The sequence below is a fragment of the Sus scrofa genome, chromosome 1, assembly GCF_054392235.1.
Source record: "Sus scrofa isolate SSC_HxYL_T2T_F1_AM1 chromosome 1, Sscrofa_HxYL_maternal_Yorkshire_Landrace_v2.0, whole genome shotgun sequence".
Taxonomy (NCBI): domain Eukaryota; kingdom Metazoa; phylum Chordata; class Mammalia; order Artiodactyla; family Suidae; genus Sus; species Sus scrofa.
The window spans coordinates 116,586,830-117,017,169 of NC_139383.1; the positions used below are offsets into that span (position 1 = coordinate 116,586,830).

Below are 430,340 nucleotides of genomic sequence, written 5' to 3' on the forward strand. Positions count from 1 at the left end.
GACCCGGAAGAACTGTGCTTTAAAGAGTGATTTAAATCACCTCTCTGGTGCACTCCTCACCGCCCCCACCCCCCCACCCCCCCACCCCCCCCCCCCCCCGTGGGGGACGAGGACACGACTTGCCTGCACCGGCATGCCTCTTTAGGGTGTGTATTACTGCCTTACTTCTGATTTAAACTACTTCTGTGGGTGCTCTCCCACATGTGTACTGTGACTCTAACAATAAATAAACTTTATACCTGTTTTCACTGTCTTTGCCTCCTTGAAACATTTTTGCTCTCAATAGGGGGCAAGAATCAGGCCAGTTCTGCTTTTAGCCTCTAGTCTATGGCTAGGATTTCTGGTTTTCAACCAGATTCAATTGCTGAGCAGAAAACTAATATCTCACTCCAAACCATCACCCACTGCTGTCTCTCCAAGATCAGCACCACCTAATGAGACCTATTCTAGAGAAGGGGCTAGGAGTGGAAAAAAGAGCCAGATTGGACAGAGGCCTGTGAAGGGTGGTCATGATATCTGGGAAGTCACAGGATGGCTCTATCTGGAGGTGCCAGAGGCTGGAAGTCCCTAGAAAATGCTGGGTAAAGTGAAACATCATCACTCATGGAGATGCCTGATTCCTATAGGAGGCAGTTTCCCTCATCCTAAGGTCTGACTGAATAAAGTGCTGGCAATGGAGGTGGTGGGAAATCTTGGTGCCCCTGACCTTTCCATAGCACAAAGTGGCTGCTCAACAATTATTTACTAATGTTATAGTTAAAGATATTGCTTATCTATAATCCTCAATTTACTCATTCGTGAAATGGCAGGTTAGTGATTATACTTTGTTGGGGTAACTAAGTCACAGGCGAACATTGTACATATTTCTACACTCCATGCTGCTGTAGGATGGTGCCGGTTCTATTTTGGCTATTGAGGCTCTGAAGGGTTCTCCAAGGTCTGAGATCCTAATTGGTTCATGACTGCAAACCCAGCTTTTCTCACTCCACCGGCACTATGCATTGCTTCAAACCTTAAAATCCAGGTTTGGCGGGGGAAAGTCAGAACAGAAACCAACTTCTGCAAGGTGACAGATCACACCTGGAGACGCCAGATTCTGGGAGGCGCTAGGCAGTGTCTTTCCCGAGCCTCCGACCGGAATGCCTGGGGTTGCAGCTCCAGGCGGGGGCGGGGCGCCCAGGAGGGGCCAAGCAGCTCTGCGGGGCTAAGGGCTGCTGTGCCTTAAGCGCTACCTGAGGTGGGCGCCGGTTTGTACAAGGTGGCGTCAAAGACCGGCCCCAGTAGGCGTGGGTTTTCAAAAGTCAGAGGAAAACCCACCAGACGCCGCGCTCTTGAGGCTTACAGAGGGGAGTCACCACAGACCCACCCAAGCCTGGGGCTCTGAAAAGGAGGAGGGGAAAAGATGCCTGAGTGTGTGTTGGGTGGTATTTAAACCGGGGAGGAGAGGACCCAAAAGCTGAGAGAAGGGGGCGGCGAATGGGACCTCGATCATACAAGGTCCCCCCCTCCCGGGGCTAATCTTTTGGATACCCGTGACTCACCTAGAGTCCTATTCAGTGACTGCGGGGCGGGAGGGGTGTTTGAGATCTAAGTCCCACCCTCTGGGCTGGAAGCCTGAGGCCAGAGAGGGGAAGTGATTTCTTCAAGGTCACGCAGCAAAGGGCGCCCAGCCCAGGCCAAAGCCTAGGTGTTCGGCCTCCCCTGGGCCATCAATCCCAGGCCCCAGGCCCCAACAGTTCTGCGCTGGGAGGGAAGGAGACGGTGGACGAGGACTGGGTGGCTGGATTTGAGGGTGAAAGCGCGTTGGACACCCTATAACCCCAGATCAGAGTACATAGTTGGGACTCCTTGAAGCCGAAGACGCAAGAGTCCCGCTTTGGGCGCTCCCTCGCCTGGGGCCGCCTGGGTGGGATGATGACGAGGCACAAGGGGGCGCGGGGTGCCCGGCACCCGGTTCCACCTCCCGCAAGCTGGGATGGCGCGGTGCGCGCGGTCCCTTTAAGAAAGTTCGCTAGATGAGTTCATCAAAGTTTAAAAACTAGTCGTGGAGAAGGGAAAGGGGAAAGATGAGAGAGGGAGAGAAAAAGGACAAGGAAGAGAGGGGAAAAGCCCCGCCAGAGGCTGGCGCGCCACGGCCCGGGCCGGGGCGAGCCCGCAGTGGGCTGCGGGGATTGGCTGCACGTTCCCCCGGAGACCGCAGGGAGGGAGGGGGAAGGGGCTGGCCGGGCCCCAGCTGAGGCCGGTTCCGGCCCCCGCCCCCCGCCGCCGCCGCGGGCGCACTCGCGGGTCGCAGTGAAAAGGCGGAGGCGGCGGCCGCTCCGGCTCCGCTCCGGTTCCCAGTGCCTCCGTCGCCGCACCCGCCAAACTTGATGTGACCCCAACCCGACGCGGCGGCTGCCTTTCACCGCCCCTCGCAGCCCCCACCGCCACCCCGCCCCGCAGCCCCGGAGCGCACCGCTCACCGCGCCCCTTCCCACCTCCTCGCTGGGGCCGGGCGCCGCGCTCGCCCTCGGCGTTCCCTTCTCCTCGCCACCCCCACCCCACCCCCCGCACCATGAGCAACCTGAAGCCGGACGGCGAACACAGCACCAGCACGGACACCAGCACCGTCACGGGGTCGGGCTCCGGCGGCACCCTGGAAGAGGAGGTGGGTATGCGCCCCCAGGATTTGTCGGGCGAAGTGCACGCGGAGGTGGGCGGGGGACTGGGCACGCGGGGCCCCCCGCGCGGTCTGGCAATCGCTCCCGGCGCCTTCCCGCCGCTGCCCTTCGGCCGGAGAGGAGCAGCCCGTGTCCGGCGGGCGGGGGCGTGCGGCCTGGGCTGCCCCGCCGGGCGGGCATTGTCTCCCCGAACTCCCGGGCTCCGGGCGGGCGGCGAGCCGACTGCCGTCCGTGGTCCCGAGGTGGACGAGCGGCGCCGCGTCCGCCCCATATCTGCTGCCCGCCAGCCCTTGGTTCTTCACTCTTGTCCCGGCTTGCTGCCCTCTTATACTGCTCCCGCGTGGCCGGGTCTCCCGCCTCGGCTGGGAGGAACTGAGCGGGATTAGCACGGTGGGCGGGCGGCACCCTCACTCCTTTGCACTTTCCACCCTGACCCCTCCCCGTGACCTTGGAGGCCTGGACCGGCCGCGCGGCACCTTGGTTCACTAGAGCTGAAGTCTTGGGGGCGGGGGTGCAGGGGGTGGACGAGTTTTCTTCACGGCCTCAGAGTCTGGGCTTTGGCAAAGATGTCAGCTGGCAGTTAGAATTGGGAAGGAGATGCCTAAGGACACTCAGTTCCCAGTTCTCCTCCCTCTGGTTTTGCTCTGGTAGCCAAGCCAGGACTCCAAAGCTGGCCATGGTGGGATTCTGCAAGGAAGGTCCACTGGCCGTGTGCTGAGAGGAAGGAGTCTGAGACGGCTTCGTGGAATCACCAACAGCTGGGTGGTTAATTGGATGGCGAAATCTGGGAGGGTGTGTGGGTGCGTGTGTGGGTGTGTGTGTGTTGAGGGGGAGGTAGTGTGGTGGATATAAACCTTAAGGCTATCAGTGAATGGAGACCAGGAGCTGGGCGGGCAGAGACAAAAACTGGTCTGGAAAGGGGACAGACCTCATAGCTTTCTCAAGGGGCCTCTGCTGTGTCATTCTAGGGCTGAGAGACCCTTCCTGCTGCACCCTGGTATGCTCTTGACCAGGAAACCAAAGGCGATTTATCCACCCTGAGCTCCCTTCCTCTTGGTCTGGGGAAGAAACCGCAGAGCCCCTGGTGGGGCAGGCATTGATGCCTCCTTCCAATCCAGTGTTGGGCGCAGGCCTGCCGTGCTATAGGTTTGGTGCAGAATGGCGGCACTGGCCCACAGCTGGGCTGGGCTCCTCACTGTGGGAGGGATGGTGGGAGGGTCACACTGCCAGCTCCCACGCTTAGCAATTCAGAGGCCTGCTGCCAGCCCGAGTCCGCCAATGGCATGGCATCTTGAGAATCTAGGTCTGTTATCCTCTTTTTGTGGGAATGGAAAGGAGGAATAGACAGCCCTTCACGCTGAAGGAGGGCTTGACATCTGTCTATTAGTGTCGTGTGGGCTCTAATGGGCCAGGGGTTCTTTTGGTTCCCGAAGGTCTGGTCCTTCTTGAACCTTGATGCTGATAGGTCTTTGGCTTTGGGACCCTATCCTGACTCTACCCGGTTGTTGACAATCTCCCCTGAGAGTTGGGGGAGGGTGACAGCAGGGTTGCTGGTGTGTGTGATCTCTACTGAAATTAGGGGAGGGTAGCCTTCTTCTGTGAAGCCAGGCATGGACCCAGAAACACTTCTGCTAGAGGGTTGACTTCAGCAGGCACTTTACTCCAGCAAAGAGACCCTCAGACCTACCCCTTTGAAGTGGGAAGGATGAACCACGTGGCCACTGTAAAGTCTTGGAGAAAGTGGTTGAGGTATTGGTCATGTTTTTCTAAGTGCCTTTTCTGAGAGAAAGGGCAGAATCTTCAATAAGTGGAATCCCTGCTTTCCTTTTTTGTGGGCAGAGGTGGGTTACAGCCCTGTAGTGCTTCAGGGAGTCAGTGCAGCTGATGCTGTCAGAGGGGTAGGAAGCATGGGCTCTTGATCAATAGAGATCTAAAACTAAGGGTCCCAGTGATCTGGAGCCCAGGGTCTGCTCTGATCAGGCAAGCACAAGAATGGCCTCTTCCCCTCATTAGGCTTCTGAACCGTGGGCCAAGAGCTCCTCTGCTGGGTTCCATCTTGGATTGGTGGTTTGAGCAGGAACTGGACTTATCTTTAGCCTAGATGCCCTCTAGGCAGGCGGTTCTGCAACCTCCAAGAGCCACCATTGGGGATATTAGCATTAGTAGTGGTAATTTACTCTTATGGCTTACCCAGGCTCTTTGCAGCTGGCTACTGGAGATTAGCTAAAGCAAACCTAGGGAACCAAGGAAGAAGTTAAAGGTCAACCCTCCCTGAGATGTGGCTGGGTAGGAGGACATTATAGACTTGTAGGGATGGAAAAGGCATTCCAGGAAGAGGGAAGTATAAAAATGCGGGGTAGGAAGTACCAGTTGTGGCTCAGTGGTAATGAGCCTGGCTAGTATCCATGAGGATGCAGGTTCCATCCCTGGCTGTGCTCAGTGGGTTAAGGATCTGGTGTTGCTGTGGCCTGTGGTGTAGGTAGCAGATGCAGCTCAAATCCCATGCTGCTGTGGCTGTGGTGTAGGCTGACTGCTATAGCTCTGATTAGACCCCTAGCCTGGGAATTTCATATGCTGCACCTTCAGCCCTAAGAAACAAAAATAAAATAAAATAAAAATTGGGGGATAGATTGAGGAACCCCATGGCTTGTTTGGGTGACTACTGGGAATTTGCTATGTTGCAGTAATATTGGGGACCACTAAAAACAGCTGAGATCATTCAGGCTTGGAGGAAATTGGTCTTTTTTTTGCCACTTGGGAAGAAGATGTGTCAGAAGCTTTGAAAACTTTTAACCCTTTGAATGTTAAGGAGGGCAGCGAGGAATTAAGGGCAAGATCTAAGCGTCCCTTTTAGTTTTGTCTTTTTAGAGCTGCACCCATGGCAAATGGAAGTTCAGGCTAGGGGTCTAATTGGAGCTGCAGCTGCTGGCCTATGCCATAGCCACAGCAATGCCAGATCTGAGCCACAGCTGTGACCTACACCACAGCTTTCGGCAACACTGGATCCTTAACCCACTGAGCAAGGCCAGCGATCGAACCCACATTCTCATGGATACTAGTTGTGTTCATTACTGCTGAGCCACGGCAGGAATTCCCTGTCTTAGTGATTCTTGAAGGATGATTGGATAGTTAGTGTTTCTGGGGAAGGGTATACATGGTTTGAAAGCATATTTTATTTTGAAAATGGAGATTTTACTTTGATGATACAAGGTAGTATTAAGTTGGAATAATTACTCACTGGGGACCCCCTGAGAGGAGGTCGGTATTTGGAATCTTAGGGTGGGGAGGTTCAAGTTTCTAAGAGTTAAAGAAGTTTTATGCCAGCCTAATGGTAAGCTATAGAAGGGCAGGGATTAATGGCAGCTAAGGGAGCTTCCATTTGACCTGAGGGTCTGGGCCTCTCAATGCCCTTCTATCATCATCTTTGCTTGTCCATTGCATCCACCAAAGCTGGGCCAAGATGGCTCCTTGCTGGACCAATCGTGTGTCTTCTAGGGGTCTCTGAGGAACCAGCTTAGATCCCTGGCCTTTGGAGGATGGGCCAGGGTTAGCACTCAAATTAGTGAAGGAGGCGTTCCCATCGTGGCTCAGTGGTTAACGAATCCAACTAGGAACCATGAGGTTGCGGTTCCATCCCTGGCCTTGCTCAGTGGGTTAAGGATCTGGTGTTGCCGTGAGCTGTGGTGTAGGTCACAGATGCGGCTTGGATCCGGCGTTGCTGTGGTTCTGGCGTAGCCTGGCAGCTACAGCTCCGATTGGACCCCTAGCCTGGGAACCTCCATATGCTGTGGGAGCGGCCCTAGAAAAGGTGAAAAGACAAAAAAAATTAGTGAAGGAATTCTAGAGTCTAGTGTGTGACATGGGCACTGCCCCTTTTCTCTGCCATTACAAGCATTTGACAGAATCTGGGGCATCTTGGTGTTCTGTCTGCAGACTTTTGTTGGTGTGAGGGCACAGTTTCGGGACTTTTAGCTGGAAACAGTACCCAGGCAGGTAGATCCAGGCAAATTCTGGTAGGTTAGCCCCCCCCCCCCAGGGCTTGTGGACGTGTTTTGAGCACTTTGTCATTTTAATTCATTTAACTTTCACAATAGCACTATCAAGTATTTACTTTATTACCATTTTATAAATGAGGAAACAGACACAGAGAGGTTAAATGGTTTTCATGTAGCTAGTAAGTGGGTAAGTTGGGGTTTGAACCCGGAGTTTGCTCTTAACACACTATACCTGCTCTTCTGTTTTATACTGGGGGGTTGCTAAGACTTGGTGGTTGGGGGAGAAGAGGATCTACAACTAAAGCTTTTTAGGGCTGAACTTTAGGTGCCGGGGTCCCAAGTAGAAGCCCAGGGATTGGCTCCAGGGCTCTTTGGGCTGGTGGCATCCCAAGACTGGGTGATGGGAGTTGTCAGCTCCTGCAGGAGGAGCATTTTTATCACAGATATTGTTTAGAATTGTCATTGGGTGATGATAAAAACCAGAGCAGGTCACTTCTCTGCATCTACCTTGTAGCCTAATGTGGGGCTGACCGCCTTAACACTTCCTGCCCCCCTTGATTCCCTTTTGCTTGGGGCATCTTAACTAAAGACATGCTGCTTGAAAGTGACTGCCTGTCGTGTTTTGGGGGGCCACTTGCTTGGGTCTCCTTATCTTCTCCTTCCCTGTATGTGGGCAGCCTGGCTGGTTTGCCCCAGTAAGAACCAGCTTCTAAATCCCATTCAGCTTTGGACATTCTGATTTCTCCATCTCTCGGGTAGGACAGAGGGGAAAAGGCTGAAACTAGAGGCAAGATGTGAACTGCTGGATGTTTTGCTCTGCTCTTCAGCTCTCCACCCATTTATCCTACTGGTTCTCCAGACAGTCCTGAGAGGTAGTGGAGAGGAGTCCTCACACCTGTGCTGAGCACTGAGTGCCTGGTCCAAGGCCACCCTCCTCCAGTTACCCAGAGCTGAACTGGCATGCTGAGTTCTGGCCCCACCCAGTGGCTCCCAGCCGCTGCTCAGCCATTGATATATATATATTTTTTCTTTTAGGGTTGCACCTCTGGCATATAGAGGTTCCCAGGCTAGGTGTCAAATTGGAGGTGTAACTGCTGACCTACGCCACAACCACAGCAATGCCAGATCTAAGCCGCACCTGTGACCTACATACACCACAGCTCATGGCAACGCTGGATCCTTAACCCACTGAGAGAGGCCAGGGATCACATCCACAGTGTCATGGTTCCTAGTTCCTAGTTGCATGACGGGAATTCCTGATTTTTTTTTTTTTTTTTTTTTTTTTTTTTTTTTTTTAATAGCATCACCATTTGGAAGTTCCTGGGCCAGGGATTGAATCTCAGCAACAGCTGTGGCGCTGCTGGATCCTTTAACCCACTGTGTGGGGCCAGGGATCAAACCCATGCCTCAGCAGTGGCCTTAACTGCTGTGTTCAGTTTCTTAACCCACTGTGCCACAGCGGGAACTCATCAGCCATTGATTTTTGGCAGCAGCAGCATTTGTCAGCTTCTCTGCCATCCCCCTGACCACAGCTGCCTTGGGTCGGTGGGGGGTGGGGGGTCCTCACATCCCAGGCAAAGTCCTGAAGTGGTAGGGCAGAGCCCCTCTCTTATACCTCAGAAGCCACGCGCTGCTGTGAGGTGGGAACTGCAGACAACCCATGAAGCTCCTATGCCAGAATCTTGTCTACTCCTGCCTAGCACCAACATGGGCTCCTTGCTTTCTGCTTCTTTCTCTATTCTGTCCTTGGATGGAAAGAATAAGGTTACTTCTGAGATGTACAAGGCTAGACAGGTGGGAGGATCAGTGGGTCCTCCATTCCTGGAGAGTCCACTAGTGGATCCACCCATGCTGGGTAGCTCCAGAGTATAGCAGGGCTGGGTGTGGTGGGAAGGTAGGCCTAGGCCCATCTGTCATGGCCTTAGGTCATTTATAGCTGACTAAAGAAAGGGTCTTGGCTGTCATAAGCCAATCAGGCCACCTGTCTAGTTCTGAACAAGCCCAGCACCCTCAGGGAGAAAGGGCAGAGCCTTATCTGGATCAGGCCATGGTATGGGTGTCTGGAGTCTCTACCTTCTCTCTGTAATTGGCCAGTTTTCCCCCCCACCCCCACCCCAAATGAGTTTTGGACTTTAATTGAGAGAGATCAGGAAAGATTTTTGAAATAGGACCTGGGGCCAGTTTGGGGGACCTGTGTTGCTATGAAGGCTGTGAAGAACTTCCACCCAGATCTGTCCCTTTTCTTCTGTGTAGCTGTAACCATATCCACAGCTTGGGATGGAGGGGTCCTAACGTGTGGGTGACAGGGGAGCTTCAAACCAGAATGTAGGTCCTGGAAGCAGCTTCCATCCTGAACAGGGAACCTCTCCCAACAGGAGCATCCCTCTAGGAAACATCTCTGTCAGGCTTCATCTGCCCTCAGTCAGGTGGTGCCCAGGTCTGGTGGGCTCAGCACCTTGTGTTCATGTGCGTGGTGCTGTGTGTTCATACTGGATTAACATCACATGGCTTAAGGGTTGGAGGTACTGATTTAGGAGCTAGGAGAAGGGTGTGGGATTCCTCTAGCCAACACCTTGGATCTCTGGGGTGGTATGTGGCAGTGCTGATGACTGCAACCTTTGCCGGCCACAGGGAACAGGCAGTAGTTGGGCATTGGCTGGCCACACAGCACTAGGAGGGAAAGCGGGGTGGATGGCACAGAAGGAAGGGATCCTTGCCTGGCAGCTCCATGCTGGAGGCCCTGTGAGCCTGCCTTTCAGAGTTGCCTCTGCAAGCCTTGTCCCCCGGCTCTGTCTGGAATCAAATGGAAAGCAGACCCTGCCCCCAGCTCCAGCCAGGTAGCATGGGGTCTACACAGCACCGTTCATGTTGTTAGGTTGGATTCTTCAAATGAGGTATAGAGCAGGGCTCCAGGCAGGCTTTGATCAGGTGTATTCCCAAGATGTGAAGCCTTCTGTTCCTGGGGCTAGAATTAGCTGGGAGTATGAGGTCAAAGCCTTATTTAACCCGGCTTAGTTCCTCCCATCCCTATACACACACAGGTGGAACTCTAGGCCACATTGCAGGCTCTGGGGGAAGAGCCCCACTTTCTGGCAACTCGGACTTGATCCCCAGCTCTGTGACTGGCTGGCCAGGAACCTAATTCCTGAGCTGGCTTCCTCATCTGTAAAATGGGCGTATACCACCCTGTCTGCTACATCAGAGGCCTCTCAGGCTCGCATCCTGATAGCAGGTGTGAAAGAAGTGGAAATGATGAAGTGCTGCCCAGGGTGGGGTCTTAGAGCCAAGCCCTGATACATGTGATTTGGGGCTGGAATTAGCAGGGGCAGGCAAAACACAGTGAAACAGCCCCTAAGCCTGGGCTTCTCCACACAAGGTCAAACTGACGGTGGAGGCTTTAGATGGGGGCTTTCTGGAGCTGAGTGGTGTCCTCGCTGGGACCTGAGCAGCCCAGAGCTCCTTGTAGGACATGGGAGGCGCCAGGGCTCCGGGAGCATGTGTGTTTCAGTTTACATCCACTGTCTGGCTGTATCTGCATGCTCTTTCTCCCTGTGTCCTTGTTCAGCCCTTATAAGTCCTGGGTCTGCGGGCCATGTCACCACATTCCATCCACCTCTAGTCAAGTGGCCCCACTCAGAGGGACTTCTTTCCCCCGGGAGGGGTAAGAGCGTCTCGCCAGTGCCAAGTGTAAGCACAGGACCCAGGCAGAACTAACCCCTACCCTGCCCCCGCATATGTACATAGAAGAGAGAGCCTGGGCCACTGAGCTCTCTGCAGTGACTGCGCTGAGGTTTCTGCTTGGCAGACCCAATATTGCCCCAGTGGACCTCTCTCAAAGCCCCAGGGCCTGGATTCTGACATCCTACCCTCTCACCCTCTCAGTCTCTGTCCCTTTCTTTACTCCTTCCTTTGCCTTCTTGTAGAAGGAGAGTGATGGAGGACAGTGCCCGAGCCTTAGTTTGAGTCTCCCACTTCCCTGGTATCCTAGGAAGTCAGAATGTGAAGGGCCCTGAGGCTAGTCCACCCCTTCTCTTTACTGCTGAGGTAGTGGCGAAGGCCACCCTGGCTGGTGGCAGGGCTGGGACTTCAGTCAGTCTCCCTGACAATTGGTTTGAGGCTCTTTTCCTTTCGTTTCTGTGTCTGCTCTGTTGTTGGCTGAGCAGGAGGCTGAGCCTGAGTCCTTTGTCCTGGTTCTCCTTGTCTCTTTTCCTCTTGGAGGAGCCAGAGCTGTGCTGGTTGTGATGATGGCTGTTACCAGTTTAAAAAAAAAAAAAAAAAAAGCGTTCTCGTCATGGTGCAGTGGTTAATGAATCCGACTAGGAACCATGAGGTTGTGGGTTCGATCCCTGGCCTTGCTCAGTGGATTAACGACCCAGCGTTGCCGTGAGCTGTGGTGTAGGTCGCAGATGGGGCTCGGATCCCGTGTTGCTGTGGCTGTGGTGTAGGCTGGCGGCTACAGCTCCAATTAGACCCCTAGCCTGGGAACCTCTATATGCCATGGGAGCAGCCATAGAAAAAGGCAAAAAGACAAAAAATAAAATAAAATAAAAATAGTAAATAAAAAGGACCTCCAATATCTTTTTTTTTTTTTTTCTTTTAGGGCCACACCTGCGGCATATGGAGGTCCCCAGGCCATGGGTGGAATCCAAACTGTAGCTGCAGCCACAGGCCCATGTTACAGCCACAGCAACTCCCCACCGAGTGAGGTCAGGGATTGAACCTGCATCCTCACAGATACTAGTCGGGTTCTTAATCCACTAAGCCACAATATGAACTCCCAGTATCTTTCTATCAGGAAAGCTACAAGCTTTCTATAATGCAGACTGCAGCTCATAAACTCCCAATGATGTGGCTGGTGGAACATGTATAAGACACTGAAATGGAGTAGCCTGGGATTCTGTTTGAATTTGGGCTTCCTGGGGCTTCAAAGTGTCCTGCTGTAGCCCCCCTCCCCACAGGGCTGCTCCCACTCAGTCAGCCGCTGGGAGTTGACAGTCCGTCAGTCCTCCCTCTGACCTCCCTGTAAGGGAGCCCTGTTTAGGACTAACCATGGCATTATCCAGGGGAACCTTGCGCCCGCTCAGTCAGCCTTCTCCTAGGGGTTGTTTCTGCCCTCTTAGCCCAGAAGCTGAAGGTCACCTTTTTCTGGGCACCTGAGGCTGACCCCACTGGGGTCTCAGTGGGTTGGTGGTATGAGATCAGGGTCTGCAAAAGAGCATTGGCTTGTGAACAGGGCACCTGGGGACACTAGGGCTGCTTCAGACATGCTTGGTGACCGAGAGCAACTCATTGGACCTCATCTAAAAATAAGGTTTCTTCCAGCTGAAGTACTCTGCATTTTAGTTGCTGGAGAGGGCTGGGTGTTGGGGAAGGATGTGGGAGGGGCTTATGAGAGGCTTGTTTTTCCCTGTTTGGAGTTCCCTCCTTCCCTACCCCCTTCTATAAGTGGTGTTTTCTATTCAGATGACACTAGGAAAGCTCCCCAAGCTAAGCAGCCAGCAGGCAGGGTTTGAAGCAAGGGCATTACTTAAACATGTTGATGGAGTGGATGGTTGAAACAGTTTCCTTTCCAGATGGAATTCTAACTTCTGGAGATGCTAAAGGATTGCCACAAAGAATCAATTTTCTTTTTTTTTCTTTTTTCATTTTTGGCTGCCCTGTGGCTTATGGAGCTCCCAGGCCATTGATCAGACCTGAGCCATAGTTACAATCTAAACTGCAGCTGTGGCAGTGCCAGATCTTTAAACCACTGTGTTGGGCTGGGGATTGAACTTGCATCCCAGTGCTCTCAAGACGCCACCAATCCCTTTACACCATAGTGGGAGCTCCAGCATCAATTTTCAAATACTGTTTTTATCTCTTTGGTATGATGTTTCTATTGCCCAGAGTCCAGTTTCCTAGCCTCCAGAGGCAGAGATGCACCCAGAAGGCATGGCAGTCTTTTAGTTGAAGTGTTCCTGGTGGACTGCTGGGATTTATGTGGGAGTGGGGGAAGGGTGCAGGTGGCCCAGATTTTTCCTACCTGAACACCCTCCATGGACAAAGATCTCTCCCCGAGATAGGAGGTCCCTGGAGTCCAGGGGGCTGTCTCAGAGAGCACAGGGCTGGGGTTTGGAAGGAGGCTGTGGTTGTCCTTTGGAGTTAAAGGATAAAGGGGTTTAATATCCATGAACATGTGACTGTTTTTGACAGCAGTGTTTACCTTTTCCATCTCTATTGAAAGCCAGTACTTATGGAGCCCATCCTTTCAGCCATCATGTCCAGCCGCCGTCTTTACCTGAGAAGTTGAGTGTTTAATGCTTCCACTGGAGCTTCCATATTTTTGTGTATCTTGTGTCAAGAAGGTGGGGGGAGTTGAAGTTCCAAAGCCCTCAGCCTCTGAGTCTGTCCTTCCTGTGTAGAGGGGCAGAGGAGGGCACACACCTGCAGAGTGTGTAGCCTGGGCTGACTGGGGAGAGAGGATCCCATGGCATGGCCCCAAGGATGCCATACTCCAGTCCTGTCCTCCACAGAGGCTTTCCTCTGGGGAGAACACTCCTTGCCCTGCCTCCCCCTCAGCCGCTTCCCTTATGTCCTGTAGGGCTGGGCCCCATGCCCAGGGAGGATGGAGACCTCTTTGCAGCCACTGCCAAGGGAGCTGGCCTTGCCAGGGGGCACTAGAGTGACAGGTTTGCCTGTGGGGGTGTGCAGGCTGAGAGAGAGGTCCACCTGGCCTGATAGAAAGGGCTTGAGTCCTACCTCAAGCCTTGTCCTCAGAAGCCTTAGCTTGTGCTGTTAGGCTGATGCCTTGGGTATCACTGTCACTTTGCTCCTGGAGACTTCTGTTTAATTTCATTTTTTCGGAAGATCTTTAAACAGCTGTCAGTTTGTCTGAAGGAAGAATGTTAACGACACACAGATAGGAATGAGTTTGTCAGAGCCCCTTCTTCCTACTTCTCTCCAAAAGAAGGCTCTGTACCGGGTTAGAAAGTGATGGAGGAGTTCCCGTCATGGCGCAGTGGTTAACGAATCCAACTAGGAACCATGAGGTTGCAGGTTCGGTCCCTGCGCTTGCTCAGTGGGTTAATGATCCGGCGTTGCCGTGAGCTGTGGTGTAGGTTGCAGACGCGGCTCGGATCCCGCGTTGCTGTGGCTCTGGCGTGGGCCGGCGGCTACAGCTCCAATTCGACCCCTAGCCTGGGAACCTCCATATGCCGCAGAAGCGGCCAAAGAAATAGCAAAAACAAACAAAAAAAACAGAAAGTGATGGAGAGGCACTTTTTTTTTTTTTTTGTCTTTTTGCCATTTCTTGGGCTGCACTTGCGGCATTTGGAGGTTCCCAGGCTAGGGGTTGAATTGGAGCTGTGCCACCAGCCTATACCAGAGCCACAGCAGGATCCAAGCCACGTCTGCAACCTATACCACAGCTCACGGCAACACCAGATCCTTAACCCACTGAGCAAGGCCAGGGATCGAACCCGAAACCTCATGGTTCCTAGTCAGATTCGTTAACCATTGAGCCACGACAGGAACTCCCGATGGAGAGGCACCTTGAAAGGGGCGTTCCCTCCCCCGGGGCCTCAGGAGTAAGGCAGAGGGTGGGGGCCACCACTTCCTGTGCCCTTCTCTGCCCCTGGTGCCCTGAGAGTGAGAGGCACAGCCTCCCATCGAGGAGGGAGGTGCAGCAAGCGGTCATTGGGAGCCCCAGGCACTTGAGGCCCAGAGCTAGCTGTAGAGAAAGGGCCTGAGAACAGACAGCCAAGACCTCGACAGCCCCAGGAAGTCTGCCCAGCAGTGATAGCCTGTGGTGTGGACTTTCCAGAAGGGGCCAGACTCCCTCCACCCCCTCCCTCCCAGCAACCCCAGGGAAAGATAGGCAGCGGAACTTGCTTGAGGGACGAGCAGCCTCGGGAGCCCCAGAGTCTTGCTGGCCCAGACACCGTTGTGCTGAAGGCCAGTTGGTTGTCCTAGGCAGGCCTGGTGCCAGCTGCTCCTGATCACCATGAAGACCACACCACATCTGCGATGACCTGTATGGGGATACCTCTCTGGCCAAATTCCTGGTCCATGTTGAATATGGTGCTTCTGGTGGGCTCCTCAACATTTGTTGTCTTTTACTGACCTCTAAGGATTCTCCATTCTTTTTTTGTGCCTCTCCCAGTACCCTATCCACCTTGTTCTGAACTTACCTTCCAACTGTGCCAAGAACCTGGCCGTGTCGTCCAGCACCATTTGCTGGTACTTGCCACAGAGATGACCATTTTAGCAGGACTCTGCTTGCTTTGCATGTTCTAGGACAAGAGGGAGATACTCTGTTGGGTTGTGTGGCTGTTTCAGGAGAAGGGGTGAGCATATGGAAAAAGGGCCCAGGTAAATGAGTTTGGTGCCTTCTTAGCAGCTTGGGATATTGTGAGTCACCCTTTATGCTTCCTCCAAGTACCTTAAAACATTTCCATGTTGGAGTTCCCATCATGGCTCAGTGGAAACGAATCTGACTAGTATCCATGAGGTTTCAGGTTTGATCCCTGGCCTCGCTCTGTGGGTTAAGGATGCAGCGTTGCTATGAGCTGTGGTGGAGGTCACAGACGTGGCTCGGATCCCATGTGGCTGTGGCAAAGGTTGGAGGCTGTAGCTCCAGTTCGGCTACTAGCCTGGGAACTGCCATATGCTAAGGGTGCAGCCCTAAAAAGCAAAAAAACAAAACAAAACTGTGTTGAATTCTTTTTTTTTTTTTCTTTTTAGGGCCGCACTTGCGGCATATGGCGGTTCCCAGGGTAAGGGTCCGAAAGGAGCAACAGCTGCTGGCCTATGCCACAGCCACAGCAAGGCCAGATCCGAGCCGTGTCTGCGACCTACACCACAGCTCTTGGTAATGCTGGATCCTTAATCCGCTGAGCAAGGCCAGGAATCAAACCTGTAACTTCATGGTTCCTAGTCGGATTCATTTCCATTGCGCCATGATGGGAACTCCTATGTTGAATTCTTGTGATAAGTTTGTGGAATGGGCAGGATGAGGCTTCTTTGGTTGATCTTTGTATATTAGCATCAACAGTGCTTGATCTTTGAATCACTGTCTGCACCAAACCTCTTTGCTGAATGTTGTACCCTATTGCCATGAGGCTGGCACCAGGAGCTGGCATGGGAGGAGTGGTCACCAGTGCTATCCTGGGACATAGAACTAGTTGGCCAGGCCTTAGAGAGGCAACTGCATGTCTCTCTCTCTCTGCCTGCCACCCCTAAGGATCCTGACTGTGCCATTAGCTTGCCTTGACACCTTCCTATTCTGGGCCTCAGTTCTGCCCTCTGTAATACAATGAAGGTGTTGGGCATTCCTGCTGTGGTACAATGGGATCGGTGGCATCTCTGGAGCACTGGGATGCAGGTCTGATCCTAAGCCCTGTGCAGTGTGTTAACGATCCAGCATTGCTGAAGTTGTAGGTTGTGACCGTGGCTCAGATCTGATCCCTGGCCTGGGTATTTCCATATGCTGTGGGGTTGGCTTAAAAAGTTTGGGGGGGGGGAAATGAGAGTGTTGAACTAGCTAATCTCCATGGTGCCTTCCACCTGGGACTTGACCTCCCTGGGGAAAAGGAACAGTGAAGTACTCAGTGACCGCCTAAGGTCATCTCACCTGTGTTCCCAGCTCCAGGCTGATCTGGACCTCATCCAGCCTCATCAGGCAGCCTTATAACTAAATGGTTTGCGGTATCTGATAGATGAGGTCTTTGTACAAGTAAATGGTGAGATTATAGAAGCCTTACATTACATGCATTTTGTGGTGCCTGTATGCCTGGGGCATAGAGGAAAGTGTGCTCTTGAACCTGGAGATGGATGGTGTCTGGGTTGTACAGATAAAGAAACCGAGGTTCGAAGAGATGAAGCAGCCCAGCATGAAGCTGAGATGCAAACTCTGGTCTAGCTAAAGCCTTTCCCACATATGGCATCCCTTTGCTCTGTGGTGCCACCTCTGTCTCTGACTGTGAGTTCCTTCTTTAGAGGGACTGAGGTGTAGAGAGAGAGTGGAGGTTTCAAATATTGAGCCTGGCTCTTGGCATCTTAGAGGATAGGAAAAGATTTTGAGACTTGCCTCTAGTCTCTGGGTTTTAGAGTCCAGGTAAGCTCAGACTGGTGGGACCAATATGAGCCAAGGGGTCCTGAGGGCCCCATAAAACTTAACAGGAAGGAAAGGGGGATAAAGGAGCAGAGGGACCAGAGGGATGGGGACCCTTCAGTTAAGGAGTGAGGAAGGGGCAGGCTGAGGAGCAGCTTGAGCAGCTGCCTTGCGGTGGGTCTGTGTGGGTACTTGTTGGAGACCTGGAGCCAGTGGGCCAGGGCAGGACCTGATGGAGTTGAAAATGACACTGTGGGGGGAGCTTCCATCGTGGCTCAGCAGTTAACGAATCTGACTAGCATCTGTTAAGATGCAGTTTCGATCCCTGGCCTCGCTCCAATGGGTTAAGGATCCGGTGTTGCTGTGGCTGTGGCATAGGCCGGCGGCTACAGCTCTGATTAGACCCCTAGCCTGGGAACCTCCATATGCCTCAGGTGTGGCCCTAAAAAGAAAAATAAATAAGTAAATAAATAAATGTGACACAGGTGGGTAGGGGGGCTCGGGAACCTCTTCTCTCAGCATGTAGTTGGCCAGCCTGCTAATAAGCTCATGCTTCCAGTCACTCCCACTTTGCTTTCATCCTAAATAGGCACCCAGGGAGGGGACTGGCTACAGAACAGATGTGGCAGCACTTGACCCATCCATGGGCTGATGTTGCTGCCCAAGTTGGCTCCCTCTGTCCCCACAGCCAGATTATTGGCACAGATGGCTGAGTCGAGGTTCCTGGGTTTTACCCAGCTGTGCTTCTTGGCGACCCAAGCTGCGTGAGCCCTTTCCGGGCCTCGCTTGCCATGTCTGCAGGAGGTGATAGGCGGAGGGCACACCATCGGCCATGGCGTCCAGAGTGAAGTAAGAACCAAGGAGAGCATTCAGGCTCCCTGTGACTCAGCCTCCCAGCAGACGGGGCCTACCATCTAACCATACCTGCCTTGACCTCAGCTTGTTTCCTGAGGGATGGCCAGGGACAGGATGGGATCTCTGTGGTAGTTTTTAGAACCTAAAAGATGGGAAACAGAGGAAAAGGGTCATCTAGCAATGAGGAGAAGGCTGGAGATCAGGGATCTTAGCTGGGAATGAGGGGGAAAAACCCCGGTACTCACTCCCTTCCCTTTTCCTAAGCAGGAAACTTTGTGCTGAGAACTTTCTATTTAAGGAGGCCTCCAGGGAGGTCTGGCCAGAAAGGAGCCATTTGAGGAAGCATTTAAAATTAGCTGGGGTGAAATGGGTGGCCCCTGGGGAGAACTGAGGCAGGGGAGTCTGTGGGGCGGCTCTGGCTCTGCATCTCTGACCCGGAGCATGTCCCATTGCCCCGGGAGGAGGGAGCAGCACTGATCTGGGCCCATCCAGCAGGGCCCTGGCCACGTGTTCTCTTTCAGCCCATCCTCTGGTGGTGGGCTGGGCACCCAAGTCCTAGTACCAAAAGCAAGCCTGAGTGAGTAGTGGGGAGGGAGACCTGGGGTTTGTGTCCCAGGCCTGCTGCCTTTAAAAAACGAGCTTTGTGACCCTCTGAGTGATCCATTCTGTTTGGGGGTTTGCATGTAGATAAAAGGCCTTCCATCAAAGAGCAGAGGGGTTAGAGGATGGTTGCTCTGGAGTCTAAAGCTCCACTTGGGGCCCACCCTGGACCGTGGGCTGTCCAGCCCCTCCCAGGTGCTTCTGAAAGAGGGCAGTGCTTGAGAGCTGTGTATACAGGGACACAGAGCTGCCAAGGGCCGTGAGGTGTACAGAACCTTCACCCCAGGCCTGGGAGCGGAGGCGTGTGTGGTGGGGACAGGCATCCCCAAGGGGGGAGGCGTCCTAACTGGCAAGGGATTCTGCGGGCAAAAACTTGGGAGGGAGGAAGCCGTTGTTAACTTGTTCTTTACCAGGCATGGGCTGGGAGCCATTCCTGTGTGGGTGGGGGTGGTGCACTGGTTACAAGAATCTATCCGGGCTGGTTTCCTTTGCCATTCCTGGCTCTGTTGTTGACCTGTGTGTTCATTGGAGTGAGTGTGTATGTGTGTCTGTTTGTCTGCTTGTCTGTGTCTATGTATGTGTGTGTGTTGGGTATAGGGTGTAACTTTGCCTGACTGCCCTGGATTCCCTTTTTTTTTTTTTTTTTTTTTTTTTAAACTCAATAAATTTTATTACATTTATAGTTGTACAACGATCATCAAAACCCAGTTTTAGGGAGTACCCGTCATGGCGCAGCAGAAATGAATCCAACTAGGAACCATGAGGTTGCGGGTTCGATTCCTGACCTCCTCAGTGGGTTAAGGATCTGGTGTTGTGGTGAGCTGTGGTGTAGGTCACAGATGCAGTTTGGATCCTGAGTTGCTGTGGCTGTGACGTGGGCCAGCAGCTATAGCTCTGATTGAACTCCTAGCCTGGGAACCTCCATATGCCACGGTGCGGCCCTAAAAATACAAAAAACAACCCCCCTCCCCAATTTTATAGCATTTCCATTCCAAACACTCAGCCCACCCCCCAACCCCGCAGCCTGTCTCCTTTGGAAACCTTAAGTTTTTCAAAGTCTGTAATTCAGTATCTGTTCTGCAGAGAAGTTCACTGTATTCTTTTTTTAGATTCCACATATAAGTGATAGAGCATATGACGTTGGTGTCTCACTGACTAACTTCAGTTAGTGTGATAATTTCCAAGTCCACCCATACTGTTGCAAATGTCATTATTTCATTCCTTTTTATGGCTGAGTAATATTTCTTTGTGTATATGTACTACATCTTCTTTATCCACTCCTCCATTGATGGACATTTAGGTTGTTTCCATGTCTTGGCTGTTATATATAGGGCTGCAACAAACTTTGGGGTACATGTATCTTTTCGAGTCATGATTTTCTCTGGATGGATGCCCAAGAGTGGGATTGCTGGATCAAATGGTAATTCTTATTTTTAGTTTTTTCATGGAATCTCCATACTGTTTTCCATAGTGGTTGCACCAGTTTACATTCCCACCAACAGTGTAATAGGGTTCCCTTTTCTCCACACCCTCTCCAACATTTATTGTTTGTGGACTTTTTGATGATGGCCATTCTGGGTGGTGTAAGGTGGTACCTCATAGTGGTTTTTATATGCATTTCTCTAATAATTAGTGATGTTGAACATGTTTTCATGTGTTTTTTGCCATCTGTATGTCATTTTGGAGAATTGTCTGTTTTAGTCTCCTGCCATTGTGGCATATGGAGGCTCCCAAGCTAGGGGGCCAATCGGAGATACAGCTGCTGGCCTACACCACAGCCACAGCAACACAGGATCTGAGCCATGTCTGCAACCTACACCAGAGCTCACAGCAACACCGGATCCTTAACCCACTGAGTGAGGCCAGGGATGGAACCCTCAACCTCATGGTTCCTAGTTGGATTCATTTCTGCTGCATCAGGATAGGAACTCCCCTGCCCATTTTTTGATGGGATTGTTTGTTTTTTTGGTACTGAGCTGCAGGAGGTGTTTATAAATTTTGGAGATTAATCTCTTGTGTCACTTCATTTGCAAATATTTTCTCCCATTCTGTGGGTTGTCTTTTCAGGTTTCCTTTGCTGTGCAAAAACTTTTAAGTTTAGTTTGGTCCCATTTATTTTTGCTTTTATTGTCATTACTTTAGGAGCTGGATCTGAGAAGATTTTACTATGGTTTTATGTTAGAGAGGGTTTGGCCTATTTTTTCCTCTAAGAGTTTTATAGTATCTTGTCTTAATTTAGGTCATGTGTGTGTATACATATATCTTAAATTTAGGTCTTTAATCCATTTTGAGTTTATTTTTGTGTATGGTTTTAGGAAGTGTTTTCATTTCATTCTTTTACATGTAGCTCTCCAGTTTTCCCACCACCACTTATTGAAGAAACTGTCTTTTTTCCATTGTATATTCTTGCCTCTTTTTGTCAGATTAGCTGACTATAGGTGTATGGGTTTAATTCTGGGCTTTCTATACTAGTCCACTGATCTCTGTTTCTGTTTTTGTGCCAGTACCACACTTCTTTGATGACTGTAGCTTTGTAGTATAGTCTGAAGTCAAGGAGCTTGATCCCTCCAGCTCCATTTTTCTTTCTCAGGATGGCTTTGGCTATTCTCAATCTTTTGTGCTTCCAAACGAACTTGGAAATATTTTGTTCTAGTTCTGTGAAAAATGTCCTTGGTAATTTGATAGGGATTGCATTGAATCTGTAGATTGCCTTGGGTAGTATTGTCATTTTGACAATATTGATTCTTCCAATCCAAGAGTATGGTATTTCTTTCCATCTGTTTGCATCATCTTTGATTTCTTTCATTAGCATCTTAATAATTTTCAGAATACAGGTCTTTTGTGTCTTCAGGTAGGTTTATTCCTAGATATTTTATTCTTTCTGATGTGATGGTAAATGGGATTGTTTTGCTAATGTCTCTTTCTTTTCTTTTTCTTGGGAGGGGGTTTAACGATTTTTTTTTTTCTGTTATACTTGGTTTACAGCGTTCTGTCAATTTTCTACTGTAGCAAAGTGACCCAGTCTCTCTGTCTCTCTCACACACACACACACACATATATATGTATTTTTTTTCCTCACATTATCTTCCATCATGCTCCATCGCAAGTGACTAGATAACAGTTCTCAGTGCTATACAGCAAGATCTCATTGCTCATCCATTGCAAATGAAATAGTTTGCATATATGAACCTCAGATTCCCAGTCCATCCCACTCCCTCCCCTTCTCCCTTGGCAACCACAAGTCTGTTCTCCAAGTCCATGAGTTTCTTTTCCATGGAAAGGTTCATTTGTACCACATATTAGATTCCAGATATAAGTGATTAAGTGATATCATATGGTATTTTTCTTTCTCTTTCTTCTCTCTCTCTCGCTCTTTTTTTTTTTTTTTTTTTTTTTTTTTGTCTTTTGAGGGCTGTGCCCAAGGCATGTGGAGGTTCCCAGGGTAGGGGTCTAATTGGAGCTGTTGTCTCCAGCCTATGCCAGAGCCACAGCAATACCAGATCCGAGCCGCATCTGCGACCCACACCACAGCTCACTGCAACGCCAGATCCTTAACCCACTGGGCGAGGCCAGGAATCAAACCCGCAACCTCATGGTTCCTAGTTGGTTTCCTTAACCACTGTGCCACAATGGGAACTCCTGTTCTCTTTCTGATTTACTTCACTTAGTATGAGAATCTCTAGTTCCGTCCATGTTGCTGCAAATGGCATTATTTTGTTCCATTTTATGGCTCGGTAGTATTCCATTGTGCATATATACCAAATCTTAATCCATTTATCTGTTGATGGACCTTGAGGTTGTTTTCCTCTCTTGGCTATTATGAATAGTGCTTCAATGAACATGCCGGGTGCATGTGTCTTTTTCAAGGAAAGTTTTTCTCTTTTGTTTCTTTTTTTGGTTGGTTGATTTGCACTTATTTTATGCTGGTGTACTTTTTAGTTTTCATGAATGAAATGTTTGGTTTTGATTTGTGGTTGCCCTGTTTTTAAGTAAGTTAGCCCCTTCCTCTATCTGCTTGCTTTAGCTTGATAGTTATATAGGCTCAAACACTTTAAAAAGAAAAGTCTAGATTTGGTTACTTTCCTTCCCCATGTTTTATGATTTTGAAGTCCTTTCTTAACATCTTCATGTTTGTCCTTTTGCTGTTTCTTGTGTTTATCATCACTTTTACAATAGGGTTTTGAAAATAGGTTTTTCTGCCTTTTTAGATCTGTATACTGGCTTGCTTTCCAATTGTGATTTCCTCCATCCTATTTCTTCTTACTTTTTTAAAAATTTTTTTAATTTAGAGAAGCCCTTTCAGTATTTCTTATAGAAAGGGTGTAGTATTGCTGTACTCTTTTTTTTTTTGTCTTTTGTCTTTTGTCCTTTTTAGGGCCACACGCATGGCATATGGAGGTTCTCAGGCTATGGGTCTAATCGGAGCTGTAGCTGCCAGCCTACACCAGAGCCACAGCAATGTGGGATCCAAGCCGCATCTGCGACCTATACCACAGCTCTCAGCAATGCTGGATCCTTAACCCACTGAGCGAGGCCAGGGATTGAACCCTCAACCTTATGGTTCCTAGTCGGATTGTTTCTGCTGCACCACCGTGGGAACATGCTGTATTCTTTTAGCTCTTGTTTGTTGGAAAGATTATTTATTTCTCCTTCTATTTTAAATAATATCCTTGCTGGGTAGTTCTAGGCTGCAAATTTTTCTTTTTTAGAACTTTGAATATATCTTGCCACTCTCTTCTGGCCTGTAGTGTTTCTATAGAGAAATCAGCTCATAGCCTTATGGGGATTCCCCTATAATTAACACTTAGTTTTTCCCTTGCTGCCTTCAGACCTAATGTCTCTTTCTGATCTTTTGTTGTTAGCATATAGAAATGCAGTCAATTTCTGTGTATTAATTTTGTATCCTGCATCTTTACCAAATTCATTGATGGGCTCTAACAGTTTTTTGGTATCATCTTTAGGATTTTCTAGGTATAGTATCATGTCATCTGCGAACGGTGATGTTTTCACTTCTTCCTTTCCAATTTGGATTCCTTTTATCTCTTTTTCTTCTCTGATTGCCATGGCTAGGACCTCCAAAACTATGTTGAATAGTTGTGGTGAGAGTTGGTTACCTCAGAGGGAATTCTTTCAGCTTTTCACCATAGAGAAAGATGTTAGTTGTGGGTTTGTCATATATAGCCTTTATTATGTTGAGGTAGGTTCCCTCTGTGCCTGGAGGGTTTTTTATCAGAAATGCATGTTGGATTTTGTCAAAAGGTTTTTCTGCATCTGTTGAGAGGATCATATGGTTCTTCTTATTCAGGTGTTAATGTGGTGTATCACACTGATTGATTTGCAGATATTGAAAAATCCTTGCATCCCTGGGATAAATCTCACATAATCATGGTATACAATCCTTTCAGTGTATTGTTGGATTTCTTTTGCTAGTATTTTGTTGAGGGTTTTTGCATCTATGTTCATCAGTGATATTGGTCTGTAATTTTCTTTTCTTTTTTTTTTTTTTTTTTTTGTGGTATCTTTGTCTGGTTTTGGTATCAGGGTGATGGTGGCCTCATAGAATGAGTTTGAAAGTGTTCCTTCCTCTGCAATTTTTTGGAATAGTTTCAGGAGGATAGGTGTTAGCTCTTCTCTAAATGTTTGGTAGAATTTGCCTGTAAAGCCATCTGGTCCTGGACTTTTGTTTGTTAGAAGTTTTTTTTGTTTGTTTTGTTTTTTGGTTTTTAGGGCCACACTTGAGGCACATGGAGGTTCCCAGACTAGCGGTCTAATCAAAGCTGCAACTGCTGGCCTCTACCACAGCCACCACAGCAACGTGGGACATGAGCCAGGTCTGCAACCTACGCCACAGCCCATGGCAACGCTGGATCCCACTCACTGAGCAAGGCCAGGGATTGAATGTGCACCTTCATGGTTAGTAGTTGGATTCGTTGCCACTGCACCACAATGGGAATTTCTGTTGGAAGTTTTTGTTTTTTCGGTCTTGTCATTTTAGAGTTGCACTCACTGCATATGGAGGTTCCCAGGCTAGGGGTCTAATTGGAGCTGTTGCTGCCTGCCTACGCCAGAGCCACAGCAACTTGGGATCCGAGCCACATCTTCAACCTACACCACAGCTCACTGCAACACCAGATCCTTAACCCACTGAACAAGGCCAGGTATTGAACCCGCAACCTCATGGTTCCTAGTTGGTTTCCTTAACCACTGCACCATGATGGGAACTCTAAGTTTTACTGATATTTTCTATAGTTTTCTTCTTTTCTGTGTCATTTATTTCTGCTCTTATTTTTGTGATTTCTTTCCTTCTAACTTTAGGTCTTGTTTGTTTTTCTCTCTCTAGTTGCTTTGGGTGTAAAGTTAGCTTGTTTATTTGAGCTTTTTCTTGTTTCCTGAGGTAGGCTTATATTGCTGTAAACTTCCCTCTTAGAACTGCTTTTGCTGTATCCCATAGGTTTTGGATTGTTGTGTCTTTGTTGGCATTTGTGTCTAGGTATTTTTTAATTTCCTTTTTGATTTCTTCAGTGATCCTTTGGTTGTTTAGTAACATGTTGTTTAGTCTCCCAAGTGTTTGTGTTTTTTGTAATTTTTTTTCCTTGTTATTGATTTCCACTTGTAATAGTATTGTGGTCAGAAAAGATGCTTGATATGATTTCAGTTTTCTTAAATTTACCAAGGCTTGATTTGTGACCCAGAATGTGATCAATCCTAGAGAATGTTACTTGTGCACTTGAAAAGAATGTTTTCTGCTGCTTTTAGATGGAATGTTCTATAAATATCTGTTAAGTCCATCTGGTCTAATGTGTCATTTTAGGCCTGTGTTTCCTTGTTGATTTTCTCCCTGGATGATCTGTCCATTGCTGTAAGTGGGGTGTTAAAAGTCCCCTGGCATTATTGTGTTATTGTCAGTTTCTCTTTTTAAGGTTGTTAGCAGTTGCCTTCTATATTGAAGTGATCCTATGTTGGGTGCATATATATTTACAATTGTTATATCTTTTTCTTGGATTGATCCTTTGATCATCATGTAATGTCCTTCTTTGTCTCTTATAATCTTTATTTTAAGATCTATTTTGTCTGATATGAGTATTGCTACTCCAGCCTTCTTTTGAGTTCCATTTGCATGGAATATTTTCTTCCATCCTCTCACTTTCAATTTGTATGTGCCCCTAGAACTGAAGTGGGTCTCTTGAAGACAGCATATATATGGGTTTTATTTTTATGTCCATTCAGCCAGTCTCTGTCTTTTGGTTGGGCATTTAGTCCATTTACATTTAAGGTAATTATTGGTATGTATGTTCTTATTGCCATTTTATTAACTGTCTTGTTGTATTTGGATTGCTTTTTCTTATTTGTGTGTGTATCTATTGTAGATTTTTGGTTTGCAGTTACCCTGAAGTTTTGAGGTAGGAGAGTGTGTGTGTGTGTGTGTGTGTGTGTGTGTGTGTGTGTGAGTGAATGATTGTTTTAAGTTGTTAGTCTCTTAATTGCAGGTGCATCTCCAGTGTCCTGCATTTGTACCCTCTTCTCCTCAGGATTTCTGATTTGGGTAGCATATTTGTGTGTAGATGATTTCCTGCCTTGACTTATATGTATGCCTTTACTGGTGAGCCTTGTCATTTGTAATTTTCTTGTTTCTAGTTGTGACCTTTTCTTTTCCACCTAGAGATGGTCCTTTAGTAATTGCTGTAAAGACATTTTAGTGGTGCTGGATTCTGTTAGCTTTGCTTGTCTGTAGGTAGAGCTTTTGATTTCTCCTTCAAATTTGAATGAGAGCCTTGCTGGGTAGAGTAATTTTGGTTGGAGGTTTTTTCCTTTCATCACTTCGAGTATATCATGCCACTGCCTTCTGGCCACAGAGTTTCTGCTGAAAAATCTGCTGATAACCTTATTGGGGTTTCTTTTTATGTTATTTGTTTCGTTTCCCTAGCTGCTTTCAGTATTTTCTCTTTGCCTTTAATTTTGGTCAGTTTGACTAATATGTGTCTCAGGATGTTCCTCCTTGTGTTTATTTTATATGGTACTCGTTGTGCTTCCTGGATTTGAGTGAGTGATTCCTTTCCCATGTTAGGGAAGCTTTCAGCTATTATCTCTTCAAATATTTTCCCTCACCTTTCTCTCTTTTCCTTCTGGCACCCCTATAATGTGGATATTGGATGTTTAACATGATCCCAGAGTCCTCGTAGACTGTCTTCATTTCTTTCCCATCTTTTATCTCTTTTCTGTTCCACATCAGTGGTTTCCACTAGTCTGTCTTCAACCTCACTTATTCGTTCTTCTGCTTCCTGTATTTTGCTGCTGGTTGCTTCTAGTGAATTTTTTATTTCAGTTGTCGTAGTTTGCATCTCTACTTGCTTAATCCTTAAATCTTCTATTTCTTTGCTCAGTGTTTCTTGTAATTTATCTGTTTTCACCTCCAGTTTATTTCCAAGATCTTGAATCATCTTTACTATCATCAGTCTACAAAGTCTTTGTCGTGGAGGTTGGTAATCTCTAGATCACTCGGCTGTTTTCCTGGGGGGTTTTCTTGCTTCCTTATCTGAGTCATAATTCTCTGCCTTTTCTTCTGTAGAGATTTTTGGTGTGGTCTCCTTTTTGCAGACAGTAGAGTTGTAGCCTCTCTTGCTTCTGATGTCTTCCCCCCTTGTGCCCTTGGTTTCTGATTGAAGCCATTGTCTCCAAAAAGTCTGTTGCCTGGGTTTGTTCTGCAGGCCATCATTAGATCATGGAAGAAGTTCTCTAGGGCCTCTGGGGGGAGGAGATGTGGCCCCACATTAGGACATCTAAATGCTTTCAGGAATGGCCTGACTCCATGATGGGCAGGCTGAGGCACATACACTTGTTCTTGGGTCGGCAGTGAGGAGTTGAGAAGACCTACATTTGGCTTAGTGGTATGAGATGCGACTCAAAACAGGAGTCAAGTGTGTGGGGGAGCTCTGCTCTTCTAGGTTTTTCCTTATGCAGGAAAGCACAAGGTCAACATGTATTTTTAGTGGATTTACTATAGAAAGCCTTCCCTCCCCTGGTAGAATTTTTGGCTGATCTGGCCTCACTAGTTGAGCATTGGGTACTGGCAACATTTAACCAGCAGGGGTGAGTTAGGAAAGTGTTCCCACCAGCCCTCTCCTGGACTTCACCCACATTTTGCGTAGTCAGCCTTGGCAGGAGTCACAGGGTGGACGGTTGCGTCTAGACCTGGCCGCACCACCAACTTGGAACTGTGTTGAAGGCAAGGCTCCTAACTTAGAGTATCCCCTGCCTCACTTACAGCTGGCAACATCCTACTAATTCTTCAAAACCTAGCATCATTGTTCCATCTCTGACTCCTTCCCCATGTGCCTTATTAAGTCAACATTTGGTAATAGTACCATGCTGAGAGCTGGGCAGAAAGGCCAGACATTCCAGGCCCCTGAGGAGCTTACGTCTAGCACAGGAAGCCAAAGGAGATGGATGTGAAAGCCCTGGGCCCTCTGATGAAATTGCTTCAGGGCCTAGAGTTAACATCTTTGCCTCTTCCCTAGACCAGATAGAGCTTGTCTACCAGGGGTCCACGGGCGTCTTCTGGAAAAGATGTACGTTTCCACTTGTGCATTTCTGGGAAGAAAAATACCCTAGCTCTTTCTTCAGGCCTCAGAGGAGTCCTTGGTCTCTGCTCCTGTTTAACAGGGCTCTCTTTTAGCTGTTCGGTAGCAGACAGAGGTGCAAAGGCAAGTACTTATTGTGACACCTGCAGGGTGAACCCCGAGAAAGAAAAGTGTCCAGAGGAGGGCTTTGAAAAGTTCAATGCTGTGAAACTCTGGGTGCTCACTTGCCTCAGCCTCCAAAGGAGGCTTAGGAAATCCTGAGTTCTTCCTTCAGCCCTGGAAGAATTCTGGTTCCTTCCTGAAGGAAGAGCTGTCATCCTTTGTTCTTCTGTCAGCTTGGCCCTGACCACTGTGGTCTCTGTCCCCAGGTCCGGACACTGTTTGTCAGTGGCCTCCCTGTGGACATCAAACCCAGAGAACTCTACCTGCTCTTCAGGCCATTCAAGGTGAGTCTGGACCCAGCCACCCATGGGCAGAACCTAGGATGAAGCAGAAGCCTCAGGAAAGAATCACAGACCTGGTTGGGGCAGCAGGAAACCACGAGAAGCGGATCGCAGACCTGGCTCTCTGTCCTGGTTCTGCTAATCCACATGTTGCTTTCTGTCAATTCCTTGGCCCTTTTGAGCCTCTGTTTTCTCATCTGTAAAGTAGAGACAGTAGACTCTCCATAGAATTTGCCATGTAAGGAATTTTTGAGATTCAGTGTAGTGTTTGCAGATAAGAAAACTTAAAAAGGTAAGGTTCTGCACCTTCGGATTACAGAATAGTGGAGCAAAGGGGAATTTCTGCATGAAACGATGACTGCTTACCACATGATGCCCACCCCATGTGCTAAGCCGTGTGATCGGGGAAGCAAGGGCCAAACGTGCTTAGCAGTGGTGGAGGTCAGCATGGGTCTCCTTGCGGGGAGAAGAGTGTGAGCTGGGGAAAGGTGGGGCTGCTCTCAGGGGCGGCCAGGGTAGCACGACAGAGGCTTCCAACCTTCCCTGTTAATGACCAACTCTCTCTGCAGGGGTATGAAGGGTCCCTGATCAAGCTCACATCGAGACAGGTAATTTCTCTGCAAGGATTTTCTTCCTCCCAGCCCAGACTGACTGCTGAGCTCGGAACTGAGCCTGTTCTCTGCCTCATTCCTGAGGCACCTGCCAGCTGAGACCTGCCCCCTGTCATCCAGAATCTTTCCTGGGCTGATGAAAGAGTGGCCTCTGCGAGTCCACCCTGCTTCCCAGTCAGCTGCTGGTCCTTCCTCTCTGGCTCTTGAGAAGCCACAGCAGGGCTTGGAGGCTGAGGACCACACAGTTGGTGACTGTACTCTGGCTCCTGATGCCAGGAGTCCTGGGCCCAGAGCCTTCAGGGACCATTTGGGGTCTGGACTGAACCCTGGCAAAATTAAGTTGGAGAAGTTTTTGTTTTTTGTCTTTTTTTTTTTTTTTTTTTTTTTTTGCTATTTCTTTGGGCCGCTCCCGCGGCATATGGAGGTTCCCAGGCTAGGGGTCCAATTGGAGCTGTAGCCACTGGCCTACACCAGAGCCACAGCAACGCGGGATCCGAGCCGCGTCTGCAACCTACACCACAGCTCACGGCAACGCCAGATCGTTAACCCACTGAGCAAGGGCAGGGACCGAACCCGCAACCTCATGGTTCCTAGTCGGATTCGCTAACCACTGCGCCACGACGGGAACTCCTGTTTTTGTGTTTTTAAGGATTTTATTTTGTTTCTCTCTTTTTTTTTTTCTTACCTCATCTGCGACCTATACTGCAGCTTATGGCAACACTGGAGCAAGGCCCAGGATTAAACCCTTGTCCTCATGGATACTAGTCGGGTTCATTACCGCTGAGCCATGTCGGGAACTCCTGGAGAAGTTTTGCCCCTGTTTTCCCTTGATTGAACCTGGAGCCTTCCCTGCCCTTGATACATTGGTGTCCCCTTTCTTGCTGGGGAAGACACTGGAACTTACTCTTAAATACCTGCATGCACGAACAACAACACAAGATTTTACTGAAAGGCCGATGTTTAGCGAAGTGGGATAAAGCTCCATCAGCATCACTTCTCATTGTGTGGTGCCTGAGTGGGAGGGTTTTGGTACCCAGGAACCTCCTTCTGCTGTTCCACTGGATATAGGGAGGCGATGGACTAGTCTTACATATTTTTTGTTCTGTGTTATTTTGTTTTGTTTGAGGGGAGATGAAATGTTGGGAGAGATGCAAGGGTATTCTCTTTTTTTTCCTACTAGCCTGTTGGTTTTGTGATCTTTGACAGCCGGGCAGGAGCAGAAGCAGCCAAGAATGCGTTGAATGTGAGTAGATGGAGAACGGGCCCTCCTCTGACCCCCAGACCTCTAGGCGTCAGGTACCCTTGTTCCATCTTCTGCAAACCTTCCCCCACTCCACACCCAAGGAAAGGGTCCCCACACAGATGTACCTTCCCCACCTGTCTCGGTGCACGATCTCCGGCTGCACTGTCTGTACCAAACGCCATTATTCACAAGGCCCAAGCAGCCTGTTTCCTGTCTAGCCCCTGTGCAGGCAAGTCTTTCAGGTTGAGTCATTTCTGGGGCCTTTCCATACCCACTGCAGTGGGCAGTCTGGGTCTTACAGAGTTAAACCTCTCCCTTCCTTTCCCTCTCATGTAGGGTATTCGCTTTGATCCTGAGAACCCGCAGACCCTGAGGCTAGAGTTTGCCAAAGCCAACACCAAGATGGCCAAGAATAAGCTAATGGCTACACCAAATCCTACCAACACTCACCCCGCCCTAGGAGCACACTTCATCGCTCGGGACCCCTGTGAGTGGCACTTGGAGTGGCCAGCTGCCACCCTTTACCTGGCTGAGCTGGGGGCCCAGTGAATGGCATTGCGACGTTGGGATTGTCAGCAAGGGAATCAGTCCCTCTTTCCAGGAGCTTCTTGCATCCACCGTCACCCATCCCTGTGGGTCCTGTGCTTCCTTGCTCCCCTGCAGCCTTTGCCGGACTTCAGACTGAGCTCCTGAGCTGTCAGTGAAGCCTTCTCTGATCCCTCTTGGTTGAGATTAGCAGAAGCCCATCTGAGGATTTGTTGAAGCCTGCAGGATGTTCACCAACTCTGGCCTAGTTACTGTGGCTTCTTTCCTGGTTCTGGAGTCCTTGAGGGGACCCTGGCCTCAGAACTCAACCATAGCACTGGGTCCCTTTCTCTGTTGGGAGTGGGGTGGCACAAGGGGGGACCAGTGTTCTGATGATGGCAGCTGTTGTCTCCATTGCAGATGACCTGATGGGGGCCGCTCTGATCCCTGCATCCCCCGAGGCTTGGGCCCCCTACCCTCTGTACACCACAGAGCTGACCCCAGTAATCTCACATGCTGCATTCACATACCCAGCTGCCACTGCTGCTGCCGCCGCCACCCTCCATACTCAGGTAAGCCTGCCTGGGGGAGAAGCAGGAAGGGGGAGAATGAAGGTTCTGAGTTGGCCAGGCCTCATTTCCATCCAGCCACGGACCACCTGGGGCCCCAGAGCTGCTGCAGAACTGCTGTCTGGTATGACTGTGCCATTAGGGTTTGGGATCTGACGGAGGGGAAGAAGAGGATAAGCCGTTCAGGTCTCGTCAAGAACAAGTGGCAGAATGCTCAGTGCTGAGGGACCCCTGTGGTTCCACCGTTCCGTGAACACCCGTGAGTGGGCTGTGCCAATTCTGCTTGTGGTGACAGACCTGAGGGTGGTCTCTGGAGCCAGCCCGCCTGCTCTGTCTCCTCGTGATGGACTTCAGAAAGCTTGAGAGATTTCCGTCTGGATTTTTTTTTTTTTTTTTTAACTCATCTGAAAAAGTAAGGAGAGTATTATGTGCCTCAGGTTTTCATGAAAATTAAATGTTAAGACGCAAGGTGCTTGAATTGTACCTGGAGCATCAGGGGTGCCCAATGAGTGTGTGCCCTTGTGCTGGTCGAGCCTGTGTGCTCCACTGTGAATGGTGCTGGCTCAGAAGAGATGGAGCCAGCACTGCTGGGCAGAGGCAGGGAGGACACCAGGGCCAGGAGGGCTCTGTGCTCGCCAAGTGCCGCTCCAGGTATCACACCAGGCGCCCCAGAGGCGGATAAGCAGGTGGTCAGATACTGCCCCTGCCTGTGTGGCAGTGACAGAGCAGTGCCAGGCAGCACAGGGGGGCTGGGGTGAGGAGCAAGCCTACCTCGGTCTCTCCTCTTAAAGTGAGTGGGAGCTGAGGCTCAGGAAGAACGACCTGGCTGTTGAAACGGAGAGGACAGAGTCTCTTGGGTGGTGCGTCAGAAGAGGATGAAGAGTTAAAGGGAATGAGAAGCCAGGAGGGAGAGCTCACAGAAACTAGAAGCTGATGCAGGAGGAGTTGGGGGATCTGCCCGTGCGAAGGCCAAATGCGTGTCTGTCCTGGACCTCTGTAAGGCTGAGTGACCTGGGTTCCCCAGCTCTGAGGCAGAAGGTTCAGATTCTTGGGCCGCCACCCTCGTAAGCCATTCTCCCAGTGGGGGATGCCCCTGGCTGCATCAGCTTGGGCTGTACCAGTGAGGACAGGCCCACGTTTTGAGCTTGGCTCTCTCCCAGCGGTGCACCATGGGCAGCTGGAGAATAGATTGGGGCTGGGAAGGTGGTGAGGCTCTTCCTCCCCAGGGCAGTGTTGGGGGGCTTAGCGAGGGCATAGCGCCAGGTCAGTCCCCTTCCCTCTTACCCTGTGGACTGCGGAAGGTGGACGGTGCTCCGGGCCCCATGAGGCCTCGCCGGGCTCCTCACCTCTGATCCCGACTCCGCCACCCGTTCACTCCCTGATCTTCTGTGGGTGGCTTCTCCTCTGGGCCTCTGGGCATGTCCTCCTCTGTAAAACGAGAGGCAGGACCTGATCAGGTGGAGAGGTTCTACCCTGTGTGCTCTGAGATGCCCGGCCATGACAATGGCGAGGCAGAAGTTGGGAGCCAGGGACGGCCGGGGTGTCGGGTTATCAGGAGAGGTGTCTCTGTCCTTTCTTGGGGTGGCCCCCAGTTGGCTGGGAACATTGTGCTGCTTGCTGCCCATCTCTGAGCTTGTTTTCCTTTCCAGCTTCCTCCTCCCTTCCCCATGCCCCATGGCTGTCCAGCTCCAGTCCAGCTGTCTCCATTAAGTCCTGACCCTCTCTTTCAAGCGCTTCTGTGATGCTGGGCAAGTTACTTTACCTCTCTGTATCTTGATTTCTTCATGGAATGCTGAGAGTCGTAGCTACTTTATAGGGTGGTTGGTAGCATATTAGCAGAGAGAGTGCTGCAGGAGTGCCAGTTGTCATGGTTATTACTTAATAGAAATTATCGTCTAGTTCCTCCCAGGGCCTCTCTGAGGCTAGAGGCCTCATGGTGCTAGAGTTTCTGTCTTCTGGCCTTCCTAGGGTGGGGATGAGGCCACCTCAAAGGATAGTGGCTTTTTTCAGGAGGCACACTAATAGCAAGCGATTGGATCAGGCGGTAACTAGTTCTGTCCCTGCTGCTTAAGTTCTCTGGACAGCTATTTCCTTGACACTAAAACACACTGTTAGGACCCAATGCAGTAATAGGCATGAAAGCATTTCCCCTTTCTTTTCTTTCTTTTTTTCTTTGTCTTTTTAGGCCATATGGCGGTTCCTGGGCTAGGGGTCGAATTGGAGCTACAGCTGCCGGCCTATACCACAGCCACAGCAACACCAGATCCAAGTCACATCTGTAACCTACACCATAGCTTGTGGCAATGCCATATCCTTTAACCCACTGAGCAAGGCCAGGGATGGAACTTGTCTCTTCATGGATACTAGTCAGAGTCTTAACCCACTGAGCCACAACAGGAACTCCTTGAAAGCATTGCATATAAGTAGTGCTGCCCCAGAGATGGAGGCTGAAAATGCTTAGATGAAAAAAGTAGACACTGATCTTAAGGGGGTTATTCTGAACCCAAAGGACCAGTAGCTCTTGTGTTTTTTTGCCCCTGGTGGCAGGGGAGGGGAGGGCAACTGGGAGAGAAAACAGGAGCTAATAGAAGGGGCTAGAAAACCGGCCCTTCCTCTCTGTACCCCAACATGCACACCCTGACCTCATGTCTTTTGGCAGTAGGTCTCCGTAGGCTGAGATGTCCTCATGTGGCTGCAGGGATGAGACCTGCAGGAAGGAAGGGGCTTGATTCAGTCCTGCTCTTCTTGGCACGAGGCTATCTTGCCAGACCTTTTGATAGCATTGTCTTCTTTCAGAGGGTGTAGGTGGCAGGGGCATACTGGGATCTGGCCTATGAGGATGGTGGCCTAAAAGCTGGGATCCTGGGGAGTTCTCATCATGGCTCAACTATAGTGAACCTGACGAGTATCCACGAGGACACGGGTTCCATCTTTGGCCTCTCTCAGTGGGTTAAGGATCCAGTGTTGCCGTGAGCTGTGGTGTAAGTTACAGAGTTTGGATCTAGTGTGGCTGTGGCAGTGGCTGTGGCTGTGGTGCAGGCCGGCAGCTGTAACTCCTATTTGACCTCAGTCCTGGGAACTTCCGTATGCCGTGAATACAGCTCTAAAAAGACCAAAAAAAAAAAAAAAAAAAAAAAAAAAGTCAGGGATCCTGCATGTCCTCTTGCACCCCAGGGTCCTTCCAGTGTGGGCTTTTTTCATATCAACCTGAGGGTCTTGGGAGTCTTTCACTGTGGCCCTTTGCCCCCCTTACACTGGCTCGGCCACTTACTGATGACCTTAAAGTTAGATGAATGGCCCTGCCTCTGTTTTCTTATCTGTGTAATGGAAGTGACAACAGCATCTACTTCATCAGATTTTTCTGAGGATTACAGAAACTTAGTGTATGAGAACTACTTAGAAAAGCTTCTGGCACACGCCAAGTTCTTCATAAGCATGAGCTTTTAGAGGTCTGCGCTTGCAGGAAGGAAAAGACAGCTTTTTCTCTTTTCCCTTTGCTTATCATCCTGCTTGCCAGAATATCACTACTTCTAGTCCTTAGACTTGGGAGGGAGTTGGACACCGGTGTTTAAGTAAATCCATAAGTATGAACCTTTTATAGAAATGACCCATTTGGGAGTTCCTGTTGTGGTTCAGCTAGCATCCATGAGGACACAGGTTCGATCCCTGGCCTCGCTCAGTGGGTTAAGGATCTGGCATTGCCATGACCTGTGGTGTGGGTTGCAGATGTGGCTCAGATCCTGTGTTGCTGTGGGTGTGGTGTAAGCCGGCAGCTGTAGCTCTGGTTGGACCCCTAGCCTGGGAATTTCCATATGCCACAGGTGTGGCCCTAAAAAGAAAAAAAATGACACTTTGAATCTTTTCAAAACTTCAGTATTAGGGTGTGCTTCTGTGTCAGTAAATGCAGCTCTACATTCTGGATGCCTGGCCAGCTGCTGTTATATCTGTGTCTAGCTTCCTGCAGATGGCAAATTAAGTTGTTTACACAATTTTTTGCTCTGATAGGTAGTGCTGCCATGGACACCTTTGTTCACACCCCTCTGGGCACCTGTCCTACTTGTTTTCCTTATCATAAATTCCTAGAACTATTACAAGGTCAAAGTGTAGACTTGCTGGTCTGGGTTAAGTAAGACTGGCTATTGTTTTGATTGACTTGGTGATGAGGGAGGAGGCTCCTGTGTTTATTGGTTGTTCAAGTTTCTTCTCGTGGATTCATCCCTTTTCTTACCTTGTGGTGTATCTTTTCAGTCAGTCCCAGGCTCCGAGAGAGGACCGAGTTTGTGCCCCGACCCCTTTGTTGTGATACTGCCCCTCTCAGAGCTGTAGTCTAGACGCCCACAGGCCTGTCCCTGTGAGGTGGCCTCTTAAGGCCCCCAAACCCCCTCTGAACAACTGGAGGCCCAGAGGGGACCAGCCACTCACTCCCTGCTGTGCTGGCCATGACCCCCGAGCTGGGGGTCTCCCTTCTGAGCTGGGGCAGGAAGGGACCATGCATTTTACAAGACCTGGACTGCCAGCCTATCCCAAGCCTCTGAAGAGAGTGGAAATGCAGCCCTTTGAGTGTATTCTGTCCGCCTTGGTGGCACAACCCTCCTGAACTCAGAAATGAAGGCTTTCCTCTACTTTCTCCCCAAGATGGAGGTGGCAGCACATCTCAGGCTGTTGGGAGAGCTGCTGCTCTGGACCCCGAGCTACAGCACCATGGAGAGAACGGACTGGATGGAGCAGGCTTGCTGCAGGCCCCTAAGCAGCCAGTGGTGGAAGAGGATGGGTCGGAGTCCTCTAGGGTCCCTCCCTAGTTCAGTGCTCTCCTCTCGTCCACCCCTACAGGGCACCCAGCCTGCCAGGCGCTTCCTCCAGGGGGGCTGGGTGAAGGGTGGTGATCAGGCCCCCCTCCAACTTCCCTGAGCTGGACTAGCCACGGGCTCGTCTGGCAGCAGTAGAGCTGGTTTCCTTGTCGTCCCTCTCTTGGGGAATGAACTCTGGTGTCCAGCTGGACTTCTCGCCGAGACGGTAGCCCACTGCCTCCTCCCACTCAGCTCTCAGCCGGGAAGGGAGGGACCTGCTCCCAGATGTTTAGCAGACAGGAGAGAAAATAAGGTGGCCTCTGAGGCTGAACAGCTCCAAGGTGAGCAGAGGCTCTTGACCCTTTCTGTGTGGTGTGTGGCTTAGTCAAGGTGTCCTGGCAGCACAGGCCAGCTGTGTGCTGATGACAGTAGTGCCACATTTCTGAAGCTCAGTGTTGGTCAGGTGGCCCAAAACCTGGTCCAATGTGCCAGTGTCCTGGCTTCTCGGAGTAACCCACTGCCAACTTGCTGCTGAGCATGTGGTGGTCAGAGTCCTGTGCTATACAGAATAGCACCTAGAGGAGTTCCCTTGTGGCGCAGTGGGTTAAGGCTCCAGCATTGGTCACTGCAACAGCTCAGGTTACTGCCGTGGTGCAGGTTCCATCCCTGGCCCAGGAACTTCCACATGCTGTGGGTGTGGCCAAAAAGAAACAAACAAAAAGAAGCAGCACCTAGAGTTTGGAGGAGTACAGGAGCAAGTTCAGGAAGCTTCCATGAGCCTCCAGATATCTTGGTTTTGCTCAGTGATATCTTCTTTGCTTACAGAGGCAGGGATTCCTGGCAGCCAAGTGGGTAATTAGGTCCAGTTGCTCCAACTTCAAGGGAGTTTTATTTTTTGGCCACACCTATGGCATGCAGAAGTTCCAGGGCTAGGAATTGAACCCGTACCACAGGAGCAACCTCTGCCACAGCAGTAACAACACCAGATCCTTAACCCGATGAGCCACCAGGGAGCTCCTCAGTGGGGTTTTCTGTAGGCCCAGCTGCTACAGGGTTTCCACACCTGCTCCTGTGCCATCTCTTCCTTTCCTAAGAGAACCTGGGCTCCCACCTCTGAGCTCTTCTCCCACCCCCTCCCTGGGGCCCTGTGATGCCCTGCCCCCACCCCTCCCAGGCAGCCACTCAGCTAGGGCAGACATGCCGTCTGTAACTGGGGCAGGCAGCCTCCCTGCAGTCTTGGCCTGGCACCCAGCACAGCTCACCATCCAGACGACTGGCTCATGGGGAAGGGGGTGTGTGTCCTTTCCTGGCCCAGCTCTGGGAATCCTGCTTTGGGGCTACTGCTGGAGGGTGGTGGGGGAGCCATCTAGCAAGTACCAGGGTCGAGGTAGCTGCCAGACCTCCACAGGAGGGCTCAGTTGGTAGGTGACAAATCCCTAGGCCTAGGAGGCTTGTAATGGGAACAGGAATGGTGAAGTCGGAGTGGGGCAGTGGGGGTGGCTGTCGGCTGGGTCACATCTATGACTTCCTTGAATCACACAGGACAGGACCAACATCTGGAAGTCCTACCCCTTAGAGACCACGGCGACTTTGGTTTCTAATGTGGTTTGACATTCCCTCTTACCTGATCCTTGTGGACACCCTGTGACTTAATCTTCTCTGTCCTGTGGCTAGTGAGGACACTGAGACCCAAGAAGTGGAGCAAAAATGTGTTAGCATCATTCTCCTTAGGAATCTGCACTCCCCCAGTTAAGGGGGATGGGCAGGCTGTTGGGCCAGTGCCCCTGGCTGCCAGGACTCCACCCGGTACAGGCGGGCTCAGTGGAGTTGTAAACACTCTCGTAACCGGCTCTCATTTGAACCCCCCATCCTGCAGAGGAGGCAGGTCAGGTGGCACTCTCCCATTTTCAGGATGAAGAAACTGATGCCCAGAGGTGAGTAACTGGCCTGATCTCCTTCGTCAGTGACAGAACCAGCACAGGGGCACTGAAAGCCACGTTTCCCGGGCTCCCCTGTCAAGTGAAGGACTGCTCAGCTAGCTCCTGACGTTGGCTTCTCTTGCAGGTGCGCTGGTACCCTTCCTCTGATACCACCCAGCAAGGATGGAAATATCGCCAGTTCTGTTAGTTCTTCCGTAAGTGCTGGCCCGGAGGGCTGGGACTGAGAGTGGCCTAGAGCTTGGCTTCCGCAGGGTCGTGGTTCCTCTGCCCGAGTCCAGGACCTGCTGGTGCTACTCCCCCGCCCGAGCTTGTGCCTGGGGCACTCTGGCTGGTTTGCCCCGTCTCCTCCCATCCTGCAGCCTCCTCACCAGGGGGAGGACCTGGGTTCGACTCCAGCCCAGCCCCACCCCTCAGCTCATGGCCTCTCTCCCCTCCCTCCAGGCCTTGTCACCACAGCTGGGGAGGAAGCCACCCTTAAACTCCCACTGCCCCCAGGCGGCCGTGCAGAGATGCTGCTTCCCGCCAAAGACTGTGAATTTTAAGCCTGACTCAGTGGACTCTTTCCTGTTCCCTTTCTCTCCTCTTCCTCAGCCCATCCTGCCCCAGAGCCCCTCTCCAAGGCCTCGCAGCAGGATTCCGGGGCCTTCTCGCTGGGACACCCTGGCCCAGCTCGGAGGCCTCGTTGGGACTGAGCAAGGCCCGACCTCCAGGCCAAATTTGCTTCCATAGCTCCACCTCAGAGCAACGAGGCATTTAATTTTGCATGTTTTCTGGCATGAATTAAGACACTTCAACTTGTGTATATGTGAGTGTACAGTTTGTTCTCACATTGTGTCACCATAGCAACAGATCCTGACCACTATGGCTCATCATCCCCCGCCCCCTCCCCACACCCCTTCCAGGCACCCACCCTGCTTCAGTGAGGACCAAGCCCTGCAGCCCAGCCTGCCCACCCCCCACCTCCCACCCCACCCCACCCCACCCCACCCTTCCAGGCTGAACAGGAAGGACCACCCAGCCGAGAGAGAGCATTTTTTTTGTGGTCATTTCAAATCGGGGTCCTCTGCTTCCTCCTCCTCAGATGGGCCCATTTTGCTTACTTCCACGCTGCACCCCCGCCCCCTGCCATGACTCCTCATTCTTTCCAAACTTCAAAACCAACCAAAAAGTTAAAGTATTTTTGTACCCTGTGTAACAAAATATTTATGCATCATAAAGGATTTTTTCGTGTGTGTGTGCGATTAATTATTGAAGAGACCTTGTCTGCCCTGTCAGTTAAGTTTAACGTTTAGTTGGAGGCATGAAGAAGAAAAGGGTTTCCGTTCTCTAGCAGTGAGCCTTAGCGTCAGCTGTTAGTTTAGGGAAAATGAAGGAAAAATTGTGCAATTTTTTTGTTTTGTGAGCACATCGGTGCTGTGCCTTGGACCGCAGCTGGGGCTGTCTTGCTGTTTTCAGACTTGGGAGACGAGGTGGCTGTTGTAATTGCCGATCCTGTGAGAATGTGAAACTGGATAATATATGAAATGCAAAATAAAAAAATTATGCAAAGTAACCGCTCTCCGACCTTTGCTTCCACGGGTTGTGAACGGCCATTGGGAGGGCAAGGCTAGAGGACAGGTGCCGGGAGTTCAGGGGGAAGGAAACCCAGGGGACCCGGGCCTTAGAGCCCATGTGGCCTCTCCTTCCTGCCAGCTTCTGTGTGACTTGAGTCTGGAGGGGATGTGACCTGCCAAGGGTCATGCAGCAGGGGTAGTACCTTCCCCGCCCCACCTAGGTTTCGTTCTTGGTTTTCTGTGCTCAGGCTGGGGGCGCAGAGTCCCTGCACCCAGAGTAAGCACCCAAACGGGACCTTGCTTTTCTCCTGATGGTGTCGTCTAGCTGCCCTAAGCCTTTGTGGCCTGTGGCCTTTCCAGGCCCTCAAGAAGAGAAGGACTGTGGCTTGGGAGGTTGGGCTTCTTCATGTGGTGTCCTTGGTGTGTTTCATGTGAGGGAAGCAGAGGACCCAAGAGTTCGGCCCAGAAGGGGTTAAGCCCACTTACCCAGTTGGCTCCCAGCTGCAGTTCTGGTTCCTGAGATGGGGTTTTGCTGGGAGCCAGAGCAAACGAAGGTCGGGGAGCCGGTGTGGTCCTAAGACCTTGGGCTGTGCTGGGCCCAAGTCAGGATGTCAGCAGCTGACCCTCAGTCTTCCCTTTTGTGACCGGAAGGCTCAGTCTACTCATCTGTGAAATAGTGGTTTGCAGCTCTTTTCCGGCTCCTTCTGGAGGGTTGGAGCACTAATCTGATGGCTTTGCTATTTAACATCATCCCCCCTCCCCGTGCCCTTCACAGCCTCAAAGCGGAGCCTGGTAAGGGCAGGAGAGCCTCAGCCTCCCTCCTGCTGGGTTTCCTTCCAGCTTTGCTCTGAGCAGAGCGAAGTGGCTGTGGCTGGCCCTGGTCACTTCCTCACCTGCACCTTGGGTGACCCTGGTGTCCCTCTCCACTCCTTGCCTCACCCCCTCTCCTGATCCCAGGCCTGCACTAAGCAACATATGTCCAAGGTGTTCTGCTGACAAATATGTCTGCTGTTAAAGGCTCACAGGTGACATTTGCAGCCCCAACTGTTACTTGAATGTGAAGAGAGGACACACACCCCAGGTGCTGTGAGGGAGGAGGAGCCTGGCCAGGCCCTGGCCTGTAGGTAACTGGGGGGCGGGGGATGGGTAGGTGGGTGGTGGTCTGGACCCCAGAGGGAGGCCCTGGGAGGTGGTGGGGTGGTGGGGGAGGGGTTGGTGACTGTTCATGCAAACAAGAGAAGGGGGTTCAAGGCTTCTCCTGCCTCATCCCCACCCCGCTCACTGCAGTATTTGGACCAGGTGGGCAAGTGCCTAGCAAGCCCTGCTCCCCGCCCTGCTACTGCTACTGGGGAAGCCACTCTGAGGCCCTCGGCCCCCACCCAGGGCCAAGCCCATGGCTGACCTACTTCAGCTGTGGTAGGAATCACTGGGTCTTCCCAAGGTGGTGAATTATTTAGTGGGGGCACCTGGGTCTTTCTGAGAGGGGCTGAGAAACCTGCTCCATAATTTAAAGGCTCCTGCTCCTCTGGCTTCCCTGGGGGGGGGGGGCCTCCTTCACGCTTTACCGAGCAGGGCCTGTGTCTGGAAGGAGGAGCTGGAAAGGGGAGGGAGGCCCTGAAGCCATCTCAGAGGGGGCTCTGCAACTGGACAGGGCCTTTTTCAGGGTGGGGCCTTTGCAGAAGGGCCTCAGTGGACAGTCAGGTTTGGCCTGCGTGGAGGGGTGGCAAGCTTCAAGTGGTTAAAGGGCTTCCTGGCAAGGACACGGTAAGCTCAAGTCAGGAGCAGCCACTGACTCCCCATCCAGGGCTCTTTCTAAAAGGCACCTTATTCCTTTCCAGAGGTGTTCAGTCCTGCCCTGATGACAGGAGAAACGCTCCTTTCTGAAAGCCTTTTAGGCCTTGGAGTGACCAGGGTTCTTTTGCTCAGGGGTCCCTTTCCAGCAGCAATGAACTCTCCCCCTGGCAGAGGAGGCTGTCTTCACAAGAGCACCCGCCTCCCACCCCGCTTCACACACAGATGAGGCTGGTGGTAAGTGGACGCTTGGCGAGGCCCCCGGGAGCCCGGGCCACAGCCAGCTGGGCAGGGGTGGTTCCCGTTACGCAGACCAGGCCATTTCTTGGGCGCTGCTGCCTGGCCAGCATTTTTAGGGACGTGACTTAAACTTTGGAGCCTTGACAGGTGAGCGGTTTCCCAGCCCCTGACCCTGAGCTTCTGTGGGACTCAGTACAGGTTCTGAGGTCTCAGGAGGGGCCTGGCACCCTCACCCTTCCACCCTGCCCTGCCTGTCACATTCTGCATTGCCCCATTTGCCCAGGTCTGGAACAAAGACTTTCTGATCTCCAGAAGCTCTGTCAGAATGGAGATTTCCCTGAGAAACAGGGCAGAGCCCCTCAGAGTAGGATTAGGGGAAGTTCCAAAAGGAGAGAGGTTAAAAATGGGGTAAATAGGAGTTCCCATTGTGGCTACGTGGAAACGAACCCCAGTTAGTGTCCATGAAGATGTGGGTTCAATCCCTGGCCTTGCTCAGTGGGTCAAGGATCTGGTGGTGTTGTGGCTGTGGCATAGGCCGGCAGCTGTAGCTCCGATTGGACCCCTAGCCTGGGAACCTCTATATGCCTGCGGCCCTAAAAATAAAGAGTGGGGTAAATAATCTCTCCACTCTGCTGCAGCCCACCCTGCCTCTGTCCATCCATTGAGGCCTCCACTGCACCGGGTTGGGGGATGGGTGGGCCTTCTGCAGGATAGCAGGCTCTCCTGCCCAATACGCTCCCTGGAGAACAGAATGGGGGCTGTAGGAGCTGAGGGGACACCCTCATGAGGGGAGAGAGGCTGGGCACCTCTGGTCATATTGCAGGGCCCACAAGAAAGGGGCCTGAACTCCTCTTTCCCCTGGACCTCCTTGCTCATCACTCCGCCCACCCACACCTCTGGTCAGAGTGGATAACACTCAGGGGCTGGCTCGCCCTCTGGCTTCTGGACTGGGTGAGTGGGAGCCCCTGCAGGGGTGTGAAGGGTGGTCAGTGAGTGAGGTCATGCACTCCTCGTGACCTTAGAACAAACCATCAGAATTAGAATATCAGCTTCTCTAGTCCTCCAGAGGCCACCAGGAGCCCTAGCTCTCATGGGACCCTGAAGCCTGGAGTCCCCCAGAATCATTTTACTCTGGACGGCAATACCAGAAAACCAGGGTCTTGAGCCTTCTGCTTGCTGTAGGACCTTCTTAACTTCGGCTTCCACAGCTATAAAAAATAGATAATAGCAGAGTTCCTGTTGTGGCTCAGTGGTTAACGACCCTGATTAGTATCCATGAGGCCTTGCTCAATGGGTTAAGTATCTGGTGTTGCTGTGAGCTGTGGTATAGGTCACAGACATGGCTTAGATCCCGCCTAGCTATGGCTGTGGTATAGGCCTGCAGCTGCAGCTCCAATTCAACCCCTAGCCTGGGAACTTCCATATGCCTTGGGTGTGGCCCTAAAAAGACAAAACAAAATAAAACAAGCCCTTAATCTCATAGGGCTTTTGCAGACCACCAGATATGGCATATGTGGACATGTTTTGTAAACTATAAAGCAGTATAGGAATGTATTACTATTACTACTGTTAGTAGTTTGACCAAAAAGCTAGAATTAGATCTAAATGTGCCAACAGCAAGCCCCTGGGGGATTGTAGATGTGGCCCTGCCCCCTCCCGCCTCCACCCCTCCTCCCAGCAGAGTAGGAGTTAAACACCTTTTGAGGACTAGTGTATCATTAGACAGATGACCAAGGAGGGTATAAATCAGAATCAACTCAATTTCACTTCTTGTTAAGAGTAAGAGAAATAGAAAAGTCATTTTAAGCTAACTCTAGCAGACATTTATTGAGTACCTCCTCTGCATAAGGCATTTTCCTGCCTTTTCATTAACCCTCACAATAAGCCTTGTGAGAAAAGGGCACAGATTCACAAAGAGCGAGCTATACATTCTGAGGGGGAAAGACAGGATTTCACGGAACAGCAGAGCCATTCCTTATTTCTCAGAATTTTCTGCTAAATTGTGTTGCATTTTCTCTACCACAGGCAGAAATGGAGATTTGCTGTCTTGGTCCCTGCAGGGCTAAGGACTCTGCCAGGTTCCAAGGCCAGAGAGACTGCACAGGGCTGGGCGGACGCTAGATCAGTCGTGGAAGGTTTCCCTGATCCCATAATCAGGGAGCAGCACCCACGAGCCCAGAAAGAGGTCAGGCCAGAAGTGTGACAGGTAGGAAACCCGAGCTCTAGTCCTGGCTCTGGAGTTGCAGGAAGAGACCTCCAAGCCTGCAGCCATCCCACATCTGCTGCCTCTCTGCCCATGGGTGTGCGTGGTTCTGGAACAGCTGTGTTGGGTGGGGGAAGGTGATGGACTGGGTGAGGAAACAGTGGAGCACACCTTGGCCACTGTCTTCATGATCTTAGAGCAAAGCACTTCATTTCTCTGTGCTTCAGCTTCCTTGTCCAGAAAATGGGAACCAGGACTGGACTAGCAGCAGGTAGAAGGGTCAGCAGCTACCCAGACCTCTTTAGTAACCTGGCTGAGAAATAGACTAACAAGCGAAAAACAAGGCCTACCACCATTTGAGTATGGAGGGGAAAAAAGTCACCTGGACCAGGGTGAGCAGAGCTCAGAAATCTCTCTCTCTCCTTTTTTTTTTTTTTTTTTTTTTTTTGTCTTTTTAGGGTCACACCCATGGCCTATGGAGGTTCCCAGGCTAGGGGTCTAATCAGAGCTACAGCTGCTGGGCTTCGCCACAGCCACAGCCACTCCAGGTCCCAAGCCACATCTGTGACCTACACCACAGCTCATGGCAATGCCAGATCCTTAACCCACTGAGCGAGGCCAGGGATCGAACCTGCCGCCTTATGGTTCCTAGTTGGATTTGCTTCCATTGCGCCACAATGGGAGCTCCCCAGAAATCTCTTAAGGCAGACTTGTTTCCTCCTTTGACCAGAGCAGGATTATTCAGATGCCAAAATCAACTACCTGTGTCTGAGCTGGGTTATCTCCTTGGGGCCTGGAAGCAACTGCCTTGTCACAGAGCTGCCTGAGTGAGTAGGGTCTACTGCTCATGATGAATTACTTGAGTTTGTGGTTTGCAATAATGTAACATCACAGGGCTAGGAGGGCACATAGTCCACAGGCTTAGCCACAAGCCCTCCTGTCTCTGATCCTCACAGTTGTCCCGGGACGTGATCTGGGGGATAGCCATCTCCACTGCGAGGACAGGAAGTTCAAATGTGGAGAGGCACCCAATTCCCCTTTGGCCATGAGGAGCCAAGGCACTGGGCTCTGGGTTCTTGTCACCTCTGAGGAAGCACCACACCTCCTACCATTCATTCTCTCCCTGGCCATTCATTCTTCCTTTCACCAAATACTTGTTATGCATCTGTTCTTGGAGCCTGTGTTTGGTGCCTAGGTGGAGGGTAAGGCATGGTCACTATTCTTGGGGGCCCAGCCTGGGGTCTGGGGGTCTGGGCTATGGAGCTATTTAAATGAGTGGTAATCCAAGGGGAAGATGTAGCAGTTAGTGGTTCCAAATGGCTGTTTGTCTCTTTCCCCTGGATGCTGTCCTATTGGCCCCTTTCCCTGTGAGTCCGGACCCTACTGTGGGCCTGGGTTGTGATCCTGTGCTGGGCTTCTCAGAACAGCTACATGGGTGGCTTAAGAGGTAGGTGTGGAGGGAGATGCCCCATTTCTCACCCCAAGATGATTCTTTACCTTCCAGAGTGGGATACTCAGATTCTGGCCCCTGGTGAAGGCGGGCTCTTAAAATAGAGGCTTCTCAGCTGTGCCTGTTTCTCTCTCCAAACCCAGGTTCTTAAACCTGGAACTAACAGAGTGTGGTTCCTGGAAACTAGCTTGGGTCTCAATAGAAGAGGCGGTGAGAGAAGCACCATACAAGGGGCACCGGGAGGAGGCAACAGCCACCAGAGCAGAAATCTCCATTAGACTTTTCCCCAAAGACCGCACTCCCAAATATTTCTTTGTATATACTTTACGTGGACGTATATATTTAAACCTCTCTCGTCTACAGCTGCCAGATGAATTGCTCCAAAATACACTTGCACAGTTTCAAAGAACTTTCTTTCATGGTTCTCTAGAGCCTATGGGGTGATGGCCAGAGTCAGGCACTTAGGACCCATCCCAGTCTGGCTTCAGGCCCCTTCCCTGTGCATTCACGTTAGGACTTGTGCTGACCACTGTGTAGGCTCTGAGATACTCAGAGGGAGAGGTTTTTCTCTGTGAAGTTGGGCACTGCATTCATCCTCAAGGAGGGACCTCACCCCAGGTGCCGTGTCACCTCACCCCAGGTCTGGGCATTTTTCTCTGACCCCAGCAAGTCCCTTTTTTTTCTCTTTGGCCTCTGCCCAGTCCTGCCTCCCCTTCATCCACCATTGCTTCTTTGTCCCATGTCCACTTGTGTTTACATCTCAGGCGTCTCATCTTAGCTCAGTGGTACCCAAGGTGAGGCTTCTGTTTATGGAAGATATCACTACACATTAGCCTTGTTGGGACTGCTTTCCAGGTACTGGGAGGGAGGAGTGAGGCTGGGGCGCCCTCTTGTGGCCATACTGCTCACACACCTCACACAGATAGTTTCCCCTGTGGTTTTCCTGGAGGAACTCTGCCTGGAAGAGTTTGCCAGAGTCCATTTGTTCTGGGCTGTCTGGGCTCCTCTGTGATGTCCAGTGTGCTCTCAGAGGCAGAGGCAGCAGTCAGTCAGAGACAGGTATGGAGCACCTGCTGAATTCGTACATGGCTTATATTCTAAATAGCCAGGCTCTGTGTTGGCACTGGGGATAGAAAGTGAATATTAGGTCCTGAGAAATTGGATTCACCCCCTCCTCAGTCCAAAGATGAAGAAGTGATGGTCCTAAGAGACAAAGAGATGTGCCCAAGTTCATTCAGTTCTGCAGAACCGACATAAAACTCAGGTGTGCCGACTCATTTTCACAGACAATCCAGTCAGTTACCTGCATCCCTTTCCATCTCACTGATTCAACTCCCAGTATGTCCACAGTGATAAGCCAGGACTGCCACAGAGCTTCATAACCATAGTTGGTATTTTTGGAGCTTACATGTCTAATTTCTCACATCTGGGAGACTTTTTACCCAGTGGCCAGACCTCCCCAGGAGCTCAGCCCTTTCAATGCCCATTTCCGAGATGCCACTCTATCACCACTGTCAGGCATTAACTCCCATCTGTGTGAACCTTGCTGGTCTCTGCCCAGATGGGCTCTATCTTTAGGGCATAAGTTGTGCCATCCTCACTCACCAGCGTAGTCTAAACACCAGCCATAAGCCTGCTAATCGGCTCTTTCACTTTGGGACACACAGCAGGCAAGTCTCCTCTCTGGACACAATGTCCTCCTGGAAATGTAGCCTTGACAGAGGTTCCCACCCTGAGGAAGCAGTCAGAGCTCTTCGAAGGTGCTGTATGCTGCCGCCATAACAGGCAGTGACTGTCCTGTCCCCAAAGGTCTGCAAGTATATGCTTGCTGGACGATGCTTAGTCGGGATGTTCCCTAGGTGACTCAAGCCCTGGATGACTGGTTGGCCCCAGTCCTGATATTTTTTTGACCTTGCTCTTTATCATGACTTGAAACTTGTAAGCTCCCAGCAGGGGGTGATGGGACTGAGGGCAGCAGCCTGGGTGACAGGGTGACAGAAGAGCTTGTGCCCCACTGAAAGGGGCTGTGGCTTCTCAGCCCCAGTCAGCTTCTGCTCAGCAGGATGGAGGCCCCAGTTGGCTTGATGTTTTGATTTTTCAAGAGAAATTGGACATGAAGATTTCGATGTGGGAGTTCCCATAGTGGCGCAGCAGAAACAAAGCTGACTAGGAACCATGAGGTTGTGGATTCGATCCCTGGCCTCGCTCACTGGGTCAAGGATCTGGCATTGCTGTGAGCTGTGGTGTAGGTTGCAGACGCAGCTCAGATCTGGCGTGGCTGTGGCTCTGGCATAGGCGGGCGTCTACAGCTCCAATTTGACCCCTAGCCTGGGAACCTCCATATGTCTCAGGTGCGGCCCTAAAAAAAGACAAAAAGACACACACAAAAAAAGATTTTAATGTGAAAATTCATGATTCTGGATATTGGCAACTAACCAAAAAAGTGTATAACTGTTGCATGGGCTAAGCCATGGTCCACGTGCTGTCCGTTTGCAATTCCAAGATTCCTAGTTCTAGTTTTTCCTTTGTGCAGTGAGTTGGGGACAAAAAACTGCCCCTCCCCCACCCGATTCTCAGTTTCCCCCCAACTCGGGTGTATGGCTCCCTTCTCTCCCTCCCTTGTTCGCTTCTTTTTCTATAGAAGCAACTTTGTCCATCTTTCTCTGTACATAATCTCCCCATAAGCCCATAACGAGCTAGACCTCTCCTTCCTTGTGACACTGAGTTGGTAATGCTTCCAGAGGCCACCAGGGGGCAGGGTGCCAAAAAGTTGGTTTTGGCGGTCATTTGTAATCACTTTGTGCCAAGATTGCAGATCTGTATTGAATCCATGTTCAGGAAGGCATCTGGGGTCTTTCGTGGGGGGCACAGTGTGGCTTCCATTCCCTGCCTCCATCACCTCTGTATCATCAGGAAACTTTGTACCTGGACTTCCGGCCCTTAGCTCCCCACAGGCAGCTTCCCATGCCCCCCAACCACCCAACAATCACAGATGTCAGACTGATCTGCCTCAGCCCACTTTCCTCAGACCTTTTCAAGAGTGTTCATGGCTCATCATCACATCCAGCTTTTCAGAAGCACAGTGTCAAGATGCTGATGCTGGAGCTCCCGTTGGGGCTCAGCAGTAACAAACCCGACTAGTATTCCTGAGGATGCGAGTTCAGTCCCTGGCCTTGTGTGGCAGGTTGGAGATCCAGCGTTGCCATGAGCTGTGGTGTACATCAGATCTGGCGTTGCTGTGGCTGTGGTGTAGGCCGGCAGCTGTAGCTCCGATTTGATCCCTAATCTGGAAACTTCCATATGCCAAGAGTGCAGCCCTAAAAAAACAAAACAAAAAAAACCCAATAAAATAAAAAACACCCCACCATGCCAATCCTTGTTAAGTAAAGGAGAGTGGGAGAAGCTTCCCTGTCATCTTAATTGTAGTCATAAGGGCAAGCCTTATAATTCTACTTTCATAGATGACAGGTTTGAAACATACAGAGAAAAGTGATAAATTCATTCATCAAGCAGAACTCATGTATTTTCTCTCTCCTTTTGCCTTTCTTTCTTTTCTTTTTGTCTTTAGGGCTGCACCTGCGGCATATGCAAGTTCCCAGGCGAGGGGTTGAATTGGAGCTGTAGCCGCTGGCCTACACCACAGTCTCAGCAACGCTGGATCCTTTGACCCACTGAGTGAGACCAGGGATGGAACCAGCGTCCTCGTGGATACCATCTGGGTTTGTTACTAATGAGCCGCAACAGGGACTCAGAACTCATGTATTTTCTGACCATTCTTCCTGGGTAATGTGAGGCATATAAAAACTTGATGATGTGGTTCCTGTCCTCAAAGAGACTACAGCTTGTTAGGAAAACATGATAGACGTGTATAAAAAGGTAACCAGCTCCCAGAAGCTTCCAAATGGATAGTACGGGCAATAGTAACAGCAGGATCAGGGAGAGGTCCCTGGTCCTAAACGGTGGGAAGGCTTCGCAAAGGCAGCAGTGGTCTTCACACTTGAGCATGTGTACTCCTGAGAATACAAACAGGCTTTTCTTAGGGTGGGTGGCGCAGTTGTGTTGAAGGGAATCCATCTCCAGAACACACTGTCAAGAAGTACCAGTCCCTGCCTGAGAGTGCCTCACCCTGCTTCCTTCTCACGATTGTTTGTTTCCCACTTCACAGGAGGAAGAATGGTGATCCTTAGTGCTATTCACCTACCTACCCTCTTCTCCTCCCAGGTCTTTTCTCGATTTTTAGAAATTAGGTGTGGCCCTGTGACTTGCTTCGGCCAGTGGAATAGGAGCCAAAAGTGTATCTCTTCTGGGTGGAAGCATTTAAGACCCAATGTGTGATCCTCCTGCTCACCTTCTCTCTGCCATGGTGACCGATGACATTTCAGATGGTGAAGTCTGGATCCCTGAGTGAGGACGGCGCGGATCAGCACCTCCAGCCGGCCTGCGATGGACATGTATCGTGAGTTGGGGGAGGGGGTGGAGGAGAAAAGAACATTTGTTGGGACTTTCCGTCTCATGGTGCAATGGAAACGAATCCAACTAGGAACCGTGAGATTGCGGGTTCGATCCCTGGCCCCGCTCAGTGGGTTAAGGATCAGGCATTGCTGTGATCTGTGGTGCAGGTCGCAGACATGGCTCGGATCTGGCATTGCTGTGGCTGTGGTGTAGGCTGGCAGCTGTAGTTCTGATTCAACCCCTAGCCTGGGAACCTCCATATGCTGTGGGTGTGGCCCTAAAAAGACAAAAAAAAAAAAAAAAAAAAAAAAGAAACTTTGTTGGTTTAAGGAACTGAGATTTTGAGGTTGCTTAGCTTAGGTTGCTTAGCTAAGCATAGCTTAGCCTATACTGTATAAAGGACTTCTCTCTCACCATCTTAAATCTTTGGTATGTTGTCTTGGTGTAGAAAATTCTCTGCAGCACCAAAGAAACAATTTAAAATAGTAATTTCAATATTGAGAAAGTGAATGAATCCAAATGACTGGGTAATAAATCCTTCTGCAAATCAAAGATTGAACAATTTTTTGCTTTCAGCAATAGAAGGAAATGAAATAAATTTAGTTGTCATCTGCTGGATGACTAGGTGGTATTGAGCGGCTCTGCCAAAACTTCTTCCATTCCCATGTACTTATTTATGTGAACAAGGTTTCTCAGCATTCACCTCTATGAAATTGAAATGTGGAAACAAAATTGGTGCTGGTCACTATCTCTTTCCATCACGTATAAATCTATCTCAATATGAGTTGGAGTTCCTTTAAAAGTTTACTTCTAATATTTAATAGTTCCCCATCAACATTTGCAATGTATATTTGTTGTTTTGACAACAGGGAGCTAAGATAATTGTTAATGATAAGCTGATCCGGAAGAATTTTTTTTTCTTTTTAAGGGCTGCACCCACGCACCGTATATGGAAGCTCCCAGGCTGGGGTAGAATTGGAACTGCACCTTCCAGCATACACCACAACAACTTGGGATCTGAGCCTTGTCTGCAACCCACATCATAGCTCACGGCAACAGCAGATCCTTAACCTACTGAGCGGGGCCAAGGATCAAATCCACATCCTCATGGATACTAGTGGGGTCGTTATCACTGAGTCACAACAGGAACTCTCAGAAGAAAAATTTGAACTCTACAACCTTATGGTCACAACAAATAAGAATACAAATTTAATTTTTTTATCTTTTAAAAAAATAATTTCTTGAGGTAAAATTCATATAAAACAAACCATTTTAGGCATTCCTGTCATGGTGCAGTGGAAACAAATCCAACTAGGAGCCATGAGGTTGTGGGTTCGATCCCTGGCCTCACTCAGTGGGTTAAGAATCTAGCTGTGGTGTAGGCCGGCAGCTACAGCTCCAATTAGACCCCTAACCTCCTAACCTGGGAACCTCCGCATGCCTCCACATGCAGCCCTAAAAAGACAAAAGACAAAAGACAAAAAAAAAAAAAAAAAAACACTAACCATTTTAAAGTGAGCAATTCAGTGGCATTTAGTATTTTCCCAGTGGTGTGCGAGCACAGTCTCTGTTGAGTTCCAGGGCATTTCCATGCTCCAAAGAAAACCGTGTACACATTAAACTGTCACCCCCCCATTCCTCCTGCTCAGCTCCTGGCAACAAACAGTCTGTGTTCTGTCTCTGGATTTGTCTATTCTGAGCATTTCCTATAGATGGAATCATACCAGAATATGACCTTTTGTGCCTGGCGTCTTACACTTGACAATGTTGTTGACTTTCATTCGTTAGCATAGCATTTGTAGCATGTATCACCACTTCGCTCTTTTTATGGGCTGAAAAATAGACCATTGTATGTCTATACCATAGTTTGTTACATTCATTACAGTTTTAATTTATATGTATATATATATTATGGTAGAGAAGTATGGTTGGATGATCAATAAGAGGTTTTCAAACATAGACTATATATTACATTAGGATAGCATATGTGGGGGAAGTAGAAAAAAATGTGTGTTCAAGGAGAAAAGGGAATGAAGGGAGTTCCCATCACGGCGCAGTGGTTAACGAATTCGACTAGCAACCATGAGGTTGCGGGTTCGGTCCCTGCCCTTGCTCAGTGGGTTAACCATCTGGCGTTGCCATGAATTGTGGTGTAGGTCGCAGACACGGCTCGGATCCCGAGTTACTGTGTCTCTGGCGTAGGCCAGTGGCTACAGCTCCGATTTGATCCCTAGCCTGGGAACCTCCATATGCCGTGGGAGTGGCCCAAGAAATGGCAAAAAACAAAGAAAAGAAAAGGGAATGAGGTAAATTTTCTTCTGTTGAAGAGCTGGCTTGCGTATTTTGCAAATAGTTGATGTTGGGCATTACATCACTGTGATTCCAATTGATGTCTTAATATAAGTGTTTTGTTTTTTTTTTTGGTCTTTTTTTTTTTATTTTAGGGCTGCACTAGCAGCATATGGAAGTTGCCAGGCTAGGGGTCAGGCAGAGCTGTAGCTGCAGGCCTACACCACAGCCACAGCAACTCTGGATCCAAGCCACGTCTGTGACCTACACCACAGCTCACGGCAACGCCTGATCCTCAATCCACTGAGTGAGACCAGGGATGGAACCTGCATCATCATGGATGCTAGTCAGATTTGTTTCTACTGAGCCAGGACAGGAACTCCTAATATAAGTTTTTTTTGGTTTGCTTTTGTTTTTGGCTTCATCTGTGGCATGTGGACATTCCTGGGACAGAAATAGAACCGATGCCAGCAGTGACAACACTGGATCCTTAACCTGCTGAGTCACCGGGGAGCTCCAGTAGAAGTTTAATTTTAAATATCAGCATTTCCAATATACCAGAAATCACAGCCTTTGCAACTGGTTAAACCTGGTTGGAGAAAAAAAATTTAATTTCAAAATTTCAAGAGAATACGTGGTTTTGTAAAACCAAATTTATTATGGGGTACATAATTGAAAATTTTTGTTTCAAGTGTGCATGAGCTAAATTATTGAAAGACTACTGCCTTGAAGGATGGGCTGGATTTGGCTTGGTAGAGAAGGAGGAGGAGAAAGGCACTGTGGGTAGCAAGGAGCGAGAGAAGATGGAAGCAGAAAGAGGGTGTGTTCAGGGAACTCCTGTTGGAGGGGAGTAATCTGAGATAAACTGGAAAGGTAGGTTGAGGTCAGACGAATAGTTACTAGGCTTAGGCATTTCTGCTGCTTGTTAATTTTAATGATGCAAGTTGTGTATGTTTATAATCTCCTTAAACAAAAGCAGAACATTATGGAGCAGCTTGGGGCCATCTTCTCCATTTCTGGCCCCCTCCCTACCTCCCCAGAGGTGACCTTGGTTTTCAGTTTGGTGTTGGCTCTTTCAGATGAGTTTCCATGGGGTCACACACATGCTGCAGGTTTCTCTCTCTCTGTTTTTTTTTTTTTTTGCTTTTTTAAAAAATATTTATTCCTCCAATACAATTTTTTTTTCTACTGTACAGCATGGTGACCCGGTTACACATACATGTACACATTCTATTTTTGCACATTATCATGCTCCATCATAAGCGACTGGACATAGTTCCCAGTGCTACACAGCAAGATCTCATTGCTAATCCGTTCTAAAGGCAATAGTTTGTATCTGTTAACCCCAAGCTCCCCAACCACCCCACTCCCTCCCCTCCCCTCTTGGCAACCACAAGTCTATTCTGCAAGTCCATGATTTTCTTTTCTGTGGAAACTTTTTTTTAAACTCAGTTTTATTATATTTATAGTTGTACAACCATCATCGAAACCCAGTTTTATAGCATTTCCATCCCAAACCCCCAGCCCGTCTCTTCCCCCTGCAACCTGTCTCCTTTGGTAATTGTAAGTTTTTCAAAGTCTGTGAGTGAGTTTCTGTTCTGGAAATAAGTTCATTGTATCCTTTTTTTAGATGATATAAGTGATAGCATATGACTTTGGTGTCTGTCTAACTTCACTTAGCGTGATAATTTCTAGTTGTTGCAAATGCCATTATTTTCTTCCTTTTTATGGCTGAGTAATATTCCATCGTGTATTTGTATCACATCTTCTTTATCCACTCCTCTATCAATGGACTTTTAGGTTGCTTCCATGTCTTAGCTGTTGTATATAGTGCTGCAACAAATTTTGGGGTACATGTATCTTTTGGTGTCATGGTTTCTCTGGATAGATGCCAGACAAATTTCCATACTGTTTTCCATAGCGGTTGCACCAATTTACATTCCCAACAGTGTTAAGAGGGTTTCCTTTTCTCCACACCCTCTTCAGCATTTACTGTTTGCAGACTTTTTTGATGATGGCCATTCTGGCTGGTGTAAGGTGGTACCTCATAGTAGTTTTGATTTGCATTTCCCTAATAATTAGTGATGTTGACCATCTTTTCATGTGTTTTTTGCCATTTGTATGTCTTCTTTGGAAAACTGTTTGTTCAGATCTTTTGCCCATTTGTTATGGAGTGCTGCAGGTCTCTTCATGAGATGACACCAGGCTGGGAAGTTTCAGCTTTATCTTGGGGTCAGTAGCAGCTGCCGTCTTGGGAGAATAAGGCCCCAATGTTAGTCATATTTCTGGTTTTTCAAAAGACCAGAAAGTGGAGTTTTGTGTGAAATCTCTCCAGACTGGCTCTAAACTTTCTTGAGTGCTGTGCTTGCCAAAGAAGGCATGTGTCTGCAGAATGCACTTGGCCTGTGGGCTGCTATTTTGTGATCTCTTCTTTAAGGTGTCTTGCCTGAAGGCAGAACACTGGCTCATCATGTCATCTCTTAGCATGATGCTCAGCACTGAGATCTAAGTGGTTGTGGGGGATTCCAGGCTTCTTAGGGAGATGCTGTGGGAATGGATGACTTCCCTCTCCGCGTCCAGTTCCCACCTGCTTTCCAACATCCAGCTAGTGATAGAGCTCTGCCAGGAATTTGGGGGCTTAGCAGAAGGTTCGAGAATCATCCTTATAAATTCAGGAAGTCAACCAATCTAGCCTTACTAGAAGGCAAGACTCCAGGGAGTTGGACCTAAGGCCTCCAAGTGTCCTCTCAGGCACTGGGGCGGGTCCTTACGCCTCTCTCAGGACACAGCCCAGTGGGAACGTAGACTGGTGACTGTTTCTCAAAGGGCTTTGTTCTGTGACTAAAGCCAAGCAAGGCAGTCAGACAAAAATGAAAACACACACACACTGCCCCCAACACTTCAAGACCTTTTCCCACGCAGTCCCAGGGCAGCCGGAAGGGCAGCTGGTCATGGGAATGGACCCTAGGTCCCCTCCCCCAGTGGATGCTCCATCCTGCTCCATTCACTCCTGGCCACGTAACCCCTGGCCCCCTCCGCCTCTTACTACTTCCAGGGAAGGAAATAGCTGAACAATGCGGCAGATCAGAGCCTGGGCACCAAGCCCAGGGCCCGGGACTGGTCCTTGGCAGGCTGTGGGCTCCCACCCCTGGCCGCCCTTCTCCACTGCACACCCCGCCACTCAGTTGGTTTCTTTGAAGGTTAGTCTTCCTCAGGCCTCTCTACCTTCTCCCCATCCCTATGGGACTTTTTTTTTTTTTTTGGTGCCGAGCCTGCAGCATATGGAGGTTTCCAGGCTAGGGGTCTAATCAGAGTCGTAGTTGTTGGCCCACAGCTGCGGCCACAGCAACACCAGATCCAAGTCGCATCCTCGACCTACACTACAGCTCACGGCAATGCTGGATCCTTAACCCACTGAGAGTGGCCAGGAATCAAACCCGCAACCTCATGGTTCCTAGTCAGATTCGTTTCCCCTGAGCCATGACAGGAACTCCAAACTTCAGATGGCTGATACTCTCCCCCTACCTACTGCGTGGTAGCCACTGGTGTCCATACTTCCACTTAGGTATAATTCCTAGTATGAGGGGCTGAAGCGCGTTAAGAGAGATTTGGCCAATGAGGATGGGTGGAAAGAAAGTGTTTTTTCTAAAGTTATTCCCTAGAGGTGAAAGCAGGTCCTGAGAATGAAGACTGTGCTGGAACAGTGTGTCCTGAGGTCTCATTCTCTCCTTCTGACAGAGCTGTCTCAGCCTGGGCTGGAGGGGGTGGAAGTGTTCGCAGGCCTGTGGGTCACTAGTTATTTCCAGTTTCCAGGGGCTGGGAATTTGGTGGGAACCACAACTTTTGTTTTTCCTGTTGGTCTCAAATAATGTTCTGCCTGGGCCCGGAACCCCACGCCCCAGGCAGGCAGTCCTGGCCTTTGCTGGCTCGCTCCCTCCTAGTGCTTTCAACTGCCTCGCCTTCCGCCAGGCATTTCCTGTCCCAGGAGCCAAGGGGCAGGGCTCCTCACAAATCTCCTGTATCGTCTAAACTCCAGTCTGGCCTCTCTTCCCTGGGTCCTGACTCTGGGAATGGGATAGGAGCAGCACACTGGGCAGGTGACAGCAGGCTTACCTGCTGCCACAGCCAGTGTGGCTCCAAAACGTATGGTGAGATGAGCCCTGAATCTCAGTGGCTTTCCCTTGACATTTGGTTTTGCCCTGGCAGTAATTTCTGGCCCTGGGTAGCTCAACCATCCACACATGGTCACTTGAAAACCTAAAACATCTTGGGAGTAGGAGAGTCCTCATGAGCCTGCTCTCAACCTCTCACGTTAGGTAAGAAACAAAGAGCAGGGGTGCCCTTACCCCAGATCAACAGCCAGGCAAAGCAGGGAATTGGGACTCTCAGGTTTTTTGACTCTTAGACAATGTCTCTCTGTCATCTCCTACAACTTTCAAAGGCAGTTTTGGTATAACCCTGGACAGAATGGAAGAGCAATGCCAGTCTCTTGGTATCCTGATCTTGTTAGGCTGTTTCCAAACCTTTTTATTTCCCTTTTCAGTGTCTCGGGCTCTATTTCCGCCTTGAAACAAGTGGTATTTGAATTTTATTTATTTATTTTTGTTTTTGTTTTTTTCAGGGCTGCATCTGCAGCATATGGAAGTTCTCAGGGCCAAATCAGAGCTGTAGCTGCCAGCCACATCCACAGCAATGCCAGATCTGAGTTGTGTCTGCAACTTACACCACAGCTCATGGCTATGCCAGATCCTTAACCCACTGAGTGAGGCCAGGGATCCAATTTGCCTCTTCATGGATACTAGTCAAATTCATTTCCACTGGGCCACAATGGGAACATCCCTGATTCTTCTACACTTCTGCACTCAAAAGCTGGGCACCTGCTTTGCACTAATTATGCCTGCTGCATTTGCTTCCTAATTGTTTCATACATGTAAACCATGTCTCTCCAACTATACTGTAAGCTATTGTGAATCAGGAAAAATTCACTGAATTCTGCTGTGATTAAAAAAAAAAAGGAGGAGTTCCCGTCGTGGTGCAGTGGTTAACGAATCCGACTAGGAACCATGAGGTTGAGGGTTCGGTCCCTGCCCTTGCTCACTGGGTTAACGATCCGGTGTTGCCGTGAGCTGTGGTGTAGGTCACAGACGCGGCTCGGATCCCGCGTTGCTGTGGCTCTGGTGTAGCCTGGGAACCTCCATATGCCGCGGGAGCAGCCCAAGAAATAGCAAAAAGACAAAAAAAAAAAAGGAGTTCCTGTCATGGCTCAGTGGAAATGAATCTATTATCCATGAGGATGCAGGTTTGATCCCTGGCCTCGCTCAGTGGGTTAAGGATCTGGCGTTGCCATGAGCTGTGGTGTAGGTCACAGACGCGGCTCAGATCTGGCATTACTGTGGTTGTGGCGTAGGCCAGTGGCTACAGCTCTGATTGGACTTCCATATACTGCCAGTGCAGCCCTAAAAAGCCAAAAAAAAAAAAAAAAAAAAGAGTTCCCGTAGTGGCTCAGTGGTTAACGAATCCGACTAGGAACTATGAGGTTGCAGGTTCGATCCCTGCCCTTGCTCAGTGGGTAAAGGATCCGGCGTTGGCGTGAGCTGTGATATAGGTGGCAGACGCGGCTCGGATCCGGCATTGCTGTGGCTCTGGCTTAGGCCAGTGGCTACAGCTGTGATTCAACCCCTAGCCTGGGAACCTCCATACGCTGTGGGAGCAGCCCAAGAAATGGCAAAAAGAAAAAAAAAAAAAAAGACCAAAAAAAATTATTGGGCTCTACCCAATAATTATCTGGGCCCTTTGCTTCCTACCTTTATGGAGTTTTCAGCCGAGAAAGTGTGCAATACACTTTGCACAAGGAAACAACTGACTATATGATACAGATGTGATAGTTGCTATGAAGGGAATATCCAAAGTACAGTGATGCTTTTAGGGCTCCCTAAGGAGGTGGCGTTTCAGGTGCTGTCTTAAGGCTGGGGAGCCTTGGAGTTCCCTGGTGGCTCAGTGGGTTAAGGATCTAGTATTGTCACCGCTGTGGCTAAGGTCCAGGAATTTACACATTTAGTGGGAGTGGCAAATAAATAAATAAATAAATAAGGATGGGGAGCCCACCTGGTGGAAATCCAGGGGGAGCGTGATCCAGGCCCAGGGAAGAGTAGAGATAAATGGCCTGAGCCAAAATATATATGCCATATTTGAGACTCTCCAGGAAGGAGAGAGCACAGGATGCATTCGGAGGGTAGGAGGCTTAGATCCTACATGGCCTTTTGTGCAGGAGAGGCGAGGAATTTGGATTTTATTTCAAGTGAGGGAGGAAGCTGTTGAAGGATTTAAAGTACAGTATCAGAGTTCTCATCATGGCTCAGTGGTTAATGAACCTGACTAGCATCCATGAGGACACGGGTTCGATCCCTGGCCTTGCTCAGCGGATTAAAGATCCAGCATTGCTGTGAGCTGTGGTGTAGGTCGCAGACGAGGCTTGGATCCTGTGTTGCTGTGGCTGTGATGTAGGCCAGCGACTACAGCTCTGATTCGACCCCTAGCCTGGGAACCTCTATATGCCAAGGGTGTGGACCTAAAAAGCAAAAAAATAAATTTAAAAAATTTAAAAAATAAAGTACAGAATCGACATAATCTCTATTTTAAAAACACTTAAAATATTAATTGCTCTGACTGTATTGAGGGGCCTGGATTGGAGGATGGCACGAAGGGAGACAGGCCATTAGGAAGGAGGCGGCTGGAACCTGAGCAAAAGATTGTGGTGGATTGGGTCAGGTTGGGAGAGACGGAGGCTACATTTTCTCCTTTTGGAGATGGAAATGACAGGGCTTATTGTAATGAGTTGAATGACAAGAGAGGGGCAGTGAGGGAAAGAGAGATATTGCAATGCCACCTCAGTACCAACAGGAGCAACCAGGTGGTGCTGAGGCCGTTGAAGGAGATGAAAAAGATGGCGAAGTCGGAATGACCAGGTTTGAGCCAGGAAGTGGAATGAAGGGTGGGTTTGGGTGTTTGAGATTAAAGCCATTAAATAGAGATGTGAGGCTAGCCTTGTCACATGTCATGTCATATATGTCTATGACTTAAACAAGGGTTCTAGGCCAGAAACAGGCGTTTGGGAGCTACCAGACTGTGGATGGTATTGAACTCCATGGGATGAATGAGATGATCTAGGGATACAGGGAAGAGGGCCCAGGGCTGGATTCTGGGGCCGTCCAACTTTTAGGGGGCAGGTAGGGTTGGTAAAACTGAAAAGGACATTTAGAAGAAGTAACCAGAGAGCCACTTGGGGGAGTGTCCCTAGAGGGAAGGAGTGCTCAATTCTTAAGCATTCCTAAATCAAGTAATAGGGCAGAAAGCCAACTCTGGATTTGGCCGCTTAGAGATCAGAGGGGACCTACATGTGAGCAGCCACTGTGGAGTGGTGTGGTGGTTGTCAGATCGGTCTGGTTTGAGATTTGTTGTTGCTATTTTTTTTCTTTTTTCCGTTTTTTTTTTTTTTTTTTTTTTTTTTTTTTTTTTTTTTTTTTAGCGCCACTCCTGCAGCATATGGAAGTTCCCAGGCTAGGGGTCAAATCAGAGCTGCGGCTGCTGGGGTATGCCATGGCCACAGCAACACAGGGTCGGGACTACATCTGCAGCCTATACTGTAGCTCACAGCAACACCGTATCCTTAACTGAGTGAGTGGGGCCAGGGATTGAACCCCCTGGACTATTATTCCTATGGATACTAGTCAGATTCGTAACCTGCTGAGCCACAACAGAAACTCACTGTTGTTGCTGTTATTATTTGTTTTGTTTTTTAAGTTAAACATTTTTTTTATTACAAGAGTTCCTGTTGTGGTTCAGCGGGTTAAGAATCCGACTAGTATCCATGAAGATGCAGATTCGCTCTCTGGCCTTGCTCAGTGGGTTAATGTTCTGGTGTTGCCACAAGCTGCAGTGTAGGTCTCAGATGTGGCTTGGATCCTGAGTTGCTATGGCTGGGCTGTAGGCTGGCACGTGCACTCTGATTTAACCCCTAGCCTCGGAACTTCCATATGCCTGAGGTGTGCCCCTAAAAAGAAAGAAAAATTTTATTACAAGAAAAAGTAAACATTCACATTAAAAGTAGGATTCATGGAGTTCCCATGAATGGCTTAGTGATTAAGGATTCGGTATTGTCACTGCTGTGGCTTGGGTTTGATCCCTGGTCTAGGAACTTCCATTTGCTGTGGGTGCTGCCAAAATTCATTCACTCATCTACTCATAGCTGCTGATTTCATCCATACCCTATCCCTGCTTTAATTCTCTTGAAGCTAATCTCAGTTACATCATTTCATCCATAAATGTTTTGGTGTGTATCACTAAAAGACAGGGATTCATTTTAAAGTAATATGATCATCAGTTTTTTTGTTTTGTTTTTGGCCACCTGGTGGCATATGGAGTTCCCAGGCCAAGGGTCAGAACCAGATCCTTTAACCCACTGTGCCCAGCTGTGGATCGAACCTGCGTCCTGGCACTGCAGAGATGCCACCACAGCAGGAACTACTGATTATCAGATTGAAAGAAATCTAATAATTATTTCTTTAGTTGAGACATAATTGATGTATAATATTGTATTAGTTTTAGGTATACAGCATCATGATTTGATACATGTATATTCTGGGAAATGGTTATCAGATTAAGTTAACATCCATCATCACACATAGGTAAATTTTTTTTTCTCGTGATGAGAACTTTTAAGACTTATCCTCTTCGAGTTCCCATTGTGGCTCAGCAGGTTAGGAACCCGACTAGTATCCATGAGGATGGGGGTTCGATCCCTGGCCTGTTCATTGGGTTAAAGGATTTGGCATTGCCATGAGCTGTGGTGTAGGTCACAGACATGGCTCAGATCTGGCGTTGCTATGGCTGTGGCATAGGCCAGCAGCTGCAGGTCTGATTCGACCCCTAGCCTGGGAACTTCTATATGCCATATGTGTGGCCCTAAAAAGCAAAAAAAAAAAAAAAAAAAAAAAAAAAAAGAAAAAAAAGAAGAACAAGAAGAAACTTATTCTCTTAACAGCTTTCAAATATACAACACAGTATCATTAACCACAGTCACCATTGCTATTGACCAAAGAAAAACAACCTAAAAGTTGCAAATTATGTTTTATTTGGGGACCTTACGGAGACTAACCTGGAAGACAGCCTCTCAGATAGCTCTGGGGGACTGTTCCAAAGAGGTAAGGGCAGAGCTAGGGTAAATAGGAATTTTGCTGACAAACAAAAACCAAACCCATGTTGGATGTCAAAAGAGTATTGCTAATCACAAAAAAAACAGACTTTTCAAGTGAATTATTTCAATGCTTTTCTATGTATGGAAAGATACAAAAGTCTGCGCTCATTGAAATTACTCCTTAGGTGTACATTTTAACTACCTAGGGCCAGTATCCTGTTTTTCTCCATCCTGAATTCCCCTTGGGGTGCACCATCAGGTGTGTGTATGTGTATATGTATACTTTAAACAATTAGTTTCTTTGAATCATAATCTGAAAAGGGCCACTGCTTACATTTGATGGATTAGTCTCTTAAATCTATTTTAACCTACAGATTTTCTCTTTATTTTTTGGTGGAGAAATAAGAGATTTTTGTCCTTTAGATGGTTTCAACATCTGGGATTTTACTAATTGCATTTTGCATTTTTTGGATACTATTTGACAAGTTCCTTTCTCTCATTTTATTTTATTTTAGTCTTTTTAGGGCGGCACCCATGGCATATGGAAGTTCCCAGACTAAGGGTCTAATCGGAGCTGTAGCTGCCAGCCTACACCACAGCCACAGGAATGCCAGATCCTTAACCCACTGAGTGAGGGCAGGGATTGAACCTATGCCCTCATGGATACTAGCTGGGTTCATTACTGATGAGCCATAATGGGAACTCCCCTTTGTCTCCTTTTATATTCTGTAAACTGTAGTCAGATATAAAGCCTTACTCTGATTCAGGTTCAAGTTCTTTTCAAGAATACTTCATAGTGGTTCTATGTCCTTCCTAAGTCTCTCACCTTTGTCATATTAACTTAAGCTCCTGGTGATCATGATCTTATGGCGATGTTCTAGTGCTCCTTCTTTGTTACTTAATTGACTGTCTTGAGGCATATTTGTTATGAAAATCAGGTGGAATGCTTGTTTCTTACTCGTACTGGTTTTGAGGATCTTCTCCCATCAAAAATTTTGTTAACCTGGACTTTCCTGTTGTGGCTCAGCAGAAATGAATCTGACTAGTATCCATGAGGTGGCGGGTTCGATGCTGTGGGTATGGCCCTAAAAAGACAAAAAAAAAATTTTTTTTTTTGTTAACCTGAAATTCAGTTCAGGTAAGAAAGGCAAGTTAATTGCTTAACTTGATTCTCTCCCTTTATCAGTTTTCAGAAAGTTCGTTGGTGCCTTTGAATTCTCTAAAAGTGGTCAATGCTTTTTTTCCCCTTTTAATTTCTCCTCTCTTTCTTTTCTTTTTTGAGCATCAATAAATACTCATGAATTTTATTATGAATTAGCTTTTTCAAAAAAATTAAGTTAGTCTTTATCAGATCTTTTCTGGAGAGATTTTTATACAGAAAGAAGTAGGACTGAATTTACATTTATGGAACATCTTCTAGATGTCAGGCTAGGTGCCTTCACATACACTGTTTTATTTAATACCATGGCAATCTTTTTTTTTTAATAGTTGATTTTCAATGTTCTGTCAATTTCTGCTGTACAGCAAAGTGACCCAGTCATTCATTCATATATATATATATATATATATATATATATGTACACACACATTATTTTTCTCATATTTTCTATCATGTTGAATCACAAGTGAGTGGATATAGTTCCCTGTACTATACGGCAGGACCTAATTGCTTATTGATTCTAAATGTAATAGTTTGCATCTACTAATCCCCAAATTCCAGTCCATTCCACTCCATTCCCCTCCTCCTGGGCAATCACAAGTCTGCTCTCCATGTCTGTGAGTCTGTTTCTAACCTGTAGATAGGTTCATCTGTGCCATAGGTTAGACTCCACATATAAGTGATATCATATGGTATTTGTCTTTCTTTCTTCACTTAGTAGGAGAATCTGTAGCTGCATCCATGTTGCTACAAATGGCATTATTTTGTTCTTTTTTATGGCTGAGTAGTATTCCATTGTGTATATATACCACATCTTCTTTATCCATTTATCTGTTGATGGACATTTAGTTTGTTTCCATGTTGTGGTTATTGTAAATAGTGCTGCAGTGAACATAGGGGTGCTTGTATCTTTTTGAATTAAAGTTTTGTCCAAATATATGCCCAGGAGTGGGATTGCTGGACCATATATGGCAGTTCTATGTTGAGTTTTCTAAAGATTCCATGGCAGTCTTGGAGGGTAAGCACCCTGGCCCCTGTTTTTCACCAAGAGGAGAGAGGTCCTCAGTGGCCACGTGACCAAACCCTCCACCCCCCCAAAAAGAAGCTTACATCTTTATTATTCCATATATATAACTCTTTTTTCGGCCATGCCCATGGCACGCAGAAGTTCCCAGACCAGGGATTCAACCCACACCACAGCAGCAACAATGCCAGGTTCTTAATCTACTAGGCCACCAAGGAACTCCTTCTTCTTCTTTTTTTTAATGGCTGCACCCCTGGCATGTGGAAGTTCCCAGGCCAGGGATTGAATCCAAGCTGCAGTTGAGACCTTATGCTGCAGCTGTGGCAATACCAGATCCTTTAACCCGCTGATCAGGATGGGGATGGAACCTGAACCTCCACAGCAAACTGAGCATTCCAGTCCTTAACCCACTGTGCCACAGTGGGAACTCTGGAACTCCTTTGTTTTGTTTTGTTTGTTTTTGCTGTAGCGTGCGGTAGGTTGAAGTGAGATCTCAGTTCTCAGACCAGAGATTGAACCTGGGCCACAGTGGTGAAAATGCCGAATCCTAAGCACTAGGCCATCAGGGAACTGCTTTATTAATTTTTTTAGGAGAGCATGTTTGTAAGGTAAAGGGTAAGATTACATTGTAGGAGCCAAGTGTTTGCAAAGAGGAGAGGGCATGGGCCCCATGGCTCCAGTGCAGGGGTTGGCTGGTCTTTTGTAAGGGACGGGGGGGGGGCATTTCTCAAGGTACCAGGAGGGAATATGTGGGTGGAGAGGCAGAAAGCTTTGCAGGTTGTATTATGAATGAGAGGGAGGCATTCCCTTTGGTGCAGGTTAAGGATCCAGAGTTGTTACTGCAATGGCTCGGGTCACTTTGCTATGGCATGAGTTTGATCCCTGGCCTGGGAATTTTCACATGCCAACGGCACGGCCGGAAAAAAAAGGAATGAGAGGGAGTTCCTCTTTTGCTTCTATTTCCTCAATAACATAAGAGGCTAAGGAACTGTATATACACACACATAGAGATAATGTATTTGTATATATCCAATCATCATGTACACCTAAAACTAACCCAATGCTATATGTCAATTTTATCTCCATAAAATTGGAAAAAATACCTTAAGAGTCTAGGTCATCGGCTAAGATGAGAGAAGTAGAAGTTTTGCACAGAGAGAGAGGCATAAAAGTTGCCTTAGAGAATGGAAATATTGGAGAAATGTAGTAGGAAGTCCCAGGGAGTGTTGAGGGCTCATTTGAGGTTAGAATTATGAAGATAGGGAGTTCCCGTCGTGGCGCAGTGGTTAACGAATCCGACTAGGAACCATGAGGTTGCGGGTTCAGTCCCTGCCCTTGCTCAGTGGGTTAACGATCCGGCGTTGCCGTGAGCTGTGGTGTAGGTTGCAGACGCAGCTCGGATCCCACGTTGCTGTGGCTCTGGTGTAGGCTGGTGGCTACAGCTCCGATTGGACCCCTAGCCTGGGAACCTCCATATGCCGTGGGAGCAGCCCAAGAAATAGCAAAAAAAAAAAAAAAAAATTATGAAGATAATTTGCCTGGCAGTGTGATTTTGCTCCAGCAAAAGCCTGAGAAGGCAAAGAGTGGATTTATCCAGAGTAGGGGTTTTGCTAGGCAAGCACCGAAGGAGAAGATGGGGCAAGAGAGTGGCTCTAGTGATGGATGATAGAAACAGAGCTAGAAAAGAGGTTCTGTGGAAACTGGGGCTCATGAATGGTGAGAAATTAGTGAGGCCAAAGGATTAGAGCTCATAAATTGTTGAGGGAGGCTTAATTAGGGAAAATGTTGTGGTCGGAAAGTCTTTATGTTGGAAGTGGTCTTTGGTAAAAAAAAAAAGTTGAGGGGAGTTCTCGTGGCTCAGCAGATGTGGGTGCAACCATGAGGATGCAGGTTTGATCCTTGGCCTTGATCAGTGGGATAGGGATCCAATATTGCCATGAGCCATGGTGTAAGTCGAAGACGTGGCTCGGATTTGGTGTTGCTATGGCTGTGGCGGAGGCTGGCAGCTGCAGCTCTGATTCAGCCCCTAGCCTGGGAACTTCCATATGCCCCAGGTACAGCCCTAAAAAGTAAGCAAACAAACAAAAAGTTGAAGGAGTGGGCAGCTGCTGTGGAGTGTGGGAAACAATGCTGGAGATGAGGAGGTCAGAAGTGAGAGGAAGACAGGAGTTCCTGTTGTGGCTCAGCAGAAACAAATCTGATTAGCATCCATGAGGACGCAGGTTCAATCCCTGGCCTAGCCCAGTGGGTTAAGGATCCAGCATTACTGTGAGCTCGCAGTCGAGGCTTGGATCACAAGTTGCTGTGGCTGTGGTATAGGCCAGTGGCTACAATTCTGATTCGACTCCTAGCGTGGGAACTTCCATATGCTGCAAGTGCAGCCCTAGAAGAAGAAGCAGAAGAAAATAGCATTCATCTAAGAGGGCTGTTAAAAAAGCAGTATCCTTAGAAGGGGAACCGGGTTTCAGGTAAGGGAAGGAGGTAAAGGCAGCATCTTAAAAGCTGATATGGAAGAATGAATTGCTGATCTCAGGTTGCAGAGGGTACGGGGCAGGGTGTGGCTGGGAGCCAGTGTGAAGACAAGGATGGAGGAGATAATGGATGAGAGGGAACTAGAACCTGTAGTGGTGACTGAGGTAGATAGGCTTAAGGGAGTGATGGGATACAGAACTCTCTGAAACTTACTGTGTTGATGGGAAATCTGCTCTGTGCAGTACTGTAAGCACTATCCCCATTTGGCTGTTAAGCACATGAAGCGTGGCTAATGGGACTGAGGAACTGAGTTGTAAACTTCATTTCATTTGAATTAAGTTTAAATCGCTGCTCATGACTAGTGGCTATCCTATTGGACAGCACAGATTAGAGAAAGGTGGCTTCCCATTTTTGTGAATTTTTCACTGGCTGGCCAGGCACCCATCAAGGTGGTCACTCCTTCAAGTAGTAAGTTGTGGCAGACACCTTGTCACTACACCATGTGAATACAGACAGAGCACAGGATCAGGCAATACCCCAGGTACAAATTCTAACTCTACCACTTACTGGCTTTGAATTAAAACAAATAAATTAACTTGGCTGGTATATATAGGCCCTCGAAAATATTCGTTGGCATAGTCTCCCTGAGTTTTAATTCTTTTCATCTGTAAAATGGACGTGGGGGAACTGTTGTACAAATTCATGCTTCAGCATGATGCTCAGTAAATGTGGCTTTTATTGACACAGTGATTTAGCATCTGCTGGCTGTTCAAAAACTGTCCTTCAGGCCATGGGTCACTCATCCAGGGATGGGCTGGCAGAAGTGAGCCACCCCATCTTCCTTGGGGAACAGGAAGATTGCCCAGGTCTCTGGGACAATTAGACGGGATCGGTCAGGGCTAGATGTAATTGTTTAGTTCTGCTGTGGGCTAATGTAAGAACACACCTGGCTTGAAATGGGAAAATCAGGTAGGGACAGTCCCTTGGGGACAACATAGATGATCTAAAATGAGCCAGAGCATGGGACTAGTCTTGCTTTTATGTCTAGTGATAATCTGGGCAGTTCTGGTATCATTTACCACTTCAATTTTTGACTTAGTTTGGCAGCTCCAACCCATCTTCCATCCCTGATTTATCATCATCCAAAAACCAAAAGCACATTGTTTGTCAAGTAGAGGTCCTGAGACGGCTCTATGTGGCACTTTTGTGACATGGGGCTGTTTTCAGCTGGAGTCAGAGTGACCTTTGATCTGGAATGATTGTGACCACCCTTTCTTTGAAGCCATCCTTAATTCCCTAGTTGCTTTCTCTGTGGCCTCCCTCAGATTGAGCACTTACCTCATAGTATGATGGCCTCTCTGTGTCCCTCCCTCGGATCAGATTGTGACATCCAAGGCAGGAACTTTGCCTAGTTGATCACTGAGTATTCCTGGACTCTACCACATGCCTGAAGCACATAGTAAGTAGCTGCTCAAAAATTACTTGTTGACTAAATGAATGAATGGCGTTTGAGGTGACAGTAACCCATTATGATCTGAGATAACGTGACCTCTCTTGTGAGTTGACTGTGAACAGAGTCAAAAGCTGATTTTGTTGAAGTGCCTGTGATTGCAGCCTGCAGTGACTGTGATCTGAGGGGTCTGCATACCAGTGATTGTGACCTGTTGGCACTGATCTGTGATAAGGACCAGCAGGGATAGTGACTGTCGATTAGTAATCTTGCATGACTGTGATATGAAGTGCTTGTAAACATGGCAGTGTTGGTGCCTTCCACCACTACTGTCAGGTGACTATGATCCTGATCCACAGCCACTTGGCATTAGATGACCACCAGCCCGTGTAAGGCCTTAACCCTTGGCCTGAGATATGTTTTTAAGGTGAAGATATTGCTGATCTTAGCTGACAGTTTAAGTTATTGATCTGCACTGTGAGCGGAGGTAATGGAGATCTCAGGGCTTGGCCTTAGCCTAGAATGACACTAATATATGTGTATTAATCTTAGATTAACGATTTTGTTTTGTTTAATAGCTTCCCAGGGCCTATAAGTGTCACAGCCCTGCTAAACCCCACGCAAACAAGGGTGAAGCCAATGCCCAATAAATTCTACTTGAAATGAAACATCCTACGGCTCGCCCAGCCATCTCCACCACGACACCGCCTGGGGCACGATCCCTTCTACACGCTGCTTCCCCTAAGGCCCTGGCGCTGCCCTGACTCCGCTACCGGCTTGACGCGCCTGCGCAGAGGCGGGGCGGTGCTTTGCCCTTTGTTGTGGGCCCCAGTTTCCCAGGACACCGCGCGGCGCTGGGGTGGGGCTATGTAGATGAGGCACTTGGGGGCGGGGCGGTTGCTGCAGCGTCGGCGGCGGCCGGGGAGGGTCAGTTGGAGGCAGGCGCTCGCTGAGGCAAGGAGGAGGGCTCTGGGCCCGCGGCCTGACAGGGACTTAGCCCGCACAGATCGGCCCCGCGCGCGCGCGCGTGACCCCACACCCACCCACTCATCCACCTACCCACTCCCTGCGCCGCCTCCTCCCACCCTGAGCAGAGCCGCCGAGGATGATAAACACCCAGGACAGGTAACGGCCCGGCCCAGGCTCCCCGCCCCCATCCTCCCCTCGTCTGCTCCAGAGGGCCTCCTCTCCCCACCACCCAGCGGGTCCCCGGCCCTCCTCCAGAGGGCACCATCAAGCCCCCACTGAGTCCCTTCCCTACTTCAGCCACCCCAGTCTGAGCCCCAGCCTCGCAGCTGGGCCTCCTTCCGTCCTTTAGCCCCCCTCCCTCCAGCCCGGCCCATCCCCCTCATCCGGGCTTCCTCCTCCCGTAAAAGCCCCCACAAACCGGGACCCAGTCTTCCAATCCAGTCCCTATTTCCTTTCTGCCCCACCGAACCGTGCTTTTTCTCTCATTCCTAATTCCCCAGATTGTTTCCCATCTCCCCAAATCTTCCTTCCCCTTTTAAGTCACTTCACCCTTCCCTCTGAATCCCCTTCCCTAATTCAAACTGCACCTTCCAACCAGACGCCTCTTTTATCACCCCCCCAAAGCTCCGTCCTTCAGTTCTCAACTGGACCCAGCCCCCCCACCTGTCACCCCCCTCCCCGGCCCCCACCTCCCCAGGCCTCGCAGTCTTTACAGTGATGCCTAGTCCTCCCCTTGGCCCCTCACTGCAGCTTCCTCTTTTCCCTCCAGCCCTCCCTCCACACCCTTTTCCCATTTGGGCCCATGCCCCCTGTCTCCCAATCTCATTCTTTTTATTTCTCAAACACTTTGGGTTTGACTCATGTTCTCCATCCTGTTCCCTAATGATGTCTTCCACCCAACACTCTTCTAAACACTCCTACCTTTTAACTACTTTTTCTCACTTTTTCTTATACTCTTCTCATCTTAACCGATCCGCATCGCTAGAATATTAGGTTACAGAATTCAGCCCACCCTGCGTTTTTCCCTATACCTCTTTCCCAGTACCTCCAGTGCTTTCAAATCAGTCCCCATACTTTGCTCACTGGACCTTTCATGTTTCCTCAAAACCCTACCCAGCCCTCCCTTATTAATTGGAGAGAAAGACTGCACATCTTTCTGAAACAGCTTGCTTCACATATGCTTACTTCACATGTACTTCTCCCCTGCCCAAACTAGGCAGAATTCATTATTCAGTTTCCCTCTCTCTACCTTTCCTCTTTTCCTCCAAAGTAGCCCTTGTCCTGCATTTATGCCTCAAGCATGTCCCATGTTTCTGTCCCTAAATCTTCAGTGAGAAATTGTTTCCTAATGTTCCAATTCTCTACAATTTTTAACCCCAGCTGCTGCTTATACATCAGAATGACTTTTATTTACAATTTGGGTTCTAATTCTCTTCCTCATTTTTCCCCAAAACTTGTTGCTGCCTGCTCCAAAATGAGTCTGAAGCTCATTAGTTTCCCCCTCCAGACCCTTTGTCTCCAGATTTGGCCTTATGGCTTCTGCTCCTCACTTGGGCCTCATTGTTTTGCAAGCAGATCCATTCCCTGCAAATCTTCCTTAAATTGTGCCATGGCCTATCCAAATCTGGGCTTTAGTTCCTCTTACAAACATAGCTCTTCTTACTGCTTTTCTTCACATAGAGATCTAACTACCACTCAAGTTTCCTTTCAAACTCAGGTGCCCTTCTTACAGAAATGGTCTCTAACTTGCCATTTCCCATTCCTTTAACAGCAGCCTCTTTAAATTTTCCAGCTGGGTTTTCAGCTTTTCTTGTATCTCAGTGTTTCTCAACCCTGGTTGCACAGGTGAAAAATCAGTCACCTGGGCCCCACCTTCAATAATCTGCTGTAATTAGCCTAGGGTGGGGGCCTGCCTATTAATATGTATTTTTTTTAATCTTTTTAAAAAATTTATTTTATTTTGTGTCTTTTGAGGGCCGAACCCGAGGCATAGGGAGGTTCCCAGGCTAGGGATCGAATCCGAACTGCAGTTGCCGGCATACGCCACAGCCACAGCAATGCCAGATCCGAGCCACATCAGCGACCAACACCACAGCTCACGGCAACGCTGGATCCTTAGCCCACTGAGTGAGGCCAGGAATCGAACCCACAACCTCCTCGTTCGGATTTGTTTCTGCTGTGCCACGACGGGAACTCTGTTGATATGTATTTTTAAAGCGTTCTCTAATGGGCAACCAGGGTTGAGAAACACTGCCTCCCCTCCCCTCCTCCCAGAAGACCCTTCTCATCATACTCCTTGAGTGGATATCAGCCCTTTCTCTGCAGAAAAGGGTCTTGTCTTTTTCAGGGATTTCTTAGTCTTTCTCTCCCAAGTGCTATCCAGAAATACCTAAGATACCTGCCATAGCCTCTTTAATTCTACTACCTCAAGTTACTCACTTCTCAGCCATGAGCCATTTTCTTAATTCTCAGACTCTTAGCTCCCACACCCCCATTTCTTCCCTAGGTGCAGAAAGAAAAGTCACTATTCATTTCCTGGTTTGTTGTAGTCCTGTTTGACCCATGACCCCCACCTGCCAAGCTGTCTTTACCATCCCATTGTGTTGCTCTGTTTTCCATGTACATCGCCCGTTGCAGCAGTCCCCTCTTATTTCATCTTCTCTAAACCAGCCCCTCTGGAACTGAGGAGGTGGAGGTGGATGTATACATGGACACTGGGTGCAAAAGGTGTTACTTGTGGTAAAGACGGCTGTGTGTGCTGAGGATAGAGCGCAGGTATGAGAAGGCACCATGAAGTGCAGGGGTGCAGGGAAGCAGAGAAACCTACAGGAAACCCCAGGGCTTTGTGAGATGGAGTTTTCTTTTCCAGTGTTTTTTTTGTCTCCTCAGTTGGGTTTGGAAAGTTGTGTGTTCTCAGCAGGCCTTCTCTGGAGTCCTCCAGACTGGACTGTCCTCACTGCCTTTGTAGGCTGAACCCTGAGAGAAGCGCACTTGGGACCAACACGAAAGGGTCTTCATGGCTGTGAGGTTGAGAGACCTGAGTCCTAGTTCTGACTTTGTCAGTGAGCTTACATGTGAAAAAGAGAGACGCGGGTTCACTTAACTTTGAAGATTCCTTCCAGATACCTAAGTGGCAAAACAGGCTTGCTTGTTTCCAGAGCCCTTGCTTAGTGTGTTGGTAATTTGAGGGGCTTGGCTGTATGAAAGGCAGGTGGAGGGAGGAGCCAGCTGGCCTGCCAGGGCCTGGGCAGGAGCAAAGGCCTTGGATCTGGCTCATCCACTTTGGCCTGGGGGTGGGGTGGTGTATCAGGGTGTCTGGTTTCAGAGTTATGGCAATCCTGTTTCCATAGCATGTTTCCAAGCCTCCACTGGCCTGCCCCTAACTTTCTAAAAAGAATCCTGGTAAAGCCCTAACTAAGGATTTTGATAAGAGCCGGATGTTCTTCCCAGTAGTCAGTGTTCTTGGTGTTTTGTATCCACAGATGGGGGAGCTGACTGGGAGTTTAGCTCCATTGGGTGGGGGATGGGCGTTCCAGCTTCCCTGGCTCTAGTGAAATACTTAAGAGGTGGAGGCTTGGTTTCCTGGAAGAAATAGTTGCAGAGGAGCCTGTAGTATGTTTTGAAAACAAGGCTTTTCCTTTCCAGTTTTGTTCTGATTAGTACCTCCAAAATGTCAAAATTCCTGATATTGGGGGAGGGAAAAAGACATAAGTACAACAACTTTTATTACGGGGGAGTTCCTGTCGTGGCGCAGCAGAAATGAATCTGACTAGGAACCATGAGGACGTGGGTTCCGTCCCTGGCCTCGCTCAAGTGGGTTAAGGATCCAGCGTTGCTGTGAGCTATGGTGTAGGACACAAATGCGGCTCGGATCTGGCGTGGCTGTGGCTGTGGTGTAGGCTGGCAGCTGTAGCTCCTCTTCGACCCCTAGCCTGGGAGCTTCCATATGCCGCAGGTACAGCCCCCCGCCCCCCCTCCCCAAAATTTTTATTACGATTCTTGAACAGGTTTAAATCCAAGGAAATCAAGCTTCATGACTTTTCTCTCCCTGGATTTGTGGGGGTAGGAAGATAGCCTTTGTCTAGGGCTTGCTTAGTACCTTGTGACAGCACAATATGTAGAGAAGAGCTTGCCCTGGCTTGATATCTTTATTATAATCAGTCTATGTCATGGAGTTCCTGTCGTGGCGCAGCGGAAACGAATCCAACTAGGAACCATGTGGTTGCGGGTTTGATCCTTGGCCTGGCTCAGTGGGTTAAGGATCCTATGTTGCCATGAGCTGTGGTGTAGGTCAAAGGCACAGCTCAGATCTGGCGTTGCTGTCTGTGGCTGTGGCGTAGGCCGGTGACAGCATCTCCAATTAGACCCCTACCCTGGCAACCTCTATATGTCTCGAGTGTGGCCCTAAAAAGACAGAAAAGGCAAAAAAAAAAAAAAAAAAATCAGTCTATGTCTGATAGGCTTTGAGGAGAAGTATTTGGTTCCACAGGTGGCTTTTTGGGAGGGTAGCCAAGGTACAAGGGCACATTGTAGCTACCCTGAGCATCTTCATGGAATGATTCTCTGGATAATGGAATTTCTATCTCTTCTCCTAAGAATTTGGTTTTGGTTATTCCTTACTTATTGGAACTATCACTTGTTGGGTATGGGTAGTAGGGAGAGCAAGTTTTCATTTGATGTCCCTTCAAGGTCATTCTGCAGAGAAAGAGACACTTCTAGTGTAGTTAGGAATCCCCCAAATTGGAGGTATACTTCAGAAAGCTGTGCGGACTAATAATTCCTCACTCTGCCAAGAAATCCAAATTTAGCCCCAGAGCAGCTCAGAGGACCAAGGAGTGGCGTAGAGGGATGTTACATATGTGTATTTCTAGGGAAAAAAACAAAACAAAACAGTTCATACCTTTTTGAAACAGTGCACAGTGTTGATTCAGTTAGTGCCATGATTGAGAAGGCTATGATGCCTAATGGAAATCTTTAAGACCAGAAACGGCCAAGTAGGTGAGCGAGATTTTGTTACTTGAGGGAACAAAGAGGTAGTTTCTGGGAAGCCACAACGGAATAAAATGCTTTGTATGAGATAAGCCTTAAGCATATTTCCTAGGCCCCAGAGTTCCCGTCGTGGCTCAGTGGTTAATGAACCCAACTAGCATCCATGAGGACGTAGGTTCGATCCCTGACCTCGCTCAGTGGGTTAAGGATCTGGGTGTTGCCGTGAGCTGTGGTGTAGGTTGCAGACTCGGCCCAGATCCCCGTTGCTGTGGCTGAGGCATAGGCTGGCAGCTGTAGCTCCAATTCGACCCCAGCCTGGGAACCTCCATATGCCACGGGTGTGGCACTAAAAAAAAAAAGGAAGAAAATAAAAATAAAAAATGAAGTAATTCTCTCTTGGGAAGAGAGGCTGGAACTGAGTGATGAGCTTACTATACAAAGTAGATTGAGGTACTTGAAATGTAAAATTAAGGTCCTGTTTTAAAGCATGACTACTAGCTAGCTGCTCACCTCTGGTAGCATATGTGGTTGGGCCTACCTTTGGCTACCAGTATCAGCTGTGTAACAGGGTGAGCAAATCTCAGAGGCATGGATATTCTAGCTGCCACCATAACTGTGTTTCTTGTGGAAAATCAACCAAAATCCAGTTTTCCTCTCCATCTGTGATTCATACTGTTGATGTCATTTTCTTTATAATCATACTTAGCAAGTAGACTCCCTTTGGCACGCAGAACAGCCCTAGTGAAATGACTTATGCCTGGCATCTGACCAGGGCCCCTTTCTCATATGGAGAGGGAATTGGCAGTTGGAAATCAGCCTCTGTGCTCCCACTAGACTGGAGGTGGCCATTCACCTCCCACCTTTTTTCCTATTTCTTTTTTTGCTAAGTGTGATGGCAGCCCTGGGTTGGTCTCTCTGCTGCGTAGGGATTAGTCATTAGAGACCTCCCTAGTCTCAGAGTAAAAGCAGTCTATGTGAGGGAAGTCAGGGCACCCTAGAGAGTATTCTGTGAGGCAGGGCTGAGACAGGAATGGGTCAGAAGAGGTTGGAAGAGGGGAATGAATATAGAATGCCTGGGAATGTGGTTTTTATGTTTTTTCACTTGATACTGCAAGGTGTAGGTAATTGCAAGGCCATCTGACCCCCTTCTAATAGGTAATGGAAACCAGAGAGGAATGGGTGCCGATGTGAACAGGTTCAGGCCACTGATTCAAGTGAAACATGATCAAAAGTATATCAAGGAGAATATAAATTCAAGTTTTTTTGTTTGTTTGTTTGTTTGTTTGTTTTGTCTTTTTGCCTTTTCTTGAGCCTCTCCTGTGGCATATGGAGGTTCCCAGGCTAGGGGTCGAATCGGAGCTGTAGCCACCGGCCTATGCCAGAGCCACAGCAATGTAGGATCCGAGCCGCGTCTGCGACCTACACCACAGCTCACAGCAACTCCGGATCTTTAACCCACTGAGCAAAGGCAGGGATCAAACCCTCACGCTCATGGTTCCCAGTCGGATTCGTTAACCATTGCGCCACGACGGGAACTCCAAGTATTTGTTGGATGTGGCTGAAATGGAAGTTAGTCTCAGGATTACTTTTATGTTAAATCTCTGCTCTGTGTAGCAGGCTGTGCTCTGTTTTGAGTAAACTAAATATGAAAATCAAAATGGACATAAAGTCAACTAGAAGTGATTCTCTAACAGGAGATCCTTTACTTGCTTGATAGATTTTAGGTTACTTCCTTTAAATAGTAGCACTCCAGAGATTTAAAAAGAGAATTTGGATTATAAAAATTTGATTTGCCAGCAACATTCCCCAGGGATACAGCTGATGCATACACCGGCTGTCTGTAGCCAGCATATGAAATTATAATCTACTAAGGACATTTCAGACAACAGTCTCATAGAACACTTTAAATTAGAGGTAGCAGGATGTGATAAGTCCTTGGATTCATGTGTATCCTGAGGAGTGTTTCCAAGGGCATGTCTGATAATGGAAAATAAAAGGCACTACCAGATTGGCCCTGATCTCCCATCTCTCTTCTGAATGACTTGGATACCTGACACCCTCATTTCCAGTATGGTGGGTTTTTTTCTTCTCCAAAAGCAGGACCAGCCCAGCTGGATGTTTGAGTTCAGTCTGATACAGTTGATTCTCCTTAATCAGCCTGATCTTTTCAGCCTCTAGACTGAGTTTCTTAAGCCATCCTCTGGTGGTAGAGATTAAACCATGCCTGCCCCCCAGTGGAGTCAGCAGGATATGAGGAAGGAATGGAAAAAGCTGGGCCTTGGAACCAGTAGAAACCTGACTGAACTGAATATGAAAGCTAACCTGGTTTGGATCTTTCGCAGGCAGATGTGTGTTTAAAGCCACTTTTCTCTTGTGCTTAAGTTCCTCCAGGATTCACTCTTCCTGAAGCTGGTGGCATATTTTGCCATAATACCACTTTGAACACTAAAGCCAATACAAGAGAAGCCCATTGCCAGGCAATTTTATGCCCCTTCATTACTTTAATCACCACATAGGTACCCATATCCCTTCCGTTTTCATGTCAGAGATGACAGCCAGTTTTGTTTTTGTCTTGTTTTCGTTTTTTTTGAAAGAGCGCAATTTGCCATTCACCCGGTGAGTAACTAAAAACAGGTCTATTATGATGGACAATGAAAATAACTATTGATTGTGATCTGCTCTCCACTAAGCTTATCCCAAACCCCAGCTGTTTCTCTTGGGGAAATGGAACTGGTTCCAGGGTGGGGACCTGAAACACCCTTCCACCCCTACTCACACACTTGCTTTCTCTACAGACCTTGTGGGGGAGGAGTTTCCAGGATCCCTGTGTGAGTGGGGAAGTAAGTGATTTGTTAACATGGAATAGACTTCTTAAACATTTTATGTGAAAGAGGAGTGAGATCATGACATGATAAATATCAAGAGCTTGTAGATTAGTGCTGGACACAGCAGGTCCTGGGGATTATTTCTGGATCTAAAAAAAGAGAAAAGCCACCTTTTTCTGATCTTTTCAGTGGGCTGGCCCCATTACTTCTGCCAAAATGAATTCAGAATCAAGATGGTATTTGGAATGCAGGTTAGGGTTTGAATTTAGCTCTCTCATCTACAGACCATTGAGGCATAATTTCTCTGAAAGTGAGTTAGCACCAGAATTCTAGAACTGATGTGGTGCTTATTACCCAGGCAGTTCTCCTGGTGTACAAGGCTGCATCTCACATGTCAACTGCAGAGGTTTGCCCACTCTTTGGGTAGCTCCACTGACCAATACAAACAAGGCAGCTCTCTCCAGCGGCCCAGCCTTCCTGGTGCTCCCGTAGGAACCTCAGCAGAAGCCCGAAGGTGGTAACTAGGGAGTGGGAAGGGGGCCGTCTCATGAGGGATGTTTGTGTGCCTTTGCTTGGGAAACCCCCATCCTTCTTTTTTTCCGGCCTGGTCATTATTATTGTATGCCTTTACACACTGGAAAGGGGTGATTTTAGCAGCTCATTGTTCGAAATAGAAAATAAGTCCTATTCTGAAATAGTAGCATAGTCCTCTGTCATGCCCTTTCTGCTGATAGCTGTAGGTGAGGGGAGATGAGGAAGCCCTGAGGCTTTGCAGAGGAGGCATGAGGTGGTGTAGGTGGTTAACTCCCAGGTGTTGATGCTGCTCTGGGCCCACTGGCACTGCCCTGGGAACTTCATTTTCCAGTGAAATTTCCAAGTGTAATTGCAGGCGTCTATTTGAAATTCTTGAGAGAACAGAAGAGCTGAGCTAGAGCAGTGATGGGTTTGGCCTTAGGTCTCAGCTGGGATGCTTGTCTAGTTCTCTTGGCACTGAGGGGTCTGAGTGAGGTGCGCCTCTAGTTTTTTCATACCATTGCCGTGTTAGGTGTGAGTTCAGTTCTATCGCTCTGAGACTAGGTGAAGAACCCAAATCTGCTACCCCGTGCCATCGAAAGCAAAGGACAGTGTATAGAGTGGTGCCTCACATCATTTTACAGATGGTTTTCAGGGGGACAGAATGGTCTTGATTTATGGCGTTTGCTGGTTTCTGTGGTTTAAATACACCCCCTGTGGCTGATTTAAGTTACCAACATGTATCACTAGTTGCAACTATAGTTGGAGAGAGATTGGGTGAGCTGGCCCCAGCAGCCCATGGCCACACCCTCCCGTGTATGTTCCCCTCTGAGTTCCAGCTGCCCTGTGGCTAGGTGCTGGGGCACTGGGGCCAGGCCTGGTGCTGAGTCATGGTGTTAAATGCACAGACTGGCTTCCTCTTTTCCTTGTTTCACTTGCCCTGGGCCTGTGGAGTGAGCTACAGCTCAGCTTAAAGAGCCAGTAAATTGGATTCATAGAAGGCACGGAGCAGATTTGGAGTCCCATTGGTCCCACCTGAAAAATCATGGTGGTCCAGAAGGGACACACCTGGAGGTGACAGGCGCTCCTTTAGAAGCCCTTCACCCTCTGATCCATTTGATAATTGGCTTCTTTACCCAGGTCCCAGCAGGTGTACCTCCCCTCAGCGACCCCCACGCCTGCAATATACACACACTTGAGTGTCCATTCTGATCACATCACATCAGTATTACCAGAACCCCCACACCCGGGTCAGTTCCAGCAAAGGGTAACTCTGCATTTGGTGGCATGCCAGGGACAAACTCAGATACCATACCACACTGTGTACTGTAGTGTACCTCCTCTCCGGGAGCCAAATCCCTGGATTTGATTCAGTCTTGACCCTAAAGGGATTTGGGTAAGTGACTTCTTGTCTAGTTCCATTGTTCAGATTGAGGAGGCCATCATTGGAAAAGTGGCCTCAGGAGTAGTTCAGGGACACGATACACACTCCATGTGACTTCCTGAGGCCCATATGCCTCTCCAGTCTAAAGTGATTGTGTAGGGTTTGTCACTCTGCCACATGGGTTGTTGAGACACGGTTGGGGTATGAAAAAGAGGGGCCTAGTGGGGGTATGGAGCTGTGGGCCTAGTAGGCAGGCTAGTGTCTGGTTTTTTCCAAGGTCTGTGGGTGGCACAGAGATTTGTTGGCTGTTTGACAGGGGCTCCTCTGGTCAGACCATCCAGCTCAACTCCCCGATCCCTTCTGGGACTCTCCGTGCCTCTGCAGGATGGTGGGTTTCCTGCCCTTTGGGAGAGTCGTTCTAAGAGCTGCAACCCAAAGGCCTGGGGCAGGTGTTGAGGCAGCACTTGCTTAGCGAGAGCCGGGGGCGGGGGGGGGGGGGTGCCGAGTTAAATGTTTAATTAAGGCTTTGTGTTTACTGTCTCACTTGTCTCTTGCAGTAGTATCTTGCCTTTGAGTAACTGTCCCCAGCTCCAGTGCTGCAGGCACATTGTTCCGGGGCCTCTGTGGTGCTCCTGATGCCCCTCACCCACTGTCGAAGATCCCCGGTGGGCGAGGGGGCGGCAGGGATCCTTCTGTCTCAGCTCTAATATATAAGGTAAGGAGGACTTTGGGGTGGAGGGTTTGGAGCAGCGCCTTCTCTGACACTGCTGGGTGTCTGCTTTCGGGCAGTGGTCACTTTCCTTAATCTTCGGAGTCTCAGGCCAGGCCAGTAAGGAGGACTGGGAAGGACTTGCAGCTGAGGCTGCTGTGAGGCTTTGGGGAGTACAGGGAGGATCCTCAGCACCAAGCAAACACCGTGCCATCCTCTCAGCTTCGGTCAGCACTGAGTGGGAGGGGGAACAGTAAGAGGAGGCTGAGTGGAGGCATGCAGGAGCTCTCGCTGGTGCTACTCCTCCATTCCTCTTGAGAAATACCAAGGGCCAGAAGGAATTTTCCCATTGTCCTCTCGGCATTCTGACTTCTGTCCCTGACCAGACTGGGGGATGGAATAGTCTGGGGTGGGTGGTAAGGAGAGGGATCCTTGCGTCTCACTCCCCCATCACCTTGACTGCCTTTAAATCTTCTGTAAGCCTAGACATTGGCTTAGGTTCTAAGACTCGCATTGAAGGGTAGCAGGGCAGCCGAGTCTTGGGCTCTTGAGACTGTCCTGGTCTTTTGCGCCAGTTTGGGTTGACCTGTGTCCCGGCTGAGCCCTCATGTACACCCTCATTTGTTCCTGAGATTTCTCTTTGAGAGGTGGAAAGGAAAGAGCATAGGGTTTGGAGGGTAAGTATGGGCGTTTAGTCAGGGAGACCCGATTTGAATCTCAGCTCTGCCATTTTCTCACTGTGGAGCCTTGGGTCAGTTGTTTAATTGTTCTGGGCCCCTGGTATCTTGGGTTTAAATCGAGGATACTGATGCCTACCTCAAGTGCTTGCAGTGGTGACTGAAAAATGAAACAATACCTTGCTTGCGCAGTTCTTGGCATGTGGTGGACTCTTGGTAAATACTTCCCTTCCTATCATGCTAGCTTTTAGGCCAATGAATGGCTCCATTTTACCAGCATCTACATTTTCAGCATGCCCTCTATCCCATGCTACCCCGAGGTTGGCCCAAGAGGACTCTCAGTGCCACCCAGCTTAGGGTGCCTCTGATGTGGCCAGAAGCAGTAGTGACCTGGTCCTCTGACCTGATATCCTCCCAGGACGAGAAGCTCACTGTGACCCAGGACCTCCCTGTGAACGATGGAAAACCTCACATCGTCCACTTCCAGTATGAGGTCACCGAGGTGAAGGTCTCTTCCTGGGATGCAGTCCTGTCCAGCCAGAGCCTGTTTGTAGAAATCCCAGATGGATTATTAGCTGATGGGAGCAAAGAAGGGTAAGGAGCACATGTTGGGAAGGGCTGGCAGTCTACTCTAGAGAAAGGTGTATGCTTACTGGGGACAGCAGACGGGTAGGGAGTCTGCCTTCTCCCCTAGCTCTAGGCTGCCCAGGTATATAGGATTCTGTAACAGGTTATTTTTAGCCAGTAAAACAGGCTTGTTATAATGAAAGCAGATCATCACATTAACCATATTCCCATCATTGAATCACCGCATGGTTCAGTCTTCCCAGTGGACATCAGACCCTCCTTGAGCCACCATTACAGTGGTGCACTTGGAAGGCGAGGAGCTCAGAGATACAGTGGTATCTCATTGGATTGGGCAAGGCCTTCCAAGCTCCCAGGTGTGTAAGAAACAGTCCTGAGGATGGAGTTCCTTTGAACGGCTCCGCCCTCTTGAGGAAATCCTTTTAGGCAGTATTGGGGCCCAGAGTCCTCTCAGCAGCAGATGTTATCATCACACTTAGCAGCTTTGGAGGACCCCTCAGAAACTGAGTTCTATTCCTGTAGGTCCCATCCTTTCTTGTAGAACTGCATTAGTTAAATTGGTTAGTGATAATTTTAGAGGAAGAACCTTTACTCCAGGAAGAGATGATTCAGTAACATTTTTCTTAGGGATTGTGGCTTACTTTTTTCTGAACTCAGGGCTCCTGAGTTCTTCTACTCCCCAAAGCTTTCCTGTTCACAGTGCTGGGTGTAAGCCTCAGAAAAGCCTTGTCGGGGGGTGGGGTTTGGGGGCTGGAGCAAAACTTTAGAGCGGCAATGGGCCTGAATTGTTTGCTTTGCTTCCTGCAGATTGTTAGCACTGCTAGAGTTTGCTGAAGAGAAGATGAAAGTGAACTATGTCTTCATCTGCTTCAGGAAGGGCCGGGAAGACAGAGGTGAGTGGATGGCAGAGCAGCTTGAGACCTGCTGCCTAGGCTGGGGAGAGGAAAAGGGGGCTCTCGAGAGCAAGGCTCCTGAGCTTGGCCTACACACCCTGGGAAGTCATGGGGTTGGGAGTCTAAATTTAGTAGAGGTCTAGTGCTTATTTATTCCATCTTTGTTTTTTGAGTTTTCCCTTGATTTGACCCTACCTGTGTTGTTTCTTATCAGAACCCTTTTTTATACTCTTCTCTTCTACAGCTCCACTCCTGAAGACCTTCAGCTTCTTGGGCTTTGAGATTGTGCGTCCAGGTCATCCCTGTGTTCCCTCTCGGCCAGATGTGATGTTCATGGTTTACCCCCTGGACCAGAACTTGTCTGATGAGGACTAATGGTCATAGAGGATGCTTTGCCCAAGAGCCGCAGTGGGGGAAGAGGGGAAGTTAGGCAGCCCTGGGACAGAGGAGGGGGCTCCTTGCTGTCTAGGGAAGGACGCTGAGGGGCTCAGGGTGAGGGTTGCCTATTGTGTTCTCAGAGTTGACTCGTTGAAATTGTTTTCCATAAAGAACAGTATAAACATATTATTCACATGTAATCACCAATAGTAAATGAAGATGTTTATGAACTGGCATTAGAAGCTTTTTAAACTGCGCTGTGTGACGTGCTCTGTCTAGCCTAGGGGAGGACATTGCCTAGAGGGGGCGGGACTGTCTGGGTCCAGGGGCAAGGTGTGGAGGGCTGGTGGGACAGCACTGTCAGGCTCAGGTGCCCCTGCTGTTGGGCTTTTTTTTTTTTTTTTTTTTTTTTTTTGGTTTTTAAGCTTGTGTATTTTCTTTCCTTGCTTCCTGTCACCTTGGGATCTCCTGAGTATAGGCTTTTCAGCCCCTGGGCAGTGTCCTTGCATTGTTTTTTTGACACTCCACCTGGGCTTCTCTCTGTGCATTTGTGTCTGGCCTGGAGAAAGCAGGTCTGACCCCTCTTATAGCTTAGTGTTATTCTGGCATTTGGTTAAGCTGGCTTAATCTGTTTAATGTTATCAGTGCATTTAAAATAGGGGCATTGAAGTTCACTCCCACCACCAGGGCTTTTTTGGGGGTGCCTGGGCCTTAAAAACACTAGCCCAACTCCAGTTCTCAGATTGCTGCCTGGAGTTCTTGCTCTTGGCTGCAGGCCCAGGCCCCAAGGTGCCTCCTTCCTAGGGTCACAAAGAGCAGAGAGGAAGAGGAATAGCAACTCAGGGCCTGGAGGTTGTGGGGGAATCTATTCTTAGGGACTGGATGCCTCTGCTTATCTAGTGCTCACTGCCCCTGTCCCTCCCTAAGAGGCTCCACAGGGCTTAGGTGTGGGACTGAGCGTGTAGAAGTGACTTGCCCTTCTCTCTTTTTCACTGAACAGCTTGCTCTAGGGGGGGAGGAAGAGGAGAGATCTAGAGTGGGCGCAGGGGGGTGGGGGTGTCAGGGAGGCAAGTGTGTTGTGTTACTGTGTCAATAAACTGATTTAAAGTTGTGGTTGGTCTGTCCTTTTGAGTCTAGAGCCCAACCCAGAAGGGGTGTGATATATGCTTCTCAGGAAAGAAGCATCTGTGCATCAGGACAGATGAACGGCCAAGGTGCTGGGGGCCACGTTACACCGCAGAGCATGGGGTTGCTTAGGGGTCTGGGACAGAGTGCCACAGCCCTCTGGAGACAGGTATGTACACATGGCTTCATCCAGCATACACTCTATATATACCAGAATCCAAGCCATTCTTAGGTTTTTTGTATAGCAGGCTGGGTCCTAAAACTGGGTCTTGGTGTTCACATGGAGCTGCCAGACATTCCCATTCCTGGAGGGGTTTGAAGGAAGCGAAACGCACCTTCCCTAGAAAGATAGTTTTCTCCTTTTGGAGGGGGATAGAATACTCTTTACCTGTGATCTCTTTTTAATTTCTCAAGGGTTTACTAGTACTTTTTTCCTTTTGCTTCCATTTTTCCTAAATGAGGTTCTGGGCACATTCTTCCACCTCCTACAGCTTTAGAGCTATTAACTTACTGTTGCGCTGTGGTTGTTCTTAGTTTTCTCTGAGCCTTTTGCTCATTTTCACACTGTTCTGTGTGGTGCTTACTTGGGTTTTCACATTAACCTAGGACTCCACCTGGTATTTATTAAAAGAAGTGAGTTCAGCATCTTCACCTCAATGGTAGAGTCTGGGCCTAGAGACATTGATCTGAAATAAGGGCTTAAAAGATTTTGTCCACTGGGCAGATAACCCCTAGAGACAGCATAAAGTCTGTGAGTGAAAAATGGTCATTACAGTAAGTTATTTACAACAGAGATCTATGTGAATGCTGACAAGGGCCACGTTAAAATATAAGCAGTTTAGGATTCAAATGTTAAATTCAAACTCAAGGAATGTAGACAGGGATAAAGAACCAAGAAAAACAAAGCTAGCAGGGTGGACAGGAAACATGCCTGAGATTCTGCTGCCACCTTCTGGTGGATCCTCTTGAATACAGCCGGGGTTCTTTAGAAAGGCTGAATGGGAAACCCAGGCACTCAGCTAATATTTCAAAAAGAAAAAAAAAATCTTCTGCTAGATAAGACAGGAAAGCAATACGGCACCCAAAATTTGCACTCCAATTAAAAAAGCAACGTAGAAGGTGAAATATTTTGGGAGTGGGAGGGTGGAACAGGATAGGGGAGATATGTGAAAGGCAAATTAAGTCTAAATTTAAGAACAGGGACATTAAAAACTTTATTCAATAAATACAACAAATAATTTAAAAATATACTTCAATTCCAAAGCCAATTAAGAAAAGGAAGTAGAGAGAAAGGGGAAAAAAGGGGGAAGGAAATTAGAGGAAAGGGAGAAAGTTCAAGAGGTGGAACAATGGTTTGGTCGGGCTGTGTTTCAGAATGTACCACCCTTTGAAATTCTGATCAAATGCTCTTGACCCATAAACCCTTAGCCCTTGTTCTGATGGGGTAGCCATGAGTCCACCAGCCAGGAATATTCTCTGGGCTCTGGATCAGAGCTAGTCTGGGGGCTGGCATTTGGGGGAGTTTTGGGGGCTAGTTTCCCACTCATTCCTAAAAACCATCCGTTCTAACTCCCAGGCGGATTGAAGTAGTGCAAACTCTTAGGCAGAAAGCTCCCAGCTGCATAGTTTCACAGGTAGTGTCCAAAGCCAGGGCCTCTGGGAGACAGGTCCCAGAGTACCCAGGGGTCGAAAGCCACTTCGGTGAATGGGATCTAAGAGGGAAGACAGGAGAGGCCAGGGCACAGGATAAAGCTCCTGAGTAAGCCCGAGGCCAGGCTGGAAAACGCTGCAGGGCAGGTAGTCTGGACACTGGATTCAACAGCTTGCCATCAGCCAGGGGAGGTGGAGCTGAGGATGCATATGGAGCAGGACCAGGAAGATCAGGAAAGCTGAGGGAGAATGGAGAAGTGGGGAGGGAAGAGGAGGCAGCTCAGCAGCAAACTCCAGGAGAAATAACCAGCAGCCCTCACAGATTTGTGATTGTCTCTTAAAAAGATTTATTTTCTCTTCTTGCCTGAATGTACAAAGGCAAAAAGAGTACAGTTTGTATATATATATATTTATATATATATATAAAAAAACAAGGAACTTGGTAATGTACACTTTACAGAAGGGAAGAATCAGGAAGACTGAAATTAAATCCAACAGAGCAACGCCAATGGAACAAAAGCTATGAACAGCAACACTGCCCCTCCAGCCCGGGCCTCCAGCTCGCCCCAACCTGCTCCCAATGGGGGGCTGAGCACCAAGGCAAGCGGGTGGGCTGGGGCAGGAGGGGCTGGGGACGGGGCCTGGGAGGGGCTCAATCCCAGGAGGGGCCCATGGCAGAGGATCATCAGAAAGCTTCCTGGGAGGCCCTAATAGTAAAACAAATAACAAAGGCCCAGAATTATGGGGCCAGCTAGCTGCTCGGTTGAATCTTGGGGGCATCAGAGTAGACACTGAGATGGTGAAAGGGTGTACGGGATAATAAGTGGCGTGGGTGACCTCGAAGCCTGTAGGCAATAGCTCTCTAGCCCTTCGTTAGTCTTAACCCTCCCACTCCTGCAACTAGGCCCCCCAACCCCCACCGTGGAGCCTGGAGAGAAGAGGTTCAAGAAGGATCATTTCATTTCATGGGTTGCCCCCTTAACCCTTCTGCATGTGGTCCTTTGACCTTGAGACATGTGGAGAGGGTGAGGTCAGAGAAGGAGATATCATACATGTATACATACATGTACAGGCAGGGAAAGAGGACAAAGGGAACTGGCACACCTTAAACGAGGAAGAAGCAGATGTGAATCCTAAAGAGCAGCTCACCAAGCCTTGGCTATCCCACTTGGGGACGAGGCTGCTTCTTTCTAGCTCCTCTGTGAGGGCCTGGACAAGCAATGTCTGTCAAGAGAACTGAGCAGGGGTGGCTCAGAGAGAGCCGTGGTGTGGTCGTGGCCCTTAGCAGCCTTCTCTGGGGTGAAGTGGGAATCCTTGAGGGTCTCATCCCTATGACCAGGGCACCGGTGCCACAGATGCCCCAGCCGTGTTCCTCCTCCCCACGTACAGAGACCTAGAGGTGAGTAACACTCAGCACTCATCAAGGAGCTCTCCTTGATCCATCACTGCTGCTGTTTCGTGTTACTTCGGGGAGGGAGGACTGGACCTGGCAAGGATCAGGGACCAGGAGGATCAGGAAAGGGCAGTGCCATTCTGCCACTGTTGCTTTCACCTGCTCTTCTGGGCAGCTCAGCTCCTGCTTTTCAAGGGAGACTTGGATATAAGGATCAAAGAACCAAATGTTTTTCAAGGGAAAATAGGAAAAAAAGAAAAAGCAGTTTCCTTCTGCAGAACCCAAGGGTCCCGCTAATACAGAAATTCCTCTTCTCTGTTACAGAACAAAGTGGAAAGGGCGGGAAAGCGGGGCCATGCCTGCCCAACAGAAAAGAAAATTACTCCAAACAGTTTCTTCACAATATGTACAGAGCACGCTGTAAGCCAGCGCCACAGATACAAAACACACAACGATATTTAAAAGCAAACAGGAACAGAGATGAGCCCTTGGCTGCACCCCACAGAAGCCTGGGAGGGCACAGTCAGGCTGAAATTCAGAGCCATCCTTCCAGGGGGGTGACTTGGGTAAGGTGGGGTGAGGGTGTCCACACCAACTGCTTCCACGGGTTAAGGGGACGTCATTGCTCAGGGGACTGCTTGCTGGGGCAGCAGGAGGCAGAAGGCATGATGGGGTGGGAGGGGCTGCCTGGGGCCTGCTAAGAGGTCTAAAACTGGGTTGTGGGGAGGGCTCAAAAGCCAACTTGAACAAAAACAAGGACGTGGAAACCTAGAGGAAAGGTCTGCAGGTCAGAGGGGCTCCCCTTGGGCAAGAGACCTCAAGCCTCTCTAGAGCAGGGCCCTGGGGTGCTTGGAAAGCAGCCTCTCCTGGGCATTGTGCTTACTGTCCTCCATCTCCATGCCCCAGACTGTCAGAGCCAAGTCCCTGCTCTTAAACGGTCCCTTTTGGCACTCTGGTGACAAACACCCGTCTCTAACCTAGGTTGGTGTCTGTCTGCATCTCAATCCAGAAGGTCAAGGAAAGACAGAAGAGGAGAAGGAGGACAAAGGGGATGGTACCTCAAAAGCAAATTAAGAGCTAAAGCTCCCCATACTTTGGGGAAGAAGTGACTCCAATAAAGCAACAAATCACTGCCACTTTCCCAGTACAAAGAGCATAAAGCTGGACTGGGAGTGCGTTTCTAAGGAGAGCGGAGAAACGTCTCTGCCTCAAAGCACAGCTCCTCTGAGTACCCTCTGGGGCTCCGAGGAGTAATGGCTTGCATGTGTTACCCCAGAATCTAAGGAACACATCACCTCCCACGGTCAGTGGCCCCTAAAACAAAAATGTGTGTAACAAAGAAACACAGCTTCTCTTGGCACACACAGGGGTATAGACTGAGCTATATGAAGTCATGTAGTTGTGTACAGGAAACTGGGCAGTACAGCTTTGTGGCGCTATGTGGGGAGGACACGCAGATGACTGCTTGGGCAGGACATCTCTAAGGAGGGCTGGGTGCTCCCAGGGCCTGCCTCCTGGCTTGCTCTCAGGTGACCGGGAGGCAGATCCAAAGCCCCCCACCCCCCGTGTGTGGGGGGGACTATTTTACCTGCCTGAGTCTTAAAGAGCCAAGCAGCGGAAAAGAAGAGGAGACATCAGCGTGGAGATCCCGTAGGAAAGGCACCAAGGGATCAGGAGAGAAAGAAGAAGAGGGCAAGGAATGGGGCTAAGCAGCAGCAGGACTTTGTGGGGATGCAGCTTCTAGTTCACAGACTCCCTTCGTGCTCCAGCTCCAGCTCTCGCCTGATACCCCTGGGGAGCCCTGTGCTGGTGTTGGGGCCCCAGCCCTCTGCCTAACAGCCCGAGGCCACGGTGGGCCAGATGCCTTAGTCTCCCTTTTCAGGCTGGGCTCTGAGCGTTTACATGTGCTCACATGAGTGGGGAGAAGTTTTCATGTTTGAAGACCTCTTTTTCACAACTGCAGAGAAAACATCCCCCAGTTTCTTTCCTGAGATTCTAATTCCTCCACGTGCTACCAGTTCCCAGGGCCCAAACTGCTGGGGAGATGCAGGGTCTGGCGATGGTGGTAATGATGGTGAGGGGTATGGCTGCTGTGCTGTCTTCAGACCTTACCCAGTGCTTGGGATCCCTCCCTGGGCAGGGGCGGGGGGCGGATGCGGGGTTACTGCTCTGGCAGCTGACCAGGGACTGGGGGAACAGAGTAGTGACTTCTCTGGGCTGAGGCCATGTTCCCCTAGTTGCTCCCAGTGCCTTCATCTCCACAGAGGCCACAGCAGTCATGACCGTGGCCAAGAGAATAAATATTTTTGCTAAGTACCAGCTCTCCAGCTCCTGAGGGAGGGTCAGGGAGTCCAGGGGTCTCGTGGAGGCGAGATAGCCAAGGGTCTGCCTTCAGTCATGGTGGGAACGGCAAACAGATGATCAACACCATTTAACTGATGTCTATATGGCACCTCCAGCACCTCCTTGGGTGAGCCAGTCCGGGCCCGTGAAGCTGACTATCCGGGCACTTGGTGTTCTGCAAGGGAAACATGGACAGATAACTAGGCACTCAGCCTGTAGTAAAACAACCACAAGGTGGAGCTCCAAGAAAATGAACTGTGGGGCAGGGCCAGTCCTGGTCTCCGGAGGAGACAGAAGCCTTCCACAGCTCCTCTCAGGGGCACTGCGCCTCAGGGGAGACCTGCACAAGAAGCTTGGCCAGGGTTCCACCATTTTCAGACCACTGAGCTCACAGAGCTATCCCTCACTGAGGGGTTCTGTGATCCAGGTAGCAACTTAACTCTGCTCTCTACATGTTGCCCCAAATTAAAAAGTTACTTACCATTCTCACCTCCGGGGGGGTGGGTAGAGTGAAGGGGTTGAGCCTTGCTGGCTGGCAACAATGGCTGTAGAGGAAAGCCCTGAGTGAGAAGGAGGATGTGTTAGTGGAGTGCTCCCAGAACCCTCCCCTTAAGCGTCCTCCCTTCTTGCCAGCTGGGTGGGTACTGGGTGTGTGTGGGGGGTAGTTTCTCCTTAAATTCCTAGCCCCACTGAGTTCTGGGGTGCTGACAGAAGAAAATCTGATACTTCGTCAGATATAGTGGCTGGGAATAGATAACGAGGCTCTATTTTTCAGTTGCTTGTTACGTTTTGGCTGTGAGAACACTTGCTCCTTATTCTGAATATCAAAGCCAATTTTCTGGAGGCATTGAGAATCCCCAAGCTCCAAAGGAGGAAATAAATGTCATGATTATTTTATTGATTGTCTGCAGGAGGCTAGGATTCTGGACAGATTAGAAGCTCAAAGGAAAAACAGGGGGGAAGATTCTTACCAGGGGCCCCCTGCTGTGAGCAATACTACTGGGATGCAGGAGAAAAGATAGGAGGTGAGGAGTTCTCTTGGGGCTCAGCAAGTTAATAAGTATCTGGCATTGTCAATGCAGTGGCTTAGCTTGCTGCTGTGGTGTGGGTTCAGTCTCTGGCCTGGGAACTTCCACATGCAATAGGTGTGGCCAAAAGAAGGAAAAAAAAAAAAAAAAAGGAAGCTGGGGAAATGAGGCTTACCTGCTGCATAGGGTAAGTTGTACTGTGCTGGGAGCAATGAGTACCCCAGGTGGTGGTGGTGGTGGTGTGTGGACATTAGGCGCTGAGAAGGCGAGGTGCGGGGCCGGTCAACACTCCTTTCACCCCCGCCTGCTCCCCCGACGCTGCTACAGCTGCCACCACCCCCAACCACCCCACAGCCTCCCCGATCTCTCTCCTGAGAATTTTTATCACTTATCTGGAAAGGAAAGCAGACACAATAGCACTGCTGTGAGACACACGCATGAAAGCAAGATGCCCAGAGCCCACATCACGACTCTAAAAATGTAGGACACCTAAGAATCAAGGAGGTGCCTGGGGGAGCTAATGTCAAGTCAACCAAACCGCACTGTGGTCAGGACCTAAATCTGCCCACCTTCTCCCAGACCCTGGATCTGGCCTTATTGGTCTTTGACAACAGCCAGTGTCACTGCACCTCCCTTACCGTAGGCGACTTGCTCTTGTAATGACTGGCATGCTGCTGCAAGATGTCCAGGGCTTTGGACTCTGAGCTGGATTTACAACTGACACTGGGGCTGGAGCGTGCTTTGTCAGCATCTTCACCCCCTGAGACCTTGCTGCCATATGGGGAGAAAGAATAGCTGGAAGGCAGGTAGGAACCTAGGGAGGAGAAATAAAGCAGTCAAAGAGATGGACAAGGCAGAAGAAACTCTGCTTCAGTGAACCTGGTTGGGGGCATCAGCTTTCGTAGGCACAGGCTGAGCTATATTGTACCATGTGTCTGCAGGCTGAGACTCTTAGTGTGTCCTTCCTCCACTGAGCTTTAGAGGTAAACAGCTAAGGGGTATTAGAAATGTGGCCCTCAGTTTCTGGGGAATCAACTTCCTCAGAGCCCTAATCTCAGATTCATCTTGGAGAAGTGATACAGACATAGAATTTGAAAGATCGCTGGATTTGGAGGCAGATGTTTTGGGGCTCAAATCCTACATCTGAGAATTGCCAGTTGGGTATCCCTGAACAAATTAGCAATTTTTTGAGCTTCAGTTTCTTTCTCTCTCTTTTTTTTTTTTTTTAAAGGGCCACACCCACAGCATATGGAGGTTCCCAGGCTAGGGGCTGAATCGGAGCTGTTGCCGCCGGCCTATGCCACAGCCACAGCAACTTGGGATCCAAGCCGAGTCTGTGACCTACACCGAAGCTCACAGCAACGCTGGATCCTTAACCCACTGAGTGAGGCCAGGGATTGAACCTGCAACCTCATGGTTCCTAGTAGGGTTCATTTCCAGTGTACCACAATGGGAACTCTGAGCCTCAGTTTCTTGCCCATCAACATGAAGATACTGGAGTTCCCATTGTGGCTCAGCTCATGAACTGGACTAGTATTCATGAGGATGGGGCTTCAATCCCTGACCTTGCTCAGTGATGTTGTGTCAGTCACAGATGCGGCTCAGATCTGGCATTGCTATGGCTGTGGTATAGGTCGCCAGGTGCAGCTCCGATTCGACCCCTAGCCTGGGAACTTGCATATGCCACGGGTGTGGCCCTAAAAAGAGAAAACAAACAAAAAGAAGATTCCAATACTTACTTTACAGGGTGATAGAGTTAAATAATGTACATAAATCCCCTAGTCCATGCCTGGCCCATAGCTGGTACTCATCAAATGGAATTAATTACTGTCTTTATATAGGAATGGGGTAACAAGAGAAAGTAATACTACAGGATGAGACAATTTCTTATCTCCGTGTGTAAAGCTTACATGTCCTATTTAGAAGTTGCCTTATAATGTCAATATTAAGACTGTTTCAGCTGCTCTCCTGTGAAAGAAGGGCTCTTGCATCCCACATGGCTCTTTAGGCAAGAGAGATCAGTGAGTAGAGGTGAATAAGAATTTTCTTCTAACAAGTTACAAAACACTTAAATTCCTACTTGGTGTCCCTCTCCCCAGGAATTCATGGATGCCCGTATAAAGAGTTTATCTTTCCCCAACTGAACCTCTTCTAGCTGGACTTGCCCCCAATTTGTCTTCAAACTGCTCTTCCCCTCACCAACTGCCTCCTGACCTTATAGCTAAACACGATCTTGTAAATTAATATATGCACTGTCCTCATTTGAATTTTATTTGTTCCAGGTGTCTCTCTTGCTGCAATTAAGTTGTAAGGTCCTTAAGGGGATTGGACTAGTCTTCCCTATTTCTTTTGTATTCCCTACAGTGCTTATTAGCACATTGCAAAATATGTATTTAAGAAATCCCAGCTGAGGGAAGATGGCACTGGTAGAAAGGACATTTTGCCTTTATTTATCCATGAAAATTGACTGTACAGTCAACCCTGTAGCTGGTGCAAGGGAGGGAGAAGTTTTCCCTTAGACTGTAATGAGGGGCTCATTCAAGGGACTCCAGGTTAGTGGGACCACGTCACAGAGCGTCACATTCAAAGAAGGGCTGTCATCTACCTGAGCCTCAAACCTTAGAGCTGAGTAAGAAAACTATGGATTCTAAATCTGTTCCATTTCCCTTCCTAATTAATGGAACAGCAGCTGAAAACAGGTGCCATACCTGGGTAGTTCTGCATCATCACAGCAGGCATGCCTCGGTAGCTGGGGTGGTTGGGGTCGTAGGACTGGCCGTAGGAGTAGCCGTGCATGTAGGGGATGTAGGACTGGTGCTGGGTGAGGGGGGAGGACACAGGCACGTGGACACTTGGTCGGGGCTCCTTGCTCCCGAGACGGGACTCCTCAGATGTGGGCAGCTTGCAGTCACTACTTGTGCTTTCCTTCCCATCCTCCTTGGGAACAGAGTCCTTACTCCGACTCCTTTCTTCCTTCAATTTGCGGTCCCGCTCCTCTTTCCACCGCTCATCCTCTGACTTGATGTCCGAGTACTTGGCAGGATAAACATATGTCCACATCCGGGGTTCTGCTTCCTACAACAATCACAGAAAGGGCTTGGAGTGTTGCACAGTTGAGAGAGATTTCAAGCCCACGGTCCCAGGAGAAACACCAAAGCAGATGATACTAGACACCTGGGGCACAGCAGGCTCTCGGGCTCTAATGAACTTCATTTACAAGCAACTCTGGTCCCTCCTGGTTAAATGTCTGCCTCCCCTCCACCCACCACCCACCCACCCACAAAAGGAAGTAAGATGTGGGGACAGAAAGGGGAAATCCACCAGTGGGTCTTCTCTAGGAGAGAACCAGCATTCTGGGGAAATAACTCCTTGACTAGAAGAAGCCGCTCTCTTTCCAAGGGTATTTAGGTTGTTTCACTTCTTGAGAACAAGCTTAGGGGTAGAGCTATAGGTGCTGCCCAGCTCAGAGGAGGCTGGTCTGTGGCACAAAGAAGGAAAGGGAGACTTTCTAAGTCTCATGCACGAAGCAAAACCTAAGACCAAGTTCTAATTCTAACTCTGCCTATAAAATCTTTTTGAGAGTAACTCAGTCTGACTAGAGTAGCCTACTCTAAATAATTGAGTAGTCACCATTAACTCATTCCATAGGAACAAAACAGTGCACGAAATACTGGACTAGGCATCACTAGCTACCTAGGTCTAGTTCTGGCTCTGCTTGTGGTATCTCAAATAACTTCAGACAAATCAAGCTAACTTATCTGGGCTCTTGTCAAATGGGAAAAACACCTTTTACTGGTATAAACAGTGCTTTTTAAAAAAAAACATTAAGGAGTTCCTGATGTGGCACAGCGGATTAAGGATCCATCATTGCTGCAGCTGTGATGTAGATTGCAGCTGTGGCTCAGATTTGACCCTGGCCTGGGAACTTCATGGGTGCGGACCAAAAAGCCCCCCAAAACAAAAACATTAAAATGATTTACAAAGGTAAAGATTCCCTAAAATTATAGAGCTCTCCTACTAATCTGTATGTTGTTGATTCCCCTACATAAGCACAATCTTGATTTGTGGGGAAGAGAGAAAGGCAAACAGTATTTCCTTCCAAAACAGTTAGTTACCTGTCGGTACCAGAGTATTGGGTCCACCTCTGCCTGTCGGCCACACTCAGGACCTGCCTTGGCCTCAGAGGCCTCCTTGCCTAGGTGGCTGGCCTCACTCAGCTTCACTTTAAGTCCTTCTGGGGCCTGGCTGGGGAGTTTGGAAGAGTCGTCTAGCTTGGGAATAATGACTGATTTGGCAGGGTCAGCCCCTGGCTCCTTGGCCTTGCCGGGTCCTGACTTCACCAGGTCTGTCAGGCTGGGGGCCTTGGTGAGAGTTGGGGGGATCGACGGCTTTTGCTTCCATTCTTCCTTGAGAGCTGCCTCCCGCTCTTTAAGGCCCATTTCTGCCTTCTTGTCCAGTCCCCGCTGCTGCTGCTCCAAGCTCTGCCGTTTCTGCTGCTCTTCATACTGTTGCCGGTAAGCTGTGTTCGTGCTCAGCAGATGGGTGTGGTAGCTCTGGTCGCTGTAGCCGTAGGGGGGCACGTAGGCATACTGGTTGTAGTACAGGGACTGCATGTACATGTTGGGACGTTGCTGGATGACGGAGGGTTGCTGACTGGAACTGCTCAGCTCTGGTTTCTTTTCCTCACAGGCGTCGTTCTTCACTTTCCCCTCCATGCTCTCGGGCTCCTCATCCTTTTTTGCCTTCAGGGCCTGGCTCTCCACTCCAGCCTGGCTGCTGGGGTTCAGAGCCCCTGGGCTGGATTGTGCATAATTTGGAGAATAGTAACTCTCAAAGCCTTGGTAATATGGTGAGTCTTTGCTCTGCGGCTGGGGAGGGAAAAGAGTTTTCTTAGCTCCTTCCTTAACCAGTTGTTCAGGGTCCTTTGATTTGACACTGTCCACTTTGCCCTCCCCATCCTCCCCAGCATCAGAGATGTCGGAGTAAGCGGGGCTATTGGTTTTGACTGAGCTGGCTTCGGCTCCATTCTGGGTCACTACATGTAAGGGAGTCATGGGCTGGGTGGGGGTAGTGCTGTCTAAGCGGCTGCTGCCTCCAATTGATGGGCTGGGAGCATTGTCCGTGAAGCTATAGATCTTGTCAGCTTCGGCCTTGATGCTAGCCAGGCGGCTCTGGTGGGGGTCTGAGGAGCCATTTAGAAGCCCCTCCATCTTCACCCCATCTCCTGATGATTCCCTGAATGGGCTTTTGCCTTCTTCTGCTCGACATACCTTCCCGGGGGTCAGGGGACTTTCAAGTTCCTTTGAAGACTCCTTCTTTTTTTTGTCTTTCTTTTTCTTGTCCTTGGCCGGAGTCAAGGCAGGGTTGACTGTGAAAGGTTCTCCCATCACAGTGGGCTTGGGCTGAATGGGCTTGAGTTGGGGGCTGTTGGGCATGGCCTGGACCACCGTGGTGGTCAAGCCTGAGGAGGAGCCTGGGCTTGCTGCTGTGAAGGTGGCCGTCTGGAAGGTATAAATTTGCTGTGGGGGGATGGCAGGGGCAATGGGCCGGGCTGACTTTAAACTTTTGGAAGGAATCTTTTCGGGTTTCAAACTAGAGGGTTTTTTACACTTTTCTTTTTCCATACACTTCCTTTCCAAAGAATCAAAGGCATCATTGCTTGTTTCATCCATTACTGAGGGTCCATCATCAGAACCATCATTGGATAAGGCCCCGAGATCTGTGTCCCCGTCCCCACTCAACTTTTTCTTACAGAGGCCTTTTGTGCTGAATTTGCTGGAAGGAGAAGGGCTGTGAGGCTCTACGAGCCGAACTTTGGGGGTAGCTGAGCGGGCAGGGGACAAGGAACCTTTTTGTGAGACAGATGCACCATTGCAGCTCCCGAGGTCTGTGTGGAGGGTGGGCTCCTCTCCATACTCACTGTCCCCATCTGCTTCAGGTTTGCTGTCATCATCTGTATGGGCATGAGCTTGGTGGTACTTAAGTCCATTGATGTGCTTGTACTTTTTGTTGCAGTTTGGGTGGGGACAGTCAATCAGGACTGGAGAGGGACAATTTCTGTCCAGAACAGTGGGTTCCACCTTGGTCCCAGGTGGGGGGCCAGTGGCTGAGCCCATGGAATTCGTGCGCACACGCTTGCTCCCTTTGGAGTCCTCCGAGCTAGAATTCAGTTCCATGTCTGAAAGGGGCTTGTTTTTCCGCTTATTAGCTGAGGAAGGGCTGGCCTTGACATCCTCAGAGGTGCTACTAGCAGGTGGGCGATGTTCTGAAGAATTCTGGCTGCCCCGTCGGCCTTTGCTATTGGCTCCTGCACGGGTTTTGCTGCTACTACTGGTCCCTTTGTTGTCAGAGGCTGCAGCTGTCTCGTTGACAGGTGTGTTACTGTTGGGACGCATGCGTTTGCCTCTACCCCGACCATTGCGCATTTCCAAGTCACTGGTGGGAGAGTCACAGAACCTTGGCAAAGAACAAACACAACAGGATATTATTAAGAACACAAGATCTCTTCAAGCCAGTTCATCTGTAGCTTTCAGAAGAACTGGCCAGATGGTAACTCTCATTTTCACTGAATAGGATTTGTTAAAGGAACTTTGGAAAGCATGGTAACTACATTAACTGGTGAGCTCCTAGGATGTTATCTGCATGCTACCTATAAATTATTCCCAAAGATTTCCTCTAACCCTGGCAAACTGGAAATTAATATTAGGAATAAGCTATATCAGTCTTAGGGCCAAATGCAACTTGAAAAGGTCCTTGCAAAACCCAGAGCTGTCTAGTGGGGTTTATAAAACTGAAAATGTTCTTAAGTTTAAATTTCTAAGAGATAGCTACTATCAAAAAACATCACCAGAGTTCCCGTTGTGGCTCAGTGGTAACGAAACCAGCTAGTATCCGCAAGGGATGCAGGTGCGATCCCTGGTCTGGCTCAGTAGGTTAAGGATCTGGCTTGCTGCAAGCTGAGGCATAGGTCACAGATGCAGCTCGGATCCCAAGTTCAAGTGGCTATGATATAAGCAGGCAGCTGCAGCTCCAGTTCGACCCCTAGCTTGGGAACTTTCGTGTGCCACAGATGCAGTCCTAAAAAAAGCAGAGACAAAAACAAAACATCACCAATGAATGCTTGTTCACCCACAGTCGGATTCTGGCCTTGGTCTCAATGTGAGTATAGGCAGAAGCCAGAATTCAGTAATTCCAAACGAAGGCTTAGATAGGATCTTCTCACCATTGCTACTCAACCCATTAATACCTAATTCATTTATTCTTCTTGAATGCCAGATGAATATAATGCCTTCCCTTGTCTCTATACCATAACGTCCTTTAAAAGCTGGGTATCTTTTATTTATTTATTTATTTATGTCTTTTTGCCTTTTCTAGGGCCACTCTCACGGCACACGGAGGTTCCCAGTCTTATCAGAGCTGTAGCCGCCGGCCTTTACCACAGCCACAGCCACAGCCACAGCAATGTGGGATCTGAGCTGCGTCTGTGACCTACACCACAGTTCACGGCAATGCCAGATCCTTAACCCACGGAGGCCAGGGATCAAACCTGCAACCTCATGGTTCCTAGTCAGATTCATTAACCACTGAGCCATGACGGAAACTCCCAAAGCTGGATATCTTTTAAAGACTGTCCAACTCTAGCAGGATAAAGGTATAAGGGATTACTGATTAGGGTGGTTCAGACTAACATAAACTAAAAAGCTGCAGAGTGCTTACCTGGGGGGTGCCCAGTCATGCCGTGTGCAGTCCAGAAGTGTACCTACATAAGTCTTGTTCCTCCATGTTACATTCACCACCAACATCCCTGGAAGACAAGAAAACTCAGATATACACAAGAGAAATGCTGTTGGCCACTGAGAAGAGTGTTTTCTGGGTGAGGAGCATTCTGGCTCCGGTAGGAGGGCTTAGGGGGTGCTTTGGTTCCCAGTGCACTTAACAGGATCAGGCTGGAACAGTTCCTTGGGACATTTCCTGAAACAGTTGCTAGGGCCCCTTACGATGGGCAATAGTTGCAAAGATTCTATGGTCCAGTTAATGCACGTTTTCTTTTTCTTTTTTTTTTCTTTCTTGGCCATCCTGCAGCATATGGAGTTCCTGGGCCAAGGATCAGATACAAGCAGTAGCTGTGACCTAAGTTGTAGCTGCAGCAAAGCTGGATACTTAATCCGCTATGCCAGGCAGGGGATTAAACCTGTGTGCCAGTGCTCCCAAGGTGCCGCTGATCCCAATGTGCCACAGTGGGAACTCTTAGGCACATTTTCTTAACTTTTTAAGGGTCCCACGTGTGGCATGTGGCTATTTCTGGGCTAGGGGTTGAATGAGAGCTGCAGCTGCCTACCTATGCCACAGCCAAAGCAACACTGGATCCAAGCTGCTTCTGCAACCTACAGCACAGCTTTCGGCAACACTGGATCCTTAATCCACTGAGCGAGGCCAGGGATTGAACCTGCATCCTCATAGATGCTAGTCAGGTTCTTACACTGAGCCACAATGGGAACTCTGGCATATTCTTAACTTAAAAAAAGAACTGTTCAGTATTTCAAACACACTAAAAAAAGTACAAAGGATAACAACAAAAATACACGTACCCAGCTTAATGGGTTTATAAGATTTTGTGCTATACATCCATTACATTTCTTTTTTAAAGAATAAAACAGCTTTCCAGTGGTGACACTCTCCCTATGGGAACATACCCCTTGCAAAAGATCTTCATCCCTCCCCAGCAGAGGAAAGAGGAAACAACAAGAAGTGCCTGGTACAGAGCCCCAATTCCTATTTCATGGAAGTGAAATGCCCAGGATGCTATAAAATCACCACCATCTTTAGCCATACACAAGTGGTTTTATGTGCTGGCTGCTCTACTGTCCTTTACCAGCCTACAGGAGGAAAGGCAAGGCTTACAGAGGCTGCTCCTTCTGATGGAAGCAGCACTAAAAGCACCCTGAATCCAGATGAACAGGAAACCATCCCGTTAAAGACATTTTGGTTTAAAAAAAAAAAAAAAAAGAATAAAACATCATAGCTGAAATGCATTATTTACTGTATTTTCAAACTTTCCATTGATAAAATCCCGCTGGGTGTGTAACTTATCTTTCTCACTTAACATTATAAATTTGAGATTTATCTATACTGACATAAAAAGCTTAACCCATTTATTTCAACTATGCTCACATATGTCACTGCATGATTTGACCCCAATTTATACATACTGTTGAGAGAAATTTAGATGGTTTTGCACATTTTCATTTTTAAATGACATCACAATGAACATTCCTGACATGTTCATTTTATTTAAAGATGCTTCTGAATAGATAATATAGTCACACTCCAAAATGTAAAAGGTAGCAAAAAACCTCAAACAAACCCCAACATAAAATTAAGTATCCCGGAGTTCCCATCGCGGCTCATCGGAAGCAAATCTGACTAGCATCTATGAGGACGCAGGTTCCACTCCTGGCCTCATTCAGTGGGTCAAGGATCCGGCATTTTGGTATAGGTCACAGATGTGGCTTAGATCTGGCATTGCTGTGGCTGTGGTGCAGGCTGGCAGTTACAGCTCTGATTTGACCCCTAGCCTGGGAACCTCCCTATGCCTTGGGTGTGGCCCTAAAAAGCAAAAAATAAAAATTAAAAATGAAATTAAGTATCCCCCCTGTCACTCTTCTTCAGCCTTTTAGGTCCCCCACTCAGAAACATCCATGGATATCCATGTATTCCTCCAGAGATATTTTACACATTTACAAGCAAATACGTTTATACACTCTTCCTCAAAGGGTAACAATATATACCAATGTTCTGCACATTTCCCATGTAACCATGTATTTTGGATCATTCCTGTATGAGTACACACGAACTACTTCATTCTTTTCAATGATTGCATCTGAATGATTTCAAACCATACCATCATTTATTTATGCAGTCCCCTATTAATGGACATTCAGGTTGCTTTACTCTTCTGCTATTAAAAATAACACTGAATGAATAACCTTGTACAAATGTTTTAACTTACATACATGAATGTGTCTGTAAGATAAATTCCTGGGGAGTTCCCGTCATGGCACAGTGGTTAACGAATCCGACTAGGAACCATGAGGTTGCGGGTTCCATCCCTGCCCTTGCTCAGTGGGTTAAGGATCCAGCATTGCTGTGAGCTGTGGTGTAGGTCGCAGACGCAGCTCGGATCCCGTGTTGCTGTGGCTCTGGTGTAGGCTGGTGGCTATAGCTCCCATTCAACCCCTAGCCTGGGAACCTCCATATGCCGTAAGAGCAGCCCAAGAAATGGCAAAAAGACAAAAAAAAAAAAAAAAAAAAAAAAAAGATAAATTCCTATAAGTAAAATTGCTAGTCACAGAGCATCTGTATTTGGATTTTTCATAAATACTGCCAAACTGCCCTCAAGGAGGATGTACTGACTTACACACCCACCAGTAATGCATGAGAACACCTGCAGTGCTTTATGTAGTTTTAATGTCATGTTTCTTATTTTGAGTTTGTATATCATTTCACTACAAGATACCATTATGAGACATTTGTATTTCTTTTCAAGTGAACTATCTGTTCATATCCTTTGCTCATTTTCCTACTGTATTATAGTCTTTTTCTTTCTCGTGACTCCTGTGTTTTTTTTGGCTACACCCACGGCATATGTAAATTCCTGGGCCAGGGATCGAATCCAAGTCACAGTTGTGACCTATGCCACAGTCACGAAAACTCTGGCTCCTTAACCCACTGCATCACAGTGGGAACTCCAAAGATTTTACATTTTTAGTGGCAGGAAAAAATGAAAAGGAGATAGTATTTTATGACATGTAAAATTATATGAAATTCAAATATTGCTTCAGAAATAAAGTTTTAGGAGTTTGCATCATGGCTCAATGGTTATGAACCCGACTAGTATCCATGAGGATGTGGGTTCAATCCCTGGCCTTGCTCAGTGGGTTAAGGATTCAGTGTTGCCGTGAGCTGTGGTGTAGGTCCCAGACGTGGCTCGGATCTGACGTTGCTGCGGCTATGGCATAGGACAGCAGCTGTAGCTCCGATTGGACCCCTAGCCTGGGAACTTACATATGCCGCAGGAGCGGCCCTAGAGAAGGCAAAAAGACAAAAAACAAAACAAAACAAAAAGAAAACCTTTATAGTTATAATTTATATACAACCAAATTAATGCATTTTAAAATACATATAGTTTGACGAATGTGATTAATATATATAGTTGTATAATCACCACAAGCAAGTTATAGAACATTTCCATTATTCAAAAAGTACTCAGCCCCTGTGCAGTCAATCTTATTTCACCATCTCCAACCCCAGACAATGACTAAACTGGTTTATGCCTCTATAGCTTTGCTTTCTCTAGAATTTCATATACTTTTACTTTTTTGCCTTTTAGGGCCGCACCTGCAACATACGGAGGTTCCCAGGATAGGGGTCTAATGGGAGCTACAGTTGCCGGCCTACACCACAGCCACAGCTATAGCAATGCCAGATCCAAGCTGCATCTGTGATCTACACCACAGCTCACGTCAACGCCGGATCCTAAACCCACTGAGCAAGGCCAGAGATCGAACCTGCAACTTCATGGTTCCTAGTGGGATTGTTTCTGCTGCACCACGACGAGAACTTCAAGAATTTCCTATACATTGAGTCAGACAGCATGTAGCCTATATCTAGCTTCTTTCACTTAGCATAATACTTCCGTGATTCACCATGTAGTTGCATGTATCAGTAGTTCATTTCTTTTTGTTCAATTAACTTTTTCTATTTATGAACTCTATTTTCAGTACCTAGTTACCAAGAACTCATCTCTCAGGTACCATTCTCTGGTCTCATATCTGGAGGCCAGCAGGCCTTCAGTTCCAGCCTCACTCAGTGACTTACATCTCTTCTATTTTGGGTTCATGGAGATGGTTATTTTGTTTTTGAGCCCAAAGATGTTCTTTTATTTCTATTTCATATATTTTACTTCTGGCTTTGTGTTCAGAACAGAAGGAATATGTCAAAAGTTTGAATATGGTAGTGACCTATATGGGAAAAGAATCTGAAAAGGAATGGATGTATATGTATATATTACTGATTCATGTTGCTGTACACCTGAAACTAACATAACACTGTAAGTCAACTCTACTCCAATAAAATTTTATTTAAAAAAGTTTTAATACACTAGTTCATCTTGATTTGAAGTTCCCAGGCATATTTTCTATGTAATTTATCTAGAGAATAAGTCTGGAGACTCTAGAATTAGTCTTTTGTTTTCTTTAGTCATATACTAATAAAATGCTGTTTGATTAAGCACTCCCAGGGCCTCTCTGTAATAACTCACCTATATTCATTGTCTTCTCTGATGCAGAATGCTGTCTAAAGATCACTGAACTTGGAGTCAGAAAACCTTAGTCCACATCCTTGCTCTGTATTAGTATAACCTTGGACATGTCACTTAACCACTATGAATCTCATATTTTTAATTAATACTAGAGGAAGGAAACAGAAATAATTAAATTAGATGATTTAACCCAAGCAGGCTTTCAGTAAATCAGTTCAAAGGGAGTAGTTAGACAAAACCACAGGGTATCAGGACTTGAGCCCTGAACTCTTGGGCCTGGCCTTAAACAGGACCCAATTTAGCCCCTCTTCCCCTTGAAATCAGATTTTAGGATGCTCTATCATAAGACCAGATCAGACAAAGGAGCTGGGGGGCGGGGGGAGGGAGAGGATTATCTTAGAAAGCCTCAATCTAATGAAATTAAAGCAAGAAAGAACTTTAGTTTAGTCAAATGGATTTTTTTTTTTAAGTTTATGGAGGCGTAGTTGATTTAAAATGTGTTAGATTCAGGTATACGACATGGTGATCATATATATTATATATATATAATCTTTTTTCAGATTCTCTTCCATTATAGGTTTTTATAAGATATTGAATATATATTAATTCCCTGTGCTATACAGTAGGTCCTTGTTGGTTATCTATTTTATATATATAGTGTGTCAATGTTAATCCCAAACTCCTAATTTACCCCTCCCTCCCCCTTTCCCCTTCAGTGACCATGTTTGTTTTCTATGTCTGGGAGTCTCTCTGTTTTATAAATAAGTTCATGTGTTTTTTTGTTTGTTTTTTTGCTGCAACTGCAGCATTTGGAAGTTCCTGGGCCAGCAATCGAACCTGTGTCACAGCAGTGACCTAAACCACAGCAGTGACAATGCTGGATCCTTAACTGCTAGGCCACCAGGGAACTCTAGCGCTCATATCTTTAAGGCATTACACAGCAATCTCTTAATGGATTCTTATTCTTTTTATACAATTTCCTTAAAATGTCCCTTTATCTTCACCTTAGATAAAAAATACATAAAGGATTACAGGTGGGCATCCAGAAGGAAAAAGGATAGGATTCCTATCCCGTTTTAGGGCCCTGGCATTTTAAGGGAAATGGCAAACCTACTAATAAAGCAACTGGGCTAGGAGTTCCCATCATGGCTCAGTGGTTCCTAGTCGAATCTGACTAGGAACCATGAGGTTGAGGGTTCAATCCCTGGCCTTGCTCAGTGGGTTAAGGATCTGGCGTTGCCGTGAGCTGTGGTATAGGTTGCAGACACAGCTAGGATCCCGCGTGGCTGTGGTTGTGGCATAGGCCAGCGGCTACAGTTCGGATTAGACCCCTAGCCTGGGAACCTCCATATGCAGAGGAAACAGCCCTAGAAAAGGCAAAAAAACAATAAAAACAACAACAAAAACAAAACAACAAAAAAGAAAGTAACTGGGCTAAATTCTCTCTGGCTATTAACAGAGTTAATTCAAATGGATGTCTCCTCCCAGTGATGGGCTGCACTGATCACTGCATAACCAATTTGAATATGAACACAGTAAGACTCAGAGGTAGGCACCTTATTAACAAGGGCAGATAAGCACAGCTCTAGATATAGAGAGCAGATATACAATCAGAAGAGGAATATCATTCCTACTTTTGAAACAGCTGGGTAGGAACACATGTTTATAAATCTGTCTCCTTCTTCTGGTATAATCTGCAAACCTTAGCAATAATGAATGAGCTGAAAAGACAAGTCAGACAGAGTGCTGGAAATGGGAGAGGGGAAGAGGAGAAATTCTAATAATGGAATAACAAAATGGAGGCTTGTTTAAATGTCAAAGCAAACAGTTGTCTGAAGTGTAACTTTCTTCCTACAAGGTTCTGAGTTGAAACAGCTGGGAGAAAGCGAGGCCAGGAAGGAAAAAGCAGAAAATAACACTTAACAGACCTAGTTTCTCTAGTAGGGGCTAGCTTTAGGGCAGCACGTAGGCTGAAGAGAAAGAAAAAAACAAAACAAAACAAAACTGGTTTTCATTTTTAAAAACTTCCTATTTTGAATAAGTATTCACAAAATAAGGAAAGGCTTGGCATGTTTGAAGTTAATAATAATGCTTTATTAGCATTAAAAGTACTAGTCAAAGTAGTGCTTAGTGTTTCTCTAGGTGGTTATTTTCATACTTAGGAAGAGCCTCACAGACATCATCTCATTAAACATAATTAAGTTTCAGAGTGCTGAGTATCCCCCCACCTTTTCTCTGGCTGCACCCACAGGATGCAGGTGTTCCCAGGCCAGGGATCAAACCTGAGCCACAGCAGTGACAACACAAGATTCTCAACCCACCAAGCCACCAGGAAACTCTTGAGTATTCTCCCTTCTTGAAGGTGATCAACACTGGAGCAACATAAAGGGGAAATGACTTAGGTATGAGGCAGTAGTCAAGTTCTCCCAGGTCTCAGGAAGAGTGCAATATTGTCAGGACAAAACGCAATCCCAAAGCAGCACTACTTGGTTTCAGAGGACAATTCAAAACATTTTTGTGGTCAAGACTGATCTAAGCACAATAGTGGAAAGAGTAAAATTTACCTCCAGAGCCCTCACTTCTACCATTTCTACATACTTTTACCAGTTAGTACATACTTTCTCTCAGGGATCAGGTTAAGCTGACCACTCTCCGTGAAACAACTTCCTCCCAGCCTGTGACGGAACCTGTGCCAAAGCAGCAACTTGAGCCACAGCAGTGATGACACCAGATCCTTAATCCACTGAGCCACTCAAGAAACCTGATTTTCTTCTTCTTCTGGTCCCTCTTCTTAGCACCTTCTGCTGTTCCTTCATCTCTAACTAATGATTCAAACTTCTAGCTCCAGCACCAGCCTGTCTCCTGAATTCCAAATTCATTTTTCTAGTTGCAAATCTGATATTTCCATTTGACGTCTCAACAATTATCTCAAGCTTACTAAGACCCAAACTGAGCTCTTGATATCCACCTGCTCCTTAACCACTCCCCTGCCCCCTGCTCCCAATAACAACTTGTTGTGAGTTTTCCCTATTTCAGGTAATGGCATTTCCATCCTTCCATGTATTCAGGTCAAAAACCTTGGGAGTTCTACTTGATTCCTCTCTTATTCTCACGACCCACATCAGACAGCTGGCAAAGCGTGTTGGTTCAACCTTCAAAATACATCCAGGATTTTGACATATCTCACTATCTCCACTTCTCTGGCTCCAAGCACTCCTTGAATTATTGCAACAGCCATCCTTATCCCTCTCAGACCTATTTTTAACACAGGAGCCTGAAAGAGCCTGTTAAAAAATCTAAGTCATAGCCTATCATTCCTCTACTCCAAACCTTCAAAGACTTCTTTCCATTTTACCAGATTAAAGGCCTAAATTCTTCCTCCTCTTTTTTTTTTTTTTTGCTTTTTAGGGCCTCACCTCCAACTTCCCAGGCTAGGGGTCAAATGGGAGCTACAGCTGCTGGCCTACACCACAGCAACACCAGAGCCTTAACTCACTAAGCAAGGCCGGGAAGCGAACCCACATCCTCATGGATCCTAGTTGGGTTCGTTAACCGCTGAGCCTTGAAGGGAACTCCCAAAGGCCTAAATTCTTACAGTGACCTTAAAGGACTGATATGATCTCAGCCCTCATTACCTCTCTGATCAACATCATCTCATCTGCCCCTCACCCTCTGTTTTCGCACAGTGATCTACTTGTTCCTTGAACACAACAGGCATGTTCCCATCTTAGGGCCTTGAACTTGCCACTCCATCTGTCAGTAACATTCCCTCCCCCGCCCCCCATATTCTCAAAGCTATTTCTTTCAAATATATCTTCTCAAAAGTAGTTTCAGTGAGGCCATCCCTAATTCCCACCCCTGCTTATACACTCCTTAGTTCCCTTTCCTGCCTTCCCTTCCATGATATTTACCAGTACAAAACAGCAGAAATTTATTATTTATCTTGTTTGCTATCTGCTCAGTCCTATTAGAATGTAAGCTCTATGAGGAGCAAGATTTTTGTCAGTTTTGTTTGTTTGTTTGTTTGTTTGGTCTTTTTAGGGCTGCACTTGTGGCATATGGAGGTTCCCAGGCTAGGGGTCTAACCAGAGCTGTAGCCACCAGCCTACACCACAGCCACAGCGATGCCAGATTCGAGCAGCGTCTGTGACCTACACCACAGCTTACAGCAAAGTTGGATCTGTAATCCACTGGGCAAGGCCAGGGATCAAACCCCCAACCTCATGGTTCCTAGTCGGATTTGTTTCCACTGCACCACAACGGGAACTCCTGCCAGTCTTTTTGACTGCTGTATCTATAACAACTAGAAACATACTGGGTATATAATAGATTCTCTCCAGAAACTCTGTTCAAGTAAAGTGAAAAAACTGATTAACAGAAATCTCAATTAAATATAGTTGGGAAACCAGAAGAAGGCGCTCTCATGCCCTGTGTTAAGAGCAGAACGCAACAGGAAGAAGAAAGACTCCTCTTCTTTCCTGGCAAAGACTCAACCAATGAAAAGCCAGGGGCTCTGTTTACTGGGGTGCTCCCTTTCCCCTCTATAAAACTGCTCTTCCCTTGCCATGCAAGGACTGAATGCGGCTCACCATGGTTACAGACCCCGAGCTGCAATTCTCTGCCATAAGCCCAGCTTTGCTGGAAAAATAAATGGTGGTCCTGCCCTTTTTATATTTAAAGCCCTCCAGGCTTTACTTAGGATCTCTTGTAAGGTTTTGTTTTTCTGGTTAAGGCTTTATGCTATATGGCCTCTTCTGACCCTTCAGTGTGATTTTGAGATCAGGCTGTTTTCACTGAAGCTGGGTGAGAAGCCATAGATAGGCCCATTCCTCCGGGAACAGGGAGAGACTGCTTCACTGAAACTGTGCCAGTCTGGTCACTGGCCCATTCCTATGGAATAAGGGCTGTTCTCTGGAAACTGGCTGAAAAACCTCTGGCCTTTTCAACAAGTCCAATCTGTTTCCTTAGAAATAGCTGGTGATAGCTTGCAGGCTGTTTGAAGAAATTTTTTTTTTTTTTTATTTTATGTCCACATCTGTGGCATATGGTGTTCCCAGGCCAAGGGTTGAATCTGAGTTGTAGGTACAACCTACTCCATGGCTGTGGCAATGCCAGATCCTTTACCTCACCTCACAGTGCCGGGCAAACGCGTGCCTCCATAGTGACCTGAGCTGCTGCATTCTTTCATATGCTTAACCCAGTGCACCACAGTGGGAACTCCTGAAAGTTGTTTTTTACTGTTGAGAAAAACCTCTGAGAAATGGATCTCAGTTATTTAAATATTTTGAGGGTGCCCCCATATCCCGGGACTCTGGCCCAAAAAGACTGTGGTCCTCCCCCATGCACATTTCTAACTAAGTGGACCACCTTATCCAAAGGCAATTTAGATTATAAATGAACATTCTATGGAACTTTAGAAATCCCCAAACTTAATTTCCTTAAAACTGAACTGGACTACAATAGCTCAAAAATATACAGAACTGAATGGTATGCCTATTTCAACTGCTATTTTAAGGTTTCCAAACATCAGGAACCTAAAATTGCTTCTCTGAAAAATCAAATTTTAAGATCAACTGAGGCAAATGTAGATGTTCCTATGTGGCACAACAGGTTACAGATCCTGCATTGTCACAGCTGTGGCATAGGTCGCAAATGTGGTTCCAGTTCAAACCCTGGCCTGGGACCTTCCACATGCCAAAGTGTGGTCAAAAAAAAAAAAAAAAAAAAAAGATTAACTAAGGCAAATAAATAATTAAAAAGGGATAAAATGGCTCCCAAAGCCTCAGGCTCTTCTTGCCTTCTTTGTCTGAGGCTCTGGCACCATCTTTTCCTCCCTTGGCTCCTTGTGGACAGACTCTGGCTCCAGGGCCATTTCTGTCCTTCTATACCCTCAGTTCTCTTATACTAACTCTCTCCTGGAACTTGCCCCTTTCTCTGATACTCTCCTGGCTTCCTTTCCTCTCAACTTGTCAGAACCTGTCCCTTTAAAATAAGCCTTCTGAGAGTCCAGAGTCTAAACCCTTAATTTTTTTATATTCCCTTATATTGAACTGTGAGCCATTGTCAAGATTTTCCCAAAGGAATTGAAGATCCTCACAGGTTTGCTGAGGAATTTAATATAGTCATTCAAATTTACCAATCTGGTTTCTCTGACTTATAGCAACTAGTTCATATACTTGTTGGTGAAGGCCAGGCCCAGTATTAGATGAAAATGGTTAATTGGGAATATCCTGAAATATCTCTAGAATTACTGGGAGATCAGCCCACAAACTTATTATATGATTAGGCTCGAACTATTGCTAGGTGACTTCATCAAGCAATTCCTAGGGCTTTTTCAAAGACTATTAACTGGAAGAAAATTCAGGCTTGTACAAAAATCTGATGAACCTATTTATTACAACTGACTTCAGATTGTTTTTAAAGAAAATTCTGGTCTTCCTTTATATATATGTTGATTCCACCTGGGTAGGTTGTTTGTTTGTTTGCACTTTTCTGGTCTGTGCTCATGGTATATGGAGGTTCTCAGTCAAGGGGTCCAATTGGAGCTATAGCTGCCAGCCTACACCACAGCCACAGCAACGCAGGACCCGAGCTGTGTCTGTGACCTACACCACAGTTCCCGGCAACGCCAGATCCTTAACCCACTGAGCAAGGCCAGAGATTGAACCCAAAACCTCATTGTTCCTAGTCGGATTTGTTAACCACTGCGCCACGATGGGAACTCCTATTTTTACTTTTTATTTTTTGCTGCACCCAAGGCATAAGTTCCTGGGCCAGGGATCAAATCCATGGCATAGCAGCAACAATGCCAGATCCTTAACCTGCTATGTCACAAGGGAACTCCTCCACTTGGGTAATTTTGTTGTTGTTGTTGTTGTTTTTTTCTTTTTACAGCTGCACCTTCAGGCATATGGAAATTCCTGGGCTAAGGGTCAAATCACATCTGTGACCTATACCACGACTCAGGGCAACGGTGGTGTAGGTCACTTAACTCACTAAGCGAGGCCAGGGATTAAACCTAAGACCTCATGGATACTAGTTGGGTTCATTACTACTGAGTCACAATAGGAACTCCCAAAGTTTTTTATACATGTAATAATTTTAGGGCAAATGTTTCATCTGACTTTTTCACTCAGCATAATGATTTTGAGGTTCCTCCATTTCATTACACGTCACTAATTTGTTCTTTTCTATCACAGAATAGTATTCCATTGTACAGCTAAACCACAATTTACTTATGTACTCACCTGATGATGGACATGTGTGCCTTGTCTAGTTTTGACTGGTATAAGTAAATGTGCTAGAAGTATTCATGTACAAAAAAAAAAAAAGAGCCAGGGCTTTGGAAAAGAGATTGTTACAAATTTAAGGACTTTAGGCACCTTCAGCCAGCCCTCTGCCTTTCCAGCATCCTCCCAACTCTCAATGATGGGGCTCTGAGGAACACCAGGGGCTTTTCTCAATTCTCTCTCTTAATCGGCTTGGAGAAACATATCTCCAGATTGGGATGACTCTCTTCTTGTCCTAATTGACATTGCTGCCACACTCTCAATGCTCAACGCAATTAAGCAGTCCCTGCTTCAGAGTACTAAAACAGTTCAAACAGTGGATCTCTAATGAACCTCCAAAGGCTCCTCTCTCTGACCTATTCCCTTTTGTTTAGACCCTTTGAGATACACACACCTTCTTCTCCTTAGTTCCTCTGTCATTACCATTAGGCTGAGACTTCTCAAAGAAGTATCATGCCTATGAATCAATTTTGTGTACACTTGAAACTAACACAACATTGTAAATCGACTACACTCCAATGTAAAATAAAAATTGAAAAAAAAAAAAAGTATCATGCCAAAAGTCTTTCTCCCAAAGGGGGAAATAACTAGGATTTGACAGAAGTCAACAAAGTAACCAAGTGAATTAAATGGTCTGACATCTTTTATTTTGTTCTGTCTCTGACAGTACTAGAGCTGATTCTGGAAACAATGATCATTTGTCCCTACCGAATGGGCTACCACCTTCCTTATGGGCAAAATCTCCAACTGGTATCAGCAAAATTAATACTGTACCTCCCACTAGGATTCATAAAGATTCCTCAAAACCTCTTCCCAGAATTAATCAATATCCTATAAAGTGAAGCAGCCCTTCAAGGCACAAAGCTCATAATAGAAGATTACAAGGCTCAAGGCCTCATTATTCCTTGTGCTAGCCCCTGTAGCACTTCCATTCTCTCAGTGAGAAAATTTAAGGGCTGAGGCTGAGGTCCAGGACCTCTCAGCAAAAACAACACTGGTATCACTTAATACCCTGTTATTTCTAACCCTCATACTCAGTATCCATTCCCACTGGAAGTAAATTCTTTTCTGTAACTGATTTATGCAGTGCATTCTTTAGTATTCAGTTGATAAAGCTAGCCAATACCTTTTTGCCTTCATTTGGGAAGAAAAATAATTCACCAAGATAGTCAATGACTCAAGGGTTTTCTTGAGATCCCTTCATTTCTCACAAACCCTGAAGTCTGATGTGGATGATATAAATTTCAGGAGGGGTTCTACTTTGTTGCAATACGTAGATGATTTGCTTCTTTGCTCTCCTTCTCAATTCTCCTCAGGATCCACTTGCTAAAACTTTGTCTTAAAAGGGGTTCCCAAAGAAAAGCTGGTTTTCCCAAACCTAGTTTCAATATGTAGGGCATGTGATCTCAGAACAAGGACTACAACTAGATCTATACAGACTTCATGGTGTTCTAAGTTTCCCAAAACCCCAATCTAGGTGCCAAATGAGAGGTATTCTTGAGCTACTGGTTATTGCTTAAGTCAGATTCTGGATTTCTCTCTTATAGTCAAACCTCTGTATGTTTCACTCAACAATAAAAACCCTGACCCAATTTTATGGGAAGAACTGACAACACGGTCTTTATGGCCTTAAAAGGGAGACTGATGAATTCACCTGCCCTTGGGCAAACCAATTATGAGATTCCTCTTTTCCTTTTTTTGTATGAAAAGGCAGGCAAATGCCCTTGAGGCACTCATCCAAAACCAAGAGACCACCATCAACCCACACAGGGTATTATAGCCAGCACCTGGACTCTGTGCCATGGGAATTACCTCTTGCCTTAGAGTCATTATAACCACTACCTTTTTGGTTAAAGCAACCAAGAAAATCACTGCGGCATGCCCTTTAACCACTTCTATACTTCATGCAAAGTTTCCCTGAATTCTCACCACACTCAAAATTTCTTAATCTTCACCTCACCTCCTATGAAGTCCTTTTGTTAACTGTTCTCCACGTAACTCTTTACATTGTAATAAACTTAACCCTGCTACTCTTCTCTGCTCCATCACCTATAAAGTCCCTCACAGCTGCTTATCCCTGATGGATCACCTCCTGACTCTTGGTGAAATTCTTCCAGGTAATACTAACTTTTATGGTTCACTGATGGCTCTTACTTAAAAGCTGACAATGGCAAATATTGTACTGAGTATGCTTTCAATGTTGTTGAGGCATTCTGAGGAATCTTTATCTTTGACTAACTCGGCCCAATAGGGTGAATTATCCACTGTTATATGGGACTGTACTTTAGCCAAGGACTAAATTGCCAATATTTATACTGATAATAGATATACTTTTGGAGTAGCTTGATTTTGGAATGTTGTGGAAGCAATGTGGCTTCCTTACCTCCAGCAGCAATAAAATTTTATTTTATTTTATTTTATGGCTTTTTAGGGCCTTGCCTGCAGCATATGGAAATTCCCAGGCTAGGGGTCAAATCAGAGCTGCAGCTGCTGGCCTTCACCACAGCCATAGCAACTAGGGATCCGAGCTGCGTCTGCAACCTATACCACAGCTCACAGCAATGCTGGATCCTTAACCCACTAACCCACTGATCGAGGCCAGGGATCAAACCCACATCCTCATGGATACTAGATGGGTCGTAACCCACTGAGTCACAAGGGGAACTCCCAGAAATAAGATTTTAAAAGACCTCTATGTTCAGGAATTAATGGAGACAATACCTGCCACTTTAGTTATTAAGATTCCAGGGGGTTCTATACTTGACTCTTGAAAAGCTAAGAGAAATTGCCTTGCTGACATTTCCACAAGAAATGAAGCCTTTAAAGGAAATGAAAGCAACCAGACCTCTGTCACGGGTCAAAGGGATATTTCCCCAAAAGATAACTTAGAGAAACTGGTTAGGGAAGCCCAACAACTGGCCTCAGAAAAGGAAAAATAAGACTGGAAATCCAACAAGCGTTGGTTCAATAAAAACAGAAGCTCTGGTTTGGACGAAATAATAGCCCAGTCTTACTGAGGACTCTAAAATTCTCATTCCCCACCACTGTCCATGCATTAAACCACTGGTGTACTGACAAAATACCAACATTCATGAATCTATATGAGTGGAGAAATATTAACAAGGCCACAAAAATCAACTACTTCACTTGTCCCACTTGTACTCACGTGATCCAGGGAAGCCTGTTTGTACTGCTCCTGGACATTTTGAATTTCTTAATTTGAGGTCTGTTTGGCAAATGGATGTCATATAACCCCTCTAGATGGATATGACTATATTTTAGTCATGGTCTGTATGTTTTCCACAATGGACTGGAGCCTCTCCTTGCTCACAGGCTACAGCCTCTATTGCAGCTTAAATCTTTCTGGAAAAGATTATACTACCTGGGGAATTCCCCTCAAACTTCACTATGAAGGAACCCATTTTACTGGCCAGGTACTTCAACTTGTCTGTGCTGTTTGGTTGGTTTTATAACAGTTTTATTATGCTTACCACCCTCAATCCTCTGATTTAGCTGAACACACTAACCACATTATTAAGACTCAATTGGCAAAAATTTGCAGAGGCCCTCCAAATACCTTGGCCAAAAGCACCGCTGTTGGTCCTTCTAAATCTCAGATCCACACCTTTTAAAAATTTATTGGAGTTCCTGTCATGGCTCAGTGGTTAACGAACTGGACTAGTATCCATGAGGACGCAGGTTCAATCCCTGGCCTCACTCAGTGGGTTAAAGGATCCGGTGTTGCTACAAGCTGCTGTGTAGGTCACAGATGTGGCTCAGATGCAGCATTGCTGTGGCTGTGGATAGGCCGGCAGCTATAGTTCTGATTCAACCCCTAGCCTGGGAACTTCCACATGTGATGAGTGTGGCCCTAAAAAAGCAACAACAACAACAAAAATTATTTATAGGCCATATCTGAGGCATGTGGAAGTTCCTGGGCCAGGCGACCTGAGCCACTATAGTAACAATGCCAAATCCTTAACCCACTGGGCCACCACGGAACTCCAGATCCACGCCTTTTAGAACTCACAAACTCTCTCACACCCTTTGAGACACTCAGAAGATGTCATATGCACTTGGCTCCTGATTCCTTTTGACGCACAAGTGATGAAAGAAGAGATACTTGGAGTTCCTGTTGTGGCTCAGCGGGTTAAGAACTCAACTAGTATCCATGAGGATACAAGTTCAATTCCTGGCCTCACTCAGTGGGTTAAGGATACAGCATGCCACAAGCTGCAGCTTAGGTCACGGATGTGATTCAGATCCAGTGTTGCCATGGCTGTGGTGTAGGCCAGCAGCTGCAGCTCTGATTTGATCCTTAGCCTGGGAACTTACATATGCTGAGGGTGTGTCCCTAAAAAGACAAAAAAAAAAAAGAAAGAGAGAGAGAGAGATACTCCAATATTAAAGGCCCAATTGCTTCTATTAAAAATAACCAAAGGGAGTTCCCATCGTGGCTCAGCGGTTAACGAATCCAACTAGGAACCATGAGGTTGAGGGTTTGACCCCTGGCCTCACTCAGTGGGTTAAGGATCCAGCATTGTTGTGGTATGGGTTGCAGACACGGCTCAGATCCTGCATCACTGTGGCTGTGGCATAGGTTGGCAGCTGCAGCTCAGATTGGATCGCTAACCTGGGAACTTTCATACGCCACAGGTTTGGCCCTAAAAAGCAAAACAAACAAACAAAAGAAAAACTAAAAGAGTTCCCCAGTAGCTCAGTGGGTTAAGAATTTGGTGTTGTCCCTGCTGTGGCTTGAGTTGCTGCTGTGGTGTGGGTTTGATCCCTAGCCTGGGAACTTCTGTGTGCTACAGGTGTGGCCAAATAATAATAATAATAATAATCATGCTTTGATAGAGCAGTCTTTTCATACGGCTCTCCTGGGGGATGAAGACCTTCAACATCAAACATGGGAAAAAACTCTTCTATCTCACTGGAAAGGCCCCTACCAGGTCCTACTAACCAAACCTTGTGTCACCAAACCCCAAGAAACAGACTCTTGGAGATCATGTGCCACAAGTAAAGAAAGTACCAAATCCTTAGTGGGCCTGCACATTACTTGTTACCTGCAAGTGGAGATTTCCCAGAAGTGAAGCAGACAACATCTGATGAGACAGCTTTTCCAAGAGCTTTTCCAGCACTGTGGGTTAAGTATCTAGCACTGCTGTAGCTATAGTGTACATCGCAACTATGGCTTGAATCTGATCCCTGGCCCAGGAACTCCATAGGCTGCGGGGCAGCCAATAAAAGGGTGAAATGTAAGAAATTAACAAATAGAAACTTCAATTCAATAGAGGTGGGAGGCCAGAAGAAGGCGCTCTTACACCTGTGGTAACAGCAGAGCCCACAAGGAAGGAGAAAGACTCTCTTTCCTGCCAAGGACTCAAGCATGGTTTCTTGGTTTACTGTAGCACTCTCAACTTCCCTTTCCCCCCATAAAAGTGTTTTCAATTCTTTGCCGTATAGGGACTTGCGTGTGGCTTGCCATGGCTGCACACTCCAAAGTGCAATTCTCTGCCTATCCTGAAAAAACCCATCTTTGCTGGAGAAATAACTGGCAGTTTTATTTGTTTCTGGTCAATAAGAGAAAAACTTAACTTATTCCTAGGCATAATAGGGCTTATACATAATGAGAGTCTTATTGATGTTTGAATACAATAATGGGGTTTGTTTGCTTGTTTGGGTTTTTTGTTTTTTTGTTTGTTTGTTTGTTTGCTTTTTAGGCCTGCATCCATGGCATACTGAAGCTCCCAGGCTAGGGGTCGAAAGGGAGCTGGAGCTGCCGGCCTATACCACAGCCAGAACAACATGGGATCTGAGCCAAGACTGCAACCTACACCACAGCTCACAGCAATGCCAGATCCCTAACCCACTGAGTGGGGCCAGGGACTGAACCCGTGTCCTCATGGATACCAGTCAGGTCCTTTACGACTGAGCTGCAACAGGAACTCCCACGATAATGGTTTATTTTGTGAACTAAGTATCTACTTCACCCAACTGAGTTAGTACCAGATGGGCAAGCTACTTTATCCCCTGTTGTTGGGCTAGACCTCTAGAATTTTGTGATTCTATGAAAGTCTATGAAACTCAAGCACTTAAAAGTGTATATGAATAATAAAATGCCATTTCCCTTGAAGTTTTTTGTTTGTTTTCTTCCTTTTTAGGGATGCACATGTGGCATATGGAAGTTCCCAGGCTAAGAGGTGATTAGGAGTGCGGCTGCCAGCCTATGCCAGAGTCATAGCAATATGGGATCCGAGCCACGTCTTTGACCTAAACCACAGCCCATGGCAACACTGGATCCTTAACCCACTGAGCAAGGTAGGCCAGGGATTGAACCCGCATCCTCATGGATACTAGTAAGGTTCTTAACCCATTGAGCCACAACAGGAACTCATCCCAAGGAGTTTTAACAATGACCAAAGACTTAAGCTCAAGAAAATACAAGGCATGAAATATAAAGTATGTCATGTCAGATATTATTTATCTGGTAGAAAAAAATGTATCTGAAGGTATAAATTGGTAAAAGCACTCTGGAAAATTATTATTTCTATTACATTCATGGATTTTTGTTTGTTTTGGCCATGCCCATGGCATGTAGAAGTTTCCGGGCCAGGGATCAAACTAGTGCCACATCAGTGACAACACCAGATCCTTAACCCACTGAGCCACATGGGAACTCCCAACCTCATGTACTTCTAAGAAGATCTAAAGCTAAACATACATCTACCCTATGACCCAGCAATTCTCAGAAACAAGAACTTATAGCCAACAAAAGACATGTTGTGGTATATTCATAATGTAATACTACATAGCAGTGAAGAATGAACTACTGCTACACACTACGGCATGGCTCAATCTCAGGGACATAATGTAAAGTGAAAGAAGCCAAACAAGAGCACATACCAAGTGATCAAATTAATAGTTTATCAAGATGGGAAAACTCATCTCTAATGATAAAAATCAAAATGGTGGTTACCTTCTGGGGTGGTACTGATTGCAGAGAGCATGAGAAAACCTTCTAGGGGTATTGTTTTAATTCCTGATGTAGGATGGTTACAAAGTTATATATATGTGTGTAAAAATTCATCAAACCATGAACTTAATATTTGTACATTTTATGTTATACTTCAATGAAATACCAGAGCAATCTTACAGTAGGCAGTAGGTTCTTTCTCGGTAGTATTCTACTCTAAGAGTTAAAACCTCTCTGAAATATAGTGGCCAACTTACTTTGTAAACTTCCACAGAGAAAGTCCATCCTCTCTGAGATTAATCAACAAACAATTTTTTTTATTTGCCATTTCTTGGGCCACTCCCGCAGCATATGGAGGTTCCCAGGCTAGGGGTTGAATCAGAGCTGTAGCTGCCGGCCAGCAACGTGGAATCCAAGCCACATCTGCAACCTACACCACAGCTCACGGCAACGCTGGATCCTTAACTCACTGAGCAAGGCCAGGGATCAAACCTGCAACCTCATGGTTCCTAGCCAGATTCGTTAACCACTGAGCCATGATGGGAACTCCAACAAACAATTTTTAACACCAGAAACTAACAGAACAAATCAACTCTGCTTCAAAAAGAAACAAACAAAATTTTGGTGTCAACATGTGTCAGGGAACTATATTGGGAATAAAGTGTAAAAATGTATAATAATCCCTTATTTACTGGCAACACTGCTCCTCACAGTTTTTCCAACTTGGTTTTAAGAAATAATCTCTTAATATTTAAACTGTCAAATATCTAAATTTTCCTACTGTTACTCTACCTAGAAAGGGCACAGGAAATTCATACACTGCTGGGGGGTGTATAAAGCTGATCCAACCCTGGTGGCAATCTGACATTATCTTTCAAAAAGCACATACTCTTTGACCCAATAAATCGACTTGAAGGTATTTACCCATAAATATTCTCAGTATACAAAATGAACAAAGTACTTGATGCAGCAGTGTTCATAATAGCAAAAGATAGAAATTAAGTGTCCTTTAGTGAAGGACTAAATTAAATACATATCTGTACATCCACACAATGGAACACTATACAGCTATTAAAAAGAATAAAACAATTATAAATAAACAGATATGGAACCATGTCTGAGATATACAGCAAATGAAAAAAAAAAAAAAAAAAAAGAAAAAGCAAGGTATAGAAACAGTAACTATAGTGTGCTACCATTTGTATTAAAAAACCATGTAGGAGTTCCCATGTGGCTCAGAGGGTTAAGGATCTGGTGTTGTCACTGTAGCCCGGGTTTGATTCCTGGCCTGGGAACTTCCACATGCCGTGGGTATAGCCAACTCCCCCCTCAAAAAAATAACAATAAAATACACAGGTGAGGCCTAATTCCTTCGCCTTGTGCATGGGCTGCACTTGTAACTTACTTCTAATAGACAGAACGTTGTAGAAATAGCCTTTTCAAATTAGGTGGTAAAAGGCAATGTGGGATCCTCCTTGTTTTTCTTTCTGGACTGCACCTCTTGAGGAAGTGAGCTGCTGTGTATAAGGACACTTAAGTAGCCTACCCTATGGAGAAGTCCATGAGGCCATACACCGGGGCCTCCTGCCAAGGGCCATGTGAGTGAGCTAACTCTAGAAATAATCCTCAAAAAAGTTTTCAGATGACACTGTGACTGCAACGAGCAACCCTGGGACAGAACCAGCCTCTTAAACCAGTCCTGAATTGCTGACCTACAGAAATTATGAGATGTTTTTTTACTTTTCTTTTTTTTTTTTTTTTTTCTTTTTAGGGCCACACCCGCAGCATAGGGAGGTTCCCAGGTTAGGGGTAGAATCAGAGCTGTAGCCGCTGGCCTACACCACAGCCACAGCAACACCAGATCTGAGCCACCTCTGCAACCAACACCACAGCTCACCGGATCCCTAACCCACTGAGCAAGGCCAGGGATAGAACCTTTGTCCTCATGGATGCTAGTCAGATTTGTTTCTACTGTGCCGCAACAGATTCAGTGCTTTTATTTCTATTATGGCAAATATGTTAAACATAATATCAATATATATATAAACAAAAGCTCTTAGAAGTCCTTAATGATTTTTAAAGGTGAAAAGGAGTTCTGAGTCTCAAAAAGTTTTGGAACTGATGACTTAAGGCATATACACTGTTTTTACTTCTGCCTTTTTATTTCTTTCTTTCTTTTCTTTCCTTTTTTTCTTTCTTTCTTTTTCGCTTTTTAGGGCTGCACCCAATGGCATATGGAAATTTCCAGGCTAAGGGGTCCAACTGGAGCTGTAGCTGCTGGCCTACACCACAGCCACAGTCACTTGGGATATGAACCACGCCTGCAACCTACACCACAGCTCATGGCAACACTGGATCCTTATCCGACTGAGCAAGGCCAGGGATCAAACCCAAAACCTCATAGTTACTAGTTGGATTTGCTTACATTGACCACAATGGGAACTTTTTTTTTTAAGGGTCGCACCCATGAGCATGGAAGTTCCCAGGCCAGGGGTTGAATCGGAGCTGCAACAGTCAGTCATATCCCAGCCGAATCCTTGACCTATGTCGAAGTTTTGCGGCAACACCAGATCCCCCACCCACTGACACTAGTTGGGTTTTCAACCTGATGAGCCACAATGGGAACTCCCTGTTTTTTTAAGTTTTATTTTCATTTTATTTTTTTGGCTGCAACCATAGCATATGGAAGTTCCCTGGCCAGGGACTGAACCTGAGTCCATGCAGAAACAATGCTGGATCTTTAACCTGCTGTGCCACAGCAGGAACTCCTACTTCTGCCTTTTTATAGAGATGTTTACTAAGCTGCTGCTGTCTTTATGCTAGGAGACAGAAAGTTGAGGACCAGCCAGTTCTACCATTGCTGTCAGTTTTGCCTTGTGGGGATTTGCTTTCCCAGTTGGAATTCTCCTAAGTTATGAGACTTCTGGATCCTGAAAAGAGGCAAGTGATGATCTGCAAAGGAAAAAGGGAATTTGGGGCATAACCAAGAAGGATCATGGGCTGAAAAAGGAGTAAGTAGAGTGGGCTTTCTGCGGCATCTGGACAAAAGCCAGTCACCATAGTCTGTCCATTCTGCCTTTGACCTATCTCCAAATATTATCTTTTCCCCCATCTTCACCCACAACCATCAGAATCCAAGTACTCATTAACTCTCCTATAGATTACTCCAACAGACTATGAATTATGCTCCCTAACTCCAATCTTTAATATTTCTGTCAATCAAGCCGGTAAACTACAGTCAGATTAATTTACCTCAAACATTGCTTTCATGCAACTAGCCAACAACTATATATTGCTTATTAGTCCCCATCATTGTGCCAAGTGCTGGTGGATATTCAAAACTTTCACTTAACTGAAAAATTTACTCTATTTGCAGGGAGGGACATGAGTATACAAAAAATTATTATTAAAAAAAACAAAACAAAAAAAAAACCAGGGAGTTCCTGTCGTGGCTCAGTGGTTAATGAATCTGACTAGGAACCATGGGGTTGCAGGTTCGATCCCTGGCCTTGCTCAGTGGGTTGAGGATCCGGCATTGCCGTGAACTATGGTGTAGGCTGCAGAAACGGCTTGGATGTGGCGTTGCTGTGGCTCTGGCGTAGGCCAGTGGCTACAGCGCCGATTCGACCCCTAGCCTGGCAACCTCCATATGCCACAGGAGCGGCCCTAGAAAAGGCAAAAAGACAAAAACAAAAAAACAGAAACAGGGAGTTCCTGTCATGCCACAGTGGAAACGAATCCGACTAGGAACCATGAGGTTGCAGGTTCGATCCCTGGCCTCGCTCAGTGGGTTAAGGATCCAGCGTTGCTATGAGCTGTGGTGTAGGTTGCAGACTCGGCTGTGTTGCTGTGGCTGTGGCACAGGCCAGCGGCAACAGCTCTGATTAGACTTCTCACCTGGGAACCTCCATGTGCTGCAGGTGCAGCCCTAAAAAGACAAAAAAAACCCATATGCTACACATACCATATTAGCCATGGAGCGTGGTAGATCAAAGAAAGAAGAATAGGTAGGACTTTGGAACTGTGAAGAGGATCTGGGATGAGCTTGGCACACATAAGGAAGAGTGAAACCATGTGATAAAATGAGCTAAGGCTGCGCTGGAGAGCAGGAAGAAGATCTGAAAAGCTAGTTCAATGTGTCATGCTAAAAATAAATGGTAATTACTGATAGGTGCACTAACACATTAAGAAAAATTTGTTAGATAGAAAGTAAGATAAAAACTTTTGATTGGTGTGCTGGATTGCTTAATTTGCCCTCCCCCAACAGCTGTTTCTCATCCGCTGTTTCCTGTATATGGTAAGAATGAAGGTTATGGTTTTCAGCCTCTTTTTATTAATATTTTATTTGTTTGACACAATTCTCATGGCCCTGTCCCACAGCAATTTTTTTTTTATTTGCTTTTTATGGCTGCACTCACGGCATATGGAGGTTTCCAGGCTAGGAGTCTAATCAGAGTTGTTGCCGCCGGCCTGCACCACAGCCACAGTAACACAGGATTGTAGCCGAGTCTGCAACCTACACCACAGCTCATAGCAACGCTGGATCCTTAACCCACTGAGCGAGGCCAGGGATCCAACCCACATCCTCATGGATACTAGTTGGGTTCGTTAACCACTGTGCCACGGCAGGAACTCCCTCCCACAGCAATTTTTTATGTTTAATGTAAATTTAAAAATACAAACATTTTTGTTTGTAAATATTCACATACAATGTATATTATTGCTTTGATTTCGTGTATTTTCATTTACATATATAATATTATGTTCCAGATCTCATTCTATGTTTTTTCCAACTTGACGCTATCTTTTAGGAATCATCTATGTTGCTATATCTAACCCACAGGTTATTTGTAATGTCTATACCTATTACTTAATAGTCAATATTTAATAAGTTTGTATCAGTAGGTAGGGACTATGGAAATAAACAGAAATAAAATCATGGTCCCTAGCTTATCTTAAAATCCAGCTAGAATAGATAAACACACAAAAAGATAACATACTATGAGGCAACAGCTGATAAAAACAGAATAAAGTTTGGCTGAATGGCTAAGTGAACTCTATCATGTCATGACATATTTGGTAAAAAAGGAGAGACAGGAACTGATATGATGCAGTTGTAAATGGCTGTTAAACATTTCTATACTTTCCTGGGGATGATGCTAGAACAACCATACTGTCTTTTATAACTCAGGTTTCCTTTAACATTATAAAGAGTAAGAGGTAATTTATGACTCATTAACAATTTGATGGCTCCTCTACCAATTTTATTGCCTTTTGGCTTGCATCTAGGATAGTAGGAAATCTTCAGCAATGCTAAGAAACTGGATCCCACATTGCTGTGGCTGTGGTGTTGTCTGGCAGCTGTATGTAGCTCAGATTCAACCCCTAGAAATACAACTCGGGGTTCCCACTGCAGCACAGTGTGTTACCACAGCTGCAGCATAGGTGCTCGGATTTGATCTCTGGACGGGCACGTCTACATGCCCCAGGTGTGGCCAAAAAAAAAGTAAAATAAAATGAAATCACAGACAACTCAAACCCCAACAGTTTCTCATCCAATCTACAAAGAGCTATTAATTCAAAGCAATGTGCTATGTTTGTGTTTGGGGTAGAATAGTAGCAGAGTTGAATACTTTTTAGTCTCTGCTTCTAGGAACCTTATAATCTAGAACAAAGGGACAAAACTCTTAACATAAAGCAGAAGACATTATCACCAGCCATGTTCACCACTACTAATCTAAAAGATCACGGGAGGGAGTTCCTTTGTGGTACAGCCAGTTAATGATCTAGCTTGTCACTGCAGCAGCTCTGGTCGCTGTGTGGCTTGGGTTTGATCCCTGGCATAGGAACTTCCACATGCAGCAGGTGTTGCCAAAAACTAAATCAAACCAAAAAAAAGATCTAAGGAATAACAGGGTAGGTAATGAATGAGTTACCTAAGGAAATAATGAGTTATTTAAAGATTAGTAGTAACTTTTTAAAAATTGTCTTAAAGTTATCGTTGGGAGTTCCCATTGTGGCACAGTGGAAATATATCCGACTAGTATGTATGAGGATGTGGGTTCAATCCCTGCCCTCGCTGAGTGGGTCAGGGATCCAGTGTTGCCATGAGCTGTGGTAGCTCACAGATGTGGCTTGGATCCCACGTTGCTGTGGCTGTGGTATAGGCTGGCAGCTGTAGCTCAGATTCAACCCCTAGCCTGGGAACTTCATATGCCATGAGTACAGCCCTAAAAAAAGCAAAAAATAAAAAAATTTTAAAATAAAATTATTGTTGGATATACATATAGTAGCTGTCCAAGACAGTTACATCAGGCATTCTATCGAGATGGAAGTTTCTACTTCCTCCCAGAGAAGGGAGCATCTGTGGAAAACTAGAGCATTGGTGTCTGGAGAACATCTGTGATTAAACTTCTAACCAGGCTCTATCAGTTATCACTGCCAGAGCAGCTTACAAACTTTTATATCATCTTATGTCCTTGCTTGTGTCAATTACGCTACTTACTTAAGAATTTTGGTACTTTCTGATTCTCAACCCAGTGCAGCTCACCAAATTTCCAGCAGCATGGGGGTGTGCATTTGTGTGCAGGCACATGCACAGGTTAGAGTTTACAGCAGGGGTGTTAGTAAGCCTAAGTGGCAACATTCAATACAGCAATAATGAGATTATATAGTATTAAAATGTAGCGTAGGAGTTTTCTTGTGGCACAGAGGGTTAAGAATCCAGTATTGTCACTGCAGCAACTCAGGTCATTGTTGTGCCATGGGTTCAATCTCTGGCCCGGGAACTTCCACATACAGTTTGGTGCAGCCAAAATAAAATAATAATAATAAAAATAGTAATAAGTAAAGTAAAATAAAATGTAATGTAAAGATGTAAAACCACAAATACAACCAAAGGGGGTCCTTATATTTCAAGTTAAAATCATACTTTCCAAAATTATCTTTGGTTAACATTGACTATAAAAACTCAAAATGTTTGGTTAACATTGATTGTAAAAACTCAAAATGTTTTATTTCATTGGGCTCATACTTAAAAGTAAATATCTGAATTTGTTCAACCAAAGATGCAGTCAGTTTGAATTTTTTTTTTTTTTTCTTTTCATTTTAGGGCCATACCTGTGGTATATGGAAGTTCCCCGGCTAAGGGGTCAAATTGGACCTGCAACTGCAGGCCTATGCCACAGCAACACCAGATCCAACCACATTTGCAATCTATGCTGCAGTTTGCAGCAATGCCAGATCCTTAACCAATTGAGCAAGGCCAGGGATCGAACCCACATCTCATATTATCTCATATTTAATCCTGTGAACAACTCCCACAGTATTATCATTCCCATTGTACAGATGAAGAAATGTAAAACTTAAAGCAATTTGTTCCAGTATTACATAGTTAATTAAGATGCAAAACCAGGATCTGACTCCAAATCAGTCTGGCTCTAATTTAAAGACCATATTTTTTACTTTCTCACAAGATGTGAATATACTTGGTTCTCAGTAGCTCACATTTCCAGGTGTGAAACACTAAAGAGTCCAATGTACTGTATTTGAGAATAAAATAGTGGACTAGAGTGAAAGACATCAACACTTGTAGGTTTATTTTGGACTGAGAAGCAGGTTATTGATTTTATGTTTGACCTCTCTCTACCAGAAAAGAAACAGAGCAGCAATAAAGCTGCATACCTATGGCAAAGGGAAAATATGTGGAGCAGTAGAGCCAAGAAGCAAAAAGAAAATGTCAAAGTAGGCAAAAGGCATGAAGAGGACAGAAAGAGAGAAAAGAATAGGGGGCAGAAATTCAAAAGTCTAAAGCTGCAAGGTTATTACAAAATACATACAGTTGTCCCTCATTATCTGAAGGAGATTGGTTCCTGAACACCCCCCCCCCGACCTGCTAATACTAAAATCCAAGGATGCTCAAGTTCCTTATATAAAATGGCACAGTATCCATATACTTTTTTTTTTTTTGGGTCTTTTTAGGGTTACACCCAGGGCATACAGAGGATCCCAGGCTAGGGGTCGAACCAGAGCTACAGCTGCCACCCTACGCCACAGCCACAGCAATGCCAGATCCAAGCCACGTCTGTGACCTACACCACAGCTCAAGTCAATGCCGGACCCTTAACCCACTGAGCAAGGCCAGGGATTGAACCTGTGTCCTCATGGACGCTAGTCAGATTCGTTCCACTGGGCCACGACGGGAACTCCTCTCCCATATACTTTAAATCATCCCCAGACCTAATACAGTACCTAATATAATGTAAAAGCTATGTAAATAGTTGTAAGTAAAATGTTAATAGCTGCCAGTGAGTGGCAAATTCAAGTTTTGCTATTTGGAATTTTCTGGAGTTCTTTTTTTCCTGAATATTTTTGTTCCATGATTGAATACACGGATTCAGAACCTGTGGACATGGAGGGCTGTAACATGTTTCCTTTGTGAGTATTTTATTGATGATATGAGAAAAAAAGTTCTTAAAGAGCTGGAAAATTTCATAAGTATTTTTTTTGGCCATGGAGTTCCCGGGCCAGGGATCTAATCTGAGCCACAGCACTGACAACATGAAATCCTTAACAACTAGGCCACCAGGGAACTCACAGGAAGTATCTTTTTTTAAGTTATTAAAACAAAAAGATTACAGATGTGATAAATACATTTGAGTAATAAAAAAAAAATAAAACAAATAGATGTAGGAGTTCCCTTTGTGGCTCAGTGAAAATGAACCCAACCGGTATCCATGAGGATGTGGGTTTGATCCTTGGCCTCGCTCAGTGGGTTAAACATTCAGCATTGCTGTGGTATAGATTGCAGACATGGCTTGGATCTGGCATTGCTGTGGCTGTGGTCTAGTCTGGCAGCTGCAGCTCAGATTCAATCCCTACCCTGGGAACTTCCATGTGCCTCAGGTGCAGCTCTAAAAAGCAAAATAAATAAAATAAATAAATAAAATTAAAATTTTAAAAAGATGTAACTTGCCTATATCAGTCATGATTCAACCTTAACGTGGAGTAATGTATAGTTATTTAAAATGTAATAGAAGGATGATCATGGTATTTTCCTCTACAAAGAAGATTACGAATATAGAGGGAAGGGTACCAATTTGTTGAAAACAAAACACAAGTGCATGTATAATGTAATAAAATCATAATAATGGTTTTATCTCTGGATGATTTATGATTTCATTCTTTGTGATTTAGGATTTCTCCTTTCTCTTTGATTCCTGAATTTCCAAAAATAAAAAGTTGTTACTTTTTGGGTGGGAATCATCACTACTATATCCAAAACCTTTTCATCACCTGAAACAGAAACTCTGTAACTATTAAGTAACTCCCTATTGCCTCTACTCCCTAGCTCCTAGTAACACTATTCCCCCCCCCACCCCCGACTTTTTTAGGGCTGCACCTGCAGCATGTGAAAATTCCCAGGCTAGGAGTGGAACCTGGGCTACAGCTGACAGCCTACACCACAGCCACAGCCTGATCCAAGCAGTGTCTGCAACCTACACCACAGCTCATGACAACGCCGGATCCTTAACCCACTGAGCTAGGCCAGGGATCAAACCTGCATCCTCATGGTTACTAGTTGGGCTCATTACTGCTGAGTCACAAGAGGAACTTCCTATTCTCTCCTTTCTGCCCCTGTAAATCTGTCTATTCTAGATACCTCATATAAGTGAAAATATACAATATATTTTTTTAAAGATTCCACTATATATGTTTGTTTCCCTCTTTTGGCCACTTCTGTTGCATATGTTCCCAGGCCAGAGATCAGATCCAGGCCACAGCAGCAACCTGAGCCGCAGCAGTGACAACACCAGATCCTTAACCAATGAGCCACAAAGGAACTCCTTCACTGCATTTGTTCACTTCACTTAGCAAAATATTTTCAAGGTTTATCCACATTGCAACATGTATCAGAATTTCATTCCTTTTTATTTCTATTCCATTGTAACTATATGCCACATTTTGTTTATCCATTCATCTGCTAATGGACACTCTGGGCTGTTTCCATCTTTTGGCTATTGTGAATAATGCTGCTATGAATATTCGGGTACAAGTTTTGTTTGAACGCCTCTTTTCAATTATTTGGGGTCTATACCTAGAAGCAGGATTGCTAGATCATTGTAAGTTCTATGTTTAACTTTTTGAGGAACCACCAAAATTTTCCACAATGGCTGCAAATTTTACATTCCTACTTGCAATCCACAAAGGTTCCAGTATCTCTATACCTTCTCCAACACTTATTTTCCAACATTTATTTTTCAATACAGTCATCCTAGTAGGTTGTGAAGTCTTATCTCATTGTGTTTTTGATTTGCATATGTTCTATGATTAATGATGCTGAGCATCTTTTCATGCTCTTATTGGTCACTTTTTATCTTCTTTGGCAAAATGTCTATTCAAGTCCTCTGCTCAGTTTTGAAGTGGGTTTTTTTGTTGTTGTTGTTGAAATGAATTTTTTATATGTTCTGGATATTAATTCCTTATCAGATATATGACTTACAAACATTTTTCCCATTCTGTGAGCTGTCCTTTTCATTGACTTTTTTTTTTTTTTTTTGCTTTTTTAGGGCAGTACCTATGGCATATGGAAATTCCCAGGCTAGGGGTTGAATCCAAGCTGCAGCTGCTGGTCTACGCCACAGCAACACAGGATCCTTGACCTACTGAGCAAGGCCAGAGATTGAACCTGTGTCTTCATGGATACCAGTTGGGTTCATAACCCACTGAGCCACAATGGGGATTCTGATAATGTCCTTTGATGAGTAAATTTTTAAAATTTCGATGGAATCCAATTTATTTAGTTTTCCTTTTGTTGCCTGAGCTTTTGGTGTCATATCTAAGGAACCAAGCATTACTTTTCAAAAATCAGTTTTTAAAAATGTAATTAGGAGTTCCCGTCGTGGCGCAGTGGTTAACGAATCCGACTAGGAACCATGAGGTTGCGGGTTTGGTCCCTGCCCTTGCTCAGTGGGTTAACAATCCGGCGTTGCCGTGAGCTGTGGTGTAGGTTGCAGACGCGGCTCGGATCTCGCATTGCTGTGGCTCTGGCTTAGGCCACCGGCTACAGCTCCGATTAGATCCCTAGCCTGGGAACCTCCATATGCCGTGGGAGTGGCCCAAGAAATAGCTAAAAGACAAAAAATAAAAATGTAATTAAAAAAAAAAAACATCAGGACAAAAAAGTAGTTGCTACTGGTAGGGTAGAAAATGTAGTAAGTATGGTAGAAGGCATGTAGGTATGGTTTATTACCTTTTTTTTTTTTTTTTTTTTTTTTTTTGCTTTTTAGGGCCGCACATTTCTTGGGGACTCACTGGGATTTGGAGACAGTGATTTCACCTTCCTTATCACTAGGGTACAACCCCTGGGGTGCTGGGAGAGGTGACCTCACCCAGTGCCAGTGGACCAATTGATCCATAGGGGCCCAGCCCTTCTGGCGTGTCAGGGCAAGGACCCCAGGAGCACAATGGAACCCAGTGAGGCCCAGGAACCAGCCAAGGGAGCCCCACCCATCAGACTGGTAAGAACCCGGGTTCAATTTGGTAGCCTGCCCCTCAGAGGCAGAAGCCCAATTACCTCCCAGAGTTGTCCGAGTAGTCTCACAGGAGACAGGAGATGAAACTGCAACTTAAGGCGCTTAAAACCCAAGAAGCCCGTTTTAAGAAATTCCCCACTTTATGCACCGCTGAACCCTCCACTGCCGCCTGTACTTCCAGGAGCCAGGGCCATGCTGAAGGCTGCTGCCTCCCCTGAGAACACCCCGTCCCCCAGCTCACCCATGACCTCACCAGTCCACTGCCTCTCCCGAGCCTCCAGTGTTAATCCTGTATACTCCCGCTGGAAGGTGGTCAGAAAGTCAGGCCAGCAGGGCAGCCCCTCTCCACCGCAGTACCAAGGGGCCCTACAGATGCCACAGAGAGAGACCAGAGGTCCTGCTTATTCTGATCAAGAAGGCCAAATTCAAGGAGGCTATCGTGTTTTTGTGTACCAACCCTTCACCACCACTGATCTCCTACACTGGAAAAATCATACCCCCTCCTACACAGAGAAGCCTCAGGTGATGACTGATCTAATGCAATCCATCACCCAGACCCACAAGCCCACCTGGACTGACTGCCATCAGCTTCTCCTGACTCTGTTTAACACTGAAAAACGGCGCCGAAATACTCAGGCAGCTCTAAAGTGGCCAGAGGAAAACGCCCTGGTGCAAACACTAGATGCCCAGGCTGGTGCCTGAGACCATTTCCCTGGGGAGGACCCCCAGGGGGACCCTAATGTTGAAGGGGGATTTCCGTAACTTGCCCGCTACCACGAGACTCTCCTAAATGACATGAAACAAGGTGGGAAAAGGGCCGTGAACATGAGCAAGACCTCAGAGGTACTCCAGGGGCCGATAAGAGCCCAAGCCAATTCTATGAGAGGCTATGTGAGGCATTCCGTCTCTATACCCCCTTTGACCCAGAAGCAGCTGAAAACCAGCAGATGGTCAATGCGGCCTCTGTGAGCCAGGCACAAGGGGACATCCGACACAAGCTCCAGAAGTTAGAGGGCTTTGCAGGCACGAATGCTAGTCAGTTACTGGAGACAGCAACCAAAGTGTTTGTCAACCATGACCAGGCAGCACTCAAGGCTGAAAACGACAACAACAACAACAACAACAAAAAAAGCAAAAAAAAAGGTTAGCCTGCTGGCCGCTGCCTTGGTGAAGCAAATGGAAGGTGCCCCACAGGGCCGAGGCCAGAAATGGGGGCAACGAGGACCATCTCACCCAGGACCAAAACTGGGATGGAACCAACGTGCCTACTGTCGCCAGGAAGGCCACTGGAAAAATGAGTGCCCCCAATTGTCAGATGATTCCCAATTGGGCCCCAAGCAGAGGGGAAGAGGCCAGGTGGTCCGGGGCCAATATCACCTGGCCCAGCAGCCACATGGGGCCCCAAAAAATGATTTTGTAGGGCTAGCTGCTATGGAAGACTATGAGGAGGACTAGGACCAACCGAGCTCTATTTTGCTAGGCCCCCAAGAGCCTATGGTCCGAATGAGTGTAGGGGACCGGCCCACTGACTTCATGGTAGATACTGGGGCAGAACACTCAGTGGTAACTCAGCCTGTGGGCCCACTCTCGCAGAGGCAAGTCACCATCAGAGGGGCTACAGGCAACGGAACATGGCACCCCTTCCTGCTGCCTAGATGATGCACTTTGGGGGGACATGAAGTCACTCACAAATTTCTATACTCACTGACTGTCCGGTGTCTTTGATGGGTCAGGACTTACTGGGAAAGCTACAGGCCCAGATAACTTTCAACTCCCAGGGCCAAATGGCCCTGACCCTAGGGAAGCCAGGGGTGGGGCCCATCTGACAAAAGCAGTATTTCAACCTACTTAAGGCACAGGTGGGAATTCCAAGACACCTAGAAAGGCTCCAAAGTATGGAATTCTCCGGCCTTGCTACAAAGTTTCAAGGAGGAAAGCCCAAATCTGTAGAGAAAAAGTCAAGTACCTTGGTTTTCACAATGCCAACTCAGCCCAGAAAGAAAACAGGCTGTCTGCTCCATCCTGGTTACAAAGACTCGACACCAGATCCCTGAGTTTCTAGGGGCCGCAGGTTTCTGTAGGATCTGGATACCCAACTTCTCCATTTTGGCAAAGCCCCTTTATGAGGCCACAAAGTGGGGAGAACAAGAACCTGTGTTGTGGGGATGAGTGCAACAAAAGGCCTTTGAAGAAATCAAGCAGGCAGGCACCAATGCGCCTGGCCTGGGATTCCCAGACATCTCCAAGCCCTTCTTCTTGTACGTGTGCACAAGTGCACTGGGGTCACGGTAGGGGTCTTAACTCAGATGCTGGGGGCATGGCATTGTCCAGTGGCATACCTTTCGAAGCAACTTGACCCTGTTGCCCAAGGATGGCCACCCTACCTGTGGGCACTTGCAGCCACAGCTCTCTTAGTGTGAGAAGCTGATAAATTGACTATGGGACAAGAATTAACAGTCCCAAGTGCCACACTCGGTACTAACATTAATGGAGTATAAGGGACATTACTGGCTGACTAACGCCCAGATGGCCAAATATCAGGGGATATTATGTAAAAATCCGTTCATTTGCCTAGAGGTAGTGAGGACCCTAAACCCTGCCTGTCAGGCAGGGCCAGCTAGATCATGATTGTGTTGAAGTCATGGATAAAGTATTCTCCAGTCAACCGGATTTAACAGACCAGCCCCTCAAAGACCCAGACTCTGAATACTTCACCGAGGGTAACAGTTTTGTAAAAGAGGGAGAATGCCTTGCTGGGTATTCCGTGGTGACCCTACATTCCACCACTGAAGCAAAAGCTCTACCAAAAGGGACTTCTGCACAAAAGCCAGAGCTCATCACACTAACCTGAACCCTCCAACTAGCAGTAGGAATACATGTCAATATATACATCAACTCCAAATATGCCTTCACCACCCTCCATGTACATGGGTCTTTATATAAAGAAAAGGGACTAATCAACTCAGAAGGAAACGACATAAAATATGGCAAAGAAATTCTTAAACTCTTGGACGCAATGTGGGTCCCTAGAAAGGTGGCAGTCATACACTGTCCCGGACATCAAGGGGGAAACACCACAGTCACTTAGGGAAAGCATAAAGCAGACTGAGATGGAAAACTTGCAGCCTCCAAGGGGATAACAGAACCAGTGGCTCTGATGGCCACACTGTTCCCTAGTTCACTGGCAGAATGAGATCCAAACTATTCACCACATGAAAACACCTGGTTTAAAATGGAAAATGGAAACTACCTCCCAGGGAGATGATGGAAATTTGAAGACGGCTGAATAGCAATTCCTGAGGCCTTAGCCCCAGCCTTTGTCAAACAATTTCACCAGGAGACTCACATTGGCGGAAGAGCTCTCAAGACCACATTGGGACAACACTTCTACATCCCTCGGCTTTCCAGCATAGCCCAGGTAGTATCGAACAATGTGAAACATGTGCCCGAAATAACCCACGTCAGGGACCTAGGGCCACCCCTGGAATACAGAGTGTTGGAGGGGCCCTGTTCGAAAATACAGTTGTGGACTTCACTAAGCTTTCCCAAGCCTGGGGCTATAAATATCTGTTAGTCTTTGCGTGTACATTCTCAGGCTGGGTAGAAGCCTTCCCTACTCACAAAGAAAAGGCACATGAAGTGGCCTGATTTCTCCTAAAGGAAATTATTCCCCAATTTGGGATACCAATCACCCACTGGATGGGACAATGGACCAGCAATGGTCTGTCTCCAGCCTCATTGAGGCCATGGTCTTAGAAAAGCAGCACACGTGTGACGATGCTATGGAAATATAAACCCCTCAACCGAGATAATGCACTTAGACCCCAAGGGGGAGGCAAGCATCAAAGGGGTGAATGTGGTAGGGGCCCTCCCAGAACAAAGGGAAGCCAATGTGCACAACCAGCATCTACGCATGCACGCACAACTTTATGGCAGTATGACATACTCAGTATCCCTGTGCAACTTTGTAGCATAGACCATCCAACCAGAATTTATAGAATGTATGTTACCTTATAAGGGACAAAGAGACCAAAGTGTAAAAGAAAAAATAACAGGGGATATATAAGACAGCACCCTGCTACATTTAGGGCTCAGTCTCTGGATATGAATCCACTGAGCCAGTGCCAGTACTAATAAACGCTGCTTCCTGGCAAAAAGCCTTAGTATCTCATCTCTCTGTATATAAGTCCTGCAACAGTACAGTGTCTACTCTGGATTTTAAAAATGGGAGACTTGGAGTTCCCATCATGGTGCAGTGGTTAATGAATCCGACTAGGAACCATGAGGTTGTGGGTTCAATCCCTGGCAGTGCTCAGTGGGTTAAGGATCTGGCGTTGCTGTGAGCTGTGATGCAGGTTGGAGACGCAGCTCGGATCCCACGTTGCTGTGGCTGTGGCTGTGGCCGGCGGCTACAGCTCCGATTAGACCCCTAGCCTGGGAACCTCTACATGCTGTGGATGCGGCCCTAGAAAAAGGCAAAAAAATAAAACAAAAATAAAAATTAAAAAATGGTAGACTTGGCAACACCCCTTTGGTATCAAACCACTGTATACAACTTATGCAATCTATAATTAACCCCCCGAGACTTTCAAAGAGAAGCTCTGGTAAAGAAATTTATTTCTGAGTACATGAACATCAGCTCTATCATCTGGCTTTTTTGTTTGTTTGTTTTTGGTCACTCCTGTGGCATGTGGAAGTTCTGGGGTCAGGCCTCGAAATGTGCATCACAACTGTAACCTGACCCACAGCAGTGACAACAGCAGATCCTTAGTCTACAGCACCACTACGGTACTTCCCCATCTGCCATTTTAAAGACCCTGTTTTGTTTCTTTGTTCTTCTCTGCTTTTTAAAATAGTCTGTCACCTTAGGAAGTCAGAGCTAAGCCTGATGTCCAGTGCTAATGGGAATGGTTAACCATAAACACTAACGGTTGTTGCTGGCATTTTTTACATTGGTGCCAAATTGTTCGATTTAGTCCTGTTCTCTAGAAGCTGAATATGCCTTTAGCTGTGCTCTTCACTTTGCTTTCCTAGTCAAGTCCCCTTTACTCTCCCCAAGCCTTTCATATGGGGCAAAAGTCCTTTTAGCCACCACTAAATGATCAAGAGTCTGCTAATGGGCTCTGTGTAGTTCCAATTTCTTTCTAAAGAAGAGTCATAAATGTCTCCTGATGTTGGGAGTAAGCAAGGAGAAGGATGCACCTGCAACAAATATTTCAGCTCTCAGTCAATACTAGCTTCAGGTTTTCTAGTCCTCGCTAGACACAGGGGGTGGGAGAGGAGGTCATAAGAAAGTAAATAAGTCACAGTTTCTAGAAACCTGTGAGCCTAGATGCAGCTTGGCCTATAGCAGTATAGCACAGGAAACTGGCTAGGACTGAGAGAGGAGGGAGTAATAACCGAGGAAGACTGGTTAGAAACTCTGTACAAGCCCTAACTAAGGGAATGTAGGAATTGTTTACCTCCCACAGCTATCTTGGTACTTCATTCACTAATATTTAATCTTGCCATGTGATTAGAGATTATGCAGATTTCGGAGCACAGATTCTTCCAGGACAAGAGTTCAAATCAGAGATTCAGGGAAAGGCTGAATATAATCATAAATTCACAAGAGTGAGTAGCCTTCAGAAATGAAAAAAATTAGGGAAAATTAGGACCGCCTCTTTTTTTTTTTTTTTTTTTGTCTTTTTTTTAGGGTTGAACCCGCAGCATATGGAAGTTCCCAGGTTAGGAGTCAAATCGGAGCTGTAGCCACCAGCCTACACCACAGCCACAGTAATGCGGGATCCGAGCCGCGTCTGTGACCTACACCACAGCTCACTACAACGCTGGATCCTTAACCCACTGCGCCAAGGCCAGGGATCAACCCTGCAGCCTCATGGATACTAGCTGGGGTCTCATTATTGCTGAGCCATAACAGGGACGCCAGGACCACACCTTTAGGTTATTTACCAACTGATTTCTTTTTTCTAAACTGGTAATCTGAAAACCATTCCTTTTTTTTTTTTTTTTTTAATGGTTTTTCCATGTAGTAATATCAAGACCTTTGTTAAACAGTGCCATATTTTATGGAAAAATCTAATACCAAATTTGCCTACTGCAGTGAAAATTATCAGAATACTTTGCTATGCTATAAATTCTAATGCCTTAACAAATCTCATGTAGGCAGAACCTAAAATCAGCTTAACAACACTCCTAGGTTTTTAATCTCACTTATCCTGGCAATCCATTCATCAACAAGTCATGGATTTGACTGTAGGGAAGGATCAAATCATGTACAGATCTTTCAAAACCAGAAACCCAAAGGCAGAAATGTGGGTGTTATTCCTTTACAGAGAATGCTTCCAAAGAGAATCTATACTTCCCAGGAGCCCTTTATAAAAATTCTAAGTAGAAATCTGTGAGGTTATACAATAAAGCAATTTGGGATAAGGTTTTCTGCAGAAATGGTTGAAAGCTGTGGAGCAGTAGTTCCCAAACTTGCTCCACATTGGATATACCTGGAGGTCTTTTAAAAAAATACTGACAGGGAGCTCCCATTGTGGCTCGAATCCGACTGGGAACCATGAGGTTGTGGGTTCGATCCCTGGCCTTGCTTAGTGGGTTAAGGATCCAGCGTTGCCACGAGCTGTGGTGTAGGTCGCAGATGCGGCTCAGATCCCGCATTACTGTGGCTGTGGTGTAGACTGGTGGCTACAGCTCCGATTCAACCCCTAGCCTGGGAACCTCCATATGCCACGGAGAGGCCCTAGAAAAGGCAAAAAGACAAAAAACAAACAAACAAGCAAACAAAACAAACAAACAAACAAAAACAAAAAACAAAACTGACAGCTGGTTCCCACCTACAGCCATTCTGATTTCATTTAACTAGGTGACACGTGAGCATCAGGCCTTTTTAAATCCCTGCCCCCCACATTCTAACATGCAGCTCTATCTGGGAACTGATACTAAGGAAAATGACGTCTTCAAATTTTTCTGCCTTCGGTTCTAGGAATGACAGGAAACAAAAACCCTAACCCTTATTTCTGGGATCTCTTAGGGTAGAATGAGCCAAAGAAAGCACAAAGGTAACACCCATCTCCTGGAACCATTTTCACACAGCTATGGTATTTTCTCTCCACAGAACTTTAGGCAAAGTATAATGGAGGCCAGTTGAAACCATTATCAAGCAAGTATCAATCTAGAAAGTGATCAGGTAGATCTGATGCTGCTAAAATAAGCAGGAAAAGAAAACTATAACCTAGTGTAAAAGTTAGAGATGTAAGGCTAAAATGGAACAGCCAGTAAATGTAAACCACTCCAGGCTGAGACTAAGGGGACCAGGGGGCTGGGGAGGAAGGCTAAAGCTGTGATACAGTTCTTTCTCCCATCTCCCATAAGTGCAACCAAGGCTAGTTTATCACATCTTTAAATCTCATTTTCCCTTTCCTCTCAGTAAGGTAAGCATACAGTAGAGGAGATGGGGTTAAGAAGGCAGAGTAGGACTGGAGCTCACCTTCTCTCACAAAACACCAAAATTACAACCAACTGCTAAACAATCCTCAACAAAATAGACTGAAAACTACCAAAAAAGATATCAGGCCCTCAAAGACAAAGAAGCCACATCAAGATGGTAAGAAGGGCCATTACATGATAAAAAGCAACCCCATACTCACTGGGTGGACGGCCCACAGACTGGAGAGTAACTATATCACAGAGGCTCACCCATGGGAGAATTCTGAGCCCCACGTCAGGTTCCCACACCTGGGGGTCTGGCATTGGGAAGAGGAGCCTCCAGAGCATTTGGTATTGAAGGCCAGTGGGGCTGGGCTTGTGCACAGGAGCTCCATGGGACTGGGGGAAATGGGGACTCCACTCTTGAAAGGACCACACAGGCTTTTGTGTGTACTGGGTCCCAGGGCAAAGCAGAGACTCCACAGCAATGTGGGTCAGACCTGCCTGCAGATCTTGGATGATCTCCTGGGAAAACAGGGGGTGACTGCAGCTTGTTGTGGGGGAAGAACACTGGAGACAAAGATCTTGGGAATAATCATCAGTGTGAACTTCCCTGGAGGTGGACATTTTGGAAAAAATCTAGCCCCAGCACCAGGGTGGAGAAGCCCCAGGCCAAACAACAAACTGAATGGGAACACAGCCCCACCCATCAGCAAACAGGCTGCCTAAAGAGCTCTAGGCACATAACTGCCTCTAATTACACCCAGAGACAAAGTCCCACCCACCAGAGGGATAAGCATCAACTCCACCTTCCAAAGGGCAGCCACCAGTCCCTCCCAGCAGGAAGCCTGCACCAAGCCCCTGTACCAGCTTCAGCCATAAGTGGCAAACACCAGAAGCAAAAGAGGCTACCACCCTGTTGCTTGCAAAAAGGAGATGACACCAAATATCTATACAAAATGAAAAGGCAGAGAATTATGACTCAGATAAAGGAACAAGAAAAAACCCCAGAAAAGCAGCTAAGTGATCTGGAGATTATCAACCTCCATGAAAAAGACTTTAGACTAACAATAGTAAAGATGATTCAGGGAGTTCCCGTTGTGGCTCAGTGGTTAACAATCCGACTAGGAAACACGAGGTTGCGAGGTTGCGGGTTCAATCCCTGGCCTTGATCAGTGGGTTGAGGATCCGGCATTGCTGTGAGCTGTGGTGTAGGTCGCAGATGTGGCTTGGATCCTGCATTGTTGTGGCTCTGGTGTAGACCAGCAGCTACAGCTCCGATTAGACCCCTAGCCTGGGAACCTCCATATGCCGCAGGAGGGGCCCTAGAAAAAAAAGACCAAAAAAAAAGATTATTCAGGATCTTGGAAATAAACTAGAGGCAAACATTGATAAATTATAAGAAAGACTGAACAAAGAAATAGATTTAAATATTAACCAAGCAGAGATGCAAAATACAATAAAAATTCACTAGAAGAAAACAACAACAGAATACAGGAGGCAGAAGAATCAGTAATTGAGGTGGAAGACAGACTAGTGGAAGTCACTGATGCAGAACAGAAAAGAGAAAAAAGATTGAAAAGAAATGAAAACAGTCTAAGAGAACTCTGGGACAACATTAAATGCACCAACATCCATATTATAGGGGTGCCAAAAAGAGAGGAGAGATGGAAAGGGCCAGGGGAAAGAGATAATAGCTGAAAACTTCCCTAACATGGGAAAGGAATCACTCACTCAAATCCAGGAAGCACAACGAGTACCATAAAAAATAAACCCAAGGAGGAACACACTGAGCCATATATTAATCAAACTGACCAGAATTAAAGACAAAGAGAAAATACTGAAAGCAGATAGGAAAAAGAAAGAAATAAGGTTACTGGCTGACTTTTCAGCAGAAACTCTGCAGATCAGAAGAGAGGGCCATGGAGTTCCCAATGTGGCTCAGTGGTTAATGAATCTGACTAGCATCCATGAGGACACAGGTTCGATCCATGGTTAAGGATCTGGCATTGCCATGAGCTATGGTGTAGGTCACAGATGCAGCTTGGATCCCATGTTGCTGTAGCTGTGGCATAGGCTGGTGGCTACAGCTCCAAATGGATCCTGAGCCTAGGAACCTCCATATGCCACAGGTGCAGCCCTTAAAATGACAAAAACAAAAAACAAAAAACAAAACAAAACAAAAAAACAACAACCAAGATTACTATACCCAGTAAGGCTCTCATTAAATTTTTTTTTTTTTTTTGCTTTTTAGGGCCGCACTTGCAGCATATAGAAGTTGAATCAGAGCTGCAGCTGCTGGCCTATGCTACAGCCATAGCAACACAGGATCTAAGCAGTGTCTACAACCTACACCACAGCTCACAGCAATACCAGATGGTTAACCCACTAAGCAAGCCAGAAATTGAACCCACATCCTCATGGTTACTAGTTGGGTTTGTTAGCACTGAGCCACAGTGGGAACTCCTCTCATTCAGATTGAAGGAGAAATCAAAACCTTTACAGACACTCAACCAGCTTTACAACAAATACTAAAGGGACTTCTCTAGGTGGAAAAGAAAAGGCCACAACTAGAAACAAGAATATTATAAATGACAAGGCTCATCTGTAAAGGAATACATATAGTAAAGGCAGGAAATCCACACACAAATATGCTACCAAAACCAGAAATTGTGAGACGATGAGGATACAAATGCAGGATACTGCAGATGCATTTGCAATTAACAGAGAAGCAACTTAAAAAAAAATCTTGCATGTATATAGACACCCATATCAAAACTTCATGGCTGCAAACTAAAAATATGCAACAGATACACAAATAACAAAGAGCAATCCAAACACAACACTAAAGATAGCTATCAGGGAGTTCCCATCATGGCACAGAGGAAACAAACCCAACTAGGAACCATGAAGTTGTGGGTTCAATCCCTGGCCTCGCTCAGTGGGTTAAGGATCCAGCATTGCCATGAGCTGTGGTGTAGGCCATCAGCAACAGCTCCGATTAGACCCCTGGCCTGGGAACCTCCGCACCTCCAAGGGTGCGGCCCTTTAAAAAAAAAAAAGCAAGCAAACAAGCAAGCAAGCAAGCAAGAAAGTTATCAGTCACAAGAAAAGAGAACAAGAGAAGAAGGGAACGGAAGAAAAAAGACCAACAAAAACAAATCCAAAACAATTAACAAAATGGCAATAAGCACATACATATTAATAATTACCTTAAATGTAAATGGACTAAATTAAATGCCCCAACCAAAAGACATAGACTGGCTGAATGCATACAAAATAAGACCCATATATATGCTGTCTTCAAGAAACCCACTTCAGGATTTCCTGCTGTGGTGCAACAGGATCACTCTTATCTTGGGGGCACTGGGATGCAAGTTTGATCCCTGGGCCCAGTACAGTGGGTTAAGGATCCAGTGTTGCGAAAGCTGTGGATTAGGTCTCAAATGCAGCTCGGATATGATCCCTGGCTGGGTCCATATGCCATTGAGTGGCCAAAAAAGAAGAAAAAAAAAGATACCCACTTCAGTTCTAGTGACACATACAAACTGAAAGTGAGAGGATGGAAAAAAATACTCCATGCAAATGGAAATCCAAGGAAAGCTGGAGGAGTTCCCATTGTGGCACAGAGGAAATGAACCCGGCTAGTATCCATGAGAACTCGGGTTTGATCCCTGGCCTTGCTCAGTGGGTCAAGGGTCTGGCATTGCTATGAGCTGTAGTGTAGGTCACAGACTTAGCTTGGATCCCAAGTTACTGTGGCTGTGGCTCTGATTTGACCCCTAGCCTGGGAATTTCCATATGCCATGGGTGCAGCCCTAAAAAACCAAGCAAGCAAGTAAGAAAGCAAGGAAGAAAGAAAGGAAGGAAGAAAGATATAAATGAACTTAGTTGTAGAATGGAAACAGACTCACAGACTTTGAAAAATTTAAGGTCACCAAAGGGGACAGGTGGGAGAGGAGGGATGGACTGGGGGTTTAGGACAGAAAAGTTCTAAAATTAGGTTGTGATGATGTCTGTAAAACTATAAATATAATAAAATTCAATGAATTACAATAAACAAACAAATAAATAAAAGGTAATCATACACTATATACCTGGAGGCCATCATACCTTTGGCTGTCCATCTGAGTCTTTGTCTCACTGGGAAGGAAGCACCATGAAGGAAGGTATGATTTCAATGAGACAGCTCTGAGGAAATATTTGCCTGGGGTTAAGATGGAATCACACTTGTCCACAGTTTTACAGCTTTATGACCTAGCAGGAAGAATCAGGATAAGAACATGGCTAGGCGCTGGCCTCCAAGAGGCATTTTTCCTGTCTTTTTCAGCTAGAGGCTGAGAGATGCAGCTAGCTGTTGAAGCTGCTTCTTTCTGGTATCCTCCACGTGGCATTTTCAGGTTTGTTGAGGGAGCAGAGCTGAACCACATCAAGTCTCTCAGTGCCAGAGAAAGGGGAAACAGTAATAAAGGAGAGAACAGTTGGGATCAGAGAGTGGATGATCTTCTACCTAGACTGCTTGGGAAGCAATGCCTCTCATTATTATGTGCAGTTCTAGATTTCCTCTGTGTTTTTAACCTGTGACAATAATTATTCAGCAATTTTCAGTGGCCTCTGTTATGGGCTGAAATTTGTTCCCTTCAAAAAGATACACTGAAGGCCTAATTCCCAGTACCTCAAAATGTGATCTGACTTTGAAACAGAGTCCTTACAGAAATAATCAAGTTAAGATGAGGTCATTTAAGTGGGCTCTAATCCATTATGACTGGTTTCCTATAAAAAGCGTAGATTTGAACACAGTGACAGACACACTCAGAGAGAAGATGTGCAGGTACACAGGGAAAAGAAAACCATGCGTCTGGAGCATCTACGTGCCAAGAGACACCAAGGACTGCTGGCAAACACCAGAAGCTAGAAGAGGCAAGAAAGGATTCTTCCTTCGAAACATTAGAGAGAGCATAGCTCTGATGACACCTTGATTTCTGACTTCTAGCTTCCAGAATGGTGAGACAATAAATTTGTTGTTTTAAGCCAGGGAATTTTTTGTACTTTGTTATAGTAGCCCTAGGAAACTAGTATAGCCTCAAAAGCAGAGTGTTATTCCTTAAACCAGTCAGATTTTACTTTAAAAGTCTCAGTGAATTACTGCTGCTAGCTGAGGAGATTACAGTCTAGGTCAGTAGTTCACCAGCAGGGTGGGTGGAGAACAGTGGTGGTGACAGCAAATCATAAATCCTAGGGAGCTATTTCACAATTAACATGCCCAAGCTCCATCCAGAACCTGATGATTCAGAATATGAGTGGGGGATAGCCAACATTTATTTTTTTCATTTTGTGGCTACACCCACAGCATGTGGAGTTCCCGGGCCAGGGATTGAATCCAAGCTACAGCTATGACCTATGCCACAGCTGCAGCAACCCCAGGTCCTTCAAGCCACTGCACCAGGCCAGGGACTGAACCTGTGCCTCAGCAGTGACCCGAGTCGCTGTGGTTGGATTCTTAACCTGCTGCACTATGGCGGGAACTCCATAATATATATTTATTTATTCATGTCTTTTTAGGGCTGCACCTATGGCATATGGAGGTTCCCAGGCTAGGGGTCTAATTGGAGCTGTAGCCACTGGCCTACACCACAGCCATAGCAACATCAGATCTGAGCCCCTTATGCAACCTACACTACAGCTCATGGCAATGCCAGATCCTTAATCCACTGAGTGAGGCCAGGTATCAAACCTGCATCTTCATGGATGTTAGTCAGATTCGTTTCTGCTGGGAAACTCCAACATATATTTTAAAAACAAGCTCCTCAATGGAGTTCCCGTCGTGGCTCAGTGGTTAACGAATCTGACTAGGAACCACGAGGTTGCAGGTTCAATCCCTGGCCTCGCTCAGCAGATTAAAGATCCAGCATTGCTGTGGCTGTGGTGTAGGCCAGCGGCTACAGCTCCGATTAGACCCCTAGCCTGGGAACCTTCAAATGCTGAAGGTGCGGCCCTAGAAAAGACAAAAAGACAAAAAAAATAATAATAATTATAAAAAATTTAAAAATAAAAACAAGCTCCTCAAGTAATATCACTCTTTCACCCCAACAAATGAGTAACACTAAGCTTCAACAAAAGGATGAAACTTCAGGTCTTCCTCAAATTGATCTGTAGATTTAATGTAATCACAATCAAAATCTCAGTACTTTTCCTTTCCCATAAAAAGAAAGATGATCCTAAAATCTATACAGAAGTGCCAAGGCAATCTTGAGAAAGTATGATAGAGCTGGAAGACTTAACAATACTAGATATCAAGATATATAAAGCTATAGTTATTAAGACAGTGTAGCACTGACACAAGATTAGACAAATGTATGAATGGAACTGAAGAGAGAGCCTAGAAAAATATCCACTCGTACATCACTTGATTTATGACATATGTGACATTGCAGTGCAGTGGGGGAAAGGATGGTCATTTCAATACAGTGCTGGGTCAACTTGGTATTCATCTGAAAAAAAACAGAATCTTAACTCCCAATTCATATCCTAAACAGAAATCAATTTCAGATATACTCTAAGTATAAATATGAAAAGAAAAACAGTTCTCAGAAAAAATATGCAAATATCTTCATTATTTTGGGAAAGGTAAAATTTTCTTAAACAAGACACAAAAAGCATTAACTATAGAAGAAAAAAAAGATAAACTAGACTTTATAAAAACAAAGAACTTCCATTCATGAAAAGGTACCATTAAGAGAAAAGGTAAGATATGGGAGAAGATAGTTATGATACAGATAATTGACAAAGGACTCATAACCATAACATACACAAAGAACTCCTAACAAATCAGCAAGAAAAAAACATACAATCCAATCCAGAAACAGGTAAAAGATGTGAACATATACTTTGTAAAAGGAGATTTCCAATCACAACGGATACAGCAGAAATACAAAAAAACCATAAGAGAATACTATGAACAACTATACGGCAACAAGTTTGACAATCTGGAAGAAATGGACAAATTTCTAGAATCTTACAGCCTGCCAAAACTGAATCAAAAAGAAACAGACCAGCTGAACAAACCGATCACTAGAAATGAAATTGAAAAGGTCATAAAATCACTCCCTACAAATAAAAGTCCAGGACCAGATGGCTTCACAGGTGAATTCTATCAAACATATAAAGAGGAATTGGTGCCCATCCTCCTTAAACTCTTTCAAAAGGTTGAAGAAGAAGGAATACTCCCAAAGACATTCTATGATGCCACCATCACCCTCATTCCAAAACCAGACAGAGATACCACCAAAAAAGAAAACTATCGGCCAATATCATTGATGAATATAGATGCAAAAATTCTCAACAAAATCTTAGCCAACCGAATCCAACAACATATCAAAAAAATTATACACCATGACCAGGTTGGGTTCATCCCAGGTTCACAAGGATGGTTCAACATACGCAAATCAATCGGCATCATACACCACATTAACAAAAAAAAAGTCAAAAATCATATGATCATCTCAATAGACGCAGAAAAAGCATTTGACAAAGTCCAACATCCATTCATGATCAAGACCCTCGCCAAAGTGGGTATAGAGGGAACATTCCTGAATATAGTCAAAGCCATTTATGATAAACCCACAGCAAATAAACACTCAATGGGGAAAAACTGAAAGCCTTCTCACTCAAATCTGGAACAAGACAGGGATGCCCACTCTCACCACTGCTCTTCGACATAGTTTTGGAAGTCCTAGCCACAGCAATTAGACAAACCAAAGAAATAAAAGGCATCCATATAGGAAGAGAAGAGATAAAACTGTCACTGTATGCAGATGACATGATACTATACATAGAAAACCCTAAGGACTCAACCCAAAAACTACTTGAACTGATTAATAAATTCAGCAGAGTAGCAGGATATAAGATTAACATTCAGAAGTCAGTTGCATTTCTGTATACCAGCAATGAAATATTAGAAAAGGAATACAAAAACACAATACCTTTTAAAATTGCACCTCACAAAATCAAATACCTCAGAATACACCTGACCAAGGAGGTAAAGGACCTATATGCCGAGAACTATAAAACTTTAATCAAAGAAATTCAAGAAGATGTAAAGAAATGGAAAGATATTCCATGTTCCTGGATTGGAAAAATCAATATTGTAAAAATGGCCATAATACCCAAAGCAATCTATAGATTCAATGCAATCCCTATGAAATTACCCATGACATTTTTCACAGAACTAGAACAAACAATCCAAACATTTATATGGAACCACAAAAGACCCAGAATCGCCAAAGCAATCCTGAGAAACAAAAACCAAGCAGGAGGCATAACTCTCCCAGACTTCAAGAAATACTACAAAGCCACAGTCATCAAAACAGTGTGGTACTGGTATCAAAACAGACAGACGAATGGAACAGAATAGAGAACCTAGAAATAAACCCTGACACCTATGGTCAATTAATCTTTGACAAGGGAGGCAAGAACATAAAATGGGAAAAAGAAAGTCTATTCAGCAAGCATTGCTGGGAAACCTGGACAGCTGCATGCAAAGCAGTGAAACTAGAACACACCCTCACACCATGCACAAAAATAAACTCCAAATGGCTGAAAGACTTAAATATACGACAGGACACCATCAAACTCCTAGAAGAAAACATAGGCAAAACACTCTCTGACATCAACATCATGAATATTTTCTCAGGTCAGTCTCCCAAAGCAATAGAAATTAGAGCAAAAATAAACCCATGGGACCTCATCAAACTGAAAAGCTTTTGCACAGCAAAGGAAACCCAAAAGAAAACAAAAAGACAACTTACAGAATGGGAGAAATAGTTTCAAATGATGCAACCGACAAGAGCTTAATCTCTAGAATATATAAACAACTTATACAACCCAACAGCAAAAAAACCAATCAATCAATGGAAAAATGGGCAAAAGACCTGAATAGACATTTCTCCAAAGAAGATATACAGATGGCCAACAAACACATGAAAAAATGCTCAACATTGCTGATTATAAGAGAAATGCAAATCAAAACTACCATGAGATACCACCTCACACCAGTCAGAATGGCCATCATTAATAAGTCCACAAATAACAAGTGCTGGAGGGGCTGTGGAGAAAAGGGAACCCTCCTGCACTGTTGGTGGGAATGTCAACTGGTACAGCCACTATGGAGAACAGTTTGGAGATACCTTAGAAATCTATACATAGAACTTCCATATGACCCTGCAATCCCACTCTTGGGCATCTATCCAGACAAAACTCTACTTAAAAGAGACACATGCACCCGCATGTTCATTGCAGCACTATTCACAATAGCCAGGACATGGAAACAACCCAAATGTCCATCGACAGATGATTGGATTCAGAAGATGTGGTATATATACACAATGGAATACTACTCAGTCATAAAAAAGAATGACATAATGCCATTTGCAGCAACATGGATGGAACTAGAGAATCTCATCCTGAGTGAAATGAGCCAGAAAGACAAAGACAAATACCATATGATATCACTTATAACTAAAATCTAATATCCAGCACAAATGAACATCTCAGAAAAGAAAATCATGGACTTAGAGAAAAGACTTGTGGCTGCCTGATGGGAGGGGGAGGGAGTGGGAGGAATCGGGAGCTTGGGCTTATCAGACACAACTTAAAATAGATTTACAATGAGATCCTGCTGAATAGCATTGAGAACTTTGTCTAGATACTCATGTTGCAACAGAACAAAGGGTGGGGGAAAAAATGTAATTGTAATGTATACATGTAAGGATAACTAGATCCCCTTGCTGTACAGTGGGAAAATAAAAAAATAAATTAATTTAAAACAATAAAAAAAATAAAAGATTTCCAAATGTCCAATAAGCACATGATAAAATGCATAATTTCATGACTTATCACTGAAATGCAAATGAATACCACAATGAGAAACTGCTACATACCAAAATGAGAAAGACATAAGGTCAAGTGTTGGCAAGGATGCAGAGCAACCAGGATTTAAACTGGAAATAGCAGTATAAATTGGTTCAGACACTTTGGGAAATGGGCAATATCTATTAAATCTGATCATATGCATATCTTATGACCTAGGAATTCCATTCCTAAGTATATATAGAATAAAAATGTGTACATATATTCTCCCAAAAGAAATGTACAAAGATTTTCACAGCAACATTTTTCACAACAGCCCCAAATTAAAAACAACCCAAATGGGAGTTCCTGGGCGCAGAGGAAACGAATCCAACTAGGAACCATGAGATTGCGGGTTCGATCCCTGGCCTCACTCAGTGGGTTAAGGATACAGCATTGCCGTGAGCTGTGGTGTAGGTCGCAGACGCGGCTCGGATCCCGAGTTGCTGTGGCTCTGGCATAGGCTGGCAGCTACAGCTCCGATTCAATCCCTAGCCTGGGAACCTCCATATGCCGCAGGTGCAGCCCTAAAAAGATGAAGACAAAAAACAAACAACCGAACAAAAAAACCCAAATGGCTATCAGCAACTGAATAAATAAGTAGTGTTATATTCACATTATATTCATGAAATACTATAAAATAATGACATTAAAGTACAACTATGTGCAACATGGATGAATTTCACTGGCATAATACTGAACAGCTACACATTAGAAAGTACATACTGTAATGATTCTATCTAATTAATGTTCAAAATAGTTAACACTAACCAATGATGTTAACAATCAGAATTGACTTTCTTTGGGGGGTTAGCTATTGGAACGGAGATATGAAGGGGTTTGAATTTCTTCATGCAGATGTTGGTATAATGTAGCGTGCTCACTTTGAAAATTCAAGGACCTAGTTTGTGCATATATTTATATTTATATTATTGTGGGGGTTTTTTGTCCCCTTTTTTTTTTTAAGGGCCACACCCACAGCATATGGAGATTCCCAGGCTAGGGATAGAATCGGCGGCAGAGCTGCCAGCTCACACCACAGCCATAGCAATGCAGCATCTGAGCCACATCTTCCAACTATACCACAGTTCACCGCAACTCCGGATCTCCAACCCACTGAGCAAGGCCAGGGATCGAACCCACGTCCTCATGGATACCAGTGGGTTCGTTAACCTCTGAGCCATGATGGGAACTCCTATATTTATATTATTGTTGAATAAGACCTACTAACATAAAAACAAAAGCTTTGCATTTGTGACTCCTATCGATCAGTGCCAGGATCAACTGAAATGCAGATTAGGTCTATATTTTAGACAGTCTGTCCAACCACCAGGGTAGCAGACCACTCCACTATCTAAAGCAACAGCACATGGGGGAAAGATTCCACTGTCTTCACCTTTTCTTTTTTTTTTTTTAAATGGCTGCACTGATGGCATTCAAAAGTTCCCAGGCCAGAAACTGAATCTGAATCACAGTTGTAACATATACTGTATCCTTTAACCCACTGCACTGGGCCCAGGATTGAACCTGTGCCTCTGCAGCATCCCAGGCCACTGAAGTCAGATTCTTAACCCACTGAGCCACAGCAGGAACTCCTCTTTACCCATTCTTTCTCCACATGATACTTGAATCTGGGAGATTTTTAAATATAACAATAAGGAGCAGGGTAAAAGCTAAAAAGCAGAAGGGACCTTGGTATATGGGAAGAGGCACAGTATTTCAAGTGTACTGAATGATATGGTAAGGTTTTCAAAAGATGAGGATAATCAGAGTCATAAGGAGAAAGCAGGTTGTTCACTGAATTAGCTCAGGGTTAAAAGTTTCATTTCATTATGAGTTCAAAGGGGGTGGAAAATTATTTGATAGCAGTCTTTCAGGCTTTTTTTTTTTAAGATATCCTAAAGAGAAAATAGAGAACGACTTGTGGGAGGGAAACTACTCAATTTCTCACCAGAGCCTTTTTGTCATAGAGCTTGTTGCTATGGAGAAGGCCATGAAGGCAAGCAACTAAGGGAAAAAAAGGATCTGGCAGGAGTAAGCCCAGGGACAGTGGATTAAACAAAAATTCCTTATGCAATTAGCATATAGCAAGGCCTATAAATGACACACTTTCCATTTTTTCCTAACCCCTAACCCTCTAAAAGTACATGGGCCTGGTTTGCCACTATAATTTAACTCAAATACAGAAAAGCCTAAATGGGCCTAACAAAGCCTAAGCTTGGCAGACAAAACACATGGCCATTTAGCAGTGTTGCCTCATGCCAGGGGGAATCAGCTACCTACCCACCCTATCCTGGGGAAATTATCTCCAGCTGCCGAAATTATAAAGTTGATGCCCTATGATTTCTTTGTTCTGTAAAGCCTAAGGGAAATGGGATAATGAAGTAGCAGAAGAGGTAGAGAAACAGCCTCTCGTTTCACAGGGTAGTCAGAGGCAGAGAGGGTGTGCGTGCGTGTGAGTAAGAGAGGAGAGAGAAGAGAGAGAGGAAAGGCGGGGGGGGGGGGGGGGGGAAGCAACTCACTATCATTAAGAGGCAGCAGCAGAGACCTGCGAGCAAAGCTCTGCCCGAACCTGTCTGAAACTACTGCCATGGGAGAAAAGGCTAGCTGCCAAGTTTGTTAACAGCTTCTGCTCATCATTGTTATAACAGCATTATCAATCAGGGCAGGGCCAGGACCTATTTTTAGCAGTATAAGCACTGAAAAGGGAGGGTGCAACATCTTCTGGCCAATCTTGCCACAACCAATGATTGACAAAGACAATTCCCTCTTCTGTCCCACACAAATGGTCACAGAATTGTAAATATCAGAGCTGGAAGGACCACAGAGATATGCAGTCTAAGCTTCTCATTTGACAAGTGAGCAAACTAAGGCCCAGACCAGTTAAATGACTTTTATCCACAGAGTAAGAAAACATGAAGACTCTCAGATGGGGTCTTTTCCTCATAGAATCATATGCCAAAACTAAATCAGCTGGAGCTAATGATTAGCCCCAGTTTATACCAGAATTGTATTTATTGACCAGGTATCACCTACTGGGGTTCACAAAAAGCATCAGGAACTAAATTATTTGGTAAAGGATGGCATTAGTAATAATATAGATCTGTCTTTGAACTCATTTGAGAGGGTTTTGTTACTGAAATATCAAAGGAATCTAATGTAAAACAACCCTTACCTATTTGGCAAGCCTGCAGGCTGGCCCAGTTTACTGCCTGACTGTCCTTTGCTGGCAGGGAGGGAGGAAGTAGGTGAGAGTGCACAAAAGAGTATCTCTCTCCCTTGGAGATTAGTTTATTTTGCAATTTGCAAAATGAAACTCAAAAGTCTGAAATTTTTCCTTAGGGCCTCAGGATTTAAATATGTGACAGTAACAGATAACATAATCCACAAGGGTACACAAAACTGTGTAACTGTCCTAAAGCAACCCCTGGGAGTAACTGCTAGGTGGGAAGAATGTGTTGGCTGTTTTGGGTAGAGGAGGGGTTGGGAGAAAGTAAGTATTGATTTCCCTCATGTTTCCTTTGTGTGGTTGCTGTTGCCATGTGGTGGTCTGTTGCTATGAAGATTTGTGGTGCCAGACAATGGCTGTTAGGCTCTTTATGACTGTGCTGTTGGTAGAGCTGTTGCCGCTAGTGGGGCTAGTATTGGTTAAGCAGCGGAGAAACCTTGGTCACTGTGCACCATCTCTCTCCAGGTAAGTGCTGCCTGAGGGAAGACTGAAGGTGAAAGGATGTTAATTATATCAAGAAAAAGAAAAATCAGCAGCTGAGAACCATCTTAATTTTTCACTACAAATATCTAAAATTAGATATTTCGAAAATAAAATAAAGATATTTCATAGTTCAAACACATACTTTCCCTACATCAGAATCACACAGAATAAACTGAGGGTAACTATCAAGGTTACCGTTTCTATGAAAGATTAATTGACAGCCTCTTCCTTTTAGTGAGAAGGGCAAAGACCCACAGCTGGGATCTACAATCAGATGAAACGAAGAACCGCTGAGACAGGTTCTCAGCGGTGCTACCACAGGCAAACTAACTTCCTGCTAAGCCAAACCACTGCCTATTACTTTGATAATGAGAAAAATGCAGCCCACAGACCAAAGTACAGGACTCAACCACAGAGTTTGAAGTGGGGCCAAATGTTCTCCTAGGTACAGGGGCCAAAGTACACAGAAGTCACCTGGGTCTGTGGAGATGTCAGTTATTTACCCATCCTAGCCATCCTCTCATAGATTACTTTTCCTTCCATCTCAGAGCATACATATACTTTTAGAGTATATGTAATTTAAAGATCATCCAGCCCCTATTCAAATATATATATGAATATTTAAATTTAATAAAATTTAAAACATAGTTCCTCAGTTCCACATGCTACACATTTCAGGTGCTCAATATCATTTGCCACTAGACTATCATTTTGGAGAGCCTATTTCCACCAAAAAAGTTCTACTGGACAGGGTAGATCCAGCCCAAACCCTCAAAAACTCGAAATCTAAGGCTAGGAGTTCAGAGAGTTATCCAAGATCATACTGCTAGCTAAATGTATAATCTCTTCTGGAATTCAACCCTCCTGACTCTAGTTCAGAGATTATTTGTTCTGTACTACTATGCCTTTAGGGCACTATTGTTCCTTGAAACAATTCTTCTCAAACAATTTCAGACACTCTTAGTTGTTGGAATAAAAATGTATACCCTGATGTGGAGATGGGAACACATAACCTTTCCATGTTTGTTTGAGTATATATGACAAAACCTTTACCTAGTGCAAAAACTGAAAACTTTCTCCTCCCTACTAAATCATTAAGCTAGATTTCAGCTTTGGAAGAGAGACCAAGCTTATCATGGAGCTTTTCATTCCCTCTGGCATAAAAGGGAGTTGTAATCACTTCAGTTTCAAAAATGTGGTTTTACCACACTACAATTTCTGTCTTTCTGATATTCTTGTAAAGGCCACCAGACTAATTTCAGAGATGTTATAAGAGGGATTTCTATACTGAGTGGGAGGGTGAACCTAGATATATTATTACCAAAACTTTTTTTAAAAAGCAGAATTCTCCGCAAATATAATTTTATGAAGTACAACATAAATTATCCAATAAAAATAATCATAGCATTATGAGGTATTAGGGTACAAGTAATTATTTGGATGCTTACAATTTGGTTGTCATATTAAATGCTAGAGATACTGTGGGTCCACTAAATATAAATAAAAGAGCTTACTTCAGGAGTTCTCCTTGTGGCTCAGCGGTAACAAACCCAACTAGTATCCGTGAGGATAAGGGTTTGATCCCTGGCCTCCCTCAGTGGATTAAGGATCTGGCCATCGTTGCTGTGAGTTGTGTAGGTTGTAGATGAGGCTCAGATCTGGCATTGCTCTGGCTGTGGCATAGGTCAGCAACTGCAGCTCCAATTCGATTCCTAGCCTGGGAACTTCCACATGCTGTGGGGGCAGGCCTAAAAAGAAAAAAGAAGGAGAAGAAGGAGGAGAAGAAAAAGAGCTAACTTTAGCTAAAAACAACAACATATTAATCACCTAAGGAGTTCCCGTCGTGGCTCAGCAACAAACGAATCTGACTAGCATCCATGAGGATGCAGGTTCGATCCCTGACCTTGTTCAGTGGGTTAAGGATCTGGTGTTGCCGTGAGCTGTGGTGTAGGCTACAGACATGGCTCGGATCCTGCGTTGCTGTGGCTGTGGCAGAGCCTGGCAGATACAGCTCCGATTAGATCCCTAGTCTGGGAATCTCCATGTGCCATTGGTGCAGCCCTAAAAAATCAATCAATCAATCACCTAAAACTAGAACTGCTCAGGGTTGCATCTAGCTGGATAAGCAGAGGTGGGAGCTGGATCCTGCCCACTCAATACCCCTCACTCCTAATGAATGCCTCTGAGGTTCCTCCATGCTCAAGTTCCTCAGAGTATAACTTCAAAACATTTCCTTTGAAAATATCTAGGAGTTCCCGTTGTGGCTCAGTTGTTAACGAACCTGACCAGTATCCATGAGGATGCAGGTTTGATCCCCAGCCTCACTCAGTGGGTTAAGAATCCGGCATTGCCGTGAGCTATGCTGTAGCTTGAAGATGCAGCTAGGATCTGGTGTTGCTGCAGCTATGATGTAGGCCAGCAGCTACAACTCTGACTTGACCCCTAGCCTGGGAACCTCCATATTGCATGGGTGTGGCCCAAAAGAGACCAAAACAAAACAAAACAAAAAAGCCCCACTAAACTGAAGGTTCTGACTTTTGTAACTTCAAAAAATTGATGATGGAAGCCATTGCTTAAAAAAAAGAAAAGGAGTTCCCACTGTGGTGCAGTGGGTTAAAAATCCAACTCAAGTAGTTTGGGTCGCTGTGGAGGTGCAGGTTCAATCCCTGGTCTCACCAGTGGGTTAAGGGATCTGGCATTGCTGCAGCTGCACATCTGCGGCTCAGATTCAATCTCTGGAACGTTCATATGCCACAAGTGTGGCCACTAAAAAAAAAATAGTACCTTACAAAATCCCTCATTATTTTCAATCAAGTCATAGCAAATGAACCCAAGAGAGGCTACCAAAAAATTACCAAATTTTTACCTACATGCTTGAAACACATGAGTACAAGGCACAGTCAATTTTATTAATAAAATATTTTCTGATTATTTTACTTTTTGTGTAAAGACCACACTAGTTCTAGAGGATATAAAATTATATATGAAAAGCAGTTGCTTGCCTCAACTATTTTATAGTCACAAAGGAGAAAAGACACATAGGAATCCTAGGTGGAAATAAGGACTAATGTATATTCGTGCCATCATAGTTCTAGAAGGAAAAGAGAAAGAGGGTGGTGCAAGAAAAAAAAATCTGAAGAAGTAATGGCACATATCACCCTTTATAATCTAAATGCTGAAAATGACACAAAAGCTTTGAAAGCAACCAGGGGAAAATGACATATTATTTACAGGGGAACAACAATTCAAGTGATTGCGTATTCTCAGAAACCATGAAAGGTAAAACAAAATGAAATATTTTTAAAGTGCCGAAAGAAATATAAACCTATATTTCTATATCCACCCCCCCAAGATCTTTTGGGAATAAAAGTGAAATAAATACATTCTCAGGGAGTTCCCTGGTGACTTCATGGGTTAAGGACTTGGCACCATCACTGCTGTAGTGGGTTCAATCCCTGGCCCAGGAACTCCTGCATGTTGTGTGCATGGTCACACACACACACACACACACACACAAAATTAAAGAGAGATTTCAAGCAGAAAAGAAACAGGTGACTCAGAACATCAAGAAAGGAGGAAAAGCAAGGAAATGTTAAGTGTCTATGTAAATATAATAGTCTCTTGAATTCTTATACATATATTTTTTTTTCTTTTTTTTTTTTTTTTGGCTTTTTGCCTTTTCCAGGGCCGCTCCCATGGCATATGGAGGTTCCCAGGCTAGGGATCTAATTGGAGCTGTAGCTGCCGGTCTATGCCAGAGCCACAGCAACGCGGGATCCAAGCTGTGTCTGAAACCTACACCATAGATCACGGCAACACCAGATCCTTAACCCACTGAGCAAGGCCAGAGATAGAACCCGAAACCTCATGGTTCCTAGTCGGATTCGCTAACCACTGAGCCACGATGGGAACTCTTCTCTTGAATTCTTTATAAGATGACTGAAAGGGAAAAAAAACTTAAAGTGGTCTAATGGGGTTTTTAATGTATTAGATGTAATACATAATACCAGGGGTTTGTAAACTTCTCCAAAAGCTTATCAAAGGTAAACAAATCAGGAGTTCCCTGTGGCTCAGTGGGTTAAGGATCCAGCATTGTCACTGCAGTGGCTCAGGTTGCTGCTGTGGTGCAGGTCTGATCCCTGGCCCAGGAACTTCTGCATGTCAGGAAGTTCTGCATGTAGTGGGTACAGCCAAAAGAAGAAAAGAAAAATAGGTATACAGATCAGGTGGAAGGCAGATGCTGTTTTAGTCTTCCTTGTTTTTAAGCCTAGAGAGTACATGTGATAGCTAAAGCTACATTAGCAATTTTGCAGTAAATAAGTAACTTTATGGGGGAATCTAGGTAAAGGGTATACATGCTATCTTTGAAACCACTCTGTAAATCTAAACTTAAAAGACTTAAAAAAAAAAAGTAAATTTAAGTAGCCTCAAACATTGATTATATTGTGAAACCATACCAGCCTTAGACTGCTTACCTTCTGAATTTTCTTACATTAATTTATTTCATCTTCTATTTCTAGCAGAAAAATCCAATTCTCTTTTTTTTTTTTTTTTTTTTTTTTTGCTTTTTAGGGCTGCACCAATGGCATGTGTAAGTTCTCAGGCTATGCCTATGCCACAGCAATAGCAACTGGGGATCCCAGCCACGTCTGTGACCTACACCACAGCTCATGGCAACACCAGCTGCTATAGGTCCCACCTAGAGGACAACAGGACAGAAATGACCAATATTTCAGCATCCTAAAAACCATCAGGAGTTTGTGACCTAATGAATACAAGGAGGAAGAAGGACTGACACAAAATAAAGAGAATAACCAATAAAAAGGGACACATGGAAATCTGGAGAAGTGTAATATTACAAGGGCAAGAGAGGGAAGTTCCAAAAATGAAGAAATAGCAGAGTAGTTCCTGTCGTGGCTCAGTGGTTAACAAATCCGACTAGGAACCAGGGGTTGTAGGTTCGATCCCTGGCCTTGCTCAGTGGGTTAAGGATCCAGCATTGCCGTGAGCTGTGGTGCAGGTCACAGATGCGGCTTAGATCCTGTGTTGCTGTGGCTGTGGTATAGGCCAGCAGCTACAGCTCCGATTCAACCTCTAGTCTAGGAACCTCCATATGCCGTGAGTGTGGCTCTAAAAAGAAAAAAAAGGAAAAAAAAAAGTAGACAAAATTCATGATATAAAGTCTCAAAGAATCTGCAGAATAATAAGAGAAAAAGGAAATAGTAGAATAAGAAAAAATACACTTAAATAAAGAGAAGGGAAATTGGATCATTTAGGTGGCTGGCTTTGATCTTGGTTATTTAAGAGCACAGAGAGAATGAATTAAGTACTGGGGAATGTGAAAATAATAGGGAGATGAAGGGACTGCTAGGCAGTCTTGTGAGCTCAACTTATGTCAGCTAGCATAAACTTTCATCAAAACTAGCTTAGTTTTGTGAATTGTTTCACCTGTCAATCTAGAATCAAGAGTTGAAAAATGTGAGGTGATTTCCTGAATTTGAGACTGCAATGTAAGTATAATTTTTCTGTTCTATAAAATAAGTGTATAATTTCATCAATGATATTAATATTTTTCAGTCTTCATTCCCATGATTGGGATATGAGACCATTCCTTTTTTTTTTCTTTCGTCTTTTTGTCTTTTTCTAGGGCCGCACCTGCAGCATATGGACGTTCCCAGGCTAGGAGTCTAATAGAAGCTGTAGCTGACTGCCTATACCTCAGCCAGAGCAACTCGGGATCCAAGCAGAGTCTACAACCTATACCATAGCTCATGGCAGCACCAGATCCTTAACCCACTAAGCGAGGCCAGGGATTGAACCCTCAACCTCATGGTTCCTAGTCGGATTCATTAACCACTGAGCCATGACGGGAACTCCAGACCATTCATTTTCAAGATGCCATAGTCAACTAGTATTGGATCCATGCTGGTACCAAGGTTTAAGCCACAGCTTCTAATATCTTTAAGCTGGACAGGTCCTTATTAGTCATCTAATACAACTATACGTAATAGATGAAGTAACTAAGGTTCAAAGAAGTTAAGGAACTTGCCCAAGGTTACAACGATAGTGAGAGAGAGAGAGAGATAAAGAGGTCTCCAGATTTTTCATTCCAGGGCTCTTTCCACTATACCACAAATTCTACAACACACACATCACTAGTGATGGCCTTCAACTTAGTTCTGCAGTCTCAAAAGGAGAGTGTGTAGCACTTCCTGGAATTCTTCTCTAATAAGTCACTTCTGCCATTCTTTAAAATACCATAGAAGCCAGTAAGCAATTTTGCCTCAGCAAAAAGTATTTGGTCTGCCTTAAGGTTTCTTATACATTGCTTCTAGGACCCTTCATTAAATAACATAAGACTTATGTACCAGAAATAGACTTGAGACCTGTTACTTTGATCTGAAGTGATGTGGGACAAAGTGGAATCAGGAGGAATCAGACTTCTGCATAAATGCTAAGAAAATGTCTCAAAAAATGCCAAGGAAGACACTCTAGGTTATATACCTGGATCCTCTTAATAGTCCTAAAGTTGAACCTAGTTAAGGAGGATCTTTGCAAGGCTAGCTAAACTGTGAACAGCCTAAAAAGAGATGAGATCTGCAGGACTTTCAAAGTGCCTCCAATGCAAGATTTACAGTGAGAGATAGGAAAGAACCAACATTGCAGAACAGGTAAGCAAAGAAATCAGGAAGAATTAAGTCCATGACCCCTATACACCTGTTCTCAGCAAGGTGGCTCAGTTCCACAGAGATCTCAGGATCCTCTGTTCCCCTCAGGGGGCAAGGATTCATAGCTTCTCTCTAAGTTGTAAGGCTTTTTCCACTTGAAGATAGTAGCTTACCAGGCAGAGAGACAGAATAAAGAGTTGGTAGCAGACAAAAAATTTAGAAGGATGGAAGAATTTTTTTAGAAAAAGTTATCTGTATATAGTTCTTATTAAATTGAGAACTGACTCAGTACACTAGATCTTTTGGATCTGCAGAGAATGATCTTTGCAGGAAATCTCTGTTATCGAAAGATGAAAAGGAATGTGAACCAACACAGATCCCAATCTAGATCTTAGTCAACAGACAGTTTAGGTGAAGGCCCTCCAGGATGGCCAGAAAGCAGAGTATAAACTGAAGAACAGTTCTCTTTCCCTTGGAATTAAAGAAAAAGTAAGAAGAGAGGTACTAAGCCCTGAAACACAATATAAGTGGGAGAAAATACAGTATTAAAAATAGGAGGACTAACATCTTACAGGTTTAAATAAATTGGAGTAATCTTAAACTTGGTGAAAGTAATATTTATTCTGAGTTTCAGAGAAGGTACAGAATTTTGGAAAGTACTTGACATTACAGTATGTCAATGACATAGGTATAAGCACTCACCCATTCAAATAAATATTTGTGAGGGCCCATTACAGGTGCCAGGTATTAAGCATTGGGTATATAATGTTGAGCAAAACAGTCTCTGAGCTCACAGAACTTTTTTTTTTTTTTTTTTTTTTTTTGCTTTTTTGGCCATACCTGTGGCATGTGGAAGTTCCCCGCCCAGAATTTGAAACCCATACCACAGCAGCAACCCAAGCCACTGCAGTGACATGATCCTTAACCTGCTGAGCCACAAGAGAACTCCTCATAGAACTTTCAGAACAGTGGAAACAATAGACATTAATAGAAAAATACAATTCTAAAAAAAAAAAGAAAAATACAATTCTATATAAGATTGTAAATTATGGTAAGTGCTGTGAAATAAAGTACAGAGAGCATTAAAAGTGTGTGATGCGGAACATAGTAATAGGCTGCCAGTGACAACGAGTCTTTCAGAGAAAATAATAAAAAACATCAACGACAAAAAGCTATGCCTACATCCCCCTGGCAGGGAAGGAGGAAAGAAATCCTCAGATAAAAAGGTAACCATTGTTCTCGGGACAGTGAAAGGATTAGACTAACTCTCACAATTTTTATCAAGTTCATATACATGAAAAGCATACTGCTATTGGACAAAGTCGCTATCATAAAGATGGGTAGAATACAGTAAATTGGCAGAAAATTGATGTTTTCTATTTTCAATATATTGACACAACAGGCCACAAAGTTTGCTTGATGACACAGAGCTGTAGCCTGGATGTGTTTGTCATTCCAGCAGACTCCAGCTATTCAGACGTTTGGCCACAGGCAGATGACATTTTTAATATCAGAGATAGCCACTTGTGATTTCTAGGTTGCATACTGTATGCACATACAGAGTCAGTCTCTAGGTCAACCTCTCTCTCCATGATCTCTGCATCAGTTTCTAACACAGTAAAATTTCCTTTTTTTTTTTTTTTTTTTTTTGTCTTTTCTAGGGCCACTCCTGCAGTACACAGAGGTTCTCAGGCTAGGGGTCCAATCGGAGCTGTAGCCGCCAGCCTATGCCAGAGCAACACCAGATCCGAGCTGCGTCTGCAACCTACACCACAGCTCAGGGCAACACCGGATCCCCAACCCACTGAACAAGGCCAGGGACCGAACCCACAACCTTATGGTTCCTAGTCAGATTCGTTAACCACTGAGCCACGACGGGAACTCCCTCCTTTTTCTTTTTGCATTATGGTCTCAGGCACACAATAAAACCTCATCAGCAATGTTATTCTGAAAGCTGAAACTACTTCATTGCTAATGACGAGAAAGCCAAGAACACAGAATTCTTAACCTGTATCACAAAAGGCCTACAGCATGGAAAACTTTATTTATTTATTTATTTTTGTCTTTTTGCTATTTCTTGAGCCGCTCCCGCAGCATATGGAAGTTCCCAGGCTAGAAGCCGAATCGGAGATGTAGCCACTGGCCTACGCCAGAGCCACAGCAACACGGGATTTGAGCCACGTCTGCAACCTACATCACAGCTCACGGCAACGCACAACGCGGATCGTTAACCCACTGAGCAACGGCAGGGACCAAACCCGCAACCTCATGGTTCCTAGTCAGATTTGTTAACCACTGCGCCACTACAGGAACTCCAACAGCATGGAAAACTTTAAATACTGAATCATGACAACCTATTTAGAGAAACACACTTTTATTAGAATGACTAGGGTGAAATGCCTCAATTTCCATGGGCAGACTGACAATATAGTTTATGATAATCAGTGATAATTAGTTATGCTCCTCTGGGCCTCTAAACTCCTCAGAGTAGAGACACTTTTGAAAAATCTGGTTGCCGATGGAGACCTGATGGGACTCTGAGGCCCAGCCTCACTAACCACATATTCTTTGATAAGGACTTGGATCCTTTATAAAAACAATGTACACTGAAATCAGATTGCCACAGATGGTAAAAGTAACCAAGGGATCTGAAATAGCTGGTTAGGTCTCTCTGCATTCTTCACTCCTATTTTTTCATATTTATGAACTTCCAAAGCAGAAGAGATTCTGTTCTCAGGGGCAAATGGAACACACAAGAAGTCTGGATGGCCTTGGGCAGCAGCACCCTATAGTGAGCCAACTACTTAGTGGCTGCATGTAAACAGTTCCCTGTTGCCTAGGCCTATAGAATCTGCATAAGTGGCAGATGCACAAAGTGGCGTGGGTGGCTGGGCAATGAGGCAATCAGTGGGAAGGAGATGGCTGCACCTCCAGGTGTTAAAACCAAGAGTTGCATATGCAATGAGCCAACGCAAAGTCAATTTAAGAGTCAGCTGTTTTCCATTTCCTAGACTCCTACAGTTGCCCCTTTATTACATTTTTTCTTCAAGCCTAACCCAAAAGTTCACTTATACTCAAAGTCCCCCATATAAAATGATAGAGTGAAATGGAGAGTATAGACACAGTTTGAATTACACTGGCAATCTCTAGAAGCTGGGCAACTTTTGCTATAATCCTCTGATCACCAGCAAACTATGGTCACTTGAGACTCCTAACAAATACTCGGTATTATTTACAACAGTAAGCTCCTGTTGACAGAAGCAGGTTGAGAAGGGATGGGAAAGTCATGCATAGTACTTACCATCTTCTGTTTCCTGCCACACGATGCCCTCGAGGTTGACACTTGTCCCAGGTTCACAGGGGCCCAGGCACTCAGGTTCTGTGGCCAGAGCCACATCACATGTGTTGACCCCAACTGATCGGGTTCGAACCATGATCTGCTCACAGGGGGATGAGATGTCATTACTGACCACTGGCACCAAAAGGTGCAGTGGCAGCACTGCTGGTGTGGAGACGGGGGACTCCATCTGTGGGGGAAGAGAAAGTAGTAGCTGAGTTGCAAGGAGAACATTTAGAGGAAATATCTTCTCTGAGCATAATTTAGTCCCACATCCTTTCCTGCCAGAGTGCAGAGGGCTTTAAATATAACACTTTGGTCCTTACTTTCAAGTTCTAGCACGTGATACCACTACAAATCTAGTGGTTTAGATAAGTGCACCCTAGGCTAGAAGAAGCTCTATTTCTTATTAACAATCATTCTCATAAACTCGCTTGGCTAAAAGTGTATTAAAAAATCAGTCTCATTTAAAAATCTCTAGTGAAAGAGAATCAAGGCCAGACTTCAACAGTAGCCAAGCATATAGACTGATAAGAAAGAAAAGGCTCAGCTTCTGAGGCCTGTTCTATTGCTACTACTTTGCTTTTCTCTAATCTAAATTCAGCAATTTTTTTTTCCTTTTTTGGCCGCCCAGCAGCATTTGGAGTTCCCAGACCAGGGATTAGATCCAAGCTGCAGTTGTGACCTATGCCACAGCTGTGGCAATGGTGGATCCTTTAATCCACTGTGCCGGGCTGGGAACTGAACCTGCATCCTGGTGCTACAGAGACATCACTGATTTCGTTGTGCCACACTGGGAATGCCAACAAATAATATTTTAATCAGGGATCAAATTCAAGAATACAGGTTGGGATAGAGAGGAGGAGAAATATCCAGATTCTAGGAATGCCACTTCAAGAAGACTGGAGCTTTAATTCATCTTTAGGTAGAAAGACATCTACTTCAAAGTTATAGGAATGCTGGGAACAACCTGACAGGAGTTTCTAACTCATAGAGATTTTAGCAGTGACTGGTTAATGAGAATGGCATTTTGGAATGTGAAATTTATCTGTAAGAAACCAGAGGGATTGTTACTATCCAGAACCAATCCATAGCAATATGCAGATGAAGTTGATTATGTATACATACATAGGATTAGTCAAGCACAAGGACCAGCAATCTATTTCCCAAACTAGAACCTCTCACAAGAATGCAATTACTTAGAGACCAAGGAAAATGCAACACATCTAGAGTTAGAAGAAAAGTTGTAACAAAGAGTAATAATGCCTTAATTCTTTAAATCCTAGCATTTATCAGGTTGACAAAGTACCAACTCTGAGCCGACAGTGCCCACATCCTAACTAAATGGTCTTGTATATGCAAAGGCACTCAATACACACCCTGACTGATCTTTCCTTAAAATTAAGTATGATACCAGTCAGAAGACCTAGAAAATGAGAGTTAAGAATTGGGGCACTCTTTCCCTTGCGAAAGACTTTTTGTCCAGATTGAATGTACTCCTTCAACAGACCCACATTCAGAGTGAGGCACACATGCACCCATAATCCAAGCTGCTGGACAGCTCTGCAACAGAACTCTGATTCTGAAATCGTTTACTGTATGACCACCACTCTACTATCATCCATCTCTCTCCTCTTAACTCATACATAAACACATACACGAGTTCCTGGCCTCAAACACTACTCTGGAAGCTGAGATCTGGGTATTGCACCCATTCTCTGCAGCAAGCTCTGACTTCCTGGCTTACAATTCACTGCTATTTGCAAACTATCACTGTCAGAGTCCAGAGAATGCTAAAACACTGATTCTGATTAATCCTGGTTCCTGAAATGGTGCCAAAACATTACCCTTATCTGTGTGTTGTTACACATCTCCACCTTGTACTTCCCTAACTCCACTCTTCATAAGATGAAATGAAAGTGGAAGCCAGTCTGATGAATCTTCTGCCTCATGGTAAACACTAGGAGGCATTTTTTTTTTTGGTTTTGTTTTGTTCTTTTGTACTTTTGAAAATCAGACATATATAGTCTAATTTGGCAAACTTCTTGGGATGTGGTAGATCCTTGAAGGACCCTTTAAAATTTCTAAGCACATGTCTGAAGGTGAAAACAACACAGAAAAAATAAACTGGGTTTCCTACTACTCCTATGTAGTGATGGACTCTGGTTCTAATTATTAAGCCCTCTTAGGATGCTGTAAGAAGGTGGTTCATTCACTCTTTTTTGGAAAGAAAGTTTCCTGGAGATTTTGCTTGTGAGAGTGATTAGAAAGGGGAAATTAGAGAAAGAGTATACAGATCATTTTTACTCTTGACCTCACCCCTGTTTCTTGGTTCTTTCTCTTGGGGAAGAACTGAGACAAAAGCAACTTCACAGTATGTGCATTTCTTTTGCTTAGCATTTGTTTTCTTTTCTATACCTTTCTTCTACAAGCATGAGAAATTCCTGTAAAGTCCTCTTTCTTGGGCAAAGAAACTGGTGCAAACCTTCTAGGTCACTCCTGAGAACTTTCTTTCTTTCTTTTTTTTTTTTTTTTTGTCTTTTTGCCTTTTCTAGGGCCTCACCCGCGGCATGAGGAGGTTTCCAGGCTAGGGGTCTAATCAGAGCTGTAGCTTACGGTCCTACGCCACAGCCACAGCAACTTGAGATCCAAGATGGTTCTGCAACCTACACTACAGCTCATGGCAACACCGGATCCTTAACCCACTGAGCAAGGTCAGAGATCGAACCTGAAACCTCATGGTTCCTAGTCGGATTTGTTAACCACTGAGCCACAGCGGGAACTCCACTCCTGCGAACTTTCTGACTGCCTCGCTTGAGCAAGTCCTCTTGCCAACCTATGTCATCACTGAGGCACCAATCCCAAGCACAGGAGGGAAGTCCCCCAGAGTCACCTACACACTCTCTGCCATCAAGGACAGCTCTTTTCTGGAAGTGGTTTCATTTCCTGTTAGGTTATTCAATGCTGCTGGGAGACCAGGGAAAAGATAAGCTACTAACATTCTAGACAAAGCCAAGCTCCCAATTCTATAATGAATGACAGATTCAGAAAACCAACATCGAAGATGTAAATACAAAACATCACTGTTGCATTCGAGCAGCCTGTCAAAATTAAACCTTGATGTAGAACATCTGAAAAGAAGAAATTTAGCTGATCTGATCACTAAGAATAACAGAATACAGATGAGGAGCTGATTAATATGTGTATGCATCAAGCTACCCTTACTGATCAGAGTTAAGTTACTAAGGAGGGTTCAGGATCTCTGTGTGAGGATGACTTTATTTAATTATTTAGTTAATTAAATGAGACTTGTTTTTTCCATGCCCGCAGCATGCAGAGGTTCCTAGGCCAGGGAGTGAACCCATGCCACAGCAGTAACAACACCAGAACCTTAACTGCTAGGCCACCAGGGAACTTCCACATGAGATTTTTTAGGGGTGGGAAGTAACGAAATCCACTTATGGATTTGGAACTACCATTCAGTTTCCCTCTACTTTGCAACAGAAATCTAAGGAGAAATCACAGAGTAGCACAATAATGTTTAATTATAGCTCTAGCTCTGCTAATTACTGTTTGGTCACATCTATAATCTACATTAAGCCATAGTGCATAATAAGCAGCTCTGTGATACTCATCTAATAACCTAGGTGGCTTTGCGGGATTTCAAATTCAACTATTCATCACAACAAACATAACTTCATTTATCACTCTCTAGAAGAGGATAAAAATTTAAAAAGGACTCATTTTGCCATCTTTCCCATATATCTGGGATATAAGAGCAGGGACTGTCAAGAGATTGGTGCCAGCAGGGAAAATAAGGAATAAAAATATAAAATGTTAAGGTCGTTAAATACCTTAACAACTATGACAACAATAAAAGCTGGGCCAATTCTCAGATTCTGAAATGCTAAGCAAGAAGTGCCACCATGGCTCCTGGGGCTAATGGAAATGGGAAGGTAAACAATAAAACAAACAACTGAAAGGAGACTTACAGAGAATTTAAAGATGGAATCTCTGTTTTTTGAGGTTTTTCTGTCTTTTTAGGGACGTACCCGTGGCATATGGAAGTTCCTAGGCTATGAGGTGAATCGGAGCTGTAACTGCTGGCCCACAGCAACACGGGATCCAAGCCTCGTCTGCAACATACACTACAGCTCACAACAACACCAGATCCGTAACCCACTGAGCAAGGCCAGGGATCGAACCTGAGTCCTCATGGATCCTAGTTGGGTTCGTTACCACTGAGCCATGGCAGGAACTCCTAAAGATGAAATCTCTGAAGTTTCCCAACAGCTCTTTTTTTTTTTTTTTTTTTTTTTTTTTTGGTCTTTTTATCCTTTTTAGGGCAGCACCTGCGGCATGTGGAGGTTCCCAGGCTAGGGGTCTAATCCGAGCTGTAGCTGCTGGCCTATGCCACAGCCACAGCAACCCCAGATCCAAGCCGATTCTAAGATCTACACACAGCTCATGGCTACGCCAGATCCTTAGCCCACTGAGCAAGGCCAGGGATCGAACCCACAACCTCATGGTTCCTAGTCAGATTCGTTAACCACTGAGCCACGACGGGAACTCCCATGTCCTTTATCTTTTAATGATACTTCTTTTCAATCCACCTTTAGATGTTAGTCTAATAGCACCTCTTAGGGATCTGAGTGCTGAGAGGCAGGTGATACAGAGATGAGGACTGGAGAGCGTAAAGAAAGGCCAGAACCATTAATCTCCCCACAAGAGGTAATTATACTCTGACTTTAGCTGCCTCAAACACCTGAGAGGCACTGATGGAGGAAAAATTTCAAGGCTGCAACATAATTTTAGGGGTAGAAAATAAAGAAAAATATGGGACAGACTCTCCCCTTCACAAATATGACTCTGATATCTTTACCTTCACAATCAAAAGGCAGAAAGGAAGGTGGTTCTACTAATAACTGCAGCAGCTTAAAGAAAATATCTTTTATTCAAGAATGAAAAGATTACTGGGGATGATGATTAGATAAATGTTCAGATATATTGGAAAAAAAGGTGCAGAAAGTAGAATGTCATCAAATATACTAAATACTATCTTAAGATGTTCTCTATCTTCAATAAATTCAAAGGTCCTTCAAGATTTTATAGTAACTTGAACCAGCAATACCAGCAGTAACACATGTTCCTGATTGATAGACAAACCTCTAAGTACTCCCCCTGTGGATGTATTATAGTAAACAATATTTTCTCACAAAGTGGTTTTTTTTGTTTGTTTGTTTTGTCTTTCATCTTTCGTGTTTTTAGGGCAGCACCCGAGGCATACGGAGGTTCCCAGGCTAGGGGTCAAGTCGGAGTTACAGTTGCCCCCTATACCACAGCAACGCAGGATCCGAGCCACATCTGCTACCTACACCATAGCTCAAAGCAAGAGCTGGATCCTTAATCCACTGAACGGAGACAGGGATCAAACCCACATCCTTGGAGTTCCTGTCGTGGCACAGTGGTTAACAAATCTGACTAGGAACCATGACGTGGCAGCTTCGATCCCTGGCCTTGCTCAGTGGGTTAAGTATCCAGCATTGCTGTGAGCTGTGGTGTAGGTCACAGATGCGGCTCGGATCTTGCGTTGCTGTGGCTGTGGAGTAGGCCAGCAGCTACAGCGCCGATTAGACTCCTAGCCCGGGAACCTCCATATGCCACGGGAGTGGCCCTAGAAAAGGCAAAAAGACAAAAAAAAGGCAAACAAACAACAACAAAAAACCCCCACATCCTCATGGATACTAGTCAGGTTCATTAATCAGTGAACCATGACAGGAATTCTATTCACAAAGTTTTTATAGTGGATTATTTAAAAAAAAAAAAGTAATTTAAAAATACTATTTATCAGTATATATATATATATATTTTTTTGTCTTTTTATGGCTGCACCCATGGCATATGGAAGTTTCCAGGCTAGGGGCTGAATGGGAGCTGCAGCTGCCACCCAATGCCACAGACACAGCAATGCAGGACCAGAGCCACATCTGCAACCTACACCACAGCTCACGGCAACGCCAGATCCTTAACCTGCTGACTAAGGCCAGGGATTGAACCCAGGTCCTCATGGATATTAGTCAGATTTGTTACCTCTGAGCCACAACAGGAACTCCTATTTATCAGTTTATTGTGTTATTTACATTTCTCTCAATTAAAACACAGGTGGAAAATCCTCAATTATTTGAATTACGTTCTGTTGATGGCAAACAAATTAAGTTGCCTTCTGTTGATTTAAGACAATATAAGTTTACTGGGAGTTCTCTTCTGGGTTAAGGATCTGGCATTGTCACTGTCATGGCTTGGGTCGCTGCTGTTGCAGAGATTCAATCCCTGCCCCAGGAACTTCCACATTCCATGGGTGCGGCCAAAAAAAAAAAAAAAAAAGTTTACTGTATTTTTAAAAAATAATTCAAGGAGTTCCCGTTGTGGCTCAGTGGTTAACGAATCCGACTAGGAACCATGAGGTTGCAGGTTCGATCCCTGGCCTCGCTCAGTGGGTTAAATATCTGGCGTTGCCGTGAGCTGTGGTGTAGGTCACAGACGAGGCTTGAATCCCATGTTGCTGTGGCTGTGGTGTAGGCCGACAGCTACAGCTCCAATTCGACCCCTAGACTGGGAACCTCCATATGCCCACGGGTGCAGCCCTGGAAAAGACGAAATAATAATACTATTTCAAGATTATTTTTGTTTATTCTTAAAGATCAGCAATTCCTTATTGTGAAAGTGTGAAAGGCTGGTGGGAGGAAATCACAGAGTAACTGAAGGTGGAGGGCAGAAATCTGAACTCTCCCTCTCCACAAAGCTCTTGTCAGAATGCAACAGAATATTCCAAGTAAATCCCAAACATTTAACTATTAGTAAAGGAGGAAATCAGTCACCTTTCAAACAGTAAGTACTTCTCCAATGTCTCTCCAAGAAAGAAATGAAGGAAAGGAGGGAAGAAGGGAAGGAGGGATGGGAAGTGAAGAAAAAAAAGGCCTGCTGGTTTGCTGAGCTTCCAGATTTCACTTGGGCTGCTTTTTAGACTAATTTAATTATAACTCTGATTAATTTCCAAGACATTTTGTAACAGAAGGCAAAGATGAAAAAGAGAAAAAGAAAGATGTGGTAGCTGGCACCATTGCCAAACATCAAACAGTTCTTAAATGCTACATATTCTATTATTCACAGAAGACTTCCTTTAGCATTCAATTTTACCAGTCAGCACCTGGTCAAGGTCAGCACTGAAGGCTGTTCCAGCATGTATCAGAACATGCAAGAGCAGTGAACATATAATTTGAAGACTTCAGATTAGCCATAGAGAGTTCTCCTGTAATGATCCCTATACAGTCTTAGGTTCAGATCCTAAAGGCCTCTTCTGGTAAAGAAGAGACAGCAGATCAAATGATCCTAGTACTCAAGTCTGTCTAAAACTCCTAATGTGTGGAACTGAATAAATTATGCTGGAAAATGAGCAAAGGGAAAAAAAAATCTCATAAATGAAGTCAATGAACAACACCAATCACATGGCAGTGTCCATTATTATGGCAAAGGTTTTGCTGAATGAAGCATCCAAGTCTTCTCTCTCTACAATTTCCTGCATGCTTGAAATTCACCATATTTTCTTCAGCAAAGCTATTAATTTTATAGCTGATGAGTAATGATAGGGACCTAAGGATGACCTACCTCTGAAACTGACTACATTTTTTTTTCCCCACAGAAGGTTGATGATCCCTCCTCCCAATCCTACGTTGTTCCAAAAGAAGCACTAAATTAGTTTCTCAAGAATAAAGACTCTTGAGAAAAATTCATTCCTTGGTTGCAACTACCTCCTCTCCTGAACACACTTCTTACCTCCTTTCACATACTCATTTCCTAAAAAGTCAGGGCTGGAATGTGTCTCCTCTATTCCATTCTCTTTCACCTTACAGAAAATAAACACAACAGAAAGCTAAAGCCTTTCTCTGAAACCCTTGGAATCACAGATGTCAGAAGAAATGTCTCAACTTATCCTCCAACATAGATAGACAAAATGTACTAAAGAACCTAATCATCATTTGCATTGATAGTCCTATGGGAAATTTAACTGAGGAGTTCCTGCTGTGGCTCAGCAAGTTAGAACCTGACTAGTATCCATGAGGATGCAGGTTCAATCCTGGCCTTGCTCAGTGGTTAAAGGATCTGGTACTGCTGCAAGCTGTGATGTAGGTCACAGACATGGCTCAGATCTGGCATTGCCGTGGCTGTGGCGTAGGGTGGCAGCTGCAGCTCCAATTCAACCCCCAGCCTGGGAACTTCCATGTGCTGTGGGTGAGGCCCTAAAAAAACAAAACAAAACAAAAAGTAATTTAGACATCACAAACCACATTTTGCTCTGTAGTAGCTTGGGAAGCAAATTAGGAATGATTCTCCCTGCTTTAAGACAGCTATTCTTCAACTTTTTGGAAAACTTCACACATTTAAAAATTGAGATGGAGTTCCCGTCATGGCTCAGCGGTCAGTGAACCCAACTAGCATTCATGAGGATGAGGGTTCAATCCCTGGCCTCGTTTAGTGGGTTAAGGATGCGGCATTGCTGTGAGCTGTAGGTTGAAAACGCAGCTCAGATCCTGAGATGCTGTGGCTGTGGCACAGGCCGAAGATACAGCTCCGATTCAACCCCTAGCCTGGGAACCTCCATATGCCACAGGTGTGGCCCTAAAAAGACAAAAATCATAAAAATTGGAACCCGGAGTTCTCTTGTGGCTCAGGATATTAGGATTGGGTCTTGTCAATGCAGAGGCCTAGGTCTCACTGCTGTGGAGTGGATTCAATCCCTGGCCCAGGAATTTCCACATGCCAAGGGTGTGGGGGAAAAAAATTGAGAACTTTACAGAGCCCTTATTTACGCAGGCTATATCCACTGATATTTACTGTGTTAAATATCAAAACGGAAAGGATTTAGTATGCAGTAATTAACTTATTTATAAGCAACTAACAATTTTGACATGACAAAATTAGAAACACAAAGAACAGACTAATAGTAGCCAGGTATGAGAGTTAGTGGGAGGAGGAAGGGCAGTGGGTGTAGTTAGGAAAGGGTAACTACCTAACCTAGACATGTGATAACAAAGCATAGAACTAAATACACAAGCACACACACACACACAAGAACAAGGAAAATGGGGAAAATATGAACAAGACAGGTGGGCTGCATCAATGTCAAGATCACCGTTATGATAATGTACACAGTTTTGCAAAGTGTTACCATGGGGGAAAGTTAGATAAAGGGTACACGAGAGCTCCATGAATTATTTACTACAACTACAATGATATATTGTAGATTACATGAATTATTTACAATTATTTACTACAAATGAATTATTTACTACAACTACTATGATATATTCCATAATACCTCAAAATAAAAAGATTAATAGAAAAAACGAGAATCCCAAAGAGCTTTTATTTACATAGAATGTATCTATATTCACCATACTAGAATTTTAAAATAAAAATTTTAATGCATACTAATTTGTTCAAAATAGCATTTAAAAACCTATTATGTATTAACAAAATTTTAAATTAAAATAGCTATAATTTTTTTAAAAAGAGTGACATTGATTTACATTTTGCACATCTCTTCAAAGCCTGGTTTAATGTTTTGGCTGAAGTACATAAAGAAAACTGTTCTCACACAGATATATATGTCCTTTTCTGATATTGTGAAAACTCTCCTTTGATATGACACCAAAACTCAACGAGTGGTAGTTTTTAAAGGTTAGTGGCAATGTGGAAGGAATCAGAAACTTTTCATACTCTTAGATTACAATCTATTGGTCTAGCTTGTTCTTGGAATGTTTCTTTTTCTTTTTTTTTTTTTTTTTTTTGGTCTTTTTAGTGCTATACCTGCGGCATATGGAGGTTCTCAGGCTAGGGGTCCAGTTGGCCTATGCCATAGACACAGCAACGCCATATCCGACCTAGGTCTGCAATCTACAACACAGTTCAAGGCAACACTGGATCCTTAAACCACTGATCAAGGCCAGGGATCAAATCCGCATCCTCATGCATATGAGGCAGATTAGTTTCCACTGTGCCACAGTGGGAACTCTCTGCAATATTTCTTTACATGTATGATTTTTTTTTTTTTTTTTGACTTTTCTAGGGCCGCGCTGGCAGCATCTGGAGGTTCCCAGGCTAGGGGTCTAATCGGAGCTGTAGCCGCCAGCCTACACCACAGCCACACCAGATCCGAGCCAGTTCTGCAACCTACACCACAGCTCATGGCAACACCGGATCCTTACCCCACTGAGTTAGGGCAGCGATTGAACCCAAAACCTCATGGCTCCTAGTTGGGTTCCTTAAACACTGTGCCACGACGGGAACTCCTACATGTATAATTTTTTTTTAAATTTTTTATTTTTTATTTACTGTCTTTTTTAGGGCCATATCCATGGCATATGGAGGTTTCCAGCTAGGGGTCCAATTGGAGCTGCAGCTGCCAGCCTACGCCACAGTCACAGAAATGCCAGATCCAAGCCACATCTGTAATTTACACCACAGCTCAAGGCAACAAGTGATCCTTAATCCTCTGAGCAAGGTGGGGATCGAACCTGAGTCCTCATGGATACTAAGCAGGTTTCTTACTGCTGAACTAAGGTTTTTTGTTTGTTTTTTTAGCATTGTGCATTAGTCATTTGTAAAATACTGATTCACAGAGTTATACAGCTCTTTCAAATACTGAAATATTCCATTAATATCAAAAAATTTTATTTGTTAATATTGTTTCTGGACTCATCAGAAAAGTCTTTAAACACTGGTAACATGTCAAACTCATAGAGGGGGCAGATACATATCTTTCAAAATTATGTTAGCTTCAAAGCTCAAAATTTATCATTAATAACAAATAATGGGGAGTTCCCGTCGTGCCGCAGTGGTTAACGAATCCGACTAGGAACCATGAGGTTGCGGGTTCGGTCCCTGCCCTTGCTCAGTGGGTTAACGATCCGGCGTTTGGGTTAACGATCCGGCGTTGCCGTGAGCTGTGGTGTAGGTTGCAGACGCGGCTCGGATCCCGAGTTGCTGTGGCTCTGGTGTAGGCCGGTGGCTACAGCTCCTATTCAACCCCTAGCCTGGGAACCTCCATATGCCGCAGGAGCGGCCCAAGAAATAGCAACAACAACAACAACAACAACAAAAAGACAAAAGACAAAAAAAAAAAAAAACAAAACAAATAATGGTCAATTGTTTTCCTTGGAGTAATAGGCTTGTTTTCATTCATTTTCAAGAAAATGTCGGCCAAATTTCCAAGTCTGAATAACTACAATTTGTCAGTCAAGATTTAAAAAATAATTACTACTGCTTTATTAAAGATATTTTAAAGTGAAACTCACTTTATAAAAATTTTTACCTTTTACTGTAAGGGCACGGCAGTGATAAATATAACGGCCACTTGTACAATTTGGTGCCACTGATTTGATTCGTACCAGGATGTCAGCCATTTTAACTACCATTGCTTTTACACCACCAGCATAAATGTCAACAGAGTGAAAAAGACAAATAATGTCTTATTGTTATGATGAAAATAGTTTTGAACTGGCAGGACCCCTAAAAAGGTCTCAGAGATACTTAGGGGTCAGAGTACTATATTTTGAGAATTATTAATCAAGTTTCATATTCTGGCAGGATTGGGTAAGTGATTCCTAAACAAAACTGGAATTCTAATAGCAAGGAAGTTAAGAGAGACTGCCTGCTCAGTAGGCAAACAAAGGGTATCTGCCACAACAGGACAGAAAGGAAAGAGTGTGAAAGAAAGAGGCATGAAGGCAGGCACAATTACTAAAATTAATTTTTTTCCCCTTTTGGCCACCCCAAAGAATATGGAGTTCCCAGGCCAGGGATCAGATCTCAGCCATGGTTGTGACCTAAGCCACAGCTATGGCAATGACAGATCCTTACCCACAGTGCTGGGCCAGGGAATGAACCTGCATCCCAGAGCTCCCAAGATGCCACTGATTCTGCTGTGCTACAGTGGGAACTCCTAAAATTAATTATGTTATTATTATTTTTTCTTTTTAGGGCCACACTCACTGCATATGGATGTTCTCAGGCTAGGGGGTGAATCAGAGCTACCTACAGCTGCTGTCCTACGGTATAGCCGCAGCAACATCAGATCCGAGCCACGTCTGAGACCTACACCACAGCTCACGGGCATCGCCAGATCCTTAACCCACTGAGCAAGGCCAGGGATTGAACCCGCAACCTCATGGTTCCTAGTCGGATTCGTTAACCACTGAGCCACAACACGAACTCCAAGACTAGAGGATTTTTAAAGTAAGGGATGTTGGGAGTTCTCTTCGTGGCTCAGCAGTTAATGAACCTGACTAAGATCCATGACGATGTGGGTCCAATCCCTGGCCTCGCTGAGTGGGTTAAAGATCTGATGTTGCTGTGGCTGTGGTGTAGGCCAGCAGCTGCAGCTCTGATTTGACCCCTAGCCTGGGAACTTCCACATGCCACTGGTACAGCCCTAAAAAGCGAAAAAAATAAAAACTTTTTTAAAAAAAGTAAGGCCTGAGGCTACAGCTCTGATTCAACCCCTAGCCTGGTAACCTCCATAAGCCAAGGGTACAGCCCTTAAATAGCAAAATAAATAAATAAATAAAGTAAGTAAGTAACTAAGTAAGTGATGTTTATAAGTTAGGTGATAATAAATTTCAGCAGTTGAGTAATATGTGAGTATTTTTAAAATTTGGGAGAATAAAAGGCTTAGTTATTTGTTTATAAAATGGATGAAAAGGATGATGGTCACTACTGATAAAACTGACCTTATCCCTTGTGGGCAGAAGGGGTATCAGTCTCTCTAGTGCCTATTCAAATTACCAAGGATAAGGTTTCTCTTGAAATTGCAAATTAGTAGCTTAGAAGTGAAACATGCTGGAGTTCCCGTTGTGGCTCAGTGGTAACAAACCCAACTAGTACCCATGGGGATGCAGGTTCAATCCCTGGCCTCACTCAGTGGGTTAAGGATCTGGCATTGCCATGAGCTATGGTGTAGGTTGCAGACTAGGCTCAGATCCAGAGTTGCTGTGCTGTGGTACAGGCCAGCAGCTGCAGCTGCAATTTGACCCCTGGCCTGGGAACTTCCATATGCCACAAGTGTGGCCCTAAAAACAAAAAGAAAGTAATTAAACATGTCTTATCTAATCAAAATTTTTAAATAGGTCCTTAATTAACCAGAAGGCATCGTTTCCTATAGAAGCCTTCCTTATCTTGCTATTTAAGCTAAGCCTACAGAGATAAAACTGGTGGTATGAAGGGTGTGGTACAGTTTGAGTTAACTCCTGATTGGACACCTTAGCACTACTGAACCAAGCAGGAAATGGCCATCTGCTTAGATATGCTTCAATGTCCAAGTGTCTCCTGGGTACTTTGTGTTTGATAAGGTCATAGAATACCCAATGATTTTGTATAACTTCCCCATAAGACTCACTGTTTTGACAGGAAACAATTGGTGATTCCAATGAGAGGTCATTCTATCAAAAAAAAAAAGCACCTTATACAGCAAAGCTATTTGGGTTCTTAGAGAGCATGTTTATACTATAGCCTCTCATTTTAATTAATTAATTAATTTTTTGGGCCACACCTGTGGCATCTTAAGTTCCTGGGCCAGGGATCGAACCTGCGCCACAGCAGCTACCCAAGGCATTGCCGTGACATCAGATCCTTAACTCACTGTGCCACAAGAGAACTCCTAACATCTCATTTTATATCACGTGTATGTTCCTAAAAGAATATGCACAGACAAAATCATACATAACATCAAAGTGTGGAAGAAACTTAAAGATCATCTAACTAACCTAACCACTCAACAGTGAAATCTCTTCTATAATAGGTAGGCAAAAAAAAAAAAAACCCAAAAACCAAAAACCAAAAAAACACCCAAACCCAGATTTTGGAGTTCCTACTGTAGTGCAGTGGTTAAGGATATGGTGTTGCTGTAGCTCCACCACAGGTCAAAGTTACGGTTCGGATTCAATCCCTAGCTTAGGAACTTCCATATGCTGTGGGTGTGGCCATAAAAAAAATTTTTTTTTTAAATGAAAAAAATTTTTTAATTTTATTCCACACTGTGGTGAGAAAATAACCTTTACTTTACTAGGTGGTTTAAAATATTAAATCCTTTAACATACATCAAGTACCTAGCAATGTGTCTATACTATTCTGGCCACTATTAGTTAAGAGTCAATTTAACTAACATTATTAGTTATCAGTTAATTAGTTGAGTCATTATTAGTTAAGAGTCAAGTCACTCTTGAAAGCTTATATTGAATTGTATATCCATTACAATTCCCTAGGTCTTTTCTACTCAAACTTTGAAAACATTCTCTTCCATTGCTGACTCCCTTCCCCACAATTCCTTTCCTAGAAGCAACCAATATACAGTGCATATGTATTTGCTTGTTTATAGGCACCATCCCTTTGTTCTTTTTACACAAATGACAGTACACTATATAACTATCTTAAAGTTTATATGCTCATGTAATAAAAATGTAGGTAGCTGTTTTAAACTTTAGATGCCCATCTTCCTAAAAGACAGACTGGATGAAATCTCAGCTTTATAAAAACATCAAGAGTACCTATATTTCATATGGTCACTTCAGCAATTAAGTAAATATACAATGCTTAGTGTACAATGACCAAAACACAGTAAAAGTTCAATAAATATTACCCAGGAGTTCCCGTTGTGGCTCGTCATGGCTAACGAATCCGACTGTTCAGGAACCATGAGGTTGCAGGTTCCATCTCTGGCCTTGCTCAGTGGGTTAAGGATCTGGCATTGCCATGAGCTGTGGTGTAGGTTGCAGATGCGGCTCAGATTCCACGTTGCTGTGGCTCTGGTGCAGGCCGGCAGCTACAGCTCCGATTCAACCCCCAGCCTGAGAACCTCCATATGCTGCGGTAGTGGTCCAAGAAAAATGGCAAAAAGACCAAAAAAAAAAAAAAGGTTCAATAAATATTACCCAAAAATGTTGAAGATGATAATAGCAATAACAATATTTTGTAATTTAATTCTATCTTTCAGTCTCTTATTGTCAATCTCTATTCAGATATTCAGTACTTGAACTGTACATCTGCAGTGGTTCATTCTAGCATATTTTTGACTTAATTATGTTTTCCCTCCTTTTAATTTCTCTTTCCTGTGGGAAATCCATTCCCCCAACCTCATTCCACTACAGGAGTGGGACCGACTCTACTCGGACTACATGAATATAGTTTCCACAGAAATTCCTACAGAGATTCTTTCTTCCTCTGGTGTCAGAGATACTCAGGGGTCTATGTGCTATATTTTGAGAATTAATCAAGTTTCATTGTCCGGGATTACTTAAGTGGTTCCTAAACAAAACTTGAGATTCTGGTAGCAAGGAAGTTGAAGGAGACTGCCTGTAGGCAAATAAGAGTGTCTGTCACAACAGGGCAGAAACGAAAGAGGGTGAAGGAAAAAGAGACAGGGAGCTATAGAGATTCTTTCTTCCTTTGGTCCCTTAAACTGGAAGGATTAATTAAATTTGGAGCTACCAGTGCCCGTTTTTCCACACACGAAAAAGACCTGTCTAAGAATAAAAGCCAATTCAGGGGAAAGTAGAGTAGAGAGACGACAAAGATAAAATCCCAATGACATTATTTGAGCCCCTGCCTGAAACCAATAAACTCCACTGTTAGGAACCTAAAAATTCCTTGTGTGCTTAAACTAGCTTGAGCCAGGTTTCCATCACAACTAAAAAAGTCCTTACCACTATACATCACCACAAATTTATATGCATACTTTCTATTTAGTCACAGAAGTGATCATGAAAATGTTGAACAAGACTGGACCAAAGGCAGAGTCCTGTGGTATACTATCTCCATCCTAGCTAACACCAATACTCTTTAAACACGGCTCTTCAATCAACTATAAAGTCACTCAACTGTATCACCAACCAGTTCATATTTCATTGACATGTCATCAAGAATATCATAAAAAGAGTTCCTGTCAGGGCGCAGCAGAAACTATTCCGACTAGGAACCACGAGGCTGCGGATTCGATCCCTGGCCTCGCTCAGTGGGTTAAGGATCTGGCGTTGCCATGAGCTGTGGTGTAGGTCACAGATGTGGCTCAGATCTGGCATTGCTGTGGCTGTGGTGTAGGCTGGCAGCAACAGCTCCAATTCGACTCCTAGCCTGGGATCCTCCATATGCTCTGGGTGCGGCCCTAAAAAGACAAAAGACATAAAGAAAAAAAAAAAAAAAAGAATATCATAAAAAGGCTTTTCAAATATCTAGAAGAAATCAAGGCACTCCAACCTACCCACCCAACAACTTTAGTGGGAAAATAGAGAAAATTTAAACTGCCTTGCTTTACAACTTAACTTGGTTTCTAATAGGCATGCTTTTCCAGGATTCCTTTCCTCATTTAGAAACATTAAATACTATGGTCTAAGCACTCTTATGGCAAGTGATGAATCTTAATGTCCCTCTCCCTAGGTCTGGTGGGGTAAACAAATGTAAACAAGCAATTACAGAAATGTCATAAAGGATGCATAATAAGTACAAAGGTGGCAAAATCATTATGTACAAGTACAAAATATTATTATGTACTTCTGTCCACCTGGGAGAGAGGTAGGTGACATTTCAGCTAAGTCTTAGGAATAAGTTCAATAGCAGGATAAGGAAGATTACGCTAACTTAGATGCAATATAAAATACATGGCATGAGAGGGAACCATGGAGGGGATAGTGAGAGATTACATGTCATGGTAAAGAAAAGTCACTATGGAGTTTTAAGCAGGAAAGTGATATGATCCAATAACCTTTTAATATTTTTACCTTGGCTTCAAGGGAGATTAATTAGAAGGCAAGATCACCAGTTAGAAACCCACTATAACAGTTCAAATAATATATGATGGCTTGAACCAAGGCAGTGGTAGTTGTCATGGAAAGAAAGGGATAGGTTAAAGGTGGAATCAATAAGACTCGGTGACTGACTCAGTATCAAAGAGGTAAAGAAAAATCTGGGCTGACTTCATGGTTTCTGGTGCCATTTTTCTCAGCTCAGGAGACAGAAGAAAACAATAGCAACAACAACAAATTGCTGGTGGGAGAGATTCAGAAAACAAGTTAAACTTTGGATGTGAGTTTTAAGTGGTAGCTGATTATATAGAACTCAGGAGAAAGGTCAGGGCATGAGCATGCTTCAGTGTGACAGCTCAGGAACAGAGGATAGACACGGGGGAAAAAAAGAAAGCCGAGAGAGAAAGTAAGGATTACCAACATTTATAGGCTTAAATCTAGGAAATAAGACCACAAACAATCTTAAAATGGTAATGATAATAATGATAAAAGCACACCTCAATTTCTGCTTACGATCTGTGTGCGCCAAGTACTTTTCAAAGCATTTTATATGTACTCCTCAAAACAACCTATCTCCCTTTAAAGATGAATATAGTTGGAGTTTCCGGTGTTTCACACCAAGACACATCTTTGGTTTGGTTGGAGAAGAGAGCACAGGGAGAGTAAAATTTGGACTTAATTTTGTGGGTATTAAGAAACTTCTGAGGAATTAAAGCAAAGGAGTGATATTATCAGGTTTGTATATTTAAAAGTAAAAATAATGGAAGGGCTTAGACTAAAAGAGACTAAAAAGGAGGGTTCATAGCTAGATGCCTGTTGCAATAAACCTAGTAAGCAAGAAGTAGGGGAAGGGCTCAAAGACATCTAAGACAAACAAGCAATTTGACTTCATGGAGTATCAGACATGTAGGTAATCAGTAAAGGAGTCAAATATGATTAGAATTTCTGATTCAGATGGTTGAGAGATGATTCATTCCACAAATATTTACTAAGCCCCTAATACATGTTAGGCACTATTCTGGTGCAGAGGTTATGTGATCAGCAAAACAGACCAAACCCCCACTCTCTGGAGCTTAAAATTAGGTGGATGGTATTCTTTCACTGATAGAAAAGGAAAGAAAAAAAAAAAAAAAGAAACAGGCTTTAGTTTTGATTTGGGGAGGCTGGACTGAAAGATGAGTGAGATTAGTTTTATACTGCTCTTATTTTGCTTTGTTGCCAGCACTCCAGCAAAAGAAAATTGGAGTGTATTAGAAGGAGGAGGTGGGTCTTCAGTGCACAACCTAAAGTTCTGAGTCTTTTTAAAGGACTTCAGAATAATACATACACAAAAATGAAAATACAATGTAATCTTCCACCTGACTGGCAAAGATTATCTTTAAACAATATCCAATTTGGCAAGATTATGGAAAGAAACAGGCACTCTTAAGAATAGTTGGAGGAAGTATGAATTGGTAGAAACTCTGGAGAGGGTGATTTGGTAATAGGTATTAAGATTAAAATGCACATGCTCTTTTGTCCAAAGATTCCATTTCTAGAATTTACTTATTTATTTATTTTTGTCTTTTTAGGGCCAACCCTCAGCATATGGATGCTCCCAGGCTAGGGTTCCAATAGGAGCGGTAGTCACTGGCCTACACTGCAGCCACAGCAACACCAGATCCTTAACCCACTGAGCAAGGCTAGGGATCGAACCTGAGTCTTTATGGATGCTAGTGAGATTCGTTTCCGCTGAGCCAAAAAGGGAACTCCATTTTCTAGAATTTATATTAAGAAGATAACAGGGAGTTCCTGCTGTGGTACAACAGTATCAGTGGGCTCTTGGGAGTGCTGGGGCATAGGTTTGATCCCAGGCCTGGCACAGTGAGTTAAGAATCCAGCATTGCCACAGCTGCAATCTAGGTGGCAACTGTAGCTTGACTCTGATCCCTGGCCCGGGAACTTCATATGCTGTGGGGCAGTCAAAACAAAAACAAAAACAAAAACAAACAAAAGAAGAAGATAACAGGACAAGTGCACAAAGATGTACCACGTACAGTTAGCTTCAGTGTTGTTGTTGTTGTTGTTTGTCTTTTTATGGCTGCACCCACGGCATATGGAGGTTCCCAGTCTAGGGGTCTAATTGGAGCTGCAGCTGCTGGCCTACACCACAGCCACAGCAATTTGGGATCCGAGCTGTGTCTGCAACCTACACCACAGCTCATGGCAACGCCGGATCCTTAACCCATTGATCGAGGCCAGGGATTGAATCTGCAACCTCATGGTTCCTAGTCGGATTCGTTAACCATTAAGCCATGATGGGAACTCTGACATGCACATTTCTATGACCTTCCAAAGGCAGATACTCAGTCAGAACCCAGGGACCGCCTGTGTTTATTTGACTCTAATTGCTAAGAACTCAATGTCATCTTCCATGCATGTGCAAATATGCAAACTCTTTGTTGAGAAATAAACAACAATCCCAAACCCCTCTCTGTGGCAACCAGAGTCCTACCTGGAACAGGGCCAGAAAAATCCATGTCTCTAGCACTTCTGAGAAAACTGCGGCTGCTGCTTATCAAATTAAAATGCAAAGCAGCTCATTCCAGTGTCACTGGGAACTGTCAGAAAGGGATTATGGTTTCCACCCCAAGGATGCAGGTCAGCTAAACAATACCCATCTTCTTGTGTTGAGCAGGAGGGAGGAGGAGGAGAAAAATTAGGCCTGTTTCCAAATAGCAGTCCTGCCTGCTTGTTACCGTGGTAACCTCCCTTCCCTGAGCTGCTCTCATTTGTCTTTCTCTGCCTGACCTTCATGTTGTTCTGACAGTAACTGAGGAGGAAAAGGTGCCCGCCTGCCAGCTAAGCACTCAAGTTGAGGGCACTGAGCAAGAAAAAGAGGCACTCAAAATCCTTCTATTCTAGACTCTAAGCAGTGACCTTAGAGAGATTAGAGTCCTAAAAGAGATTTCTGGTGGCCCTCGTCATTCCATCCTTCCTCTCCTGCTCTCAGAGCCGTCTCACTTCTCTGATACATCCTTTCAGTTGTGAAGAATCTGAGTCAGAGTCAAGTGGGTAGGTGAGAAGTCACAGAGAAAAGACAAGCTGAAGAACAGAGGTAATAAAATATTAACTCGAAAATGCCTGAGACAACTATCAGTACAGTGGTTAAGTACAGCTCTTAGTTTCCTCTCTGTTCAGGATTTGTGACATATTTTCAGTCAGTGGAGGTGTGAGGGCAATTAAGGCACTTAGGACAGGGCTAGAGGAGGGGCCCAAATGCTTAGGGCTTTTACTCTTTTTCTTTAAGCCCTGAATACCTTTAAAATTAAATCACTTAACAAATAATTACTGAGTACCCCCTATGTGCAGGTCCTGTCCTAGATACTAGGTGTGGAATAATAAAGGAAAGAGACTGGTAAATAACTATAAATTCAAAACCTTAAGTTCCCTTGTGGTACAGAGGGTTAAGGATCTGGTGTCATCACTGAAGCAGCTTGGATCACTGCTGTGGCAAGGGTTTGATCCCTAGCCTAGGAACTTGCATGTGCTGCAGGCATGGCCAAAGAAAGAAAGAAACCTATTAAGGAATAAACAGGGCAAGTGGTAAAAGGTAAGAGGACAATGTGAGCTACCTAGGGTATAGTTGGGGATGGCCTCTCTCAAGAGGTTGGATTTAAGCTGAGACCTAAAAGATGAGAAGACATGAAGAACCTAGGAATAAGCAATGCAGGCAGGGGGAACAGCAATGTGCAAACCTAAGGCAGGAAAGAGCTTGGCATACATTTGAGGTCCACATTTCATTTCCTATTACTAGACAAGCCCATGGGAAAATGTTTGAGTCTGCTTATCCTAGAAGCTTAAAGAGGTCCAGGAAATTGGCAATATGAGAACAGTTAGCCAAATATTCCACCAAGTTCACAGATGAATGAGCCATTAGGCTATCAGTCATGAAACATTATGGTGTACAGACAGAACTCTTATCTAACAGTTTGGAAAAGTAAGAGCTATAATACTGGAGTCAATTCTCTGCTAAGAGCAGTCACTGTCATTCCAAAAGACACTGTGTAGGGCTGATTTAGTTTATCTTAAAAGGCATCCTCAAATTCATCAAAAACTTTACCCCAGGAGTTCCCGTCGTGGCGCAGTGGTTAACGAATCCGACTAGGAACCATGAGGTTGCGGGTTCGGTCCCTGCCCTTGCTCAGTGGGTTAACGATCCGGCGTTGCCGTGAGCTGTGGTGTAGGTTCCAGATGTGGCTCGGATCCCGCGTTGCTGTGGCTCTGGCGTAGGCCGGGGACTACAGCTCCGATTCGACCCCTAGCCTGGGAACCTCCATATGCCGCGGGAGCGGCCCAAGAAATAGCAACAACAACAACAACAACAACAAAAAAAGACAAAGGACAAAAAAAAAAAAAAAAAAAAAAAAAAAACTTTACCCCAAACCTACTTAAAACAGATTGATGTTGAAGTAATAAACAGATTGATGTTGAAGTAATGAGCTTATAAATGAGGCTGCAGGGCCAAATTTTAGTCCCGATTTTCCACCACTTAACTGGTCATTAGATAAGTCATTTCCCTTCTCCAAACTTTGACCTTGTAAATGAAGCAGTTGAACTTTATGATCTCCAAGGACAGAAAAGCATTGCCAAATTGGCTTAAACAAAAAGGGAATTTAGTGGCTTTAAAAGTTCCCATTAAGCACAACCTGACAATAGTGGCTCAAGTGATGTGATGGAGGCCCAGTTTCTACCCTTCACTCTCTTGGTACTATTTTCTCTGGTCCTGCTTGATTTTCAGACAAGCTCTCCTCCTGGGAGAGCAAGGTAGCTGCAGCAGTTAAAGTTTTACAAACTCTTAACTCCAAACTCAGTGGAATGACAGGTTCTTTTAAAATCATTCTAATAAAAATTCTCAAGCTCACCCTGATTGGACCAGCTTCTGGAATTTAACAGTCAATGTCCCTTAAAATCTTTATAATCTTTCTATCTTGTAAATATTTGAGCATATTCCCTCCAGGTCTTTGCCTTTTCAGGGTTTAATTTTTAAAACCATAGTGTATATGTAGTTTTTGCCTGCTCAGCACCCACTTTCATAGAAAACTGCCCTTTACCCAGTAATATAAGCAATCACAGTGCCTCTCCAGTTGCCTGTCTCTGGCGTGGCTTCAGCATCCATCTATTCATTTCTTCTAAAATAAGCTGTTGATGGAATATTTATTTCATTTTTTAAGAAAGTAGAGCCATGCTTCATCCTTAATATGCTTGTTCAAAATATAAAACCTTTCAAACCTCTCCTGCTCTTTTTTTTTTTTTTTTTTTTTTTTTTTTGTCTTTTTGCCATTTTCTTGGGCTGCTCCCGCGGCATATGGAGGTTCCCAGGCTAGGGGTCTAATCGGAGCTGTAGCCGCCGGCCTATACCACAGCCACAGCAACGCGGGATCTGAGCCGTGTCTGCAACCTACACCACAGCTCACGGCAACGCCAGATCCTTAACCCACTGGGCAAGGCCAGGGATCGAACCTGCAACCTCATGGTTCCTAGTTAGATTGGTTAACCACTGAGCCACGACGAGAACTCCTCCTGCTCTTAAAAGCATTAAATTTTTGCATTTGCCTCAAACAAAACACTTGAATGATAGTCAAGGCATTCCATCACAAAAACATTAATATAGCCAGAGAGCAAGAATCAATCCTTCATATATACTCAATTCTACTATAGAAATGAGTTATAGCTGGTTCATCATAACATTCTGGATTATTACTAAATAAGAGAACTTTCTTGAAGAAGAAATGGTATTTTCAGATTGTAGAAAACCAGATTATCAGAATTTCACTGTACTACCAATATTTTTGTGTCAATTTACAAATTTTTTTTTTTTTTTTTTTTGTCTTTTTTAGGGCCGAACCCTCGGCATATGGAGGTTCCCAGCCTAGGGGTCCAATTGGAGCTGTAGCCTCCAGCCTACCTACACCACAGCCACAGCAACACCAGATCAGAGCCGCGTCTGTGACCTACACCACAGCTCATGACAACACTGGATCCTTAACCTACAGAGCGAGGCCAGGGATCGAACCTCCATCCTCATGGATGCTAGTCAGATTCGTTTCTGCCATGATGGGAACTCCAGTTAACTTATTAATTTAAAATATAATTTTAAATGTTTGAATAGAATCCTTTTGAACAAATAAAACATCATTTATTTGGCCAATCCCCTACAAGTGGATAGTTTGTCCCAATTTTCACTTGCATAAATAAGTCTGAGAAGAGTATCTTAATGGCTATATGTCTTTCATCCATTTTATTATTTTCACAGACTAATATCCTATATATGAGATTGGTGGATAAAAAGGTATGAATATTTTTTATTCAAGATATTTTTGATAAAATGTTTTTCATCAAAAAGGCATTTTGAGGAATTCCCGTCATGGCTGTGGAAACGAATCCAACTAGTACCCAAGAAGTTGTGGGTTTGATCCCTGGCCTCACTCAGTGGGTTGAGGATCCGGTGTTGCTGTGAGCTGTGCTATAGGTCACAGATGCTGCTCGGGTCCCACGTTGCTGTGGCTGTAGTATAGGGCAGCAGTTGTAGCTCTGATTCGACCACTAGCCTGGGAACCTCCTTATGCTGTGAGTACAGCCATATAAAAGCCAAAAAAAAGGCTTTTTGATACACACTATTCCATCAACTTTCAGGCTCTCTAGAGTCTTTAAAAAAAAGTCTATAATACTTGCTTACATTTCCAGGGTAATTTGTTTATCCTTTCTTAGGTATTACCAAGAATATTCTACTTTTAAACTTGTATTATCTCCAAAGGATTATAACATCTTGTTTGTTTTTAATATCTTCCTGACTATAACCCTGTAAACTGACTGTTACAGCCACTGCTCTTGCCTTCACTGAAGGAAGTCTACACTAATTTCTCAATTCCTTTCCTGGGTTACAAATGACTACTCAAAACCCAGACATATACATATATATGGCACATAACATACAATATGTCTATGTATATACATATACACACACACACATAGACATATACATACATATATATATATATATATACACACACATACACACACATGTAATACCATGCCCCCTCCCATATGCATGATCTTAAAGGCCCAAAACCTTGAATACTGGACAGAATCTGAGTCCACCTTGAGCTAGGACAATAAAAGGCTAGATTTCTTAGAGGACAGGTTGGAAGCTGAGACTTCTAATCAGCAAGTAGTCAGCAGACAGGAAGATTTAAGTTTGTAAATGAAATGGGGGCCATTCACAGTATGTGTTTTTTCTTCCTCTCTCCAACTTCTCCTGGAAGATCTTCAACTTTCTAGCAAACTAGGTTAATGCTTTAGCTTTTACATAGCTAGTAGGATAACCATCTAATATTTTACTAGCATCTACCAGTCTCAGTTTTCAGTCACTTACATGTGAATGCCAAATCTCTACAATGAACAAACTCTTAAATTGGGTCTGTCTCCAATATGTAAAATTTCTTAACCATTTTATTTATAATCCAAACCTTGTAGAAAAGAAAATCTCACATAAAAGAACATCCCTAAAAAATTCCATAGATGTGGACTACTTTAGGAAGTAGTAGAGAGGATTCTGGTTTAAGAATGAATGTGATAAGCGTCTGAAAGGCTTCTCTCTCTTTTTTTTTTTTTGTCTTTTTTGTCTTTTTAGGGCTTCACCTGAGCCGTGTGGAGGTTCCCAGACTAGGGGTCTAATCGGAGCCGTTGCTGCCAGCCTACACCAGAGCCACAGCAACGCCAGATCCAAGCCGCATCCTCGACCTACACCACAGCTCACAGCAACGCCATATCCTTAACCCACCGAGCAAGGCCAGGGATCAAACCCAAGACCTCGTGGTTCCTAGTCGGATATGCTTCTGCTGCACCACAACAGGAACTCCTGACATCTGGGTTTTTTGTCTTTTATTTTAGGGCCACACCTGCAGCATATGGAGGTTTCCAGGCTAGGGGTTGAATCAGAGTTGTAGCCACTGGACCACTCCATAGCCACAGCAACCCAGATCCATGCCACATCTGCAACCCACATCACAGCTCATGGCAACACCAGATCCGTAACCCACTGAGTGAGGCCAGGGATCAAACCTGCATCCTCATGGATACTAGTCAGATTCATTTCTGCTGAGCAATGACGGGAACTCTTGAAAGACATCTTCAAACAGAAGTAAAAGGAGAAGATAAGTATAAGGAGACGATTAAAAGAAATGGATTTTGAAGATAATCAACTTAAGTTCAAATAGATCCTCCATTTTAGATAAGTCATTTAATCTTTTAGTTGTTGTTTTTGACTGCACCTGCAGCATATGGAAGTTCCTGGGCCAGGGACTGAATCCATGCTACAGCTGTGGCAATGCCAATTCTTAAACTACTGCACTACAAGGAGACTTACCATTTAACCTTTTTAAGCCAGTTTTCCAATTAGTAAAATGAAGACCATACTAATACGTGGCTCATAGAACTACTGTGCAAATGAAATGAAATATCATATAAAAAGCACTCAGCCTCGTTGCCTGGCACATTCCCTGATAAATTTTAAATGCTGCTGCTGCAGTTTCTGTTATTATTAAATGTGGCCTAGGGATCCTCAAAAGGGGTATCACTGACTGCCCTTTATTGCAGAATAAAGATTAGAAGGCTCACAAGTCAGATATCAGCATCTCTTTTCAGGCTAAAAACACGTCAGGCATTGTCTACTAAATAAGCAATTAAAGAAATCAAATGAGTTCTTTGCCCTTTTAGCTTTTCAAGCCCATTCTTATTCCGCATAAGGCAAGTGCACCCTCCATTCTTCTACCACTCTCCATTGGGCTCCATCAGAAGAGTTAAAATGGAATTCACTAGTGTTCATCTGGACCAGCCAGGGATAAACCCAGGAGACAAAGTCCCAAAATGACAAATTCTAATGCATTAACTATTTGCCTCATACGAGTAGCTGAAACATCATCTTTTCGCCCTATGAAGACAGAGAAAGAGGTTGCCATAATCTCCAGCAGTCTGTACATCCATCTCCTTCTTGTAGGAGAATCTGTACAACCTACCAGCACAGTTTCTCCAAGATAAAACTGGTCATCAGGCGACAAATGGCAATAATCTTATAATCCTCTAAGGAGTTGGGGAGAAAACACTTAATCTTTACTTCAACGAGGCATTTGGCTGATCACTTGCTAGAAAAGGAACCACTGGAAAAACAAATGAGTGGGACATCTAATAACAGGAAATGCTTACAGCACAAATTCTTTAACCATCTTTAAAAAGATTAAGGAGGGAGTTCCCCCTCATGGCTAAGCCATTAGTGAACTCTACTAGCATATATGAGGACACGGGTTCGATTTGCTCAGTGGGTTGAGGATCCGGCACTGCCGTGAGCTGTGGTGTGGGTCTCAGACACAGCTCAGATCTGGCATTGCTATGGCTCTGGGGTAGGCTGGCAGCTATGGCTCTGAATAGACCCCTAGCCTGGGAACCTCCATATGCCCCATGTGCGGCCCTAAAAAGGCAAAAACAACAACAACAACAACAACAACAAATCAAGGAGGTACTCCCTCAATCTGCTCCTCCCATGCGCTTAACTTTGCAGACCTCAAATGTTTTTAATTACCCAATGAATTTATTACGTTTATAGTTGTACAATGATCATCACAATCCAATTTTATAGGATTTCCATCCCACAACCCCAGCTCATCCCCCCACTCCCCAAACCGTCTCCTTTGGAGACCATAAGTTTTTCAGTCTGTGAGTCAGTATCTGCTCTACAGCGAAGATCAGTCTGTCCTTTTTTCAGATTCCACATGTCAGTGAAAGCATTTGATGTTGGTGTCTCATTGTATGGCTGACTTCACTTAGCATGATAGTTTCTAGGTCCATCCATGTTGCTCAAAATGCTGGTATTTCGTTCCTTTGAATGGCTGAGTAATATTCCATTGTGTATATGTACCACATCTTCTTGATCCACTCCTCTGTCCATGGACATTTAGGTTGTTTCCATGTCTTGGCTATTGCAAAGAGTGCTGCAATGAATATTGGAGTACATGTGTCTTTGTGAGTCATGGTTTTCTCTGGATAGATGTCCAGGAGTGGGATTGCTGGGTCAAATGGAAGTTCTGTTTTTAGTTTTCTGAGGAATCTTCATCCTGTTTTCCACAGTGGTTGCACCAATGTACAATCCCACCAACAGTGTCCTAGGGTTCCTTTTTCTCCACACCCTCTCCAGCACTTATTGTTTGTAGACGTTTGGATGATGGCCATTCTGGCTGGTGTAAGGTGGTACCTCAGAGTGGTTCTGATTTGCATTTCTCTAATAATGAGTGATGTTGAACATCTTTTCATGTGTTTCTCGGCTATCCATATGTCTTCTTTGGAGAATCGTCTGTTTAGATCTTCTGCCCATTACTTGATGGGGTTGTTTGTTTTTTTGGTATGGAGCTGCAGAAGTTGTTTGTAAATTTTGGAGATGAATCCCTTGTCAGTTGATTCACTTGCAAAGATTTTCTCCCATTCTGTGGGTTGTCTTTTTGTGTTGTTTAGGGTTTCCTTTGCTGTGCAGAAACTTCACTTTGATTAGGTCCCATTTGTTTATTTTTGTTTTCGCCATCATTACTCTAAGCAGTGGATCTGAGAAGATGTTGCTGTGGTTTATGTCAGAGAGTGTTTGGCCTATGTTTTCCTCTAAGAGTTGGATAGTGTCTGGTCTTATATCTAGGTCTTTAATCCATTTTGAGTTTATTTTTGTGTATGGTGTTAGGGAGTGTTCTCATTTCATTCTTTTCCACGTGGCTGTCCAGTTTTCCCAGCACCACTTATTGAAGAGGCTGTCTTTTCTCCATTGTATATCCTTGCCTCCTTTGTCATAGATGAGTTGGGTGTAGCTGCGTGGGTTGAATTCTGGGCTTTCTGTCCTGTTCCACTGATCTGTATTTCTGTGTTGGTGCCCGTACCACGTGGTTTTGATGACTGTTGCTTTGTAGTATAATCTGAAGTCTGGGAGCCTGATGCCTCCAGCTCCATTTTTCTTTTTGAGGATGTCTTTGGCTATTCTGGGTCGTTTGTGCTTCCAAACAAACTTTAAAATATTTTGTTCGAATTCTGTGGAAAATGTCCTTGGTAATTTGATAGGGATTGCATTGAGTCTGCAGATTGCCTTGGGTAGTATAGTCATTTTGATCATATTGACTCTTCCAATCCAAGAGCATGGTATGTCTTTCCATCTATTTGTGTCCTCTTTGATTTCCTTCATCAGTGTCTTATAGTTTTCAGAGTACAGGTCTTCTGTCTCTTTAGGTAGGTTTACTTCTAGGTATTTTATTCTTTTGGATGCAATGATAAACAGCATTGCTTCCCTAATTTTCTCTTTCTGATCTTTATCTGGTTTTAGTATGAGGGTGATGGTGGCCTCATAGAATGAGTTTGGGAGTATCCCTTTCTCTGCAATTTTTTGAAATAGTTTCAGAAGGAGAGGTGTTAGCTCTTCTCTAAATGTTTGATTGAATTCATCTGTGAAGCCATCTGGTCCTGGACTTTTGTCTGTTGGAAGTTTAAATCACAGTTTCAATTTCAGTTCTTGTGATTGGTCCATTCATCCTTTCTATTTCATCTTGGTTTAGTCTTGGAAGATTGTACTTTTCTAAGAATTTGTACATCTCTTCTAGGTTTTCCGTTTTATTGGCATGTAGGTGCATACAATAGTCTCTTATGATCCTTTGTATTTCTGTGATATCTGTTGTTACTTCTCTTTTTTCATTTCTAATTTTATTGATTTGAGTCCTCTCTCTTTTTTACTTGATAAGTCTGGCTAAGAGTTTATCAATTTTATGGATCTTTTCAAAGAACCAGCTTTTCGTTTGACTGATCTTTTCTGTGGTTTTCTTCATTTCTATTTCATTGATTTCTGCTCTGATCTGTATGATTTCTTTCCTTCTACTAACTTTAGGTCTTATCTGTTCTTCTCTCTCTAGCTGCTTTAGATGTAAAGTTAGGTTGTTTATTTGAGTTTTTTCTTGTTTCCTGAGGGGGGCTTGTATTGCCATAAACCTTCCTCTTAGAAGGGCTTTTGCTCCATCCCATAGGTTTTGGAGTGTCGTATCTTTGTTGTTTTTTGCTTCTATGTATTTGTTAATTTCCTCTTTGATTTCTTCAGTGATCCACTGGTTGTTTAGTAGCAGGCTGTTGAGTCTCCACATGTTTGTGTCTTTTGCAGTTTTTTTTGTTGTTGATTTCTAGTTATATAGCTCTGTGGTCGGAAAATATGCTTGATATGATTTCAATTTTCTTAAAGTTACCAAGGTTTGATTTGTAGCCCAGGATGTGATCAATCTTAGAGAATGTTCCATGTGCATTTTAGAAGAATGTATATTCTGATGCTTTTGGATGGAATGTCCTATAAATATCTTTTAAGTCCATCTGGTCTAATGCTTCATTCAGGGCCTGTGTTTCCTTATTTTTTGTCTGGATGATCTGTCCATTGCTGTAAGTGGGGTGTTAAAGTCCCCCACTATTTTTGCGTTATTGATTTGTCCTTTTAAGGTTGTCAGCAGTTGCCTTATATATTGCAGTGAACTTATGTTGGGTGCATAGATATTTAAAACTGTTATATCTTCTTCTTGGATTAACCCTTTGTTCATTATGTAGTGATCTTCCTTGTCCCTTAAAATGTTCTCATTTTAAAGTCTATTTTGGCTGATATGAGTATTGCTACTCCAGCTTTCATTTGATTCCTGTTTGCGTGGAATATTTTCTTCCATCCTCTCACTTTCCATTTGTATGTGTCCCTAGAAGTGAAGTGGGTCTCTTGAACACAGCATATATATGGATCTTGTTTTTGTATCCATTCAGCTAGTCTATGTCTTTTGATTGGGGCATTTAGTCCATTAACATTTAAGGTAATCACGATATGTATGTTCTTATTGCCTTTTTTTTTTTTTTTTTTTTTTTTTGGTCTTTTTGCCTTTTCTAGGGCTGCTCCCATGGCATATGGAGGTTCCCAGGCTAGGGGTCTAATTGGAGCTGTAGCCGCCCGCCTATGCCAGAGCCACAGCAACGTGGGATCCGAGCCGTGTCTATGATCTATATCACAGCTAATGGCAACGCCAGATTCCTAACCCACTGAGCAAAGCCAGGGATCGAACCCAAAACCTCATGGTTCCTAGTTGGATTCGTTAACCACTGAGCCAGGACGGGAACGCCTCTTATTGCCATTTTATTAACTGCTTTGGATTTGTTTTTGTTGCTCTTTTTTCTTCCCTTCTGTTGTTCTCTCCTCTTGTGGTTTGATGACTGTCTTTAGTGTTGTATTTGAGTTGATTTTTCTTGTTTATTTGTGTATAGATTGTAGATTTTTGGTTTGTAGTTATTCTGCAGTTTTGATATAAGAGTCTGTATATATGAGAGATTGTTTTAAGTTGTTGGTCTCTTAATTGCAAGTGCATCTCCAGTGTACTGCATTTGTACCCTCCTCTTCTCATGATTTCTGATTTTGGCTGCATATTTGTGCATGGATGATTTCGTATCTTTACTGTATATATACCTTTATTGGTGAGCCTTGTCATTTGTGGTATTTTGTTTCTGGTTGCGGCCTTTTCTTTTCTTGCAGACCTCAGTTTTACAAAGGAAGCTTTCCTGACCCCTATTACTTTTTCTAGCACTCTTGATCTCTAGACATTAGCTGTGGTCATTTAAGCTCTCTTGGTCTTAGTTTTCTTTTAAGATTTAAAAAAAAAAAAGCTAGAATATTATTCTCCTAAATTCTAATCTTGCTTAAATCCAAACTGGTATGACAGTCTGGGAGAACTGCTATCTTTAATGGCACTGCTATTAACTTCAACTTTGTAACAAGGGTATTCATCGAAATGAAAACCTCTACATTCAGACACATATTTCCAGTACAAAAATAAAACACTGCCAACCAGGAACCTCTTCAAAACGATATAAATGAATCCCTGACCCAATGCAGTGGGTTGAAGGATCCAGCATTGACACAGCTTCGGTGTAGGTCAAAGCTGCAGCTCAGATTCAATCCCTGGCCCAGAAATTTCCACATGCTGTGGTGAGGTCATTAAAAAAAAAAAAAAAAAAAAGTTTAAAGAAACAATATAAATGAGATAAAGGCAGCACCTAAATCACAGTGGCTCTGAACATCAGATTTTGGACTAACATCATGACCTGTCATGTCATGCAAGCATAAAAGGTGTTGGAAGAATCAACAATTTCTGAGCTCCACAGAGGTATGTGTATTTGAAATACAATAAATGGTGAAAAGGTTGAGATGCATGTAGCCCTCAGTCTATGAGTTAACGTCTTTCAATCTATAAAATATTTAAATGGCCTACTTTTGAATAGTTTTCACATTTCGAGGGTTCTAGAGTCTAGTTCCCTTCCTCCCTTCCTTTCTTTCTTTTTTGGCTGTGCCTATGCCATAGCAGTGACAATGTTGTATCCTTAGCCTGCTAGGCCATCAGGAATCTTCTTGAGTCTAGTTCTAAAGACATTCTTTTTTGTTTTCCTTTATAGGTTTTGCTTAGGATGATAGAAGAGATTTTATGGATTTTTAGACTCAAAGCTGGATTGGTCTGATCCGGTAAAACACACACAAAAACTAACAAAAAACTAAATAAATCAAGATACAACTGCCAGAAGAGTTTATTACATTTATATTTCTAGCAAGTGCATGTAGCAGAAATATACGCTTTTTTTTTTTTTTTGTCTTTTTCTAGGGCTGTACTCATGGCATATGGAGGTTCACAGGATAGGGGTCTAATCGCAGCTATAGCCGTCAGCCTACACCACAGCCACAGTGATGCCAGATCCTTAACCCACTGAACAAGGCCAGCAACCTCATGGTTCCTGGTTGGATTCGTTAACCACTGAACCACAACAGGAACTACTTTTTTTTTTTTTTTTTAATGGCCATACCCATGTAATATATTAACTTCCTGGACCAGAGATCGAATCAGAACTGCAGCTGTGACCTATGACGCAGATGCAGCAATGATCACCTCCTACACACGCTTCTGCAGTGACCCAAGCTGCTGCAGTTGGATTTTTCTTTTTTTTTGGCTTTTTTAGGGCCACACCTGTGGCATATGGAGGTTCCCAGGCTAGGAGTCTAATTGGAGCCATAACCGCCAGCCTACACCAGAGCCACAGAAACACCAGATCCAAGCCGCATCTTCGACCTACACCACTGCTCACGGCAACGCTGGATCCTTAACCCACTGAGTGAGGGCAGGGATCGAACCCACAACCTCATGGTTCCCAGATGGATTCGTTAAGCACTGAGCCACGATGGGAACTCCTGCAACTGGATTCTTAACCCACTAAGCCACAGTGGGAACTCTGAGAAATACATGCTTAACTTTATTGTTGTTTACCTCAAGTCCTTAACTCCTCGTAAAATTTCACTACATGTACCATTCTGTGCCATAGTATGATCACACCAACTGACCCAATGCAGAGCTTTCTGTTCTCCCTAACATTAAGGTTTTACCTAACAGTATATAAAAAAAATTTCTTTTCTAATCTCTTGGAAAAAGAGAAAAAAAAACATAAAGTCACATTCCAAGAAGCTCCCATTTCTTATACAGTATTTCAAGCCATATGGCAAAAGACTAAGTTATTCATCACCATTCTAGTAAGACTAGACTTTCCAATCAAAAGTAAAGTCCAGGAGTTTCCGTCGTGGCGCAGTGGTTAACGAATCTGACTAGGAACCATGAGCTTGCGGGTTCGGTCCCTGCCCTTGCTCAGTGGGTTAACGATCCGGCGTTGCCGTGAGCTGTGGTGTAGGTTGCAGACGCGGCTCGGATCCCGCGTTGCTGTGGCTCTGGCGTAGGCCGGTGGCTGCAGCTCCGATTCAACCCCTAGCCTGGGAACCTCCATATGCCGCGGGAGCGGCCCAAAGAAATAGCAAAAAGACAAAAAAAAAAAAGTAAAGTCCATATACACATGAATGATAGTGAATCATTTTGCTATATAGCAGAAATTAACAATTTTATAAATCAACTACACTTCAATTTAAAAAAAAGAATGATAGGAAAGGAAAGAAAAGACAGACTTCAGTACACAATATATTGATAGGTGTTCCCACTGTCCTCAATCACTTACTGGCCATATTTGAAACAGTATTATTCGCCCACCATTCTGGCAAAAAATTTTAAAGTTGACAGTTCCAAGTACTGATTAACAAAGCTGGTAGAAGCATAAAATACTGGTACAATTGCTTTCATAAACTGGCTCACCTAGTAAAGTAGAACATGTGCACATCCTAGATCCACCCTTAGGTTTACATACTAGAGAAACTCTGGCACTTGTGCACCAGAGACATAACAATGTTCAAAGCAGCAATGTTGGTAATAGCAAAAATGCTGGAAAGAACTTAAATGACCATCAATAGATGGCAGATATATGTTTTCATATATTCATGCAGTGGCACATTAAAAGAAGTCAAATTAACTACACTGTACATATAATCATGGACAAGGAAAAAGCAAGTCATAGAAGAACACATGATATTATGATTCTACTTAAATCAAGAACAAAATCAGGTAAAACTAAGATAGGTTAGTGATACAGACAAATGGAGAAACAGAGATAAGCAGGAGATAGAGTAATATAAAATGCTACTAGATAGTAGGAGGTAGAGAAGGAGAGGGTACAATGAGGAAAGGTTACACAGGAGGTTCTAAACCTAAAGGGTTGTTAATGCCTTATTTCTTGGGTGGATAATGTGTACATGTGTTCTTTTTATTGTTATTCTTTCAACCGTACAGGATATATTTCACAGTTTAAAACTAAGAGAAGAAAAGAAATTATACCCAGATATTCCTTATTATTTAGTGCCTACACATTGCTATTGTGAGGAAACATGCCAAGCTTTCTTGATGACCTCCATAGGTAGTAACGTGGCTAACCACGTCAGTTTTCAGAAGAATTAAGCTAGAGAGTCCACTTCCACAGTATCTCAGAGTTCGGGCTTTCTTTTGTGGCACTTATCTCACGCAAAATGACTTTTTTTTTTGGCCACAACCACGACATGTGGAAGTTTCTGGGCCAGTGATCGAACCCATGCCACAACAGCAACCAGAGCTGCTGCAGTGATAATGCTGGATCCTTAACTCACTGCACCACTAGAGAATCATCAGTTCTCTATGTAATGACTTTTTTTTTTTAATTTCCTCAATACATTATTTTTTTTTCTACTGTACAGCATGGTGACCCAGTTATACATACATGTATACATTCTTTTTTCTCACATTATCATGCTCCATCATAAGTGACAAGACATAGTTCCCAGTGCTACACAACAGGATCTCATTGCTTCTATGTAATGACTTTATGATTTTACACAATATCTCCTTTCCATGATAAACTGGAAATTACTCTTTCAGTAATCTATCCTAGTCTAACACTATGCCCGATCTTGGGAAGTACTTAATACAATTTTTCGAAAGAATGAATAAATGAATGACTATAAGAATCTAAAGTTGGGATAATTTTTTACTAGTCTCTCCGCAAATGTAGGAAAACATACCACAATTTTCCAGAAACTCATCCCTGTTACTAGGCTCTCTGAACCACTGTCCTAGAATTCAGTAGTTATTTCTGCATTTACGCAGCAAAGGTTATTAAGGTCCTACTATAAGTGAGCCCAGTGCTAGGTGCAGAAAATGGCACTGACAGGATAGACTCAGTCTCATTTACCTATGTAATAACCACTCCAGAATAAAAAGGAAATGGTAGGCAGGATTTTCCCCTTTGACCTCTTAGAACACTGAAATGCATACAAGGCAAGGCGGAGATTTCAACAAAGGGTGTGGGGCAAGATCCACTCTGGAGAACAAAGGGTTGCTATTTCCTTCAGCTGCTCTAAACTAACTCCTTTAGTCTCTGACATCCTTCTTTGTGCTACAGAGTAGCCTCTTTTAAAATATAGAATAAACAGCCAAGCACTGTCCTTCTGAACCTTTTCTAGGAAGCAATATGCAGAGAAGTCACTGGTAGGATGAAAAGCTATAAAAGAAAGAAATTATCATTTTAAAGACAAACACCTCTATTCTAGAGATAAAAGAGAAGACCCTAGGTTGTTACATTACAGCTGCCTCTCTGCAGTTTATGGTAAAGGTTAAAATTAGAGAGAAGCACTGAAAAAGCATTAAAGGGTAGTTGTAATAAGCTTGAGAACTACTTCGTTGCACTAAATTCAAAACTTTGGCTGCCTTTCATTCTGCTTCTTTTCTTTCTTTCTTTCTTTCTGTTTTTTTTTTTTTTTTTTTTTTTCCTGTTTAGGGCTGTACCTGTAGCATATGTAAGTTCCCAGGCTAGGGTCAAATCAGAGCTGCAGCTACTAACCTATGCCACAGCCACAGCAACGCCAAACCTGAGACACATCTGCAAACTACACTGCAGCTTATGGCAACACCAGATCCTTAACCACTGAGCAAGGCCAGGGCTCGAACCCACATCCTCAGGGATACTAGACCACTGAGCCACAATGGGTACTCCTCATTCTGTTTCAACAGTCATCATTCTACCCGGAATTCCTTTAAAGGCCATAGCAGAAAATGCTGCTGACACCTATTATCCATCAAGTTATTCCTAACTCCCTCTCCTTCCTCCTTCAGCCAACCTAAAAGTTAAGAAATGAGAGATGGTGAGGAGTAGTATAATTAGGTAGGACATGAAAGGGACAACCAGCACCCCTCAAAGTGGACTTAGTTTCTATTGTTTTCTTAGACAATTAACTTCCTGAAAATTTAATAAAGTCATAATTAATTTGACTTTGCAAGGCATATTTCCTTTTGAACATCACCTCAATTAAAATATGCATTTCAAAGTATCTTATATTCAGTTTTATTCTCTGTAAGTCACTGTTTACGGAAAAAGAATTTAGCACTCAGAATGCTGAAGTAATTCATTCATGCTTGAATCTACTGAGTATGGTTGGCACAGGGGTCAATGAGGCCAAAGGCAAATGAGCATTAACAAGGATACTGAACACCAATTAGGTGCTACACCGGAAACTAGTCAAAAAGACTTCGAAATAAAATTTATTTATCACTTTATTCAAAGGGAACACATACAGTTATTTATCAAAAAACTGAGTAACAGAGCCCGGTAAAAAGCATTTACAATTTACTATAGAATTAAAAAAATAGAGCAGAACTGTATATCAAACACAAATTACTACCTAAAGACAACAATAACAAATAAAACACCCAGGGCTGGAGTTTTCATTGAGGCGCAGTGGAAAGAAATCTGACTAGGAACCATGAGGTTTCGGGTTGGATCCCTGGCCTTGCTCAGTGGGTTAAGGGTCTGGTGTTGCCGTGAGCTGTGATGTAGGTCGCAGACATGGCTTGGATCCATGTTGCTGTGGCTCTGGCGAAGGCCGGCGGCTACAGCTCCGATTAGACCCCTGGCCTGGGAACCTCCAGATGCTGCAGGTGCAGCCCTAGAAAAAAAGAAAAAAGACAAAACAAAAAACAAACAAACAAAAAAACACCCAAGGCTACCAACAGCATAAGACCTTTTCGAATTAGAAAGAAGCTGCCTTACTCTGGGCTAACCAGGTTCAAGATAATGTGAGCCAAGCTCAGGCTGAATTTCAAGCCTTTATTCAACCTCTCTCAGGAGGGTACCCTCCTGAAGGGCACACCCTCTACAATTGGAGGTGAATGCTCCATATACATGTTGTTCTCTCATTCAAAACCTAATTAAAATAAAAACATATAAACAGAAAAACAGGCATAAATTCCTGAGGACTGAGAGGGCGAGAGAGAACAGCAGACATGAAGTATCAAAAACATTTTGGAAGCTACAAAGTAGATAGCCAAATGTTAAACTAGCAGACGGAAGGAAGCTGAAACATAAGCCTGTGAGAGACCTAAGCCTGTGAGGTAGAAGTGAAGGAACTATGCTCGCAAACATTCAAATCCCAGAAAAAGCTTAATGGCCTCAGGTACTTCTGAAAAGAGGTTAGGGCTCAAACATGGAGTCTCCAAGTCTTTAAAAGATACATCAGAACTCCAGACCATCTTCACTAACAATGCAATCTCCCCATCTCCCTAGTCCCTACTTCACAATTCTACAAGAAGTCTGAAGAGTTATTCTCTAGGTATGTTCAACAGACAAGCCTCATATTCACCCATCACAAGCACGACCAGGAACAGAGATAAAGTACAACACACAGAGCAACAGTGAAACACACAAAAAACTCCTTTCCACTCACTGGGCTCTGTGAAAGCAGGCAAAAAGACTAGTTGATTCCTCTGAGGGAAAAATCACTTGCCTAAGACAAAAGACCTACAGATGCTGGCAATTGGTGACCCTCACCTAAACAGTCAATCACCCCTACAGTAAAGCCCACCAACTGACAAGCCCCATTAATAAAAACACAGCTTATTAAAAAAAAAAACAAAAAAACAAAAACAAAAAAAACTGTACTGTTTTGCCTTTAAATACTAGTGGATAATCAAAAATGGCAAGACATTTGATTTAAAAACCCTCTAATGAGTCTAAACTAAACAATCAATGAACTTGTAGCAAATAGAGACAATGCAAGGAGCAGAAAAAAATCAAAAAGAAAAAATTACCGTATCATACATATAACATTGCATCCATGGAACAAGAATAAGAGATTATGAAAAAGCATTCAACATATAAGAAGACTGTAGAAATACACACACACACGCGCACACATTTACAAACACTACACATATAAACACACAAAAAGAAGCTTGAAGATAAAGTGAAGAAATCTAGAAAAAAAGACAAAGAGATTTAAAAACAGTGAAAAAAATAAAAAATTGAGAAGAGCAGTAGAATTGGAGTGAAATACAACTAGTATAGTTATAGAAAAAAAAGAAAAAGAAAATTTATTTTTTAAAAAAGAAACCAAAAAAAGTTGATACTAATTTCTAGATTGAAATAGTTTTCTGGAACTTAACTACTAGTAGTAGAGAGGAAAAGAAATCCACACCAAAGCACATCAGGTAAAATTATTAGGCCATACATATTAAATTATCATTTTTGTAGGCCAAAAAATTGTTAACTAATAGCAAGTTCTTATAGTTCAACCTACTATTTTCAATCTCGAATTTAATATCTAGACAAACTTTTTGGACTTGTAAGCTTTCAAAAATCTTATCTCCCATACTCCTTTTCTCAGAAAGCTACTCCTAGAGATTGTGTTCCAGCATCACAGGGAATAAACTGAGAAACAGAGCATCCAGAAAGGCAAGGATCCAACAGAGAAGGAAATTCCATGGACAAAAGCTATTTAGCTGGCCTAGCGAGCCACCAGTTCAGATTCAGAGAAAGAGCACTAAAGAAGTAATGTCTCTAAGGGGGAAAAAAAACCAAATATATTTACACAGATGAAAGAGAAGATTTTCAGTTCTACTGAAGAGTTTAGAGATGAATTAGTGGTGGACACAGAACTATCAGCAAACAAACAAACATAAAACAAATCCAAGGAAAACAAAAAGTTGTGCAAGAAAGGAAGTGTAAGAGAGGTAGTGTGCATACAGTCAGGTGGGGAGGAGTAAGAGAATTAAATATCTTTCATCTTGGAAAATTAATAGATAATTTAACAAATTTGAAATATTAAAACAAATAGAATAAGCATGTTTTTTCAACTATGAAAGTTAACATCCAGAAGAAACAACTAAAAGACTTGAAAACGTTGCCTCTGGGAAGCAAGAACCTAGAGTAGGCTGGCAGCTGTAGCTCTGAGTAGACCCCTAGCCTAGGAATCTCCACGTGCCGTGGGTGCGGCGCTTTAAAAAAAAAAAAAAAAAAGAACCTGACTGGTATCCATAAGGATGTGGGTTCGGTCCCTGGCCTCGATCAATGGGTTGAGGATCCAGTGTTGGCACAGGCTGATGCATAGGACTGCAGATGCTGCTCATATCTGTCGTGACTGTGGCTGTGGCACAAGCTGGCAGCTGCAGCTCCCATTTTATTCCTGGCCTGGGAACTTCCATATGTCACAGGTGTGGCCCTAAAAAAAAAAAAAAAAAGAAAAAAGAAAGAAGAAGAATCCACTATAAAGTTGATCACCATTCAAATTAGAAAGAATTTTACATTCTAAAAGCAAGCCCTGTGTTAATACCTACGCAAGGTCTTTGATAAGATACTTCTAAAAATCAACCACTGCTTCTGACATAGGGCAGTTATATGAAGCTGTAGATTTTCTTTCTGTCCAAGAATAAAAAAGTCTCCTTGCCTACAAGGTACCTTCTAGATTCTTCCAAACCACATTAGAGCCAATATTTACTTTTAAATTTTTATTTAAAAATTTAAGGTTACATTTGCATAATATTGTTTGTGGCAAAAAATACTTTAAAATACAGGAGGGCTTAAAGTAAGTAAAAGCCTCATTCCTAGAGGAAATCATTATAAATATTTTAGTTTTTTTTTTTAAAGCTGGGCATACCCAGTTTACTTTTTGTTTCTTGGCCATCCAGCGGCTTGTGGAGCTCTTGGGCCAGGTATCAGATCTAAGTCTCAGCCTCGAACTAAGCTACAGCTGCAGCAACACCAGATCCTTAACCCCCTGTGCCAGGCCGGGTTATTAAACCTACTTTTCCAGTGCTCTCAAGACACCGCCAATCCCCTTGTGCCACAGTGGGAGCTCCACCCAGTATACTTATTTTTGAGCAGTTTTTCACTTTCACAGGAATATATTACCACGCCATTGAGAATATAGTTTCTGATGGCTGCCTAATGTTCCATATATGTGTGTTTATGTTCCATATGTATGTATATATGTTCCACGTATGTGTGTGTGTGTGTATATATTACGTACACTCACACGTGTGTGCATATATATGGAATTTATCTTGATTCCTATATATTTATATTGAATTTTGTGTTGCTTGAATTTTTTAACATCTTTATCCATAAGTTATTGCAAAATGTTTCCAATTACTTCCTTGTGATAAACTCCTACAAGCAGAATTATAGGGTTTTCGACACATATTCTTACACTGTCTTCCAGTCAAGTCATATCAATTAATTTTCCTAGTAAGAAGACATGAGATGTTTCACATTTTTTTTTTTTTTTTTTTTTTGCTCTTTCTTTGGGCTGCTCCTGCAGCATATGGAGGTTCCCAGGCTAGGGGTCGAATCGGAGCTGTAGCTGCCAGCCTACGCCAGAGCCACAGCAACTCAGGATCCGAGCCGTGTCTGTGACCTACACCACAGCTCACGGCAACGCCGGATCGTTAACCCACTGAGCAAGGGCAGGGACCGAACCCTCAACCTCATGGTTCCTAGTCGGATTCGTTAACCACTGCACCACAAAGGGAATTCCTGTTTCACATTTTGATTACAGTGGGGGCAGTCTAGTCAGTTTACCAACTTTGTTGAAGTATAACTGACAATAAACCATTCTAATTTAAAGTATTCAATTTAATAAGTTTTGGTATGTATAACATCATGAAGACAATTACTAGAAGATTTATAATAAATAAATTTAGAATATGAACTTAGGTCAGGTAGTATTAAGTTCATTTCCACATGAATTTTAAAATCTGCTTGTCGATTTCTATTGTAAAAAAACCCTGAGAATTAGAACTCACTGAATCTATGACTCAACCTGAAGAGAAGTGTTACTATAATACTGTTGAGTCTGTGAATCCATGATCATGATAAATTTCCATTGATTACATCCTCTTTCTTTCAGCAATGTTTTATAGTTTCAGTGTACAGATTTTACATATTTTTGTCAGGTTTATCCTATTTCATATTTTAATGCTATTATAAATTATATTTTTAACATTTCAGTGTGATTGCCATATACAGAAATACAATTGATTTTCATACAATGAACTTCTATCCTGCCATATTGCTAAACTCACATTATTACTGTAGTCCTAATAGCTTTTTTAAGCTTCCTTAGCATTTGCTACATAGATAATTATAACATCTATAAATAAAAAGTTTTATTTCTTCCTTTCCAACTTGGATGCCTTTTATTTCTTTTTTCTGGTCTTACCTGATTAGTGAGAACCTCCAGTGTAACAATGAATAGAAGGGCTAAGAGAGGACACCCTTATTTTGTCTTTATCCTAAGGCGAATGCATTCAGTTTTTCAACATTAGCTATGATGCTAGCTGTAGGTTTATGGTAGATACTCTCAATCAGGAAGAGATTCCCTTCCATTCCTAGTTTCCTCAGCAGGGTGAGGCAAATGAGAGGCAAATAAAGCACAGAAAAGTATTGACCTCAGGTGCAAAATTTAAGGGGGCACCAAAAACATTAGTAATCAAGATAAATGATATTTCAATATAGTAATTTCTTTCTTTCTTTTCTTTTTTTAGGGCTGCATCCTCGGCATACAGTCATCAAGCTAGGGGTCAAATTGGAGCTGCAGCTGCCGGCCACAGCCACAGCCACACCAGATCTGAGGCATGTCTTAACACTACACCACAGCTCTTGGCTATGCCAGAACCCCAACCCACTGAGCAGGGCCAGGGATCAAACCCACAACATCTTGGTTCCTAGTCGGATTCGTTTCCACTGTGCCACAATGGGAACTCCTTTTTTGTTTTTTTTTGCATGCTACTGTTATCAAAGCCACAAGAATAACCAGTGGGCACTGCTGACAGAAGGAACACCACACACAAAGGCCATAAGGTAAGAATGCCTGGAGCATTTGAGGAATATTAAGGATAAGAGAGAGGAAGAGGAGAGAGTAAATAAGGTCAAAACAAAAACAGGAGCTCAATGACATAAGAGACTTTAAGAATTTTGGGGTTTTTTTCTGAATGATATGGGAAGCCACTGCATGGTTTTAGTAGAGGAATAAAATAATCTGACATGCTTTAAAAGGATTACTTCGGGGAGTTCCCGTCGTGTCGCAGTCGTTAATGAATCTGACTAGGAACCATGAGGTTTCGGGTCCAATCCCTGGCCTTGCTCAGCGGGTTAAGGACCCGGTGTTGCCATGAGCTGTGGTGTAGGTTGCAGATGCAGCTTGGATCCCACGTTGCTGTGGATCTGGTGTAGACCAGCGGCTAGAGCTCTGATTAGACCCCTAGCCTGGGAATCTCCATATGCCGTGGGAAGCAGCCCTGGAAAAGGCAAAAAGACAATAAATACATAAAAGGATCACTTCGACTGCTATGTTGAGAAAAAATTATAAGGCACTAAAGACAGGTAGAATAGTTGAAGGCTTTACGGTAATTCAGAAAAGGTTAAATAATGGTTTAGACTAGCTGGTAGCAGTGAAAGTAGTGAGAAAAGTTGGATTCTAAATATATTACAGATAAAGCCAGTACAATTTGTTGGTGGGTTGTATGTGGGGAGGGAGAGAATGAAAAGAATGACTCCTTGGCCCAAGTAGTTAGGGTAATGGAATAGATGCTTAGTGAGATGAGGAAGACTGAAGGAGGATCAGATTTTGGAGAAAAGATTCAGGACTCTGGTTTCAGACATTTTAAATCTGAAATGCCTATCAGATATCTAAGTCACAATGTCAAGTAGACAGATAAATACACGATATTGATAGTAACATGTGAAGCTGTCGGCATATAAGTGTGAACAGAAGAGATACAAAGAGTGGTGTGATAGAATAAGTAGTCTGAGGACTAAGCCCAGAGGCACTTCAATGTTAAGAGGCTGGAGAGATTAAAAATAGGCAGCAAAGGAAACAGAGGTGAAGCACACAGTAAGGTGAGAAAAATATCAGGAGAATGTAGTGTTCTGGAAATTAAGTGAAGAAAATACATGAAGGAGACAGTAATCAAATCTGTTGAAAGTAAGATAAAGACCAAGAACTGAGAACTATCAAGAAAATAAAAAGACAACCCACCAGGGAATAGGAAAAAAAACATTTGCAAATCATCTATCTGTTAAGGGATTTGCATCGAGAATACAAATACACACAAACACACACACATACACACACACACACACGAATAAAAACTCTCATGACTCAAAAGTAAAAAGTTATAAAAACCAATTAAAAATGGGCAGGAGTTTCTGTGTAGCTCAGTGGGTTAAGGATCTGGCATTGTCACTGCAGCACCTTGAGTCGCTGCTGTGGCGACAGTTCAATCCCTGGCCTGGGGAACTTCTACATGCCACAGGCATGGCCAAAAAAGCAAAGGATCTGAACAGACATTTTTCCAAAGAAAATAGACAAATGACCAACAAGTAAATAAAAAGACATTCAGAGCTAACTAACCATCAGGGACATGCAAATTAAAATCATAATGTGATCTCACTTCATACCCACAGGGATGGCTCAAATATAAAAAAGACAAAACAATCACAAGTGTTGAAGATGTGGAGAATTTGGGGCTGCTGGGGCTGTAAACTAGTGCCACTACTTTGGAAATGTTTGACAGTTCCTCAAAATGTTAAAACAGAGTTACCATATGACTAGGGAATTCCATTCCTAGGTATGTAACCAAGAGAAGTGAACACATGTATCTACACAAAATGTGCACATGAATGTTTACAGCAGCATTATTCATAATACCCAGAAATGGGAATCAACTCAAATTTGTCTATCAACTGATGAATGGATAAACAAAATGTGGTATATATCCATACAATGGAATATATGGCTATAAAAAAAGAATATGGATACATGCTATAACATGAATGATCCTTAAAAACATTATGCTAAGCGAAAGAAGCCAGACACAAAGGGCCATATATTCTATGATTCCATTTATAAAAAATGTCCAGAATAGGTAAATTCATAGAGTCAAAGCAGAGTGGTGGTTTCCAAGGGCTATGGGAAGGTAGGAATGTGCAATGACTACTAAAGGGCACAAGGTTTCTTTTCAGGTGATGGACATGATCTAAAATTACATAAAAATGATGTCTGCATAACTCTAAATATACTAAAATCCCCTGTATTTCATACTTTCAAAATGTGAATTTTATGTCATGGTGGATTGTATCTCAAGAAAGCTACTATTTGATTCCTCAGAAAACTAAAAATAGAACTACCATTTGACCCAGCAATCCCACTCCTGGACATCTATCCAGAGAAAACCATGACTCGCAAAGACACATGTACTCCAGTGTTCATTGCAGCATTCTTTGCAACAGCCAAGACATGGAAACAACCTAAATGTCCATGGACAGAGGAGTGGATCAAGAAGATGTGGTACATATACACAATAGAATATTACTCAGCCATTCAAAGGAACGAAATACCAGCATTTTTAGCAACATGGATGGACCTAGAAATACCATGCTAAGTGAAGTCAGCCATACAATGAGACACCAACATCAAATGCTTTCACTGACATGTGGAATCTGAAAAAAGGACAGACTGAACTTCTTTGAAGAACAGATACTGACAGACTTTGAAAAACTTATGGTCTCCAAAGGAGACAGTTTGGGGAGTGGGGGGATGCACTGGGGTTGTGGGATGGAAATTCTATAAAATTGGACTGTGATGATTATTGTACAACTACAAATGAAATAAATTCATTGAGAAATAAATAAAAAAGAAAGCTACTATTTAAAAAAATTAATGGGAATTGGTCACTGGATTTACTAACATAGAGGTCATTGGTGAAAGCCAAATTAGAGTTGATTTAGGATAGAAAGGGAGAAAAATGCAAATGACTGTTCAGAGGATAGTTGAGTCTATACTGTAATTGGAGTATAGTTTGAGAAGTTTTACTAAAGGGAGCAGAGAAATAGGGCACCTTCTCTGAAGGATTGTTGCTGAACAAACTGTAATAATTTTCATTGATGTCCTTGAGCCCAAGAGAAGCCTAGAGTGCACCTGCCAATCCACCCTGGAGGAAGCCTGGGCCATAAATTGGTTCCACACGTCCAGTGGGTCCCATTAGGAGCCCTCCAATAGGATGTGGGATCAAGAGAGGCTGGTTTTAAAAGATTGGAAAATTTAATGCATATGTGCTGCTGATGAGAATAATCTACTTACAGAAAAAAGTAATTCTTTGATAGAGGAGATTTGCTAGAGTGAAGTGCCTGAGTAGACAAGAGTTCTTGTGTATAAGAGGAGAGATGAGCCCTAGAGAGGGTACACAAGCAGCCCATGGGCAAAGACACAGATAAATGAGTACATGTGAGTAAAAAATAAATGGCAAGATGTGTACAGAATGATAGAAACTTCTATTTTTCAGTGAAACAATAAGCAAGCTGAGAGTGACAGTGAAAGACGGATAGAGGAAGTTGAAGAGATAAGAAGGTAGGAAAGAGTAAATAAATAGGGAAATGTAGTTGGATTGCTGAGAAATATTAAAGGCCTACTTAAGGCTAATGACCATGAACTTAATATGAGAATAGGCAGAATAGTTGCGTGGCTTTCTCTAGTCACATTTAGATGCAAAGGTACAGGCATGGGAGTAAGCCAAAAGTTAAAGTTAACTACGGTTAGGGTTTTATCAATGAGCAATCTAAGAATGTACAGAGCAAAGTAATCATATGTAAGGAGGTAAAGGTAAGGAGAGAAGATGTGAAAAAAGGGAGATGTATGGTACAAAAGGTGGTAAAATCAAAGGATTGATGGAGCTGAGATTCTAGAGAAAGGGGGCTGCAAAAATAAATATATAAAAACTAAAAAAGGGGGTTGCTGGATGGAGAACAGGACGCTTAAAATTGGATAACTGAGGAGATGCAGCTCTAAATGACTAGGTATAGGGTGGGGCCAGCAAATTTTTCCTGTGAAGGGTTAGAGGGTCAATATTTTAGGCTTTGAGAGCCAGTGGTCTCTGCTCCAATACTCAACTCTGCTGCTAGAGCTAAAAGGTGTAGACAATACATAAATGGAAGGAATAAGGCTATATTTAAATAAACTTTATTTATAAAAATATATAATTTGGCAGGGACACTCCCAAGGGCACTGGTTTAGGATATGACTATGGGATTAGTAGCTGAGACAGGATGGAGAACAAAATCACTGGAAGAGATGTAGAGACGTAGTCAAGGAACTAAAGAAGCAAAGGTATTGGTGAGATCATTTATTAACATGGACACTGAATTAGAGAAGAATTAAGCCAGGAGAGGTGTTGGGGGGGGGTGAATGTGAGCCAGGAACTAAATCCTTTAAAGAATGAGGGGTCACATTAGTAAAAATGGCAGAGATCTCTGAAATTTCTCTCCTTCATAAAAAGTAAGAAAAGTGGAAAAAAATTGTCACAATCAAGTTTTTCAGAATTTTGGAAATTAACCAAAGGCTTGCAGCAGTCTGGGGAGCATTTTTTTCAAGAAATAAGCTGAATCTCAGTAAGAACAATGAGCTTTGTAGCATTTTAACTTACCCTATTCCTATCCCCTGCTCTGAAAATCAACAACCTACAATCACAGTGAAAAGCAATAGCCTCACAACCACTGGAAAGGGCAGAACAAGCTTCATTCCCAAAGAACTGTAGTTATTTGACCTTTCTAGTAGCTTCCTGGAAGACTCTACCTGACCTGATTTAGAGCTTGCCCAGTGTGAAAAGCCTTTTCCCTGGGGATGGGAACATTGGCCAAAGTATTCACAGGCAAATGTTTAACTCTGTGGCTGCCTAAGACAGTGGCTAACAGTTGGGGCAAATAACAGACTAACTAAAAAGCTTAAAAGGAAAGTTAGGGAAGCAGCTGTCCACAGGAGCTTTGAAAAGTTCTGATGTGTTCCTGGGAATCAAGAAGGCCAGACACATGCCCAGGGCTGAGCCCATGCTCAGGAAAGGCCTAAGGAGGCTCTAAGCTCTCACCTCTGGTTGACCTGGAAGCTCTGCACAAGCAAAAAGTGAAGACTAAAATAGAGTTGTCAACTGCCTGGTTGAATATTCAATTCTATATATACCAAAACTACCCTAAAAAAAAAAAACTAGGAGAAATTAAAATATTCCCAGGTAAACAAAAACTGACAGAGTTCATTGCTAGCAGACTTGACCTATAAGAAGTATTTTAGAGAGAATCCTTTAGATTGAAATGAAAGGACACTAGGCAGTAACTTGAATCCACAAGAAGAAATAAAGAAAACCAGTAAAGGTAGCCCCATAACAGTATTAGTTTCCTATTGCTGCTCCAACATTATTACCACAAATTTGAAGGAATAAAAACACACAAATTTATTATAGTTCTGGAGGTTGTTAAGTCTGAAATAGCTTTCATTGGGCTCAAAAATCAAATGTTGGCAGGGCTGCCTTTCTTTGTAGAAGCTCTAACGAAATTCTGGGGTTTTTTTCCCAGCTTTTAGAGGCTGCCTGCATTCCTTGGCTCATGGCCTCCTCCCTCATCTTCAAAGCCAGTGGTCTATCACCTTTAAGTCTCTCTCTGACTCATACGTTCCTGCCTCTAACTTAGCCTTACATTGGGCTGGCCTGGATAATCCAGGATATCACTCCATCTCTAAAACATTAGTTTAGTTTAGTAAAAGCGGTCCAAATAGACTGCTGGCCTGGGAACTTGCATATTCTGTAGGTGCAGCCCTAAAAAGAAAAAAAAATTCATCTGCATTTTCTTTTTTTTTTAAGGACCATTCCTGGGGCATATGGAAGTTCCCAGGGGTCAAACTGGAGTTGCAGCCACCCTATACCACAGCAACACTAGATCTGAGCTGCATCTGTGACCTACCTATAGCTTGTGGCAATGCTGGATCATTAACCCACTGAACAAGGCCAGGGATTGAACCTGCATCCTCACAGACACAATGTCAGGTTCTTAAACCACTGAGCCACAAGGGGAACTCCCATGTACAAGATTCTTAAATTAGGGCACCAGTTCATTTTAACCTGACTGTTGGCGTTCCCCGTCGTGGCACAGTGGTTAATGAATCTGACTAGGAACCATGAGGTTTCAGGTTCGATCCATGGCCTTGCTCAGTGGGTTAAGGATCCAGCATTGCCGTGAGCTGTGGTGTAGGTCTCAGACACGGCTCGGATCCCGAGTTGCTGTGGCTGTGGCGAAGGCTGGCGGCTCCAGCTCTGATTAGACCCCTAGCCTGGGAACCTCCATATACCGTGGGAGCGGCCCTAGAAAAGGCAAAAAGACAAAACAAACAAACAAACAAAAAAACCTGACTGTAGACTCTGCTGTATAAAACTCTCATATTTTTTCTTTCATAGAATCAGAAGGAAAAGAGAGTAAAAGAGACAATTGTATTCTAGAAAAATCACTAAATTAAAGTAGAATTGACATTGAATTCAAGCTCACTACAAAGTCATTGGATGGCAGCTTGATCTCTAATCTGCCTCCCTCTTCCCAAACTGCCACATTTTAACACACCATCTCTGGCCTATGGCTATAGGTTATTATAATAACTCCCAATTGGCCAAGCTGATGTCTCCTTTTTCCAATCCATCCACCACAAAGGCTAGACATTTAGTCCTAAAAAAAGCCCTAAAATGAGGAATTCATATGTATAGTTTACATAAATCATTCCTACAAATCACTAGGAAAAACAGTTCAACAGAAAAATGAGTAAAGGATATGAACAAACAATACACAGAAAAAATAAAAATGACCAATAGATATATTTTAAAAATAACATTCAACCACATTAAGATAGCACAAATTAAAATGACAAAGTATCTCTCCCACCAAATTACCATTAATTATGAAGAATCATTAACACAGCCAATTTGGTTAAATATATAGAGAAATAGAAACTTTCATATAAAAATCTTTTTTTTTTTTTTTTTTTTTTGTATTTTTGCTATTTCTTGGGCCGCTCCCACAGCATATGGAGGTTCCCAGACTAGGGGTTGAATCGGAGCTGCAGCCACCGGCCTACGCCAGAGCCACAGCAACGCAGGATCTGAGCCACGTCTGCAACCCACACCACAGCTCACGGTAACGCCGGATCCTAAACCCACTGAGCACGGGCAGGGATCGAGCCTGCAACCTCATGGTTCCCAGTCGGATTCGTTAACCACTGCGCCACGACGGGAACTCCTCATATAAAAATCTTATATTAAGAAGTTTCATAGTGAATAATAAGGAAATCCAAACTCCATAATACGACTTAAGGCCTTTCACAATCTGGCCTTGGCTTATCTTTCTTTTCTCTTCTCTACATTCTACCCATCCTGGGTTTTTCCCTGCACATCACACAAAAAGACATGGATCACATCAGATTTTTCAACCCTCGACAATTAGGGGTATGCTCTTCCTACTGCCTGAAATGATCCTTTTAGCATATAATTCAAATACCCTCTTCCATGATGTCCCCAAACTCACTCATCTTCTTCTTTGTGTTCCTATAGCACTTTAAAGATCAAGAACCCTTAATACACTTCCACTTGAAGTTATCTGTTGATAATTTTTTGTCTTCCTAACAGACTGAGGAGAGAAGCCCTTGGGATTATTTTATTTTTGTTTTGTTTTGTTTTTTAAATTTTTTTATTTTCCCACTGTACAGCAAGGGGGTCAGGTTATCCTTACATGTATACATTACAATTACATTTTTTCCCCCACCCTTTGTTCTGTTGCAACATGAGTATCTAGACAAAGTTCTCAATGTTATTCAGCAGGATCTCCTTGTGTATCTATTCTAAATTGTGTCTGATAAGTACAAGCTCCCGATCCCTCCCACTCCCTCCCCTATTTTTGTTTTTATAGTGCTGAGCACATAGTTGGTGCTCCATAACAACTTAATTTGTAACATTTCACTTACTACCTTACAGCTAACAGCAAGGTTTTTTTCATTTCACAAAAAAGTTACATAGGCCAGTATTTAATATTACCTTAAAATTACAATTCTCTAACAAACACCAAAACCAACTACTTTACATTGGTAATCTAGGTTTTATTATTGATCATTTACAAAGCTAAAAAAGGGAAATGTTGCTTTTATCAATACAAGGTCTCAGTAGAAAAATTAGAAATTTAAACAGTCCTCTTAGAGGGGAGCAGTGGTGTGCAAGGCAGTTGAGTCCATGTTGATAGATTAAAATTAGCCAGGTTTTTATTCACAGTATGAATGGTGGTAAACACTACAAAAAGCCCTGTCCCCTCCTCCAAGCTGGTTAAACATTTACCAGCACACCACTGGACAAAAGTATATTTACTCTAGTAGGATAACACTGTGACTACCTGATGAGTAAACGGTAGTTAAGTTTTCTTTCTTCTTTAAGAAACTTCCTGGGCTAGTTACTAAACTATTTTCATGTAGTTTTCCCTAATTTAGAACTCCTAAAGCCCTTACATCTAGGTCAAAGTTTTACTTACACTCATCTCACTTCTATATTGCCCCTCCCCACTTCTGTCACCTCACCCACTGGTAACCACTGATTTATTTTCTACATCTATGAGGCTGTTTTGTTTTGTTTTTTTTTAATTCACTAGTTTGTGGTATTTTTTATTTTATTTATTTATTTATTTTTTTTGTCTTTTTTAGGGCTGCACCTGCAGCATATGGAGGTTCCCAGGCTAGGGATGGAATCAGAGGTACAGCTGCTGGCCTACACCACAGCCACAGCAATGTGGGATCCAAGCCATGTTTTCAGCCTACACCAGAGCTCATGGCAACAGTGGATACTTAACTCACTAAATTAGGCCAGGGATTAAACCCACATTCTCATGGATACTAGCGGGTTCATGACCCACTGAGCCACAACAGGAACTCCTCTTTTCACCCTTCTGTATCCATCATACACATGCATCCTTTCTATCTCCCCAACTACCCTTTATAATGATACTATAATTCTGATTAGCTCAATACCCAGTATACACTGTAGTGACTATATAAGCCTAGCCACACATGAGCCACAGAGTGAACCATGATTCCCTTTCCTTTCTTAAACAACTTTTTGTTTTTCTATAAATATTATTTTTTATTAATTTGCTTAGATTTCTATGTACTTATCAATATTTTATCACAGAAAATCTTTGCCAATTGTCTAAATTTCCTCCCAAGACCTTCACACCCACCAAGTATTCTATTTGACGTTCCTAAAGAAGTCCCTTTTGGAGACTTTGAACCTTCTTCAAGCTAGTCTGGCTGCCCTCTGGTGCTGGTAAACTGTTTATCTGAAATCTCCATTGAGTATTCTGAGGAATTCCCTAGTCTGTCTTCTTTGTTGGAGCTCCTGTTTCTTTTGTCACATCTCCCTCTTTCCTGGTTTATGACCTTACTTTGTGGAGGATATCATCCAGTAGCTTCCTAGAACAGTGCATGGGGAGGAAGTAAAATTTGTGAGACACTGCAAGTTTATTCTAGCTTTTCAGACAAGACTGATTGGCTGAATTAAAAAAAAAAAAAAAAAAAGGAGTTCCCGTCGTGGCGCAGTGGTTAACGAATCCGACTAAGAACCATGAGGTTGCGGGTTCAGTCCCTGCGCTTGCTCAGTGGGTTAACGATCCGGCGTTGCCGTGAGCTGTGGTGTAGGTTCCAGATGTGGCTCGGATCTCGCGTTGCTGTGGCTCTGGCGTAGGCCGGAGACTACAGCTCCGATTGGACCCCTAGCCTGGGAACCTCCATATGCCGCGGGAGCAGCCCAAGAAATAGCAAAAAGACAAAAAAAAAAAAAAAAAAAAAATTACAGGCCCTGTTCTTGGATACAATTTCTGACAATAATGTGTACTGACTTTCTTTTTAACTTTTGTAACAAAAATTTTATAGGTAATTCTGAATTGACACAGGAACTGAGAACTACATGACTGAAGAAGTCATTATCAGAACATATAATACATTTAAGTTAGCCCAGACTTGCTAATGAAGCTTTAAAGAAAGCACCATGGGGAGTTCCCTTCATGGCTCAGAAATAAAGGATCCTGACTAGGATCCATGAGGATGTGGGTTCCAACCCTGGCCTAGTGAGTTAAGGATCCAGCGTTGCTGCCGTGATCTATGGTGTAGGTCACAGGTGCAGCTTGGAACCCAAGCGGCTGTAGCTGAGATGTAGGCCAGCAGCTGTAGCTCTGATTCAATCCCTAGCCTGGAACCTCCATATGCAGAGGGTTAGGCCCTAAAATAGGAAGAAAAAAAAAAAAAAAAAAAGAAAGAGCATGAAAGCACCATGAAATTGGCAGCAAACACACACTGTATAAATGGCAGTTATTAATAACAAAAACCATATTTACATCTGCAGGTTTTGATGTAAATGAAGAAGATAAACTTGACCTAAAAAAAGCCAAACCCAGGGTTGTGATTTGTCAAGATGCCTAATCTTGATTAGTCTCCAATTTTATTAATTTCTTAGATATATCAAGTAATTCTTTTTGTATTTATATTTTCTCATTTGGGGAAAACCAGCTCACTTGGTTAAAATGCTGATTAAACTCCAAATATTGGTAAAGTTCAAGTGGCTATATCATTAAGTTCATCTTTTGTTTTATTTTTAAATGGCCATACCCATGGCATATGGAAGTTCCCAGGCCAGGGAATGAATTCTAGCCACAGCTACAACCTATGACAGCGCTGGGCCAGGGATCAAACAGGTGCCTCCACAGCAACCCAGGCCACTGCAGTTGGATTCTTTTTTTTTTTTTTTTTTTTTTGTCTTTTGTCTTTTTTGTTGTTGTTGTTGCTATTTCTTGGGCCGCTCCCGCGGCATATGGAGGTTCCCAGGCTAGGGGTCTAATCAGAGCTGTAGCCACCGGCCTACGCCAGAGCCGAAGCAACTTGGGATCCCAGCCGCGTCTGCAACCTACACCCCAGCTCACGGCAACGCCGGATCGTTAACCCACTGAGCAAGGGCAGGGACCAAACCCGCAACCTCATGGTTCCTAGTCGGATTCGTTAACCACTGCGCCATGACGGGAACTCCTGCAGTTGGATTCTTAACTCACTGCACCAAAGTGGGAACTCCTCATTAAGTTCATCTTGTTAAAATTTCACAACTTTCTTTTGTAAACACAGTCCTACACAGTCATACTGCCTAAGATCTCAGCAATCTACATAAATTAATGGTACACAAAACCCCTGAATAAGAAAAGGGAATTTAGTATCAGAGACAACAAAGATGTCAACCCTTTCTGAGAAAATAAAAGAACTTCTCAATGGTTGCTATTACCATTCTCTCCTCAAAAGATTCACATAGCCAGGAATTTCGTAAGTGCAATATGCTATACATATATTGATGAGTCAAATCCCCTCTTTGATTGTCACAGGCAATTTCTGCTTTTTCCCTCCCCACACCCAACTTCTAGGTATCAATATTCAAAACACTCGTGTTGAAAGAACTCTATCCTTTTCTCCCTTAATGAAAACTGAAATGAATTTATATAAATTTGCATTTAATTAAAAATGAACGCTGGGGAGTTCCCGTCGTGGCGCAGTGGTTAACGAATCCGACTAGGAACCATGAGGTTGCGGGTTCGGTCCCTGCCCTTGCTCAGTGGGTTAACGATCCGGCGTTGCCGTGAGCTGTGGTGTAGGTCGCAGACGCGGCTCAGATCCCGCGTTGCTGTGGCTCTGGCGTAGGCCGGTGGCTACAGCTCCGATTCAACCCCTAGCCTGGGAACCTCCATATGCCGCGGGAGCGGCCCAAGAAATAGCAACAACAACAACAGATAAAAAAGACAAAAAAAGACAAAAAAAAAAAAAAAAAAAAAATGAACGCTGGGGACATTCTAGCCTTCTCTTGGTCTCCTGATGCCTTGTAGCTCATCAATGTCTACAATCAAACCAGCATTCTCAAACACATTAGTCAAGGCTCAATATTAGGAAATCTCTCTGACTAAAGGAGAGATTTAAACTAAGGGCTGGGAGATATTTGATTAACTTCATATAACTACATAAGGGTATGTAAAATAATAAGCATTTGAAGGATTAATATAGATTACATACAATGTAGTCTCAACCTCTTAAGAACTAATTTAAATTTAACAGCAACAACAAATTTACTTACCAATACTATTAAAAAGATAAAATAATGGCAATAATGTTTATTTAAAAAGTAATGGCCCCATAGCAGCAAGGAGCATGACTAGCACCTAAATCTTATTTTTAAATACTATTCTCTAACAAAAGAAATCAGGGCTCCTTGGAGAAATGGCTGATTCCAGGTCTGGGGTAGGAAATATACAAGATGGGTCTACCACATCTTACAACACCAGAAGGCAAGGAAGTGCTCTAACAATAACAATGTATACAAGCATGTATTCATAGGGAGACACCCACACATACACTAACATAACATGTCAAAGGAATGTGGGAACCAAGCGAAGGGGCTCCCAAGGGCCAAAGCTAGAACAATTGGAGCAACAAAATTAAGTGATATTGGATTCTAACCCAAAGATCCACGAGTCCATTCTAATATAAATAAATAAATGGATAAACAAATAAACTGGGAAGAAGAGACAAAATCTCCAACACAGATTTCAAAAAATTTATGTAGGTACTCTGCTCTCAGGGAGAGGGAGTATAACTCCCTGTTCCTTAGGCTGTAAACTATGCCTAGTGACTTTCCTCCAGAGAGTACAAATGGAAAGGGAAGAGAAAAGAGAGTAACTTCACAGGGAAAAACATGACAAACCTTAGCCAGGTGATCAAGACCTACATCAACCATCATAAATCATGTTAATAATATGTATGGGGAGTTCCCATTGAGGCTCAACGGGTTAAGAACCCGACATAATCTCTATGAGGATGCAGCTTTCTTTGACTCCTGGCCTCACTCAGTGGGTTAAGGATCTGGTATTGCTATAAACTGCAGCACAGGTCACAGATTTGGCTCAGATGCAGTGCTGCTGCGAAATAGGCCTGCAGGTCCAACTCAACCCCTGGCCTGGGAACTTCCACATGCTGCAGGAGCAGCTGTATAAAGGAAAAAAATAGTATGTATGTTTAATATGATGAAAATGGCCCTTTATTTTTGTTGTTATCCTCCGAATAACCCATAACTTTAAGGTTTTTTTTTCCTTTTACTCATTTTTTGGCTGCCCCGGAGTTTGGCATAGGGAGTTCCTGGGCCAGGGATCAGATCTGAGCTGTAGTTGTGACCTAAGCTGCAGCTTCAGCAACGCTGGATCCTAACCGACCATGCCAAGTCAGGGATGGAAGCTATTTCCCAGTGCTCCAAGGCACCGCCGATCCCATTGCGCCACAGTAGGAGCTCCCCCATAATCTTAGTTTTATCATGAGATACTAAGACAGACACCCATAGTGAGACCTCCTACATAATATTTGACCAGTACTGCTCAAAACTGTCGAAATCATCAAAAACAATGAAAAGTATAAGAAAATGCCACCACCAAGAAAAGCCTAAAGAGACAGGAAAACTAAACATAATGTGGTATCCTAGATGGGACTCTGGAACAGAAAAAGGAAAAGTTAATCTAAGTAGGAAACAGACTGTAATTTATAATAATAAATTAATATTGGTTCATTAATTGTAATAAGTGTATCATCTAATAATAAGGGATGTCATGTCATAACAGGGAAAACTAGGTGTGCGGATGCACAGGAATTCTCTAAACTACCTTCTCAACTTTTCTGTAAATCTAAAACTATTCTAAAGTAGTAAAGTCTATTAAAAAGAAGAAACTGGAGTTCCCTTCGTGACTCAGCAGTTAATGTAAATCCGAATAGCATCCATGAGGATGCAAGTTCAGTCCCTGGCCTCACTCAATGGGTTAAGGATCTGACATCGCCATAAGCTGTGATGTAGGTCACAGTCTCGGCTGGGATCCTGAGTTGCTATGGCTGTGGTATAGGCCGTTAGCTGTAGCTCCAATTCAACCCCTAGCCTGGGAATTTCCATATGCCGAGGGTGCAGCCTTAAAAAGCCAAAAAAAAAAGAAGAAGAAACAACAGCCCTGGTGCTAGGTTAGAATAAAGATGGGTGAAGGAATTTAATACATTAGAGTTCACAAAGAAACACACATTGCATACTTCCCTTATCTTAGGAAAAAACTTGGAACCTGTCTTCCAGGCACATAATTATCAGATTATAAATCCTGCTGTTTAAACATAAGTACATTTAAGTTTCAAAATAACTACATCTTTGTATAACAGAATCAAGCACCCTAACATATATACAGCTATCAACAACTATTGATGATCTGACAAGAGATCTGTGTGGGAGGGTGGCTGAAAGTCAAAAATTTAGACAGTAATTTCCATAGACTAACACTTGAAGGTAAAAATCAGATAAAAATATTTGGAATCTATTACATTCTAAGGCAGAACTAACTTAGAAAATTCAAATCAAATCAACAAATACTGGGAGTTCCCGTCATGGATCAGTGGTTAACAAATCTGACTAGGAACCATGAGACTGCTGGTTCGATCCCTGGCCTTGCTCAGTGGGTTAAGGATCCAGCGTTGCCATGAGCTGTGGTGTAGGTCGCAGACATGGCTCGGATCCTGCATTGCTGTGGCTCTGGCGTAGGCAGGCGGCTACAGCTCTGATTAGACCCCTAGCCTGGGAACCTCCCTATGCCTGGGGTACGGCCCTAGAAAAAGACCAAAGGGGAAAAAAAAAATTGAGTCTTAGCTATGTGTAAAGCATTATGCCTAGGCCAGTCCTCCAAGTGTGGTCTCCAGATTGGGAGCATCAGCATTTCCTGGAGACGTCTTAAAAATGCCAAATTGCCTCACCCCATATTTACTCATTCAGTATATCTCTGTTGGATTCAGTGTAGAAGTTTGTGTTTTAACATGCTCTCCAGGTGACTCTCATGCATGCTAAAGTTTGAGTATCACTGTGGTAGGCAGTGTGATCCCTCTGTGAATGTGGCAAATGCATACAGTGGTCTGGGATGCAGGTAAGTAGATGGAGACTTCATGTCTCACAGCAACCCACCTGCCACATGATTACCAAGCAGCACTACTAAAGAGCCCTCCTTTAGCAGAAGCTGAGTAGAAACACAATGGTTAGATCCTCTGAGGATCTTCTGGCAATTTCCAAGACAAGCAAAAAGGAACAGAAGTCAGAAGCAGGCTGAAAATGCTGGCCAGTAGGGAGACACACGTAATAGCAGGTGGAGTATATTCCATCAGTGACTCAAAACAGATTAAATGTTGCAATCCAGCCCTTTTGGCATTTCTAGGTTCTTGTTTTTCACAGAAACCTGGGGATTAGGTTTTGACTCCTCTGTACTTTGAGACTGCAGTTTCCATCTTGCTCTTGCCTATTAAAAATGAAAAGCAGTTTCTATATCTCCAACAAAAGCAATTCAGCAGAATTCATTTCTATATATTGTACTGCCAAATATAAGCTCCATTAATGAACAGCACAAGGGACTAAAGCTTGGCTTGGTAAAATGATTAGAGTGTCAGGAGAAATCTAGCTCTGCAAGCTGCTGCTTTTAGAAAAATGCTTTTAACTGCAGCCACAGGTCTCTCCCTCTTGCTTCAAAATCAGATGTTCACCCATCCCTAGAAGCAAGATGAAGACCTTAGAGACAGGGCTCTGACAGCAAACCACAAAGGCTGCAGACATATCTCATTTTAATTGCATCAGCAACTGTTAAGCAATTAATGAGAGAGAGAAAGAGGGAGGAAGCATCAGGGCAAAAAGAAAAGAGATTTGAGCAACCATGTGGAAATACTTCATCCTCACCCCAATAAGAGCAGGTTATTTATGGCAGCCGCACAGAGCATCAAATCCTTGCATCTGAACTCCCAGGCCACTTCCCAGGCAGCAATAAAGCTACATAGTCTACATTTCCTTTGCTTACAGTTTCAGGTCTCCCATATTCCTCCCTGTAGCCACCAAAAAAGATGAGGAGGGAGAAAGCCAACAGATCAAGTGGGTTATTCAGCTATTAAGTCCCTTGGGCAGATTCTATGCTTTGCACAATACTGGGATATGAGGATCAGCAAATACTAAATACTAACAGCAGTGATTCATCAGAAGCATGCACATACGAGGCCTTGGGCATGGTGAGGCAGAAACTCCATCAATAAACCCCTACAGTTGCCTTGTTTTTCAAGCTGTATCTTTATCCTATCACAGAAGAGAAAGGCAGTAAGATAAAAACTGCCAACAAAAACCTCTCAGAAAGTGAATTCTCAAATGTGGCCTTGGGTGCCAAAAGAAAAAAAAAAAAAAATCAGGATGAAAGAGAAACAAAAGCTCAGTCATTTAATACTAAGATTCCTGCTATCATCTGCTCAGTGAATAGGAAACCCTAAATTACATCAGTGAAGGTTGGTAGGATGGGGGAGGCAGTGAGGGTGAGAAAAATTAGATGGTCTTGACTAATTCATACAGGAAGTTCCTAAATAGAATAATGTTCAGATGCCCTCATTTCCCTGCACTATTCAATCATAAGGACAAGACGTCCTGGGTTTTCTGCAATAACCCTGATTGACAAATTCTAGCCCATTGTGTCTGGATTCGAGATTGCAAGGAAAATGATCATTATATATAGCCTATCCCAAAGTCCTTCACATAGATGTTGATAGAACATGATAAACCAATATATGCTGGCAAAATGCAATGCCAAATAGACAAGTCAAGTAGGCAGGAGACAGATTCCTAAGGCCAAGTTCCAAAAGTATCGAAAGTTGGACTTTAACTAACTTGGCCTACGCCTTCTCTACTACAGAATTACTTGTACTGCTTACTAAAAATACAGAAGATTATGATTCAATGAAAAGTAGTTCCCAGCTGACTGCTATTAAGAAAGAAAGAGAAAAAAATCAAACACCTTACAACTCCCTAGCAGATCTGGTTTCTGCCTACTTGCTCATCTCATAAATGACTCACTCCCTTCACTCTATTTTGTCATTCTACCAATATTTATTCAGCACCTTCTACAAGCTGACATTGATGTAGGCACTACAGATGCATAGAGGATTGCCATATAATGGTTGTTCAATTATATAGTATACAAGGGCTCCAGGGTGAGGAGGCAGGATGAGGCTGAAGTTCATCCTAAGCTGCCTGTCCTGGTGTGGGGTTGCAGCCTCTTAGGAGACTTTTTTTTTTCTAATTTGCTGAGAGAAGCCCCATGGCCTAAGAGAAGCCCTCGGTATAGCAACAAACAAATCAGACAAAAACCTCTGCCTGCATGGACCTCATAACCCACTGTGGAGGAAAGAGACAAAATCAAAACAAATTACATAGTACATGAGACATATTAGGGAGAAAAATAAAACACAAGAGGGGATAGAAAGTTTGTGCAGTCATGTAATTTCAGAGTATTCACTGAGAAGGTGACATTTCTATGTTTAGAACCTCACCAACACATTTCTCCTCCCCTTCAGGACTTTACCCTTGCCTTTCTCTCTGCCTAGAAAGCCTCCTGAGCACCCCAGCCTAATTTTTGAATGGCTAGCTTTTAATCTTTCAATTTCAGTCTAAATGGCACCTCCTCAAAGAGGCCTTCCCTGGCTGCTCTACTTAAAATAACTTCCTAATATCCCAGGCATTCCTAGCCAAATGAAGACTCAACTACATAGACTAGAGTTTGAATTCTATTTCCTGGTTTAACTTCTGGTATTTAGCTCCCCCATCTGCAAAATGGATAACAATGGTACCTACCTTATAGAGCTGCTGCGAAGATTAATTACAACCACCACCACCAGCAGCAACACAATAACATAACAATAAAAATGATAATAGCAATGATCACTTATATAGCTCTTACCATGTACTAGGTATTAATCTATGTGTTCTACATTTATTAGCTCACTTAATCCATTCAATTAATGTATTTAAAGTGCCTGGCACAGTATTTAGTACACAGCAAGGAAATGCTGGCTGTCATTCTCATTATCACCATCATTAGTGGCACCATTATGAACTATTCCACTGGAATCTCTAAGCATTCTGTCTGACTTTCTGCTTCACTGAGGATCTATGCCTCAAAGTTCCTTATTCCCCTTTTGGGATTAACAGTCTATAGAAGGAATTTATGTATCAACCTCAGCACTCATACTGTGCAGAATGATTTCTCATTCCTAACAATGGCAAAGACTTAAAAAAAGAAGAAAAAGACATGACTGTTCTTGTGGATCCTATGCTTTAAAAGTCTCTAGAGGGCAAGCAGTAAGGTAGTGTGGAACTGGAAGTCAAAATCCCAGGATTCAGTGATTCACAGAATTCTAGAGGTTATCTAGATTAATATTTCATTTTACAAATGAATAAAATGAGGTTCAGAGAAAGAAAGTTTGTCAACCTGCCTCGTTACTTATAGGCAGTTCATTATGGACCTGGGATCTGAATCTAAATCTCTCACCTCCCAACCCAGCACCTTTTCCATTACTCCAGAGAACCACCCGCAGAATAAGAGAACTGAACTTGTTCATACAGGTGTCTCCTCAATCTGTTCTAATACTGTAATCCTAACAGGAATGAAACCAAGAAAGAGATAAACACTGTCCAAAACAAACTTTCAATTTTGGGAAATCTTAGGCTTTTAACACTAGATCAAATTTTAGAAGGCAACAAGGCTGAATCCAGAGAAGTTAATTGAGTGTACAAATTTGATATTTTAAAGCTGTAATGAAACAATCTCCCCATTTGGGACGGAACACCAATCAGTGCAAAATTCTCATTGCTAAATATAAATTCTAAGGCTGTGTTAAAGTAAACCACGTTCTGTCCATAGTGGGAAAAAGGATAAACTGGGAGTTTCCTGGTGGCTCAGCAGGTTAAGGATCAAGGATCTGGTGGTGTTACTGCTGTGCATGGGTCACTGTGGTGGCAGGGGTTCGATCCCTGGCCTGGGAACTTCCACATGCCACAAATGCAGCCAAATAAATAAACAATAAAATAAACTGGGATAGAACTCTAGATCTGCCATTATTTTTATGACTTCAAGCAAATCACTAGTCTTCTTTATAACTCAGTTCCTATACATGGAAAATGGCAGAGACAGGCCAATTATTTTTAAGGTGCCTTTCAACATTAACAATATAGGTTTGAAGCCAAATACAGAACAGAATATTACATCCTTTTAGGATCAGCAACATGATTTTCTTTCTAAATAAGCTCTAGTAAGATCAGCTTGATATCAGTTTGAAAATCAAGGGAAAAGAGAAGGAAAGGAACAACTTGGATTATTACTTACTAAGGCTTAATTACGATTTACAACGAATAAGTACAATAATTAACTTATAAGTGGATGTCTTTTTCAGGACATCCTGTATTTAATCATGAAAATCATAGCTGGCACAGTGCTTAGTACACATCAAATTCTCAAAAATTCATTAGATGAATGAATATGTAAATAAACGAAGTAACTAACCAATTAGATATGTTTATTTTTTCAGGCAGGTCAATCTGGTCAAAAAGAACTTTTATCAGCATGGAAATGAACTTCTTAGATTTTGGCTCTATAGAGTTCCTGCTCTGGCCCAGTAAATTAAGAATCTAATTGCAGTGGCTTGGGTCACTGTGGAGGCGTGGGTTTGATTCCTGGCCCAGTGGGTTCCTTATTGCTGCAGATGCAGCAAAGGCTGCAGTTGTGGCTCAGATTTAATCCCTGGCCTGGGAAATTCCATATGCTATAGGTGCAGCTATAAAAATTAAAATTAAAAAAAAGAATACACCAGATATACTATATATAAAAGTGCTAATTAATATAGAAGGTGGGTTATTCGTTTCTTGTGGCTGCTGTCACAAATTACTCCAAACTAGTGGCTTAAAACAATATAAATTTATTCTTATTGTTAGGAAGGCCAGAGTTCAAAATCAGTTTTAATGGGTTGAAATCAAGTGTTGGCAGGGCCAAACTCCCTCTGGAAGCTCTAGGAGAGAATCTGTTCCTTGACCCTTCCTGCTTCTGGTGGCTGCCAGAGTTTCTTGGCTTGTTGCTGAATTACTCCAGTCTTCTAGGCCAGCATTTTCAAATCTCTACTCCATCTTCACACCACCATCTCTTCTGAGTATTCAAATCTCCCTCTGCCTCTCTCTTGTAAGGATACATGTGATTGTATTTAGAGCCCGCCTAGATAATTTTTCTGACTCAAGATCCTTAATCACATCCGCAAGGCGCTTTTACATGTAAGGTAAAGGGACCTCACAGGTTCCAGGGATTAGGATGTGGATCTCTCTTGAGATCATTTTTCCTAGCCTAACACAGCAGAATACGAAATATGGTGACAGACTGGTAACCAGAGTCGAAAGAGGTATATATCAGAGGTAGAAGTGAGGTGCACATAAAAACATATATTTGATTTTTTTAGTTTCAGGGGGACCAAAGTAGAAAGTTTCAGCAGAGGAGTGCTTCAAAATAAAATTAGTTATAGAGGAACTTTTCTTTTTTTTTGAATAGGGCTGTGTTTACTGATTATGTGCTGAGGTGCCCTGAGGCAGTACAACTAACACAGTAAGGCACTGAATATTTAAAAATCTTGAGGGAAAGCGTAATGCTCAACATTTGTAGGATACCACACAAACTATACCAAATACACCACACAAACTACACAGCAGGTGGTAATGTCAACACTAGATCACTCTGTATTCATTTTGCTGATATAACAAAACTGAATTTTTCAACTGTTGTGATAAAAAGTGCATGAAAAAAAGTCAGTGTGGGATGGGAATGAGGGTAGTGGTGTCCATCCAATCTGATCCCAAAAGTTCAGATGTATGCAAGTCTCAACAGGTGCACACATCTCATTAGTTAAGTAATCGTGGTTATTTAAGAATGAAATAGGAGTTTCCTTCGTGGCTCAGCGGCTAATGAACCCCACTAGATCCATGAGGACTCAGGTTCCATCCCTGGCCTCGCTCAGTGGGTTAGGATCTGGCGTTGCCATGAGCTGTGGTGTAAGTCGCAGACAAGGCTCAGATCTGTCGTTGCTGTGGCTGTGGTGTGTGCCGGCAGCTGTAGCTCCGATTCAACCCCTAACCTAGCAACCCCCATATGTTGTGGGTGCAGCCCTAAAAAGCAAAAAAAAAAAAAAAAAAAAAAAAAAAAAAAAAAAAAAAAAAAAAGGATGAAATAAAAGTACTTTTAATTTACGGGTATTATTTTTTAACAATAACTACTATGTTGTTAGACTGTAAATACTAAGTTTTTAGACCTAATAATAAATATATAGAACAGTTAAACAGATCTTTTGATATGTACTGTGAAAAAACTGAGACATTAATAACACTGACAAGGAGTTCCCACTGTGGCACAGTAGTTTAATGATCCAGCTTGTCTCTGTGGAGGTGGTAGTTCAATCCCCAGCCTGGCACAGTGAGTTAAAGATACAGTGTTGCTGGAGCTGTGGAGTAGGTTGCAGCTCTGGCTCACATCTGATCCCTAGCTTGGGAATTTGCATATGCTGCAGGTGCAGCCAGTGTCAGTAACACTGACAACCAAGAAAGTTTAGGAACATGTGAGACAGGGCACTACAGTTAAATTCTGGGCCTCTGAAGTATAGCGAAACACATAGTACACAGGACAGTGATAGGCTCTAACAAGTATGGAAATGAAATGATAAATGCTTTAACATCATGATCAGGAGGTTTCATTTGCTACTGAAAGGGAACTATATGTTAGCCCAAGGATCATTTTTTCTTAAATTTCACCTTCTCCAAAAACCAGGCATCTTTTAGTTGCACTGTAAAAATCATAAATACCTATTTCCTCTTGAATACAGTGACATTTTTTAAAAGTTGAATTGAGTACCTGTGCAAACACACAAGTTGCAAGATGATATGTGGAAAGCAATTGTCTTCACAGAATGTCACATAAGACTAACGCTCCTCACGTTAAACTTAGTAACAAAGTTTGATGATTTTAAATAAATCTGGGCTAATTTTACTTATCAAATGTTGTATCTCAAAAGGTTTTAGGATTAAATATAAATGCTCCTTTTGGATCCCTCACTATACAGCCTAGAATCTATACATTTAATACCATAGATACCAAAAAGATATTCAAAAGGTTTAAAGAAAGTAGAAGTCCAAAAACTTGGTTCCACTTGGAGACTCAATCCCTAACACACATTAACAAATGCAGATGCTACTATTCTTTGAACAGAACATGATTTCTGAGCAGAGCCACCAGGAACTGTTTTCCTGGTATACATTGCTTCAAGACACAAATTTATCCTAAGCCATCTCAAATGCATTTTTTCTTCTTTTTTCTTTTTTTAAGAGCTGCACCCTCAGCACATGCAAGTTCCAGGCTAGGGGTTAAATCGGAGCTGCAGCTGCCAGCCTACACCACAGTCACAACAACTCGGGATCTGAGCCATGTCTGCGACCTACACCACAGCTTACGGCAACACTGGATCCTTAACCCTCTGAGCAGGGCCAGGGATCAAACCCACCTCCTTATGGATATTGGTCAGGTTTGTGGCTACTGAGCCACAAAGGAAGTCCTTTCTTTTTTTTTTTTTTTTTCCTCTTTTTTAGGGCCAGACCTGCAGCATATGGAAGTTCCCAGGCTAGGGTCAAACTGGAACTTCAGCTGCCATCCTACTCCACAGCCACAGCCACACCAGATCTAAGCTTCACCTGCAACCTAAACCACAGCTCACAGCAAAGCCAGATCTTTAACCCACTGAGCAAGGCCAGGGATAGAACTCAAGTCTCATGGATACGAGTCAGATTCGTTACCACTTAGCTACAACAGGAATTCTTCAAATGCATTTTATAGAAATATTTAAATGATAAAGATGAAAAATGGATATAATGGGAGGTAGTGTGGTTAAAACTGTGAAATACAATGTCAAACTACCTTGCTTTTTTTTTTTTTTACCAACTAGGGCAAGTTTCTTAACTTCCTAACACTCATGAGTAAAACAAGAATAAGAAATTGTTCTTATCTCATAGAGATGCTGTGAGATGAGTTCTAATCTTCAATGCCTGACATATAATACAAGCCAAAAAAATCAAAGCTTTAAAAAAAAATACACCAGAAAAAAAAATGAAAAGTTAAGAACATTCTGTATGCATCTAACACATTTGCTTTTTGTTTTTGTCTTTTTAGGGCTGCACCTGTGGCATATGGAGGTTCCCAGGCTAGGGGTCTAGTCAGAGCTACAGCTGCCAGCCTATACCGGAACCACATCACCGCCAGATTTGAGCCTCGTCTGCAACCTACACCACACTCACGGCAACGCCAGATCCTTAACCCACTGAGCGAGGCCGGGGATTGAACCCGCAACCTCATGGTTCCTAGTTGGATTCGTTTCTGCTGTGCCATGACGGGAACTCTCACATTTGCTTTTTTAGATAGGAAAAGACAATCCAGAAAGTTAACTAGCTGACTAATGCTGCCTTCTTGACTCTTAGTGAAAACACAAAGATTGGTTTATCAATGAATCCTATTTCTCTAGCATCACCCAAAGGTTAAACAACAAATTCCAGTTCAGAAGGAGAAGTATTAAGATAGCACAATTGGAGTTCCCGTCAGAGCTGTGGTGTAGGCCAGTGGCTACAGCTCGGATTTGACCCCTAGTCTGGGAACCTCCATATGCCAAGGGTGTGGCCCTAAAAAGACCAAAAAAAAAAAAAAAGATGACACAATTACTGTTGATGCCTCTTCACAAGGAAACTCACTATGAGAACAAGAAGGAATGCTATAAGCCCACTGTGGGGAAGGGGCTACTGAAATGGCAGAGTTCGCTCAGTCTGTTACACATTCAGCAGAAACTCCCCACCTGCTTAGATTTTCTAGGCTTTCAACATAAACGATGCTTGTTGGGGAAAGGCCATGTGAGGATTAATAGGAGGTTTTCACAAATTATCTCAAAAGTGAAGTAGGATTACTGTCACCACTTTACTTATTTATTCCACAAATATTTCTTAGTCGTCCTCTGTATCTCAGGCATTTTCCTATTGTTACCAGGAATAAAGGAAACAAAACAGATGAGGTCCCAACTCTCATGGTGTTCTTACATTGTAGAAGAGGGGGAGAGTCCATAACAAAAAAAGGAGACAATCTCAAGAAGGGTAAATATCAAAATGAAAATTAAGCACAATGATACAACAGGGACTATCAGGTGGTCAGGGGAAGTCTCACAGAGGAGATAACATTTAAACTGAAACCCTAACAACTAGTAAGGGCCAAACTGTGTTACAGGCTGCAGGGGGCTGGGACAGGTAGGGAATAAGGTAGGAAGTAAAGGCAGGGAAAGAAAGCTAGTAAAAAGGTTCTAGAGTAGCAGTGAGATTCACGTTTGATGAACAGAAAGAAGTTCAGAGTGGCTGGAGTATAAAGAGAGAGAGTAGAAGTGAAAGAAAAGCCAGGTCATATTAAAGCCTCACTGAGGTTCAGGACTTGAATAAAATTACACAATTTGTCCCCAGGCAAAGCTAGACTTGAACTCCACAACAGTATGACCCCCCAAGTCCACTATCTTTCTAGTACACCAAAGTTAACATATGTTATTCATAGCTCAATGCTTTAAACACTGTAGATGTTTAGTAAATGTCTACTGGAAAGAAAAAGAAAAAAACTAAACACTTTCACATACCACTCTTCATTTCTGTTCTGGTCAGAAAAATGTCAATTGTCCATCCAAATACTTCTGAACAGTCTCACTGAAGATTAGTAGGATCTATATAGGTGTAATTCGCAGTCTTGGCCACACACTAGAAATCACCTGGGAAACTAACAAATACTAATACCTGAGTCCACCACATCCAGAAATTATGACATATGTGGTCTGGGATGCGGGGGACTCCAATTTTTTTTAAAGTTCCCCAAGTTATTCTTCTGTGCATTCCAAATTGAGAACCATTGCTCCAGATGTTCTCAAGTTTAAAACCATATGAACATGTAGACAATTTCATCAACTCCTGCTGGGCATCAGGCTCATGGCAAAGAGAAGGAAAAAGTAAGACCTTGAGAGAAGCAGGGTTATTTGAGCAAGGAGAAACATACTTAGGTAAGGGGTTAAGTAAAATATCTTCCTACAGAATGGGAGAAAATATTTGCAAATGATATGACTGACAAGGGATTAACCTCTAAAATATACAAAGAGCTCATACAGCTAAATAGCAAAAAAAAAACCCCAAAAAAACAAGCCAATCAAAAAATGGGCAGAAGATCTAAAAAGCCATTTTCCCAAAGATTTACAGATGGCCAATAGGCCCATGAAAAGAGGCTCAGCATCACTATTAGAGAAATGCAAATTAAAACTACAGTGATCTATCACCTCATACAAGTCAGAATGGCCATCATCAAAAAGTATATACATAATAAATGCTAGAGAAGAGTATCCCATCATGGCTCAGTGGTTAACGAATCTGACTAGCATCCATGAGGACACGGGTTCGATCCCTGGCCTTGCTCAGTGGGTTAAGGATCCAGCATTGCTGTGAGCTATGGTATAGGTCGCAGACGCAGTTCAGATCCTGTGTTGCTGTGGCTGTGGTGTAGGCCAGCGGCTACAACTCTGATTCAACCCCTAGCCTGGGAACCTCCACATGCTGTGAATGGGGCCCTAAAAAGAAAAAAAAAAGAAAAAAAAAAGCTGGAGAGATTATGGATAAAAAGGAACCCTCCCATGCTGTTGGTAGGAATGTAAATTGGTATGGCCATTATGCAGAACAGTATGGAGGGTCCTTAAAAAACTAAAAATAGAACTACCATGTAATCCAGAAATCCCACTCTTGGGCACACATCCAGACAAAACTATAATTCGAAAAGATACATGCACCCTACCTAATGTTCATAGCAGCACTATTACAAAAGCTAAGACATGGAAGCAACCTAAGTGAATGGATGGAGAAGACGTGGTACATACATATATGGTAGTATTCCACTGTGTGTCTATGTGTTTACCAAAGGGGGGGGGGGACAAATTAGGAGATTGGGATTAAAATATATACACTATTATATGTAAAGTAAACAACAGGACTTACTGTGAATATAGTTCACTTACTGTAGAACTATATTCAATATCTTATAATAATAGCCTATAATGGAAGATAATGTAAAAAAGAATATATATATTTTTACATACACATAAAGCTGTATATGTAAATTTACTTTACTGTAAATTGATAACATGATATCAAGGAATCATTATGCAGTACAGTAATGGTATTTTGGTCTTATAAGCAAATGCTCTCAGTAATTGGTGTGTTGAAGCATTTAGGAGAGAAACATCATAATGTCTCAAACTTACAAACTATTCAGCAAAACAAGTAAATGAAATATACATATATAGACAAAGCAAATATTTCAAACCTTTAACAATTATTGAATTGGGTGGGTAGGTGATCATTTTAACACGCCTCTGAACTTTTCTGTATATTTGAAAATGTTCATAAGAATAGGCTGGGAGAAGGAAAATCTCTTGCCATAATACAGTTAGTCCATTATGTTTGAAAAGCTGTCTTGGTAATTTTTTGGCCAGCCCCTACCATGCAGGAGTACTGGGGCCAGGGATTGAACCCAAGCATTAGCAGTAACAATGATGAATCCTTAACTGCTAGGCCACCAGGGAACTCCCAGTCTTGGTAATTTTTTTAGATGGAATGCCAGTTCATGGTATATCAATTGAAAGTATAAAATAAAAACCTATGTTAAAAATACTCAGTCTGTTTATAAATATTTTGTCTCAATTCTACTGAGCCAGATACTTTTCAGCTCATTATTTCCTTATAACTGCATAACAGGTGAAACTTACATGCTCCACAGAGTTTGATGTTTAGTCTTTCTGGGAATCAGATTTCCCAAAGCTTACCACTAAAGGCCTCTGTGCTACCAGCAGCTTCAGGCTGCCTGCCAAGAAATAGTCCTCACCTCTGAATGACACTCAGTGATACCACCCATGACCTGGTAGAGGATGGTGGCCTCCAGCAGAACTGAGTCACATACTAAATGGCTGTAATACAATCTCTCTCTACCACCTCTCAAGAGCAGATCCGAACTAGTAAACTGTAACTAGGGTCACCCAAGGTAAAACAGGGAAGAAGGCAAACAGCGTCTCTACTATTCCCCTCTACTAACAGCATAGGACTCTCCAATTCTAAAGCTTTCCCCGTCTCTTCTGTATCTATATCTGTTTACTCATATTTAATTTTAAACTGTGAGTCAACTAAATACATTAATCTTAGTTAACTATGTTTAGCTAACTGGGCTTTTAAGAAATGGCTAGAATTTCTGGCTCTTAGCAATATCTTCAAATCACACCACAGTCACCTATTCTGATACCTATTATATACACACATATTCTCAAGTGTTCACCTATGGTGTTTGAAGTTGCTGTAAAACCAAGTCCACTTATCAGACAATTTAAATGTCAGCCATTGACTGGACATACTTACTTTTTCCTCCATGGCTACCCCATGGTTGCATTTAAAGTATCACAAAAAATGGCATTTCTGCTGTGGTGCAGTGGGTTAAGAATCCAACTGCAGCAGCTCAGGTCACTGTGGAGGCACAGGTTTGATCCCCAGCCCAGCACAGTGGATTAAAGGATTTGGTGTTGCCACAGGTGTAGCTTGGATTCAATCCCTGACCTGAGAACTTTCATATGAGGCTATAAAAAACAACTATGCTAGAAAGGTACCTAAGTGAGTATATAGGTCAGTGCCAAATGGATACTTACTGCCCTCCTTACTTTTAAACAAAACTTAAGGTGAACTTTAAGGGACATAAAAACAAAACTTAGCTTAATATTAAGGATGCTTATTCTAGTATCCTTTCTATCTTGGTTCTCTTAAGAGATGATCAGTCACCACAGTGATAACTTCGAATGCCTTTTTGCCAAACCTAAATTTGCCCAGTTTTCCTTCCTGCATTCAATGCTTCTAAAATTAAAGACATTAAATTCATTTACTAAAATGCTTATTTAACTTACTGGGTGTTCTTAGCAGCCTAAGCAGATATTAAGAGTAAATATGGAGTTTTCTAAACTATCAATAAAGAGCTTACTTTATTCTAGTAAAGAGACATATAATATATGTAATACATATATTATATATATATAATATATATAAGACATATGATAGCAGAGAGCTATTAGTGGATAAAAAGATATGTTTAGGTAGTAATATGCACAGCAATGGATTGGTGACAATACTGTCATCCACCATAATCTAAGTGGGCTGAAGAGTAAGTTACATTCTCCCTTATACTACCCCAACTTATATAAGACCAGAGAAGCTATAACATTCAGTATGTTTACAGCTCCTTTTATGTGATTATCCTGCACTATAGTGGGTTTCATAACAAGTAGCTTCCCTGACCACAACAGTACTATCTTCTCTGAGCCACTGGGGCAATTATTATGACTATCACTCATCTGGCTCATATATTGTTTGTCATATAGTTAACTATCTTCTTAATCCTTTTTATAAGTAGAGGTCACCTCTGCACCCCCCTCCCTCAACTAGACAATTAGACTTCAGACCTCTTAAACTATTCCTTGTAGACACGAAAACACACACACACACACACACGCACACACACATGCACGCATGCACACACAAAGCTGCCACTAATATTAAGATTACGTTTTGCTGGCTTCTGCTTCTGAACCATAAATTCAGGTTATTGTTTAATTATAACAATCATAAGATTACAGCAAATAAAGACTGTAAAACCTAGTTCCTATTTCTCTAGTACTAGTTAAATTTGAGAAATTTAATAGAATTCTGTAGTTATCTCAGCCAAGAACAAAGAGTTTATTTGCAACATATGAGCACAGTGTAGGTGTCATATTAGTGCCTCCATTAAAATAAACCATACAGGCAGCCAAGCAATGTAGTAAGATGACCAGCTTTGAAGTTACACAGACACCTAGGTGATAAATCAACTTCTGTTCTTTCCAGCTTTGTGATCTTGAGGAAGTGAATGTTTCTAAGCCAAAGTTTCTTCAAATGTAAAATGAGAATAGTTACCACCTACTTGTCAAGGTTGATGTGAGATTATCAAGATAAATTATTGCCTAGCACAGTCTATTTTGAAGTCACTCAAAATAAATGATAGCTATTATTACTAATTACAATGAATTTCAGTAAAATTTTTTACATTTATTTGGCAACCAACATTCATCAATATCCTTGGTATTATGACAAACTGACAAACAGGTTTACACTTAAAAATGAAAAATGCGCCTTGGACCAATTGGACCTTGGAGAATGAAAAGACTGAAATGAAATGATTAGGTTTTATACCAGGATCTAGGATTTATTTTCAGGAGTTTGTAAGGAGTTTGGAGATTTGTAAAAGTCAGAAGCATAATTCAGATGTCAGATATACATTATTAAACATAATATCAAGGGAGTTCCCATCATGGCTTCACGGAACCCAGCTAGAATCCACGAGGATACAGGTTTGATCCCTACCTCCACTCAGTGGGTTAAGGATCGGGCATTGTGGCATGGACATGGCTTGGATCCTGTGTTGCTGTGGCTGTGGTGTAGGCCAGCAGCTGCAGTTCCAATTGGACCCCTAGCCTGGGAACTTCCATATGCCGCAGATGAGGCCCTATAAAGACAAAAAAACAAAAATCAACAACAAAATACTTTGACAACCAGCTAATGGACATTATCCAAAGAACTACCTTTCAGATTTGTTTAGTGGCAGACATTTATAAATTCAGAATAATACCTGACATACAAATTATCATAATTTTTTTTTTCTTTTTAGGGCTATACCTGTGGCATATGGAAGTTAATGGGCTAGGGGTCGAATCAGAGCTGCATATTCTGGCCTATATCATAGCCACAGGAATGCCAGACCTGAGCCACATCTGCAACCCACAGCACAGTTCACAGCAATGCCACCAGATCCTTATGCCACTGAGCGAGGCCAAGGATTGAACTCACATCCTTATGGATACTAGTTGGGTTCGAAACTGCTGAGCCGCAATGGGAACTCTCAAATTATCATAACTATAAATGCGTAAATCTAGAGCCAGAATTTCATTCTTACCAAAAATGTCAAAAAGAACTAACTTTGGAGTTCCCGTCGTGGCGCAGTGGTTAACGAATCCGACTAGGAACCATGAGGTTGTGGGTTCAGTCCCTGCCCTTGCTCAGTGGGTTAACGATCCGGCGTTGCCGTGAGCTGTGGTGTAGGTTGCAGACGCTGCTTGGTTCCTGCGTTGCTGTGGCTCTGGCGTAGGCCAGTGGCTACAGCTCCGATTCGACCCCTAGCCTGGGAACCTCCATATGCCGCAGGAGCGGCCCAAGAAATAGCAACAACAACAACAACAACAACAACAACAACAACAAGACAAAAGACAAAAAAAAAAAAAAAAAAAAAAGAACTAAATTTAAGGAGTTCCTGTCGTAGTGCAGCAGAAATGAATCCATCTAGGAACCATGAGGTTGTGGGTTTGATACCTGGCCTCACTCAATGGGTTGGGGATCTGGAATTGCCATGGCTCTGGTGTAGGCCGGTAGCAACAGCTCCAATTGGACCCCTAGCCTGGGAACCTCCATATGCTGCAGGTACGGCCCTAAAAAGATGGAGAAAAAAAAAAAAAAAAAGAACTAAATTTAATACCAAATGAGCCTAGATTTTAGGTATAATTGTCCTATTTCCTCTTTAAGGTTTTGGATTTTTAGCAATAAAATTTTAAATTTTTTGGAGTTCCCTCATGGCCTAATAGTTAGGGATCCAGCATTGTTACTGCTGTGGCTCAGGTCACTGTTATGGCACAGGTTTGATCCCAGGAACTTTTACACGCCACAGGCACAGTCAAAAAAATTCTAGGAAGTAGTGAATAATATGTGTGTGTGTGTGTGTGTTTAGGGCAGTATCTGCAGCACATGCAAGTTCCTGGGCTAGGGGTCAAACTGGAGCTGCAGCTGCTGGCCGGTGCCACAGCCACAGCAATATCAGATCCTAGCTGTGTCGTGACCTACCCTGCAGCTCATGGCAACCCTGGATCCTTAACTTGCTGAGTAGAGCCAGGGACTAAACCCATGTCCTCATGGATACTAGTTGGATTTGTTACTACTGAGCCACAATAGGAACTCCTATATCCAATCACTTGTGATGGAAAATAATATGAGGAAAAGGAATGTATATATGTATGTATAACTGGTCACTTTGCTGTACAGCAGAAATTGATGGAACATTGTAAATCAACTATAATTAAAAAATTAAACAAACTGGGATCCACAAAGTCCCAAAGATGAAACAAAAAACCAAAACCCCTCCCAACCACCCACAAATCAAAATAGAATTTACAAAAGAAAAAATATAAAGAGGTATGAAACATTTGAAAAATTATTCAACCCTAACATTCTACTTCCAAGAATCTACCTAAGAAAGAAAATAGATGCAAGTGAAAATGTATCCATCAAGATGTCCACTGTAACAGTATTTATATCTAAGAATCTATCTTCAAAATAAAGGTAGATTAAGCTGAAATTTTATTTATAAATAAATAGATGAAAACAACCCTAAAAGTTTAACATTACAGAGTTAAAAAAAATGGTCAGGTAATTTACAACATATCTTGACCCTGGAATATCTACCAACAACGAAAAATGTTTACAGAAAATTTTAAATGAGATAAAAAAAAGTTGAAAAAGGAGTTCCCATTGCGGCTTAGCAGTAACAAACTCGACTAGTATCCATGAGAATGTTGGGTCGATCCCTGGACTTGCTCAGGGGGTTGAGGATCCAGCATTGCCACTGCAGCATGCGGCATAGGTTATGGGTCACAGATGCGGCTCAGATCGGGTGTTGGCTGTGGCTGTGGTGTAGGCCAGCAGCTACAGCTCCAATTCAACCCCTAGTATGGAAATTTCTATATGCTGAAGTGCTGCCCTAAAAAAACAAATAAAAAAAAAAAAGTTGAAAAACAAGTAGGAGCTCAGTGGGGTAACAACAAAATGTATATAATAAGGGAAATGAATCCAAAGTTACAAGGGGTTTTTCCTACATGTTAGAAAAACACAGAATCTTTGGGCTCTACTCTTCCGAGAATTACAGACACAAGAGAATTCCTTTTAAATAATTCCTACCAAAGCTATTATCGCAAAGCAGAATTTAAAAAAAAATTTGTATCATAGTTGTTTAAGACCTACAACTAACTGTACAGCGGCAGTAAGCTGAAGTGATGGTATTAACTTGTTTTCCAGACCACATGTAGCATACCTCCAATAAAAAACATCTTCTTGGAGTTCCCGTCGTGGCACAGTGGAAACAAATCTGACTAGGAACGATGAGACTGCTGGTTCAATCCCTGGCCTCTCTCAGTGGGTTAAGGATCCCGCATTGCCGTAAGCTGTAATGTAGGTTACAGACATGGCTCGGATCTGGCCTTGCTGTGGCTCTGGCATAGGCCGGCAGCTACAGCTCCAATTAGACCCCTAGCCTGGGAACCTCCATATGTCACAGGTATGTCCCTAAAAAGACAAAAGACAAAACAAAACAAAAAATATCTTCTTGAGAAGAAGAATAAAAAAAATGGTGTTCCCGTTGTGGCTCTGAGGTTAACAACTCCCACTAAGATCCATGACGATGAGGGTTCAATCCCTGGCCTCACTCAGTGGGTTAAAGATCCAGCATTGTTGTGAGCTGTGGTGTAGGTCACAGATGCAGCTCGGATCCTGCACTGCTGTGGCTGGTGTAGGCCGGCAGCTACAGCTCCTATTCGACCCCTAGCCTCACAACCTCTATGTGCCTCGGGTGCAGCCCTAAAAAAACAAAAGACACACACACACTATTCAAAATAAAATACAGTGAAAAAAAATCTGAAGAAAAGGATAAATCTGGGAGTTCCTGTCGTGGCTCAGTGGTCAACTAATCAACTCGGAACCACGAGGTTGCAGGTTTGATCCCTGGCCTTGCTCCATGGGTTAAGGATCTGGCGTTACCGTGAGCTATGGTGTAGGTTGCAGATGCGGCTTGGATCCCGAGTTGCTGTGGCTCTGGTGTAGGCCAGTGGCTACAGCTCCAGGTAGACCCCTCGCCTGGGAACCTCCATATGCTTCTGGAGCAGCCCTAGAAAAGGCAAAAAGACACACACACACAAAAAAAGAATAAACAGTAAATAATCAATATTAAGCATGTAATTCAGGTCTACAAAAAGAGGAAGGAAAAATATTTGAATAGCTGTAAAATATCCAAAGTTGGTGAAAACCATAAATTCACAGAAATGAGAATCATTAAAAACACCAACCACAAGAAGCATGAAGAAAACTACATCAAGGCACATCAAAATCGACTTCATTAAAACGAGTAATAGAAAAAAAAATTTAAGTATCCAAGCATAAAATTTTTTAATCACTAAATTTACTCAAATTTTATTTAAAATTTAAAAGCAGATTCACATACAGAGAAACAAATATAAGGGTGACCACAGATTTGACAGTAACAATGCAAGCCTTGAAAGTCACAAACTATCAACTTGCTCAAGAAGAAAAAGATAATCTGAATAGTCCTTCATCTGTTAAAGAAATAGAATGTTTATTTTTTATATTTATTTATTTATTTATTTGCTGTTTTAGGGCCACACCCATAGCATATGGAGGTTCCCAGTCTAGAGGTCAAATCGGTGCTGTAGCTGCTGGCCTACACCACAGCCACAGCAACACAGGATCCTTAACTCATTGAACAAGGCCAGGGATTGAACTGTCGTCCTCATGGATGCTAGTCAGTTTCGTTAACCACTGAGCCAGGACGGGAACTCCAAGAAATAGAATTTTTAGTTAAAAGTAGTCCCACTCTTATTTCCCGAACTCTCCATCCTGTAAAATTCTAGGCCCAGACAACTTATCTGACAAATTCTACTATACATGAAAGGAAGAAATAATATCGATTCTGCACAAACTCTTCCGCAAAATTTAAGAGGTAGGAAATAAAAAAATAAATAAAATATAAAAAAAAAATAAAGAGGTAGGAATACTTCAAGACATTCTAAGAGGTGAGAATCACTCTGGTAACCAAACCAAAGGTATTACATAAAAACTTCAGATCAATATCCTAATGATTATAGATGTAAAAATAAATGTAAAAATTCCTTAAAAACTAACAAATCAAATACAGGTATATATAAAAAGGTTAACAAATTATGATTGAGTTTTGCTCCAGGAACATACTGTATTAACATCTGAAACTCAATCAATATAATTCACCATTAACAGAGTAAAACAGTAACAGACTAAAATTTTTTGTTTTGTTTTGTCTTTTGTCTTTTTAGGGCTGCACCCTTGGCATACGGAGATTCCCAGGCTGGGGGTCAATCAGAGCTGTTGCTGCTGGCCTACACCAGAGCCACAGCAACACCAGATCCAAGCCAAGTCTATGACTACACCACAGCTCACGGCAACGCCAGATCCTTAACACACTGATCGAGGCCAGAATTGAACACTCAACCTCATGGTTCCTAGTCGGATTCGTTTCCTCTGCACCATGATGGGAACTCCCTAAAATTTTTTAAAGTATGTAATCATCTCAGTAAATACACAGAAAACACTTGGCAAAATCTAATGTCCATTCCTGACAAAATGCTCAGCAAACCTGGAACAAAGGGAACTTCCTCAATCGTAAAGGGCATCTATGAGAGACCTTCGGATAACATCATTTTTAGTGCTGAAAACAGAATGTCTTCCCACTAAGGTTGGGAACAAGGTTAAGAATGTTTACTTTTATCACTTCTGTTGAGCATTATCCTAGAGGTTAGAGTTAGTGCAATAAAGGCAAGAAAAATAAAAAGTATTCAAAATGGAAAGGAAGAGGTAAAACTCTCTTAATGAAGACATGTCTGTCTAGCTATAAAATTCTACTGAACTACAAAAAAGCAAAGAACTGATATGAATTTAGAAAGGTTACAGAATATATGATCAATTCACAAAAATAAATTTTATTTCTGTTATACAACAATGAACACTCAGAAGATGAATTTCAAAAATATAATTTACAAGAGCATCAAAATATGAAATACTTTGGATGTGTTCATGGATCGGAAGACATTATCAAGATGTCAGTTCTCCCCTAATTTATCAACAGATTTAATGCAATCCCAATTAAAATCCCAGCAGGCTTACAGAAATGAACTCACAGATTTTTTTTTTTTTTTTTTTTTAATATTTCGTGGGCCGCTCCTGCAGCATATGGAGGTTCCCAGGCTAGGGGTCAAATTGGAGCTGCAACTGCCAGCCTACACCACAGCAACTTGGGATCCAAGCCATATCTGTGACCTACACCATAGCTCACGGCAATAACAGATCCTTAACCCACTGAGTGAGGCCAGAGACTGAACCTGCATCCTCATGAATACTAGTCAGGTTTGTTACCACTGAAGGAGGATGGGAACTCCAGCAAAAGATTTTTAAGAGACATTTCACTGGAGAGGATATCACTAATCAAAAGGGAAATATAAATTAAAACCACAAAGAGGAGTTCCTGTTGTGGCGCAGTGGTTAATGAATCCGATAGGAACCATGAGGTCGCGGGTTCGGTCCCTGCCCTTGCTCAGTGCTCAGTGCCGTGAGCTATGGTGTAGGTTGCAGACGCAGCTCGGATCCCGCGTTGCTGTGGCTCTGGTGTAGGCTGGCGGCTACAGCTCCGATTCGACCCCTAGCCTGGGAACCTCCATATGCTGCGGGAGCGGCCCAAGAAATAGCTAAAAAGACAAAACAAAAAACAAAAAACAAAAAACCCACAAAGGAATACAACTACACCATTAGAATATCTTAAAAACAAACCATACGAAGTGTTGGCAAAGATAGAGAGCAAGTACAAGTCTCACAGACTGCTGGTAGAAATGTAATACGGGACAACCACCCTGCAAACCAATTTGATAGTTACTTAGAAAGCTAAACATATACTAACAAGTAACCCAGCCATTCCAATCTTAGCAATTTACTCAAGAGAAATAGAAGCACATGTTCCATAGAAAGACTTGAACTTGTTCAGGGTGACTTTATTTGCAATAGTCAAAAACTGGAAACAATTCAAATGTCCAGTAACAAACTAGACAACAAATCATAGTATCTATTTTATACAATGGAATACTATTCTGGACTAAAAAGGAATAAACTATAGATACATGTAATCTCAAATTATTTATGCTGAAAGAAGCTGGACAAAAAAAATTTCATTTATATGAAATTCTAGAAAAATGCAAACTAATGTATAGTGACAGCAGATCCATGGTTACCTAAAGACTAAGATGAAGAGCAGAAAGAAGTGGGAGAAGGAGCTTCCACTGTGGCTCAGTGGTTTAGGAACCTGACTAGCAACCATGAAGATGAGGGTTTGATCCCTGGCCTTGCTCAGTGGGTTAAGGATCTGGCGTTGCCCTGAGATGTGGTCTAGGTCGCAGACGCGGCTTGGATCTGGCGTTGCTGTGGCTGTGGTGTAGGCCGTTGGCTATAGCTCCGATTCAACCCCTAGCCTGGGAACCTCCATATGCCGCGGGTGAGGCCCTAAAAAGACAAAAGACAAAAAAAAAGGGGGTGGGAGGAAGAGATAACAAGGACACAGGGAATTGGATATGTCCATTATATTGACTGTGGTGAGTTTCAGTTACGTGTATCTATATATATTATGTATATGTATGTATACATGTTAAAGAACAATATTAAATATACTTTTTAAAATTTAATAAAAATGGCTTCTAATCTCAGAGCACAAACCTAAATATTTATAAAATACTCCACCCCAACCACTTACTTTCTTGACTTTACCCTCCTACTACTACCCTCCAAGTCACCTGGATTCCTTTGTCGTTCCCTGAATATGCAGGCAGCCTCTCACCTCAGCAACTTTGTGCTTGCTGGTTTGTTTTTTTGTTTTTTGTTTGTTTTTTGCTGGGCCAGTTTTTTTTACTTTTATTTTTTCCATTATAGTTGATTTACAGTGTTGTGTTAATTTCTACTGTACAGCAAAGTGACCCAGTCATACATATATATTTTTTTCTCACATTATTCTCCCTCATGTTCCATCATCAGTAACTAGATACAGTTCCCTGTGCTACACAGCAGGATCTCATTGCTTATCCACTCCCAAATGCAATAGTTTGCATCTACTAACCCCAAACTCCCAGTCCCTCCCACTCCTTCCCCCTCCCGCTTGGCAACCACAAGTCTGTTCTCCAAGTCCAGGAGTTTCTTTTCTGTGGTAAGGTTCATTTGCGTTGTATATTAGATTCCAGATATTAAGTGATATATGGTATTTCTTTCTCTCTCTGACTTACTTAGTATGAGAGTCTCTAGTGCCATCCATGTTGCTGCAAATGGTACTATTTTGGTTTTTTTATGGCTGAGTAGTATTCCATTGTGTATATATACCACATCTTCTTAATCCATTCATCTGTCAATGGATACCAGGCTGTTTCCATGTCTTAGCCACTGTAAATAGTGCTGCAATGAACATATGGGTGCATGTATCTTTTTCAATGAGTTTTGTCTGGGTATATGCCCAAGAGTGGGATTGCTGGGTCATATGGTAGTTCTATATTTAGCTTTCTGAGGTACTTTTATACTGTTTTCCATAGTGGTTATATCAAGTTACATTCAAGACAACAGTGAAGGAGGGTACCCTTTTCTCTACATCCTCTCCAGCATTTGTTATTTGTTGACTGTGCCTGCTGTTTTTAATCCCCCTAGGACATTTCCCTCCAGATATCCTCTTAGCTTGCTTCCTTATCTCCTTTAGGTCATTTATCAAATGCCATCTCTGCTCTTCTCTCTCCTCTTCTACTTTATTTTTCTCTATAGCATGCATCACCATCTAACACACCACATGTTTATTTTGCTTACTGTCTCTGTCCACCAGATTACAAATTCCATAAAGGCAGAATTCTTCCTCAAGATTCTTTACCAGTTACTAAAATCACTATGTCATAATCTTAACATCTCAACAGTGTCTAAGTCTGGTTATGTTTTCACTGCTTTTTCTTTTCTTTTTGGCTTTTTAGGGCCAAAGGTACAGCATATGGAAGTTCCAAGGCTAAGGGTCAAATTGGAGCTAGAGATCCTGGCCTTGGTCACAGCCACAGCAATGTAGGATCCAAGATGCGTCTGTGACCTACACCACAGCTCACGGCAATGTCAGATCCTTAACCCACTGACCAGGCCAGGGATCGAACCCATGCCCTCATGGATATTAGGCAGGTTCATTACTGCTGAGTCACAACGGGAACTCCTTTTCTTGCCTTTCTAAGATATATCTCTTGGCGTTCCCATTGTGGTTCAGTGGGTTAAGAACCTGACTAGTATCCATGAGGATGCGGATGCAATCCCTGGCCTTGCACAATGGGTTAATGATCTGACACTGCTGCAAGCTGTGGCACAGGTCTCGGATATAGCTCCAATCTGGCGTTGAGTGGCTGTGGCATAGGCCTGCAGCTGAAGCTCCAATTCAACCCCTAGCCTGGTAAATATACCTCTTTAATTTTTGATTGAACTAGATACTGTGCCTAAAAGAACAGCAGAAGCTGTAGAAAATAATATTTATGCTTGGAAATGACCACATCTGTTTCAGCCAGACCACTAAAGTTTATTCAGGGTTTATCACTGCCAAACACAGATTTTAAGCATTTATTATATATTTATGTATCCATAAATACATTATATATTATTATCAAGATGTTTACCTTTTTTCTTAATACTTTCTTAAACTCCCCCAATTTTTTCAATGAGTATGTTATTTTATTTTTATTTTATTTTTGTTTGTTTGTTTGTTTTTGTTTTTGTTTTTGTTTTTTTTGTCTTTTTGCTATTTCTTTGGGCTGCTCCCGCGGCATGTGGAGGTTCCCAGGCTAGGGGTCGAATCAGAGCTATAGCCACTTGGCCTACGCCAGAGCCACAGCAACACGGGATCTGAGCCACGTCTGCAACCTACACCACAGCTCACGGCAATGCCAGATCCTTAACCCACTGAGCAAGGGCAGGGACAGAACCCGCAACGTCATGGTTCCTAGTTGGATTCGTTAACCACTGCTCCACGACGGGAACTCCGAGTATGTTATTTTAAAAAAATAATTCCTCCTGAGTAATCTACACTTGCTACTGCCTCTTTCTTATCACCCACTTTTTCTACATCCTTATGCCATTTCTTTAAATTTATACTTAAGTACCCCTGAGAGTAAAAACAATGGTCCAGAAATTAAGCCATACGATAAAGGTTGGATCTTTACCTTATACCATATATAAAAATTAACTCAAAACGATTACAGATCTAAACATAAGAGGTAAAACTATAAAATTCTTTCCAGAAAACACAGGGTATATTGGATTTGGCAATGATTTCTCCACTAGGACACCAAAAGCACAGGCAACAAAGGATAAATTGCTCTCAATCAAATTAAATACACTTTTTTTTTGGAGGGAGCACACATTTGGCATATGGACATTCCCAGGCCAGGGATCAAATGTGAGCCACAACTGCAACCTATGCCACAGCTGCCACAACACTGAAGACTTAACCCTCTGTGCCAGTGAGGGAACTCCCAAAATCAAAAACTTTTAGGTATCAAGAAGTGAATGGCAGAAAATATTTTTAGGCTATAGATCTAATAAGGAGTTAATACCCAGAATATATAGACTCCTACAACTCAACAACAACAAAATCCAACCCAATTTAAAAATGAGCCAGGAGTTCCTGCTGTGGTTCAGTGGTTAATGAATCCGACTAGGAACCATGAGGTTGCAGGTTTGATCCCTGGCCTCGCTCAGTGGGTTAAGAGTCTGGCATTGCTGTGAACGTGTAGGTCACAGATGCAGCTCGGATCCCACGTGGCTGTGGTGTAGGCCAGCGGCTACAGCTCTGATTAGACCCCTAGCCTGGGAATCTCCATATGCCGCAGGTGCGGCCCTAGAAAAAAGACAAAAAGACAAAAAATAAATAAATAAATAAAAATGAGCCAAATATCTGAATAAACTGTTATCCAAAAAAGATATATGAATGGACAATAAGCACATGAAAAGAGGTTCAACATCACTAGCATCATTAGGGAAACAAATTAAAACCAACATCACTAACATCATTAGGGAAACAAATTAAAACCACAATGAGAAATCACTTTAAACCCATTAGGATAGTTATTATCAAATAAAGCAAAACAAACAAAAACAGACAATAACAAATGCTGGTGAGGATGTGGAGAAATTGGAACTCTTGTGCACTGTTAGCAAGAATATAAAAAAATGGTAGAGCTTTTATGGAAAACGATATAGGAATTCCTCAAAAAATTAAACAAGGAATTATGAGTCAGTAATTCCACTTCTAGGTATATACCCCAAAGAATTTAAAGTAGGACCTCAAGCAAATATTTGTACACATGTGATCACAGTATTATTCACAGCAATCAAAAAGGTAGAAGCAACCTGTGTCTATTGAAAGATGAATGTATAAACGAAATGTGGTATATACATACAATGAAATATTATTCAGCTTTAAAAAGTAAATTCTGACACACGGTATAACATGGATAAACCTTGAGCCCATCATGCTCCATAAAACAAGTCAGTTACAAACAAAACTCAAGTAATGTATAATTCTACTTATATGAGGTAGTCAAATTCATACAGAGAGAAAGTAAAATGGTAGTTGCCATGGGCAGTGGAAGTGAAATTTGAATTTTGGAGTGGAGTGAAATTTAGCAGATATAGTTTCAGTTTTGCAAGGTGAAAAAGTTCTGGAGATTGGATGTGCAACAAAGTATACTCAATGCTACTTATGTGTACACTTAAAAATGGTTAAATTTTATGTTTAACTATTTTATGTTTAACCACAATTTTCTTTTAAAATTAAAAAAAGAGAGAGAGAGAGTACAGACACTGGAACTAGATTACCTGCCTTTGGATCATGGCTCTGCCACTTCTGCCTTTGTCTCTACTGAGCTGTTACTTCTCTGAGACTCACATTCTTCATTACTAAAATAGCAGTATAACAGGAGTTCCCAGCTGTGGCTCAGCAGAAACAAATCTGACTGGTAACCATAAGGACACAGGTTTGATCCCTGGCTTTGCTCAGTGGGTCAAGGATCTGGCATTGCCGCGAGCTGTGGTGTAGGTCGAAGATCCAGCTCGGATCTGGCATTGCTATAGTTGTGGCATAGGCCAGCAGCTATAGCTCCAATTCGACCCCCAGCCTGGGAACCTCCATATGCTGCAGGTACAGCCCTAAAAAGACCAAAAAAAAATTAATAAATATATATGAACTTCTCACAACAGTCCTAGTACACAGTGAGTACTATTTTTTTTTTTTTTTTTTTTTTTTTTGTCTTTTTGCCATTTCTTGGGCCGCTCCGGCGGCATATGGAGGTTCCCAGGCTAGGGGTCCAATCGGAACTGTAGCCACTAGCCTATGCCAGAGCCACAGCAACGCGGGATCCGAGCCGCGTCTGTAACCTACACCACAGCTCACGGCAACGCCGGATCGTTAACCCACTGAGCAAGGGCAGGGACCGAACCTTCAACCTCATGGTTCCTAGTCGGTTTCGTTAACCACTGCGCCACGACAGGAACTCCTTTTTTTTTTTTTGTATTTTTTATATTTTTCCATATATTTACCTTTTTTGCATTTATTTTATTATTTATTGAAGTATAGTTGATTTACAATGTTTTGTTAATTTCTGCTGTATAGCTAAGTGATTCATATATATACATTCTTTTAAAAATATTCTTTTCCATTATGATTTACCACAGAATATTGCATATAGTTCCCTTTGCTGTATGGTAGGACTTTGTTTTAGTGAGTACTGTTTTGGTTTTTTTCTTTTTTGGCTGCACCCGTGATACGAGGAAGTTCCCAGGCTAGGGATCAAACCAGTGCCACAGCAGTAAATCAAGCGACAATGCTAGATCCTTAACTCACTGAGCCACAAGAGAAGTCTGAGTGAGTCTTATTTTTAAGTGTTTGTTATTACTATTAGAGTCATCATTTTGAAAAGGTAATTTAATATGGAAGCCAGGTTTACAGGCAAAATTAAGTTTCATCTATGCAAAATTGGATAAAACAATTTGTGTGCCTGTACTCAAGGTTTTCAGGTGAACTCTTGCTAAAAAGTAGCACTACCATTTACACAAACTGAGGAAAGATATCATTTACAATTCTGAATATTTCACTTCAAGTAGTTTGTTTCGACAGATGTGCAAAGAACAATGTTCTAGGAATTTCTCTTGAGGGACTCTAACCAGTACTATTAGCTGGCCACATTTACTAATGTCTATTGATTCATAAATCTATAAAGAAAAGCATGGTTTAATAGTCATCTGTATAGTTTTGCTTCTATGGCATCTGATACTTTACAATCTCTACAAGTGGAACTACTCATAGAGGCACTTTTTCTATTTCCTTTTCTTCACTGATCTCAAACAAAATATCGACCATTTCTAAGCAAGATGGTAAAATAAACAATTCTACAACTTTTTAAGGCTCTGACCTTTGCTTCCTATTTTGTGTTTGAAGATGCTGAAAATATCTGAATCTTTTTCCATGAAAATAGGATGTTTTATGGTGAGGGATTAGCGTAGTTTGCTTGGAACCATTCTTCTGAAAACTTCTTGAAAATAAGACAGGTTAGGGAAGAAAATCACTGGGGAATACCTACGTAAACTTGAGATAATCCTCATCAGAGGATCATCATTGACTGAATAATTTATAAATTGACCTTTTTTCCTGCTATTTGGTTTTTGGGGTGACACTGATGACTGTCTAGTTTTAATCAAGTAGTCTATAAGGGTCTTAAAACTTCCAGAGTTCCCGCCCTGGCTCAGCAGAAATGAATCCCACCATGAAGCATGAGGTTGCGGGTTCCATTCCCGGCCTCATTCAGTGGCTTAAGGATCCAGCATTGCTATGAGCTGTGGTGCAGTTCACTGACACGGCTTGGATATGGCGTTGCTGTGGCTGTGACATAAGCCAGCAGCTGTATCTCCGATTAGACTCTAGCCTGGGAACCTCCATATGCCATAGGTGCAGCCCTAAAAAAAGCAAAAAAAACAAAACAAAACATACTTTCTATACACCTCTACCTTCTCTATCTACCTCGTTTTCCTCCAAAGCCCTGTTCACTCTAAATAGACAGCGAGATTTTCATGCTTAATATTAATTCCAACAAGAATGTAGCAAAACAGGGTTTTGTTTTGTTCACTAATGTATCCCAAACACCAAAACAGTGCCTAGTACCAGCCAGGCACTCACTCACCAAATATTTGTACAGTGAACGAATTGATAAACGGCTTTACAAGTGTCCAGAGATAATGCCAATATATTTCAATGTAACCTTGTTTTAGGAAGTGCTTCTTTGAGGCCAGAGCCAAATTTTATTATTCTTTAGACTACATGGCCTTCCTTCTAAATTGTCACAAGCTCAAATGGCAAAATAACCTTTTTTACTATCTGCCATGCCAATTTTACATATAATTATTACTGCAACTGTATTTATCAACTTCATATTCATGGTTCACACTTCATGCCACCCTAATATGTATGCAAAGGCCTATCAAGAGAAGGCATTGGGGAGTTCCCATCGTGGCTCAGAGGTTAATGAATCTGACTAGGAACCATGAGTTTGCGGGTTCGATCCCTGGCCTCGCTCAGTGGGTTAAGGATCTGGCATTGCCGTGAGCTGTGGTGTAGGGTGCAGACGTGGCTCAGATCCTGCGTTGCTGTGGCTCTGGTGTAGGCCAGCAGCTGTAGCTCCAATTGGACCCTGGCCTGGGAACCTCCAAATGCCACAGGTGTGGCCCTAAAAAAAGCAACAACAACAACAAAAAAAAAGTAAGGCATTGGGAGTTCCCATCATGGCTCAGTGGTTAACCAACCCGACTAGTATCCATGACTATGAGGGTTCAATCCCTGGCCTCTCTCAGCTGGTTAAGGACCCGGCTTGCTGTGAGCTCTGGTGTAGGTCGAAGACTTGGGTAGATCCTGTATTGCTGTGGCTGTGGTATAGGCTGGCAGCTACAGCTCCGATTCGATCCCTCGCCTGGGAACCTCTATATGCTGCGGGGTGTGGCCCCAAAAAGACAAAAGACAAAAAAAAAAAAAAAGATAAGGCATTCAAATATCCAAAAAGCTAAATGAGCCCCAAATCCAGATTATGTGGATTCTATCCTTACCACCTAAAACTGAATAAGGTTATTAAGTGTGACATTAACATTACTGCTTATGTAAAAAAATCCTAGGATACCTCAAAAAAAAAAAAAAAAACACAAAAACAAAAGAAACAACTGCTAGAACTAAATGACTTTGATTCAAAGTCATATACAAAATTTAACTGCATTTCTATATACTAGCAACAAATAAAGGAAAATTGAAATTTAAAAAATACCAGTTGGAACTGCATCAAAAATTAAAATCACAATGAGATACTTACTACTTTGTACCCATCAGAATGCTATAATGAAAAACATATATAATATCAAGCTTTGGCAAGGATTTGCAGCAACTAGTACCCTCATACGTTGCTCGTCAGAGTATAAAATGGTACAACCACTCAGGCAAATAGTTTGCTAGTTTCTCATAAAGTTAAATATACACTTATCATATGAGCCAGTTAATTCCACTCTTAGATTTTTTGTTTATGGGTTTTTTGGTTTTTTTTGTCTTTTTAGGACCGAACCCTCAGCATATGGAAGTTCGTTCCCAGGCTAGGGGTCAAATTGGACCTGCAGCTGCCACCTACACCACAGCCACAGCAATGTGGGATCCAAGCCGCATCTGCGACCTACACCACAGCTCCTAACAATGCCAGATCCTTAACCCACTGAGCAAGGCAAGGGATAGAACCTCATGGATACTCCGGTTCGTTACCACTGAGGTAACGACACAAACTCCCTACTCTTAGGTATTTATACAAGAAAAATGAAAGTCATAAAAAGTAGTGCATGGCTTTATTTATAAAAGCCCAACACTGGAGTTCCTGTCATGGCTCAGCAGTTAGCGAATCTGACTAGCATCCATGAGGACACAGGTTCAATCCCTGACCTTGCTCAGTGGGTTAAGGATCTGGCGTTGCTATGGCTGTGGAGTAGGCCAGCAGCTACAGCTTCGATTTGACCTCTAGTCTGGGAACCTCCATATGCCATGGGAGTAGCCCTAAAAAAAATAAAAAATAAAAATAAATTAAAAAATAAAAGCCCAACACCAGGACTAACTCAAATTTCTTCAATTGATGAATAAACAAATTGTGGTATAGCCATACAGTGAAATAGTACTCAACAATAAAAAGAAATTGCTAATACATGCAACAACAAGGACAATTTTCAAAGACTTTATTCTGAGAGAAAGAAGCTTAACAAATAAGTATACCATATGATTCCTTTTATACAAAATCCTAGAACAGGCAAAACTAGTCTATGGTACTAGAAATCAGATTAGTGGCTGGTTGCAATGGCGTTGTGGGGGAGGAGGCTGAATGATTACGAAAGTAAACAGAAACTTCCTAAAAAAATTTAAAATGTTCTGCACTTTGGTTTGGGTGGTGGTGCATTCAACTGTTCAAAAATCATCAATCTGCAAACTTAAAATGTATGATTTTTATTGTACGGATATTATACTTCAATAAACTGATTTTTTTAAGATCTTGATTATCTGGATCTTCTTCACACCATATCAATCCCTTCCCCTTCCCCCTTTTATCAAGCAGATCTGGCTGCAAAAGAAAGCACAGAAAGTACTTCCAGGAGGGATATAAAGGCTTTAAGAAAGAAATGTATTTCTAGTCTCACTTACTCCAATCCTGAAAGCAGCCAGTCTTAATCTTTTTCACCTAATAATCAGAGGGTGGAAACCACAGGTACCTAGATCTCTCATAATAGGGAAATCACAGCTTTCTGCATCTGTTCAACATCTAGGGGCCACTCTGAAATATGCAGCATGACACCTACAACTTTATGGGCCAAGAACAGACAAGAAGGCACAGACTGGTAATCTGGAAACTGAAAATCAACTGCCCTTAAGCAACTATGTACTGGCTCTGTATTCCTAGCTCATGGCTTTTGTGTTAGACTGGTTAAGAAGGGGTTTGTTTGCTGACAGCTTAGAGGATTTATGAGAAGGGATTAGTCTTGGCCTTGCTGTTGAGAAAACTCTGAGCTAAGTATGACAATGACCCATGGTCTTGGAAAGGGGTTTCAGATGAGGCTATAGAAGAAACTAAGTCTTATCTTTCTTTCTTTTTTTTTTTTTAAGGGCCGCATCCGCGGCACATGGAAGTTCCTGGGCTAGGGGCCGAATTGGAGCTGCAGCTGCTGGCCTAGGCCACAGCTACCACAACTGGGGATATGAGCTGTGTCTAATACCTACACTGCAGCTCATGGCAATGTCAGATCCTTAACCCAATGAGCGAGGCCAGGAATCAAACCTGCATCCTCATGGATACTAGTTTGGTTTGTTACCCTTGAGCCACAACAGGAACTCCTCAAGTCTTCGTTTTATCAAAAAAAGACAGCTGCCTGCTGTTTTAAGACAAAGGAATGAAAATCATCCTGAAAAAAGAACTTCCAACTTCAGCATCATTTGTCTATTGATAAAATTTACGTTAATCACCTTCTACATGAATCTGGACTGAAAAAATCAGTGAACATATGAAGCACATCAAATTATATTTCGACAGGCCTCAAACTGCTTTCAAATTCCTTGATTTTGTTGACTTTGGGTCTAATTAAAATTACTTAAAATAAATGGGATCAGAGCTCAAGATGAAAACCTGTCTGCTCTGTCAAATTTTATTTCTTTTTAGGAGTTCCCATTGTGGCTCAATGGGTTAAGAACTCAACAAGATTCCATGAGAATGTGGGTTTGATCCCTAGCCTCATTCAGTGGGTTAAGGATCCAGCGTGGGTCACAGATACAGCTTGGATCTGGCATTTCTGTGGCTGTGGTGTAAGCCAGCCGCTGAAGCTCCAATTCAACCCCTGGCCTAGGAACTTACATATGCTGCAGGTGTGGCCCTAAAAAGAAAACATAATAATAAAAAAGAAAGAAAAAAAAATCCTCACTTTACAGACCAAAAAAAAAAATTTTTTTTTTTTTTGCTTTTTTTAGGGCTGAACCCACAGCATATGGAGGTTCCCTGGCTAGGGGTCAAACTGGAGCTACGGCTGCCAGCCTACACCACAGCAACACAGGATCCAAGCCAAGTGTGCGACCTACACCACACTCACGGCAATGCCGGATCCTTAACCCACTGAGTGAGGCCAGGGATCGAACCCACAACCTCTTGGTTACTTGTCAGATTGTTTCCACTGAGCCAAAACGGGAACCCCTACAGACAAAATTTTTTAAAATTAAACTCTCTGGCCTTTCCCCACAGCCAAATTTTCTAATAAGCTCTGATAATCTAATAAACCAATCTATAAACTAAAGCAAAAGTCACAAATATTTTGGTGGAATCATCAAAATTTCCAAAATTTAAAAAAGCCAATATGGTAATATCTTGTTTTCTAGGCTGAGAGTCAAATCTCTTAGCTTAGAGCTCTAACAGTAGACCATAATATACTGTTTAAATACCTCCATACTAGAAATAGTTCTGGGGGAAGTCTTACCCACCTGGAAAAATTATCACTTCCTAATGTATCAAAATAAATTAACCCAACCAGAAGACTACTCTAGAGTATGCATTTTCAATTTGGGCAACGTCATCCCTGAGGGGACAAAAAAATTTAAGATATTATGATGGTCTGTGTTCTGCCAAAGGCATCAGCACACAAACAGATACATAAACAGAGTTTATATATAGTAAACCTCAAGTATTAAAATTCCACATGGAGGAAGGCAAGTAGGGAAAAAATGTCCTAAGGTTCCTTAGGAAACAATAATGAAGAAAAAGGTTGAGAAACACTGCTCACAATTGAGGGTCAGCAAACCTATCCTCTAAAGAGCCAAATAGTAAATATTCTAGGCTCTGAAGGATATACAATCACTATTCAACTCTCCCACTGTAGCATGAAAATAAACACAGATGATACAGAAAAGGAATAAGCAAGGCTGTGTATCAATAAAACTTTGGTTTATGGACAATAAATTTGAATTTCCCATGATTTTCACATCATAAAGTATTCTCAATTTTTTTTTAACCATTTAAAAATGTAAAAATCAGAGTTCCCTGGTAGACTAGCAGTTAAGGATCTGGCATTGTCACTACTGCAGTTCAGGTCACTACTCTGGCACAGGTTCAATCACTGGCCCAGGAACTTCCACATGCGGCAGGTACAGCCAAAAAAGAAATTAAGGAGTTCCTGTTGTGGTTCAGTGGTTAACAAATCAGACTAGGAACCATGAGGTTGCGGGTTTGATCCTGGCCTTGCTCAGTGGGTTAAGGATCCAGCGTTGCTGTGAGCTGTGGTATAGGTCGCAGATACGCCTCGGATCCCAAATTGCTGTGGCTGTGGTGTAGGCCAGCAGCTACAGCTCCGATTAGACCCCTAGCCTAGGAACCTCCATATGCCATGGGAGCGGCCCTAGAAAAGGCAAAAAGACAAAAACAAAAACAAAGCAAAATAAAATAAAATAAAAATCAACCCAATGTATATCAACTGAGAAAAATGTGATATATCCATACGATGGAATATTATTTGGCAAAAAGAAGGAATAAAATATTGAATCAAACTATAACATGAATGACCTTTGAAAACATTATGCTAAATGGAAGAAGCTGGTCCTAAAAGTCTACATATTTATTGCATAATTTCATTCATACGAAACATCTAGAATGGGTAAACTTATACAGACAGAAAGTAGATTAGTGATTACCTTGGGGCTAGGGTGGTGAAGGTGAAGGCTGGAAAAAGTAGGGGCTGATTGCTAAAGAATATTGTTTCTTTGCGGGGGCGGGGGGGGGGATGAAATGTTCTAAAAGTAGATAGTGGTGAACATTTCAACTCTGAATATACTAAAAACCACTGAATTGGATGCTTTCAATGGGTGAAATTTATAATGTGTGAATTATATCTCAATAATCCTGCTTTTATTTTTTAAATTCTTAGCTCAGACTGTACAAAAACAGGAAGTGGCTCTGATTTGCCCTGTAGTCTGTGGTTCACCAACTCCTGTTCTAGATATAGCAGTTCAGCAATATGATCTTAAGGAAAAAGAATATAAACTAACATGTCAGAAATCAGACACTGATTGAAAAAGAAAGACTTTGGAGGTCCTGTTGTGGCTCAGCAGGTTAAGGACCTGACATTGTCTTAGGATGTGTTTGTTCGTCTTTTTAGGGCTGAACCTGCAGCATATGGAAGTTCCCAGGCTAGGCGTCAAATCAGAGCTATAGCCACTGGCCTACACCACAGATACAGCAATGCCAGATCCGAGCCTCATCTGCAACCTACACCACAGCTCATGGGCAACACTAGATCCTTAACCCACTGAGCAAGCACAGGGATCAATCCCGCATCCTCGTTTAGTGGGTTAAGGATCTGCTGTTGCCGTGACTGTGGTGTAGGTTTCAGCTAGAGCTCTGATTTGGACCCCTGGCCTAGGAACTCCCACAGGTGCGGCTGTGAAAAGAAAAACAAAAAAAAAGGAGAAAGACTTTTCATAGCCCTGTAGGAAAAACAATGGCTACTTATAGCCAATATGCCCTAAGAACTGCTATCCAAGTTACTGCTCACACTCAATAAACCAAACGAGATACTCAAATTTTAGAGGGTATCAGAATCATTAAGAGGTAGAAGACTTGTTAACTAAGACAGGGTACTGGGCCTCACCCTTGGAGTGGGATGGAAGTGGAAACATACATTTCAAGGTTCCATATGATGGTGATGTTGCTGATCTGGGGCCCATACTCTGAGAACCACTGATCTAACAGACTGTAACCAGCAAAATATTGTAATCATATTTGAGTCATATATCAGATACAAACATTTAAGGAAAATGAAGATATACCTTCTTTTATTTACTCCACTGGGTCTTGGTCTTTGGCTTTTAATGTACTGTAATAAATATTTTCTTTCGATGTGCAATGTGGCTGTATGTAGTCATAAAACCTCCTTTTCCCTCCTTAAAACTGAAGCTGACTCTTCAGAAACCATTGGATCCCTAGAGTTTTTTTTGTTTTGTTTTGTTTTTTGGACACAGATATACAGACGAAGTTCTTAGTGTTTTACAAAGGCTCACTAATATTATTTTCAAAGAAGGGCTAGGCAACAAAAGGGGGTGAAACAAAAATAATCTAAACCAAAGAATCACAACCCAAGAGTATTCACTTATAGCACCTGACATGAATTTATCTACAGAAAAAGAACCTAGGGACAAAACCCTTGGAGCTAGGGAGTTCTGTCAAATGCCTTAAAGCTTTTCACCTTCCTCTACCACCATAAATCAGTTATAAGAAAGTATAATAAGGAGTCCTGTCATGGCACAGTGGAAACGAATCTGACTAGGAACCATGAGGTTGCAGGTTCGATCCCTGGGTTAAGGATCCGGCATTGCCATGAGCTATGGTATAGGTTGCATACACGGTTCAGATTGTTGCTGGGGCTATGGTGTAGGCCGGCAGCTGTAGCTCCCCTTTGGCCCCTAACCTGGGAACCTCCACATGCCATGGGTGCAGCCCTAAAAAGACAAAAAAAAAAAAAGTATAATAGAATCACTCATGCAGAAAAATTCCAAATAATTTATGTAGATACTCTGCTTCAAGGAGATAAAACACTTGATGCTCAACTCTCAAGTGTGGGCTACACAGGGTAACTTCTCTTCAAAGACTATAGAAGTGGGGAAAGCAGGAACTCTTCAGTGGAAAAACCTGACTAACATTACCTCAGCCAAGGAAAAAAGGTTAACATCAACAGTGACAAATCATGTAAACAGTATGTTTAAAGTAATGGTATGAAAATGTTACTGTCTTTCTCTGGTCCCTCTTCCCAAAACCTGTAACTCCTGTCTCATCTTAAGGAAAAACATCAGATAAATAACAGCTGAGGGGCATTCTACAAAAAAATCTGACCATTATGCCTCAAAAATGTCATAAAGGTCATAAAAAACAAAGAAAATCTGAGAAACTGTCATGGCCAAGAGGAGTTTCAGGAGGTATTAAAACTATATGCAATGTGGTCTCCTAGATGGGATCCTGGAAGAGAAAAAGGACATTTGGCAAAAACTAATGAAATGTGAATAAACTATGAAAGCTAGTTGATAATAATATTTTAATACTGGTCCAGTAATAGTGATAAATGTACCATCTAATTAGTAAGATGGTAATAGTAAAAGAATCTGGGTGTGGGGTATACAGGAACACAGTATTATCATCTCAATATTCTATAAATTTAAAAATGCTCTAAAAGATAAAGTCTATATTTTTAAAAATTGAGAACTGCTAGACCCCAAAACAAAGCACATTTGACCAAGGTATCTTAAATCTTTCAAACAAATAAACAAACATACCAGGCCAGTTACACAATTTTAATGTCCATGATAACTCTGAGCTAAGGAAAATCTTTTTCTTTTTTTTCTTTTTGCTTTTTAGTGCTGCACTTGCAGCATATGCAGGTTGCCAGGATAGGGGTCAATCCGAGCCACAGTGGGTTAAGGATCTGGTGTTTCCGCTGCACCACAATGGGAACTCCAAAATCTCAATTTTTCTCAAAACTCCTACCAAAGAGTGCTTTGGTAGGAAATAATTCATTTTACCTTAAAATTTTTTTATGGAGCCCAATTACAAGCCAGACACTGGAGATACAGAGATGGAATAAGAGTCCCGGTCCTTATCCAAAGGCTCATAGACAGGGAAGGGGTAGACTGGGGAATGGAGTGAATCAGACATAAAAACAAAATGAAAATAATGCACACAAATCAGTGCTACAATAAGGTGTATAAAATAATCATGGAAGCAAAGAAAAAGGATACTCATTTGCAATCTGAAGAATACGGTTCAATTAAGCTTTACTTTCATTTGGACAAGGTCACTTATCAAAATATATTTACAAAATGAAGAAAGAGAAAGCTCCAATATGCTCCCTGAGGTTATCAAGAGATTCTGACATAAGTATGAGCTTCAAAAGTAAATCACATATCAGAGTTCCCGTTGTGGTTCAGCAGTAACAAACCCGACTAGTATCCATAAGGATGTGGGTTCGATCCCTGGCCTCGATCAGTAGGTTAAGGATCTGGGGTTGCCATGAGCTGTGGTGTAGGTCACAGACATGGCTCAGATTCTGCTTTGCTGTGGCTGTTAGCTCCAAAGTGACCCCTAGCCTGGGAACTTTCATATGCCATGGGTGCGGGCCTAAAAAGAAAAAAAAAAAAAAACCCACCTATCAAAGAGCTTTTTTTCTTTTTTGGCCGCCCCGAGGCATATGGAGTTCCCAGGCCAAGGATCAGATCTGAGCCACAGTTGCAACCTAAGCCACAGCCATGGCAACATTGGAGCCTTTAACCCACTGTGCTGGGCCAAAGAATAGAATCTGCTTCCTGGTACTTCAAAGACACCTCAGATTCTTCAAACAGCTTTTTAAGTATAAAAAGAGAGAGAGAGAGAGAGAGAGAAAACAGCAAAACCTCCTCGCCCTTAAAAAACAAACAAAAAAAACTGTTGATAACCTACAGAGAATATGAAAACAAATTCTGCAAAAAATAAATATCCAGATATGCATGTCTTCCATAGGCAGACATATAATACTCCCAGTTAGTCATGAGAAATACCAATAGTAAAATCCCACATTTTTCTAGCCTACTTAATACATAATCCTAATATCCCCTTTTCCTATTCCTCGCATCCCCCTTCTTGTTTACACCCAGTATGATGTAGGGCTAACTAAATACTATCCAAAGTTCTCAGTGACAACAATTAACAACACATTTTCCGGACAGATTTGTACCCCTCTAAACATTTCTTCCCTCTAACCAAATTCTACCCACTATTTGAGTTCCACTTTCTCTATAAACCTGTTTCCTAATACTCTTCCACTGCTTTTTCCTTTCCTTTTTTTTTTTTTCCCCTTCTTCTTCTTTTTAGGGCCGCACTTGAGGCATATGGAAGTTCCCAGTTTAGGGATCAAATTGGAGCTGCAGCTGCCGGCCTACACAATAGCCACAGCAACACCAGATCTGATCTATACCACAGCTTGGGACAATGCCAAATCCTTAACTCACCGAACAAGGCCTGGGATTGAACCCACATTCTCATGGATACTAGTCAGATTCTTACCCACTGAGCCACAACGGGAACTCCTAGCTTTTTCTTTTCTGTATATCACTTTTGTGTCACTTTATAACACAAAATCTGTGTTATATAAACTATGATATCACTGTATAATATAGACCTACTATTTCATGAGTTCTGTCTCTCAATAAGGTGTGCACTGCTTTGATATACACTGCAGATTCTACTCTCAAAACTCAGCTACTTACTCTATCCCTCAAAGTTCATGGTTGCTTACAGAAATTAACTCTGGTTGACTTGAGCAAAGATGTAAGTGGGTGACTCACAGAACTCCCAGGAAGTCTGAAGAATTAGACTCAGAAGACAAGCAGGCACAGTAAGAGGCTACACAATAAGAACCAGTTACAAAATCCTGCCACATTATCAGTCTGGTAAGGACAATGCTGCATCCACCACTGAACCAGCAATGCCACTGGAGATTGGATAGTGCTGTCACCATCACTATAAACAATTCTCCATTGTTCCTTGGCATCAAGGATGACATATTCAGCTGGTGAGCTTGGGCCAAGATCTCAAACCCTTGTTGCTATCACAGTTGGTAGAGCACATGGCATTTTCTGATTTTACAGTAGGCACTGGACTTATAAGGTGAGGAAACCCCCCAAAGGCCAGAGGTTTACAACTGGCAGCGTTAAACAAAGACAAATGTTCGTTATATGTATTGAATTATTCCATCTTCCATTCTATTAAAGACATACTAATGTAAAATACTATATTCTAAATAAAAGATAGTATCTTAGGAGAAAATAAAAATTATATTTAAAATTATATTTAGGAGTTCCCATTGTTGCTCAGCGATTAATGAACCCAACTAGTATCCATGAGGACACGGGTTCGATTCCTGGCCTCGCTCGGTGGGTTGAGGATCCAGTGTTGTGACTCAGATCCCACATTGCTGTGGCTGTGGCGTAGGCCGGCAGCTATAGCTCCGATTAGACCCGTAGCCTGGGAATCTCCATATGGTGCAGGTGCGGCCCTAAAAAGACCAAAAACAAAAAAATTATATTTAATCAAAATAAGTATTACAAAAAGAAGAGCAATTATTTTTATATAGAGATGGCAATATTTGACATTTCTCAGTAACTTAAGTGTAAATACTGTCATTCAGTCAAAATAGCAGCAGTTACATCCAAATAGAAGAACAGAGATAAATAATTCTGTACTAAACTGGAGAAGACAGATCTGGTAAAAGAAAAACTCTATAAGCACTCTCACAATTTCAACCATCTCTTTAAAAACTTGCATGTCAGATACTGGAGATAGAGGCAGAAGCTTAGAGTCTAATAAACAGAAAACAAACATGAAACCAATTAAATATAATACATATTATATATGCTAAATATTGTCATGAGGTATTCAAAGTAAAAGATGCAGGGTTGGGGAGGTGAAATGACAAAAAAGGCTTTGTTGAAGAGGTGTTCCTAAGCATTTTGAATGATGAGACGGCTAGCACAGGAAAAAAAAAAAAAAAAAGGCAGGGGTAAAAAAAGAAGAAATAAAATTGAAACACCCTACTCTATCATAAGATAGCCCTAGTTATCACTCCAGACATAGTTTTTTGTTTTTTCTTTTTATTGGCCACACCCATGGCACATGAAGTTCCTGGGTCAGGGACTGAATTCAAGCCCCAGCTACAACATAAACCCCAGCTGCCGTAACGCTGGATCCTTTAATCCACTGCACAGGACTAGAGATCAAAACCGCACCTAAGCAACCACCACAGCTGCTGAATTTGGGTTCTTAACCCACTGTGCCACAGGAGGAATTCCCAAACACTGTTTTACAACAGAGATAAAAATAAAAGTTTATATAAATGTATATCAAAAACAAAGATGCTAGTCAAGTTGAAGCACTGGGATTTATTTTTCTAAAAGCAAATGCAAAATGTGGGTATGGTGGAGAGAGAGAGAAAGAAAGAAAAGAAATGAAGGAAGAAAGGAAGAGAGAGAGAGAAAGAGGAAGGAAAAAATTCTTTCCCTTCCTGAACCCACCCGCTTGCAATTCTCTCACTAAGACATGGCATTCTACTTCTTCACTACTTGAATCTGTGCTGTCCTTGTGACTTCTTTTGGGTAAAAGAAATCGAGGAAGCAAAGTAGTAACTGTTCTCTATCTGGGCACTCTTTAAGAGGCCTGGGACACATTCCACACTTCTGTTGGAAGGAGACCACCATGCAAACAATCCTTATATAGTCTGCTAAAGAATGAAAAACCACAGGGAGAAGGTGACTCAGTTGTCTCAACCAAGATAAGCCAGGTCTGGCCCAGATCACCAGAACCCAGGCTAAACTGCTAATACTTAGAATAAAAACAACAATAAACAGCTAAGTAAATACTGGTTGTTTTAAGCCTTTAAGCCATTAAGTTGGAGTACTTGTTATACACCAGAAGCTGAAGTAATGGGTAACTGAGATAGTGGATTTGGATTGTATGTGGACAGATAAGTTTCTAAACTAAAAGGTAAATTCACCACTATGCAATTTCTAAAGTAGAGAACTGATAAAGACTTTCAGATTTCCTCATTAGTATATTTCAGAAAATGTCCATAGCCCCTGTAATATTTTTTAAAATGGGTGAGAGGTACCCTGAAAAATATAAATGCTCAAATATTCGTTGACAGAATGGTTAAATAAATTATGATTTATTATCACAATGGACAACTATAGATAAATGAAAATGAATGAACTACAACTATAAGCATTATGTATATGCCTCTCACAGGCTCCCCATTTATACAAAAATATACCATTGGTAGGAATGTAAATTGGTGCAGTCACTGTGGAAAACACTATGGAGATTTCTCAAAAAAACTGTAAATAGAACTATCACACGAACCAGCAATTCCTCCCTTGGGTATAGATCTGAAAAAAATGGAAACACCAGTTTGAAAAGATATATGCACCTCAACGTTCATAGCAGCATTTATTTACAACTGCCAACAAATGGAAGAAACCTAAGTGTCCATCAACTGACAAATGGGTAAAGAACATCTGATGTATATATATATATACACAATGGAATACTACTAAAAAGAATGAGGGAGTTCCCGTCGTGGTGCAGTGGTTAACGAATCTGACTAGGAACCATGAGGTTGCGGGTTTGATCCCTGACCTTGCTCAGTGGGTTGACGATCCGGCGTTGCCGTGAGCTGTGGTGTAGGTTGCAGACGCGGCTCGGATCCCACATTGCTGTGGCTTTGGCGTAGGCCGGAGGCTACAGCTCTGATTGGACCCCTAGCCTGGGAACCTCCATATGCCGCGGGAGCAGCCCAAGAAATTGCAAACAAAGACAAAAAAAAAAAAAAAAAAAAAAAAGAATGAAATTTTGTCATTTGTAACAACATGGGTATACTTGTATTATGCTAAGTGAAATAAGTGAGACAAAGACAAATACTGTAGGATATCACTTATACATGGAATCTAAAAAATAAAATAGTGAATATAACAAAAAAGAAACAGACTCACAGATACAGAGAACAGATATACATACATAGATACACAGTAGTTACCAGTGGGGAGAGGATGTAGAGTGGGGTAAGACAGGGTAGGGAATTAAGAGGTACGAACTACCATTTTTAAAATAAATAAGCCCCAAGGATATACTATACAACTATACAACACAGGGAATATAACCAGCATTTTATAATAACTATAAATGGAATATAACCTTTAAAAATTGTGAATCACTATATTGTACAACTGAAATTCATATAGTATTATATACTTCAATTTTAAAAAATCAAAAACAGGCAAAATAATGTATGCTGTTAGAAGTCAGAATTGTGGTTAGCCTCAGGGTTTGTGACTAGAAGGCAGCACAAGGAAATTTTCCAGGGGCTAGTAATGTTTTGTTTTGCTTTTTTTTTTTTTTTGATTTTGTCTTTTTAGGGCCGAACCTGTGGCATAGGGAGGTTCCCAGGCTAGGGGTCTTATAGGAGTTACAGCTGCCGACCTATACCACAGCTCATGGCAACGCTGAATCCTTAACCCACTGAGAGGCCAGGGATCGAACCCACAACCTCATGGTTCCTAGTTGGACCCATTTCCCCTTGACCATGACGGGAACTCCATGTTTTGCTTCTTGATCTGGGCGAGTTACATGTGTGTGTTCAGATCATGAAAATTCACTGAGCTGTAAGCTTATAACTAATACACTTTTTGTATTTATAATAAATATTTTTTCTTTTTAGGGCCACAACTGTGGCATATGGAAGTTCCCAGGCTAGGGGTCGAATCGGAGCTGCAGATGCCAGCGTACACCACAGCTGCAGGGATATCTGATCCAAGCCAAATCGCTGACCTACACCACAGCTTGTGGCAACACCCAATCCTTAACCCACTGTGCAAGGCCAGGGACTGAACCTGTATCCTCATGGATACTAGTCAGGTTCTTAAGCCAGGGAGCCACAACGGGAACTCCTATAATAAAGTGCTTTTTAAAACTAGGTGTTTTTCTACATAATTTATAATCATTACCTTTATTTACTTACACATATTACTGAACTTCCAAATGTTATGAAAACTTTAAACATTCACAAATACAGAAAGAATACTATATAAGAGAATTCTGATTGGCATCTCTACTGATCTGTCCCTTCAACTCAAGACTTATCAAAATATACAGTTATTTTGTTGTTTATCACTAATACACCCTTTCTAGTATAAACATAACCACCAATCAAACAAAGAATTCTGGGAGAAAAATCAGAAAAAAAGGAACAAAAAAAAAAAAAGGGGGGGGGGAGTTCCCGTCGTGGCGCAGTGGTTAACGAATCCAACTAGGAACCATGAGGTTGAGGGTTCGGTCCCTGCCCTTGCTCAGTGGGTTAACGATCCGGCGTTGCCGTGAGCTGTGGTGTAGGTTGCAGACGCTGCTTGGTTCCTGCGTTGCTGTGGCTCTGGCGTAGGCTGGCGGCTACAGCTCTGATTAGACCCCTAGCCTGGGAACCTCCATATGCCGCGGGAGTGGCCCAAAGAAATAGCAAAAAAAAAAAAAAGGAACAAATATAGTTTAAGTATATGTGTATATGACATTTCTGATAGCCTTCACTGGAATTGAAGTGTCTATCATTTTACTTGCTATTTTCTTGAAGCAGCTAATTGATATATGCAGGTTTCAGGCATCTCATTTACACACAATCAAAAGTAGTTTCTCCTCTAAAAGTGAATAATCTAAAATATAAAAGAATCTAGCCAGAGTTCATAGGCAGACTGAAGAAAGACTAAGGAGAGGAAAGAAGATAGGGTTTGAGTACACAGGCATTCTCTCCTAAAGCAGGGATCTGGGGGACTCTCCCTTAGGAAAATTCCAAAGGCCAAATTCAAAAGAAAACAATTGTATTTGTATATTTCATTTACATATATTCACTCAATATTCACATATATATTTTTCACACATATTCTGAGTTATTATCATTTCATAAGTTATCATTCCTCGAGTTTTTCTTCTTTGTTCACTCAAACACACAAGCGCCTTAGGGTAAAGAAATGTGAGATGACACCGAGAAGACATGCTTAAACTACCAATGTAGGTGCAAACACCTATACATCACCTAATGATGTAATCTACAGCATCACAATTTTCTAGTGTTGTTACTCCAGGGAAAAAGCAAGCCAATAATGTCATACTCATGAAGTTTACGCAGGTCCTAATATTTCTATCTTGTGGTGTTTTAGAATGGATGAGAACCAAAAACATCCTCTCCATCTATTTAACCAGAATTGACACAAGACCCTAGACTTAAGTGAAAGAAGAGATTATGCTATGTTTTTAGGTGGTAAACCAACATTATATAATGATAATGTAATCAATAGTTTATTACACTATTATAAAGACCATCTCTCCCATTTAGTTTCTCAAACCAAATCTATAAAGTCAATGTAATTCCAATCAAGAGCTGAATTAAATTTGGGTAAGAATAAAAACATTTTTAAAGCTAGTCTGGAAAAACTTTGCCCTGCTGCAATAGTCTCTTACTTGACACTATGTTGCACGGTATTAAAAGAGCTTTACAGATATTAATGCTTTTAATCTTCACAATAACCCTATAGTGTATGTAATAATATCATCCACTAAGCTAGTACAGGAGGAACTAGCATTCACCTAGGCAAGCCTAACTCCCAAGTTAAGCTTTTAACTATCATGCTATGCCTCCTCCTAGATACTACATTGTCTCACAAGCCCACAACAGATCATTCAAAGTGTGACATGATAATGACTGGACAGACAAGAAAGCCCAGAAACAGACCCAAAGGTCTATAACAATTCAGACTATGCTAAAGATAGCATCTCAAATCAATGAAAAACTATGAATAACAATTAGTAAGCAATGAGGACATCTGACTCTCTAATTTGGTTTAAAAATAAAATTAGATTTCTGCACAGCAAAGGAAACCCTAAACAACACAAAAAGACAACCCACAGAATGGGAGAAAATCTTTGCAAGTGAATCAACTGACAAGGGATTCATCTCCAAAATTTATAAACAACTTCTGCAGCTCTATACCAAAAAAACAAACAACCCCATCAAGAAATGGGCAGAAGATCTAAACAGACGATTCTCCAAAGAAGACATATGGATGGCCGAGAAACACATGAAAAGATGTTCAACATCACTCATTATTAGAGAAATGCAAATCAAAACCACTCTGAGGTACCACCTTACACCAGCCAGAATGGCCATCATCCAAAAGTCTACAAACAATAAGTGCTGGAGAGGGTGTGGAGAAAAAGGAACCCTAGGACACTGTTGGTGGGATTGTACATTGGTGCAACCACTGTGGAAAACAGGATGAAGATTCCTCAGAAAACTAAAAACAGAACTTCCATTTGACCCAGCAATCCCACTCCTGGACATCTATCCAGAGAAAACCACGACTCGCAAAGACACATGTACTCCAATGTTCATTGCAGCATTCTTTGCAATAGCCAAGACAGAGAAACAACCTAAATGTCCATGGACAGAGGAGTGGATCAAGAAGATGTGGTACATATACACAATGGAACATTACTCAGCCATTCAAAGGAATGAAATACTGGCATTTTGAGCAACATGGATGGACCTAGAAACTATCATGCTAAGTGAAGTCAGCCATACAGTGACACACCAACATCAACTGCTTTCACTGACATGTGGAATCTGAAAAAAGGACAGACTGAACTTTTTTGCAGAAGAGATGCTGACTCACAGACATTGAAAAACGTATGGTCTCCGGAGGAGACAGTTTGGGGGGTGGGGGGATGTGCCTGGGCTGTGGGATGGAAATCCTGTGAAATTACATTGTTATGATCATTATACACCTACAGATGTGATAAATTCATTTGAGTAATAAAAAAATGAAAAAAAATAAAAATAAAATAAAATTAGAATCCTATAGGATACCAAAATAAATATCAGATGGTTTAAAAACCTTAAGAGTAGAGTAAAAACTGCAAGCTAGTATTGTTACAACCTTAGATGAGGAAGTTCTTTTTATTTTTATTTATTTTTCATTTTTTTAATTTTTGGCCATGCCTGAGGCATGTGGATGTTCCCAGGCCAGGGATCAAACCTATGCCACCACAGCGACCAGAGCTGCTACAGTAATAATGCCGGATTCCTTAAGCCGATGTACCACAGAAGAACTCATATAATTACATTTCTTCATTGCATAAAGATTTACATTTCTGGGGCTGTGAAAAGAATAACAAATCCTTTGCTTCATTTTTCCCACTTAAAATTCTCAATAGCAGTTCCCATCGTGGAGCAGCAGAAACGAATCTGACTAGGAACCATGAGGTTGCAGGTTGTATCTCTGATCATGCTCAGTGGGTCAAGGATCCCACGTTGCTGTGGCTGTGCTGTAGGCTGGCGGCTATAGCTCCAATAAGACCCCTAGCCTGGGAACCTCCATATGCCGCAGGTGTGGCCCAAGAAAAGACCAAAAAAACAAAACAAAACAAAACAAAAAACCCTCAAAAAAAAAAAAAAAAAAAAGATTCTGGTGTTACGGCCGTGACACAATGGGATTGGTGGTATCTTGTGAGCACTGCAACACAGGTTCAATCCCTGGCACAGCACAGTGGGTTAACGATCTGATGTTGCCAAAGCTGTGGCATAGGTCAAACTTGCAACTCAAATTTGATCCCTGGCCTGGGAATTCCATATGCCACAGGGCAGCCAAAAAAAAAAACCCAACAATAATATTCTTGGAGTTCTTGCTGTGCTGCAGTAGATTAAGAATCTGACTGCAGGAGTTCCCATCGTGGCTCAGTGGTTAATGAATCTGACTAGGAACCATGAGGTTGCAGGTTTGATCCCTGGCCTCGATCAGTGGATTAAGGATCTGGCGTTGCCGTGAGCTGTGGTGGAGGTCGCAGACACGGCTTGGATCCCGCGTTGCTGTGGCTGTGGTGTAGGCCGGCGGCTACAGCTCCCATTAGACCCCTAGCCTGGGAACCTCCGTATGCTGTGGGAGCAGGAGCGGCCCTAGAAAAAGCAAAAAGACAAAAAGGAAAAAAAAAAAAAAAAAAAAAAATCTCACTGCAAAGGCTCAGGTTACTGTGGAGGTGTGGGTTCAATCCCTAGCCTGGCACAATAGGTTAAAGGATCTGGTGAGCTGAAGTTGCTGAGTAGGTCACAGCTGCAGTTTAGATTCAATCCCTGGCCTGGGAACTTCCATAGCCAAGGGTGTGGCCCCCCCAAAAAAAATCTGCAGGGAGTGGGGAGCAGATTCTAGCAAAATTTTGTGTAGACGCAGATAATCTAAAGGCATTAGCCTTTCCATATAAATAAAAAAATTTTTAGGGCCGCACTGGAGGCATATGGAGGTTCCCAGGCTAGGGGTCTAATTGGAGCTGTAGCCGCCGGCCTAGACCAGAGCCACGGCAACACCAGATCTGAGCCGAGTCTTCGACCTATACATCACAGCTCACGGCAATGCCAGATCCTTAACCCACTGATCGAGGCCAAGGATCAAACCCAAAACCTCATGGTTCCTAGTAGGATTCGTTAACCACTGCGCCATGATGGGAACTCCATATACAAGTATTCTCAAATAATTTTTGACAAAGGTGCAAGAGTAATTCAATGAAGGAAGGATAACTTTTTCAAAAGTGGTGCTGGGGCAACTGGCTATCCATAGGCACATACACAAAAAATGAACTGCATGTCTCTGGAGCACTGGGATGCAGGTTCAATCCCTGGCCTGGCACAGTGGGTTAAGGATATGGCATTGCCACAATTGTGGTGTAGATTACAACTGTAGCTCAGATCTGATCCCTGGCCCAGGAACTCCATATGCCATGGGGCAACTAAAAAAAAAAAAAAAAAAAAAAAAAAAAAAAAATGAACTGCAACCTAAACTTCACACTTTCTATAAAAATTAACTTGGGAGTTTCCATTGTAGTGCAGCAGAAACGAATCCAACTAGAAACCATGAGATTGTGGGTTTGATCCCTGGCCCCCGTCAGTGGATTAAGGATCTGGCAGTGCCGTGAGCTATGGTGTAGGTCGCAGACATGGTTTGGATCCCACATTGCTGTGGCTGTGGTGTAGGCCAGCAGCTGTAGCTCCAATTTAACCCCTAGCCTGGGAACCTCCATCTACTGCAAATGCAGCCCTAAAAACCAAAACAATAAAAAAATAAAAATAAAAATTAACTCAAAATGGATCACAGGCTTACATGTAAGACATAACACTACAAAACTTTTAGAAAAAACATAGGCAAAAATCTTCAGAATCTAGGGCTAAGGCAAAGAGTGCTTAGGACTTGACACCAAAAACATGGTCTATAAAAGGAAAAATTAGTTGCCACTGTGGTGCAGTGGGTTAAGGATCCAGTGTTTCCACAACTGTGGAAGGATGCAGTTGTAGCCTGGATTTGATCCCTGGCCCAAGAACTTCCATAGGCCATGGCTGGGACCATAAACAAATAAATAAATAAATTTGATAACTGGACCTCATTAAAAGATCTGTGATAGCTAAAAATATTAAGTTACAGGTTGGGAGAAGATATTTGCAACCATGTATTTCACAAAAGACTGGATCTAGGAGTTCCCATCATGGCTCAGTGGTTAATGAATTCGATTAGGAACCATGAGGTTGCAGGTTCGATCCCTGGCCTCGCTCAGCGGGTTAAGGATCTGGCATTGCCATGAGCTGTGGTATAGGTCACAGACATGGCTCAGACCCTGCGTTGCTGTGGCACAGGCGGGCGGCTACAGATCCAATTAGACCCCTAGCCTGGGAACCTCCATATGCCGCAGGTGCGGCCCTAGAAAAAGAAAAAAAAAAAAAAAAAAGACTGGATTTATTTATTTTATTTATTTATTTTTTTGTCTTTTTGCCATTTCTAGGGCCGCTCCCGTGGCATATGGAGGTTCACAGGCTAGGGGTTGAATCGGAGCTGTAGCCGCTGGCCTACGCCAAAGCCACAGCAACGCGGGATCCGAGCCACATCTGGAACCTACACCACAGCTCACGGCAATGCCGGATCCTTAACCCACTGAGCAAGGGCAGGGACCGAACCCGCAACCTCATGGTTCCTAGTCGGATTCGTTAACCACTGCGCCATGATGGGAACTCCTGGATTTAGAATATATTTAAAACCGTTGTAATTCCCTGGTGGCTCAGCAGGTTAAATATTCAGTATCGGAGTTCCCGTCGTGGCGCAGTGGTTAACGAATCCGACTAGGAACCATGAGGTTGCGGGTTCGGTCCCTGCCCTTGCTCAGTGGGTTAACGATCCGGCGTTGCCGTGAGCTGTGGTGTAGGTTGCAGACGCGGCTCGGATACTGCGTTGCTGTGGCTCTGGCGTAGGCCAGCGGCTACAGCTCCGATTAGACCCCTAGCCTGGGAACCTCCATATGCCGCGGGAGCGGCCCAAAGAAATAGCAAAAAGACAAAAAAAAAAAATTCAGTATCACCACTGCTGGGGCTCTGGTTCCTGCTGTGTCACAGGTTTAGTCCCTGGCCCAGAAACTTCCACATGCCATGAGTGCGGCCAAAAAAAAGAAAAGCATATATATAGAACTCTAAAAACAACAGTAAACAGTTAAAAAATTGGCAAAGACATTCAGAGACATTTCACTGAAGGGGATAAACTTATGACAAGTACATGAAAAAAATTCAACATTGTTAGTTATTAGAGTAATGCAAATTAGAACAACAATGTAATATCACGACACACATCAGAATGACTAAAGTAAAAACAGTGAGAATACTAAATACTGGAGTTCCTTGGTAACTCAGCAAATTAAGGATCAGGCACTATCACTGCTGTGGGGAGGTCAATCCCTGGTCTGGGAACTTCCATATGCATGACAAAAAGAAGGGAGGGAGGGAGGGAGGAAGGAAGGAAGGAAGGAAGGAAGGAAGAAAGGAAAGAAGAAAAGAAAGAAAGAAAGAAAGAAAGAAAGAAAGAAAGAAAGAAAGAAAGAAAGAAAGAATACATATAAACACTAAATACTGGAGAGGATGGGAAAAAAAGCCTCTCTCATGCTTTGCTGATAAGAATGTAAAATAGTAGATCCTGCTGTGTAGCACTGGGAACTATGTCTAGTCACTTATGATGGAGCATGATAATGTGAGAAAATAGAACGTGTACATGTATGTGTAACTGGATCACCATGCTGTACAGTAAGAAAAAAAAAATCATATTGGGGAAATAACTATTAAAAAAAAAAATAATGTAAAATGGTATAGCCACTTTGGAAAAAGTAATCTGGCAATTCCTTAAAACACTAAGCACACAATTACCATAGGACACAGCAATTGTACTCTTGGGCATTTATCCTAGAAAAATGAAAACTTATGCTTGCACAAAAACCTGTATATGAATGTTCATAGCAATTTTATTCATAATAACCCAAACCAGAAACAGTCCTAATGTTCTTCAACAGGTGAATGGTTAAAACAAACTGTGGCACATACATATCCATACCATAAAAACTCAGCAATAAAAAGGAATGAGCTACTAACACACACAACAACCTGAATGAATCTCCAGAGAATTATGACTGTGGTGAAGGACTGGTCAGAATTTGAAAGTGGTGGATGAATAAAAAAAACTTACAGATGTGATAAAATTTCACTGAAACAAGCATGTGTAGAACAAGCAATACCAAGCAAGTGTGAGTAAGATTCATGGATTTTATCAATGTCATTACCTCCATCAATGTTATACTATAGTTTTGCAAAATGTTACTACTGCGAAAAAGTGGGTAAAGTATACAAGAGATTTTTGTATTATTTCTTATAACTGCATGTGACTCTAAAATTATCTCAATTAGGGAGTTCCCATTGTGGCACAGTGGAAACGAATCTGATTAGGAATCATGAGGTTAGGGGTTCGATCCCTGGCTTCGCTCAGTGGGTTAAGGATCCGGCGTTGCTGTGAGCTGTGGTGTAGATCACAGACGAGAGTCGGATCTGGTGTTGCTGTGGCTGTGGTGTAGGCTGGCAGCTGTAGCTCCAATTCAACCCCTAGCCAGGGAACCTCCATATGCCATGGGTGTGGCCCTAAAAAGACAAAAGACAAAAAAAATAAATAAATAAAAATAAAATAAAATAATCTCAATTAAAATGTCAATTCAAAGCAAAGACAGAGAGGAAAATAGCTGAAATAAATATAGTAGACAAAACCACATTATCAAACCCACAAGGAAGGGAAAAGAGGACACAAAGTTAACATTCTGGAATCTCAAAAGGAAATGAAAGTATGGTAACTAAGTCAACATAAGAATATTGAATGCTAACGCTAAATAGATAAAACCTTTTAACTATAATAATCAATACCACAGAATCTTCCCCCCTCTGCCAGAACTCAGGAACTGATGGCACCAAAACTCAAGTTGGCTGGTGATTTAGTATATATAAGAATGACTGAAAACTGTTTCAGAAGTAATTATATCCTTAATCCCTTTTCTCATTCAAATACTTTCCCTAACGCAGAAAATTAAAGATTTATTGTCTGGAAAGGGTCAAAGATCGCTGAACTAAACTGAGTGTTCCAGGCAAAGGGGAAAGCATGAGGATCATATCTAAAATAAGGGGATTAACTGTGGACTTAAGCATACCAAATGTTGAAGGCCAAGGCCCCAGTCCTCTTTTTTTCACTTGGCACAAAGAAAACTGACAGTAAGTCCTTACCTTCCAGGTGGATTAAAAGAGTCTGTTCTAAGGAATTTTCTAAACCCATGATGAAAGTCTTAAAGATAACTGAAATCAAGGGTCTGCCAACTTAACAACCATCTCACCATGAAGAAGTTCACCATAACATACTCTGCTGATGCACTCAGCTCCCAATCGGTCTTTCAGCGAACCATCTTAAAAATGTATAAAACATGAACAGACAACCAAAGACTACCAGATACTTGAGGAAGGCCTCTAACATAAAAGAGATCAAAACCAACGGTTCATAAATGGGTCAAATGAGGTTTACATCCGTTGAAAATGAGATTAGTATTCACCACACTGCACAACTCATCCATCTATATGCTTAACAAATATTTAATGGGCCAGGTACTAGTACAGATGCTTGGGGAACAAGGGTGAACTTATATTTTAGCAGATAGAGTCACACAATAAACAATGAACATAATAATTAATAATACACTTAGTAAATTAGGAGATACACGCTTTGAGAAAAATTAATGGGGCAGGGTAAAGGAGTTGGGGAAAACAGTGCAGAGGCAGTTGCTATTTTATTATTTTTTTCTTTTTACAGCCACGACTGTGGCATATGGAAGTTCCTGGGCCAAGGGTGGAATCAGAGCTGCAGGGGACCCTACACCACAGCCACAGCAACACCGGATCCAAGCCTCACCCACGATCAATGTCGCAGCTTGCAGCAATACCAGATCCTTAACCCACTGAGCGAGGCCAGGGATGGAAACCACATGCTCACAGAGACAACACTGGGTCCTTAATTCACTGAGCTACAATGGGAACTCCCAGGCAACTGCTATTCTAAAACAGGGTGACATCTGAGTAAAAACGTGAAGGAGATGAAGGAGTTGACAGTGCTACTATCTGTGAATTCTAGAAGCCTAAAAATTCAGTGTGAGAGCCCTAAGGCAAGAGGAGCAAGCCAGAGATGTTCAAGGAACAGCTGGAAAAGAGTTGAGAGAGAGAAAAAATAGGAGATAAAGCCACAGAGCTATGCAAAGCCTTTTATAAGCCATTGGTTTTTTTCTCTGAATGAAATGAAGGGTCAGTGGAGGGTTCTGAGGAAACAAATGATACTGACTAGACAGGATTGATTGACTTTTTTATTTTTTGCTTTTTAGGGCCATACTTTTGGTGTATGGAAATTCCCAGGCTAGGGCTCAAATCAGAGCTACAGCTACTGGCCTATGCCACAGCCATAGCAATGTGGGATCCAAGTCATGCCTGCGACCTATACCACAGCTCATGGCCACACCGGATCCTTAACCCACTGAGCGAGGCCAGAGATCAAACCCACATCCTCATGGATATTAGTCAGATTCGTTTCCACTGTGCCACAATGGGAACTCCCTGGACCAGTTTTAAAAGAATAACTATAGCTGCTCAACAGTTGTAAGGGACACCAGTTAGTAGGCAAGATAGAAGGGAGCCTTGCAGAATTTTAGAACTGACTGGAGCCTTGGAAATATTTTTTTCCAAGTCCTTCATTTTAGAGATAAGGAAACTGAGGCCTAGGAACTTAAATGAGTTTTCCAAAGTCATGTGTTAAAGCCTGGAATAATACACTTTACATTTGTGCAGCCTTTTCAGTGTTTGCAGTTATATCATCTCATCTTGTGCTCAATAATCCTCTATACAGTTCATCAAGCAGATGATTGCTGACATCCATTTACAAGACAGCTGACCAAAATTAGGGACCATGTCTAGAATATCTTTTCTCACTATGCAATATAAAGCTACTGTCTATAAAGGGAGGGAATCTGCAATCATGCCAGTAACATCACAAAGTGATAACTAATTCAGACCTTCAAGCAACAGAAATGACCCACTTTTACTTGGTCTAATCCTATGGTTCTATAGCAGAGCCAAGGCTACCAAATGTTGCCCCTGTGTATTAGGTGGTGTGATGTTCATTACAAATTAGGAAAGAGAGTCAGTAATTCTGACGCAAATGGGAAACAGCAGTTTTGTGCCTCATGATACTCTTGTGTTCAGGTCTCTTCCTCTCCTCTTCTCTTCTCTACCCAGTCTCATCCTGCCAAGACCTTTCACAGATAAGAAAAGCAGCTGATAAACAACTACTTCCCACAGGACAGCTGCTGGTTATAGCACAAGGGATTATTACTCTCCAGGGGTATGAATACTTTAATAGGAAACTCAAAAACCTTTAAATCCCAAAGGAATTGAAGTCAAGTTAATAGGGAATGTTGTAAGACATCCCAGCATTTCATTGAATCACAGTAAATAAATTCAAATTCAACAACTGTTTTTTTTTTCAAATTCAACAATTGTTTATTGATGATCTACCACACCATCAATCACAAAGATAAGGCATGGTTCCTGCCCATTGGAAGAAGACAAAATAGAAAATACTAGCTTTGGTTTACTGGATTATCTGCTATACAATAGGTACTAAGCTAACAGCTTTTAATGAGCAATTTGTATCAAGTATTATACTTAGCTCAATGCTTAGCAAATAACACATGTTCAGTATATTGCAGCCATGATTACTATAATCATTACCTCCATAACTGCATTTAGTCTTTATTTCTGCTCTATGAAGTAGTTATTAGCCTTACTTTAAGACAGGAAACTGAGGCTCAGAGAAGCTGTGTAATATGTTCAAGGTCATACAGCTATTAATAGCCAAAATTCAAACTCAAGTCTCTATGATTCTATAATTTGTTATTAACACTGATACAATATTCAACTTTCCTACAACATTAATAGAAACATGTTTAATTTCACCTGGAAGTCTGAGAGTTGGCTAACAAGACTATGCCATAAAGAAGTGACATGGGAGTTCCCGTCGTGGTGCAGTGGTTAACGAATCTGACTAGGAACCATGAGGTTGCGGGTTCGATCCCTGCCCTTGCTCAGTGGGTTAACGATCCGGTGTTGCCATGAGCTGTGGTGTAGGTTGCAGACGCAGCTCGGATCCCGCATTGCTGTGGCTCTGGTGTAGGCTGGCGGCTGCAGCTCCGATTTGACCCCTAGCCTGGGAACCTCCATATGCCTCGGGAGCAGCCCAAAGAAATAGCAAAAAGACAAAAAAAAAAAAAAGAAAGAAAAAATGAACAACAACAAAAAAAGAAGTGACATGTAAGCTGGGTCCTGAATGACAACTGATTCACCAAGTGGGAATGAAAGGGGGTGAGAGTAGAGTTTGGTCCAGGTAAAAAACGATGAGGGTCTGAACAAAGGAAGTGGCAGTAAGTACAGAGAAGAGGGGTCATAACAAGAGCTATACAAGAGATAGGCCTTGGTGACTCACTAGATATGAGTAGAGAAGAAAATGCAAAGATGACTCAGAACTTTCTAGTTTGGGTAAAAGGAAGGAAATAGTCTCATTATTGAAATTGAGAAAAATGAGGTGGGCTTTAGGAGACCATTTTGTTTAGGATATTGTGCGTTTGAAGTACATGGGGGACAACCAAGCAAAGAAATATTAGGCAGCTGAAACCATGGTCAAACTTCAGAAAGAGGTCAGGGCAGAGGACAAAGAATTGGGAGTCACTGCAAGTGACTACAATAATTTGAAAAAAATGACAGTATAAGAGATTGATGTGTAAGTAGCATTCATGCTATCTACATATAAGGCCAGTCTTAACACTGGAACCATATTGAACTCTGAAAATAAACAGGGCTTTAATACATGCCCACAAATCAACATATGCCCAATACCTCCAGAGTCAGATTTAAAACATTGAGGTTGTTGGCACAGAGGACAAAGACTTCAGTCTTTTTATCCTTGTATCTTCCAATACATATCTAGCAAACCAGATGTTTAATAAATAGATGATGAGCAAAAAGCATGAATGAAGGAAGCACAGAGAATAAAACAGAATGCCTTAAGTTATATAGTTCAAGTGGTAGAATGGACACTAGAATCCAGGTGCTCTCAATCTTGTATGCTTTATATTCCACAGGTTTCTCCAACATCCTCCTGCCCCTATCCCTACCTCAAGAACAATAATATTAAGAATAAAAGTATTCTTAAATCTCAAACAAGAATATAAATGTTCCCTTCAAAGCTCCATTTTACTAAAGGGCATCTCTGAAAAAATCCACAGTTAACATCATACTTAAGAGTAAAACAGTGAACGTTTTCCCCTAAAATCAGGAACAAAGCAAGGATTTCTGCTCTTGCCATTTCTTTTCTTTCTTTCTTTCTTTTTTTCGCTTTTTAGGGCCACACCTGAGGCATATATGCAAGTTCCCAGGCTAGGGATCGAATGGGAGCTTCAGCTGCCAACCTACACTACAACTCACAGCCAATGCCAGATCCCTAACCCACTGAGTGAGGCCAGGGATCAAACCCGAATCCTCATGGATTCTAGCTGGGTTTGTTAACTGCTGAGCCATGACGGGAACTCCTGCTCTTGCCATTTGTATTCAACATTGTATACAGCCCGGGTAGTTAGGCAAGAAAAAGGAAACAAAGATACCCATGTTAAAAAGAAAGAACAAGTGTCTCTATTTGGAGATGATACCATCTTACACAGAGAAAATCCTTAAGAATGCATAAAAAAACTATTAGAGCTAGTAAATGAGTTCAGCAAGGAAGCAAGATAAAATATCAGTAAGTACAAATCAACTGTATTTCTATACACTGCAAAAAGTAACCCAAATATGAAATTCAGAAAACAACTTCACTTACAATAGCATCTAAAATAATAAAATGCTTAGGAAGAAATTTAACAAAAGAAGTGTAAGACTTACATTCTGAAAACTAAAAAACATCACCGAAATAAATGAAAGAAGTCCTAAATAGGAGTTCCCTTCATGGCTCAGTGATTAATGAACCTTGAGGATGCGAGTTCAATCCCTGGCCTCACTCAGTTGCTGTGGCTGTGGTGTAGGCCGGCAGCTACAGCTCTGATTCAATCCCTAGCCTGGGGGCCTCCATAGGCCATGGGTGCAGCCCGAAAGTAGCAAAAAAAAAAAAAAAAAAAACAATAAACAAGTCCTAAATAAATGGTAAGAGACCCCAGGTTCATGAATTGTTAAGCCTGTAGTACTGCCTAAATTATGTAATTGATTCAACATACTCTCTATCAAAATCCCAGCTAGATTTTTTTTTTTGCAGAAATGAATAAGCTAACCCTAAAATTCACATGGTAAGGAAAGGGATTGCTATTCCAAAACCTGGAATTCCCCCTGTGGTGCAGAGGGTTAAGATTCCAGAAGCTCAGGTGGCTGTGGAGGTGGAGGTGCCTGGAACAGTGGGTTAAAGGATCTGGCATTACCACAGATGCAGCTCAGATTCAGTCCCTGGCCTGGGAACTTCCACAGGCCATGGGTATGGCTACAAAAAAAAATAATAATAATAATAATAAACAATTTTATTTTGCTTTTTAGGCTACACCTGGGGCCTATGGAAGTTCCTAGAGCTACAGTTGCTGGCCTATGCCATAGCCACAGCAACACAGGATCCAAGCCATGTCTGCGACCTACACCACAGCTTATGGCAACGCTGGATCCTTAACCCACTAAGCGAGGCCAGGGATCGAACCTGCATCCTCTTAAAAGCTAGTCAGATTTGTTTCCACTGAGCCACGACGGAAACTCCCACCAAAAGAAAATTTTTTTAAAGAGAAAAAAAAAAAAAAAAAAAAGGGCAAAGAATTGGAATACACTTATATCCAAAAAAGATAAACAAAATAGAGATCCTGATGTGGCTCAGTGGGTTAAGGACCTGAAGCTGTCTCTATGCAGATGTGGGTTCGATCCCTGGACTCACTCAGTGGGTTAAGGATCCAGTGCAGCCACAAGCTGCACTGAAGGTCACAGATGCAGCTTGGATCTGCTGCTGCTGTGACTGTGGTGTAGGCCATCAGCTACAGCTCCAATTTGACCCCTAGCCTGGGAACTTCCATAGGCCGCAGGTACAGCCATTTAAAAAAAAAAAAAAAAAAAAAAAAAAAAAAAAAAGCACATGAATGATGCTTAGAATCATGAGTCATTAGAGAAATGCAAATCAAAACCCCAATGAGATACCACTTCACACTCACTAGGATAGATATTAAAAAATTGACAATCAGGAGTTCCTGTCACGGCTCAGCAGAAACGAATCTCACTAGTATCCATGAGGACACAGGTCTGATCCCTGGCCTTGCTCAGTGGGTAAAGGACCTGGCGCTGCTGTGAGCTGTGATATAGGTCACAGACGTGGCTCAGATCTGGCGCTGCTGTGGCTATGGTGTAGGCCAGTGGCTATAGCTCCGATTTGACCCCTAGCCTGGAAACCTCCATATGCCATGGGTGCAGCCCTAAAAAGACCAAAAAAAAAAAAAAAAAAAAGAAAGAAAAAGACAATCAGGAGTTCCCTGGTAGCTCATCGAGTTACAGATCCATCATTGTCATTGCTGTGGCATGGGTTCAATCCCTTGCTCCAGAACTTCTGCATGCTGCAGGTACGGCCAAAAATTTTTAAAAGGACAGTCACGAGTGTTGGCCAGGATGTGAAGACATGGGAATCTTCATACACTGCTGGTGGAAATGGAATATGATGCAGCCTACTTAGGAAAAAGTTTGGCAGTTCCTCTAAGATTTAAAACATTAAGCTATCATACAACCCAGCAATTCTCCTCATAGGTATATTCCCAAGAGAAATGAATACATAGCTGGGCAAAAAACTTGTACACAAATGTTCATAACAGCCCCAAAGAGGCAACAGCGCAAACGTCTATCAATGATGAATGGATAAAGAAATATGGTACATCCATACAATGGAACATTTTTCCGCCATGAAAAGGAATGAAATCCTAATACATACTAAACATGGAAGAACCCTGAAAACATTATGCTAAATGAAAGTAGCCAGAACAAAAGGTACATATGGTTTGATTCTATTTACATGAAATGTCCAGAATAGGCAAATTCATAGATACAGAAAGTAAATTAGTCAGAGACGGAGGGAGGAGAAAAGGAAAATGGCTATGTGTGTGAGAGAGAGAGAGACAGAGGGAGAGAGAGATGCTAATAGGGTAATGAAAATATTCTGGAATCACCGTGTTGCACATTTAAAAAAATTTGACTATCAGAGTTTCCATCATAGCTCGGCGGTTAGCAAACCAGACTAGCAACCACGAAGATCCAGGTTCGAGCACTGGCCTTGATCAGTGGGTTAAGGATCCACTGTTGCCGTGAGCTGTGAAGTAGGTGGCAAATGCGGCTTGGATCTGGCATTGCTATGGCTGTGGCATAGGCCAGCGGCTTCAGCTCTGATTGGACCCCTAGCCTGGGAAGCTCCATGCACCACGGGTGGGACCCTTAAAAGACAAAAGACAAAAGAAAAAAGAAAAAAAGTGACTATCTTAATTTTAACAAACGTGTAAGAGGGAAACAAAATCCCTAGACATAATGTGTTTAGCTTACCTCCTCCCCCCAAATTCTTCCAACTATCTAAGTCATTAATGGGTTCTAAAAATAGATTAATTTCTACTTTTTGACATTAAATGTAGAAAGGCAAGAACATTAAAGCCATGGGATAAACACGCAAAAAGCAGAGATTCTGCCCACAGCTTAGGCTATAGGACATATCTCAACCTTCTGTTCATGTGAAATTTAAGTTAATCACACAGAAGATCTTTCAAAGATCTTCCTAGATTTCCTCAAATTCTTAAGTCAAACTCTTGGTCAAAGCCTACTATTAGGTAGTCAATACTAATCTGATGTCTTTCAAATCAAAATTTTGAAGATTAAAAGAACTGACCACAGTTTCAAAGATTAGTCTCGGAGCTGCTTGAGTAATTATTTTGACTGGAAGCTCCCATTCCCTTATTACCTTATTACATATAGAGAGAGTCCATGTTAAATGAAAAGAAAGTTACAGTAATAACCCATCAGTATATATGCATACTTTCATGGAATATAAATTAAAATATATTCAACTAGCATCTCTCCCTGTTTCATCCTGTCAAAAGGTCCTAAGGGTATATTAATGAAGGTGTCTTGGGAATAGCTACACTTGAAATTGCAAGTGTCAAAGAATATCTTTAGACACAAGTGTCTTGTAGTCCCTGCCTCATTTTAAGACTAATAAGGAGCAAAAAATAAGTCCAAAATACATCATTTCCCTACTAAGCCAAGAGCTCCATTGTCTTTTTTTTTTTTCTTTTTTTCTTTTTTTTAAGGGCCACACCACACACAGGGCATATAGAAGCTCCGAGGCTAGGGGCCAAATTGCAGCTGCAGCTGCCAGCCTACACCGGAGCCACAGCAACACCACATAACCCACTGAGCAAGGCTAGGGATGGAACCCACATCCTCATGGATACTAGTTGGATTCGTTACCTCTGAGCCACAATGGGAACTCCAGACTTCCATTTTCTTTACCACGAACCTCTAAGAGTTAAACGAAAAATCTAAATATCTATGTAAACATCTAATAAGTAGAAGCTCTAGACTGGTCAATATAAAACCAGATAGAAAATTACATAAGAAGAAGTAGATATGTTTTTGTGCAGTTGCCTTAACTACAATGTTGCTCTAAGAGAAAAGAAAAAGTCCCTGTAGTTCAGTTTGTCTCAAGAGTTTATGAAAAAAAAAGCCCTTTTCTTTTATGCAACAAGAAATCTCAAAAGACTTCCCTGACCATGTTCATCAATGCAAGCAAATTATTATGTTAACACTACAGACAGCTCTTTCCAGAGAGGGAAGAGAGGAGGTCACATTTAGCCTTTAAAAATAAGAAAACTGGAGTTCCCGTCGTGGCGCAGTGGTTAACGAATCTGACTAGGAACCATGAGGTTGCGGGTTCCATCCCTGCCCTTGCTCAGTGGGTTAACGATCCAGTGTTGCCGTGAGCTGTGGCGTAGGTTGCAGACGCGGCTCGGATCCCTCGTTGCTGTGGCTCTGGCGTAGGCCGGTGGCTACAGCTCCGATTCGACCCCTAGCCTGGGAACCACCATATGCCGCGGGAGCAGCCCAAGAAATAGCAAAAAGACAAAAACAAATAAATAAATAAATAAACAAAAATAAGAAAACCATTCCCCCGCTACACCTTCATTCACCATCACTAATTTAAAAAACAAACACCCAGACTTCTAAAGACAATCATAGATGAAGATTAAAAACTTGGCTTGAGACAAGTTATAAAATCCCTTTTTTTTTTGCTCTTTTAGGGTCACACCTACAGCATATTGAAGTTCCTGGACTAGGGGGTCAAATCAGAGCTGTAGCTGTTGGCCTACACCAAAGCCACAGCAAATCTGAACCATGTCTGTGACTTACACCACAGCTCATGGCGACGCCAGATCCTTAACCCAATGAGCGGGGCCAGGGATTGAATCCACATCCTCATGGATACTGGTAGGGATTGTTACCACTGAGCCACAAGGGGACTTCCCACATTATAAAATCTTAGATATGGAAGATAGTTTCATACTCCATGTTGAGATTTCATCAAATGTAATACAATCTAGCCAGGTAGAACCAGACCAGGTCAGATCTCAAATGGGAAAATAAAAGATGCTTAAGGGAACAGGGTTGAGATGAGGTATAGTTCTTGCACAAGCCAGCCCTGAATCAATCATCTCAGCCAGTTCCCAGAATTAAAGAAATTCTTCTGTTAAGAAAATGAATATATGGAGTTCCCATCGTGGGGCAGCAGAAACAAATCCCACTAGGAACCATGAGGTTGCAGGTTCAATCCCCGGCTTCACTCAGTGGGTTAAGGATCCGGCGTTGCTGTGAGCTGTGGTGTAGGTGGCAGATGCGGCTCAGATCTGTCGTTGCTGTGGCTGTGGCGTAGGCCGGCAGCTGTAGCTCTGATTAGACCCTTAGCCTGGGAATCTCCAAATGCTGCAAGTGTAGCCCTCAAAAGCAAAAAAAAAAAAAAAGAAAGAAAATGAATATGGTAGAATTAAACATGGTTTTTCTGATTTTCCTTTTACCTTTCTGCATTTTCCAAATTCTTTAAAGTACTTATTACTTTTATGATATTTAAAACTTTGAAAAAAAACTAATAGTAGATTTTAATACCTGAATGCCAAAACTTCACTAGTAGAAAATAATCTCAAAGAAACCTAAAACCAAGTAGACAGGTTGCTGTAATTCACAAGGTCAAGACTCTCCCAGTTGCCAAGTAGATGGTTTGCCCCAAGGCATCAGAGATAACAATGCTTGTACTTTGCCCCAATCTTCTCACTGACAAAACAGTCTTTTGTCTAGAGTCACCAGATGTCTCTGCAAGTGCCTCAGCCAAGTGCCAGAGGCTCAGAGCCTAGATAACACAGCTGAAGTTTGGTACTCCTAACAGGGATTAAGAAACAATCCCCATCCCAACTCTATTGAGCAAGCTCTGGCAGCTGCCAGGGCCAGTAAAGAATTGAGGGGACAGGGGTCCAGAGACATAGTTGCATTTCTTTGCTATACCAATGTTCTCCTTTTGTCCTCAGAGGGCTCATGCTGCTGCCAACTTAGGTCTTACTGGTCTCCTTGGATTAGCCACCAAGTCTATCCTCTTTAAAAAACTATGCCGGCAATGATGGGATTTTTAGTAAAACTTACACACGTCCAAACAAACTGGGGGTACTTTGCTCAGGGCACTTTCATAAAAGTTACAAGCCTTGATTCTACCTAGTTAAATCTCTGGCTTTGTCTTGGCAGACCAGGCTGTGCTACAAGGGTTGTAAAACACTCAATATCCAACCATTTCCTGTATCCTGAAATGTTAATACTAAGAGTGGGGGGAGAGGGAAAACAACAACAACAAGAAAAGGGGGGGAAAAAAGCCCTTCCTCTCAGAGCAATGCCCAGACTCTGGAGACCAGGTCCAAGCTCCCTCCCTGCTGTTACTTGGCCACACTACAGCCAAAGCAAAGAACAATCCTTCCACTGACAGAGCCTTCCACACAGCACATTTCTCTCCTCAGCCAACTCCAGAGCCAAGATGAGAGATTCTGTTGGCACATGCCAGTTCTCGTTCATGAGCTGGTTACCACCTCAAAGGCTGCTTGGCCCAAGGCCTGCCCTCTCTTTACGGAATCTTTAAAACTTCAAAACGGGATCTTTTCTTGGATTCCTTTGAAGACACCGAGTTGGGTTACTTAACCTACTATTTCCAGGTTAGGTCCTATCCAGGGACTTCTCTGGGGACCACATTCTCAGGGAGCAGTCAACATCATCCAACTTGGAAGGACATTTTACCCACCCAAATTAGGGGAAAAAACTGAAAGATTTTATGTTAAAGATAAAAGCAAACACTTTCAGAAGTAACCTCAGTGGGCCAACAAGAAAGAGGTCATAAGAGTTGAAATGATCAAAATCAGATGACCCTCTCCTTTGCAGTCACACTATTAAAGGGAAGGTGGGAAAGAAGATACATGTTTTGCTAAAAATTCAACTCCGTCCTGAACCCAGAGCTTATTTCTGAAATCTTTTAACAGAAATTTCCCTAGGTTGAATTCCACACCCTATATTGACTAGACACTGGAGAGAGAGTTGAAAGCCAGATTTTTAGATTTTTTTTTTTTGCCTTTCCATCATAAAAAGGCATCACCATAGACCCCCTTATCTCCCCTTAATTTCACCCCACCTTTTAAAGACTGAAGAAGAGTGAAAACCTAGACATACTTAAACACAGTTATTGGTTACAGCCTGGTTTGCTAGTGCCTTTGGTGAAAAAAACAAAGGTTTTTGAGTTTGTGTGTGTGTGTGTGTGTGTGTGTGTGTAAGCATAACATTCACAACAGAAAACTGCATATATTATGCAACTCCCCACATTTTCATAAATGTAAAATTACATAGACACAGTCTTCAGTTTAAGTAACATCCCTATCAAGAAAGAATATTTTAGCAAGTGGTTCTCAAATGGGATTTTGCCCTCAAAGGGACGTTTGGCAATGCCTGGAGACATTTTTGGTTGTCTCAGCTTGGGGGAATGCTACTGGCTCCTACTGGGTAAAGACAAAGATGCCGGATATGCATGTGATTATTTGATTGCAATCTGTCTCTTCTACTAGACTTATTATTCACTAGCGGGCAAGCTGAACTTTGGAAATGGTTATGAAATATTCTGAAAGAATATAAGCAGGATAAATGTAATGACAAGAAACCATCCATAAGATCAGTACAAGAACATTTAGGAAAAAGTAATTTTTACTAAGTGAGCATCACACTGAAATCTAAGTTTCCTTTAAAGTTTGTTTCTTGGGTGGTTATTATTTAGGCCAAAGGTACCAGCTCTTGCGATCAACTCCTAAACTACCCTACTCTCAAATTCCTAGCCAAAACAATCCCTAAAGAGTGATAAACCAGCCATTTGACATTTTTCTTGCCAGTAACAAGTAAACAGGTGATAGGGAAAGTACTAAGATTTATTTCTGTTGTTTAAAAAAATAAAATAAAATAAACCATCAAAGTTTATATTTAAGCATTCATTTCCTACCCTACCATCAGAAAGCCCAACCCTACCACCTCCTCACTGCCACAACCTTCCAAACATACCTCTCAGGCTGCTCCCAGTTCATTTCAACAAGCTTTTACCAGTATCAGAGCTCTATGGGGACAAGGAAATGAAAAAGATTAAAGTGGGACTTGCCAGGGCCTTTGCTCCAGTTTTTAATTGTTAGATACGAGATGGAAGATGAAATGTGACTAGGGAATAAAAACATATGAAAAATCGTTAATAGCTCAGCGGTTAACGAACCCAACTAGCATCCGTGAGGACGCAGGTTCGATCCCTGGCCTCGCTCAGTTGGTTAAGGATCTGTCATGGCCATGAGCTGTGGTGTAGGTCGCAGACGCAGTTCAGATCCTGCATGGCTGTGGCTCTGACTGGACCCCTAGCTTGGGAACCTCCGTGTGCCATGGGTGCAGCCCTAGAAAGACAAAAAAAAGAAAAAAAATCTGAAAAATTTCAGATATGAAAATGTCTTTGGGATATTATTTTCCAATAATCTTCCCAGATTTTTTCTGCTCTGATTACCACTTCAGGTCAGTAATCCAGCAGAAGGTAGGGATAGCCATAACTAAATCAGCTTTTAAACAATTTTCCTCTTTGTGTGGAATCTAAGAACACCTACCTGATTAATTCTAAAGGGGTGACTAGAGAATTGGGAAGTAACATTATTTTAGGCCTTTAAGTCTGCTCTATTCTAATCCTTTCCCCACTTTGAAAAGAAGTTCCATTTCATAAAAGCTATAGGGTAAAACCCTGAAGGCTTCTAAATCAATAAGCTTAGAATTCTATTTCTGGGAGCTTTGCCCTGGCCAAACTGCTTCCAAGGGAGAGGCAAACTGTACTTTTCTTCTTCCTCAGTGATCTATTGGCCTACAACATGAAAACTTCTGTTTCCTGAGTCCTACAGGACAACTGCAATGTTCTGTCCAAGAGCTGCCAATAGCAGACAGCTTAAAAGCATAGCATTGGCACCAAGCCTTCAAATAAGGTATCCTATTCACAGCAGTATTATGTCTAAGTAGTAGCTATAGCAATTTCAAATTATGGGTAAAAAGTTATAGTCAATAGTACAGTAGTTTTCCTCTTCTTCTTTTGGAGGCACCCATGGCATGTGGAAGTTCCTGGGCTAGGGATCGAATCTGCGCTGCATTTGTGGCCTGCACCACAGCTGTGGCAATGTTGGATCCTTAACCTGCTGCATCACAAGGGAATTTCCACAGTGGTTTTCTTAATACAACCAGTGCTATGCCTAGACTATAATGAATGCCAATGGTAGAATATATAAAACTAACTATTTTTTCCTGGTTAATTATTTTTAATTGGGGAGCAAGAGAAAAGCCCCTCTCTAAATCTCCATAAATAAATATAATCCCATCTGGTTAAGACAGGACCAATAACAAATGAGTCTCAAATAACAAAAACAAACAAAAAAAAAAAATTAAAAACAAGCATAGGATTTTTTTTTTTTTTTTTTTTTTTTGTCTTTTGTCTTTTTAGGGCTGCACCCGAGGCATATGGAGGTTCCCAAGACAGGGATCTAATCGGAGCTAAAGCCACTGGCCTACACCACAGCCACAGCAACGCCAGATCCAAGCCACATCTTTGATCTACACCACAGCTCACTGCAATGCCTGATCTTTAACCCACCAATCGAGGCCAGGGATCGGTTCTGAAACCTCATAGTTCCTACTTGGATTCGTTTCCACTGTGCCACAACAGGAACTCCAATTATTGGATTTTTTTTATAAAGAGAATGATTTCGATTCTAAACGAAAGTCAGAAAAGGAAAGAAAGAGTAGATCAAAGAAGTTCCCAAAGGCACTGTGTCGAAGGAAAAGAGACTAGGCTGAGGATATTTACGTTGGAAGGGCAAGAATAGCTCTGCTCTTCAGTCTGTCTGTGGGATGGAAGGTTCTTGTTTAACTCAAGGGTAAGACCTAAGGTTAGCATATAGAAACAGCCTTATTTCTTCAGTGATCAAGGGAACCTAAAGAGAAGGAATTTGTGGGTATTGTGAGGAACAGGAACTGAAAAGCAAATGCTACAAAAGAATAATCATACTAGGCTGGATTCAATCCATGGACCTGTAAATTTCCACTACAGAGGATCTCAAGATTTTTTTCTGTCAGAAAATATTTTTGAACAGTAAACAGGCAACTGGATAATCTGTTTAAGATAATCAAATCAGAGCCCTTTGTGGCACAGTGGGTTAAGGATCCAGCGTGGTGACTGCAGTGGCTCAGGTTGCGGTTGTGACATGAATTCAATCCCTGGCCAGGGAACTTTCACATACCATGGATGCAGCCAAAAACAAAACAAAACCAAGAAACCTCCTTTAAAAAAAAATCAAATTTCAGTGACTGGCAAAAGAAAAAAAGAAAAAAGAAAGACCAATGTGAATGGTTTGGGCTTCAAAGTTATTCCATCCATTGAATATACACTCTAGAGGCAACCAAAGATGGCAGACTTGAACTGCCTGTTCACTTATCTGGCTTCCATTCCCATGTGTCTCCTCACAGTGTGAGCATTTTGTCAGAGTTACGATAATTCTAGTATTTACAAATACATATTTTTCATCAACACTGTACTTAAGCACAAGTCAGCTTTTACATTAGAACTTAACTGAAGAAAAAATTGTTTGTTTTAATGCTAAAACAAACCATTGTGTAGAATTTACAAAGCCAGTATAGCAATCTCCAGCATGGCATCACCTCAAGTAATTTTCAAGAGTACTTTTTTTTTTTTTGTCTTTTTGCCTTTTCTAGGGCCACTCCCACAGCATATGGAGGTTCCCAGGCTAGGGGTCCAATCAGAGCTGCAGCCGCTGGCCTACGCCACAGGCACAGCAACTTGGGATCCGAGCCGAGTCTGCGACCTACACCATAGCTCACGGCAACGCCAGATCCTTAACCCACTGAGCAAGGCCAGGGGTCGAACCCGAAACCTCGTGTTTCCTAGTCGGATTCGTCAACCACTGCACCACAACGGGAACTCCTCAAGGGTACTTTTTGACCAAGTACTTCAAACCCTCACTGTAGAACCTGATCCTTGTAAGGGACGGAAATCGACAGGAGAGACATTAGAGGCAAATAAAAATAAAAGAATTTCTCAACCTGTTTCTGAAATTATAATAAGCAATCACATTCTCAATCTAAGCACATATGTATAAGCAAAGTGAAAAATGCCTTATGGCATATTTTATCAAAAACAGACACTCGACCAGATGTTTAGAAATCTGTATACTAATAGAATTAAGTTCTAGTCTAACAGGGTGTATATAAATGTGTAGTCACTTTATATGATGACTTCTTCCCCACATTTGCCAATTTTTTCTCCTCCTGTGCAGTAGTATATGCATATTCCAAAAATTACAAAGATCCATCTAAAGTACAGATTAATATAAATTTTGAGAGCATACTACATATATCAGTACTAAATACCTAATACATGTATCATGACTAAAAAACATGTCGTAAACTTTATTATATAGAAATTTAAGGTTATATAATTATAGTTCTGTTCCAAACACACCACTCCATAATGATTTTAACTATAAGTTTGCAGTATATTCAAGTATGCGTTCATCTCTGATAACAATTAGCATTCTAATTATAATTACTCTTCCTTGGCTAAGAGACTTAAAATCTCAGCAGAGAGATACTTTATACTCAAAAACATTTAATTCTCTTCCTGATTTCAAAGAAATAGTACATGTTTTGAAAAAAAAAGTAAATAACTTAGGGAACCTCTACTATTTCTGTGAAGTGATGTGCTCTTTTCTTAAAACAGCATGTTTAATTTGAATGTATCCAGAAGCAGGCTCAGAAGTAAGATCTTTATCAGATAACTGCATTATTTTGTTTTGGGGTGTCATGGATTTCTGTAAAATTAACACCAATTGTCTAACATAAGCACAGAAATACACTCACAAATCAAAGAGAAAAGAAGCTGCTTTTGGATTAGGGATAAATTTAGATTATCTAAGCCTGTCTTCTGTTCCCTTCCAATTTTTTTTTTCTTTTTTTTTAAGGGCCACACCCATGGCACATGGAAGTTTCCAGGCTAGAGGTCGAATTGGAGCTGCAGCTGCTGGCCTAGGCCACACCCAACACCAGACCCAAGCCACGTCTGTGACCTACGTCACAGCTCGCAGCAACACCGGATCCTTAACCCTTTGATCAAGGCCAGGGATCAAACCCGAATCCTCATGGATATTAGTTGGGTTCATTACCGCTGAGCCACAATTCCTCTCTTCCAATTTAAGTATAAAAAATATCACCAGTTGCCTATATTTGGCAAAATATATCATGTTATAGGAATTCTGCTCACATTTGCCTTAAAAAATCTGGGACAACAATTTTAAAATGAATCAGTAACACTGATATGGATGTTCTACTTTAACAGCTATAACTATCAAAATTTTATTAATTAGTTCTCCTAATTAAGCAGATAATGAGAAGTCAGATTCATTATAGCTATATTCCTAAATGACTGATCCCTAACACAATGCAATGACTGAGCAATGAAAAAGGAGAGTTGGAGGAGACTCTTGAGCATGCTATAAGACACCTGAGGATCCTACGATCTCTAAAGTGCAGTGCATTGCTCTATCTGGAAACGGCAAAAAACAAGGACAGCTTTTAAAGCTTCCCTGGCTAAATGAGTAACAAGGATTTCCAAAGGATGTATAGTAAAACCAAAGTCCTTTCCACAACGGCAGTGGGTTTTTGTTTTGTTTTGTTTTGTTTTTTGTCATTTCTGGGCTGTTCCCGCAGCATATGGAGGTTCCCAGGCTAGGGGTCTAATCGGAGCTGTAGCTGCCAGCCTACGCCAGAGCCACAGCAACGCGGGATCTGAGCCACGTCTGCAACCTACACCACAGCTCACGGCAACACCGGATCGTTAACCCACTGAGCAAGGGCAGGGATCGAACCCGCAACCTCATGTTCCTAGTCGGATTCGTTAATCACTGCACCACGACGGGAACTCCAACGACAGTGGTTTTTAACTAAGAGGTACATTAAAAGAACTTGTTGAAGTTTTAAAAAATAAGTATATGTTTGGGGTTCCCAGCCCAAAATATTTCACTTTGGTAGGATGCTTTTACTTTGCAAAAGTTCCAGAAGGGATTGTGACATATGCCTCCAGTTGAGAAGCTTCAGCACAAGAGATTCTTCATCCTGAATGTTAATTTTTCTAACCTCATGCTACTTAGGTTGGTATATGATGAATACATATACCTCTTCCCTACAGTACTCTGTACCTTTCACTAAGGTTTGAGTCAGTGCAGTTAAGTACTTCTAAAGAAACATATCAACTAGGAAATAGCAACTCTGAGCTGAGTGGGCTTTTTTACAATAAAGAGAACCTATTACCGGGAGTTCTCTGGTGGTCTAGTGGTTAGGATTCAGAGCTTTCACTGCTGCAGCCTAGGTTCAATCCCTAGCCCAGGAACTGAGATCCCACATCAAGCCACTGCATGCCACAGCCAAAAAGAACCCACAAAAAACAAACAAACAGGAGTTCCCAGTGGAGCAGCGGAAACAATCTGACTAGGAACCATGAGGTTTCAGGTTTGATCCCTGGCCTCGCCCAGTGGGTTGGGGATCTGGTGTTGCCATGAGCTGTGGTGTAGGTCACAGACATGGCTTGGATCTGGCATTGCTGTGGCTGTGGTGTTGGCCGGCAGCTGTAACTCCAATTAGACCCCTACCCTGGGAACCTCCATACGCCACAAGTGCGGCCCTTAAAAAAAAGCAAACAAAAAACAAGGAAAATAAATAAAAAATTGAAGTGCTGAAAGAAAAGAAGAGAACCTATTACTAAACAAAAACAGAGGCCAAGAGAAGACATATAGATGGCCAACAGGTACATGAAAAGATGTTCAATATCATTAATCATCAGGGAAATGCAAAACAAATCCACAATAAGATATCACATCGCAGATGTTAAAATGGCTATTATTAAAAAGACAAGAGTTCCTGTCGTGGTGCAGCGGAAACGAATTCAATTAGGAACCATGAGGTTGTGGGTTTGATCCCTGGCCTTGCTTAGTGGGTTAAGGATCTAGGGTTCCCGTGAGCTGTGGTATAGGTCGAAGACAGGCTTGGATCCTGTGTGGCTATGGCTGTGGGGTAGGCCAGCAGTTGTAGTTCCAATTTGACCCCTAGCTTGGGAACTTCCATATGCCCAGGTACAGTCCTGAAAAGCAAAAAAAATTTTTAAATAAATAAAATAAAATAAAAAGACAAGAAATTGGAGCTCCCACTCTGGCAGAGTGGGTTAAGAATTCAACTGCCAGTGGCTTGGGTCTCTGCAGAGGCTCGGGTTTGATCACAGGCCTGGTGCAGTGAGTTAAAGGATCCAGCATTGCCACAGCTGCATCGAAGGTAGCAGTTGTGGCTCAGGATTCAATCCCAGGCCTGGGGAATTTCCATATGCCATGGGTGCAGCCATTAAAAAAAAAAAAGGATAAGCAATAACAAATGCGCAAGGGTGTGGAGAAAAGGGAACTTTTGGAGTTCCCGTCAGGGCGCAGTGGTTAACGAATCCGACTAGGAACCATGAGGTTGCGGGTTCGATCCCTGCCCTTGCTCAGTGGGTTAACGATCCGGCATCGCCGTGAGCTGTGGTGTAGGTTGCAGATGCGGCTCGGATCCCTCGCTGCTGTATGCTCTGGCGTAGGCCGGTGGCTATAGCTCCGATTAGACCCCTAGCCTGGGAATCTCCATATGCCTCGGAAGCGGCCCTAGAAAAGGCAAAAAGACAAAAAAAAAAAAAAAAAAAAAAGGGGGGGAGGACTTTTGTGCACCACTGGTGGGAATATAAATTGGTACAGATTGGAGGTTCCTCAAAAAACTAAAAACTACCATATGATCTAGCAATTTCATTTCTGGGTATTTATCTGAAGAAAACAAAAATACTCATTTGAAAAGACATATATTCACATGGCAACATTATTTACAATAGCCAAGGTATGGAAAGAAGCTGAATATCCATCAATGGATAAATGGATAAAGAAAAAATGTGGTTTTATATATATATATATATATATATATATATATATATATATATACACACACACACACACACACACACACATTATATACAATGAAATTTTATTCAGCCATAAAAAGAATAAAATCTCGTCATTTGCAACTTCATGAATGGACCTCAAGGGCATTATACTAAGTGAAATAAGTCAGACAAGATAAAGATAAATATTGTATGACCTTATTCATATGTGGAATCTAAAAACAAAAACCTGAGCTCATGGACATAGAGAACAGATTGGTGGCTGCCTGAGGTAGGGAGTGGGAATTGTGTGAAATGGGTGAAGGAGGTCAAAAGATACAAATTTCCAGTTATAAAATGAGTAAGTCATGGGTACATAATGTATAGCATGATGACTATACTTTATAATACTGTATTGCATATTTGAAAGTACCTACGAAAAGTAAAACTTAAAAATTCTCACCACAAGAACAAAAATTTTTTGTAACAATGAGAATGTTAACTGGACTTACTGAAGTGATCATTCTGCAGTATTTAAAATATTGTATCATTATGTTGTACACCTGTAACTAATATAATGTTATATTAATTATAGCTTTTTTTTTTTTTTTTTTTTGGTCTTTATGTCTTTTTAAGGCCACACCCGAGGCATATGGAGGTTCCCAGGCTAGGGGTGGAATCGGAGCTGTAGCTGCTGGCCTATGCCACAGCCACGGCAAGCTGGATCCTTAACCCACAGAGCGAGGCCAGGGATCAAACCCGAAACCTCATGGTTCCTAGTCAGATTTGTTTCTGCTGTGCCACGATGGGAATGCCTCTTTTTTTTTTTTTTTTTTTTTAAAGGCCAAGCAAGGATTTAATGACCAGGTCTGGCTCATCTAAACCAAGCTAGTATTTGTCACTAAGGCTGGAACCCAGTGGACTCAAATTCAAAAATACTCAAGTAGTATATTTTTCAGGCACACAGTCAAATTCTTCCAGGCAACAATACTTCAGGTTTAAAACTGATCACCTTCTAAAAATCTAAGAACTGCCTTTTTATTTCCTGCAGCTAGTGACAAATTCACAAAAAGAAGTATCTCAATCCTTATTCTTTTCTTGACTGTTTAGACTACCCGTAGTTCTAATCATTTCAAAAGGCTAACATCTGTACTCTTCAGGATTAACAGAGGGGGGAAAAAATCTTTCTAAACTAAAAACAGTCACATTATATCCATTTCAATCTTAGAAAAATAATTCAGAAGGCCTGAGCATACACCAAAGAAACTGACTTTAACGGGAAATAGCAAAGAGCCATGGTTCTTCAATGTGAGAAAAGTTCTGTGCCAAAAGGAGTTCAACAAACCCTTCCAAAACCAACCAACAATCAAATGATAAAATCCCAAACTTTAATGGTTCCAAATGTTCTGAATCAGTTTCTCCTCAAGCCTCCCTGGACATCAGTAGGATTTAGAATATTAGCTATTATAAACTCATTATTTTCCAAAACCTCCAAGGGCTTAACTCTTCAAAGTCTCTAAGGATATCCCTTCTTCTTAATTTCACAATGACGTTATAGCTCATAGCTAATAAAAATGTAGTATCAGCAACAGCTAACATTTATTGAGTACTTTACTATATGCTAGACACTGGGCTGAGTGCTTAACCTTCTTTATCTAATCTACTCCTCACAGTAACCCTATTAGGTCAGTACTATTATTCATGTTCACATTACAAATGAGAAAAGTGAGGTTTAGAAAAGTCATAAATAATTTGAATGTCTCTTTTTCTTTCAAAGTCCCAAACCCTTGAGTATTCCTTCCAATTTGAGGCTCCTGTCAGTTCGTCCACAAAGAGAAAAGATCTGAACATCACTCAAAAAAAAAAAAACAAACAAAAAAAAAAACACCACACCTGCTCTCCAGAGTACTTTTTCCCCCTTCAAGTTTTCGGTGAATTTGATCTTCTCTGTTAAGAGGGAATGTCCTCTATACAACAGTGGATCTCAAACTTTAGTGTGCATCATGATCAGTGGGAAAGCTAATGTTAAAAACATAAATTGCTGGGCCTCAAGCCTAGAATTTCTGATTTGGGGGCCTGGGATGGGGCTTGACATTGAATTTCTAACAAGTTCTCAGATGCCAATATTGATGTTACTGGTACAGGGACCACTGCTTTATAAGAAAGTAAAAATAATTCCCTCTCAGCTAAGCTATCACCTTTCTCATGTGACAAACACTTCTCTGTGGGAGTTCCCATTGTAGCTCAGCAAAAAGGAACCCAACTAGGACCCCAAAGGATATGGATTTGATCCCTGGCCCTGCTCAGTGGGTTAAGGATCTGGCGTTGCCGTGAGCTGTGGTGTAGGTCACAGATGCGGCTTGGATCCCAAGTTGCTTGGATGTGGTATGGGCTGGCAACTGCAGCGCTGATTTGAACCCTAGCCAGAGAACTTCCGTATGCCACAGGTGCAGCCTTAAAAAGACAAAACAAACAAACAAACAAAACACACCACTTCTCTATAGAGCACTTCCAAAAAGAGAGACTCTTAGGATTTAAAAACATCTCCAAAGTCTCAAAGCTTTTTTCCCCACTTCAGAAGGGCTCCAATGTCACCAATGATGCTGAAGCAGTGGAAATCCAGGAAAGGGAAAATTAAGGTCAGAATAATTGTAAACTTTACTCAAGAACCTTACCATGCACATATTATTTCTTCAGCCTGAAAAGTGTTTCCTTTGGGTATCCCAGGGCAAGAAAAATGTCAAAAGAAAAAATAAGTATATCATTTCCTAACACTAAAAACACAAGGACAGGCTCTGTAAATACCATAGAATTTTGCCCTATAAACAGAAGATCACAAAATGCTCTAAATTCCTCCTACCTATCTCTCTTTTGTCATACTAGCCTCATCTCAAAAGACTTATTCCTTTTAACCAAGACTGACCGGGAGTTCCCATCGTGGCTCAGTGGTTAATAAATCCGACTAGGAACCATAAGGTTGTGGGTTCGATCCCTGGCCTTGCTCAGTGGGTTAAGGATCTGGCGTTGCCATGAGCTGTGGTGTAGGTTGCAGACATGGTTCAGATCTCAAGTTGCTGTGACTCTGGCGTAGGCCAGTGGCTACAGCTCCGATTCGACCCCTAGCCTGGGAACCTCCATATGCTGCAGGAGTTGCCCAAGAAATGGCAAGACAAAAAAAAAAAAAAAAAGACTCCCCAAAGTCTATACTTTCCTTAGGTAGCTTAAATATTGACTATGTCAATGCCATCTAGGATCAACAACTTCAGAGAACAGGATTTGTTAAAAATGTCTCCGCAGCCAGCTTGGGAAACTTCTTAATAGGGTGGGTGCTTACTAGGTGCAGTTGACATGACTAAACTGTACCTAGAGAAATATATTTTAAAATATTAATATTAATATGGCCTGGCACCTTCCTGATGTTAATCCTTCCAGGCCCATCCTGGTGGCACAACTGAGAAATTAATTGAAGAGAAAATCAATCTTCCCTCTGCTCTCTGCTTTCATCCTCCTCTACAGCTCTGCCATGCACAGACTCATTCCATAAAAATACACAGAGATAGAACATGCGCATACACACAAATAACTCTCGGCAGGAACCAAAAATCAAAGCCTAACCCCATGGTTTTTAAGTGAGCAAGTCCAATTTCCTTCTTTGTAGCCCTTGACACATGCTGGCTGGGAGCCGTCTGGATTTTTTTCTGCCTTGTTCCTGCACCAGAAGGCTCTGCACTGCAGGTCAGGGGATGATAAGGAAATGAACAGTGTAATTTCCAAGGCCTCTGAACACAGCCCTGTCAGCAGCTCTGGAGGCGGGTTACTCAAGCATAGCTTGAAGAGTGAAAACCACAGAGAGGAGGGCTCAGACAGCCAGCAGTGGCAGGATCTCAGCTGTGCGTGTTACTGCCACCTCCAGCCTGAAAGCCCAAGCCCTGCTGCCTCCCTGGATGAGCTCTGTTGGTAAAAGCTCTTATACCCAAATGGCAAAAATACAAGTTCACACCAGGGGCTGGAAGATTAAGGACTAGGACTTAGATTTTCCATGCACTCTTCGGTAGAAACAAAAACATTTAGAGCTCTTCCAGCATCCATGAGATTGCACATGCTGGCAAACCCACAGTAACATCTATCCAACATACCCAACCCCCACACCAGGGATATGGCCAAAAAAGGAAACTCAATTCATATGAAATCTGAAATTCAAAAGGCCACTTCAATATCCTTTGAAACCAATTTCTGGTGTTCTACCCCACCTAACCCCACCATAAATACAAGGACCTCTAGAACACATCACTACATGCAAGTTTCCCAATCCAGGTTTGGCACTTCTTCAGAAAACAGTACTGAAAGACTTAGCCAACATACTTATCTAGTCACACTAGGCTTCCTGTATAGGTGGAATGTTGCTAGATTTTAATCCATTATTGCCTATAGCAAGCTGAGACATATTTCAACTCAAATCATGTTTTTCTTCCTTTTTTCTAATATTTACTGAATGCTCCCCATGTGCCAAGTACTGTTCTAAGTGTTTTACATATGAATTAACTAATTTAACTTCACATAAAAACGGCTATTTAGGAACTACTGTTTCCCTCATTTTGCAGATGAGAAAACTGAAGTAGCTCAGTTAAGTAATTCATTTAAGATTGCTCAGTTAATAAGTGGCAAAGCTGGAATACAAACCCTAGTAGTCTGGCTCCAGAGTTTATACTGTTAACCACTAAGTTATACATAAGAGGTGATGTGCAATTTAAATGTAGAAGACTGGTGTTTCAGGTTGGAAGTGGCTCCCAATCCCCACCTTATCAAGAAAATTAACAACGGTTAAAGAAAATTCATAAACATTAAAGTATATAGCAATTATCTGGAGTCTTCTGTAAATACAAATTCCTAGGCTCCTACTCCAAAACTTATTTAGCAGATCTGGGTGGAGTCCAAGAATCTGCCTTTTTTTTTTTTTTTTTTTTTTCGTCTTTTGTCTTTTTAGGGCCCCACCCAGCATATGGAAGTTCCCAGGCTGGGGGTCAAATTGGAGTTGTAGCTGCCGGCCTACACCACAGCTCATGGCAAAGCCAGATCCTTAACCCACTGAGCGAGGCTAGGGATCTATCAACCCTGAGTCCTTATGGATATCGTTAACCACTAAGCCACAATGGGAACTCCAGAACCTGCATTTTTGACACTCGGATGATATGATGCATGTGGTTTTACGGGCCACAATTTCAGGAACTCTGTTTGAGACGTCTGAGGAACTCTCAATTCCTCAAAGAGCAGGAATCATCTCTTCTATTCACCAGTGTATACCGAGTACCAAGCACAATACCTGGAATCTAAAAGGCACTCAAATCATATACTGAATGAATTAAAAATAATGGTAGCTAACAGTATATCATCTCTTTACAAAATAGTTCATATCCACAATATATTTAAGATCTGCCCGATAGGGATACGTCCAAGAAGTACAAGGTCAAGGTTTGTTTTTTTGTTTTGTTTTTTATACCTGCAACTGCCAAATAAAGAGGAAACTGGCAATGTCTCAATGATCACAATGAAAATTTGACTGAATGCAATACTCCAGAACATACACAAACATGCAACCTCAGGAAGTCAAGCTCAAGACAGAAGTTGAAAAGTAACTTTCCCTCTGTAATAGGGGAGGTTCAGCATCAGCTATAAATGGTTGTTCTTTGTAAACATCATTACCTTACCAACAAAAGCTAAACTCAAAGATCCTTTAATTACTGAGTGTCTACAATGTTAAAATCGGTATAGAAAACAGGTAAAAGCAGCCATAAGAGTATCTGGGCCTTTACATCCAATGTTTCTGAGGCAGAATGTAAAGGAGGAAAAGAGACTCCTTCAGAACAGTAAAGGATATGTTAAGAATCCCAAAGTAACAATGGAGTTCCCGCTTTGGCGGAATGGGATCAATGGCGTCTCTGCAGCACCAAGAAACAGGTTCGATCACAGCTGGCACAGTGGGTTAAAGGATCCGGCATTGCTGCAGCTGTGGCCAGGAACTTCATATGCCGCAGGGCAGCCAAAAAAAGAAGAAAAAAAAAAAAACCAGAGTAACAATATGCCGTAAGAATTTAGTAAACAAAAACCTGGCTTTGACACTGACTACCAATGAGAGCCTAAGCAAGTCACATGACCTTCTGGGTCTCAGTTTCCTCTTCTATAAAATGACGAGACTGGACAAGATAATCACTCTCAGGGCCCTCCTTGAATTTCAATACCCAGATGGAAAACAGAGCTGTTGAAGAAAAAAATTAATTAAGCTCAGACTTCACTGTAGTTCGACAGAACTGCATCTCAGTTCTACATAAATATCAACTTCTTTTTAATTTTTTCCATGAAGGAAAATGCTTGAGGGCATCTGGCTTCAGGAAGTAAGGCTGACTGCTATGTCATCAATAGCGGAGAAAGAACAGCTAGTGAAGGATGAAGGCGTTAAGAGAGAAAGACTTGGATCAGAAGGAATAAAAAAGAGATCTGACCTTGGTTGAGCAATGAGGGATTGCAACACGAGAGAAATGAGCGGGAAGGCATAAACTAGGGCAAGAAAACAAAACCAAGGGCAAAGGAAGATGCTCTTAGAACACAGGATATGATAGCAAGCATGATCGGAAGGCAAGAGAGCAAAGAGCACACTTTATCATGTTCTTTGTATCCTAAACTAATGGGGGAAGTGGTAAATACATGTGTGCAGCATTCTGAGAGTAGCAGAAGCTGAGACACAAACATGGGGAAAGCAGGGTGCAGAGTTTCTACCTTCCAAGATCAAAAGCAGCAGCTAAAGAGACAAGGAGAGCTTTTGGTTGCAAATTTCTATAGCCACTAGGGCTTCACTTTACATGACTGGCGGGGGGGCGGGAGGGAGCACAAAAAAAACAAAATACAACAGGAGTCTCACTGTAAACTCCTGGTTTAAGACCTAACTCAAAATCCACACAGATAGATCACTACCTTCTGTGGTTTGTAAATTCTTTTTTTCTTGCCTGTCAGAGTAGCAACAAGAGCGCTAAGCTGGGGACATTCAGACAGGCACCCTACCTCCCTTTCCATCCCTAACTTAACAACCTATCAATCAAACCAAAGGCAAGGCTAACAGACAAGAGCCAGAAGGCTCTGTCTTGTTTATTCCTCAACATTCCTTTCCCCCAACTCTTCAATTGACAGGATGTATGAGGCAGGAGTATTCAATGACAATTCAGGGCAGCAGTACTTGGTAAGAGCCATCTCTCCTAGAACTCCGGGCAACAGTTCAGTGAGCCCTGCCAGACAGAGGTGTGGTGGAGCAAAAGTAGGATCTCATGAAGGGAAATCCACATGCTTGGCTGATGGAAATTCATTCAGTCACTGACTGAGATACCTCCCTTGATGAAAGAGAAGGCCTGGAGGTAGAGAATGTGAATATTTAAATCTCCCTCTCTAGCTAGTGGCAGACCTGTGACAATTCTTTCCTATACCACAAACTTTGTCTCCTGTTTCCAAGAGGTGAGAGAGGTAGGGATAGGTGCGGAGACTCCAGCCAAGATACTTTACAAATTTTATGAGTTTTTCCTCTTCGTGACAGTTTCCAGCTCAGAGTATGTAATTCCTAGATTATATCAAAACATCTGTTTTGCTGTTTTGGTTCTGTTGGTTGTCCTCACATGGAAGGAACATTCCAAACCAGTTAAGCCATAGGCAAGCCCGTATCTCAGAAAGAAAATCTTTAAAAAGTTTTCAAAGACTTAGTTTATAAGCTGTGGTACTAATCATCAAACACTGACTGAGCAACTCTTACACCCCAAACCCTGGGGTTTTTGTTTCTCAAAAGCTGCTCCATACCAAGATTCCTAGCCTTCCCTTTTGCATCTTCTCCTCCTCCACTCCAGAAACACTGCCTCCCTACACAGTGCTTTCATCTCCTAGCAACCTCCAAACATTTATTTAAATAACTACTTACTTCAATGGCCAAATGCTTTATGGAAAGGCAGCCCCCAAAATCAGACAGTTCAAAAGGATTGAGGGAACAGGGGAAGGAACTGACAAAGCAGGTTCTTGCTTACAGTAACATCAAACTGCATGGCAAAGTTCTCTTCTAAAAGTATTTCTCAGCAATTTTATCTTTCCTCCAAAAACAGAAGCATAGTCTGTCTGCCTTTTCTCTTCCATTCCACTGCCCCACTCTCAGCCTTTTTTTTGGGAGACAAGGCATAAAGTAAAGCAAGATTATCAAGGAGAAAACTTCCCTGGCATCAAGATGTATTCTTAGCTGAATATACTGCATCTTTCAGCCCAATTATAATCTGAAGGGCAGTCACCCAACCAACCAGTTCCCGAACCTATAAGAGAAAATAGGTTCCATTTGCTTCTCTGTTGGAGACTTTCAAGGACATTTAGATTTAAATCCAATATGAAGCTAAGCATCATTAATCCTTTCACCCACAGACCCCTACTGGGCTTAGAAGATTGCAGCATGAGCCAAAGATTATGAACATGGATATATGGCAAGAGTTTACTCAAGCCAGTAAGGAACAGCCTAATGGGCTTGGAACAGAAGCAAGAACTCCTGGTACTCCTATGGCTCCCCGCCTTTTTTTTTTTTTTTCCTTCTCTCTTTTTAAGGCTGCACCCATGGCATATGGAGGTTTACAGGCTAGGGGTTGAATCGGAGCTGTAGCCGCTGGCCTACACCACAGCCACAGCAACACCAAGAAAGGCCAGGGATCGAACCTTCGTCCTCATGGACACTAGTCATATTCCTTTCCGCTGAGCCACAACGGGGACTCCTCCTAGGCCTCTTTAAAACAGGATTATCCTTCTGCATCCCAGAGAAAATTGTTAATCACAGCCAGCACAGGATGCACCATGCCAGTAACCAGCTGGAACTTGACTGTGTGCTGAGGTGGACTGTAGCATCTGCCACCTAAACACAGGCAGCCTCTCTGGCAGCTGCCACTGGTAAAAGGGAGCAAACCATTGTGTTAGTGGGAGAGAATTCCCAGCCCTGTTACCAAGGAGGCCAGATGTTGCTAAGAGCTACAGATGTGCCAGAGGCAAAGACTAAAATACCTACAGCAAAGAAAGCGCAAGCTAGCACTGGAATCCAGGCACTGAGGATACCACCACCTAAACATTCACATCCAGCCTCTATTCATTAACATTTACATATGGAAATCAGTATTCCCTGTTGCAGCTGATGTAATTACAGAGAAATCGATTTACACTGCATCTGCCTGGATCAGCTGAAAGCATAGGATGAGCAGAACAGACAGCAAAAAATCAAGAGCCAGTGAATAGCTCATTACCAGGCTGGCCACTTTGCAGGAAATTGTAAGCTGCAAAAGTTTAAGGCAGCCTGAGCTGACCTTAGACTCATATCTCCTCTGCTCCAGTCCTGCAAGCTCCATTTACTGAGACATGAACTAAGATCACCTTCCCAGAGGAGAACCCCTCGTGGGGCTGCGGGCACCTGCCCTTCCAAGTCAAGCAGAAGGCCAGGTATCATTACACTGCTTGGCAGCTATTAAACCACCAGGAGACCTTGATTCCCAGTAGTTGTGGAAGATACCAGACCAAGAACTATACTTTAGTGGCCAAAGACTCTCTTTCAAGGCCAAACTTTCACAGCCATAATACTAATCCCTAAAATCTGATTAAGTACCTCAGTATGCCTACTCCCTTGTTTACCTGCCCCAAACTGTGTTCTTTTGCTCTTTGGCAGTCATAGAACACTTGGTAGATAGAAGGTCATGAAACTTATTTAACCCTTTTCTGTTTCAGCAGAGACTCAGCAGCACCATTTATCTCATTAAAAAACAGCACTCAACCGAAAGCCTATTAAGTTTATCAATTTGTTCTTAAGTTTATCAATGACTCTAAGGATGAAATGCCAATCAAGTTGGGAACCACATAAAGGCTGATGTCAGCCTCTAGTAACAAGTAACCTTGAGGAAGGACAAGGACAAGGTGGGAAGTTCTTGACTTATAGAAAATTCATTCTATGAAGCAGCTTCCCCGAACAACATATATCCTTCTCCAAATGTCCAGGCCTGCTGTTAATGAATCTGTAGGGAATCTCCTAATTTGGAACAAAACCACATTACCATTACCAGCTGCTCTGACCTTGTAATTGGTCATTACCCACAAGCTAATGAGCCTCCCACAGAATGCACACAGTATTTGGCGGTTAGTCCAGGGCAGTTCTGACTGGCAGTGGGCAGCCAGATCTGGCCACCTCTTACCTTTTCAGACTTGACTTTCTTTAGCGGGCGACACTCATTCTCCCCTTCCTCAGGCTCCGGTTTAGCTCCCAAAGGATTGAGCGCTGCCCCAGGCTCAATAGCTATACTCCCAAGTGGCTCCACAGCTCCTGCATCCACCCCTGCACTTCCATCATACTGACCACCCCGTCCTCCCAAGGGTACTGGCTGGAGGACCCCAGGATCCTTTTCTGAACAAGTCCCCACTCCTTCGCTTCTCTCCTTCTTGCTCTTAGATGAGCTGTTCTCCTTCTCCTTTTTGGAGCCGGCTACACTGCGGGATGCCTTAGCCGCCTTCTCTGAGCCCTTGGGAGCAATAGCAGCAACCAGGCTTCCTGCATTGGCACCATCTCCTGAGCGTCCCTGCACCTCTTTCTTGCTAGCTGCCCCCTCACTTGGAGTGAACAGGGATGTCCCTGGAGTGGGTTTGCTAGTGTCTTTGCCACTCTTATTCCTTTTGGATTTTGATTTGCCTTCCTTCCCTTGAGGACCTGGCACTGGGGTCACAAACTTGATGTTGTCTGGTAGTGTGGCCACAGCATTGGGAGCTGGTATCCCCACCTCCTTTGAGCCTGACATTTCCAGTTTCTGCTGGTCCTTTTCCAGATCGGCGTCCAGGTCAATGATGAGATTCCCTACTCCAATGTCCCATTCATCCCCACTGTCGTATGTCTCAACCGGGTTTGCATCCACTCCTTTCCCTCCGGAGGCTCCACTGCTCAAGGACATCTTAGAGTCAACGTCCCACCTCAAGATTCAAGGCTCTTCCTTGCCCCCAGCTTTCCTATTTTCAGCTTCAGCTATGTTCTCAGACCTGCCACATTGGTCAGTACATGCCCAGTGGACAACATCATTGCTGGAAAAAGAAAATTTAAAGAGCTGTTAAAGGAAACAATACAGGCAAAGAGTCAGCCTGAAATAAACTCCCACACAAAACAGACCCTTCCTAGGGGGCAATCACACCACAACCGACAAGACAAATGGGTTCAGTTGTATTTCTAACCAAGTCACCCTGGACCAAGGGAAACACCAATTCCCGCTCCATCTCCCCAGGGGAGAGTGCAATATTTCCAACTGCCCAGAGACTGTGTGTAAGTCTTAACTAGGAATCTTCTAGAGTTAGTTTCCCATTCCCAAAAGACTGATTTTTACTACCACTGCCAGCTGGCAATCCTCCCTCAATCAATACAGCCCCTGGCACATCCCAGATTCAAGCTCTAGCACAACTTTACTCATACTTCTTTTCTCCCTGTGTCTTCTTGCCTTATCAGAGACTCACAACATGGTCTAGCAAAGGCTAAAGCCCTCTACCAACAGGGCCTGTTCCTACTAAAAATAATATAGATTCCCTGTCATTCTGCTGGGTTTTTTTTTTTTTTTTTTTTTTTTTTTGGAGGGGGGAATGTCTAATTGTGGGTAAATAAAAGAAAAAGCAAACAGACTGGGGAAAAAAATACAATTATCAGGATGGGGGGTAAAAACTGCAATTAGTGAAGACAAACTTCAGAGCAGACTCGACCAACCAGCTCAAGTTCAGTTGAAGTGGACTTATTAAACTCCAGGTTTCAAATTATGTCTAAATAGCAGAATTCTGTGTAATCTTTCCCACTAAAATACCTATGGAGACACACTCACATACAAAAAATTATTACCCTATCAATAACTGAAAAGTACTAAAAAACCTAATGCTAGAACATAGGATAAGTTTCCATACTCTTATGGTATAAAATTGATGGCACTGTATTGATAAATACCAGAGCCTTACCACATGAAACAGAGATGACTAAAAAAGGGTGTGGGGTGGAGTGGGTGGTTTTAAAAAAAAAAAAAAAAAAAGGCAATTTATATCTCCCCGTTCTCCTGAGGTGTGTACCATGTAGAAAACCTGGTATTACTTTGTGACAAAGCCAGAGTTCTATTCTTGCTCACTCCTCTGTTTACCATCTATCTATATCTATTTAGAAAAACAATTCTCATAAGGTAATAAAGCAGAAAGAGTAAACCAGTGGTGGCACAATGAATCCTACAAAGCAAATATCTAACAGGTAAATGCTACAGATAGGATCCAGATAAGACAAATTATACTTTTACACCTACTCTCTCAAGGCAGTGCCAAAGAAGCAGGGCACAGTTACAAGAGAAGGTGTCACCTTAGGAGAGCAAACGTATACCAAGTGAATGTCTGACAGCAAATGGAATTTAAGAGAGAAAGGGGTGCACATTAATCTGCCATTTAGCCATAGATCTGAGAAGAAAATGCATCCTTTACCCAAGTGGAGAGTTGAGTGCCAACAGCAACCAACCATCATTGGCACTGAGTCCACACAGATCTTACCTCACAAAAGGATGAGCAAAAACTGTGTGGGAAAACATGACACAAGAGCTATGAGAAAACACTACCCACAAGGTAAAGGAAGCATAATCCCTGAAGAATTAGAGAAATGATACCTCCGAAAATGACCTAGATTTCTGAAGAAATTTTTGGTAAAATGTTTGGAATTCTCTATACTATACACTCATTCATTCTTTCAAAAAAAAAAGTGTATAAAGTGCCTCCTACATGTCAGGCACTAAAGTAGGTGCTGGGAATACATGAACAAATGAGAGTAAATACCGAAAATAATTCTATTATGAGAGGCAGAGGTCATTTCTAGAATGGGGAATGTGAACTGAATCTGCATAATTCTTTCCAACATCATAACTTGTCACCTCTATAATCTCTGCAACTGTGGCTAGGCTTAGAGCATAATGCACATTCATCTAAGGCTTACTCACGTTCCACTAGAGCTGAACTATCGTTAGCATGTAATTTAACCATTAGAACAAATTCCTGTTGTTTATTCTTAGAAAAACAATAAACTTTCAAAATACCTTCTTCTAAAAAAAACAAAAACCCTTTCTCTAGAAAATGGATGGTAACAGAAGAGAGACTCTGGAAGAGTATATAAAGGAAAGAATATAAAGTACATAAAAATGTTAGTGCTTAATGAGAGCTTCTGATACTCTAGTCTACTGCCTAACCTGTTGGATGGAGCAGGATAAACAAAGTATGATAGTAAGGAAGAGACAGCATTAAGAAGACACTAGCCTAAAATGAAAAGAGAAGAATTTAGACAAAAGAGTGTAATTTTTTTTAAAAAAAGATGCAAGGAAACAAAAATGCAATACCAATTAAAATTCATACAGAAACCAAAAAAGCAAAAACTAAAACTGTGGAAAATGAATCAGTAAATTACAAGAAAACTTGAGATACTGTTCCAGAAGGCAAAGGAAAAGGCCAGCAAAAAGAAAATAATGAGAAAAATTGAAAGAGAGATAAAGTATTTAATAATACTGAAGGCAAAACTGAAGAAGAGATTAGAACAAATGGGAGAAAAGCAACCCATCAAGACATAACAAATGAATGACCTCTTGAACTGAAAAAGATCTTGAAAAGGTTCAATACCTTTTCAGCAAAATCAATTTTAAAAAAGCCAAACTTGTGCACATTCTGGAAAATTTCTAATTTACAAATGACAAAAATTAAGCCAACCTCAGGCTCCTCTGCAATATTAAACGTTAAAGGACAATGGAAAATCTATAGAATTTTGGAGAGAAAAGGTTATCTGTCAAGAGACTTATACCGAGTCAAACTGTTCGTCACGTGTAAAAACAAGATTTTCAGTTACGTAAGAATACATATATATCCATCTTGTTAAAAACTATCTGAAGCACTAAAATCAGTTCAGTGTAGCATAAAGATGAATAATTCTTAGAAACACAAATGCCAACTGATTTTTGTAAACTGAAGAGTAAATTTAATGCAGATATATCAAAAAGGTATAAGGCAAAATCAATGTATATAATAATGTTGAACCTCAAAACGTTCAGCCTTAACATCAGTAAGGAAAGACTCCCCAAATTCCTTTTGTCCCAGTTCCCTATGTTATGGTAAATTGTTTTTTTATCTAGTAACAAGAAATATCGTCATAACATTTTTTTGTGTGTGTGTGTGTTTCTTCTTAAAAAGAGCTGGATAAGTGAAGTCAGCCATACAATGAGACACCAACATCAAATGCTTTCACTGACATGTGGAATCTGAAAAAAGGACAGACTGAACTTCTTTGCAGAACAGATGCTGACTCACAGACATTGAAAAACCTATGGTCTCCGGAGAAGACAGTTTCGGGGGTGGGGGGATGTGCTTGGGCTGTGGGATGGAAATCCTGTGAAATTAGATTGTTATGATCATTATACAACTACAGATGTGATAAATTCATTTGAGTAATTAAAAAAAAAGAGAGCTGGAGATGAAGAGAACAATGGTCTATGTGCATTTCCAGGTTCCACATCTTAAGTGAGATATTCATTAAATGGAGGGATATTCAAGAGTTAAATGAAAGGAGACAAACTGGTTAGCTTCAAATATACAATGGTTGCAGTACAGAAAAGAGAAACTTATTCTGTGATGCTGAGAATACAAACATGACCAATGAGTAGGAGTTACACAAAGACAGATGTTTAACTCAGGGAAAAAAAATTTATTAACCTGAAATTCTAAAAATGACCCACAACAACTTAATGAAGCTCTATCTTTATCACTGAAAGTAGTGAGGAGAAAAAGCATAATCACCTGTTAAGCAAATTACCTAAAGAATTCCTCTACGTGTGGTAGGGGGTAGTCTGGACGTGCCTAGGGCCTTTCTCAAATCTAAAATTCTACCTGTTAGATTCTACCTGTTAGATACTGCTTTCCCTCCTGGAATACCACCCAGAATTTCTGAATGACCAGGACACAAAGAAAGAGTTCTTGCTGTGTCTCAGCAGTAATGAATCTGAATAGTACCCATGAGGATTTAGGTTCAATCCCTGGCCCTACTCAGTGGGTTAAGAATTCAGTGTTGCTGGAGTTCCCGTCGTGGCGCAGTGGTTAACGAATCCGACTAGGAACCATGAGGTTGCGGGTTCGGTCCCTGCGCTTGCTCAGTGGGTTAACGATCCGGTGTTGCCGTGAGCTGTGGTGTAGGTTGCAGACCCGGCTCAGATCCCGCGTTGCTGTGGTTCTGGCGTAGGCCGGTGGCTGCAGCTCCGATTCAACCCCTAGCCTGGTAACCTCCATATGCCGCAGGAGCGGCCCAAGAAATAGCAACAACAACAACAAAAAGACAAAAGACAAAAAAAAAAAAAAAGAGAATTCAGTGTTGCTGCAAACTGTGGTGTAGGTTACAGACACGGCTCAGATCTGGCATTGCTGTGGCTCTGGTGTAGGTCGGTAACTGCAGCTCTGATTCCATTCCTAGCCTGGGAACCTCCATATGCCGAGGGTGTGGCCTTAAAAAGAAAAAGAAAGAAAACTATCCTGAGGACTGACATTTTGTGGTCCTGATGTTCTATAAAGAGCCACTGTCCTATTTCTGAGGGGGTTAGGAGTTATCATAAGTGCCACTTTTCAACCTGGTGACTTTTTAGAAATTCAGCCTTCTAAACCCAGCAGGTTTCATCATAACTTTGGTGGTAACTTTCCAAAGATACACTGAAAAATTGCCATGGATTCTTTAATCAGCCTGGCTGCAGCAGCCAAACCACTTTCCATGTGCTCCCTACAGCATCCCTGGCTTTATACAACTAATAATCAACTCTGACAGGTCACTGTAGAGATATTTAACCACAGGAGGTAAGGTAACTAACATGGTAGCTAGAAATGAAAAGCACTGACCTCTTGATTCCATGGCAGAGAAAGTGCAGAATCAGAAGAACCACAAAGCACTTTCAACTTGCAAGAGCTTCTATATATATTTTCCTCTCTCCTTTCCTTCTGCCTAACTGCACTATACTTCCCTATTTAGGACCATGATTCACCAAACTTTGGAACTGCCAGTGTATTTGTGCTTTGCTTTGCACCTGATCAACAAGGAACTCCTCTCTGCATGGCTATAGCTAAGGGACCAAGACACGCCACGAGAATCACCCCCAAACCCTGTATCTATAATGATAAAAGTTCAGGAGTTCTTTTGCTGCTCAGCAGGTTAAGGGTCTGGTGTCGCTGCAGTGACCTGAGTCGCTGCTGTGGCACAGGTTCGATCCCTGGCCCAGGAACATCTACTTTACGCAGGCATGGCCAGGAAAAAAAAAATTCCAATTCCAGTTTCCTCTGGAACCCAGCTCTTCAGACTCCCAGTCCACTGACTGGTTCGTAATCACATTTCAGGTCACTGTTTTTTAATAGGGCATATGCCACAGACTACACCACTTCACTATCTCAGTAATGAACAAGGCCTCTCTTCAAGGCTAAGAATGAAAAGGCATCTTCATGTGAGGTCTTAGCCCCTACTCAGAGGACCTAAGTGGCAACTGACCCTACTTATGTCCAAACATAAGAATAGTACCTCTCTTTTTGTCCAGAGAAAAGGATCTCTTTAATTGCCAACTACCTATAGCTAACCTGGTCTAAATAGCAAGCTGTCCAATGCTGTTCCACTGAAAATTTATGTCTTCCCCTCTTCTTATGGGTTTGGATCAATCTTCTTATAATCTTTGGCCTGAGCAAGCAACAGTTGTGTTTGAGTGCATATAATCTGCATGGGGCCCACAGGTCACACACACTTGGATGTGGGGGTGATCAGTCCAGCTAGCTAGTCCTCACAAAAGCTGTAGGGACAATGAAAACAAAAAACAAAACAAAAATGCTATACTCAATTCTGGGAAGGCAGCATGAGGTAGAAAAAAAGAGCCCTGAGCTTATAATCAAGAGATGTGATTTCTGGAGTCAGATTTCCAATGATCCTAGCTAGGTTGTTAGCCAAGTTGCTTTATTAAATATTAATTTTCTTATTATAAGATGAACGGAGAATCCTCATGGTTCTAAGTATACAATGAGGATTCAAATCTGAAAAATATAAGACAACTCAAAAATGTAAATATCACAAATATTCTCATAATGTTCTAGAGTCTGAACTTAAAGAGGACTGTTTCATGGTTATATACTGTAGAGAGATCTAAAGTTTGCTTTTTTTTTTTTTTTTTTTTTTGCGTTTTAGGGATGTACCAGTGGCATACGGTGTGAGGTCGAATCAGAGCTACAGCTGCCAGCCTACACCACAGCCACAGCAATGTGGGATCTCAGCCACATCTGCGAACTACACCACAGCTCATGGCAACACCGGATCCCCGACCCACTGAGTGAAGCCAGGAATCAAACCTGCATCCTCATGGATGCTAGCTGGATACATTTCCGCTGTGCCACAAAAGGAACTCCCGAAGTATTTTTAAAATACAGGAAAAATATTTATTACAAATTAAATTACAAGTAGCATTGACATACATTTGAGCTCTATGAAAGAAAATGGCAATCCTTTCTTTTCTCAATTACTCAGTGGTTTTGTTATGGCTTTACCTTTAGGCTACTCTTACTTTCAAATGTGGCTCATAAAGCTTCCATCTAGCTTCAAAAAATCCCCTAGGGCCAAGGTACCAATCTCAAGGCTCATGATTTTAACATCTGGACTATCTATTTTACCAACTGTTTCAGTCTACTAGGTTGTTGATCCCCTTGACAGACCTTCAAATCTAAATTGTGTGAGGGTCACAGGGTTTGTTGCCCTAGGGAATTACCAATAAACCAATGGGACAAAACAAAGTTGCTAGAAGAAAACCATATTACACATCTTCCCTGAATACCACCCTGAAATCACATCATATTTACCCAAATTCAGGTGACGCTAGTACAACATGTAAACCAACCTTGGCAGCTCTAAGCTTACCCAGTTGAAAGAGGAGGTATCTCACTTGCCATCTGCCACACCTGCTCACAAATCAACATAATTTCCAACTAGGGTTCTAATGACAAACAATCAACTTTCCTTTGGATTTCTCCTTTATTACATTAATTACTTTAGCAAAGGAACTGCATCATCTCAAGTACCATAGCTCTCAGCTTATATCTCTAATGGGGATCAAATAAAGACAGACTAACAGTGCCAATTTGAGAAGATGGATCCAATTCAACAGAGCTCAACTGACCATGTGTCACCTAAGGACAGAAGAGCAAAAGTGTAGCATCTTTCAGTCCCCAGAGTTTATATGATGCATCTCATGGATAGCTTTATGGTCCTCACAGGGTGCTATCCTCAGACAAATATTATGAGGCTTGACCTGTTTCATTTAACATAAGTAACTGACACTTCCACTAGATATAGCTATTCAATGGGGCTCAGGTGTTTGTCAATTCTGCTCCATGCCAGCATATTATTTCATAAGAGGCTAAATAGCATATAAACATGTAAATAATTCAGTAGCAGTCCTACAGGGATTCATTGGTGGAACTGGTTCACAGAGAAAACCCTTACAAAGGCCTATGTGTAAGGAAGCCAAGAAGCAGAAGGCAAAGATAACCTAAAGTAAATAAAACTCTATCATCCCTTCTCCCCTAACAACTGAGGGGCTATGCAGACCTTTGTAATTTAGATCTTTTCCCTAGTGGGAAATTTTCTGTACTAAAGAGAAAGAAGTGATGTCAAATTCTCAAGAAAAAAAGTAAACAGGGGAGGGAGATCCCTGGTGGTCTAGTGGTTAGGACTTGGTACTTTCACCACTGTGGCCCAGATTCAATCTTTGGTTTGGTTACGGAGATCCCACATGAAGCTGCTATATGCCACAGCCAAAATTATAATAACAATAACATTTTTGAAAAAGTAAGTTTGGGGTCAATAGATGCAAACTCTTGCATTAATAATGGATAAACAATAAGGTCCTACGCACAGGGAACTATATCCAATCTCCTGGGATAGAACACAATGGAAAATAACATAAAAAAAGAATGTATGTACATATATATAGATGACTGAGTCATCTTTGCTATACAGCATGCATTTGCTATACTTTGCTATACAGCATGCATTTAGCACAACATTGTAAATCAACTATACTTTAATTTTTTAAAAAAAGTGCATAGTGGAGATGGCTTAGGAATCAGGAGATCCAGGAAATTTGCCCTCCACACAGAACTGTTGTGTCAAAGCTTTTCTATAGCTCAATCTCATCTCTAAAACAGGGAATAATACAGGTCAAGTTCATAGGAATGAGAGAAGGAAAAACGCCTAAGCGTTTTTCAGGAAACATGAGGAATTACCTTCATATTTATATTCTAGACCTCATCTCCCTCCCTAAATCTCTCACTTAACAACGGCTATTCTATAGTAACTTTAAAGAGCATACAAAGAAAGTTTATCAAAAGATAGTATCTACAGGAGTTCCTGCTGTGGCACACTGGGTTAAGGATCCAGCACCACCTCTGCAGGGGCTTGGGTTGCTGCTGAGGTGTGGGTTTGATTACTAGCCTGGCCCATGAACTCCAATATGCCGTGAGTATGGCCAAGGAAAAAAAAAAAAAAAAAGATAGCATCTACTTTGTTAAACTAACCATAAAAATGGTGGAATGCAGGAGTTCCCATCATTGGTCAGTGTTAACGAACCCAACTAGCATCCATGAAGATGTGGGTTTGATTCCTGGCCTCACTCAGGGGTTAAGGATTGGCATTGTCGTGAGCTGTGGTGTAGGTCACAGATGCAGCTCAGACCTGGCATTGCTGTGGCTGTGGTATAGGCCAGCAGCTACAGCTCCGAATTGACCCCTAGCCTGGGAACCTCCATATGCCACAGGTACAGCCCTAAAAACCAAAAAAATAAACAAAATAAATAAAAAATGGTGGAATTCATACATACATATCCTTTGGGATATCTAAGACAGATGGATTTCTCCAGCCTTGTCTCATGGCCACACTCTGTCCTCTGCACTCCATTCCCACCTTACAGCCTCATGGCATTTACCTCAAAGACATTCCCTGCCCACATGCTACCTCCCAGAACATGTAATAATTTGATTAACATTTGCTTCCTCCACTAAACTATATGTACCCTGAGGGTAAAGGGCTATTTCTCTTTTGCTCGCCATTGTATCCTAATAACAGTGTTTGGTTCAGTCCGCCTTCAATAAATATTTTGGTCAATAAATGAGTGAATGAACACTGCTTTCTTCAATGGGTAGAATCCTAAGTGTCCAGGTTGCCATTTCTCCTCTCCATTCTTGCTTGAGCTTGCTTTGTTACTAATTATAAAATGTCTCAATTACCTGACAGTCTTCAAACTTATTAGACCAGTGTGGATTCCTCTAAAATAAAGGATACAGATAAAGGATACAGAATCTAGGGGAAAAGTTAAAAAAAAAATGCAGTCCTCACATTTCTTAAAAATGACTGGGAATTCCTGTCGTGGCTCAGCAGTTAACGAATCTGACTAGCATCCATGTGGATGCAGATTCGATCCCTGGCCTTGCTCAGTGGGTTAAGGATATGTGGGTTAAGGATATGGCATTGTCATGAGCTGAGGCGTAGGTCGCAGATGCAGCTCAGATCCTGTATTGCTGTGGCTGTGGTGTAGGTTGGCAGCTCTAACTCCGACTGGACGCCTAGCCTGGGACCCTTCATATGCTGCCAGTGCAGTCCTTAAAAAAAAAAAAAACTAACTGCTCCTGCATATTCTCAGCCTTCAGCCTCATCTATGCAATTTCTTCCCAAAATAGGGCTGGACCACAAACCAGGTGTTCTGGACATAACCAACCCCTGGGGAGCCCTCACACTTCTATCTGACTTAAACCATTTAGTTATCACATTTTAAAAACCTATGGGTGTTTGTTTGGAAACAAACCCAACTAGTATCTATGAGGATGTGGGTTCAATCCCTGGTCTTGCTCAGTGGGTTAAGGATCTGGTGTTGCTGTAAGCTGTGGTGCAGGTCACAGACATGACTCGGATATGGTGTTGCAGTGACGTAGGCCAGCAGCTATTGCTCTGATTCAACCCTAGCCTGGGAACCTCCATATGCTGAGGGTACGGCTCTAAAAAAGCAAAAAACAAAAACAAACAAACAAAAAAACACCTATGAATCAAAGGAGACAGAAGTCAGAAAAGTGGTCCTATCTGTGGGGAGATTACTAAGAAGAAGCACGAGCGAAACCTGTGGGCAGCTGGAAATGTTCTATTATCCTGAACTGGATGGTGATGAGGATATTTTGGGGGATGGAAAAGAAGAGAAGGAAATTACTTACTTAAGGATTACCCTGTGTTTGACTATATTGTAAGACTGATAGCTCGGTTAGAGAGTCTGAAAGATTAACACCAAATCAAAAACAGTGATGCACTTAATATTAAACCCTGGGGAGGGGAACAAAAGTTGTAAGAGAAAATGTAATAGTAGTATACTAAATGGTTCAATAATAAATATTCACTGTTATAATATATAATGAATACAGATGTAACCAAAAATTTGATTTGATAAGAAGGGGAAGGGCAACAGGAGAACATATTACTTACTATCTAGAAATATGGGAGTAAATACAAGAAAAAAACTGAAAATTTTAAAGCAGTTGCCTATTTATATACTGTCTTTTCAGGGCCGCACCCTCAGTACATGGATGTTCCCTGGCTAGGGGTCGAGTGGGAGCTGTAGCTGCCAGCCTACACCACGGCAACAGCAATGCCAGATCTGGGTCATATCTGTGACCTACACCACAGCTCACGACAACACTGGATCCTTAACCCACTGAGTGAGGCCAGGGACTGAACCTTTCATCCTCATGAATACTAGTTAGATTCATTTCAACTGACCCACGACAGGAACTCTGCAGTTGCCTATTTAGGGTAAAACTTGGTAATGGGAAGTGGATTAGTGATTTTCATTAAAAGCCATAGTATTGGGGTCCCTGCCATGGCTCAGCAGAAATGAATCTGACTAGTACCCATGATGACGCAGGTTCGATCCCTGGCCTCGCTGAGTGGGTTAAGGATCCAGTGTTGTCGTGAACTGTGGTGTAGGTCACAGATGTGGCTCGGATTTGGCGCTGCTGTGGCTGTGGCACAGGCTAGCAGCTACAGCTCCAATTCGACCCCTATCCTGGGCACCTCCATATGCCGCAGCTGTGGACCTAAAAAGAAAAAAAAAAAAGGTACAGTATTATTTCACTTTTAATATAAAGATAATATACAGACAAAAACACAAAAGGTTATGTATTAATCTGAGAAATAAAACACATTTTTTTGGCCAGTCCATGGCATGTGGAAATTCCCAAGCCAGGGATCAAACCTATGCCATAGCAGCAACCCAAGCCACCACAGTGACAACTCCAGGTCCTTAACCTGCTGCATCACAAGGGAACCCCTAAATAAAACACATTTTATTTATTTAGTTTTTTTTTTTTTTTGGTCTTTTTTTGCCTTTTCTAGGGCCGCTCCCTTGGCATATGGAGGTTCCCAGGCTAGGGGTCTAATCGGAGGCGTGGCCACCGGCCTGCACCAGAGCCACAGCAGCACAGGATCCGGGCCACATCTTCGACCTACACCACACCTCACGGCAACACCGGATCCTTAACCCACTGAGCAAGACCAGGGATTGAACCTGCAACCTCATGGTTCCTAGTCAGATTCGTTAACCACTGAGCCACAACGGGAACTCCTTAAAACACATTTTAAAATAATTTTATAAAAAGTTAAAGATAAACTCACCAAAATATTCCTGGATCCCCTTAATAAGTTATTATAAAATGTAGCAATCCAATTAAATTATTAAAAATTCTGTAAGAGATGTGAGGAAGGGTAGCAGAAGTAAAGTAGGTACAGATACTAAAGGGCAATGTAAGGGACATTTGTGGTGATGGCACTATTCATTATTTTGACTGTGGTGGAAATACAACTGCTTAGAACTAAATTTACACACTCACAAATGGGTACAAAACTCAGGAAATCTGAACAAGACGGGTGGACTGTACAATAGCTGGTTGTGATACTGTGCTTTTTCCAAGGTACTACCACCAGGGGAAACTGAGTAAAGGGTACAAGGGATCCCTACTTAATCATTCTTACAACTGCATGAGACTCCTACAATTACCTCAAGAAGATTTAATTTTAGGAGTTCCATTGTGGCTCAGTGGTTACAAACTTGACTAGTATCCATGAGGATGTGGGTTCAATCCCTGGCCTTGCTCAGTGGGTTAAGGATCTAGTGTTGCCATGAGCTATAGTGTAGGTCACAGACGCAGCTTTGATCTGGCATTGCTGTGGCTGTGGTACAGGCCAGCAGCTGCTGCTCTGACTTGACCCCTGCCTGGGAACTTTCATATGCCACGTGTACGGCCATAAAAAGCAAAAAAAAAAAAAATTTTAATTAAAAAAAAAACCCTGCTAGACCCTATTTTTAATTTCTACTACCTCTAGTGTTAACAAATTTTATTTACTACTGATAAGAGCAACTCAATAATTAAGCTAAATTCATTTGAAAGGGTGCTCCCTATCCAACACAGGATCCTAGGATCTGATGAACATGTCTGTATGTTCTCATCACTTGATGTGGTCTGATAATATTCCCTCTGTTTTTAAAAGCTAAAGATTTTTTTTTTTTTTTTTTTTTTTCTTCTTACGGCTTCACCCACAACACATGGAAGTTTTCAGGCTAGGGGCTGAATTGGACCTGCAGTGGCAGGCCTACGCCACAGCCACAGCAACACTGAATCCAGGCAGCATCCGCAACCTATGCTATGGGCAACACAGGATCCTTAACCCACTGAACAAGGCCAGGGATTGAACCCTGCATCTCATGGACACTATGTCAGGTTCTTAATCTGCTAGGAGCCACAAAAGGTACTTCCTGTTGTGGGAGATTTTTTTTTTTTTTTTTTTACATGTCTTCATTAATGCCTTCCTTTGGTCAGCAGCTCTAATATGTATTTCTTAGGGATCAAAAGAATACACAGTCTCACAAACATTATGCATAGAGGGAAGTTTATTTTTTATCTTTATTTATCTCTCTTTCTAATGTTGCCTAGCATTTCCCTGGCAGCACAATGACCTAGTTTTTTGAGGAATAGTTTACTAAGATTTCTAGTCTCCTTTGGTGGACTACAATTTGTTAGCTAGAAGTTACTCATGCTAACCAAACGGTTTGTACTTTCTGCCTCTTTTAAATGTAATACTATCCACGTTGAAGCTCATATTCTAGTTTTCATTCCACCCACACAGCTAAGATACTCCAGAAGTAAAATTTTAAACAATTTGGGCACCTAAGTACCTGAAAAAATGTTATGCGAAAACCTGAATATGTCACTTATGTAAAACATTTATTGAAATGTCAAATAAAATGAGTGTCAGTGCTTAAACCCTTCTACTTAGAAGAGCTTATCATTGAGATGGTTTCTGGAAGTAATGTCATGAGAAACCAGCACAGTGCAATGGGAAAAGCAAAACAAAACAAGGGAGAAGGTAGGAAAAGCTCAGTTCTACTCTTTACTCTCCTCTAAAAGGGTGACAATCTTGGGCAAGTTACTATACTTCCCTAGGCCTCAATATTTCACCTATAAAAAGCTGAGATAATTAATATACGATGCAATGTTATACTCCTACTACAAATTGGAACAGCACCCTGACATCTAACTCATTAACATTCCTACAACAAAATGAGTAAATATTTACTTGAAATAAAACAAAACAAAGGCTATAAATAGCCTCACTAGCCAAAGTCAGGTTTGTGCCTACCTTACAAAAAATTTTGCTTTTAGAACTTTGGGGTTTTAGGACTGCAGAGAAGGAACTGTAGACCTACGTAAAAGTGTTTACTGTCAGAAAGTGAGTTTGCTAATACACAACAAAACATTTTCTCCCATTCCAAAGACTAAAGTTCTTAAATAGCCTTTGACCTGACTCTAATAAAAGTCTTTTAAAACTAAACAATGTCAGAAAAACAAAAACAAAAAAACTAAACAATGTCCACTAGTAATAACTGTCCACACACAACTGCTAATGATTCATCATATGTGACTTCTCTTTATGTAAACTAACCCACTGCACTGGCCCCAGGAAGTTAAGTGAATTATACCAAGTCAACTCAATCTTTAATTTACATTTAACCAATTTTCCAATATGGATTTTTTTTCCCCTCCACCCTCCAACCACATTTGAAATCTATATCAGTCCTTTAGTGTAATGACCATGCTACTTACAACTTGAAGTGATATACTTTCACTAAGAGATACAGTTTATCCTTGAATTCTTTCTAAATTCTTGGGTAGATAGATTTAATCTCATCAGGTTGACTGATTTAACCAAGAAAGGCTAGGCCAGAGTTCCTGGTGGCTCAGCAGGGGTTAAGGATCCAGTATTGTCACTGCTGTGGCTCTGGTTACTCCTGTGGCCCAGGTTCAATCCTGGACTGGGAACTTCCACATGCTGTGGGCATGGTCAAAAAAAAAAAAAAAAAAAAAAAAAAGTCTAGGTTGCTAAGAAAAAATGCGTTGGAAAGACTAAATCAACTCAGATCTGCCCTGATGTGGCATGGGTCACTGCTGCAGCACAAGTTCACAAGTTCAGCACCCACCCCAACCCCTCAAAGTAAAAGTGAACAGAAAGCTCTTACCATCAGTAGAGCAAAGAGCTTATTGAATTTTCTTTTTTTTCTTACACCTAATTTCTAGGTGGCATGTAACTAACCATTATCACTTTGTAGGCTTCTTTGGCTTTGATTGAAAAATGTTTTTCTTTTTTTTTTTTTTTTTTGTCTTTTCCAGGGCCACACCTGCGGCATATAGAGGTTCCCAGGGTTGAGGTCTCATCTGAGCTACAGCTGCCAGCCTACGCCACAACCACAGCAACGTGGGATCCAAGCTGTGTCTGTGACCTACACCACAGGTCATGGCAACACCGGATCCTTAATCCACTGAGCGAGGCCAGGGATCGAAACTGCAACCTCCTGTCTCCTAGTCAGATTCGTTAAGCACTGAGCCACAACGAGAACTCCTGTTCTCGTTGCTAATTTTTTTTAAAAGATGTTTTCTCCTCTCCACAGCCTGTGAGACTATGCCAGTGACCATCAGTTTTGTATGGTCCTTTTGAACACTTATTTTCTAATAAAATGGTTTTTAAGTCTTTAAGCTTCCAGTGGTTATTTGCTTTTTAAAATCTTTCCACTTTTCCTAACGTACATACTTGATTGCAGCTCAATTTCTTAAAAGTGAATCCTCATGATAGATTTTATTCCTCTCCCTGAAGAATGCTGAATTTAATCAAGATAAGATTACTACTAAATAGTGCTGACCTGCAGAAACCTTTGGCAATTCTTATTTGCTTTGTTCCTCAAAGCAAAATCCAGGTTTTTTCTTCGCTTTGTGGGTTCTAAAATTGCCAACTGTATGAAGTAGTTTATCTTACTCAAAACCACATCTTCACATTTGCTCTCTATAAAATATTTAACCAATCTATGTATAAGTAAATAAACTCCACATTATTATTATCTGGCCTTATTTTGCAGCTTCTCCAATCTCCTTTAATATCTTCAACTTAGTCACATTATTTTGATTAGGACTGTGACATTTTTATTTAAGCAAGGATATCAATCCTTATAAAAATGTAATCCCTTGCTGCCTGTATCATTCCTACAAAGTGCAGATTCTAGCAGCACCACATTTCAACGATTAGTCTCTTCCCATCAAGTATCTGAGATGTGGATTAAATCATTATATCATTATTTTGCCTACCAAGAAAGAAGGGGGAAAAATTATACAAAGATGACAGAAATGGCACTCATCATGTTTATGTAATGTTTTTAAATAAATCTAATGCTTCAGATCACAGATGCAGGTAAAATATATTATAGATTGGTTGTTGGAGGAAAATATTCCTTCACTGTTATATCACCTACCCCACCACCGTGACCTTGTTAAAAGTGAATTTCCTTCTTATAGAAAGGCTCCATAAAAAAAAAAAAGAATATTACCAGACACTGCCCTACATTTCCTCCTCTGTCAGACAGTGTTATGGAACTCATCTGAAATCCACACTGCCAGGATTTCTAGCTCTGCTAGGACTGGAAGGGCCTACTAATACAAGCCACAGAAACATTACTACTAAAAAACCAATTTTCTCTAGCAACCTAAGCTATGTTAAAGCATTTTTACTAATAAAACAATACAACTTGGTCAGTTAAACTGAGATCCTTTCAACTACTAAAGAAAAAACAACAACAACATACATTTGAATTAACAGCCACTGGCTTTAAGTTCAGAGAATCAGTAATACATTAAGTTAAGCATAAGTAGTAAGAATGTATGACTTCAAGTCTGATATGCAGCAAATCCTTACAAAGAAAAGCAGTGTGAAATCTGCCTAGATACTCATCTAACATTAGAGCCACATCTGCCTAAAAGTAACAGGTTTTTCTTAGCATCGACCCCAAGTTCATTAAGAACTTTTATTTTTAAAGTTTTCATATCAAAAAGATCACATTTTTACAGAATGGCAAATAGGTCTTCTTGTGAACTGCAACAGAATAAGCTAATGGTATAAACAACTAAAAATGGAGTGTACCGGTACCTTGCACCTCTCAGCTATGTCATAGCATACAGTATAACAAACAGGCTAAGAACCTGATGTCCATAAGCTGTATTCTACATAACCTAAGGACAGAAATAAGACATTATAACTCATATGTTAGAGGAATTTTAGCTTCCAGCCAGTTACCACAACAGAAGCCTAACCAAAGGCTGTTTGAAGCTGTTTCCTAACAGCTTCATGTAAAGAAAAAAGGGAGGAGGTTACAGGAAAAATAATGAAGTAGTAGAAGGGTTAGGAAAAGAGCAATCTTGGAAATTGTAAGAAAATTTACAAAACACAAATCAAACAGGAGAGCATCAAGAGATTTTAGGACATCTTTATCCTCAAGCTAATGAATTAGGTACTGAGACTTCCAGAAGAGAGCCAGCTATGCATTGAGAGGAAGTCAAAATACCACGAACCTTAAAATTCAATTTTTAGGTTGGAAGCAAAGTGTATAGTCCCTAAAAGGTTTTGGTTTTTTTTTCTTTTTAGGGCCACATCTGTGGCACATGGACATTCCCAGGCTAGGGGTCAAATCGGAGCTACAGCTGCCGGCCTACACCACGGCCACAGCAACATCAGACCCAAGCTGTATCTTCGGCCTACACCACAGCTTGTGGCAACGTCAGATCCTTAACTCACTGAGCAGGGCCAGGGATCAAACCCGAATCCTCTTTTTAAAGAGCTACTCCAAACAAACTTGCTGAGGCCTCACTAGAAAGAGGGAAGGTTGTAGTATTAGGCTTTTCCCTTTGAGGAAGAAGAAATCTCAAGAGGCCTAACTCACCTATTACTCCAGGCACCCTAGACCCATTTAGCAGGAGAGCAAATCCCACTTCTCAGGGAACTGGCTACAAGGCCTCCAGTTCTAGCCCTGGTGTCTATCTTTCACACATGACTGCAATTTTCACCATGACTGACTTCCAGGAGTGCCAGCCAGTGGAGCAGCAGAAGAAAAGAATGTATTTCCCCTCAATGTCTGCTAGACTCTGGAACACGGCAGCCATTGCCCCTGTCTCTCTGCTGGGCAGAAGAACATTCAGCAAGCTCAGAGAAGTGCCTAACAACCCAGTAACACACTAGCACCATATTTATCAAAGATCTCTACTCTTATTTAAAGCTGTAACCCTCCCACCTCCCCATTTATCCCTCCTCCACAATCCTAATCCCCCTACTCTGTTCTATTTTTCTCCCACATCATTTAGCACACTCAGTACTATATAATTATTTATTATGCTTATTTACATTTCCTTTTGTTAAAACACAAGATCTATGAGGCTAGGATTTTTTTTCTGTCTATTTTGTTAGTTGACAGATCTTAAGCAGCTAGGGTAGGACTTCACATATAGTAGGAATCCAATAAATGTTTACGGAATGAAAGAAGTAAATAAGACAAACTAAAAAGACCTCCTGGAGGTCAACAATACCCAGAGGGCCCAACAACGCTATATTCCTCTAACAGAATCAGTCTACTTCCCAGAACTGACCTACCTCTGCCCTTCCCCCCAAAGGCTCCAGCAGCTAGAATATATGGAACCACAGTACTGCTGCAGACACTAAAGGCGACAGATGCTTGTCCTTGAGTCTGAAAGATTTCTGAAGGCTTTCACACTCTGTGCCTTGTTCCTAGGTTATTCAGTTTGGGGTAAAATGTGTTGAATGGAAGTCACCTTAACATAAAAAGAGGTCTCAAAAAAAAAAAAAAAAATCAGAAGTTTCTGTTTTCAAATATCAAATTCCAATTCAATTCAGCAAGCCTTAAGCATAAAGTTATATTCAAAGCACTAGGCTAGAAGTCATGGGAAAATAGGAAACAGGCCTCTTATGGAGTTGAGAATGAGGAAAAAAAAATACTCACATATAATTATAATTAAAGACAAGGTGTGGGGGTCTGGGATGGAGATGCTGTATCATTGTACAACTATAAATATAATAAATTCATAAAAAAGCAAAAAAATATATAAAAAAGGAAAAAAGAGAAAGACAATGTGTGATAAAGTTTTATAACAGAGATCTTAGCAAAAAGTTAAAGAGACACAGAGGAATATGAAATTAATTCTGGAGATATAGGTGGGTGGAAAAAAGAGTTAAGAAAGGAAGAAGATGAGTTCTTATCATGACTCAGTGGTTAATGACTCCAACTAGGAACCATGAGGTTGCAGGTTTGATCCCTGGCCTCACTCAGTGGGTTAAGAATCCGGCGTTGCCGTGAGCTGTGGTGTAGGTCACAGACTCGGCTCAGATCCTGCGTTGCTGTGGCTCCGGCAAAGGTCAGAGGCTACAGCTCTGACTGGACCCCTAGCCTGGGAATCTCCATATGCTGCAGGTGCGGCCCTAGAAAAGACAAAAAGACAAAAAAAAAAAAAGGAAGGAGATGAAATTTTTTGGTAGATTGAAGGAAGGGTCAGATTTGAAGCTGAATGCCTTGGAGCAGGGAAAAGTATTCAAACAAAAAAGAAAAGAAACTAAAGTGTTGAGACTAAAAAATGTAGGGTAAGCAAAAGGAATGGCTGTAAAAAGAGTGAGAAAATAAATGAAATAAATCTGAAGAAGGCCATTTTGGTGAGGTTATAAAGGATCTTGTGCGATAGCCTATAATAGGCAGTAAGGAGAAATTAAAGGTTTTCAGCAAGAAGTGAAATGATCAGAACTGTATTTTTTCTTGGTGGGGAGGGAGAGATGACTGTGCCATGAGGAAGTTCCTGGGCCAGGATCATACCTGTGCCACAGCAGCAATCCACGAGCCAAAGCAGTGACAACCCCAGATCCTTCACCCACTGAGCCACATGGAATTCCTAAACTGTATTTTTAAAAGTCTCCTATTGTGGCTCAACAGAAAAAACTCCAACTAGTATCCATGAGGATGTGGGTTCGATCCCTGGCCCTGCTCAGTGGGTTAAGGATCAGGCCAGGGTTGCCGTGAGCTGTGGTGTAAGTTGTAGATGGGGCTTGGATCTGGTGTTGCTGTGACTGTGGTATAGGCCAGCAGCTGCAGCTCTGATTCCACCCATAGCCCAGAAACTTCCATATGCCCTGGGTACAGGCCTAAAAAAGAAAAAAAGTCTACACTGGGGAGTTCTCTGGTAGACTAGTATTTAGGGATCTGGCATTGTCACCACGATGGCATGGGTTTGATCCCTGGCCCAGGAACTTCCTCATGCCACAGGCATGCCATAGGCATGAGGAAGTCTACACTGGGGTTTCTGGCTACACACTCTTCTAGAACAAAATTCTTTCTTTTCAGAGAACTTCCACTCATAATCATACAGTCATTGACTGTTGGCCTCCCCAACTAGATTTTAAGTCCTCAAAGGACAGGGATCATGTCTACCTGGCACATAAGTGCTTAACAAATACAAGCAAACCTCAGCGATATTACAGATTCAGTTTCAGACCACTGCAATAAAGCAAATATCACAGTAAAGTGAGTCATATAAATTTTCTGGTTTCCCAGTGCATATAAAAATTATGTTTACATTATACTGTAGTCTATTAAAGTGTGCAACAGCATTACGTCTTAAAAAAAGTGTATAGGTGTTCCCGTCCTGGCTCAGAGGAAACAAATCTGACTAGCATCCATGAGGATCCCTGGCCTTGCTCAGTGGGTTAAGATCCGGTGTTGCCATGAGCTGTGGTATAGGTTGGCTCCAGTCTGGCGTGGCTGTGGCTGTGGCGAAGGCCGGCAGCTACAGCTCCGATTCTCCCCAAGCCTGGGAACCTCCATATACTAAAATGGAGGTGCGGCCCTAAAAAGACAAAAAAAAAAAAAAAAAAAAAAAAAAAAAAAAAATTACATACCTTAACTTAAACATGTTAACCATCATCTGAGCCTTTAGCAAGTCATAGCAGTAATAGCAAAGATCACTGATCACAGATATAATAATAATGAAAATGTCTGAAATATAGTAATAATGAAAAAGCTTGAAATATTGTGAGAATTAGAGAAATACTGTGACACAGAGACATGAAGTGAACAAGTGCTAGAAAAATGGCGCCAACAGACTTGCTTGCCACGGGCTTGCCACAAACCTTCAGTTTGTAAAAAATGCAGTATCTGCAAAGTACAGTAGGACAAGGTATGCCTGTGTTAACTAAATAAATAAAAATTTTACTAATGCAGTAGTTCATTGTACATAACATAGAATGAAGCATTAACCATGAGATCAGTACAATAATATACAGATGAACACCTGAACTAGGTCAGGCGAAAAAGTGAGACTAAATGATAAAACATCTAGAATGATTAGATGAGGTGATGGAAGAAAAAAGAACCAAAGATGAACCCAAAGTTTTGTGCCACAGCAACTGGAAAAACTGTAATGCTTAGGGAAGAAACGGTAAGCAAATTTCAGAAATGATGGACTGGTATATTCAAAAGCAGATACCAAGTAGAAAAAAATTTCCCCCTTCCCTGTATACCTTTCAGATTCATAGACTGCATGAGCCTCACAATTCCAATTTCTCTTCCTACAGTTCCATTTCTGAGACCATTCCTTAAAACTCTGCTCTACAAGCATCAGTTCCAGAACAAAGATAAATACCAAGTTACACACCAAACCTTAGAATTTTCAACTGAAGTTTACAAGGCACATTCTTGAACATTCACTCCTGCTCTCATGAATCCCAACCAAATCCTAAGTGCTCACCTAGAAATGTTACTAGGAATACTCTGGTTAACACACCAAAAGTCCACTGGCTTTATTCTGTTCACAGAACAGAGCATAGCCACTGCTGCTTTCTTCTATAAATACTGAATCACAGCCTAAGAAACTACAGGTATCAACATGCAATGTGGTACCAGCATGCAATGTGGCCTAACTGCTAGATCTGGATTTCAATCATGGGGTGGTCTGATTTGCAAGGGTTGCATGGCACCGATTCTGGCCACTTTTCAAATCAAAACCCTTCACTGGACACTTTAAAAAAAAAATCTATCTGTAATTTATATTTCTAACATAAATCTTTCAAAAACGTCACATTCAGGTGGAGCACTTCCCAAAATAACCTTTAGATTACCTGAAAATTAGAAATGTGCCACAGATGGCTGAGAATAAAGCAAAACACTCCCAATACTTTTTGAGTCCAAAATAAACAACATTTCTGCGCACCAAATTTTTCTATTACAAACCGATGGATGTTTTAGGTACAAATTTAAAAACACTGAATGCCTCTTCCAATGTTCAAAGGTAAATTAAACATGGGATTTTGCTTTGTTATTAACACACACCCCGTGAAAAAAAAAAGACTAAAAGACCATCATCCTCTTAACATTCAATAAATAGCTCCTACTGAAGTTCCAAATCCAAAAGTTAACTAGGAAATGCAGATAAAAATCCTAACTTGGGGAATTAACAACTAGGTTATACAATTTTATTCCTTTAAACTTCTTGAAAGCAAAGATTTCCTAACATTACAGTTAACCCTTGAATTGACAGAACAGGTTTGAATTACAATGTTAGGTTCAATTACACCTGGATTTGTTTCAATACTTACATATGATCTGCAGCTGGCTGGAACCTCGGATATTGGAATGCCAAGTGTTAAGTTATACAAGGATTTTTTTTATTTCACAGGGGGAGGGGGTGGCCCCCAACCCCTGTGTTATTCAAGGGTCAACTGTATTACCAATCTCTCTTTTTGTTTTTTGTTTTTTTGGTTTTTTTTTTTTTTTTTTGTCTTTTTGCCTTTTCTAGGGCCACTCTCACGGCACATGGAGGTTCCCAGGCTAGGGGTCTAACCGGAGGCGTAGCCACCGGCCTACGCCAGAGCCACAGCAATGTAGGATCCGAGCAGTGTCTGCAACCTTCACCACAGCTCACGGCAACGCCGGATCGTTAACCCACTGAGCAAAGCCAGGGATAGAACCCTCAACCTCATGGTTCCTAGTCGGATTTATTAACCACTGCGCCATGACGGGAACTCCTCCTTTTGTTTTTGTATTACCAATCTCAAAGTTCCTAAAGTCATTCATTAGCTTTAAATTGCTCAGTCCCTTTTAGGGGGTATTTCCTCCTAAATCCTCCTTTTTGGTCAAACTTCACCAGATTTTGCATGTTAAGCATTAAAAATAACAATTTTATTTTGTTTTTTTTGTTTGTTTGTTTGTTTTAGGGCCACACCCACAGCATATGGAAGTTCCCAGCTAGGGGTCCAATCAGAGCTGCAGCTGCCGGCCTACATCACAGCCACAGTAATGCCAGATCCCAGCCATGTCTGCAACCTACACCACAGCTCACAAAAATACTGTATCCTTAAGCCACTGATCGAGGCCAGGGATCAAACATGTATCCTCATGGATACTAGCTGGATTTGCTTCGGCTGTGCCACAATGGAACTCCCACAACTTTATTTTCTAAACAAAACAATGGGCAACTCTTATTCAATCCCAAGAAATTAATTCAAAGTTAGTTTTCCACTGGAGTTCCCCTCATGGCTCAGTGGAAACGCATCTGACTAGCAGCCAGGAGGACACAAGTTCGATCTCTGGCCTTGCTCAGTGGGTTAAAGATCTGGCATTGCCGTGAGCTGTGGTGTAGGTCACTCAGATCCTGAGTTGCTGTGGCTGTAGCATAGGTGAGCAGCTACAGCTCTGATTCAACCCCTAGCCTGGAAACCTCCATATGCCACGGGTGTGGTCCTTAAAAAAAAAAAAAAAAAAAAACAAGCACAGCACAAACTTTATAAACATATCAAAGAGGAGTGATAGTCAAGACCCCAGGAACTAAGGTGGCACTTATCTGCCCTTCTGAATATTGACACAATAATAAAAACTGCTCGGAGTTCCCGTCGTGGTGCAGTGGTTAACTAGGAACCATGAGGTTGCGGTTCTATCCCTGGCCTTGCTCAGTGGGTTAAGGATCCGGCGTTGCCATGAGCTGTGGTGGAGGTTGCAGACGCAGCTCAGATCCCTCGTTGCTGTGGCTGTGGCGTGGGCCAGAGGCTACAGCTCCAATTAGACCCCTAGCCTGGGAACCTCCATATGCCGTGGGAGCGGCCTTAGAAAAGGCAAAAAGACCAAAATAATAATAACAATAATAATAATAATAAAAACTGCTCACTTATGTCAACCATTTTTGTCCCATTCTTCCATCACAATCTTTATACCACATAATTCAATACTACATGGAATCTTTAGGGATGATCTTGTCCAGTGTGCTCATTTTACAGCTAAAGAAAGAAAAAACTTAGAAATGACTAACACAAGGTCACACAGCTAGTGAAAGGCAAAAAACAGTGATCTGAACCTGGGTTTTATGACTCCTAATTCTGTACTTTTCCCTCTATGCTTTGAAAATCTACATTAGCAAAGAAAATATTTTATACTATTAAATTGGAAAATAACTGTAACTAAGCCACACGAAAATAAAATTCATCCATATATAGAGAACAAAAGGGTTAGAACAGGAAGTACCCCAAATCAAACAGAAAGAAGCAGCACTTGTTCATATAGTAAAGGGCTTTCTTAAGAGCACAAGCTTGTACATAGTTTCTGAGCCATTTTATTAATTACCACCTGTTGGGATTTGACTCTTGTGCTTCCATCAAATCCAACTCCTTAAGAGGATGCCACAATGACTCTTGTGGCAAAGGCTTGAAAAGTGGTAACTTCTGGCACAAATAACTGATGGTACAAAAGGAACCCACAAATGTGGTGCCAACTATCAAAAAGAAAGTACAGACGTTGAAGTGGATGGAGATTTTGCTGGGAGCAAGTAATCCTGAAAATGAGATAAGAATAAAAATCCAAGAGAGAAAAGCTGGCCTGACACTAATGACCAGAGAGTACAACAAAAAGAAGGTAGTTTCAGAGCTTGCCTGGCATCAGACAGCTCACACCTGCAAAAGAAAGAAGGAAAAAATTCTCACAGAGACAAGAGAAAGACCGTAGGTTTGCTCCTGAGTGATGGATTAGATATGACCTAATAGGTATTTGCCATCTCTTATTTCTGGGACTCTGATCCAAGAACAAACAGCAAGAGAACCATGAAAAATCAGCCCTGTTGGATCTGGAGTTCTGCCTTGACAAGATATAAAGCTCATTCATAGGTCTGACTGTGTTCATGAGACTGCAGTTCAACTCCTGCTGCTAGAGCAAGGGGAGGGGGGAAGGAAGATAGAAAGGGGTGAGTGAGAAGGAGGTGGAAGATCTGGGTTGTGACTATAATAGCTACAGTAATTAGAGTGTTTCCAAGCTGCTAGAGAAGTCTTTAGAGCAGAGAATGAGGATGGGAGAAGGGGGAGGGGGAAAAAACATGAGGAAGCAAACTACTGCGAATGCTAGGAAAATACGTGGTGGTTTGTGGATAGTTTAAAACAAACAAACAACTGTGATGGCTTCACATGGGGAAATAAAGAAGTTTATATTCTTTCCCAGAAGTGAATATTATACAAATAATTGCCAGGCTCCTACTTAAAGCTAGGCTACAAACTAGGTTTAAACAGATTCTTGCAAATGTCCCTGTCTTTGCAGCAGTTCACTGGCCTTGGCCTCAGAGTCATACTACCTCACTTTTCCCTAAGTTAATCAGTCAATCCATCTGTCCATCGACCCATTCATCTAAATCCTGGTCTCGATTCCTCTAACAAACAGAGCAGAGCCTTCACTTCACTTGGAAAACTCTAAAACAGTTAATATCACTTCCTTCCTGTCAGTCAACTGTTAATTAATACCCTGTGAATTCAACTAGACTCTGTGTGTGTGTGTTTCAATAGAAGGAGCACAGCTTGTCAGACTAATACAGAAAATGACTAGAGGACACCAAAAAAGTCACAAAATAAACACCAAGTTACTCATCTATAAATTTTAGGCTCTTCAGCACTGTCATGGCAGGAACATGTGAAAGAAAAATAAAATCACATCTATGAAAGAGGATGATGATAACCTAGAAGAAATCTGGGAAACTGAAGAAAACCTCAAAATATAAAGTCGGAGTTCCCGTCGTGGCGCAGTGGTTAACGAATCCGACTAGGAACCATGAGGTGGCGGTTCGATCCCTGCCCTTGCTCAGTGGGTTAACGATCCGGCGTTGCCGTGAGCTGTGGTGTAGGTTGCAGACGCGGCTCGGATCCCGCGTTGCTGTGGCTCTGGTGTAGGCCGGTGGCTACAGCTCCAATTAGACCCCTAGCCTGGGAACCTCCATATGCCGCGGGAGCGGCCCAAGAAATAGCAAAAAGCCAAAAAAAAAATAAAAATAAAAATAAAGTCCTCCTCCAAGGTATAGGAAATGCTATACTTATTTTTAAGATAAATATTTAGTTGAGATACTTCCTTACCATGACTTGGCCCTCTGATGATGATTTGATTCTAAAAGTGATGTTAATCTCAAAGCCAGAAAAAAAGCTATAAAGGTGCTGGGAGAAACTAAAAATGGAATAAAACAAACAACAGAATAAATGCAAACTTCATGTGGAGAATTACATTCATAAAATAAAAACACATGCAAATGTCTTGAGTAAGGCATGTGAGGTAGACTTAATACGAAAAGTCAATTACATCCTTTGCTTAAAACCTGCTGGGTATCCTCCCAGTGGGCTAAATCTTTTTCACCACACTAAAAGCAAAGAATTTTCTCCTTCCCATTTCCCTCTAATAAACAAGAGCTAAAAACACTGAATTGCCATTATTTCCTTCCCATTCATAGGGCATAAAGCCAGAACTCACAGAAACACAATAGGGCCATCTAGGACCATATCTAAGGCATGCTAGTCAGTAATCTAAAAGAAACACAGAGAAGGAAGAATCTCTCTTCTCTATTCCATTATCTTCTCACTAACAGACCAGTATCAGGCATTAAGAAATGTGAAACAAAGAGGAATTTCACACATATGAACCAAACCTAAACCATGGAAGACCAAGTATTTTCTTGTCACTGTGGCATGTGATTCTTTAACCACCTGCTTAATAATCCCTCTTCAGCTGCACAGCTGCTGCCAATTGAACATGCCCAGCTAGGCAGGTGCTTTGGTGAATTACCTGTTCCCTAGTGAAAAGAGTCCTTCACTGACACTAAGTGGGCACAGAACCTACCAATCAGCATCGCCTATCTTCATTTTGTCTGTCATAGCCAACTTTTATGAAAGATATCATGAAAGCATATTTAGTACACTATGATTTTGTATCTTGGGGGGTTTTGTTTTTTAAGGAAACTGATTTTTAAAAATCAAGCTGAAGTGAGAATTTAGCTGCTTAAAAGAAAACTTGCAACACAACATAAGGCTGCCTCATCTCAGAGTGGCCCCATCTGTCTGGCAGTATTCCCATCCATGACCAGTTTTCCACAAGGGAAATAACAATTGCTTTGCTACCTTTGGAGCAGGAGAAAGTGGCACTAGAAGGTTCTGGCAGTAAGGAGAGAGAGAGCAGAGTGAGAACTTTGGGAGACTACACATCATTCCTGTACTCGTTAAGTCGCCACCACTGAGACCAGGCAGTAGTGTTCTGAGTCAAATAAGTAAGGAGTGGCACTTCCACTTGACAGAGCAATCAGTAAACCCCTCAACAAATTATCCTGTTCCAGTCATTTAGTTGCTATATGCTAATTGCAACGTAATTACTACCAGGAGCCCAAATTATGCTTCCATATCCTCACACAAAATAAGCACTAATCTGTCCAGCTATCTAGACCTCTCACAAGGAAACATTTTCTAACAAGAAGGTGGGCGGGGAGGGAGATCCAAAGTGCCCTCTGAAAGATGGTCACAATCAGAAAACTCATAAGACTCCTTGTGGCAAGGGCCCAACTCTGAAACCACTAAATCTAATCAGGGCAAATTTAATCTGAGGCTTCTGCCTTCACTATCACCTGACAGGATTCAGAAATGAATGCCAACAGCCCCAGAGCAAAAAGCTTTGGACTCGGTTTAGCTGAGACTTCACCCAGAGACCTAGGACACATAGTTGAAAGCAATCTAAAGAGAGACAACACCTCCAGTAGGACCTTAAGACAGTTCTGCCATCAAGAAATATAAAGGTCAGAATAGCGTGTTCCTTCCTAACAAAGTCCAACACCTAAGTGGCAAACCATCACTTTTAAGAAATTCACAGAAATAAAAAGAAAAGGAAGCAACATGGTCAGACACAGGGCCTCAGAAAGACCTTTGCCACAACCAAAGGCTAAAAGTTCCTCTTCCACAATACCCTATAGGAAATGGTTGGCTACTGTGTACAGTGTACATTGTGTGCAACTGCCCTCTCACAAAGAGCTTGCTTTCTAATCTCTTTATTTTTTTATTTCATTGTATATTTTTCTGGGCCCACCTGCTGGGGCTATGGAGTTCCCAGGCCAGGGATCGAATCTGAGCTGCAGCTGTGACCTACATCACAGCTGCAGCAATGCTGGATCCTTAACCCACCACGCAGGGCCAAAAATTGAACCCACACCTCAGCAGCAACAACACTGGGTCCTTAACCGGCTATACCACAGCAGGAACTCCTCTAATCTCTTTTTAAAGACGTTTTCTTTAATGTCCTAAATGGAAACCCCATTTCCAGTTCCAAATAATTCTTTACCCAAATAATAGTATCTAAATACTATTTGAACAATTCTACAAGATATATGCAAGGATAAGTTTCCTTCTAGCTTGTTCTCATCCTTCTCTCATTAATAACTCCCAAGACCACAATTGATTTTTTTTTTCATGTTCATCTCTCTGGCAATTTTTTCTCAAACACGGAAGCACATATGGACTTTCTTGCACAATGAGTAAGTCAAGTCCTTTCATCAGAATTAAAATAAAGATTAAAAGGAAAGTTGTTTTGTTTCCACAGCCCTTGCCCAGATAGGCAAATTCTGTGGCTTTTTTGTTGTGCAATTTTTCTGAGCAGGAAGTCACCATTAAAAAGGTACTTGGTCCTTGGCTCCCTATCTTAACCGTGCACAGGGTTTTAGTGGTATTCCTAAACAAATAAACAAAAATCAAAACAAAAACATGAGTGTCCCATTTCTATAAAAAGAATTAAACATGCTGGCTCAAACAAGAGTAAAACCCTCCCCTTGGAGTCTTCTTTAAAGGTCTGACACAAACACGAGGGGTGAGTCCCCTAGCCACTATTCCTGCACAACTTAGTACAGGCCAGCCAAAGAGGCAGGCACAACATGGCTGGCATTCCCTATTCTTCTGAAAAATGTGTGCCAATGAGCTGTGCATTGTTCCTCACTCAAAAAGAAGAGCCTTTCTGTCTGGCCTCCTCCAATGGCAAGCCCCAGTCTGGAAAAGGAAGAAAATGGCACTGAGGAGCCTGGGAGATGGAGCATATCCAAAGCTCTCAGACAAGACTTGAACCTATGACCTTCACTGTGTACACAATAGGCGGGTGAGAGGGACGGGTTTATCTCTGCAGCAGCAGTTCTCAGCCCTGGGGTAGCACTCCCGATAAAATGACATGACTATTGTGTGTGGCAGCAGAACAGTCATCTCCTCACAACAGCCTAAACCAGCACTCCCTCCCCCAAGACAAAGCAGCAGGGGTGAAATTAACTCAAGGCTGCAGAGCAAAGCCTAATACAGAAAAGAGAGGCCTGTGGGGGATTGGGGACTCTCCTCAACCCCTGGGGCTCTGGACACATGGCTGGAAACAGACAGGCTTTCTCCCCCATCTTTCCCACTCTCATTTAGGTAGGAAGCTGTTTCTTAGAGAATTTAATCATCTGTGATTTGTTCAGAAATATTCCCCCTGAAGGGCTATGATCTCTCCACCCTGTGTGAGCCTAATTCCTAGAAGCTGAAATGACTGTTTGCTGCTGCCTGTTTCACAAACACACATTAATTGGTCAGATGTGTCTCCTCCTCCTCAACCCCAGAGGGAGGAAGGAGAATCTGAGCAAAGCACAGAGATGATCCAACCGTAATTACACATAAAGGGAAAAGAGGGCAGCATGGGTTTTCCAAACAGGACAGGGTCACAAACCCTCCCGAGGGTACAAGGATAGTAGTTTAAGGGCCAGGCCTAGGGATCCCTCCATCTTGAAGAAAAGGACAGGAGTAAATGTGACCTGAAGACTACAAGGAGCACACACCCACAAGCTACTTACTGCACGCCCCCAGCCACCTTGCTCCCCCCTCCTGGGCCACGCACACGTCCTGCTCCCAGCCCTTCGCCCTGAACCCCCCTAACTCCCTGACTAGCTCCAGTCACCCTGGGCCCCCCGCAAGATACCAGACTGGCCTCTAAAACTCTCTGGCCTGTCCTTACAACCTGGCCAGACTCTAATCCCTCTCGGGTACCCCTACCCTCAGCGTGAACCGGCCTGGCCACGCTTTGAACTTCACCCCAATCCCCTCGACTCCCCCCTCCCCCACCCACGCAACGACCCCCCCCCCACCCCGCCATACACACCTTCTCCTCGCTCCGCCCCGGCCCCCCAACCCCCACTTCCTCCGTCAGGCGCCGCTGCCCCCGGCCCCCTCAGCGCCGCCGCCTCACTCCTCCCCCAGCCCCAGCTCCACACAAAGCTCGGGACTCACCGCGCGACCGGTCCCGGGAGCCGCCACCTCCGCCCGCCCGGGCCCCGGGCCGTAGAGCCGCCGCTGCTACGGGGCCCAGGCCGCCATCCGTTCCCGCGGCCCCTCCCCCCTCCCCACCCCGCCTCGGCCGGCTCTCCGCCCCCTCCTCGCGCCGCTCCGCCCCGCCCGCCGGTGCCGCTGTTCCGGGGCCGCGGGTCCCTCAGCCGCCGCCACCGCCGCCGCCGCCGCGATCCGGGACAACCAGGGCCGCCCGGAAGACCCGGACACTGGATTATCGGGCCCTCGGATCCGGATTCCGGGCTGGTGTGGAGTCTGGAGCGGTAGAGCGCAGGGGAAACCCGGAACCTGGATGGCGGAGCCAAATCCTGGGTCTCGGAACGCGCGGTCACACGGAGCCCGGATTAGAGACTCGGAGCCAGGATTAGAGACGCGTAGCTCTGGGAATGCTGGAAAACCCGGCCGGTCGGTTAAAACAGAGATAAACTCGAAGAAGCCTGGATGGGAGAGCTCGAACCTAACGCTCTCTCCTCGTGGAAAGAACTCTCGGTGGCCAGACTTCCTCGCAGAGAGGTCTCTGGGGAAGTATCGCACCTTAAATACAGAAGACACCAATTCTGTAAGTGTCCAACCGTGGGGAGAGAAAGAGCCATAAGGGGTGTGAATGTGAACATCTACAAAGAACAGAAGGGCAAACACAGCTCATGGTGGTTTCATCCATTTTATCCGTTGTTTCAGCAAAGTATCAATCCCCTAATTTTTTATCCTTTGTCTTCCAATTTTTTTTTTTTAGGATTATCACTAGTTTTCTTGTTCAAGCACCCATTTCTCATCCTATACCCCTCTTCACCTCATCACCCCATATCACCAAATCCTGTTGATTTATATCACCTAAAAGTCCTATTGTTCTTTTCCAACCCACCATTCTATTTATGATTGTAACTTTTTCTTTCCTTATCTGCCATTCATCTGATTGCTCAGCACACTATCTAGTAGGCATTCAGTCCTTATTTAAGTGAACACTCCCACCCACCTCTCACTTATGAAACATATCATACTCTTCACCTCCTAAATCATCCACCCCCTTCTATAGCAAACAAATTTATCTTAATTCTCAAGTCTTAGCCTAAATTATATCCTTCCTGTGTCCTTGACCACCTTAGCTCTGCAGTTTTCATCTTTCCTTTTTCCACTATCCTGAGGCATCCTTCAACAGTGCCACTCAAAATAGTATGTTACTGGGTCATAAAATCCTTTCACTCTCCATCTCCACATACACATGCAAAAGCTGTGTGTGTGTGTGTGTGTATGTGTGCACGTGTGTGCACACCAGGGGGTGATGGCTAAAGATGAACGCTAGGCCTGTCTGATCTATGAAAAATAATCTCCCCTTGGCCCACCCATATTCAGCTTGTTCTAGGACAGTACAAAAACAAAACTGATGCCAGGTGACAGCAAACCTCTAATCTACACTGATGATATTACAAGTGAGGATTCAGCTACTTTCAGGTAGAGAAAGAGAAGGGCTTAGTGTTTTAGGCTTAGATATGACTTAATTAAGGGTTACCATTTAAGTAGTCATTTCCTACTAAAGAGCATGACTCTACCATTGTAGGAGACTGGACTACAAAAATAGGGAACAAAAGAAACATTCCTACAGCGAACTCTTATTTATTTTTGCTTTTCAGGGCTGCACCCGCAACATGTGGAAGTTCCCAGGCTATGGGTCAGATCAGAGCTGTAGCCACTGGCCTGTGCCACAGCCACAGCAACATGGGATCAGAGCCACATCTGCGACCTACACCACACCTCACAGCAACCCAGATCCCCAACCCACTGAGGGAGGCCAGGGATTGAACCCAAATCCTCATGGATTCATTTCCACTATGTCACAATGAAAACTCCTGAACTCTAATTTTTAGAGAGAAATTTCTCAAGCCTAGAAGAACCACTAAAAATCTTCAAGCAATTGACATCCTATACAGTAAAAGAACCTGACTTCCTGTTCCTCTAGGCTAGGGTTTGGGAAAATAGGGCCCACGGGTCAAATCAGGTGCAATGCCTGTTTTGGTATATCCCATGAACTAAAAATGGTTTTTACATTTTTGGATGGCTGAAAAATAACCAAAAGAAGACTATTTTGTGATGTGAACATTATGTGAAATTCAAATTTAAGTGCCCCAAAATAAAGTTTTATTGGCTAATAGCCATGTTCATTCATTTACACATTATCTATGGATTCATTTTGCTTGCACTGCAACAGCAGAGTTGAGTAGTTGCAATACGTACTGTATGGCCTGAAAAGCTTAAAATATTTGCTCTCTGTCCCTTTAGAGAAAAAGTGTGCTCATTCCAACTCCAAACAAGCCCTGTCTGATAGAACTTTTGCAATGATGGAAATATTCTATACTTGCACTGTTCATTTCAGAAGTCACTAACAACATGTAGCTATTTGAGCACTTAAAATATCATACTGTGACTGAAGAACTATAAATTCTTGATTTCACTTAATTTAAATAATCACATGCGGCTAGTGGCTACCATATTAGACAGTGCAGCTCTAGATGCTTTTCAAATCTTCCCCATTGACATTTTTTGCTGTTTTCTCAACATCTCACTCCCTTCCAGTGATACATCTATGCGTTCTCAGTCATCCTCCCTGCCCCTTATTTACCTGATGCCAAGTTAGGGTATAATATTTACTAGGTTCTTCCTAGACCCTCCATTGTCACACAGGAAATCTGACCATTCCATGAATTAACTCGTACCATGAATTAATCCACATTATGTGCACACACATAATGTAGACACATTTCTTCGTGTCAGAGGATGGCACTGTGGCTATATTCTTTCTTCTCTGCATGAGAGAAGTAGAAAGCCCTCCAGATCAAGATCCCTTGATGCTGCTGGAGCTCACGATATGGATCACCTCCCTCCAGACACATTCACAGTAGCTGAGAACAGCAGATGTGTGCTTGCTATTTGAATCTCAAGGAAAAAAAAAAAAAAAAAAATCCGTCATCACAGAACTTTCTTTCCTCCCTCCAGACCTAATAAACTGAAGTTAGCTGATTTCTCTAGTTTAATAGATGCTTGCTTTTTTACTGGCCTTTTCTAACTGGGCAAGAGAACAACCCCAATACTGTCTTGATGTTGGCTAGGAGCTCTAGCAAAGGCATTAAAAAAACCTGACCAAACAAAATGAAATACACATAAATGGTCTTTAGAAGAGACAGTAGTTAAAATGGAAAGAGATTAAGGGTTATAACTTATAAAAAGCCATAACTTTATAATTATCTGTAAAAATAATCTTTAAAGTCTAAAGTTTTTACACCTATACCTAGGAAAAAATGGGTTTTTGTAAACTTCTACCTTAAAAAGAAAAGAAGGGACACCTAGTTCTCTTTCTCCAGATTAGCTATAGCAAGCAAAAAAGGTCCCTATTCCATTCCAAACATCTGTCTGCAAGGCCAAAACCTCCTAAATCCTGACAGAGAAAAAGTCTCTGGTTTTATATATATCCTACTCTGAGCTTATATAATTGAGACTGTGTCCTGCCTAGAAAAACAAAAACAAAAAATGCTGAATCCTTTAGCTACTATACAAATTGAGAGCCACCAAACCCAACCATCCAAAAGAGGGAGCAGATATTTAGGCTGCAGAAGAAAACCAGTTCAGAAATGTGAAACTTCCCTCAGGCCAAGCTGTCCCAGAGTTACAGGGTCAGTGCAAAGTGTTGTAAAGTACTGAAAGGCTATTCCTGGGCAAGTTTGTGCTCAGGCTGCTAAGAATTTCCACTAGGCTTTAAATTATGCTATTCATCACTGAGCAACTGAGGGCCATCTACCCCAAGTTCCTCCCACACTTCCTCCCGGGTGTCTCCACAAATAAAAGAGAGACCTTATACTACCACCACGCGAACTGAAGACAGGCTTTCACAGTCTAACCAAGAAAAGAAGTTTCCAAGTTGCTCTGCCATTTACTCATGTGGCTCCAGCTGCGTATTTTGGATGCTGAGATAGGTTCTTATAAACTTGTAAAGTTCTTGTAAACTTTCTTATCACAGCACACAAAATGGTTGCATAACCTGAACTCTTGTATCTCCTGATGTTTTTCTTTAGGCATGCACACACAATCTATCCAGGTGGAAAAATCAATCTATAGTCCTCTTTGCTCAGGCTGTCATTCAAATAAAAAGGCAGAGAGAGAAACTTCTTTTTCCCCCACTCCCTAGGCTCTTCATCTCCTGCCTTCCAGTTTTATTTTGGTATTAAGAAAACTGGACAATTCCAGCACAAAATTCAAGTAGCTACTGCTTGGTAAACTATTAACTACATAATGAACCCAGTATGGCTTCATTAATAGTACTAGGGTCTGAAGAAGGCCAGAGAAAGGCCTTTTTTTCCCCTAAAAAAGTGCCATTACTGTCCTGTCCACTTTCTCTACAGAAGTTGAACAGAAAAAAAAAAAAAAAAAAAAAAAATACAACATGCCTGCATCACCAGAACAAGAATCGGGTGGGTTTTCCCTGGGAATCTGGAGTGGTCAGGCCCTCGCAAAACCAATGCCCAGAGCTATGCAACAAGCAGGGTTCACAGTTGAGTGAACATCAATGCATAATGAGTGGAGGCATTTCAATGCAAATAAATGCTGAATATGAAGGATTAAAGAAAGGGGAAATTAATCTTTTTCATAACACGGGGCACTTTTTTTCACTCCCTTGCACTCTCTTTTTTAAGTCATGCACACAACTTCTGGAGGGAATCCAACTTCCCAGTGTGGTGGTGCTGCTTTATAAAAAGCAGAACATACACATTTAAGACCATGAATTTCCTGAGGATGCCAGCAACTGAGATTCTGACAGCTCTTCTGAACAGCCTCAGAAAAAAAGTGCTTCACTAAGTGGGACCAGAATGACTAGTAAAAAAATCTCATTTCAAACCAACTTCTTATTTTTCCAAAGCTCATAGCTTCCTGGGGTATAGATGGCTTAAAGGGTTTGGTTTCAGCATTTGGGGTATTTAGATGCATTTACTAAATGGATTTTATTTTTGTTTGTTCTAATTGCTTCATCCAAGTGATACTTTTGCAATACCAACAAAATAAACAGGGCAGTTTCATGCTACTTTAGCGGGTGGCTCCATCTCCTCCCAGTCTGATCCTCTTAAATCCTAACGTCTCAAACCAAAGAACAAAGTGGTAGCATCTCTTCAGGTTATCCCCCCAATCCAAGCCCCCAAAAATCTGCCAACTAAGGTTACTCAACTTTTGTTGAAGACTGTTCATTTGAAGAGATGTTGGACTAGAGCAGCAAATTTGTTAAAAATCTTTTTGTCCCGTCACAGCTTTGTATTAAACACAAGATTTCCTCAAAATCCTAATATTCTACCAGGCTATCACTTTGGGAGAAAAAAAACACTTTAAAATTCAAGTAGGCCCTTAAAATACTACTATTAACCTAAGTTAAGAATTTTCCTAACTACAAATCCAAGACTCAGGAAAATAATTTCCAACTTACTTCTTTTTCCTCTGTATCACTCTAAGAAAAATATCAAAGGTCTAGAATTTTTAAAGTCAGTTTTTATAAATAATGTATTCAAAGATTTTGACCCATTACATAATGAATCCCATTCTTTAAGAAAAATATACATATTTTGATAAGACTTTAAATTCTGAGAGGTTCAAGCCTGATGTCAAGCCTTTAGATTTCTACTGCTTCAATTCCAAAGGACCAGTGGATAGCAAGTTTAATACACAACACTCCACTATGCTGTATAGTTCCTTTTCTCCTGGGTCAGACAGCTTTATTCTGCTTCATTAACCCCTTCTTTGCTCCTTGATGGATCTTGGAATCCAGTTTCCCTGTAAGGGAGAAAAAGAAGCCTCATTATTTATTTTTTATATTTGCAATGCAAATCTTTCATGGCCTCCCAGGTCTTCTGGTTACTGTGTTCCTGTCACATTCAATTATCTTGCTTCAGGACTCAGATACTTTCAAACTTCAGAGTTTCATTCTGTAAGAATGAGGAAACAGTGGGAACACTGTTTAGGGACACACAAACGTGTGCACACAAACACAACAGTACTCACCTAAAGAATCTCATATTTCTAGTTTTGTAGTTACTAGAAAAGAAATATCACATTTTCCAGGGTGTCTGATGCTAAGGCAAGATCTTAAAGAATACACACATAATAATAAAGGAAGGCATTTCACACAGTGGGAAACTACTCCTCTGACCTGTTAACTGGCTGAGCATAATGCATGAGCCTCCCTCACAGTGAGAAAAGTAGTTCAACTCACCCCTTTGCAGCCTCAGACTTAATAGGGGGAATGACCTGAAACAGTGGAGTAGAATCCACATGAATGCTTTACTGACAAAGGACCCCTATCACCAGCTAAGAAGGGCAAAGGTCATAGGCTGTATGACTCTTCTAAGTGTTAAAGTTAGAAAACAAGCAACCTTCCTGTCCCAGGTGACCCTAATGAGAGTACTTCACTGATATGGTCTCTGACCTCTGACTCTTCAGATCTCCCAGGATAAAGTTCAGTTCGGTGGTAGCCACCTTAAGAAACATCCATCTCATGAAGAAAATCTTAACAGAGCTCCTGTCTGTCTGGCCTAAGAATAGAACTTGCAGGTTGCTTTTTCCCACTAAGAAAGTCTTAAATATTTTAGTCAATAGTGATGCTAACGCTAGAAATAGAAATAGTTCAGTTTGGCATTGGCACTAAACAAATAAACAAGACAAAATGAAAACAGCCGAGTGTACTACTGGCCTATATCCACAACCACTGCCCCTCATATGTTGTCATTTGTTATACCAATAAAGTCTAAGAAAGTACTGGGCAAGAAGACAGGAGCCCCAGGTTCCAGTCCTCCTTTGTCAGATATTACATGACTTGGGGCAAGTCACTCAGCTTCTATGGATTTCAATATCCTCATTCGTCCAACTAAGATAAAAATACATGTCCTGACTACTGCACAAGAAGACTGTGGAAAAAAAACAACCTAACAAGTTTCCCCATTTTTGTTCCTCCTCATCTCCCCAGGGCTACACCTGCCTTTGAATAACATTACTTCCTTTTCTGCACTTTCTTAGAAACCATTACTAAGTGATACCCTGAATGATGTCCACAACAGTCACAATGATGTTGATTTTATTTTATTTATTTATTTATTTTTTTGTCTTTTTCCCTTTTCTAGGGCTGCTCCCATGGCATATGGAGATTCCCATGCTAGGGGTCGAATCGGAGCTGTAGCCACCAGCCTACATCAGAGCCACAGCAACACGGGATCCGAGCTGCGTCCGCAACCTACACCACAGCTCACGGTAACGCCAGATCCTTAACCCACTGAGCAAGGCCAGGGATCGAACCCGCAACCTCATGGTTCCTAGTCAGATTCGTTAACCACTGAGCCACGACGGGAACTCCCACAATGATGTTGATTTTAATTTAGGCTTTAGAGCACAGAGTATTCCCAGGGATTTAGGAGTTCTTTCATCCCCTAGGCTGCCTTGTTGGAAATCCAAACATGTGCCAGCAACCTGGCAAAGAGTCCTGTTACGAGGCAAGTTTGCCTTTGTATCCATGAGATTATCATCGTGACTGCCAAATAGTAGATGCTCAATAAACGAATTAAACAAAGAAGGCAGACACCGCAAATTACAAAACTTTTATAGTACAGGGACTACTAAGTAGCCAAAAAAGCAGATATCAGATAAACTATTAAGAGTACTCATTGTAGGAGTTCCTGTTGTGGCTCGGCAGTAACAAATCTGACTAGTTTCCTGAGGACACAGGTTCAATCCCTGGCCTCTCGCAGGGGGTTGGGGATCTGGCATTGCCATGAGCTGTGGTGTAGGTCGCAGATGCAGCTTGGATCCTGAGCTGCTGTGGCTGTGCCATAGGCCAGCAGCTGCAGCTCCAATTCAACCCCTAGCATGGGAACTTCCATATGGCATGGGTACGGCCCTTAAAGAAAAAGAATACTCGTTGTAAAGGTGGTGGTACCCAGAGGTACAAAGTAGTATTGCATCTCATTAAGCATTTTAGGATAAGCTAGGACAGAATTTAGAATGCCGCCTAGGACTCCAGACTTCTAGTTCTCTGCTTTGAATAAGTGAAATGACCCAGGTCCCGGTTTTAGTCCTAAGATTACCTAGCTATATAACCTTGAGGAAATCACAGTCACTCTTGTTCTCAGCTTTTTCAATGCTAAGAAGAAAGTGGACTACACAGTACTGAAGACCTTGTACAGCTCTATGATATTATGCCCTAAAAATGAAATGTAAATCGGAACAATTTGTTTTGAGGCAATATGAGAAAGTGAGACGAGCAGGAAACATAGAGGTAGAAAGACCTGAGCAAAATAAAACTTCCTTAAACCTGTTTACTCAACTGTAAAATAAAAGAAAGAAAAAAATCTCTACTAACAAAGTTGTTGAGACGATTATAGCTAACACTGTTTTCTCTATACTAAGTACTGTACTAAGTATTTCACATACACTGAACCATTTAACCAAATAACTAATTGAAATAATATACATTAAAGGGCTTCATAAGCTCAAAGTTCTCTTTTGAGAGCCAAACCCTTGGCATATGGAGGTTCCCAAGCTAGGGGTCTAATCAGAGCTACAGCTGCCAGCCTACACACAGCCACAGCCACACCAGATACGAGCCACGTCGGCGACCTACACCACAGCTCACGGCAATGCTGGATCCCTAACCCACTGCACAAGGCCAAGGAGCGAACCCATATATTTCCTAGTTGGAATCATTTCTGCTGCGACACAACGGGAACTCCCAGAGTAGTCGTTTTTTTATGCTAAGTCTTGGGAGTTGTGTTTCTTATAGTTTCAGTTTTCCTTTTAATTTAACATATTTACCAGATAACTCTAGACAAGACTTTTAACTATGTTGCAGCCTCCTCATATTAAAAAGAGACATTACTTTCTTTACATTCTCAAAGCTACTGTATAAGAATATTTCAAATGTAAATTTCAAAAATCTCCAGTCTGACTGTGAAAGCCGTCAAATAGGACCAGCTCCGGTTAAGATCAACCAGTGGAGCAAAGTATTCAGTGGCAGGGAAACTAATCTCTGGCCTCAATGATAATGTCAAAAAATGGAAAACTGATAGGAGGAAGGAGCTAGAAAGAAGGATTTCCAAGGCATTCCAAGTGATTCAGAAAGTCTTTCATCCTCTAGGCTACCTAAGAAAACCATACATGTGCTGCTAGCAATCTGTGAGCTCCTTACAACTAAAAACTTCTTAGTTTCTGTTGTGGCACAGTGGAAATGAGTCCAACTAGCATCTGTGAGGATATAGGTTCAATCTCTGGCCTCACTCAGTGGGTCATGGATCTGGCATTGCCATGAGCTGTGGTGTAAGTCAAAGACGCAGCTTGGATCCTGTGCTGCTGTGGCTGTGGCTGTGGCTGTGGCTGGCAGCTATAGCTCCAATTTGAACCCTAGCTTGGGAACCTCCATATGCCCTGGCTACGGCCCTAAAAAGACAAAAAAAAAAAAAAAAAAGACCTGGGATCTGGACAGTTAACTACAGTAATATAGAGTATATTCTCTTAAAAGCAGAGTGATAATGCTTAGTTTTTCTATTTCTCTAATATTTTTACATTTAGTACATACAGCATTTCAGTGTTAAACCACTTCCTCAACCATGGTGCCTAAAGGAAAATCAAATGCATGTGCAGCAGATAGGGGAGATGTTAAAAGGGAAAAAACTATTTGCCATCAATAGATACAACTCTCGGAGTTCCCGTTGTGGCGCAGTGGTTAACGAATCCGACTAGGAACCATGAGGTGGCGGGTTCGGTCCCTGCCCTTGCTCAGTGGGTTAAGGATCCGGCGTTGCCGTGAGCTGTGGTGTAGGTTGCAGACGCGGCTCAGATCCCGAGTTGCTGTGGCTCTGGCGTAGGCCGGTGGCTACAGCTCCGATTCAGCCCCTAGCCTGGGAACCTCCATATGCCGCAGGAGCGGCCCAAGAAAGAACAAAAAAAAAAAAAAAAAAAAGATATAACTCTCATAGGGATTTTCACATGCTTTACATAAGATATAAGAATCTGCATGAGTTTATAAAGCATGTAGTTCATTTAAAGTAAAAAAAATTCCTTCGCCTCTTTGAGCATTCAACCTATATTCTACTATACTTTTTTTGCATTTCTTAATTTGAGCAGATATACAGCTAAGTGATTTTATATTGCACATTTTTTTCTGAATTATTTCAACTTCAAGAAACACAATTAGCCTCAGGTCAAGCAGGCTCAAGTTTACATGTCCAAAAACATAAATCAAAATATATGCCTTTAATTTAAAGCATATATACACACACACACACACACACACACACACACACACACACACACATATATATATATATATATATATACTATACACACACACACATGATATATAAGTGAGTTTTATAGTAAGACTTTATTTGCAAGTCTGAAGTTTGGAACTTGAAATATACTTCTCATAGAACTAATCTATGAAAAGTGGCTAGGTTCCTAAGCCATTCCACAAGAAAATATATTTAAGGCACAGAGCTGTAAGTGAAGTAGAGTATTAATATTTATTAACACCATGGAACTTAACCATTTCATGTAACAATATTTGAGAAGAAAATGTAAAGCATTCCAAACTAAGAGTTAAGTATGTATTTTCCCTTATGGCTGTGGGACTAAAGACTTTTCCGGCTGTAAATTTCTGAAGGTGACTTTGTGGCCTAAGGGAAGGTAATTCCAGCAGAGTGTAAAATTTTTACAGATAGTAAGGAGGAATGAAGGATAAAGGACGAAAGAGTCACAGGGAACAGACACTTCACACCAGACTAAATCCTCAGGTAGGCTGGCTTCCTCTCAATAGAATTTTTTTTCGGAGACACACAGGGACTGGTCAACTTATTCTTCCTCCTCTCTCTCCCCCAAACACCTACTGTTTCTGGACCATGTTTTCACCTTGTCTGGTCTACCATGGAAGAAGCTGCAGCCTCAAAAATTCTCTCCAGCCCTGCTGTCCCGGAAATAAGCATACAGCCCATTTTGACATTTTAAAGCTTTTAATCAACAGAAACAATAGGGGAAAACTTTCTCCTAAGACCATCCTTCTCCTCACTCCCTATTAAACCTTGTAGAGAAAAACTAAGGTCATATATGTGCTGAAGGTGGGTCTCTGGGTACAGAAAGTACTGAAGTAAAACATTTCAGAGAAATATATAACTCAGTTTGTTTACACAGAACATTTTCTCACAGGGGCTTAGGCAGCAGATGAAAACCAAGATGAGAAGAAAGCTATGAAAAAGTAACTTGGACTAAAGATCAAGCAGCGGGTTTGAGAAAGAACGACCACGTGTTCCTCCTACCACCAGTGCAGCCATCGGTGTCTAGGATAAGGTAGTAATGGACTAGAGTAGGAAAGGGTAAAATTCCTTAACCAAAAAAGGAGCAGGAGTTCCCATTGTGGTGCAGCAGAAACAAATCCAACTAAGAACCATGAGGTTGCGGGTTTGATCCTTGGCCTTGCTCAGTGGGTTAAGGATCCAGTGTTGCCGGGAGCTGTGGTGTAGGTCGCAGATGTGGCTCAGGTCTGGCGTTGCTGTGGCTGTGGTGTAGGCTGGCAGCTGTAGCTCCAATTCAACCCCTAGCCTGGGAACCTCCATACCCTAGAAAAGACAAAAAACAAAACAAAACAAACCTTAACTAGTGGAGAAGAAGGAAAAAGAATTTCCAGGGCCACTTGGCTACCAGCTGCGGTAAAGTCTGAAGTAAATAATTTGTGTAAGTCAAGGATAACTTATGTTCAGATTTTTTTTTTTTTTTCTGTTTTGGATCCCCTGCAGCATGTGGCGTCTCCAGGCCATCGATCAGAGCCGCAGCTATGACCTGTGCCACAGGTGTGGCAGTGCTGGATCCTTTAACCCACTGTGCTGGGTCAGGGATCCAGCATGTGTCCTGGGGCTGCAGAGACGCTGCCAATCCCGTTTTACCACAAAAGGAACTCTCTTATGTTCAGATTTTTTGACTTGTAGGAATCTCAGAAATACATTTCACAAATCTTGAGGTTGCCTGAATTTTAGTGAATATACATTAATCTAAATTCATACTCTGAGCATTTCATTTTGTGATCAAAAACAGTATTATCCAGGGAGTTCCCGTCGTGGCACAGTGGTTAACGAATCCGACTAGGAACCATGAGGTGGCGGGTTCGGTCTCTGCCCTTGCTCAGTGGGTTAAGGATCCAGCGTTGCTGTGAGCTGTGGTGTAGGTTGCAGACGCAGCTCGGATCCAGCGTTGCTGTGGCTCTGGCGTAGGCCAGTGGCTACAGCTCCGATTCGACCCCTAGCCTGGGAACCTCCATATGCCACAGGGGCGGCCCAAGAAATAGCAAAAAGACAAAAAAAAAAAAAAAAAAAAAAAAAAAAAAAAACAGTATTATCCATAGTGTAGTCAGCTAACCAAGAACATTTATATCACTTGGGACAGAGCCCAGGAACCGGTGTTTTAATAGCTCTCTAGGTGATTTTTTTACTTACATCACAGTCTGAGAAGTACTTCTCTACAGATTTATAAAATAGTTGATCCCCAAGGTACAGGGTGAGGTAGTGTTGTACACACTAACAATAATGCATGCCATAGAACCTTCCAGCTCACACAATGGGAAAGCAGTGTTACACAGGCACAAAACAGTAAACGACATGAGCAAATGGGAGACAGTTTTGATGCTGTTTTTAAAAGAAGTTAGGCAGAGAGGACACATACTACTATATGTTTCTTGAGATTGTTTGGAAATAGAAGAGTCTATTGTAGGACTAGACAGAGGAAGAAAAGTTGAGAGTTGAAGAAGAGTTGGAAGTCAAAAAAATAAAGTCACAAGCACTTCCTAAGAAGTGAATATGCAAAAAGTACTATAATCACAAACATATAAAAGCAAAAGTTACAGAACAGAAAACCATCAAGAGGTCTTGAAAAGAGGATAAAAAGCAAGAAGGCTGGGACAAAGCTCTAGGAACTGGTAATCAAGGGAATAATGGGAAGTTGTGCCTCCAAAATAGACACTCAGAAACAGGCGCTTAAAAAGTTAAGTCTTGGACTGAATACTGATAAACAATGCATAAATGACAATGTTGCCACTGGCACTGGCTTAATACTTCCTTTAATGAGCACAGTACAGTGAGGCAAACACACTCTTTTGGCTGGATTTTAAAGGTAATAGGATCCTAAATGGAAGTTTAGAGTGATTCACCCATATACCAATAATTGTAGATCAAGGTATATATACTTTGGAAAGGCTATGCTGTATTTAACCCAACATTAAAGTTACTGATAAATAATTTTTTTTAATCCTCCAAATATCTGAGATGACACAGAACAAGGTAAAAAAGAAAAAAAAATTAAAGTGAGAGTCAAGAAAAAAAGTAAAAAAAAAAAAAAATTAGACCATCAAAACTTGTAACTTACAGATTTTTGGATTTCCTTTAATAGGAAACTTCACAATCATTTCCTGGGGATTTGTGCAGATGAAAACAAATGGAGAATCAGATTCTTGACTCATGTCTGGATACTGTGAAATATAAAAATAAAAAGTTCAGGCCAGTTGGGACAAATTTTGAATTTCAAGGAGATTATAAGATGTCCCAGAAATCCACGTCAGCATTCTGATGATGTTATTCTCATTACCCAGTCAGGTAAAGAGAATTATACTCAACAAGCAAGAACACACCTTCAACTTTAACCAGGCTTTAGCACAGTATTCTTTTTTTTTTTTTTCTTTTTGCTATTTCTTGGGCCGCTCCCTCGGCATATGGAGGTTCCCAGGCTAGGGGTCGAATCGGAGCTGTAGCCACTGGCCTACGCCAGAGCCACAGCAACGCTGGATCCGAGCTGCGTCTGCAACCTACACCACAGCTCACAGCAACGCTGGATCCTTAACCCACTGAGCAAGGGCAGGGACCGAACCCGCCACCTCATGGTTCCTAGTCATATTCGTTAACCACTGCGCCACGACAGGAACTCCTAGCACAGTATTCTTATAGTCGTTTGCCCACCATTTATGACTTCCTATGCTGGAAACAACCTCTTTCTTTCGTTCATTCTTTCTTTCATTCTTTTTTTCTTTCTTTAAGCTTTTTCGGGCCACACCCTCAACATATGGAAGTTCCCAGGTTAGGGGTTGAATTGGAGCTACAGCTGCTGGCCTACACCACAACCACAGCAACACCAGATCCAAGCAGAGTCTGCAACCTACACCACAGCTCATAGCAATACTGGGGATCGAACCCATATCCTCAGGGATATCCGCTGTACCACAATGGGAACTCCATGGAAACAAGTTCTTAAAAAAAAGATGCCTGACATCTTTCCAGAAAAATCAAAACTGACTATTCTTTCAATAAAAGTGAATGTGACCTGGGATATTCAGAGGTCTCCTTCAGGAACATTAGGCACCCCCAGGTTCAACTGAAGTGAAAACTGGAAGATTTAAGAAAAATAGAACATTTGTGGAAATTCTGCCAGAAACAATCAACAGAGCTGTTCTCTCACTAAAGGGAAGGAAGATGATTCACTCTGAAAGGTATGAACATGCCAAAGCTGTTTTGCTGGATGCATTCCAGACTTACTAAGGGTGAAAAGGTAACTGGTAGAGCAATTCTGAAAATAATTTAGAAGTCTCCTTTGGATCTCATATCACAAAACAAATTTGAGTGAATACTTAGAATTTTCATTCCTTCTTCAAAGACAGACGCATAACATCAAATAAGACTATCTGGCCACATAATCACAACTTTGAAACAACTGAGGGCTAGCAGAAAAGTGCTCTCTAGCAATGCCCAACTGACCCGTTGTTTCATTATTTCCTACCTTGGAATGTGTTGTGTTTAGCATAAATACAACTCATAAGTTGACTATGACTATGGAGGAGACTTCATTACCAAAGAAGCCTTTCTCCTGGTAAATACCATCAGAAGTATGAAATTACTTTCCACTCTTATTTGCCAGCTAAGATGCATCCTCTAAAGATCTAAGGCTCTAAAGTAAAAATGGAGGTTTCAGTGAAATAAATAAGAAAATGTAAATGTCTCTGTAACTAGTATAAGCATAAACAGTTAAACTTCCTTACTAACCACTCTGTTCTAAGTGGTAACACTGTGAAGAAAACAGAAGGGATTTACAGTGGCTTTTAGTCCTGCCCACAGAAAATATGGGACAGGTGTGGCAAGTACTCTGATAAAACATAGCTTAATATCAAGTATCAGCCACAATTATATTCACAGTCACAGTCAAAATATTCATGACAGTTCCCGTCGTGGCTCAGTGGTTAACGAATCCGACTAGGAACCATGAGGTTGTGGGTTCAGTCCCTGCCCTTGCTCAGTGGGTTAACGATCCGGCGTTGCCATGAGCTGTGGTGTAGGTTGCAGACACTGCTTGGATCCTGCGTTGCTGTGGCTCTGGCGTAGGCCGGGGGCTACAGCTCCGATTCGACCCCTAGCCTGGAAACCTCCATATGCCGTAGGAAGCGGCCCAAGAAATAGCAAAAAAAAAAAAAAAAAAAAAAAAAAAAAAAAAAAAAAATTTAAATTAAAAAAAAAAATATTCATGGTATAAGAAAGACTAAAGATGGGAAGGAGAAACTTTCTTCTTTCCTTATCCTTCGGATCTTTACAATGCAAAGAAGAGCAAGGTCCAGCCGTTACTACTGAGGTGCTTTGGCAGGAATAAAACCAGAAGCTGCCATCAAGATCTTTTAAACCTAATTCTACAGGGGCCAAAGCAGCAACAAGCACAATTCACATCTTCACTTTTCCTGCTCTTTCTCCTCTGTATCTTAGAGAGTGTTGAGGCAGACAACAAACCTGCCAGGACTTCACAGCCCAGCTTTTCCAAAACTGAAAGCCATTTCACCCCTCTTTCCTCCACATCAATAAATGTTCCTGGGAGTTCCCATCATGGCTCAGTGGTAATGAACCCAACTGGTATCCATGAGGACACAGGTTCGATCGCTGGCCTTGCTCAGTGGGTTAAGGATCCAAAGTTGCTGAGAGCTGTGGTATAAGTTGCATATGCGGCTCGGATCTGGTATTGCTGTGGCTGTGGCATAGGCCGGCAGCTACAGCTCTGATTCAACCCCTAGCCTGGGAACTTCCATATGCCAAGGGAGTGGCCCTAAAAAGGCAAATAATAATAATAATAATAATAATAATAATAATAATAATGTTCTTTCTCTCCTGGATCAATCTCATTAACAAAGATATGTTCTATAATATCTGCCATAAGACAAAAAACTCTCCAGATCCCACAGTCTTCCTCCAACTATTGCCCCATTTCTCAGACTCCCTTTACAACAAAATTCATAAAAAGATTATCTACACAACATTGTAAATCAACTATACTTCAATAAAACTTTTAAAAATGAAAAAAGGGAGTTCCCTTCATGGTGCAGTGGAAGTGAATCTGACTAGTATCCATGAGGGTTCAGGTTTAATCCCTGGCCATCCTCAGGGGGTCGGGGATCCAGCATTGCCGTGAGCTGAGGTGTAGGTCACAGACGTGACTCAGATGCCAAGTTGCTGTGGCCGTGGCACAGGCTGGCAGCTGTAGCTCCAATTCGACCTCTAGGAACTTTCCTATGCTGTAGGTGCAGTCCTAAAAAGCAAAAAATGTGTTTTTTTTAATGAAAAAAAAATAGATTATCTATACACCCTATACACCACACCTCATATTCCTCTTTTATTTTTTCTTGAATTCACTATTAACAGGCTTTCACTCTCATCACTCCACCAAAATTATTCTTGTAGAGGTCCTCATTCATTCCCATGTTGCTAAATCAAACAATCAAGTCTCAGTTCTCATCTTAATATACGTAGAATTAGGCATAATTCTTCTCTCCCTTCTTCATGAACACATCCCTCACTTGGCTTCTAGGACACCGTTCTCTTTTTTGTGTTGTTTCTTCTTCTTCTTCTTCTTTTTTTTTTTTTTTGTTTCTTTTGTTTGTTTGTTTTTCAGGGCCACACCCAAGGCATATGGAAGTTCCCAGGCTAGGGGTCAATTCTGAGCTGTAGCTGCCAGCCTATGCCACAGCAACATGGGATCTGAACTGCATCTGCAACCTATACCACGGCTCATGGCAACACCAGAGCCCCAACCCACCAAGTGAGGCCAGGGATCAAACCTGCATCTCATGGATACTAGTCAGATTTATTTCTGCCACCACTGGAACTCCATCTGGTGTTGCTTCTTTACTGACTGTTCCTCATCTCCTCATCCTTTAAATTTTGGAGTACTTCGAGTGTCAGTCCTGAGACCCCTTCTCTCTCTACATTCACAACCTTGGTGATTTCCTTCAGTCTCGAAGTTTAAAAATAAGGTCCTGGGAGTTCCCATTGTGGCTCAGGGTAACAAAATCTGACTAGTATCTGTGAGGATTCGGGTTTGATCCCTGGCCTCCCTTGGTGGGTTGGGGATCTGGTATTGCTGTGAACTGTGTTGTCGGTTGCAGATGCGGCTCAGATCTGATGTTGCTGTGGCTGTGGTGTAGGCCAGCAGCTGCAGCTCTAATTCGACCCCTAGCCTGAGAACTTCTATATGCCTTGGGTGTAGCCCTAAAAAGCAAAAAAATAAAAATAAAATAAGGTCCTGAATTGGTAACTATGAGAGTTGATGGATGTTAACTAAACTTATTGTGGTAATCATTTTGCAATATATAAATCATGTATCAAATCTTTATGTTGTACAACCTTAAACCAATACAATGTTACATGTCAATTATACTGCAATAAAAAATAAGGTCCTGGAAATGCAAAGCAAAACTACAATGAGATAACCACTTCACTCTCACTAGGATAATTATTATAAAACAAAACAAAAATAAAGAACACTAAAAATAACAAGTATGGGTAAGGATGTGAAGAAATAAGAACACTCATGCATTGCTGGTGTGAATATAAAATGGTGCAGTCACTACACAAAACAGTGTGGTGGTTCTTCTGAAAGTTAAACTTAGAATTACCATATGATTCAGCAATTCTACTTCTAGGTGTATACCCAAAAGAATTGAAAGCAGGGATTCAGACACTTGTACACCAATGTTCATAGCAGCATTATTCACAACAGCCAATAGTTTTCACAATCCAAATGACTATCATTAGATGAATAATGGATAAACAAAATATTATACACACACACACACATATATATATCGAATATTACTCAGCCTTAAAAAGGAATGAAAATGGCGTTCCCGTCGTGGCGCAGTGGTTAACAAATCCGACTAGGAACGATGAGGTTTCGGGTTCGATCCGTGAGGTTGTGGGTTGACGACCCGGTGCTGCTGTGAGCTGTGATGTAGGTTGCAGACGCGGCTCGGATGTAGGCCGGTGGCTACAGCTCCGATTCAACCCCTAGCCTGGGAACCTCCATATGCTGCGGGAGCGGCCCAAGAAATGACCAAAAAAAAAAGAAAATTCTCCAGGAACTCCAGGAATGAAATTCTGATACATGCTACAACATGGATGAATCTAGAAAAATTAGGCTAAGTGAAGTAAACCATATATAAAAAGACAAATATTATACAAGTCTGCTTATGTGAGGCACTTAAACAAATTCATAGGGAAATAAAGTATAATAGAGGTTACCAGGGGCTGAAGGAAGAAGGATAGAGGAGTTATTATTTACTAAGTATAGAGTTTCTGTTTGGGATGATGAGATGTTCTGGAGCTGGACAGTGGTGATGGTTGCCAACGCTGTGAATGTACTTAATATCCCTGAATTTATATTTTAAAATGGTTAAGATGGTAAGTTTTATGTTCTATATATTTACCATAATAAAAATGAAATAAAAAAAACAACCCAAGGTCATGGACTTCCTTTCCAAACCTGCTCCTCACTAAGACCTACAGGTCCCTAGATAATCTGACCCCTATTTCCTCCCCGATGCCTTCTCCTACTACTCTACCCTACTCTCTTCCAGCCACGCAGGCCTCCTTGTTCCTGCCTTTGGATGTCTGTACTTGCTTACCCCCTGTTCCTGGGAGGCTTCCCTGCTAAATATCCACATGGCTTCCTCTCTCTTTCCTCAGGACTTTGCTCAAATGTCAACTTCATACTGGGTCTTCTGGCACTCTTAACCCCCATCTCCTACCGTATTTTCTTTCTATAGCACTTACCATCATCCAATACTATATAATTTATTTATCTAAATTTTTTAATTTGGACTTCTCTTACTGGGATAAAACCCCCACAAAGGCAGCGATTTTTGTCTGCTCTGTTTACTTCTCAGCACCTAGAATATGCCTGGCACATAGGCGGCAATCAAGAAATACTTTTTAAATGAAAGAACAATAAATTTACCAACTTGTGCATTTCGGTTATTTTAACCATGCTAAATACACACACACAGGGAACTAGACACTCCCAAGACTAAACTCTGGATAAAAGCAGGAGGTGCTACTCTGTAATCTGTTATCCCTCAAGCTAAATTAGAATTTTTGGGTCTTGGCAAGTGGCCGATTAAGTCCTATGTTTAATAAAAACTACCCTGACATATATTAACAGACTAAGCAAATGTCAAATAATGGGGCAAATAATGGATAAATAAAATTATAGAACAAGAGGTTTCATGGACACTTTCATGCCTCACAATAAACACTAAAATCAACTTTCTCAGCTGAATCTAAATCCAAGTTTCATGCGCATATTCTTTTTCCCAAGCTCTACCACTGAACTTCAGGAAGCTTACAAGAAACACAGCTGAAGAGCAAAGAAGCCTACAAGGAATAAAGAAAAGTAATGCCTGTATGTTGGGAGAACAGATTATTTTTCATGGTAAAATGCATTAAAGCAAAGTCAGCTTGGCAGAGGCTCAATACCTGCAAAAAAATATAATTTCTACAACTGGGTCTTAGACACTACAGACCATATTAAACACCAACAAGTCATAGACTTACAAGAAAGATTTTTGGTTTGTGAGTCAAAAGACTAAAATGCAGCTGATCAAGAGAAAGAGTAAATTAAGAAAAAGGAGTTCCAGTTTATCCACGTTTGTGAATAACGTGGATAAACTCTGGACATCATATGCAACTTAGAGAGGATACTAGATTAAGGGTCACTGAGATAACACAACAGTCGGGATAGAAAATGTGGGTTACAAGACCATGCAACTCAAAGTAATTATTGCAATTCAGTAACAGACTCCTCAGAACATTGCTGCGTTCTTACCTACAACAACATGACTTCTATCACCTGGTTTCCAGCCTGACAAGCGGGGGAGGTAGGCCTACTCTTCTTTCATGCCTCATAAGTTTCATAGCTGTCTAACATAACAGGTAATTAACTACTAAACAGCCATTTTCTTCTTATCTCCAGAGGGAAATTGTTCACCAGTCATCTAGAAAACATTTCTCTTGCCATTTTCATAAGAGAAGAAAAAAAGTTTAGTGGTTTTTGGCAATCACTAATGATTCAGAGCCAAGTGAGTATTTTCACTAACTCTGCAAGCCTCCATTTAATCCTTGACCTGAAATGATCAGAAACTCTTAAACGATGTCAATCTTCCCAACAAAGCCCCAGATGACCTATATGTAAATATTATACCTGTCCCTAGAGGACTAACAGCTAAAGGAAACAGTTAAGAAGAAATTCATTGACAAAGAATATATATTTGCTGTTGGTTTTCATGGTTTGAACTTTGGGGAACTAGACAGGACATGAAATCAGGCTCCGAAATCTAGTTAGCTGAAAACCAACTCCAAGAAGATTGAAGTGATAATACTAAGAAAGAGAGAAGGAAATGAGTGTGATAAAAAGGCCACAAGCACAACAGATCCAAAGAAGCACATCCTGAAAGCAACTGTGTTCTCTGATAAACAGTTCTCATTTACATTTCCCTTCAAAGCAACTCAAAGTGTTCACAGGATAACTAGTACCTCAGGCCCCACTACACTGGAGAATAAGACTTTTCTTACAACAGAGCAACATATTGATCATGATACTCTGATGAGATGACTACTGCATATTTAACTGGAGGACAATAAAGATCATGCCAGCTGGCCCCTAGTGGGATAGCTGAACTCCCATGTGCCAGTACCTCATGCAAATCATGTGCCTAATATCAAATACGGGGAGTTCCAGCTCAGTGCTACAGAGACCATTCATATTTGTTCCAGGTGAGAAGAATGAGGGATAAGCAATAAGCAGCCATTTGTGGAAGATGAGCTGGCTGAAGCCACACAGCACTAGTTTCTTGGTCCTTTCCCACTCACAGTAAAATTCCTAGTGTGGGAGTTCCACTGTAGCTCAGTGGGCTAAGGACCTGGTGTTGTTACTACTGTAGCTCTGGATACAACTGCAGCCCGGGTTCCATTCCTGACCCCTGAACTTCCGCATGCTGCAGGTGTACCCCCCGCCAATTCCTAGTGTGACTTTCTGTGCCCTTTGGAATCCTATATATGCTGGACCCTCCAAAAGAACCTAAGAACTTATATTTTCTCTAAAATTAACCTCATAGCTTTTCTGCTCTGATTCTTCAAGGCCTAAATGGGAATCATTCATGGCAATTATTTTTGGTCTTAATTTTTATAGAGCAGGCTTTCACTCCAACTTAATGAGAACCAAAAGAAAACTGCTCTTAATTAAAGATACTACATTGCAAGGTCCTTAACCATTCAAATCTACTCTGGGACTAATAACTCAGAATGCTGAGATTCCTCTTCCTCTTCCTTGTTAAGGGTTCTGCCAGTTTTATATTTTTATCTCTGAATGGCTATTTTTGGGGGGTTTTGTTTGTTTGTTTGTTCAATCTTTTTAGGGCTGCACCTGCAGCATAAGGAAGTTTCCAGGCTAGGGGTCAAATCGGACCTGTAGCCATTTCTGCTAAGCCACAAGGGAACTCCTCTGAATGGCTGGTTTGACTCAACTGAGAACACTACTGAGGCAGAGCTCAGAGAATCCACTGACATGAGTTGACATATCAAGGTGAGATCATTAGCAAGTAATATAGTGTTATTACCAGCAACAATATCCCTTTATCAAATGACATCTTTTAAAATAAAACAGATTAAAATATTTTAAACAGTCCAAATGAAAAATCACAGAAAAGCTGATTTTTTGCATGGTAATCACATACTACAGAACATATCTCCTTTATTGCTATAATACAGGTTTCCTTTATGTATTTATTCCTTTTCATTTATTTATTCCTTTTTTTTTTTTTCCCAGTCGTGGAGTGCAGCAGTTTGATAAGTGATCTCAGTTCCCAACCACAGTGGTGAAAGTGCCATACTTAACCACTAGAGTACCAGGAAACTCCCAACAGATCCTTTATTTTAAAAAGTTAGTGACCTTAAAAGAAAATTCCCTTCTTCTGTATACTCCATCTAGACCAATAGTACTACCATTCACCTACCACCATAGCCAGAAACCCATTTATCCTAGACTTCTTTCATTCACTGTTCACATCCAATAGAATCACCAAGTCCTGCAGATTTTATCTTCTGAATATTTCAATTATCTGTTCCTTTCTTTCCAACTCAACGGTCATAGCACTGTTGCAGACCTCCATCATGCCTCCACCTGGACAATCATAGTAATTTCTTTTTTTTTTTTTTTTTTAGTTTTGTTGTTGTTGTTGTTGCTATTTCTTGGGCCGCTCCCGCAGCATATGGAGGTTCCCAGGCTAGGGGTCGAATCGGAGCTGTAGCCACCAGCCTACGCCAGAGCCACAGCAACGCGGGATCCGAGCCGCGTCTGCAACCTACACCACAGCTCACGGCAACGCCGGATCCTTAACCCACTGAGCAAGGGCAGGGACTGAACCCGCAACCTCATGGTTCCTAGTCGGATTCGTTAACCACTGCGCCACAACGGGAACTCCCCATAGTAATTTCTTAAATCATCTACTTGTTTTCAGGCTTGCCTCATCCAGTACATCCTTCCTACTGCAGCCAAAACAATCTTTCTAAAAGGTACATCTTAGGATCTTATTATTTCAATTACCTGGTTGCCTTTAGAATACATGTCAAATTCCTTCACATGGCATTTAAGGCTTTTCATGTATCAACCAGTGCCTGCCTCTCAATTTATTGTCACCACCATTAATCAAGCACCTACTATGTGCCAGGCTATATGCTTGAACACTGGAGATCAAAAGGTGAATAAGACATAGATGGTGAAGGAGTTCCGTTGTGGCTCATCAGTAACAAACCCAACCAGTATCCATGAGGATGCGGGTTTGATCCCTGGCCTCGCTCACTGGGTTAAGGATCTGGTGTTGCTGTGAGCTGAGATGTAGGTCACAGATGCAGCTCGGATCTGGCATTGCTGTGGCTGTGATGTGGGCCGGCAACTGTAGCTCAGATTGGACCCCTAGCCTGGGAACCTCCATATGCCATGGGTGCGGCCCTAAAAGGACAAAAAAAAAAAAAAAAGACACAGATGGTGACTTGAAGGAACTATATGTGAACATATATTTACCCCCAAAAAAAATTTTAATGTAATTATAGAAATATGAACACTGTAGCCCAGAGAAGGAAGTGATTAACTCTGTCAGGGAGGAAATGGGCTGAAGTCAGGGAAGACTCTGCAGAGACAGTGACACCTGAGCTATTTCAAAGAATAAACAGAACTCTTGGTAAATAAGAACATGGAGATACAATATAGGATGGACTATTGAAGAACATATAAATACTGCTTTGTTCAGGCACCACCTTTTTTAGAAGCTTTCTTAACCCTCACTACCCTGCCTCTAGCCAATCTGAGTTAGGAGTTAGATCCCATCCTTTATGCATTTGGTCGTATGACAATTATCACGGTTGGGTTTTTTTGTCTCAGTCTCTTCTAGTAGACCTAAAACATCAAGAGGGGATAGAACATCTTGTTAAAAGTCTGGATCCTTCCTCTTTTGCACAGTGCCTGGCACATGACAGATGGTCAATAAATACTTGCTGAATGTGTGATTACATCATATTCCAAGCAATAAAGTCTTAAATTAGGAGATAATTTGCCACCTGGTTCATACAGTAGACTGGATAACAAAGAAGCTTTCAACAGATTGCAAAAAGACAGCAAGGTTGCAAAGCTGCAGCAGATTCCTTCTAGATCAAGTAGACTGCTTTCTAAGGCTATGTTTACTTACAAGTAAAATCAAAGTGTTACATTAAGTGACTGACTCTACCTACATAAAACCTTGCATCTGTTCCCACCCCCACCTTGTCTAATTACACTGGCATTTTCTAGAACAAATTTTAATAATATATCTAACCTGAATGACAACTGCCTTCTCATGAGACTTCCCACCTTCAGTCTTTTCACCACAGCGCCACATTGCTGCCAGATTCATCTTCTGGCTCCAAGGATCTTCAAAACACCCCTTCCCCATTCCACAGCTGACTAAAGAAAAAAGTCTTACTTCTGTAGCCTATCATTCAAAGCTATCTATCATCCAACCACAACACACCTTTCCATTCAACAAACTGGTTTGCTATTAGTGTCCAAACAGGCCCATGACTTTACCTCACGTTACTCCCTCTCCTTAGAATATGCTTTTTTACCATCTAAGTAGGAAGACTTGAACAGCAACCGTAATTTACTGACTGACAGTATGCAAGTTATTTTAGCTCTGAGTCTTTTAAGTTCTCTCATCTCTAAAAGTAGGGTAATGACATCTTGCTTAGAGTTGTTTTGAGGACTAGAAAATAACATATATGGAGTTCCTGCTGTGGCTCAGCAGTAACAAACATGGATTAGTATCCATGAGGATGTGGGTTTGATCCATGACCTCACTTGTGGCACTGCTGTGAGCTGCAGGTGTAGGTCTCAGATGCGACTCAGATCTGGTACTGCGGTGGCTGTGGTGTAGGCCAGCAGCTGCAGCTCAAATTCGACCCCTAGCCTGGGAACTTCTATATGTCACAGGTGCAGCCAAAAAAGGTAAAAAACAAAACAAAATGTATAATGGGTCTGGCACATAACTGATCAAAAAGTGATGGATTTTATTTTTAGTATCCTTCAAGACTAATTCAAAGTCACATTCCTTTTTATTTTTATTTTTTTGTCTTTTTTTTTTAGGGAAACACCCATGGCATATGGAAGTTCCCAGGCTAGGGGTCAAATTGGAGCTGCAGTTGCTGGCCTACGCCACAGCCACAGCTATGTGGGACCTGATGCATCTCTTCGATCAAAACCAAAGTTCACTGGCAATGCCAGATCCTTAACCCACTGAGTGAGGCCAGGGATCAAATCTGAGTCTCCATAGATACTAGTCAGATTTGCTACTGCTGAGCCTCAAGAGGAACTTCTCTTTTTTTTTTTTTCAGCTGCGCTCACAGCATGCAGAAGTTCCCAGACCAGGGATCAAACCCATGTCACAGTAGCAACTCAAACCACAGTGGTGATAACACTGGATCTTTAACCCACTGCACCATAAAAGAACTCCCTAAAAGCCACGTTCTGTAACGAACCCAACTAGTATCCATGAGGATGCGGGTTCAATCCCGACCTTGCTCAGTGGTTTAAGGATCCAGCACTGCCACGAGCTGTGGTATAGGTCACAGTTGTGGCTCAGATCTGGCATTGCTATGTCTGTGACACAGGCCGGCAGCTGCAGCTCGATCTGACCCCTAGCCTGGAAACTTCCATGTGCCACGGGCACAGCCCTAAAAAAAAAAAAAAAAAAAAAGCGCTCAAGTATTTATTGATGTATATGTAAAAGAAAATCTTAAAAATTACATGTTCATTTTTCAGATGAAAAGCTAAACATTCAAGAATTTACATACAGAGTTCCCATGGTGGCTCAGTGGTTCATGAATCTGACCAGAAACCCTGGCCTTGCTCAGTGGGTTAAGGATCCGGCATTGCCGTAAGCTGTGGTGTAGGTTGTAGACGTGGCTCGGATCCCGCGTTGCTGTGGCTCTGGTGTAGGCCGGTGGCTACAGCTCCGATTCAACCCCTCGCCTGGGAACCTCCATATACCGCGGGAGCGGCCCAAGAAATGGCAAAAAGACAAAAATAAAAGAAAAAAAAAAAAAGAATTTACATAAATGCACAGAAAACTGTTAATATCCCCATCCTCTCTTCAAGGTAAGTACAGCAGAAAGCATAATGCTTCTTGGATTATTAAAAAATGTACATAGTTGTCCTTAAATTACCAAGTGGGCCCTTGATACCTAGGTTACAAACAACTCTAAAGACAGTCTGTTCTGACCCAGAAACTCAAGTAATGTTCTAGTCTTCATGAGAACTCTGAAAATACATTCTCTTACTCAGGTGAGCTGTGATCTTAAAGAACTGCCTAGGGTTGTGCCAGTTGTAGATACACGGTATCCCTCTTTGTTCGGTATCAGCCGCAGCCCTCAAAATCCCTTAGGAACAAACATTTTAAGCCTATGAATTGGCAGGTTTTTCTCAGTACAACAGAGAGAATATTTTCACGTATTTTAAAGGCGAATTTGGGGACTGCATTCTTCAACACCAATGCCTGGTTTGAATACTATTACTTTCTTCATTCTTGAATTTCTCACCTCTCAGACTTACAGACAATCTTTTGGTGATAGAAGCTGATGATTTCCACACATGAAGTGCTATATGCAACATTTCTAAAGATCTGCATTGCATAGATACTCTTACAAGAAGGAACAGATACTCTTACAAGAAGGAACAAGTAACACTCTCTTTCCCAGTAATTCTATTGCGGATGTCAATTACATAGCAGTAGAAGTGCTTCAGCATAATTCCTTTAAACGTAAGATCCTAGCAATTACAAAAGTCAAATGGACTAAAAGGCCCGTAAGCTGGCAGGAGAGGAATGGATTCAGTACAGAAGTAGAATAATCAATGACCTCGGAGACTTCGGACAAATCAGATTTTCTATTGAAGGCAGAGCTATAAATAGCACAAAAACAACACAGACACACAGAAACAAAAGCCACCAACTCAACTTTTTGTTTGAAAACTGTTAGGTCTAGAGAACGGTTCAAACCACAGCTGCTAATGGTTATGGATTTGGCAATCAAAATGTCTTTGTTTAAAAAAAAAAAAAAAAAAAAAGCTTTTAACTGCCTTACTATTGAGGTTACAAACCACAGCCTTGATGCATTGTTGCAGTCAACATCCTCCCTGCTGTTTTTGAGAGCTTACATCTGCTGCTGGCAGATAAAACCCTGGCAAGGCATGGGCTCCTTCCAGGGGAATACAGAAGTTTTAACAAGACTGCTCTCAACTATTTTCCTTCTTGAGTTGAGCCTACAGCCTTTTCTGAATCACTCCTACCTTGTCCAGGCTGATCCCTTGCCATTACTCAGGAGGAATGAAGGTCTAGCAGAATTTTTTTCTGGCACAAATCAGCCATGCCAGCCATACTACTCATAGAAGATAAAAGACAAGTTCCTCGCTCAGGGGAAAGCATTTTAAGCACATATTTTTAAAGCCACTTATAGTGTAGTGCACTTGATCTTATACAACCACTAATAAAACCTTTGCTGGTTTTTTTTTTTTTTAAGGAACTAAACTACCACACAGTATGCCAAAAGATGAAGGCTTAGCATATTTTAACTTATCAAAGAAAGGCAAAGAATGAAAGGTCAGGAAGTAAATTACTGAGTTTCTTTGGGGAAGGAAAAAGTTAGAAATAAGTTGGAGAAGGAAAATGTGCCTCCAAGTCACATAGGAGATTAGTTTCAGTTAAAATCAAAGTTACTAGATCCACACTGGTTTTCAAAGAAAATGCAGTTCATCTGGGTGATGAGAAATATGTGTGAAGATGCAGAAAGAAGACACAGGTCAGGAAAGTTTCCTGGGTCATTCTCCATCAGTGAGCTGACCTACAAAGATGAAAGAAACCAAACATACTTGGACTAGCACTTGCTAACTATATATGCCACAAGATATGCGCTCTGCAGTATGTAAACACATAGTGGGGTGGGGAGGAAGATTCTATGGTCAAAAAGTTTTGAGAACACTGTACGTTATATTCACCAGATACATCAGAGAATTTTATCTGTCATAATTCATACAAGCACATTAAGAGCTCTAAGTTCTGCAGTAAACAAATTTATTTAATCCAAATACATTTTCCCAATGTATCTGTCCACAGAAACCCCTTCCCCTCCTTTTTTTTCAGAGAATACCTATGCCATGGCATAGTTTGAGAAATGCTAGTCTAGGGCTATTATTCTTTTTTTTTTTTTTTTTTCATTTTGCCTTTTCTAGGGCCGCTCCCGCGGCATATGGAGATTCCCAGGCTAGGGGTCTAATTGGAGTTGTAGCCACCGGCCGACGCCAGAGCCACAGCAATGTGGGATCCAAGCCACCTCTGCAACCTACACCACAGCTCACAGCAATGCCAGATTCTTAACCCACTGAGCAGGCCAGGGATCGAACCCGCAACCTAATGGTTCTTAGTCGGATTCGTTAACCACTGAGCCACGATGGGAACTCCAGAGCTATTATTCCTCAAGTCTCAACTCATTCTTGAAAAAATGAGAATAACATTAGTAAAACAGGTACACACAAATTTACATCATAGAACGCTAGCTCAGAGACAGGTAGAATACCAAAGGTGCTCAAGACATTTTCCAAAAGACAGCCAAGTACCGAGGCTACGACCTTTAAACATGGTAAGATCCTTACCAATAAAAATCCCTAAGGAGTGCCCTCTGTGGCTCAGAGGGTTAAGAATCCGACTGCAGAGGCATAAGTTACGATCCCTGGCCTGGTGCAGTGGATTAAAGGATCCAGCGTTGCTGCAACTTCAGCGTAGGTCACAGATACGGCTAAGATTCAATCCCTGGCCTAGGAACTTCCATATACTGCGGGTGCAGCCATAACTTTTTTTTTTTAAATTTACAAATAGGGCTAATATGAATTTTGAATCCATTCGTGTGCTCCTCTCAAACACAGAAAAGAAACAATAGGGAAAAGCCACAGAAAAGCTGACCATTGGGAAAATGAGTATGGGATTGGGTATTTGATGAAGGCTGGTGGCTTCTGGCATTTGGGGATATTCTAATATCATACAAATCAGGGAAATTTATAAAGAGTTGCCAGGACCCCCAGCTGGGAACATATGGGAGGATTCCTACACTTCTATGTGCTTCCCTCAGCATCCCCCAGGTAAAAGAACATACACTCAAGGAGTATCATGCTGATCTGAAAGAGAAGTATCCTTGAGAAACCAAAAAGATGTGTTTCATTAATTAGATTTCCAATTCCCATAAGCCTTGTGGTACACTATGGATCACAATTACAGCCCTCTACCCTTTTCAACACAAATCTGTGGCAAAAAGATTAGCTAACTGCCCAGCAATTGAAATCATTTGACCTTGTATCAGTCAAGTGGTGGTCTGCTTGATTGACAAAAAAGAAAATAAAGTCTCTTGCCAAAACCCACTACCCTCACTGCCAGATGCTCCGGAGTTTCATTTTATTTATTTATTTTTTTGCTTTTTAGGACCACACAATTGGCATATAGAAGCTCCCAGGCTAGCGATCGAATCAGACCTACAGCCACCAGCCTATGCCACACCACAGCAATAACAGATCCCAGCCATGTCTGGGACCTACATCACAGCTCATGGAAACACCAGGTGGATCCTTAACCCACTGAAGGAGGCCAGGGATCGAACCCGCATCCTCATGGATACTAGTCAAGTTCGTTTCCACTGCACCACAACAGGAAGTCCCTGAGTTCTTTTTTTTTTTTTTTTTTTGCTTTTTAGGGCCACAACTCGCTGCATATGGAGGTTCTAAGGCTAGGGGTCAAACTGGAGCTGCAGCTGCTGGCCTACACCACAGCCACAGCAATGCCAGATCCATAACCCACTGAGCGAGATCAGGGATCAAACCCACATCCTCATGGATCCTAGGCGGGTTTGTTAACCTTTAAGCCATGAAGTGAACTCCCTGAGTTTCCTTTTAGAATGCAAATATCCTAAGAAGAAAATATAATACATTAATTATACTAAGCTCTTCATGAGTCTCTAAAACCCTATACAACATAAGGAATTTTTTTTTTTTTTTTTTTTTTTTTGCCTTTTCTAGGGCCACTCCTGCAGCATATGGAGGTTCCCAGGCTAGGGGTCTAATTGGAGCTATAGCCACCGGCCTACACCAGAGCCACAGCAATGCCAGATCCAAGCCGCATCTTCAACCTACACCACAGCTCAAGGCAACGCCGGATCATTAACCCACTGAGCAAGGTCAGGGATCGAACCTGCAACCTCATGGTTCCTAGTCAGATTCATGAACCACTGTGCCACGATGGGAATTCAGATGTAAGGAATTTTTATAATTATTACTTCTAGGCTGAAAAAAAGAAGAATGGAAGAGGAAAGAAGATATTGAAAAAATGCACAAAAGGTCCACAGAAAGAAGAGGCACAAGTGTATGGAAAACAAAGGGCCTCTGCATGGCTATAGTTTTGCCTAACTCTGGATCAGGTATTAAGGAAAGAACAAAAGGGTAGGAGTTAAAATTCATACCAAAAGGCAAACATTGTACTCATATACATGAAGTAATCAGAAAAGGGCTTAGGAGGCAATCCACAAGAAAAAAACAACAAACACAAAACTAGAGGCTAAAACTACCTGCTAAAATCTGTGAGGAAGGGATAGAAAGAATGAGATGAGTGGGAACAGTTTTTGTTTTGTTTTGTTTTTAAGCAGACACTAACAGCACTAATGAAAGGCAAATAAGACTATGGAAAACAAAGAATAGACTGGGAAAACTAAGCTAGGAAGAACATTTTCTTAAGCCCAGTGGTGGAACTCCTACAGCATAAAGTAACTGTACAAAAACACAGGAAAACAAGACTGTTAGGTAAGACACTTCATGCTTCAAGATAGACCTTCCATTGTGGCTTCCTGCTAATATGTGTCCAAATGTTAAGCCTATAAGTTTTTCAGGAGTTCCCATCATGGCTCAGTGGAAGCGAAGCTGACTATCATCCATGAGGATGTGGGTTCGATCCCTAGACGCACTCAGTGGGTCGGGGATCCGGCATTGCCATGAGCTGTGGTGTAGGTTGCAGATGCAGCTCAGATCCTCCATTGCTGTGGCAGTGGAAGGCCAGCAGCTATAGCTCCCATTCAACCCCTAGCCTGGGAATTCCATTCACCATGGGTGCGGCCCTAAAAAAGAAAAACACTCAAGTTTTTCTAATTAAGCTAAAGTCCTTCAGCTCCCTCTGCTGTTCAAATAGGTACTTTAGTTACATCACTTCAATCTTTAGTAATTAAAATAAATAGAAATACATACAAATATGTACATACAGGAGTTCCCGCCGTGACGCAGCAAACCAAATCTGACTAGGAACCATGAGGTTGCAGGTTCAATCCCTGGCCTTGCTCAGTGGGTCAAGGTTCCAGTGTTGCCGTGAGCTGTGGGGTAGGTCACAGACGTGGCTTGGATCTGGTGTTGCTGTGGCTGTGGTGTAGGCCAGTAGCTGAAGCTCCAATTAGACGCCTAGCCTGGAAACTTCCATATGCCGTGGGTGTGGCACTAAAAAAAAAAAAAAAAAAAGGCAAAACAAACAAAAATATGTGCATACAAACATACACCCAAATCCAGGAAATCAGAGTTCAAACATACTTGTCTATCACAAATTCTCTGGCCTGGACCAAATGGTTCAAAATAAGTAATAACAAATTCCTCCATTCCCACTACATAATTAAAATAATCCTAGAAATAATGGAGGATTTCTTTGCCAAAAGCAGCAAACTTTTATTGAAGCATGAGGACTCTACACTTATTAGCTAGATTGTGACAATAGCTTTTTAGGCAGAAATATATATGTACCAGTCCTCTCTCTACTAGGTACAAAGCATCTCTATGTCTTTCTGCTTCTGCCATGGTCTTTTCTCTCCCCAACACCTTCTCCTTAAAAGAGTCTCCTCACCTGTCTAAATTTGGTTTTCCAGCACCTTCCTATCTATAGGATATTCTGAGTTGAAGGATCTACAGATTAGTTATGGTGGCAAACAAAGCAACCATTCAAGAGAAATATTTTTTACTCACCTGATCTTTAAATTGCTTCTGGGACAAGCAGTCAATTAGGTCTACACAGCCCAGAAGACAACCCGATGGATAGTCATTTGGAAATTCCACATCTGAATCAAGAATAATAGAAAGATTACATAAATTTCCTTTTTTTGTGACCCTAGAACTCACAAGTTTGTTTTCAACTCTGAACAAATCACTTTGTCTATTATCTATTTGTAGACAAAAGGAAAACAATGAGGCTTTTTATTTGGTTCAATTGTTTGTATTTTAGAAAAAAATTTACTGCTTAGTCCACTATCCACAACCCACAACTTTATTCCAAAAAAATCAACTCTACTATACTCAACTAGATCAGACTGGATTTTTTTTTTCCTTTTTTTCTTTTTTTTAGGGCTGCACCTATGGCATATCGAAGTTCCCAGGCTAGAGGTCCAATCAGAGCTACAGCTGCCAGCCTACGTCACGGCCACAGCAACACCAGATCTGCCATGCCTGTGACCTACACCACAGCTCACAGCGACGCTGGATTTTTAACCCATTGATCGAGGCCAGGGCTTAAACCAGCATCCTCATGGATACCAGTCAGGTTCGTTATTGCTGAGCCATAACAGGAACTCCCCAGACTGGATTTGGTGGTGATGGGTTTTAGAAACAAGCCAGAGGTGTCAAGAGAAAAATCACAGAAATGTAGTAAAAAACATAAGAATGTCAGAATATGACTTTAAAAGAACCCAGTCATATCAGTCAAAACAGAAATGAATTTTTAAGGAAACATGCACTTTTGATTCCTAAAGCTTGGTTTCTTAACTTTTAAAAGTGATTCTGTAATTATTGTCTCATTTTACCTTCAAAACACCTGTATGGCTGAAAAGGAAGGAAACCAAGATACCCATGGGTCAAAAGTGTTTTTTAGGACCCAAATTGAGTATACTTAAGATGATTCCCAAAACTCACTGCCTAAGGCAACCAACTTTGATCTGTCCAAATTTGATAGGAGATATCTATTTGGGTCACTCCCAGTAAAAAATTCTTATTTGTGGTTGTTCTTTCCAATCTAAAGATCCTAGAATTTATAGTAGTTACTTTATTCTCATAATTTAAAAAGTTGAGAAAATTAAGACCAGTTGGTTGATTTCTGGTGTTAGGAACTAATATGAAAAAAGAAAAAATAAGAAAAGAGGAGTTCCCGTTGTGGTGCAGCAGAAACAAATCCGACTAGGAACCATTAGGTTTCGGGTTCGATCCCTGGCCTTGCTCAGTGGGTTATGATCTGCTGTTGCTGTGAGCTGTGGTGTAGGTCGCAGATGTGGCTCAGATCTGGCACTGCTGTGGCTCTGGCGTAGGCAGGAAGCAACAACTCCAATTAGACGCCTAGCCTGGGAACCTCCATATGCCATAGGTGTGGCCCTAAAAAGACAAAAAGACAAAAAATGAATAAATAAATAAAAAAGAAAGTAAGAATGACATTAGAAGAATATATGGCTGTTACCTTTTCCACGAAGAACAAGATAGGTAGTCTGGAGTTCTGAGACTTCTTGAGGGGAAGGTCTTTTGGCTGTGGCTGCTATCCAAAGTCGTCCTCTGTGAGGGGTGTACCAGCTTCTGCCCTCCACCCTTAAATACAAATTTAGTAGAAAAAAAAATCTAAATTTTAGTGTCTTGGAGGATCTCATAACATATAGCATATTATCCAGTTGAACCAAGAGATCTATAGATGATACCAGGAGGGATACTTTTGGTGAAAAACATTTCTCCTGTAATACCTTTCACTTGAGAGTGAACCCTGTTTTCTAGTTTTTCCTATCATCAGAACAAAGACAATAATTGTCACAGTTCCTATATTTTACCTGATCTCTGTAACTCTGAATTCAAGCTTTCATTAGCCTTAGGACTTCTACAATCCAAATTTCTATTTTCAAGGCATCCAAGTTGTACCAATAAAATGAAAATCTTTGCCTTTAAAGTCATGAAAGATTTGCTACTTAATTATTCTTCAACCTAACGGAAAAATCCTTACCTACACACTAGCTCCCCAAAGCTATTACTTTTTTTTTTTTTTTTTTAGGGCTAAATCCGAGGCATATGGAAGTTCCCAAGCTAGGGGCAGAATCTGAGCTATAGCTGCTGGTCTACATCAGTCACAGCAACACCAGACCCAAGATACTGTGCCACAACAGGAACTCTCAAGAATAGTAATTTTATAATTATTAGTTAATAAAATTTAAGTAAATAAAATGCTTATCATCTTTACTCTTTAAATTCTGACTGTATATATTTACACTTTTTAAGGCTTTTTAAAAAAAGGTTATTTACTTTATAGATAATTAAACAACCTGTTAACTAGTTTGAAAGAATCTGTAAGTGGAATAACAAAAAATACATTCAAGAGAATTTATTACTCCCTACTCTCTAGGGATTACAAAAGATGTTTCTCTTTTAGTTACCACAAAAGGAAATAAAATATCTTGATAACATATCCCCATTATACCTACAATGGTAAACAAGGAATTTCTCATATCCTTAGTCCAATATAGATGAATTGGCAGAGTGCCAAGCATATAGTTGGTACTCAATAAATGAGGGATGAGTCAATATATTTCTTCCCTCTACACCAAATGACGCAAAGGGTTACTAGGAAAATGGTCTCACAAATGTGGCAGAACCACCCACTTGATTTCTGGGGGATTACTGACTTGTGGGTGGGATGATGTTCATCCTGTTCTTTTCAGTGAGAAAATCTGGATAACACAGATCCAAAATAGGATGAGAGAAATGTAAACATTCTGATTCTCTGAGCAGAAATCAAGCTGTTTTCTACTTTGGAAAAGGAAGATACCACAACTGCAGAAAACTGAATGAAAAGAAGAGACATCTGGGAGTTCCCGTCGTGGCGCAGTGGGTAACGAATCCGACTAGGAACCATGAGGTTGCGGGTTCGGTCCCTGCCCTTGCTCAGTGGGTTAACGATCCGGCGTTGCTGTGAGCTGTGGTGTAGATTGCAGACCCGGCTCGGATCCCGCGTTGCTGTGGCTCTGGCGTAGGCCGGTGGCTACAGCTCCGATTGGACCCCTAGCCTGGGAACCTCCATATGTCGCGGGAGCGGCCCAAGAAATAACAACAACAACAACAACAAAAAGACAAAAAGACAAAAAGACAAAAAAAAAAAAAAAAAAAGAAGAGACATCTGAGGGCCAAGGTGTCTTGGAGCAGAGGCAGAGTCGTATGTATTTGTAATGCCATTACATACAGGGACTATGAAACATTTAGGAGCCAAAGTAAGAAAGCTTGACTTTCAAGAAGGGCGAAAAGGGGTAATGTACCTTAATGAGGAATGCAAATCACAACTAACCCACGAAAATACCAAAGTAGAAATGAGTGTTCCTAAACTCTGATAATAAATTTTCTTTCAGAAAAGTAGAGAATTGACTGATGCTTAGAAAGAAAGAGCAGGAAAAGCATCTTTAGCCTTTCTAACCTCAGTTATTTTTAAGCTATTCAGTGAAACACAAGTCCATAACATGAATATATTGCTTAAAATTCTATGTACTGAAGAATGATACAAATCATCACTAGATTGGGGGAAATGAATTCCATTCCATAATTCTAAATCCAGTTTACTAAAATCTTCCAGCTGCCAAGATTAACGTTTGTCCTTACCTTTTAATCCCTCTGACAAGCAGAGAAGCCCAAGGCTGATGCATAGAGAGGCACCAGCCACCATCAAAGCCTTCCTGAAATTCTTGGTCCTGGATTCGAAACGGATGTCGACCTGAGTTGAACTCTAGTCCTGATCCTGCTGAATGGAAAGCCTTCTTCTGTGAGGCTACACCTGTCTGGTCTATCCACTAGACAGGGAAAAAAACATAATTTTTTCTGAGAAGGGAAAAACCTAGGGAAGATATACAAAATGAAATGAATGCTAATAATAATGAAATCACACTGGAAACATTCTCTTAGAAAAATGTATCCAATCTTTGAAACAAGGTCAAAAAAGGTGGAGAAGGCATAAATTCAGTAGGAGTCCCTGGAATGATAACATGGACCCATCTTAAAGGATAATTAGATAATAGAGAATTCACCATACAAAGTTTCCTAATTCCAGCAACAGCACAACTATCAGACCAAATAATTGGTCTGTAATTATTTCCCATTTAAACTTATTAATCCACATGTTCTTCATGTGCTTAAGGGATAGGGTCACAAACTATTATCATGAAAAAGCCAAATAGATGCTTTCAGGGGTCAGGAACTCTGACTATTGAATGAAAGAAATTTTCTCTTATTCTAAAATGAATAACTGTACCCTAAAAGAGAGGATGGAGCACTAATGAAACAAGGCTCCCATAATGTAAAGAGAATACAAAATTATGGAGTACAGATAATTACAGGAGACTGAAGAGTCCTGGCAGTAGTTCAGCCAGAGAAAGACAGAGGTTAACATTTCTTCCAAAGCAAGAGGACTGAGTGCTCTGAAATTTACTTCAAAAAAAAAAAAAAAAAGGAGTTCCCATTGTGGTGCAGTGGAAACGAATCTGACTAGTAACCATTAGGTTTTGGGTTCAATCTCCGGCCTCACTCAGTGGGTGAAGGGTCGGGCATTGCTGTGAGCTGTGGTGTAGGTCGCAGATGCTGCTCAGATACTGCGTTGCTATGGCTGTGGTGTAGGCTGGCAGCTATAGCTCTGATCCAACTCCTAGCCTGGGAACCTACATATGCCCCAAGTGTGGCCCTAAAAAAAGAAAAAAAAAAAAGAGGATCTATTAGGATGATGAGGTTTGGGGTTAGTTAATTTTTTTATCTTTTATTTAATAATTTACAGTAAAAACAAAAACTCTAGAATGATAGTCTAGAGACTCTAAGCAGTCATTTAACCCCTAAAGGTTTCGGTTTTCTCAACTTTAAACGATGGAGTTGGACTAAGAATCTTTTTGCAATAAAATTTTATGACTGTAATCAACTGTGTCATATCTTAAAAAAAAACATATTTACTGAGTACTTAACTGAGTATATGTGAAAAGCATATAAATTAGAGACACAAAAATATTTTTAAAATATGCTTCTTGCTCTTAAGGAACTTACAATCCTAGTAGAAGAGATACATAAATAACTACCTAAAACATAAGGCAAAATTAAGTAAATATAGACACAGGGATTTAAATCCTTAAGTGAGAACACAGAGGAAGAACTGATTCATTTCAGGGGAAACAAGAGATTTCATAAAAATGTTGGTATTTGGAGTTCCCACCATGACGCAACAGGATTGGCAGCATCTCAACACAGGTTTGTTCCCTGGCCCAGTGCAGTGGGTTAAAGAATCCAGCATCATCCCAGTTGTGGTGTAGGTCACAACCAAGGCTTGGATCTGATCCCTAGCCTGGGAACTCCATAAGCCACAGGGAGGCCCAAAAAAAGGTGTTCCCATCATGGCTCAGCTGTAATGAACCCGAAAGGTATCCATGAGGACTCGGATTCAACCCCTGGCCTCGATCAGTGGGTTAAGGATCTGGGGTTGCTGTGAGCTGTGGTGTAGGCCAGCAGCTGCAGCTCCAATTCAACCCCTAGCCTGGGAACTTCCACATGCCATGCGTACAGGCTTAAAAAGACAAAAAATAGAGAGAGAGGATTAAGATGGCAGAATAGAAGGACTGGAGCTCAACTTCTCTCCTAAAAACAACAAAATTCACAACTAAAGGCTGAGCAATCTCCACCCGAATAGACTGGAAACCTTAAATAAGATATCCTACTCCAGAAGAAAAAGAGGAGGACATATCAAGAGGTAGGAGTGGTGATTTTGCGATGTAAACAACCCCATACCTCCTGGATGGGAAGCCCCACAGACTGGAAACTAACTGGTTCACAGAGACTCACTACAGGAGTGAGAGTTCTGAGCTCCATATCAAACCCTCATGTACTGGGATCTGGCACTGGGAGAAAGAGCCCCTGGAGCATCTGGCATTGAAGGCCAGCGGGGCTTGTGCCCAGGAGCTCCACAGGACTGGGGGAAATGGAGACCCCATTCTTAAAAGGTGCACACATGGACTTTCATGTGCACTGGATCCCAGGGCAAAGGAAAGTCTCTATAGGAATCTGGGTAAAACTGACTGCAGTTCTTGGAGGACAGCCTGGGAAAACAGGGGTCAATGTGGCTTGTTGTGAGGGATGGACATTGAAGGCAAAGCTCTCGGGAATACTCAGCAGTGTGCCTTTCTCTGGAGGTGACCATTTTGGGAAAACCTGGCCCCACCCATCAGCCAGTGCTGAGAAGCCCCAGGGCAAACAACAATCCAGGTGGGATCACAGCCCCGCCCCTCAGTAAGCAGGCTGCCTAAAGACCCCTCACACGCACACAGCTGCCTCTAATCCCATCCAGAGACGAAGCCCCACCCATCAGAGGGATTAGAATCAGCTCCACCTACCAGGGGGCAGGCATCAGTCCCTCCCATCAGGAAGCCTACAGCAAGCCCCCATACCGACTTCAGCCACAGGGGGGTAGACACCACAAGTAAGAGAGGCTACCACTCTAATACCTGTAAAAAGGTCACCACACCAAAAACCTATAAAAATGAAAAGACAGAGAACTATAACTCAGATCAGGGAGAAGGGAAAAACCCCAGAAAATAGGCTAAGAGATCAGGAGATTCTCAGCCTCCAGGAAAAAGACTTTAGACTGTTGATGCTGAAGATGATGCAAGACATTGGAAATAAACTGGAGGCAAAGATGGTTAACTTATAGGAAACACTGACCAAAGAGATACGAGATATAAAACTTCAACAAGAAGAGATGCAAAATACAATAACTGAAATAAAAAACTCACTAGGGAGTTCCTGTCATGGTGCAGTGGTTAACGAATCCAACTAGGAACCATGAGGTTACGGGTTCAATCCCTGCCCTTGCTCAGTGGGTTGATGATCCGGCGTTGCCGTGAGCTGTGGTGTAGGTCGCAGACGCGGCTCGGATCCCACGTTGCTGTGGCTCTGGTGTAGGCTGGTGTCAATAGCTCCGATTAGACCCCTAGCCTGGGAACCTCCATATGCCGCCGGAGCAGCCCAACAAATGGCAAAAGACAAAAAACAAAACAAAACAAAAAAAAAAAACAAAAAAAACTCACTAGAAGCAGCTAACAGTAGAATACAAGAGGCAGAAGAACGAATAAGCGAGGTGGAGGACAGATTAGTGGAAATTAAGGATGCAGAACAGAAAAGAGAAAAAAGACTGAAAACAAATGAAGAGAGTCTCAGGGAACTCTGGGACAACGTTAAACACACCAACATCCGTATTATAGGGGTGCCAGAAGGAGAAGAGAGAGAGAAGGGGACAGAAAAAATATTCCAAGAGATAATAGCTGAAAACTTCCCTAACGTAGGAAAGGAACCACTTGCTCAAATCCAGGAAGCACAACAAGTACTATATAAAATAAACCCAAGGAGGAGTTCCCGTCGTGGCGCAGTGGTTAACGAATCCGACTAGGAACCATAAAGTTGTGGGTTCGGTCCCTGCCCTTGCTCAGTGGGTTAACGATCTGGCGTTGCCGTGAGCTGTGGTGTAGGTTGCAGACGCAGCTCGGATCCCACGTTGCTGTGGCTCTGGTGTAGGCCGGAGATTACAGCTCCAATTAGACCCCTAGTCTGGGAACCTCCATATGCTGCAGGAGCGGCCCAAGAAATAGCAAAAAGACAAAAAAAAAAAAAAAAAAAAAAAAAAACCCAAGGAGGAATACCCCAAGACACATATTAATCAAACTGACCAAAATTAAAGACAAAGAGAAAATCTTGAAAGCAGCTAGGGAAAAGAAACAACATACAAGGGAACCCCGATAATGTTATCGGCAGATTTTTCAGCTGAAACTCTGCAGGCCAGAAGGGAGTGGCATGATATACTTAACGTGATGAAAGGAAAAAACCTCCAACCAAGATTGCTCTACCCAGCAAGGCTCTCATTCAGATTTAAAGGAGAAATCAAAAGCTTCACAGATAAGCAAAAGTTGAGAGAATTCAGCAACATTAAACCAGTCTTACCACAAATACTAAAGGAACTTCTCTAGGCAGAAAAGAAAACACAGCAACAGGAACAAAAATTCCACAAATGACAAGGCTCACCAGTAAAAGTGTGTATACAGTAAATATATGAAATCATCCATGCACAATTATACCACCAAAATCAGAAATCAGGAGAAGAGGTGGGTACAAATGCAGGACACTGGAGATGACCTTGCAATTAAGAGAACAACAACTTAAAACAATCTCATATACATATAGACTCTTATATCAATCCAAAAACCTACAACTGATACACAAACAAGGAATCTCTGGAGAAGAAATATATCTCATAGTAAATAAGTGCGTAATCCACCATGAAGGGGGTCATTTGACATCATTCTTGGAATGCTGAAGTCTTCTTAGATCTGATTCTGGTTTCCTCTCCATCAAAGAATTTATGATAATTATAAGTAAATAATGCAACTATACAATTAAATAATACAGTTCTACAATTGTGTTATTAATAACCATTTCTCTCCATGGTACAATGTAAGGTCTATAATGTCTTGTTTATCACATCACCTAGAATGGTATAATGCCTTTACTGAAGAATCAATAAGATGTAACAAATGGTGAGGACATATTTATATAGTTACACTGTTTTTTAACCAATTTATGCATTTTATATGTTACTTATTTTCAGAGGGTGTATTATTTTTGTTATTCTTACCAGTTAAGTTATTCTTTTTATTATGCTATATAAAATATTTAATGGTATATAAGGCTTTCTTCTTTATAAATTTTAGTTGCATAATATACACAATTTTAATATAATGCTAATTTTTAAAGAAAAATTGAAATGTAATAGATAACACTAAATAGTAAAGATGAAAGCCATACAAAATGGGATAAAACATAAAATAAATTTCCTATTTGTCTCAGCATATTTTCCATTCCACTTCTCCAGAGGGAGACATTTAATCTGTTTCTTAAGATCCATGATATAATAATCTGTCTGAATGTAATTGTGTTTAAATATATGTCTTTTATTCTGTAAAAAAAAAATATTCGGTGATAATCTATGTGGGAAAAGAATATGAAAGGGAATGGGTATATGTACATGTATAACTGAATCTGTTGTACAGTAGAAATTATCACAACCTTGTAAATCAACTATACTTCAATAAATTTTTTTTAAAAATGAAAAAAAAAGACAAAAAATAAAATAAAAAGATGATAGGTGAACAATCCTAATAAGGCCCAAATTCTCTATTCTATTACCTGTTTTTCTATTGCACAGCTACTTTCCTAAATGAATCTTTCCCCCACCAATAGCCGCACTGGCAACATATGAAAGTTCCTGGGCCGTGGGATCAAATGCTGCAAATTTGAGCTGCATCTGTGACCTATGCTGCAGCTGCAGCAATACCAATCATTTAATCCACTGCACCATGCTAGGAATCGAACCCCATGTCTCCTCAGTAGCTGGAGCCTCTGCAGTCAGATTCTTAACCCACTGTGCCATAGCAAGAACTCCCTAAAGTAATCTTATTATCTTTCAATAATACTATTTTAGAGTCTGCTCACTGGTCTCATCTCCATTTTAGCCTCTAAGTAACTCCTGATTGCCCTACTAACTATAACACTAATTTGGGCCCTCATCATCTTCCACTGTGCTATCGCTGTAATCTCCCTAGCAATTTCCCTGCTTCTGTCTTACTCTTCTCTCCAATCTATTCTCTATATAAGTATGGAAGTCATGCCAATCTTCAGCTAAAATTCTTCAAGGACTCTTCCTTGCTTACTTTAGGATAAAACAAAACTCCTGAGAGTTGCCACTGTGGCTCACAGGGTTAAGAACCCCACTAGTATCCATAAGGATGCAGGTTCAATCCCTGGCCTTGCTCAGTGGATTAAGGACCTGGCCTTACCATAAGCTGTGGCATAAGCTGCAGCTGTGGCTCTGATTCATTCCCTGGCCCAGGACTTTCCATATGCCATGGTTGTCGCCATAAAATTAAAAAAAAAATTTTTTTTTCCTATTATCCCTTAAGTCTCTTTTCAAACACTATTTCTTTTGTGACTCCTCCATGGGTTTATAATCTCTCTCCTAAACTACTGTACCCATGACAGGTGTCTATCTTAGCAATTATCTTAAGGAACTGAAATTAGCTGTATTCAAATATGTTTTCCCACTAAATCTGAGGTCTTAAAAAAATTTCAAGGGGGAGTTCCCGTTGTGGCTCAGCAGGTTAAGGACCCAATGTTGTCTCCGTGAGGGTTCAGGTTTGATCCCTGGCCTTGCTCAGGATCCAGCACTGTTGGGAGCTGTGGGACTGCTTTATGATGGAGGGCCAGTGCTCATAACTCTCCCCTGTACTGCTCAAGTACGTGTGTGTGTATCCTATGCCTTATTCCTATAGTTAATTCTGGCTGGATTTTTTTTCCCTACTATTACCAAACACCGAACACTATTTTACTGGATATTTACCTTTTTTTTTCCCCACCCCTGCAGCATATGGAAATTCCCAAGCCAGGGATTAAATTCAAGCCACACCTGCACCTACACCACAGCCAAGTCAACGCCAAGTCAACGCAGGATCCTTAATCTGCTGTGCCACAGCGGGAACTCCCTGGATATTTAGTTTTTAATTTTTTTTTAAGGCCACACCTGCAGCATATGGAAGTTCCCAGGTGAAGGGTTGAACTGGAGCTACAGCTGCCAGCCTAGACCACAGCCACAACAATGCCAGATCTGAGCTTCATCTGCAACCTACATCACAGCTCCTGGCAATGCTGGATCCTTAATTGACTGAGTGAGTCCAGGGATCAAACCCACATCCCCATGAATACTGGTCAGGTTTGTTTCTGCTGAGCCACAGTGGGAACTCCCTGGATATTTACTTTTAATGAGTGCCAGCTTCCCTACTAAAGCCTCTTTTATTCTTCTCAATTGGAAGTAATCCTTCCCTCCTCTGGAATTCCACTGTACTTTATTTATATCTCTATTAGAACTGCTTATACAATCTTTTTCTCTACTACTCTATGAATTCTTTGAGGATACATGCAATGTTTGGTTGATCACTCACTGTTGTTCTGGTATACAGTAGATGCTCAATGTACTTGATAGAAAAATGAATGACAACAATGAATAAGTGAATTAATATACTAACTAAAAACACCATTCTATAGGACTACCTACATTTTATAAAAGATTGAGAAAGGACATTAACAAAAGGACAGGAGATTATTGTCTAAATCGCTATAGCATTTAAAAAAACCTTCTCTGGGGAAATAATCAAAAGAAAATTTGTTAGAATTGCTACCAAAACAAAACAAAAAAAACCTGGAAAAACTGGGCCAGAGAATAAGGCTGGTAGGTGTATTGAGAGAGAAGATGAGTATCTAAGCTTTATGAAAGCTTATGAAACAGGCACACTTAAAAGGAGAAATATCTGGGCCTGAACTTTTCTAATCATCAGTTAGAGTAAAGGTCCACTAACCTGGGGAGGGGACTGGTAGAGGTTGGGATTCACCAGAAGTCCCAAAGGCTCTTCAGAAGATCTATCCAATGTGGCCAGTGGCTGGTTCAAGGTTCCATTTGCAATGGCATGTATTGCTTCATCTAGTCTGTGGGAACAAACCAAAGGATGCAATAATTGGTAATGTCCTATACTCAGAATATCCTTACTTAGCACAAACATAAAACTCTTCAGGAGTAATAAAATTTGAAATTCAAAGAAGGGTCCATGATATCTTCCCTGCTACCCCTACCAACTTCCCCTTCTCATCACTCCAAGAACCCTAAGGAAAAGGAATTAGTAAAAGTTCCAGAACACTAAGGAAATAGGTAGGGCACATTAAAATCATTCAGCTCTTTAACAAGATTATTAAAAATGACAAGATTAGAAAAGTTGCCTAGAAACAGTCTGACACACAGAGGAGTATTCTATGCCAGCCTATTTCTCAACATCTTCAATTATTCCTCTGCCTACTCAGGAGTGCCTCTCCACTCCTCCATGCTGACTTGAATTCCATCTGTGCTTCAAAACCCAAAACTTCTTCTTTTTCTTTTTTTTCTTTTTATGGTCACACGCATGGCATATGTAAGTTCCCAGGCTAGGGGTCCAATGGGAGCTGCAGCTGCAGGTCTATGCCATAGCCATCGCAATGCCAGATCCGAGCCATATCTGTGAACTACAACACTGCCTGCAGCATGGCCAGATCCTTAACCCAGTAATCGAGGTCAGGGATCAAACCTGCATCTTCATGGACACCCTGTCAGGTTCTTTAGCCACTGAGCCACAATGGGAATTCCTTTTTTTTTTTTTTTTTTTTTTTTTTTTTTAATTGCTAAACCTGCAGCATATGGAAGTTCCTGGGCCAGGGATTGAATCTGAGATGCAGCTTTGGCAACACCAGATTCTTTAACCCACATCTCGGAGCCAAGGATCAAATCCAGACCTCCGTAGCAATTCAAGCCACTGCAACTGGATTCTTAACTCACTGAGATGTGCCACTTCCAAAATAGAGAATAATCTCCATGCACTTTCCTTTCAGTGCTTTGCTGGAGCCAATGTGTGTATCTTTTCTCACCTCTTCTGTTCAGCGACTTCATGTTGGTAATCTGAAATTGGCCATGATGTAAATATTTTTCAATAAATTTTATTTTTTAGGGCAGCCTTAGGTTCACAGCATAACTGAATGGAAAGTTCAGAGATTTCCCATTTACCTCCTGTCCCTACAGATGCAAAGCCTCCCCCATCATCAAATATTCCTCAAAGGGGTGGCACATTTGTTATAATTAATCAACCTACATTATCATATCATTGTCAGCAAAATCTCTAGTTTCCATTAGGGTTCACGCTTGGTGTTGAGATTGCACCATTTTAATATTTCCCTCCACAGTAAGACAGCATATCCATGACCTATACTGCAGCTCACAGCAACGCCAGATCCTTAACCCACTGAGCAGGGCCAGGAACCAAATGCCATCCTCAGGGATAGTAATCAGGTTTATTACTGCTGTGCCATGATGGGAACTTCTGCATTTAATTCTTTAGTCAAACTTATCACAGTATGGTTTGAGGTAGAGATCCAATGTAGATTTTTCCAAAGCTGGTGGTACATCATTTATGTTACCATTTTCTTACTGTTTAGAAAAGTTTTACACAGCTATAAACACACACCCATACCCATACAATGCAGACTCAGAGATCTCTTTCTGGATTCTATTACATTTCATTGATTTATTCCTGTGCACAAACTATACCTCATTTTTTTCTCTTTTTTGGTTAAAACCATGGTATATGGAAGTTCCTGGGTCAGGGATCCAATCTGAGCCTCAGCTGCAACCTACACCACAGGTGCAGTCACACCAGATCCTTAACTCACTGAGCTGGGCTTAAGATCAAACTAATACCTCCACAGAGATAAGCCAGATGCTTAACACACTTGGCGCCTCAGGGGGAACTCCCTCTCATTGTTCTAAAAACAGTTTTTTTAAACTATTTTTAAACAGTTTTAGATAATAGTAGTTATCTAGTATGACAAATTGCCCTCACTGTTCATTTTCAAAATTTTCTTAGTGACTCTTCTGTATTTCTTTTCCAAATGAATATATTACTTTAAAAATTAACAAAAATATAGGCGTTCCCATTGTGGCACAATGGAATTGGCAACGTCTTGGGAGCACTGGGACACAGGTTCGATCCCCAGTTCAGCACAGTGGGTTAAGGATCCAGCACTGCAGCAGTTGAAGATTAGGTCATAAATGCAGCTTGGATCTGATTCCTGGCCTAGGAACTCCATATGCCACAGGGCAGCCAAAAATGAAAAAGAAAATTAATAAAAATACAGGAGTTCCAGAGTTCCCGTCATGGCATAGTGGTTAACGAATCCGACTAGGAACCATGAGGTTTCAGGTTGGATCCCTGGCCTTGCTCACTGGGTTAAGGATCCTGTGTTGCCGTGAGCTGTGGTGTAGCTCGCAGACGCGGCTCGGATCCCGTGTTGCTGTGGCTCTAGTGTAGGCCGGTGGCAACAGCTCTGATTGGACCCCTAGCCTGGGAACCTCCATATGCTGCAGGAGGGGCCCGAGGAAAAAAGACAAAAAGACACACACAAAAAAAACACAGGAGTTCCCATCATAGCTCAGAGGGTTAAGAACCCAACTAGTATCCATAGGGATTCGATTTTGATCCCTGGCCTTGTCTGTGGGTTAAGGATCCAGCATTACCATGAGCTACATTGTAGGTCACAGATAAGGCTCAGATCTGGCATTGCTGTGGCTGTGGTGTAGGCCAGCAACTGCACCTTGATTAGACCCCTAGCCTGGGAACTTCCCTATGCCACAGGTACAAACCCTAAAAAGCAAAAAATAAAGAGTGTGTGTGTGTGTGTGTGTGTGTGTGTGTGTGTGTCTCCCCATTAAAAGGGGGCAAACCCTTTACAGTTAAACTGCTCTCTTCTTTCAGACCCATTCTGGTGTTGCCCACTTACTTGCTGTGATACTCAGCTAGGGGATTTTCATCTTCCACAATCCTCCTGCCTGCAAAGTCAATGGTGATCTTCTTAGAGAGCCGAGAGGCATGTCGAAATTCTCTCAGCTCCTCCTCTCGCTTCTGCAGGGCTTCACGCTCAATTTTGGACAACCACTGGTTAGAATCACTGGCAAAGTAATCTGACTCATCATCAATGACTTGAGTCCTTCGAATGCTGAGGAAAAAAAAGAACACATGGCAATTAGGTCACCTGTTGACAAAGAGGGACTTGATTACCGGGAAGCTGTTTCAAAGAAGCTTATTCTTCTGCTATCCTGAAGGTTATTATCTCAAATATGGATATCCAAGAACATTCCAAAACGAGGTCAAGCTCTGCCTAATTCCCAGCTTCTACATATGCCTTATCCTCACTGCAGAGTCAGCTCAGCTCCTAGGACTATCTCACCCTCTGGCAGGAAAAGACAGCACCATAATCCATTGCCCTTCTTTTCTTACTAGCTCAGCCCTCATCATCACATTCTTTTTCTTTTTAATTTTTATTTTTGTGGCTACAGTGTGTAGTGTCTTGATGTGGGATCCCAGTTCTAAGACCAGGGACTGAACCCAGGGTTGCAGCAGTGAAAGCACTGAATCTTAATCACTAGACCATCAGGGAACTCCCAGCCCTTACCTTCTTATAACTGGGCTTATGTTTGATTTTGTTGCATTTGAATTCATGTTGTGGCAACTTACTCAATATCCTAGTCATTCTATAAGTGGAACTTAGTTTATTCTTGCTAAGCCCAACTGCTACCATTTCCCTGAGAAACTGGAGTTCACCCTGGACTCTTAATCCTGTAACCTACTTTTAGGATATCTTATTACTCTACTATTACTATATCTCAGTTTTTTGGGTTTTGGTTTTTTTCGTTTGTTTGTTTGTTTTTTGTCTTTTCTAGGGCCACACCCGTGGCATATAGAGGTTCCCAGGCTAGGGGTCCAATCAAACCTGTAGCCACTGGCCTACACCACAGCCACAGCAACACCAGATCCGAGACACGTCTGCGACCTACACCACAGCTCATGGCAACACCGGATCCTTAACCCACCAAGCGAGGCCAGGGATTGAACCCGCAACCTCATGGTTCCCAGTAGAATTCGTTAACCACTGAGCCACAATGGGAACTCCCTATATGTCAGTTTCCACCACCAGCCCCCCTTTCCTGCCACAATGCTATCTCCAATCCCCCCCACCTTTTTTTTTTTGCTTTTTAGGTCTGCACCCGTGGCATAAGGAGGTTCCCAGGCTAGGGGTCTAATCGGAGCTGTAGTCACCGGCCTACACCAGAGCCACAGCAATGTGGGATCTGAGCCACATCTGTGACCTACACCACAGCTCACAGCAACACTGGATCCTTAACCCACTGAGCGAGGTCAGGGATGGAACCCACAACCTCATGGTTCCTAGTCGGATTCATTTCCTCTGTGCCACAACAAGAAACTCCCTCTCTAATCCCTCACTTAATGTACAAGGGCCAAGTTCCAAGACATGACAATCAGGCCTATTTTCTGATATCATACTGACAAAAAAACTAAGAACTAGAAGGAATCTTGATGATCCAACTGTCATTCATTCTACAGATAATAATAAACCAGGGGCTCAAAGAAATTGGTTACACTCAAATCACAAATCCAGTCTCAACTACATAATTACTAGTTAGTGATATATACAGGAATAGGGAAATCCTGAAGTCACATTCAGAATTCAATTTTTGAGGACTCAGTGGGAATTATAAAAGTTGGGTTTTTTGGTTGGTTTTTTTGTTTGTTTTTGTTTTGGTCTTTTCAGGGCCAAACCTGCAGCATATGAAGGTTCTCAGGCTCGGGGTCCAATCAGAGCTGTAGCCACCATCCTACACCACAGCCACAGCAATGTGGGATCTGAGCTGCATCTGCAACCTACACCACAGCTCACAGCAATACCAGATCCTTAACCCCCTGAGTGAGGCCAGGGATCGAACCCATGTCCTCATAGATACTATTCAGGTTCGCCAACCGCTGAGCAATGACAGGAACTCCCCAGAATTCTAAAACTTTTAAAGTAGAGTTGGAGTGGTCCTACACGCAAACCTAAACAAATAAAACTGATGCCCTTGAACACACCAGCATAAGGGAAACACCAGTAAAGAGAGACCCTTTTTCCATTTCTATTTATCAAATAATGTACTCTATTATGACTTCGGGATTAATATATACACACTAATGTATATAAAAGACAAAGGACCTATGGTAAAGCACAGGAAACTCTACTCAATATTCTACAGTACTCTATTTTTAATAGGTTCACCGAGTAGGGCTAAAAGTGATATTTAAAGGATCAAGAGGAAATATTAGTTACAAATCTTATGATGGGCTTACTTAAGGTACAGCTTTCAAAGTATATCTCATGTATTCATAGCAAAGGATTTGAAAGTAATGGGTGTATCTAACCAAAGGACTATAATGCCAGGAATAGACACATTCAGTTACCATAGTAAAGATTCAGGGCCTTTCTAAGGCTTCTCACATGGCCATCTGAGAAGAGAGCATATAAATCCTATTTAAACATTCTTTACCACTAGTTGGTTTTCAATATGTATTTTGTCCAAAAGAAGAACAAAATGAAAGAGAAAAACATAAAAATAAAACTAACAAGTTCGTAAGTCTGGCTCATAAATAGAGGGAACTGGGCTAAACGACAAAAGTGTAGGAATGTAAAACTCAATTCAGGGACATTATTGAATCAGAAAATGAATACAGTGTCAAAGGGAAGAGAGCAAGTAAATAATGCCTTCCCATGATACGGTGTTACCTACGCTTTCTCAGATGCAACTTGTTATAGCATCTTGAGAGCCCAGAACAACAGTTTGCTCGTGGCAGGCACTCTAACATAAGTTGACTGAATGAATGAATGGCTGCAAGTACAATGAGTAGGGAATTCTTTCAACCTAAATCAGCTTTCTAGGGGGTATTCTAGCATTTGCCAAGAATCAAAAAATGTTGCAGGTGGAAATGTTCTCTTGGTGGAAACCTATCTTATTCAAACACGGATTCAAAAACAAGCTATAAACTTCCTATGCAGAGCATTTGGCTATTCTTTTATTGTAAATGCTTTCATAGTCTACTCTAAGATGGTATCAAGTGCCAAAATAATGGAGTAATCTATTTCTTAGCATTTATTATTCTAACCACATCATACCTAGTTCTGTCAAACTCTAACAGTTTGTCTTTATGCTTGATAGCCTTCTCCAGACCAGATTTAAATCGCAATTCTTGATGAGGAAGAAGGTCCTTGGTAGAGATGTCCAACTTTCCAGAATTCTCTGCTCCTGAAATTCAGTAAGGAAATCAAATGATGACAAACTATAACACTAATTAGTTGAATCACTGTGCAGGAAAGATCAAAATATCAGAGGATCTGGCTGTGACCTTATTTGACTGACAGCCTTTATTTCAATAGAAAACAAACAGGTACACAGACCAGGATTTACTGATCAAACATCAAGCAGCACTTGATGCATAACGGATTCTCAGTAAATGTTAACAATCCATTTCTTCTTTTATAGAAATTTGGGTCACTGAGGGTAACAGACTGTTTAACAATACAATATAAAAATGCCTTATAAATGAAAAACTTAAGGCTGGATATTGCCTGTAAATACACTTTTATATTTCAAAGCTAAAAAATAATAGAAGGAGGAGTTCCCGTCGTGGTGCAGTGGAAACAAATCCGACTAGGAACCGTGAGGTTGTGGCTTCGATCCCTGGCCTCGCTCAGTAGGTTAAGGATCCAGCGTTGCCGTGAGCTGTGCTGTAGGTCGCATATGAGGCTCAGACCTGGTGTTGCTGAGGCTGTGGTGTAGGTCAGCAGCCGTAGCTCCAATTGGACCCCTAGCTGGGATCCTCCATATGCCATCGGTGCAGCCCTAAAAATCAAAAATAACAATAATAATAGAATAATAGAAAATAATATTAATAATAATAGAAGGAAAAAAGAGAAGAAATTGCAGGAAAGGGACAAAAATGAGTAACTTTTTTTTTTTGGTCTTTTTGCCATCTCTTGGGCCACTCCCGCGGCATATGGAGGTTCCCAGGCTAGGGGTCTAATCGGAGCTGAAGCCCCCGGCCTACACCAGAGCCACAGCAACATGGGATCCGAGCCACGTCTGCGACCTACACCACAGCTCATGGCAATGCCAGATGCTTAACCCACTCTGAAAGGTCAGGGATCGAACCCGCAACCTTATGGTTCCTAGTCGGATTCATTAACCACTGAGCCACGACGGGAACTCCAAAAATGAGTAACAAGAAATTATCAGATGCCACAGCACTTAATATGTATTGTATTATTTAATTCTCACAATAACCATGCAAGACAGTTTGTATTATCTTTGCTTTACTGAAGTTTAGAGACATTAATAAATTTACTGAGTTCACTAATTTAGAAATTAAAAGGTAGAAACAAAATTTAAACTTAGATGTAACTCTAAAGCCCTCATTTATTATTCAGCCCGTGTGTTATCTCCTTTGAGACAACACACCATAAACCTATATATCCCAGAAAAGACAGCCATAAAGTATGATTAAAAATCAAGATCTAGGAGTTCCCGTCGTGGCGCAGTGGTTAACGAATCCGACTAGGAACCATGAGGTCGCAGGTTCGGTCCCTGCCCTTGCTCAGTGGGTTAACGATCCGGCATTGCCGTGAGCTGTGGTGTAGGTTGCAGACGCGGCTCGGATCCCGCGTTGCTGTGGCTCTGGCATAGGCCGGTGGCTAAGCTCCGATTCAACCCCTAGCCTGGGAACCTCCATATGCTGTGGAAGCGGCCCAAGAGATAGCAACAACAACAACAACAAAAAAAAAGACAAAAAAAATCAAGATCTAAAAAGTGTTAGGAAGAGTTCCTGTCATGGCTCAGTGGTTAACAAATCCAACTAGGAACCATGAGGTTGCGGGTTCGATCCCTGGCCTCGCTTGGTGGGTTAAGGATCCAGAGTTGCCGTGAGCTGTGGTGTAGGTCGCAGACGTGGCTCGGATCCTTTGTTGCTGTGGCTCTGGCGTAGGTTGGCAGCTATAGCTCCCATTCGACCCCTAGCCTGGGAACCTCCTTATGCCGCAGGAGCGGCCCAAGAAAAGGCATAAAAGACCAAAAAGTAAATAAATAAATAAAAATAAATAAAAAGTTTTAGGAAAACAATCAGGCTACAATGAAGGATGACTTCTGTCTTTACTTAAAACTCCAGGCTGGTTCAAAGTCCTGTCATTATCTTTGTTTTTTTTTTTAGGGCCACATTTGTGGCATGTGGAAGTTCCCAGGCTAGGAGTAGAACTATAGAGAGCTGCCGGCCTATGCCACAGCCACAGCAATGTCAGATCTGAGCCACATCCTCAACCTACGTTGCAGCTTGTGGCAGCGCCAGATCTTTAACCCACTAAGCAAGGCCAGGGATCAAACCCACATCCTCACAGATACTATGTCAGGTTCTTAACCAGCTGAGCCACAACAGGAACTCCTATCTTTTTTTTTTTCTTTTGTCTTTTTCTAGGGCCACACCCACGGCATGTGAAGGTTCCCAGGCTAGGGGTCGAATGGGAGCTGTAGCCACCGGCCTACACCAGAGCCATAGCAACGCTGGATCCAAGCCAAGTCTGCAACCTACACCACAGCTCAGAGCAACGCTGGATCCTTAACCCACTGAGCGAGGCCAGGGATGGAATCCGCAACCTCATGGTTCCTAGTTGGATTCGTTTACCACTGAGCCACAACGGGAACTTCTCATATCTTTCCTTTAAAATTTAAAAAAAAAAAAACAAAAAGGGTTCCCGTTGTGCTCAGTGGAAACATATCTGACTAGCATCCATGAGGATGCAGGTTCAATCCTTGGCCTCAGTGGGTTAAGGATCCGGTGTTGCCATGAGCTGTGGTGTATAGGTTGCAGACATGGCTCAGATCTGGCATTGCTGAGGCTCTGGTGTAGGCCAGCAGCTACAGGTCCAATTTGACCCCTAGCCTGGGAACTTCCATATGCCCAAGGGTGCAGCCCTAAAACGACAAAAAAAAAAAATTTAAAAAGAGAGATTGATTCTTGTGTTTTGAATATAAGAAAAGCACTTAGAACTACCTTTTCTCATAGTAAAAACCCTAGAGAAATCCTAACTGAAAAAATATGGAGACATGTTCAATTTTTTTTTTTTTTTTTTTTTGTCTTTTTGTCCTTTTAAGGCTGTACCCACAGCAAACGGAGGTTCCCAGACTAGGGGTCCAATCGGAGCTGTAGCCGCCCGGCCTATGCCAGAGCCACAGCAATGCCAGATCCGAGTCATGTCTGTGACCTACACCACAGCTCACGGCAACGCCGGATCCTCAACCCACTGAGCAAGGCCAGGGATCGAACCCAAATCCTCATGGTTCCTAGTTGGATTCATTAACCACTGAGCCACGATGGGAACTCCTGTTCTCACTATTATAATAACAGAAGTTATAACTATAAAAATAAAAGATATGACATCTCAAATCTCAAGAGTGAAATATTTTGGGATAAAATACTAATACTGATACGGAATAGTACAATATTTTGGTAAAGTGAAACGGCAAATACATCTTAAGTGTCTAAAATAATACTCTTTGACTCAGTAATCCCATTCTTTGAATTTATCTCAAGGAAATAAATCAAAAGATAGAGTGTTAACAAAGCTGACTGCTCACGGTGCAACTATTACTTCTTTTTGGCTGCGCCCACGGCATTTGTAAGTTCCCAGGCCAGGGATCAAACGTATGTCACAGCAGAGACCAGAACTGCTACAATGACAACATCAGATCCTTAACCTGCTGCGCCACAAGGGAACTCCATTTGTGGTATTATTTATAATTTGAAAAGAGTCAAAATAGTAATGAGAAAACAGGTAATCAAATTACAATAAATCAATATAATGAATATTTCAAAGCACTAAAAATTACAAATATGAAGAATATATGGCAGAATTCCCACTGTAGCGTAGTAGGTTACGAATCTGCAATGGCTTGGGTTGCTGTCAAGGCAGCCCGGCACAATGGGTTAAGGATCTGGTGTTGCCACAGCTGTGGCACAGGTTGCAGCTATACCTTGGATTTGATTTCTGCCTGGTAACTTCCATATACCACAGGAGTGGCCAAAAAAGAAAGAACATGTGGCTACATGAACAGTGTTAATAATTTAAAAAGGAGGAGTTCCAGGAGTTCCCACTGTGGTTCAGGAATAATGAACCTAATCCATGAGGTTTCGAGTTTGATCCCAGGCCTTGCTCAGTGAATTAAGGATCCAGCATTGCTGTAACCCGTGGTGTAGGTCACAGATGTGGCTCAGATCCCACATTGCTATGGCTGTGGTGTAGGCCAGCAGCTGCAGCTCTGATTGGACCCCTAGCCTGAGACTTCCATATGCCAAAGGTGGGGCCCTAAAAAAAAGAAAAAAGAAAAAAGGAAAAACAAATTCTCTTGTAGCGCAGCATGTTAAGGATCTGGTATTGTCACTGTAGTGGCTCAGTTTGCTGCTGTGATATAGGTTCAACCCCTGTCCCCAGTAACTTCCACATGCTGTGGGCAGGGCTCAAAAAGCAAAAAACAACCAACCAACCAACAAAAAAACCTATGAACTAAAACAGGAGCAAAATATTTCCACAATTGGGAAATAAGGAGTACATTATTTCCCTTAATATGTCCTTAACTGTTTTCATTGTGCTTTTCTTCAATTATAAAAGCTTTTGAGAGTGTTCCTATTGTGGCTCAGTGAATTAAGAACCCGTCATGGTGTCCATTCCCTGGCCTGGCTCACTGGGTTAATGATCCGGCACTGATGCAAGCTTTGGATTAGGCCACAGATGTGGCTCAGATCCCAAACTGCTGTGGCTAGGGTGCAGGCCGGCAGCTCAGCTCTAGCCCTAGAACTGACATATGCCACAGGCATGGCTATAAAAAGGAAAAAAAAAATTTTTTTTAAAAAGAATTGCAAAAAAAAGTAGAGTTCCTGTGTATCTTCCATAACCATAGCACAACTATCAAAAGTAAGAAATTAACATTAGTATATTAACAATAACTATATAGACCTTATTTGGATTTCAACATTTTTCCTGTTAATATTATTTTTCTGTTTAGGGATCCAGTTCAAGATCCTGCATTGCAGTTAGCTCCTTAGCCTCCTCCAACCCAGGACAATTATTCTGTCTTTCCATGTCTTTCATGATCTTGCATATCTCCTATTCCTAAACTTTTATCCAATAATGTTAGCAACAATTAATGGATCTTGCCTGTAGCAATTACAACTACTGTGGTATTCCACTTGTGATTTTCTATTACTACAACTGCTTCACTTCATTAACTGTAATTCTACAAGAAAATGTTGTCCCTTCTCCTCCATTTACTAACTTATTCAGTTAATTCACTGTATTAGTTGTATTCTTTGGGTTATAATCCAATAGCGTTATTATTAGTTTTTTTTTGCTCAGTGTTAGGTGGTCTCTCTTTTTTTTTTTAGGTGGTTTTAATAAGAACTTTAAAAAAAACAATGGTTAGGGAGTTCCCTAAAAATGGTTAGGGAGTGGCACAGTGGAAATACATCCAACTATCCATGGGGATGCGGGTTCAATCCCTGGCCTCGATCAGTGAGTTAAGGATCCAGCGGTGCATGAGTTGCAGTGTAGATTGCAGGCTCAGCTCAGCTCAGATCCCACATTGCTATGGCTGTGGTGTAGGCCAGCAGCAGCTGTAGTTCTAATTTGATCCCTTGCCTGGGAACCTCCATATGCCATGGGTGCGGCCCTAGATAAAGCAAAAAAAAAAAAAAAAAAAAAAAAATTACTTATAGAATAAATGAGTAAATAAAGTGCATCTTGAATACCAGGACACATAAATACAACAAAATATATCCATCACCACAGTGATCCAATCAGAAGATTGCTGCCTACCTGACATGAGCTTCTTCAGCAGTTTCTGGCTCTTGTTTGAGTCACGCTGTAAAATATCCTGTTCTTCACGAGTACAAACCTATGAAGTAATAAGAGTAAAACAACATCACAATATCCAACAGGTAAATTATATTGTTTGCTTGATACACTTAAAAAGTACCCTCAAATTTCACATTAGAAACTGTTTTTTAAATCTGAACAAACATACCAAACACCCTAGTTCCTATCCATTTCTCCCTTAAGAACTGTTCAAGAAACTGATCTTACTAAAGCTGTCCCTGAGGGAGAAGTTAAAAAAAAAAAACAAAAAACTAACCTACGTTCAAAGGACAAAGATTTGCCATCACTGAGAATATTGAAAAAAACACAAGGATTTTTTTTTTTAAGCCTTTCAGTTCTAATCATGAAATCCAAGTCCTATAAGAGAAATTATAAGCTAGCGTCTTATTAAAAAAAATAAAGAAACCAAGTACAGTGCCACCAATAAAACTAGAGTAGCTTTTATACTATATGTATTCTATTTCTCTGCCTTCAAATATTACCTACATATAAAGGAATAAACAGAAGTTCCTGTCGTGGCACAGTGGTTAATGAATCCAACTAGGAATCATGAGGTTGCGGGTTTGATCCCTGGCCTTGCTCAGTGGGTTAAGGATCCAGCATTGCCATGAGCTGTGGTGTAGGTTGCAGATGCAGCTTGGATCCCGAGTTGCTGTGGCTGTGGCGTAGGCCGGCGGCTACAGCTCCCATTCCACCCCTAGCCTGGGAACCTCCATATGCCGCAGGAGCGGCCCTAGAAAAGGCAAAAAGACAAAAATAAATAAATAATAACTAAGGAAATAAACATATTAAGCAAAGGAAAAAGTACTGTTTATTATAAAATCACTACAATTATAAGAAGGGAGGTTACTTAAAAACAATTTCATCCTAAGCTTATAAAACTGCATGACTTGGAGTTCCCGTCGTGGCGCAGTGGTTAACGAATCCGACTAGGAACCATGAACCATGAGGTTGCGGGTTCGATCCCTGCCCTTGCTCAGTGGGTTAACGATCCGGCGTTGCCGTGAGCTGTGGTGTAGGTTGCAGACGCGGCTCGGATCCCACGTTGCTGTGGCTCTGGCGTAGGCCAGTGGCTGTGGCTCCGATTCGACCCCTAGCCTGGGAACCTCCATATGCCGCGGGAGCGGCCCAAAGAAATAGCAAAAAGACCAAAAAAAAAAAAAAAAAACTGCATGACTTCAAGGCTAATCTGCTTTACACTCCTCTGTTTCTTGAAATGAAGGATACAAGGGACCTAACAAAAAACACTGTACTTGCTGGCAGTTGCCTGAGTGGCACAGAGTTCCAGCTAGCAACTGTAGGGTGTTTCTCTAGAGAAAGCCCCATATGGGAAGACATTTACTGCTGTTTTATGATCATTTTTGATATTAGATACTACATTTTTCAGGTCATCCACTGTCTATCAGCTTATTCTATTATATTGAAAAACTAAGGCTCCATCAGAGAAGGGAAAACAAAGCAACACAAAATCTATGCCTTCACCAAGACTAAATGCCATTGCCTCTGCCAGTCAGCTCATCTGGCAGAATAAGCTTTCTAGACAACTCACTAGAACATTTGTTAGAAAGTCCTTACAGCTACACTTTTTTTTTTTTTGGTTTTTAAGGCCACACCACAGCATATGGAGATCCCAGGCTAGGGGTCCAATCAGAGTTTCAGCTAACAGCCTACGCCACAGCAACATCAGATCCGAGCCGAGTCAGTGAACTATACCACAGCTCATGGCAATGCTGGATCCTCAACCCACTGATTGAGGCCAGGGATTAAACCTGAAACCTCCTGGTTCCTAGTGGGATTCATTTCCGCTATGTCATGACAGGAACTCCTACAGCTACACTTTTGAGGTCGCTCACTCAGATAAAAAAGGAGGTGTTCTTGAAAAAGAAGCTATAAAGACCTGAGGATTATATCACAGTGGCTCTGTTTCCCTAGGAATCTGAATCACATCTGAAGACTGACAAAAATTTTTGACATTTCAGACCCTAAGGTTTTCCTGAATTGAAGTTTGTGTGATACAAGACTTGGATCCCTCAACAATTTATGCTCTCAAAACTCTTCTCACCAATAGGCCTCAGTACCAGGATATCACCTTAGGTTACTGACAACTCAAGTTCTTGCTTCTAAAATTTACTGGACACCTCAGAGAAGAAACTTACTAAAAAAAAAAGAGAGAAATTACTACGGGTATGAATGTCTCTATGTATAAAACCAAAACATAAAATAGAAAATAAACAATTTACCAGAGTACCACAGAATAAGCAGGGGCCAGAACCCTCCTGTTCACAGACAATTCGCCCACAGATCAGACAGTTATTGATCAACTTGTGCTTCTGGCCCAGGCAATCACAAGGGTGGCGACCAGGGATCAGGACTGCAAGCTTGTCCTGTCCCTCTTTAGTGTATAAACTGACAAACTTCGTCTTCTTCTTTAAGGAGCTGCTGTTCTCTTGTGCCTAATTATACAAAGATGTCAGAAATAATATTGAATAATTAATGACAATGAGAATGATCAAGAGAGAAAAACTTCTGTTCAATAGTAACTTATATCCTACCCCTGAACCATGATGGAAGTGGGAGAAATATCAATTAGTTATAGTAAAGGGTCTGAGGAAAAGTTACGCTCTAGAAAAACTAGCTAGGAGTTTCCTGATGGCCTAGCAGTTAAGGATCCAGTGTTGTCATCGCTGTGGCTTGGGTCACTGCTCTGGGTTTGATCCCTGGCCTGAGAACTTCTCCATGCCATGTAGTGCAGCAAGAAAAAAAAAAAAAAAAAAAAAAATAGAAAAACTAGCTAATATTCTCTGCCTTTTTTGGCTACTAGCTTTCAGCCTTGTATTATAGCTTGTGGCCTCACTCAGTGGGTTAAAGATTCAGCATTGCTGTGAGCTGTGGTGTAGGTCGAAGACTTGGCTCATATCCTGAGTTGCTGTGGCAGCAACTATAGGCTCCGATTCAACCCCTAACCTGGGAACTTCCATGTATATGCCTTGGGTGCAGGCCTAAGACGCCAAAAAAAAAAAAAAAGATAACCAACAAGGACCTACTATATAGCACAGGGAACTATACTTAATATAACCTATTAGGGAAAAGAATCTGAAAAAAATATGTATATATGAATGTGTAACTGAATCACTTTGCTATACACCCGACACACAACATTGTAAATCAACTACATTTCAAGTTAAAAAATAGAAACAGGAGTTCCCGTTGTAGCACAGGGAAACAAATCCAACTAGTATCGATGAAGATGCTAGTTTGATCCCAGACCTCGCTTAGTGGGTTGGGAATCCAGTATTGCCATGAGCTGTGGTGTAGGTCTCAGACTTGGCTCAGATCCTATGTTGCTGTGGCTGTGGTGTAGGCCGAAGCTGTAGATCTGATTCAATGACCCCTAGCCTGGTAACTTGCTTATTCCACAAGTGCAGCCCTAAAACGCAAAAAAAAAAAAAAAAAAAAAAGGAGAAAAAAAAGAAACAGACCTACAGATACGTAGAGAACAAACTAGTTGTTACCAGTGGGAAGAGGTAAGATAAGGGTAGGGGATTAAGAGGTACAAACTGTTATGTATAAAATAAATAAGCTACAGGGACATACTGTACAACACAAGGAACACAGTCAATATTTTATAATAACTCTAAATAGAGTGTAACTTTTAAAAATTGTCACTATGTTATACACCTGCAACTTACATAATATTATACATCAACTATACTTCAGTAAAAAATAATAAAAGGTGTATTAGATAAGCTTTCTTCAGGCATGAGTTACAGTGCAGTTGGCTATGAGTTCACTGTTAATGAGTCAACAGTATACATTAAATAAAATGCCTTCAAACAAATAAACGTAAAATAAGGTTCTGTTTTGATTGGTTGATGGAAATGTGACCAGAGGCTTGAAGAAACCTAACACTGTAGTTCCCCTACGAACAATGGTTCAGTATGTACTGTGGCTTTAGAAAAAAATCAGCTGCATAACATTCCATCAAATGAAGGAATGATAACTTATTTAATCTTTCTCTTAACTGCTAAAAAATCGAGTAAGTTCATATTTTCAATATTATAAACAACATTATACAGAACATAAGTTTTTTATATTTCCAATTATTTGGTTAGATATTTAAGTCATACTCAGAAGTAGGGGTGTCCCTGTCATGGTGCAGCAGTTAACAAATCCAACTAGGAACCATGAGGTTTCGGGTTTGATCCCTGGTCACACTCAGTAGGTTAAGGATCCGGCGTTGCCACGAGCTATGGAGTAGGTCGCAGACACGGCTCAGATCCCGCATTGCTGTGGCTGTGGTGTAGGCCGGCAGCTGTAGCTCCCATTCAACCCCTAGCCTGGGAACCTCCATAGGCTGCAGATGCGGCCCTAAAAAAATAAATAAATAAATAAGTCAGAAGTATACGAACATTTCTGCAGTTCTTCATGTATGCTGCCAAACTGTCCCCCAGAATGCTTAAACCAATTTACATTGCTAACACTAGTGGATAGGAGGTTCCTGTTTTAATACAACTTCATCATCCAGTATTCTATTTTTAAAATCTTTGACAATTTGATAGGCAATATCTCAGGGATGTAATGTGTATTTATCTGATTACTAGCAGAGTAACCAACCATCCTTGTTTGCCCAGGATTTAGGGGAATCTCAAAATATAGGTCTTTTCAGTGCTAAAACCATGAGAGTCCAGACAATTAGGGTGACAAACTGGTCACCTTAATTACTAGTAAGGACAAACATCCTTTTATGTTTATTATCATCTGTGTTTTTTCTTTTGCTTGTAAGTCTTTACTCATTTTATTCCAATTGATAAAAGGCTTAAGTATCTCTCTTTTTTTTTAAAGTTCACATTATTTTAGAAACCCCTTTTCATGTTTTTTTTTTTCCTTTCTTTTTGGCCACCCCAGGAGCATATGAAGTTCCTGGGCCAGGGTTCAGATCCGAGTCCCAGCTGCAATCTATGGTGCAGCTGTGGTATCACTGGATCCTTAATCGACTGTGTCCAGCCTCACTCCAGGAACAGCACTCATCCCGTTGTACAACAGCAGGCACTCCCATTTCCTCCTTTTCCAGGAACTTATTCTCCTGGTTTTTTTGCATGGTCATCACACCATTGTTTGATCATTACTTCTATCTCAGCATAATTAACTATTCCCTCCTGCTGGGAAATTTAGCTTGTCAAATTGCCCAGTTTATAAATATTTCTGCCTACCTCACAGGGCTATTTTGAGAGCCAAGAGAGAATATGAAAGAGCTCTAAGCACTAAACAATGATGGTGGTGGTGGTGGTGGTGGTGGTAGTGAATGGCTTAAAATAGGAACACTTTTTTTTTCTCCAGGACCGCATCTGTAGCATATGGAAGTTCCCAAGCAAGGGATCTAATTGGAACTGCAGCTATCGGCCTACTCCACAGCCACAGCACTGATGGATATGAGCCACATCTGAGACCTACACCACACGTTGAGGAAATGCTGGGTCCTTAACCCACTGACCAAGGCCAGGGATCAAACCGCATCCTCATGGATACAGTCAGGTTATTAACCTGCTGAGCCACAATGGGAACTCTGAGAACACTCTTAAAACAGCTAGAATTGTGCATTCTTTTAGTATAAACCCACAAAAATGTTGAAATTGAAGCCCTAGTGCACCTCATTAAATATTTTCTATCATACATATCCCTATTTATCTATCATCTCTAAGCAAAGATATCCTTATAATGCTTACTTAATCAGGCTATCAAAAAAAAAATCTACCACATAGAAACTAGTATGTCATCATTATCACTCTCAAAAATTTACACATTTGTTGAAAAACTGCCATTCTATACCAATTTATATCTTTTGCTCTCCGAAATATATTAATCATTTCCCCTTCTCCTCATAGCTAGAAAAAGCCACATTCTCTAGGCACTCACCTTGGCCAAATCGAAAGGTGTTTTGACCTCTTTGGTCATATCAGGTTCAGTAAATGCAGGAACTTCCTGTTTGTTTCTCCCTTTCCGTCTACTCCTCTTTAGCTGGTCTCCTGATCTCTGTCCATCTAAAATTTCTTTAAAGAAGAAGAAATATATATATATGTAGAAGAAATATGTATATATATATATATACACAGATTGAAAATAGTAGGATTCACTGGTGAATTAACAGCTAATAAAGAGAAGACAATGCTTAATATTTACAGTAAAGATAAGAAGTCAGGCAGGTTTTGGAGTTGCCATCATGGTTCGGTGGTTAGCGAACCTGACTGGCATCCATGAGGTTGCAGGTTCAATCCCTGGCCTTGCTCAGTGGGTTAAAGATCTGGCGTTGCTGTGAGCTGTGGTGTAGGTTGCAGACTCAGCTCAGATCCTGAACTGAGGCATAGGCCAGCAGGCCAGCAGCTTCAATTCTGATTCGACCTGGGAACCTCCATATGGCACAAGTATGACCCTAAAAAGCAAAAAAAAAAAAAAAAAAAAAAAAAAAAATCAAATTAAAATCTGTTCTTTGTTTTGCTTTTTGCTTTTTTAGGACCACAACTGCAGCATGTGGAAGTTCTGAGGCTAGGGCTTGAATCGGAGCTACAGCTGCTGGTCTTCGCCACAGCCACAGCAACGTGGGATCTGAGGTGCATCTGTGACCCACACCATAGTTCAGAGCAACACCAGATCCCCCAAGGCCAGGGAACAAACCTTCATCCTCATGGATACTAGCTGGATTCGTTTCCACTGTGCCACAATGGGAACTCACTGATTTTTTTTTTTCCTGTTTTGTCTTTTTAGTGCTGTACCTGAGACATATGGAGGTTCCCAGGCTAGGAACCTGTAAATTGGAGCTGTAGCTGCCAGCTGACACCACAGCCACAGCAATGCTGGATCCAAGCTGCATCTGCGACCCACACCACAGCCCATGGCAATGCCAGATCCTTAATCCACTGAGCAAGACCAGGGATTGAACCCACATCCTCATGAATACTAGTTGGGTTCATTAACCGCTGAGCCATGACGGGAATTCCAAAATCTGATATTTCAGACTATATAATAGCGACCTATTTCGTTTGATGCTCATCTTTGTACTATTTAAGAGTTACTTTTATTTATTTACTTATCTATTGCCTTTTTAGGGCTGCACCCATGGCAGGTGGAAGATCCCAGCCTAGGAGTTGAATCGGAGCTACAGCTGCCGACCTACACCACAGCCACAGCAATGCAGGATCTAAGCCATGTCTTTGACCTATACCACACCTCACAGCAACGCTGATCCTTAACCCACTGAGTGGAGCCAGGGATTGAACCCGAGTCCTCATGGATACTAGTTGAGTTCATTACCACTGAGCCCCGACAGGAACTCCCTAAGAGTTAGTTTTAAATGCTACTCATACTAAAACTAGTCAACATTTACTTACATTCATGTATACTCATAACTTAAGTTTTCCTTTAACTGATGGATTAATTTTTCAAGTTACTCTGAAGACATTTTTGTATCTACAAAAAGATATTTTTGTGATATTTTCTACATTGCAGAAGTTTGTACTAAAACAATATTCATTACGAATCAAGTAGAAATGATCTAAAAATATGTACACACACAATTCTGTTTAAGTAAGCTGTGAGGAAAATACAGGGTGACAGAACATACCAGGTCCTATAAACCAGCCAAGTTACTAATATTTCAACTTTTTCTTTAATTTACTTAAGCTAGTTATATTAACTTAACTTACCGTCTTTTTTGAAAGACTGCTGCAGAGCATCAGAAATCAACTCCTGGTCATTCTTCTGCCATTTGTTTATAAGCTCTTCTATGAATTGACCTTTTTTGCCCTCATTTCCCTGAAGGAGGTCAGTAACATATTCTCGTATCTCTTCAGCACTCTCAATTGACAAAATATACCTCAAAAAAGAAAAGACATAAGTTGTTAAAACTGGCTAGCTTATACTATGTTTTTCAATAATAACAGATCAAGGTGATAACAAAAAAATCATTAATCCATTAGGACATCTATAATTAAGCCAAGTTCTAGGTTAGAAGCTAGGGATATAAATTTCATTAGGACAAACACCCTGACCTCATGTAGTTCATAATCTAACCTTCATGTATCCTTCTTGTATTTCTAGAATCAAATCAGTAATTTGAAGACAGGCTTGTGGGACTATCCTCAACGTATACTTCCCATAACTACTTATCTGCAGGAATAATTTCCTAGGAACAATACAAATTACTTAATCTCTATACTGCAAAACCTAAAATTTCTTTGCTAAAAATACTGTATACTACAAGCTAACCAGTTACTGATTTAATATTAAAAATTTTAAATCAAGATTAGCCTCATGAATTGGTATAACATTATAAACCAACTATAATTTTTAAAAAATTTTAAAAAATAGAACTACCTTCTACCATATGATCCAGCAATACCACTACATTCAAAGGAAATAAAATCACATTACCAAGATAGCCACACTTCCCATATTCATTGCAGAATTATTCAAAATAGCCAAGGTAAAGAAATAGCCTTAGTGTTTGTCAATAAATAAATGTATAAAGAAAATGTGAAACATATATATCTCACATTATATATATGTGTGTGTGTGTGTATATATGTGTGTATATATACATACATATATATCTCACATTACATGTGTATATATATACATACACATACGTCTATAAATTCAGTTGTAAAAAAGAAAGGAATCCTTTCGTTTGTGACAATATGGATGAAACTGGAGTATATTATCTTGAGTAAAATTAGCCAGCCAGGGAAAGACAAATACTATATAATCTCATTTATGTGTCAAATCAAGAATTGTGCCCATAGCAACAGAGAGTAGGAACAGTAGTTACCAGGGCTGGGGGGTGGGGAAAATGGGAAGAGGTTGGTCAAAGGTTAAACACCACCAGATATAAGATAAGTAAGTTCTAGGGATCTAATGTGCACCATGGTTAACAATGTATTAATTACATACATTAATTTTGCTATAAGAGTAGACCTTCAATGGTCTCTTCACACCAGAAACAAAAAAAAAGATAGATGTATTAATTAGCTTTATTGTGGTAGTTTTTCACAGAGTATCCAACCATCATGTTGTACATCTTAAGTATACGCAATTTTCTTTTTTCTTTTTTTTTTAGGGCTACACCTGCAACTTCCATAAAGTTCCCAGGCTAGGGGTCCAAAAGGAGCTGCAGCTGCTGGCCTACACCACAGCCACAGCAATGTGGGATCTGAGCTACATCTGCACCTATACCACGCCCTGCAGCAATGCTGGATACTTAACCCACTGAGCAAGACCAGGGATTGAACCCACATCCTTATGGATACCAGTCAGATTCTTAACCCACTGAGCCACAACACAAACTCCTAAGTATACACAATTTTTTAACTTGTCAATTATACTCTAGTAAAGCTAGAAAAACAGAAAAAGAAGAACTTTTGAAACAAAATAAAGAAAAAGGATGCTATGAATATATGAAAAAGGGACTGTGGAATTTGACCTGAAATTTCAGATAGTAAATCAAAAGAATTTCTCTAGAAAAGACTAGCATCACACACAACATTGTAAATCAACTATAATTTTTTAAAAAAAACTTTAACTAAAAAAAAGATCAGCATCACATCAGAATAAGCGGGTCTATTTTTTAAAAAGTGGTACGAAGGGTTCCAAAAAGTGAAATGGGGTGAGAGCACAAGTCAGTACTTTTCTATAAATCAATCAGCCAATCTATTTAAAGTGCCTTAACAACAATCCAGTAGTTCTGTTGTAGTTCAGCAGTAATAAGCTGGACTGGTATCCATGAGGACATGAGTTCAATCCCTGGCCCCAATCAGTGGGTTGAGGATCCATCGTTGCCATGAGCTATGGTGTGGGTCACAGATGCAGCTTGGATCCTGCATTGCTATGGCTGTGGCACAGGCCAGCAGCTGCAGCTCTGATTAGACCCCTAGCCTGGGAACTTCCATATGCTGCAGGTGAGGCCCTAAAAAAAAAAAAAAAATCCAATAATTCCACTTATAGTACTCTTTAAGAAATAAGAGACACAGGAAAATTTATGCAAAAAAAGTTAACTACATCATTATTTGAGTTATCGAAAAACTGGCAGCTATTTAAAACATCCATCAATGGAAAGGGCATATAAATTCAAGTTTTGGGACTTTATGAAATATAATGTCACTACCAAAAGTGAAAATTTTAAATAGTTATTATTACCTGAGAAAATGCTGTCATATAAAGTGAAATAGTAGGCTAGATTGTATAGCATATGATCCCAATTGCTATAAAAGGAATGTATATGCCTGTACACTTAGGTGTAGAAAAAACACCAAAATGATTACCACTAAGAGATATGATTAAAAAGAGTAGTTTTGGTTTATCTTCATTTTCTTTTTCCCCCTACGATGAATATATTTTGTATTATAAAATGTATTACAATATGCACAGGAAAAAACACTAAGAGGAGTTCCCACTGTGGCTCGGTGATAACGAAACCAACTAGTATCCATGAGGACGAGGGTTTGATCCCTGGCCCTGCCCAGTGGGTTAAGGATCTGGCCTTGCTGTGAGCTGCAGGGTAGGTTGCAGACGTGGCTCAGATCTGGTATTGATGTGGCTGTGCAATAGGCTGGCAGAGGCAGCTCCAATTTGACCCCTAGCCTGGGAACTTCCATATGCCATACCTGCAGCCCTAAAAAACAAAAACAAAAAAACCATTCATCCAAAGGTGTTGTACACCAATCTTAACAAAACGGATTCAGCCAAAACATGAACTAATGCAGATTATGAAACAAAGATTATTTTGCTAACTCCTATACACATCTTGATGTCTCATAAATGTATCACTGAGAAGGTAATAGCTCTGTGATGTTTTTTAAAAATTCAGTCCACTCAAGTCAAATTGTTCAAGTTAGCACACTATGACAGTACACTGGGCAGTAATTCTCAATTAACTATGAGGCAAGGCACAACAAAATTTACATAGAAAATGCTTTAATCATGGCATGATAGCTTGTTGCACAATAACTAGTAGTTCAAATAGCATTATATTATAGGTAGCTTTAATGCTTATTTTACATTTTGAACAATTCTTGTCTAACTTATGAAAATTTAAAAATGCAAATACATTACAGCCACACTTGGTGCTTCAAGTTTAAAACACACATTTCTCATAACCCCTCTTTCAAGCATGTGGATAAATTTAACTGAGGAAAAGCTAAGGCTTCAAAATGAGCTATTAAACCACAATCTATGAGAATTAGTTTATAGCTTGTTTTTGAATCCGTGTTTGAATAAGATAGGTTTCCACCAAGAGAACATTTCCACCTGCAACATTTTTTGATTCTTGGCAAATGCTAGAATACCCCCTAGAAAGCTGATTTAGGTTGAAAGAATTCCCTACTCATTGCACTTGCAGCCATTCATTCATTCAGTCAACTTATGTTAGAGTGCCTGCCACGAGCAAACTGTTGTTCTGGGCTCTCAAGATGCTATAACAAGTTGCATCTGAGAAAGTGTAGGTAACACCGTATCATGGGAAGGCATTATTTACTTGCTCTCTTCCCTTTGACACTGTATTCATTTTCTGATTCAATAATGTCCCTGAATTGAGTTTTACATTCCTACACTTTTGTCGTTTAGCCCAGTTCCCTCTATTTATGAGCCAGACTTACGAACTTGTTAGTTTTATTTTTATGTTTTTCTCTTTCATTTTGTTCTTCTTTTGGACAAAATACATATTGAAAACCAACTAGTGGTAAAGAATGTTTAAATAGGATTTATATGCTCTCTTCTCAGATGGCCATGTGAGAAGCCTTAGAAAGGCCCTGAATCTTTACTATGGTAACTGAATGTGTCTATTCCTGGCATTATAGTCCTTTGGTTAGATACACCCATTACTTTCAAATCCTTTGCTATGAATACATGAGATATACTTTGAAAGCTGTACCTTAAGTAAGCCCATCATAAGATTTGTAACTAATATTTCCTCTTGATCCTTTAAATATCACTTTTAGCCCTACTCGGTGAACCTATTAAAAATAGAGTACTGTAGAATATTGAGTAGAGTTTCCTGTGCTTTACCATAGGTCCTTTGTCTTTTATATACATTAGTGTGTATATATTAATCCCGAAGTCATAATAGAGTACATTATTTGATAAATAGAAATGGAAAAAGGGTCTCTCTTTACTGGTGTTTCCCTTATGCTGGTGTGTTCAAGGGCATCAGTTTTATTTGTTTAGGTTTGCGTGTAGGACCACTCCAACTCTACTTTAAAAGTTTTAGAATTCTGGGGAGTTCCTGTCATTGCTCAGCGGTTGGCGAACCTGAATAGTATCTATGAGGACATGGGTTCGATCCCTGGCCTCACTCAGTGGGTTAAGGATCTGGTGTTGCTGTGAGCTGTGGTGTAAGCAACAAAAAACAACTGGATTCTGAGACTGAGAAGATTGCAGATATTCATATTCCATTGTTGATTCATCGAATATGACTAGGAACCATGAGGTTGTGGGTTTAGGATCTGGCATTGCTGTGAGCTGTGGTGTAGGTCAAAGACTAGGCTCAGATCCTGCGATGCTGTGGCTGAGGCACAGGCCAGCAGCTATACCTCCAATTAGATAGACCCCTAGGCTGGGAACCTCCATATGCCGCAGGTGCAGCCCTAGAAAAGCCAAATAAAAATAAAAATCATTTGTAGTAGTTCTCACTGTGGTACAGGGTATTATGATCCAGCTTGTCTCTGCAGCAGTACAGATTAGATCTCCAGTCCAGAGCAATGGGTTATGGATTTGGCATTGTTGCAGATGCAGCTAAGATCTGATCCCTGGCTTGGGAACTTCCATTTGCTGCTGGTGTGGCCAAAAATAAATAAAAAATATCTGTTGTCAAATTTTTTACTGAAGTAGAGGTGATTTATAATATTTGTTAGTTTCAGATATAAAGTAATTCAATTATGTATATATTTTTCAGATTCTAGGCTATTACAAGATATTTAATATAGTTCTTTATGCCAAACAGTAAATCCTTGTTGTTTAACTTTTTTTTCTTTCTTTGGGCCACAGGTGCAGCATGTAGAAGTTCCCAAGCCATGGGTGGATCCCTTGCCTGAGCAGTGACCCAAGCCAAAACAGAGACAACTCTGGATCCTTAACCCACTAGGCCACTAGGGAACTCCTAACAATTTTATATAGTGGTGTGTTATCTGTTAATTCCATATCCCTATTTATATCCTGCCCCCTTTCTCCTTTGGTAACTAAAAGTTTGTTTTCTGTCTGTGGCTCTTTTTCTGTTTTATAAATAAAATCATTTGTATTATTTTTTAGATTCCACATTTAAGTGATATATATTATTTGCTTATCTGAAGTATTTATTTATAAATGTATGTATATATTTTTAATTTATTTTTGTCTTTTCAGGGCAGCACCCAACGCATATGGAAGTTTCCAGGCTAGGGTTTGAATGGGAGCTACAGCTGCCGGCCTATGCCCAACAATGCCAGATCCCAGATGCATCTGTGACTTACACCACAGCTTGCAGCACCCATTGAGTGAGGCCAGAGATTGAACCTGCTTCCTCATGGACACTAATGGGGTTCTTAACCCACTGAGCCGCAAAGGGAACTCCTAGTTGGGTTGTTGCTTTTTGTTTTTGTTTTTGTTTTTTTTTTGATAGTCTATTCTAATATCCATTTTTTGTTTGTTTGTCTTTTTGCCATTTCTTGGGCCGCTCCCGAGGCATATGGAGGTTCCCATGCTAGGGGTCGAATCGGAGGTATAGCCACCGGCCTACGCCAGAGCCACAGCAACACGGGATCCGAGCTGCGTCTGCAACCTACACCACAGCTCACCGAAACACCAGATCCTAAACCCACTAGGAAAGGCCAGGGGTCCAACCTGCAACCTCATGGTTCCTAGTCGGATTCATTAACCACTGTGCCATGATGGGAACTCCTCTGATATCCTTTAAAATAGGCTTTAAAATAATCCTTTAGGAGTTCCTGCTATGGCACAACGGGATCCATGGTGTCTTGGGAGGGCTGGGATGCAGGTTCAATCCCCTGTCCTGGGACAGTGGTTAAGAATCCTTTGTTGCTATAGGTTCCATTTAGGTGAATACAGCTGGGATATCTATTCCCTGGCTGGGGAACACTATATGCCACAAGGGGGTCAAAACAACAATAACAATAATCTTATAAAATAAGCTCTCCTCTCTCCTTGCCAACAAGTCTGTTTTTTCCCAAACTCAGATATTCGCCTTACTTCACACAAAAGCCCTAGAACTGCAATCTAGGTTTCAGTATTGATGAACAAAGAACCAAATCAAGAAACACTTTCAAGTTCCCATCGTGACTCAGCGGAAACAAATCTGACTAGTATCCATGAGCACACAGGTTTGATCCCTGGCCTTGCTCAGTGGGTTAAGGATCCAGTGTTGCGTGAGCTGTGGTGTAGGTGGCAGGCACGGCTCAGATCTAGCATTGCTGTGGCTGTGGCATAAGCCAGCAGTCACAGCTCTGATTCAACCTCTAGCCTGGGAACCTTGGTATACCGCAGGTGCAGCCCTAAAAAGACAAACAAAAGTTTTTAAAAATTTTTAAAAAAAGAAACACTTTTAGATTCTTTGATTAAGTCCAATTTTTTGTGTAAGTTTTTCCCTCCACCTGAACCCTGCACTGCCACCTACCCATCTTTAGTTCTCAGGCTAAACTCACCCCTTGCAATTAACCTTCTGAGTTTCTCAAATCTTAACGAGAATCCTTTCTCCAACGCTCCAACAACACCCTGCACTTCCTCCACTTCAGCAGCCATCAACCATCTTTGCCAGTTCCAGCACCTGGCAAGCACAGCACCTGGCATGGGGGGGGTTAGTTAAAATCAATTGAAAGCCGATATTAAATCATGTTGCCATCTCCATTTCATTAGAATCATAAAGCGTTAAAGATAACTTATGCTAATTATTCACTTTATAGAATACGGAACTTAAGATACAAAGAGGGAAATTAAGTTTCCAAAGATTCTCAAACTGGTGAATGACCACAGAAAATAAAAACTGGGACTCCCAAGTCAGGAGCTATTTTTACACTGTATCACGTCGCCTCCATTTAAATTTCAGATCCTATTTAACACAACCCGGATGGAGCAAACCAAAATGTTCGAATTAAGGAATTTCTGGAAAGACAGTTTGGCTTGCCTCTTTTCTCCAGAATCTACAAGAAAACTGCCTTCCGGGACAGTCTTACAGGTCTAATTATCAGGCAGTTGTTCTCCTAGGAGAAAAAAGGCCCACCGGCCGCCTGCGGAGCTTGACACCCTATTCCAGAAGCTAAACTATAAAGCCGGAGATCAAAAATTGGCGCTTAGAAATGGACAGCAGCCCTTTTACCACATTTCTTCACTCTCATTAACTTTTTTAGTCATCTCAGTTTCCCCATTAGCTCAGCCAATGCACATCCCAGAGCTCCTTCCTGCCACGGACCCCAGCTGGTCTTACTGTATGATCTCCTCACTGACATCCAGGCTGAAAGTTTTCCGCAACTGCTGGGTGCACCAACCCACCAACTGCTCCTGGGACGCCGCCCCAGCCACCGCCATTTTCCCCAGCCGGAACCAGCTGCTCTGCGAAAGCTCTGCGTCCAGCGCTGGACTAGTCCCCTTAGCAACACCGACCTCGCTCGCGCGGGTTCCGCCAGCCTGCGCGGTCTCACGCGGTAGCCCCGCCCCCCAGCACAGATTCCCTCCCACCTCCTCCTTTTTCCCTGATTCCTGATATTTCTTCCACTGGTACCACAGCTCCATCTGCGCGTCATGCTTCTGCGTCTTCAGATGTCGGTCTCCAGAATTGGAAATTTTCCTGAGAAGACACTACAAATATCTATTAAAACTATAGTTTAGGAAAAAAAAACAAAACAATACTCCATAACCTGAGGAGCTAGCTTTAAAATTGTTCTGGTTTTGGAGATCCTGTCGTGGCTCAGTGGTAACAAACCCCGCTTGTATCCAAAAGGACGCGCGGATTAAATCTCTGGCTTTGCTCAATGGGTTAAGGATCCAGCGTGGCGGTGAGCCGTCGTGTAGATTGCAGACGTGACTCGGATCCCACATTGCTGCGGTGGCGTAGGCCAGCAGCTGCAGCTCTGGTTAGACCCTAGCTGGGAATTTCCATATGCCAAGCGATGCGGCCATAAAAAGCAAAAAAAATAAAAAAAAAAATTGTTCTGGTTTTACGTAAAATATTTAGAATAGCACTTGAGGAGTTCCCTGGTGCCCTAGAAGATAAGGATCCGGTTGTTTTCAGTCACTGCTATGGCTCGGGGTCACTGCTGGGCGCAGATTTTCTCCTTTTTTTTCTAGAGAGCATAATGTCTTCTGATACATTCATTGCTAAATTTAATTGACTGGCTTTGTGTTACATGTATATGTTCTTCATTTGCATTAGGGTATTTAGAATAATTATATTCATTAGATATTGTTTCACCTTTTTTTAATTGAAGGTTGTTTCACCTTTTTTTTTTTTTTTGGCCTAGTCCATGGCATGTGTAAGTTCCTGGGCCGGGAATTGAACCCCAGCCACAGCAGCAACCCAAGCTGCTGCAATGACAATGCAGTCTCCTCAACTCGCTGAGCCACAGAGGAATTCCAAAATGTTAACTTCTTGAAGACAGACTTAAGCTTCTTTTTTTTTTTTTTTCCTGGCCTCAGGGTGACATAGCATATGGAGTGACCAGGGAACAGATCGGAGCCCCAATTGTGACTCACACTGCACCTGCGGAAACGGGGATCCTTAACCTCCTGTGCCAGATCAGCTGTGCAAACCTTCGTTCCTGAAGCATATGGGAGTTCCCAGGCTAGGGGTCCAATCTGAGCTGCAGCTGCCAACCTATGCCACAGCCATAGCAACACAGGATCTGAGCCAAGTCTTCCACCTAACACCACAGCTCACGGCAATGACAGATCCTTACCCTCTGAGTGAGGCCAGGGATCGAACCTGGTTGTCATGGATACTAGTCCGGTTGGTCACAAGGGGAACCCCCAGACTCTGTAGCATAGGGCTTAGTATAGCATAATATGATGAAATTACTAGGCCCTCAAGAATAAATTTTTTTTTTTTTTGGAGTTCCCGTTGTGGCTCAGCAGAAACGAATCTGACTAGCATCCATGAGGACACAGGTTCGATCCCTGGCCTCGCTCAGTGGGTTAAGGATCTGGCGTTGCCATGAGCTGTGGTGTAGGCCAGCAGCTGCAGCTCAGATTCAACCCTTAGCTTGGGAATTTACACACGCTGCAGGTGTGACCCTAAAAAGACCAAAAATAAAAAAATTTTACAAATTAAAAAAACTTTTTTTGCCTTTTAGGGCTATACCCTAGGCTTATGGAAGTTCCCAGGCTGGGGGTCAAATCAGAGCTGCAGCTGCCAGCCTACACCACAGCCACAACAATGCAAGATGCAAGCCACATCTGGGACCTACACCACAGCTTGCAGCAAATGTCAGATCCTTAACCAACTGAGCAAGGCCAGGGATCGAACCCTCATCCTCATGGATCCTAATCAGGTTTGTTAACCACTGAGCCATGAAGGGAACTCTGTTTTTTTTTATCATTATTATTTTTAAAAGTCCTTTTTTCATAAAGTATGTTAGTGATTGGATTCTCTTGGTATTCTAATGTATGTGATGTAATGCTGTTTACAATCAGTATCATTTATTAAAGTGAATTTATCCAAGAGAACAGAAATCAAAGCAAAAATAGGCCAATGGGACCTAATCAAACTGACAAGCTTTTGCGCAGCAAGGGAAACCATTAAAAAAAAAAAAGCCAAAAAGATAACCTACGGAATGGGAGAAAATAGTTTCAAATGATTCAACTGACAAGGGCTTAATCCCTAAAATATAGAACAACTTACACAGCTCAACAGCAAAAAAAACCCAGCAACCCTAGTGAAAAATGGGCAAAAGACCTGAATAGACATTTCTCCAAAGAAGATATACAAGTGGTCAACAAGCACATGAAAAAAAATGCTCAACATCACTGATCATTAGAGAAATGCAAATCAAAACTACCATGAGATACCACCTCACACCAGTCAGAATGGCCATCATTAATAAGTCCACAAATAACAGATGCTAGAAAGGGTGTGGAGAAAAGGGAATCCCCTTACACTGTTGGTGGGAATGTAAATTAGTACAACCACTATGGAAAACAGTATGGAGGTACCTCAGAAAACTAAATATAGAACTACCAAATGACCCAGCAATCTCACTCGGGCATATATCCAGACAAAGCTTTCCTGCACATGCACCTGCTTATTCACTGAAGCACTATTCACAATAGCCAAGACATGGAAACAGCTTAAATGTCCATTGACAGATGAATGGATTAAGAAGATGTGGTATATACACACAGTGGAATACTACTCAGCCATAAAAAGAACAAAATAATGCCATTTGCAGCAATATGGATGGAACTAAAGACTCTCATACTAAGTGAAGTAAGTCAGAAGAGAAAGACAAATATATGATATCACAAATCTAGAATCTAGTATATGGCACAAATAAAACTTTCCACAGAAAACTCATGGGGAGTTCCCTTCATGGCGTTCCTAGCAGAAACAAATCTGACTAGGAACCATGAGGTTGCAGGTTCTATCCCTGTCCTCATTCAGGGGGTTAAGGATCCGGGGTTGCTGTAAGCTGTGGTGTAGGTCACAGACACCGCTCTTCCAGCGTGGCTGTGGCGTAGGCCCGCAGATAGAGCTCCAATTTGACTCCTAGCCTGGGAACTTCCATATGCTGAACAGTGCAGCCCTGAAAAAACAAAAAAAGAAAATGATTTTTACTAGACAGAGTCCCCCTTGTGGCTCAGCGGTAACCAAATAGACTACTAACCTTGAGGAAGAAGGTTAGATCCCTGGCCTTGCTCAGTGGATTAAGGACCTGGTGTTGTTGCCATGAGCAGTGGTGTGGGTGATGCTGCTCGGATCTGGCATCGATATGGTTGTGGTGTAGGCCACCACCTACACTTCAATTGGACCTCTAGCCTAGGAACTTCCATAGGCCGCAGGTGCGGCCCTCAAAAAAAAAAAAAAAAAAAAAAAATTTTACTATGCATCACTACCTTTTTCCTAAATTTTTACTCTATTATGTGTCCTTCTTTATCATAATTGTAATTAAAAAGACAAACATAAATATGGCTATAGTACCATGTAGACTGCCCCTATGTGCAAAGATATGTTTGCAATTCTTTGTAGCAATTTACTTGGCATATGTACTAAGGGAAAAGACCAGCAGATTCTCTATGAAGCTCTGATCTCTATGGGATTTGGGAATTAGGTAACTCAGCCCTTTGTAGAAACCAATTAACTGAAAAGGAAATAAGGTGTATTGTGAAAGCATTGTGTATTGAGAGGAGCTTGATGACAAAGAACAACTAGGGATACTCTAGGGCTTGTTGATTTTTCTGATAGGACTTTGGCTGTAATCTTAGACTCTTTAGATTTGGCCAGAGCTACAGGGAATTTGAAATACCTTTCCTCCTGTTATAATGTTAATATCATCTAGATTCTGTATTTCAGAAACACGCAGTAGCTGTTGATTCTGTTAAAGTACTGAGTAGACTTTTCTGAAATTTCAGCCATAATTTATTGACGAGAACCAACGACCTGCTTACACTTTTAGGGTTTCCTTTAAAGTATACATTTAACAAAATGCATCCTAAGGCTTTGATCAGGTTATGTGCATGGTATTCAGAGTGAAAAATCACTCCCCAGGGGTATCGTGAATAATTAGGATAAGCATTGGGACAGAAAATAGTTATTAGCTCTTATTCTAAAGTAATGTTCACTGTGTGCCGCGGACATACATTTAAGGTATTCTGAAACCGTGACAGGTCTCGGGAAAACATTTTATTATTATAAATAATGTTTCTTTTTATGTATGTATACACAATTCACCAAGTTTTTTCCTTCAGTTTCACAGCCTCCTAAAAAGGTTTTTTTTTTTTTTAAATCAAATCCCCGTAAATAAATTGTATTAGCTTCTTTTATCCCCATTCCATATAATTGTTTTAGTTATGGATGCTGTAAAGAAAGTTCATGCCAGAGTTAATAAAAAGTCCGCCTCATTTCAGGTGTCACGTCCAGAAATCGATCATTACGGATTTAATCCTGTGGTTATCTTTTGAAGAAATGTTGTAATTCGCTGTCTTTCTGGTATTTTCTTTTCTAAGCAGGCACTTAGAAGAGAATTCAGAATCTTAGCACCCACACCTGGGGCACCTCAGCAAAGCGCCCTGGCACCACCCATTCCGAGCGGATACGAATCACAAGCTTCTGCAAATTGATAGACGGGTCAGCACTGCGCCCAGCTCTACCACAGTCACCACTGGACGCTGGCGATTGGTTGCGCGTGAAAGGCGCGGAACCAATGGAGAGGCGGCCCGGGGTTGTCCGTGGAGCGCGCGGGAAAGAGACCAATATAAACTGTGGCGGGAGATTCGTTTTTGGGGCCTTGTCCCGTGAAGCACCCTCGGCAGGAGAGACGGTTGGTTGCTCTCATCTCGTTTTCGAATATGGTGCGGACTAAAGCAGACAGTGTCCCTGGCACCTACAGAAAAGGTGAGGCATTTGAGTACGGTGGTGGAGGGAGGGCAGCTCTCGGCGAGCAGGAGAGGCCGGGGCTCCCCACAGACCCGTCCGCAAACTCGTCCGGCCGGCGGGGAAGCAGCGGCCCGGCCCCTTTAACCAGGAGGAAGAAGCGGTTCCGACAGGGGACAGTTGTCTGCTGTTCTGGATCGCGGGGCTCTTCCTTCCAGTCGGAGACTATGCCTGCTCTCTTCTGAATGCCCTCCTTTGCCTCTCTCCACAGTGGTGGCTTCTCGAGCCCCCAGGAAGGTGTTGGGTTCCTCCACCTCTGCTAATTCCACGTCGCTTTCGTCAAGGAAAGGTAAAAAGCGCCCCTGCAAGCTCCTGGGAGGAACCCTCTCAAAAGGGGATCAGGCCAGGCATCACAGTTCTGACCTGCGAGCCTCCTAACCCACTGTGGAATTTGTTTTCCAGAGAGCCTCAGGCCCGAATTTCTAACTTGCCCTTTGATACAACGAGGGGGGCCTTGGTCTCTCGGCAGACTGAGGTAGAGTTGGGGCGAATGGTAAAGAATCTGAAGCCTTGGGTTGGGGACAGACACAGTTTCTCTTCCAACCTTTTTTCCCCCCCTCTACTTTAGCGTTTTTATTTTTCTTAATATTGGCAGCTGGGTTTTTCCTTGAAAGAGACTATTTAAGCACTCCCTTCCTAGATTAAATATTGGGATGAGGAGTTCCCCCTGTGGCACAACAGGGATCCTAGCTCTCAGCGCCCAGACGCATGTTCCATCCTTCTCTGGGTTAAAGATCTCGCCAACTGCGGCTCCAATCCTCGGCCTGGAAATTCCACATATCCGGGAGGTCAAAAAAGAAAAAAAAGAATTAGGATGATAGTTGACAGTGCTAATCACATTGTCGCAATGTCATCTTAAACATTTTTCGTTTCTGCCACAACGGGAACTCCTGAAGAATATTTATATTTTATAAATATCTTGTTAATTCTATTTTTTAGGCTAAAAGATAAACATTATAAAGTATTATTGCCTGAATATAGCTTTATCATGTCACATTTTTGTCTTCCTTTTTTTTTTTTTTTTTGCTCTTTTCTAGGGCCGCACCCACTGCATGTGGAGGTTCCCAGGCTAGGGGTTTAATCGGAGCCTATGCCACAGCCACGCTGGTTCCAAGCTGCGACTTTGACCTACACCACAGCTCATGGCAATGCCGGATCCTTAACCCACTGAGCAAGGCCACGGATCGAACCCAACTTCATGGTTCCTAGTCGGATTTGCTAACCACTGAGCCACAATGGGAACTGCATCGTGGCACATTTTAAAATTCAGTTTAAAGAGTTCCTGCTGTCGTTCACCGGAAATGAATCTGACTAGCATCTGTGAGGATGCATGTTGGATCCCTGGCCTTAAGGATCCAGTGTTGCTGTGAGCTGTGGTGTAGGTCCAAGACGTGGTTCTCATTCCACGTTGCTAAGGCTGTGGCGAAAGCGGGAGGCTACATCTTCGATATGACTCTTAGCCTGGGAACTTCCATATGCCATGGATGCAGCCCTAAAAAACAAAGAAAAAAAATAATTTACAAGATAAAATTCAATTTAAGATGGATGCACTGCTACCATTTAATACACTTGGATTTATTTATTTATTTATTTTGGACTTATCCAGGGCATGTGGAAGTTTCTGGGCCAAGGATATAAGCAGCAGCACAGCTTCAACCTGAGCCACAGCAGTGACAACATTGGATCCTTAACCCACTGAGCCACAAAGGAACTCCTAATACCCTTTAGATTTGATAATAAAGAATTGTTTCCCTTTAAGGAATGGAGATTTTTATTGAGTCCCATCCATTTATATTTTATAGCCGAAAACAAGTATGCAGGAGGGAATCCAGTTTGTGTGCGCCCAACTCCCAAGTGGCAAAAAGGAATTGGAGAATTCTTCAGGCTGTCTGCTAAAGATTCAGAAAAAGAGAATAGGATTCCTGAAGAAGCAGGAAGCAGTGGATTGGGAAAAGCAAAGAGAAAGTAAGTTTTTATATTCTGGAATATAAAGAAACATATGTATTCTTGAAAATGAAAGACAACAGCACACTAAGTAACTTTTAAAATCTCTCTTTGACCAGATAAGAAAATACAAACCATATGCTTTTTAACCTCTTATTATAAGTCACTCCCAAATTTCAAACATCAACGATAGGTATTATTTTTCTCCTTTCAGTCGCTCAAAGAGGATCAGGGTCCATTCAGATGATAAGTGCTACATTATTAATCATGAACTCCTGCTCTTTATTCTTTAAGCTGTACTGTCTGTATTCCATAGTCTTTATTTTTTTTCAAAAATCAGTTTACATTTTCGTCTATCTACCTTGAATTGTCTTGAAATCACTTCTCAAAAAACTGCTAGTTCAACCTTCACAGGCAAATATAACTAATGAAATTGGAAAATATAGAAATCCCCATCACTTAGAGACCAACATCATGATGTATTTTCTTGCTTTTTTTCTGTTTTTTTCTTTCTTTTGCTTTTTGCTTTTTTCAGGGCCACACCCAAGGCATACAGAGTTTTCCAGGATAAGGGTCTAATTGGAGCTGTAGCTGCCAGCCCATACCACAGCTGCAGCAACATGGTGTATTTTCTGATAACTTCTCTATAGTACATAAGAATACTTCAAAACAAAACAAGAGACACATGGAGAGCAGACTTGTGTTTGCCAGGAGAGAGGGGGGAGAGAAAGGGATGGGATGGGATTTGGGGGTAGGTAGATGCAAACTATTACATTTAGAACAGGTGAATAATGAGGTCCCACTGTATAGCACAGGGAGCTGTGTCCAGTCTCTTGGATTAGAACATGATTAGACAGTATGGATAAAAAAAAAAGAATGTGTATATACGTATGGCTGGGTCACTTTACTGTACAGCAGAAACTGAAGGAATATTGTAAATCAGCTATAATTTTAAAAAGGAATAACTACTTTAAGACACTAAATAAAATTGTTTTTGATACCCAACATAAAAAGAATACATCAAAACAAGGTGGGAATAAAACTACACACATACAGATTTCAGTGTGTAAACCTTTTAGGAAAATAATTAAATGACGCTTCAAAGATTCTAATATCAGGAAAATACTAAAGATAAATGTTAAGCAAAAATCCTGGATACGAAAATACAATCATTATTGGAGTTCCCATGGCACAGTGGGTAACAAGTCCGACTAGGAACCATGAGGTTGTGGGTTCGATTCCCTGGCCTTGCTCAGTGGGTTAAGGATCCAGCATTGCCGTGAGCTGTGGTATAGGTAGCAGACACGGTTCCGATCCTGTGTTGCTGTGGCTGTGGTGTAGGCTGGTGGCTACAGCTCCGATTAGACCCCTAGCCTGGGAACCTCAATATGCTGCGGGTTCCACCTTAAAAAGACAAAAAATAAATAAATAGATTTATAAGTAAACACTTTCAGACTCTCTCCAGAATTTTGAAATTTTTGCTTCAAAACAAATTATTTGACTGGAGGTGGGGAGTAGCGAGCAGTGAGTGTGGGTGGGCAGGTAGAGCCACTATGAAGTCACTGCTATTATGAAGTCCCCTAATTACAGACCCTGCTAGATGCCTCCCCTGTACCAGCCAGAGCCACGGACTCTCCTTCACACCAAGCACCCAGCCCACCCAAGGTGCGGTGATCAGCATGGACAAGGAGATGGTGGCCAGGTTGAGTTTGGGGCTGCTGCTTCTAGTGCTGCTCCTGCCAGGGCAGATTTATTCCTCCATTCCTTTAACCAGCACAGAGGACACTCCACACGAAACCACAACATCCAGCTGTGCCTTGTGATCTTGCTTGCCCTTTGACATCTCTGTGCTTAAGACTTGGCCAAAGGAGTTCCCTGTCGTGGCTCAGTGGTTAACGAATCTGACTAGGAACCATGAGCTTGCACGTTGGACCCCTGGCCTTGCCCAGTGGGTTAAGGATCTGGCGTTGGACCCCTAGCCTGGGAACCTCCCTGTGCCATGGGAGTGGCCCAAGAAATGGCAAAAAAAAAAAAAAAAAGAAAAGACTTGGCCAAAAAGAGCTAGAGTTGCCAACCCATATTCTAAAACTTAATCCAAACAGCATCTAGAAGTCCAGTATGGCAAGGAAGAGGGAAAAAAAAAAAAAAAAAGGTTTTGATCAAATCTATGAATTCTGCCCTTTATTAACACAAAAAATGTTGAGTCTTGGAGGTCCCACCGTGGCTCAGTGGTTAACGAATCCGACTAGGAACCATGAGGTTTCAGGTTGGACCCCTGGCCTTGCCCAGTGGGTTAAGGATCTGGCGTTGCAGTGAGCTGTGGTATAGGTCGTAGACGCGGCTTGGATCCAGCGTTGCTGTGGCTGTGGTGTAGGCCGGTGGCTACAGCTCCGATTAGACGCCTAGCCTGGGACTCTCCATATGCCGCGGGAGCAGCCCTAGAACAGGCAAAAAAAAAAAAAGAAAAAAAGTTCAGTCTCAAACTGGAGCAGTTTAAAGAGCATCTGAATTATTTGACTAGATAACGAATGCCAATATTACACCTGCTGGAGTTTTCAGCTACAAGACTAGAGAGAAACAAAACTGAGAATTAACAATGTGATTTAATGTAATTGAAGAACTGTAGGAGTTCCCTCTGTGGCTCAGTGGTTAATGAACCCGGCTAGCATCCATGAGGATTCAGGTTCAATCCCTGGCCTCGCTCGGTGGGTTAAGGATCTGTCATTGCTGTGAGCTGTTGTGTAGGTCTCAGACACGGCTTGATCCTGGGTTACTGTGGCTGTGGTGTAGGCCGGCAGCTACAGTTCTGATTCGACCCCTAGCCTGGGAACCTCCATGTGCCACGGGTTTGGCCCTAAAAAAAAGGAAATGTGGACACCTAAAACTCTACCTTGCAAATAAGAACAATTTCATCTTCATCTAGAGAAAAAGGATGAACTTTGGAATGGAGATGCAGTTTTTGTCTTGGCTCATGAAATCTAGAAGGCCAATAAAATTATTAGGTGGTATGAATAGCTTTGGTGATTCTATAAGATGTACACTGGAAGGAGCCACCAGGTATTGCTATAAATCCTCTGTGTATTGTTTCAGCAGTCCTAGTTTAATGTTGATATATTCTCCATAAGGTTTTACACTGTTAAGTTTCCACTGTTCTCTTGGGAACTTAACTCTTTGCTCTGGGGGTTTGGATTTGACACTGCATTTGACTTTCTATAGTAACTGACATGTTTCAGGGCAATGATGGTTTGAAATCTACTACATATCCAAGCATAAGTAATTCTTGCATGTGCACTTAAAAGTCAAGAATGGGTATTTCTATCACACATTCTCATCCAGCAATAGTGCCAGGTTCATTTAGCTAACTTAGATCACTTAACTTGATTCCAAAAGATTTAGAAGTGCCTGAGAATGTATGTATGTGTGTAACTGGGTCACTTTGCTGTACAGCAGACATTAGCATAACATTGTAAATCAACTATAATTTAAAAAAAGGAAATGGGAGTTCCCATCGTGGCTCAGCAGAAACGAATCTGACTAGTATCCATGAGGATGCAGTTTTGATCCCTAGCCTCTCTCAGTGCATAAAGGATTCAATGTTGCAGTGAGCTGTGCTGTAGGTTGCAGACTCAGCTCGGATCTGGTGTTGCTATAGCTGTGGCAACCCCTAGCCTTGGAACCTCTATGTGCCTTGGGTGTGGCCCTAAAAAGACAAAGGTAATAAAAAAGGGAAATGCGCTGACTTCAACCAATGTTAAAGTACTGCTTTTTACTTAAAAATTTTTTGTTTTGGAGTTCCCGTCGTGGCGCAGTGGTTAACGAATCCGACTAGGAACCATGAGGTTGCGGGTTCAGTCCCTGCCCCTGCTCAGTGGGTTAACGATCCGGCATTGCCGTGAGCTGTGGTGTAGGTTGCAGAAGCAGCTCGGATCCCACGTTGCTGTGGCTCTGGCGTAGGCCAGTGGCTACAGCTCCAATTCGACCCCTAGCCTGGGAACCTCCATATGCCGTGGGAGCGGCCCAAGAAATAGCGAAAAGACCAAAAAAAAAAAAAAAAAAATTTTTTTTTTGTTTAATTTCTGCTTATGTTGAATAATTTTTATGACTTAAAAAGTAGTCTGTTTTCAAGGCATATTTGAAAAATCTTGAAATTTAGAGGCAAGTATATGAAGGAGGCAAAATAATGCATATTAGATATTTTGGGAAGTGAAGACTGGAAACTTAACCTGCATTAAAACACAACTCTTTTGTGCTGATACACACACACACGCACACACGCACTTGATGAATAAGGAACACTTTCCACATCATTTTTTTTACATGGTTCTAAATCTAAACCTGAGTGGACTTGACTTTCTAATGTACTTTATAACTGCCTTGATGCACAGAAAACTTTTTAGAAGTAGAAACTCCATGAAATCTTTGGTTCACATGTTTACACAATGATGCTTAGATGTTAAGCATCCCAGTATGGCCATAATGGTCTTAATAAGTCTTAAGCCAATAGTTGCCATCTTTAGAAATCTACACAGGAACAACCAGACACAATAGGTCGAAATATGTGTGTGTGAATGAACACACCCTTTTGCTTCATATCTGAACACTTTCCATCTGTTTTGGATTATACATTGTATTTGGAATTGACCTGAATTGGTCACAAGCTAAATGAAATTAAATGGATAAAGAGCAATTAAAATATTTGACATTTAAAGTGATGTTTATGCATATGAAATTTAAGAATTATTCAATATTGTTCATAAGGTCATTGAGTAAATTGTTATTGAGTGCCCACTATCCATCTTATGAGATATTTGAAAGGAATGTCAGGGAGTCCCCACTGTGCCACAGCAGAAAGGAACTCTACTAGTATCCACGAGGATGCAGGTTTGATCCCTGGCGTCACTCAGTGGGTCAAGGATCAGGCATTGCTGTGAGCTGTGGTGTAGGGAAGTTCCTAGCCTGGGAACTTCCATATGCCTGAGTGTAGCCCTAAAAAGCCAAAAAAATTTTTAACGTCAAATTTTGGAGCAGAAACTAAATTTTTATACTCTCTGCTATCACTATTATCATTTCTGGTTTCAATAAAATCAACAAGCAGGAGATATTTTTTTGGAGAGAGTTTTTTCCGTTTTTTATTATCTTTGTCTTTTTAGGGCCCAAACACTTTGGTTTACAGTGTTGGGCCAATTTCTGTATAGTATCCCATATATATATGTATGTGTGTGTGTGTGTGTGTGTGTGTGTGTGTGTGTATGTATATATATACATATATATATATATATTCTTTTGCTCATACTACCTTCCATCATGTTTTTTCCCAAGAGATTGGATATATTTCCCTGTGCTGTACAGTAGGACCTCATTGCTTATCCATTCTAAATGTAACAGTTCACATCTACCAACCCCAAACTCCCCAACACACTCCCTACCCCTCTGGATAGAGTTTTTTGATAGACCTGTTTTCATGATCCTATAAATCTCTTGTAGTTCCTTCTCATTTTCTGGCCCCATTCATCCCTGTTCTTTCTCATTCTTATGTGAACAAGCTAATAGTATATAACAATCCTCTTGAGTTATTTTTGACTTCCAGTAAGGAATCAAAATATTTGGCAATATAGTCAGCCATGGCTATAGCACTGATCATCAGAGCAAAAACCCTTGTATTATAGGCTTCTCATCATATTGAGAAAGATTACACATATAGTCTCATAAAGAACTTAGATCCATCGTAAAATAAAATCTGTGACATAAAATGATAATAGGGGAGTTCCTGTTGTGGCTTAGTGGAAACGAATCTGACTGGTATCCATAAGAATTCAGGTACCATCCCTGGCCTCGCTCAGTGGGTTAAGGATCGGATCCAATGTTGCTGTGAGCTTTGGTGTATAGCACAGATGAGGTTCAGATCTGGTGTGGCTGTGGCTGTGGTGTAGGCTGGCAGCTGTAGCTCCTATTCGACCCCTAGCCTGGGACTCTCTGTACGCCGAGGGTGCAGCCCTAAAAAGACCAAAAAAAAAAAAAAAAAAAAAAAGAGGTAATAGGAGTTTATGTTATTATTTTAGGCCTCTTTCTTAGATTTGTTTTTGTTTATGAGTGTTGTAATTATCCCTTTATTGATAGTAAATCAATAGACTTAGTATTTTTTCTTCTAGTTTTATTGAGACATAATTGACATACAGCACTATGTAAGTTTAAGGTATACAGGCTAATGATTTGACTTACATTATAAAATAATTACCAAGAAAGTTTTGGTTATCATCCACCATCTCATATAAATACATTAAAAAAAGAGAGAAGTTCTCTTGTGGCTCAATAGGTTGACATTGTCACTGCAGTGCCTTGGGTCACTGCTGTGGTGTGAGTTCAATCCCTGGCCTAGAAACTGTCACATGCTGCATGTGGGCAGGCATACTTTAATATTTGGGATTTGTAGGAATTTCTCAACGGAATTTAATTTTCTCTTCATTTTTAGTCAGTTGACCAGACCTACTACACCCTTAATAAAGGTTCCTGATGTATATAAGTTTTTTTTACACTATGTTTTGTTTTTTAAACATTTGACTCAGGTGATTATTGAAATTCTCTATTTTTTTCCACAGAGCATGTCCTTTGCCACCTGAAGACACAGATGACGAAAAAGAATAGAACTTTCTTAGTCATCCTTAACTGATATCTCCTGTTTACTCTGGCATAGTTGGATGTACATTTGCATAAATGTGTTTGTTCCAATTAGCTTTGTGGAATAGGCATTTAATTTAAAAAATGAGGCTTATATTTAGTTATTCAAAAGCAAGTAGTTATGATATTGGAAGGTTTGTAAGATTAATTATGGGTACTTAGCTTAGTATTCAACATAATGCAGTATTTGGCTTACCTATTATTAAGTTTTTTCTTGCTAAAAACCATTGCATGGTGTTTAACTATGAATCTGCTGTATTTGAGATTTTGCTTAGATCTTTGTACTATTGCCATTTTCATTGGCATTTGATTATTGGACTGATGCCATATTTTTATTCCTTTTAGTTGCTTTAAAAAGCAGAGTTTTACTATATATAAAATAGATAACTAATAAGGACCTAATGTACAGCACAGGGAAATCTACTCAACATACTGTAATAACCTATATGGAAAAAAAGAATGGATATATGTATATGTAAAACTGATTCACTTTGCTTTACACCTGAAACTAATACACTGTAAGTCAAAAATAAATTAAATCCAACTCAAGAACCAAAACCAAAAGCAAAAGCAAATAAATAGAGTTAGATTTTTGCACATTTTAAAAAGTTGGTATCAATTAAACTGAACCCATACCCTTTCTAAGAGGCCATTGATGCAATGTTGAAAACATTTGGATGGCTATCTGCATTCTCCTTAGAAAAATTTAAGGACAATTTGGTCCTAAGGGTTTAAATGATTGATAAGGCTTCTAACAACAACCACAAAAACAAGATAAAATACTAGAATAGAATCAGGCAGGAAAATTCCATAGAGTATATTAAAAGAGAGGAATTTTCCTAGAATATGCATTTGCTTTAGTATCATAAAATATTACCCTTTGGGTCTATACTTTTAAAGTTGAAAAGCAATAAAACATGAATGGCAAATCATGCCACAAACCTAGAGCTATGTCTAAAGTCCTTAGAGTTACTGTGATATTTTCCAAGATGAACAGGGGTATCATTGAAGAGGTGGGTACTACTTAGTAGCTGATATTTTTGCTTCTTTATCAGGCTTTTTGCTCACTGGCATCCTGTTGTCAAAAGTAACCATGTTTTAGACACGCTTTTCTGAAGTTTGTTTTTAATAAATGAATACTCATTTTCACAAGACTATCCACATGTGTGTTTCTTAAGATTACATCCTACCAGGAGTTTCTGTCATGGCTCAATGGTTAAAGAATCCAACTAGAGACCTTGAGATTGAAGGTTCGATCCCTGGCCTCGCTCAGTGGGTTAAGGATCCAGCGTTGTCGTGAGCTGGGATCCCAAATTGCTGTGGCTCTGGTGGAGGCCAGGAGCTACAGCTCTGATTAGACCCCTAGCCTGGGAACCTCCATATGCCACGGGTGTGGCCCTAAAAAGACCAAAAAAAAAAAAATTATATCCTATCAGATATTTCTATTTTATTCCTACCAAATATAAATGAGCTCACTGACCTGCTTTTATCAATGTCCAAAATAAGTCCTGATGACTGTAGATTATATTTTCTGCTTTGTCTTTTACAGGTGGATTTTTTTTTTTTTTTTTTTTGGTCATTTCAGGGCTGTACCCTTGGCAAATGGAGGTTCCCAGGCTAGGGATGGAATAGGAGCTGTAGCTGCCAGCCTACTCCACAGCCATAGCAACACAGGATCTGAGCCACATCTGCAACCTATACCACAGCTCAAGGCAATGCTGGATCCTTAACCCACTGAGAAAGGCCAGGGATAGACCCCGCATCCTCATGGATCCTCGTGAGGTTTGTTAACTTCTGAGCTACGAAGGGAACTCCCAAGTCTAATTCTAATATGCAACTGTTTCTTAAAAATTTGACCTAGGAGTTCCCACTGTGGCTCAGGGGAGACAAACCCGACTAGTATCCATAATGATGTGGGTTCAATCCCTGGCCTCACTCAGTGAGTTAAGGATCCTGAGTTGCTGTGGCTGTGGTGTAGGCTGGCAGCTATAGCTCTGATTCGAACCCTAACCCGGGAACTTGCATATGCCTCAGGTGTGGCCCTAAAAAGAGGGGAAAAAAAAATGACCTAGAGGACCTACAGTGTTCAAATATAGTCCTTTCAAAATGTACAATATTTGGTAATGTCTAACTTTTATTAGGCAGAGGTCCCATGCAGTCTGTTTCCTTGACAAGGCTTGTGTAAATTGTAGATTAGCAATTTAGCCTCTTCTAAACATAAGAGAATTACAGATCCCTGTTTACATTAAAACAAATCAAAAAATAAAATTTATACCTTAAAGAGATAAACTAAGCTTTAATACACTTCTTCAAAAGTTAATCTGGTTTTCCTCTTTGAACAGATAATTCAAATAATTAATGTAAGTGTTAAATTCCTGAGCAAACAATGAATAAATCTAACCATGGAATTTCTGGAGTTCCCGTCGTGGCTCTGGTTAACGAATCCTACCAGGAACAATGAGGTTGTGGGTTCAATCTCTGGGTTAAGGATCTGGCGTTGCCGTGAGCTGTAGTGTAGGTCACAGATGCGGCTCAGATCTGGCTTTGCTGTGGTTGTGGTGTGGCCTGGCAGCTGTAGCTTTGATTAGACCCCTAGCCTGGGAACCTCCATATACTGAGGGTGTGGCCCTAGAAAAGACCAAAAAAAAAAAAAAATCTAATTATGGAATTTTTGAATACTAGGACACTGTGAGGATCATATATATTTTGTGTCTACATAATTCAACCAAGGAAGAACAGTACCATAGTGAAAATTTCAAAGCATGCTCAGTTATTTATGAAATGGCAAATACATATCATTTTTTTAAAGCAGAAAATAAACCCTAAACCAACTGAACCTTTCCCATATGTATATATATATGCTGCTTACAAATCTCACCTTACTTAGAATCCTTCATGCTAACTCATTTTTGGAAAAATTGAAGATACAGCCGGACCTGGTCCAAATAACCTTGTTAAAATGGTTCCTTTGGAAGTTCTAGTTGTGGCTCAGGGATTAAAGAACCCGACTAGGTTCCATGAGGATTCGGGTACGATCCCTGGCCTTGCCCAGTGGGTTAAGGATCTGGTGTTGCCGTGAGCTGTGGTGTAGATCGCAGACTTGGCTCAAATCCCACCTTGCTGTGGCTGTGGCATAGGGCGGTAGCTGTAGTTTCAGTTTGACCCCTAGCCTGGGAACTTCCATATGCCGAAACTGCAGACCTTTAAAAAAAAAAAAGTTATCTTGTTCAACCCAAGCCAGGTACAGCTTTACATTAGGGAAACCATTTTTTATTTTATTTTATATTATTTTATTTTGCTTTTTTAGGGCCATTCATGTAGCATATGGAAATTGCCAAGTTAGGGGCTCAAATTGGAGATGCCGCTGCTGCTAGCCTACACCACAGCCACAGCAACGAAGGATCCAAGCCTCGCCTGCAACCTACACCGCATCTCACCACAACACTGGAGCCTTAACTCACTGAGTGAGGCCAGGGATCAAAGCCACATCCTTATGGATACTAGTCCCATTCATTACTGCTGAGCCACAGCAGGAACTCCAAGGGGACTAAAGTTTTACTAGCTGGCAACTCCTAATTATGAAAATGTTGTAAGGTAAAATTTTCATTTTTTCCTTCACAGCCCTCCTCCTATTCTTTGTTCTATACTTGAAATAACACAGAATAAATGACTCCTTCCACATGACAACCTTCAAGTATTTAAAGACAGCTCTTACACCTTTAGTCTTCTCTTCCAAAGGATTAAATTCTATTGTTTATGTTTCTCCTGAATTTCTTGAAGTCCCGTGTGTAAGGGGACAAGCCTTTGATGTTATATATTATTTAGGCAAATAAATGGTAAAACTGGTAACATTTCTGCTAGGTCGGGGTCCAAGAACTCATTTTGTTATTTATTTATTTATTTTAAATTACTCAAATGAATTTATCACATCTGTAGGTGTATAATGATCATAACAATCAAATTTCAGAGGATTTCCATCCCACAGTCCAAGCACATCCCCTCACCCCCCAAACGGTCTCCTCCGGAGACCATACGTTTTTCAGTGTCTGTGAGTCAGCTACTCTTCTGCAAAAAAGTTCGGTCTGTCCTTTTCTCAGATTCCACATGTCAGTGAAAGCATTTGATGTTGGTGTCTCACTGTATGGCTGACTTCACTTAGCATGATAGTTTCTAGGTCCATCCATGTTGCTCAAAATGCCAGTATTTCATTCCTTTGAATGGCTGAGTAATATTCCATTGTGTATATGTACCACATCTTCTTGATCCATTCCTCTGTCCATGGACATTTAGGTTGTTTCCATGTCTTGGCTATTGCAAAGAGTGCTGCAATGAATATTGGAGTACATGTGTCTTTGTGAGTCATGGTTTTCTCTGGATAGACGCCCAGGAGTAGGATTGCTGGATCAAATGGAAGTTCTATTTTTAGTTTTCTGAGGAATCTCCATCCTGTTTTCCACAGTGGTTGCACCAATGTACAATCCCACCAACAGTGTCCTAGGTTTCCTTTTTCTCCACACCACTCCAGCACTTATTGTTTATAGACTTTTGGATGATGGCCACTCTGGCTGGTGTAAGGTGGTACCTCAGAGTGGTTTTGATTTGCATTTCTCTAAAAATGAATGATGGTGAACATCCTTTCATGTGTTTTTTGGCCATCCATATGTCTTCTTTGGAGAATCGTCTGTTTAGATCTTCTGCCCATTTCTTGATGGGGTTGTTTTTTCTTTTTGGTATAGAGCTGCAGAAGTTGTTTGTAAATTTTGGAGATGAATCCCTTGTCAGTTGATTCACTTGCAAAGATTTTCTCCCATTCTGTGGGTTGTCTTTTTGTGTTGTTTAGGGTTTCCTTTGCTGTGCAGAAACTTCCGTTTGATTAGGCCCCATTTGTTTATTTTTGTTTTCGCCATCATTACTCTAAGCAGTGGATCTGAGAAGATGTTGCTGTGGTTTATGTCAGAGAGTGTTTGGCCTATGTTTTCCTCTAAGAGTTGGATAGTGTCTGGTCTTATATCTAGGTCTTTAATCCAGTTTGAGTTTGTTTTTGTGTATGGTGTTAGGGAGTGTTCTTATTTCATTCTTTTCCATGTGGCTGTCCAGTTTTCCCAGCACCACTTATTGAACAAGCTGTCCTTTCTCCATTGTATATCCTTACCTCCTTTGTCATAGATGAGTTGGGTGTAGCTGCGTGGGTTGAATTCTGGGCTTTCTGTCCTGTTCCACTGATCTGTATTTCTGTCTTGGTGCCCGTACCATGCGGTTTTGATGACTGTTGCTTTGTAGTATAGTCTGAAGTCCGGGAGCCTGATTCCTCCAGCTCCATTTTTCTTTTTGAGGATGTCTTTGGCTATTCTGGGTCATTTGTGCTTCCAAACAAACTTTAAAATATTTTGTTCGAGGTCTGTGAAAAATGTCCTTGGTAATTTGATAGGGATTGCATTGAGTCTGTAGATTGCCTTGGGTAGTATAGTCATTTTGATCATATTAACTCTTCCAGTCCACGAGCATGGTATATCTTTCCATCTATTTGTGTCATCTTTGATTTCTTTCATCAGTGTCTTATAGTTTTCGGAGTACAGGTCTTTTGTTTCCTTAGGTAGGTTTACTTCTCGGTATTTTATTCTTTTGGATGCGGTGGTAAACGGGATTGCTTCCCTAATTTCTTTTTCTGCTCTTTCATTGTTAGTGTACAGAAATGCCGTCAATTCCTGTGTATCAATTTTGTATCCTGCGACTTTGCCAAATTCGCGGATGAGCTCTAACAGTTTCTGGCAGAGTCTTTAGGATTCTGTAGGTATAGTATCATGTCATCTGCAAATAGTGACAGTTTTAGTTTTACTTCTTCCTTTCCAGTTGGGATTCCTTTTATTTCTTTTACTTCTCTGATTGCTGTGGCTGGGACTTCCAAAGCTATGTTGAAGAGTAGTGGTGAGAGCGGACATCCTTGTCTTGTTCCTGATCTCAGCAGGAATTCTTTCAGCTCTTCACCACTGAGAATGATGTTTGCTGTGGGTTTGTCATATAGGGCCTTTATCATGTCGACGTAGGTTCCCGTTATGCCCACTTTCTGAAGGGTTTTTTATCAGAAATGGGTGTTGGATTTTGTCAAAGGCTTTTTCCGCGCCTACTGAGAGGATCATGTGGTTTTTATTCTTCAGTTTGTTAATGTGGTGTATCACACTGATGGATTTGCGGATATTGAAGAACCCTTACATCCCTGGGATAAGTCCCACTTGATCATGATGTACAATCCTTTTAATGTATTGTTGGATGCGGTTTGCTAGTATTTTGTTGAGGATTTTTGCATCAATGTTCATCAGTGAAATTGGCCTGCGGTTTTCTTTTTTTGTGGAATCTTTGTCTGGTTTTGGTATCAGGGTGATGGTGGCCTCATAGGATGAGTTTGGGAGTATCCCTTCCTCTGCAGTTTTTTGAAATATTTCCAGAAGGAGAGGTGTTAGCTTTTCTCCGAATGTTTGATAGAATTCGCCTGTGAAACCATCGGGTCCTGGGCTTTTGTTTGTTGGAAGTTTTTTAATCACAGTTTCAATTTCAGTTCTTGTGACGGGTCCATTCATCTTTTCTATTTCGTCTTGGTTTAGTCTTGGAAGATTGCACTTTTCTAAGGATCTGTCCATTTCTTCTAGGTTTTCCATATTATTGGCATATAGTTGCATATAGTAGTCTCTTACGATCCTTTGTATTTCTGTGATGTCTGTTGCTACTTCTCCTTTTTCAGTTCTAATTATATTGATTTGAGTCCTCTCTCTTTTTTGCTTGATAAGTCTGGCTAAGGCTTTTTCAGTTTTGTCGATCTTTTCAAAGAACCAGCTTTTCGTTTGATTGATCTTTTCTGTGGTTTTCTTTGTTTCTATTTCATTGATTTCTGCTCTGATCTTTATGATTTCTTTCCTTCTACTAACTTTAGGTCTTGTCTGTCCTTCTCTCTCGAGCTGCTTTAGATGTAAAGTTAGGTTGTTTTTCTGAGCTTTTTCTTGTTTCCTGAGGTGGGCTCGTATTGCTATAAACTTTCCTCTTAGAATGGCTTTGGCTGCATCCCATAGGTTTTGGAGTGTTGTATCTTTGTTGTCATGTACTTCTAGGTATTTTTCAATTTCCTCTTTGGTTTCTTCAGTGATCCATTGGTGGTTTTAGTAGCATGTTGTTTAGTCTCCACATGTTTGTGTTTTTTGCAGACTTTTTCTTGTTGTTGATTTCCAGTCGTATAGCGCTGTGGTCGGAACAGATGCTTGATATGATTTCAATTTTCTTAAAGTTACTGAGATTGGATTTGTAGCCTGGGTTGTGAACAGTCTTAGAGAATGTTCCATGTGCACTTGAGAAGAATGGGTTTTCTGTTTCTTTTGGATAAAACGTCCTATAAATATCTATTCTATTAAGTCCATCTGGTTTAATGCATCATTCAGGGCCTGTGTTTCCTTGTTGATTTTCTATCTGGTTGATCTGTCCATTGCTGTAGTGGGGTGTTAACATCCCCCACTCTTACTGTGTTATTGTCGATTTGTCCTTCTAAGGTTGTTAGCAGCTGCCTTATATATTGTGGTGGACCTAGGTTGGGTGCATAGATATTTAAAATTGTTGTATCTTCTTCTTGGATTGATCCTTTGATCATTATGTAGTGACCTTCTTTGTCCTTAAAACATTATTATTGTTTTTTCTTTTTTTTTGTCTTTTTGCCTTTTCTTGGGCCGCTCCCGCAGCATATGGAGGTTCCCAGGCTAGGGGTCGAATCGGAGCTGTAGCCACCAGTCTACGCCAGAGCCACAGCAACGCAGGATCCGAGCCATGTCTGCGACCTACACCACAGCTCACGGCGACGCCGGATCGTTAACCCACTGAGCAAGGGCAGGGACCGAACCCTCAACCTCATGGTTCCTAGTCGGATTCGTTAACTACTGCGCCACGACGGGAACTCCAAAACATTCTTCATTTTAAAGTCTATTTTGTCTGATATGAGTATTGCTACTCCAGCTTTCTTTTGATCCCCATTTGCAAGAAATATTTTCTTCCTTCCTCTCACTTTCAATTTGTATGTGTCCCTAGAAGTGAAGTGGGTCTCTTGAAGACAGCACATATATGGGTCTTGTTTTTGTATCCATTCACCCAGTCTCTGTGTTTTGGTTGGGGCGTTTAGTCCATTAACATTTAAGGTAATTATTGATGTGTATGTTCTTATTGCCATTTTATTAATTGCTTTGGATTTGTTTTTGTTGCTCTTTTTTCTTTCCTTCTTCTCTTGTTCTTTTCTGCCTATAGAAGTTCCTATAGTATTTGTTGTAAGGCTTGTTTAGTGTTGCTGAATTCTTTCAGGTTTTGCTTGTCTGTGAAGCTTTTGATTTCTCCTTCAAATCTGAATGAGAGCCTTGCTGGGTAGAGTAATCTTGGTTGGAGTTTTTTTTTCCTTTCATCATGTTAAGTATATCATGCCACTTCCTTCTGGCCTGCAGAGTTTCAGCTGAAAAATCTGCCAATAACATTATCGGGGTTCCCTTGTATGTTGTTTCTTTTCCCTAGCTGCTTTCAAGAGTTTCTCTTTGTCTTTAATTTTGGTCAGTTTGATTAATATGTGTCTTAGGGTGTTCCTCCTTGGCTTTATCTTATATGGTACTCGTTGGGCTTCCTGGATTTGAGTGAGTGGTTCCTTCCCCATGTTAGGGAAGTTTTCGGCTATTATCTTTTGGAATATTTTTTCTGTCCCCTTCTCTCTCTCTTCTCCTTCTGGCACCCCTATAATACGGATGTTGGTGCGTTTAACGTTGTCCCAGAGTTCCCTGAGACTCTCTTCATTTGTTTTCAGTCTTTTTTCTCTTTTCTGTTCTGCATCCTTAATTTCCACTAATCTGTCCTCCACCTCGCTTATTCGTTCTTCTGCCTCTTGTATTTTACTGTTAGCTGCTTCTAGTGAGGTTTTTATTTCAGTTATTGTATTTTGCATCTCTTCTTGTTGAAGTTTTATATCTCGTATCTCTTTGGTCAGTGTTTCCTATAAGTTAACCATCTTTGCCTCCAGTTTATTTCCAATGTCTTGCATCATCTTCAGCATCAACAGTCTAAAGTCTTTTTCCTGGAGGCTGAGAATCTCCTGATCTCTTAGCCTATTTTCTGGGGTTTTTCCCTTCTCCCTGATCTGAGTTATAGTTCTCTGTCTTTTCATTTTTATAGGTTTTTGGTGTGGTGACCTTTTTACAGGTATTAGAGTGGTAGCCTCTCTTACTTGTGGTGTCTACCCCCCTGTGGCTGAAGTCGGTATGGGGGCTTGCTGTAGGCTTCCTGATGGGAGGGACTGATGCCTGCCCCCTGGTAGGTGGAGCTGATTCTAATCCCTCTGATGGGTGGGGCTTCGTCTCTGGATGGGATTAGAGGCAGCTGTGTGCAGTGAGGGGTCTTTAGGCAGCCTGCTTACTGAGGGGCGGGGCTGTGATCCCACCTGGATTGTTGTTTGCCCTGGGGCTTCTCAGCACTGGCTGATGGGTGGGGCCAGGTTTTCCCAAAATGGTCACCTCCAGAGAAAGGCACACTGCTGAGTATTCCCGAGAGCTTTGCCTTCAATGTCCATCCCTCACAACAAGCCACATTGACCCCTGTTTTCCCAGGCTGTCCTCCAAGAGAACTGCAGTCAGTTTTACCCAGATTCCTATGGAGACTTTCCTTTGCCCTGGGATCCAGTGCACGTGAAAGTCCATGTGTGCACCTTTTAAGAATGGGGTCTCCATTTCCCCCAGTCCTGTGGAGCTCCTGGGCACAAGCCCCACTGGCCTTCAATGCCAGATGCTCCAGGGGCTCTTTCTCCCAGTGCCAGATCCCAGTACATGAGGGTTTGATATGGAGCTCAGAACTCTCACTCCTGTAGTGAGTCTCTGTGAACCAGTTAGTTTCCAGTCTGTGGGGCTTCCCATCCAGGAGGTATGGGGTTGTTTACATCGCAAAATCACCACTCCTACCTCTTGATATGTCCTCCTCTTTTTCTTCTGGAGTAGGATATCTTTTTTAAGGTTTCCAGTCCATTTGGGTGAAGATTGCTCAGCCTTTAGTTGTGAATTTTGTTGTTTTTAGGAGAGAAGTTGAGCTCCAGTCCTTCTATCCTGCCATCTTAATCCCTAGCCCTCTCTGGTATGAATTCTGATGTTGAGCAAGATTTGAGCATTTGCTAATGGTCTTTCCACAGTGACTCCACACTGACCATTACAGCAGTAATGCTCAAGTACTCATTGATTTTGGTATCTTTTTTTTTTTTTTTTTTGCTTTTAGGGCCACACCTGCGTCATATAGAAGTTCCCAGGCTAGGGGTCGAATTGGAGCTACAGCTGCCTGCCTACACCATGGCCACAGCAAGGTGGGATTCCAAGCCACATCTGTGACCTACACCACAGCTCAGATCAACGCCAGATCCTTAACCTACTGAGCTAGACCAGGGATCAAACCTGCGTCCTCATGGATACTAATCAGGTTCTCTTCCACTGAGCCATGAGGGAAACTCCAAGTTTTAGTATCTTTTATGTTTGTTGTATTTGGAGATGCCAATGGAACTTTTAAAATATCTGAATATTTAGGTATTAAATGTTGATTATCAGAGTATTGACTTTCCCCCAAACAAACCTTAGATAGCCTTGTTCTTTCTTAAGTGATTACAAGGGGCAATTAAAAAATAAAAATAAAGTCTTTCAGAGATTAGGGGCAAAGGCTAGATTTCCTATATTGATCTACAAGATTGAAGGCTATTTGAACTAGCCTAGATCTGAGAGCACTGGTTAAGTTTCACATTAAAAATATGGAATCCAGAGTTCCCGTCGTGGCACAGTGGAAACGAGTCTGACTAGGAACCATGAGGTTGCAGGTTCGATCCCTGGCCTCGCTCAGTGGGTTAAAGATCTGTTGTTGCTGTGAGCTGTGGTGTAGGTCGCAGACTTGGCTTGGATCTGGTGTTGCTGTCACTGTGGTGTAGGCCAGCAGCAACAGCTCCAATTAGACCCCTAGCCTGGGAATCTCCATATGCTGTGGGTACGGCCCTATAAAAGGACAAAAAGACCAAAAAATAAAAAATAAAAGGAATATGGAATCCAGGAGTTCCCGTCGTGGCTCAGCAGAAATGAATCCGACTAGGAACTGTGAGGATGCAAGTTCAATCCCTGGCCTTGCTCAGTGGGTTAAGTATCCAGCGGTGCCATGAGCTGTGGTCAGACACAGCTTGGATCTGAACTGGTTGTGGCATAGGGTTGTAGCTATAGCTTTGATTGGACCCCTAGCCTGGGACCTTGCATATGCTGTGGGTGTGGCCCTAAAAAGAAAAAAAAAAAAGAGAGAGAGAGAATATGGAATCCAGGAGTTCCTGTTGTGGCTCAGCGGAAGTAAGTCTGACTAGTACCCATGAGGATGCAGGTTCGATCCCTGGCCTCGATTAGTGGGTTAAGGATCTGGTGTTGCTGTGAGCTGTGGTATAGGCTGCAGCTGCCACTCAGATCCTGCATTGTTATGGCTGCGGCATAGCCTGGCAGCTGTAGCTCTGATTTGACCCCTAGCCTGGGAACCTCCATATCCTATGGGTTTGGCCCTAAAGGAAAAAAAAAAAAAGAATATGGAATCCACAGTTCCATCGTGGCCCAGTGGTTAAAGGATCTGGTGTTATCACTGCTATATCACTGGGGTCACTTCTGTGGTGGGTTCAATCCCTGGCCCAGGCGCAAGTGTGGCAGGAAGAAAAAAAAAAAAGGAGAGAGAGAAAAAGAACATGAAGTTCCCTTTGTGGCTCAGTAGTAACAAACTGGACTAACATCCCTGAGGATGAGGCTTGGGTCCCTGGCCCCACTCAGTGGGTGAAGGTGCTGGTGCTGCGTTGAGCTGTGATGTAGGTCACAGATGCAGCTCCCATTCACCCCCTTGCGTGGGAACTTCCATATGCCACAGGTTCGGTCCTAGAAAGAAAAAAAAAAAGAATATGGAATCTTGTAGTACTGCTCACACAATCCTAAAAATGCAGTTTTGTTTTGGCCTCGTCTACAGAATATGGACGATCTTGATTGAGGGATCAAACCAGTGACCCAGGCTACTTCAGTGACAACACTGGATCCTTAACCCACTACATCACAAGGGAACTCTAAAAATGTAATTAAGCCCACATATAGTTTTAGATGTGGATTGTGCCAGATACATCTTTATTTATTTGAGGTTTGTTTTTTTTTTTTAACCCTGAAAAACTTTATTTTCAGTTTGTGAAACATCTTATTTTTTGGGTGTTCAATTTTAGCTCCTCCTAGTTACCTAAAACTAGCCACTTTAAATCCTTTTCACAACAGAGCAGGGTATAAATGCACACACACATAAAGATGAGTTGAAGTAACAGATTAATAACCTTTATAATAGACTTAACCATCTAGAAACGTATAGATGAGCACAAATCTTTCTAATACCGTAATTCAGCAAAAACAACTATAATGTTATTTTTGTTGATTTTTCCCTAATATTTGAGTTTTTAAACATTGATCAACACATTAGGTTGATTTACATTCAATAAAATATGTTTTCAGTGTACAAGTTTTGATAAATATTTACCCCTGTGCTATATCTTTAGATGTCTTCAGTAATGAGTATGTTAAAAATTATAGAATTATAGAAGTCATGTGATCATTTGGAAATCAAGCCAGGTATTCACACACCTATACAAAAGTGACTGGATAGTATATATACATATTTTTTAATTGTAGGAAGGGAGTTCTCTAGTGGCCTAGTGATTGGGATTCAGCACTTTCCCTTCTGTGGCTCAGATTCAATCCCTGGTCTGGGAATTGAGATGTTTCATCAAGCCGCTTCCCGGCCAGGGGCCAAAAAAAAAAAAAAAAAAGTAAAAAAAAAAAAATCCAAAAAACAAACCATTGTAGGAAGAGAAGTTCTAAATGAATGCTGTTACATGCAGTTATGTCATATGTCTTCAGACAACAGGAAAACTGAATGAAGCATAGGAATTTGCAACAATGGATTTTTTTTAATCCGCTGTGCTCGGCCGAGTGTGGAATCTGCATCCTGGAGTTGCAGAGACACTGCCAATCCCATTGCACCCAAATTTGCATTTTTATATTGGTTTAAACTACCACATTTGATCTTAATTGACTTTACCCAACAAAACATTACTTTCTATAGATCAATTTACCGTATTCACGTTTTTAACATTTTGGAGACATTTAAGTCTACCACAGTTTTAGATAAGTTATTGCTCAATGGGCTCATAATTTTTTTTTCTCTCTTGTTTTAGGGCTGAACCTATAGGAGCTATGCTAGGGGTCTAATTGGAGCTACAGCAACACAGGATGTGAGCTACATCTGTGATCTATGCCATAGCTTTCAGTAACACCAGATCCTTAACAGACTGAGCAAAGCCAAGGATCAAACCCGAATCCTCCTCATGGATACCAGTCAGATTCTTAAGCCACTGAGCCACAATGGAAGCTCAATGAGCTCATAGTTATAATTATTTTTCTAATTAAATTTTTAAAAACATTTAAACCTGGAGTTCCCGTGGCGGCGAAGTGGTTAATGAACCCAACTCGGAACCATGAGGTTGTGGGTTCGATCCCTGGCCTCGCTCATTGGGCTAAGGATCTGGCGTTGCCATCAGCTGTGGTGTAGGTTGAAGACGTGGCTCAGACCCTGCATTGCTGTGGCTGTGGTGTAGGCCTGCGGCTACAGTTCTGATTAGACCCCTAGCCTGGGAACTTCCATATGCTGTGGATGTAGCCCTAGAAAAGACCAAAAAAAAAAAAAAAATTTAAACCCATTGACAATTGAAATAGCAAGTTCTGTTTTGTCACGGTAACAAGTTTATCACCTGTCAATTACAGTCAGATTTTTTTTTTTTTTTGCTTTGCTTTTTAGGGCCACACTGCAGTACATGGAGGTTCCCAGGCTAGGGGTCCAATCAGCTACAGCTGCTGGCCTACACCACAGCCACAGCAACATGGGATCCAAGCCGAGTCTGCATCTGCAACCTACACCACACCTCACGGCAGCGCTGGATCCTTAATCCCCTGAGTGAGGCCAGGGATGAAACCCGTCATGGATCCTAGTTGGGTTCATTAACCACTGAGCCATGAAGGGAACTCCTACAGCCAGATTTTTTTTATAAAGAACATTACTGGATGTGCTCTAAATTGTGTGTGTGTGTGTGTGTGTGTGTGTGTGTGTGTGTATACTCCCACGTGTATGCATGTCCATGGCAAGGGTTAAAATGTTTTAGGCTTAATAAGCAACCTACTACTGACATTTGAGCCTGAAGTGATTTCCTAAAGGTTTTCCTAAACTGACTCTCCAGGGTGAATCCATTTATTGCTGTCTCATGTGTACAGGAAACCAACAGAACTACTGTTTCTTTAAAGTTACCAAAGTTCATTTCCTTTACCCCAGCTAGTCCACTATCAGTGACTAAAAGGTTATCATGACCAGTCAAATCTCCATGAAAAAAATAATTATGACCAGTAGCCAGCATTTGCAAGTACATTCACTGCAATGGACTAGAGACCAAATTCAGGAGCTACTTATTAAGTTTTTTTTTTTTTATGTAGACCTATTCAAGATAAGAAAGTTAAGCCAAGGTTTGTACTCCCTTTTCTCTGAATAGCCAACTACATTTCTCTGAATATTTAATTGCCATAATGATAAAGGTGATTTTTCTAGAGAAGATTAATTACGTTGCTTGCTTCTGCCCCAAATGGTGGTTATGGCAATATTTTTTAAGCTAAGATTACCCCAACACAAGAATAAATGAGATCTCTTATTAACACTTATGAAAATTCATTCTTCTCTATAAATACAAAAGAATACTTCAAAAGAAAACATGGTGGTGATAAAACTACATACACACAGATTTCAGCGTATAGCCATTTATTTTTCATATGCCTATGGCATATGAAGGATTCTGGGCCAGGAATTGAACCTATGCCACAGCAGCAATGCAAGCCGCTGCAATGAAACAAATCCTTAAACCCACTGAGCCACAAGGGAAATCTAGTGTGTAAACATTTTAAGAAGATAATAAATTATGCTTTTAAGCTTTTAATATCAGGAAAATGCATTTTGATAAATGTTAAGCAAAAATCCTGGATATGAAAGTGCAATCATTATTGAATAAAAAAATATATATATATAAGTATACGAGATGTTTGTACAAAATATACCAGTTCTCAATAGTGATTACCTCTGGGTAAAATTTTCCACTCAGACTCAGTATTACCAACTTTCAACAATAAATATAGTTTAAGAATCAGTGAGGAGTTCCTGTCGTGGCGCAGTGGTTAACGAATCTGACTAGGAACCATGAGATTGCAGGTTTGATCCCTGGCCTTGCTCAGTGGGTTAAGAATCCGGTACTGCCATGAACTGTGGTGTAGGTTGCAGACGCGGCTCGAATCTCAAGTTGCTTTGGCTTTGGAGTAGGCTGGTGGCTATAGCTCTGATTAGACCCCTAGCCTGGGAACCTCCATATGCCGTGAGAGCAGCCCAAGAAATAGCAAAAAGACAAAAAAAAAAAAAAGGAGTTCCCGTTGTGGCGCAGTGGTTAACGAATCCGACTAGGAACCATAAGGTTGCGAGTTCGGTCCCTGCCTTTGCTCAGTGGGTTAACGATCCAGCATTGCCGTGAGCTGTGGTATAGGTCACAGACGCGGCTCGGATCCTGCGTTGCTGTGGCTCTGGTGTAGGCTGGTGGCTAGAGCTCCGACTGGACCCCTAGCCTGGGAATCTCCATATGCCGCAGGAGCGGCCCAAGAAATAGCAAAAAGACAAAAAAAAAAAAAAAAAAAAAAAGAATCAGTGAAAAAAAACGCCACCACTGGGGAAAAAGCCAATGGAAACCTGCTTTTTAAACAGATGTATAAGGGAACAAGGAACAATTCTGAATTCTCTCCAGAGTTTTGAAATATTTTGTTGCAAAACATTTTTTTATGCTTTTTAGGGCTACACTCGAGGCATATGGAGGTTCCCTGACTAGGGGTCTAATCAGAGCTACAGCTGCTGGTCTACACCACAGCCGCAGCAATACAGGATCTGAGCTGTGTCTGAGACCTATACCACAGCTCACGGCAACACCGGATCCTTAACCTACTGAGCAAGGCCAGGGATCGATACTGCAACCTTATGGCTCCTAGTTGAATTCGTTTCCACTGTGTGTGTGCTGCGACGGGAACTCCTCAAAACAAATTATTTGACTGGAGGTGGGGAGTAGCGAGCAGTGAGTGTGGGTGGGCAGGTAGAGCCACTATGAAGTCACTGCTATTATGAAGTCCCCTAATTACAGACCCTGCTAGATGCCTCCCCTGTACCAGCCAGAGCCACGGACTCTCCTTCACACCAAGCACCCAGCCCACCCAAGGTGCGGTGATCAGCATGGACAAGGAGATGGTGGCCAGGTTGAGTTTGGGGCTGCTGCTTCTAGTGCTGCTCCTGCCAGGGCAGATTTATTCCTCCATTCCTTTAACCAGCACAGAGGACACTCCACACGAAACCACAACATCCAGCTGTGCCTTGTGATCTTGCTTGCCCTTTGACATCTCTGTGCTTAAGACTTGGCCAAAGGAGTTCCCTGTCGTGGCTCAGTGGTTAACGAATCTGACTAGGAACCATGAGCTTGCACGTTGGACCCCTGGCCTTGCCCAGTGGGTTAAGGATCTGGCGTTGGACCCCTAGCCTGGGAACCTCCCTGTGCCATGGGAGTGGCCCAAGAAATGGCAAAAAAAAAAAAAAAAAAGAAAAGACTTGGCCAAAAAGAGCTAGAGTTGCCAACCCATATTCTAAAACTTAATCCAAACAGCATCTAGAAGTCCAGTATGGCAAGGAAGAGGGAAAAAAAAAAAAAAAAAGGTTTTGATCAAATCTATGAATTCTGCCCTTTATTAACACAAAAAATGTTGAGTCTTGGAGGTCCCACCGTGGCTCAGTGGTTAACGAATCCGACTAGGAACCATGAGGTTTCAGGTTGGACCCCTGGCCTTGCCCAGTGGGTTAAGGATCTGGCGTTGCAGTGAGCTGTGGTATAGGTCGTAGACGCGGCTTGGATCCAGCGTTGCTGTGGCTGTGGTGTAGGCCGGTGGCTACAGCTCCGATTAGACGCCTAGCCTGGGACTCTCCATATGCCGCGGGAGCAGCCCTAGAACAGGCAAAAAAAAAAAAAGAAAAAAAGTTCAGTCTCAAACTGGAGCAGTTTAAAGAGCATCTGAATTATTTGACTAGATAACGAATGCCAATATTACACCTGCTGGAGTTTTCAGCTACAAGACTAGAGAGAAACAAAACTGAGAATTAACAATGTGATTTAATGTAATTGAAGAACTGTAGGAGTTCCCTCTGTGGCTCAGTGGTTAATGAACCCGGCTAGCATCCATGAGGATTCAGGTTCAATCCCTGGCCTCGCTCGGTGGGTTAAGGATCTGTCATTGCTGTGAGCTGTTGTGTAGGTCTCAGACACGGCTTGATCCTGGGTTACTGTGGCTGTGGTGTAGGCCGGCAGCTACAGTTCTGATTCGACCCCTAGCCTGGGAACCTCCATGTGCCACGGGTTTGGCCCTAAAAAAAAGGAAATGTGGACACCTAAAACTCTACCTTGCAAATAAGAACAATTTCATCTTCATCTAGAGAAAAAGGATGAACTTTGGAATGGAGATGCAGTTTTTGTCTTGGCTCATGAAATCTAGAAGGCCAATAAAATTATTAGGTGGTATGAATAGCTTTGGTGATTCTATAAGATGTACACTGGAAGGAGCCACCAGGTATTGCTATAAATCCTCTGTGTATTGTTTCAGCAGTCCTAGTTTAATGTTGATATATTCTCCATAAGGTTTTACACTGTTAAGTTTCCACTGTTCTCTTGGGAACTTAACTCTTTGCTCTGGGGGTTTGGATTTGACACTGCATTTGACTTTCTATAGTAACTGACATGTTTCAGGGCAATGATGGTTTGAAATCTACTACATATCCAAGCATAAGTAATTCTTGCATGTGCACTTAAAAGTCAAGAATGGGGAGTTAGAGGTTAAGGAATCCAACTGGGAACCATGAGGTTGGGGGTTTGATACCTGGCCTTGCTCAGTGGGTTAAGGATCTGGCGTTGCCGTGAGCTGTGGTGTAGGTCACACACCCGGCTCAGATCCCGAGTTGCTGTGGCTGTGGGATAGGCCAGAGGCTACAGCTCCGATTAGACCCCTAGCCTGGGAACCTCCATATGCTTCGGGAGCAGCCCAAGAAATGGCAAAAAAGACCCCCCCCCAAAAAAAAGTCAAGAATGGGTATTTCTATCATACATTCTCATCTAGCAATAGTGCCAGGTTCACTTAGGTAACTTAGATCACTTAACTTGATTCACTTAGCTAACTTAGATCACTTAACTTGATTCCAAAAGATATAGAAGTGCCTGAGAATGTATGTATGTGGGTAACTGGGTCACTTTGCTGTACAGCAGATATTAGCATAACACTGTGAGTCCACTATGCTTTAATAATAAAAAAAAGAAATGCATTGCCTTCCACCAATATTAAAGTACCCATTTTTATTTCTGCATATGTCAAATAATTTTTACCACCACAAAATTGATCGGGGAGTTCCATGGCAGCTCAATGGGTTAAGCTCCTTGCTGTGGCTTGGGTCACTGCAATGGCATGGGCTTGATTCCTGGCCTGGGAACTTCCACATGCTGCAGTCGTGGCCAAAATACAAAAAACTGATTTTTTTCTTAAGGCATATTTGATAAATCTTCCTATCAGGAGGCAAAAATAATGTTATCAGGTATTTGTAAATGAAGACTGGAAACTTGTCTGCAATAAATTCACAACTCTTTTGTGTTCTTTGTGTAAATACACACACACAAACACACACATATATATAAACTTGATCAATAAGAATAGGTACATGTGGGAGTTCCCGTCGTGGCACAGTGGTTAACGAATCTGACTAGGAACCATGAGGTTGCGGGTTCGGTCCCTGCCCTTGCTCAGTGGGTTAACGATCCAGCATTGCCGTGAGCTGTGGTGTAGGTTGCAGACGCGGCTCGGATCCCACGTTGTTGTGGCTCTGGCGTAGGCCGGTGGCTACAGCTCCTATTCAACCCCTAGCCTGGGAACCTCCATATGCCGCGGGAGCAGCCCAAGAAATAGCAACAACAACAACAACAAAGACAAAAGACAAAAAAAAAAAAAAAAAAAAAAAAATAGGCACATGTGGATTTTTTTTTTTTTTTTTTGGTCTTTTGTCTTTTCAGGGCCACACCCAAGGCATATAGAGGTTCCCTGGCCAGGGGCTGAATCGGAGCTGTAGCTGCCAGCCTATCCTGCAGCCACAGCAACATGGGATCTGAGCCATGTCTGTGACCTACACCACAGCTCACGGCAACGCTGGATCCTTAACCCACTGAGCAAGGCCAGGGATGGAACCCGCATCCTCATGGTTGCTAGTCATATTCA

The 430,340-nt window shown here is 42.7% G+C and overlaps 5 protein-coding genes, 5 long non-coding RNA genes and 1 pseudogene across 35 annotated transcripts; 8 read left to right on the forward strand and 3 right to left on the reverse strand.

The window, feature by feature from the left end:
* The first annotated feature begins 2,278 nt into the window (after positions 1-2,278).
* On the forward strand, positions 2,279-39,448 carry RBPMS2 (RNA binding protein, mRNA processing factor 2). Of its 5 annotated transcripts, none has more exons than XM_005659494.4 (8): positions 2,279-2,647; positions 28,147-28,224; positions 28,791-28,829; positions 30,013-30,075; positions 30,412-30,562; positions 31,021-31,172; positions 38,021-38,090; positions 38,338-39,448. In XM_005659494.4, exons 1-7 carry the CDS (start codon positions 2,555-2,557, stop codon positions 38,081-38,083), a joined length of 639 nt encoding a protein of 212 aa, XP_005659551.1. In that variant the 5' UTR covers positions 2,279-2,554; the 3' UTR covers positions 38,084-38,090; positions 38,338-39,448. The 5 variants fall into 5 exon arrangements, with proteins under 5 accessions (XP_005659551.1, XP_005659552.1, XP_005659550.1 ...); XM_005659495.4 differs by having other exon boundaries at positions 38,488-39,448; XM_005659493.4 differs by having other exon boundaries at positions 38,021-39,448.
* A 28,654-nt stretch (positions 39,449-68,102) lies between these two features.
* OAZ2 (ornithine decarboxylase antizyme 2) lies at positions 68,103-81,350 on the forward strand. 2 transcript variants are annotated; one of them, NM_001122995.2, is given in 5 exon segments: positions 68,103-68,297; positions 78,410-78,567; positions 79,657-79,832; positions 80,631-80,716; positions 80,961-81,350. In NM_001122995.2, coding segments are annotated over 5 exon segments (570 nt in total). In that variant the 5' UTR covers positions 68,103-68,277; the 3' UTR covers positions 81,092-81,350.
* Positions 81,351-83,408: 2,058 nt separating this feature from the next.
* On the reverse strand, positions 83,409-326,383 carry ZNF609 (zinc finger protein 609). 4 transcript variants are annotated; one of them, XM_084967309.1, is made up of 10 exons: positions 326,151-326,383; positions 295,861-296,155; positions 157,773-157,998; positions 96,350-96,437; positions 92,749-95,089; positions 91,342-91,708; positions 89,272-89,447; positions 88,809-89,025; positions 88,087-88,165; positions 83,409-87,780 (listed from the first exon to the last, which is right to left on the reverse strand). In XM_084967309.1, exons 2-9 carry the CDS (start codon positions 296,026-296,028, stop codon positions 88,092-88,094), a joined length of 3,657 nt encoding a protein of 1,218 aa, XP_084823435.1. In that variant the 5' UTR covers positions 296,029-296,155; positions 326,151-326,383; the 3' UTR covers positions 83,409-87,780; positions 88,087-88,091. The 4 variants fall into 4 exon arrangements, with proteins under 4 accessions (XP_084823435.1, XP_003121513.1, XP_084823443.1 ...); XM_003121465.5 differs by having other exon boundaries at positions 295,282-296,155; XM_013992893.3 differs by having other exon boundaries at positions 87,542-87,780; positions 88,087-88,150; positions 295,282-296,155.
* LOC102168143 (small ribosomal subunit protein eS27-like pseudogene) lies at positions 97,315-97,701 on the forward strand (annotated as a pseudogene).
* Positions 136,415-144,385, forward strand: LOC146406313 (uncharacterized). The gene is made up of 2 exons (XR_014810001.1): positions 136,415-139,785; positions 140,185-144,385. It is a non-coding gene; the product is annotated as an uncharacterized LOC146406313 (long non-coding RNA).
* On the forward strand, positions 209,738-216,548 carry LOC146406314 (uncharacterized). Its single transcript, XR_014809982.1, has 2 exons — positions 209,738-209,963; positions 212,498-216,548. It is a non-coding gene; the product is annotated as an uncharacterized LOC146406314 (long non-coding RNA).
* Positions 209,922-213,970, reverse strand: LOC146406315 (uncharacterized). The gene is made up of 2 exons (XR_014809996.1): positions 210,361-213,970; positions 209,922-210,058 (listed from the first exon to the last, which is right to left on the reverse strand). It is a non-coding gene; the product is annotated as an uncharacterized LOC146406315 (long non-coding RNA).
* LOC146406316 (uncharacterized) lies at positions 221,564-228,872 on the forward strand. The gene is made up of 2 exons (XR_014809972.1): positions 221,564-222,450; positions 223,173-228,872. It is a non-coding gene; the product is annotated as an uncharacterized LOC146406316 (long non-coding RNA).
* LOC146406317 (uncharacterized) lies at positions 256,325-261,801 on the forward strand. The gene is made up of 3 exons (XR_014809975.1): positions 256,325-256,503; positions 257,277-260,713; positions 261,506-261,801. It is a non-coding gene; the product is annotated as an uncharacterized LOC146406317 (long non-coding RNA).
* A 5,324-nt stretch (positions 326,384-331,707) lies between the features above and the next one.
* TRIP4 (thyroid hormone receptor interactor 4) lies at positions 331,708-397,242 on the reverse strand. Of its 16 annotated transcripts, XM_021093833.2 has the most exons (14): positions 397,114-397,242; positions 396,335-396,472; positions 389,354-389,523; positions 387,570-387,703; positions 383,897-384,109; positions 381,597-381,675; positions 375,855-375,984; positions 372,636-372,851; positions 369,638-369,764; positions 361,815-362,002; positions 359,647-359,771; positions 358,173-358,264; positions 339,627-339,729; positions 331,708-332,009 (listed from the first exon to the last, which is right to left on the reverse strand). In XM_021093833.2, exons 4-14 carry the CDS (start codon positions 387,606-387,608, stop codon positions 331,942-331,944), a joined length of 1,380 nt encoding a protein of 459 aa, XP_020949492.1. In that variant the 5' UTR covers positions 387,609-387,703; positions 389,354-389,523; positions 396,335-396,472; positions 397,114-397,242; the 3' UTR covers positions 331,708-331,941. The 16 variants fall into 16 exon arrangements, 5 of the variants coding, with proteins under 5 accessions (XP_020949492.1, XP_020949472.1, XP_020949485.1 ...); XR_014809624.1 differs by lacking the exon at positions 396,335-396,472 and having other exon boundaries at positions 361,815-362,046; XR_014809630.1 differs by lacking the exon at positions 396,335-396,472 and having other exon boundaries at positions 339,627-340,085; positions 357,552-358,264; positions 361,815-362,046.
* Positions 397,243-402,096: 4,854 nt separating this feature from the next.
* Positions 402,097-412,046, forward strand: PCLAF (PCNA clamp associated factor). Of its 3 annotated transcripts, none has more exon segments than NM_001244997.1 (4): positions 402,097-402,231; positions 402,482-402,559; positions 404,073-404,235; positions 410,811-412,046. In NM_001244997.1, coding segments are annotated over 4 exon segments (333 nt in total). In that variant the 5' UTR covers positions 402,097-402,185; the 3' UTR covers positions 410,857-412,046.
* The last annotated feature ends 18,294 nt before the right edge of the window (positions 412,047-430,340 follow it).

Coding starts and splice junctions, on each gene's coding strand:
- RBPMS2 (XM_005659493.4), top strand. CDS start 2,555: ATGAGCAACCTGAAGCCGGACGGCGAACACAGCACCAGCACGGACACC. Junction 30,076..30,411: donor CAGCCAAGAATGCGTTGAAT/GTGAGTAGATGG, acceptor CCTCTCATGTAG/GGTATTCGCTTTGATCCTGA. Junction 30,563..31,020: donor CTTCATCGCTCGGGACCCCT/GTGAGTGGCACT, acceptor TCTCCATTGCAG/ATGACCTGATGGGGGCCGCT.
- ZNF609 (XM_003121465.5), bottom strand. CDS start 296,028: ATGTCCTTGAGCAGTGGAGCCTCCGGAGGGAAAGGAGTGGATGCAAAC. Junction 96,438..157,772: donor GTGGCAGGAAACAGAAGATG/GTAAGTACTATG, acceptor CTTGTCTTCCAG/GGATGTTGGTGGTGAATGTA. Junction 88,166..88,808: donor CAACTTACCCTATGCAGCAG/GTAAGCCTCATT, acceptor CTTCTCACTCAG/GGCTTTCCTCTACAGCCATT.
- TRIP4 (XM_021093813.2), bottom strand. CDS start 397,214: ATGGCGGTGGCTGGGGCGGCGTCCCAGGAGCAGTTGGTGGGTTGGTGC. Junction 369,765..372,635: donor CTAGCTGAGTATCACAGCAA/GTAAGTGGGCAA, acceptor TTGTTCCCACAG/ACTAGATGAAGCAATACATG. Junction 339,730..358,172: donor AGAAGCAATTTAAAGATCAG/GTGAGTAAAAAA, acceptor TATATTTCACAG/TATCCAGACATGAGTCAAGA.